Source organism: Choloepus didactylus, chromosome 4 (assembly GCF_015220235.1).
Source record: "Choloepus didactylus isolate mChoDid1 chromosome 4, mChoDid1.pri, whole genome shotgun sequence".
NCBI classification, from domain to species: domain Eukaryota; kingdom Metazoa; phylum Chordata; class Mammalia; order Pilosa; family Megalonychidae; genus Choloepus; species Choloepus didactylus.
This window is the reverse complement of record NC_051310.1, coordinates 38,664,143-39,240,858: the sequence shown is the minus strand read 5'-3', so window position 1 is coordinate 39,240,858 and position 576,716 is coordinate 38,664,143. Positions and strand designations below refer to the sequence as shown.

At 38.8% G+C, this 576,716-nt stretch overlaps 2 protein-coding genes and 2 pseudogenes across 8 annotated transcripts; 1 reads left to right on the top strand and 3 right to left on the bottom strand.

Annotated features, from left to right (window-relative positions):
- Window positions 1–94,362: 94,362 nt before the first annotated feature.
- On the bottom strand, window positions 94,363–95,642 carry LOC119532600 (annotated as a pseudogene).
- A 55,683-nt stretch (window positions 95,643–151,325) lies between these two features.
- LOC119533178 lies at window positions 151,326–152,119 on the bottom strand (annotated as a pseudogene).
- Window positions 152,120–180,523: 28,404 nt separating this feature from the next.
- Window positions 180,524–575,246, top strand: SIPA1L1 (signal induced proliferation associated 1 like 1). 7 transcript variants are annotated; one of them, XM_037832381.1, is made up of 25 exons: window positions 180,524–180,888; window positions 272,861–272,925; window positions 302,636–302,707; window positions 348,692–348,716; window positions 440,354–442,154; window positions 461,726–461,856; window positions 467,285–467,473; window positions 484,674–484,848; window positions 495,686–495,789; window positions 498,693–498,850; window positions 507,047–507,617; window positions 508,259–508,533; window positions 514,569–514,838; window positions 530,088–530,237; window positions 534,484–534,608; window positions 536,891–536,953; window positions 537,398–537,516; window positions 542,548–542,987; window positions 554,784–555,023; window positions 555,833–555,998; window positions 561,003–561,249; window positions 564,105–564,251; window positions 566,293–566,407; window positions 572,427–572,508; window positions 573,199–575,246. In XM_037832381.1, the coding sequence occupies exons 5-25, from the start codon at window positions 440,657–440,659 to the stop codon at window positions 573,340–573,342; spliced, it is 5,409 nt and encodes a 1,802-aa protein (XP_037688309.1). In that variant the 5' UTR covers window positions 180,524–180,888; window positions 272,861–272,925; window positions 302,636–302,707; window positions 348,692–348,716; window positions 440,354–440,656; the 3' UTR covers window positions 573,343–575,246. The 7 variants fall into 7 exon arrangements, with proteins under 7 accessions (XP_037688309.1, XP_037688307.1, XP_037688308.1 ...); XM_037832379.1 differs by lacking the exon at window positions 348,692–348,716; XM_037832380.1 differs by lacking the exons at window positions 272,861–272,925; window positions 348,692–348,716.
- Window positions 187,029–191,123, bottom strand: LOC119532599 (insulin-like growth factor 2 mRNA-binding protein 3). Its single transcript, XM_037835033.1, has 2 exons — window positions 191,098–191,123; window positions 187,029–188,609 (listed from the first exon to the last, which is right to left on the bottom strand). Exons 1-2 carry the CDS (start codon window positions 191,121–191,123, stop codon window positions 187,265–187,267), a joined length of 1,371 nt encoding a protein of 456 aa, XP_037690961.1. The 3' UTR covers window positions 187,029–187,264.
- Window positions 575,247–576,716: the final 1,470 nt, after the last annotated feature.

Sequence of the window (576,716 nt, the reverse complement as noted above, 5' to 3'; positions counted from 1 at the left end):
CCTCTGACCAACGCAATCCTAACCATTCTTTGGTACTCGGGTCAGATGCCAAGAAGCTCCAAGGAGTTTATTCTCCCTACTCACAATGGATAACTCCCTGTTCATGAGAGGTTTTCTATTTGGGACTCATCTTTACCCTGCTATGCATTGCAGGTCATTTGCATTCCACGCTGCCCAGGGTGGTGAGCTCCCAGACACCAGGTCTCAATGCTCTGTGGTCATCAGGTGGTGCTTTGCACCTAGTGATGCTAAATAAATGTCCTCTGACTCAGAGGATGGTCAAGTGAGTTTGGGATGGCTGTTTCTACCTTTGGCAGCAAATTGGTTCCTGTTTGTTGTTGGTCGTGTTCCAGGGCCCATCCATCATCTGCAGGAGTCAGGCGTCAAAGGTGCTGAGCAGGAGACGTATGCACCTAACCTCTCCCGCACTAAGGGAGCCCGTGGTGAATGGCTGAGCTCAGCTGGAGCATGTCCCTTCGTGCTCGATCAGCAGCTCCTCTCCCTCTTTGTTCCTGGGGGATGGGAGGAGGAGGAGGAGGAGGCAGCTGCTGCCTTTTCTATTGTCCCTGTCTTCAAGCCACCACAGGACACAGAGCCTGGATCTGATGTGAGGCTAAGCATCCCTCAGTGCACAACCAGAGAGCCAAGTGGTTCCCATGAGCTTCTCCTGGGAAAGGGCCTGAACTTGCCTTGCTGTTGGGTGCTCCAAGAGAAGCAGCAGAGGCTTTATAACTCAGGCAGAGAAGCACTAGATGCTACTCAATTTGCAGTCCGTGGACCACCAGCAAGGACTACTCCACCAGGCCTCAACCTGGTATGCTCCTGATACCAGGACCTGGCGTCTCTAGAACAGGTGCTCCTTGTCCAGAACCAGACACTCCCTGTCCACAAGGTTTTCAGAGCTGGAAATATTTCACCCCATCCCCAATCCCTGACTCTAGGCATGGGGGCATATAACGAGCTCCCTGGCCATCCATACCTGCCCTGTCTTTTGATCCCAGATGTTAGCCCTAACCCTCTCAACCTGCTGTCTCCCTGTTCCCCAGTGTTTCACAATGGAGTCCAAGTCCTGTCTTTCCCAGCCTCCCAAGCCTCTGTTGTGGAAATTTATCATTTTGATTGATTGGCATCTCCTCCAGCCCCTGGAACCAGAAGCCTTCTTTTTGGGAAACACTTACCTCCTGCGACAATTATTAAGTAATTATTTGTCTGCTCTAAACTCCCCATTTTTATACTCTGCTCTGCAGTGCTGGGGCTGAGATGCCACACGCCATAATTCTGTTTTGCCAGCTGCAAAGCTTTTCCTGCTGGGCTCTGCCAATGGGCGGTATTAGAAGGAAACCGAAAGGCAGGGGTGCGGGGCAGGTGCTGAAGGAATTTCTCCTTCATATGGTTTTCAGTTGGCTTGCATTTTTGGTGTTTCTTTTTAAGAGGTTTAGTGAGGTATAATTTATGTACCGTAAAGTGAACAGGTGAACTGTTGTAAATGTACCATTCAATGATTCGTTTATTTACAGATTTGTGAGCCATCACCACAATCTTATTTTAGAATTTTTCCATCTCCTCATTAACTGTCACTTCCCATTCCCATCCCCAGCCCTCAGTAACCACTCGTTTACTTTCTGTCTCTACAGATTTGCCTTTTCAGGACATGTCATTAAAAGGGAAGCATAGAATATGCTTTTATGGAAGCATACTATTTTTGAGGTTTATCCATGTATCAGCAGGTATCAGTACTTGGTTCCTGCTTATTGTCAAATACTATTCCATTGTGTGGATTCTGTGGATACAGCACATTTTGTTTATCCACCTGTGAGTGTTACAAGCATCACCCCAGCCTGTTTCTTCACCCCAGCAGCACAATGCCTTCCTGTGGCAGCAGCTGAATCCAGTTTGAAGACTGCCCAATTCTTGTTGAACCAGTTTTAGTGCTTTGCCCTCAGAGACCCCAGCACCTGCCAGCTGGTGCCTCCTTGTCAGCAGTCTGGGTCCCAGCCCCTGGGGTCCCTCCTTTACATTTCCAAGTTTTAATTATCCCAATCTCTTCCCTTTGCTTCCCCAGCCTTATGGGTAATGGCTGTTTCAGGCAGCTACTAACCCCATGATCCATTAGAGTTTTCATTTTATGCTTTCAGTTATTCAATTAACAACTTTATACCTAATTAGAGATTCTTTATATTACGTTTTCTCTGTTCAAATAACTGCCATGGTTTCTGTTTCTTGACTGCTCTGCTTCCAAAAGTGTGGTCTGAATGGAGCAAACACCTTTTATGACATTATCTTCTTGGTGTTCCGACGGGCCTAGGGGTGATTGTGTGAGTCAGAACTGATCAGACCCCCTCCCTATGATTGTTATAAACTGAAGCTTGGCTGGAAGAGGCAGGTGAGTAGTGCCTTTTTCCTCTCTGCTGGCGAAGATGGGATGATGGTGGGCCTGGGAGCCACCTGTGCCATGACTCAGCTGCCCAAAATAGCAGTCCTGAGAGGACATGGCCAGCAAGCCAGGGCAGGGGGGATGTCAGCTGGTAGATACAAGAAACCCACAGAAATTACATCCTGACAGCACTGGAGTCCTGGTTTCAACTAGTTGATCCCCAGAACAGCCCTGATTCTGCCTTCCTGTGTGTGAACAAATCTCTAAGTCTTTCTAATAAATGTCACTTCCTTCCTCCACTCCCAACTCTTACACTGCTTTGGCTATCTGCAAGTTGCTTCTGCCTGCAGGGAAGTCCTGGGAGGGCAAGCTAGAGACACGTTTCCAGGTTCAGTCTTTCAAGCTGCCATCCAAAAAATTGGCACAGACACACAGGCACATAGGGGTGACTCTGCTCCCCCCTGAACAGGGCCAGGGACCCCCGTTGGGAGCACAGGCTGCTCCACACTGCACGGGGAAGGGTGTGGGGGAGGGACCAGTAAAGTCTCCACGAGCTTCTCCTCCTGTTTTTAAAGCTGGGTGTTGATGATTGGGCATGCGTCCAGTTACTGCAAACTTTGCATTGTTTCATGAAGTTTTGCCAATTTTTGCTAGTTACCCCAAGATGTTGTGGGGGACCAGCACCCTTGAGCATCTTGCACCTCCATCTTGGTCCGATCTTGACAGTTTTAAGAAGTGCTGGTCAGGTATTTTGTAGAATGTCCCTCAACTGGGATTTGACGGACATTTTTCTCCTGATTTGACTGGGTCAGCGTGTTTGGGGAGGAGGAAGAACGCAGAGCTAAAGTCCATTCTCACTGCATCAGATAAAGGGCACAGACTGTCCATGACTTCTCACTGTTGACGTTAATCTTGATACCCCAGTTTGAGGTAGAATTTGTCAGGTTCCCCTACTGTAAAGTTGCTCTTTTCTCCTTTTCCACACTGTACTTCTGGAAAGGAAGTTCCATGTGAAGCTCACACTTGAGTTGGGAATATTGCTCCACCTCCTTGAGGGTGATTATCTACTAAATTAATTGGAATTCTGCCTGGGAGATTTGTCTCTTCTCCCCCATTTATTTATTTATGTAATGATTTAATCTCAGTATGGATGCATGGATATTTATTTTATACTTTGGGTTATAATCCAGTAGTACTTTGTGTATTTTGTCTCCCAAATTGTCCCAGCTTTGGTCATTGGGAGCTCTTTCAGTTGGCTCCTGGGTCCCTTTGACCTACCCCCTTCATTGTGGGGTTTGTTGGGTTGGTTGGTTGTTTTAACACTTCCTTAACCTTCTGGCACCACAAGATGCTACAGGCTCATCTTGAATGTTTCTTGCTCCAGTCCTAAAATCAGCTGTTTCTCCAAAGAGCCCTGGTTCCTTTCATTGGAGGATGGTATTAGAACCACAATCTGGCATGAGGTGTGCTGAAGCAGATATTTTATCCCTATCTTACAGACAAAAAAAAAATGCAGTTTGGCGAGTTTAAATGATTTGCTCAAATTCACATGGCTATCTTATTCCTAACTGTGAGCTCATTTCATTAGAAAATTTCATCTGTCTGCCTCCCTCTCCCTGATTATTAATTGCAGACTAAGCACAATAAGCCCAGGTTGCAGAAAGAGAGAATGTGCCACACGATTTCTGCTCCTTGTAAACTGTAAAGCATTATACCAATGTGAATTGGGGTTGTTATTATTGCCTCATATTCTTTTTCAAAAGAAAGTCTGTGTGTTTGTGTGTGTGTGTGTGTGTGTGTGTGTGTGTGTGTGTGTACATGTGTGCTCCCAGGCACCAGCCATTTTTGGTGAGCAGCTGAATCAAATGGGAGTTTTTCCAGCATCCCTTATGTTCATCCCCAAACTAAACATGGGTCACATATGATGGTAAAGTCAGGCATGTCCCTCCAGAGTCTCTAACACGCCCCCAGCAGCCCAAGAGCAGAAGAACAGGTCAGCTCTGCTAATAGTACTGTTACCTGCCACCTGGCCTGCCTCTCCCAGCTGGGTGTGCCACCAGCAACCACCTGCTGGGGGTGTGAACTGGACCTTGCCCGACCTCTGAGACCATCATGAAATGAGACAGAGACCAAAGAAATGAGCAGCAGAACCAGTCAGAGGAAGTGGGAGAACAGCAGCCTGCAGGTCGGGCTCGGGTCTCTGCTCCCTGTACCCTTTCCGATGGCCGTCCACGGTGGGCAGTCCAGTAAGGGCAGCTCAGACAAACCTAAGTGCAACTTTGCAATCCTTGAGCCACTGGCTCCTCAGTGGGGCTCCCCCATCTCTGGTCCCTCCCCACCCTTCTTCAGTCCAGGCATCACCTTCTCCCAGGAAGCTCCCGTCCATGCAGTCCTTACCTTCTGATGATTTCAGTGGGGAAAGAGCTATGCCTAAGACTTGCAGCCCTTTTAGAAGTCTTTTTGGAAAGCTGGACATGGACCATCTTTCCCCATTTACCCCAGCCATGACCCTGACTTCAGCTTGGAAAAAGGTCTCACTTTTTGGTCCTAGAATGGGGGTCCTGGGGGTGAGTAGAGCTGGCCCATGCACCCACATTTGGAGCTCAGAGCCCCAGGCTTGCTGCTGTGACCAAGGACCATCTTAGTTTCCAAGGACTACGGTGAGAAACACCACACAGTGGGTTGGCTTAAACAACAAAAATGTATTGTCTCGCAGTTTTGGAGACTAGACGTCCAACATCAAGGCATTGCAGATCTTGCTTCTCCCAGGGTCTGTAGCCTCCTGGCAGTTCTCTGTCCACAGTGTTCTCTCTCTCCTTGTGGCTACTCCTCTGATTTCTGGCTTCTTCTGACTGCATCCGAATTTTCTCTGTCTTAAGGACTCCAGTGATACATATTAAGCCCCGCTTGGATTCAATTTGGCCTCATCTAAATTGGGTTTTTGAAGGTCCAATTCATAAATGAGTATACATCTTACCTAAAAATAACATCTTCAAAAGTCCTATTTATAAGTGGGTTCACACCCACAGGGACACGGATGAAGACCTGAACCTGTCTTTTGTGGGGGGCATGATTCAACCCCCACCAAACAACTGAGACCAAACATGTCAAGGACAGGGGTGGTGTTAGGTTGGTGCTTTCCAGGATGGTTTTGTCCTTTCTTCTATTCCTCAAATTTTCTGTAGTATGATACCAACTTCATCTTCATACTGAGGGGGAAACCCAACAAAAAGAGTGCTGCATATTCATCAGGCACAGGAGAAACAGACTAATTTTCCTGTGAGGTCTTGGCAAGAATAGGAGGGACCTGCAGGGGATGGGGTGGGAAGCAGGGGCTGCAGAAGCTTCCCTCCAGAGGAGTGTGCAGAATAAATAGTTCAACCTGCTCCCCAAGCAGGAGGCTCCAATTCCAATTAGCAGTGCACTTGCGCCCAGCAAGACCTGTTAGGATGTGCCTGCCTGGTGAGGCGGCAGAAGAGGGGGAGGCTGTCTGCTTTACAGCCTTCCAGCTCAAGCAGGTCACATCTCTCCTCTCTAACCCCCTCTGGAAATGCAGCTGCCCCCATAGCTCCATCTGGGCAGCCTGAGGACCCTCTCCTGCAAGCCTGAGGTTGTGATGCATAAACCACACTGGTCTCCAGTCAGGGTACATTATCTTCTTTGCACACTTCAGCCTCCCCCTCAGCCTTTTTTATCCCCCAGGGAAGACTGAGCATGTCTTGGGTCCTCCCATCCATTAATGCCATCCTTTGGCAAACATTTGCTGAGACCCTGTCATGTGCCAGGCCCTGCACTAGACCCAAATGGTTCTTTCTTCCTAAATTACATAGATCTGAACCAGGCCGACTATAACAGGTGATTGGAATGTGGCTTCCCCATCTTGAGTGTAACTCATAGTTTTAGCTTCTGTGGTGGTCCTTGCCCCATCACAACTCTGTGCCCAAACCCTGTCCCGCCACCGTCACCTCTTTGCATTACTTCAGGGACTAATTGAAATTCTTGTCTTTTCAGGTCTCAGCCTTTAAGCAGTGGCAGAGGGAGGGCTGTGGCCAGCAGCCAGCGTCTGTGGGGTTGGGGATTGCAGAGGCACAGGGCTCTATTCTCGTTGTCTAGAGGGTGTTGGCCACTGCCTTCCCTGTGCCATGTATCAGCATGCCACCTGGATGGAGCTGGAGGTGAGGTGGCATCTTGGGAATGGAGACTAGAATGAAATCTAAGCTAGTTCAGGAGTCAGTTAGGTTTGGGGAAGTGTCATAGGTTCCTCTCAAACGTCAGAAAGAGGAGGGGCCTTCTTGGGCATTAATGACTTTTGTAAAGTGAAGGTGCTGGTTTCAGAGCTAGTTGGAGGGGCAGGCAAAACTGGAGCCAAGAGCAGGGCCCTTTTGGCCTGGGGGAAGCTCACACATAAGCCAGTCACCACCCCAGGATTGACAGCTGACTGCACCTGCTCTGGCTCATCACCACGTGAAGCATGAGCACAGATGGACTTCCTAGGAGCTAATGCAGCTCCAGCCTCAGACCCTACCCTGCATGGCCCTGTAAAGAGTCCAGAGTGTTCCAATGGGGAAGGGAAGCCAGGTTGCCAGGAGGGAAGCGTTGGTGTACTGGCTTTTCTGGTAAACTGCCCAAAGAGACCTCAGAATAGACGGCCCTGATTATCCAAGACACCCACAGTATGTTGTGATTTCTCTTTTCTTTCTAAATAAATATTCACTTATGTACCTAAATTTTTAGTTGCAATTTTTCCTAAAGACGGTTCCCAAATAAGCACCAGGCTCCAAAAAACTCCCATCTGCCCTTGAGAAGGACTGCAATACATTTTTATTAAGTAAATAAAAGAATGAATCAATCGAAAGTAAAGTAAAATATAGACATAGGAAAGATAGGGTACGTGCAAATTCTCTCCTCCTAGCCTTCAAGGCTGCATGGCCATCCAAAATGCAACCTGTGAGGTCAGCTCAGCTGCAGGGGTCACCCCTCCCCCAACACACACCCAGGCAGCCTTGGCAGGTGCTCTCAGCTTTGGAGGCTCTGAGCCTCCATCCACGGGGCGCCTGTGGATTGGAACTCCCTGGAGCCAGAAACAGGTCTCTTCCTAGCTCTTCAAGCTTGCCTGACAGCTCTCTTCTCACACTCCTAATTGCATGAGGTGGCTTGGGAGAGAGTGGACGGCTTGGGTCAGCCCATCCCCAGGCCACTCGAATCCTGTGGGGGTGGGGTGGGGGGAGCAGCAGCAACTGGTGGTGTCCTGGGCAAGTCTGTTTTCCTCTCTCTGAAAGGGGTGACGGACTGCCACTTTGCCGGGTTATTGTGGGGTGTATATACTCTATCTGAAACCCCCTGGGGGTTAATATGTAGCAGGCACCAAATAATGCTCATTCCCCTCCCAGTTTTCTTAGAAACTCTCACTAGCCACCTGATTGGACAGGAAGCTTGATCACATTGAATTAAAGATTGAGGTCAGCTCAGGGCTGGCATTGCCCCACCTGTGTCACTCTCTGAGAAAATGGCCCTGCCGCCACACCAGACCTACCTTAACATAATGTTGAAGCAGGTTGGTCCATCCTCCCTCTTTTCTGTCTCCTGCTTCTATCTAAACAATGCAGAAATTGCCTTGCTCCCTCCCCAGGGAATTGGTAAAAACTAGTGAATGCCAAAGCTGTTGTTTCTCCAGGTAAAACAGCTCAGGAGGATTCTGCTGGGGTGTTTACCAAGGGCTGGGCTTTGATCTGAGGCTCATGGTACCCTCTTCTTCAGGGCACCATGGTGCTGAGATGGGTGAAAAGAGAAGCCTATGGGTCTGAGGGTTATCTGGGCAGCTGAAGAAACCAAATGTGGCAGAGACTCCCAGTTGTCCACCAAAATCCAGTCCACCCTTCTCCAATAGGAGGACTACAATTCCCAGTCCCCTATGGAAAGGTGTGGCCATGTGGCCGAGTCCCAGCCATTTGAATGTGAGAGGAAATTGTGGGTGTCACTTCCAGGCATGGCACAGAGAACATTGCTCATGTGCTTCTCCTTCAAGCATCTTCCTCCTTCCCCACCACCAGGAGCCAGGACTTGGAGGTCTACTTTCAACCTTGCAGATGACAATAAAGACTTGCTGCTGGCAAAGCCACTCTGCTAGCCTGGGTCCCTAGATGACTTCATGAGTAAGGCTGACATATTCATCTTGGACTGATCTGTGGAAGAAAATTACACTTCCCTCTCATCTGAGTCCTTATATTTTTCAATGCTAACAGTATATTATGGCCGTATCATTTACATTCAGTAAAATACACTCATCTTGAGTATACAGCTTGATGAGTTTTATTTAACAAATGTGTACACACATGTTCTATTAGTCAGGATTCTCCAGGGAAACAGAACCAACAGGAGATATCTGTAAATAGTATGAGATTTTATAGAGGTGTCTCACACAATTGTGTGAGTACAAATTCCATAGGGCAGTCAGCGAGCCAGTAACTCTGATGAAGGTCTTCAATGAATTCCCCAGGAGAGGCTGGATGGCTGAAGTAGAGACGAAAGTTCTCTCTTCTAACTGCTAAAGTCATCACCTCCCCCTTAAAAGCCTCTGAATGATTAGAGTAAATGTCTCTCTCTACAGAAGACACTCTCCTTGGCCAACTGCAGATGAAATCAGCCATAGATGTAATCAACATACTGATGATGTAAGTCCACGAAATGTCCTCACTGCAACAGGTAGGCCAGTGCCCTCTTGACCAGACAGCTAGGCACCACCACCTGGCCAAGTTGACACATGAACCTAACCGCCACACTTGTAACCACCTCTTTCTCCCCAGACAACATAGAACATTCCCACTGGCCCTGAAAATTCTCTCATTACCCTTTCCAACCCAGCCCCACCACTGCCCCTGAGAAAAATACTGTCCCAATTTCCATCAACATAGATTAGTTTTGCCTATTCTTGAACTTCATATAAATGGAATCACTAATATGAACACTTTTGTGTCTGACTTTTGTTCAACATAATGTTTTTGAGATTTATCTATGCTATTGTGAGTTAGTAGTTTGTTCTCTTCTTCATTGCTAAGTAGAATTCCAATGTATGAATATTCCACTAATTATGTACCCATTCTCCTATTGATGGATATTTGCGTTGTTTCCAGTTTGGGGCTGTTATAAACAAAGCTGCTAATAACAGTCTCATACAAGTCTTTTTGTGGACATATATTTTCATCCCTCTTAGATACACACTTAGGAGTGGAATTGCTGGGTCACATGGTAGGTGTATGTTTAACTTAATTAGAAACTGCCACAAAAATTTCCAAAGTGGTTGTGCTCTTTTACATTCCCACCAGTAGTATGTGAGAGTACCAGTTACTCCACCTCCTTGTCCACACTTGGTATTGTTGGCTTTTTAAGATGTCAGCTTTTTAAAATTTTGGCCACTCTGGGGAAGAACCATTGCATTTTTAGGTCTCTTTGTTGCAACAGCTTGATCTTCACACTAATGCACAGGAGGTAGCTGAGGAAGGAAGGAGAGATGGCTTGTACCTGTGGTGCAGTGGTTGTCTTTGTTCTCTATGCAGCCTGGTTGTGAGCTCCCCGAGGAGACCTGGACAAGTAGGGGTGGGGAAGTCTCTAGTGGAGCAGCATGGATACAGCCAGACAGACCTCAGGATAAGTCCCAGATCTCACAAGCCCTCTTGACCTTGGGAAGTCACCTCCCCTCTCTATGCTCAGTTCCCTCACTGTAAAAGGGAGCTAACATTCATACTCACCTCATAGTGTTATGGGGAGGATTAAACAGCATGATGCATATGAAGTACTTAGGGTATTGGTGGCTGGGCTCCGATCACAGAGCTGGGATTCTAAGGCCGGACTCCTGCTCCTGGGAGGATGAGGAAGGGCGAGGCAGAGCCCACCTCTGGACCCTCATTCTGGACCTTTCCATGGATTTGGGTTAGAGGAGCCTCTGTCCACCATCAGAGGACCGTATCCCTGGCACTGATTTCTTATTTGAAGCTGGTGGAAGCTCATGGGGTGAGGGCTGGTGGACTGGAGGTTGACCCAGCACCAATTGTGGACCCCGGGGGTTCTGATGCAATTGAAGTTGGGAAGGAGCTGGCCACCAGAGGTCCCCGTTCCTGCTAAGCTGGGTGTGGGGAGTTCACCCACCAGCCCTGCACAGTGAGCAGATCAACCAGGAAGGGAGTTGAGAACTCCTATGAGACAGTGTGGAGTTTCTCAGCCTGGTGATGCTAGCTAGGGAGAGTGATGCTTTCTGAAGATGCAGGAAGGAGGTAAATGTCCAACATTAGGAATTTGGTTAAATAAATGATTGTTCTTGGAGTACTTTGAAACCATGAAAACAATGCTAAAGATGAATATTTACATGTTGGGAAAGATATTAATTTTTTGTTTAGGAACAAAGCAAATTATTAAGGTATAAAGGTGTATGTATGGGATGATTTATTTTTGTTGTTGTTGCTGTTGTTAAAAAGCAAATATATAAATAGAAAAGCCTGGAAGAATATAAACATAATCCAGTGGCCGTCTCTGGGTAATAAGATAAGTGAGTTTGCATTTTCTTTTTAAATGACTACCTGTGCTTTCTAATTTCTAACATGCATTAATTTTGTAATTAGAAATTGGACATGACACCTCATACTGCGGGGTGCTTAGACCTCGACTTGGCATTTCCTGAAAGTAAAAGGAATCCCTTTGTTGGCATTGGCATCAATTCCAGCCTCAGGTCATCCATAATCTTAGAAAGCCAGTACTATGGCAGCTGGCAGGGTCAGTGATGTTGACAGCTGGTATGGCTCACTCTGGGCATGTTTATACTGACTCCCTAGGCAGCTGCAAGAAAATGGAGCCCTGGGCATGTAGGCCCCGGCCAAGAGGGAAGCTGAAAATCTGCACCAAAATCCATAGACATGCTAAGCTCTGGAAGTGGAATGAAGAGAACAAATCCAGTACCACTTGGAAAGACTGCATCCGAGCCTAAGCTAGCAGGCTGCAGCTCTGTTGTCCCCTGTGGGCATGGGTGGGAACTTCAAACGAGCATCCCTCTGCCCTGGCCCAGGAACTCTGAAAGTCTGTTTCAGTTTCCTGGCTGCTAAAACAGGAATTTACTGGCTCATGGTTTCAGAGGCTAGAAGGATTGCCTTCCTCCAAAGTTGGTGTCTTCTGGCTGGCTGGCAATCTTTGGGGTTCCTTAGCTTTCCTGTCAAATGGCAATGCACATAGTGGGGACTTCTCCTTTCTCTTCTGGTTCTGTTGACTTACAGCTTGTGTCTACCCCCTATCTCCACCCTGTGATTTTTCTCTCTGTGGCCTTCTCAATAAGAACTCCAGTAATATGATTAAGACCCATCCTGACTCAGTTGGGTCACACCTTAATTGAAGTAACCTCATCAAAAGTTCCTACTGAAAATAACTTCACACTCACAGGAATGGATTAAGTTTAAGAAAATGTTTTTCTAGGGTACATAACTCCAAGCTACCACACAGTCTCTCAGCCCCTACCCCCCAGGGGAATAAGATGTGAGTCTAGGGCCAATCAGGGTGTTCCATGGTTTTCTGAGGCAGTTTTCTCTAAAAATAGGAAAAAGAGTCTTCCTTTTTCATTGCCTACACAGTGAAATGAAATCGCTTTCCTGAGTCATTCCTCTTCATCATAAGAAATGAGCATGTTTACTTCTGCTGAGCTGCTAAAGATGACAATTCAGCCTGCAGACAATGCTGATGGATTATCTGGAATTGACTCCAGATATCCTTCTTCACAGGAAAGTGTGTAGCTGGAGCTGAGCAAGGCTCACTCGGGCCAGGAAAAAGACAGCTGGGCCTTCGGTGCCAGCCTCTGGGCCATTACCAAGTCTTTCAGGTTAACTGACCGTTTCCTCTTCATGTGAGGATTCTGTGAAGGAGAGGATGGGGCTGATTCTTATACAGCCCCAGAGCCCAGGAAGGCCTGGGAAGACTCCAGGCAGAGGACTGGTGAGCAGGATGCCCTCCAGGATGCTTCTGGGCTCAGGGGCAACTTTTTGGGATCAGAATATCAGAACTGAAAAATTATTTTTTGTTTTATTTAATTAAGGTAAATGTATTCAGCAGTATTTCCTGTGCATAAAGAGATTGTTTTTGGTAAAGAAATCATAAAATTTTTATAAAATTGCCATTTTAGAGATGAAGAATCATAGGATATTTGCATTGGAAGGACCCTGGGAGAGCATCTACTCCAAGACTCCCATCTTTTTTTTTTTAATTCAATTTTATTGATATATATTCACATGCTATATACTACTCTATGGTATACAATCAATTGTTCACAGTACCATCATATAATTGTGCATTCATCACCACAATCAATTTTTGAACATTTTTATTACCACACACAAAAAAGAATAAAAAATTAAAGAAAGAACACCCAAAACAACCCATAACCCCTATTCCTCCCTATTATTCATTTACTTTTTGTCCTTTTTCTACTCTTCTGTCCATACACTGGATAATGGGAGTGGGTGTCACACAGTTTTCACAATCACATGGTCATACAGTGTAAGCTATATAGTTATACAATCGTCTTCAAAAATAAAGGCTGCTGGGTTGCAGATCAACAGTTTCAGGTATTTCCTTCTAGTTATTCCAATACACTAAAAACTACAAAGGGATGTCTATAAATGCATAAGAATAACCTCCAGAATGACCTCGCAACTCTATTTGAAATCTCTCGGCCACTGAAACTTTATTTTGTTTCATTTCTTTCCCCTCTTTTGGTCCAAGAAGGCTTTCTCAATCCCACAATGCCAGAGCTAAGCTCATCCCTATGAGTCATGTCCCATGTTACAAGGGAAATTTACACCCCTGGGAATCATGTCCCACACAGTGGGGAGGGCAGTTAGTTTACCTATGGAGTTGGCTTAGAGAGAGAGGCCACATCTGTGCAACAAAAGAGGTTCTCTGGGTGTGACTCCTAGGCATGATTATAAGTAGGCTTAGCCTCTCCTTTGCAGCCCTTCCTCAGTCAGCCCTCAGGTTTGAACTTGTCAGGGAACTGTCAATGCCAAAGTGTTCCAGAAGTTAATGTCCTTCTTTGTATCTTGCTCTGTGCAGCCTGCCCCCCAGCTTGCCACCTGAAATCAAGGTATCCCAGGACTTGGTGGATAGAGGTCTCTGGCTCCAAGCAAACTCATGCTCAAAGAATGTGATGCTCTGACTTCAACTTCCATTAAGAAATAAATATTACTCATTCACTCCCCCTCTACCCCAACTCCTAAAAGAAATTTACATCCTGCTCTTTTCACTTCCCATTACATTGTATTGATTTTCCCATATCATTAAATATTTTAAGCCCAATATTTTAAATGTTTCATGATATTCCATTGAGTTAATAATAGATTTCTACTCTTGCAAAAGCATTTCTCCATTGCTGGACATTTATGTTGTTTCCAAATTTTCCTTCATGTATATAATGCTTCAATTGAGATACTTAGGTATAAATTGTGGGTATATCTCTGACTACATTGTTGGGCCACAGTGCTAGAAGTATCTTTCTGATTCAAAGGATGTGAATATTTTGGTAAATATTGTTAAGTTTCTTTCCACATTTTAGAGGTCCACGATTAAAGAATGCCTGTTACAATGCACACTTGCCAGTATTGTAAACAACCATTTTCTGATCAATGACAAATTGTTGGGTCCCAAACTCTTTTTTGCAAAATTCCATTTTAATGAAATCTTTTAGGATCAACTTATATTTTTTGTTTTTATATTCTACGACAAGCTCTCAAAAGTTTACTCTTATTGTTTTCCTAAAACCGTTCCCTTTCTTTCTGAAAACATACCCCACTTAAACTGGAGGTAGTCAGCCCCCAGGACGCCTGTGCTCAGAGGTCAGCCCAACATGTTTCCAGGGAGCTAGGTTTTCTGATAACAGCAATTCAAAGCAGCTAACACTATTGAGCACCCACAGCCTAAGCAAGGTACAGTTAGCCAGTGCTGAGTTGGGCCACATGATAGTTAAATTCATGTGTCAGTTTGGCTAGGTTATGGTGCTCAGTTATTTGGTCAAGCAAGTACTGGCCTGATTGTTACTGTGAGGATATTTCATAGACTTAAATCATCAGTAATTTGATTCATCTATGGCTGATGACATCTATAATCAACTGAGGAGATTGCCTTCAACAGTGAGAGAAGTCTCATCCAATCAGTTGAAGGCTTTAAGAGGAAAAGTGATGTTTTCAGCAATCATGAGAGAGACTTTCCAACTCTACTTCCAGCTTTTCCTAGAGAATTCATCGAAAACCTTCATCGAAGTTCCTAGTGTGTGGCCTGCCCTACAAAATTTAGATTTGTCCACCCCCACAGTCATGTGAGACAATTCTTGCTAAAATCTCATAATATTTACCTATTTGTCCTGTCAGTTCTGTTTCCCTAGAGAGCTCTGACTAGTACATCTTTGGTACTGGAAATATTTCTTGAGAAACAGAACTTAAGTATGAGATTTCTGAATTGGTTCTAGAGTTTTTGGAATTGGTTCTCTAATCTGATTAGGTTCAAAGGTAATAATGATTCTATTTCCAACAGTCAAGATGGCACTGATAGTCTTTGGTGTTAGTTGGTAATAGAAATATGCAAAATATCACCACGGAATACAGCTACTCAAATGCTTATAAGAGGCAAGGCACTGATTGAGAGTGTTTTTGACACCATAAAGGAGTTTTGCAGAGATAATGGGTATAATGATGTTGCCTGGCTGTCCCTAAATATGCTGGATATAGTTGTAAAAGAGTGAGAAGAACTTAAGGCTTCAAATTCTCAACTTAAGTGCCACATTGAAGGACATGAAAGTTTCTGTGTGTGCCCTGAAAGAAAATCTTATTTTGTGTAGCTGCAGACTTGAGATTTCTGAAAACAGATTCAAAATCTTATTGTGCAAGTGGCTGAATTACAATGTAAACTAAATTACCAACCTTGCAGGGTATCTGCTGTTAAAGTGAGGGCATTGATTGGAAGGGAATGGGATCCTGAAAATTGGAATGGGGACATATGGATCAGTAATGATGGCAGTGGGGACACTGAAACCCTAGATTCTGCTGAGTCTTTCCCAGATAAATCTGCAATGGTCTGCCCTGAGGAAACAGCACCCCCCACCCCAACCCATTCAATGTTTACCTAAAGAGATTTAACTCTGCTTTGCCTGATAAATCTGTGGCCAGCACATCCTGAGCAAACAGCCTTCAATCTTTTGTCTGAAGAGATTAATCCTGTTTCACCAGATGAACTGCAATGGAATGCCCTGAGGTAACTGGCTTGCAAGACTCTTCTAATTCTTCTTGTGACCCACTGCCTCTACCCCTCTTTTCTCCCAGACCTATAATTAGACTGAAGTCACAACAGACCCCCAAAGGTGAGGTACAAAGTGTGACCCATGGGGAGGTACACTACACTCCAAAAGAATTGCATGATTTTTCCTATTTAAATAGATAGAAATCAGGGTAATATATGTGCAAATGGATATTAAGGGTGTGGAATAATGGTGGAAGGAATATAAAGTTGGATCAGGCTGAATTTATTGATATGGGCTCACTAAGAAGAGATTTTGGAATCAGTGTTGTACTTCAAGGGGTTAGAAAGGGCTCTGGCAGTTTGTTGGGGTGATTGGCTGAAGCATGCACCAAAAGGTGGCCTACACAACACATCTAAAGTAATTTGGGTGGAGAATAAAGATATATATTCGGGGCTCCCCTGAAGAGCTGGGGGAGAATGCGGAGGTGTTGGATTTCCTCACCTGGATTGTTGCTGATGTTCTCATAAACATTGGGGACTGACGGGCTTGATGTGCTGAGCACTCTGTCTCAGGGCTGGCCGCTATGAAGCTTGTTGCTGCAAGGAGGGGCTAAACCTGCTTATAATTGTGCCTAAGAGTCTTCCCCTGAGTGCCTCTTTGTTGCTCAGATGTGGCCCTCTCTCTCTCTAACTAAGTCACCTTGGCAGGTGATCTCACTGCCTTCCCCTCTATATGGGACCTGACTCCCAGGGGTGTAAATCTCCCTGGCAAGGTAGGATATGACTCCCAGGGATGAATCTGGACCTGGCATCATGGGATTGAGAACATCTTCTTGACCAAAAGGGGGATGCGAAATGAAATGAAATAAAGCTTCAGTGGCTGAGAGATTTCAAATGGAGTCGAGAGGTCACTCTGGTGGACATTCTTACACACTATATAGATAACACTTTTTAGGTTTTAATATATTGGAATAGCTAGAAGTAAATACCTGAAACTACCAAACTCCAACCCAGTAGCCTTGACTCTTGAAGATGATTGTAAAGAAATGTAGCTTACAAGGGGTGACAGTATGATGGTGAAAACCTTGTGGATCACACTCCCTTTATCCATGAATGGAATAGTAGAAAAATGGGGACAAAACCTAAATGAAAAATAGGGTGGGATGGGGGGGGGGGGTGATTTGGGTGTTCTTTTATATTTTTATTTTTTATTCTGATTCTGATTCTTTCTGGTGTAAGGAAAATGTTCAAAACTAGATTGGGGTGATAAATGCACAGCTATAAGATGGTACTGTGAACAGTTGATTGTACCCCATGGATGACTGTATGGTATGTGAAAATATCGCAATAAAACTGAATTTAAAAAACATAAAAAGAAGGTGGCCTACATTGCCTGAAGTCAAAATGCCTGAACTGACTTGGTAAAATGTAGAGGAGGGGATTCAAAGGCTTAGAGAGATTGGAATGCTAGAGTAGATTTATCATGTAAGACCTTCAACCTGCTCAACCACTGCAAGAATGTCCAGAGGACACACCTTTCACCAGGATTATAAGGAAGAAATGTGTGAGACTAACTCCATCATCCCTGAAGAACTCTGTGGTCTCTCTTCTCTGTAGGTCACATATTACTGTGGGAACTGCTGTCACTAAATCTGTGTCCTTAAACACAATGGGAATGATCAGATCCCAGGTTGGCCAAAGCCAAGTGGCAGCACTGAATTGCCAAAGACCAGGTAGGCATATCTACTATAATGGACAGCAGACTCAAAGCAGTAATCTAAATCATCTGACATGCAGAGACCAATGGTGTTGGCTAGTAGATCATGGGATACATAGAAGTAAAATAGATGGGCAGTCTACTAAATTCTTACTTGATCTGTATAAGCAAAAGAGTTCTAGGTCAAGTGAACAAAAGTCTAACCTGAATTACAAAAACAGAGAGTCACAGTCCTTCAATCAATTCCCAGACTTGAGACAGTTTACTGCCCCAGAGCCTCTTGAATGAGGGGAAGGCTGTATCCCCTTGGGGAGGGACCCTGCTACACTGCCAAAAATGTATACTGTTAATTTTCCTCTCAGCCTTTCCCAAAGAGACCTATGTCCTTTTACCAGAGTAACTGTGCATTAGGGAAAAGGAAATGATCAGACATTTGGGAGATTATTAGACACTGGCTCATAAGTGATATTAATTTCAGGAGTCCCCAGACATCACTGGGTCCACCAGAGTAGGGGCTTATGGAGGTCAGGTGATCAATGGAGTTTTAGCTTAGGTCCTACTCACTGTGGGTACAATGGGTCCCTGGACCAATTCTGTGGTTATTTCCTCAGTTCCAGAATGAATAATTGGAACAGACATACTCAGCAATTGGAAAAATCCCCACATTGGTTCCCTGACTTGTGGAGTGAGGGCTATTATGGTAAGGCCAAGTGGAAGCCACCAGAACTGCCTCTACCTAGCAAATAGCAAATCAAAAGCAATACTGCATTCCTGGAGGGATTGCAGAGATTAGTGCCACCGTCAAGGACTTGAAGGGTGCATGGGTGGTGATTCTCACCATATCCCCATTCAACTTTTATTTGGCCTGTGTAGAAAACAGATGGATCTTGGAGAATGACAGTGGATTATTGTAAACTTAACCAGGTGCTGACTCCAATTACAGTTGCTGTTTCAGATATGGTGTCATTGCTTGAGCAAATGAGCACACACCCTGGTACCTAGTATGCAGCTATTGATCTGGTGTTCTGGTTTGCTAATGCTGCCATTATGCAAAACACCAGAAATGGATTGGCTTTTATAAAGGGAGTTTATTTGGTTACAAAGTTACAGTCTTAAGGTCATAAAATGTCCAAGGTAAGTCATCAACAATAGGGTACCTTCACTGAAGGATGGCCATTGACATGCAGAAAACATGTTAGCTCAGAAGGCATGTGACTGGTGTTTGCTTGCTCCCAGGTTGTTTCAAAATGGTGTTCTCCAAAATATTGGGGCATTTTGTCCTCTCTTAGCTGCAGCTCTCTCCAAAATGTCACTCTTAGCTGCTCTGCATCTGGGCCTGTGTGGCTCTTTTTAAAGTACTCCAGTGATCCAATAAAAACCTACCCTGAATCGGTGGGGCAACACTTTCATAGAAATAATCCAATGAGAGGTCTCACCCACAGTTGATTGGGTCACATCTCCGTGGAAACATTGAACCAATGGGTTCCAACCTAATCGACACTAAACATCTGCCCCCACAAGATTGCATCTGGGGGACAAAATATATACACACCAGTACATCTGGCAAATGCTTTTCTCTCAATTGCTACTAATAAAGACCACCAGAAACAGTTTGCTTTCAGATGGCAAGGCCAGCAATACACCTTCACTGTCCTACCTTAGAGCTATAGCAACTCTCCAGCCCTATGTCATAATATAGTTAGCAAGGACCTTGAGCATCTCTCCATCCCACAAGAAATCACATTGATCTGTTATATTGACCACTAATGTTGAGTGGTGAGCAAGAAGTAGCAACCACTCTAGACTCATTGGTAAGGTATCTGTGTGCCAGAGGGTGGGAGATTAATCCCACAAAAATGCAGGGGACTTCTGCCTCAGTGAAATTTCTAGGTGTCCAGTGGTGTGGGGCATGTCAAGATACCCTTTTGAAGTAAAGGATAAGCTGTTGAATCTGGTTCCTCCTATAACCAGCAATGAGGCATAACACCTAGATGGCTTTGGACTTGCCCATGCCTGCAGTCACATAGACAATTCTTATAAAAATCTCATAATATTTACGTATATCTCCTATTGATTCTGTTTCCCCTAGGGAACCCTGACTAAAAAGGGCACCTGGGGCTTACATGGGAGTCAGGTAGGTATTGGTGATGGGGCTGGGTCAGGCCAAGACAAGTGGGGTCTGGGAGATACTTAGTTGAATCGATACCTAGAGAGATGTCAACCCACTCCAATGCAGGTATTAGGGTGACTAGCAAGAGCACGAGTCACTTGGGCTCTGAAGGAAAGACGTTCAATTCACATAGAGAAGAGACAGCAAAGTTGGCCTCATTAGCTGGCTTTGGTTCCCATAGCCAGTGGGTCTCAACCTGTGGCTCTCTTGTGTTCGTGTGTCATAGTGGAGATACCCCACTCTCTCCGTGCCAGGGACAGAAAAACCACCTGGGTGTGAACTGGATATCATAGATCATGCCCACCAGAGTCAGATGGTCTCCAGTGAATATTTACATTTGCTGGGGAAAATAGGGGAAGGAATGTACCAGCAGTCCCCTTATCTACCACGGGATTGAGTTTTATCCCACCAGGATGACACACCTGGTTCTGAGCACAAGATATATCTGTGGGTCCCAGAAGAAGGTGGCAGGGACTGTCCCTTCCACACAAGCCACAAAATTCTTCAGAGTTTACAAGGATCAAGTCCCGACCACGGAGCTAATTAATATTTCCATGACACCCCCTGATGTGCTGGGTGGAAAAACACATAGCCTTGTCTGCAGGTTTATTATCTACTACGGGAGGTGAACAAGTCCACAGACACTAAGGGTTCAAGGCAGAATATCCTGAGTGCTCTTTGGAGATTTGTCCTAAGAGTGGCTTAACAGGGAGTCAGGGAGACCCTAGAGAAGGTGGCTTGAGAAAATGGAGAAGAGTGGGAGAGATTTTAACAGGCAGAAAATGTGGCAAGGACTTGCCTGTCTGCTTATCAGAGGCCTGGAAAGAGTAAGAGGAAACCCAGCAGCCCTTAATTGCTCCAATGGAAAGTGCTGAAAGGGCCTTTCAACTAGATTCTCTGACTTTCATCCACAGCCTGTATCTGAGAGATCAATTGTTGAGTCTTCAGCTGAGAATGGTGGCTGGTTAAGCTATCAGTCAAGAAACTGCCAGCACGGAACTTGGGCTGAAAAAGAATTCCCTATGGAGCCCTTCCAAATCCAGGGAGAACTGCTTTACAGAGTCTCTTCTACCTGTTCTACAGGTTACTCTGTTCCCATGAGATAGGTTCCTGGGAAAATGATCCTCACCAGAGTAGCAGATGGCCCTTTTATTACCATTAGGACTTCAGCTGCCAGGCTGACTTTTTTTTTAAAAAGGTTTACTTTTATTAAAACTAGGTGAATCTGTCTGGGGCAGCGCTGTCCAGTGGGACTTTCTGTGATGATTGGGAATGTTCTAAAATCTGCTCTGTTCAGTATAATAGCCACTAGTTACATGTAGCCATTGAGCACCTGAAATGTGACTAGTGTGAATGAGGAACTGACTTTTTAATTGTATTTAATTTTAATTAATTTAAACAGTCATATGTGGCTAGTGGCTAGACAGCACAGAACTGGGGGATCTTGGGTCAAAATAAAGAATCATGTGTATCTGCCAACACAAAAATAATTCCGAAGTATGTATGACATTTGTAGGAAGGAGAATCTTACACAACGTTTTGAAAAGTGACTTGCAAACAAGTGTTCCCCTCTTCAATTCACAGGTGTGTTGTTCTGTAAACTCTGTTAGTTATCAGATACATGGGTGACCAGACAACTTGAGTGTGGGAGGTGAAGAATAGCAAAGCATTGAAAACTCCTGAGGCCCTGAATAAACATTTCAAGATATTTGGTTTTGATAATATTTTTATTGTCATTAACCTAAGGACAAATTACTTTTATCCTTTGATCACAGACTATCAAGTTTCATCTTTTATTGTATTCTTTTTTTGAATAAGAAATATATACATAATAATAGCTACTCTTCATTGCGTGCCTACAATGTACCAGGCACCTCACATATATTGTTTTTAATCTTCACCTCAACATTCCAAGTTGGGTATTACTGTAGCCATTTGCCCTTGAGGAAACTGAAACTAAGAAAAGTGATCATATGAGTGGTTGAGTTTCAAATTCCATGTTCTTTGTGTTTTTAGCCCATCTTTTAGAACACAGGAAAATGCCATCCCAGCAAACAAAATTTATACGTGAAGTAGTTTGATTTGCGCTTCACATAGTGACCACAGGATTGTACAGTTATGCCTTCCACATCACAACTTCCCCCATCATAGTTTCAATATATCGTGGGTCAGCACAGGAAATTAAATGGGAATCTGAGGGGAGTTTTGCGGACGCCACAGACAACACCTGAAGGCCACCAGATGACACAGAAAAAGTTTAGAGACTCAGAAATGCATAAAATATATGTATAGTATTGTATAAATCAACATATTTTGTCTTTTAATACCATAAGTATACACAAATTATTTTTTAAAGTTAAATTAAAAAGTTAGTTTGCAAAAAGAATGTGAAAACCAGCAGACGATACACAAAGGCTAGAAATGTAGAGATAAATCTTTAAAAGTTTAGTAACTCATAAATGCATAAAGTGTACGTTTTTTCCAAAATGGCCTCCAAGGCAGAAAGCACCTTTCACTCTTTGCGAATTGGCCCTGCTTTGGCCAGTGGTCTCCTTCTGAGCGTAGCCCTCCTGTCAATCAGCGCAGCCTGAGGCAATGGGGAGGGCAGGGTCCGCAGTCTTACCTGAGCCTGCATTTAGTCAAAGCCTGGAAGCCTGCTTCTTCTCCTGGATCCGTGCTCCCTAGAGGACCCAGGGATTCCCCACTTACACTCCACAGGAGTTTGAGTGAGTGTTTCTTCTACTCCCTTTGGAACAGAGCTCTCCCAACTCCTGTGTTCTTTTCACTGACATAATGCTGGTAGCCCTTTGCCTAAAGTAACTTAACTGTTTCTCACACTGTCCCAGCTGTCTGCAAGTGGCTTCTCTTCCCTCAAGGTAAACTCTGGGAGGGCCCAAAAATTGTATGCAGATTTTTCAGATTGTGAGTGAGCTGAGCCCCTAACACCCCCACCCCCACCCTGTGATGTGGAAGGGATAACTGCAGACTATCAGATCTGGGAGGTGCCTTTGTCCAAATACTCATTTTACAGTGGGAAACTCTGAAGTCAGTGACCTGACTTCTAGCTAGCAAGTTAGCACCAGGGGGAGGAGGTTGGGGTGGGGCAGTTACCTGTAATAATTTATATTGATTCGACCATGTGTTTGAACGCCAGAGTGAAGTCACAGTCACCTGAGAAACCTAAAGAATATCAAAATAGGTAAGACACTTACTTGGATTTTTCTAAACCAATGAAGAAGACTATAGTCCCTAGCAACATATCCTAAAATTCTTTTTCCTTTCTCTCCCTTCTGCTGCTCCTGTATTCTTCTCCTCCTAACCCTTGGGTGACCTCCCCCACTACCTCTAGACCATCCTAATTCTCTCTTTTCCTCTCATTCTAGCAGACTTTTCTTATTTACACCTACACACTTTCACAGTAAAACTTTCCCTGCCTGTCCCCTCTCTCTAATTCTGCCCCTTTGCCCACCACAAAAGATAAGGAAACCATTTTGTCTGGGCAGCTTCTTCCTTTGACAGGCTGGGGGCAGGAAAAAATGAAAACTTGGGCTGCCAAAGCTACAGTCCTCTGGCACGTGCAGGGTGTGGGGACAGACTGGGGACAGGCAAGTTACTGATTTCCGTCCCATCTCATTACAAAAAGCAAATATGAGGTGTAGCTAGGGAAGACCCCTGAAGTCAGCTGCATCCTGCTGAGCAGGCGAACCCAATATCCATTCCTTCTCTACTTCTCCTTGCTAAGAAAACCCTGCTTTGATTCAAGATAACAATGTGCCTAGATTCAGGTGATCAAACACGATTGCTCTAAGCCAGTAATGACCATTCCACTCCTTTTTGCCAGCTCTTTGATTGACCAACCTTCCTTGGCACCTTCTACACAAGACTTTGCTTATTTGATAAAAAGGGAAACATGGCACAAACCAAAAAGAAAAAGAAGGAAACTATCATTTCCTGAGCAGCTACTATATGATAGGCATCATAGGAAGCTCTTTACGTTCTTTACCTCACTTATGTGTGTTAGGGGATCATGTGATTTAACTGGAAAGAGAGACAAGGGGTGGCCGATATAGGGCCATGAAGAGCCCATCTGCAGCCCTAATGCTTTAGGAAAAGGTAACCTGGCACTAGCTCTCAGTTCCTCTTTCGAAATCCCAATCCCTACATTTGGGGTCTGGAGAGGAAGTGGGGCTTCCAGCAACTCTCACACCTGAGGAAGCAGGCAGACTTCCCTAGGCAGGTGCTGAAATATGGAAATGTAAACCTTTGCCACCTGAACACAGACTGAGTTATGAGGGTTCCCAGAGCCCCCAGAAAATTTAGAGTGAGAGAACTAGTATGCCCCATCCCCCTAAGTTTCTCTCAAGCCTGGAGATCTTGTTCCGTCTGGGCTGGGCAGGTGACTGGGGTTCAGGACAAGAGCAGGTGATTTGGGGCTGCAGCTCTCAAAGCTACCTCTGCTGTCACTTCCCCATCACTTGGGCAGATGCCAAGGTGAGCCCGATCACACCTGCATCCCCACAGGCAGTACACAGCTGCTTATGGCGAAACTGCCTGAGCATTAAAGCTGGCCAGCTGCACCCCTGATAATAACAAAGCAATCATTCTTCTCACGGTGCAACTGACAGCTGTGGACCACAGCTAACGGCTAAGCAAAGAGGGCTCCCGTGCCCCTTCCTTCAAGGCAGGGTGGGAGAGAGAGAGAGAGATTGGCTAGCACCCTGAACAATGGATTCCCACTTATTTAATACTCTTATTGAGGGCCTACTGTGTGCCAGGCACTGGGATTACAAACACAAATGAGAAAAGTCCCACCCTTAAGGAACAGACATAGTCTTGTGGGAAAATCACGTGCAAGAATGACTCTGGGCAGGTAGAAGGTATGAAATTGTCTGAGAGAGGCACAAAGGAATTCTGAACCATAAGTGACCAAAAGATCCCCTCCAGCTGAGGGGTTCCTGGAGGAGGCGCTATGAGAAAGTGCCGCAAGGAAGCCGTTTCAGGTGGAAGGGCTTGGCATAAGGAGAGGAAACCCAAAACATGTGGGAACAATAGAGTAGACCGACCAAGCACCAGGACATATTGGGTGGTAGCTGATTATTAGGCTGAAAAGATAGATTGGAGCCAGGTGGCAGAAAGTCTGGACTGCTGAAGGACAAGCTACGGAGGGCCACTGGCTGGGGAATAACCTGAACAGAACTATGTTTTAGGGAATTTAACCTGGTAAAAGGGATTGAAGAGGAAAAGAGACTTGAGATCAGGTCTGTGAAATAGGAACCTCTTATATTCCAGGTAGGTAAGTAGGGTGCAAACAAAAGAAAAGGTAGGGAGGCAGAGCAGAAAATGAGCTTTGATGCAAACTCAAAGGTACATATCCTGCCCCTATACATATTTTCTGGCCCCAAAGAGCTAATTTTGCTATATAGAAAATGCATAATCTTTATCATTCACCATGCAGCACTTTTGTTGATAAAACAAACAAAACTTTAAAGTTTTTTAAATTTAAAAGCTAAAGCAAGACATATTATCATAAGAGAAGAAAATACTGATTCATAAAAAATTGATATTTAACTTTAACAAACCTGGAATGATCTTCACTATGACTGGGCATTGAATGCCAGTGGGACATAGGGTCTTGTCCCGCTGTCTGCTTCGAGGCTCGGGGAATCTCAAGCTTCCTTTTCAGATGGGCACACTGGGCCGGGGAGCTGCCCTTTTCCCCTCTGCATGGTGGGAGTGGATTCAGCTCTGACACAGCTCCTCTCCCTGGGATCGTAATTAATAGCACATAGTCTGATGAGGGGGCTGTGCTCTAAGGACCCTCAACGAAACTGGGATATTGCCATCACCTGTGAGAGGGGGCTATAGTAGGCTGATGCAGCCTTTCTATGAGCCTTTGGAGGGTTGCTGAGCCTTTACAGGAGCCTCCTGTTGACTGAGCTGAACTTTCCAGCACAGAGCTCTGAAATAGTCTCTTAGGGACCCAATGGGTCTCTCTCGAGGTAGTGGCATCTAAAAATATATTTGTAGAGGAACTTTTGAAGAGTTTCCTCTTCCAGGTGGGAACTTATGTCCCCACTGCCTGATTTCTTCCAGGCCCAGTCTGGTGTTTTTCAAACCCTTGCCAGGGGATTTTGGATTACCCATTAAGTTCATGCCCACTTTCAGCCAGCATCCATCCTTTGCATTACAACAAATCATTAGTAATAAAGAGAAGTACTGTGAAATTAAGAAAAATGGGAAAGCCTTTAGACATGGCTCACAACTTAACACACATCAGATAATTCATACCATTGAAAAACTGTACCAGTTAGAGGAATGTGAATGCAAAGAATGTGGAAAGGCCTTTAGCAGTGGCTCAAACTTTACCCAACATCATAGAATTTCTTCTGTGGAGAAACCCTATGAATACAGGAAAGGCAGAAAGACCTTTAGTTATGGTTCCAGCTTATTCAACATCAAAATTCATACTGGTGATAAACCACAGAATATATAAAATATGTGCAAAGGTTTTTAATTAAGGCTCAAAACTTAATTATCAAGATTATCAACACAAAATCAGGGTATTTATCTTGATAATAATCCATCTAACTAGAATAATATAAAAATATAAAAATATCTTGTTTACTACAACTAACTCAGCTGAGAAAATTCATGCAGGAGAAACACCCTATGAATAGAAGGCATTTTGTAAGCCCTTTAATTGAAACTCATGTTTCCCTTTACATCAGATAATTAAACTAGCAAATAGTGAAAATGAAAGCACTTTTTACACCTTCCTAAACTTATTGTAAAATATTAGAGAATTCATGCTAAAGTGGAATCCTTTGTTTTAATTTTCTTTTTTCCTTTAATTCATCTATAATTGTTTGATTTTTAATTTTTAATCCGTCTGAAATCAATTTGACTGTAAAGTCCATAATGTTTACATCATAGAATGTAAAATACTTTTATTTTTAAAATACTTCTAATAACTGAGAGAAGTGACCTCTTTATTTTTGAAAATGGTTTATTCTTTTTGTTTTTCTTAATCCTTTGCTTTGTTTTTTTTATTGAGATTGTTCACATACCATACAGTTATCCAAAGACCCAAAGTGTACAATCAATTGCCCCTGCTACCATCATACAGCTGTGTATCCATCACCACAAATAATTTTTTTTTTTCAATTTTTAGGACATTTTCATTACTCCAGAAAAGACATAAAGACAAAAAAGAAAACTCAAATCCTCCCATATCCCTAACCTCCCCCCTCCATTGTTGACTCATAGTATTGGTATAGTACATCTGTTACTGTTGATGAAAGAATGTTAAAATACTACTAATTGTAGCATATAGTTTGCAATAGGTATATATTTTTTCCCTATATGTCCCTCTGTTATTAACTTCTCATTATAGTGTTCTGGTTCATGAAAGAGATTTCTAATATTTGTACAGTTCATCACAGACATTGCCCACAAAGTTCACTGTTTTATACATTCCCATCTTTTAATCTCCAACTTTCCTTCTGGTGACATACGTGACACTGAGCTTCTCCATTCCACCACATTCACGCACCATTCAGCACTGTTAGTTATTCTCACAACATGCTACCATCACCTGTGTTCATTTCCAAACATATAAGTTCAACCTAGTTGAATATTCTGCTCATAATAAGCAACTGCTCCCCATTCTTTAGCCTCATTCTATATCCTGGTAACTTATATTTCATGTCTATGAGTCTACATATTATAATTAGTTCATATCAGCGAGCCCTAAAATATTTGTCCTTATGTGTCTGACTTATTTTACTCAATATAGTGCCCTCAGGTTTTCTTCATCAACCCATTTTTTTAAAGACGGTTTTGTTCACACACCATACATTCCATCCTAAGTAAACAATCAGTGGTTCCCTGTATAATCATGTATTTATGTATTCACCACCATCAACACTATCTATATAAGGACATCTCCATTTCTTCCACAAAGCAGGAGGAAGGGTCAAAGAAAGCAGAGAGACGAAAGAAAAATTAAAAAAGAGAAAGAAAAAACAAAACAAAACAAAAAACAAACATGACAGCTAGGAAGCAACAAAAGGAAAGACAGCATTACACTAAAGAAGAATAAAGAATCAGACAACATTATCAATGCCAAGAGTCCCAATCCCTTCCCTTATGTCTCCCTCTTATATATATTTAGCTTTGGTATATTGCCTTTGTTACATTAAAGGAAGCATAATACAATGTTTCTGTTAATTATAGACTCTAGTTTGCATTGATTGTATTTTCCCCCAATACCTCCCTATTTTTAACACCTTCAAGACTGACATTCATTTGTTCTCCCTCATGAAAAAACATATTTGTACATTTTATCACAATTGTTGAACACTCTAGGTTTCACTGAGTTATACAGTCCCAGTCTTTATCTTTCCTCTTTCCTTCTAGTGTCCAACATGCTCCTAACCTTCCTCTTTCAACCATACTCACAGTCATCTTTGTTGTGTGTACTTACATTGCTGTGTTACCATCACCCTAGACTGTGTTCGAAACCTCTCACTCCTGTCTTTTCCTATCTGTCTGTAGTGCTCCTTTTAGTATTTCCTGTGGAGCAGGTATCTTGTTCACAAACTCTGTCATTGTCTGTTTGCCAGAGAATATTTTAAACTCTCCCTCATAGTTGAAGGACAGTTTTGCCAGATATAGGATTCTTGGTTGGTGGTTTTTCTCTTTCAGTATCTTATATATCACACCACTTCCTTCTTGCCTCCATAGTTTCTGCTGAGAAATCTGCACATAGTCTTATCAAGCTTCTTTTGTATGTGATGGATTGCTTTTCTCTTTCTGCTCTCAGGATTCTCTCTTTGTCTTTGATGTTTGATAATGTGATTATTAAGTGTCTTGGCATAGGCCTATTCAGATCTATTCTGTTTGGGGTATGCTGTGCTTCTTGGAGCTGTAATTTTATCTCTTTCATAAGAGATGGGAAATTTTCATTGATTATGTCCTCTGTTATTGCTTCTGCCACTTTTCCCTTCTCTTCTCCTTCTGGGACACCCATGACACATACATTCATATGTTTCATGTTGTCATTCAATTCCCTGAGACGTTGCTCATATTTTTCCATTCTTTTCCCTGTCTGTTCTTTTGTGTGTAGGATTTCAGGTGTCTTGTTCTCCAGTTTCTGAGTGTTTTCTTCTGCCTTGAGATATGCTGTGACATGTCTTCATTGTGTCTTTCATCTCTTGTATTGTGCCTTTCATTTCCATAGATTCTGCCAGTCATTTTTTCAAACTTTCAAGTTCTACCTTATGTACACCCAGTGTTTTCTTTATAGCCATCATCTCTTTTGCCATATCTTCCCTAAACTTTTTGAACTGATTTAGCATTAGTGGATTCAATTCCTGTATCTCATTTGAAGTGTAAGTTTGTTCCTTTGACTGGGCCATAACTTTGTTTTTCTTAGTGTTTTTCTTTGTAGTTTTCTGTTGTCTAGGAATCTGGTTTCCTTTGGTTACCCCAATCAGGTTTTTCCAGACCAGAATGGGCTCAGAGCCCAGAAGAGGGAAATATCCAGTATCAGGTTTCCCTGAGGGTGTGTCTTAGAAGATTGACACACCCTGTGAGGCCGCAAGTCACTGTGCTTTTCCTAACCTGCCCAGCATGTGGCACCTGTCAGCCTGTAGCTCCTGACTGGTGTAAAGAAGTGTGGTCTCCTTAGTTTCTGTTTTGGCTGTTTTCCCCCAGGCTCTGGGTTCTGGTTCTGAATGGACAGCAGGTAGTAGAGCTGGGCACCACCTCCTTCCTTTTAGGGAAGATACACCCCCTAGGGATTTTTCATCTGCATTTAAATAGGTTCTGTGTCTCTCTGACTCTGCTATCTCCACCCTTGTCTGGGTCGAGCGCTGCAAACTGAAAATGGCTGAGGCTTTCTCCACTGAGCCGCTCAGGTTGAGAGAGAAAAAGGGTGAGAAAGCCCCCTTTCAGGGCCAGTTCACGGCCCCCAGTTTCACCCATCAGCCAGAGATAGCACCCAGTCCTCTGGGCTCCCCCTCCCGAGACAAAGAAGTCCCCTGGCTCTTCAAGGTCAGTCGTCACTAAAAGCCTCTGTCTGTTTTTGGGGGATTCATAGCTTGTATTGAGCAGTCCACATTTGCCAATTAAAACCCCAGTTGGAGCTGGACTGAGGTATATTCACTTGTTCAGAGGGTTCTGCTCTCTATCGCAGCAAGGCTATGCCATTCAAGCTGCCATGGGGCGAGGGGGCTCTTGGCTTCAGTCCATGGTTTCTACTCACAGACTCTATGCTGCAATCTCAGGCATTCCTCCCAATCCAGGTTGGTGCACGATGTGTGGGCAGTCATGGTTGTTCCCCAGCAGTTATTCCAGATTGTTTACTGGTTGTTCCTTGTTGTTTATTAGTTCCAGGGGGACTAACTAACTTCCATGCCTCTCTATGCCACCATCTTCTTCCAGAATGCTGCCTTTCACTGGATTTGAGAAAGGTCAGAGTCAATGCCACCTGGAGCTACTCTCTTAGGCATCAGCACATGCAGAGTCAGACCAGTTGGGGGAGTCTTCTTGGAATCTCCTCTCCTGCCTTTCACTGGATTTGAGAAGAAGGGTCAGAGTCAGTTTCACCTGGAGCTACTCTCTTGGGGATCAGCACATTCAGGATCAGACTGGTCGGGGAATTCTTCTTGGAATTTCCTTTCCATTCATCAGGTGTGCAGCTGATCCTGTGGGCTGCAGAATCATCCCCATATAGCTACTTCAGCTGCACAGTCCCCAATTCCTTCTCCCAGACAGTTTATTCTTTTTTATTTTTACAGTATTAAGACTTTCTTTTTGTAAAAAATTCATGAACAACTTTTCATTCATTAAATAGGAAGGCTTTAATAGCTTCATGACATTTCCTTGTGTTGCTATAATGTCATTTTATCAAATCCCCATTGATGGACATTGTGTTTCCTTCAAATTTTTTGCCATTATATACAGTTCCCTGATGGACATTCTCCCTAGGCTGTCTTTATATCTTGTCTTTTCTTTAAATTACAGAAATGATTCATGAATATATTTTCTCTATAAAAGAGCTAAACATTGCAAGTAAGGCAAAAAAGTACCTTTTGAGCACCACTCTGTACCCATTTCCCTTCTCAAAGGATGCCCTTATCATCCATTGATTATTTATTAACCGTCCTGATCATTTTCCTGTTTTTATTCATGTGTCTCTGTAGAATTAATAAATGAAGATAGTTATAATACCTACCTCATAATGTTGAGTGAGAGTTAAATGAATTAAGGTACACAAAGTGCTTAGAAGTGTGCCTGTCATATAGTAAATACATTTTTATTGAATTAAAAAAAAAAAACCCACAATGGGATACCATTTCACAACCACTAGAAAGGTTGCTATTACAAACAGAAAATTACAAGTGTTGGAGAATGTGAAGAAACAGGAACGCTCATTCATTGCTGGTGGGAATGTAATATGATGCAAGCGCTGTGGAAGACAGTTTGGCAGTTTCTCAGAAAGCTAATTATAGAATGACCTGGCAACCCCACCTGTGGCAACCCACGGCCTGAGCAAAACAGGCCTGCAAATCTTTGGTGCACAGCAGTCTGTTTGACCTAGGCAGCTAAATGTTTAACCTATTGTCTTTCTAAGCCAGTAAAGAGAAAAAGGGTAAATTGTCCTTAAAATGTAACTTTATGGGAAGTAGGCAGGAGGTGAGAGGCTCTTAGTCTCACAAAAACAGCAAAATGTAACTGTTCAAGTGTTATTCTAGTCCTTCCTGTACCACCTCTCAGGTCAGAGTGACCTGTTCCGCCATCTATGCTCCCCCCACCCTTAGGAAAGCCTTTGTCTTAAACCATTATAAAAGGCTTTCTGTCCTCTTTGCATCGCTCAGTTGTCTTCCCTGTGAACGCAATGCCCACCCTGCCTGAGAGAGCCGTCTTGAGCTCTCCACGACTTCTCACCCTGTAAGTAAGCCCTGAATAAAAGTTCATGGATCAGAAAATGCTTGTTGTCTTCTTTGGCCTCTGGACTGGCATGGCCCTCATGGGCTGCGGCACCACCCAAAAGAATAGAATTGAAATCAGGAGCTCAAACAGATACTTGCACACTGATGTTCATAGCGGCTTTATTCACAATTGCCAAAAAATGGAAACAATCCAAGTGTCCATCAACTAATGAATGGATAAATAAAATGTGGTATATACTTACAGTGCAATATTATTCAGCCATAAAAGGAATGAAGTTTTGATTTACGCGATAACATGGATGAACCTTGAAGACACCATGTTGAGTGAAATAAGCCAGACACAAAAGGACAAATATTGTTTGACCTCACGGATGTGAAATAATTAGAATAAGCAAATTCCTAGAGTCAGAATCTAGAATAAAGGTTACCAGGGGCTGAGTTGGGGGTAGGGAATGGGGCTGTAATGCTTAACTTATATAGAGATTCTATTGGAGTTGATTGTAAAGTTTTGGTAATAGATGGTGGTGATGGTATAACAACATTGTGAATGTAATTAACAGTACTAAATTGTATATGTGAATATGGTTAAAAGAGGAAATTTAGGTCATATATATGTTACCAGAACAAAAATTAAAAGAAAAAAAAGATCCTCCTGGCCAGGCTTGACCAGCTCCAGGGCCAGGGCAAGTCGGGTCTGAGCGACCAGTCTGTAATGACCTGCGCAGGCTGAGGTGGAGCACAACAGCCTGGCCATGGATGTCCAGCGGCTGCAGGAGAAGTTGCAGGATGAGAAGCTTCAGAGGGAGGAAGCTGAGAGCACCCTGCAATGGCTCAGAAAGGATGCAGACAGGGCTTCTTTGGCACAACTTGACCTTAAGCATAAAGTGTAATTCTTGCAGAAAGAGACTGCCTTTAAAAAGAAAACAACAAAAAACTGCACGATGAGGACTCCAGGCCCAGATTCAGGAAAAACACATCTAGACTGATATGGATGTTTCCAAATCTGCCCTTACAGCTGTCTTGCAAGAGGTGTTCTAGCAGTATGAATGTGTGGCGTTGTGGAACCTGCAGGAGGCTGCCTGCAGGATGAGGTTCAGAACATGAAGGAGGAGATGGTTGGCCAGCTTGGTGAATACCAAGACTTGCTGAGGGTAACGATGGCCCTTGACTTCGAGAGCACCACCTATTAGAAGCTGCTGGAGGGTGAGGGGAGCAAGGTTTCTCTGTTTCTTCCAAACTTCCCTCCCTAAACCTGAGGGAAACTAGTCTGGAGTCACTTCCTCTGGTAGATGCCCACTTCAAAGGACATTCCTGATTAAGATGGTTGCAACTAGAGATGGGCAGGTTATCAACAAAACTTCTCACTATCATAATGATCTTGAATGAAAACTGCACACACTCAATGCAGCAATATAGTACGAACAAGAATCAATATGAAATCCATATCTGAAAGAAATAGCCCGGAAGTGCCTTTCTATAGTTCTTCAGGAGAGCAAAATAGATTTAGAATAGGAATGAGTTCTAGTTATTAAGAACCATCATCCTAAAAGGAAAAAAAGCTTACAACATAATCTAGTTTATGAAGTCTTATGCTAGAATACTTTATAAAAAGTATTTTTGATACCATTAAAACTGCATTTTTTCTAGCAAGTATCTGACCAATTTTTCTACTTCATTAAGTCTTTGGAAAAAAGAAAAGCATAAGTGTCAAAAGCTGTAGATATCATCTAGTCTACTTTCCTAGTCAATGTTGAGGAGTCAGAAATCCTGACAGGTGAAGAGACTTATCCACGGTCACACAGCTCAAACCCAGGTCTCCTTACTCCAGGTCTAGTGCCTTTCTCCAAATTCATTCAACTAATGTCACAGGAACTGCCCAGTTCCTGTGATTAGATACCCTTGGGAGATAAACACACTGAACCTTATAGTCATTTGCACTTCAGTATGAAAGTCTCTCTTGTAGGGATAGGAGGCCTTGCTGGGAAAGGAAAGGGGTACTCTGAAAGGAGAGGGGGATAGAAACCAGAGGCCACCAGAGCTGAAAGGACCCTTAAAATGACAGGCCAGAGCCAAAAGGACCCTTAGAGATGGTCTAGCAAAGCTTCTCATTTGATCCCAAAGAAACAAATTTGGCTTCTGAAGAAACAAATAGCCCCGACAAACCTTGTGGAGGAATACCTTGCCCTTCAAAATGGGGATGGAGTACAGTGGTTATCATTCATGGCTGCACATTAGAATCATCTGGGGGGCTTTAAATAACATCAGTGATTGAGCCCCCACATCAGGCTAATTAAATCAGACTCGAGGTGGAACACAGGGGAGGGCATTTTAAAGCACACCCAAGTGGTTTGAATGTGCAGCCAAAGTCGAGAACCACTGCAGCAGAAAGAGTAGGATCAGTGACTCTTCTCCGCTTTGCTGCCTCCCTTCCCCAGGTCATCAGAGCCTGGGTTCACTAAGCTGTTCTAAGTTCTTCTTCCATTGTATCCCCAACACTGGATTAGGGGAGATCCATATCCCCTACCCCAGATTGGGGGAGTTCCATGCCTAGAAGGGACCTGATGAGGGCTGGGGCATGGCGTGCCACCATGCCAGCATCTCAGGTGGAAACCTTGACTTGGAATGCCTTGGGGACTCAGAGGAAATAAAGCCACCTCCTTCTGCTTAGCAGCCTGAGCCCCTAGGACACAGGATTCAAACCAAAAGTCTTGAGGGCCTCCCTCTGGTTCCAGGGGCTGCAAAGAAATAATTGGAAATGGTGGACCTTGGAGAGGACATTTCACAGGCAATGAGCTGAGGCTGAGCCTGATGAAGCCAGTGGGTCCGATACCCTCAGCTGATGAGTGGCAGGACCAAAGCCAAAGTCCGTATCTCCTGAGTTCACATCTCCAGCTTGTTCTCCACAGCCTCAGAGCTACCTGCAGAGGACTGCCCTCTCCATGTCTGGGCTTAAGGCTAATTAAATGCCCTGGTTCTGGGCCTCTGGAGTACGAGGGGCAGGTAATCTGCTGGGGTCTCTCATTGCTCTGGACTCAGCCTATCCACTCACAGGCAACATCTTCCCAACAAACTCTTCTTTGTACCAGGGGTACATCTAAACTTGCCCCTTACTCCTTAGATGACCTGTGTAACCCCCTCCCCTCCCTCTCCCAAGCACTCAGCTGCCTAGGATGAGAATTCCAGAGGCGTCCCCTGGGGAAGCCCAACACCAATTCTGCAAACACTTCCCTTCTCCAGAGTCTAACATATTCATAGGAAGGTTCTGGGACAGCAGCATCCCCCCTTCTCACCCTCCAACTTGTCCCTGCGAGGTCCTTCTTTAAAGGTCTGACACTTCCACGGGTCAAGCTCAAGTCTGAATGGACACCCAGCCTCTCCTTTGGAATCACAAGAGTATGCAGGTCACCACCCTACCTTCCAGCCACAGGCCAACCACTTCCCTTCCTCACCCCTTTTGCACCTATTTCTGCACAACTAAAGAGCAGTGGGGATAAATCTCACAAAATAACGCTGCCCCAAAGAAGCCAGGTGCAAAATGGTCCAAGCCAAAGATTCCATTAATGTGAAATTCCATATCCAGGCAAAGTTAATCCTCGTTGTCAGCAAGGGCAGTGGTTATTCTTGGGGGAGAGGGTTGGAACCAGAACAGGGTGAGGGGGTGGGGTTCTTCTAGGGTGATGATGGTATTTCTATTTCTTGACCTGGGTGCTGGTTACACAAGTGAGTTTGTTTCGGGGAAATTGACTGAGCTGTCCACTTAGGATGTATGCAATCTCCTGAATGCAGAAAATTTCTCCCAAAAGTTTTAAAAAGTACAGGGGGGTGGAGGGGAGCAGTGAGCTCAAAATACTGCAAGGCCTCATAAACCCTTCCTGGGTCCTCAAAGCTGCCTTCTTCCCGCACTTCCTGGCTGGGGTGCACTTCTGGGGCCTAGGCCTTTATAACTCAGGGGCCCTAGAGCAGAGCTTTTGGGGACAGGCTTGGGGGAGTGAATCCACCAGCCAGTGGTCAAGACTGGGTGGAAGTCTTCTCCCTCATCCCTCCTGTGAGATTGGAGGGGAGGTCCACAGACCCAGGTGCTGGAACTCCAGATAAAAGGAAGTTGGTGTCAAAGCAAACACAACAGGAGGGAGAACCTAAGATGGCGGCTAGGTGAGACAGAGCAAAATAACACCTCCATGAAAAATACTAGATAAAAACCAGAAGGTGACCCAGAATACCAGTTTCAGTGATGCACCAGCTAGACAAGGTGTGCTAGAACCACAGGGGCCATACACCTGGTGAAAACGGGAGTCTGCATTCTGAAACGAGTGAATAAGCCAGCTGGAAGACCTGCAGCCGCGCTGCGGTGTGAGGAAGCTGGGGGTTGGCATTTGGAGACAGATTGGTTCTTTTTTTTTAAAAAAAAAAGAAAAAATGGAAAAACCCAGGAGCGGCTGCAGTTGCAAAGGTGGAAACCATGCAGTGAAGCATGGCAGGAGCAGTCTAAGCCAGCCTCTCAGTGTCTGGCGTGGAGGATAGCCTGCTGCAGATTCCCTCAAGGCCAGGGGAATGGAGGGGAGAGCCGGAAGAAGAAAGAAACCCCTCTGCTTGCAGCCGCTCCCCGGCGGGCTGGAGATACTCCTGCCGGGGGCTGTGCCCAAGCCCAGAGCTGTGCCAGTAGTCCTGGATCTGGGAAGGAGGAACTGTGCGAGGAGAGGTGGGTGGAGATGCCCCATTCAGCCATCTTTGCATCAGGCTGAGAGCACCCCTGCACAGCCCAGCGGCCCGGGGCTTCCCTTGAGGGACAGCACGAACTTGTGATGTAGCACAGCCTTCCCTCAGCAGAGGTCCTGGAAGATCACAGCTGAGAAGGGGGGCCTGCTCGGAAAACCCAGGGACGCTACATCAGTGCTGGTGGTTTGTGGGTCAGCGTCAGAGAGCATTAGGAGCAGAACTGAAATAAAGGCTTAGACTCTTGCAACAGCCTTGAATCTCCAGGAACACCTGGGAGGTTTGAATATTAAACCTGACCTGCCTCCCTAGCCACATGGCCACACGCCCCACATTCAGTACAGAAGGCTTGAGCAACACACCCAAACTGAGTTCACCAGCTGAACCCCACAAGAATTATTTCCCCACACACCGTGGGGACAAGGTTGAAGAGAACTGACTTGAGGGGTATAGGTGACTCGCAGACACCGTTTGCTGGTTAATTAGAGAAAGTGTACACCACCAACTTGTGTTTCTGAAAAATTAGATTGGTATCTTTTTTTTTACAACTTGAAAGAACCCTATCAAGCAAAGCAAATGCCAATAGGCCAAAAACAACAGAAAATCTTAATGCATATGATAAAACCAGACAATATGGAGGACCTAGCTCCAAACACTCAAATCAAAATATCAGAAGGGACACAGTACTTGGCACAATTAATCAAAGAACTACAATCGAGGCACAAACACATGGCAAAGGATTTAAAGGACAAGAAGACCATGGCCCAGGATATAAGCAATATATAGAAGACCCTAGAAGAGCATAAAGAAGACATTGCAAGAGTAAATAAAAAAATAGAAGATCTTATGGAAATAAAAGAAACTGTGGGCCAAATTAAAAAGTCTCTGGATACTCACAATACAAGATTAGAGGAAGTTGAACAATGTCTCAGTGTCCTAGAAGTCCACAGAACAGAAAATGAAAGAACAAAAGAAAGAATGGAGAAAAAAATAAAAAAAATTGAAATGGATCTCAGGGATATGATAGATAAAATAAAATGTCCAAACTTAAGACTCATTGGTGTCCCAGAAGGGGAAGAGAAGGGTAAAGGTCTAGAAAGTGTATTCAAAGAAATTGTTGGGGAAAACTTCCCAAACCTTCTACAAAATATAAATACACAAAGCATAAATGCCCAGCGAACTCCAAATAGAATAAATCCAAATAAACCCACTCTGAGACATATTCTGATCAGACCGTCAAATACTGAAGAGAAGGAGCAAGTTCTGAAAGCAGCAAGAGAAAAGCAATTCACCACATACAAAGGAAACAACATTAGACTAAGTTGTGACTACTCAGAGGCCACCATGGAGGCGAGAAGGCATTGGCATGACATTTAAAATTATGACAGAGAAAAATTTCCAACCAAGAACACTTTATTCAGCAAAACTCTCCTTCAAATTTGAGAGAGAGCTTAAATTTTTGACAGACAAAAAATGCTGGGAGAATTTGCCAATAAAAGATCTGCCCTACTTCAGGTACTAAAGGGAGCCCTACCAACAGAGAAACAAAGGAAGGAGAAAGAGATATAGAGAATTTTAACAGACATATATAGAACCTTACATCCCAAATCACCAGGACATTCATTTTTCTCTACTGATCACGGATCTTTTTCCAGAAGGGACCATAAGCTGGGACATAAAACAAGCTTCAATAAATTAAAAAAAAATTGAATGTATTCAAAGCACATTCTCCAACCACAATGGAATAACAAATAGAAGACAATAATTTTTGAATTGTAACTCCACTATTTACTTCCTACGTGATATAAAATACACAAACTCTAATGACAAATCAGTGGTTTTGAACTCAACATAAAATATGTAATTTTAGACAACTATATAAAGGTGGGGGAATGGAGGAGTATAGGAACATAGTTTATGTGTCCTATTGAAGTGAAGGTGGTACCAAAGAAAAACAAGATTGTTAAGGATTTAAGAGGTTAATTTTAAGCCCCACAGTAAACACAAAGAAATTATCAGAGAATATGACCATAGAGATGAAAAGTAGAGTATGGGTTAAGAGAAATGGGGGAAGGGGCAATGGGGAGTTAAGAAAGGAGTGTAGGGTTGCTGTTAGAGGAGAAGGGAAATTTCTAGTAATGGATGGTGGGAAAGAGCATTACAACATTCTAAAGGTGATTAATCCCCCTAATGGCATGCTAGGGAGGGTGTGGAATGGGAAGATTTAGGCTGTATATATGTTTCCACAACTGAAAAAAGAATAAAATAAAAAAGTCTAAATAGAGGACAATTGAATGCCAAGGATGAACCTGGATGGGATTGGAGGACGGAGTACAGGAGGCTCAAAGGGACACAGTTGAGACTTAAGGAAAAGGAAACATAGAATGTAAGCTTTGTATCATTGTTGAATCTCTTGTACTTCTTAGCTGCGCTTAATGGGATTGCATAAAAGAATGTTTCTGTTCATGGGAAGTGTATATGTGAATTATAGTGTTTGTTCAAGGATGTGTGCAGCTAGCTCTCATATGTTCAGAAGACAGAGCAATAGATGATGGATGATAGATAGGGAGGGAAAGAAATAGCAATGTGACACCATGTTAAAGTTGGTGGATTGGGGTATCAGGGGAGGGGGGTCAGGGTATGCTGGAGTTCAGTGTATGGGGTTTGTATTATTTTTGCAACTGTTCCTATAACTGTGAATTTTTTTCAGAAGAAAAAAATACTCAACAGCTGATGAAAATTCACAGTGAGTTCCCTGTGGGGGGTCTTCAGCCAATGCCCCTGCCATCAGCTGTTTGCAGAGCCTTCAGGGCAGAGAACTTTGGTTTGTGTCCTGGACAACTTAACCTGAGCTCATCCCTCATTAAAATGGAGATGAAGAGCTATCTCACCTGCTAGTTTCTAATTTGTACCATTCTCTACTGTTTGGATTTTCTAACCCTGTATTGCTTTTGAAAAAATATCAATAGGGGTATACTGGGTTGAATAGTGCCTGCCCCAAATTCATGCCTACCTGGCACCCCAGAATGTGACCTATTTAGAAATAGAGTCTTTGCAGATGCAATTACTAAATTGAGATGAAATCATGCTTGGTTAGGCTGGGCCCTAAATCCTGTGGCTGGTGTCCTTATAAGAAGGCCACATGAAGATACAGGCACACAGAGAGGAGGGGGCCATGTGAAGACAGAGGCAGAGCCTGGAGTGATGCTGCCACAAGCCAAGGAAAGCCAAGGATTGCCAGCCACCACCAGGGCTAGACAAGGCAAAGAAGGACCCCTTCCTAGGGGCTTCGGAGGGAGCATGGCCCTGCCAGCACCTTGACTTCTGACTTCCAGGCTTCAGAACTGAAATCCCAGAAATTTCTGTTGTTTCAAGCCCCCAGGTTTATGGTAATTTGTTACAGCAGCCCTAGGAAAATAATATAAAGGGTTATCTGTGTTAGATATTTTGTATTGTGGCTCTGTAGACCTAACAAGGCCTAGCTGATCTCCAGGTTTCAGAACCTTCCAGGCGGGACCTGATGTCTTGTCTTTGAAGAGCCCCCTCCCTAAATCAATGTCAGGACCTAAATTCACATCATGAGAGGACTTTCTCCTTCTAAATATCCCACAATGTCCAATTTCTTTAAAACAAATAACCTGGCTATTACAATACACCTATGTACTAAATGGGGCCAGAAGGGGAGTGGTCCTCCAGTGGTCTGCAACATAAAGACCAGTTTAGGGAAAAAATTATAAAAGTTTGTGAACGATGTTTTGTATTTTGGAAAAATTCCATTTTTTAGAAATCAGGAAATCAAGTCTTTATAACTATGCCTAAGCATTCTGTTATTTCCCTGTCCTTGAGGGATTTCAATTTTTGACAATAAAATTTTTTTAAACTGTACAACTACCTGTACTGTGGAATCTGATAATCATGCTGGGCCTTTGGACAACATTTAAGAGACACACACCCCACCTCCCACTGGCTGACCCTGTAAGTTATTTTACTGTGAAATGTTAGTGTCATTAACATTCAACTCATTAAAATAATCTTTTTCATTGCAAGTGAGATAAATAGCAATGTCATTCAGTATTGTTCAGTCCACTTCAAAACACATCTTTTTGTGATTTATACAGAAAATAGTCTTAGCTATTTATTGAAGAAGAAATACGAATGAACAGTAAACAGATGAAAAAATGCTCAAGCTCAATGTTTATCAAGGGAATGCAAATTTATGTAACAAATGTTTTGCTCATCAGATGGGAAAATATAAAAAAAGATTGATTTCTGGTGTTGGTGAAATTGTGGTAAAACATCTAGAATATGCATTTATAAAGATGATCTTCGCAGAAAAAATCAGGGAGGAACTATCTAAATGTCCATGGAAAGGGGAACTATTTGAATGGTTAAATAAATTATGGTATATTCATACATTAATAATACAGAATACTAGACAGTATTAAAATTACTCTATCTCCATGTACTGACACAGAAAAATCTGTAGGACATATTGTTAAGTGAAAAATGCAGGCTTGCAGAATGTTAATGACAGATATATATCAAAATCGGTATTGGCTACTTCAGTGTTCACAGTGACAAATGCTGTTTTTGATATCTATCAAAAGTTCTGGAAGTATACCCATGAAACTAACAAGCAATGGTTACCCCTGGAGAGAGGACTTGGGGTAGGGAGACTAAAAAGAAATGTTTCCTTTTTGTCTTTAAAAATGACTGTGCAAAAGGAGAGGCTAAACCTGCTTATAATTGTGCCTAACAGTCTCCCCCTGAGTGCCTCTTTGTTGCTCAGATGTGGCCCTTTCTCTCTAGCAAACCCAACTGGGCAGGTGAACTCACTGCCCTCCTCCCTACGTGGGACCTGACTCCCAGGGGTATAAATCTCTCTGGCAACGCAGGATATGACTCCCAAGGATGAATCTGGACCTCACATTGTGGGATTGAGAACATCTTCTTGAACAAAAGGGGGATGTGAAATGAAACAAAATAAAGTTTCAGTGGCTGAGAGATTCCAAAAGGAGTCAAGAGATCACTCTGGTGGGTACTCTTACTATATAGGTAACCCTTTTTAGGTTTTAATGTATTGGAATAGCTAGAAATAAATACCTGAAACTATCCAACTCCAACCCAGTAGTCTTGACTGTTGAAGACGATTGTATAACAATGTAGCTTACAAGGGGTGACAGTGTGATCATGAGAACCTTGTGGATCACACTCCCTTTATCCAGTGTGTGGATGGATGAGTAGAAAAATGAGGAAAAAACTAAATGAAAAATGGGTGGGGGGGGATGGAATACTTTGGATGGGAAGTTCTTTTATACTTTTACTTTTTTTCTTATTTTCATTCTTTTTGGAGTAAGGAAGATGTTCAAAAATTGATTGTGGTGATGAATGCACAACTATGTGATGGTACTGTGGACAGTTGATTGTGCACTGTGGATGATTGTATGGCATATGAATATATCTCAGTAAAACTGAATTTAAAAAAAACGCAGTAAGTGACAGAACCAGGATTCACACCCACATAAGAACTGAATCTCATGTATCTTGGCATTGCCAGCACCTAGCACAGTACAGTGCACATCATGATTTCTTTCACTGAGTTTAGAATGATAAGCACTTTGAACAATTATAGCCTCATTTCCTCTGGCTTGGGCTATCATTTTTAAATTGCTAACAATCCCGAACTTGGCTAATCATGTCCCATTTAGTGAGCACTTACCCCATAAAGACCCCATGAAAGCTAAATTTTAGGGATGCTAAGTCACAACTTGGAAGCAGCCATTTTATTTTAAATGTAATTTGGAAAGAGTAGCAAAATATTTCTGGATTATTTCCTTGAGGGAAAATGATGACTGAGCAATGCTGTGGATGGATTGTAAGCAGGATAATGCTGCAGAGTGTGGACTCTGGGGTCAGAGAGAGCTGAATGCTAACTCTGCCTCTTTAGTCAAATGACATTAGGCAAACTTCTTAAGTCCTCTAAAGCTCTGTTTCCTCTTCTGTAAATGTGGAAGATAAATAGGCAAAGACTTTGCAAGAGGCGTGAGGATGTGGCATGGATCAGTTTAAGAGAATCTTCCAGAACCTCAGTGTTCATATACACTCTTACCTAAATTGAGCTTCCTGAGGGAGTATTTATGCCACCTTTTCACAATTGTTCTCTTGTTTTACAAAATAAAAGAGTACTGTCAACCCTTAAAAAACAATGACTGTGCAATATTTGAGGCATACAAACAGATGTGCCTTTTTATTCTGGATGCATCTGCATGGTCCAGAGGTGGACAGTACGGTGGCCAGGAACTGGCCCTAAGGTCAGGCTGCCCAGAATTTGAATCAGGTCTACTAGCTTCGTGATCTGGGGCAAGTTACTTACCTTTCTGTGGCTCAGTTTGCTCATCTGCAAAATGGAGCTATTAATAGTATCTCCCTCATAAGGTTGCTGTTAGGATTCAATGGCATGCTATATGCAAAGCACTTAGGATGTCTGGCCCCGAGCAAGCACTCAGTAAGGGTTAGATGTTATTATCATTGTTTTATTTATTTATTTATTTTACAAACAGAATGTCTTCAGATATAACTTGATTTTATTTTATTTTTTATTGTTGAGAGAAAATGGTCCCAGGTCCAGAAACACAACCTCCCCCTGGAGAGAGGACCTGGAGTAGGGAGACTCCAGGGGGCCTGGGTATCTGAGGCAGACCACAAAACTCATCCTAATGGCTTCTAGGCAACCCCAGTTAGTCAACCCACATCCTCCCACCACCACCACTGCCCCACTATCAGGCCTGGTCCATAGCTATCCAAAGCACTTATTGGGGTGGGGCAAGGACAGAGGGGCTTGTGGCAGATGGGCTGGGCTGGGGTGAGAGGGACAGTATCAAATTAGTTCCCAAGCCCTAGCAGAAACCAGACAGGTAGACATGTACCTGGAGATTCCATATTATCCATTACCATTGCAGGGAGCTGTCCCTACTAGGTGAGGTCTTCTGAACATCCATGAGGGTATTACAAGTATGTAAGTATTGGGAGTGTGTGTATGGGGGTGTGTGTAACCTGTCCATCTACCCTTTCTATCAACTGTGTTCTGCTGTGTCCTCTTGCCTGGGGAGCCCGTTTTATGGCTGCTCAGGCCCTTTGCCTCCCTGTCTTCAGATTCTGTGGAGCCATTTGAGTCTTTGGCCAGAGTGCCACCTTGGAGGCTCCCTGAGATCTCCTGACTGAACCCCTTTAAGTCATGGAGGAAGAAACTGAGGCCCAGGGAGGGGAAGTGACATTGTTTCGGGTGATATAGCTAAACTCTGACTAGAACGCACATCTCTGGAGTCTCAGGCCAGTGCCAGGTATCTTCCTGCCTCGCCCAAGATTCACAAGGGGCGCAGTCCCAAGGGACAGCACAAACAGGTCTTAGTGGAACCTGCACACTTTCCCCAAAGGTCCTGCTGGGGAAGGAGTGAGTGGTGAGGACTGTGGCTAATGGGGAAGCCCAGGCCCCATCTGCAAGGAACAGCTACACGCAGCTCTAACCAACAGCACCCAGGTGGCAACGTGGGCCCAGTGAGGTCAAATCTTGTTTTCTCAAAAGAAGCCAGAAATTTGGAATTGAATGTGAACTTTCGCAAGTTTTAAACAGTGGAAGCTGTATCCAACAGCTTTTGCTAGTTCGGTGCTATGGTAAAGAATAACCAACCCCAAACTCTGCGACTTAACACAGATTCCTTCCTGCCTCCGGTTACATGGGGGTTGCAGTTGGCTGCAGCTCTGCTCCTGGTGCTGGCTGGGGCTCTGTCCACATGGCTTCTGGAATACAGGCTAAAGAAGCTGCTCCCATCTGGGATATGCCGTTCTTGCAGCAAAGGAAAAAGAGCAACGACTGAAGCACATGTCTAAGCAGATGGGTGTCCATCGCTTCTTCACACTCTATTGGCCAAAGCAAGTCATACAGCCAGGTCCATTGTCAACAGAGAGGGATGCATGGTGAGTAACAGGGAACAATGGTATCTACCAAGGAAGCTAACACAGTCAGTTCTTGTTATTCAAGGCAGTTATGGTCTATAAAGTCACTGAATTGGCGAATACTGAACCATTGCCCCTAGGGGAAATACAGGGTTAGGTTTCTGAGAGCCTCTGGACACAGCATTTTCATGAAAGTGTCAGTATCTAGTCTCATTTTATGTGTGTTTCTGTTTTAAGACGTCTAATTTAACATATATCATTGATTAGTTGACATTGAATTCACAGCCAGTATCACTAGAACTGAGTGAAGTTTATCTAATACATTTTCTCAGTAAGGTGCATCACAGCCTTTTTGAGCTTAGGAACACTGGACAGCACTTTAGTGCTAGGTTTAGGGCCATTTTCAACAGCGAAATCACCAAAATGGCACAACAATGAGAAAAACACAGCACTAAATATACCGCAAAAAGAACACCTGTTTACAGCATGAGAGCTGAAACAAGAAGGCAGAGCATTGCCTTGTTTGACCCTTAGATGGGAATGTGTGTGTCAGGTGCCTCTAATTTTTCACCATTCTGTGCATGTCCACAAATGATTTTGGAAGCACCACAGGTATTGATATGGGGATTACAAATAAATTTTAATAAATAGATAAATTCATACATATGGAATCTGCAAATCACAAGGCCCAACTGTACATTATATTTTTTTAAACATGAAGTTTAAATAAAATGTATCTATGGGCTGCATTGAATCTGCAGAAACGCCCTGTGCCTGTCTGCTGCAGCAGGTGGGACTTTGGAGTCAGAGAGAACTGCACTCACATCCTAACTCTGTGGCTTACTAGCTTTGTGAGCCAGGGCAAGTTCACCTCTCTTGTCAAACGGGGCTGAGAGCACCTACCTCACAGGTGATGAGGCAGAATGCTGGGCAGAGCATGGCCCCAAGTAGACTCTTTGGATGTGGAAGCTCCTATTGTGGTGGATGTGGGATGGAGGACTGGTGCAGCATCCTTGAATTCACCGAGTGCAAAGAGCAGAGCTGTGCATTCAGGCACAGGCTGGTCTCCAGTGGGAGGCTGCTCACGGGAGTTGCTGGCCACATCTCTCCCGTGGGTCCTTCTGTAAGCTGCTGCCAGCCACAAATGTGGAGAACAAGAGTGGAGGGAGGAGAGGGTCTGTACAAAGTCTATGAAGAGAAACCTGTCCTCCTACTTCCTCTATATTGTTGCATTGTCATCCAGCTTCAGGCATTAATTTAGCACCTGTTGTATACCCAGCTTCTTTCCTGGAACCCCTGTCACACCACTACCAAAGTGCAGGTTCTATTCTAGGCACTATACATCAGTGAACAAAAGAGAAAGAAAAAACCACCTGTCTTCATGGAGCTTACATTGCAGTGGGGGAGAGACACAAGAAACATAAATAAGTAAACTGTATCCTTTGTAGGAAAGAATGAAATGTTACGGGGGAAAAAACTGAAACAGGGTGAAAGGGTTTGGAGAAGCAGGGTATATTAGGGCTCTCAGAGAGAGAACAATTGACTATAGGCTAACATGACCACAGGGATTGGCAAGTTTAAATTCCATAGGGCAGGCCACAGGTTGGGAACTCTGATGAAGGTTTCAATGAAGGTTTTGGTGAATTCCCCAAGAGATGCTGGCTGGCTGAAGTAAAGATAGAATTCTTTCGGATTGCTGAAATCATCAGTTCTCCCTTTAAGATCTCCAACTGATTGGATGAGACTTCTCTCATTGCCATCTCACTTGTTGATTGTAAACGTAATCAGCCATAGATGCAATCAAATGACTAATGATTTAAATCCACAAAATACCCTCATAGTAACAATCAAGCAGTGCTTGCTTGTTCAAACAATAGAACACCATAACCTAACCAAAACTGACACATAACCATCACACTAGGTGAGGAGAGGGCTTTTAATGTAAGTAGGGTGGATAACGCAGGCCCACTAAGAACATGACTTTTTTTTGGTAACAGTTTTATTGAGATATAATTCACATACCATAAAATTTACCTATTTAAAGTGTACAATCCAATGGTTTTTATTATACTCACAGATAAATACAATCATAACTTCAATCAATTTTAGAAGATTTTCTTCGCCCCTAATAAAATTATATATTCATCCTCTCTGGGGACTCCTCAGAGCCCAAATATAAACAAACAACCACCAAAAAAGAAAGAAAGAAAGAAAGAAAGAAAGAAAGAAAAAACATACCCTACTTCCTCTTTGAACTCCCTCTTGAGTTTCTTCTTGAAATCTTTTGAAATTTTGAAATACACACCAAGGCAGCTGTGTGGGTTTGAATGTATTATGTCCCCCAAAACGCCATTATCTTTGATGTAATGTTTTGTGGACAGATGTATCACTGTTGATTAGATTGTATTTCTTTTAGTGTTTCCATGGAGATGCACCCTACCCAACTGTGAATGATGCTTCTTATTGGATAGTTTCTGTGGAGGTGTGGCCCTGCCCATTCAGCATGTGCCTTGTCTTCCCAAAACCTGACATAAGACCCTTGTCCACGTAGGAGCTCCATGGTATTTGATGATGTTTTGGAATCTCTGCTCTTACTAGAGCACTATATAAGCTCAGACAAAAGGATCGAGCTTGCTACAGCCAAGAGGGACACTTTGAAGAATGCACAGGAACTGAGAGAGGAGCTGCAGATGAGAGACAATTTGAAGTCAGCTGTTGAAAGCAGACTTTTGCTCCGCAGAAGCTAAGAGAGAAAAAACGCCCCAAGAGCCACTAAGAGTGACATTTTTGAGGAACTGCAGCCTAGAGAGGAACATCCTGGGTGAAAGCCATTTTGAAACCAGTACTTGGAGCAGACGCCAGCCACATGCCTTCCCAGCTAACAGAGGTTTTCCAGATGCCATTGGCCATCCTCCAGTGAAGGTATCTGATTGTTGATGAGTTATCTTGGACAGCTTATGGCCTTAAGACTGTAACTTGGTAACCAAATAAACTCCCTTTATAAAACCCAATCCATTTCTGGTGTTTTGCATTCCGGCAGCATTAGCAAACTAGAACAGCAGCTGACCCAGATAGCCAGTCAAGCCTTTAGTTAGTTACATTTGACCCAATACAAAATAAACCCTGCCTGCCCTAAACCTGTCCCTATAGATGAACAAACCACTGTCCAGTCAATAGGACTCAGGCTAACTTCCTTTCCATGTCTATAAAAATTGCTTGCCGATTCAGAGGGCAAGATGGCAGACTGGTGAGCTGTATGTTTTAGTTATTCCTCCAGGAAAGTAGGTAGAAAGCCAGGAACTGCGTGGACTGGACACCACAGAGCAATCTGTCTTTGGGCATACTTCATACAACACTCATGAAAATGTTGAACTGCTGAGATCAGCGAAATCTGTAAGTTTTTGCGGCCAGGGGACCCGCGCCCCTCCCTGCCAGGCTCAGTCCCGTGGGAGGAGGGGCTGTCAGCTCCGGGAAGGAGAAGGGAGAACTGCAGTGGCAGCCCTTATCGGAAACTCATTCTACTGATCCAAACTCCAACCATAGATAGACTGAGACCAGACACCAGAGACTCTGAGAGCAGCCAGCCCAGCAGAGAGGAGACAGGCATAGAAAAAAAAAAACAACACGAAAAACTCCAAAATAAAAGCAGAGGATTTTTGGAGTTCTGGTGAACACAGAAAGGGGAAGGGCGGAGCTCAGGCCTTCAGGCGCATGTGCAAATCCCGAAGAAAAGCTGATCTCTCTGCCCTATGGACCTTTCCTTAATGGCCCTGGTTGCTTTGTCTATTAGCATTTCAATAACCCATTAGATCTCTGAGGAGGGCCCTTTTTTTTTTTTTTTTTTTAATCCTTTTTTCTTTTTCTAAAACAATTACTCTAAGAAGCCCAATACAGAAAGCTTCAAAGACTTTCAATTTGGGCACGTCAAGTCAAGAGCAGAACTAAGAGAGCTCTGAGACAAAAGGCAATAATCCAGTGGCTGAGAAAATTCACTAAACACCACAACTTCCCAAGAAAAGGGGGGTGTCCGCTCACAGCCACCATCCTGGTGGACAGGAAACACTCCTGCCCATCGCCAGCCCCATAGCCAAGAGCTGCCCCAGACAACCCAGTGTGACGGAAGTGCTTCAAATAACAGGCACACACCACAAAACTGGGCGTGGACATTAGCCTTCCCTGCAACCTCAGCTGATTGTCCCAGAGTTGGGAAGGTGGAGCAGTGTGAATTAACAAAGCCCCACTCAGCCATCATTTGAGCAGACTGGGAGCCTCCCTACACAGCCCAGCAGCCCAGAACTGCCCTGGGGGGACGGCACTCACCTGTGACATAGCACAGTCATCCCTCAACAGAGGACCCGGGGTGCACAGCCTGGAAGAGGGGCCCACTTGCAAGTCTCAGGAGCCATACGCCAATACCAAGGACTTGTGAGTCAGTGGCAGAGACAAACTGTGGCAGGACTGAACTGAAGGATTAGACTATTGCAGCAGCTTTAAAACTCTAGGATCACCAGGGAGATTTGATTGTTAGGGCCACCCTCCCTCCCCGACTGCCCAGAAACACGCCCCACATACAGGGCAGGCAACACCAACTACACACGCAAGCTTGGTACACCAATTGGGCCCCACAAGACTCACTCCCCCACTCACCAAAAAGGCTAAGCAGGGGAGAACTGGCTTGTGGAGAACAGGTGGCTCGTGGACACCACCTGCTGGTTAGTTAGAGAAAGTGTACTCCACGAAGCTGTAGATCTGATAAATTAGAGATAAGGACTTCAATAGGTCTACAAACCCTAAAAGAACCCTATCAAGTTCAGCAAATGCCACGAGGCCAAAAACAACAGAAAATTACAAAGCATATGAAAAAACCAGACGATATGGATAACCCAAGCCCAAGCACCCAAATCAAAAGACCAGTAGAGACACAGCACCTAGAGCACCTACTCAAAGAACTAAAGATGAACAATGAGACCATAGTACGGGAGATAAAGGAAATCAAGAAGACCCTAGAAGAGCATAAAGAAGACATTGCAAGACTAAATAAAAAAATGGATGATCTTATGGAAATTAAAGAAACTGTTGACCAAATTAAAAAGACTCTGGACACTCATAGTACAAGGCTAGAGGAACTTGAACAACGAATCAGTGACCTGGAAGATGACAGAATGGAAAATGAAAGCTTAAAAGAAAGAATGGGGAAAAAAATTGAAAAAATCGAAATGGACCTCAGGGATATGATAGATAATATGAAACGTCCAAATAAAAGACTCATTGGTGTCCCAGAAGGGGAAGAAAAGGGTAAAGGTCTAGGAAGAGTATTCAAAGAAATTGTTGGGGAAAACTTCCCAAATCTTCTAAACAACATAAATACACAAATCATAAATGCTCAGCGAACTCCAAATAGAATAAATCCAAATAAACCCACTCCGAGACATATACTGATCACACTGTCAAACACAGAAGAGAAGGAGCAAGTTCTGAAAGCAGCAAGAGAAAAGCAATTCACCACATACAAAGGAAACAGCATAAGACTAAGTAGTGACTACTCAGCTGCCACCATGGAGGCGAGAAGGCAGTGGCACGATATATTTAAAATTCTGAGTGAGAAAAATTTCCAGCCAAGAATACTTTATCCAGCAAAGCTCTCCTTCAAATTTGAGGGAGAGCTTAAATTTTTCACAGACAAACAAATGCTGAGAGAATTTGCTAACAAGAGACCTGCCCTACTGGAGATACTAAAGGGAGCCCTACAGACAGAGAAACAAAGACAGGACAGAGAGACTTGGAGAAAGGTTCAGTACTAAAGAGATTCGGTATGGGTACAATAAAGGATATTAATAGAGAGAGGGAAAAATATGGCAAACATAAACCAAAGGATAAGATGGCCGATTCAAGAAATGCCTTCATGGTTGTAACGTTGAATGTAAATGGATTAAACTCCCCAATTAAAAGATATAGATTCACAGAATGGATCAAAAAAAATGAACCATCAATATGTTGCATACAAGAGACTCATCTTAGACACAGGGACACAAAGAAACTGAAAGTGAAAGGATGGAAAAAAATATTTCATGCAAGCTACAGCCAAAAGAAAGCAGGTGTAGCAATATTAATCTCAGATAAAATAGACTTCAAATGCAGGGATGTTTTGAGAGACAAAGAAGGCCACTACATACTAATAAAAGGGGCAATTCAGCAAGAAGAAATAACAATCGTAAATGTCTATGCACCCAATCAAGGTGCCACAAAATACATGAGAGAAACACTGGCAAAACTAAAGGAAGCAATTGATGTTTCCACAATAATTGTGGGAGACTTCAACACATCACTCTCTCCTATAGATAGATCAACCAGACAGAAGACCAATAAGGAAATTGAAAACCTAAACAATCTGATAAATGAATTAGATTTAACAGACATATACAGGACATTACATCCCAAATCACCAGGATACACATACTTTTCTAGTGCTCATGGAACTTTCTCCAGAATAGATCATATGCTGGGACATAAAACAAGCCTCAATAAATTTAAAAAGATTGAAATTATTCAAAGCACATTCTCTGACCACAATGGAATATAATTAGAAGTCAATAACCATCAGAGACTTAGAAAATTCACAAATACCTGGAGGTTAAACAACACAATCCTAAACAATCACTGGGTTAAAGAAGAAATAGCAAGAGAAATTGCTAAATATATAGAGATGAATGAAAATGAGAACACAACATACCAAAACCTATGGGATGCAGCAAAAGCAGTGCTAAGGGGGAAATTTATAGCACTAAATGCATATATTAAAAAGGAAGAAAGAGCCAAAATCAAAGAACTAATGGATCAACTGAAGAAGCTAGAAAATGAACAGCAAACCAATCCTAAACCAAGTAGAAGAAAAGAAATAACAAGGATGAAAGCAGAAATAAATGACATAGAGAACAAAAAAATAATAGAGAGGATAAATATCACCAAAAGTTGGTTCTTTGAGAAGATCAACAAGATTGACAAGCCCCTAGCTAGACTGACAAAATCAAAAAGAGAGAAGACCCATATAAACAAAATAATGAATGAAAAAGGTGACATAACTGCAGATCCGGAAGAAATTAAAAAAATTATAAGAGGATACTATGAACAACTGTATGGCAACAAACTGGATAATGTAGAGGAAATGGACAATTTCCTGGAAACATATGAACAACCTAGACTGACCAGAGAAGAAATAGAAGACCTCAACCAACCCATCACAAGCAAAGAGATCCAATCAGTCATCAAAAATCTTCCCACAAATAAATGCCCAGGGCCAGATGGCTTCACAGGGGAATTCTACCAAACTTTCCAGAAAGAACTGACACCAATCTTACTCAAACTCTTTCAAAACATTGAAGAAAATGGAACACTAGCTAACTCATTTTATGAAGCTAACATCAATCTAATACCAAAACCAGGCAAAGATGCTACCAAAAAAGAAAACTACCGGCCAATCTCCCTAATAAATATAGATGCAAAAATCCTCAACAAAATACTTGCAAATCGAATCCAAAGACACATTAAAAAAATCATACACCATGACCAAGTGGGGTTCATTCCAGGCATGCAAGGATGGTTCAACATCAGAAAAACAATCAATGTATTACAACACATTAAAAACTCGAAAGGGAAAAATCAATTGATCATCTCAATAGATGCTGAAAAAGCATTTGACAAAATCCAACATCCCTTTTTGATAAAAACACTTCAAAAGGTAGGAATTGAAGGAAACTTCCTCAACATGACAAAGAGCATATATGAAAAACCCACAGCCAGCATAGTACTCAATGGTGAGAGACTGAAAGCCTTCCCTCTAAGATCAGGAACAAGACAAGGATGCCCGCTGTCACCACTGTTATTCAACATTGTGCTGGAAGTGCTAGCCAGGGCAATCCGGCAAGACAAAGAAATAAAAGGCATCCAAATTGGAAAAGAAGAAGTAAAACTGTCATTGTTTGCAGATGATATGATCTTATATCTAGAAAACCCTGAGAAATCGATGATACAGCTACTAGAGCTAATAAACAAATTTAGCAAAGTAGCGGGATACAAGACTAATGCACATAAGTTAGTAATGTTTCTATATGCTAGAAATGAACAAACTGAAGAGACACTCAAGAAAAAGATACCATTTTCAATAGCAACTAAAAAAATCAAGTACCTAGGAATAAACTTAACCAAAGATGTGAAAGACCTATACAAAGAAAACTACATAACTCTACTAAAAGAAATAGAAGGGGATCTTAAAAGAGGGAAAAATATTCCATGTTCATGGATAGGAAGGCTAAATGTCATTAAGATGTCAATTCTACCCAAACTCATCTACAGATTCAATGCAATCCCAATCAAAATTCCAACAACCTACTTTGCAGACTTGGAAAAGCTAGTTATCAAATTTATTTGGAAAGGGAAGATGCCTCGAATTGCTAAAGACACTAAAAAAGAAAAACGAAGTGGGAGGACTTACACTCCCTGACTTTGAAGCTTATTATAAAGCCACAGTTGCCAAAACAGCATGGTACTGGCACAAAGATAGACATATAGATCAATGGAATCGAATTGAGAATTCAGAGATAGACCCTCAGATCTATGGCCGACTGATCTTTGATAAGGCCCCCAAAGTCATTGAACTGAGCCATAATGGTCTTTTCAACAAATGGGGCTGGGAGAGTTGGATATCCATATCCAAAAGAATGAAAGAGGACCCCTACCTCACCCCCTACACAAAAATTAACTCAAAATGGACCAAAGATCTCAATATAAAAGAAAGTACCATAAAACTCCTAGAAGATAATGTAGGAAAACATCTTCAAGACCTTGTATTAGGCGGCCACTTCCTAGACTTTACACCCAAAGCACAAGCAACAAAAGAGAAAATAGATAAATGGGAACTCCTCAAGCTTAGAAGTTTCTGCACCTCAAAGGAATTTCTCAAAAAGGTAAAGAGGCAGCCAACTCAATGGGAAAAAATTTTTGGAAACCATGTATCTGACAAAAGACTGATATCTTGCATATACAAAGAAATCCTACAACTCAATGACAATAGTACAGACAGCCCAATTATAAAATGGGCAAAAGATATGAAAAGACAGTTCTCTGAAGAGGAAATACAAATGGCCAAGAAACACATGAAAAAATGTTCAGCTTCACTAGCTATTAGAGAGATGCAAATTAAAACCACAATGAGATACCATCTAACACTGGTTAGAATGGCTGCCATTAAACAAACAGGAAACTACAAATGCTGGAGGGGATGTGGAGAAATTGGAACTCTTATTCATTGTTGGTGGGACTGTATAATGGTTCAGCCACTCTGGAAGTCAGTCTGGCAGTTCCTTAGAAAACTAGGTATAGAGCTACCATTCGATTCAGCGATTGCACTTCTCGGTATATACCCGGAAGATCGGAAAGCAGTGACACGAACAGATATCTGCACGCCAATGTTCATAGCAGCATTATTCACAATTGCCAAGAGATGGAAACAACCCAAATGTCCTTCAACAGATGAGTGGATAAATAAAATGTGGTATATACACACGATGGAATACTACGCGGCAGTAAGAAGGAACGATCTCGTGAAACATATGACAACATGGATGAACCTTGAAGACATAATGCTGAGCGAAATAAGCCAGGCACAAAAAGAGAAATATTATATGCTACCACTAATGTGAACTTTGAAAAATGTAACACAAATGGTTTATAATGTAGAATGTAGGGGAACTAGCAGTAGAGAGCAATTAAGGAAGGGGGAACAATAATCCAAGAAGAACAGATAAGCTATTTAACGTTCTGGGGATGCCCAGAAATGACTATGGTCTGTTAATTTCTGATGGATATAGTAGGAACAAGTTCACAGAAATGTTGCTATATTATGTAACTTTCTTGGGGTAAAGTAGGAACATGTTGGAAGTTAAGCAGTTATCTTAGGTTAGTTGTCTTTTTCTTACTCCCTTGTTATGGTCTCTTTGAAATGTTCTTTTATTGTATGTTTGTTTTCTTTTTAACTTTTTTTTTCATACAGTTGATTTAAAAAAGAAGGGAAAGTTAAAAAAAAAAAAAAAAAGAAAGAAAGAAAAACAAGGAAAAAAAAAGATGTAGTGCCCCCTTGAGGAGCCTGTGGAGAGTGCAGGGGTATTCGCCCAACCCACCTCCATGGTTGCTAACATGACCACAGACATAGGGGACTGGTGGTTTGATGGGTTGAGCCCTCTACCATAAGTTTTACCCTTGGGAAGATGGTTGCTGCAAAGGAGAGGCTAGGCCTCCCTATATTTGTGCCTAAGAGTCTCCTCCTGAATGCCTCTTTGTTGCTCAGATGTGGCCCTCTCTCTCTGGCTAAGCCAACTTGAAAGGTGAAATCACTGCCCTCCCCACTACGTGGGATCAGACACCCAGGGGAGTGAATCTCCCTGGCAACGTGGAATATGACTCCCGGGGAGGAATGTAGACCCGGCATCGTGGGACGGAGAACATCTTCTTGACCAAAAGGGGGATGTGAAAGGAAATGAAATAAGCTTCAGTGGCAGAGAGATTCCAAAACGAGCCGAGAGGTCACTCTGGAGGGCACTCTTACGCACACTTTAGACAACCCTTTTTAGGTTCTAAAGAATTGGGGTAGCTGGTGGTGGATACCTGAAACTATCAAACTACAACCCAGAACCCATGAATCTCGAAGACAGTTGTATAAAAATGTAGCTTATGAGGGGTGACAATGGGATTGGGAAAGCCATAAGGACCACACTCCACTTTGTCTAGTTTATGGATGGATGAGTAGAAAAATAGGGGAAGGAAACAAACAGACAAATGTACCCAGTGTTCTTTTTTACTTCAATTGCTCTTTTTCACTCTAATTATTATTCTTGTTATTTTTGTGTGTGTGCTAATGAAGGTGTCAGGGATTGATTTAGGTGATGAATGTACAACTATGTAATGGTACTGTAAACAATCGAAAGTACGATTTGTTTTGTATGACTGCGTGGTATGTGAATATATCTCAATAAAATGATGATTAAAAAAAAAAAAATTGCTTGCCATCCCTGGAAGCTCAAGTCTGCTTCCATTTTTTTAAGTGATCCAGCTTCCTTGCTCCAGCAAAACTTTGGTGTCCTGAATAAAATGCTATAATATGCAAACTTGACTCCAATATGTCTTTTGACACCCCAAAAGTTATCCTGTACCCTTTATCAGTCACTCCTACTCCCCCCACCCAGCCCTAGGCCACCATGAATCTACTTTCTGTCTCTATGGACTTGTCTACTCTGGACATTTCATATAAATGGAATCATACAGTATGTGGCCTTTTGTGACTGGCTTCTTTCTTAGTATAATGTTTTCCAGGTTCATCAATTTCGTAGTATGGATCAGTACTTCATTCCTTTTTATTGCTGAGTCATATTCTATTGTATGGATATATCACATTTTGTTTGTCCATTCCTCAGTTGATGGAGGTTTGGGTTGTTTCCACTTTCTGGCTATTATGGATAATATGGCTATGATCATTGGCATGCAAGTTTTATGTGCAAAAAGTGACTTTTGAGCAAAGATTTGAAGGAGGTGGGGGGATTAACCACACACAGCTGTGCAAGGGCCTAAGTTGGGAGCCTGTGTTGGGTGTTGGAGGGAAGGCAAGGAGGCCTCTGTGGCCAGCTCAGTACAGTGAGGCAGAGGACGGACAGAGTCAGGCCTGAGAGGACTATCAGGGAAGAGGAGATGCAAAAGGGAATCTGAGAGCTGTCTGAAAGGGGGCATACATTCTGGAAGGCCACCAAACAACAAATGGCACTTTAGCCAGTATCACAGCCTTCCTACTGTTTGATTATTGAACCAACAATTCTGCTTTGTGTTTAAGTTACTTTGAGTTGGTTTTCACTGACTTATGATCAAAGAGTCTGATTAACACATTCATCCTTTTTCTGAAGTTCCTCCCTCGGTATCAGTAATATAGCTCTTATTTTCCCCTACCTCGCTAGCCACTCCCTCTCTGCCTCCTTCATTGATTCTTCTTTCCATTCCTTTGAAAGTCTATGCATTTCTCAAGGTTTTTCCAAGCCTTCTTCTCTTATTTTACAAGCTCTCCTTTTACTATCAGCTACCTCCACGGCTTTGGGGACCCCTGAATTAGGCTGTCCCCATCTCTCCTTAGCTAGATACCTCATTTCCCACCACTAATGGATGCTGTCCTGCAGATGATCTGGGCCACACCTCAATTTCAGTGTATTTAGACGTGAATTTATCAACTTTTTCCCTAAACATCCTTTTCTCCATATTTCCCATTTTGATTATTGTATTTTCTCCATTTATACGATCATTTTTCCCATCATACAAGTTTAAAACTTGGTATCCTTGGCTGTATCCCCCTTGCCTGCTTCCCATATTCAACCTATCAGCAAGTATTATTGATTCCACCTCCACAATTTGTTTCATCTGTCCTTTATCTCTATTATCTCTGCTCTAGCTAAGGCCTCCACAACTTCTTGCCAAATGGCTTTTTTTTTTGCCTCAAGTTTCCCTACATTATTGGTGCGTAATCAGGCACATCAAGATATTCTCAAAACTATTGCCTGCAGAATAAAATTCAGATTCTTGCTGTGTATTAATCCCCTGGCTTTAACCTAGGTTTCTACCCTTGCTTTTCATTTTAACCCCCACCCTTGCCAAATACACCCGCATTGGACTCCACAGCAGTCTTTGATTCTAACCATGACCTCGGCATTCTTACCTCTGGGCCTGTCATCACACTGTGAACTTTGCTGGAATTTCAGGCCCCTACCTTCCCACCCATCCCCTCTGGTCTCCATCTCCCGAAAGCCTGTTCATTATCTGCACTGAACCTGCTCCTTCAAGACAGCTTGTAAAAGCGAGCAAAAAATACAGGCCAAAGTCACCCTGGAAGTCTTGCTTGTTCCTGAGCTTTCTGGACGTGGATTCCATTACCACTTGGTTCTGGGCTCTAGGCTCTGGGATGCTGACTTTAATCACTGGTCCTGGCTCCTGGAGACTAGGAATCTGGTTGTGATTCTGCAACAGTTTGACCCTTTTGATGCCGTTTCCTAGACTCCCTGCTTCCTCCCATGATTTCAAATAGGAACTTGCTACCTTGGTCTCCGCAAATGAGCCCCTCACATGAAGGGCCTCTGGTTAGGCGGCTTGAGGAGCCTTCCCTGGTGGTAATCAATCTCCTTTCCATGATCTCACAGCAATTTTCATAAGCCTCTTTCGTGACACTAACTACATGTTGCCTTTTGGGAATGTCTGCATCGTCTAGTGTACTCCAGGGTCTTTCCGGCTGGGTGTTTGTCTTCTCAAAACCTGACATAAGACCCTTCTCCACGTAGGAGCTCCATGGTATTTGATTATGTCTTGGAATCTCTGCCTTGACTCCAGCAGGTTCACTGGAGTGGCCAACCTGACCCCAAAGGCCCCAGTTTTATTTTGCAAAATTTATCCTTCTCACAAAGAGACCGTGACACACTTGGCATGCTGAAGTGTCAGGCTCCTGGTCCTGCTTTGGCACAGTAATATTTAAACAAGCACATTTTCAGGAAAATGTAGGAAATCACTCATCGTGTGAACTTGCCTGGTGCCCTTCTAGAACATTTCATTCAGAAGAATAATTAGTCCTTATATTTAAACTTTTAAAGTGCCTTCAGATATGCCAGATCACAACCTGCCTCAAAGGAGGCAGAACAGATCAGATTTCATTACTCTCAAATAAGAGATGAAAGAACCAAGATTCAGAGAAGGTAAAGTGATTTGCCGAAAGCTACACAACCAGTTAGTGTAGCTAGGACTAGAGTAGACAGTGTAGACAGGACTAGATTCCAGATCTTACTTTCATTTCTCACTTGTTTGGGAATCCTTCATCCATTAGGATTATCTGAATTCCTTCATCTCTTTCTGAAATGTCTTTTTGCCAGACCCACACATTCAACACTTCAATTTGCTGACAACTACCCTGGCCAGACACAGACCAGGAGCCAAAGCAGCCTTCACAGTGGTGATAGTTTCCCTCACCAACTCCCTCCCTGCAAAATAAGGGGGACATGACAAATCTTGCCTTGCCTGTAAATGCAGTTTGGATTTCTACTTAGGAGAAGCTGAGAAGATGCCAGTGTTTGCATCCACAAGCTCCAGAGAGCAGGGCCTGGATCTCTGTATGAATGAGGGAGGAATAAGCCTGAAGTTTGGAGTGCTAATGTTGATGGCTGGATTCTCTGCCAGATGCTGGAATCAGGGCACTGTGCCTTTAAGAAGGATGAAGGCACATGGCTAGGGATGGAGCCTGGTCCTATAGGCAGGGCCTCAGCACAGACACCCAGGTCCTGGGGCTGCCTTTGTTGGGATCAGGCCCTTGCCCAGCTGTTGGGGCCTCCTGCCCTTTGCCTCACTCCTGGTCTGCTCCCTTGCTTCCTGCTGCTGCACGACTAAGCTTTGGCACTTGATGAGCATCCAGCATCACCGGCTTCCAATCACTCCCTCCCACCCATGTTCCCATGGGTTTCTGCACTGTCTTTTCAAGCCCAGTACTGAGAGTTATCATTTTCAACGTCTACTTCAGGCCTTCTCTGGTTAAGATAAACTTCACCACATTTTCCCTTTCTTATCTGTCAGGCTGTGCTGGGGGAGCAGCTGAAAATAAGAGCAAAGCCTGGTTTTCCAGGCTGACCTTACTGGGTAAAGGTGAGGCCACCCAGTCTGCTGGAAGAGCAAGTGCTTTGAATCCTGTGTGTGTGTGTGCATGTGTGTGTGCACGCACGCGCACATGTGCATGTCCCCTGTGCTGGAATCAATAAATTTAGGGGGAGAGGGTCAGGACCTCCCATGCCCCCAGTGCCTACCCAGTATTCCAGGTGCACATTCAACAACGGTCAATAAGGATAATGAAATACAAAGTAATGAAAGGAGGACTAGCCTGGGAGATCAAGACACTTGAGTTCTAACACCAACTCCTCTTGAAGCTTGCTTAGCAAGTCCTTTAGCCTCCCAGGCATCTTCTTTATATAAAAGAAGCAAGCAATTCTATCATTCTATCCTCACCTCCCTGGAAGACTATAAGAACAGTCAGATAATGGATTAGACATTTTCTTCTGAGCACCAGAGAGCAGAACCAGATGGGTGAAAATGACAAGGAAGCAGATTTCAGATCAAAAGCAGGAAGCTATTTCTGTTAACCAAAGTCCATTCTACAGATCTTCTAATCAAAGTCCATTCTACAGACCTCCTAATCAAGCAGAGAGCTTGCTGTTCTAGGAAGTACTCGAGGCAGACAGGTTGATCTTCTGACAGGTAGCCTTGCATTACAGGGATGGGACTCTAGGCCTGTGAGGTCCCTTTGAAATTTGAGAGTGTACATTTTAGTGGATTTTAGAAGGGCTTTGGGAAAAACACACGTGAGACTATAAATATGGTCTATAGATGTTGGTCCCCTCAGAAGTAGGAGATGGGTACTGAAAGCTAAAAGGAAAGCAAACTGACAACCTGGGCATCACAGAAGGTCCCAGCCATTTGCAGTAGCACCTCAAGTCAAGAGCTTCTGTGTCTACAAAGTGTGCTGAAAAAAGGTGCAGGCCCTTTCTGCTCCGGTCCCAGTGAGGGAACCACCTCTTAGGATCAGCAGAGCCTGGAGCCCTTCGGCTGTGATAATCTCTCCAAAGGGAGGAGGGCAATGGTGAGTCTGGCCCCACAAATAAGAACTCTGACCCTGCAAATCTGGTATAGATGGAACCCCTTTTCTACTTTCCCTGGGAGATAAGCCAGCCCTGCCTTCCCAGATGGTTCTTAGCAATAGACTGCCTCAAAGGAAATACTTCCTTCCACATCATTAAAGCCTATTCCTCAGCTCCAAGACTGAGAATCAGATCCTCTCTTTCCACTGCCTAATGGACCTACTCCCACTCAGCTCCATTCCACAAGAATTTACTAAGTGTGGCTGAGGGTTTTGGGCCTGTGGTTCCTGCTGCTATCAGACAAGTGTTTGGCTCTTCTCTCCACTATGCACACACAGGATCTGCTTGCCTATTTTCCATACAGGAAAGCTTTTAATCTGTATCTGGGGGAAGATAAAGATTTGGGGTAGGGAAAAGTCCAGAAGAGATGAAAGGGTTATCAGACATCTCTTTTTGTGGCTGGTCCTGTGACTGGTCTGGAAACCAGTTGAAGGGTAGGAGGTGGTGGCAGGAGCTGAAGCTGAGGCACCCTGTTGAAGAAATATTGAGCACAAGCACAGTTGCTTTGGGGCTCAAGAGAAGACATGTGACCCAAAGCGGGGAGAGCCTTCTAAAACTCTCTGCTTGGGACCCAGCTCCACTCTGGTGTCCTGAGGAACATGCTGGGAACATCTGAGATAACCCCCAGACATTGGCATGCCCATGGTGGGCACCTGCAGGGGTGGGATGAAGGGAACAGAGCAGGGAGGAAGGGTTGATGTGGGTATCCCGTGAGTGAACTGACAGATGGGGCACTGGATACATGGATTATCTCTGTAGAACCCCCCAGAAAACACTGGAGACACAGTGAAGGGAGCTGAAATCATGCTAATACATGGTGGGAGTATTTGAGCCAGGATTGGGTGCCATAAACAAATATTAATTTTGATCTTTAATGTCACAAAAAAATTAAGACAAAGTCCCAGTCTGAGAATAGTAAAACAAACCTTTTTATAAAAGCTAACACTTATTGAAGGATAACTATGTACTAGGGACTGTTTACAGTCTTTTATAAACATGACTTCGTTTAATCCTCACACGAGCTCTATTATCCCATTTGGCCATTGATGAAACAGAGACACAGAGAAGTGAAGTAAATTGGCCAAGGTCACACAACCAGCAAAGATCGGAACCAGAATTGGATCTGGGCAATTCCAGTCTGAGCAAAGAGAAGGGAGTGGCATCTTCTATCTCAGAGGTGGAGAGAGATAAGCTGAAAGCATCAAATAAAAACGCAATGAAGGAGGTGGCATTTGAGCCAAGCCTTGAAGAATAGGGGACATTTCAAAGGTAGAAATGGAAGGAAAGAACTGGAGAATTGGAGGGGAAAAAAGTGAGCAAGAAATAAAGAAAGGAGCAATGAAAGGAAGGAGACTTCTTCCATCCGTATTAGCCCAAGTGTAGGCAAATGGCTTATACGAGGTGTGTTCTTGAGAAGCAGACTCTGAGATGGAGATTAGAGTGCAGGGAGTTTATGGGGAATGCTCTCAGCATCAACATCTAGGGAAGGGAAGGGAAGGAAGTAGAATTGGGCGGAAGGAAAAGCTGGACTGTGATGCAGTCTCAACAAAGCCCTCAGCCAACTCCATAGAGAGCTTTGGGATTGGAATGGCTCTTGGATTTCCTGAGTTAGGCCAAGGTACCCAGTACTTTATATTCCCAGATTAATGACTTTGGAATTCAGTCCGCACTGGGAAGGGGGTGTTCCAGTTTGCTAATGCTGCCGTTTTGCAAAACACCAGAAGTGGATTGGCTTTTATAAAGGGGGTTTATTTGGTTACAAAGTTACAGTCTTAAGGCCATAAAGTGTCCAAGGTAAGGCATCAGCAATAGGGTACCTTCACTGGAGAAGGGCCACTGGCATCCGGAAAACCGCTGTTAGCTGGGAAGGCATGTGGCTGGTGTCTGCTTACTTACAGATTTCATTTCAAAATGGCGTTCTCCAAAATGTCAGCATCAGCTTTCAATGGCCATCTTCAAAATGTCTCTCTAAGCTGCAGCTGCTCCAAGGTCCTTCTGTTTGTGAGCTTTTATAGGACTCCAGTGAACTAATCAAGACCCATGTTGAATGGGCAGGGCCACACCTCCATGGAAATAATCTAATCAAAGGTATTACCCATAGTTGGGTGGGTCATGTCTGCCTGGAAACAGCCTAATCCAAAGATTCCAACCTAACCAACACTAATATATCTGCCCCCACAAGATTGCGTTAAAGAACACGGTGTTTTCTGGGGGACATAAGACATACAAACTGGCACAGGGGGCATGACTTTGGACAAGCTGAATCTCTTCAGTTGAGACAATTCCCAAAGAAGGTTGGCAGCTGAGGGTGGTCTGCCAGCAGCACTTCTCACAGCTGGTAGGATAAATACTGAAAGGGGATCTGGGAGGCACATCACAACATCTACTGCAGGTAGAGTCAAGGGCGATGGTTGCAGTGGGTATTCAAGACACAGATTTGGAAAGACATATTGGAATCCAACCCTGGAGATCCTTTTGGGCCACTGCTGAGGGGGTGGGTTTCCTCCTGAGGGAACCAGGAAGGCACTGTCAACTGTAGAACAACAGAGTCATTACTTGGGACTCTGTGATTTATGAAGATTAATCTGGAAGACATAGGTAGGGCCTGAATATGGATGAGAAGGCCCAAGGGAGAGTGTGATGAGAAACACAAGGAGAGAGACCCGGAAACACCAACATTTAGTGACGAGAGGAAGAAGAGTCAGGGAAAGAGATGGAGAGGAACAGACGGAGAAGCCAGAGAAACGACAGACAAGGGAAGGGAAAATTCTAGACTGAGGGTAGGTTCAACTCTGCCAAATGTTAAAGAGGGGTAATGTAGTCATGTAAAATGTTAAAGAGAGGTAAAGTAGTCAAGGGGCAGGCTATTCGAAGGCTCTTGGTGACCTTGCAAGGACAATTTCAGAGAAGCAACAGGACGAACATCGGACAGCATTGGATTGAAATAATTGAAACAAACCCTCCACTTAGTCAGCACCCACCATGTGCCAGGCACTATGCTGGGGGCTTTGCATACAGAATTTCATTTAATTTTGACAACAGTCATATAAGGAGAATATTATTATCCTCATTTTAAGGATGAATAAACTGAGGCTCAAAGAGGTAAGTAATTTGCCCCAGGTTACACAGTTAGCAAGTCACAAGAAGGCTTTGGACCCCTTGGGAGATAAGAAAGGGGAGAGAAAAGGTGCAGGCTATTGATAAGAAACCAGAGTGGAATACATATTTTGTTTAGTTTTTATTTGGGAGTGTCATGAGCATGTTTATAGACTACAGAGGCTGAGCCTATATAAAGGCGGAAGTTGAAGAACGAGGAGAGGAGATAATTAAAGGAGCAAAGACACAGGGAGGGCAGGGAAGGAGATCCAGAGCTCGAAATAAAGGGATTCTCCTTAATCAGGAGAGGGGCTTCTCTTCCAATGAGAGGGCCCAGCAAGCTGCTTTTATTCCACCCATGGAATCTAAGGGAAAGGTCCGAGGAAAAAGGTCCGTCAAAGCCCCTCTGCAGGTGAGGAACTTGGAGAGGGAAGAAGGTTTGAGGTGGCTGTGGTGGGGCTGGAGAGACCCCTGTGCAGGGCTGAGCGACTATGGGACAAGAAGTTATGCTGAAACCCCACCCCCACCCCCCTGCCTCATTGTGAGCCTCTGCTGGGGATACCGAGGAGGGGACTCCTGGAAAAAAGACCCAAGAGTCACCAGGTGGGCCTGAGGTGTTTTCACTTGCCCTGGGGAGGGTTGCATGTGAAAACCCAAAAAGCCACATTCCAGCTCTGTTCCCAACCCCTAATGACAGAATGTTGGACAAACCTGGAAACTCGGGATTTCCACTGTCTGGTAGGGGGATCCAGTGGAAACTCATTATCCTGGTAGAGGAGTTGACAAGGAAAGCTGGGTAGAGACTCACTGTTGCTCTTGGGAAAAGCAGGGTATGTTCTCAATGGCACCCCCCACCGCCTTGAGATTGGGCATTGATGGCAAAGCAAATTCCCCAAAGTCCGTCAGGTTGTCTCCTCGGGCTACAGTGCTCTGCGGAAAATGATGAGGGTCTGTGCTCAGCCAGGCTTGGCCTCTAAATGCAGTGGGAACTTCGTTGGGTCCCTGTACCTTGTGGGCCTCGGTCTCCCCTTCTCGGTTTCCAACAAAAGGGATCCTTCTCAGGGGTATATATCTGATCAGTTGGGATGGAAGGCAGACCCACATCTACTAAAAGATCAATTTTGTGGGAATTAGGCCTTTCCAAATAGGTGAAAGGGAAGAATTAAGAATGAGGTCTTCCTCTCTTCTCCCCACCTCTCCAATGAGCACAAATATCCCACAGTTTGGGGGATCTGCATGAACTGGTCAGTCTAGTGCCCATGGCTTGGCTTGTCATCTTGTGATACACGTGGGCATTGTGCCCACCATGCCACCATCAGATCCAGCCTTCCGTTGGCCCCCTTGTCACGTGCTCCAGCCACCACACAAGCCTGCCCCAACCGGCTCCATAACTGGGAGTCCAGCTCAGGCTGTGCTCACCTCTGTGGTGGCTGAACCCAGAGCAGAACAGAGCAGCCCCAGGCCCACTGGCTGCACTCAGCTTGTTCTCTGCACCCTGCAGGAATCTGGGATTTATTTAGCCTGTTTCCGTGGCAGCGCTGGTTGCAGTGGCAGCATCTGCTTCCCCATGAGGCTGAGTGAGTCATGGCCACCCACGCTAACTCGGCACAGAGCAACCCTGCCAGGGACCACTGATAATAAATCAGCAGGAAGAAGCCGGTGTGCTTTGCACTGCCTGGTAGCTTTCCACCCTGTATCTCGGGCCTGGTGCACAGGGCTCTAGGAAGGGCTTACTTTCCTGGAAACTAGTCAGGCCCTTCCACAAGAGCTGTTAGATCTGCTTCAAGCAACTTCAGAGTGGTTCATTTTGGCTGCTGCCAGCAGCTGCAGGACCTCACAGGGAGGACTGCAGGTTTTCAGACTCCAAGTCCAGTGCCCTTTTCAGTATCCAATGATTAGCACTCAAACTTGTCTTTCAGTGGCCATCTCTGCACCCAGCTACCTTCTGGCTCTCACCACAGGAACTTCCTTCATGACTCCCCATCAGCCCCTCACCCCAGAGTGGCAGCCGTTAAACGGATTGTATCCCAGGCCCTCCCCTTCCTGACTCTGTCTTTTCCTCCTTCTTATCTGGGTAATCAGAAATTAAAAGTTTGTCTTGTACTGTTAATAACTAATAGCAGGTTGTAGAGCAAATCTCAAAGGCATTGCAGTTGACTTCGAGAGGTAGAGCATCAGTCTAAGGCAGTGGTTCTCAAAATGTAGCCCCTGGACCAGGAGCACCAGCACCACTGGGAATTTGTTAGAAATGCAGATTCTCAGACCCCACTCCAGACCTACTGAGTCACAAACTCTGGGGTGGGGCTGACAATCTGTGCTCAAAGGAGCCCTCCAGGAGACTCAGATGCACACTGGAGTTCGCAGCACCGTGGAGGGGAGCATTTTGGTCCCTGCCTCTGGCTGGAGTCACAGCTCAGTTGCAAGTGTCTCAGTTTTGTGTGAGCCACGTGGGAAGGGCTTGGGCAGGCAAAGACCCCTGTGCTCCCTCTCTTGGGGCCTAAAGTTTTCCGGAATCTTGTCCTTCCTCCATATTGTCCACAACACGTGGAGAGAAACTGGTGTTTTATTCCTGAGTGGAAAAGGGTATTAGCTCACCTGCAACAGAGAGGGCCTTGGTGGTAAAAGGAAACCCTTTGGGAAAGAACAACTCAGCCATTGTGGTCAGGCCAAGGCCCTTGGGGATGCATTCCCTGTGAGTTCAGAATTCCAGCTGAGCGAAAGGCATTTTTATCTACTAATCTACCTGTACTACTCTTTCTTTCCTCCATTCTTTTTTGACATTTATTGACCACCCTTTGTGCTGGGCCTAAGAAATGCCTCGAAGAGTGAAGGCATTGCTCAGGATACTTTAGGCTAGGCCTTGGCAGCAAACAATCACAAAGCTGCCTTAGCATAACATAAAAAAGGCTTATTTCTTGCAAATGCTTCCAATCCAATGAGGGTCTGCTCTGCTCCACAAAATTGCTCAGGGACTCTGCGTGATGGTGAATCCACTGTCTTGTAGCTGCCTTGTTTGCTGCAGCAGGGGAAGAAACAGCTGAGCTCCCGCCTCACACAGAAGTGAACCCCAGAGCTCCTGCTCACATCTCACTGGACAGAATTGGTCACAGGCCCTGCCTAACCTGATGGGGCCAGGAAGCAAATGCTGGAAGGAGAGAAAAATGATACGGGTGGGCATTAAAAGACTTCACCACACTAACAACGGCTGCTCATTTATTCATCCACTTATTCTTTAATAAATATTCACAGAGTGCTGACCACATGTCAGGCACTCGGCCAGACACTTGAATAACTCCAGAGAACACCATTAACCTTGGGTTCTATATGGACAGGGCCCCCTGGAGTTGTGCAGTGCAGGAGCCCTGCTGACTTTGATTTTACTTGTTTGTGCTCTGATATGTTGTTACCATCTCTCTTCCCCACCAGAAATAAAATGCTCAGAGGGCAGGGATCCTCTCTTGTTTCGCTCACTGGTGTGTTTCTAGAGTCTACAACTGTGCCCATTGAGGTCAGTGAGCATTTGTTAAGTGAATAATCAAAAAATGAATAACCAGTGACTATGTTTCCCACCCTCATAGAGCTTATCATCTACTGGGTCAAGAGTTACGTAAACCACCAACTGAACTATAGAAAAAAACCTTACACCAGATTGCATGGAATACATGTCGAGGAAAAATATGGGCCATGTGGCTTGGGAGCCCAGAGAAGCCAGGGATCGTTTTCGACTACGGGTGGGACCTGGGACGCTCTCCTTATTGTGAAGGTGAAAAACCAAGGTCCAAAGAGATGACTGGGCACAGAGGGGATGGCCTCGCAGGTAGAAGGACCTTGCCGCATCTCTTACTCTGGTGGTCTTAGTCTTCTCCCTGCACTAATAACTAACAAAGCTTTATATTTGTTCAACACTTAATGGTTTTCCAAGAGCTTTCGTATGTACCTACAACTTCTCTTTAAGGCCTCAGGTACCCAGCCCCAGGATTTGGTTAGCTTTTGGTGTTTCATTCCCCTCTGGTAGGAGATGTGAGGTAGGTTTTGTCGTGAGAGTGGGATGCCCAGTTCTCCCAGTTCTTTCCTACCTCCCCACCTATTGCTGACAGGGCGACGCAGGAATGAGACACGGACACAAAGCTAAGAGTTAAGGGAGCAGGGGGCCCACTCGCCTCTAGGGTGAATGGACGCCAATGCATTTTTTCTCCAGCTATTTATTAGAGCAGATCACGTGCATATGCTAAAGATCCTCGGGCTCAGGAGAGCCCACCAGATACCTACGTTTACATCAGATGTATTTACATCAGGTGCGTACATCTTGTTTACATCAGGAACATCATAGTCACAAGTTACATCAGGTGTATATCATAGTCACCAGACACATACATCAGGTGTATATCATTATCATAGTCACAAGGCTTACATCTTTACAGGGCGGACCTGCATGGCATTCTATGCAGGCCTGTGGCTCAGCGTTCTAAGCCACCACCCTAGATATGCCTCAGGCAACATGGAAGACTCAGTTTCCCACACCCACCCTTCCTCATATCCAGCTCACCCAGCTGCCGGGGAAAGCTGCACAGAGGAGGTGGCATTTCAGAGGAGCATCTGCAGGGAGGCTGGGAGGGCTGTCTCAGCAGCAGTGGACAGAGAAAGGAGGAGGATGGCTGAACCAGAACCTTCCCCTGCAGGCAAGAATGGAGCTCATTATTTTCACTTGAACTTGCAAGTGCAAACAATTACATAAGCTTCCCATCTGGCTATCAAGCAGCTTTCGAAATGATTCTATCACAAGTCCATTAATTTTATGGGGGCTCTAAAGACAGGGCAAAGTTAGAGTTTATCATCTGGAATTGCCATTGGTCAGGCTTTGACACTCCCCATGTCCTTTGTCCCCTCCTGCCGCCTCACTTCTGCCCCTTTGTCCTTTCCTCTCATACCGGCCTTCCCCTCATTTCTGCAAACTCTCCCCCACTGGTGACCCAGCCAGGGCTCCAGTTTAGTCCTAACAAGCACTTCCTGGGGTGCCCACTCTCTACCAGGCCCATGCTTCGTGTTGCAGATTCAAGGATGTGTGAGACATAGCCTGAAGGAACCGTCAGGGAGCTTGCTGTAAAATGGGTGTGGCCTGATCGTGGCCCCTTTCTAAGATGCCTGCTTTTACCCTGTTCCACCTTCTACCCTGTCCCTGTCATAAATCATTTATCTTTCTCAGATTCTACTGTGTGCCAAGCAACAAGTTAAGAGTTTACACAAATTTTTTATAGCATTTTAAAATTGAGATATACTTCACAAAACATAAAATTCACTATTTTAAAGTGTATACATCAGTGGTTCTTAGGATGTTGTGCAGCCATCACCACTACCTCATTCCAGAACATTTCCATCACCTCAAAAAGACACCCCAAATCTATTAGCTGTTAGTCCCAAAAGCCCACTCTCCCTACACCCTGGCAATCACTGATCTACTTTCTGTCTCTATGGCCTTGCCCATTCTGGGCATTTCGTATAAATGGAATCACATAATATGAGACCTTTCGTGTTTGTCTTCTTCCACTTAATATAATGCTTTCAAGTTTCATACATGTTCTAGCAGGTATCAATTCTTCATTCCTTTTTATAGATGAATAAAATTCCATTGTATAGACATACCACATTTTGCTTTTCCACTCACCAGCTGATGGACATTAGGGTTGTTTCCACTTTGGGGCTATTATGAATAATGCTGCCATGGACATTTGTGTACAAGTTTTTGTTTGAACATGAGCTTTCAGTTCTCTTGGGTTATAGCTAGGTCGTAGGGTATGTCTATGTTTTACTTTTTGAAGAACTGCCAGACTGTTTTCCAAAGCAACTGCACTATTTTACGTTTCTACCAGCAATGCCTAAGGTTTCCTAGTTTCTCCATATCCTTGCCAACACTTGTTATTGCCCAATTTTTTGTTTATTTCATACATGCATTCTTTCATTTAATTTTTTACATTGGGTAGGTTGTATTATTGTGCCCATTTTATAGACAAGGAAACTAAGGCTCAAGGGGTTATGTAAATTGTCCAAGTCAAACAGCTAGGAAAGGGCCCAACTGGGATCCCATCCCAGACTGCCTGCCTTCAAAATCCGTCTTCCTCCTGCTGCATCAAGCTGCCTCCACCAAAACTCATCAGTTGGTTGTGTACACTTAGAACAAAAAGAAATGTATAGGTCTTTGGCACTATCTCCACTACCACCTCCTTTTGAGAGTTAGCTTTTGAATGATTCTCTCTAAACACCAGGGACTTACGGACATTGGAGGTCACTGTTTCATATTCCTAGAGGTTTTTGTTTTGTTTTGTTTTGTTTAACAGACTTTTTAAAAGAGCAGTTTCAGGTTTACAGAAAAATTGAGCAGATAGTACAAAGAGTATATACCCCATCTCCCCCTGCACATAGTTTATATTATTAGCATCTTGCATTAGTGTGGTACATTTATTACAGTTGATGAGCCACTATTGATACATTATTATTACAGTTTTTAAAACCAGATGTCTTGAAACTTTCTTTATCATTGGAGATGACCCCTACAGACACCAGTATTGCGGTTGGGCGTAAGACTGGGGCATCTGCCTTAGAAGTCATGCCCAGGAGTCCTGGAAAGCTCACAGATGCTGGGCTGCTTTTTCGCCATCCTTTGAGGGTGTTTCTATGGTCTAAGAAGTGATTCACGTTTTAAGCCTGCAGCTAAATTTCATGTTCCCCTTTGCACCTTAAGATCCTTTTGGAAGGGAAGGAGAATGACAAAAGTCCCCATGCAGTTTTCCAACAGATCACATCCAGGAAAACGGAGAACACCAGAAGGCTATCTGTTAGTTTGCATGAGATTTGCATGTTGCATGTGGTTTTCAAGCATTTTCACAAGCTAGCCAAATATCCATGTCAGGATCCACTGGAAGATTTTATTCCAGCATTCAAAGAATAATACTCAGATTCAACAATTCAGTTAGGGATTTATGTCAGACTGAAGAAAGCGGCACATTTTTTTTAAAGCTGGAGCTTAATGTCAGAGTCACAGAAACAATGAGAGTAACTCAATGCTGAGAGGCAGAAAATTAAAGTTGAGCTTCTGCAATCTCTCCTGCTAAAATCAGGTGAACCTGACATATTTTTTTCCACCCTGCGCTTCCCCACTCCCACCCACCACAGTTAGTGCCCTCCTCACAGTTGCTTTTTGCACACACTCACTCCCACAGGCATAGTCACCACACAATCTGCACTTTTGTACAACACAACCTGTCCCCCGTGGCCCCAGTTAATTGGCCCATTAAATGGCTGAACAAAGACAGGCCAATCAGCGCCCTTCCCAGAGCTTTTAGATTGTTTTTCCCATTGGGTTTCCTAGAGCTTCTTTCAGAACAGTCAAAAGATTCTTACTTCATTTTGAAGCAAAAGGGTCTCTTTCAATGCTATAGCTCCCTCCCTAACCTCTGGAGTCTTTCTTGGTTTTTTGAGTCTCTGAGTGGCCCTTTTTTATACCAGACTCCTGGTATACCTTAGTTAATTTCAGTTAAACCCTTCAAGCCAAGAGTTAGGTGAACTTAGAGCAAGCTGTCTTTTTAAAGACAAAGGCTTATTCTGATACGGAACCATATTTAGCTATTTTGTGTTGTGTACTTATTTCGTCTAGTCAATTGTAAACTTTTGGAGAAGAAATAGCTGTTAAATATCTTTGCCTCCCTTTCCCCTGGCTCAGAATCTTACACTTAGTAAACAGTCAACAAATATGATTTTGATGCATAAATGAATCATTCAATCCCATTCCCCATGTCAAGTGTAAAACTAATGATTTAACTGTCACAAATCAGATAGATGATCCCACAAGGATACATTTTAAAGTATAATGTTCTATGTTAGGGTGGTTTTGAAATGACCCCCTGATATTAATAAAATTCAGCAAAACTAACTGGAAGTCTTTTTTTTTGCATACAGCACACTTTTGATGGAATAGGGAAATCTGACTGGGATGATGGGACCCCTGACTGGTGCACAAGGAGGAACCCACAAGAGGCAGGTGCAGAAAGGTACCTCAAGGTGGCAGGTCTGACAGGAGATGAGGGGGACAGAGCTACCCCTTGGGCCCATGGAGAGAAGCAATAGCTCAAGCAGCAGTGTGGGCCTGGCACACAAGTTACCCCAGCCTCCACACTTCTTACCAGCACCCAGACTCCCACCCATAGCAGCCTCCAATGTGACGCCTCCAATGTGAAGTCCTCACATGGTCCCCAGAAATAGAGGGGGACAGGCTGTCCACATATACCCTCAGAGGAACTAAAAGGGCACAGAAATTCCCACCACCTTGTGAGCCAAGGGAAGACATTCAAAAATGTGTTCTAAAATTTGCACCTTGATTGTACTTCTAAGCTGGTGACCTGGGTGAAGTGCATATAATTTATAGATGAACAAAGAGTATTCTGGGTGGCTCGACGGATGCACAGAAGCCGGGAGAAATCCCCTCCTTCCTATGGCCTCTCTCGGCTTCAGTATTCCCAAATTATCCCACAATAGAATAGGTGAGACTGCTGGAGGAACGCAGCTGTTCTGGCCCGCCCAGCGCCCACCACCTTCCTCTGGGGCCCACACTTGCCCCCACCCCCCTCAGTCCTTGCGACCTCATACCCCTGCTCTAGAAGTGAACAGGCCCGTCCTGGACAAGCAATGGGTTCCACCTCCCTGGATATCGTGATGATTTACGGGGAGGGCGTGCGGCCAAGTCCAATCAATCGGCCCGAGGTAGATGGCTGGAATAAAGGAGAGACGCACCCATTTCCGACGGGGTAGGTCCGGAGATTCAGGGCTGGGGCTGGGAAGGTGAGGGACGCTACATGGATCTAGTGCCTGAGGATAAAACCAACGCTGGGGAGGTAATTGAGCTCAACTGATTACATAAGCCAACAAATCCCCCTTTCCTAGGTCAGACTGAGTTGGGTTTTTAATGCTTGCAACGGGAAGAGTCCTCCAGGTGAATCGACTGCAACCAGGAAAGGGAACAGGGGAAGGAAGAGTTCCCTGGCCCTGAGTCACAGGCTTGCGGTGCTGGCCTGAAGGGACTCCAGCTCCATGCCTTCTCTCTTTTCTCCTCTGAGAGTGTTTTCCACGCAGGCAGCTCTCTTTGAGGGCCTGCCTGCAAAGCCCCACCCCACAGGACTCTAGCTCTCATCTCCACTCTCCACCCCCTGCACCCGTGAGTCTCTGGCGGCCACGTGGCGGGTTTTCTGTGCGTGCACTTCAATACCTTCAGAGCCATTTTTAGATTTTTTTTATTCTATAGACCAGAAAATTGCTGAAATTAAGAGACATTTGAAGTGGTTCTTCCTCAAGCCCAGAAAAGATTCCTGCCGTTGCTATATTTAAAAACCCAGCAGCAAGTTGTTTGCGACGTGTTATGCCTTGCTGTTATGTAATAAACATAATGTTAAGCCTTGGAAGCCCCGAACGCTGGTTGGGAAGCATGAAAATGGTGGCCTCACAATGGCGCATGCCCTAGTGATGCTTTGTAGAGGGTAGGGAGAAGAGAGTAGAGTTTTCTTTGTAGTGTTATAATAACAATGTTTATGGAACAGACTTGAATTGCTATGTAAATTCCCAAAGGAAACAGTACCAAAAATTAATTTTAAAAAAAGAAAGGTGACCATATAGTAATGCAAGGGAAAATTGTAATCAACAACCAAATAAAAGCTGTTTTTAATAAGATGAAAGGAGAAGCCGAGTGATGTATTAGAAAGGAGACTGTATTAGGTTTCTATGCTGCAGAGTGAATTACCATAAACCGAGCGGGTTAAAACAACATGCATCTATTATCACACTTTTCTGTCAGTCAGAAGTCCAGACACGGCAAGGCTGGGTTCTCTGCTCAGGAACTCAAAAGGCTGAAATCAGGGTGTTGGCTGGGCTGTGGTTCCATCTGAGGCTCAGGGTTCTCTTCCAAGTTCACATAGTTATTGGCAGAATTTAGTTCTGCCAGTTGTGGGACTGAGATTCCCATTTTCTTGCTGGCTGTCGGCCAGGGGCCACTCTAAGAAACTAGCATTTCACGGCCATGTGGCCCCTCCAACGGCCCTTTCACAACACAGCTGTTAGCTCCTCCAGGGCCAGCAGGAAAATTTCTCTCATGCCTCAAATCTCTCTGACTTCTCCCATGTCTGACCTCGAGACCTTCACACGATCAGGTCAAGCTCACCTGCCTCAGGAAGAGGGGATATTACAGGGTGTGCACATCAGGGTGTAGGAATCTTGGAACTATCTTATAATTACTTTGACTAAAATGATCTCACTTTTGCACAAAAGCAGGGCCTCTAAACATGTAATTGTAACATACTACATTATGACAGGTCCCATTGAATCTGCCTCAACGTGAGCCCTTGGTGAAACAGGTTGTTCAAAGGCCGAGAAACCCCCAGTATCTAGCATTTTCCAATGAGTGTTCTCTTTCCTGCATATTTTATTCCTTTATCCCTTTATTCATTCAATAAATGAGCTCCTTTTACCCTCTCAGGACTACTGTGTTTGATCCCAGAGTGAAGACTAGGGTAAGACCAATGCGGAGTTTAGGGCACAAAATTTAAGCAGGCCCTGTCTTGCACAGCCCTGTTTCAGTTTGCTAAAGCTGACGAAATGCAATATACCAGAAATGGGTTGGCTTTTACAATGGGAATTTATTAACTTACAGGTTTACAGTTCTGAGACCATGACAAGTGTTCAAATCAAGGCATAATCAGAGATATCTGGACTCCTCTGTCACATGGAGATGCACGTGGCTGGCATCTACTGGTCCTTCTCTCCCAGGTTTCATTGCTTCAGCTTCTGACTCCAGTGGCTTCCTCTCTCAGCTTCTCTGGGGCTTTTTTCTGTGTCTTCTCTCTGTCCTTTATCCTTTTAGAAAGGGCTCCAGTACGAGGTTGAAGACCCACCTGGGGCAGGCCTCAACTGAAATAACCTAATCAAAAGGTCCCACCCACAATAGGTCTACACCCACAGAAATGGATTGAAAGAACATGATCTTTTCCTGAGAAAGAATGTACCTTAAACTTTGCATCCTATGTGCCTCATTGGCCTCACCTTAAGCCATGGCCCTGGTAAGCCTAGAGGAAATAAAGACTTGTTAAAAAATTAAAACTTCTATCCTCAAGGCACGTATGTGTCAAGAGGGAACAGGTCAAAACTGGAAGAGACCAGTGGTTTTTGTAGCCCAAATTGCCAACTTTATGAATGCACAAAATTTCCCCTAAAAAAAGCACAGTTAAGTATAATTGAAAAAGTTAAGTGACCCCTTCTGATCCTTGATGGGTTCATAAATAAAGATGTAGAGTCATTTATGACACTATGAAAATAAAACTTGACATTAATACAAATGATGCTGCATTTTTTTGACTCATAACTGTGATGAAAACTTCACTGCCCGTTGCTCCATAAAAATGTTTGCATAGTCTCCTGGATTCCTCCAAAATCACAGTTCCATGGAGAATCACAGCTCCATGGAGAAACCCATGTTTCCTGAGCATAGCTTCATGCTACAAAATGCCTCTTCATCTTTCACTGAGGTTTTCTCTCTCTTTTCATTGGCCATTGTGGCACCAGCTGGAGTGCTTGTTGAAATAACTTCATGAATATTTTTTCCCTTCCATTCACGGTATAGAATTAAGTCATGCACCACAATTTGATGTGCCATCCTGTGAGTTATCCAGAATTTCTCTGGTCTGGCTAAGACCAGCTGTGTTCTGAGTACTTCTGGGGCCTCGTCCATCCACAGGTTCAAAGGCCTGGTGAAATACACAATCTCAATCCTAAAACAGAGTCTAGGAAAGGAGAAGACCATCAAGGCTTCTTGATCAGGATCTTTTGGGCTCCTTGGTGAAACTTCCCCTGCTCACAGTTCTCAGCTCACCCTGGTGAGTGTTAAATCACTCTTGGGACTGGGAGACCTGCCACACTCATTTCCCTTCGAGGAAAATCTGCCTCCCCCTTGTTCAGGTTAAACTTCCTTAAGTAACAGAGAGCAGACCCGAGCTAGATTTCCCAGGATGGGTCTAGGTGCCGAGTGCCTCACCAGGAAGAATGTCAAATAAAGTACGGAGCTGAGTGCACATTCGTGTGACTGATTCCCCAGCCTCAACCACAGAAGGGATTTGGTGGGTTGAATCTTGGGGTACCAGCACATTGCGACAGCCTAGATCTGCATCTTCTAGATTTCTTTGCAGGACAGCAGACCTATTGTAAGGGATTTCCGTACTTCCACCTCCAGGGCCTAAGCAAGTAAGATGTTTACTTCCAGCACTAGCTGGATGGGGTGGGTGGGGGAAGAAATGTGAGGAGTGCTAACCATAGCTAACCTCAGTCAGATTTCCTGTCCCTGCTACCAGGGCCCTGCCTCGCCTGTCCTGGACAAAAAGCTGGATCTTTGCACCCTGCTCTGAAAGCTAATGTTCTACTTCAAGACTTAGTCACTCTCTCTGTGTGCAGCACAGCCCTCAGTTTCACTCTGATGTTATTATTTATTTATGCCCTTGCATAGGAGGTGACCTGGTATAGACAACAAAAAGAATTTGAGACTGAATCTCTCTACCTATGAGCCGTGGGAACTTAAGGAAGTTAATTTCTCTCAACCTCAGGTTCTTCATCTGAAAAAGTGGAGGATAATTATATCTAGCTTGCAGACATGTGTTTTGTTGGTTTGTTTTGTTTTTTTAGGATGAGAAATAATATATGCTTAGCACAATGCTTGGAAACTACTACCCCCTTAAGAAAGGGTTACTATTGCTATTACTGTTACCTATGCCTATAGGTGTGTATTATTGATCTGTCTGTTCCTCTAGGCTGTGAGTTTGAGAGCAAGGAGTGTCTATATCACTACTGGCAATCACAGTACCTGACAAAGAGCAGGTGCTCAGTCAAAGAGTAAATGTAGAGTGGAGTTTAAGGGAGGGGCAGCAGCCACCAGGAAACAGGAGTCAACATTTACCTGCTCTACTTCCTGGGTCAATAGTTCTCCAATTTTTTGTGTTCTGGACACACCTGAAAGGACAGGCATACACAGACAACAGTGAATCAGCAGTAGTTGCAACCCGGTCATCAGTATTGAAGAGCAATGTCTCAGCATGTCCACAAAGCCGTCACTGTGGTTCCGCCGTTTATCGGAATGCCCTTTGACACTGTGACTGGATAGGTAGAATATTTCCTGCCCTGGCAGACCCCACTTATGTACACAAGGACAGCCTTCACGTAACCAGTTTGCCACCATATTGCTTGGTCACTGGCTTGATAGTTTGGCCCTACAGGTTGTTGTCATGGTGTGTCAGCCTGAAGGTTTCAGGTTGGCACTTCAGTATCACCCTCAGAATTCCACGATTTAGCTTTTGCAGTTTCTGTTTATCAATTCTCCTGAAAGTCAGTGACATGCAATCATTTACAATTTTGCTACAATAGGGAAGTAAACAAGACAAAAACCTGTAAAGGTCTCCCATTATTTCTATCAGTCAGGGCAGGCCACATTGTACTACGGTAATAAACAATCCCCCAACCTTCTGTGGCTTATAACAACACAGGTTTATTCCTTGTTCACACTACATGTTTACCATGGTTTGATTTCTTGCCATCTTCACTCCAGAACTGAAGCTGATGGAAAAGCCTAACCTATCTCTGGAGCATTGTTTGTCTCATGGCAAAAGAAAAAGACAAGGCCAGTGACGCCCTGACTTCTAAAACTTTGACAGAAGTGAACAACATCACTTCTTTGACCAAAGCAAGTCACGTGGCCATTCCTAAAGTCAAGGGAGTGGGGACATATTCTTCTGCAGACAGGGGCACCTAAGGAAAGAAACGGAGTGCCTGGTGAACGATAAAATAATCTCCCACCACTTGCTCTTCTGTCTGCTTCTCCCCAGAGGTGACAGCTCTCAGCAGTTCAGGGTGCACCCATTCAGTCTTTATTCTTACGTATTTACCTACATACAAGTAGGTAAATAAGAAATATTGAGCATATTGTTCTACAACTTGCTCTGTCCTTTTAATATGCCTTGGAGATGTCTCCATCTCAGTGCATATATGTCTACCCACTCTTTCTAACAACTATATGGTATTTCACACCATAATATATTCAAACACTTAGTGTACATTTTGGTCCTTTGCAATAATTTTTTCTATTCCCAATAATTCTGTGATATTTATCCATGTACACAGATAAATTTTTGTGTTCATGTATAGTTTTGAAAGATAGTTCATAGAAACAGAATTTTTAAGGTAGAGCATGTGTGCATTAGAATTTTTAATAGTTACTGCCAATGCCTTGAAAAATGCCTTCATCAGTGTTCACTGCCATGAGTAATGTATAAGTAACCAACTTTCCAATAACTCAATAACTCTTAATGTTATCAATCTTTTTCTTTTTTATCAATTTGATGAATTTTTTAAATGGCAATTTATTGTTTTAATTTATTTAATCCATTTCTCTGTTTACTGGTGAGGCTGAGTATTATTCATCTTTATTGACTAATTTCACAGTTCTTTCTTTTGTGGATTGTCTGTTTTGATCCTTACCCATTTTCTAGAGATGGTTTTTGTCTTTTTCTTTCACATTTGAATGGGCTATTTTATACTTTTTCCAATAGTAATCATTTGTCTGTATTCCCTGTTGTGAATACAAGCATCTTGCACTTATTGTCAGGAATACAAGTGAAAAAGCTAACCAGGAGCCCATTGCCTGTTAATCCATCAACACCAACCAATTTCTTAATATGCGGAAAAAATGTCAATATATATAATAATTTCTTTAGTATGTAAGATACATAATACATTGTTTCCTGATCATTGCACAGAAAATATGATTTTAATAAACAGCTGCATGTGTGCAGCCACTTGGCACCAACAATATCCCGACTCCCATCTCCTTGTTGACACTCCGCACTTTTAAAAACATCTGCATGTGATTCTGACATTTCTCCAATTGTATTTGGAAAGCAACTGAAGAATGCCCCCACTTCCACTGCACATGCGTACTACTTTGTTTAAAATGTTTTACTGAGTGTGGGGAGATGTACAAATAAAACAAATAAAACTTTCTATATAAACCTTGGCCCCAAAAATGTTGCATTGGAGAGAGATGTACATTTTATGAAGTTTGGGTATTAAAACCAAGATTACCTGTGGAGGCCACTTGTGAAGTAACTCTCAATTACTTCCAGTCTGGCCATTTTATTTTTAACTTTGTTCAGAGTGTCTTTTTAAATGCAAAATTTCCCATTTTTATGTTTAAGGTTTTTTTCCCATTTTTGTTTAAGGTTTCTGGATCTGGAGTCTTAAGTTAAGAGAGAGTCCCATCTCAGGATCACTTAAAAATTTCTATGTATATTTTTAAAGTTGTTAGTTTTGTTTTATATTTAGTTCTTTAATCCAGCAGGAATTGATTGTTCAATAAAGTGTGTGTTGGGGGAGGGGGGGGATGTCTAACTTTTTCCACACCAAAGCGGGTAGCATATCTTTCCAACACCATTAATTGAATATTTCATTCTTTCTCCAACTGGTTTAAAAAACTATCGTAAATTAAGTTCTTGGGGTTTTACAGAATGTATTCCATATCTTAAGACCTCAAATTATATGGTGGGGCTGGCATATGGGAGTGGAAATCTGAGGGAGTGTGCAATTGATTACCAGCAGTCATATTAGCACATTGTAGTTATTCTCATGAAGTGGTAAAACTTTTTTGCATGTGACAAATTATTCTGATAGCAAGACAATTGCTACTGATGTACCCCAAGGAATCTAAGAAACTGAATAGCATTACAAGTAACTATAGCCCTGTAGTCATAGAAGGTTTGTTTTTTTTTTTTTGCAATTTCATTGAGGTATATTCACAGACCATACAATCATCCAACATGTACAACCAATTATTCACAGTATTATCACATAAGTGTGCATTCATCACCATAATCAATTTTTTAACATTTTCTTTATGCCAAAAAATCAGAATGAGAATAAAAATAAAAATAAAAGTAGAAATGAACACCCAAAACATCTCATACTCTTTTTTCCCCCTTTTATTCATTTGCTTTTTGTCTCCCTTTTTTCTATTCATTTGTCCATACACTGGATAAACGGAGAGTGAGCCACTAAGGTTTTCACAATCACACAGTCACACCATATAAGCTGTATAGTTATACGATCATGGTAGTTTTAAAGATTTGAAGGGGTCAAATTAATTTTTTCAGTTGTCTTTTTCTTAGGCCTTTATAGCTTCCATCATATTTAAGAGTTCAGAGATTCAATACTTCTGAGGTGAGTCCCAGAAATGTTCAGATTCTATTCTGTTGTGCGCTTTCCCCAACTCCAGTTTTCCTAGAGATTCTCCTGCAACTGATACAACTTTTGGGGGCGAGACTTTTCTACGTGTTTCTGCCCCACGTATTCTGTATAAGAGAAGGCTGCCCTCTCTACCTCAATTTCTTTCTGTCACCATCAGTCACTCCTCATTCCACTATAATCTGATGGCTCCTTCCCCACATCTCAGAAATACCTCGTGCAAAAAAGTCAAGTTGGAAGTTTGAAGTTGCTGGACTGAGGGTAGAGTTTTGGAGAAGTGTTATAATGCTGGCTGACAGTAGATGACCACAGCCTTTGAGCCAGTGGTGTGGACATAAAAATAAATCATCAGCAACTTAACAATTGCCCAAACAAAGAGATGAACAGAGTGCAATAGGAAAGGGGAATGGGTCAGATATCTGTCTCCTTTCCTCATTTCCTCCCCTGCACATGCACATATAAACACACACATGTACGCATGCACACGCACGCATGCATACTGCACACACATGCACGCACACACGTGCACACAGATACATACACACGCACACAATCACAGGTTGGCTCCCTGTGTCCCCAGGCAAACAAGCTTCATCAACACCCTGAGATGATTAGATGGTATCAAACAGAGCAGCCTAGGCTGAAGAGACAACACAGAAAACTGTGAAGAATTTGGAGAATGCTGTGGCCAGATAAGGGCATTTTTGGCTGCCAAATCTGGGCCAGCAATCTCCCAGCATGGGCTGCCCTCCAGCCCTCCAGTAGGTTTCTTTCTCATTTCTTCAGAGTGCTCTCCTAGTTCTACTCTGTACTTTGTGTGCTCATTTCCCTTGTAATTAACCCATGCTTGCACAGTTATTTATTTATAATCTTTCCCACCAGACTGCAAGCTCCAGAAGGCAGCGGCATGTCTGTTTTGGTCACCACTGTATTTCCAGTGCCCTGCCATTGCCTGTCGGAGGCTGTAGCTTTTAGCCTTTTGGGTGAGAGCCCTCTAAAGCTGACATGGGAATTTCAGGCCTCACGCAGAACAAGAGACTGTGCTTCCTTTCACAAGCAGGAAGGTCTGGGCCAGTGGTCCCACAAGGGGTTACTGTTCACAAGGGTCCGGGTGAGAGATGGTGATCACTGCTGCAAGCCTCAGCCCTTTCAACTCCTGACTCCTGGTTCCTCCAAGGACAGTGAGACAATGACATCACCTCTGACCATATACTATTCTTGAAAGCTCCGGAAGGAGAATTACTTTTTAGCACAATCTTGCTCTGTTAGGTGCATAATATCATAACTCAGAGTGTCCCAGATTCAGTTCAAGGGCATAGATAATTTGGTAGGTATTTGATTTATAGAAGTTTTCTCAAGTCAGAGAAAAAATTGAGATGTTTTGCTGAGGCTGAAAAACAACTCGATTTGGAATGAGAGCTGATTTCTCAAGTAATTGTAAATTGCATCGACCTCCCTAACCTTCGGAGCTACTTTTTCCCATCTCGTAAATAGATTTTCAGTGACAGTTCATATAATTCTTAATATCCACGGAGCTCTATTCAGAAGATTTGTAAATTAAAAAAACAAATTCTTTAAAACAGCAAAGCGCTATCTCCAAGTTTCATGTTAAGACAGCGATTAAGCAAACTTTAATCAGAGCATTTGACAGCAATGCTAAAGAAAAGTTGTAGGAAATCTGAATTGGGAAATAGTTATTATTATCATAATCACTTACATTTATTGAGTGTTTATTGTGTGTAAGGTCCTAGGCTGAGTTCATTGCATGCATTACCTCATTTAATCTTCACAGCAACCATTCACGGAGGGGAGCCTTATCATTCCCATTTCTTAAATGAGGAAATGGATACTTGGAGAGTGTGGGTAACTTTTCCAAGACCATGTGGCTAGGGGGAATCAAAGCCAGCCAGCACTGTGATACTGCTTTAGATGATTCTATGGTCCAAGCAATGAATGTTTGTGTTTAAGAAACAAAGGTACTTCCATCACTCCAAGCACAAGTGCTGGTTGGCTTGGGTTGTACAATCCCAGGCCTAACAGGCTTGTTTCAATTAACAAATACATAAAGATCTTTTTTAAGTGGCTCATTTGTTGATTCATTTCAGGTGATTCAAAATCTACTGTTCCCTTAAAAAATGTTCAACGTTGCTGCCCCCATGCGACCCGATTCAAACCTAACAAATAATTTTCATTAGTAGGTTTGGCCCTTTTTTAAATTCCTGAGAGGTCCACATTTCTGTTTGACTAGCCATCTCACAGAATGCTTTGATCAGTGGTGCCCTTTTGAACAATGAGCTGACATTCAGTCGTCTGCTAACAGCAGCCCCCGAGTTTCTTTCAGTCTCTTCAGTTCGTTGGAGTTTTGGAGTTGCTTCATGCTACCTTGACAGAGTATTCACTGTGGGCCCATCTTAGACCAGAGACTCATCTGGGATGGTCCTTGTCCTGCAGCCCCTGGCCTCTCTGACCCAAACCCCTGGTCCACAGGCATTCTCTATGCTCTGGATAGCATTTTCAATTCCCTTCGTTTCAGCACAACAGGGATATGCCGAGCAGATACTATCTGTCCAATATTGTGCTACTCCAAGTGTGGGAAGACTATATAAAAATGTTAATAATAGGTAACTTTTAGCCAGACACTGTACTAGGTATTTTACGTGCATTATCTCATTTCATTCTCACAGTCTCCTTTTAGCTCCGTTTTTCAGAGGAGGAAACTGAAGTTCAGAGTGGATGAGGAACTGCCCCAGGCCACACAGCTAGCAGACTGAGGATCTGGGTTGATTGCAGGTCTGGCTGATGTCACAGTCTGAGCTCTTATGTACTATCATTTATTACCCTTTCAGTGAGTGCCTGGAAGTTGGGAGGTATGGGCAGGAGTAGTCCAGGAAGGCTCCATAGAGGAAGTGGAACTGGAGCTGGATTTTGAGGATTGCTTTGGAAAGGCTGGAGTTGGGGGAGGGGAAAGGGCAGAAAACAAACAGCAGGTTCCCTTGCTTCTGTTCTCTTAATAGAGCAGTAAAGAAGTTGAATTATATGATTTTGAGGTTGGCGTTGCCAAATAATTTTAAATTCAACACTGCTTTGCCATTTGAGCTTACTTATTATAGCAAATCTTTTCACATTTCTTTTGTCTGTGCAGATTTAAAGGCAAGGGTTTAAAGTCAATCAAAGACTGTGCTGAAAGAAATTATTTTGTGTGCATTAAAATAATTGGCCCAACTCCTCTCTGAACCAACCAGTAAAACTATCTAATTCCTGCCTTAGAGGTAAAGGGTGATGCAGTACAGGTAGAAAAGCATTCACTTATCCATCCCTCTTTCATTTCTAGTTTATGGTATGATGTCCAGGAAAATGAATTTATACAGTTTGGCAGAAGAGCTGAGATCAGCGTATCAAGCTTGAGTTTAGCATAGAGATAGTGCCCTTGGCAGTCACGGCTAAATGCACATAAGAAATGTGCCAAGGTATTTTCAATAACAGAGAGTTAACAAATTTGAGTCTAAGGAACAAATTTGAACTGAAATATTCCATACATGGCATCAGGGTATACCACTGTATTTGTACCACCCCACTATGAAAGTGCCTCTTAGAAAATCTTTCTGAAATAACCAGACTTTGTTTCCAAATCATTTAATTTTCCCCAGGTTGTTGAATCTGTGTCTTTGTTGTTAAATCATCTTCCTCTTTCACAGGTTCTATCCACTTATCTTTTTTTTGCAGAAAGTAATTTTTCCAAAGACATATTTCAGTGCATGTAAGGTGGAAACTACTTCGCTTTTCTTTGGATCTCTAGAAGAACTTTCTCTGCCCAAAAAAGATTGTTCCTGTTTCAGAGAAAGTGGAAATCAATTACTTACTCTTCTGTCCATCTGGACAACCCACTATCTCCGTTCCTCTATAGAAATAAGCATCATTGGTAGCCCCCCATGTAGTTTTCCCTGGAGCAAGTCCACCTTCAGCTCCAAGAAAGAACCCTGATTGGTCTAGGCTGCCTTGGTTAATCCAACTCTTGTGGCCACAGGATTGGTTCAAGGATAAGCCAATCAGCACAGAACTTTGAACTGTTGTTGAGTGACTGTATAAACAAACTCTCAAGGGCCCAAGGACAAGGATGGCAGCTAGTCCTCCTGCAATTACCAGGAACTGAGCCCTAAGAGGCAACAAACACTGGGTATAAAAGAGAGGAGAGATGGAAAAAAATTGTCTTAACATCATGTAGCAATCAATCTGGCCCACTCTATCTAACTGGACTTTCCGGTTAGACAATAAATCCCTTCTTATTTCTGGATTTCAATTGGGTTTTCCATTTTGTGCAACCAAAAGTGTTAATTTAATACATCCACCTATGGGGCAGTTGAGCTAACCATATAATACTATACCTCAAAATGCAGTTTATGCAGTTTAAATGTCTAACAATAGGGTATTGGGTAATGAAATTGCATCCAATAATAGTGTATTAGCTAGGACAGAGCAGGCTGTCGTAACAAATAGACCTCAAGATGAATAAGGCTTCAAAGGCAATAGCAATTTATTTTTCTTTTGCATAACAGTCTCAGATAGGTGTTTCTGGTCAGGAGACAGTTTTCTTCCATGTGGTTCCATGAATTTCAGGAATCTAGGCTCCTTCCAACTTTTAGCTCCCCATCCTCTAGGGCTTTGTCATCATCATCATTCAGCTGGCAGAAGGGGAAAGAGGATGGAGGGAGCATCCTTGTCTCTTAAAATCCTTGGCCCAGAAATTTCTCCTTGGACAAAACTCAGTCACATGGCTGCTTTTAACTACAAGTTTGCCAACAAGTCTTAAAAAAAGATGAAGTCGGGTTTTGGTAACTAGTTAGCAGCCTTAGCCAAAGATAGAATGCTTTATAAGACTATTACATCACATGGAAAAACACTAGCATGCATCATATCAGCCTAAGTTTTCTAAAGGACCATATCCATTAGCGCATAAACTTGATCTATTTCTGTTTCAGCCCCGTGGCAAGTGTTTGTTCTTGTTCTTCTCCCTCCTTGCTCCACTTCTAGCACATTCACAATGTTCCCAAAAAGCAAATACACTCCACCATGTCCTGGTGAACAATACAGATTTTACTGAAGAGTGTGTGTGGGGACAGAAATGTAATTAAATTCTTCCATGGACAGCCATTCTTTCCTCCAAAGTTTTCCTCCCTTGACCATCACACTCACCTCATCTCTTTCTTCTCCTTGTCCTCATGCTCTCCTTCTAGCAACACCAGTCCCTAAAAATCTCGCTTGCCTGTTCAATTCTACTCTCACTCTTTGTTGTATGATCACTCAGAAAACTGAAAACCTGGTAGCAAACCAAAACCAACAATAAATTTTCCCCCTGGCATGTCCATCAGGGAACTCAGCAACTAATTCACTGAACACAAAGGGTCTCTTCTGGGGGCAGGGTGTGGGGTAAGAGGATGCTACTAAGAAAATTATATTTTGCCGTAAAAATCCATTTCTTTGGAAAAAACTAGGGTATACCTAAAATGCTAATAGTGTTTATCTCTAGGTAACTGAATTGCAAGTGTTTTTTTCCCTTCTTGTAGACTCCTGTACTTTCTTTTAATTTTTTTATTATTTCTGCATTTTCAAAATTTTCTATAGCACATGATATATATCTTTAATAATCTGGAACAAAAACATGGTAAAGAAATTCATCTTTCCATAGGCAATTTTATCAGAATTTTACCTTGGATGGCTGATGATCTGTTTTGAAAACCAGTTATTTTCTTAGTTTGAGCTTTCCGCTTATACAGTATTCCTTTTTAAATGAGTTTGTAAATTACAGAAAGAAATATTTTTATTATACCCACATTATACAAGGCTTTGGGATTAATAAGATTTAGCTTCTCTTCTCCAGGGATTTGCTATCTAATAAGTAAAAACGACAGGTGAGCAATTAACCATAATTCACAGTGAAATAGAATAACGAGCCTGAGTATACAGGTACAAGCAATTGATTCTGCCTGGGAGATTTCACTAATGGAGAAAAAAGGGTGAACATGGGGTGGGGCATGAGAATAGTGAGACAAAGAGAGAGACGGAGGGACAGTCCTATCCCTTAAACCTTTGCCCAGCCATAGGGCATCATGGGACTTTGAATATGCCTGGCTGAATGTGGGGAGGAAGGCACTCTCAGGCTTTGACCAGAGCCAGTGTTGTCTTCATTGAGGAGATGATCCAAGAAGTGGACTGAACTCAGGAATCAAAGTCAAAGCCAGCCATGCATCAGGGCCAGAGTTGAAACATTGGCTGGCTCAGTGGTGTGACTCTACAGAGACAAGAAGCATGGTGGAGCTTCCTGTGCAAACATGAAAATGGCTCCCTGCATGTTGGTGCTTCATCATGCACAGCTGTTGATTTCTCAGTCTGACATGGGAAGGACAGAGAAGCCTTTTTCATTAAATCCAAAAGCTTATGTAATGTTTTTTGTCAGTTCTTGAACTTAGCCAGTCTGCACGATGTCTTCGCCTCAATACCAACATGCATGGACTTTCTGCTGGATGGTGGTGCTGAAGGGTGCACAGCTGTACAATCATGGCCTTGGCCTGGGTAGAGGGGAGACCAGACCACACTTGTGAACTGGAAATCCATGGGTTCTGTGTCAGTCATTCTGATGGGAGGAGAGCAGCTCATGAGAAGAGGCCAGAGGCCATGTAGAATTATGTGTCTCAGACCTGGAGGATCTGAGAGGTTAACTCACTCATTGGCTCATAGTCAATCAGTGTGGGTCACTCTTGTCACTGTGGCTGCTTCTGATCTTTGAAGCCTCTGTCATGTGCTGGCCCCTGCTTCCAATGGGCACTTCTGTTCCAGGCAACCACAAGGATGGCCCTTGTGGCTCCTCTGCACATGGCTGGGTTCCCTAAGAGAACCAGGCCATAACAGGATCAAGGATCTATGCGCACCCACAGCCGCCACTCGTCTGCCATCTGGCCAGGGCTGGGGCACCAAGTGTAGGGGGACAGGTGGTGTGGAGAATCCCACAAACCCACCCCTTTTCAATTTCCAGGTTCCAGGGATCCAACCACCTCCCCGGGTTAGGCTCAGAAACTCTCTTACCCACAAAGCACAAAAGCCTCTTCCCACTTCCCTTCTTTAATTCCTCTTTAAGAACTCTTTAATTCCCCCAGGTGGGCTGATTCACAAAGAGCTGGAAATTCCCTTCCTGGGGTCAAGGCACCCAGGTCTGGGAACACAAACCCTTGGCTGCCGTTCCTGGAAGGGGAAGGGGAAAATTATCTTTCTATTGTTTTGCTGATAGGTCAGAGCAGCAAAAAAGATAAGCTACAATTAATTTCTCAATATCTCCCCTGGTTGCAGGTTGACTGTCTCCCTCTCCTGCACACCTGCAGATAAGGTGGGCGGCCCTCACTGATCTGATACTATGACATCAGGTGGAGTCATTGGCCCCACCACTTAGAGTCTGCTCATGAACATTTCTTGGCTCCCAGTAAGTAATTTTTGGATACTTTGGGGTGGGGCATTGATTGCTGCTTAATTTCTTTACTTTTACACTCAAAGCTTCACCTATGTGACTTCATCTTCACCTCATCCCACCCATTTCCTGCCACACCTAGTTATTCTCCTGAATCCCAGGTACAAAGCCCCAAAGAATCTGATCTGATTTTGAGGGTAGAGTCACACTAATGCAGCAGGACCCAACTTGAAATTATTTATAGCGCTGGGAGCGCCGGGCAGCTCCACAGAGCAGGCTGGAAAATTCCCATAATCTACAACTGCTGGAGGCAGTTTTGGGGGAGGGAGGGACAGGCTCCTCTGACCTGCAGTAAAAAAATTCTGCTGCCCTCTGGATAGGCCAACTCCGAGGAAAGATGGTCTTCAGAAGCTTGGCCTTGCTCCTCCCACCAAGTTGTGCCTCTGCCCCTCAGCCTTCCCAAGACTTGCGCGCTTTGATAGAGCTAGCAAAGCAGTCCTGAGTTAGGAATCTGAGGCATGAACCTCTTCACTTTCATATGATTGTAAAACTGTTTGTGAACTAGGAGTCCTGGAATGTCAGACCCAGAGGAATGCTATCATTTATGAACAAGTCAGCTGTCCCCAGGCCCAGATCAAGAGACCCTGGGAGCTGATGGCCTGCACTAATGGACAAAGGCGTTCTTTTCCATGCTTTGGAATGATTAAGTGGCTCAAAGGAGGCACTCTAATATGTTTCCCAGAGGAAGAGCCTTGTTGATTGGCTTTTTCCAGAGTATTCCTTAATAAGGCTGCTAACCTGCCAGATTCTGTATATTCTATTTTCCATCTTGATGGAGTTCCTTGTAAGCTGAAGCCAACTATTCCTTTGAAGTCCAATCTCAGGGACTGCACCTTGGCTCAAGTTTTTTACACTAGAAGATTTTTTAACATTGGGGGCTCTCTTCTGGTTTACTTTTCCAGCCTCTCTATCATCTCTGAGCCCGAGCTCCACTTCAGTCTCATGTCTGGTGTCTGGGTTTCATGTCAGCAATTCTAAGTCCTCTTCTGCATGTCAGCTTCCTCCCTCTCACCCACCTTTCCCGGGTCTTGTATATGTGTCCTTTAAACTCCTCCAGCGCATATCCCCCGAAGAGGGCATTTCACCATGCCCACCGCAGCTTGTGTGCATGAACAGATATAGTATCTGATGATCTGATTTATGTTTTCCAGATTTATCGCATCACTCACATGCCCAGGCCGGCTGTTATTTTAGGAGAGTGAATCAGAGGGTCTGGCGTGGCTTTCTCTGCAGCAGAGCATGCCAAGAGCTCGGCTGCAGGCATAATGAAGTTGGGAGGGGGAAGAGCTCAAGTCATCAGGGAGGAAATTTGTGTCAGTAACAAGTCTGCCTGGCAACAGCACTAGGAAAGAGAAACATCAGGCACCAACATCAGAGCCGAAATCTTTCAACTGGTGGAACAGCATCGCACTGCACAATTTTTCTCCTTGGTGAGTTGACTACTACTCCCCTTTAAAAAAAGAGGAAAAAAAAAGGAAAATAAATGTTCTGTACGTGCATTCTCCAAAGGATATCCCCTAGCTTGCCATCAAACAGGGAGACTGTGATGAACTAAATTGTCACTGACCTGTGACTTTCCATAAACATGTTATGAATGAATGAGAAGAAATGATGAGTGTTTGCAATGGAATGAAAGGCACATAGACAAAGCTGCAAGGAGCAGAGTTAGTTGACATTGCAGCGTAGGACTTGGCTTGCCGAGTCAGACTGAAACTAAGGAGGAAAGGAGACATTCCTTTGCTTTTTCCTAGTTTCTTAAGCATGTGCTGCTAAAAGGTAAAGCTTCCTATTTCTCAAGAGGACAATTCAGAATGAGGGAGAAAATGGAAAAAAACCTGATCTGGACATCAGCCACTCGGGGCTACCTTGAGAGCAGCGGTTGTTTCTTATTTACTTCTTTATCTTAAAGCTCAGGGCAGTGATCCACACAAAGTAGAAGCATTATGCGAGTTTGTTGAACTGAACACGGTCCCAGCTCTGTTTGCACCTTGAGCGTCTGTGAGTGTGTCCCAGACATCCTTTTCACCATCTGGAGAATAAACCAATCATGTCTTGGAGACCTTCCCAGGTCCAACATTTTAGGATGCCATGGTCACAACTATTTTACAATCTTTAGAAAGCAGGGAATTAAAACACTTTCCTATAAATGTTTATATCTCAAATGCCTGATCCTCAGGCCCTTCTTTATCATCACCGTGTATGCACACAAGTCTGCAGGCTTAAGTGTTCCTATGAATACATCATTCAGTGGTATCTGGGATACATTTACATTTTTAGCATCAGTATAATTCTATTTGGTTTTATGCCATAGGAAGTTCAAACCTGATTCAATTAAGGGGTTTCATAAAATGAGTTTTTAAAAAGGAAAGACAGTGTACTGCACATATTATACCACTGTACTTTGCATTGTTATCCAATCAGGCCTGTTAGGAGTAGCTGGTGCTCCAGTCCAAGAATCTGTTAGCAATCCATGAAGTTGAATAACTTACTGTGTTATTTGGAAGCAAGAAATGAAAGAGCTGGAAGGGACCTTAGAGGTAGGCAGGCATCTCCTACTATAAGAGCAGGGATACTATTTCGTACATTTCTGCATGCCTTTCAGTTCCTAATACAGCCTTCATTCTGTGGGCCTGAAAAACTGAACAGAAAAAGTTCTGGTTGCTGAACCTGGGGGTGAGAAGGTGGCCAGGAGCATAAACTAGAGTTGTATCCCATCTGAGAGTGCATCAAAAACAGCCAGAGAAGAATCTAAATTCTTCTGTCTGCCAGAGAAGGGGCAGAGACAACTGTGTAGAAGTTTGCAAGGGAGAACTTCTCCCAGAAAACAACTGCAACTGGCTTTTTCCATAAAGTGCATGATGAAAAGAAACAACTCTCCTTGAACATAGAGATGAAGAATACTGGGGACCCAGGGAGGGACTTTGAGCCAGTGCAGACAGACTGAGAAATCTCAGAAATTGGATAAAACTCTGGTCAAAGTCAGCAGACACATGAGCAGTAGAACCCAGAAGAGAAACCCAAACAAAAAAGGGACTAGAGGCAAAGATCCTGAGATGGCCCAAATTGGAGTCAAGTGGGAGGGGAAATTGCAGGGACATTTGTCTTGCTCACTGAAGCAGTATGGTTGGTGGGAAACCCTGCATCTTAGTCAATTGGATGTCTTAACCATAGATGAGAAAACAGTCCCCAAGGTCAAGCCCAAGGAAGAGGGGAAATTGAATTCTGGCGAGTGGAAAAAGAGGTTGAAAGCTGGGAGTATCGAGGGGAGGGAAGGGTCAAGGCAGCAGTCAAAACAAAGGCAGTGAGTCTTAAATTTTTGGAGTTCTTTTGTTTGATGCTTGGTCTGTGCCTGGGGTGACCAATTTAAGGAACTACAGAGAGGTTTGGACAAGGACATTGAAATGAGGATCTGAACAGGACCTCAAAAGAATTATTTCCTTTAAACAAACAAAGCCCTTGCATATTACAAGTTAATACCAGAAACACAATCTGTATCTGTCTCTATTGTGCTTTCAGCTGCAAGTAACAGATTTGATGGAATGGAATTTGAACCATAAGGAACTTTATTATCTCATAAAAAAAGAAGTTTGGTGAGATAGGGCAATGCTGGGATTCAAATTAGGGGCTCAGTTATCTCAAGTCCCCAGATTCTTTCCATCTTTCTACTTGGCTATCCTTATAGTGCAGTCATAGGATGGCCTCCTCATGGATCTTCAATTTTAGGTATTTTTGTAGACAGTAATATTCAGGACAGGAAAAAAAGGAAAGCTCCTGACTTAAGTTCTTTTTTAAAAATATATTATTTTTTATTAGAAACATTTAGGTTTACAAAAAAATCATTCAGAGAGTACAGAGTTCCCATATATGCCCACCCCCCAACACACAGTTTTCCCTATTATTAACACTTGGCGTTAGTGTAGTACCTAGTTATAATTGATGAAACAATATTATTATACTTATACTAACTATAGTCCATAGTTTACATTGGAGTTCACTGTGTTGTACAGTCCTATGTGTTTTAAAAATTTTTTTTATTCTAGTAACACATATATAACCTAAAATTTCCTCCTTTTAACTACATTCAAATGTATGCTGTACTACCATCACCACCATCCATAACCAAAACTTTTCTACCACCCAAATGAAACTCTGCATCAATTAAGTGTTAACTCTCCATTCCTTACCCACACCATGGTCCCTGGTAACCTATATTCTAGTTTTTGACTCTACAATTTGCTTATTCTAATTATTTCATATCAGTGAAATCATACAATATTTGCTCTTCTGTGTCTGGCTTATTTCACTCAACATGGAGTCTTAGAGGTTCATCCACGTTGTCATATGTATCAGAACTTCATTCCTTTTTATGGCTAAATAATATTCCATTATATGTCTGTACCACAGTGTTTTTCCATTTATCTGTTGATGAACATTTGGATTGCTTCTATCTTTCAGCAATTGCGAATAATGATGCTATGAACACTTGTGTGCAAATACCTCTTTCAGTCCCTGCTTTCAATTGTTTGGGGTATATACCTAGAGTGGAATTGCCAGGTTATGTGGTAATTTCATGTCTAACTTCCTGAAAAATTGCCAAACTGTTTTTCACAGTGGCTGCACCATTTTACATTCCACTAACAAGGAATGAATGTTCCTATTTCTACATATCCTCTCTAACACCTGTTATTTCCTATGGGTTTTTTTTTTTTAATAATAATCATTCTAGTGGGTGTGAAATGTTATCTTGTAGTGAGTGGTTTTGATTTGTATTTCCCAAATGGCTAATGTTGTGGCACATCTTTGTATGTGCTTTTTGGCCATTTGTATATCTTCTTTGGTGAAATGCCTATTCACGTATTTTGCTCATTTTTAAATTGAGTGTTTGTCTTTTGGTTGTTGAGTTGTAGGATTTCTTCATATATTCTGAATATCAAACTCTTATTGGCTTTGTGGTTTCCAAATATTTTCTCCCATTCTGTAGGTTGTTTTTTTACTTTGATGATGAAGTCCTTTGATGCACAAAAGTTTTCGCTTTTGTTGAAGTCCCATTTATCTATTTTTTTCCTTTGTTGCAAAGTCTAAAAACCATTGACTAACACATCAAGATGCTTTCCTGTATTTTGTACTAGGAGTTTTATAGTTTTGGTTCTTATGTTTAATCTTTCATCCATTTTGAGTTAATTTTTGTGTATGGAGTGAGATAGGGGTCCACCTTCATTCTTTTGCGTATGGATATTCAGTTTTCCCAGCACCGTTTGTTGAAGAGACTATTTTTTCCCCATTGAGAGGACTGGGAAGCCTTACCAAATATCAATTGGCCATAGATGTGAGGATCTATTTCTGAACCCTCAATGTGATTCTGTAGATCTGTATGTTTGTCCTTGTGAGTGCCATGCTGTTTTGATTACTGTAGCTTTGTAATACATTTTAAAACCAGGAAGTATGAGTCCTCCAATTTCATTTTTTTTCAAGATGGTTTTGACTTTCAGAGTTCCTTACCCTTTCATATACATTTGATATTTGGCTTTTCCATTTCTGCAAAGAAGTTGGAAGTTTGATTGGAATTGAGTTGAATCTGTACATAACTTTGGGTAGAATTGACATCTTCCAGCCCATGAACATCGAATGCTCTCCCATTTATTTAGGTCTTCTTTGATTCTTTTAGCAATGTTTTGTAGTTTTCTATGTGCAAGTCCTTTATATCCTAGGTTAAATTTATTCCTAAATATTTGATTCTTTTATTTGCTACTGTAAATAGATTTTTTTCTTGATTTCCTTTTTAGATTGTTTATTATTAGTGTATAGAAACACTACTGATTTTTGCATGTTGATCTTGTACCTTATCACTTTGCTGAATTTGTTTATTAGCTCTAGTGGCTTTGTTGTGGAATTTTCAGGATTTTCTCTCTATAGGATTATATCATCAACAAATTGGGAAAATTTTACTTCTTCCTTTACAGTTTGGTTGCCCTTTATTTCTTATTCCGCCTAATTGCTCTGGCTAGAATTTCCGACACAATATTGAATAGCAGTGGTGACAGTGGGCATCCTTGTCTTTTCTTGATCTTAGAGGGAAAACTTTCAGTCTTTCACTATTGAGTATGATGTTAACTGCGAGTTTTTCATATATGCTTTTATCATGTTGAGGACATTTCCCTCTATTCCTAGTTGTCTAGGTATTGTTATTAAGAAGGGGTGCTGGATTTTGTCAATTGCCATTTTTTGCAGCAATTGAGATGATCGTGTGTTTTTTCCCTTCATTCTATTAATGTGGTATATTACATTAATTGCTTTTCTTATGTTGAACTATGTTTTCATACTTGGGATAAATCCCATTGGATCATGGTGTATAATTCTTTTAATGTGCTGTTTGATTTGGTTTGCTAGTATTTTGTTGAGGATTTTGACTTGATATTCATAAGGGATATTAGTCTGTAATTTTCTTTTCTTGTGGTATCTTTATCTGGCTTTGTTATTAGTGTGATGTTGGCCTCATAAAATGAGTTAGGAAGTGTTCCCTCTTCAATTTTTTGGAAGAATTTGAGCAGGATTGGTGTTAATTCTTCTTGAAATATTTGGTTAAATTCACCAGTGAAGCCATCTAGTCTGGGTTTTTTCTTTCTTGGGGAGTGTTTTATTACTAATTCAATGTCTTTATTTATTATTGATCTGTTGAGATCATCTGTTTCTTCTTGAATCAGTGTAGACAGTTTGTGTGTTTCTAGGACTTTGTCCATTTCATCAAGGTTATCTAATTTGTTGGAGTACAGCTGTTCATAGCGTCCTCTTATAATCCTTTTTATTTCTGTGAGGTCAGTCATAATGTCCCCCCCCTTCATTTCTGATTTTAGTTATTAGCATTCTTGTGTAAGTCCTTAAAAGCAACTTTCCAGGAGTGCCTTCCACAGCTTCCCCTCACATCTTTGCAGCCAGAATTGCATTAAACTCTCATGCCCAACCAATCTCTTGGTAAGGAAATGAGATTAATGTGATTGAATAAGATGAATAAAGATTCATTCAGTGAGACTTTCCCCTGAGGCACATGGCTATTCAGATGAGGGTGAACAGAGCTGGGATTCAGCTCACAAAGGAGAAGGAATAAGGATCCAAACTGCATATGGATTTGCTTTGGCTAATCGCAGTGTGATAGAGTCGTCCATGCTTAACCTCTCCGTAGATGCAGTGTGAAGAGTTGGCTGTCCTCCTCCTGTCCTTTGGGGACAAACTATTACACAGGGGAAACTGAGGTGGAAAGAAGTTAGATGATGTGCCATGGGCTTCTCAGGTACAAACAGACAGCTCTCAAACCTTGATCCCCAACTCAGGCCAATGCCCTTTCTACCACACTGCGCCATTCTTCCCTGATGATATTTTAAATCACTTTAATTAATTTTCAATGCAGGGAAAACAATTTTGCCATGAAATTGAAAGACTTCTCCATCATGGCAATGAGGAGATTTAGTCATTTTGGTAGCAACAACATGGGGTCCAGAATCAGACAGACCTTCTTGATTCTTTTTTTTTTTTCTTCCTCACTGCCTCTTTGATCTGGTCTTTATTCAAAATAAGCTGCCCAAAATGATTTGACTTTTATGGAATAAGCAATTGAAGCAGTAGACTTCTTTTCTTCTGTAGTAGGTTTCTTTTCTGCTGGCTTCTTGGTAGCTGCAATCTTCTTTTACACCAAAGGCTTCTGCTTCTGTGGCTTCTTAACAGCTTTCTTTCCTCCTTTCTTCTCCATTACAGGCTTCTTGCCTGGAACCCCCTTCTCACTCAATTTGGCCTTTAGTGCTGCAGCACTTTATCTGTCCTGACTTTGTGATTCCTGGCCTGGCAAAGAATGGTGTTTGTGGGCATAGTCATTGCAAATGGGTTTAGTTGCAACATGATTCTCAGGTCTTTCAATGGTTTCCTCTTTAGGACTCAGCAATGAATCTTACATGGTACATGGAGGGCTCTTTGGATCTCTAGGCTTTTCAAGATTCTGCTAAGGTCTATATTCATCATCTTGTGCATGGGAAGCTTGTAGTTACTCCTGAGGGAGGCAGCTTTATGGCAAGTACCATACAGGTCATCTAACTTACAGAAAGCACTTTCAGTCCAACTGCAGATACACCCCACATGCCCACCAAGAGCAAGTTTCAGAATATTCAGCTTGCTTATATTAACCAGAGTAATTCCAGGATGTTCTGAAGGCCTTGATGATAACATTGTCCTTGTTATAGAAGGTACACAGTCCCCTGCATGGATTCAAATTCAAATTTCTCATTTTGCCCTTGCCAGCTCTCATTTGCTGAGAGGTATAGAACTTTCTGATATCATTCCAGGCCTTAAGTTTCCTAAGAAGCAAAACAGTCTCCTTGTTCTTCTTGTAGCCTTCACCTTTACCTATGACCACCAAAGGAAGTTCAGGAACTTCCTCAATATGATGACCTTCAGACGTGACCAGCACTGGTAAGGCAGCCAGGGCAGAGCAGATGGCATATTGCTTCTGTTGTGTTTACTCTTTGGTGCCATGAACACCATGTTTCGGTTGACGCAAACATGTAGCCAAAAGCACTGTGGCCAGATTGTTGAATGTCACCACCTGAAACTGGGAATTTGAGCCACAGCTCTGCCAGTGCCCCAGGACTCAGCACTGGTTTGATAACCTGCTAACTCACTGACAGCATAGGGCTATCTGTAGTTTTTGTGTAAATTGGTGTGAATGAAGTTCACAATATCTGGTCTAATGGGAGCCTTGAACACAACAGGCAAAGTATCATTTTTGCCAGATGACTTCTCCTTTTCAGAGTACACTGGTATCAGTGGATGAGCACATGACATGGCCAGGAGAGGAGAAGGCCCTCCTTTGACTCTTGACTCCATTTTCTAGTTGTGTGGCACTTAATTTCCCTAGGCCCATTTCCATCACCAAGCTTATTTTTGCATGTAAGTTCCTTGTTTGGGGGTAACGTTGTGAGGGATATCATGGCAATGAATGAGGAATTCTGTAAGTCCATGAAAAACAATGCTGGCCAAGGTGCTGTGGACAAGGAGATGGAGGAGATGAATCCCCCATTTCTCTTCTCATTCTCTGACCTCTTTTGCTATCCCTCACTTTGGCCAAACCAACAGGAATCCAAAGAACACATAAAAGGGAAGAGAAGGGTGGAGAACGGATTTGGGGGAGGTTATATGCAAAGGAGGATAACCAGTACAAATTGTTGTATGTGCCTGGTACGTAGAAGATTCTCAATAAATGGTTATTACTTTTATTATTATTTTCAGAATACTGAAGTCAAGTTTTGGAAAAAAGAAATCAAATTTCCCATATATAAGCAACAACCTTGGCATGCTGGTACTAGGGCCACATTGCCTGGACTGCCTTTCTCATCCATAGGTCAAGGCATGCTGAAGGAAAATTAGTTAGCAACCACTGAAATTCAGCTATTTGAGGGAAGTTATGAGAAGTGTGTTTTGAATGGTTTTGTGATCTTCTTGCCTGTGTAAGTGCATTATGGGTCCCCTCTCAGACATGCCCAGGAGTTCCTCCACTCTAACTAAACTGGTCTTTAGTGCAGCCTAGCACTCAGCAAACAAGTCTAAGCAGCAGTGGTGATGATAACGTAGAAGCCACCTGTCTTCTGTTATCATGGCAGCAGCATCAGGACGTGAATTTTGAGTAGTCTCTCCTCAAGTGATATAGACTCCAGTTGATCATTCACTCTAGTCACACTCTCTCCCCTGCACTCATTAATGGCCAGTGAGTGATGATAGGTGGAGTTTTATCTGGACACTGCTCCATTCTGAGCTCAAGAAGCCAAACTTCTGTAGCCCATGCAAGTTTCTCCTAGATCTGCGAGGAGTCAAGTGTGCAATGAGTGAACGTATTCAAACTGGGATCTGATGGAGATAGACTTAAATGTATGTCCCTCTCCTGCCTCTCATTCTCATTCCTACCTCACATTTATCCATTCCTCTGCCAACCATTGCCTCAAATATTCTCCCTCCTCCCCTTCTCCCCACCTGAGAGCCTCATCTCTGAGTCTTGCCTGTGGATTCAGGTAGAATGAATCAGCACATCTGACCCATCATTGCAACCCCTGAGGGATGGAGCACATTTACTGACCCCACAGGACAACCAGTCAGTTTCTCAAGCAGGTCAGTTTTCCTCATTCTTGAGATAGTAACCAGATAAGGCCTCCTGTTTGGATTATTTAAGACCTTGGGGATTGGCTCCTGGTTGTTTATTACACAAAGTACACTCTTCCAGTGGTTTGACTCATCACAGGTATCTCAGAATCTGACCAAAATCTGTTCTGATTTAAGTGTTAAATTAAATTCCACCCCTGCCCACCTCTTACTCAACCACTGGATGAGCCAGAGAGAAAATATTTTTAATTGGATTTATGTTTTGATAAAGTTTCATGTATTGCCTTTAAAATAAACATAAAAAGGGCCTCCTCTCCTCCTGCTCTCCCAACTTGTGCCATAAGGAATACAGGAAAAGCATAATGGGGGCAGGGGGACAGAGGAAGGAAGCTGTTCTCTCAACAAGAAATGTTACATTTAGAAATTCAGCAAGTTAATTTTGAAATTTATAGATAATTCTTAAGAGGAGAATATTTAGTACAAATTATGTTTCCTCTAAAAGCAGCAGTTGCTTTTATTTAATGAATATGTGGAAGAACTTTTTGTCATCTGTGCCTGGAGTTATTTGCTTCAATTATCTTTGTGGGTTTCAATTTTACCTCCTCCTCTTCCCTTGAAAGAGAGAACATTGTTTATTAAAAAGGAGATCAGTTCTCTTCTAATGTATCAGGTGCCTGTAATGTCACAAAGGAAGAGTGTCTGTAAAACAGCCCCCTCTGTGGGAGTGGGTGTAAGATCCTTGCTCGGATAAGATTATTGGATCTTAGCATCACACCTCAAGAGGGACAAGCTTGAGCATCTCACCCTTAGAGCTGTGGTTATCAACCCAAATTGTGCATTAGAATCACATGGGATTATGGGCATGTGTCTCATGCACATACACACACACATACACACTGATTTCCTGGGTCCTACCCTGGAGAATCTGATTCAATTGACTTGAGGTGGGGCCAAGGCCTCTAGATGGAGAACCAACTGACTTAGAGTTTTAAGATGTTTGCCCAGACCTGCGTTTGTCGACCCATGAGCTAGGTAACTTTCTTCTGAAATTCACAAGGACATTCTTGAAGCTGGTTGGCTGTCTGCAGCCAATGATACACAGCTTTCAAGGAGAAAGGAAATGTAACACCTGAAGCCCATAAAGGCCAAAGTCTGAGAAGCCAAATATTCCCATCTGAATGCTGGGTGAAGGGTGATGATGCTTCCTTCCCTCCTGGCTGACTCTCCCCACCTGTGCACACCCACACATACACACACACACACCCAACACACACACACAATGACATGGTGTAGCTCCACACACAAGGTCCAGCTTGGCCCACCTAGCACAAAGCTGATGTCTATTCATCAAAATGCTCTTCCTGCCTGTACTGGGCTGCAGGTGCCCTAAACTTAGGAACAGTTATATTCCATCTTAAGTTGCTTGTTTGGAACAAAGCTGGGTTGGGAAGGGCAGGGGATGGTCAGCTCAGGATGCTAACTCTCAAGCGACTTACTCCTGCATACCAGGCAACTCTTACAAATCCAAGTGTCAGAAAGAGGGCAAATTATGACATGTCATTGACCTCCCAGGCCACTTGTGAATGGTCAGAAAACATGGGTGATAACCATTGGTTATATTAAAGCTCCAAGTTCAATGCACGTTTGAAGATGAGCAGTGGGAGAAGGAGGAACTGTCCATGGGACAGGCAAGATTAGCAGATAGAAAAATGAAGCAGATCTGCTTGGCAAAGAATGTCTTCAAAGTTTTAAAATCGAGTGAGGGTTAATTTTTTGAAAAGGAAACCCTTCTATCTTCAGGTCCAAATCAGTTCACTGCAAATAAAATAAAATGCATTTTGCTACCAGACCCAATGTTCCTACCCATATCCAAAGTCCTGAGCACTGACCTGCACTGGTCTGTATCTAGGAGATAAAGGGAGACAGAAAGGTCAATGAGATTTTCAGAGGAATAAGAGAAGAAAATTACACAAACGACTGGACTTAAAAGTGATGGTAAAAGTCACAAGAGAGAATTCCCTGCAAAGAGGGGCAATAGGGCATCTGTAGGAAGGAAAGCCTTTGAGGATGAGGAGCCATTTGGAAGAGTGCTGAATGAATGGTAAGATTTTTATAGGAGGAGATCAGACCAAGTGACAGCTGATGTCATGGTGAGCAATGATCCAGATAAGCAGGAACAAATACTAAGTGATACCATCTGGCTGGAGTAGGGCACACAAAGAGGGGTAATGGAAAGTTTGGTTGGAAGACAAGATTTGGATGTGATGTGGAGAGTTTTGAATGTCAGTTTGAAGTATTTGCACATGGCTCAGTAGCCACTTATCTGGCACTGAGCACTGGGTAGGACTCTAAGATTTTCCTTCTCTCTGTCATCTGGCCTGATGCTCATGGAAAATTTTCTTCTTTGTCTTCTATAACTTCCTTTCTTCTCTTGTCTTCCTCTCTTGCCACTCCATCAAGAGATGAAAAAGCTTTTTCTATGTGATTATGAGATAGTGCTGATGGGTCCTAGATGGATGGCTCCCATCATTAGCTGCAGGGTGATAGTTAATGCAAACTTAGGAATGAAAAGCAGCCAGTCCCAGGTGCAGTACTCTCATCAAGAGCAAACAACCTCTCAGAAGCCATGTTATTATGCCCATTTTATTCATCCTATACTTACTGAGCATCTTCTCTGTCTTTGTACCAATTACTGTGTGTATAGGTTCATGGGATACAGTTATAATAGACAATGTTTTGGTATAGGTCACATCCCAGAAAGGGGAAGGGGGTGGTAAACATCAGCACAGTGTGAGAAGTAGTATGATGGTATCAAGAACAGTGCTTTTCAAATTTAATGTGCACATAAATCACCCATGGATCTGGTGAAAAGCAGATTCTTTTTCAGTAGGTCTGGGGTGGGCTAGAGATTCTGCATTTCTAACCTGAGGCACTCAGGTGATGCCAATTCTGTTAGTCCTGGACCACATTTTGAGACGCAAGGGTCTAAAGAAGTTCCAAGGGACCTAGGAGCAAAACCACAGATGAGTTTCCTTTTTCAAATGTGAACTCCCCCAGATAAAATGAATTGTCTGGGAGCAAGGTAAGTAATATAAACCCATCCAAATAAAAAAGAAGCAAAAGGGAATATAGGAAGTAAATCTCCTTCCTATCCTCTCTGGCTATCCTCCCCCCACCCTAGGCAGTAGTCCCTCCCCAGAGGTAACCTATACCTTTTCTATCCTTCCAGAGATAATCTTTCATATACAAGCATAGACATATAACTTTTTTAAAAAATCAGTAGAATAGACTTCACTCATTACTGACAGGTACTGTAGTAGTCAGGGTTCTCCAGAGAAAGAGAACCAATGGTTATATATAAGTATTAAGAAATTTGTTATAGGAATTGGTTCACACAAACTTGGGGATTAGCAAGTCCAAATTCGATAGGGTAGGCTGCAATTTGGAAACTCTATTGAAAGTGGCATTGAATGCTCCAGAAGAAGTTGGCTGGCTGAAGCACAGATAGAAATTCTTCTTCTGGACTGCTGAAATTCTGTTCTCCCTTTGAAGCCTCACACTAATTGGATGAAGAGACTCCTCTCATTGCTGATGGCAATCTCCTTTGCTGATTGTAGATGCAGTCAGTCAGCTGTTGAGACAATCAACTTACTAATGATTTAAATCCTACTATTAAATACCCTGCAGTAACAATAAGGCCAGTGGTTGCTTGACCAAACAACCCAATTAAAAATGGGTAAAGGACTTGAATAGACAATTCTCTAAAGAGGATATACAAACGGCCAGTAAGCAAATGAAAATATGCTCCATATCATTAGCCATTAGGGAGATGCAAATCAAAACCACAGTAAGATATCAGTTCACACCCACTAGAATGGTTATTTTAAAAACAGAATATAAGTGCAGGCAAGGATGCACAGAAATAGGAACACTCGTACATTATTGGTGGGAATGTAAAATGGTGCAGCTGCTGTGAGAAACAGTTTGGAAGTTCCTCAAAAAGTTAAACAGAACTACCAAATGATCCGGCAATCTCTCTTCTACATATATATCAAAAGAATTAAAAGCAAGGATTTGGACAGATATTTGTATATCAATGTTTATAGCAGCATTATTCTCATTAGGCAAAAGGTAGAAGCAGCCCAAGTGTTCATCAATGGATGAAGGATAAACAAAATGGAATATTATTCAGCACTAAAAAGGAACAAAGTTCTGATACATATGACAACAGGGGTGAACCTTGAAGATATGATTTTGAGTGAAATAAGCCAGACACAGAAGAACAAATATTGTATAATTTTACTTATATGAAATACCTAAAATATTCAGATTCTTATACAGAAAATAGAGTATAGCTTCCCAGGGGTAGAAAGGGTGGAGTATGGGGAGTTAATGCTGATTGGGTACAGAGTTTCTGTTTGGGATGATGGAAAAGTTTTGGACATGGATGGTGGTAAGGGGGGCACAACATCATTCATGTAATTAACACCACAGGTTTGAATACTCAAAAGTGATTAAAATGGGAAATTTTAGGTTGAATAAATGTTATCACAATAAAATTTTTTTAAAAAAAGAAATAAACATTCCTAAGCAAATTACCTCCCCCTAAAAAGGGACATAAAATAAAGAAGTGAAAAAAAGATTACCATGCAAATGCTAATTAGAAGAAGGTCAAGGATCCAAGATAGCACACTAGGGGAGACAGCAAAATTCTCCTCTGTGAAAAACACTAGGTAAAGGACAGAAGGTGCTCCAGAACAGCAGTTCCAGGGTTCCACTGGCTGGGCAGGGACCTCTACACCCATATTGAGTGTTCACTTGGAGAAACTGAGAGGCTGCATTTAACACAGATGAGTGTTCGACTGGAATGCCACTGGAGAACGGACAGCTGGAGCTGGTTGACGAGATGGAGGGCAGTAGCCTTCTACGCCCCAGGCACCCTCCTTAGTACCTGGTGTGCATGATAACCCTTCACAGACCCATGGCCAAGAGCCCCCGTGCCAGGGACTGGCCTTTGGAGCAGACAGACAATTGCAGGAGGGGGTAGCATTCCATGACCCATCCAGCCATCTTTGCTGCTGGCTGGGAGATAACCCTTCACAGCCCTGTAGCCAAGAGCTTCCTTGAGGGAATTCGGGATTCAACGTGCTTGAGATGGTGCTGACTCTTTCTCCATGGAAGCATGCAGTGTGCACAGCCTAGAGGCTGGGTGCTGCGTGGAAGTGCCAGGAACCCTCCCCCAATCCCAGGGACTCATGGGCATGTGGCAGAGAAGGATTGTGGGGCATTTGAGCTGGAAGGTGAGATGCACAGCTCTGCAGCCCCAGACTACTCCACCTGCAGCCCCAGGAATGGCCAGGACCACTGTGTCCTGGAGTGGACTCCATGGCAAACTGCACAGGGCATGCCCCCCACCCACAGGGCTGGCAGTCCCCAATGCACAAGGAAAATTGGTGCACTGATTGGACCTCCATATGGTTTTGACTCCCACTCAGTGCATGGACAAAGTTGGGGGAGAACTGTCTTAATGGTATGAGGTGGCTCGGGAGTGCCATCTGCTGGTAGGTCAGGGAAAGTACACTCCACCAAGCTATAGCTCTGTCAAATTATAGATAAATGTTCAAATAATCCTGCATATCCTAAAAGAACACTACCAAGATAAGCAAATGCCAAGAGGGAAAAAAACGACAGAAAATTATAAAACATATGAAGAAACTAGAAGATATGGATAACCCAAAAATCCAAATTAAAAAGCCAGAGGAGACATAGAACTAGGAGAAATTAATCAAAGAACTACACACAAACAACAGTATCATGGTTCAGGATATAAAAGACATGAAGAAGAACCTAGAAGAGCATAAAGAAGAATTTGCAAGAGTAAATAAAAAAAATAGCAGATTTTATGGAAATAAAAGATGCTGTTGATCAAATTAAAAATATTCTTGAGACACATAACATTAGATTTGAAGAGGTGGAGGAATGAATTAGTGAATTCAAGGATAGATGATGAAAGTGAAAGCACAAAAAAATGAATGGGAAAAAAATCAAAAAATTTGAAATGGATCTCAGGGAAATGATGGACACCATGAAGTACACAAATATAAGAAACATTAGTGTTCCAGAAGGGGAAAGGAAGAGTAAAGGGCTAGGAAGAGTATTCGAAGACATTGTTGGAGAAAACTTCTCAACCCTTCTAAATGACATAAGTATGCAAATCAAAGATGCCCAACAAACTCCAAATAGAATAAATACAAATGAATCCACTCTGAGACATATTCTGATCAGACTGTCAAATGCTGAAGAGAAGAAGAAAGTTCTGAAAGCAGCAAGAGAGAAGAGATTTACCACATACAAGGGAAACAACATAAGACTAAGTACTGTCTACTCAGCAGGCACCATGCAGGTGAGAAGGCAGTGGTATGACATATTTAAAATTCTGAAAGAGAAAAATTGCCATCCAAGAATTCTTTATCCAGCAAACTCTACTTCAAAACTGAGGAAGAAAGAGCTTAAAATTTTCACAGACAAACAAATGCTGAAAGAATTTGTTAAGAAGAGACCTGCCCTATAAGAAATACTAAAGGGAGCTCTACCAGCTGAGAAAAAAAGACAGGAGAGAGGGGTCTGGAGAAGGGCACAGAACTGAAGAATATTAGTAAAGGTACATTAAAGGAAATAAAGAGAGAGGGGAAAAAATATACCTGATGAATAAAAACCAAAGGATAAGATGGCTGATTCAAGAACTACCTTCATAGTAATAACAATGAATGTGAATGTATTAAACTCCCCAATTAAAACATATAGCTTGGCAAAATGGATTTTAAAATATGAACCATCAATATGTTGTTTACAAGAGACTCATCTTAGACCCAGTGACACAAAGAGATTGAAAGTGAAAGGATGGGAAAAAAACATTCCATGCAAGCCAAGAAAAAGAAAGGAGGGGTAGCAATACTAATTTCAGATAAAATATACTTTAAAGGCAAGGATGTCATAAGAGGCAAAGAAGGACACTATATATTAATAAAAGGGACAATTCACCAAGAAGAAATAACAATCATAAATGTTCATGCACTGAATCAGGGTGCCCCAAAGTACATGAGAAAAACATTGGCAAAACTGAAGGAAGAAATAGATGTTTCCAAAATAATTTTGAGAGATTTCAATACATCACTTTCTCCTGTAGATAGATAAACAAGACAGAGGACCAATAAGAAAATTGGGAACCTAAACAATGTGATAAACAAATTAGACTTAACAGACATATATAGAGCATTACATCTCAAATTACCAGGATATACATTCCTCTCTAGTGCTCATGGAACTTTCTCCAGGATAGAGTATATACTGGGGCATAAAACAAGCATCAATAAATTTTTTAAAAATGAAATTATTCAAAGCACATTCTCTGACCACAATGGAATGCAACTAGAAGTCAATAACCATCAAAGTTCTAGAACATGCACAAATATCTGGATGTTAAACAACACACTCCTAAACAATCAGTGGGTCAAAGAAGAAATTGCAAGAGAAATTGCTAAATAGCTAGAGACAAATGAAAATGAGAACACAACACATCAAAACTTATGGGATGCAGCAAAGGCAATATTGAGGGAGAAATTTATAGCTCTATATGAAAACTTTAAAAAGGAAGAAAGAGCTAAAATCAAAGAACTAACGGAACAACTGAAGAAGCTAGAAAATGATCAGCAAACTAATCCCAAGCAAGTAGAAGAAAAAGAAATAACAAGGAATAAAGCAGAAATAAATTATATGGAGAACAAAAAAACAATAGAATAAATAAAACCAAAAGTTTGTTCTTTGAGAGAATAAATAAAACCCAAAGTTGGTCCTTTGAGAAGATCAATAAGATTGAAAAATCCTTAGCTAGCCTGACAAATTCAAAAAGAGAGAAGAACCATTAAACAAAATAATAAATGAGAGGGGGGACATTACTGTGGATACGAAAGAAATTTTAAAAAATTTTAAGTGCATATAATGAACAACTGTACACCAACAAACTAGATAATTTTGAGGAAATGGATAATTTCTTGGAAACCCAAGAACAACCTAGATGGACCAGAGAATAAATAGAAGACCTTAATAAAAGAATCACAAGCTAGGAGAGCCAATCAGTCATCAAAAAGCTTCCTACAAATAAAAGCTCAGGGCCAGATGGCTTCATAGGGGATATTCTAGTTTGCTAATGCTGCCAGAATGCAAAACACCAGAAATGGATTGGTTTTTATAAAGGGGGTTTATTTGGTTACACAGTTACAGTCTTAAGCCCGTAAAGTGTCCAAGGTAACACATCAACAATCGGGTACCTTCACTGAAGGATGGCCAATAATGTCCGGAAAACCTCTGTTAGCTGGGAAGGCACATGGCTGGCATCTGCTCCAAAGTTCTGGTTTCAAAATGGCTTTCTCCCAGGACGTTCCTCTCTAGGCTTCAGCTTCTCTCCAAAATGTCACTTTCAGTTGTCTTGAGGCATTTGTCCTCTCTTAGCTTCTTCAGAGCAAAAGTCTGCTTTCAAAGGCTGTCTCCAAAATGTCTCTGTAAGCTGAAGCTCCTCTCTCAGTACCAGTGCGTTCTTCAAAGTGTCCCTCTTGGCTGTAGCTCCTCTTCAAGATGTCACTCTCAGCTGCAGCTGCACTGAGCTCCTTCTGTTTGTCAGCCCATTTATATGGCTCCACTGATCAAGGCCCACCCTGAATGGGTGGGGCCATGCCTCCATGGGAATATCTCATCAGAGTTATCACCCACAGTTGGGTGGGGCGCATCTATAGGGAAACACTCAAAGAATTAGAATCTAATTAACACTGATAAATCTGCCCACACAAGATTACATCAAAGATAATGGCATTTGGGGGGACACAATACATTAAAACTGGCACAGGGGAATTCTACCAAACTTTCCAAAAAGAACTGACACCAATCCTACTTAAACTCTTTTGAAAAATTGAAGAAAATAGAACACTACCTAACTCATTTTACAAAGCCAAAATCACTGTAATACCAAAAACAGATAAAGATGCTACAAGAAAGGAAAACTACAGGTCAATCTCCCTAATGAATCTGGATGCAAAAATTCTCAACAAAATACTTGCAAATCTAATCCAAAGACACATGAAAAAAATCATACACCATGACCAAGTGGGGTTCATCCCAGGCATGCAAGGTGGTTCAACATAAGAAAATCAACCAATGTAATACAACACATTAACAAATCAAAAGAGAAAAATCAAATTCTTATCTCTAGATGCTAAAAAAGCATTCAACAAAATTCCACATTTTTTTTGATAAAAACACTTCAAAAGGTAGGAATTGAGGGAAACTTCCTCAATATGATAAAGAACATATATGAAAAACCCACAGCCAGCATGGTGCTCAATGGTGAAAGACTGTAAGCCTCCCCTCTAAGTTCAGGAATGAGACAAGGATGCCTGCTGTCACCACTATTATTCAACACTGTGCTAGAAGTGCTAGCCAGAGCAATCCATCAAGGCAACAAAATAAAAGGCATCCAAATTGGAAAGGAAGAAGTGAAACTGTCATTATTTGCAGATGATATGATCTTATATTTGGAAAACCCTTAGAAATCAATGACACAGCTACTTGAGCTAATAAACAGATTCAGCAAAGTGGCGGGATACAAGATTAATGCACATAAGTCAGTAATGTTCCTATACACTAGAAATTACCTAACTGAAGAGACAGTCAAGAAAAAGATTCCATTCTCAATAGTAACTAAAAAAAACCAAGAACCTAGGAATAAACTTAACCAAGGATGTAAAAGACCTCTAAACAGAAAATTACATAACTTTCCTAAAGAAATAAAAGGGATAGGAAGGCTAAACATCGTTAAGATGTCAATACTACCCAAACTGATCTACAAATTCAATGCAATTCCAATCAAAATTCCAAAAAACTATTTTGCAGACTTGGAAAAACTAGTTATCAAATTTATTTAGGAGGGAAAGATGACTCGAATTGCTAAAAAAAAAATCTAAAAAGGAAAAACAAAGTGGGAGGACTTACACTTCCTGATTTTGAAGCTTACTATAAAGCCACAGTAGTCAAAATAGCATGGTATTGGCACAAAAATAGACATATTGATCAACGTAATTGAATTGAGAATTTGGAAAGAGACCCCCAGCTCTATGATTGGCTGATTTTTGATAAGGTCCCCAAATCCACTGAACTGGGACAGAACAGTCTCCTCAACAAATGGGGCTGGGAGAACAGGATATCCATACCCAAAAGAATGAAAGGGGACCCCTACCTCACACCCTTTACAAAAATTAATTCAAAGTGAATCAAAGACCTCAATATAAGAGACAGTACCATAAAACTACTAGAAGATAATGTAGGGAAACATCTTCGAGATGTAGTATTAGGAGGTCACTTCTTAGACCTTACACCCAAAGCACAAGCAAAGAAAGAAAAAATAGATAAATGGGAGCTCCTCAAAATTAAAACCTTCTGTACCTCAAAGAAATTCTCCAAAAAGATAAACAGGCAGCCAATTCAATGGGAGAAAATATTTGGAAACCATATATCTGGTAACAGACTAATATCTTGCATATATAAAGAAATCCTACAACTCAATGACAATAGTACAAACGGCCCAATTATAAAATGGCCAAAAGATGTGAAAAGACATTTCTCTGAAGAGAAAATACAAATAATTAAAAAACACATGAAAAAATGTTCGTCTTCATTAGCTATTAAGGAGATGCAAATCAAGACCATAACAAGATATCATCTCACACCAATAAGAATGGTTGCCATTAAACAAACAGGAAACTACAAATGCTGGAGAGAATGTGGAGACGTTGGAACTCTTATTCATTGCTGGTGGGACTGTATAATGGTACAGCCACTCTGGAAGAAAGTTTGGTGGTTCCTCGGAAACCTAGATATCGAGTCACCCTATGATCCAGCAATTTCACTTCTAGGAATATACCCAGAAGATCTGAAAGCAGTAACATGAACAGGTATTTGCACACCAATGTTCATAGCAGCATTGTTCACAATTGTCAAGAGATGGAAACAATCTAAATGTCCTTCAATAGATGAGTGGATAAATGAAATGTGGTATATATATACATGATGGAATACTATGCAGCAGTAAGAAGGAATGAGGTTATGAAACATATGACAACACGGATGAAACCTGAAGACATATTGCTGAGTGAAATAAGCTAGTCACAAAAGGAGATATATTATATGTTATCGCTATTGTATGAACTCTGTGAAAGATGTAAAATAAGTGTCTTATAATGTAGAATATAGGGGAACTAGAGATAGTCAGAAGCTAGCGAAGGGGGAATGATAATCTAATATTTACAGATGAAGGTGATCTTAATGGTTTGGGAAAGGTCAGGTGTGACTATGATTTGTTAATGGGATTATAAGTATCAGTGATTCATTGAAGGCGAACATGTTTGTAAATGGTTGTTTAAAGGCATGTAACCCACAGAGTAGCATCACAAACCTAAATAATTGTTAGCATCATATACTCATAAGGTATTATACTGGTGCAGAGGTTTAACAACAGAGTGGTTTGGAAAAACTACCCTTTATGTATTAAAGATAATATTTAATAGGAATATTTTGCCAAAACTACACTAATACTAGGGATGAATAATTAGCAGCTGATAAGAGCTCTGGGGTGTATTATGTTATGATAATTGTTTAAAGCTGAGAGTGATGATATTGTACAACTAAATGAAGATAATGTAAGAAACTGACCTTTTATTCTGGGATAGAATATATGTTATGTGAAGTTAGGAACACACTACTTAGTAAACCAAGCCCTCAACTTGAGGATTGCTCTTATGAAATTTAGGTTTATAAATAGGAGGCTGAACTCTCTTAAGAGGCACCTCCAGGGAACCTCTTTTGTTGCTCAGATGTGGCCTTTCTCTCTCTAAGCCCAACTCGGCAAATAAATTCATTAATCTCCCTACCATAAGGGACATGACTCCCAGGGGAATGAATCTCCTTGGTGATGTGGGACATGACTCCCAGGAATGAGCCTGGCCCTGGCAGCAAGGGATTAATGCCTACTTGACCAAAAGCAGGAAATGGAAAGGTAAGAAGCTGCGGTCTCAGTGGCTGAGGTCCCAAATAGAGTCAAGAGGGTATCCTGGAGGTTTCTCTTATGTAAGCTCCAGCCAGACATCCCAATTGGCCACAGCATGCCATGCCCTTACCAAAAGTAGTCCACAAATACCTAGGTCCCTACCTGAGATTCTGTAAAAAATTCACTCACTTAAGTTTTATCTTTCAGAAACTTAAATCCAATACAGTGTCCCTATGTCAGACAAGTCCTAAAACCCATAGGCAACAGCCTCTTTGGGATCAACAATTAGATGCAGCCCCCCTTCCCCATATTGTCAACATCCTCTTTCAAAATGAACAAGATAAGGTGTTCACTGCCTAGATGACCCTGAAGAGGGAGAAAGATATTAAGTGAGAGGAAGGGGTAGCAACAAACAACATAAGATTTAACAAAGGTCTATGAATACTGAATCTTTATATAATTACATACATATATTTGGATTGTGGGGTGTTGGAGTATTTAGAAGGAGGTAAATGACATGGTAGAACTGTCGCCTATAGCATCCTTTGGGATTTGCTCTATAGCTGCTCATTGAATTGTGCCTTGAAGGTCTTCACCTTTCTGTATATACCTTGTATTGCCTAATAGAGAAGGCACTGAGACCCTGGAACTGTAATTCATAACAATTTTTGAAATTACCTATGTAACTGCTTGTTGAGCTGTACATTGAGAGTTGACACCTTTCTGTATGTATGTTATATTTTACAGGAATGAAAATGGCTGACGTTGTGGAACTGTGACCCATGACATTCTTTGAAATTTGCTAACTACTTGTGAAATCGTACTTTGAAAGTTATCACTGTTATGTATATATGTTAAAGTTCACAATAAAAAAAAAGGTCAATATACCAACATTAATTTGAAGCATAATAGAATTTTAGGAAAAAGTCTTTAATAGGCTTTAAGAGGATGCTACATAACAATGAAAAGAAGAAAAGAATAGTCTACCAATAATACGTTATTTTCAGAGTGCTTACTATGTAGCAGACACTATTCTCAGTCCTTCATATGAATTAACTCATTTATTCTTCACAATAGCCCTATGAGTTGAAAGGTATTATCCGCATTTTACAGGAGGGAAATAGGCAAAATCGGGGAAAATTGTTACTCATTCACTAAATGGGGAAGGCAGGCTTCAAACCTAAGCAATTTAATTCCAGAATAACACTGTTGCCTCTCACCAAAAAGATAAAACAATCATGAGCTTGAGAACCTAATAACCAACCCTTAAACTAAAATAAAGTAAAAGGTGACAGAATTTCAAGACAAAAATGACAAATTTACAACCATAGTGCAAGATTTTAACACACCTTTGTTAGACATTGGTAGAAAAAAACAGTTAAAATTTTTTTTGCAAACTTTTTGAGTAACAAAAATAATGTACCTTATACCCAACAAATAGAGACTATAGATATATGAAATACTTATCAAAATTGAATGCATATTTCTTCATGAAGGAAGTCAAAACAATTTTTAAAGGTTCAATATGACCAAGGGGATTTCTACTGCACTTCAAATTAAACTAGAAAACAACAATAATTCCATATTTGTAATTTGTTTATATATAATAAACTTACAAATTCACTTTAACAAGGGAAATCTAGAACATCTGCTTGTGCCAAAAAGTAAGGAAATGCCAAAAGAATAATGGAGGCATGTCTATTTGAGCAAAAATGATGGTAATCAATTAATAGCACATAAAATAGAAAAATAATCCATATGCCCATGGTGATAGTTTACAAATAAATGGGAAAACCCTTCTTTACAGAGAATGTAGAAGGAATAGTAGAATTGATAAAACACTATTTTGTAACCATTTATTAATGGCAAAGAGAATAAAAGTTACTTTACAATAGAGAGATCTGTCAGACTTAATCAAATAATCAAATATAACATCACCTATAATGGGACAAACAGACATTATGTTCCTTCTTATGTGTTACAATGGGAAGACACAAGATCACCTATATGTCCTCAGCCAAATTTGTTTAACCTAATCTAGTCATAAGCAATAATGGAAAAAATCCAGATTGTGGGGTATGTTACAAGACTGCTGCTGTGAAATCTTCAAAAGGGGTCAAGAAAGGCAAGAAAGAATAGTGGGAAAGTGTTTTAGGTAAAAAACTAAAAGGGCATGACAACCAAAAGTAATGCTTGAGTCTTGTTTGGATCCTGTATTCCAAAACAAACACTGTAAATAAAAATATGGTTGGTTGTTTTTTTCAAAAATTGGGGAAATTGAATATGGGTTATATATTATTATCCAAATGATAAATTTCTTCTAGGGTATGATACTAGTATTACGGTAATGTTGGAGAAATTCTTTGTTCTTAGGAGATATAGGCTGAATAGGGGTGAGGTCATGATGTCTACAACTTGCATTCAAAAGCTTCATCAAAGGAAAAGTAGATGGAGAAAAAAATGTGGCAATTTTTTTCTTTTTTAAAATTTTATTTATGTATTTACTATTTATTTGATTAGAAAAGTTGTAGGCTTACAGAAAGATCATGCAGAAAGCACAAAGTTCCTATACACCTGCCACCATTTTTATTACGTTTTGCATTACTATGGTATCTTTGTTACAACTGATGAGAAAACATTATTGTAACTGTAGTATTATCTATAGTCCATAGCTTACATTAGGGTTCACTGTGTTGTACAGTCCTATGGTTGGTTTTTGCAAAATTTTAACAATTGATAAATCTAGGTAAGGTTTAGAAGAGTGTTAATTTTACCATTCTTTCAATTCATTGTACAGCCATACAGTTTTTCTATAGTTTTGAAAACTGTCAAGATAAATTAAAATTTTACAAAGTAAAAAGTTGGGGAAAATTCACCTCATAGGTGAATAACTCATGAATTAAAAAGGAACTCAGAATGAATATTATAAAATATTTAGAATGAAAAACAAAAGCAGTACATATTAAAACCTATAGAAAATAATTAAAGCGGTATTTAGAGGTAAATTCATAGCCTTAAATGAATGTGCCAAAACAAGAATGATTTAAAATAAATGAATAATGCTTTATGCTCAAAAAGCTAGAAAATTGAATAACAGAATAAATCCAAAGAAAGAAAATTAGAGCACATAATTAAGATGGTAGCAAATATTGATGAAATACAAAATGAAGAAACAATAGAGAGATTCAATAAAACCAAGAGCTGTTACTTCAAAAAACTGATTAAGGGAAATATCACCTAGAAATACTGAAAGAAAACAAAAGAAAATCATCAAATAAACAATATTAGCTAAAAAAGACATAATAATGACACAGTAGATATATTAAAAGTAGTAAGAGAATAATGCGAATAAATGTTGCCAGTAAGTTTTAAAATGGATAAAATATAATTTTTCTAGAAAAATATGAATTACTAGAAATTAACTTATTACCAAAATTAACCTAAAAAGAAGTAGAAAATCTCAATAACCATTAGATAAACTGAATCAATAATTTAAAGTGCCAGCATGCCCACTACCCAAAAGTACCAAATATTTTCCAGGCAAGTTTTACCAGACTTTCAAGGGACAGATAATTGCTATCTTTTAAAATATTTTTCAGAGAATAGAGAAAGAGGAAAATCTTCACCTTCAGTTTGTCATTTTAGTCACGCACAAATTTATGAACAAAATTCTAGCAGTAAAACTATGTAGATTTGTAATTTTGATCAATGTAACCACAAATATCTTATCATTTATGTTATCACCAGCAGTATATGAGTAGAATGCCTGTTTCCATGTATTCTTATCAATGGTTGTATTAGTTAGGGTTCTCCTTGGAAACAGAATCAATGAGAGATGTCTCTGATTATCAAATTGTAAAAGTGACTCACGCAACTGCAGGAGCGCACGAGTCCAAATTCTGTAGAGCCGTCAACAAGCTGTCAACTCCAATGAAGACGTCCGACGAACTCCTTGGGAAACGAACCGACAACTTTGACGAACTCCTCAGGAAACGAACCGGCAACTTCGACGAGCTCCCCAGGAAATGCTTCACTGAGCAGCCAAAAAAGAAGTGAAGGTTCTCTAACCGTCCACCTTATAAGCCTCCAACTGATCACCCGGACCAAATCCAGCCAATTGCATTCTCTCATTGTGGAAGCACACCCCTTGATGAGTCATCGGTCAGCCGCAGTCAATTGACTGATGATCCAACAAACCGGCTGATCACCCAGACCAAATCCAGCCAATTGCATTCTCTCACTGTGGAAGCACACCCCTTGATGAGTCATCGGTCAGCTGCAGTCAATTGACTGATGATCCGACAAACCAGCCCGCTGGTTTATTAACCAGCCTCAAATATCCTCACAGCAATCGTCAGGCCAGTGCCCACTTGACCAGACGGCTAGGCCACCTAGCCAAGTTGACACATGAACCCAACCATCACAGTCCACCCCTTGTCAACTTGGCAGTTGTACACATCACCTAAAACCATACCTTCAAAATGAACGTTACAGCTTATGCCATATGATAAGGGGATAAGATAGAGAAGAAAGCAAAAATATTTTCTTTACAGACAAATACAAACATAATCATAACAAAACGAGGAGGAAATATTCATGTCATCATAGTCCTCCTTTCTGTAACTGGTCACCTGGCCGTAGTTCATATTTATCATGACCTTCTTCCACTACCCATTCCATGTTCCCTTTACCCTCAGTAAGCACTTCAGCTGGCCGTGGTTCTTTGCCTGGTGGGGTGACCCAAACCTTCATTCCTGAAGTTTCTTGGCCATTGGCAGTCCTGCCTGGATTGGGTTGTTGCAGTTTTCCATTGACTTGAATCACGGGGTATGGTAGTATTAAGAGACACCCTAGGGGATCTCCTGTATTCCAGGAAAACTCTTCTTTACTTCCATTGTGTAGTTGCAGTGCTATTTCCCCTTGATAGTCAGGATCAATCACCCCAGCCAGTACAATAATCCCCTTACTTGCCTGTTGATTCAGAGGCATAAGAAGCCCAAAGTGGCCAGGTGGCAGTCTTAACTTCCAGTTCAATGGGATTATTGTTGTTTCCTGGTGGAAGCACTCCTCCTTTTGGAACCAAGACTTGTAGACCAGCAGAGCTTAAACTTGCAGGGACAGGAAGCAAAAATTTCCCTAGTGGATCACTAGGAGTGATAGTGAGTGGTGCTACTCCTGTTTCCACCCCTTGATTCCTGGACCCATGAATCCTGGCTATGGGAGAAATAGCACCATAGAGTGGATGCTGATTCAGAGCATACACAGCCTCCTGGAGAACACTGCCCCAGCCCTGCAAGGTATTGCCACCTAGTTGGCGCCGTAATTGAGTCTTCAATAGGCCATTCCACCGTTCTATCAACCCAGCTGCTTCTGGATGATGGGGAACATGGTAAGACCACAGAATTCCATGAGCATGTGCCCATCCCCTCACTTCATTTGCTGTGAAGTGGGTTCCTTGGTCCGAAGCAATGCTGTGTGGAATACCATGATGGTGGATGAGGCATTCTGTTAAGTCCATGTATCGTAGTTTTGGCAGAAGCATGTCGTGCAGGGAAGGCAAACCCATATCTGGAGTATGTGTCTATTCCAGTAAGAACAAATCGCTGCCCTTTCCATGATGGAGGTGTCCGATGTAATCAACCTGCCACCAGGTAGCAGGCTGATCACCCCGAGGAACGGTGCCATATCGGGGACTGAGTGTGGGTCTCTGCTGCTGGCAGATTGGACACTCAGCAGTGGCTGTGGCCAGGTCAGCCTTGGTGAGTGGAAGTCCATGTTGCTGAGCCCATGCATAACCTCCATCCCTACCACCATGACCACTTTGTTCATGAGCCCATTGGGCAATGACAGGAGTTGCTGGGGAAAGAGGCTGATTGGTATCCACCAAACGGGTCATTTTATCCACTTGGTTATTAAAACCTTCTTCTGCTGAAGTCACCCTCTGGTGAGCATTCACATGGGACACAAATACCTTCATGTTGTTTGCCCACTCAGAAAGGTCTATCCACATACCCCTTCCCCAGACTCCTTTGTCACCAATCTTCCAATCATGTTCCTTCCAAGTCCCTGACCATCCAGCCAAACCATTAGCAACAGCCCAGGAATCAGTATACAGACGCACGTCTGGCCAGTTCTCCTTCCAAGCAAAGTGAACAACCAGGTGCACTGCTCAAAGTTCTGCCCACTGGGAGGATTTCCCCTCACCACTGTCCTTCAGGGATATCCCAGAAAGGGGCTGCAGTGCTACAGCTGTCCACTTTCAGGTGGTGCCTGCATATCATGCAGAACCATCTGTAAACCAGGCCCAAGTCTTCTCTTCCTCAGTCAACTGACTGTAAGGAACTCCCCAAGATGCCATAGCTGTGGGCTGGGAAAGAGAAGGTAAGGTGGAAGGAGTGGGGGCCATGGGCATTTGGGCCACTTCCTCATGTAACTTACCTGTACCTTCAGGACCCGCTCGAGCTCTATCTTGTATATACCATTTCCATTTTATGATGGAGTGCTGCTGTGCATGCCCAACTTTATGGCTTGGGGGGTCAGATAACACCCAGCTCATGATAGGTAACTCAGGTCTCATGGTAACTTGGTGGCCCATGGTTAAGCATTCTGTCTCTACTAAGGCCCAGTAGCAGGCCAACAGTTGTTTCTCAAATGGAGAGTAGTTATCTGCAGAGGATGGTAAAGCTTTACTCCAAAATCCTAAGGGCCTGCGTTGTGATTCTCCTATAGGAGCCTGCCAAAGGCTCCAAACAGCATCTCTATTTGCCACTGACACTTCCAGCACCATTGGATCAGCTGGATCATATGGTCCAAGAGGCAGAGCAGCTTGCACAGCAGCCTGGACCTGTTGCAGAGCCTCATCTTGCTCCGGTCCCCACTCAAAACAAGAAGCTTTTCTAGTCACTCGGTAAATGGGCTGGAGTAGCACACCTAAATGAGGAATATGTTGTCTCCAAAACCCAAAGAGGCCAACTAAGCGTTGTGTCTCTTTTTTGGTTGTAGGAGGGGCCAGATGCAGCAGCTTATCCTTCACCTTAGAAGGAAAATCTTGACAGGCCCCACACCACTGGACACCTAGAAATTTTACTGAGGTGGAAGGCCCCTGTATTTTTGTTGGATTTATCTCCCAGCCTCTGCCACACAAATACCTTACCAACAAATCTAGAGTAGTTGCTACTTCTTGCTCACTAGGTCCAATCAACATGATATCATCAATATAATGGACCAGAGTGATGTCTTGTGGGAGGGAGAAATGATCAAGATCCCTGCGGACAATATTATGACATAGGGCTGGAGAGTTGATATAACCCTGAGGTAGCACAGTGAATGTAAACTGCTGGCCTTGCCAGTTGAATGCAAACTGTTTCTGGTGGTCCTTGCTGACAGCAATTGAGAAAAAAGCATTTGCCAGATCAATAGCTGCATACCAGGTACCAGGGAATGTGGTGATTTGCTCAAGCAACGATACCACATCTGGGACAGCAGCTGCAATTGGAGTCACCACCTGGTTAAGCTTATGATAATCCACAGTCATCCTCCAAGACCCATCTGTTTTCTGCACAGGCCAAATAGGAGAGTTGAATGGGGATGTGGTGGGAATCACCACCCCTGCATCCTTCAAGTCCTTAAGAGTGGCATTAATCTCTGCAATCCCTCCAGGAATCCGGTATTGCTTCTGGTTCACTACTTTGCTAGGCAGGGGCAGCTCTAGTGGCTTCCACTTGGCCTTTCCCACCATAATAGTCCTCACTCCAGGAGTCAGGGAACCAATGTGAGGATTTTGCCAGTTGCTGAGTATGTCTATTCCAATTATGCATTCTGGCACTGGGGAAATAACCACAGAATGGGTCCGGGGACCCACTGGACCCACTGTGAGACGGACCTGGGCTAAAACTCCATCAATCATCTGCCCTCCATAAGCTCCAACTCTGACTGGTGGACCAGAGTGACGTTTTGGGTCTCCGGGAATTAATGTCACTTCTGACCCAGTGTCTAATAATCCACGAAATATCTGATCATTTCCTTTTCCCCAATGCACAGTCACCCTGGTAAAAAGCCATAGGTCCCCCTGGGGAAGGCTGGGAGGAAGATTAGCATTATAAATTTTTGGCAGTGTGACAGGGTCCTTCTCCAAGGGTACCCGGCCTTCCCTTCATTCAAGGGGCTCTGGATCTATAAACTGTCCAGGTCTGGGAATTGATTAAGGGGCCGTGACTCTCTGTTTTTGTAATTCAGGGGAGACTTTTGTTCATGTGGCCTAGAATTCTTCTGCTTATATAGTTCAAACAAGAATTTAGTCGATTGCCCATCTATTTTACTACTTGGTACTCCATGATCCACTAGCCAACGCCATAAGTCTCTGCGAGTCATATTATTTTGATTGCTGCTTTGAGCCTGTTTTCCATTATGGTAGCCATGCCCACCTTGTCTGTGGCGATTAACTGCAGCCACTTGGCTTCTGCTGACTCGGGACCCGATTATCCCCATTGTGTTTAAGAATTCCAGCTCAGTGACAGCAGTTGCTACAATAATATCTGACCTCCAGAGAAGGGCAACTACAGAGCTCTTCAGGGATGATGGAGCTAGTTTCACAAATTTATTCCTTACAGTCCTGGTAAAAGGTGTGTCCTCTGGACATTCCAGGGCTGTGTGAGCAGGTCTTCCATGATAAATCCACTCTAACATTCCAATCTCTCTAAGCCTTTGAATCCCCTCCTCCACATTATACCAGGGCAGTTCTGGCATTTCAACCTCTGGTAATGCCGGCCATCTTTTGATCCATGTTTCAGCCAGCCACCCAAACAAACTGTTAACACCCTTTCTAACCCCTCGAGCTACAACATTGAATGCAGAATCTCTGCTTAGTGGGCCAATATCAGTAAATTCAGCCTGATCCAACCTTATATTCCTTCCACCATTATCCCACACTCTCAATATCCATTCCCACACATATTCCCCTGGTTTCTGTCTGTATAAGTTGGAAAACTCATACAGTTCTTTTGGAGTATAGCGTACTTCCTCATGGGTCACACTTTGTACCTCACCCTTTGGGGCTTGTTGGGACTTGAGCCTAGTTATAGGTCTTGAAGCAAAAACTGGTGGTGGGAGTGGGTCATGAAAAGAGTTAGAATTATCTCCCAAGCCATTCACCTCAGGACACTCTGTTGCATTTTCATCTCTTAAAATAGGATTAATCTCTCCAGACAAAAGAGTGAGGGCTGCTTCCTCAGGGGAGGTGATTACAGGATTAGCAGGCATTGAAGGGTTAATCTCCTTAGGTGGGGGTTGGGTGGCAGGCTCCTTAGGGCAGACTGGAGACAGAGAAGCTGTTTCCCCAGGACAGCCCTCTACAGGTAAATCTAACAATGACCCAGCAGAATCCAGGGTTCCAATGTCCTCACTGTTATTATTATCAATCCATATGTCCCCATTCCAAGTTTCCGGATCCCATTCTTTTCCAATCAATGCCTTTACTTTAACAGCAGACACCCTGAGAGGTTGAGATTTTAGTTTACGCTGTAAATGTGCTACTCGCACAATAAGAGACTGCGTCTGATTTTCAGAAACCTCCAGTCTGCAGGCACAGGAAATAAGATTTTCTTTCAGGGCACAGATGGAACCGTTTACATCTGTCATACGGCGTTCAAGTTTTGAATTTGAAGCCTTTAGCTCATCCCTTTCTCTTACAACTGTATCCAAAGTATCTAAGAGCAGCCAGCCAACATCATTATACCTCTTAATACTGCAAAACTCTGTGAAAGTGTCGAAAACATTGTCACCCAGAGCCTCGCTTCATACTAGAGCACAATTAGGAGAATCAAATGGTGCTATTTTGAGTATTTCCTTTGCCAACTCCTGCCATGGACTGTTAGTACCCTCTTGATTATTGGAAATAGAGTCATTAGTGCCTCTGAATCTAATCAGAGTAGAAAACAAATTGTAAAAGCCCATTTTAAGATTCCGTTTCTCAAGAACCACTTCCGGTACCAAGTTGTATTAGTTAGGATTCTCCTTGGAAACAGAATCAATGAGAGATGTCTCTGATTATCAAGTTGTAAAAGTGACTCACGCAACTGCGGGAGTGCACGAGTCCAAATTCTGCAGAGCCATCAACAAACTGTCAACTCCAAGGAAGATGTCGACGAACTCCTCGGGAAACGAACCGACAACTTTGATGAACTCCTCAGGAAACGAACCAGCAACTTCGACGAGCTCCCCAGGAAATGCTTCACTGAGCAGCCGAAGAAGAAGTGAAGGTTCTTTAACCGTCTACCTTATAAGCCTCCAACTGATCACCCGGACCAAATCCAGCCAATTGCATTCTCTCACTGTGGAAGCATGCCCCTTGATGAGTCATCAGTCAGCTGCAGTCAATTCACTGATGATCCGACAAACCAGCCCGTTGGTTTATTAACCAGCCTCAAATATCCTCACAGCAATCGTCAGGCCAGTGCCCGCTTGACCAGACAGCTGGGTCACCTAGCCAAGTTGACACATGAACCCAACCATCACAATGGTCTTTTCAAATTTTTAAAACTTTTTGCCAATCTGAGTGATTACAATTTTAAATTGCTTTCTCTTATTACTAATGAAGAGTAATAGCCTTCATTTGTTTAAAAGCCATATTTAACTTTTATGCAAAACTATGTATATTCTTTGCTCATTTTATGTGTTTTTTCTTATTGTGTAGGGACTCTTTAGATACACATTGCAAATTTTCTCCATTTATCATGTGTATTTAGATTTTGTTGATGATTTCAGACATGTGGAATTTTTTAAATATTTATTTAATTGTATTTAATAGTTTTTCTAAAGAGGCGTCTGTATTTTATGCCATATACTCAAAGACCTTCTCCCCTCCAAGATTATTTTTTTAATCCCCCCGTCCTTTGATCCACTTAGAAATTATTGTAATGTGTGGGTTCATGCAGAAAGTCAGCTTTATTTTTTCCCCACAAAGCTGAAAGGCCATCAAAGGTGCTTTTTCTGGGATGCTTGTGGTCATGGCCACAGATGATGAGGGTACTGTAAGGAGCCCCAGCTAAGCCATAAGGGAAGACAGGGTCATCTTCCTGCAAAAGGCCATACCTGTGCTGAGTCTGGAAGAATACGTAGGAGCTACCTAGATAGTAAGAACTAGAGAACTGGAAGTAATTCAGGCCCACTAAAGATTAGAATTTGAGAGAGGGAATGGAAAGAGACAAGTCCCAACAGAGGAGCAGTGTGGCCCTGGATGCCATGTCTAGAAACCTGAACTTTTTCTTGAAAATGAAGGGTGCCATTGAAGAATTTTTTAAAAAGGTGAGAAGGTACATGCTCAGTAAATCTGTATCTTAGAAAGATTATTCTGGCAGTAATGTGGAAAACGGATTGGAATTGGGCAAGCCTGAAGGCAGCATAGTGTCCATTTAAGTGAAAACTGGCTCTTTGTGATGACCACCTGCCCCACATCTCTTGGCTAGTAAGTGGTGGGACCAGGAATGAAACCCAAGTATTCCACTTTTAATTATGATTCCATGGTTTACAAAAAACAGGAGACAATGTGCTAGGAAATGATAAAGCCAGTCATAACTGGTTTTAATTGTGAATGTTTTCAAGTCCAAATCTAGTGTACTTGAACTCCAATAAGCTCATCTGAAACCTGAGTGTACAGCGATTTCTAAGTCAGCTCAATTATAGCATCTCATGGTTGGAAGGGAGACCAGAGTCCCTCCTCCCACCCAGGACAGGAATCCCTTCTACAACGCGCAACAAATGGTCTAAGAGCCTCCAGGCAAACACTTCATATTTAAAGGGCAGCTTGAGGCCTCCTGTTCCTCTGTGGGTCAGATCTAATCATAGAAACTTCTTTTTTAAGTTGAGCCAAATTCTTCCTCCCTGTAACTTTCACCCATCAGTCAGCAAAGTCTTGTCCCTGAGTCTTCTTTTCTCAAGGAAAACCATTAGCTTTAGAGAGAGTAGGCAATGGAGAAATGCCATCACAGGGCCATCATGAAGGTTATGTTTTAAAACATGCTAGCAGTACACTGACCAGTTAAAATAACATGCCATGATAGTTTGAAATTTTAATGTTTGTAGCTCCTCAGAATGACACTGAATTTTTATTTTCCCTCCTTCTAACTCTGTCTGGTTTCCATCTCATAAAATTTTCAGAGAGTTTACTTCTATCCCTTTTGCCTTTTAGCCAGAGTCTCAGTTTAGCCAGGTTTTTCTTTCTTTGGCTTCCTCTAAAACTTGATGGCTCATTGAATCATAGGAATTTGCTTAAAAAAAAATCTCTGTATCATTAGATCAATTATTTCAGGGCAAAAATTATTTTACTTTGAACCTAATAGTCCCATGTTGCTCTAACACAGTGGCAAAGGAAGAAAGATTTTTTAAATATACTATTCTAAAATGTTAAGATCTTAGCCTTTGCATGTAGAACTTTATTTTCAAAAGATGAAAGAAAGAGAGCAGTGTATAACCCAAAGGAATCAATGATAATAGTGAAATTTTTACCTGCCTCTTCTTGTTAATGCAGTAGCCAGTTGCCTATTGGAAGAGTAGTGGCTTTTATGTGACTTTAAAATTTGTTCTGTATGAGATATTTACTACAAAATTTCCTTGCCAAAGAGTGAATCCGAGTTTCTCTGGAGGGACAAAATCAGTCATGACCTCTGCTCATCAAACAAGCCAATCTTTGACATGTTGCTGCTCCTCCAAGCGTCTCAGACCTTGGGTCTGTGGGATGATTTTCCACCCCAGCCCCTCTTAGTCTCTCAGCTCTGTGGCAGCTGGTTTAGCCACAGTCTCAGGGATGTTTGTTGTTTGTCATTGATAGCTGCAAATAACTTGGGTGGGGTGAGATCAGCTAGCAGATATCTAACATAGTAATAGACCCCAATTTGGGTGAATATTTTAAAAATTTAAGAGTTTGAATTACATGTAGCAATGTAGCAATGTTAAAGTCTTATAAACAAGACAGAATTTCTGATTTGACTTAATAGCTTGACTGCTTATTCCTTTTTCAGTTTTCTTTCCCTTTAAAAAAATTAAAATATGCACCTCATAGATATAAATAAGTTTTCCCCATTAATATTTATATTTCTCTATGAATCTTGATTTTTTTTACAAAACCACATTCCTAGGATACACCATACCTGGGACACTCCCTATAAGACTTTTGTAAATGGTATGCTTTTTAAATATGTTTGAAAATGGCTTCTAACTTCTGGTAATGGCAGCATTTGCTTGGAATAACTCTCCCATAAATGACAATTATATAATCTGTACAAAATGTTTAAAAAAAAATAATTTCAAGACACTGAGAATGACTGAAAGATAATAAAGTGCAGAGAAAAGAGAAGCCTACCCTTCAAGGCAGAAATTATGACTAATAAGATTTGCAAGTTTGCAATCTTTTACCTGAGCACACTCAGCATATCAGTTTTGAGTTGTCAGGAGATAAGAGTTCAGGCTGGCATATTGGCCAGAAGTAAGGGAAAAATTCTAGACACAAAGAACCAAACAGAAAGGGTGAGACCTGAAATCTATGTAAAAACATCCACCCACTACTTGACTGATTTTTTTTTTTAAGACAAAAAAAGCTGCAGCTGGAAGCTGAAAGAACTGAATAGAGATTTCAACTGCTGCTTATGCATGGGTGGCAGAGTTTGGAATTTGAGTCCAGCGGAGTTAACAAAGATCACTCTTCAAAGGAACACAACAGAATCTAGTCTCTACATTGTAACTTTCATTATGACCAGAATCCAACCAAAGTCATTAGACAAACATAGTAATAGGAAAATGTGACCCAGACTCAGGGAAAAAAAAAAAAAATCCTGAGATGACATAGATATTATTGCAATAAATACACAAGACTTTCAAGCAACCATTATATATATGTTCAAGGACTTAAGGAAAAATTTGACCATAACAAATGAACCTGATGGAAGAATATTAGCAGAGAAATAGAAGCAATATAATAAGGACAAATGGAAATTCTGGAGATGATAAGAAAAATAATTGAAATGAAAAATTCATTGGATGCTCTTAACAGCATTTGGAGGCAGTTCAAGAAACAGAGTTTGTGTTGTTGTCTGACCTTTTTATTGTATTTTATTTTATTTTTATTTTTTCTCTTATTTTTTTATTGGTCATTTTTTCCCTTTTTCCTTTTTCTTTTTTCTCCTCTTCCCCTTTCTTTGCAGAAGAAATGGAAATATCCTTATATAGACTGTGGTGGTGAATGCATAACTATGTGCTTATACTGGGAACCATTGATTGTTCACTTAGGAAGATATGTATGCTGTGTGAATAAAATTGTTTAAAAATAAACAGAGGGACACAATTGCTGAAGAAAATGTGGAGAGAGGGATGTACCTAATCACTGTTGGTGGGGAAGCAGAAAGGTGCAGCCCATCTGGAGGACACTGTGGTTGTTCTACAAGAATCCAAGTATAGGGTTGTCATATGGTCCTGCAACTCAGTTATTGGGTATATACTTGGAAGAACTGAAAGCTGGGACATGAATGGACATTTGCACACTGGTGTTTATGGTGGCAGTATTCATGATTCACAATGGATGGAGGTGGCCTAAGAATACACTGACTGATGAATGGAAAGGCAAAATATGGTGTATACATACAATGGAGTATTGAGCAGCTACAAGAAGGAATGAAGTTGTGAGATATGCAACTAGGCAAATGGTCCTTGAGGACAGTATATTGAGTGAAACAATCCAGAAACAAAAAGAAAAACATTATAACACCTCACTATTATGGACTAACTATAATGTGAAAATTCAGAATTGAATCTGAGAGCTTAGGTTATCAGGGGAAGCCTTATGGTAAAGGTTACTAGATTGTAAGCTCTTATAGTAGTTACATTTATTCTTGAGTTGTAATGGTTATTTCTAAATTCTGATCTATTGAGCTCTTTATGTATAACCTAGTTGGTCCCTGGAACTTTGGGTATCTGTGTGACACCTGAGACTCAGAGTTAGAGTTTGGCAGCTATGAATGTCAGCATTACCCCATACAGCAAATGTTAAAGAGGCTGAAAAAGAGATCAGACTTCAATCAGAGATATGAATGAAATGGACTTGGTTAGGACTAAGATGAATCAGACTAAAGGGTAAAGGATGATAATTGACTTGTTTTAAAATTTCAAATTCTGTGTGAGACCAAAGAAGAGATGTTTGTTTGGTGCAAAATCATTATTTTCTGTAGCACACTATATAATTTAACTTGTATGGTCAGTTTATTCAAACACCATAATTGCATGGAACCTTGAATAGGGAGTGAGATCTGGTTGGTTTGTACAGGTTAGTGTGGAGCCCTGATACATCCCAGAGTAATTTAGGCAGAGAATAAAAATTATTTGCAAAACCCCATTGAGGGACTGGGGGAAAATGTGGAAATATTAAACTTCCCCACCTGCAGAATTACTGTAATTCTCACAAGCACTGGGGACTGCCAATTTAGAAGGCCAAGCCCTTGATCTTGGGACTTGCCTTTATGAAGCTTGTTACTGCAAAGGAGATGATGAGCCTACATATAATTGTGCCTAAGAGTCACCCCTAGAGAAACTTTTGTTGCTCAGATGTGGCCTCTCTCTCTCTAATCCAACTCTGCAGTTAAACTCACTGCCCTCCCCCCTACATGGGACATGACTCTGGAGATGAGCCTGGACCCAACATCATGGGATTGAGAAAGACTTCTTGACCAAAAAGAGGAAGAGAAATGAAGTTTCAGTGGTTGAGAGATTTCAAATGGAGTTGAGAGGTCAATCTGGAAGTTATTCTTATGCATTATATAGATATTTCTTTTTAGTTTTTAGTTTTTAGTGTATTGGAATAGGTAGAAGGAAATACCTGAAACTGTTGAACTGCAACCCAGTAGCCTTGATTCTTTAGGCCTTGATTCTTTAAGATGATTGTATAACTATATAGCTGACATACGACGGACTATTGTTTGACAATAAAAAGGAATGAAGTACTGATTCATGCTACAATGTGGATGTATCTTGAAAACATTATGCTAAGTGAAAGAAGCCAAGTCACAAAAGAACACATATTTTATCATTCCATTTATATGAAATATCCATAACATGCAGTTCTATAGAGCCAGAAAATGTATTTGTGGTTGTCTAGGCTGGGGAATAAAGGAGGAGCGGAAGTAACTGCTAAAGGGCATGGGTTTTCTTTTGAGGGTGATAAAATGTTCTAAAATTATTTTGGCCGTGCTTTCACAACTCTGTGAATATACTAAAAACCATTGAATTGTACACTTTAAATGGGTGAATTCTATGATATTTGAATTATAGCTCAATAAATCTGTTACCAAAAGATTCAATGATCTAAATTTCTAACAAACTTAAAAAAAGCAAGTAAATTAAATCTAAAGTAAGTAAAAATTTAGAAATAACAAAGATAAGAGCACAAATCAATGATCTAGAAAGCAGCTGGACAAAATAGAAAATAAAGCCAAAATCTGGTTCTTTGAAGTGATTGATAACAGTGGTAAATACCTAGCAGAACTGATAAGGGAAAAAGAGAGAATATAAACTACTATTAGGTGGAATGAAAGACAGGATATCAGTACATATCCTATAGATATTGTGGTGGTTTCATGACTGTACATATGTATCAAAACTCATTAAACTATATGCTTAAAATGAGTGAATTTGATTATAAGCAAGTTATACCTCAATAAAGCCATAAAAGAATCAATGTAATCCACATAATTAATAGAATAAAGGGAAAAAACCATATGATTATATCAATCAATGCCAATTCTCAAGGCTTTGAAATAGAGAACTCTGAACTTGTTTATTTCAGACTACTATGATGTTCAGAATGATACATGACATGAGGCTATATGTCTTTCAAAGGCCATGTTATCACTTCGCATTAAGGTACACTCTGATTTATAATGACCACTTCAGCCTCACTCCCTACCCCCTTTGCTTAAGCACTTAAAAAGGCCCAGGTGGACCAGTTTCCCAGGGGTGCAAATCTCCCTGGCAATGCAGGATATGACTCTGGGGGATGAATCTGGACCTGGCACCATGGGATTGAGAATATCTTCTTGACCAAAAGGGGGATGCAAAATGAAATGAAATAAAGTTTCAGTGGCTGAGAGATTTCAGATGGAGTCAAGAGGTGACTCTGGTGGACATTCTTATGCACTATATAGATAACGCCTCTTAGATTTTAATGTATTGCAATAGCTAGAAATAAATACCTGAAACTATCAAACTTCAACCCAGTAGTCTGGACTCCTGAAGACGATTGTAAAACAGTGTAGATTATAAGAGGTGACAGTGTGATTATGAAAACCTTGTGGATCACACTCCCTTTATCTAATGTATGGATGGATAAGTAGAAAAATGGGGACAAAAACTAAATGAAAAATAGGTGGGATAAGGGGGATAATTTGGGTGTTCTTTTTTACTTTTATTTTTCATTCTTATTCTGATTCTTCCTGATGTAAGGAAAATGTTCAAAAAATAGATTGGGGTGATGAAGGCATAACTATATGATGGTACTGTGAACAGCTGATTTTACACCATGGACGGTTGTATGGTATGTGAATATATTTCAATAAAACTGAATTTAATTTTAAAAAAAAGGCCCAGGTGAAACTCAGAAGATTTACTTGTACAGACCATTTCTATTTTAGCAGGATTCCAAAAACTAGTCAATGACTAATAGCTACTACAGCTTGTTGACCTTGTTACAAGAGCTACACAATAAGCACAGGTCATTCCATACAGCGGTTTCTTTTCTCTCCAGAAGTGGTTATGTGTAACAACAAATGAAGTTAAATACCCAGCTGTGTGATTGGGCACATATCCAAGGAGGATCAAACAGACATAGACTGGAACCTGTGGAAAACTCACCTCATCCATGACAAAGAACAAGAAAGTCTGAGGTTTTCTTTAAAATTGCAATGAAGTGACACAGTTAGTTCCTACAGAGTAAAAGGGGAGAAGGTGAAAATAAATTCCTTTTATATCTATGTTATTAATACTGCTGAAAACCACAAAAGAGAGGCCTCTGTGATTCTTGAAGGTGTTGTTAGTGAGTAACACTACTATATGGCTTTTTGGTGCCTCAGACTTATTCTGAGGAATATTCTTTCCACCAAATTCTAGCCTTTACAACCGTCAGGGCTACTGGGCAGAATTTTTTTTTAATTATATTTTCCAATTTTTTTATTAAAGAAGTTATAGGTTTACAGGAAAATCATATAGAGTTCCCATATAGCCCCCCTCCATTATTAACACTTTGTATTATACCTTTACTACAACTGGTAAAAGAATATTATTATAATTGTACTATTAACTATAGTTCATGGTTTACATTAGGATTCACTGTATTGTAAAGTCCTTTGGTTTTATTTTACTCTATTTTTGAATGCAATTTTATTGAGATATATTCATACATCAAATAATCCATCCAAAGTATACAATCAGTGGCTCACAGTATCATCATATCGTTGTGCATTCATCACAATTTTAGAACATTTTCATAACCCCAAGAAAAAATAAAAATAAAGAAGAACACCCAAAACATCCCATACCCCTTATCAACCCCCCCTTATTCATTTTTTTGGTTTTTATTTAATACTTATCTGCCCATACGCTAGATAATGGGAGTGTCAGTCACAAGTTATCACAATCACGTGGTCACATGATAAAAGCTATATAGTTATAAAATCATCATCAAGAATCCCGTCTACTGGATTACAGTTCAACAGTTTCACATATTTCCTTCTAGCTACTCTAGTACACTAGAAGCTAAAAAAAGAATATCTAAATAATGTGTAAGAATAACCTCCAGAATGACCTCTTGACTCTATTTGAAATTCTTAGCCACTGAAACTTTATTTGTTTCATTTCTTTTCCCCCTTTTGGTCAAGAAAACATTATCAATCCCATAATGGCAGGGCCAGGCTCATCCATGGAAGTCATGTCCCCATGTTTCCAGGGAGACTTATACCCCTGGGAGTCATGTCCCACTATGGGGGTGGGTAGTGAGTTTATTTGCAGAGTTGGCTGAGAGAGAGGCCACATCTGACCAACAAAAGAGCTCTCTGGGAGTGACTCTCATGCATAATTATAAGTAGGCTTATCTTCTCGTTTGCAGGAATAAATTTCATAGGGGCAGGCTGCAGGATCAAGGGTTTGACTAATTAAATTGGGAGTTCCTAATGCTTACAAGAATTTCAGGAATTCCTGAGGTGGGGAAGTTTAGTATTTCCACATTAACAAGATCTCATTCCCCATTCTAGGTTCCAAGTAATTGTGTTGTTTAAATAAACTGACCATACAGGTTAAATTAGATAGTGTGCTACAGAAAATATAAATTTTGTACCAAATAAATGTCTCTTCCTTTGGTCTCACACAGAAGTTGAAGTTCTAAACTACAGTCAATATCATCCATCAGCTTGTATTCTGATTTACCTTAGTCCTAATCAAGTCCATTTCATTCATTTCACCAACTGAAATCTGATCTCTTTTTCAACTTCTGTAACAGTTGCTGTATGAAGTAATGCTGACTTTTAGAGCTGTAGAATTCTAACTCTGAGTCTCAGGTGTCATACAGATACTCTGGGAAGAATTTTGAGGCACGAGTAAACAAAGGACAGAACGTATGCTATGTGAAATTAGGAACCCCCTACTAAATAAGTCAAGCTGTTGATCTTGAGGTTTGTGCTTGTGAAACTTATGGCTGTAAAGGGGAGGCTAAGCCCACCCAGAATTATGCCTAGGAGTCACCTCCAGAGAACTTCTTTTGTTGCTCAGATGTGGCCTTCTCTCTCTAAGCCCAACTCTGCAAAATAAATTCATCACCTTCCCCTGATGTGGGACAGGACTCCCAGGTGAGTGAGTCTCCCTGGAAACATGGGACATGGATCCCAGGAATGAGCCTGAGGGGTTGAGAGTGCCTTCTTGAACAAAAAAGGGAAAAGAAAGGCAATAAAATAAGGTTTCAGTGCCTAATAGATTTCAAATAGAGTCAAGAGGCTGTCCTGGATGTTATTCCTATGCAAGCTGCAGCTAGATATGTCAAATGGCCACAGTATGACAAGCCCAAATCAACAGTAGTCCTGAAAACCCTAAAGAATGCTCTGGTCCCTATATGAAACTCTATGAAAGTTTCAGTCACTATGTTTATTTTTCAGAAACTTAAATCCTCCAGGGTGTTCCTATGCCAGATAAGTCCCAAAACCCAGAGGCAACAGCCACTTCAAGAACATCTACCAGATGCATCCCCCTTTCTCATAACGTCGACACCCTTTTGCAATATGAACAAGTTAGGGTGATCACTGCCTAAACATCCCTGAAGATTAGGAAAGTGATTAAGCTAGAGGAAGGGGTAGTAACAGACAAGATAGAATTTAACAAAGGATTAGAATCCTGATTCTTCATATAATTTTTTTTCTTAGTTGCTAGGGTATTAGAATAGCTAGAAAGAAATAACTGAAACTATGGTACTGTAAACCATAACATTCTTTAAAATTTCCTATATTAAATCATACTTTGAAAGTTATCACCTTTCTGTATATATGTTATATTTCACAAGAAGGAAATAACTGAAATTGTGGAACTGTAACACATAACATTCCTTGAAATTTGCTCTCTACTTGTTAAATCACACTTTGAAAGTTATCACTTTCATGTGTATATGTTATATTCCACAATAAATAAAAAATGGAAAAAAAAGAGTAAATAAAGAACTCTTTCCGTATTTTTCCCTGTAAACTAAAGACCCATTAGTAACAAACGGTGAGGCAGTTTAGTACAGGATTTAAGAGGAATGGATTTGCTGTCAGGCAAACGTAGGTTGCAGTTTCAATTTTGCCAACTACTAAGTGTATGACATTGGGCAAGCTATTTAACCTCCCTGAGCCTTAGTTTTTTTCATCTCTAAAATGGGCATAACAATACTGCCTGCCTCATAGCGTACCTAGGATAATTAAATAATGATTGTGTGCCAGTTTGAATACATTATGTCCCCCCAAATGCTATTATCATTGATGTAATATTGTGTGGGCAGACATATCAGTGTTAATTAGATTGTAATTCTTTGAGTTTCCATGGAGGTGTGCCCCACCCAACTGTGGGTGATGACTCTGATTGGATAATTTCCATAGAGGTGTTGGCCCGCCCATTCAGGGTGGGTCTGAATTAAATTACTGGAGCACTACATAAGATCAGACAGAAGGAGCAAGTTGCTACAGCCAAGAGAGACACTTTGAAGAAAGCATAGGAACTGCAGATGAGAGACATTTTGAAGACAGCCATTGAAAGCAGACTCTTGCTCTGGAGAAGCTAAGAGAGGACAAATACCCCAAGTGCAACTAACAGTGACATTTTCGAGGAACTGCAGCCTAGAGAGGAATGTCCTGGGAGAAAGCCATTTTGAAACCCGAACATTGGAGCAGACGCCAGCCACGTGCCTTCCCAGCTAACAGAGGTTTTCCGGACACCGTTGGCCATCCTCCAGTGAAGGTACCCGATTGCTGATGTGTTACCTTGGACACTTTATGGCCTTAAGACTGTAACTGTGTAACCAAATAAACCCCCTTTTATAAAAGCCAATCCATCTCTGGTGTTTTGCATTCTGGCAGCATTAGCAAAGTAGAACAGATTGTAAAGGGCATATGGCAATATCTGACAGAGTAAAAGTAGTTATAATACTATATATCTTCGTGTTTACATATATTTTCTGTAGGGCAAATTAGTACTCATGTACATTGCTGGTAAAATTGTAAATCTCAGCCTTTTTGGAAGACAATTTGCTAGTTTCTATTAAAATTTTTAATTCCATGGGCTTCAATCCTGCAATTCCACTTGTAGGTTTCCATATTAGAAAACTGTTCACATGTGTAAATTTAACTAAAAAACTTGACATTGGGGTACTAATAAACCTTATCAAACATATCTATACACAACATTTTCCCTATGTCTTACACTGCACCTAAATCTGAACCTAAAGTGGCTAGCTTTATTGAAGAATCTTTAAAAGCTTTCTTAGGCTGCGAAGAAAGTAATTCATAGTTTCCTGCTATTTTAGAAATAAAAGTTATATAAGACCCTAGAGTTGAAGATTGTAGAATTAAAAAAAAAACAAAAAAAACTTGCAAATAATACAACCTAACCATCTCCTCATAGATGAGAAAATTTTAGGCCTACTGAGGTGGAATTAGGTAACTAATCCCAGTTACCTAACTATTTAATGATAGAACCCCAGTGCAAATTGCTCTTTACCAAACCTAATTGTGCCCTTTTATTGCCCAAGAATTCATGTTACTTATTCTGTGTGACAGGCATAGCTGGTTGTTTACCCAGTAACCATTCTCCTTTTTTTCCTTCCTAAGAGCTACAAATACTAACCTAATCAGACTCCCTTGCAAACTGACCTAGTACTGGCCAATGAGATGTAAATTGAAGTCTACTGGAAAGCTATTGTTTTCCTGATTAAAATAAGAGAAGGATATTGTCATGCAGCTACTTTCCCTTTGCCCTTCTTCTTGCCTGAAATAGGGACATGGTATCTGAATGTCAACAGCCCTATTATGGCTTTGATAACAAAAGCCACATAGTAAGGCTGGTGTTGTGGATCCCCTGCACTAGCCTTGGACTGGTTACCTTTTGTTACTTCTTGTTATGTCAGAAAAATAAGTCCTTCTTGGTTAAGCCACTGTTATCCTATTTTTACTTTACCTTGGCAGATGCAGAGCTGCTTTCCAACTATCTTCCTTAAATATAAACTGGTTAGCAGTTGATTTTTAAACTAGAATTTATTGCGTAGCTACTAATGTGTTTGACTCTTTATAAACCTTAGCTCATTTATTATTGGGAGCTAGATATTATTACCTACTGAGAACCATGGTGGTCCAGAGAGGTTTAGAAGTCACCCAGCTAGTAGGTGACAGAGCTGCAAAATGAGCCTGGATCTACTTAATCCAAGGTTGTTTCCAACGTCTCATTCTCAACCCTGGCAAGAACCTGAAGTAAATGAGCTACACCTAGGACAGTACATTTTATGACAAAATTAGAGACTGATGACCTGTATTCCCAATCAACTGAAGGACCAAACAACCAGATATTGAAGAGCCTGAAACCAGTATCCTGCAAACAATGGTGTGCTATAAACCGGTTCTCAGAAAGAAAAGCTGTGATTTGTAATATTTGCCTCCACTGTGTAAATTCAACCACATGTCGATTTCAAGTTACCAACCATTTAACATCTGATTTGCAGGTATAAGCAGGCTGCAGCACACAGATCCCTCCCTGCAAAGCAGCACTGGCTCTACTCAAGAGGCTAAACCAGCATTGGCTGAGTCCCCAGAATCTCACACCACACAGTTGCTCCTCTTGGGTCATTCTGTCAGGAATGGCACCTCTATCTAGCCAGATACCCAAGGCCAAAAGTCATGGAGTGCCACTGGATGCTCCCCTTTGCCCCCTTGGAAATGATGATCAGGTCTATCTATTCTACCTCTGAAATATCCTTCAAATCCAACTATTTCTTTCCATGTCCCACCACCTGCCAGGTCTAGGCCTTTAGGATCTCTTGCCTGGCCCACCACATAATCTCCTAACTGGCCTCCCTCTACCCACTCTTTCTCCCTTGAGTGAGTGTATTCTCCATACTGTGGCCAGAGTCATCCCTTGAAAATTCAAATTTGATCCTGTTGCAAATCTGAAATAAGAAAAACCTTTCAATGGCTCCCCATGGTTTTGGATTATGATCAGTCCTCACCATTGTGGACGTGGCCTGGCAGGAACAGGCCTCTCACTTCTCTAGCCCTAACCCAAGACCCTGATCCCTGGCTTACTGTGCTTTAGGCTTTCCGGTCTTGTTTCAATACTTGCATAAGGCCATGCTCTCTTGTCCTAGGGTCTTTATATCTTTATTCCCTTTCCCTGAAAAGCTCTATCCTTCCCCTCTTCATCTCCTCAACTCCTACTCATCCATTAGGTCTCTGCTAAAGTCGCTTCCTCCAGGAAGCCTTCCCTGGGTCCTCAGACAAGATCAGATACTCCCATTATAGATTTCCAAAGCACCGTGCACTTCTCTTTCATATTACCTATACACTGTCATCCCTACTTGGTTTTTAGCTTTCTCACTGCCTATAGTGAGAAATTCTCATTCTAGAGATCGCCTTCTTCACAGAGCAGCCAGAGTGATCTTACTTTAAAAAAAGTCAGTTTTTGTCTCTGCTCTGTTCAAAATCTTGAATGGCTCTTCAGAGTAAATTTCAAAGTCTGTATTAGGGCGTGTAAGTTCCTACAAGGCCTGATATCATCTTACTTCACTCCCCACTCTCACAATCTGCTGAGCTATACTGGCCTCCTTGCTCTTACTTGGACATGGCAAACAAAGATTTGCCTCAGGACCTTTGCAAGTGCTATTTCCTCTGCTTGGAAAGCTCTCTCCTAGAAAACCACAAGGGTCAGCTTCACTTTCTTCAGGTCTCCATTTAAATGTTACCTTATTAGAGAGGTCTTCGTTGGCCTCCTTATTAATCAAATCTCTATCCTATCAATATATCTCCCTCATATCCTGCTTTATTTTTTTTTCATATCCCTTATTATCACCTGACAAATTAAATATTTATTGGTTCATTTGTTTCTTGTCTGCCTTTCCCCTAAAGAAGTTGAGCTGCATGAGAGCAGGGACTTGGTCTATTTTGATTGTTGGTACGTCTCTATAGCCCAGAATAATACCTGGCTTAATGGTAATACCTTCATAAAAATTTACTGAATTGTTAAACCTGGAAAGATTTGTGGAAAAATGTCAGAATAATTCTGGAACATTGCTTCTTATTTTTAGTAACATTGCCCCCAGGTGATACATTTACTTTTATTATCCATAATGTCCTTCTAACATCGGTCACTCTACATTTTCACTAATTCTCCTTTCAGTGGATAAAATAGTCCCCTGGGCTGTAGTTCCAGCACTTATAAAGTAGTTAGCAGGAGCTTTAGAAAATAGGAAATGGATGGGTTTGCAGAAACTGTAAATCTGCCCATGCTTCTCCACATGCTGAGGCAACGTAAAGGTATTTTAATACCAAAGTCCACAGGAACAGTTTCTTTGAGCTCCTTTCCCCAAAAGAAGTTATTTTTAGTTTAAAGAATGTGCCCAGGTAATTTCTATCAGTTAACAAATGGAATTTGAAAACAAAAATATTAAAATATCCATATTTGCTTTGTACAAGACAATCAAAAGAGTTTCCTTTGTTCCCTCTTGTCTTATGTAAAAATAGTGTTAGCACATTCCAAAGTAATTTGGGCAGAGAATAAAAATATATATGTAGAGCCCCTCTGAGGAGCTGGGGGAAAATGTGTAAGTGTTGGACTTCCTCATCTGGATTGTTGCTGACATTCTCACAAACATTGAGGACTGACATTTAGTATGCGGAGCCCTCTATCTTGGGGCTTGCCCTTATGAAACTCATTACTGCAAAGGAGAGGCTAAACCTGCTTATAATTGTGCCTAAGAGTCTCACCCTGAGTGCCTCTTTGTTGCTTAGATGTGACCCTCTCTCTCTAGCTAAGTCAACTCGGCAGATGAATTCACTGCCCTTCCCCCTACATGGGACCTGACTCCCAGGGTGTAAATCTCCCTGGCAATGCAGGATATGATCCCTGGGGATGAACCTGGACCCAGCATCATGGGATTGAGAACATCTTCTTGACCAAAAGGGGGATGTCAAACGAGATAAAATAACGTTGCAGAGGCTGAGAGATTTCAAATGGAGTCGAGAGGCCGCATTCTTACACACTATGTAGATAACCCTTTTTAGGTTTTAATGTATTGGAATAGCTAGAAGTAAATACCTGAAATTATCAAACTCCAACCAGTAGTCTTGACTCTTGAAGACGATTGTACAACAATGTAGCTTACAAGGGGTGACAGTGTGATTGTGAAAACCTTGTGGATTACACTCCCTTTATCCAATGTATGGATGGATGAGTAGGAAAATGGGGACAAAAACTAAATGAAAAAATAGGGTGGGATGTGGGGGATGATTTGGGTGTTCTTTTTTAGTTTTATTTTTTATTCTTACTCTTATTCTTTCTGGTGTAAGGAAAATGATCAAAAACAGAATGGGGTGATTAATGCACAACTATATGATGGTGCTATAAACAGTTGATTGTACACCATGGATGACTGTATGATATGTGAATATATTGCAATAAAAATGAATTTAATTAAAAAAAAATAATTTAAAAAATAGTGTCAGCAAGTCCAGTACTAGCTTTCTGGGATTCCTGGCACTTGGAAATGACTCCAAGTGATGTTTCAGGCTTGGGATATGAGTGTGCACATGCACCTGTGCCTGAGAGAGGGAGAGAAGGAGAGAGACAGATAGGGGCAGAGATGTAGCTGAATCCTAATATTTCCAAGAGGAATGAATGACTCCTCATTGTTAGAATAGTGCTGAGCCCACTTTCCACCACAGAGGCTGGCTGGATGTTGCATGGGCCGTTTCTCCTCCATTCAGACCTTGGTTCTGCCATGACTTGCTGCTTTGGCTTGGAGAAGTTCTTTAATTTCCTTGGGGCTCTGCCTCCTTATTTGAAAAGTCAGGTCTGAGACCCTGTGCAGCATGATGGGTAGGGGCACAGGCTCTAGCACTAGACTGCCTCACTCTAATCCTGGTTCCATTGCAAACCAGCTTTCTGATCTGAGGCAAATTATTTAACCTCTCTTGCTTGTCAAATGGGAAAATAAAAGTACCTACTTCTTAGGGTTGTTGTGAGGATTAAGTGAAGGCTCAACACAGTGCCTGGCACATAGTAAACATTCAATAAGTTTTAGCTAGTATTATTACCTCCTTAGGGAGTTAGGATGCTTTTGGCTGCAAGTATTAGGAAATAGAACTAGAAGTGATTTCAACAAGAGGTTTCCAAATTTGGGTGATTGTGTACTCCTATTGAAAAAAAAAAGCTGTTGAGCATATTCCCTAATACATACATTTATTTTAAAATTATGTTCTTGTATTATTGTACCAATATTTCATCTACATAATAAAGAATTAAAAACTAGGAAAGTTTAAAGAATGAGAAGAAAAAACAATTATAAATAGAAGTCCTAATACTTTCTTCCTCAACCAAATGGATCCTTTTAGGCTTAAAGCAGTGATTCTCAACTGGAATAGGTTTTGCTCCCCTCCCTCCCTGTGGACATTTTATAATGTCTGGAGATGTTTTTGGTTGTCATAACTTGGTGTGAGGGTGGTGGGTGGGGAGTGCTACTGGTTTGTGATGGATAGAGGCCAAGGATGCTACTAAACATCCTACAATGTACACAACAGCCTTCCATACCAAAGAATTATCTGGCCCAAAATGTCAATAGTGCCCAGATTGAGAAACCTGGCTAAACAATGAGGAAAAGTCAGTATGTCACGTGATCAAAGGTCCTGATATAAGGCAGTTCTGAGGTTGATTAATTTAGAGGCTCAGTGAACCTGTTCTTATTTCCTGCCCTCATTACCATCCTTATGCACTCGTCTTGTCCTTGGCTCATCCTTTCATGTACCAAATGGGAAAAATGATAGACTCTGCTTCCTGAGTTTGTGTGAAGATTAAATGAGTTAATGTATGTAAAGCTCTTAGAACAGTGGCTGGCACATGAGAAATGCTCAGTGAATGTTTTCCAAGTTCTGTCTGGGTTTTGGTGGGCCCTGGGCTTCAAGACTCTCAGGATCGACTTGGGACAGACAACAAGGTCAGATATGGTCAGATTCCTGGAAACCATTTGTGCAGTTCTTGTCACCAACTCTGTCCCTGACCAAGTTTTTTTTTTTTTTTTTTTACCAGAATCTTTACTTTCTCTGTTTCCAAAATTATAGGCAACAATTGCCAATACACCTGCTCAGAGGGTTGTCAGTGTGGGGATGAAAAGCACCTTCCCTGACAGATACATGGAACGATAAAGAGGCTTGGTAACGGTGATAGTGCCAACCCTTTAACCTCTGCTGACCCTCTGTTTAGTCCAGGCTCAGGGACCACGCAGTAATTTCAGGGTCTATTAACGTAAGTCAGAGCTGAATGACTCCCAGACTACAGCTAGGATATGTGTACTTTGTAGGGACAAGAGAAGAAGAAGAAAAAAAAAATAGCAAACTCTCACACGTTATGTCATATGGCAACAATACCTGTTCTGTAGCATGAAGAATTTGCCTTCAGTGATAGCAACAAAAGCTGTGGCCTAACTCATTGGACAAGGGCTGGAAAATGTTTGTGAATGAAGACAAAGGAGGGAGAAAAAGAATGCTTATGGGTTTCATAGGAAAATGTCATAAGTTGTATGAATAAATCAGGAGCTCTGGCAGTTATGAAATGGTAGGGGCTAATCACAGAGCAAAGAATGGAGCCCCAAGTCCTCAGAGTTCTAGCTACATCCTCTAAGAAGGCATCACATGCTAGAGCCAAGGGTAGTAAGTAAAGTTGAGCTACATCAAGGAAGACCATAGCTCTATGACAGGAAGGGAAACGAGTACCCTGGCACCTGCCACTCCTCACAATTGGCAGGTTGAAACTTCCCAGTGTGGGCATATAGTACAAAGTAGAGTCTAAAAGGCCAACTTCTGGAGCCATCTTGCTATGTACTTGGGGTAGAGAACTAGGTACTAAATATTCAGGTGAGCATAGAAGGGTTAAAAATTCACAGACATTCAAGAGGTGAAGGACATGGAATAAAAGTCTAGTGAAGGAGAGGAGGGAAAGGATGAATACTGAATCCAAAGGAAACAAAAACCCACAACATATACATCTCGTATGAGTCACTGAGGTGGGATAAACTCAACCCTCCAGGAATTAGGAACCTAGTTTGGAAAGCCAAGTACACAAATATGAAATGATGCCAAAACAGCTATAAAGCAAAGGTCAACTAGTAAAAAATAATGAAAAACCTAAATGATGGATCACCTAGAATATTCTCAGGACAATTAGTGAAAGCTTGCTGGAAGAAGTGAGTTCTGAGCCATGGAGAGGCATGGAAGACTGTGAGACATCATTAAGAAGAGGTTGAGTTTTGTAACACTATGTAGTGGAAAGACAAACCTGGATATAAGTCCCAACATCTTGATTTATAGCTCTGTAACTGTGGGGTTTCTAGAATTGAATTCCTTCTCTTGTAAAAGGAGGATTCAAATACCTACTTCCTGGGATAATAACTGTGAGGAGTAAATAAGATAACGCATGTTAGAAGGTCCAGCAGAGAGTTCAATATTCAGTAAGTACTTAATACATGCTAGTCCCCTTTCTCTTTCCAGTCTTTAATATAAACCCTTTGCTCAGGCTTTAATCAGTGTAGAGTCATGTTCATTCAAAACTGGCAGAGGTAATTACTTACCCAGGATTATCCCACGGACTTAGGCCCTAAAAAGGAGGTGGCTCAAAAGAAAGGGAAAACACCAAAACTGGATTTCTGACAAAGCAATCACACTGTATTGCAATTGCCTGTTTATTTGTCTATATCCCTCAGCTCCTTGAAAATAGGAACAATGTGTTGTATCCCCTAGGCTCAGCTCAGTGCCTGGCACATAAATGAACCTCAATAAATATTTTCTAACTGAATGAAGGATACTGGTGAGCAAAAAAGGGAGATACTCAAAAAATGAGATTTGATTACACAGGGAACACTATGAGAAGTTCTCCCCCCCTTTTTTTTTTAAACAATAATAACTTTGCTTTATGGTGATCTGTCCATTCAGAGGACGTGGTTTGCTAGAACTTTGTCACAAGGGGATAGAAAACCAGAGATTTAAAGCAAAATAAGAAGAGCAATCCAATTTATGCATTTACTACAAAGAGTCCATACTTTTGTGATGACTATAAAAAATCAGAAACAAACAATTCATAACATCTGGCTGTAATTCCCTACTGAGGTATTTACATATGCATACAGTATAATCTAATATGTTGCATGTAAAGCAGAGGAAAAATCTTTTGTAATAGTTGGCTGCCACAGCATCACAGCTGAAAGGTACAGATATTGAATAGGTCTAAGACTACATACATGGAACAATATTATATTTTAGAATTCAATGAAAAATAAAACCAGCAATCCTAATGTGAAACTACTTTCCATTCTTAATGCTTCTGTCCAGTTGTGTTATGTTGTTACACAACAGGTGTCATATACTTTCTTCCATCAACTACTTGTGTCAACTAGTTCCTTCAACTACTGGGAACCCTAAGAGAAGTAGCATTGATTGAAATCTCTTTGAAAACTGGCAAATAATAAGTTTTCTTTGCCCCTTTCTTTCCTTTTCCAATTCACCAAATGAAATACTATGTGAACACACCCTAGTTACATTAAACCATTAAAAGTTGACTATATGCAAAACAAAGAGAATGTTGGAAGCCATATGTATGTTTATCAGCTTTTCTCAAGAAAAAAATATCCACATTCTAAGGGCTCTTAAAAATGTAGAAAACTTGTCCTGTTAATACAGGTTTTTAGAACTCCTCTAACCATACACAAAATAAGACAGATATCACCTACAAATTTCAATTATTGCATAAGCTCTAACGCAGTTCTTGTATTATGTTGTTTTGGTAAAGAAGGGGAAACTCAGCTGTAAAGAAATATTAAAAAGTATTTTTGTGGTGAACAGTCTCAAGAATTTTTTGTTGCTTGCCTCCCCCAACTTGTGCTGAAATATTTGAGGATATGCTCGAGAGAATGAAGCAGGGAGCTTTCATCCCTTTCCCTTCTCCCTAACCCACAGCCAAACAGCCACACCTCAGATGAACCATTCCTTTTTGCTTTCATCAGTGGTCTCTGTGAAATGGGGGTCATTATTCATAATGGCAGCACACTCACACACACACACTCACACACACTCACACGGGACAGAAGAAAGTCTAAAAAACCCAAAGAGGATTAGAAAAGATCAGCGCTTATACTTAGGAGAGAAAAAGAGTTTTAAAACAACAATAGAAAAGAGAAAGAGTGAGAACCAGATGGAGAGAGAAGACGCTTATTCACAACTTGTAATCTAAAATCCAGAACAGTCGGTTCCTGTGTAACAGGCAAAGGGCAATGAAAAGGGCTTTTTCAGTTATGGCAGGAGCAGGGAGAACAAGGAAGAAACAGTCCTTGGGAGAATGTGTAATGATAGTAGATGACAGAGGGAAAAACAGCTACCGGCTCCTGCAGGCCCTCTGCTTTCCTGGCAGGGAAGAAGCTTCTGCCTTGAAAGGGGTCCTGCAGAGTGCAGTGAGAATTGCCAAAGAGCTGTGAGCATCTCAGGTAGATTCAACTCGCTCAGCCCAAGTAAGTTACATCCTAGTTGCCGTAGAGAACTTGTTGCTAATGAACTTGCTGTCCTGTACTCCATGATCTTTGACAAACCATAAAGAACTGAAATGCTGTTCTTTGGTCCTCTTCAGGGAGCAAAAGATAAAAAGGTGAAATCCAAACTTACTATACCAGTGGATTTCAGTTCCCCCAAAGCCTCTTTTTTTTTTTTTTTTTTCAGGTGCTGGGTTTTTTTATTTCAACTTTTTACTTCTAAATAATTTCAAACTTAGAGAACACTTGAAAAAATAATACAAAACCTACCCAGAGAATTCCAACATAACCCCACCCGCAGATCTGCAGATACTAAGATCCATCAATGTTAACATTTTGCCACCTTTGCCATAACATTCTCTCATCTGCCTATCTATCTGCCTATCTATCTATCTATCTGTCTGTCTATCTATCATCTTCTGAACACCTGAGAGCAGGTTGCACACATCATAATCCTTAAACACAGAATACTTCCATATACATTTCCTACAAACAAGGATATTCACTTTTGCAATCACCTTAAATGCAGTTATCAAGTTCAAAAAATTTAATGTTGATATAGCTTACATTCTATAGTCCATTTTTTCTGATGTCTCAATAATGTCCTTTCAAGTCTTTTCTCCTCTATTGTTAGATCACATCCAGTATCATATATTGCATTTAACTGTCATTATCTCTGTAGTTTCTCTTTCTTTTATTTTACTTGTGGAAACATATATATACAACACAAATCTTTCCAACCCAACCCTTCCCAAGCATCGAGTTCAGTGGGATGAATCATACTCAGAATGTTGCGGTACCCTCACAACTATCCATTACCAGAATTCATTTTGCATTAACGCCCCATTGCCCCTATACTCTACCCCTGGGAACCTGTACTCTACTTTCTGTGTCTATGACTTTGCATATTCTCTGGTATTTTCTTTGTAGTTACCATGGGGCTTAATTTTACATGCTAAATCTGTAACAATCCTGTTTGCTTTGATAGAACTTAACATCAATAACATACATAAACTATGTTCCTATACCCCTCTGTCCTACCACCTTTATATAGTTCTTGTCACAAATTTACATGTTTATACATTATGAGTCCAAAACCATTGATTTACCATTAAATTTAATGTATTTGTCTTTTAGATCCTATAGGAAGTAAAAAGTGGAGTTACAAATCAAAAATACAATCGTATTGTTGTTTATATTTACTAATGTCTTTATCTTTACCAGAGATCTTTATTTCTTCATGTGGTTTCAGTCAATTGTCCAGTGTCTGTTCCTTTTAACCTGCAGAACTCCCTTTAGAATTTCTTGTAGGGCCAGTCTAATAGTGACAAAGTCCTTCTGCTTTCATTTATCTGGGAATGTCTTAATCTATCCCTCATCTTTGAAAGACTGTTTAGCTGGATATAGAATTCTTGGTTAACAATGTTTTGCCTTCAGCATTTTAAATATGTTTTTCAACTGCCCTCTTGCTTCCATGGTTTCCAATTAGAAATTGGCACTTAATTTTACTGAGACTCCCTTGTATGTGACAAATTGATTCTCTCTGTGGTTCCAGAATTCTCTCTCAATGGTTGGCATTCAACAGTTTGACTATGACATGGTGCAGTGTGGGTTATTTGGTTTATCCTGTTGGGAGTTCATTGAACATTTTGGATGTGTATATTTCATTAAATTGGGAAGTTTTCAGCCATTATTTCTTTGATTATTATCTCTGCCCTTTCCTCTCTTCTCCTTCTGGGACTCTCACCATGTGTATATTAGTTCACTTGATGGTAGAAGAATAAGAGAGGGAGGAGGAAGAGGGAAAAAGAAAATACCTTTACCAGTCTCTGCAGACTGACCTGTGAGTGCTCTCCTTCAAGGCTTATCCATATAATGAGTTTAGAGAATAGCTTCAGGTCACAGTGTAGGAGCCTCCTTAGCCTTTCTACACATCTTGTTTTTGGGCATGTACATTTGGCCTGAGGAATTCCCCCTTTACATGGGGTAGGAATGTACCCTTTTCCCTAGGAAACAGTTCCTTGTGGTCCTGGGCACTGCACTGTACGTCCTACAGCCAGCAATCCCTTGCTCCAGGCATCCTTGTGGCTACTCTCTCACAGTGTTCTGTAGGAGAGCTCAGTGAGCCGCCCTTTACATACAGAACATGTTCTAGGATGGTGAGTCCTTAAGGCCACCACCAGATGTATTGGGCTGGATGTACATGCTCCCAGGATGTACATGAGGTTTACTCTGCTCCCTCCAGAATCAGGATGAGGGATCCACATTGGGAGTGTGGGCCTGTTCTGTGCCATGCCAGTGAGGGGATAGGAGAAGTGCCAGCCAGGAGACCACAAGATTCTACTGCTTTTTAGGATTCCTTTTCTTGACTCAGTGCTTACCCTGTTATTGCAGTCCCTTAAGAATTTTCTGGAGCTTTGAGAAAGATGTTTTTGCCATTTCCTGCTGGTTATTCAAAGCTTCTGTTGGGAGGCAGAGCCCCGAAGCGTCTCATTCTGCCATCATGATTGGGGCAGGACTCTCCTAAATCTCTTTTAAAAATGCAATCTGAATCTATGGAACCCAAATATAGGAAATTGTTCAACATAGGGATGCTCTGGGTGTCAGAGAGGTGGAAAGGCTAGGAATATCCCCATTCTGCTGTCCTTCTCCCCCTAGAATGGGGGTGAGGTAGGGTTACTCTGAGGCACTCTGTTGAATCTAACATGAAAATGACCTCTCTAGTTCAAATGCTGAGTAAATCATTCATTAGCTCCTGTAAAGGGAAGCAGTGAGCCCTAGAGGTCAGCAAGCATGGCTTCTTCAGGAAAAAGCAAGGCCAGACCAACCTCATTCCCTTTCTTGTTGGCTACTGGTAGAATGCTATAGCAGAATCATCTGGATTTGAGCAATATGTATAGCTCATTTTAACCTTACAAACAAAATGAAGGTTCTATGATGCCTATGGTGCCATTAGGTGGATGCAAAATTGTTAAGACCGTCCCCAAAGAGGGCTAGTTAAGTGGTTAACGCAAATCTTGGGAGACTCTACTACTCCACTAAGGGGCTCTTTACTCCTCCATTCCTTTTTGGCAATTTAATCAATAATGCTAACAATGGTTATCTTTCATTCAGCACTTAATACATGCAGGCACAGTGCTAAGCACTTTAATTCAATTCTATAAGGTAGGTACCATTTTTATCACCACTTCATAGATGAGAAAACTGAGGTTTGCAATGGACAATTAGCTTGTCCAACATCATATAATAATTGAAGGAACCGAAGCATAAACCTATGCATAAACCAGAAACTGTGCTACTAACCAGATGAGGAGATTGTGACACTCTTACAACATGAAGCTATCAGGGATAGATAGCATATCAAACCTTAAAATCATTATCCGAAAGATCAACACGCCATAATGATCGCCCAAATTTAATATAATAAAATGTAAAAGGAAAGAATAACCAAAGGTCTAAAACAAAACGATTAAGCAAAGAACAACAAAAAATGCAGCTACACAAATATAGGGTGAGACAGAGATAGATTAATATCAGTGAATACAAAAATGCCTTTAGAGCTTTTAGTTAAAGAGAAATCTATCATGAGTAAATGGGGATATACAGCTGCAAAAAAATGCTAAAATGAACTTGAGCCATATTAATAGATTTAGAGGGTCCAAAACAAAGGAAGGCCTAGGCCTGCTGGGCCTGCAGTAGTGAAATCATATCTGCAGAATTCAGTACTGAGAATCACATTTGAAGAAAGAAACTGATAAAAAGAAACTCAATTAATATGGTGAAAAGTATGGAAAGGATCTGGGAATACTTAGCTCGGGAAGGAGAAGACAGTGGGAATGGAAGAGCTATTTTTAATTATATGAAGTTATACATCTCAGATTGCTATTTGCAACAGGGTGTTTCTGTTCTAGTAGAGAGAATTAGCCCATAGGGATGCTCAGGCCTTGTTTGTCTTCAACATGTCATAACAATAGGGGCCAGGACCTGGCTACCAAAAGGGTTTCCAATACTAATCATCCAAACTAGTGCTTGGAGAATTTCATATAGAGATCACAGAGAACTAGATCACAGGTTAATATGCAAAACAATAAAACTTGCCCCCTCCAAAAAAAACGAACAGACAAAAAACCCAACTAACCTATCAACCTACAAACAAGCATCACTAATAGCAACCAAGCAGAGAAAAATACAACCCCTTGCTAGACATTTTGAAAAGGTTTAAGAATAAAATCCAGTCAGCAGGGAATGAGTAAACTGTTGTAAAAGAAACAGTGAAACACTCAATGCTAGAAGTGTAACAATTTTCACTATGGTCTGGGGGAAAATATTTGTAACCTGAGAATTTTATCCAGATAATCTTTCAAGTATAAAGGCAATAGGTAGAGAGTCAAGCATGAAAAAACTCAGGAAATATACTACTATGAACCTTCTTGAAAAAATTAACTGTTGATAAAGTTGAAATTCAGGTAACTAAGGAATTAAGAAATGGAAAAGCCAGGGTAAAATAATAAAAAATGAGCACTGAATCCTCTGGGATTTATGCTATAGAAGTGAACATAAATGATAAAACCTTAACAATGTAAAAGTAATAGAATCAAAATTGGGTAGCATTAGGAGGGGAGTTGGGAGTAAGCTAGAAATATATGCTAGGAAGTCAAAATATCATTTCTAAAATTGAAAAGCTCTTTAAAAATATACTCCAACCTATTAGATAGTTTGTTTTTTTTTTTTAAATCTTAATTGCAGAGGAGTCTTTTAGAAAGAAACATCTTTGGTGTTGAAGATATATTTATCTGAAGTGTTACACTTTCCTCTTTTCACTTCAATTTCCTTTTCTGAGTAGAAATAACTTTAATATTTTACTGAAAATAGCATGTATGGTATGGTGGATACAATAGATTGGCTTATTTAACATCTCTTCCAGCTTCTGTCTAGTGTGTCTTCCTGTTCTTCAGGGGCTAGAATGGTAAAATCTGTATTTCTGACTCCCTTACAGCCCATGAGATTTAGGAACCACCAAACAGATGCACTTGTGGGAGACTTGAACTCTACAGTATTCAGTGAGAAAAGAGGAGATGGCAAAGGGAGGGGCTATCTGTATTGGAGCTCCAGCAGTTACACCTGGCTCTGGAGCCCACAGCTGGGGTTGGGCTTTTGGACTCCTGGATTGCAATTAAGGTAATCTGTGTTTCCTGGAGCCACTGTTGAGTTGGTGACTTCTTTGTGCCCAGATTGGGGTTGTGTATTAGTTTCCTGTGGCTGCTGTAACAATGTACCATAAACTTGGTGGCTTAAAACAACAGAAATGTATTCTCCCACAGTTCTGAAGGCCAGTACCACTGGGCCAAAATCAAGATATGAGTAGGGTTCTAGGGCAGAATCCATTCCTTGTTTCTTCCAGCTTCTGGTGGCTGCTGGCATTCCTGGGTTTGTGGCTGCATCATTGCAATTTCTTCCTCTGTCTTCATACTGACGTTTCCTCTTTCCTTTTCCTCTTTCCTTTCCTCCTTCTCGCATTTAGGGCCCACCTGGATAATCCAGGATAACTTCCCCGTCTCAAGATCCTTAACTTAAGCGCATCTGCCAAGATCCTTTCTCCATATAAGGTAACATTCACAGGTTCCAGGGATTAGGACATGGATATATTTTGGGGGACCATTTTTCAGCCTACCACAGGTGGCATAATCCTGGAGCCTGAATTTGGGATGGTAGCTTCCTAGTTCTCCAGATTCCTGATTGTGGCAGAGATAGATGTTGCCTGACACACCAATTCTGAAGTGTCATTCCTGGAGGCCCAAGTCTGAATCCTGCTCCCCCAGACCCTCCATGATTTTATTTGTACCCAGCTACCTTAAACTAACAAGAATGTTTCTATTATGTGCAACTGAATCCTGATGGATATATACAGTGTGATCACATGTTGATATTTGTATCTTTGTCCTTTTATTTGTGTATCTGTATAACTGGGCTACAAATTCATGATATATGTGCAAAGAAAATATACCATTCTTTAAAAATTTTTTAATAAATGCTTTTCTATTTTTTATAAGTTCTTTCAGCTATGTAGTAATGGTGGTTGTGGTGGGTAGAATACTGGGAGAGAGGAATCTAAATTTTACTCCAACTGGGTAAATTTAATGCGACGAAGTAATTTAAGGAGTTCATTTAGGTGAATTCTCAGTCTAACACATTTCCTTTCCTTTTCCTTGACCTCTCCAAAGGTGGTGTCTACCTTCATGGATAAGGTAGATTATATGACCTCATTTGGCATCAGTGGAGAGGAGAAGACAAAGTCCTTAAATCCAGTGCTCAATACTCTGGTCACTACTGATTTCTGCTGTGAACTGGCTGCTCTAGGTGTTGCCTGGACTGGTGACTTCTGAGACATCCACTACTGGAGTTTATGGTCCTGGTCATTTGCCTCTGGTTTTGAAGTCCCACACATTCAGGCTTCTGCCTGTCCACTGACCCTATCAGCACTTCTTCATTCCTGCCCTGAGAAATGCAGGGACTTCTGGGACCCTTGCATGCCACATACAAGCCACGAGCAACCAGGACCACTGCCTTGGGCTGAACTATCTACCTGAGTCCCACCAATGCTGCTGGCCTATTGCTTGCATTGGCCACAGTGAAAGCGAGGGCATGCAGCCTGCTGTAGAGACTGGCACCTTCTTCCAGTATGTATGGGAGTCCTTGGGCTACTCCTTAGTAATCTGGAAGCTCCCTTCCCTATACCCAAGTTTGGTGCTAAGAGAGGTAGAAAACTAGAACTTGTGTCTGACCTCCTCCATCCCTGTCTGACCTTTCTTTTTCCACAATTCCTGCAGCCAGAAGAGGGGCAGGTTTGGGGCTTTCCCTTTCCTCTGCAGCATGTCCTTCTGATATGCTCTGCCTAGAGCAGCCAGCCTTGTGAAATGACCACACAGGAGGGAGATCTGCTCTGTGCTAGGGAAGAAAGTCTGTGATCAGAGTCCTTCAAATCTAGTCCTGATGTTGAAGCGGGAGACAACATAGTTTTGAAAACCCTTTGCTCTTTTAATAATGTCTGGCTTTCATGAATATTTTCTTGTTTGAAGTCAGGAGGTCAAGGAAGTCAGCTTTGATCAATGTTCCCTGTTCCAGGCAGTACCTGTTCTTTCTCTGGAACAATAAGCCTGTAACTCAATAACTCAACCCTGATGGTGAAAGGCTGCTAGGGAACCAATTAAGAAGGAAATTGGAATGGATCATTTTAATATTTCAAAGTATTATCTGCTAACTTACATATTAAAGGATGCTTGGAAGGATAGTAATCACATTTTAAACATGGTTACTTTGGGACTCAGGCAATGTGGGTGAGGTAGTTACTTTCTTCTTTGTGCTTTCAGTTATTGCTTGAATTTTAAAAACTAAGCATCAGTCTAATAAAAATGTCCTAAAAATGTCCTTTTTCTCTGCAACTCCTCTTTTTTCCCACATCAAGAACTAGCAACATATAGACTCTCCATGATTCAATATTTACTCATTCATCAATTTATTATGCATCTGTTGTTAAAACGTCCTATGTTAGGTATTAAGGATACAGAAGTGAATAAATATCATATTTGCCTTTTATGAAACCACAATTCTAGTTGAAAATCCTATGCACACAGCTCTAGCATATTCAGGATTCTATGACTTTACATGTCATGGACTATTGATTCAATTTCACAACACCTTTATTAAGCATCTTTGTATGAGCCATACCCTAAGCTAGGGACTGGGGTCAGAAACACATCATTCCCCAAGCAGAGTTTTGTACCAAGAGGCTAATAGGGCCCTCCAAGCCGGCAAGACAAACTTCCTCCTAGCCTGCCAGAGTTCACAAGCTGGAACTCTCTTCACCTTCAACCTCTACCCAGTTGGTCTGCCTGCAGGAAGCAGGAGCTATTCTAAGAAGCCAGAAGTGATAGGTCTGTGTCATAGATCAAAGAGAACACAGAGGACAGAATGGACAGCTGCATAAAAGTTGCTCTGGGTTCCTAGGGAGGAAGTGACTAAGGCGGGGAATCAGAGTTTTTCTACTCTGTTCCACACAGGAGAGCTCTCTTCAAACCTGGACTCCACACTGAGCTGACTCACTGGCTTCCTCCTCTGACACTGTCATAGTTGCCTCTCTCCCAACAGCACTGCTGAACTAATAGAGAGATCACTTGTTTCAAGGTAAATTGTTGAAAACTTGTTTTGCCTCACATTTCTATTTCTAGGTATGTCACTGACTTGCTGAGTCATATTTGGGAAGCTCAGAATCTCATTTTCCCTGTATTTCCATTCAGACAATATGGTTCATAAAGGGCTCTTAGGCATTTTTGTTGGAAAAAGGTATAGACATAAAATAGTATCATTGCTTATTTGTGCATAGCTCAATTAAAACATTATCTCATTGAAATAAAAATATTTTTGTCTATTTTATTCTTCACTGGAATGAAAGCTATTTGAAAGCAGGGCTTTTTTATTTCCACCATTGTAGTCCCAGCACGCACCATGGTGCAGTATAATGAAGCCAGGTGTTCTTTATCTGGTCATTGAACCCAGTGGAATCCATGAATGTATTTCAGCCTGCTGGAAAATAGCCTGAAAGTGTCATGAAGTTTTGTGGGTGCCTTTGGACATCTTTTGAGATGCAAGTCTATAGCTTTCCTCTGATTCTCAAAGGTGTGATCCAAAGCAGATTAAAACCACAAAGGAGGCCCTTAGTATATATTTATTGAACGAGTAATTGTGCATCTGCTACTCTTCTCTCTCAATATTAAATTACCAATTCTGGTCACTCCTCAGAGGTACCAGGGTTCTGGAGGAGCCTAACCATTTCACAATATCTGCATTATCCATGTAATATCACATTCAAAGGGAGAAACTAAAAAGAAAAGGAAAAGGTAACTACCATGTCCATCTTGCTGACATTGAGATAGGAGAAAGACAAGAGGAGGGAAAATTATCACTTAGTATTAATATAATGCTCCCTAGCCAAATGGCAGTACACCCAGGTTATTTCAATTTAACAACAATCAAATTATTGTAAACCCTTCAATACAGCATCTTGTAAAAAGAAGATACTAAATAAATATTTGGTGGTGGTAAGAAGAAAGCAAAATGAAATAAAAATAAGATACTGGAAAGATATTATCATAAAAGCTTTGCCAGAACTTATTTTTGACATAAATATTTTTGGACTTGGATTATAAATGTGACTTCTAAATTGAAACCTTTGTAAAAAGTTTTTTTTTAATAGAAAATGTATTGTAAAGAGCAACTAAAATTATAGTCAATGCTTCTAATTTTATTTAGTTTTATTCATAGTTTTAAAAAATAACTCCTTCTTCCCAATAGACTTAAAGTAACTTGTGGTTGGATCCATGTTGTTTTACTCCCAACATTTTATATCAAGCACAGGGCTTTACTTTCATTGGTTCTTCAGAATATTACTGATAAAGATGAATAAAAAATATCTAGTTACAAATAAGTTGTCAGATGTCCCTCATATGTGAGGTTGTTTCATGTCTCAATGATTTATTTAATTTCTACAGTAGGATACATGACAGCATATACTGAGTCTAGAACTCGAATGAGAACTGTTATGTAATATATGAGACAGACATACCACACCTACTTCCTTGTCACTAAATTGGACTGTAAAACTTAGAATTCTACATATTTGTTTACTTCCACAGAACTTTTACTTTTTAACCTTATTGTAAAATAAAACACTGACACAAAAAAACACATAAAACAAATGTCTAGCTTAATGAACTATTATAAGCTATAACATCTTATAACCATCACCAAAGTCAAGAAATAAAGTTGGCCAACCATTCCAAAAGGTCCTCCATGTACCCTGTTCCAGTCATAGCTACGTCTTCCTTCCTCACCCTTCTCCCCCAAGTAAAACCACTATCCTGACTTTGACAGTAGTAGTTCTCAAAGTGTGGTCTCTGGAATAGAAGCTTCAGCCTGATGTGAGAACTTAATAGAAATGCAAATTCTTGGGCCCCACCAGATCTTCTGAAACAGAAACTCTGGGGATGGAGCCCAGCGATCCATGTTTTCACAAATCCTCCAGATGATTCTGATACATACTAAACCATTGTTTTATGGTAATCACTTCCTTCTGTTTCCTTTTAGTTTTACCACCAAAGTATGCATCCCTAAACACTATATTGCCCATTTAAAACTTTTTGATACATCTTTTAAGTCTCCTTTAATCTAGAAATTTCCCCTTCAGCTCTTTCTTTTCCTTAATATTTATCTGTTAAAGATGTGTAAAGTTTTCCACAGTCTGGGATTTGCTGGTTGCTTACTCAGGATGCAGTTCAACATATTCTTCTTCCCCTATATTTCCTGAAAATTGGCAACTGGATCCAGAGACTTGATTGGACTTCAGTTTGATCTCTTTGGCAAGACTATAGGCCTTTCATCAAGAGGCACATAATATCTGGTTGTTTCTCTTCTGTGATTCAAGTAGCTGGTGATACTCAATGCCTAGATTCATTAATTTGTTAAAGGTTGCCATATGGAGATGTTTAACTCCGCCTTTTTTTTTTTTTTTCATTTATTAGCTAGAGTATTTTTTCAAAAAGAAGTTTCCTTCATACATTATTTGATTACTTGTGGTATAGTGTATTTAAAAAAGGGCAGATATATGCTTGAGTCTTTCCCATATTTACCATTTTTCAAGATAATAAATTAGTTAACATTCTCTAAAGATGACCAATTTTTAAAATAATTATGAACTTGTGGACTTACATTTGATGGTTTCAATCCATTGCAATTACTATACTTACTGAAGCTCAAATTGTCCCATCTTGGGCCAGTGTGAGCCATTTCAAGTTGGCTCCTGAATCCTTTTGAGATGACCCTAATAATCAGTCTTTGGTAACTTTCTTGCTACCTGGAATGTTAAGATGTTCCAGGTTCATTTTTTTTTTTTTTCCCACAAATAAGAATTTATTTTTTCTGAATTTTAAACAGATTCTTGGACTGGTGGCTCATAACCATCAGCTCATTCCACTTTAGCACCTGTCTCATCTCCAGCTGCTTTTCCAGAACTGCTACCTTCACCGTGAAGCAACATGAGTTTTCCCAATTCAAACTTGGGCTTCTTCAGCATTTTTACTTTTCTAACAAACACATCATGGAGAGGACAGATAGATTGGCAAGCCTTTTCTGTGTCTTTACCAATGCTGTCAGGAATCAATTTATTGACCACTTCTTTCAAGTCATTTGTCTGTACCTCTCGGGTCATGATTTCCATCATCTTTTTCTGGATTTGGTGAACCTGCTGGTGCTGAGTGTTAGAGGTCTTCTGGATCTGATTGTTGCGTTTTTTGGTAAAACCAACACAGAAAAGATGAAGCAAATAACCATTGGTAGTTTTGACATCGATATGAGCTTCAATCATGGTCTGCCATTTTTTGACCATGGAATACGTTTTGTCATGGGTAAGATCCATGCCATGGAAATTGGTTAGGCAGTTTTTGTCCTGCACATCCTCAGTAATTAGCTTGAATTTTCTAAATGCAACTTCATCATTCTGCAGATCAGCAAGGCTCACTTCAAAAACACGACCCTTAAGGCCATCAGATGCAATTTTGGTTCCTTGAGTCCTTGTAGCTAGTGTTTTCCCAATATTTCTTATCTTAAAGATTGCTGGTGCTTTCACATCATACCAATCTTTCTTCAAAATGGATCAACCACTTTCTTCTTGTCTCCTTTTTTGCCACCTTTTATAAGGCGCTTGTTCTTGCCTACCACCATGGTGCTTCTTAGAGGGCCAAAAGGGCCAGGTTCATTTTGTATATTTCCTACCTCAGACCCAGAATCATTTCTCCAAGAAGCCCTGGCTTCGTAGAGAGTGAAACAGTATTTCAAGACCACAATCTGAGCTCTGGGGAAGCTCATTGGTACTAGGTGGGATATTGTTTTTAGGCCTTTTTTAAAAGACAAAATTATGTGTGTGTATTAGTTATCTAGTACTGTGTAACAAATTACCCCAAAATGTAGCTGCTTAGAACAACAATAAATATTTATGATCTTGAACAATTTCTGGGGGTCAGGAATTCAATAGTGGCTTACGCAAGTGGTTGTGATGTAGGGTCTCTCATGAGGTTGCTGTCATCTGAAGACTTGACTGGACTGGAAGATCTACTTCCAAGGTGGCTCACTCCCATGTGTAGTAAGTGAATGCTGGTTGTTGGCAGGAGGCCTCAGTGCCTTGCCACAGGGCTGCTTGAGTGTTCTCATGACATGGCAGTTGGCATCCCCTAGGACAAGTAATCCAAGAGAGGGCAAAGAAGTCATGATGTCTTTTATGATCCAGCCCTGGAAGTCACACTCTGTCATTAACTATATTCTATTGATTACACAGGTCAGGGGAGGGGAGGGAAATACATAAGGTCATGAACATCAGGAGGAGAGAATCATTAGGGACCGTCCTGGAGGCTGGTTGGTATGCAGAATATTTATACTGATACTTCGAATTCACATTCAAGACTCAGAGGTTTTTAACTTATTCTGTATTATACCTAAAACTCCTTTCTTTCACACTGAGAATTCTAGAGATGATAGAATAAGAATATCTATAATTGCTCATTTGTTTTTAAGTTAGGTTAGGTTGGATTTTCCAAGAGACAGAGACCAAGACGGGATTAAACATGGAAGAGATTTTGGTGAGGAAATGCTTGTTAAGGACAAAGGGGAGAAAGCAAGAGTTGCAGGGATATCCAGACTACAACGCAAGTTTAATGCCTGTAGAAAGGAACTGGGGAAGGAAGGGGGATTGGGTAAGAAGAGCCTCTGATTTCAGCCCAGTTTTAAGAAAGTTTTGGCAGGGCCCATGGGGAGTCTTCCAACCAGTTGTTTTCAGGGAAGTCCTGCTTCTGCAGGAACAGGCATGCATAAGTACCCCCGCTGGGCTCACTCATTGGCAGGAAGCAGCCCTGAGGGGTATGGCCTCGGTGAATGACATGGTGGATGCAGAAGATGGAAGCAGGGGCTGTCAGTCAACTATGCTCCTCACAGCAGGAGATCCAAGCAGAGCATTTTCAAGGGTGACAGCTTCATTCCACATTATATACAACAGATTCAGAATAACAATGCAATACCACTATCACCACCACCTTATCACTGAAAAAGAGTTAAAATGTTTTTATACATGCTCTCCCCATTTAAAAATATGTGTACTATATCTACAGTGTCAGAGAATATAGTCATCGCATAGTGTATTCTACCTCATTGAAGACATCTTTATTTTTTAGAAATCTGTCAGGCAAAAGTCAACACACATCCTCTCCCCTTACAATCACCTCTGTCCTTACCATTAGCAGTAAAGCTTCAGCTGATTTCAGTGTATCCTTTCATATTTGGGAAAGGATCTGAAATTCTAACTGCAGCACGGTCTCCTTACTTATACTACTCTAAGCAAAATGCAATAGGTCTGGCAGAGGTATGACATTTAGTCTTACATGTGACCACAAAATCCAAACTATGTGATCCAGAAGTGATCTCATGGTTCAGTGGGTGGAAGTATAACCTGTGCCCATTTTCTCAATATGTATATATAGCTCTGGTATTAGGGAGACTTTTTCATCTCTTTAAACATAATTTTAAAAATAATAAATTAAGATTCAGAAAGAAGCAGAACAAATATTCCAGGAGCACAGGCTTTAGCCTGAGTTTTGGGTCTTCCCTCCTCTTCCCCATCCAGGTCTCAGAGTTTTCACAGGGAAACAGGCTCTGTATGTGAGTTAAGTATACAGAGACAAATCCAGGCAAACTCACATTTTAGAGTGGAAAAATTCCATTAAGATTCCCAAGATGAGGGCTCTCCATGAGAAAGTACCACTGAACTTTTTGATATTTCACTCTTGGATGAATATGTGGAAAAACGACAAAGGATTTCTTTGGCATTCTATATGAGAACCTCTAATTACCCTTTTCTTTCATTACCTTGGTTTCAGTGAAAAAAGTGACAGATGTTGGTCTGCCAGGTGTGGTGGTCTGCCATGGAGAACTGGGGATGGGGGGCAGGGGAGTGTTACTGGGCAAGACACTCTCCCTGGCAAGAGGCCAGCAACCACCCAGACAGAGAAACTGGTGTGCAGTGCAACCGCAACCACTCCTGGTCCAAATCCCACCTTGTCCCTTCGTTTTTGAAAGAAAAAGGGGAAAAAAGCAAATGGACTTTTGATTTTGACTTCTGCCTTCTCCTCTAGGCTAAAAATCTTTCATTCAAACCAAACACCTCCCACCTGCCAAGAAAAAAAATCTGGTGTGAAAAAAATAATCAGACTTGAAAAACAGAACATGAAGTGATTATTTTCATTACAAGAGATTTTTCAGTTTTCAAGAAGAGCATTTGCCAATAGATTCCTTTAAATAACCAATTCCCTTGGCATGTTTAAAAGGAGATATGATTGACAATGGCATGACACACATGGAGCTGTTTTGGTAACACATCCCATGCATGTCCTTGGGGCGGTCTAGCCAGATAGGACAACAGAGATCCAGGTGAGTCTAGGTTGCATTAAAATAGCATTTCTAGAATCAAAGTAGAGAGAAATCATCTTTGAACATACAATATCTGACTCAAGTGTTATGAAACCAGGCTGTGTCCTTGTCTTTTCCCTTCAACCAAAGCTTGCATAATTTGATTCGGCCTGCAGTTGTAATCTAGTGTAGGGGTTAAGAGTATAACCCTGGAGATACATTGTCTGTATTTAAAACTCAACTCTCCCACTTACTAGTTCTATGACCTTGGGAAAATTTTTTGACCTCTCAGAGCCTCTGTTTTCTCTATCTGGAAAACTGATTGACATGAGCATTAAACATGATAATATATGTAAAGCTCGATCTACCTGGCACATACTAAACTAATAACTACTGTTGTTAGATGAACAGGATGCCATCCCCTAAGCCCAGCAAACAGGAAGACAGATGTCCTGTTCTATTCTGATTACACAATCCATGAACCAGGAGAGGGCTCAATATGCAGCTTCTCCTGATATCTAATTAGCGCTGAGAGAACAAGTCTATATTCATTAGATTAAACCTCAAACTGCTACTTTCAGCTAAAATATCCTTAAAGTTGAAATGATCAATATTTAACAACTCTTCTAGCCCATCAATTTCTGCAGAGCACAAAGGGTAGCTAACTCCTCCAAGTGACTCTATGGAGATATTAATTTGAAATCAGAAAATTTCCAAATAATGTATCAAGGCTTTTCTATGATTAAAACAAATAATTGGAAGCAAATGTTTTTTTAAAAAATGTCCTGGTTAAAACTATTTTTGTCACAACCTGTAGTGGTGTTTCTCAAAGGGTAGTCTCTGGACCAGCAGCATCAGCATTACCTTGGAACTTGTTACAAATGCAAATTCTTGGACAAATTAAACAATACAACGATATGTGCTTGAACAAGCTCACCGGGTGATTCTGACGCACACTCAGGTTTGGGGAACTATAGAGTGAATGGCATATACATTCCCTTGCCCTCCTCCCCACATCCTAATCACTAATCAAACTGAGCATCTTTCCCACTGAATATGGAAGAAATCCCCAAAGCCTTTTCAAGACAGTACCCATGAAAAGGGTAAAGGTCTAGGAGGAGTATTCAAAGAAATTGTTGGGGAAAACTTCCCGAATCTTCTAAACACCATAAATACACAAATCATAAATGCCCAGCGAACTCCAAATAGAATAAATCCAAATAAACCCACTCCGAGACATATTCTGATCACACTGTCAAACACGGAAGAGCAGGAGCAAGTTCTGAAAGCAGCAAGAGAAAAGCAATTCACCACATACAAAGGAAACAGCAAAAGACTAAGTAGTAACTACTCAGCAGCCACCATGGAGGCAAGAAGGCAGTGGCACGATATATTTAAAATTCTGAGTGAGAAAAATTTCCAACCAAGAATACTTTATCCAGCAAAGCTCTCCTCAAAATTTGAGGGAGAGCTTAAATTTTTCACAGACAAACAAATGCTGAGAGAATTTGCTAACAAGAGACCTGCCCTGCTGGAGATACTAAAGGGAGCCCTACAGACAGAGAAACAAAGAAAGGACAGAGAGACTTGGAGAAAGGTTCAGTACTAAAGAGATTCGGTATGGGTACAATAAAGGATATTAATAGACAGAGGGGGGAAAAATATGACAAACATAAACCAAAGGATAAGGTGGCTGATTCAAGAAATGCCTTCATGGTTATAACGTTGAATGTAAATGGATTAAACTCCCCAATTAAAAGATATAGATTCGCAGAATGGATTTAAAAAAAATGAACCATCAATATGTTGCATACAAGAGACTCATCTGAGACACAGGGACACAAAGAAACTGAAAGTGAAAGGATGGAAAAAAATATTTCATGCAAGCTACAGCCAAAAGAAAGCAGGTGTAGCAATATTAATCTCAGATAAAATAGACTTTAAATGCAGGGATGTTTTGAGAGACAAAGAAGGCCACTACATACTAATAAAAGGGGCAATTCCACAAGAAGAAATAACAATCATAAATGTCTATGAACCCAATCAAGGTGCCACAAAATACATGAGAGAAACACTGGCAAAACTAAAGGAAGCAATTGATGTTTCCACAATAATTGTGGGAGACTTCAACACATCACTCTCTCCTATAGATAGATCAACCAGACAGAAGACCAATAAGGAAATTGAAAACCTAAACAATCTGATAAATGAATTAGATTTAACAGACATATATAGAACATTACATCCCAAATCACCAGGATACACATTCTTCTCTAGTGCTCATGGAACTTTCTCCAGAATAGATCATATGCTGGGACATAAAACAAGGCTCAATAAATTTAAAAAGATTGAAATTATTCAAAGCACATTCTCTGACCACAATGGAATACAATTAGAAGTCAATAACCATCAGAGACTTAGAAAATTCACAAATACCTGGAGGCTAAACAGCACACTCCTAAACATTCAGTGGGTTAAAGAATAAATAGCAAGAGAAATTGCTAAATATATAGAGACTAATGAAAATGAGAACACAACATACCAAAACCTATGGGATGCAGCAAAAGCAGTACTGAGGGGGAAATTCATAGCACTAAATGCATATATTAAAAAGGAAGAAAGAGCCAAAATCAAAGAACTAATGGATCAACTGAAGAAGCTAGAAAATGAACAGCAAACCAATCCGAAACCAAGTAGAAGAAATAACAAGGATTAAAGCAGAAATAAATGACATAGAGAACAAAAAAACAATAGAGAGGATAAATATCATCAAAAGTTGGTTCTTTGAGAAGATCAACATGATTGACAAGCCCCTAGCTAGACTGACAAAATCAAAAAGAGAGAAGACCCATATAAACAAAATAATGAATGAAAAAGGTGACATAAGTGCAGATCCCAAAGAAATTAAAAAAATTATTAGAGGATACTATGAACAACTGTATGGCAACAAACTGGATAATGTAGAGGAAATGGACAATTTCCTAGAAACATATGAACAACCTAGACTGACCAGAGAAGAAATAGAAGACCTCAACCAACCCATCACAAGCAAAGAGATCCAATCAGTCATCAAAAATCTTCCCACAAATAAATGCCCAGGGCCAGATGGCTTCACAGGGGAATTCTACCAAACTTTCCAGAAAGAACTGACACCAGTCTTACTCAAACTCTTTCAAAACATTGAAGAAAAGGGAACACTACCTAACTCATTTTATGAAGCTAACATCAATCTAATACCAAAACCAGGCAAAGATGCTACAAAAAAGGAAAACTACCAGCCAATCTCCCTAATGAATATAGATGCAAAAATCCTCAACAAAATACTTGCAAATCGAATCCAAAGACACATTAAAAAACTCATACACCATGACCAAGTGGGGTTCATTCCAGGCATGCAACGATGGTTCAACATAAGAAAATCAATCAATGTATTACAACACATTAAAAATTCGAAAGGGAGAAATCAAATGATCATCTCAATAGATGCTGAAAAGGCATTTGACAAAATCCAACATCTGTTTTTGATAAAAACACTTCAAAAGGTAGGAATTGAAGGAAACTTCCTCAATATGATAAAGAGCATATATGAAAAACCCACAGCCAGCATAGTACTCAATGGTGAGAGACTGAAAGCCTTCCCTCTAAGATCAGGAACAAGACAAGGATGTCCGCTGTCACCACTGTTATTCAACATTGTGCTGGAAGTGCTAGCCAGGGCAATCCGGCAAGACAAAGAAATAAAAGGCATCCAGATTGGAAAAGAAGAAGTAAAACTGTCATTGTTTGCAGATGATATGATCTTATATCTGGAAAATCCTGAGAAATCGACGATACAGCTACTAGAGCGAATAAGCAAATTTAGCAAAGTAGCGGGATACAAGATTAATACACATAAGTCAGTAATGTTTCTATATGCTAGAAATGAACAAACTGAAGAGACACTCAAGAAAAAGATACCGTTTTCAATAGCAACTAAAAAAATCAAGTACCTAGGAATAAACTTAACCAAAGATGTAAAAGACCTATACAAAGAAAACTACATAACTCTACTAAAAGAAATAGAAGGGGATCTTAAAAGAGGGAAAAATATTCCATGTTCATGGATAGGAAGGCTAAATGTCATTAAGATGTCAATTCTACCCAAACTCATCTACAGATTCAATGCAATCCCAATCAAAATTCCAAAAACCTACTTTGCAGACTTGGAAAAGCTAGTTATCAAATTTATTTGGAAAGAGAAGATGCCTCGAATTGCTAAAGACACTCTAAAAAAGAAAAAGGAAGTCGGAGGAATTACACTCCCTGACTTTGAAGCTTATTATAAAGCCACAGTTGTCAAAACAGCATGGTACTGGCACAAAGATAGACGTACAGATCAATGGAATTGAATTGAGAATTCAGAGAGAGACTCCCAGATCTATGGCCGACTGATCTTTGATAAGGCCCCCAAAATCACTGAACTGGGTCATAATGGTCTTTTCAACAAATGGGGCTGGGAGAGTTGGATATCCATATCCAAAAGAATTAAAGAGGACCCCTACCTCACACCCTACATAAAAATTAACTCAAAATGGACGAAAGATCTCAATATAAAAGAAAGTACCATAAAACTCCTAGAAGATAATGTAGGAAAACATCTTCAAGACCTTGTTTTAGGCGGACACTTCCTAGACTTTACACCCAAAGCACAAGCAACAAAAGAAAAAACAGATAAATGGGAAGTCCTCAAGCTTAGAAGTTTCTGTACCTCAAAGGAATTTCTCAAAAAGGTAAAGAGGAAGCCAACTCAATGGGAAGAAATTTTTGGAAACCATGTGTCTGACAAAAGACTGATATCTTGCATATATAAAGAAATCCTACAACTCAATGACAATAGTACAGACAGCCCAATTATAAAATGGGCAAAAGATACGAAAAGACAGTTCTCTGAAGAGGAAATACAAATGGCCAAGAAACACATGAAAAAATGTTCAGCTTCACTAGCTATTAGAGAGATGCAAATTAAGACCACAATGAGATACCATCTCACACCGGTTAGAATGGCTGCCATTAAACAAACAGGAAACTACAAATGCTGGAGGGGATGTGGAGAAATTGGAACTCTTATTCATTGTTGGTGGGACTGTATAATGGTACAGCCATTCTGGAAGTCAGTCTGGCAGTTCCTTAGAAAACTAGATATAGAGTTACCATTCGACCCAGCGATTGCACTTCTCGGTATATACCCGGAAGATTGGAAAGCAATGACACGAACAGATATCTGCACGCCAATGTTCATAGCAGCATTATTCACAATTGTCAAGAGATGGAAACAACCCAAATGTCCTTCAACAGATGACTGGATAAATAAAATGTGGTATACACACGATGGAATGCTACACGGCAGTAAGAAGGAACGATCTCGTGAAACATATGACAACATGGATGAACCCTGAAGACATAATGCTGAGCGAAAGAAGCCAGGCACAAAAAGAGAAATATTATATGCTACCACTAATGTGAACTTTGAAAAATGTAAAACAAATGGTTTATAATGTAGAATGTAGGGGAACTAGCAATAGAGAGCAATTAAGGAAGGGGGAACAATAATCCAAGAAGAACAGATAAGCTACCATGGGTAAATTTAACGTTCTGAGAATGCCCAGGAATGACTATGGTCTGTTTATTTCTGATGGGTATAGTAGGAACAAGTTCACAGAAATGTTGCTATATTAGGTAACTTTCTTGGGGTAGAGTAGGAACATGTTGGAAGTAAAGTAGTTATCTTAGGTTAGTTGTCTTTTTCTTACTCCCTTGTTATGGTCTCTTTGAAATGTTCTTTTATTGTATTTTTTTTAATTATTATTTTTTTATTTTTTTATTTTTCATACAGTTGATTTTAAAAAAAAGTTAAATTAAAAAAAAAAAAAAAGGAAAAAAATATGCAGGGCCCCCTTGAGGAGCCTGTGGAGAATGCAGAGGTATTGGCCTACCCCACCTCGATGGTTGCTAACACGACCACAGACGTAGGGGACTGGTGGTTTGATGGGCTGAGCCCTCTACCACAGGATTTACCCTTGGGAAGACGGTTGCTGCAAAGGAGAGGCTAGGGCTCCCTATAATTGTGCCTAAGAGCCTCCTCCCGAATGCCTCTTTGTTGCTCAGATGTGGCCCTCTCTCTCTACCTAAGCCAACTTGAAAGGTGAAATCACTGCCCTCTCCACTACATGGGATCAGACACCCAGGGGAGTGAATCTCCCTGGCAACATGGAATATGACTCCCGGGGAGGAATGTAGACCCGGCATCGTGGGATGAAGAACATCTTCTTGACCAAAAGGGGGATGTGAAAGGAAATGAAATAAGCTTCAGTGGCAGAGAGATTCCAAAAGGAGCCGAGAGGTCACTCTGGTGGGCACTCTTACGCACAATTTAGACCACCCTTTTTAGGTTCTAAAGAATTGGGGTAGCTGGTGGTAGATACCTGAAACTATCAAACTACAACCCAGAACCCATGAATCTCGAAGACAATTGTATAAAAATGTAGCTTATGAGGTGTGACAATGGGATTGGGAAAGCCATAAGGACCACACTCCCCTTTGTCTAGTTTATGGATGGATGAGTAGAAAAATAGGGGAAGGAAACAAACAGACAGACAAAGGTACCTAGTGTTCTTTTTTACTTTAATTGCTCTTTTTTACTTTAATTATTATTCTTGTTATTTTTGTGTGTGCGCTAATGAAGGTGTCAGGGATTGATTTAGGTGATGAATGTACAACTATGTAATGGTACTATGAACAATAGAATGTATGATTTGTTTTGTATGACTGCGTGGTAGGTGAATATATCTCAATAAAATGAAGATTTGAAAGAAAAAAAAAAAAGACAGTACCCACAATCACTGCAAATCAATCAGAGTTGGCACATCAGATTAAGATATGGTACCCGGAGGTGTCAATTAAGCATTCATTCAAGTACTCAAATTTCTTCTTGAGGAAAGTTGTGGCCCTGCCTAAAGAGGTTAGGGGACCCACAGGACAATAAGAAAATAAGTTAGATTTCTGAACATTCATAACCAATTTTCATCCCTAAGCCATACACATCTAACAACCAAAGCATATGACATTTCCCTCAGTTAGCAACACTGGTACAGTGTATGCAGAAAAGGTTCTTGCTTGAGAGCTCAAACTGATATAATAGCCATTCAAATCCTGTCAGACCACATTAAAAGCCCAGTTGAGATAGAATGAAAGGCCCATGCTATCTACCTATTTGTGTTCTTCTAGTTATTCTAATCCTCTATGTTTTGTAAAAAACTAGATCACAAATAACGTATATCTTCTGGTTGGACTCCCCATGCCTTCCACCCTGCCAAAAAACCTATCTTTTAAAAAAGACTTTTAGATGACTTTCAATAGGACATGTATGCAATATGCCAATTAAAGAAAAAGCAGAAAATCAAAAGCTTTGCAGAATTTCAGGGATGCACATTTGCCAAGACTCTAGGAGAATGTGGTTATTGCAGTTAAGCATTATCCTTAGCTCTGAGCTTTTCACACAAAACCTATAGAGAGATGTAGTAGGTGTCCCAGTTTTCCAGGGCTGCTATGTCAAATACTACAGATGGTTGGCTTAAAGAACAGGAACTTATTGGTTCACAGTTTGGAGGCTAGAAGTCCAAAATCAGGGTATTGGCAGGCCATGCCTTCTTTGAAGTCTGCGGTCTTCTGGTGGTGGCTTGCTGGAAATCCATCGCAGCCTCTGTCACATGGCCATCTGTCTCTTTCTGTCTCCTCCTGTGGCTTCTAATTTCATGTCCAAAATTCCTTTGCTTATAAGGAATCCAGTCATATTGGATTAAGGCCTCCCCTGTCTCACTTTATCCTCATCTGAATAGGGTCTTCAGATCTCATTTACACAGGACCAGAGATTAGGATTGAACATTTGTCTATGGGGGATATGATCCAATGTACCACAATGGGTTAAAAAATTATCTGAGTAAAAGAAAATATTTCTACTCTTATGATGAGACTCCTTTCTAGTATATAGATACCAGGATTCTTACATGATGTTACATATTTGCCTTCATTTTATTCTATAAGACTTCTCGATTTCTTCTTTTAATTCTTTTATCTGAAACCTTAGTCATCAATATTCAGTGTAGACTGGCCATAGAGAAAGAGATAAACCATACTCAGGTTTGTCCTGTTCTATCACTGTCTATTTGTTGTTGTGGTTCATTATTCATGTATGAAACTTCAAAAGTTTCCTTCTTAAAAGTGGAACTTCATTTATCTCTGACCATATTTTCTAATAAATTGAAGTTAACTTGCTACAAATCTTCACTGAATGCAGTTACTTCCTTAATAGCATTTCTTACAGATGGCTATTGCTGTTAGTAACAGCAGTTGACATCCTGGGAACTCAAATATTCAGAGCAATTAAACAAGAATTTATTTAGTAATCTATTATGTATCATAGACATGTGGCTTGAGCTTCAAGCCAAGCTGGGAGTTCCCAGCAGGGAAGAGGACATGAACTGAAGCCAGCCAGACCATAGCCTCATTCAGGCCCAAGCCCACAACCAAGAAGTCTGATTAGGAAAGGGAGAATGAGGTAGACACAGGGCTTCTGAGCAAAAAAGCAACACTAGTTCTTGGGGTCAGGTATGAGTCCAAGTACAGGGACATATGTTCATACTGATGGAAGTTATACCTGGTTATAGGGTCTAGAGAGAGACTGGCAGGTACTAGGTGAATTCATGGCTTCTATTCATGACTGGACTTCAGTTCTAGTAGGAAACTAGAATGGATACCAGTTGATTGAGGGACGAGAGGCAGCTATAGCAGGATGTTCATATTGCTGTCCAAAGACAAATTCCTTCCCAAGCAAATTAGACAGTGGGTATAAGGGCAACAAATTACCTTCATGTTCCACCATGGCAGACACTATTAAATGAGTCTCTGGTATCCAGGTCCTCTCTCCTCCTTCTTCTTTGTTCTGGGAAGCAATGTACCCAGCTGCAGGCAATGGATCATGAAATGATAATAAGTCAGGGAACTTCCAAGCCTCCTCTTCAGTAGATGACACAAGTGATTGAGTTATAGTCAACGAGACAAAGGAGAAGTCTGCTGGGCAAGCCTGTAGGAAAGCTTTTGTTTTTCTATTAAAAGGAACAGATACAACTGGTACAGCACTTCATCCCTCCTTCGGACTTGACTGAAAACTTGTGACCACAGGAGGGAGAGGCCAAGAGAATCACAGAACTAAACTAATGCTAGGCAGCCATATATGTCCAGACTGCTTTTATGTATGAATAATAATCCCCTTTGTTTATGCCATTTGTGGTCAGATATTTTGTTACTTACAATGGAAAAGCATTCTTAATGTAATACCTACTCACTATGGAGAGGGAAATCTTAACTACTGTCAGGTTCAGAGACTGGACAGAGCTGAATGTACATGTGTCAGAAGACGGGAACTGTGGCAGACTGTGTTGGGGACTGAGGGAATGGAGAGAATAGGAATTATACTGGCTTAAGGACCTTGTCATTTAGTTTGGGAGATCAGACTTAGTACATTGTCTGATGAGATCCTGTTTGAGATATTTGCTCTGGTAAACCACATTTTAAGATGGACATTACCTAAGATTAGCCAAGAATAGTTCAGACTTTGGAAAAATATGTCATAGAAGAAATGGCTGAAGTAAGAGAATCCCAGCAACAACATTCCAACATTCCTACAGTAGGTGAAGGATCCTGTGTATTTCACCCTTACTAGACTAGATGTCAGATTAGTGGGCTCTAGAGTAAGTTAGAGTTGCTACAAATCTGGGTTTGAGCCCCCATTAGCTAAATGATCTTGATGAAGTTATTAAACCTCACTACCTCTCAGTTTCCTCATCCTTAAAATAGAGAAAATAATAGTACCTATCTCACATATATGTTGCGAAAACTAAATGAAATAATCCATGCAAGTCCTTTAACTCATTGACTGGAACACAGTAAATAGTCAATAAATGCCAGCTGTTATTATTTTGAGAAGTAGTTAACTATAAGGATTCTGCAATCAAAATACCTGGGGTCAAATACTGTATTCACCACTTAATAACCATATAGTCTAGATTAAGTTTCAAGTTTCCTCATCTGTAAAGTGGGGATAATGATTGCATAATCCTCAAAGGGTGGTTGTGAGGATTAAATCAAATGGTGTGTATAATACTTGGCACAGTCAAGTACCCAATAAATATTGTCTATTATTATTAAAGAAGATGTATAGGACCTACTTCTTATTCTTAAAATGCTTATTATTTCATTTTCTAAACAGTGAGAGAATTAAATAGTGAGGAATGTGTAAGAGGAGATCAGGGAAGGAAATTTAGTTGATTTTTGTTATTCACAGTAGTTGCATTCTACAAAGTCACTGAGAACACTGAATTAGCAAATACTGAACTGTTGCTCCTAGGGAAATACAGGGTTAGGTTCCTACAGGTCTCTCATCCCAACATTTTAGTCAAGTGATCAACACATAATCTTGTGTGTGTGTTTATTATTAAAGACACTTTATTTAATATACAGTGTTTGTTCATTAACATTGAACTCACAGCTAACATCACTATAACTCATGCCTGAACAAAGCTTACCTAACACATGTGTTTTCTCAATAAAGGCATGTAACAGCCTTTTTGCACTAAGCAACACTAGGCAGCACTTCAGCACTAAGCTTGAGTGTCATTTTAAACAGCAAAATTACCAACAAAAAGATAAAAATGCAAAAAATAGGGGACTAAATACACCACAAAAAGGGCACATTTACAGTTTTGAGAGCTGAAACAGGAAGGCAGAGCATCACCTAGTTCTACCTCAGCTGGGATCCTGCACATCAAGTGACTCAGTTTTTGCTGCTCTGCACGTATCTGTGAATGACCACGAAAGTGCAGTGGGTATTGATTTGTGGGTTACAAATGAATTTTAGCAAGCAGGCAAATTTGCAAATATGGAATCTGCCAAATAATGAAGAGCAACAGTAATCAGCTGATGATGGAAAAGTTAAAGAGGACACCATGAAAGAAGTTGGATTTAAGTTGGAACTTAAGAGAGAAGTGGAGTAAGAGTACTTATGGGAATGGAGAGGACAAGGGATTACCGTTATCTTCCATTTTTAGGACACCGCTTTACACATTATTCTTTGTTCTCCTAGCTCCATCTTCTTGGAGTACACTGAATATTTTAATAACGTGACATATTTTACCCCGTAAATCATAATTGCTCATTCAAGCAAATCCAATGATATTTTAAAAATCACTGTGCACCACAGTGCATATCACGTCTAAACCAAGAAATATATGGGAATGAGAATCCAAATAGTACAGAGACTGGAACCAAGAACCACTAGGCATTTGTTCAGCAATGATGACAACAGAGAAATATGTAGCACGCAGGTGCTGTTCTTTTTTCTGTGAAATATGGATTCTGCTTCCGGAGTCTATCAAGAGTTCTTTGAAGCAAAGAAGTTTCTATTTCTAGACTGGGGAATACTAGCTTCAAAGGCTTCAGTGGGGATGCAAGGCTCTTCCTAACTTGGCCATTCCTATGTTGCAAATCTTATCTCCCAACATTCTCCAAACACCCACAGACGCTGTAACTGGGCCAGTCTCCTCAAGGTCTCTGGAATGTGTCCCGCTCCCACACCAGGCTCATAACCAGCCAATGCCTGCCACAGAGTAGATGTCCCCAAACCAATGGTCAGAACTATATCCATTTCCTACATGTGTTGTTCTCCAGCCTGGAATCAATCCTCTTCCTCAATCTCTCTATCTAGCTAAAGCTTACATAGCCTCCATGAGGTCTTTCTTAGTTCTCATCAATCTCTTCCTTCTCTAAACAATAGCATTTGTTATCTGCATTGCTGTTGGGAACAACGTGTGCCTTCCAACTATTGGGCTCCTAAGGGTTAGTTTTCTGGTTCCAGGAAAGTGTTTTCCTTTTCCTTTTCCAGCATGACCCAGGTATCCTAGGCAGAGGGAGCAACATGGGCAGAGGCCAGAGGACCAAAAGATTATGGCATTCAGGGAAGTTTGTAGGTCCGTGATTCTGATGGCAGTGTCCCTCAGGACACATTCCTAAAAGCAGCATCTAAACCAGTTTCTCCCTAGTCAAAACCTTCACAAAATTTTGCTTTGTGGACACAATATTCTATTACAGTGTCACCATATTCTCCCAACTCTTGCTAGAAATCTCAAATCTTAAATAGTTGTGACATATCAGTCTATTTAGCTAAGTGGCTTCATGCCTAACAGCTCTGTTTCAGGGCAAAGCACCACCCTAGCTGGAAGCCTCCTGAATTAGAAGTAGTATCTTCCCTTTCCTCTCAAGATGATGCTTTAATGCTCTGTCTTCCCTTTATGACCCTGAACACTCTGTTACAAGGGTAAGCTTTCTCTGGTTGGTGATAGATGGCTTTGCCATGGGTGATAACTGGCCTAACCACTTGCCTCATAGATGATCTAGAACTGAAGTCATGTGGAATTTATCCCACTATCACTAAGCACTGATGACATTTCTTCTTACCATGCGCAAGAGTTATTCCTCAAAGAAGTTCTTACTGCCATTTATTTTATCCTCTAACATTTCAAGTTTCAGCTCCATATCACAAGTTGTTTGCATGCCAAGTGTTGCTGCATAAACAGACATTTAAATTATGAGCAACTGGAGATTATTAGACAGTAGATTTTCTCTTTTTTATTTTAAGTTATCACTTTCTAAAATTTATTCACCAATTGGTTGTTTTAGAGGGTAATGAAAAGTTGTGAATAGGAACTATCCAATATATTTGCTTCTTCTTCTAGTCTATGGACATGTTACAGCAGGGAGTGTGTTAATTTTCCTCCATATTCCCAGAATCATTCACTGTTCCTGAGCCTTACTACATGCTGTATAAATGTTAAGTGAATAAACTGTGATAGATTAAAGATGGCTGCATATTGTTGACGCCTCCTTCTATTTTCTATGTAAGCAGGTAATATAATTTCTTGGCCAACAGAATATATAAGAAGTTCACCTTTGTGTCAATTTTTGGGCCCAGGCCTTAAAGAGGTTGGTAGCTTCTATCTTCTTGTCCCTCAAAACACTCTCTCTGGATCTCTGCTATGTAAGTCTGACAACTTTGAGGACTGCCCTGCTGGAGAAAACAATTGACAGCCCCAATGAGTCAGCTTACATCCATCCCACAAAGGTGGGCAGAATGTAAGTGAAGCTTTCTTCGGACCCTTCAGACACCAACTCTGGAAACAGACGATTCGCCTGGCTTGGGCCCTTCCAGAATTCCCATGATGCACAGAATTGTAGGCTACGATAAAATGGTGTGTTTTAAGCCTCTAAGTTTTGGGGCAATTTGTTACATATCAATAAATAACCAGAACATAATTCATAAAGGGGCTCCCATGTTATACTTATTCCATGTCCTAGAGATCAACTTATGCATGTATATCTATTGTTTACCTGGCCAGAGCAAAGCAGGGTTGTAGAATCAGGCCTGATTTGCCATAGCTAGTGATGTCCCAATAAATATGCTTCACATCTTGGGTGGCCCCTGGGAGTTATAGACCAGAGAAACAGACCAAACACGCCTCAGGACACAGAGATTTCAAGTAGGATTATATCTAGCTCCTGGGACCCAAGAGGACAGAGTAATAACAGTTCTTTCTTCTGATTATTGGAAGAATTAATCACTGAATAGAACTGACATTTCTAAAGGATTGGAATTACATGGAAATTAGACATAAGACCCAAAGACTATTCATGGCGACCATGGACAGAAAGTCACCAGGCTAAAAGAACATAAAGGCAGAAAGCAGAAGCCTTTCCTTTCTTGCTCTAATGGTAGGTCCAGGGAAATAGGGCTGTGAAAATCAGCTGGGGATGGGATGAAGAATAAGAGAAATCTGAGTAGGAGTGGGGAGGAGGGTGAGAGAAAAGTCTTATTTGATCTGTACGTACTTGGAATTTCTGATTCAAGGGACTGGAAAACATCTTGCTTAAAATTATTCTGAAAACAACTGAAGGGAATAACTCAAGAATAAAATAATGACAAGATAATAGCTTAAAATGAAAACCATTGGGTGGGGTCTTAAGAAACCTCAGTTTCAGACCCAACACATTGCAACTGATTTAATTTATGTTAGAAAGTGATACATCTCTGCTTCCTTCATAGAAATGTTATGCATTTAAATGTAGGAGAGGAGGTGAATACTAGCTTAGAAAAAAAAGAAATAATACACAATTACTAAATTATACCAATTTTAGAGAAGTTTAGAATAGAAAATCTTCCTTCTCAAACACACAACCTTTTTTTTAAAATAAGGTAAACAAGTCACTCTTTTACCATTATGCAAATGCTGATTTTAAGTTTACGTAAAAAAATTAACTGTGGTTAGATAATGAAAATCAAGTAAATGAACCAGCAAGACCTATAAACAGCAACCTTATCTAAGGAGAATTCATCTAGACTATTTCTGTTGCATTTTGGGCTGACTATAAGCCCTTCAAAACCCACAGGCTCTGCAATGAAGGCCATCAACATCCTGAAAGACTGTTTCTTTCTTCCTTTCCAACTTAATCTCCTTGAGGGTCCAAAACCTAGTCTTACACTTCTTACATAACTCCACCCTGCATGTTGATTATTGCCTGCTTCCTCTTCCCTGAGAACTGCCACCCCTACAGTCTTGTGATAGTTCCTCTGTAGTATTTGATGTAACAAGGCCGCTGTCTCCTAGCCTCAGCTGATGAGTCTGGAAGTGAACACCTAAAAATCATTTCCTTCCTTCCCCAGGTATTTTGGAAGATGGGGAGATGTTTGAGCTTGGAATGAACCCAGGTGATATTTTCCCTGTGTAGAGAGAGAAGTGGAGGAAACCATTCTGCAGAAAGAGAGAATAATGCTCTAGAGGTAGATGCAGAGAGTGTTTGGATGGCACTGAATTTCTGCCCCTAGGGTAACTTTTGGAACTCAGATTTTTCAGAATAAAGTCCCCATTTTGTATAAGCTAGTTTTGGAGTCTTCAAGAAAATCTAGAAAGATAAGGAGAGCAAGGGAAAAGGGGGTCGTGGATGGCTTTTAGGCAGCTAATCCACAGGGTACAGGAAAACATGTATTATCTCATTTAATCCTCAAAACAACCATATGATATTTTAAAAATTATTAATCCCATTTTAAAGATAAGAACATTGAGGCTTAAAGAGTTTAGGTAACTTTTCCGAAAGTCACTCTGCTGCAAAGCACAGAGGTGTGGGTGTGACTCCAGGCCAGTTCAGTACAATTCTACCATTCTGAACTGCCTTCAGGTGAAGACTGATGGGTGTGACATCGAGGATCCTTTCATTCTTGTTCCCACAGTATCATTCTAAGCTAGGGGAATTTGAATACGTTCTATAGGCCAATCCTGCATCACAGAGGTGTCGCCAACTACTTGGCAGGGACTGTGAGTTGTGCTGCCCTCTAGAGGAAATGTGGGACAAGTAAAGTATAACTTCCCCACATCCCAGCAAAATAGGTTGTTCTAAAGGTGGGAGCAACTGGGTGCAGTAGCCTTGAGAGTTTCACTGCTAGTAGGAGCAGACCAGGATAAAAGCAATGACTGAAATCCACTCTAGGCATTTTCTTTATGTAGCTATAGGATAAATAAAAAATTATACATAGTGGCCTTTGCCAATTCTCATATCTCAGTAAAGGTACTTATTACTACCCCTCACCTCCCCAAATGAAAAGAACATGTAAAATGGAGAGAGACTTCTAAAAGCTTCCTGTCTGATCAGTGATTTTATAAAATTCAGGGTTTCTGCTGAGCTATTTTAAGGTCACAAATACATTTGAAATATCAGCATAGTCATCCTTTCCTCTTTTCCCTTTTGTCAAGGCTATGATGACATTAATATTCCGGTTGTGCAGTTTGGTACACGTGCAAACAGAAACCCTCATTACATATGTTTCCCACACTCAGAAACATGCAAAGTGTGATTTCTCCTGCAGAATCTCACTGTGTTCTTGGATGTCATTAAGGAGCTGTAACTCAAGCGCCCCTGCAGCTCCTGGGCTCTGGTGAATGTCGCCTCTGCTCTGGCTGGCAATGAAGCAAGCCAGATGGTCCTGGGAGGCCTCAGTCCACCACTTCCAAGTTATAAGCAAGCTCTTTTCATTTCTAGGGCTTTTTTTAAAGAGAAGGGGGTGCAGAGAGGCCTTTTTAATTCACCTTCCTTCTCTAACACCTTCTCTACCATGTAATCTGATGAAAGAATGAAGGGACAAGGGTTGGTTGGAAGGGAATTTGCAGCTTCTAAGAGAATATTCAAGTTATTTTAAACAGTGCAAAGAGCTCCCTGAAAAGAAATCTTATTGGAGGAATGAATAAAACATTTTGAAAGGCTCAGAGAAGACTTCTTTTAAAAATTGCAGTGGGAATGCTATATACTGATCGCCTACAGGGAAAAAAGTCAGAAAGATTGGTGAACCAAGATTTTTAGTCCTTCTGGGAATTTTGTTGAGCCCATGTTTGCAAGACATCACCTGAAAATTCAGGAATGGCATGAGCAGTTCAATGAAATATGTTTCAAAAGAGGATACCTAGGAGAAGGAAAGTGTTGCAGTTTGCTAAAGCCACCAATATGCAAAATACCAGAAATAGATTGACTTTTATAAAGGGGATTTATTAGGTTACAAATTTACAGTTCTAAGGCCATAAAAGTGTGCAAACTAAGGCACCAACAAGAAGATACCTTCACTGAAAAAAAGGCCAACAGTGTCCAGAACTCCTCTGTCACCTGGGAGGACATGTGGCTGAAGTCTGCTGGTCCTTTGCTCCTGGGTTCTGGTTTCAAAATGCTTTATCCAAAATGTCTCTTGGCTTCTGTCTCTCTTAATTTCTCACTCAGCTCCTGTGCATCCTTGCTTGTTCTCCCAGGGCATTTCTCTCTAAGCATCTGGGAATCCTTTCTTAGCTTCTCCAGAGCAAACTCTGGGCTTCATCTCTTAGCTTAGCATCTCCAAATGTCTTTCTGTCTGCATCTCCAAGCATCTGGGTCTGTGTCAGCTCTTAGCTTCTCCCAAGGGCAAACTGTGGATTACATATCCTAGCTTCTCTTGAAAATGTCCCTCTCAGCTTCTCTGAACTCCTCCTTTCTATGAGCTCTCTTAAAGGACTCCAGTGATCTAATCAAAACCCACCCTGAATGGGCAGGTTCACAACTCCATGGAAATAATTTAATCAAAAGGTCTCACCCACAGTTTGGTGGGTCACATCTGCATGGAAACATTCAATCAAAAGATCCCACACCACAAGATTGGATTAAAAAAATCATGGCTCTCCTGGGGTCCATAACAGCTCTAAATTGGCACAGAAAGGAAACTTTTTAGGGTGCTTTAAATTAAAATATTGTCTAAATGCAATCTATCAGTGATTCAAACTACTTACTACCACATTTCAACTCTAGTTTTGACCTTTTGGATTTCTAAATCTAACTGCTAACAGGACTCAACTATTAGAATGTTTCACAGTAGTTCTGAAACCAGGCTACGTAATGGTGTAACCAGGGAATCTTTTAAAATACTGAAGCCTGGGTTCTCAGATAACAATCCCAAGCTGGCAGCCTAGGAATCCATCTGTAGGTCCTCATTACTCAAGGTGTGGTCCAGGCAGCAGCAGCATTGGCCTGATCTAGGAGCTTGTTGGAGATGCAAACTCTCAGGTCCCTACCCCACACCTGTGCAGAATCTGTATTTTAACAAGGTCTCCAGGTGATTCACATACGTATCAAAGTTTTGGAATCACAGGTCTAGATCAGTGATTCTCAAATGGGGGTAAATCTATCCCATGTCTGTTTCCTAGGGATGCCATAACAAAGTTTCACAAACTGGGTGGCTTAAACCAACAGAAATTTATTCTCTCACAGTCTGGAGGTTAGAAGTTTGAAATCAAGATGTCGGCAGGGTCATGCCCCCTCCAAAGACTCTAGGGTGAATCTTTCTTTGCCTCCCCAAGTTTCTGGTAGTCCCAGGTATTCCTTGGCTTGTGGTAGCATAACCCTGATCTCTTAGTCTTCATGAGTCTGTTCTTTGTGTCTCTTCTTATAAGGACACGTTGGATTTAGGGCCAACCCTACATCTGGTATGACCTCATCTTAACTAACTGTATCTGCAAAGACCCTATTTCCAAATAAGGCCACAGTCACAGGTACTGTGGATTAGAACTTCAATGTCTCTCTTTTCTTGGGTATAGGTAGGCAATTCAACCTATAACCCTTCCCTCCCCCTGGAACATTTGGCAATACGTAGAGATGGTTTGGTTGTCACAAATGGGGGTGGGTACTACTACTACTAGAGATGCTGTGAAACATCTTATAGTAATGCACAGGACTGCCTCCATGACAAAGAATTGTCTGGCCCAAGATGTCTGTAGTGCCAAGGTTGAGAAATCCTTGGCTAGACAGACTCCTTTTTTTCCTTGTTTATTTTATCTCTTAAATATTTCTACCCTGATTCTGTCCCTTACATTAATCAGTTCACATCACATTTCTTTCGTAATCAGTCTTCCAGCCTCCAGTGTCCACTCCCCCGTGCCCTGCCACACAGCTAGAATGAATAGCATTTATAATGGTAATGACTGAGTACCTACCATGTGCCAGGCACTGGACTAAGCATTTTTATGTTCACTTTATCTGTACAACAATGCTGTGATATCATTAGCCCCATTTTAGAATGAATGAGAGAAAAATGGTTAAGAACGAAGATAACAAGTGGTGGAATCTAAATCGACTCCGGACACTTAGTTTTTAAGTATGCTATGCCTCCTAAATGCAAATTTGCATGTGTCCACCTTGCTAAAAAACCCTTCAATGGCTCCCCATTGCCTCAGGATAAAATGCAAACTCCTTAAAATATCACACAAGGCCCCTTTTGACTTGTTCTTTTTCTCTCTAGCTGGCATTGGTACCCAAGACCTGGATTGCCTCTCTACCCCAAATGCTTATATCTTCATGGCTCAAAAAGCTCATGAAGCTTCCTAATAGTAAGATTCTTTCTTCCCTTTCTGAGATCAGGTAAAGCCAGTTAAGGGACTTCACCACTCCACCAAGATGGGAGCTCTGATTCTGCAATGCTGCTAAACTTCACTCATTTATTCCACAAACATTTATTGAGTGGCCACTTTGTGCCAGGAACCATGCTACAGAGTAGGGATTTAAAAGCAAACAAGATGTAAATTCTGCCTCCAAAGAGTTTACAGACTTGAATAAACTCTCTATATTAGTTGTCTATGGTGCTTTGAACAGATAACCATAAATGTAGTGGCTTAGAACAACACGAATTTATTATCTTTTGGTTCTGGAGGTCAGAAATCTGAAATGTTTATCACTGAGCTAAAATCAAGATGTTGGCAGGACTGAATTTCTTCTGAAGGCTCCAGGGCAGAATTCATTTCCCTTGCCTTTTCCAACTTCTAGAGACTTCCTATATTCCTTGGCTCATGGCCCCTTCCTCCGTCTTCAAAGCCAGCAATATAGAATCTTCGAATGTCTCTCTGAGTGTGCTTCCATGATCACATCTCCTTCTCTGATGCTCTCTAACTCTGACCCTCTTGCCTTCCTTGTGACTACCCTGGGCCCACTTAGATAACCCAGGATAATCTCCCCATCTCAAGATCCTTAATTTAATTGAAGCTGCAAAGTCCCTTTGCTATGTAATATAACATAAGTCATGGGTTCTGGGGATTAGGATGTGGACATCTTTGTGTGTGGGGGTAAAGGGGAAAGAGGGCATTAATCTGCCTCCCACACTCTGTTAGCCCCTTTACATTGTATTTAAAGCAGCACTATTTGTTCATTCGACAAATGTGTATTGAGAGCCTACTCTGTGCCAGGCACTATTCTAGGTGTTGGGAATACAGCAGCAAATGGAGCAGATGTAAAGTCCCTGCCTTCAGGGTCTTACATTCTAGCTGGGAGACAGACAATAAACCAACAAACAATTAAACAGTATGTCAGATAGTGACAGAATTCTGGAGAAAAGTAAAGCTGGGTGAGGGGTCTGGAAAGGAGATCGCTATTTTATAGAGTGACTGTAACTATCAATGTCCAGTTAGGAGAATAGAAAGCACCCCAGACAATTAAAAAGAAGGAATTTAGTACAGGGAATTATTCTCCAGATGATGAAAAGGTTGAGATGCTAACCAGGATGATGAAACAACCCAGAGATTCTTAACAGCAGGAAGTTGCTATCACCCTTAGGTTGGAGGTATCACCACAACCTGGGAGTGATTCTTCCCCAGTGGAATCTGGGGCCCTGGAGGAGATGCACCTGCTGCTAAGACACTGCTCCAGGCAGAGAGAGAGGAGGAAAGGACCTAGCTTGCCCATTTGGCTTGTCCAAATTCCTGTCATACCTCCCAATGGCTAAACCCAGCTGGAAGACCCTGACAAGGGCTGACAAGAGGCCCACAGGGAAGAGAGAGAACCAGAGAGCAGGCAGGTAAATGACCAATACAGTTACTTTTGTACAGAGACCTAAAGGAATTCAGGGAGTGAGCCATGCAGATATTTGGGGAGAGACCATTCCAGGCAGAGGAAATAGCAAATGCAAGGCTGCAAGGCCTAGAACAATAGCAAGGATGCCAATGTGGCTGGGATAGAGGGAAGGAGGGCAGAGAGGAAGGAGATAAGGTCAGAGCTCTAGGTGGGCATCAGAGCATATACAGCTTTCTAGAACAGAGTGAGTGAGATGAGAAACCCTGGAAGATTTCTGAGTGGAGAATTGTCATGATCTGACTAGTCAGGCTCCATATTCTGGCTATTGTATAGAGAATAAAAATGTTGGTGGAAAAGGGCAGGAGTAGGGAGATCAGATAATCGACTACTGGAATAATCCAGGTGAGAAGTGACTTGAACCAGAGTAGAAGAGTTGCAGTAGAAAGTAATCGGACTCTGCACATATTTTGAAGGAAGAGCCAGCAGGAATCACTAATGGTTTGGATGTGTGATATGAGAGAAATAGAAGAGACAAGGATGGCAGCAAGACTTTTGCTGTGAACAACTGGAAGGGTGCCTTTAACTAAGATGGGGAAGACTGAAAGAAGAAACTGGTTTTGGAGGGAATGGCTGGAGCTCAGTTTTAGACATGTTAAGCTTAAGATATTTATTATCCAACCAAGCAGAAAGGTTGAGTAGGAGATGGACATATAAGTCTGCAGTTTGGGGAAACATCTGGACTGGAGATGTAAATTAGGGAGTTACTGTACAGATAGAATTTAAAGCCATCAGACTGGAGAGATCACCAAGAGAGTGAGAAGAAACCATAAAGAGATGTCCATGGACTTAGCCCTGGGGCCTCCTATGTTTAGAGATTGGAGACTGAGGAGGCCAAAAAGGTAGGAGAAGAACCAGGAAATACTCAGCCCAGAAGCCAAATGAGGAAAGGATTTCTTCAATGCAGAGAGAGTGATCAACATTTCACCTGATGCTGAGGGGATGAGTGAGATGAGGATGGGAATTTACCACTGGATTTAGCAATGGAGGAAATCATCGATGACCCTAAGAAGAGTTGTTTCCATGGAATGGTGGGGGTGAATGCCTGCTTGAAGTGGATCCAAGAGAATGGGAGCTGAGGAATGGGAGACAGAGAGTGTGGAAAAGTCGTTTGAAGACTCTAGACGTAAAGTGAAGCAGCGGGAGATATGGAATCTACGATTCTTTTTCTTTCCTTTTTTTTTTTTTTTTTTAACCATGGAAGATATGTTTACATGTTTGTGAGTTCTTATAAACGATTCAATAAAGAAGGAAATTTTGCTAATGCAAGAGATAGAGTAGACGGTTATCTGAATCAATGTTCCTGAGTGAGAGGGGTGGGAGCTAGTTAGCACACAGGTGGAGAGGTTAATCTTGACTAAGAGCACTGAGAATTCATTACAAGTGACAGGAAGGATTGAAGAGTTTATACAAACAGATGAAGGTAGGTTGGGAAATAGAATGGTAGGGAGGGAGTGTGTGTTAAGTTTTCTGATTGCTTCTATTTTCCCAATAAAAGAAGAAGCAAGGCCATTAGTTGTGAGTGAGCAGTAGAAAGTCTGATGAAAGAGGAAAAGGTGCGAAATAGTCCTTTAGGAAAGTGGGGGAATGGACAAAGAAATGTATAGCTTTGCTGAAGAGTGCCTATTGGTAAAAAATTAGTTGGTATTTTAAATATGTAATACTATTATGCAGATGGAAACTGAGATGTTCTAAAGAATACAGTATTCAGGTAAATACAGTTATAGCACATAGGGAGAAGCAATAACACACTAAAACTGAAACAGCATTGCGTGATTTTGAGGACACTTTGGTTCTTTTTAATGTTGCAGAGTTATCTTTTTGCATATTAGTTAGTACTTCCCTGTAAATGTGTGGCTTATAACAGGAAGTTCTCAATTGATGATAATGGGCCAGATAAACCAGGTTTCTTGGGCCAGGTTTTTAACTGCAAAACAAGTAAATGCAAATTGATGTTTATAATATTTAAAAAAATCCTTGCTTGGTAAGTCTATGTGTGTCAAACAGCATTATTCTTTGAAGTGGTAGGGTGTTTTGAGTAGAAGTGGATAATCAGAGGGAAATGAATTCACCTCCCATAACAAACGAAGAAGTAAATAGGGAGGGAGTAACATACTAAATGAGTAGATATACTCCTTATCACAAGGAAAGGTTACATCCTTTGTGTGTGTGTAGGAGGGAGGAATGTTGGGCAAAGATGAGTGGAGGAGAACTGGAGCCAAGAGAGGGAGTGGGCAGGAAGTGGGCTGAAAACTAATCTGCACTTGGCAGACTCTCCATTCTCCCCCTTTCCATCTTCTACTGCTCCTATTTTGAAACTCCAGGAAGGTTAGGCAGGATACAAGAGGAATGCTTGACCCAGAGAACATGCATTTGGAAAGAGAGTTTTGGTGGATCTCTTTTATCACTGATGGAAGTAATCTGCAGCGAGGGACAAATAGTAGCCCAGGGCTTTGAAACAGCAGTTTTAGGTCCCTGGAACAATTTCTACTGTGCATGAAGGTTAGGGAAATTAGGTTGTAATTTGTGGCCAAAACCCATCTCTTGTGTTGCATAAGAAGTGGAAGAAAGTGAATACATTTGGCTGGCACTTGGGTCAATGAGCTGGGAATCATAAAACAGGTGGCCGTGAAGTTGTATTGTGTTGATGGACATGGATTGGTAGCCATCCTTTAAGGGCAAAATTATATTACAAATTAAGCCAGAACAATTGAGTAGTAGCTGATTTATAATATTTTGCTATGTTATGAAACAATAGTCCCTTAAAAGAGATCCACAGAACTGATGGTGATGTTCTACTGTGTTTCTTTGTAAAAATTTGAAATTACAAACACCAGTCCATGAATCTCAACTACAGATCACCCCCTTCCTTCATTTATTTCCTCCCACCCTCTCTCCTTTCTTCCCTCCCCTCCTTCCTTCCTTCCTTTTTATAGTTATTTTGATGGTATGCAGATTATTTAGCATGGTCCTCGGTTTTAGTTAACATATTTATTAAATGACAAGGAATCTCTTTAGAGTTGGTGTAAAAACAAAACATGGACAATAGATTCCCTTTGAAATTAAGGTAACATGGTCAATATTTTTGTTGTCTTTAGAGATGACACAGGAGAAACTTTAAAGTCAAATTGTCAACATGTAGCTTACTTAATGAAATTGACCTACTATAGAATGAATCATTCACTTGTTTTTAGTATTGTTTGATATAAGAGGAAAATATGTGTTATTTGTTGGAACTTTGTACAGATCAAAGAGTCATAGAATTTTAAAGCTGTAAGTGACCTAACATGTGGGTGACTCCTCACTTTAGAAATGAATAACCAAAGAGATTAAAAAATTCTCACAGAGACTCAAGTATTAGTGGCACAGAAGGACTCAAACTGTAGTTTCCTAACTTTGTCCAATGCTTTTTATCACTACATCACTTAGGTTTATAATATAAAAACTTTCATGGTATAGGAATTAGGCTTGCATGTAACCTAAAAAAGTTTCCACTACTAAGTTTTATGTGCTGTTTTAGGTTTCTAATTCTGTGGAATTGATTCAAATAATGGTTTCTCCCTATTATTGTAAAGAGGGGTGGGATCTAATTTTTTTTGATTGAGATATAATTCACATACCATGGAATCTATTTTTACTCAACCATTTGAAATCTAAAATTTAAGTTTAACTTCTAGTCACAGTATCCATTTCATTTAGGTAGTGAGTATATAAAAATCTCCAAAAAAAAGTTTTTACAGTCAAAAGAAGAAGTAGGGAACGAGAAGATTCCATCTTCATCCTTAACTGCACTTTTGAGAGGATAAAAAGGCATCAGGAATAAGATGCTGATCTGAGGATGCTTGCCGATTTTTTGAAAAATGCTGTCTCCATCCCCACCCACATGGTGAACAGGGTTTTTATGAGACAAAGATGGAGAAAGGACGGGTTATAAACACTGAAAAAGAGATAGTATGAACGGAAATGGGGGGGGGGGGCGTTAATAGAATAAAAAAACATGTCCATGGAGCAGAAATTTATATTCTAAGCTTAATTACTCTCCAGGGTAGGACAAAAGGGAAGTTTCTGAGAGCATGGATAAACTGTTGCTATTATTTATTCAATAGACAGTAAGTAAATACCTACTATGTACCAAGCCTGTTTAGCCTGGTCTTCTGCGTGTGTGTGTATGTGTGTGTGTAGTTGGGATGGGGTTAGGGGTGGGGGTTGGGGACTGAGATTAGAAGTGAAGTTTGAAAAAGTGGTAGAAATTTGGGGGTACAGACATACTTGCATCTATGGCAGAAATGTGCACCAGCCCAATTAAAAAAGAATTAGCCTTATTTACCAAATTTAGCCAGATACGACACTCATCTCGACAGATGCCCTTTTTAACAGATTTTTAAAAATCCTCCTGACGCTTCTAGCCCTTACTTTCCCCACCATTAGGACGTCAGGCAAGGGAGGGGGTTGAAACTGCACCCACGTTTGCTGCCTGGGCTCTTTGCGGGAGTCAGGAATCCAGGGCTTTGCGGTTGTCATAGCAACCAGGAGTACCGTGGTTCCCCGCCCGCCTCCGACTTCTTCCACTTCCCCCGCCACCAGGGCCGAGCTGCCGGTTCTCTCGCGAGATTTGCGCGAGGTGGTGAGCAACCCTGCAGTGATCTCACCCGAGACAAGGGAGGAGGGATTGAAGAAGGGGAAGGAATGGGGCGGGGAGATGGGGAGGGGAGGGGAAGGGCGAGCGCAGCGCAGCGCAGCCACCGTCGGCAACTTTGTGAGCGAGTTGAGTGCGTGCGTGAGCGAGTGAGCGAAAAAGTCAGTGCTGCGCCGAGTCCCCAGTGGCGGGTCCTCGGGAAGGGCCAGGTCTGGGCTCCAGAGGCCGCCCCCCCCGCCCCAAGCCTCCATCCTCTCCCGCCTCGGTGACTCCTTCCCCACTCCCCACCTCCACTGCCCTCCACCCCCCCATCCCCAGTCCTCCTGGGCCCTCCCGCCCCCTTCAGGAGTTACCTGTCCCCTCCCCCCGTCCCCGGCGCGGCACGCGCCTCCCCTTCTTCCCCGCGCCCACTTCGGGTCTCAAGTCCTCTGCCCCCGCCTGAACTCGCTTCCCGCGTCAGCCGCTCCCTAAGCTTTTTCTCCCGGGGGCGGGCGGGTGGGATGGGGGCTGCTGAGCCTTGTAGGCGGCGCGAGCGGGGGCCTGGGAGCCCAGACAATAGTTGATGCCCGTGGAGGAGGGTACCGCCCGCCCCTCACTTTTCCAGGAGTGCGGCTCCCGCCGACTGCTCTCCAGCCTGCATTCCGGTGCCCCCTCCCAGCCAGGTTCGAGAGTTGGGTTTATTCCACCCTCCCTTCCCCGAGCCTCCCTCCGCTCCGCGCCCGCCTCGGCCCGGCCTCGCCGCCCGCGGTTCTCCGCAGAGGAGGCAGCGAGCGAGCGTGCCGAGCGTCTACACGGTTTCTCTTTCTCCCCAGGGAGGGCGCGCGGCGGACGCCGCGGCACCGGGAGGCCGGGCCGAGTGGTAAGTGCTCCCGGCATTCCGGGTCGGGGCAGGGGAGCTGGGGTGCAGGATTGTTGACAGCTGCCCACCCCGTTTCTGGCCGGGACTCGGGTTCAGTGCGTGGAACAGAAAACCGGGTGGCCGGCTAAAGTTTTATTTCCGATTTGGTGGCGTGCTGATAGCGCAGCCCAGCCTGCGGGGGCGGGGGCAAGTCCGGTCTCTCTCTCGCGCGCATGCATCTCCTACCCGAATCTGCGCTAAAGAAAAGAAGCTTCTGCAAGGGGCCAGGAGACCGGCTACCTTGTCGGGGTGGCTTCGCCCACTCCGCTGCTCTCGTCCTCACTGGGCGACCCATACCCTTCGGTCACCTGGGTGAGCGCTCTGCAGGCCGTGCTGAGGGGAGAGGCCGAGTGGTTTAATCGTGGGAAAGGGACGGGAGCAGCTTAGTGCTCGCGGGTGGTTAATTTCCCTTCTCAGGGTCTGGGGGAAGTGAAATCCGGGATGCTCTAACATGCTTTCCTAGGAGAGGCGTGAGGGTGCTGCAAAAATAACTTTTCCTCCTTCACCCCATCTGTTGCCAACTTCTCTTCTGACCGTCAAGGAAATTTGTTAGGCTCCTAAATCGCTCCCGTGGCGCGTTTGGGCTGGTTGAAATTTCAGCGGGGTTTACCGTTTGGAAAACAGAGACAGGGGAAATGGCTCACTTTCAAGGAAGGTGTTTAACTGAATTGTTGGTATTCGTTTTCGAAGGAAAGCGTTTGGAGATTGATGGCTTTTAGACTGCATTAACTTGGTAGATTTCATTTTTCATGGTGGATATTTTAGAGGCAGCATTCAATGAAAGTCATACTGCGTTTGCTAAACGATTATATTTCTTAACAGGGAGCCAAGGATGTGATGCAAATTTCAGAGTAAAGGTGTCGGCTTTCATCAGTTTCCAGGTCTGTCTGGATGAACTGGGGTTGGCTTTTCCTCAGTAAAGCAAACCTTTCATGTTGAAACTCTGACTCATTGTTAAAGCCATTGTTTTTATCCTGGTACTCTGTGGGAGTTAAGTGTCAACTTTCTCCTGTTTTCTTATGTTGGATATTCTTCCAAGGCAAATATTCTTGGACTGAATCTTTTGAAAAAGTACAAGATTAAGTTCTGTAGAACCTTCCCTGCAGCCAGTTTAGTAACCCTGTAATACTGGTTTAATGACTTTCACTTTTCCCTTTTTCATTTTTTGAAAGCTGCAATTAAGCCACGTTTACCAGGATGGAAACCAGCTGATGAGAGAATATAGAACAGAGGTAATAGCAGTAGTCTAAGATAAAAGGTTTAAATAAAGCAGTTTATGGCCACCTATGTGTCCGACTATTAGATATACCAGTTATTAACTAGACATACCAGTTATTAACTACATATTAAATATTAAAACATTTTCCCCATGAAGTTTTAAAACAATAATTCCCATGGATTATTTATACCAAGGCATTAGCAATTAACAGTGCATTAAAAATGACTTGGATGATGATTTGCTTATAGTTAGGGTCAAAATAAGAGATTTTTTTGGGATGAATGGTTTTATGTAGCTAACAACTTATTTTCCTGTCATTGCATTAATGCTTAAGGAAAGGTCTCTTGAAGTTGTCTGTATCAGATTTCTACAGTTGACTGAGAACAAGTTTAGCAAGTGGCTCAAGACAGTCAGTAGGTGTTGCTGTTGCTTACTTCTCTGCAGTTCCTGGTTCTGTATCTAGAGTTTCAAATTAAAATTCTTGTGCATTGAACTTTTTAGATCCGAAGTGTCAGGTAGTGTTAGTTGTGATTTCATAGGATTCTGTGCCAAGGTTGACTTGAACTGTTGATAATGATTCCAGAACACCACATTGAAATTTTTAATAAGATTCTTTTAACTCCATTCTTTCACTATTATATATTCTGGCTTTTGTATTTACTTTTGCTTTGAATTATGTGGGTCATTTTGGTGTAGCCTCCCCACTCGTGTTTCTTTTAATACCCTTTAGTAACTTCTGAAGTTTTAAGATTGGGATTGCTTGAGATTAGTGGTTTTGTAGACTGGGGGATCTTGGTTGACTGAGTCGAGGTATACACACACAGACACACCATTTTAAGTTACAACCTGAATTTTTCAATAAATGCTGTTTTCTACCTTTTAGGGTTGTGAAACAGGAAAATGAGGAGAGCTGGAACCAAATAAGAGTACAGGTTTCCCAAATTTTTCCAAATTAATGGAAAGCTTGTGGTGCTTAAAGAGAACATGATTATGAGCCCCTTACCCATCTTCACCATTGTATTATCATATGTCTGTGTGCATATGAAGTATGAATATCCTGAAGATTTTCAGGCCCCGTCTTAGATTTGAGGCTTTTGGTTTAAGTGACTGAACTTGACTTTCTCTGAGGAAGACAAACAGACTCATCCACAAAATAGACCTGTGATAGAGCATGCTTCTTTTTCCCTTTTGGACCTAATCACATGAGTTCAAATTTTATAATAGATTCCAAAAAATTTGTTTTTTTTTCCCCCATCCTATCACTATATTTTCTAACCTTTTGAGATTTGTGCTCAGTCAGCCAATATTTATTGAGTGCTTCTCTATGAAGGCATGCTACTGGGTACTGTCATTACAGTGGTGGATGAAACTGTTCCTGGCCTCAGAATTTACAGTTCAGTGGACCATTTGTGGTAACCTTTCCTGGTTTGGTTGGTGTTCTTATACGTGATACCCTTCATAAAAGTTTTGCATAGTGACCCCCATAAAAATTTTGCATAGCAGGCAATTATATTTGAATTTTCACTTATTTAAAATTGGTGACATAAAGGAGCCCAGTATTAGTCATAAGAAGGTCTGGATTTCAAATATCTGCTCTGCTTTTTTCAACTGTGAGATCTTGAAAAATAATTGAACTTACGTCAGAGCTTCACTGTCTTTCTGCACAGATGGGCCCAATACTTTCCTTAAAGCTCTGCTGCAAAAAAAAAAAAAAATGAGAATGTATGTATAAAAGTATGTTATAAACCATAAAATCTTAATCATATTTGCATTTTCTTATTTTCTGATAAATTCATGGACTGTTAGAGCTAGAAAGGATTTTTTAGCCTAAATTTTCTGACCCGTCTTCCTCGTTTTATAGATGAGAAAACTGAGGCCCATGAAGTCCGAGTGACTTTTCAAAGGTTGTAGAACTAGATAGTGATCAGGAAGCAATTAAAAGGCAGGTTTCCAGATTTACCTGTATTCTCTTGTTTCCTGTTTTTTGTTTTTTTTTCCCCTCTATCTTAGAGTCTATTATGTTAAAATTTGTTTACTACTTTATTCTGCCACTTAAGTGTTCAGTGTTTACCACATGACTAAAATGAGAAGAGGCAAAAACTTAAGGAAATAAAATGCAATCTACATTGAGGTTGTAAAGCTATGAAAATGTTATGAATACAGTGTTTGGTAACCAAGTTTTGGAGTTACTCAAATACAATGTTATGGAAAACGAAGTTATGAGTTTCTAAATGGTAGACCCTGTAGGCTTTTTTTTTAAAAAAAAATTAATTTTTTAAGGAACCTTTATTAACTCAACATAATGTAATTGTATTAATTTTCTATAGAGAAGCAAAACTGAATTTATTTTACTTTGCCTTTTTCTTCCCTTTTAAAATTCATTTTCCACTTGTAAAAGAAAGTGGTTGTACCCTTCCTTGTTTCTGGAACAATGGCAACTTTTAGACCTTTTCCCTCAACTGCATGTAAGGTTAACCAAGTGTTGATCAGGTGGAGGGATAATTGCCAATAAAACAGGAAAATGTAGGAGATTCCTGTTGAAAATATGACTGATTGATAGTCCATCTTGAGCCAGGAAAAGAGAAAGATCCCTTTAGATGAGGGGCTCTCCCTTTTCTGGGGAGGATTAAGCATTGATGTATTCCTTCAGTCCTCACTCAAAAGTTTGTGTCTTGTTCCAAACACAAGAAATACAGGTGTTCCATTATCACTTGAGGTTGACATTCCAACCTTCTATCGGCTGCATTTCTGCTTATTTGTCATGGGAAATAAGATGGCCTCAGTGGATCTCTGCTTTTAGTTTTTTCTTTTTCTTTTCTAGCTACTTAAAAAAAACAAACAAAGCCACACACTTCTATGGCACTTTGTTTTTCTTTTTTCTTTTTTTTTTTTTTTTCCTAATGATGAAAACCTTTATTCTGCATAAAGGTCTCTGGAAAATGAAGCTGTGCTGGGGGCACGTTATAGATGAGGAATGATTCATACATAGTACAAAACTCAATTACAGAATTATTTTCTAGCTATTACCAGATACTCCAAATTACCAAGGCTTAATTGAAAGTAAATCATAATTTGCCATACTAAAAGGCTAGAAGTGAAATATGACAGAATTTAAACCAGCAGATATAATGTAGCACCTATGTATGTTAAAAAAAAAAAATTGGAAAAATCAAATACTGAGGAAGAGTTCTGGCCTCAAATACATCTCACATGAAATCCAACCATAGAAAGCCTGTCCATGATTTTTAGCAATTTTAATTCATTGTATGAAAACAAATTATGAATGACAGATGAGTTCAGTGACAAAAAAGGGCACTTTTTGGCTAAAACTACAAAATAAACTGGTTTTCTGAAAATATGTAGGAAAACATTTCAAACCATTTTCAAAATATCTAATTGGTACACTGATCTTCAGAAAAACTTACCTAATCTGTAGAAATTTACCTTGAAATACAAATGAAGCAAAATTAGTTTTATAAAACGGTTATTACATCTGCCCTTCAGGTCAGTGTAACATGACTGTGATCATCTTATGAACCAAAGTGACACAGAAATAATTTGGAGAGCACATGGCCACGGAAACCACCCACACAAATGTCCATACCAGGCTTTGCCATCAATGAGGGCCTGGACAAACAAGGTTCGGTATCAGAGGTCAAATGTTTTATCACATGCTTTCTTTCAAATATTCCAAGTTTTTGTTTGTTTATTTGTTTTTCTGTATTGTGAACCTTTTGACTTATTTTCAAACAACTGGGTGCAGAGTATACAGAAATGTTGCTTCATTGAATATAAAATATCTTAGGTGGCCTTTCCTTTTTCTTGATTTTTTTTATCATCATTTAAAAATCTTCAAAGTAGCTTAGTGAGGCCCATGACGGTGCCTGTCAAACATAGATATAACCTGTAGTTGCCTCTGAAAACACTGTCACACCCTCCTTGACTGCCCCTGTGTGGGCTTCATAAAGCATTTATTTGGGGGCTTACTCATAAAGTGTAGATGTGTACTGGCAAACTAAGCATCCCATAAGACCAGCTGAAGCTTACTTTTTGCCAGTTTTAAAATTCACAGGGGCTTCATCTCTTCATTGATGCACTATAGTCAAAAAGCACAAAGCATTTATGCACTCAGTCACATAGCCAAACAAAAATACTCAAGTCTCCTGAAGCCATTTGAACTAGCCATTCTAAAACCTCCTGCGTGACTCTGCTCTGTTAGTACCATCAAAAACTTTCCCTACCATAAACGAAAAATGAATGGTATTGCTGCTCTCCAAGTATAGGCACTGCTCCATATCTTTGAACGTTTATTGGATTTTCCAACTAATAACTGTGTCAAAAGCCTCAAACAGCCTGAAATTATTTTTCTAAGTTTATTGTCACCAGCCAGAATAAAATTCTTTCCTTGGTTATTTGCCTGTTAGCTGGTAGCTGATTAAATTTTAATTTTTTTTTTAAACAAAGGTTGGACTTTTTCTTTATAAAGTATATAAAATTTTCAAAAAGAAAATTGTTTTTCATTGCATTACTGAATACCTGAGGTAGTTGAATAAAAATGCACATTTAATACCCCTGCCAACACCATTCAGCACTTCCCTTAGGTTATTCATTTTAGTGTTAGATAAAAATAAAACCAAGAATAATTTTTCTATGCTAGTGGCTTAACATTTAAGTTCCTGTGATAATTCTATTCTGATCCAATTTTAACAATTGGACTTAGGAGCAATGCATTTTAATTTACTTATCTGATGAACTTAGTGAAAGCATTGTTAAACCAATCTCTGGCATTATTGGCAGAATATTAAGAAAAAATTAGACTATTTGTTACACCACGAGAACACAAAAGGGAAGTGCAGAGCTGTTCTCTCTCCCTCCCCCCTTATTTTTTTTTTTTTTTTTTTTTTTTTTAAAGCTGGGTGTCACACATTTCAGAGAGCATAAAGTATACATTCTCACAGAGGCAGGAGTTCAAAAGTTGCCTGGTCCTCAAAGAAACGACTGGCTAGGTAAAAACTTGTGCATGTGTTTCTGGATATAGGGGTTCAGCACCCGTCTGTTGGTTAAGCATTCTGTCTTTGGTTTGGCATCTGCCTCTGTGGTGGGCTGTTTCCTGAGCCTTTATTTCCGTCTTGACTGAGGTGGTCCACTTTGCAGAGCCTTCTGCTGTTGATGCTGCTTTACCTGAGTCAGAATTTCCTGAATTTTTCTCTGGGCAACCTGGCAAGCATAAAAGTGACCAGTTATTTTGACAACCACTTGGTCATTCTCATCAGGCGTCTGGTCACGAGGGACAACAACTTCTGCACTTGACAAATTCTGGAGCTCATTCACCGTTTTGCCTCCTTTTCCAATAACTCTGCCAGCAGCAAAGGATGGCACTCTGATATGCGCTTCAAGTTTCACCTCTTCTTTAGGACTAACAAAGTTTTCTTCTTTAATTTTTCCATAAATTCTTCCCTGAGCCTTGAACTGAGCCTCTGGAGGTCCAGTGATAATCACCATCCTCACTTTAGCATCTGGTGCTTCAGCCGGAGCGATCTTAATAGAAGCTCCTGCAAAGCGAGAAAGCTGTTTGATGTGCTGCCCCTGCTTGCCAATAATGGCGCCGACTGATAGGGCTGGGATAAACAGATGAACAGTCTCTGTTTCTGATTGCTCAAACTGTGGGTAAGGAGGAGTCATAGCTGAAGGGGGCCCTGAGGTGGGAGGTGGTATCCCTGAAGTGGGTGGAAACAGACCCAAGGCATTCAGATTTAATCCAGGAATTAAATGTGCTTGAAGGTTCATAGAAGCAATATCATTTTCATAAGACTCCCTGATTTTCTTCATTATCTCCTCCTCGGCTTTGGCACATGTTTCAACATTGCCTTTAACTGTAATAGTGCGTTCCGGATTATAGAGCGTCAATTCCTGCAATGGAGATATCGTGATTTTAGTGTCTGTGTCCTGCTCAATCTTTTTCAGGTTTCTTCCTTCCTTACCAATAAGTCGGCCTACAAAGTTATTATGGGCTAAAATCTTCAAGGGAATCTCTTCTGTGAATTTTATATCTTGAGCTTCCTTATGCATAATCTCTAGAATAGATTTACAAGCTGCAGAGGTGCCTTCAGGTGTAGAGAGGATAGTAATTGACTTCTCAGCAGCACCTGCATTCTCTTTACGATGAACATCGATCTTAGACTGGGTCTGTTTGGTGATGTTCCGAATGGTGGCACCTTCTTTTCCTATAATGGCTCCAACGAACTGGGTGGGAACCAGCAGACGCAGAGGCAAGTCACACGGTTTCTGCTTTGACACTGATCCGGGGGACCCCTGCCTCGATGAGCCCCTCTGCCCAAACCCTCGGCGACCTCGGGGCTGCTGCGAGGGGTTCTGCTGGGCAGCCATCTCATCAGGGATGTAGGCCACTTTCAATGCGAAGTTCTCTAACTGGAATCCATTCAGTTTTTCTAAAGCTCTCCCACTGTAAGTGAGGCGGAATATTTCGTATCTGAAGTTTCCGAATCCTTGGAGTGAAGCCAAGTCTTCATGTGGTGTATCTTTTATATTTACAACAGAAAGTGGAACACCATCAAAGATCTCCAATGCAATCTTCTCTTCATTCCAAATACTGGAGACCTCAAGCTCTTCAGAGAACTGCTATACTCTTCCCCCAACTGAGGGGTATCTGAATGCAGAAAAGCAACATTCCTTCCACATTCCCTTGAGACTCTCTGTTTTTCAAAGGTTATGTATAAATTAGGTATTCTTAGATGATAGCTTTATAATTACATTCATTTATTCTTTTGGTGGGCTTCTAATGAATTCTAGAGTGAGCCATAGAAACATGGAAAAGATCCATTTTGTTCTGGATCTCTTAATACATGGTTTGAGTGAGGGATGTAACATGACTGTGATTGGGTAAGAAAAACCATCAGGGTATATCCTTTGAGGGTGTGGGAAACTTTGCCAGTCCATATCTATTTTCTCTTTCTATTCTGGCCTTGGGAGAATAAAATAACCCCAGTTGCAAAGAGAACACGAGTATTTTCTTAAAGATCTAGGAAATGACATTTAATCAACATGGAGGAACCTCAGGGGCTTCTTTAGCTGGGCTTCTTTAAACAGCAGAACCTTGATGGATATGCCAAAAGTTGCAGCGAGGCTATTTCTCTTTGCCTCTGGAGGTTGGGGATTATAATTTTCAGCCTTTAGATTTCTAATTTGTTGCTTGTCATGTTGCACCAAGTTCTCGAGGACCTCTAATTAGGATTGTGGCATGTCTAACTTTAAATTGTGGTAAACAGGCCATTACATAATGTCAGAGTTCCCTTTTCCGGATTCAGAAGAGGCAGGAGGAATTCTTGTGGGTTGTTTGGATGCTTGTTGGAGAAATTTCATCTTGGGGAGGGAGAGTTGCTGATTTGAACAAACACAGAGTCACTCTTAGCAGTTCAGCTGCAGACTTAATTGGATTTCTTTTTTTTCCCCTCTTTCCTCCCCAGGCAAGGTTTAGGTTAAATGAATTTTACAGACTTGAAAGTTAATTTTGGTTATCCCTCTTCCCTATTCCGGAAACAAAGCCTTTACTAAAGCTACTAAAAGGTATAATCATTGATTGATTTTTGTGGTTCACTGTCTTGTTTCTTTTTATAATGAGTTCTGAATTTGTCCGAAGAAAGCTGCTGAGAAATATGAAGCAAAGGGCCTTATGGTAAATAATGTTCCAGTAAAGAAGACTTTTACTATGAGCTCCAGTATGTTTTACTTTGGCCCCTGTATTATGTTTCTGTAATTCATTTTCATCGTATTCTAAATTATTTGTCTAGATAGGAATTCTAGTTTGATACATTGTGAGCCCCTTGCAATGTTCCTTCAATAGTCTCTAGTTGCTAGAATTGATTGGCCATTCGTTTTTACAAATTTCTTTTCAGTTCTTGATGCTCCCAATCAGGTAAGCAGCTGATTAACTGAACTGTTCTATCCTATGCCCTGAAGAAGAGAATCTACTTATTAGCAGATGTCTATAAAATATATAAATATAGATTTAAAAGTTCTGACATTTTCACATCTGACCAGTTTTTATTGCTTTCTTTACCTTTGTGTACCTAGGAAAAAGTGGAAAGAAAGCCAGTATTTTCCCCTACTCTTGCAGGAAGCACAGGAGGTGTCTGTGACCAAACCATGCTGTGTATCATTCAAGGACTACAAAAACACATGTTCTTACCATAGAGATGAGGATTATCATGTAGTTGATTTAACAGTGCTTCTTAAAGACCCCAGAAGTTTCTTTTGGTATACTTTGCTGGAATCTAAGTTCTCAGTAACTTGGTATCTGATATGTAAAGAGAGTGTGCCATGTATATGTGTGTTTTTTGAGTGAGGTGCAGTTTGACTTCTGGCTTGCTCAGAATGCCCTCTTGGGAAGCCTGCTAGGAAGCCTTGCCCCGGCTGAGACTGAATGCGGTTCCAAACACTTGTCTTTTTTGCAGTTTGAGAAATGCCTGTGATTCTTCAAAGAGTCTCAGTGTTATTTTATTTTTAAAATTAGGATCTTAGAGTTGATTCTTTAAATAGGGAACAAGGTATAAAATTGATACCAAAATCATGTTTTAGTAGATAAGTTATAGGTTGTGGAGAGCTATTGGATTTGCAGAAAAGGCTTACTGAAAAAAAAAAAGAAAAGGAAAAACCAAAGGATTATACTACAATACAGTAAGCTGTAAACACCCTAAGGTGAACCGTGGACTATTGTTAATAGTACAATTATAAAAATGTTCTTTCATCAGTTGCAACAAATGTACCACAATAATGCAAGATATTAGTAATGGGGTGGTATGGGGGAACTCTGTATTTTATACATGATTTTTCTGTAAACCTACAACTTCTCTAATTAAAAAAAAAGGAAGTCAAAGAATTCTGGATCCACCTTAATTAAAAAAAAATTTCAAGAACCTCAGCCTAATAATTACTTTTGGTCAGGAGTTCTGAAGGCCATGTTAGGCATTTTCAAGGTAGTGTTTAAAATAGTATTTTCAGCAGGTTGGGAAGTGTGTGTGTGTTTGGGGTAACAGTATTTGGGTAGAGAGTAGAGAATTACAGTGAACTCTGGGGTTTTCTCCAACAGAGCATGCTGCCTATTGAGGTGGATAGACGGTTTGAAGATGCTCAGTGTTTGATTCTATTACGTTTCTCCCCCATCCAGTTAGGTCTCAGTGACTGAGAATAAGGAAGACAGGTAGTGGACTTAAACCAGAACACAGCTGACTGGTGATTGCAGAAACTTCATTTTGGATGGGTGAAGAGGAGAACCTCTGAATCCTATATAGAGTCCCATTGATTAAAAAAAGATAACTTGGAAGAAATCTGGAAATGATTGCCAACAGCAAATAGGGTCAGAATGCTTGGACTCCTGCAAATAGAGGTAGAACATTAAATTCAGTTTGTTAATTGTGTGTTGGCACTTTCTTTTAAATTATGTTGTTCTAGGTTTTGAGTAATACAAAAGTGACATAAAATAGTTCAAAGAACTTTTCATGTTTTGAGAGGACTAGACACACTTAAAGAATGAGGTAAGATGATTTAAATGGCAAAATTTGTGTGAGGCTATCAGTTGCCATCCAGTATACTGAAAGCTGTGTGCCTACCACTTCCTAGCTTAAAAAGTGCTTTCACAAATACTGAGTCCAGTGACTTGGGAAAGCTTCAAGAAGGTGATGGAACTTTAACTGATCTTGAAGATTGGCTGTATCGTCAGGGGTACCCCAAATCATCCCTGTCATTTGTATTACAGTATGATAGGCAAGTCTTTAAGGAAAGCCTCTAACAGTAATCGCAAGATTTTTAGTGAGATTGGTTATTATAAAGAACTGTTACTTATGATATTTTTTCTTGACGCAGTACTATGTTTCCTGGTCCAACCCAGTGGTTTCTGGTTTTCCATATATAGTGCTTGAATAGGAGTGGGCTATAGTTGTAGGGACTGTTTTATTTTCTTGGATGCATAAAGAACAGAAAAGTAACCTGGCTAGATTGTATAGGAGAGAGATTGAAGCCAAAATAGCAAATTAAGTGACAGTGTTAGTAAGGCTACCTCAGTTATATTTTCTCACCTTCTTAGTAAAGCTGTGGGGTAATTTGGGTTGGGTATTTTACTTGAAGGGACTTTTTTTTTTTCTGAAGGACCTTTTGATAAAATTTTCATGGAGGGAAAATGTGGCATGCTTGCATATAGGAGGACTGCAGTAAAGATTTTGTTTGCAGGGTCACTAAGGAGTAACTTACCCATTTATTTCACAACTGTTACTGAGTCCCGCTGTAAGCTGGGGGATGGTGGATGCTTCATGTGAACGAGAGATACATGTTTTCTGTTTCATATACATGTGGTCATTTTTGATGTTCTGATTCTCTCATCTGGTTAGGTTTTTTTTTGTCAGAGGTTATCTGTTTTATTTCTGATGCAAAATGATTGCTTTGAACTTCTAAACAGTAGTCTGTTACGAAAATAGTCCTATATTGAATATTCTTTATGTAGAAGAAGCAGAGAACAGTAAACAATTTTGCTTTTTGGTTTCCAAGGAGATAGATCTTAGTGAGATTTATTTTCTCAAGTGCTTTTCTAAGTAAGAGAACTAAAGGAAACTGGCTTTAATGAATTTTGGTTGAGGTTTTCCTGAGGACCTAGAGAAGTTTTCAAATGTTGGTTTTCTCTACTCCCATGCCTGTTCTAAGAGAGGGTCAGAATGAGAATCTAGAAACCTAGTTGTGGCTAATCCTAGATTTTGCCATTAGTTGTAGTTTTTGGATCTTTATTATTGAGTGATTGATACATTCGTTTTTTCCTTCCTTCATTTAATAAATCTTATTGTTCACTCTTTATGTACCAAGTAATCTCTTCACATGTAAAAGGGAGAAGGTTGAGAGTTAAAACTAAGGTTCCTTTGAGGACTAATGTTAAAACTCTATGGATTTATTATTGTGATTTAGTTAGATTTAAGAGCTTTTTGTAGAAATTAGAATTGAAGAAAGAAGTTTATAGTTTTTGTTTTTAACTCTCAAACATTTTGGTGAGAAAATTCTGTAGTGGTGGATATAATTTTTTAAATTCAGCTTTATTGAGATACATTCGCAGACTATACAGTCTTCCACAGTGTACAATCAGTTGTTCACAGTACCATCATATAGTTGTGCATTCATCACTACAGTCCATTTTTGAACATTTTCATTACTCCAAAAAAAAAAAGGGATAAAAATACAAGTAAAAAAGAACACCCAAAACATCCCTCCTCCCCCGTTATTCATTTAATTTTTGCCTTCGTTTTTCTACTTATCTGTCCATACACTGGATAAAGGGAGGGTGAGCCACAAGGTTTTCACAGTCACACAATGTAAGCCATATAATTATACAATCATCTTCAAGAATCAAGGCTACTGGGTTGCAAGTCAACAGTTTTAGGTATTTCCTTCAACCTATTCCATTACACTAAAAACTACAAAGGGATATCTATATAATGCATGAGAATAACCTCCAGAATGACCTCTTGACTCCATTTGAAATCTCTCAGCCACTGAAATTTTATTTTCTTTGCCCTTTTGGTCAAGAAGGCTTTCACAATCCCACGATGCTGGGACCAGGCTTATCCCTGGGAGTCATGTCCCACATTGCCAGGGAGATTTACATGCATGGGAGTCATGTCCCATGTTGGGGGCAGGGTAGTGAGTTTACCTGCAGAGTTGGCTTAGGGAGAGAGGCCACATCTGAGCAACAAAAGAGGTTCTCTATGGGTGAATGACTCTTAGGCACAATTATAAATAGGCTTAGCTTCTTCTTTGCAGTAACAAACTTCATAAGGGCAAGCCCCAAGATCGAGGGCTCGTCTCTCTCTTTCTCTAACTAAGCCATCTTCGCAGGTGAACTCACTGCCCTCCCTCTTACGTGGGACCTGACTCCCAGGGGTGTAAATCTCCCTGGCTACACAGAATATAACTCCTGGGGATGAATCTGGACCCAGCATTGTGGGATTGAGAATATCTTCTTGACCAAAAGAGGGATGTGAAATGAAACAAAATAAAGGTTCGGTGGCTGAAAGATTCAGATGGAGTTGAGAGGTCACTCTGGTGGGCATTCTTTTTTTTTTTTTTATTTTGAAATAAATTCGAAGTTATAGGAACAGTTGCCAAAACAATACTAACCCCATACAAAGAATTCCATCATACCCTGACCCCCCTCCCCCGATAGCTCAATCCTCCAACCTTAACATGCTGTCACATCGCTATTTCTTTCCCTCCCTATCATCCATCATCTATTGCTCTGTCTTCTGAACATATGAGAGCTAGCTGCACACATCCTTGAACATACACTATAATTCACATATACACTTCCCATGAACAAGAACATTCTTTTATGCAATCCCATTAAGCGCAGCTACGAAGTACAAGAGATTCAACAATGATACAAAGCTTACATTCTATATTTCCTTTACCTTATGTCTCAACTGTGTCCCTTTGGGCCACCTGTCCTCTATCCTCCAATCCCATCCAAGTTCATCCTTGGCATTCAATCATCATCTATTTAGACTGTCTTTTTTTTATTTTTATTTTTTTTTTTTTTCAGTTGTGGAAACATATATACAGCCTAAATCTTCCCATTTCACCCCCTCTCTAGCCTTCCATTAGTGGGATTAATCACCTTTAGAAAGTTGTAATGCTCTTTCCCACCATCCATATCTAGAAATTTCCTTTCACCTCAAACAGCAACTCCACTCTCATTTCTTAACTCCCCATTGTCCCTTCCCCCATTTCTCTTAACCCAAACTCTACATTTCATCTCTATGGTTATATTCTCTGATAATTTCTTTGTGTTTGCTGTGGGGGTTAAAATTAACCTCTTAAATCCATAACAATCTTGTTTTTCTTTGATACCACCTTCACTTCAATAGGACACATAAACTATGTTCCTATACTCCTCCATTCCCCCACCTTTATATAGTTGTCTAAAATTACGTATTTTACATTGAGTTCAAAACCACTGATTTGTCATTAGAGTTTGTGTAATTTATATCATGTAGGAAGTAAATAGTGGAGTTACAATTCAAAAATTATTGACTTCTATTTGTATTCCATTGTGGTTGGAGAATGTGCTTTGAGTATATTCAGTTTTTTTTTTTTTTAATTTCTTGAGGCTTGTTTTATGTCCTAGCTTATGGTCCCTCCTGGAGAAAGGTCCGTGACCACTAGAGAAAAATGAGTGTCCTGGTACTATATATGTCTGTTAAAATTCTCTGTATCTCTTTCTCCTTTCTGTTGTTTCTCTGTTGGTAGGACTCTCTTTAGAATCTGAAGTAGGGCAGGTCTTTTATTGGCAAAGTCTCTCAGCATTTGTTTGTCTGTGAAAAAGTTAAGCTCTCCCTCGAATTTGAAGGAGAGTTTTGCTGGATAAAGTATACTTGGTTGGAAATTTTTCTCTCTCAGAATTTTAAATATGTCATGCCACTGCCTTCTTGCCTCCATGGTGGCCGCTGAGTAGTCACAGCTTAGTCTTATGTTGTTTCCTTTGTATGTGGTGAATTGCTTTTCTCTTGCTGCTTTCAGGACTTGCTCCTTCTCTTCAGTATTTGAGAGTCTGATCAGAATATGTCTCGGAGTGGGTTTATTTGGATTTATTCTATTTGGTGTTCGCTGGGCATTTATGCTTTGTGTATTTATATTGTGTAGAAGGTTTGGGAAGTTTTCCCCAACAATTTCTTTGAATACTCTTTCTAGACCTTTACCCTTCTCTTCCTCTTCTGGGACACCAATGAATCTTAAGTTTGGACGTTTTATTTTATGTATTGTTTCCCTGAGATCCGTTTCGTTTTTTTTCCCCATTCTTTCTTTTGTTCTTTCATTTTCTGTTCTGTGGACTTTTAGGACACTGAGATGTTGTTCAGCTTCCTCTAGTCTTGTATTGTGAAGATCCAGAGTCTTTTTAATTTGGCCCACAGTTTCTTTTATTTCCATGAGATCTTCTATTTTTTTATTTACTCTTGCAATGTCTTCTTTATGCTCTTCTAGGGTCTTCTTTATGTCGCTTATATCTTGGGCCATGGTCTTCTTGATGTCCTTTAAATCCTTTGCCATGTTTTCGTTCCTCAATTGTATTTCTTTGATTAATTCTGCGAGGAACTTTGTTTCTTCTGATAACTTGATTTGTGTGTTTGGAGTTGGAGTCTCCATATCCTCTGGTTTTATCATATGCATTGAGATTTTCTGTTGTTTTTGGCCTCTTGGCATTTGCTCTGCTCGACACGGTTCTTTCAATTTGTAAAAAAAAAACCTATCTAATTTTTCAGAAACACTGTTTGGTGATGTACACTTTCTCTAACTAACCAGCAGATGGCGTCTGTGAGTCACCTATACCTCTCAAGTCAGTTTTCCACCTTGTCCCTGCGGTGTGTGGGGAAATGATTCTTGTGGGGTCCAGCTGGAGAACTCAGCCTGGGTGTGTTGCTGGAGCCCTCCGCCCTGAATGCAGGTTGCTTGTATGGGTGGCCAGGGAGGAAGGACAGCCTCAATGTTCAAATCCCCCTGGTTCCTGGAGATTCATGGCCGCCGCAAAAGTCCAAGCCTTCATTTCATTTCAGTCCCAGCCCCTCTCTCTTGCTGTCCCACAAACCACCAGACTTGGCGTAGTGTCCCTGGGTTCTCCAAGCGGGTTCCCCCGCCCAGCCATGATCCTCCAGGACCTCTGCTGAGGGAATGCCGTGCTACGTCACCGGTGTGCACCATCCCTCAAGGGAAGCCCCGGGCCGCCAGGCCATGCCTGCTCGCTTTCAGCCTGATGCAAAAATGGCCGAACGGGGCGTCTCCACGTCCCCCTTCTTGCACAGTTCCTCCTTCCCAGCTCCGGGACAACTGGTGGGGCTCTGGGCTGTGGGCGCAGCCCCGGAAAGGAGTTTATCCAGCCCTCCTAGGAGCCAGCTGCTAGCCGCGGGGTTTCTTTCAGCTTCTGGCTCTCCCCTCTGTTCCCCCGGCCCCAGGGATATCTGCAGTGGGCTATCTTCCAGGCCAGACACTGAGAGGCCGGCCCAGCCCCCTCTTGCTGTGTTTTACTTCATGGTTTCCACAATCGCAGCTGCAGCCGCTCCTGGGTTTTTCCCTTTTATTTTTATTTTTTTATTGAAAGAGCCCGTCTGTCTCCAGACACCAAACCCTGGTTTCCCCAGATGGCCGCGCGGCTGCGGGACTTCCAGCCAGCTTACTCACTCGTTTCAGAATGCGGACTCCCAGTTTCACCAAGTATACAGCCCCTGGGAACTAGCAGAGCTCGTCCAGCTGGCACATCACTGTAACCGGTGTTCTGGGTCACTCTCTGGTCCTTATCTAGTGTTTCTCATGGAGGTGTTCCTTTACCCTGTCTCACCTAGCCGCCATCTTAGTTTCTCTGTGGTGGTCATTCTTACACACTATATAGATAAGTCTTCTTAGGTTTTAATGTATTGGAATAGCTAGATGTAAATACCTGAAACTATCAAACTCCAACCCAGTAACCTTAACTCTTGAAGACGATTGTATAACAGTGTAGCTTACAAGGGTTGACAGTGTGATTGTGAAAGCCTTGTGGATCGCACTCCCTTAATCTAGTGTATGGATGGATGAATAGATAAATGGGGTCAAAAACTTAATGAAAAATAAGGTGGAATGGGGCGGTGATTTGGCTGTTCTTTTTTTACTTTTATTTTTTCTTATTCTGATTCTTTCTGATGTAAGGAAAATGTTCAAAAATAGATTGAAGTGATGAATACATGACTATATGATGGTACTGTGAACAGTTGACTGTACACCATGGATGATTGTATGGTATGATTGTATGGTATGTGAATATTTCAATAAAACTGAATTTAATTAAAAAAAAAAAAAGGTCAAGGGCTTGGCTTCCTAAATTGGTAGTCCCCAAGGCTTGTGAGAATATCAGTAATTCCCCAGGTGGAAGAGTTTAATATTTTCACATTTGCCCCCAGTCTCTCAGGGGGCTTTCCAAGTACATTTTTATTTTCTGCCCAGATTACTTTGGGATGTATCAGGGCTTCACACTAACATGTACAATCCAACCAGATGTTACTCCCTATTGAAAGTTCCATGTAATTATGGTGGTTGAGTAAACTGACCATGCAAGTTAAATTATATAGTGTGCTATAGAAAATATAGATTTTGCACTAAATAAACATCTGTTCCTTTGGTTTCACACAGAAGTTGAAGTTTTAAAACACTCTCAATATCTCCTTTACCCTATTGTCTGATTTGCTTTAGTCCTAACCAAATCAACTTCATTCATATCTCTAATTGAAGTCTGAACTCTTTTCAGCTTTGTTAACAGTGGTTGTACGGGGCAATAACTGACATTTGTAACTGCTGAACTCTAACTCTAAGTCTCAGGTGTCACAACAGATACCTGAACTTCCAGGGACTGACCAGGTTATTCAGAAATAGCTTAGCATCTCAGAATTTAGAGATAACCATTACAACTCAGGAATAGATGTGACTGCTGTAAGAGCTTACAATCTAGGGACCTTTTCAATAAGCCTTCCCCTGATAACCTATGGTCTAAGATTCAGAATTTGGTCTAAGATTCAGAATTTGCACACTTCCCTTAGTCCGTATTATTGGGGTGTTATAATGTTTGTCTTTTCAGTTTCTAGTTTATTTCATGCAAAATGCCGTCCTCAAGATCCATTCACCTAGTTGCAGGCCTCATATCTTCATTCCTTCTTGCAGCATATATGCATACAGTATTCTATTGTATGCATACACCACAGTTCACCATTCTGTTCATCAGTCGATGTACCCTTAGGCCACCTCCATCCATTGCAAATCGTGGATACTGCCTCCATAAACACCAGTGTGCAAATGTCCATTCATATCCTGGCTCTCAGTTCTTTCAAGTATATATCCAGTAATGGGATAGCAGGACCTTATGGCATCCCCATACTTAGCTTTTGGTGTAACCACCACACTGCTCTCTAGGTGGGCTGCACAATTCTCCTTGCCTACCAATAGTGAATAGGTACATCCTTCTCCACATTTTCTCCAGCACTTGTATCCCTCTGTTTATTTTTTTCCCCTGTAATTTTATTGAGATATATTCAGGTGGATATAATTTTAGCATTAGTTTCACTGTAGTCTGAAAACAGTCAACATTTATGCTCAACTCTGAGAGTCTTTCTTTGTAATTTTGGTAGACAATTCTGAATCTAACATCCTAGAACCTCAATTCTTGTTTCAGATGACTGGTGTAGTGTCAGTGTGGGAGATTTAGAAATGCTTATTAGCCTTTTTTCATGTGCTCGTTTCTGAACCTTTTAAAGCTCTGGTCATTTATGTGTGGGGTAGTCTTGAGATGCGGTGACATGTCACTGAATGGAGAAGAGTCATGCTGAAGATCTGAGTACCAGTTCACAAATAAGAAGCTGACATTTGCCCATCTTGTCAAATATTGAGAGCATCTAGCATGAGTTTTTATAGCTTTATAAAATGATATTTTTATTTTAATTTGTTAGAAATTCAGCCTAGCATTGATTATGTGTTATAAGATTCAGTTATGCAAAGTAAAATTTAAGAATTTCCTCCCATGTGATTTGGTGGCTGTTGAAAATCTGGGCTCATTATTACTAAAGAACACTGGAAGAATTGTTCTTGTCCTGCCTGTACTCTGTACTATTTATGTGTCTTAGGTCATTCTTTTTTCATTTACTTATCAACACTATTTATCGAGCTGGTAGATGGTAGGTACTGTTCTCATCCTACACAGCAGTGAATAATGCTGAGTGAGATGGGAGCCACCTGGGGTTTTGTGTAAAGGATTTTGATCTGACATATTTTTAAAGGACAAGACTGTGTTGGGTGGAGAATAGGATGAAGGGAGACAAAGGTGGAAACAGGGAGATCTATATGGGGGTTCTTGAAATAATCTAGGTGAGATATAGTAATAGCAGCAGTGGGAGTGATGGGAAGTGGCCAGATTCTGGACATATTTCGGTAGGGTTAACGCGATTCACTGGTGGTTGAGATGTGTGGAGTGAGGAAGAATGGAGTCGAGAAGGACACCAAGATTTTTGGCCTGAGCAACTGGAATACTGGAGTTGCCTGTTTTGGTTTGCTAAAGCTGACGAAATGCCATATACCAGAAATGGACTGGCTTTTAACAATGGGGATTTATTAGCTTTCAAGTTTACAATTCTAATGCTATGAAAATGACCAAATTAAGGCATCAACAGGACGATACCTTCTCTGAAGACCAGTGACGTGGGAGCCTGGGCTCCTCTTTCACATGGGAAGGCACATGGCGATGTCTGCTTGTTCGTCTCTCCCAGGTTCCGTTGCTTCTAGCTTCTGGCTTTAGTGGCTTCCTCTCTCAGCTTCTGTGGGTGTGTCCTTGTCTCTCAGCTTCTCTTGGGCTTTTTCTGTGAGCTTCTCTAGGTTTTCTGTGTGTCCTCTACTCTCTTACAAAGGCCTCCAGTGAGAGGATTAAGACCCACCTTGAATGGGGTGGGTCACATCTCAATTGAAATAGCCTAATCAAAAGGTCCTACCATGGGAATGGATTAAAAGAACATGACCTTTTCTGGGGTACATACAACCTCCAAACTACCATAGTTCCATTTGTTGACACGAGAAAGACTGGAAGAGCAGGTTTGGGTGGGGAATTTAGAGTTGGTTTGTACATGTTAGGTATGAGATGCCAGTAGACAAGCAAGTAGACAGCTGGACGAGTTTATCAATCTTTGTGAGCTTCACTTTTCTCTTCTGTGAAATGGGGATAGTATCTGCCCTTCTCAGAATCCTTTGGATCAAATGAGAAAAACAAAGTTAAACCTTCTAAACCTATGTCCTGTAGTGGTGGCATTATTTCTGGCCAATAAACTGGTTACATCTTAGGTAATTTGTGGTCTCTTTTGAACTATTTCCAGAATGTATCATGGAAAGTTGACGTTTGCCCTCCAAAAGCTGGTTTCTTTCTGAGTGGGTAGAGAAGCTTTTCTGGTTTATAGGTTCTGCAGCAACTACATGGGACTATGGCACCAGACTTGCCTGCTAAAAAATAGCGGGAAGCTAAAGTAATTTTATTTAGGTGGGAGGATGGTTAAGTAGGAAAAATACCTATTTCCTTTTTCATTTTCTTTTTTATTTTAGGCTCCCAATAACTTAGATCAGTTAACAGATAGGATCAAATAGGTCAAATTTATTAGGGAGACACTTTACATATTTTCTCAATTCAGGAGACTATTTATATACTCCCTGGTTTTTTGATTGCTGAAACATTTTTTTTATAGGCAGGTTAAACATGTTAAATATGTATTTGAACCTACTGAATTAACATTTATTTAAGATCCAACTTAAAATGTTGAGAGCATAAGTCTTAAAATATTTTGATCAGTGGTATTTTTAAAAAGCAATTTTATTGAGATATATTCATACACCATATAATCCATCCAAAGTATACAATCAGTGGCTCACAGTATCATCATAAAATTGTGCATTCATCACCACAACGAATTTTAGAGCATTTTCATTATTCCAAAAAAAAAAGAAAAAAATGAAAATAAAAAAGAACACCCAACACATCTCATACCCTTTGTGCCCCTCATTATATGTTTGTTTTTTGTCTTTATTTTATTACTCATCTGCTCATACACTGGATAAAGGGAGTGTCAGGTACAAGGTTTTCACAATCACATGGTCCCACGATAAAAGCTGTGTAGTTATATAATCATCATCAAGAAGTAAGTGTACTGGATTACAGTTCAACAGTTTAAGGTATTTCCTTCTAGCTATTATAATAATGATCAGTGGTATTTTTAATTCACTAAATGTCTTTTGTTCAAGGTAGAAGGAAATAATTGTATCTTTGAAATGTGGCATTTGCTCTTATAAATTTATACTGTCCTGATAGTCGAAATGTTGCTTTAGGAACATCTTCAGTGAAGTGATGTGGTGATGTTCTTAGTTTTTCTAATCCGTAAGGCATTTTGAACAGAAATACTACTTCACTGCCCACCTAATTTTTTTTTTTTTGATTTGGCATTTTTTTTGTATAAGGCAAATGCTAGTGTTATGGGGGTTGCAAAGATAAGCATAACATAATCCTGTTAGTAACACACAAGCAGGGGGAAACTCTGCAAAGGCTTTATGGGTGGTGGCTTTTTTTTAGTTCTTTTTTATTGAGATATATTCACAAACTATACAGTGATATACAGTGTACAATCAGTTGTTCATGGAACCATTATGTAGTTGTGCATTCATCACCACGATTTTTGAACATTTTCATTGCCGCAAAAAAGAATAAGAATAAAAAAGTTAAAAAACACCCAAAAATATCCCCTGCCCCTATCCCTTCCTATTATTCATTTACTTTTTTTTTCATTTTCTGAATTTAATTTTTTAAATTCCATTTTATTGAGATATATTCACATACCATACAGTCATCCAAAGTGTACAATCAATTGTTCACAGTACCATCATATAGTCATGTATTCTTCACCCCAATCTATTTTTTGAACATTTTCCTTGTACCAGAAAAAGTGAAAATAAGAATAAAAAATAAAAGTAAAGAAGAACACCCAAATCTCCCCACCCTATTTTTCATTTAGTTTTTTTGTCCCCATTTTTTCCTACTCATCCATCCATACACTGGATAAAGGGATTGTGATCCCTAAGGCTTTCACAGTCACACTGTCACCTCTTGTAAGCTACATTGCTATACAGTTGTCTTCAGGAGTAAGGACTACTGGGTTGCAGTTTGATAGTTTCAGGTATTTACTTCTAGCTATTCCAATGCATTAAAACCTAAAAAGGGTTATCTATTTACTGCATAAGAATGCCCACCAGAATGACCTCTCAACTCCATTTGGAATCTCTGAGCCACTGAAGCTTTATTTTGCTTCATTTCACATCCCCCTTTTGGTCAAGAAGATGTTCTCAATCCCACGATGTTGGGTCCAAATTCATCCCCGGGAGTCATATCCTGTGTTGCCAGGAAGATTTACACCCCTGGGAGTCAGATCCCACATAGCGGGGAGGACTGCCCACCTAGTTTTGTTTTCAGTCAACATGGTTTGGGCATTTGCTGAGTGTGCCCATTGCAGGTGCTGATATGCAAAGAGAAGATTTATAAAGAGAAGGCACCCTTTGAGGGCCTGACACGTAGTGAATTATAACTACATGTCATAACTACAACATTTGTTCATAACTGTTGATGAATAACTGACAGTTGTTGGGAACACTAAGTAGGTATTCTAGGAGGTATTCTAGGAGGGAAGCAGGAACTATGTTTTTGGTAGATAGTGTGAAGGCAGAATTACTTTAGTTCTCTGCTATCTTGCAACAAGAGGGTGTCTCTATATGTTAGGGTTTTTGTAAGGTTTTCAAATTTGTAAAATAGTTTTAACCATTTGCCCAGTAATTGTTAAGTTACATGAGCTTTTGCTGTTCATTGAATTGGCTAATTATACAGTGTTTTATTTCAGCTTCTAAGGAACTGAACTGTAGGTATCGATTATTACATTACTTAATGTAATTGTGGGAAAAAAAACACCTTTGTCTTTCCTTTTGAAGTGCATATTGTCAAGTTTGGATCAAATGTAAGAAATAAGACTCATATATTAAGTCACTGTTTTCTCCATGCTTATTTTTTTTTCTTTCTAGAAGAAACACGACTTACCTGAGTCTTTCTGAAATATCTTTAAGTCTTCCCAAATCAGCTGATGGCTATTTATTTGAACTAGGTCATTTTTATTAGGGAGATAATCTCCAACAAGTTATAGTACCTATTTATGTAGTTGTAAGTTTTTTGTGTTTTGCTTTTTATAACTGCTTTATTGAGATGTAATTCACATATAATATAGTCCACCCATTTAAAGTGTAAAAATCAATAGTTTTTAGTATATTTATAGATATGTGCAACTATCATCACTTTTAGAACATTTTGACACCCCAAACTCCCTGTTTTTCTTTATCCCCCCTCTCTAGCCATCCCCTCCTTGGTCCACCAATCTGCTTTCTGTCTCCATAGATTTGGCTCTTGTGGACATTTTATTTACGTGGAATTATACAGTATGTGTCCATTTGACTGGCTTCTTTCAGTTACTGTAATGTTTTCAAGGTTCATCCATGTTGTTGTGTGTATCAGTATATCATTTCTTTTTATTGCCCAATAATATTCCATTATATGGACATATCACATTTTATTTATTGATAAGCAGTTGATGGACATTTGGTTGTTTCCACTTTTTGGCTATTATGAATAATGCTGCTATGAACATTATGTGGGCTTATTTTCATTTCTCTTGGATATATGTCTAGGAGTGTAGTTGCTGGGTCACTTGGAAATTGTTTAATTGTTTGAGGAACTGCCAAAATTTCCCACAGTGGCTGCATCATTTTATATTCCCACCAGCAATTAATGAGAGTTCTAACTTTTCCATATCCTCACCAACCTTATTGTCCATCTTTTTGATTATAGCCATCCTAATGGGTATGAAACTGGTATCCCATGGTTTTGATTTGCATTTCTCTAATGGTTAATGATGTTGAACATCTTTTTATGTGCTTATTGGTCATTTTGTGGCTCTTCTTTGGAGAAATGTCTATTCAGATCCTTGCCCATTTTTAAACCAGGTTGTCGTTTTATTATTGACTTGTAATATATTCTAGATACAAGTTCCATATCATATCTGATTTGCAGAATTTTTCTCCCATTGCGTAGATTTGTCTTTTCACTATCTTGAGGTATCCTTTAAGCACAAAAGTTTTTAATTTTGATGCTGTCCAGTTTATCTAGTTTTTCTTTTGTTTGTGCTTTTGGGGCCATATCTAACTCCTAAGTTTTTTGACTACTTTTATGCAGGTGAAATAGTTGTTTGAATGGGCTGAATTGTTAAACTTGAACAACCTGAATGACGTGGATCCTCTTGGTTTTCAAATCCATTGTGGGGATTCTCTGCTAGCTTCAGATTCTCAGCTGTGTCAAAGCACATTTCATTTTTTTCAAGCACTTTAGCTTTAGTGGTAATGTTACATATTTCAGATTCAAAACCAGATAGATTCAAAACCAGATATTCCCTGTCTGTTGACACTGAAACTACAGCCTGTGCTGGGACTGAAAATATAGAGAAAATAGCAAAACCACCAGCTACCATGTGTGTTTGTGGAGCAGGGAGGGAACTTTGAAGCTTTCATAAACAAAATAAAACCACCCTGGTACTAATCCACAGATGCACTCAGTACTTGCAATTGCAGTCACCCTGCCTTCCTTGCCTGGGTATTGCCCTCCTTTGCTTCTTCCTTGAATTGTTGTTCTTCCTTTTCTTTCAAAACTTAGACGTCATCTCTGATTCTTCCCTTTTACCTTTGGTCTGATCGGTGACTAAGCCTTGCCACTTTTTCCCCCTTGAATTATCTTTTTCAATGTTAACTCTTAGTTTGAGTGCCACCATCTTAGACCCTTGACCTTTTATAGCTAAGTGGCTGTAGTAGCCTCCAATCTGACCACCTTGACTGCTGCTGCCCCCAGCCTCCAGTTCATCATGTCCGTTATTCTTTCTAATGTACCACTTCTGTATATGTGCTAGTCTCACGCAACAAAAGTGGTTCTTGTACCTTGCCATATCAAGCTTGTACTCTTCTGCTTACTTTTATGACTTCTCTGTTGGGTCTCTCCTTTCCTGTTTATCTGATTTCTTCAGCCCTTTCAGGAATATGTCTCTGCCTTTATATGCTGGGTCTCTGTGCTCTTCTTTTCCCAACTATTCTGCTTTCCTTTCAGCCTTTGTTCATTTTTCAAATTTATTTCTGTTCAATTAAAAAAGTTTACAACATTTCAACACAAAAAAGAAAAAGAAAGTATGCAAAATCTAAGTTCCTCATTTATAGCTTTATCTCTCTTATCCCTTTCCCTGCATATCCTGTTCTTGATCAGTATCTTGTCTCCTTTATCCTCTTTTATCCAATACTGCCCCTTGAGCTCTAGTTTTTTCAGTATCTGTCTCATTCTTCAAGGTCATCTCTTTCATTGATGTCTTTTTGATTACTGTAACCCTGATTTCTCTCTTCTTGGTAATGATGTTGTACTATATTGTATACTTAAAGAGCATAGCACTTAAAAATTAATGCCTAGTTTATTAAAATGTTTAGTCTGAAGGAGACTCAGAGGGGATATCATCCCTTGTCATAGGAGTCCAAAGTTTCATATGGTAGAAGGAGCAATTACCTTTGTATTCTCAGAGCTTACAATGGGTAGAGTAAATACAGATATTAGAGTGAGTTTCAGAAAGGACTTTCTAGTAGAGTTGTGTGAAGATATGATAGGCTGCATTTCTTATCCTTGGAGGTACCCATGCATAGCTAGATCCTTCTTGGACAGGGTCATTGTAAAGGGCTTTCAGACAATTCATGGGGGCTCAACTAGATCAGTGGTTCTCAGTCTCCATGGAATTCAGAATCATACAGATTCTCAGTCTCCAACTTGGAGGTTCGGATTGAGCAGTCTGCAAAGCCAGGCTTAGAAACTTTTGAGTTAGAGGACACTTTTAGTGCTAACATCCTATGAATGTCTCATTTGTTTAACAAATTTTTATTGAGTGCTTGCATTGTGTGACAGAAATTTTGGGTTTTGTTTTAATAATTTATATGGACAGCTAATTATAAAACTATTTGATTTCTCCTCAGGTAGATGAATGCAGGGACAATTTCTCATTTTGTGTATTTATTTATGTACCTCAGAGAGGTGGGCACATTGGCATTCGTTCTTGGATGCTAAACTAATTAACCTGCTGTTTACTCACTTATTACCTGTTTAGGGCTTGTTGCTGTGCTCTTTATCCAATTGGTCCATGCAACTTAATTTCTTATCAGTCTTCCACTGCTGCATGGCAGTTTCAGCTTTTTTATTTTGTTTTTTCCTAGTAACAAAATTAACATTGGCTACTGTTCATTGAGTACCCAATGTGCCAGGCACTTCGGGTCACATTATTGCTAACCTTTATAACAAGCCTGCAAGATAGACATTAGGACTCTCTCAAGTGGGAGCTAGGGTGTGGAGTTTCTGTTACAGACTATCTTACTGCAGCAGCTCCTGAGCTGAGGAATTGTCTGGTGTAGTCATGGTTTGGCTGTGTGCATAGAGGTTATTTTATTGTTGGGAATGCCAGAAAGCCTGTCTGCTCATAATAGGGTAGCCATGACCACCACCCTGTTAGTTAAACTTGTAATTTGTTTTAGACGCTGTGCCATGCTAATGATACAAGCTGTCCGCCCATTTCTCTGGTGAAAGGCTGGTCTTGCTGATGTAATTTTTGAGCGTGGTATATAGATTGTCATTCATCCATGTCATGCCACAGTGGAGACATGGAAACTATTTTTTTTTGTATCTTCGGTGACGATCTAGATGTCCCAGAACTGGCATGTGACCCATGTGGTGGTTTCTTTTTCTGTCTCTGTGATAGGATGTTGGCCAGGCAAGGTGACCTTCATCGTTGTTTACTTTCACTGTGCTTAGTAAATAAGGGTCATACATATCTTTTCCCTAACTCTGCCAACACATTAGCTCTATCATAGCTTCTTTACTTATATTAAATTAATTTCATCCTCATGAGATTCCTGTGAAATAGGTATTATCAGCATTTAATAGATGAAGAAACAGAGGTTTGTAAGGTTAACTAATTTGCCTGCTGTTCAGACTCTCATCTGTTTGCATTTTCCAGGGATATTGGGCGTGGTTTGCAGAGGAATTAAAACATTACTTTTAATTTCTTTCACCTCATTCTATTGTAAGAAAAATTTGGTAGATGAGTGAGATTTTAGGAGGTGAAGATGAACCAAATATGAACAAATACCTCAAACTCCTAGAGAAAATTCTTGGATAATGTATTTAATTTCCTCCCTTCCAGCAGAGTCAAGGTAATGGCTGTCACTGAATGTTCTCTCTGGCCAACTCTGACCTTACTGAGATGTGGGAAACAACCTCAGGGTGGACTTGTACCTGCTAGAGAAGTTCATATGACAAGGGTTGAAAATGTTTCTAACATGAAGAGCTAAAGGAGACATAAGTATTTATAGTTGTGGTGAAATAATGTCTTCCCAAAGTTTGTTTTTTCTAGTAAGATCACCTTAACTTTTCAGTTGAAGGCAAGACAGGAAGTGTGATACATTTATTTTCTGGGGTGAAGTGCTTTCTTTCTCATTTTGCAGAATGGGATTCTGCTGTGAAGTTGTCATCCTGTTTTTGACTTCTACCTGTTGCCCTAAAATTATCAGGCTGTAATCAAGTTAGCATCTACTTTGTGATGAAATAAATGTTTTTTAATATACAGATTTTAAAAGAGAAGTTAATGGAACTGAAGTTATTTGAAAATACAAAAACAGGTGTAAGATCAATCTTGGTTCCTTCAAGTGTGTGTCTAGGGAACATAGATGCAGTTGATCAAGCAGACTTGAAATCACTGGTAAACGTTAGAATAGATCATGGTGAGAAAGGAGGACATTTTAATACCTTAACTTTTCTATAGAGTTGCTAGCTTTGTATGTTTATTGAATCCAATATAACCTTCTGTAAACTTCATGTACAGGTCATTTCTCCAAACCAAATATTTGTAACTTCTTTTTCTCGTTAAGTACATCCTTAAGATTTCTGGCTTTGGTTTATTAGATAAGGATTTTTGGTGGTGTAATAACATGGGTTGGGTGGTTTTATCTTAATCCTTTGTTTGCTGTAGCATTTAGGCTTATTTTATCTGAAGAACAAAAATTAATTTTAAAGAGTATTATTAATTTTTTTTTTTTTCCCCATCCCACCCCATTTGTCCTTTAGTTTTCATCCCCATTCCTCCACTCATCCATACACTAGATAAAGGGGGGTGTGATCCACAAGGTCTTCACAATCACACTGTCACCCCTTGTAATCTACATTATTATATAATTGTCTTCAGGAGTCCAGACTGCTGGGTTGGAGTTTGGTAGTTTCAGGTATTTACTTCTAGCTATTCCAATACATTAAAGCCTAAGAGGTGTTATCTATATAGTGCATAAGAATGTCCACCAGAGTGACCTCTTGACTCCATTTGGAATCTCTCAGCCATTGAAACCATTTTGTCTCATTTTGCATCCCCCTTTTGGTCTAGAAGATACTCTCAGTCCCACAATGCCGGGTCCACATTCATCCCCGGGAGTCAAGAGTATTATTAAATTTTGATGGCTGAACAAGGCCATGATGTACCTTCCAAGTGGGGCAGAGAACCTGGTGGTTATTTAATGACTTCAACTCCTGGCAAACTCATTTATAGCAAGAACAAGGACTTCAGGCCTGTCTACCCTTCTCTCTTTGGTTTACCACCATAGCAGTGACTCACCTTGAGTAGTTCACCCTGTCTTCATTTTGCAGACTTTTCATGCTTAACTGCTTAAATTGTTTGAGAGCAACCTTTTAAATAATGTTATATAACTGCAATAATCCAAGTACATTAAGGACTTGGCACATTCACACCTTGGTCCACTCACCATCAGTCTACAAAGTTTGTTTCTCAATACTATCTGAATATTCATCATCATTCAGCAAATACTTACTGAGTCCTGTTGTGTGTCAGTTACCTGCTCTGTGTGAGGTGCTGTGCTGAGTGCTATACATAGAACAGTGTGGAAATAAATGAAGACCAACCAAATAGCAAGAGCAGAGACTCAAAGGCCAGCCAACTGGGAATGCTTTTTAGTGGAAAAAAGGGGAGGCTTCATGTATGCCTTGATTGGAGGCTGTTAGCATGGAGAAACAAGGAAATGTGCTAAGAATACTTGCTACAAGCGGTATTTCACCAGTTGGGAACCTGACATTTATCTTCATACCCTTGGCCCTGGGAGTGCCAGTTTTTGGAAAATTGAAACCATCCACCATGGTACCTGGTAACCATTACCTTTTCTCAGAGTGCTATCAGTTCACCTCTTTAAATCTACATTAGAATTCTGCCAGAAATTCATTGTTTTAATTTTAACAAGAGAGCATTCAGATTAATCCACTCCTACTTTCCTGCTGTCTTTTATAGCAAGGAAAGTGATTTTCAGACAGAGAAGGGTAGAATAAGAAAGGTGAGAACAGAGAGACAGAGTTCTTACCAAATTAAAATAGGAAAAAATCTCCTGGCTGAAATAAATTGTTTCTCAGGACACTGAAAACTGCAGTTATTATTGAGGTATCCCAATTGGGAAACTTGAGAAATGAGTAGGTGAGAGAAGATACCGGAAATCTTAAGGTGAGTCAGTGTTTTTGTATTCAAAGGAAAGGAAAATGGATTAAAATGGCCCCATGGTAAAAGGCTTTGCATATCATGCTGAGGAATTGGAATTTTTATAGGCATGGAGGATTCATGGAAATATTTTAAATGTCCAAGAAGCAAATTTACATTTAAAAAGTGTACTAGAGATGTAGAAAATAAAAGTACTGATCTGAGCCTAAGGGAATTTAGGAAACTTAAAAGAGTGAAGGTAGAGTTACCTGAGCCTGAGCTAAGAGTAGATTCTAGGAGGCCAAGAAGGGGGACAGATTCCAATGATGTAGGAGAGACTGAAATAAGTTATTCTATGCTAGGCTTGTTTTTTTGTTTTTTTTGTTTTTTTGTTTTTCTTTTTTTTGAATAGGTTTGATAGATTGTTAGTTAAGGGAATGCTGTTTTGATTTCAATAACATACTTAGTTTAACAAATGCCACCCTTATGAACAAGATGGGAAAAAGTGAACTGAGAATTAGGTGGATTTCTAGCTGGTGGAACACATGTACTTTAAAAAACTAGATTTAATAAATCTGTCAGCTGTGAACCAAGTCTTTCCTCCTGTGCTGTTGGACTCTGTATTAAACTTATGTTCCCTATAAGTTTTATCTTTGATTGAAATGGTCTTATTGTTGACAAATTTACATGTGAAGTAGAATTAGAAAGGTAAGGTAATGTAGTTGACACACTCAAGAACTCTAAATGTGCATTATTAAAGAGGTGAAATTGTTTCTTGGGAGGGTGGAGTCTTTTATATATATATAATACACAATGTACCTATATACATAAACAGATATACATGTATATCCATGGTATTAAAATTTAGTGGGTGAGTACGATTAGGGGAAAAATGCTGAAGTCTGGGGGAGGGGTGGAGCGAAAGGAGGGAATAATGAAGAAAGGTTGAGAAACACTGCTTTAAAGTACTCAGTAGTTGAAATGGTGAGCTAAAACTTAAAACAGGAATAGATGGAGATACCTGAAAAATTCTGCATTTAGGACTAGAAACCAATGACCCAGTTACAGAATGGGAATATTTCTTGATTTGTGTTTATGTGAAGGGAAAAAAATAAGCTCAAATAGAGTTAAGGTCTTTGCTAATTTTACTTGATCCAAAACTCAGTATAGGTCAACAGGGTGGATATGGCTGAGAAAAAGGTTAATGCAGCCTTAGGCCTCATTTTTAAAAATAGATGTTCTAGAATGCACAGTGCTCTGTGTTGTGCTGTCAGCTGGTCAAAACTGGGTCTGTAAATTGGAAAACCCGAGCATCTGGGGAATGATCAGGAAGATAAGCAGTCTCAAAACTGTGTTGGGAAATGTTCAACCTGAATAGCAGCTGGTTTATTGTTTAAGCATATCGAAATGACTGCAAGAATTTATGGCTTTGAATCCACAAATGTAATTAAACATAATTAAATTGGGCAATGGTGTGTAATTAATACATTAATTAAACCAATATTTATTGAGAGCCTTCTATCTGCCAAGCAGTTTTCTAGGCACTGGGGACTTTGTATTCAGCAAAATGGACAAAATACCTGTTTGCTTGCGGAACCTAGAGTTTACTGGCAGAGACAGATAGTAGACAAGATAAATTTGTAAAATTTATCTGATATGTGAGGTATTATCTTAGATAGTGATAAGTACTAAGTGGGAAAAATAAGGAGGGGAAGAGGGATGTGGAAGGTTGGGGGAGTGGTTGGAATATTAGCTAGGCCAGGGAAGACTCACTGAGAAGGTGATTTTTTAAAATAAACTTTACATTGAAATATAAAAACATGCAGAAAAATGCAAGAAGCACAAATGCACAGCTGGATGAATTTTCACACAGTGGATACAATGGCATAAACAGCACCAGATTAAGAAACAATATTACTAGTCCCTCAGAAGCTCTAGTAACTCCCCTCTGACAAACCTTCCCCCTCTTCACAGGTAATCACTCACTCTCCTGACTACTAAGCTTCATTTTGCTTGTTTGTGAGCTTTATATTAATTCAGTTATATATAAGATGCTCCTCTTTGTCTAGCTTCTTTCACTCAAGTGTTCTTTCAGTTGCTGGCTTGCTTTTTTAAAACTCTCTTAATGTTGTTGTCCTGTTTAAGAAATCTTTGCTTATCGCCAAGATGGAGAAGGTGAGTTTTGAGGAAAGACCTGGAGAAGTGAGGTCCACAGTCCTGTCTGGGGGAAGACAGTGAGTGGGAGCAGAGGTGCAGAGGTGAGGTCAGAGAGGGATTCTGACAGTGACCCTGCAGGGCCTGGAGGCCTTGCTGAGGACTTTGGCTTTTCCTCTCAGAGAGATGGCTGCACCTCTGAAGAGTTTTAAGCAGAGGATTGACAGGATCCAATGCAGGTTTTAACAGCGTCACTGGCTGCTGTGTTGAGGATAGACAGCTGGGGCCAGGGGCTGAAGTTGGATGACCAGTTAATAGCTGTTGGAGTGACCCAAGGGGAGCAGAGATGGTGGCTTGAACCAGGGGTGAGGGGGTGGGGTGGCGAGGAGTGGTCAGATTTTGGATACGTCCAGGGTAAAGCTGATGATTTGGATATGTTGATAGTTTGGAAATGGGGTGTGATAGAAAGGAGTCAAGAGTGGCACTAGGTTGTATTTTATTTTTATTTTTATTTTTTTGCTTGAGCACCTGAAAGGAGGGATGTGGTCATTTGTAGACATGGTGAAGGTACAGAACATCTGTAACAGTGGTACCATTTTGTGTGTGTAATTTTTTTATTTTTTTTAAGTTTTAGAATTTTGTAAAAGAAAGGCCGTTTTAATATGAAAAGAATAGGAAGGATGTAACCTCAGACAAGAGAACAATCCTTTAAATTGGATAGATTTAGTTCCATGAAATACTCAAGAGCAAGTTCTTTTTTTCTCATTTCTGAGGATCTACATATGCAGGTATTGTTTTGCAGACCAGCTTTGGGAATCACTGATCTGTAGTACTATGTGTGTATCCTTTAGTTTCTGTACTGTTAATAAATGAACATCATCTCCTTAAACTTGCAATAAGATTGATTGTGGTTAGAAGCTAAATACGAGAAACCAATTAGATAAGGAAAATTAGATAAGGAAATTAAAAAGCTTCAAAGAAGTAGGCCGTGTGTCAGTCTAGCTCAGAAATACTTCATTTAAAAAAAAGAGTGAGAGCCAGATGCATCCAAAGGACGCATATGGTACATGTGTAACCATAGTAAAGCTGGATACTCATCTTGGTAACTTCATTGCTGACAGGCTCTAGGAGATTATTGTTCCTAAAATTTTGTTTTGAAGTAGCCAAGCTGTAAGCTTTCTTTAGCAAAATGATTTGCTAAATGCAATTTATGTTTTAACTTTTGTGTATTCTTCCTTTCTCCCCAACACCATCATAGTTGGTGGTCATTAGCAGAACATATTTTTAGTGCTGAAGCTAATGGTACAATAAAGTATTTGATAAAAGCAACTCAAGGCAGCAGGAGAGCGGAGCAGACAAAGGAATAGCTGCTTTGAGTGCTTGCAGACTCAGGGCTTTTTGGCACTAACTAATAGTCTGGTCTTGAATCTCCCTTCATGCATACTGGTGCTTTCCATTGGATTTAACACCTACTTTCCATTTGGCAGATTGTCAGACACCTTCTGAGTGAGTATCAGTGTCATTAACTGGCTTTAGTAGTGTGGCTGCTTTGAGGGCCTGCAGACTCAGGGCTGGTTGGCACTAACTAGTAGTCTGGTCTTGAATCTCCCTTCATGCATGCTAGTGCTTTCCATTGGATTTAACACCTACTTTCCATTTGGCAGATTGTCAGGTACCTTCTGAATGAGTATCAGTGTCATTAACTGGCTTTAATAGTGTGTCAGTGATCTTTCATAAAGCTTTGCTTTTGAGTATTACCTTAGAAATATTTTGTGCAGTTTGATAGTACAGAATAATTTGATTATTCAGAGATGTCGAAGTCCTTTGTCAGATTTTGTTGCCATTTTAAAGAACAATATTATTAACAACTGATTGCTTTTTCCAACTTTGCCAACTGATTTTATGGGATTTAACGTCTTGTTACCAAGAAGAAAATTTTAACATGCACAAGCACTGCTCAGCATTTCCAGCCTGCTTTTGGTATTAGGTAATACATTTATTTACCTGATATGTCTGTGGTTAAAATATGATTATCTTGCCCTGAGGGATGGGAGAGAAATCAGTGAAAAGTTCACTACTGCTTTGTGAATTAAGTTGTGCCTTGGCACAAAGTGCTGATCATTTTGGCATTTGAACACAGCATTAGCTCACCTTGTCTGCAGTTTGGGAATGTACTGAAAGTGCTACTTGAAGCTGCGGGATTCTCCATAAAGTTGAGCTGGTATAGAAAGTGCTATTTGTTATATCCTGTTCTCAAATATCTCACCAAGTTACTGTCACCAGAATCTTTATTGACAGAAAATTAGCTTTGCAAAAGCCATTTACTTCTGCTTGGATGGCAGACTTGATGAAATTTATGAGCAAATACATATAAGGAAAGGTTTGAAGTATTGACTGGATTTAGCCCTGGCTTGAAACACAGAACTCTTGGTTTATAGTGGAAAGGCCTATGAATTACTTGTTTCTTTAGATCTCAGCTCTTCTGTTTCATGGAAATAATGAAACTAATATATGCTACATGCATTGGTCAGGGTTTTTTAGTTACAGGTACTGAGATCTATTCTAGTTAGTTAAAGCAGAAAGGTTTTTATTAAGGGTGACAGCTAACTTAGCAAATCATCAGGAATGCTGAAGAAAGAGACTGTAGGCTGAGTTTCTGGCTTCTCTAGTACCACCTTACTGTGGAACTGGCCCCCCTGAGGAGCTGCTGCCTTTGCCTGGGTCAGGATGCTCCAAATCAGGAAGCTAGAGTCATGCTGCTGTCTCCAGAATCACACGCTTCTGTCCACCAGCCAAGTAGATGCTGCACATCACGCCACCCTGCTGCTTCCCCTGAACTCCTGTTCTGAGGGAGCCCCATGTGGGTGGGTCTGAATGGCAGAACCTAATTCATATGTCTGCCTGGGCTATAGTGTGATGGAGGCAGGAGACATAATGTCCCCCACCCATTTTATTTATTTGCTTTATTTTTTTAATTCTACATTGGGAAGGTGGGCTTTACATGGTAGGGAACTATAAAACTGGTGAGAACGGGCAAAAGATGATTTTGGGGCCCTGAGTAACAGATTCTCATTACAATGCCTATTTAAGATAATCTAATATGAAGACGACTAAGGCTTGTAAGTAACTTAAGGAACCCTACTATTAAAAACATATGTTCTTTTAATCGGTGGTGGGGGTGTGCATAAAGAATGTGTAAAAACCAAGCAGTTTCATTCTTATGTTACTTGAGAGTTTTATGTTAGTCTAGAAAGAGTATGTTGATAATAAAGCCAAGGAAAGAGTACTATCCTTTTGCAGGTTCTTTTGTCCTTGTTGAATAGTACTACAAGGCAAGACCTATTCTTTATTCTTGACTATGTTTTTTTTTGGTCAGAGAGAGAGAGTTGAGACTTGATGATGGGTCAGTATAAATTCATTACTGTTATTAGAAGAACAAGTTAAAGCATATGGTGGGGTCACAGAGTTACGATGCATACCATTATTATAACTTAATAAATGGCTGTGTACCTAAAGTTTTTTTTTTTTTTTTTTAAATTTTTGGTTTGTTTTGTTTTGTTCTTGAAATAGACTTAGCCCTAGAAGGGAACTTGGAATCATGTAGTCCAGAACTCTAATTTTGGTTGGTGAAACTGAAGCCCAGGGGGTAAAATGATTTGCTCCAGGTTACACAGATGGCTGGTGTAGACCCCAGGCCTCCTGATGTCACAGCCCAATCTTTTTCCATTAATTTCTCTGGAGGAAGCTGAGGTTTCCCCACAGTTGGAGAAAGCCTCAGTGCTCCTGGATTCACCATACTGAGATTTGAGAACTGGTGCTCTTTTATGTGTCAAATGAATACTTGGAAATTTCCTTTAGTTTTGAGGAAAATGATTTACAGAATCAAGAATCTTGTTTGAAAACAACACGGGGGAGAAAAGTGCACTGTTTAATTGGAGGAGCAAGTTCCATTTGGTAACTTGCTACAAAACTGAGGTGGATTTATGCTCAGCTCTATTCTGTTTACTCTTCTGGGTTATTCATAAATTTTGATAAGGCATTTGCCTTTACAAGCATAATCAGTACAACATAAGTTCTAGGAAGCTTCAGAGGCTCACTTATCTCCTTCAGGTCTTTGCTCAGGCCCTGTCTTTTCAGTGAACCCTACCCTGACCCACCCTGTTATAAGATTTGCGGCCCACCTCCTCTTCACTCATTCCAGATTCCCTTATCCTGCCTTTGCTTTTCAATAGAACATGCCCCCTTTCACATTATATGCATATGGATATATGTGTATGTATATCATCCATATAATTTGTTTATTATTTTTACTGCCTGTTGGGTCTCTTCTCCATGGCAGTATAAGTGCCATGAAGGCAGAGACTTGTCTGTCTTGTTCTTGTATCCCCAGCGTGAAAAATAAATAGTAGTTGCTACATACTAGATACTCAAAGATATGTTGAATGAATGAACTTGGCTAAAATAGCTACTGTTTTAGGATTTCTGCTAGTAAATTGATGGATTCCCTATCCTAGTGATTATTTTATTCATTAAATCATTGGGGATGGCAAAATTATCAGTTGATAACTAAAGAAAATTATTTTAATTGTGTTAGTTGTGCTATAGTATTCTGGAACCTTGTTTATTTGCAGCAAACAAGGAATTCAAGTTCAGATGAAAAAATCATTAAATTGTGACGGTATCAGTGGAACAGATTCTTTAGATATTAAAATCTAGATTACTAAATGATAAAAATACATGCAGAGAGGGTCAAGTATAGATTTGGATATGAATTGGCTCTAAACATGCTGGTTCAAAAGGTTTTCAATTTCAAGTTGTGGCAAAAAAAAAAACCAGATTTCAGAGTATTAGGGTATTGAGATGATGAAGGAGGGAAGAGGAAGGAAGTGAGGTCTCTGCAGAGTTGGGAAAATGGTTTCAGCAGAGTTATCTAGATACAGTGGTACATTTCTGTTAAACTAAAACCTTTTCAGGAAAACTGAAACATGAGACAAGGTAATACTATTATTAAAGATAAAATCTGTACTACACTGGGGGAGGGGAGGAGAGTTATATGGGAACTTTGTACTTTCTGCATGAATTTTCTGTAAACCTACAACTGCTCTAATTAAAAAATGGGGAAGGGGGAATTTATAATGCTCTGAAAATTTCATTTAGCTAAACTGGTGATAAATTCTGTGGCATAATACATATTATTTAAAGGAACATTTGCTTTTTAAAATTCAAGAGAAGTAAAGATGATACTTAAAATCTTAATGAAATAGGTTAAAATTAAAGGCTTTTAAGCCTGGAAAATATCTTAGAAATAAAATATTCTAACTTTTTTGATGTAAGCTTAATTCCAAACCTCACATGACTTGCTGAAGATCACACAGCTAGTTAATGGCAGAATTAGGACTGATCTTTGTTATTGATTTTCATGGAGGCGTTTTAATAGGAGAGGCATATGAGCATCTCTCTGGAGATAACCCAGGGAACAATTAAGAATTTGTTTTGAGATTTATATTTTACCTTAAAAATTTTAAGTTTTCAGGCAGATATTTCATTCTATATATACCTTTCATGTATCTTTCTCTCTTTTATGTGATAAGCATATGTATTTATTTTGGAAGTTGAGAAAATGAACAAAACAGATTGTCTTAGAAGAAGTGTTCAAAAAATCAGTTTTAAAGAAAACTACATTGGAGAATGTATCTTACTTGATTTATTCTAAAGGATTCTCTAATTATATAAGCGGAAATTAATTATAGTGCTGTGAAAATACCTTATTTAGAAAATATTTTAATCCTCAACTTGAGAAGAAAAGATTATTTTTGTCTTTCAACATTCTGTGTAAGTGAAAGTAAGACATCATATCTTTGCATCTTTTTCTAGAGTTACTGGTGTTTTTTGGAAGCAACTCTTTTAAAACAAAAGAGATGACTAGTATATATAATTTGTGTGTACTTCTTTCCTAAGGATAAAATTTGACAATACTTGCGTGGAGAAAGGTGGCAGACCCTCCTACCCACCCCTTCTCCCTCCCAGCACTTTTATTAGAGGGATACTCTAAAGGTTTTTACTTTTTAATCAATCTTCTGTTAATTATTTCCTTTGCATCACACAGTTAAATGAGACATTTATCATGTGACTGAGTGGTAACTTGATTTTAATATAATCCAAAATGTAATTTGCACAGTTGATTAGACAGCAGGGTATAATAAATAGTAAGAACACTGGTCTGGCGGTCAGGAGGTCCAAAGAGGAATGAATTTTGACTTAACCTTACCTATAAAATGAGTGCATTGCACTGGTAATATGGGGTATTGGGACCTCTTCTAACTAAAAGTTTGTGATCTATATTTGCTTATGATCTGCTTAGTGCTTCCATAAGAATATTTCCAAAAATTCAAATGTACAAATTTGTGTACATATCTCAAGTTTCATTGTCCCCCACAAAATCGTTTTTCCCCTGAAATAAATATCTCAGGAGCTAGTGCCTCTCACTGTAGCTTGGGAGATGGGTTTTCCTGCTTACCCAACAGAAGAGTCATTATGCAAGAACCTGCCAAAACAGTCACTGATGGTCCGTTAGGGGCCTTCCCTGTTAAGCACAGTGAGCTAAATACAGGCCTCTTAGCATTTTGAGAAAAGTTTTTCAGAGACACGAGGAATTTTCACATTGAGCCTGCAACTTATAGGAACTGGACAACTGCTACCCATGAGCAGTTTGCCTTTAAAATTCCTTAAAATTTTACTGGAGTTTGCCTTTAAAGTTCTTTAAAATTATACTGGAGGTAGCTGTTTGAATTTTTATTGTTTTGTATTTGCAGGTTTTCCATTGTTCATAGGTTCAATTTAAGGAGTCTTTGGGCTATAGTGTATATGGGATTGTTTTACCATGCTTTTCCAGTTTGCTAATGCTGCCATCACGCAAAATACCAGAAATGGATTGGCTTTTATAAAGGGGGTTTATTTGGTTGCAAAGTTACAGACTTAAGGCCATAAGAGTGTCCAAGCTAAGGCATCAACAGTAGGGTACCTTCACTGGAGAAAGGCCATTGGCATCTGGAAAACCTCTGTTAGCTGGGAAGGCACATGGCTGGCATTTGCTTGCTCCCAGGTTGTGTTTCAAAATGATGTTCTCTAAAGCGTCAGCTTTCAACGATCGTCTTCAGAATGTCTGTCTAGGCTGCAGCTCTCTCCAAAATGTCACTGCTAGTTGCTCTGAGAGCCTTCTGTCTGTGAAATCTTTTATATGACTTCAGATGATTAAATCAAGACCCACCCTGAATGGGTGGGGCCACACCTCCATGGAAACAGTCCCATCAACAGGTCACACCCTAATCAAAGGTGTTACTAGTCAAGTCACGTCTCCATGGAAACAGCGTAATCCAAAGATTCCAACCTAATCAATACTAATATGTCTGCCCCCACAAGACTGCATTAAAGAACATGGCTTTTTCTGGGGGACATAATATATCCAAGCTGGCACACATGCTAATCTATACCCATGTTTTTTTCTCATTGAAGGCCTACTGTCATGTTCTGTGTTTTCAGTTAAATCTGTGTCACGTTTGAGTTTACTAGTTCTAGGTGTTCATGCAGAATTACCCTACAGAATTATTGGATTCATATTCCGTTCTGGCAGAGTCATATGTTTAGAATTTCAAATATGGTATCTGTTAGCAGGCATGCCTTGGCAAATGATGAATGCTGTGTGGGTGGATAGGAGGTACAGTTATTAAGGTTCCAGGGTGATAAGACCCCCTCCTTCACATTTACACTGCTACTGTAGCTTAGCACCCAAGAGAGATTAGTTTATTTTAACAATCATAGATCCAAAGTCAGAGATAGCTTTGAAGTTATTGAATTATTTTGTAATTTAGCTCTCATTATTTTTCACGTCTCCTGGATTTGAGGTTTTGAAGGACTTGAAAGTCTGTGGTTTAGATAGACTAAGCCAGAGGTGCCCTGAAAAAGACTTACTTGAGGCTAAAGAAAGCCTTTATTCCTCTTTCATTTCACTGAGGTCTGGTGGTATCAGAGCAGATGGAAGGCTAGTGTTTGAGCTTAAGTTGTGTGAAAACTTCATCAGCCAATTGGCTGACTCTTAATGGTAAGACAGGAAGAACCACCCACGTTTTCCATTTTGGATTTGAGTCACAGAAAACAGGTTTCCTGCAGAAACCATTTGGCTTTAATAAGTGTACGGAAATTTAATCTCTGATCAGATTGATGTTTTTATCTTTATTGAGCATGCATTTGAAATTATTTCCCCTTTTCAATCCATTGGTGAAATTTCCATTTTGAATCTTCTGTAGTTCTTACTTATCCTAATTTCCAAGAGTTTTGTAAAAGAAGTAGAATCAAAAGGACTGTATTTAAGGCTTTAATTTTACTTTATCTTAACAATACACAGCTTCTTTGACAGAAGTCTGGAGGTTTTTTCCCTCTCTCTCCACATGAATAGAAGTATAGGTGAGTTTTTTTAAAAGGTGGTTTTTATCTGTTTGGGATTAACTAAGGTGTCATTGTTATAGTCTAAATAGTTTTAAATAAAACTATTAGAGAAGCAGTATGCGATGGCAGTTAAGATGAGTGTGTGCATGCATGCACATATATATGTGTGTTCATTTAAAATTCATATAAAACAGATCAATCATGGGATGGAAGTGGTAGGAATTAGACGAAAGGACGACTCTGTCCCCCCCACCCCACCCCCCACCCCAAGTAAGCTCTTCTTTCTAAAGGTGAATCCTGTTACTCCCTGCTTTACCTACAGCAGTGGATCTCAAATTGTTTGGTCTCAACAAACTGTTAAAAATTATTGAAGAGAGCTTTGGTTTGCATGGATTACATCCATCATGATTCACTATAGTAAAATTAAAATGGAGAAAAATTTAAAGTTTAGGAACACATGAGTAAATTAGTTGCAGAGTGATGGCATCATCAGTCATGTGGCCCCTGGAAAACACTGCATTTATCAGAGAATGAGTGTGAGCAAGGCAAATGACATTTTTAAAGTTAGGCTTTTTGAGATATAATTTACATATGGTGAAATTCACCCTTTTTAGTGTTCATTCTTCTAAGGGTTTTGACAAACACATGGTTGTGTAACCACCACTACCATGGAGGTAAAGTACGTTCCTTACCCCCAACCCCAGCACCGGTCCTTCTCTGTTCTTACAGTTTTGCCCTTTCTAGAAGTTCATAGAAATGGAATCATACAGTTGTTTACTTATATTTGTGTATTTTGCTCTTTTAATACCAGCCATACTTGAACATTATGCAGAATAGTCCATGTTCTGAAGTATCCATTTTATAGGAAGCATGTATAATAAAAGCAAATACTTACTGAATTTAATATTAAAAATGGTATTTTGGAGTGAAAAGGCCACTCAAAAGGGAGTTGCTCTTGAATTCCATTTGTTAAATATCAGGATGACCTCGATATATTAATCCCATTACCTCATGGGTAAAATAGTATTAGATTAAATAGTTCACTTTATACTTAACCATCATTCTGAGTAGTATCAGTGTGAATAAGAAATCCTCGGGAGAACATTTGACAGTGGTAATTCAGATGAATTGCGAAATGAAATTCTAGTAACGCTTCCCCTTTACTTTGAGTAATACAACATTCCGGAAGGGTTTGTTTATTCATGACAAATGAAAAATTAAAACGGTATGTTTCTGTCGATGAAAGTAACTTAAAGCAGCCTCAAACATTTTTACACTTTGAAATGAATGTTCTTATAATTTTATGGGCATAATTGAATGTTTTTAAGGAGCAAAGGGTGGTTGTTTTTCAATAATGATCATTATAAATGGAGATTTAGCAGAGGTATGGTGTCACATAGATTCTTTGTATACCCTTAAGCTGCATTTCACTTGAATGATAAGATAAAACTGAGTTCTGAGTGGTATAGTCCGGAGCCTACATGATGATAGGTGTCAGCTACTTGGTCTTTTTAATACGTCTCTCCTTTTTAGAGCCTGATATATGATGGCTGAAGGGTTGGAACTTCTATTGGTGGACTAAGCCTTCGAGACTGAACTCTTAAAAGAGTTTAGAAAATGTGTGATAAACCACAGTTCAGACATTACCATGGTGTGTCATTCCTGGTTTTTAATTTATAAGCATTTTTTTGAGGAAATATTTTTGGCCGATACGTATTTGATGATTGACTGACATGAGAGAATGAGTGTGTTGGCTCATCTTCCTGTGTGTACTTGCTCCCTAAGAATTTGTCTGGCACCACAAATTGAGTTTAGGTCACAGAAAGCTTCACAGAAAGCAATTGGGCAGTAGTGACTTTTAGTTGCTCTTGATATGTAGTGGATTCAAATAAAAAACCTAGGGCAGGCTATTCTAAACAGTGCATTTTAAAAAATGCCCAGATCCATCTTTTACTCATATTTCTAGATTTATTAATTTACTTAGAAAGATCTAGAACAATATTGTACTTTACTGCCACAATCCACCCTTCAGAGGAATTGGCATCTTTTTCCAAAATTTTGGATTTGTTCTTTTTATTCATATTCTATGTTTAAATTTTCAGCCTGTAGAATTTAAATACTTTTGTGCATTCTGCCTTAGTGACCAAGGAACATTGTAAGTTTTTTCCCCCTTTCAATTTATGGACATCACAGTCCTTGTTTGTTTTGCGTCTGTATTTCGGTGTAATCCAAACAAGTTCATTCAAGTAGTGGTTGAACTGAGGTTGAGATATTATATGTATTTTTGGCAGGATATGACCATAAACATTTCTCTTTAAACACAGAATGGCCTTGGGCAACTGTAATAGTCAATTGCATAATCACAGATTATGCTTTACAAACACAGGAATGAGTACTTGGATCCTAAATATCTTCAGTGAGAAATTGCCCCATAGAATAGAATCTACTTTAAGAATTTAACAATCTGTAGATTCCTTTGAATGTTCTTTTAGGTATTTTGGTATTTAGGTATTCAGGTATCTTGGTATTTTGCATTTCATTGGAAACCCAAATTCAGTTAAAAATGTTTTCCTGACAGAGGCGCCAAGGTTGAACACTGTTTGGAGCCCAGAAAAGGCCATGTTCTTTTAATTCATCCCTGTGGGTGCAGACCTATTGTGGGTGGGACCTTTTGATTAGGTTGTTTCAATTGAAATGTGACCCATCCAGTTCAAGGTGGGTCTTAATCCTTTACTGGAGCACTTTATGAGACGATAAAAGGCAGAAACACTGAGAGAGCTGGGAGAGAGAGAAACATCCCAGAGATGCTAAGAGAGGACCCACAGACTCAGAGAGAAAACAACTGCAATCAGAAACTGAAAGCTATGGAACCTGGGAGCAAAGGACCAGCATATGCTGGCCGTGTGCTTTCCTAGCTGACTGAAGGGTCCCAGATGCCAGTGCCTTTCTTCAGAGAAGGTATGTTCATCTTGATGCCTTAATTTGGACATTTTCATGGCCTTAGAACCATAAGTTTGTAAACTAATAAATCCCCATTGTAAAAGTCAACCCATTTCTGGTATATTGCATTCTAGCAGCTTTAGCAAACTGAAACAAACACTAACAGATTTTTATTTGAAGCATTGAAAAAATCTTTATAATTAAATTTTTGTTTTTAGCCAGGTGACAGTATGCATGGTTTACATAATTAAACAGTAACATACAAGGCATGGGGGAAAAAAATCCTTGTCCTTCCCTCTTTCCAGAAGCAACTGTTTTCAAGGTTTTTTTTTTTGTTTTGTTTTGTTTTTTTTAAAGCTGTTTCTTCTGACATTTACTGCCGTGTAACTAAATAATATATTTTTCTCCTTTAGCTTGAGTTTTCAATTCTAGACATTATTTTTTAATTTCTTCCTACAGAAGATGAGGATTTAATTCCCTTAATCCTCTCAGTGCTAATTTTATTAATTTTTGGTTAAGCTATCATTTGGTATTTACAGTATTATTTTTAAATATTGGTGCTAGTGGCCACAGAGTTTTCAATGATCAGTTTCTTTTTCCTTCAGCTTTTTTTTCCCCTAGAGATAGTGGTTACGTTGTTTTTAGTTTGCTTAGGTTTCCATTTATTAACTGCTAATTTTTCTATAAACTTTCTGATAGAAGTATAGAAAAGAAGTATAGAAATTCTCATATTATGTGATAAAACATATTAGGGCATCTGTGAGTTCTTTTTTTTCTTGAACTCACTCTAGCAGGGTTCTGTGTCCTGTTGGGTCTAATCTGCTTGCATTCTAGCCTCCTCAGAGCTGCCATTCTGGGACTTTTATTTACCACCATCTTGGGGGTTCCCTTTGGCTTTTTCCTGTGATTGATCTTCTATTTTCTGTATCCTTTGTTACCATCTTTCTTTGTTTATTCCCCCATTTTGGTGGAATACAAACACACACTTACACACATACACTCTTAATATGCCCTGAATTGAGATTTTTAAAAATGTTTATTTTCCAGTTGTTTGCTGCTAGTATATAAGAACATATTTAATTTTTACATTAAATCTGTATTCCTGCAATCTTGGTAAATTCATTCATTAGTTCTGGTGGTTGTTTTTTGTAGATTCATTGTAGATTCTACATAAGTGATCATATTATCTATAAGTAAGGAGTTTTACCACTTCCTTTCTGATCTTTATGTACTTCATTTTTTTTTTTTTTTCTTGCCTTCCTGCAATGGCTAGGACCTCCAGTACAATGTTGACTAGAAGCGGTGAAAGTGAGCACCTTATTCTTAATCTCAGGGGAAAACATTCAGTCTGATGCTGGCTTTAGGTTTTAAATAATTGTCCTTCATCCTTTTGAGGAAGTTCTCTACTCTTCCTAGTTTGAAGAGAGTTTTTATCTTGAGTTGCTGTTAGCAGTAATGTTACTCTATTAGATCAGTGCAGAGAGAGAGTGGGAATTGCTGAGTTTTTATCATGAATTCATCAAATACTTTTTTTTAATATCTGTTTTTTGTCCTTTATTCTGTATCTGTGTTTTTTCTCCTTTATTCTGTTAATATGGTTAGTTACATTGAATGATTTTCACATGTTAAACTAACTTTGCCATTCTTGGGATAAGTCTTATTTGCTCATTTGTACTTTTTTGTATCATTGGATTTGATTTGCTGGCATTTTGGTAAATATATTTGTTTCTCTGTTGTGCTGATTTGAGACTTTTGGGTACTCCAGGAAGGGCTATGTTCTTTTGATCCACTCTGGTGGGTGCAGACTTATTGTGGATGGGACCTTTTTAGGTAATTTCCATGAAGATACGACTCCATCCATTCAGGGTGGGTCTTGATTAGTTTACTGGAGTCCTTAAGAGAGACACTTATAGAGAAAATACACACACACACATTTTGGAGACAGCCGTTGAGACCAGACATTTGGGGATGCTAAGCCAAGAGCTGAAGCCCAGAGTTTGCTCTGGAGAAGGTAGTGAGAACTCACAGATGCTTAGAGAGAGAAGGCCATCGGAATCAGAAGCTGAAAGCAACGCAACCTGGGAGCAAAGGACTGGCACACGCCAGCCATGTGACTTCCCAGTTGACAGAGGTGTTCTGGACACCATCAGCCTTTCCTCAGTGAAGGTATCCTCTTGTTGATACCTTAGTTTGGACACTTTTATGGCCTTAGAGCTGTAAATTTGCAACTTAATAAATCCCCTTTATAAAAGCCAATCCATTTCTGGTATTTTGCATTCTGGCAACTGTAGCAAACTGGAACATCTATGTATGAGGGTCTGTAATTCATAGGGGTCTGTAATTTTCATTTTTTGTAATGTCTTTGATAGGTTTTGTCATTAGCATTATGCTAGCTTTCTAAATTGAGTTGGAGGTGATCTTTCCTCTATTCTCACAAAAAGTTTATGTAAGATTGGTTTTTTTTGTTGTTGTTATGGGATGTTTGATAGACTTCATCAGTGAAACCATCTGGGCCTGGAGTTGTATTTTCTGGAAGGGTTTTGATAATAAATTCAATTTCTTCAATAGACACAGGGCTCCTCAGATTTTTCTGTTTCTTCTTTTGTCCATTTGATAAGTTCTAGTTTTCAAGAAGTTTGTCCATTTCATGTACGTTGTTGAATTCATTGACATAAAGTTATCTATACTATTCTCTTATTATCTTAAATGTCTGTAGAATCTTTGTGACAGTATTTTATTATTTAGGTGATTTGTGTTTGTCTTTTTTTTTTTCCTCTTGATTGGTCTAACTAGAGGTTTATTAGTTTTTATTATACTTTCACAGACAGATTTTGACTTTTTAAATTTCTTTATTGTCTATATGTTTCTATTTCATTGATTCCTGCTCTTTATTATTTCCTTTCTTCTATTTTGGACTTACTTTGCTCTTTTTCTAGTTTCTTAAGGTAGAAACTTAGGTCATTGTGGTAGATTTTATTTTCTAATGTTAAGCATTTAAAGTTATAAGTTTCCCTCTAATTACTGTTTTAAGTGAATCCCACAATTTTGATATGTTTAATTTTGTTGTCATTCAGTTTAAAATATTTTCTAATTTTCTTTTTTATTTTCTCTTTGACCCATGAACTCCTTAGAGGTATGTTGTTAATTTCCACTTATTTGGAGTTTTACTGTATATCTTTCTGTTATTCATTTCTAACATAATTCTGTTGTGGTCAGAGAATATACTTTTGTTGTTTTGATCTTTTTTCATTTACCAAGACTTGTTTTGTAGCCTACCATATGATCTATTTTGGTAAATATGTCATGTGCACTTGAAAGGAATATGTGTATTCTGCAGTTTTTAGATGTTGTATTATGTGAATGTAAATTAGGTTAAGGTGGTCGAAAGTGTTGTTCAGATCTGTCTTTACTGATTTTTTTGTCTATTCTATCAGTTGCTGAGATATGGGGTATTAAAATCTACTATAATTGTGTTATCCTTTTCTCACCTTAATTCTGGATATTTGCCTTTATGTGTTTTCAGGTGTGTACACATTTGTGTCATGTCTCCATAATGAATTGTCCCTTTTATAATTATGGAATATTGTTTTCATATTAGCTGAATGCTCTTGGTCTTGAAAATTGATTAGAAGATCTGTATGCGTGGTAGGGCTTGTGTTTCTGGTGTTCTTTGGATAATCAGTTTGGGTCCTGCATTTCATTGGGAGTCCTCAGAGCTAGTTTCCATTGGGCTTTTCTTTTAGGTTGGTTGGGGTTTCCTCAGAAAAGAGTCTTCTAGGCTATTAGCTTGAAGGGGGCTGACTGTCTACTATTAACTTGATGCTCCATGTTTGCAATACAGAGAATCATTCTACCTCTCAGTTATAGCTGGCCAAATCCTTTCATTAATTGCCTATGGAATAAGCACAGAATTTTATAGTATTGTTTTGCTGAGTTTTGGGGTTAGGAAATGAGTTCTTTATACAGATAAATCTATTTCTCCTGTTTTCAACCTCACCCCTTACTAGAACCTCAGTTTCACAGCCTTTCTGAAGTTCTCATCATGAATAGATATCTTTTGCCTGGTGATGTTCTTTCTTAACCCTTGTTCCCAGCAGTTAGGTTTCAACTTTCTCCAGTCTTCAGTCTGAAAATTTTGTTGACGTCTCTCATATGCTAATGTCTCTTCTCCCATTTTTCTTTTATTTATTGTCATTTTCTTTATTGTCATTTCGGAGGCAGTGGACACAAGCATGTGTTCAATCCTGCATTTTATCCTATGGAGACTTTTTAGTTTATTTACAGTACTCCTTTTAATTGACACACATGGTTGTTACCCTGATCTTTAGGATACAAAGAACTAATTCATTGGTATCTTTTGCTATATAAGGAAAGAAGAAAATGAGGGGAGATCTGTTATGCTTTAGTGATTTGAAACCTGTTGTATTTCTTTCTATGAATTTCATTTACATTACAAGTATTAGTGGTGTTTACTTGCTTTGTGCTTGGTTTGGTAGACCTTGAGCAGTAATCTGTATATTTTCTGTTTTACAGTTTTCATAGTAGTATCATTTTTTTGTTGTTTTGGGGGGCTAGCAGTTGTTTAAAATGTTGTTCTAAATGATTAACTGTATTTCTAATTTACTAATTTGTATTTATTGTTACCATGCGCTTTCAAGTGCCTTCTCTTTGAAAATGAACACAGTAGCCCTATTATATAGAATAGAGATTTCTTTGGCATAGGCTTCAAAAGCCACAGAGTTACCATTTTAATCTGGGTAAAACATTTAAACACACTGTCAGTTTCTTCATCTATAAATAGGTGAAGGAAATAATACTTTACAGGGTTGTTTTGGGTATCAAGTAAGATAATAGGAAAGTTTTAAAAATATAAAGTAGGCTATCTATAGAAGTTATTGGTGGTGAGTAATAAAGGTATTCTTAGATAGTAGGGAGTTAAGCTGTGTTTTTTGCTTTTTGATTATTGAATGCTTCTTGCAAATAACTTTTAGTTGGCTCTTCTTTATGCTGTAAAACTTATCTTATGCATTGCAACATGATATTTATTTCCTAACACCTTCATAGCCCAGGTCCCATCCTGTGCAAAGTAGAATAGACAGCTGCCTAAATGCTGTTATTTAAAAGGTGCTCAAGAACTCACAGACCTCCAAACTGCTCCATGTGTTTTTGGTTAAATGCCCGTTAAATGCCAGCATTGTCATTGAAGAGGTTATAGCTTAAGATGTTGTTGTGGGTTGAATTGTATCAATTTGAAAAGATATGAAGTTCTAACCTTGGTATCTGTGAATGTGACCTTTTTTTGGGAAATAGGTTGTATGCTATGGGGGACTAAAGATGAGGTCATATGAATAAAGCTGGGACCTAATCCATTGTGATTTGTGTTCTGTAAGAGGCACAGACACAAAGGCGAGAAGGCCAGGTGAAGATGGAGGCAGTGTCTGGAGTGATTCATCTGTAAGCCAAGGAACACCAGGGAATGCTGGCAAACACCAGACCACCCTTGTTTAGTTTATTTGGAAACAGCTGGCTTACAGAGGGAATGATAAATTTATAGTGATTTGTCAATTTGAGGATAACGGTGATTAATTCATTGGAAACAGTTTTAATAAAAGGAGTAGAGCTGTGTAGCTGTGAACTTTTATGTTTGTTGACAGGAGGTGTGAACAACTTTAGTGACTGAAAAATCATGTGGATACTGGCTTTAGAAGCTATTCTACTGCATTGCCTTTGCTTATGATCTTTTGTTCCTAGGAATATTAAAAATAATCTTTATTATAAGATAGCATTATTAGTGAATTGGACAGACTTACTTTGGTACTTTGTCAATGACTACAATGTGATGATGTTCTAGTTTTGTGATGCACTTGCTATATGCCAGCCAGTTTGCTTAGTCTTGGTACCCTGGTCTCCGTGAGTATATTTCTAGGATAACCCCACTTCTCCTTTATTCCTAATGCCTTCTGTTTGAATCCATGCTATCTGTTGTGATACTAAGGAAAATAACCTTGTATACATATCTTAAAGACAGGGCAGAACTATATGAGTCCTGTTTTATCAGACTTTCTCCTGTTATTTCTTTACTTTAGTTAGCCTTAATTTTTTTAAAGTTCTTCTGTTAGGAAAGTCACTAATACTGCATAGTAAGTGAAACTGTCTTTGAATTCCCTGAATATGCTTGAATGTCAAAATGAAGCCAAGCCTAGCTGACATTTTTCTCTGCAAATTAAAGTTTAGGATTTTAATCAAGTAATACTTAGCAGTAATAATGTTACTCTGTTAGATCAGTGGAGAGGGAGTGTGGGATTCTAGACTTGATGGTCTCCCAGTGTGCTTTTAGTGGAAAGAGGGGTACTGTTTTAGTTTCCTTGGCTGCTCAAAGCAAATACCACGAAATGGGTTGGCTTAAACAATCAGAACTTATTCACTAATGATTTTGATGTTGGGAAAGTGTCCGAATCAAGGCCTCATCAAGGTGATGCTTTCTTCCCAAGGATCGGCTGCTGGTGAACCTTAGCTCCTCTGCCACATGGCAAGGCGCTTGGCAGCATTTGCTAGTCGCTCCCTTCTCTTCTAGTTTTCCTTGAGTTGAGCTTCTTGCTTCTGTGGCTTTCTCTGTCTCTGTATTCATTCCGTTTATAAAGGACTCCAGTAATAGGATCTAGACCAATCCAGATAGAGGTGGGCCACACCTTAACTGAAGCAGCCTCATCAAACGTCCTTCATATAATGGTCCTTTCATCGTAAGGGTCCTTCACACCCACAGGAATGGATTAAATTTAAGAACATGTTTTTCTGGGGCACATATAGCTTCAAACTTCCACAGGCATCAAAGATAAGAATTTGTGTAGTTTGTTATCGATATTATTATTGTGTAATCCAGGCTAACCTTTCTGGGCTTAAGTGGCAGAAAATAGTAAAATCCAGACAGTAGGCTTTTTAATTCAGAAAAGCAATGAAAATGACATTGCGGAACTTCTTCCCACCTTTTCTAAACATGTAATGGGAAAGCAACAAGTGCCTAAAGAACTTATGTTAGGACTTGTTTGGAGAGTTAATAAAGGAGAGAGATTTGTCTGCTCAGCAGCAGTCCAAAGGTGACTCAGTTTTGACAGTTGTCAGTCACTTTAGGAACAATCATCTTATCAGTAACTTTACTCTGATTCATTAACAAAGGAGCTATGTAAAATTGCTCTCAGGGTTTCTCTCTGGGTAAGGGTTTTTCTTTGGAAGAATAACTTGGTAGGGGTTACAGCAGTTTACAAAGCTCTAGTATGTTCTTGATTTAAGTAAGTGTGAGGGCATTTTAATTGGTTTGGTAGCAAATGTTGAGTGTCCATAATTTGAAAAGCACTGTTTCAGTTTTCTGGGAAAGACAGATATCAATGAGAGGTTATAATGTTTGCTAAAGCTGACAAAATGCAATATACCAGAAATGGGTTGGATTTTACAATGGGGATTTATCGACTTACAAGTTTACAGTTCTGAGGACATGAACATGTCCAAATTTTCCTTAAGAAAGGCTGCTGGAGATCTGGAATTCCTCTGTCACATGGGAAGGCACATGTTGACGTCTGCTGGTCTCTCCCTTATTTCCTGGGTTTTGTTGCTTCTGGCTTCAGTGGCTTCCTTTATGAGCTTCTGTGTGTTTCTTTCTTTTGGCTTTCGTTTCTCTTAGCTTTGGTGTGGCTTTCTTCTATGTCTTCTGTCTTTTATCCTCTTATGAAGGACTCTAGTAAGAGGACTAAGACATACCTGGCAGACCTCAATTGAAATAACCTAATCAAGAGGTCTACCCACAATAGGTCTATACCCACAGGAATGAATTAGCTTTAAGAATATGCTTTTGTGGGATACATACAGCTTCAAACCTTCACAGATGTAGTCCCTTCTCTAAGGAGCTGTAGCCTTGTGGGGAAGTCAGACATGGGTGTAATGATATTAGAGCATCCAGTACCTAAGAGAGGCCCAACAGAATACTCTGATAGTTCGTTGGATAGGGAAGAAGGCTCAGTGAAGCCTTCATTTAGAAGATGGTGGTTAAGCAGTGTCTTTCTAGGTAAGATTTGGACGTATGAGGAAGGGTCCTTCAGATTTGCTAACCTGTCTAGCATGGAAAAGGAAATAAACTAGTAACGACAACAGCAAAGCTAGCTTGGTGCTAATTACTGTTTTGAGTGCTTTTTAAGTTAGAGCTCATTTCCTCATAACAAACCTATAAGGCAGGCACTATGGTCAGCCCATTTTACTGTTAAAGAAATTGAGGAATAGATAGATTAAGAAAGTTGTCTGAGGCTACATAGTAAGATTTGACCCCAGGCTGGTTTTGGAGAGCCCACTCTTACTTTTATGCTGTGGGAACTGTAGTAAAGGTGAATTGGGATCCATTTGTGTGGAGCCTTGAATGCCTGGATGAACAATTTAATACATTGAAAGATGTTACTTATTTTTTTTAATGGTTCTCTGTGGGAGTGTTAACACATTCTCTCATTTCTCATACCCTGCTTTACTGCCTTTCAAATGCCTTTCCCACTTTACCTGGTAAATTTCTACTCATCTTCGATTCTTCATTCATATTTTTGTTTCCTTTTCTGGAAGGCTTTTTCGAATCCTCCTGTGGATTCTTGTGGCCCTTTGACTGTACCTTGAACACAGGGTTCATTATGTGGTAGGATCATTATTTACTACATTTTTTTTTCCTCAGCTAGCCTGTGAATTACTTGAGGGTTCATACTGTGTATCCTTTTTTTTATCCCTGGTGTTGGCATATTATTGTTGCTCAGAAAAGATCACATAAGTCTCAATTGAGGAAAAGGGAGGGAGATGAATTTCCAGAAGTCATACTGACTCTTTCCAATTTTTTCCTTCTAAGTTACAGGTATTTAAAACTAGAGAAGAGATAAAGTATTATGTAGTCTACTACTTTGATTGATTGGGATTCCTGGGAGAATGGAGGGAGATTTTTCTGGATTTGGGTTTGCTGAGGATGGTTTTGTGTGAGAGATGGGCTTTGCGCTTGACCTTAAAGGGGGTTTATCATTTTAGTTGGCAGAGGTGATGGGCACATACTCAGCAGTGAGAGGAACATGAGCAGAGGACAAAGATGGGTCAAATATAAAATAACACCACCTCCCTGTAAACTTGAGCCTCTCAAGCTTCCCTGCTGCACCCAGTAGAGCATTTTACAACATATAGAATCTCTTGAAAGCCCTGGTTTCGTTGTAGTCTGCCAGAAAGATGTATAGAACAACAAAACATTGGCCATGTTGTAGGTTGGATTTAAGGTATGTTCCTCACACATGGAATATGAAATTCACATGTTTTTAAGGCCTTTTTGGTGTTAAAAATACACTTGAAAAAATAGGCCCATTCAGTGTAAACTAAATTTACCCTCCAGAAATTCTTTAAAATCTTAGAACAAGTAACCTCTTGTTGAACTGGCATGTCTTTTGTACTCAGCCTGACTTGGGGTTTTTAGACCAGGAGGGACATTCAGCTGTGCTGTAATGAACTCATGTTGTTTAATTCAGTTTCTTACTCTTTATCCAGAAGCTCTCTGAATGCTGTGTAGAGAATTAAAGGCATCGAGGAGAGGCAGGGTTAATCGGGCTGGTGCAGATGAAAGTGAAGAAGGACTCTTGTAACAAAAGAGGACCTCGGAATCCAGGGAGAGGGTGTCTTTGTGAAGAAACACCTTGGTGCAGATGAAAAGGAAGAGACTCTTTTAACAAAAGAGGACCCTGGAATCCAGGGAGAGGGTGTCTTTGTGAAGGAACACCTTCCAACAATTGGAAACCTTTCAAAGTGCTTCTGAGGTACAACCCAAAGTACTGAAAAACGATGCCTTGAAACTATTGATGCCCAAAATTAAAAACTTTCTCACTTACTAAGTTTGAATTACTGGTGGCCATGTTCTCAGAAGTGCCTGACGGGAAAGGGGAAGTCTTCCCCAAAGGTGGTGAAGGTCATGGCACACAGCTGTGCTGACTGACGATTCTGGGAGCATAGGCTCTCCCCTTGGTAAACTGAAGGAAGGTGCTTGTAGCTCTTGTGGGTGAGGCTTCCATCCCAGAGTCCTCTCCACACCGAGTTGCTGGTTTTCCTTTGCTACTGATTCCTGAAAATTTTAGGACTATAGATGTTTAAATTTAGGTCCCATGAGGGTAAGGATTTTGTCTTGCTTCCCAATATATCTTCAGGGTCTAGTACAGTGCTGTCTGATAAAAATATCTTGTGAGCCCCTGTATAATTTTAAATTTTCTAGTAGCCATATTGAGATAAATAAAAAGAGGTGAAATCAATTTTAATAATATATCTTATTTAACCAAATATCTGAAATATTATTTAAACATGTAGTCAGTATAAAAATTGAGATGTTTTACATTCTTTTGTCCATACTAAGTCTTTGAACTCCATTGTATACTTTACACGTAGTGTGCATCTTAATTTGGGTTACCCCATTTCAGGTGCTCAATAACCTTGCATGACTACTGGCTGCTGTATTGGACAATACAGGTCTGAAAGTATATCTGGTATAGGGTAGGAGCACAGTCGAAATCTATTAAAGGAAGGAAACAAAAAAGGATGGGAGGGAAGGAGGAAGGAAATGGCAAAACTTGAAAGATGAATAAACAGAAGAACACTATTTTACTTGTTTTTGGGTAGCCTGATAGTTCCTAACTAGAACAGCAGCTGAGGGACGCTTCATAATTGTAGTTTAACATTGTTTTCCAATGTATTATCTCATTGGTACCTATCTTCGTCAACTTTGGTTTAGACAGGTTAAGTTTTACTGTCTTACTTTTATAGATGGCATAGCTGAGGCTTGGCTAGGGTAAGTGGGTGTGTGGCTTCTCTGAGGTTCAAACTTGGGTCGTTGAGTCCTAGCCCAGGACTTTCTTGTGTCTACTGTGTACCTTCCCATTGGTTTATGATAGTCATGCTTTTACTTCCGTATGAACAGTAGTTGGCTTTTAGCTGTGGATAGTTGTTAAAAGATAGCCCAAGTAAGTATTTTTGATAGAGCTATTTAAAAGTAGTTGACTAAAAGTCAGATCTTAGTGAATGGATTTTTTTTTTATTAAATTCAGTTTTATTGAAATACATTCACACACCATACAATCATCCATGGTATACAATCCACTGTCCACAGTATGATAACATAGTTATGCGTTCATCACCACAATCTATCTCTGAACATTTTCCTTACATCAAAAAGAACCAGAACAAGAATAAAAAATAAAAGTAAAAAAAGAACACCCAAATCATCCCCCCATCCCACCCCATTTGTCCTTTAGTTTTTATACCCATTTTTCTACTCATCCATACACTAGATAAAGGGGGTGTGATCCACAAGGTCTTCACAATCACACTGTCACCCCTTGTAACTACGTTATTATATAATTGTCTTCAGTAGTCCAGACTGCTGGGTTGGAGTTTGGTAGTTTCAGGTATTTACTTCTAGCTATTCCAATACATTAAAGCCTAAGAGGTGTTATCTATATAGTGCATAAGAATGTCCACCAGAGTGACCTCTCGACTCCATTTGAAATCTCTCAGCCACTGAAACTATTTCGTCTCATTTTGCATCCCCCTTTTGGTCAAGATACTCTCAGTCCCACGATGCCGGGTCCACACTCATCTTCGAGAGTCATATTCTGCATTGCCAGGGAGATTTACAACCCTGGGAGTCGGGTCCCACGTAGCGGGGAGGGCAGCAAGTTCACCTGTCGAGATGGCTCAGTTAGAGAGAGAGAGGCCACATCTGAGCAACAAAGAGGTACTCAGGGGGAGACTCTTAGGCACAATTACATACAAGTTTAGACTCTCCTTTGCAGTAACGAGCTTCATAAGGGCAAGTCCCATGCTCGAGGGCTCAGCACATCAAACCGCCAGTCCCAATGTTTGTGACAACATCAACACCAGTCCAGGTGAGGATGTCCAACACATCCGCACCTTCCCCCAGATCCTTGGGGCTGGGGAGGGGGAGGCTGTAAATATATTTTTTATTATCTGCCCAAATTACTCTGGGATGTGTCACTGTTTCACTCCAGCCTTTACTAATCTAACGAATCTCACTTCCTATTCAACGCTCCATGCAATTGTGGTGTTTGAACAAATCGACTGTAGAGTTGAACCGTTCAGAAAATTTAAATCCTGTACCAAATAGATATCTCTTCCCTTGGTCTCATATGGAAGTTGAAGTTTTAAAACACAATCAGTTTCAATCTTTACCCTTTGGCCTGGCTTGCTGTGGTCTTAACCAGACCTGCTTCATTAGTGAATTGATTTTAATTCACTAATTTCTCAGTTTCCATATCTGATAGCCAAGAAAGATATATGTGTGGCTTCTCTAGATACTAGGTCTCCTGAATTACAGAAGGCACATAAAAATTTAGTGAGTAAAAAGACTTTATGAAAATATGTGCATACACGTGTTTGATCTATCCTTTTATATAACCATTTCACCTCCACAGACATTGTTCTCTAGTCAGAATATGTCATAATTTTGGTTGTAGCATGTGAAAAAAAGTCCTATTAGAGGGAAAGTGACTTAGCCAGCATAATAACTATCCAGCTAGATTTATTGGATTTTGTTCCTTTCTTGTTACTCAAGCCATTAAAATAATTGGTTTCACTGTGTTTAACATTTAAATAAAAACTTAAAGCACATACATTTGGTATGATTCAATTTGTTATGGCAAAAATGTTAAAGAGGAATCAAAGTTAATTTTAGAGTATTAGTGTGATTTTGTAGAAACACTGCATTTCAGCATCTTTTTGGATGGAAGCCTAGACAGGTCAGTCTTGTATCCAAATCCTACTCTGCAGAGCATGGTATGTTGATTGGTATCAGTGCACCTACTTTAGATATGGTGTGCAAACATTTGAATTTGTGAGAAATAACTATAGTTTGCAGGAAAATGGCATTTATTCAGCAAGTTAGGCCTAAAATATAATTTTAAGCTCTTCCTGAAGAGAGCTGACATTACAAAATGTTTTCCTGTTAACGCATTTTAGTATAATGTATCACGAATTTCAAGAAAGTAATGTAGAAGTTATTCAGTAAAAAAATGAGTATTTATGTACTTGTAATAGCAAAATCCACTGCCTAGATTTTAATTGGCCCACACTGTAAGCAGAGAAGTTAATTTTAATTTTTCTTGCATGTTTGGGAGATCATTCACAAAGAATTGGCTACAAAACAACATAAATATCATTATCCGCTGTGTACTCTAAGCATTTGAGAATAGATAGTCCCCTCACATACTTTTGCTTTTCTTTTCATTGCTTAGAGAATGCTATGAATTCACTTAAGTGCATTTTTAAAGTAAATTTCTGTTCCAGATTGCAGGTTCTGGAGGCACTTGGATGGACTACAAAGTCGCATCTGCTCTTTGCTAAAAGGATTACCTAGAATCCCCTTGAATGGGGGACTTCAAGGCCCTCCTTGTAGAAGGTGGTAGAAACTTAACACGTTGGGAGGCACAAACGACAGACTGGAGGTCTAGGACAGTGATTCTCAGCCTGATTAAGAGTCACCTGTGGAGCTTTAGCACTGTAAAGCTGCCGAGACCCATTTATTTTCAAATTAAAGTTTGCCTATCCTGCCTCCATTGCAGCCAGGATTCTGATTACTTGTTGAAGAACTTTCTGGGATTTCTTGGTTGTGTAATCATAGTATATCATATATATACATACATACGTATATATATATATATATATACATACATACGTATATATATATATACATACGTATATACATAAAATACATATATACATACATACGTATATATATAAAATATCTGTTTATTAGAAGTGATTTTCTGAGGAAATATTTAGAAAGGTTTGTTTGTTTCAAAGACAAGAAGAGTTAGTAAAGGGTGAAATAGGGCCAGCTCCTGTGCGGTAAGTTTTGAGGGCAACAGACCCCTAGAGATGGACAGGAGAGGGGCAAGCAGGCAAAGCTTGGGGCCTGTAAGAAGACAGACAGAGATGGGTTGTACACGGAGTCTGTCAAGATGGCTCTGTGGGTTTTTGGTTAAATTATCTGGAAACTGCATTTCTTCATAATTTATATATTTACCTCTTTTTTTTTGGCCTTTCTTTGTCTGAGTGAGGAATTGATGTGGTTGATGACCATTGCTCAGATAACCCTTTTTTTTAAAATTCAGTTTTATTGAAATATATTCACATACCATACAATCATCCATGGTGGTGTACAATCAGCTGTTCACAGTACGATCATACAGTTATGCATTCATCACCACAATCTGTTTCTGAACATTTTCCTTACGCCAGAAGGAATCAGAATAAGAATAAAAAATAAAAGTAAAAAAAGAACACCCAAACCATTCCCCCCATCCCACCCTATTTGTCATTTAGTTTTTATCCCCATTTTTCTACTCATCCATCCATATACTAGATAAAGGGAGTGTGATCCACAAGGTTTTCACAGTCACATTGTCACCCCTTGTAATCTACATTATTACATAATCATCTTCAGGAGTCCAGACTACTGGGTTGGAGTTTGGTAGTTTCAGGTATTTACTTCTAGCTATTCTAATACATTAAAACCTAAGAGGTGTTATCTATATAGTGCATAAGAATGTCCACCAGAGTGACCTCTCAACTCCCTTTGAAATCTCTCGGCCACTGAAGCTCAGATAACCTTTTACTTCTATTTGGACTGTTTTTAAGATAGTATCTTTTGTAGGAAGTCTGATACCTATCTAAGTGGTGGTCTTTTCCACCACTGTTTTTACATTTTATGTAGTCTTAGATACAGAAGGGTACTTGAAATACTCATTTCAAATTTTTATTAGATTGTAGGAGACAAGCTAGAACCTTCATGTTTTGGAACACTATTATTTTCTTGCTGTTATTTGATAATGTACAGTGTTCTGTGACATCTTGATTTTTTTAGCCATTTCACTAAGGTATCTGTTAATTCATATAATGGACCTTTATGTTCTTAATATTTAACCATGATATGTGGTCAGAAGCCCTCCTTTTTCTTAGTTTGGTATTATGCTAACTGGCAATGCGATCATGTTGATGCATGTATTTTATTATTTGAGGGGCCCTATTGAAAGTTTGAAAGGGAGCTGATGTTCTGTAGACCAGTGTGATTGCTGATGCTAGATTCTGATTTTTTAGTATTAGCTGTACATACAAGTCTTTTCACAACAGGAGTCAAGATAAGAAAAAAAGTATTTTAGAGAATAAATGAATCTTTTGAGGGGTGGGGGAGCAGGTGAAAATTATTTGTAATAGTTCTTTGGGACTGAAACTTAATACCAAGCATTCCTTCTGCTTTACCACATTCATATAAAGTATGATAGAACAGTCCAGAAGACTTAAAATGATATAGCAGTTTCATCCTAAGTGAGTTAAAAGATCCCAATATCTTTTTTCCTCCTTATTATAAAGGTACTGCATCTTAATTATAGAAAATTTGGGAACTACCGTAAAGTATAAAGAAGAAAATAAAAATCACTAGTAATCTCACCATTCAGAGATAATTCCTGTTAACATTTAAACTATTTCCTTTCAGTTTTATGGGTGGAAGGAGCATACTGTTTCGTATCCTGTTTATTAACTCAGTATTATGAGCATTTTCTCATGTAACAACATGGTTTTAATTGGTCATTCCTCAAAATCATGGTTTTACTTGGTTATTACCCAAATATTTTCTTTAGTTAAACTCTGTTCAAGAATGGAAACACTATTTAAGAACCTGCTTGGATGCCAATTCTTTCATGCTGTTGCTTCACAGAGGATGTTGAAAGCATCATCACTGGGCTTCCAGAGAATGTTGATTATAGTGCTCCTTAGAATGTATTGCTGTACATAATTTTTTTGTGTCTATGTCTTCTTTCTCCAATATTTATTGAAGCTTTCCTTTTCAACAGGGACTATGCCAAGCCCTCACACAACAGTAATGGGAAGGAAATAAGAAAACGAAAACAAAACAGTTTTGTCTGTGACCTGGGGAGACTGAGACATTATTCAAATAATCACCCAAATAAAATGTTAAGTTAAAACTGGAATAAGTGATATGAAGGAGAGGTAAATGGTGCTTGTGAAAGCAGTTCAAATGAATAAGAACAAGGTGTTTTATTTGACCACAGATTTAATATGCTCCAGGTCTTATACTTTCGTAAAGGTCAGTGCAACCAAGAAATGCAGTGACCTGCTCTTAGAACATCAAGTGCTTCCAGTAGTCTGCTGTGGTTGGAGCACATTGAGATTCTTTGTACCCAGCTTCGACTAACCAGGGTACATTCTGAGGCAGGGAACATGTGAAGAAGATTTTAGAAAAAATTTCACCTGATGCCTGGTTAGGAGAGGTATAGCAAGTGATTCTGAGGAAAAGGAGACAAAGAGGGGACATACTAGCTGCCATCCAATATGTGGCAACTTATCAAGGTGTATAGAAGAGATTCCTATTGTTGGTGGGAAGTAAGATTGCTCTACAGGTTCACTTTCCATTCTAAGATCATTCTAAGAGTCCATGCTTTTTAAGATTACCTGAAGCCATTCAACATCTGGTGGGTACCAAAAGGACCCTGAGGATTGTTTTCAGCCTGTGTAAATTTAGGTGTGGAGGAAGAATGTTTACCCATTCTCCCTGCCCAGTGACCTCTCCCTTCTCAACCTTCAAGGCAAGATGAAGCCATTGGAGCTTGGGGAATCTCAGGGAAGGCTATGGCCCATAATGTCCAATATCTCCTGAGGACAGGGTCCTACCAGCAAACTCTTCAGGAATTCCCCATAACTCCTAAGATGAAGTCTGAATGCCTAAATATGGCACATGGCCATCCAGATGTGGCTTCTTTCTCTCTTACTAACTCCTCTCTCCTCACCCCCATCACCAAGCCTTGTTTTTTTCTAGTGATGTGAAGAGTTCCTTCCATAATGTGACCTCCTGTGCTTTGGTGCCCGTGCTGTTTCTTCTCCTTAAACACTCCTCACCTGGTGCTGAATAAATTCTAATTCCTGTTTCAGGGCCAGCTCAGAAGTTAGCATCTGCAGAGTTTCTCTGTTTTGCTAGAGTCAGTTACCTCACAGCACATGTCTCGGTTATAGTACTGCTGTCATTTTTTATTTACTTGTGTAGCTTGCTTCCCTAATTGTGAAATACTTGAAGAAAGGGATGATGCATTCTTTGTGTTTGACTCTTCAGTGCCTAAAAGGCTCTCAATAAATGGCACACCTTTGGCTTTCAATAATTTTTGAATGAATGAATATGATTCTTATTTGCATTCCTATAATAATACCTGTTTATGGCTTTGGGTTTGGAACTTAAGACCCATGGAATAAATAGTTGCACTTTTTGATTTGTAGGATTAAAACTTTTGAGAAATGCAGGAGTATAGTTTTTGTGAATTCTTAAGATGCCAATAGAGTGGATGTTGTCAAATGGTGAGAGAGTCCTCCTCAAGATCACTTTGTATTTTGGGTTACTTTATTTTGAAACCCCTTGAGAGTTATAAAATTTCTGTAATCCTGTTTTTAAGAAAAAAAATGCATCTTAATCAGGACTAAAGAGTAAAAGGCTGTGAGGAAAATTGAAAATCAATTTTTTTTTTTAAAGTAATTGTGGGAAAGCAGTTATAGACCTTTGCAGAAAGATGATATTAGCATTTGGAAGTGAAGGAAATCTGTGGTAAGAATTGTCCCAAATTAAATTGGGTGGACACTATAGGCAACTAAAGAACAAATTGTGTTCTAATATGGTGTAGAGACCATAGTTTACAAAAGCCAATTCGTGAAATGAAATCAGACTACTCTCATGCTAGCAGTACTTCATTTAGAAAAAGCTATCTAGTTTAGGAATACCAGTGATCTGCTTATCCAGGGTGATCATACCCTGGAAAGTCTGATTATACTTAAAAAGAATTTTCAGAACATTAATGTCTACTGGAAAGTCAGTTGTAAACACTGAATAAGAAATACATTTTCAAATGGATGGGTTTTTGATAGTGTAACAAGCAAATCCTGTTCCCAGCTGGGTAGATTACTAAGGGCAGCATTATCATCTTTGGAAATCTTTGTGGTATGTAAGTGGCAACCAGGCTAGCAACGGCGAATAAAGGGGTTGAAGCCGATCAGATACTCCTAGAGGCTGAGCTGCAGACTTCTTTCTCTTCTGTCAATGTATTGGCCTAGATTTCTTGAGGGAGTTGTTTTACTGGGCACTAATCCTTTTTCTCACAGCTTCTGGCTGATTCTAATCAAAATAAGGTGTATCTTCTACTACTACTCTGAAGAGCTTCAGTTCCTCAGTTTTCCAAATTACACAGAATACATTTGCAAATGTTGACTCATTAGCTTGAACCCCCTGTGAGAGCTATTATTTTGTAGATAGAGATTTTGTGAAATGGTTTAGGTTCTAAGAAAGTGATGTCATTTATCTCTTGTTCCATTGGTATATTATCAGGACTTGAGCGATTTTTTTTTTTTTTTTTTTTTAAAGAAAGACCTTTTCCTGCTTGAGAAACTTTTTCTGATGTGACTGTTTCCTTAGTTTGGATCTGTTCTCTCCATCTCTCCAGTTGTACACATCCTTTGTAAAATAAAATTCTCATTTAAAGTCAGCAGTGAATAAAATGACCTTGTCCAAAAGCGGACTGTTTAATTGCATATTTGAGTTAAGTGATTTGGTTTCATATTTGAATTAAGTGATGTAGAATCATATTGCAAAGAACATTTTAGATATTCTTGAATCTTGTAAGTTGCATAATATGCTCAAAGCACCCTCTAAAGCTAAGGTAAATTTCTTGATAACTGATTAAGGGGAAACGTGACTTTACTTGCTGGGTAAGTAATTAGGAGAAAGATAGTTCAAAGAACAATTTGTGTGACTCATTTTCCTACTAGCTTAAAAAAGGAAACTATATTAAAATTTGTTCAAAATATTCCTTTCAGCTTTTCAGTTATGGATAAGTTTGGGGCTTTTAGTCATGTTTTATGATTGGGCTGCTGTATGATAAGAGGCTGTAGAAGCATGAAAGGGGAAGTGTATAAGAGCATAATTATAGCCAGTATGCAGTTATCTTGGCCTCTTAGAGGTGGAGCATTGGGAAATTTTCTTAAAAAGAATCTTTGATGGTCTATAATTTCATAAAATCAATAAAGTATAATGCAAATATCAGTAAAGTAGCTCTGGCGTAACAGCAAAGGAAGTATCCTTAGCTTTGTAAGTGTGAAATTGTCACGTACATAGTAAGTGCTAGTTCTGTTTTGTTTTGTGTTTCGTTGGACAGGCAGAGTACAATCCCCCACTGAGTTCGGGACAGGCCCATGCTATGACTGTTATTACCTCCGACATGATGCCATGAGCCAGGCCTTTGGACTGATTGTTAAAATGATTCAGGGCTGGTCCTGCTGTGCACTACACTTGGATTCCTTTCACTGAGGCACACTCCCTTGTATTTCATCTTTAAGTGTCAGCACCGGGGTCTTATCCCATGGCCCAGGACATGAAGGGATTTATATTTATTGAGTACTAATTATGTGCGAGGTGCTTGCTAGGCACTGTGTTTTTTCTCAGTTAAGCCTTTTTACAACTTTAATATTAAGGAATTAGTATATGCATTTCAGTCATGGAGTAACTTGCCCAGTGTCACCCCACGGGTAAGTCTGAAGCTTGACTTCCCATAGGGGTCTGAAGCCCATGTGTTTTCTGCTCTACCATAATATCCTGTGCTCCTTGGAGAAGGGAACATTGTGGGCTGAAGAACATTCCTTGCTCCCCCTTTCCTAAAGTATCAGGGTTTCCCTTTGGTATACATGGACCAGACCTTGTTGATTAAAAACATCTATTCATTCATGCATCCATCTAACAAATATTTGAGTACTTATTATGTGCTTGCTGCTTGTTTAGAACCTAGTGTTGTGCTGGTTACGAAACCCTTATACATTACAAATTTATAAAGCTTATAAATTATCCAAAGACTGATTATGCATGAGTGTGGGGTAGGGGAGAGTGTCCCCGAGTCAGACATATGGGAGGCCCTCAACAAGTATTCATTTCTTTTGCCCTGTCCCTTTTTGTGAGTTTTTTGCCCCTGGCCAAATGTTATGCCTTACTTGTTCATTTGTGGTTGTACTTTGAATTATTGACTTGGGTTTGTGTGTTTTCCTCAGTCCAAGATCAGTCTGTTAATCTTTAGAAACCAGCATTTTCCACAAAGAGATTTGGTCTTACAGGTGGCTTATCCTGATTTTGAATATTAAGAAGGTGGTATGATAAAAATAATATAACTTTTTATTATAATGGTATCTTTCTAGCTCTTGTTTTAGGCATTAACCCTAATTGCATTATATATATATTTTTTATGCATGTAATTTTTATTTTTAAGTAGCATTACTAATAATTTACCATATATTATATGTGTTATTTAAAAAGTTTTACTATATTTTAAAATGTGATATAATGAGTTAATATTAAAAATTAACTAGAGCATGAAACTTAGATTCCATTATGAAATTCAATGAGCAAATGCTATTCATCATGGAGAATCTTGAGTTCTGTTTTTAGAATGCTTCTTCTGTAGAGTGTCTGGTATCTTTTGATAAACTTAAATTACTAATAAATTTTTATGGTACACTAAATTGACAAATGTCAAATGCCCATTTAGGGCCGAGTCTCTTCCTAGCACTGGTCTCTGAGCTAATGGATATTTCTGACTGTGTTAAAGAGATATATTAATAATTTCAAAAGATCAGTAAAATGTAACCTTGATAGAAATATTATTTTTGAGAATAATGTAAATTTTTTATTAAGTAGTGGTAAAATTTCTCATTTGGACAACTGCACCACTGTTCTTTCCAGTCCCTCAAGCTAGGAATTTTATTTGACTTTGGTTCCATTTTTCTCAGGCACCATATCTAATTATTTTCCAAATGTTGTCAGTTTTATCCTCTAAGTCTCTTAAATTGCTTCCTTTCTCTATTTCAACTACCCCATCTCAGGCTCCAGTCATCTCTGCAACAATCTTATCACTGGTATTTCTTTATTCAGCACCCTTCCTCTTTTAGACTAGTTCTCACATTACCTTTGAAGTTTTTTCTATAAAGGGGAGCTCTCTCTCTCTCTATATGTATATATGTATATGCATGCATGTATATTTGTGAGTGTGTGTGTATACACACACACATACATACACATATGGTTCTGATGGTGGCTTCTAAGGCTTATAAACCTTTTGGTAGTTCCTCATTACCTATAGGATAATCTAAACTCCTTAGCATGTCATAAAAACTTCGTAGAATGGTTCCTGTTTTCCAACAGCAACCCCTCAGTCCCTCTCCTCACCCCTCCAGTTGGTTCCAGCAAGTGAATTTTCTTTGCAATTTGGTTGTTAGTCATGCTTTGCTAGTATTATTTGCCAAGTACAGTATTGCGACTTTGTTTTGCCCAGCCATCCTTTTAAATGTAAAAGCTGCTATTTCATCTTGTTTGAACATCTTATGTAAGTCCATGACAAGGCAGTTCTACAATAGGAGGTAGCAAAGTTTGCATTCTGCTTTTAATTGCTCCTTATATGGTGTGAAAAATTCCTACATAGTTATTTTTTTTCTTGAAAGGCGTATGTCCTAAGTGGAATTAAATAACTAAAATTTAATTACAGTTCTTTAGGATAATCTGTTGTTTATTATTTTCTAATTTAGGCACTATTTGGAAGTTCTGAACTTTTTTTAAAGATAAAATTAAGTTTCCAGAATCATCAATAATAATTGTAGCAATGTCTTTTGCAGTTCTCATTTGTACTTCACCTTCCCAATAGCATGGCAAGTCCTTTAATTTTGTATAAATGCTTACTTGTATTTGAAAGTGAATATTCACACATCAACAATGACTCCAAATGATGTGCCTTATGTGGGTAACTGACATTGTTGGGATGGTGAGGCACAGTGGTAACCTTCATAATCATGTAATGCTGGATCCCATACAGGTTCAGAGGTGCCACAAATGATTTTGAAATAGGCATTTGGCTTCTGGCTTTCTCTTTGGCTTTCTGCAGGATGACGCAAAAGCTAAATAATAGACATTGAATAGTAAAGCCAAGGCAGAATTTTGGTGTCCCCCTTATTAGTTTATCTTTTGTGTTCTAGAAAATGTCCATGCCACTTTTAAAGTGTTTGTTTCTATGGTTTGATATTTAACATGTGCTTTGTGGTTTATACTCTTTGTTTATTCAAATGTGATGTGCATTGCCATCTTTTCTGCCTTTATTGTATTTTCTCCGCTTCCCTGCTTTTCTTCTCTCCTCTTCTTTGCCCACTAGAAATCTGCTCGTTCTTTCCTGATCCCACTGAGTTGAGGTTCTGACCTTTATAATTCCCTTGCTTTTGTAGAAGTTGTACCTACCAACACTTTGATTTGAATTATGTATTGCTCTTGTTACATATCCTTCCCTGTGAATTACGTTGTAAACTGTTTGAAACAAAGGTCTGTAGCGTTGTGACCTTTGGAGCCCATTAGCTTTTGGCTCAGAGACCTGTGCACAGTAGATATTCAAGAAGTTTTTGAATGAAAGTAAATAGTTGCTCTTAAATAAAGTAAATAAATTGTACTGCCATTAGGATTTAACTTGTTTGGCTAATGAGTGTACGCAGAAGAATCTCAGTTTTAAACGTGGCTGTGGCAAATACAGTTCTCGTTTTTGAGAACAGGTAAATATATTGTGGAATTTTCCCCTCTGTTGTTTAGGTCTAACCACTCTGATGCTCGTAAACTGTTCCTAGATGCATATTCAAGTCCTGCTTCAATTGTGAGCTTCCGCTTTTTGGGGGGTTTTATTGTCATTAACTGAGTGTTTCTTAAATTCTAGTGAAGGAAAGAGTTATCCACCCCATCTGTTTCCTGTATATGACAGCAATGTCCATGTTTGTGCCTTCTGCCCATGCAGTCACAGGTACCAGGCAGATGTGGATTTTGGTTCTTTCAGAGAAGAGGGAACCAGAACTCACTTTTTAAAAGGTCTGTTTACTTGTTTCAGGCGACTAGCTTGTGTCATTAATATATCTTTATATCTCTTTAATGCAAAAAACGGACCTTTTGGTGTGAAGAGTTAAGTGTCACACTTTGTGTGGTATGTTGAGAACATGTTCTTCCCTCTGGGGTACTAGGACTATCTCTCCTGGAAATGAGCCATTTCAAGGGGTAAACCTATTTATTTTCATTTTAGAAATTAATTTAAGGCATGCACACAACAAATTTCAGGTGATTTGTGACTGTTTTGCCATTATTAATAAAAAATTTTTTATTTTTTAAATCCTATTATAAGCTCAAAACCTTTTACAAGCCTTGTATATTTACTTAACATGTTATGCTGTTTTCTTGCCTTTAGTATAGTTTCTCCAGTGTTTCTAAAGCCACTGTCACTTTTGGAAGAAAATGATTAACTCTCACTGGTTCATACAAAAAGCCAGTATTATTTGCTGAATGAAGGGCATGGGATTAATAATTAGGTAGGCTGGGTTCTAGTGTTTGCTCCGTGTGCTGGTTTAGATATATTAAGTCTGCCAGAAAATCATGTTCTTTAATGCAGTCTTGTGGGGGCAGATTTATTAGTCTTTTGATTAGAGTGGAACCTTTTGTTTGAATGTTTCCATGGAGATGTGATTCACCTAACTGTAGGTGATGCTTTTGATTAGATTATTTCTGTGGAGGTGTGGCCCCGCCCATTCAGGGTGGGTCTTGATTGGTTCACTGGAGTATTTAAGAGAGAAGCTAAGAGCTGACACAGGCCCAGGTGCTTGCTGACGTTTAGAGATACTTGTAGTTGTGGACAGAAGGGTGTTTGGAGATGCTAAGCTAAGAGATGAAGCCCAGAGTTTGCCCCGGAGAAGCTGAGAGAGGACCCCCAGATGCTTAGAGAGAAACGCCCTGGGAGCACCCAGAACAGTATCTATTAAGAATTAAGAGATGAAGCCATAATTGTCACACAGGGGAAGAGAGTCTGCAATTTAGTGATCATGAAAATGAGGTGTGTGATTTCATAGGTATAAAAAGATGGCTATAACTTACTAATATGATTTTGTAAGTTCCTTAAAGATCTGAGGAGCAATGTGCTGGTTTGAAGCTGTTATGTACCCCAGAAAAAGCCATGTTCTTTTAATCCGTTTCTGTGGGTGCAGACCTGTTGTAGGTGGACCTCTTGATTAGGTTATTTCAGTTGAGGAGTTGTCCCAAGCTGGGTCTTAATCTCCTATTGGAGTCCTTTAAAAGAGGGTAAAGGACACACGGAAAAAGCCCAGAGAGCTCAGAGAAGCAAAGAGATGAAATTAAGAGACGTTCATAGGGAAAAGCCCCAGAGAAGCTAAGAGAGGACCCACAGAAGCTCAGAGATGAAGCCACTGAAGCCAGAAGCTGAAAACCATGAAACCCGGGAGAGAAGGACCATCCGATGCTGGCCCTGTGGCACTCTTTCTTCAGAGAAAGTATTGTCCAGTTAATGCCTTAATTTGGACATTTTCATGGCCTTAGAACTGTAAATTTGTAAGCCGATACATCCCCATTGTAAAAGCCAACCTGTTTCTGGTATATTGCAATCCAGAAGCTTTAGCAAACTGAAACAAGCATGAATGATGGAGAAGTAGTAAAGGAAAAAGTTTATACTGGCTGAAGAAGGTAGAATTTAAAAAAGTAGCCCCTTTGCAAGGGAAGAGCTAAGATTGTGTTCAGCAGGCCTTTGTCCACTGTGTGATTCCCACTTCTGTCCATATTAAATGTATGCGTTGTTTTCCTGCTGAGTTCATATTAAATCCTTCAAGGCTGTGAAGGCAGGAAGGACATGATCATCCAAAAGGAGTTCTTTGAAATATATCACTGGTGCTTTTTGTGCCTCAGCACCACTGTGATGAAAAGATGGGTGATAGACGCATCAGAGCTGGGTGGCTACAAGCTAGGAGATGGGGAGGAATGCTTTGAAGATGTGATGGGCAATGTTTATAATTATATGGAAATGTCAGGCAGTTGGAAAATAACAGTGGAGCACAGATAAATCTGTGGATAGCCTATGAATAAAAAGGACCCTTTCTTCTGACCATATGTCAAAAACTTAATTTTGGGCAATAATTTCTTGTTATTGTGGCACAAACCAAAGAATTGCATATGTGTCTAGTGTGGTGTGAAAGCTCTTGTTGATTCCTTTGGCTATCTTTCCCCTAGCCCTGGCCCCCATGCATTAAATCTCTAACATGAATAAATTGTAGAATTGAGGAACTTTATAATCTAGCCTTTTCCCAACATCTTGAAAAAAAGCAGGGTAGCAGCATTTGGAGACAATAAGAGAAACAATTAGTATGTTTATTTGTTATTGTATTTAGCGGTAAGCTCATGATTTTTTTATTTAACTTTCACCTTCACGAGGGTATTACTTCCCTCAAATGAAGAATAATGCTTCTATTGATTGCCTTTGCCAGATACTTTGCATTTGTGTTACTGGGCTAGTGATTTTCTTTTTAAGGGAAGGGTTAACTTTGCCAGTGTGGAAAGTATGTTTCCTCCCATAGCAGTCTCCGTGCTCTTTCTTCCCAGAAGGTTAAATTCCTATCTCTACAGAGGCTACGTTCCGTAATACCATGATTTTGAACCACAAGGAGTTTTCTCAGAAGAATCTCAGAAGAGCAAAATTGTTATCTCCTAAAAACTTGATCATATCAAATTTTAATTAGGTTATAAGCCTGGGTTTTTAAAAATAGAAACACACCTCAATATGGAGATGATTTATATTTTAATTTAAATAAAATATTAAAAGTAAAACATGAGTGCACATTCATCTTAAAAAAAAAGTTAAAAGCAAACAAAATCCCTAGATGAATCAAATTAATTCCTCAGTTACCTGAGAAATTGCTGAATGAAAGGAAAAGATAATGGCTACTCATGTTAGAACAGTTTAAGTTGTGTAAGCCAGACAGCAGTGATTGGAGTGTGCATGTTTGAGAGACCTGAGCGTTTTTGTGAGGATTTGGGGTAGAAAAGGATGGTTTTTAATAGGACCTCTGGTTTGGGGCTGAGGACTGCTTCAGAGAAAGAGTCTGCAGTTCTAGCAGTCTTCCTCTTCTTGCTTAATCTTCCTCAGTCCCTCTCATTTACAAATCATTCTCTGGTTTGCTTAATAACATATGTAGAGTTTGAAGTAAGATTCACATAGCTTCTACAGAGTAACAAAATCCAGAAATAAAGGTTCTAACATATAATGTCACATGGATGAAAATAACAGCAATAAATTGAAATTACTTCCATGTAGTTTGCTTGGGGATTTGTCATGGATCCACGCTGACTCTAGAAGGCAGGACTGGATGGAAACCAGAATTCCCAGCTTCTTTCCTGTTCTTAACCCTGAAACTCAATAGTGAATTTGGTTAAAAAATAAACACAAAATAATGGAATTAGGGATTTTTAGTACTCATTTTGAGAGTTGCTCTATAAGTTCATTGGTTGTATGTTCTCTGAGAGTGCCTTTCAACTTCCCTCTTTAGCCAGCGGCACTTTTCCTTATTTGACATCACTCTTTGGCTGGAGATAATTAGAGCAGTAGCAAACAATTACTGAATAATTTCTATATTTCCAAGTTTTTAGTTTTATGGGGTTGAGTCAGATTGTAGGCCTGTACCTGGGATTGCAAGATCTCTTCATAGGTGAAATAAAATACTGCATTGGTGAGTGTAGAGAGAGGAGAGAAACTGGGTATGGTACTTTGGAATCCATTTTAAAAGGTGACTAGGAGACATGCTGGGTAAAGCAGACTTGCAAGGAGCAAGTGTCAGGAAGGGCAATGTTGTTAGAGCCAAGAGTGGAGACAGGTTCAAGGAGGGGATGGTTTGTGATGTGCTTCAGAGAACATGGGCCCTGTGAGTGAATCATCGTCGTCACAATTATGGTACGCTGGCTCCAGGTGCGTTCTGTGTGTTCCTTGGCAGTATAGTCTGCAGGTTAAAAGCATAGTCTCTAAAACCTGGTTGCCTCAGTTTGGATCTTGGCTCTACACTTACTAGCCACGTGACCTTGGGCAAGTTATTTGAACGAGGTACTTGACCAAGGCACTCAGTCTCTCTAGGCCTTAGTTTCCTCTTCTGCAGAAGACAGGTGTAATGAACCCTCATCAGCTGTGAGACTTAAATGCTTAAATTCATGTGAAGTACTGAGAACTGTGTCTAAGCATAAAATATGTGTTGGAGATGTGTTAGCTGTATTAATTATGTGCTTAACATGCATTATCTCAAAACTTGTTATTGTCACAACATTTCAGTAAGCTAGGCTCTCTTATTATCACTCAAGTTGGGAGAGTGATAATGTGCTCAAGTTCACTAACCAGTAAATATGGAAGCAGGATTTGAATCGATGCAGGTAATGAGCTGGTATTTAGTCGCCCCTTCACCCTTGAGGCCATGGTATGGACAGAAGTCTTGTTTCATGTGTTTAAGGATATGCAGAAGTCTTGTTTCATGTGTTTAAGGATAGTAATAAAGTGGAGGTTGAAGGCTCAGAAATTGTCTTTTGAAAAGGTTTTGTGGGGAGAATACTTCTGTGGCTCTTTTGAGACTTTTTTTTTCTTGTTTGAATCAGGAATATTGTGAAAACATTGAAAAGAAGAACTTTGAAGATAAGTAATCTACCCACATAATTTTCTATTAGTAGTAAACACTTTGAATAACTCAGGGAGAATTTAGAACCTGTTTCCTGCATTCTATCTGGGTAATTAGATTCAGGGTTTTATGCTCTATAAAGTGCTTTCTCTATGTTAGTTTCACTTGAGTTTTTGAGATTTTTATTTTGTCCCATTATGACTGAATGAAGTGGGATTGCAGAGGCCCCAGGAGTAAGGGTCATCCATATAAAAATATACAAAATTTAAGTTCTACAAGCTCTTTCTTGATTAACTTAATTGTGGCTCCTTTCCAGAGTCTTAATGATCAAGTGAACTTGGAATGTTTTAAAATATTCTAAGTGATATAGTTTTTTTTTTTTTTAATTAAAAAACATAGTTTTTGCCTCTTTTAGAGGCTTTGTACTTTAAGATAGTTTTCTTGGCAGTATTTTCTGAATTCATGCTTTGCAAAAGAGCAAACTAAATATTAGAGAATGTTGGGTATTCATGTCAGCAATGGCTTTCTTGGGGATAAAATGTCACAGGTTGAGCTGGAGAGATGTTGAGATTGGGTGTGTGTATAATCAATGCAGAGACACTAAGAGGAATGAGTTGTATTGACTTACATAATTAAATATTACTAGTGTTTTGATTTTAAAATATTTCAGACAGACTAGAGAAGATAAAGAATAATAAAATACCTTGCAGCCTTATAAAATCTTAACATTTTTGCCATATTTGTTTCAGTCATAAAACATATCAGAAAAAATGGAAGCTCTCCTTTTCTTCTTCCCTGGCCTGTACCCCTTTTCTCCTATTGTAAAGCCTATTATTTTCTGGCTTCTAAAACAAATACCGTATTCTTGTCAGATTATGCAGTGAGTAGTTAAGTAGTGGTTTCCTTTAGGGAAGTGAAATTTATACACCTCTCCTTTTCTGGGTCCACCACCGTGAAGGAACCATGCTTTATGAAGTGTTTTAATGAGGTCATTGAGCAAGATGTATACGTTTTGAAAAGTAAATTTGGTTGAATGTGGATATTCACAATCTGGTCAGTTGTTTGGCTTAAAAACATTTCAGAACCACTAAGTAGTTTGTTCACATTAACTGTTAATCTGCTCAAATGCTTGATCAATTGCTAAAATTGACTTTTTTTTCCATGAACATTTTGTACTATAGTTTACAAGGGTGTTTTTTTCTAGTTCCATTGACTTGATTGGTTTTAGTAGTTTTCCCCTAAGCATTTCCTAAAAATTATGGCACTCTTAATCTTCCTTTTTTTTTTTTTTGATAAATATAATACAAGCATCAAAATGCAACTTATTTTTACTTAATGCTACCTATCTTTTGTTTGATTTAATTTTATTTGTCCTTCACCTTTTATTCAACTCTGAAATTGTTAAACTTGCATCATATTTTGTTAATAAAATTTAATTTTGATAGGGTCTAGAAAACAAAATTTCTGTAAGTGAATGCTCAGAAAAAAATGTGTCCTTTTTGTAAGTTATACATCTTCATCGAGGGAAAATCTAGACAACTAGAAATTTTAAAAAATTCACCAGCAATCCAATCACTCATAAATATCATAACTTTTTTTTGGCTGTATGTATTTTTCCAGAGAATTTTTCTTAATGTTTATAAAATACATATTTTAACATAACTAATGATTTATAATGTATATTTTAATATAATATTATGAGCAGTAAACTAGTAATTAAAAATGCCTAAAGTATAATTATTCTAAATACTGTAATGTGGAGATTGCATGATTCAGTGGGAGAAATACAGGTTTTGTTATCAAATAGACGGGTTTGGATCCCTCTTTGTCCTATTATTAAGTTAGCTGTGTCGCCTTGGCCAAGGTACTTAACTACACTGAGACTGTTTTCTCCAGTGGAAAAAATGTGGCTAATAATAACCACCTTGCAGGGTTATTGTAGGGATTAAATGAAATAATGAATGTAAGGCGTTTTCATTCATATTGTGCCAGGAACACAGTAAATATTACCTGTTGTTATTATAAGGTAATATAGCTTTGTATAAAAGGAATGTTGGAATAGGATAGTCCTGGGTTTAGATTCTAATGTCATCTCTTCTTAGTTTATTTTGGGCAAGATTTAAAATATTATTGATTCCTACTTGTGCCTTTTGTAATATCTATCTCCTAGGATTATTATATCGATTACAAAAGAAAGAGAATTAATGTGCCTGGCAGGTTGCAGGCACTTAAATAGTAACTCTTATTATTATTGATTGTTGTTCAGTATAATAAAGATAATGCCTCCCTCTGGGGCAAAGGTTAGGCAGGCTTACTATCCATCATAAAAGATTTTGGATTCCCTAAATCCAGGATTACTCTCATGTAACTCAGCACACTGGTATGCAGGTATCATCTGGCGCTCTTTGCATCACCTAGTGGGAACTGAGGCTTAGGGGACTTAATAAGAAAATTCTGATACTCTGGTTACTGCTGTTGCTAGAAATGAAGTCCTGTTGAGAAATGAAGTCCTTTGTCTCTAAATCAGGAGTTTCAAGTTCTGCCATCATCCATAAAAATGTGATAGGCTAACTTAAGAGCTTACAAGTAGAGTGAAATCTTAGATACTTCATATTTCTTGACATCTAAGGTCATGGGAAGCCATTGAAAGGTTTATAGCAAGGGAATGATAAGAGGTAGTTTAACCTTTTAAAAAGTCATTCTGCTGAATGGAAAATGGCCATGGAGTGGAAAGGATAGAAGCAAGGAGACTAATGAGGAATCTGGGGCAGTTGTCTAGTTGAGAGATGTTAGTGGCTCGGACCAATATGATGGTGGGGGAGAAGTGAAGGATTCAAGATGGTCTTTAAGAGGTAGATTTTATAGATCTTAACAAAATGGGTGTGGGGAATGGAGAATAAATCCTGGGTTTTGGGCTCAAGCAACTCTGTAGATCGAGGTGGCTTTTACTGAGGTGGAAAAATCTCAAGAAGACGATAATAAACCTGTAAAAGATTCAAATAAATGTAATGGGGGGAAAATAATGATTTTAGGAGCCAGACTTATGTCTTTTGTCCTCACCACTTCAGCCTTTTTCCACACTTTATTTTACTTGACTCTCTATGTAGAAATTTTATGCTTCGAATTGTAGGAAATGGAAGAAAATGAAGTAGTTTTTGCAACTTGTACTCAAAGAACCATTGCTATATACTTTCCTGGGAATAATATTTTTCTTGTGACCTTATGAGTTGCCAAATTATTAAAGTTAAGAAATACAAGTCTTGCAATCCCTTGATAAGTTGGTTGCCTTGATACAGTAAATTATATTAGTTTGGGAGGATTTCTTTTTCGAAGAACTGTAAGATTTTTACCCAGAATTCATTATCTGGGAGTTTACAAAGAAACTTTTTAATATGTTTCAGGGCTTTTCCATTTTTTGAAGTTAAACTAGCAACTTTTTTTTTTTTCTCCCCACAGTTGGGCTAGTCTTTCTTAATTCTCAAGGATAATTGCTGTTCATCCTATGAGCACATAAGCTTAATGCAGTAGGATGTTAGAAATGTGCCAATCGATTAATTTATTCAGTTTGTCATCTTCACTCAGAAATTCTTCGGGATAACTTTTTGTTTTTCTAATGCCAGAAGCTGATTTCATTAGCACTTGACCACTTTTTGTGAAGAGTACTAAAAAGCTTTTTTTTTTAAAAAAGCCCTGACCCTGCACCATTGTCTGTTAAATGACTTCCCTTTTAATCTGATGAGATTTATTTTTCTTTGTGCTTCTCATCTCCTTATTTAGGAGATTATTTTACAGTTTTCAACTCTATATACTTTAGACAGTTTCAGCCTATAACATGAAACTTCACCAGTTTTCAATTAATTTTGCATGGTCTTGCATTTGTCCTTTTATTTCTTTTATGCTGTAGCATTTTCTTTGGTCTGTGGCCTAGGTCTAGATTTTTCCTCCTTGGAATGAAAAAATTGACAGGAGAGGAAAAGGAAGTTTAACAGATTTTTATTAGGGGAGGAAAGCTAGGCAAAAATATTTTTGAATTTATTTGTTCCATAGTAAAGAACTTGGCATCCAAAAAGGTCTGGTCTTTGACCAGACTGTAGAGAATTTCCTTTAACCTGTGGTGTCCAAACTAACTCGGTACAGTCAGAATTGAATTGGATTGGATTGAATTGAGTTACTGCAGTATTTGTAGTTGGATTCAGATGCTACAGAGATTTCTGAATACTTATATTCTACCCCCTGAAAATCAACAATGAGAATCCTATTTCCATTTTAAAGATGGTCTTAGAAAGGATGAACTCAGATCACAGAATCATCAGAGCTGATCATAAGACTTTTCCAGGGCATCTGACTTGCTATTAATGACTTTACTAGACTCTGAAGACAGATCTACCAGAAATGCAGTTAGAATGTATTTCTTTCTGATTTTTTTTGAGAAGATACTCTTTCTGCTTTGCCTTTTTTGTTTGTTTGTTTGTTTTTTAATGGAGACCAAACTCTTTAGTATGTTGCAGTTTTAAAACAGCCCCAGGAGTACCCAGCATGGTGGGATTGAGAACATCTTCTTGACCAAAAGGGGGAAGTGAATGAAACAAAATAAAGTTTCAGTGGCTAAGAGATTTCAAATGGAGTTGAGAGGTCACTCTGGTGGGCATTCTTATGCACTATATAGATAACCCTTTTTAGGTTTTAGTGTATTTCAATAGCTAGAAGTAAATATCTGAAATTATCAAGCTGCAACCCAGTAGCCTTGACTCTTGAAGATGATTGTATAACAGTGTAGCTTACATGGGCTGACAGTGTAATTGTGAAAACCTTGTGGATCACACTCTCATTATCCAGTGTATGGATGGATGAATAGAAAAATGGGGACAAAAACTAAATGAAGATTGGGGTGGGATGGGGGAGGTGATCTGGGTGTTCTTTTTTAATTTTACTTTTTATTCTTATGTTTATTCTTCCTAATGTAAGGAAAACATTCCAAAAATAGATTGGGGTGATGAGTGCACAATTATATGATGGTACTGTGAACAGTTGATTGTACACCGTGGATGAATGTATGGTATGTGAATATATCTTAATAAAATGGAATTTTAGAAAAATAAGGGATAACAGTTTGCAACCACTGCTGTTTTAACAGAAAGCAATAAATTAAAAAATCAGGAGAAACAAAAACAAAAACAACAGCCCCGGGAGTGATATTTAAACTTCCCAAGGTGTCAGTCTTTGCTATAGAGAAGTAAGTTTGTTCTACCTTAGGATCTCAACATCTGAGTCCTTTAAAAGGGCTCAACATTTTGTGATGTCAGTGTTACTAATTTTATGTTTCATGCTTCGGGCTAAGTTTATAGTGTCACCAGATGTTTGAAATTTCATGAGTGGGTTGCTGGTCTTGTAGCCCAATTGAAAACGGAACGAAACAAAAAACAAGAATGAGTATAGTGGATTCAGTGGTGGCCTCCTTAAGATATGTTCATATCTTAACCCCTGGAACGTGTAAATGAGACCTTATTTGGATAAAGGGTCTTTGCAGGTCTAATTAAGCTAAGGATCTCTGGATGGGATCATCCTGGATTATGCAGGTGGGCCCTAAATCCAACAGCATGTGTCCTTATAAGAGACACAGGAGAAGATAAAGACACACAGAGGAGAAGGCCTTGTGAAGACAGAGGCAGAGATTGGAGTGAGCAGCCACAGGCCAAGGAATGCCTAAAACCATGAGAAGCTGGAGGAGACAAGAAGGGTTCTTCCTTGGAGCCTCCACAGAGAACGCAGCCGTGCTGGCACCTTGTATTGAACTTCTGGCTTCCGGAACTGTCTGTTGTTGGAAGCCCCCAGGTTTGTGGTCATTTTTTATGGTATCTCTAGAAAACAAATACAATTGTTGTAAGATTTTACCAGGGCCCCTGAGAGGAAATTGAACTGGCATGTGTAACCTGTGGAATGTGATAGACGTCATTTCTAAAGGAGTCTTTACACTGCTCTTGCGTTGAAGTAATCAGGCGTGGTCCAGCTTTGGGCCCTGCCTGGCACCGCTCCCTGCCTTCCGAAAAGTGGTGGTGTTTGTTTCGTTTTGTTCTGCTTTTCTGGTTTAGGGCCTGGACTTGCCTATACCCTAAAAAACATTCTGGAAATGGTCCACAAGCACACAGGGAAACTTGCACTCCGAAGCCACCAATTGGTTCAAAATCTTAACTCCATTTCTCCTGCCCACCTCCTTTCTTTTCTGTGTTGAGCACTAGGAGAGGGAAAGCAGGAAGAGGATGAACTTTGCATTTGGGCTTTGCATTCCAGACAGGCATGGGTTTGCATCTGACTTTTGTTTATCTGTTGTATGACCACAGGCAACATGTTTTTAGGCCTCAAATTTCGCAAATGTAAAATTCAGATACCATTATGACCTCCTGGGGTGGCACAAAAGGTATATATGTCAAAGAACTTATGCTTTACTCTTGGCAGTTCTTATTTAGAACTAGAACATGATCAATTCTTTGAAACTACCTCTGTGCTCCTTTATGATACCATCTTCCTGCCTTGCTCTAGAGGTGACCTCTATCCTGAATTTTGTATTAAGCATTCACTTGCTTTCTATAATGTGTATATCTGTAAACTAAATATATTTTTAGATTTGTCTATTTGGGTTCTTTACAAATGGTATCATATATTTTATAGAGTCCTCTGTGACTGTTTTTCATTCATTATGGTTTTTAGGACTTCATGCTGTTGTTTGTATCTAGTTTATTTGTTTCCGTTGTGATATATTTCATTATGAATATGCCACAATTTATTCTCTTGCCAGTGAATACTGGGTTGTTTTTGTCTATTGTGAACAATGCTGCCTTGAACATCCCTTTAAAGGTCTCATGGTGTATGGATACAGAAGTTTCATTAGGAAACAGTCTTCAAGAATTTTTGCTTGTGTACTTTCTAAAGAATTTTGAAAATCATGTGTGCCTTTTTATATCTTCATCTAAATTTGTAGTTTTGCAAAGGATATGATTTCTGACATATTATAAATGTTAACCTTTAAAAAATAAACCAAATGCATGCAGATATAGTCAACTGATCTTTAAAGAAGCAAAGGCATTTCAATGGAGAAGGGATAGTCTTGTCAACAAATGAAGCTGGAACAACTGGGCATCAGAATGCAATAAAATCAATCTGCATGTGACCTTACACTTTCCAGAAAAATTAATTCAACATGGATCATAGACTTAAATGTACAACACAAAATTATAAAACTTCTGGAAGATAACATAAGAGAAAATCTAAGTGACCTGAGTTTAGCAATGAGTTTTTAGATACAACACCAAAAGCACAATCCATGAAAGAAAAAAATGATGAGTTGGATTTAATTTAAATTAAAAACTTATGCTCTGTGAAAAACACTGTTAAGAGTGAAAAGAAACCATAGACTGGGAGAAAATATTTGCAGAACACATGTCTGATAAAGGTCCTCTATCCAAAATTTACAAAGAACTCGTAAAACTCAAGAACAAGAAAACAAACAACCCAATTAAAAAGTGGGCAAAAGATCTGAACAGACACCTTGCCTAGGAAGATATACAGATTTCAAATAAGCATATGGAAAAATATGGACTCCCATACATTATTAGGGAATTGCAAATTAAAACAACAATGACATATCACCTCGCACCAAATAGAAGGGCTAAAATCCAAATCACTGACTACTTCTGATACTGATGAGGATGTCAAGGAACAGGAATTCATTGATGATGGGAATGCAAAGTGGTACAGCCACTCTGGAAGACATCCTGGCCGTTTCCCACAGAGCTACGCATGGTCTTATAAGATTCACCAGTTGTAGTCCTTGTTATTTACCCAAATGAGTTGAAAATTTATGCCCACATAAAAACCTGCACACAGATGTTTATAGCACCTTCATTCTTAATTGCCCAAACTTGGAAGCAACCAAGATGTCCTTTAATAGGTAAATGGATAAACAAACTGTGCTCTGTCCATACAATGGAATATTATTCAGTGATAAAAAGCAATGAGCTATCAAACCATGAGAAGACATGGAAAAACCTTAAATGTATGTCACTAAGTGAAATAAGTCAGTATGAAAAGGCTACATATTGTGTGATTCCAACTATATGACATCCTGGAAAAAGCAAAACTACAGAGATGGTAAAAAGATCAGTGGTTTCCAGTGATTGGGCGCATGGGGTATGAATAGGTGGAGCAGTGGGATTTTTAGGTCAGTGAGACTATTCTTTGTGATGCTGTAATGGTAGATCCATGAGGTTAAGCATTTTCAAAACCCGTAGAACTATACAACACAAAGAGTGAACTCTAATCCATAACCTGTCAATATTGGATCATCAGTTCTAACAAATGTACCACACTAATACAAGATGTTAATAATAGAGGAAACCATGGAGTGGGAGAGGGAGAATGTAGGAACCTCTGTACTTTCTCTTCAGTTTGTTCTGTAAACCTGAAACATCTAAAAAAAAATAAAGGCTATTAATTTAAAAAACAGCCTCCAAATTAAATGTATCCACTGGAATCTAAATATCACAGTGTTTTGACAGCCACCAACATCCATATAAAAATATACTAACAAAAATTTTGCATTGTTTTCTTTCTTTAACTCTTATTCTGTTATTCTTTTCCCTCAGACTCATACTGATGTAGTCTGTCTGTGCGCATGTATAGATTATCTGTTTCTTTGCAATAAAAATAAGTTTATAGTTGGGAAAAAAAGTAGAGTTTATTTTTGTAGTTTGAAGAGCTTTCTTTTGGATTGATAACATTACACTAACATAAAAAGCAGATTTTATTGGAAACGTATCAATGAAATGGATGGGTTTTACAATTAGCTTACATACCTGTTTATAACTGGGAAAGAATGCTGTGATGTTAAGGGTTATAGTCAAGGGAAATCTTAGTTTAATTTTTTTGTTTTAATTTTTTTAACTTTTTATTTTGAAATAATTATAGATTCACAGAAAGTTTGCAAAGATAGTGCAGAAAGGGCCCATGTACCTTCATCCAGTTTTCCCAAATGGTTCATCCATAATTATAGTATAGTATCAAACCCAGGAAATTGACATTGGTACCATGTATGTCTATAGTTCTGTGCCATTTTTTTACATGTAGATTCCTGTACCCACCACCACAATCAACCAGAACTGTACCATCAAGCAAAGATCTCTCTCATGCCATCCCTTTATAGTTATACCCATCATCCCAAACTCTTGATAACCACTAATTTGTTCTCATCTCTCTAATTTGTCATTTTGAGAATGACAAATAAATGGAATCATGTGGTATGTGACCTTTTGACGTTGACGTTTTTCACTCAGCATAATGCCCTTGCAATGCATCCAAGTTGTTGGATGTATCAGTAATTCGTTCCTTTTTATTGCTGCATATAGTTCAGGCTTTTTTTGTTTTTTTAATCTACTCTGCCATCTAATTGGTGTGTTGACATTTACATTTAATACGCTTATTGATACATTAGGGCTTAAGTCTGCCATTTTACTTACTGTTTTCTATATATCCCCTCTTTATTTTTCCTGCCTTCCTGTGGATTGATTAAACATTTTTTAGAATTCCATTTTGATTTAACTTTAGTGGTTTGTTTTTTTTACTGTATCTGTTTATATAGCTTTTAGTGGATGTTCAAGATATTACATTATAGATACACAACTTACTACAGTCTAGTTTGAATGAAATGCAGAAACCTTACCTCCCTTTAAGTCCTTTTATAATTCATTTCTTTTATAATTGTCTTAAATACATTGAGAATCCCATTAGACAGTTGTAAATTTTGTTCAGTCATCAAACTTAATTTATGAAGTGCAAGAGGAGAAGGAAAGTCTATTATATTTACCCAAATTTTTGCTCTTCTTGGGATCTTTCTTCCTTCCTGATGTTCCAAGATTCCTTCTTTTATCATTCCCTTCATGTTGCGAGAACTTCCATTAGCCATTGTTTAGATTAGGTCTCCTCTTAGTTTTCCTTCATCTGAGAGTATCTTGATTTCCCCTTCATTCCTGAATATATTTTTGTTGAATATAGTACTCTGGGTTGGCAGTTCTTGTTTTTCAGACTTGAAAAATGAAGTTCTCTTTCTGACCTCATGGTTTCTGATAAGAAATATGCTCTTATTTGAATTGTTTTCTCCCTATAAATAATTTGTTGTTTCTCTCTGGCTGCTTTTTTTTTTTTAATTCATTTTATTGAGATATATTCACATATCACGCAGTCATACAAAACAAATCGTACATTTGATTGTTCACAGTACCATTACATAGTTGTACATTCATTACCAAAATCAATCCCTGACACCCTCTTTACCACACACACAAAAATAAGCAGAATAATAATTAAAGTGAAAAAGAGCAACTAAAGTAAAAAAGAAAATCCCACTGTCCCCTCTCATAAGCCACATTTTTATACAATTGTCTTCAAGATTCATGGGTTCTGGGTTGTAGTTTGATAGTTTCAGGTATCCATGACCAGCTACCCCAATTCATTAGAACCTAAAAAGGGTTGTCTATATTGTGCATAAGAGGGCCCACCAGAGTGACCTCTCGGCTCCTTTTGGAATCTCTCTGCCACTGAAGCTTATTTCATTTCCTTTCACATCCCCATTTTGGTCAAGAAGATGTTCTCCATCCCACAATGCCGGGTCTACATTCCCCCCCGGGAGTCATATTCCACGTTGCCAGGGAGATTCACTCCCCTGGGTGTCTGATCCCACGTAGGGGGGAGGGCAGTGATTTCACCTTTCAAGTTGGGTTAGCTAGAGAGACAGGGTCTCTGGCTGCTTTTAATATTATTTTCTTTGGTTTTTAGTTTCCAGAAATTTGTCTATGCTGTGTCTTGTTGTGGAATTTTTGGGGTTTATCCTGTTTGGAGGGTCGCTCAGCTTCTTGAATTTGTGGGTTTATATCTTTTGCAAATTGGGCAAGTTTTTAGCCATTATTTCCTCAGATAATTTTAAAGCCCCACTCCCTTTCTCCTTGTTCTGAGGCTCCACTGACATAATACTTGATGTTTTGTTAGAATCTCATACATCCCTGATGCTGTGTTTATTTTTTTCAGCCTGTTTTTTCTCTGTTGCTTAGATGGGTAATTTCTTTTGTTCTTTCTTCACGTTCACTGATTCTTTCCTCTGTTCTCACCATTATGCTCTAAGTCCTTGCATTGAGTTTTTTTTATGTTACTGTATTTCTCAGTTCTAAAATTTCCATGTGGTTCTTCTTTACATGTTATATTTCTTTGCTGAGCCATTCTATTGTTTTCATTTTTTTTCAAGCCTGTTTGTAATTGTTGAAGCATTTTTATGATAGCTGCCTTAAAAACCTTTTTTTCAGAGAATTATGATATTTGTGTCCCTTTAGTGTTAGCATCTGTTGATGATTTTTTCTCATTCAGGTTGACATGTTCCTGCTTCTAGGTATGAAGAGTGATCTTGGATTGAATTTTGGACGTTTTGGGTTTTATGATTTGAGACCCTGGATCTCACTTACGTTGTGTGTTTCAGTAGGAGTCCTTTGACACTGCTCCAGTGGGGAAAGGGCGCACCGTCTCGTTATTGCTAGGTGGAGGCGGAAGTCCTGGCTGGGAAGGCTAAGGGTGCCTTTTCTGCACCCTGGCAGGGGTGGGTGGCCTCATTACTGCATGGTGGTGGTGAAAGTCCTGTCTTTCCACTAAGCCTCCTCTGAGACCACCAGAGCAGGTAGTTGGGTGGGTGCCTTGTTATTGCTTGGTGGTGGTGGCGGGGAGTCCAGTCTCCCCACATTGTTTCTCCTGACACTGCAGGGGGTTAGTTTGTTATTGCCCAGCAGGGATGAAAGTGTGGGTTCCCCATTCACCCTTGTCTGACAGCACCTCAGCAATGGGTGAGAGGTGCCTTGTCACAACTGAGTGAGAATAGGAATCTTGGGTTTCCACTTGTCCTTTGCTGATTGTGTCAATATAGATGTGAGGTTACATTTTTTTCTGTGGTGTTTGGCTGGAGTCAACAGTTACTGTTTAAAACTTTTCTGTCTTGCTAGTCTGCCCTTTTCTTATTCTTGTGGCTAGAGAACAGGCTTTTCTTGGGACATTTTGTCTGTGTCTGTTGGTATTTCTGTGTTGCTGGCTTCTCCAGCACCTAATCTAGGATACATAAAACAAAAAGAAAATAACCACCACGCTGTTCTTCAGGTCATGGTGTCCCTAAGCTGGTCTGCCTTCTTATGTTTGCTTTATATATAATGAACTCCTGGACATTACCTGTACTTAGTGGGAGGAATAGGGAAAAGTACATCTACCCTCAATCTTAGTTTAATTTTTAACGTTTGAATCTTTACACTGAGACTATCTTTTGTCATTACTTGTAAAATTTACAATTTGTAGAAGAGATAGAATAAGAAGAAGAAGAAAAATTAAGATAACCATGTGGAGAAAAGCAAGTGACTGTACTAGGTCTTTTGGCATCCAAGTCTGATTCATAATGTAATTTACAATCCCTTAGTTTTTGACACAGATCCCTGTTAGGATGTTACCTTTTTCACCCTTTTTGATATTTTCAAGTAGTTGTTTTTGGACCTATGCACAGTATTTTACTTTAAGCTCAAATTAACTTTCTCATTACGAGTGGCCAATGAAGATCCTTTGGACACCTAATCGTTATTATACAGCATTGGTGGTGTTCTGGTTTGCTAATGCTGCCGTTAAGCAAAATACCAGAAATTGGATTGGCTTTTATAAAGGGGGTTTATTTGATTACAAAGTTATAGTCTTAAGGCCATAAAGTGTTCAAGGTAAGGGGCTACCTTCACTGAAGGATAGCCAATAGTGCCCAGAAAACCTCTTTTGTCTGTGAAGGCACATGGCCGGCGTCTGCTCCAGAGTTCTGCTTTCAATGGCTGTCTCCAAAATGTCTCTGTAAGCTGAAGCTCCTCTTTCAGCTCTGTGCGTTCTTCAAAGTGTACCTCTTGGCTGTAGCAAGCTCGCTCCTTCTGTCTGAGCTTATAAAGTGCTCCAGTAAACTAATCAAGACCCAAGCTGAATGGGCTGGGGCCACACCTCTGTGGAAATGATCTAATCAGAGTTATCACCTACAGTTGGGTGGGTTGCATCTCCATGGAAACACTCAATCAAAGAATTACAATCTAATCAACACTAATACATCTGCCCACACAAGATAGCATCAAAGATAATGGCGTTTGAGGGGATATAATACATTCAAATTGTCACAGATGTCATCTCCAAAGTCATTATCTCTAATAAACTGAAGAGGGGTGAGGAAGTGGAACAGGTTGGGGAACAAAGAGGGTTTTAACTCTATGGCTAGGAAGTGGGACATAGATCTTCAATGTATATTATTTGTTACTTTTTTATATATCTTAAATGTTTCATATGTATTTTAAAGTCATGATAAAAAAAGTCATGATAATAGCATATTGAGGACTTATTTGCCAAAAAGTGTGCTAAATGCGTCACACGCCCATATTTGTTAGAATTGCAGACAACCCTGTGATGTAGGGACTGTTACTCCCCTGCCCCCCACTGCCCACCCATTTTGTAATTGGTAAAACTGGGGTTTAGTGAGAGGAGTAACTTGTCCAAGGTAAAGCCAAGGCTTATTGACTCCATTACACACATTCTTAACCCTGTATGACCAATGTGTGTAGAAGGGGGATTTGTTAAGTAATAGGAGGAAAATAATTCATGTAAAGTCATACAGGATCAGAGATAGGAATTATAAGACAAAAGGGATGAGCTCAATAAATAGATACATTTAAGTTAATGGGAGCAGATTGTCTTGGGAATGGAAAGTGAAGCTAGAATGAATCTTGTGGTGTTAGATTAGAATTCTTGTGGTTAGATTAGTATCTGAATGAACTCTTGGTTGTCAGTATTTATTGATAGATATAGAAATAAATATAGAAGTAAACGTTTGTCTGCAAATATATGTGTGTAGTTCTATTCACTGAGAGGGCTTGGGAACAGTGATAACCCAGTTGCAGTAAGCATACCTAACAACCATATGTTGGTTTCTAAATACCATTTTCCCCTAAAGTGGTAGGAATTATTGAATTGAAAATCACTTTTTGGCAACTGTTACAGAATAATTAATTTGTCCAAGAATTATCAGTGGATATTAAAGTATTGGGTTAAATTTGATGAGAAATGGGATGCTTAAATAGTATCAAAGTATCACCCCACAAAATACCTGTTAATTACACAGCGGGGAAAAGGTAACTTTACAGTGGGGAAATCTGGCAAATACCACCTTAATCAAGTGCTATAAGTTAACAATACCAGTAAGGGAAAAAATTGAAGTAATGTGTTAATCTGACAGGATACAACGAGATGAACACTTCTGTGGTATTGGCGAAAATTCATAACTTTAATCTAGTCATAAGGAAACACCAGACAAACTCAAATTAGGGAACATTCTACAAAACTGGCCTGGAATTTTCAAAATTTTCAGGGTTATTTTGGTGATTTGGAGCTGTGTGCTCTAGAAAAATATGTTCTTAAACTTAATACATTCCTGTGGATGTGAGCCCATTTTAATTAGGACCTTTCGATGAGGTTACTTCACTTAAGGTGTGGCCCAACTCAATCGCGGTGGGTGTTTTAGTTAACTAGGCTGCTTAAAGCAAATACCAAGAGATGGGTTTGGCTTGAACAATGGGAATTTATTAGCTTACAGTTTTGCAGCCAAGAAAATGTCCAAATCCCAGCATCATCAAGGTGATGCCTTCTTCCTAAAGACTGGCTGTTGGCAATCCCTGGCTCCTCAGCCACATGGCAAGGAACATGGTGGCATCTGCTGGTCTCTCCTGTCTCTTCAGGGTTTTGTTGATTTCTGCTTCTTGCTTCTGTGTCTTTCTCTCTGTCTGTATTTCATTCTCTTGTAAAGAACTCCAGTAATAGGATTAAGGCCCATCCTGAATTGGGTGGGTCACACCTTGATTTGGACTTCTTCTAGCCTCAAAACCATGAACCAGTAAATTTGCATTGTTTAAGCCAACCTATTGCATGGTATTCATTTAGCAATGAGGAAACTCAAACAGTTAAGTCAAGGAAAGTCTACTTCAGTCTGGAAGAGTTCCTCATACTTTCATGTAGACATGAGGATTAATTATAGCTTGAGATCCTGGACTAAATTCTTTTACTCAAATGGACATTATTAGGACAATTGGAGAAGATCCGATCTTGTGTGTGGATTAGATGGTGGTACCACATCAGCGTCATTTTCTGGATTTTGAAGGTTATATTGAAGTTTGTAGAAAATGTCCTTGTTTGTAGGAAAGTCCTTAAACTTTGTAGGGGTGATAGGCCATCATGTCAGCAACTTAAGTGGTTCAGGGTAAAAAAGATTATTTGTACCATTACAGCTTTTTTGTAGGTCTGAGGTTTAAAAACAAAACAAAAGAAAAATCTATTAGTTGACTTGAGGAGCTCAGAATTGTTAGCTTAGCTTATCAAACAAGTCATTTATAAGGTTTGAGAGGGGTTTGCTTTTGTGTGGTATCTTATTTCATAACTGCCCTTCCAATGTGGTTTCCTGTTGTATTTTGATTTGTCTTTTGGTTTACTGTTTTGTTTTTTAAACTTAACATCATCTCATTAATGCATTCTTTCCCTGCTTAATTATTTAATTTTCTTCACCCAGAATTTGCCTTTGTGATAAATTGCTTCCTTGAAATAGGAAGTGTGGTTTATAGAAACCTGACACTTTACTATGTTGTAACAATGATACTATAATAATTTTATACTATTTTAATGATAATAGTATACTTAATTGTATCTTATTTTCTATACTTAATTGTATCTTATTTTGTGTATGCTATATTTTTCTTCTCAATTTGCTGGTGAGTTCAGTTATTTTCTTTCTCTCCTTACTTACCATACTGCATCTGCTTTAGTCCTGAGCATGTTTCAATAGGCTTTTAAAAAAATATATTTTTAAAACAGTTTTACTGAGATATCTTTCACATTCCATAGAATTTACCCATTTAAAGTGTACAAGTCGATGATTTTTAATATATTCACAGGTATGTGCAACCATCATTTCAATAGGCATTTAGTAAAAAGTGTTCGGCTGGTTGATTGCAGATCTTAGAATTTAGAGTTTTCAGAAAGAATAAGCAGGGATAAGAAAATTTTGAGAGACAGAGTGGTAAATGTGATGCTTCAGCTAAATTCATAGTCAAGTCAGCTCATGTTCTTATATGTAGATAGTTGGTCCCTAAAGGCCTAAGATTAAGCATACTAAGACCAAGCTGAATCTAGTTCAGAAAATTGTGTGAATCGGGGTGGGGGTTGGGAGTGATGGCCAAAGGGAGGGGGTTAGTTGTCAGAGCATCCTCTTACCCTGAGCATATTACTTGTCAGTTTTCTGGTAGGAGATGCCCTTTCCCCTTGGTTCAGAAAATCATGAGTTAATGCTTTGAATTGGCCCCCATACATTTCTTTGGTATGACTAAAATCTATCTTAGTACTTGTTTCCTTATTGGTTGGAGGACAAACTTCTATTTAGCATTTATCTAATTTTCATATGTCTCAGAATGATCAAGGAAAAAAGCTCTTAAAACCCGGGACGGTTGTTACATTGCATTTAGTATACACCCACATATATGGGTTTTTCTTTAGCATTTTATTATTCTCTTTCTTGCTTCTTTTACAGTGTAGGTGGCCTTCTGGATTTCTTTGACATGAAACTGAACAACCTTTCTTTTTTGGAACAGAATATATTTTACTGCTGAGAGAGAAAACCGTTAAGTGTTTATGTTTCAAAATGTTATTATGAGTTTTCATTTAAAGACTTACCTAAATCTGGAAAAACAGAAGTAGGGGTTGAATTTCATATCGTCCACTAACATTTCTGAATCCTTCCGGTAATTTTTGGGCCTTCCTTTCTTTATAGCATTGATTCATTCTCTTTGACACTGATAGATATTAAGAAGTTATCTTTGACCAGGTCATTATTTTTATGGCTCTTGGCTGAGGCCTCCAAACATCTTCTTTCTGTGGTGCAGGTGTAGTGGGCTCTAGCCTGTTTCCCTGGTACCTTGAATCTAGAATGTAGATCTACTTCATCCCAATTTTGGATTAGGACAGCATTCAGTATAGCTTCCTAATGTCTTGCCTAGTCCAGAGACCACCAAGGCAAGGGTGGGGAGCTCCAGGTTGGAGCCCTGCCTCCGCCACAGATTCGACCTGAACTACCGAGCCTCTGGCTCCTTGAGATACAAGCACCGGTCTCTGCCCCTCTATCCTAGCACCCCCAGCCCACTGTGTGGGATTATAGTGGTTGAGTTTGATTTTTTTTCCCCCTAGTCTTTGGAACTCCTTTTCTCTCTCTCTTTTTTTAAATGCAATTTTATTGAGCTGTATTCACATACCATACAGTCATCCAAAATGTACAATAAATTGTTCACAGTACCATCATATAGTTGTGCGTTCATCACCACACTCAATTTTTTGAACATTTTCCTTGCTCCAAAAAATAAGAATAAGAATAAAAAATAAAACCCAAAACATCTCATACTTCTTTTTCCCCCTATTATTCATTTACTTTTTGTCCCCTTTTTTATACTCATTTGTCCATACATTGGATAAAGGGAGTGTGAGCCACAGGTTTTTCACAGCGTAAAAGCTGTATAGTTACATGATCATCTTCAAGAATCAAGGATACTGGATTGCAGTTCAAGTTTCAGGTATTTCCTTCTAGCTATTCTAGTACACTAAAAACTAACAAAGGATATCTATATAATGCATAAGAATAACCTCCAGAATGACCTCTCGACTCCATTTGAGATCTCTCAGCCACTGAAACTTTATTTTGTTTCATTTCTCTTCCCCCTTTTGGTCAGGAAGGTTTTCTCAATCCTATGATGCCAGGGCCAGGCTCATCTCCCGGAGTCATGTCCCATGTTGCCAGGGAGATTTATACCCCTGGGAGTCATGTCCCACATAGCAGGGAGGGCAGTGAGTTTACCACCAAGTAGGCTTCGAGAGAGACAGGCCACATCTGAGCAGCAAAAGAGGTTCTCTGGGGGTGACTCTTGGGCACCATTACAAGTAGGCTTAGCCTCTCCTTTGCAGCAACGAGCTTCATAAGGATAAGCCTCAAGATCGAGGACTTGGCCTACTACAATGGTAGTCCCCAATGCTTGTGAGAATATCAGGAATTCCCCAGGTGTGGAAGTGTGATGTTTCCACATTTTCCCCAGGCCTTCAAGGGGTCTTTGCAAATACTTTTTATTCTCTGCCCAAATTTTTCTGAGATATATTGGGGCTTCACACTAACCTGTGCAAACCAACCAGATCTCACTCCCTATTCAACGTTCCATGTAATTATGGTGTTTGAATAAAATGACCATACAAGTTAAAATATAGAGCGTGCTATAGAAAGTATAGATTTTGCACCAAATAAACATTTCTTCCTTTGATCTCATGCAGAAGTTGAGGTTTTAAAACACAGTCAATATCATCTTTTCCCTTTCATCTAGTTTGTCTTAGTTCTGATCAAGTCCATTTGGTTCTTATCTCTAATTGATGTCTGATCTCTTTTTCAGCTTTTTTAACATTTGCTGTATGGGGGTAATTCTGACATTCATAGCTGCCAAACTCTGGCTCTGAGTCTCAGGTGTCACACAGATACCCAAAGTTACAGTGACTGACCAGCTCAGCATCTCAGAATTTAGAGATAACCATTACAACTCATGAATAGATGTGACTGCTGTAGGAGCTCATAATGTAGGAACTTTTACCATAAGTATTCCCCTGATAACCTGTGTTCTCAGATTCAATTCTCAGAGTTGGCACATTATGGTTAGTCCATATTAGTGTGGCATTATGTTTGTCTTTTTGATTCTGGCTGCGATCTCAGCTGTTCCACCCATTCCAGGCTGGTGTACGATCTGTGTCTAGTCACGGATGTCCCCCAACAGTTGTTCCAGACTATTTACTAGTTGTTCCTGGCTATTTACTAGTTGCTCTAGAGGACTCACTGAATTCCACACCTCTCCATGCCACCATCTTGCCCTGCTTCCTCAGATGAGTTTGATTTGAGTAGTTCCTGAATAGTCCTGGGGATTCAGAGGAAGAAATCTGTTTGTAATTAGAATGTAGCCTATACGTAACATATATAGAGACGTTGTCCGACTGGGATGGAGTAATTTTGATGGAATTGTTCTGTGTGTGTTCATAGATCATATCTTTTTGCTAGAGTTTGACACTTGAATGTTTATTCATATACCTAAGTGGCTTACTCATGCAAATCAGCTGCCAAGTATGACTTATTTATGTAATTAGCTACTTACAGCATATTAATTAAGATAAAACAAAGTATATATTTAGAGTACTACAGGTTTCTGTACTCATTCTTAGGGTATAGTTTGTAGGTCAACTATGTAAAAACTGTAAGTCGTATTTTCTGGGATATCTGACCTCCAGAATATCCTGTTACGTTTCCTATCCCTATAGTTTTCTTCTTATGCCTATAGCATTTGTTTATGGTAGGGTAAGATAGGAGACTCGCAGGGTCTCCCTGAGCTCTCCCTGTATTCCATAATCATAGTAGTGGACACAGTAGGCCCATAGTAAGTCCCATTTTGTATACAGTTAAAGTTGGTTTCGAAGTGCCTTTATAATTGGCTGAATAAAAGATGTTGAATAGGGTGTCCTACTGTCCAGGGTGACAGGCTTGGGAGAGGAACACCCTTTTTCTTGTCCTCACCAGGAATTGGGAATATCTGTAAGTCAAACTAAGTTCTGTTATCCTTTTCTTCTTTGCTTCAGTTTTGTATAATTGGGGTCAGACTTTGAGGGATTAATATAGTTTGAAATGTTTGCTTTCATTGAACTTTAAAAAATCAATTTCTTGGAAATTTATAGGCATATATAGTTTGACTTATTTTAATATTTTTGGAAATATGTATATATACTGCAAATTATTAATACTGAGTATGTATGTGTGTTCCTTTAATAACTTTAGCATTCATAAGAAACATTTTATGACTATGGTAGGAGCTGGAGCTTATTAGCTATCTCAAATGAGCAACATGAGAATTATTATAGAATTTCCAAATAATCAGAATGTTTAGGTGGTTTGTGTTCCAGTTTGCTAATGCTGCCATTATGCAAAACACCTGAAATTGATTGGTTTTTATAAAGGGTTTTATTTGGTTACAAATTTATAGACTGAAGGCCATGAAAATGTCAAAATTAAGGCATCAACACTAGTGTACCTTCATCAAAGGAAGGCCAATGGCGTCCGGAAAACCTGTTAGCTGGGAAAGCACGTGGCTGGCATCTGCTCATCCTGGGTTGTGTTCCAGTTTCTCTCTCAGCTCCTTTGTTTTGTGTTCTTCAAAATGTTGCTCTTGAGGCATTTTGTCCTTAGTTTCTCCAGAGCAGACACTGGGCTAGCATCTCCAAAAAGTTTGCTTTCAGCAGCTGTCTCCAAAATGTCTCTCTCAGCTGCTCTGAGGTTCTTCTGTTTGTGAGCTCTTTCATAGGGCTCCAGTGATTAAATCAAGACCCATCCTGAATGTGTGGTGCCTGTATCTCCATGGAAATAATTTAATCAGATGTTTCACCCACTGTTGATTGAGTCACATCTCTATGAAAACAGTCAATCAAAGGATTCCAACCTAATCAACACTAATACATCTGCCCCAACAAGATTGCATTAAAGAACATGGCGTTTTGGGGGACAGAATACATCCAAACCAGCATACTTTGGAACAGGGCCTCTCAACCTCGGTACTATTGACATTTTGGTCTGGATAATTTTTTGTTGCGGGGGGCTACCCTGTATATATTAGGATGTGTAGCAACATTCCTGGCTTCTACCTACTAGATGCCAGTAGCAGGCTCACACACACCCCCTCCCCACCATGTTATGACAAGCCAAAATGTCACCAGGCATTACCACATGTCCCTTGGGGAACAAAATGGCTCTCTGTTGAGAATCACTGCTTTAGTACAGTGGTTCCCTTAGGCTGGTGTTGGATCAGCTCCATCAAAATCACCTTGCTGGGAGGCTTCTTTCATATACAGGTTGTGGGTCTCCTTAGACTTCCTGAACAGATTATCTGGGGTGAGGCCTGGAACAACCTGCCTAGAGACTGAGTATCAGGTTTGAGAATTTGTTGTTTAAGTGGGAGTGTCTACTGGTTGGCTTTGATTTAAATGAGTAATGAACTGCAAATAAATAGATTACAAATCAAAGACTGTTACAGAGTTAAAGTACAACACTTTGCAATGATGATTTGCAGTGATTAATTTTTTCCTTTTTACTGTGAGATAGAGTTGTGTGCTTTTTAAATTTGAAAATAACTTTATACTAAAATTCATAATTATTTCAATCTAGATTGTGAGAGAATACCTCAAGTTGGGCTTAAATGCAAGATTTACTACTAACATTGAAACAGTAAGGTGAGTTGTTGGATTAATCACAAAGTCATATTGGGAGTGGGGCTGGAGTCGGGGAGGGTGTTATTCATGCTTATTCTTAGAAGAATTTTGATTTATCAAATGAGATGTTATATTTTTTCCTCCTTGCTAATCCTTCTTTGTTATATTACTGCTGAGTGGCAGAAATGGAAAAGGAGAAGAGGGGAAATGCCCTGCAGTTCTGGTCTTTGATTTCTGAATACACCGTTGTTATCTTTACAGACCAAATAGTTCAGATATTTTTTGGGCTACTTAAATTAATAATAATAAGAATTCTGTTACACAAATGTCCTATATGACCTGAAAAGTGATTGCAAGTCAAAGTAGATTTGGCATGACAATAATTTGGTTGCTCAATGCAATTGATTTGCTTGCTCGATTGCAAGCTCCCAACACAACCAGTACACACTAACCTGGTCGAGAGTACATGACAGATTTAAAGTTGTGGGATTCTGGAGTCTCTAAAGTCCATTGGCCTTTGAACCAACACAAGAGAGGTGGGTACCTTTAGGGAGAGGCCTCGGGAGCCAGTCTACACTGTCAGTGGAGGGTTTGAAGCCCTGTGCTCAGGCTGCTGGTTGCGGTGCAGTGGTGTGGCCCAGTCGTCAGTGTCCTTATTGAGGGAGTGTCCCTTTGACAGGCGTCAGGCAAGTCCAAATCAATCCTTGGACACATGTCTAGTGGTCACTTGTTATACAAACATGTTTTTCTCAATTGTTTATAGTCTAAATGTGGTCAACATGTTTATAGTAGTTTTGGAATTCAAGATCATTAATATCATTTCAGTATACAACAATACATGTTTCCATTCCATAGTGAATACATTTTAAAAATCCTTCTATATGTTTCTTAAAATTTAACAGGAGTTTATACCTCAGCTCATGTTCTAAATAAGAATTTTGTTAATTCTGATGCAGTGGTATGCAATTTTCAATGGCAAGCCTATCTTGAATAATTGAAAGATGGTTGGATCATCTATTGTGTGACTTTTAAGATAAGTGCTAGATGAAATTGTAATAACTAAATGCTGACTATAATATAATGTAAAAATACTAAAAATTTATAGAGGCAAAGGGTGATTGCAGGGTCTTCCTTTTATCTTTGGCTGGGACTAATTTGAATTGAGTTTTGCATGCCCTGAGGTCACTTAAGAATTATTTCATTATGCTTATTTATTATGCAGAGCCCTCTCTTTTGTTCTTAAAAAAGAAAATTATATGAAGTCCTTTGGCCTAGCAAACATTCTTAACTGTACTGTAGAATGGTGACATGACCTCTGCACATTTACTAATGCTATCTTACCCTCTTAATTAGGAAAAACTTACTTTCACTAAATTCATGTCTTCATCTTCATTGCTCTCCAGAACATAAGAAAAGAGAACAGCTGTTCACATCAAATAAAGAGTTACCTCTTTAAAACATATTTTAGTAAAAGATGGAAAAAATGATAATAGGAACTGGAATTATGTTATCTTTGGGAGGAGTGCTTTATTTCTTAGTACCTGCTCATTTTTTGGACCCTGAATATGTTTGGATATCATTCTTTATAATGGTTATCATATAGTAGTTTGATAATGGTGCCATGTTATCTGCTTTCTTGACCATCTGATAAATCTAAAATTTTCCAATAGGCGTGAATTAGAACAAAAGTCTAAAATAAGGATCAGTAAATAGAGGCAAGAGAGCATAAACTGTGTCAGTGAGAATGGTGGTCAGGGTAGAGAGTTCTGCAGAGCCCAGCCCTACTTACTGGCTTCCTGCCACCACCAGCCTTAAAAAGGGCGTGGACAAACACATTTGAAGGCCTGACTTCAGGGAACAGGCCACATGGTGGAACTAGGACTGAAACTTGGAGTTAGTTCACATCTGCCAGTTCTTCGCAATACACAGATGTCTCTCAACAAAGTGGGAAACTTAGTGGTGGGTGTTTTATTTTAAAACATGGGACTTACTTTAATGTTTGTCGATCTTAAGCATATTTTATAGATAAAAGAAGTTGTAAATGTCTTTGTTAGTATCTGAATGACTTTCATCAAAACCATGAGTAAAAAATTAAGGCCATGTGGTTGGTGAAGTCTTACATGTGGGGAATTCCAGGATGCCATGTTTGGAGTGGGGGTGGGGTGGGGTTGGTACTCCTGGATGGAGGACATTAGGTTCCTCGTCATGTCTTTTTGGAAAAGATTTCCAAACAAGAGAATATGGAGATCAGTGTCCTAGGCCTGAAGAAAGACACTGGTTGCATCTGAGCAAAATATGCCTAGGCTTCCAGGGAGTAGATGATTTAAAAACATACACACACATGAGACTGGGCATGACCCTTCCATAAGATATCAGCCCTTTCAGAGCAGGGAAGTTTCTGAACCATTTTTGTCTCAGTGCATGGCTCGTACTGTGTTCTGCCCAGAGTGGTTTTCTTAATAAAAATGGACTATTGATTGGTACTCTAAGTGAGTCCAGTTAAGTTAAATAGTGAATGGTTGCTGGATAACTAATGGACTTTGATTTTTTTTCAAGAGGCTTTTTTTTTCTTTGAAAGTCTAACTAAATTCAATAACTGACCTATTTTCTCCTACTGACTAATATATATATATTTGCGTCGATTGTACAGTAAGTGTTTTGAGAAAGTGGGTACCATTTGATGGCTATCAGGCTTTGTACAGAGAATATATGGCTTCTGGGAGTGTTCTGGCCTTAAAGCTTCTTAAGTTACAAGAAGTGGGATATTCTTCTGTTTACACTTGTTTCCACTCTGGATTTATTGTGGAAAAGTCAATTCAATTAAGCAAAAATTATTTAGCATCTATTATACAGAGAGAGGTTTTTGCTTCTTATTAGTGATAGAATCATGAAAAAGAAATGCTTCTTGAGTCAAGTTTTTTTCTAAAGGGTAAGATTGACAGAATTAAAAATGGTTATAACTGACCTTTAGAGGAAGTATAAGTAAAATGCATGGAAGTCTCTGTAGAGGGAAAGTTAAATCCATATGAGGGATTGGAGAAAGCTTCACAGAGGAAGCATCATTTGAACTCGGCGTTTGATTTTAAGATCTATCAATCTAACTCACTCTCTCTCTCTCTCTCTCTCTCTCTCTCTCTCTCTCTCTCCACACACACACACACATACTAAAGGAGTAACATTTATTTCTTTAGGTAACTAAAGTAATTTGTTTGTTGTATAAAATTTGGATTTTCCTAAAAGGCTCCCTAGTCCCCACCAGCTACTCAGTCCCTATTACCCCATCACCAGAGATGAACCCTGCTTAAAATTGTGCTCTTTATTTATGGCACATTTCAAACATACCCAAAAGTACAGAGAAGAGCACAGTGAGCCCTTAGTGCCCATCATCCAGCTTCAACAATTATGGAAGCTGTTGTTGTTGGAGTTAAAAGCACAACCCACATATTATAACCTGTAAATGCTTTGGTAAGTATTGCTAATGGATCTAGTCTTAAAAAAATAGTGACAATATCATTACCCCAAATGAAATTAACGGTTACTCCTTAATATTATTTACTAGCTAACCATGTAATCCCTAGTCCATGTTCAGGTTCTCCATTGTCTCATAAATACCATTTTATAGTTGGTTAGTTTGAATCAGGATCCAAGCAAGATTTACACATTGCACTTGTCCAGGTCTTTCTTAATCTGTAACATTTTCCCTCTCCTCCCTTTTTTCATGTAATTTATTGTAGAAGAACTGGGTCATTTGTCCTGAGGACTGCTATCATTTTAATAGTTTTCTTTCATTTTTGTTCTGTGTGATCATATGTATATTTTAAAAGCAAAATTGGGATCATACTGTGCATGCTGTTTTATAAGTTACCTTTTATACATAATGATATAATAAGGATATTCTTCTGTTATTTATTCTACAATTTTTATTTTTTGTTAAGTTTTATGGCATTATAGTAGCTAAAAATGAGTTAGATGCATTTGGTTGTGTTTAAGATAAATCTTACATTTATGATATCTGTTACCACACCAAACAGATTCTTTTCCTTCCCTTTTCCTTTTCCTTTCCTTTTCCCTTTCTAGCAGCTGTTGTGAATGGATATAATATTGTGGATGCAGTTCCCTGAACTGTGAGTCCATTTTATTTTCCCTGAGAAATATAGATAGATGACTGTGTAAAAGACAGCCTGGCTGGCGGTTTGTTGGCAGGGTTGAGAAGAGAGGAGGTAGATGGTGCGCTCTGGGTCCCAATTTTCTGGAGAGTCCACCACAAGAAGGGGATCCCTTCCTATTAGTGTTGCCATAAAGTTACTTTTCTTATGAATTTAACAAGCGTGGATTCTCACATAAATGTAGGCCACTGGTGGGAAAGGATTCTTAGTGAGTAAAAAAGGGCATGACTTCTCCTTTAGTGATTTTAACATAATTTTTAGTATTTCTTTAGTGGGTCCTGTTTCAGTTATTGTCAGGTCTGTGAAAAAGTGTATGTGTGCAGGCTCACTCCTACAGTAATTAATTATACAAGGTGAAACTTCATGGGGCCATTATGTTCTGTTCTTCATCAAATAAAATCCCATGTTTATTTATGTTGTTATGTTTGCTCCTGATAGTTTGTGAACCTTCTTACCATTTGATTGGATTTAATAGATTCAATTTAGCAGACGTTACAGATTTATTATCTTTATTTTGTCTGTTCTCTAAGTTACTTAGCCCTATAAAATCCATGTGGGAAGTTTTTAAAATTATTTTTTAATAGAAGTAATAAATGAATCCACTTATAAGGTTTAAGTCCTCATTTACATCCCTGTACCCCCTTCCTATTTTTCCTTCTTGCTCTCCAGAGGCAAATACTGTGTTGAATTGGTATATGCATTTTCATTTATAATATAAAAGTATTGTATTTTTGTGTTTTAAAATTTCATACAATTGTTTCATACAGTAACTTTATTTTTCCCCATTCAGAAATATGCCTTGGAGATCTGTTCATGTTAGTTCATATGAACTTAGTTTATTCTTTTTAACTGCTATCTAATATTATATAGACTAGTCATGTGAATGTATCATAGTTTTTCTGCCATTTACCTATTCACGAGATTGTAGGTTGTTTCCAGTTATTCCTGGGCATGTATTTCTTTAGGCAGTTGTCAGGTTCTGGGATATTGCAATACATACTCACCAATTGTTATACTACAGTGACTCTGATCAGCAGAGAATGTTGATGTAGAGCAACAGGACAGGGCAGGAGATAACTTGATTTATAAATAAGTGAGCCTCATTAATTTATAATACTTGGTTTTAAGGGTTTTTTATGTTATTTTTTTTACAACTATTTTTATTTATTGGACTGTATTTTGCTACCTGATGTGAACGTATTTATAAATAGGGAATTCTGCAATTAAATAATTACAAGTAAGTTATTATAATGATCATTGAGCTTTTGCATAAAAATAACACCAGAATCCACATTGGAGGCAATGCTGGGGGTGAGCATTGTCTTAAGGGGCTTCTCAGATTTGGAAGACCTCTTCAGTTAACTGCTACTCTCTGTACTAATGGCTAAGGAATGTGTTGTATGTTCAGCATAACACCTACCTCATTATGGACACCACAGGCAGAGGGAATGCATAATTAAATGAGAACTCCTGCAGGGCAGGAATAGGCACAGCAAGTTGCCTCCATTGTTTTCCCTTAAAGGACATTTGTCTTCAAATTAAGAATGATGTGTACTCTTTTCCCTTTCCTTTGAATGGCTGTCTTGTGTCATGGAGAAGATGGACACATTTCCTTATCCATTTTCATCTCTTCAATAAAGAAAAAACATGTAATACCTATTTTATCAGTTGATTATGTTCAGGAGCTCTAATTTTTGAAATTTCCACATCTTTCTACATAATAATTTCTTTTTATATCTAAAACCTTTTAACCTGAGACTTTATCAGTATGGTGGTTTAGAGTTAGGTACCCCAGAAAAACATGTTCTGAATACTAATCTGTTCCTTTGGATGTGAACACATTGTAAACAGGAACTTGATGAGGTTACTCCATTTAAGGTTGGGTGTTAATCCTGTTTCTGGAGGCCTTATAGAGAAGCCTTGGGGAGCAGCCAGAAGCTGGATGTCAATGGAATGTGGACCAGAAAGGAGAAGATACCGCCATATGCATTGCCATGTGATGAAAAAGCCTAAATTGCCAGCCAGCTGGAAGATACTGACCCCTGGAGGGTACAAGCCTTCTAGCCTCTGAAACCATGGGTCAACAAATTCCTTATGTTAAGCCAACCCATTGTATGGTATTTGTTGTAGAGCTGGGGGACTAAAGCAATTGATATTTCATCTCTCAAATGGAGCTGATAGAACAGTAGCCTTGTGGGGTTGGGAGGACATCTGGTGCTCAGTGTGGTACCTCATAGGAAGCAGGGATGTGATTAGGGCCGCTGTGTCAAGATGTTCAGCTGAACACAACCTGGGGAGTCATTTAGTCCAACCTTCTCATAGGACAGATGAGAAAACTGAGGTAAAATATAGTTTCTTCCCCTACAGTTTGTCCTGACTAAAATAGCCTTTCTCATGCATCATATTACCCTGTGACTCTGCTTCTTAAGAAACCTCAGTGGCAAGTTTTATGCATATCGTTTTCCTTGCCTGGAACTTCCCTTTCTTCTTGATACGTGTCCATAACCTTTCCCTCCTTTGAAACATATTTCAAATTCATTTCCTAAAGAAGCTTTTACTGGTTAATCCTTAAGTGGATATTATTTCATATCCTCATCAACTCAGGCATATCTTTTCTGTGGAAATTTGAGCTTATTTGTATGTTTCTTGGAATACTCTTTTCTTTCCCCATATTGTTCATAAAGGACCTATTTCCAAAAATGCTGGTTATGTAGAAAAAGAAAAAGGTTAGAACAAAATCATGTTTGTTAGCCGTCGATTGTTATTTGTTTTTGAAAGGGAAAATTTCAGTTGACAGATAATTAAACCCTCAGTATGTGCTGTACTATGCTTTTAGCCTGTTAGCTCCTTCTCAGACCTTTGTTCTGCTTTTCACAGTCACCTTTCAAGCCAGTAGACCAGAGCTAAGGAATATATTGAATAAATGAGAACAAAACTATTCACTGATAATTCATATGTCTCTGCATAAGGATGAGTGCTGGGTAACTTTCCCCTGCTGTTCTCATACCATGAAAACTGATAAACAATAAAAATATGAAGTAACAGTCTGCAGTCAGAAATATAATTCTCAGAAGTTATATCTGGATTGTTAACTAGTACATAAAATATTTGAAAACCGAGTTAAAAACTTTCATAATGCTGAACATCAAAGTAGGAACAATTGAAGGAATAGCTGTTTCACTAACATACACATGTAAATTTCAACACATGGTTGAATAAAGCCTGTTTTCATTCGAGAAGTGCTCATATATGCCATCAATTTTTTATCAAATACCATTTTGATTTTTCTGTTAGGCTACTCGGGAAATAGGAAGGAAATATGGCAGATGGTTCCTCCCCTCAACACACACAGATGTATTTGTGTGAGTGTTTGTAGGAAAGGATTGTCAGGTCTTAGTCTTATATTTGAGATGTGAAGGAAAAGACATATAATAGAATTTTAGACTTGGAAGGAACCTTGGTTGTCATCTGTTCATTTTAGAGGTGGAAAAATTGTCATTCACGGAGTGAGTCTCGATCACAGAGATGAAGTGCTGTGTCAAAGGTTACATTGCTTTATAATGTTGGAGTTAAGGCTCAGAATTCTGGGTTCCTGGAGATGTGATTGGTTTGTTTGGAGAACTGTAGTATTTCTTACCCATTCGTAGAACTCAAGAATATTTCCTAACTAAGTAGTGTTTATGATTTTATGAAGTTATTTATCTTTTGAATACTTAGCATATTAGGTATTGATAGAATTTGTGGCTAAAATCTTCTGTCTGGATATTCCTAAGCATGCTGCCCACAAGTTTTTCTCTGAAAAGACATCATAAGAAACCAAAATTTTGTCCCAATTGGAGGTTTATAAATTGGAGGCTTATCACTTTCTTATTTTGCAAAATAAATAACCTTTTCTTCAAAAGCATCTTAATAGTCTCTGTAGAAAACATTCTTGAAAATCCAAGGCATTTTCTTAGTTTCACCTCTTGAAGTGCTGTCTTTACATTGATTACACACAATTTCTTTTGCAAGGTTTGTAGTTTATCCATGTGTATCTAAAACATCTCTTTCTTTTCCCATCCAAATTCTCGGTGAGAATTTCTTCACCACTCTCTGCCCCTTGCTTTTCAGTGTCTTTGTGAACTGAGAATGAAAGGAAACACCTCAAAAAATTGTTTGGATATTTGGAATGCAAAATTTCTCACCAGTCAAAAAATGAATCACTGTACTAGAAAATACTAATTTCGGCTCTCATGCATTGAGCTCTTAACGTGTGGCAAGAATTCTCTGTGTTCTTTGCATACAGAGTTGAGTTCGACATAGATTCTGCTTTTAAGTTCTTAACATCTCTAGTAGGTGAGGTAGATATGTATTTAGGTACAAGAAATATATTAAAGGTGTTGAAGTTGAAGTAAACATGTACCCTTGAGGTTTCTCCTTAGCGATGTGTAGAAGGATGTGAATGCCATGGATGAAAGTTTAATTATAAAAGTAATTAGATTTTTTTAAATTAAATTTTATTTTCTTTTGCGTAGATAATACATTCCTCTGGAATAAAATTCAGCAGTTTATACAGTGAAAAGTAAGCCTCCCTTTCATGCCCTGTCCCTCAATTCACAGGTCCCTTCTCCAGCGACAACTTCTATCACTTGTTTCTTATGCAGCCTTCTACATTCTGGTACATATATGAATGATTTTTAAAAATAAACTTGATTTTGGAATAATTTTGGATTGACAGAAATGTTGCAAAGATAGTATACAGAGTTCTCGTATATGCTTCATCCAGTTTTCCCTAATGTTAATGTTTTACATAACCTTGGTATAATTGTAAGAACCCAAGAAATTAACATTGGGGATAACTAAACTAAAGATTTATTTATTTTATAAATTTTATTTTATAGATTTTATTCAGATTTTGCCAGTTTTTCTCCTAATGTCCTTTTTCTTTTCCAATCCAGTCCAGAAATAATACTTCATGTTTAGTATGCATTTTTTAAAAAAAATTGTCTTTACGCAAATGATAGCATGTTATACTAAGTTTTCATTCTGTTTTATTCTAGTTTATCATTGGACTTTATCTTTTAATGATGAACTTTAAGTAGTTTCCATTTTTTGATATTATTAACAATGCTACAGTGGTTATCCTTGAATTTGCCCATGTACAGGTTATCTATTTAGAGGTATTTCTTGGCTAAATAATATGTATCTTTAATAAATACTACTAAACTGCCCTCCATAGACATTGTGCAAATTTACACTCCCATCAACGATGTATGCGTACATTTCTCCTTCCCTTTGCCAACAGTGTGTGATCAAACCTTTTGATCTTTGCTGATTTAATAGGTAAAAAATGGAATCTGATTGTCTTTTTTTCCTGGGCATTTCTCTTGTTCTAAGTGAGATTGAATATACTTTCATGTGTTTCAGGACACTTTCCTTTTTTGTCAATTGACTCTTCTTATCTTTTGCGCATTTGTCTATTGAGAGAAGCTCTTTATATGTAAAGGAAACTAGCACTTTGTGATAAAGAGCTGCTAATTTTTTCCATTGTGTGTGTTTTTTGTTGTTTATGGTAACTTTTGCCATGTATGAATTTATTATTTTTTTGATAATTAATCAAAAATTTATTAATCTTTTATTATATGGATTTTAGATTTTGTGTCCTACTTAGGCCTTACTCGCCAAGATTATTAAAAATGTCTATTTTCTTTTAATATATATATTTTTTTATGTTTAAAGTTTTGATGAATTTGGGATTTATTTTGCTGTAGGTTAGGTAACCCATCCTCTTTTTCATGAGGCTGCATTGCTGTGCCAACACCATTTATTTGCTAATTCATCTTTTCTGCATTGATTTTAAGTATAACCTTGTATTATCTATTAAATTCTCCAAAGTATTTTTAAAATTTCTGTTTTATCCATTGATTTGATGGTCTGTCTATTCATGGACCATATTCACATCTTTTTAATTATTACGTATTTATAATATATTTTACTGTCTGGAGAGTATTAATGCTTATTACTCTTCTTTTTCATCATTAATCTCATTATTCTTACTCACTCATTTTCCCATATGAATTTCAGACTTAGCTTCTGAATTTCCAAAAGACTGTCCTATAAATTTACAAACTAATTTAGTTGTTTTTTTTTGGTAAATATTGATCCTCTAACTCACATATTTATCAGCTTCTTTTTTTAAAGTTTATTTTTAAAATACTCAATACTGATAATATGGAGGGGAGGAAGTAGTTAATCATAATCTACCTTAACCCAAAAAATATTAGAGTTTTCATATATTTCCTTTTATTTCCCCTATTCTTTTGGTGATGCTGAATCATGTTTTAGGGTCCTTTATTTTATTGCTATACATTCTGTAATTTGCACAGTACCCATACCTGCAGTAGGTAAAAAGTTAAAGAACTCACCATACTGCTTTTGGGAGCCTCACTGGAAGATCATTTGGGAGTATCTCTACCCTGTAACCCTAGAGTTGCATTACTCAGCATCTTCCCTAAGGAAAACATGTGCATCTTATCAGTGAGGCTTAGGGTCTGTGGGCAGAGTCTTAATTACGTCCTGCATTTGGCAGCATCCTCTGTCGCGCTCATTATCTCTTTGTTTTTTAGCCATTAAACTCTCTTGAAGATGTGAAACAATTCCCCTTTCCCTGTTTAAACTCATCATAATGAGCCATGGTTCCTGCTTGGAATGTCCTTCATAAGTGTGTTGGGGGCAGAAATATTCTCACCCTGCAGAGGGTCTGGGAGCCTCCTAACCCTGTTCCCACTCTTAGCCGACACAATGAATCCTGTTCTCACAAAGACGAGACCTTCTCCACTCGTGCCAGCATGCTTTTATCTACTTATTCTTTTGGGGAGTACAAATTCATCCCTATCCTGGATCTCCAGTCTACTATCCTCTCTCCCTCTTATCTTTGAAATCTTTATTTCCATACAAGAGGATCCCTTCACTCAGTAAACATTCATGCACAGTGATGGGGTTGGGAAAGAAGGGGTGACAGGTGTGCATGGACATGATTTTTTAGTACTAAATAAACTTGAACCAAGATTGCACCAGAAAACAGAAAATTATTTTGTGCAGTGTCCTAGAAAAAAAGGTGCCTTTGTTGTTCTGGCATCAGTTTGAAGGGAGAAAGGAGAGAACCATCTGGCAACCTGGGATTTAAGGAAAGCAAGGAGGTAGAAACAGAATGGTTAAGCCACTGTTAAGTAACTCTTGGATTGGAGCCGAGGGCCTTGGGTCCTGCTCTCATGTGCTTCTGACTGCAGCATGGGCGCCTCCCTCTTGTACCAGTTGGAAAACAGTGGGCCGGTTACTATGGGAATTGATGGGTGCTGCTGGCAGTGGGAGGAGGTGAGTTCTTGGAATTGATCCACAAATCCTGGGAGAGCAGGGTTTTTTCTTCCTCTGGCTTTCCTGCCTACTGTTCTTTGATTTGGTTAACTAACTTGATTTTACCTTGGGGAGAGCCCTTCTAGTAGTCACCTCTGTTACCCAAATGAGGGGTCATCTTCCAGGAAGACTTCAGAGAGGAGCAACACAAAGGATCACTACTTTGCCAGATGAATTTCTGGTTTAACAATTAGTTGGCTTCTCAGGCTTAAGGGAACTTAGAATTAAGCTCAAGCTTTTTCTGTTTCTTTTTACATTGTGAAGGAATGTACTATAGACAAGGAGGGGGGAAAGTCAGTATTTATTTCCAGAATCATAACCTTTCTGTGTTCTTTACTACTACCACATCTCACACACCCAAAGTAAGTAGAAGAAAAAATAATAGTCACATTGGAAAATGGTGAGTTTATAAATACTTATAAGAATGGAATGTAAAGCATGGCTTTATCTTTCCAAAAAAAGTATTTGGCTTGAGGAGAAAAGAGTATTAAAGTATCATGGACATGGTAAAGTTTGATATGACAGAAAGAGATTCCCCCCTTGTATTTTTGGTTTCAGGTCACTGTTTTCTGCTGTTTCAGATTCTTTTAATGTTAATGAAAACTGTATTTAGGGAAAACTTTTTCTTTTCTCTTTGAGAGGCTGTTGAATTCCTTGTCTAGAGAAAGCTGTATTGATCTATTTAAACCTCAACTTTGGGTTCTTAAAGGCGCTAAACCACCTGGCAGAGGAAGTACTCCTGATCTGGGCGATTCGTTCTTAGAAGCTTTAGCATTGTCCTTTTAAATTCATTTGATTCCTCTTCTATATTGAGAGAGGGTTGGGAATGAAAGTCACACGCAAGCCTTGGGTTCCTTCTCCTTCTGATCTTGTGGGCAATGCAAGATGAAGACAAAAAACTAAAATACAGGAAAGGATGTTCTATTAGAGGTAAGTTGATGTGTGTGATGGTGGCTCCAAGGTTAAATGGCCTTCCTGGGGAGACTGGATAGGCCATCAAGGAAGCAGTTGTATGCTGGGACGGTGCCCCACCTGAACAGTAGGTTCTCAGTAAGTTGCAACTATTATTAGTTGAACTGAATCTTAAAGAATAAGCAGCATTTCAACAAGCATTTTCTTTTGTCTCTCAGCCTCAGAATCTCTTTAGATGCTTGGTTTTTATTTCTGTGCTTCAGTTATACCTATGAAGCACTTCAAACCTAAAAATATTTTTTTCTAATGTATTTATTCATGAGAGTGCTTGAAGAATGCCAAGTAGCCCAGGCTTGGGCTGTGAAGGGTTCCATTTGGGAGTACATTGTCCTATGGAGGAGACAGAATAATGTGATGGAGGGAAGCACAGCGTGCCGTGGGAGCCCAGAGGAAGTGCTGCCAATCCTGAGGAAGGGATGGGGGTGTAGCAGCTGTGGTCACACAGAGCATGGAGTCAGAGTTCTGTGCTGACTGGCTTACATTTGTTACTCTGCTGTGAAATGTATCTAGCTCGCCCCACCGCTTTACCAATGAGAAAGCCGAGGCTCCTAGTGTTTCGGTTCCTTGTCCAAGTTTGGATCATTTGTAATTGTTAGCATTGAGATTTGAACCCATGGCAGTAAATGTTGCTCAGCACCGCAGTAAACTTTGCAAAGTGATTATTATGCCCCCCAGATTGTTCAGATTGAAGCTATTGAGGTTATTACATACTTTGCTCAAGGCCTAATTAGGATGTGGCTGAGGTGAGATTTGAATGATGTTTGTTTCCAGAGCACATGCTCTTCCCATAGAGAGCTCAGTGGCAGTTCAGCAGAGGGGCACTAGCAAAGACTTGAGGAAGAGGTGGCCCTTGAGGTAGTCGTAGTAAAGTAGGTATAATTTGGAATTGTAAAGAGGTGTCAGTAGGCCCTTAATGCAGTGAGAACATATGGAAGAAAGGTATGGAAAAAAAGTAGAGTGAGGAGCATGTTCAGATAAGCAAGAATAGTTCAGTAGGCAAACTGAACTATGTGGAACTATGTGGAGTGTGTGAAGAGGGGGTATAAAGAGGGAAATGAATTTGAAAAATTATTTGGAACAAATTCGTCTAGGACTTGGAATGCCTAGTTGCAGAATTTGGACCCTTTTTATGTAGGTGATAAGAAACTATTGATGGTTTTGGGCAGGTGAGAACATGGTGGCTGATATGATTTCTGGTATAAGGGTGGCAGATATTTCTTTTTTGCACTGAATTTGAATTTTATTTTTATATCTTTTTATAGAATTGAAATTTTCTAAATTTTTTAAAAGATATGGCTAAAGATTCAGTATTTAAAAAAACCCAAAACTAAGGTTTACTGTCTAGGAACAATCATGAAACCCAGTTGTTTGTTTTATGGACTGTAATTCTGATTGTATGAATTTTAAGAATCTTGTCAAGTTGGTGAGTTCATGTTTGTGAAATGACTGGAATCACAGTATTCTAAATATATTTGAATGGTGGTATTTCTGAGGTTTGCTGTACATACAAAGCTCCTAAGTTTGCCACAGACACAGGAAATTTATGAATCTGTTTCAGATGCAAAGTCCTGTATGGGGAATCTTTCCCACAGGGCCAGCCAGAGAATTAGATGGGACCCTGTGTGGCCGCCCTGGGCTGGCTTCCCTAGTCCAGAAAATAGCTAGCTCTGGCTAGACTTCTTAGTGGCCTCTGTACTTGTATTTTTGCCCGTAAGTTCCCAAAATGTCCTGTTTGAACCTTTAGCCTTCTAGATTACTGAAAAAATACAGCCAGCATGCTCCTATTTGGAGAGGATTGAACTTTTATATTTCTCAATAAAAGTTTCCCATTTATTAGTATCAATATAAGGAGAAAATTTGTTCAAACCTAGTTTAGATAGATTGTGAAGGGCATCTGGTTGAGCCTACATGTGGTGGCATAAAGGAAGATAGTCTGTAAGATTCCTGTGATCAGATACTACGTCTGTCTTGTTCATCATTGGCTTTTCATGGCTGAGTATAGTGCGTGGGACACAGTAAGTGCTAAATAAATGCTTGTTGAATGAACTTGGATGAATCTCCTGTGGAATAGCTATTATAGTTGATGGAAAAACTGGTTACGTTTTTAATTGCCTCTTCTCCTGGTTCTGGAGGTTTTATAGTGATGAAGATTTTATTTTTTTTTTTTTTTTTTTTTTTTTTTAATCATCATTTTATTGAGATATATTCACATACCACGCAGTCATACAAAACAAATTGTACTTTCGATTGTTTACAGTACCATTACATAGTTGTACATTCATCACCTAAATCAATCCCTGACACCTTCATTAGCACACACACAAAAATAACAAGAATAATAATTAGAGTGAAAAAGAGCAATTGAAGTAAAAAAGAACACTGGGTACCTTTGTCTGTTTGTTTCCTTCCCCTACTTTTCTACACATCCATCCATAAACTAGACAAAGTGGTGTTTGGTCCTTATGGCTTTCCCAATCCCATTGTCACCCCTCATAAGCTACATTTTTATACAACTGTCCTCGAGATTCATGGGTTCTGGGTTGCAGTTTGACAGTTTCAGGCATCCACCACCAGCTACCCCAATTCTTTAGAACCTAAAAAGGGTTGTCTAAAGTGTGCATAAGAGTGCCCACCAGAGTGACCTCTCGGCTCCTTTTGGAATCTCTCTGCCACTGAAGCTTATTTCATTTCCTTTCACATCCCCCTTTTGGTCAAGAAGATGTTCTCCGTCCCACGGTGCCAGGTCTACATTCCTCCCTGGGAGTCATATTCCACGTTGCCAGGGAGATTCACTTCCCTGGGTGTCTGATCCCACGTAGGGGGGAGGGCAGTGATTTCACCTTTCAAGTTGGCTTAGCCAGAGAGAGAGGGCCACATCTGAGCAACAAAGAGGCATTCAGGAGGAGACTCTTAGGCACAAATACAGGGAGGCCTAGCCTCTCCTTTGCAGCAACCGTCTTCCCAAGGGTAAAACTTATGGTAGAGGGCTCAACCCATCAAACCACCAGTCCCCTATGTCTGTGGTCATGTTAGCAACCATGGAGGTGGGGTAGGCGAATACCCCTGCATTCTCCACAGGCTCCTCAAGGGGGCACTACATCTTTTTTTTTTTTTTTTTTTTTTTTTCCCTTTTTTTTCTTTTTTTTTTTTTTTTTTTTTTTTTTTTTTTTTTTTAACTTTCCCTTCTTTTTTCAAATCACCTGTATGAAAAAAAAAGTTAAAAAGAAAACAAACATACAATAAAAGAGCATTTCAAAGAGACCATAGCAAGGGAGTAAGAAAAAGACAACTAACCTAAGATAACTGCTTAACTTCCAACATGTTCCTGCTTTACCCCAAGAAAGTTACATAATATAGCAACATTTCAGTGAACTTGTTCCTACTACAACCATCAGAAATTAACAGACCATAGTCATTTCTGGGCATCCCCAGAACGTTAAATAGCTTATCTGTTCTTCCTGGATTATTGTTCCCCCTTCCTTAATTGCTCTCTACTGCTAGTTCCCCTACATTCTACATTATAAACCATTTGTTTTACATTTTTCAAAGTTCACATTAGTGGTAGCATATAATATTTCTCTTTTTGTGCCTGGCTTATTTCGCTCAGCATTATGTCCTCAAGGTTCATCCATGTTGTCATATGTTTCACCAGATCGTTCCTTCTTACTGCCGCGTAGTATTCCATCGTGTGTATATACCACATTTTATTTATCCACTCATCTGTTGAAGGACATTTGGGTTGTTTCCATCTCTTGGCAATTGTGAATAATGCTGCTATGAACATTGGCGTGCAGATATCTGTTCGTGTCACTGCTTTCCGATCTTCCGGGTATATACCGAGGAGTGCAATCGCTGGATCGAATGGTAGCTCTATATCTAGTTTTCTAAGGAACTGCCAGACTGACTTCCAGAGTGGCTGAACCATTATACAGTCCCACCAACAATGAATAAGAGTTCCAATTTCTCCACATCCCCTCCAGCATTTGTAGTTTCCTGTTTGTTTAATGGCAGCCATTCTAACCGGTGTTAGATGGTATCTCATTGTGGTCTTAATTTGCATCTCTCTAATAGCTAGTGAAGCTGAACATTTTTTCATGTGTTTCTTGGTCATTTGTATTTCCTCTTCAGAGAACTGTCTTTTCATAATTTTTTTTTTTTTTTTTTTTTTTTTTTTTTTTTTTAGTGATGAAGATTTTAAATTTAAAATGTTTGGGTTTTTTTTTGACATGTTGCTTCAAAATGTTAACATTTAAAAATTCTTTTTAGATTAAATAACTAAATAGAACAGAGGTAAGTAACTAAAAATGTTAAAAATCTTGTGTACTAATTTAAAAATTGTGGAGTGTGTAATATTGGCATTGTCTTCATTTCTCTTTAGAAAGGGTCAGTATCCTAAACTAAGATATCTCCTTTCTAGCCAAGATTTGATTTACTTGACTCAAAGCCCAGAGAATAGATAGCAGTCCAGGAAGATTTGCCAAAGCATGGAACATTGATGACAATTTTCTTCCCCAGCAACCTGGAATTTTTTTTTTTTTTTTTTTTTTTTGGTAATTCTAATAATTAATTATGAAAAATGGTATTTTGTTGACATTTAAAAAAGTAGAAATAAAAATAAATGGAGAAATTTAGAACAAATATTAAATATAATATTTTTTCCTGATAGAGTAATAGCAAAACATGAGGGAAAGGCGATTATTTGAAGATTTGATCATTTTCTAGTAGTGCCTGTGTCTCTATGACTCCATACATTTCATTCTTGCATTTTCTTGAAGATAATAACATTGTGATATGACATGTTGCACATTGAGGTGTTATTCAAATATCCTTTAGAAGTTTTTGGACATCATTCATCTGGGAGCTGGTTTACAGTAGGTAGGGAGATAAATTTTGTGCTTAACAGCTCTTGAGTTCAAAAAATCCTGAGATTTGGCTTTTTATATTGTAAGAAATTTCCCTATGTCATGCTGTCTCTGAAAAGATTTAGCCTTTCACAATTCCATTTTATAGTTTTGCAGCCCATTATCTTGGGTAGAGGAGATAATTGATGTTTTATACTCAAGACTTTAGAGGTATTCTGGGTATTGTTGTTTTTCATATTTTTTAATAAGGATATAATTTTATTTTTAGGCTAATCAATACATAAATTTAAAAAACTAGTCAAATTTAATCTGATAAAGAATTTTACCTTTTTACATTTGGTTATAGTTCCTTGTAATCCTTCTAATGGGCCTTTGAATTGAGTATAAAATGAAATTGTTTTTCAAATGGAAGCCACTCAGGTTGAAACAGAATATTGCCAATATTTAATGTTCTTGAGATGACTTATGCAACAGGACTCTTGGAAAACTAGTGATATACTTTTATGACCCTCTGTCATAACTAAACAATTTTTCTTGATAGATAAGAGCTCGTTTTGCTAAGCAAGTTAAATAGAATAATTACTACTATGTAGAATTTAGATTATTATGACCAAATTGAACTCAAAATATGAAAGGATATGTACACATATCTTAGTCATAGTTGAAACAACCCTTTTCTGAACAGGAAAGGAAGTCAATACCGACAACTTTCATAAGACAGGTGCCACATTTTCCCAATAGGACCCACTCTTGTCCTCCTCTTGCTAAAAACAACTTGCTTAGGACCCTCTCTCCTCCAGGGCTATAGAGTATATCCCTTGGCATCTGCCTAGTTAGGAGGGAAAAGAGTCTAGAGTCATATACTTTATCTCTTGGGTCCATAGAAGATAAATGATAAGTGAAATCCAGGCAGTCTCGCTTGTTTTTTTTCTTTGTTTATCAGTTTCTGTCTGTGTCAATCCCATTATAGTGATTAAAACAAAATAGAACATGACATTGTGAAGGTTAAATGGTATTGGTGTTAGAACATCCCTTTTTTTTTTTTTTTTTCTTTTTTCTTTTTAATATTAGATACTCTACACTGGGGATCTAGTTTCTGCAGCTAGTCAGTGCATTAGGGGCAAAGCCAGGTGATTTATGTCCCTGAAAATAATACCCATTGCTTCCTCTTAGGTGCCCTGAACCTTTACAAATAGTGTGGAGCTACAGCCCTTCCTAGCACTCTGTGGACACAAAGAACGACTTCGTTTACTTCAATGAGACCAGTATAAAATTCTCAAATTAGCATTTATTCCAAATAAATGAAAGTATGCCATTCAGTACTTCTCCTTGGGGTTACAGGAGAGTGTTTTGAAATCAGAGCAACTTTAGAAGACAAGTTAAGAAAAATCCCAGATTCTCCTGATTTGTGGTTCTTAGAATAGGAAGTGAGTATGCATCACTGTTTTCAATGTCTGAGACTATTTTCCATCTACAGTTCCCAGGTTGGTGTTTCTTTTACTCATCCTAGGAGATTGGATGTAATTTTTTTTTCTTTTTTTTCTGCGAATAGCTCATATACTCAATGACTGTGAGAAACAAGATAGATCTCTTTTCCTTTAGTTTTGGTTCCCAGAGAACAGTGTTACAGCTTTTAGGCATCTTTGAGCCAAGGTGCAGGAGGTGTGTGCTGCTCACTCTCTTGTTTGTACTCAGAGAACATGATTGAACTCTTTGGACTTACCCCCCATGCTGTTGTGGGTTGGGAATTTTTATATTATGAAAGGGAATCATGAATGATAGTCATAGCTTTAGGAGATTTTGAAAAAGTTGATGATGTGGTCCTTGCCACTATGACCTGGTATGGGGAGCTTCTGATGCTAGTTCTGTGCCCGTAAGAGGCAGGTCTTAAACGTGGGTGGGCCCCTTCACCCCCAGACCGGGCTGTGTCCAGACTGAGTGAAAACTAGGAGATACCAAATTTAATTGTAAAATATTTGGAATGTGAACTATAAAAATGGGGTTACATTCTATTTCTGGAGAGAAAACTTGTTTGTATGACAATATAACAATTTAGGTAAAGAGGGAAAACTATGTTCTTTCAAAACGTGTGACTGCCTCCAGATTCCCTGTTATATAGAGAATTCTCAATTATCTCAGGTCTTGATGAGAGTCTAGGATTAGAATCAAGATATATATGTATTTCCTTTGGGAAAAATACTTGTTACTGAGTGTCTATACCAGATATGAAGGGAGATAAACAGTTTTCTCGTATCTTGTCTTGTCTTGAGATGAAAGAAGCTATCAACCAGAGCTGAAACTTAATCCTGTTTACCTACACAGATTATGGTTTCTTCCTTGGAAACTTTGTTTCAAAAACAAAATCTGATTTTAGCTTGACAGAGTCCGTCTAAATTCAGCTGTGAATGGGAGAGACTGGACAGTTTCTCAGATTGGTTGCACTGGCAGTTAACTGTTTAAATGTGTATGTACTACATAGGTTGTATACGTATGCAATTAATATTAATATTCATTAGCTTAATTATCTCTTACTTAAATGTAAAACACTCTGATAAGTGTAAAAAACTCCAGCATTTGTAAATTTTGATAGTTGTATGAGAAATATTTCTTACCTGGATTACTGTTGCAAAATATATTTTCTATTTCAGTTATTGTAGTCATTGAGCCAAACAAAAAAAATTAAGTACTCTAGATACTAGGAATGTAACAGAATTGGCAATTAAAAATCAAATAGTTTTCCATGCTTTTTTGTGTATTTCTTTTAGGATTCCTTTTTGCTGAGTAGATGAGTAATAGATGCTAATTTTAGCTAATTTGGAAAATAGGGACAGAAGAGAAATCCTCATTTATGTTTCTAATATTAATATTTTATTATATTTCCTTTACTTTTTTTCTGTGCATGTGCTTATTTTCCACGAACAAAATTGGCATCATATTGTATATATGTTTGTGTTCTGCTTTTTATGTTTAGCATGTTTTTATGAATATTTTCCATCTCATTTAAATTATTTTTGGAAATTCCATTTCAAATTGCTCCATAATATTCCATAATGTCATATGTTAATTTGCTTAATCCCTGAGTACAAGTAGGGCTTCAATGAATGCAATGAATTTTTTTGGCATGTGAATTTTTGCATGAATCCTTGATTAGTTTTCTTAGGATAACTATCTAGGACAGGAATTATGCATCAAAATGTTTGAATGACTTTTTCTTTTGCTTCCTCAACCTTTCTTTTTGACACATTAAGGGATAAAATTCTTGCCTTTTCGTCCTCTCATCTTGACACAAATCGTATTTGAAAGTAATTGCCAATTAATTGTGTTGAGTAGATCCCTGATAAAAGATGGCATCTAATCAGAAAAGCTCCTAGGACAGAAGAGTCATCTGTTTGTAGTCCTTAATCTTACAAAACTGACCAGGAGATCAAAATAGTGCCAGAAGCGCGCGCGTGTGTGTGTGTGTGTGTGTGTGTGTGTGTGTGTGTGAAGTTGTGTGTCTGTTTAAAGTTGTGGGAGCTTGAATTGGAAACTTTACCTTCTGTTAACTTTTACATTAGTACTGTAGTCAATGGAAACTTCTTGAGATACAGTGAAGTATAGTTTGAAAATCATTTTATTCCAATGTCTATAGCTGAAATAAAATGCAGTTTAGTTCTGTTCTGTATTTGCTTGTGATGCCCCAAACAAGCACCTGTTGCTGTGTTTTAGTCAGATTTCTTTATCCTACCCAGGCCTTTCAGCTCACTTACAACGTTGCCTTTAAAACGATGGGAAATGCTTCCCTCAAAGTTCTGATTGTTCTCCCAGTGCAAGGCTCTAGGTATAATAATTTGATGCCACTAGATAGTAGAGTGTTCACCATGATTTCACTTTTTATCTAGCTACTGTGGGATTTTAATAAAAAGTATATCCTGTCATTTTTCTGTTAGCATGCTGTCCAGAATATTCATTTAATGGCCATAGGTATTTAAGTTACACACCTCTGGTCAGTGACATTGTGACGTCGGCATAATATCTTATGGCTTAAGAAGCTTTCCTGTGGCCTCCAAGATAGCCCTGTGGGAAGGGTGGTAGAGCAGGTAATGTTGGTCCCATTTTCAGATGAGGGAGCTGAAGGTACTTGCCAAATGTTCCTTGGCAGTTTTATGGCAGCTGCTGTTATTTCTTATTGTTCTTCCCATTATTTCACATTTTTTTCTCTACAACATCATAGTTTTCTTGATTGTCTTTCAAGTGGTAATAACATCAGTTATTATCAGTGATAATGATAACAATAAGAGCTGAACTGTACTGAATCATCTACCATGTGCCAGGCAGTGTTTTAAGTATTTTGCATGTATTAACCCTTACCTTTAAGCATGTGTGGTAGATATCGCCCTCATTTAAGGGATGAGGAAACTGAGGCACAGAGAGGTTAAGTAACTTGCCTGAAGTTTGTCACACTTACGTCATAGGGTAATTGAGAATCTTAAATGGAATAATAAATGCAAAATTAGAAGCAGATACTAATCTCTCAGTAAATGGTTTTGATGATTGTAGTGTGTGTCCAGTGATAATTTTCGGCATATATGTCATCTTCATTAGCCAGTGAGCTCATTGAGGGCAGGGGCTGTGTTGGCTGGTTTCTGAAGCTCCAGGGCCTGATACATAGTTGGTGCTATGCTAGGTTTGCTGAACGATCCATCAAATCTGTGGACAGTTGTAGTCTGAGGTTTAGAATTTGATACCAGTTATGCTCAGCCTGGTTAATCAGGTTGTCATGCTTAGTCTGTATAGATTGGGGATATTTGGTACCCAAGGGGGCCATGTCCCTGGACTCCCCGTCATGCCTGGGGCATGGTTATGTTTTGAGGCATTGACACACTTAAAGCAGGCTTTGTGCTAACTCTAGCAACTGGAATTCTATATTCTTAAGACCCTCTGACATTTAGATTATTAATTATAGAATACAAATTTTCTGGTTGGGATAAAGAGGACTTTTTCAGAAATTGGCTGGAAAAAAGTAGAATTTGGGGAAGCTGAAAATATTTTTGCATTAGACGGTTGTGTTTCCCTTGATTGCAGTCAAGAGACCCTTCATAATAAATAGGCTGAATTTCAAATCCGATTGTTAAAAGTAAAAAAAAAAAGTTACAACAGTATAAATAGAGCTGTTTACTCTTCTAGTTTTCTCTTTTTTGCAGTTAGATTGGGAAAATAAGAACATAACATCAGTGGAATGTTGGCAGTCTGTCCCTTTGTGTCAGCCTACTTTTTCCAAGTAGGAGAGTTCCTGGTTAATGCTGGGCTGTGGGTGACTTTTATGGGGGTTGAAGCCAAAAGGCTGCTGCTGTTTTGACCCTAAGATTCCTTTTTAGTTTGCTGAAGGCCCTGTTTTAAATTACCTAATTAGCAGAACATGAAGTGGAAGGAAGGGATCAGGAAATGTAGATTCTAATTCTGGTTTCAATTCTAGGGCTCAGTATGGATGGCTTGATTAGCTGGGAGGGTAAACCCCATTTGGCTTTTGTTTTTCTCTCTGGACAAATGAAGTTGGCCTTAGTTCTCTTGGGAAGGGTAATTGAGATAATGGGTAAAATTGTCCCTGGGGAATAATTTACCCCTGAGCTCCTAGGGAGCTGAATTAACCTTTTTGTATCTCTAGGACATTACGAGTCACAAGGCTATATTTACCACAACACGAAATCTCTAGGTCCTTATTTTTGTTTAGAGGATAGGACACCTGGAAGTCATGGAGATTTTAATAGAACACTATGAAATATTGGTATTACTTATTTTCATCTAAGGAACTAAGAATGATTTTGCTAGCAGAAAATGACAGTAGCCATATATATGTGATAAAAAGTCACATTTAGTGGATTGAGTTTGGTGGTAGGGTGGGGGAACTTCAACTAAGCATGATTGGGTGCGTGTGTGCGTGCCTGCCTGCCAGTTTCCTGTTATTGGTCTTTTCTCAGTTGTTTTGCTCTGTGTCCTTTGTTGGTATTTGTTAGCACATACCCTGTGGCAGATATCAGAAAGTTGAAGAAAAATATATGGGCGAATAATCTTAAAATTGAGAAAATTCTTTGCCACCAGTTTAGTTTGTTCTGTGAATCTGGAAGAAGGTGTCCATTATCTTATTTTTCAACTGGAGACTGTATTTCTTTTGGATCTTTTATCTTATTTTTTAACCTAAAAATCATATATGTTCATTGCAAACAATGCAAGCAATAAACTAAAACTTAAACAAAGTAAAAATTACATCAAATCCTAAACCCAGAGATATATTTAACATTTTGTTAAATATCCTTATAGACATTTTGTTGTGTGAGTATAACATGAAAATGCATGTGTGTTAGTTACGGTTCTCCAGAGAAACAGAACCAACAGAATATTTATGTATGTAAATATTATGAGTTTTATTATAGGACTTGGCTCACGTGACTGTAGGAACTGGCAAGTCCAGATTCTGTAGGGCAAAGCTGCAAGATGGGAACCCTGATGAAGGTTTTGATGAATTCCCCCAGAGAAGCTGGCTGGCTGAAGTAGAGAGAGACATTCTTTCTGCCTGCTGAAATCATCAGTTCTCTCTTTAAGGCCTTCCGCTGATTGGATGAGTAGGCTCCTCTCACTGCTTAAGGCAATCTCCTTTGTTGATTGTAGATGTAATCAGCCATAGATGCAATCAGCTGACTAATGATTTAAGGCCATGAAACACCCTCACAGTAACAATCAGACCAGTGCTTGCTTGATCAAACAACTGGACACATAACCTAGTCAAGTTGACATGTGAACTTAACCATCATAATATATATACAACTTTATAGTCTTAGGCCCATTCTCTATCTTTGATGTTTTATCGATTTTTTGATCACCCCTGTACTGATGTCATTTAATAAATTTATTTCTTAGATATCCATTTATAGCTAAATAACATGTTCTCTAAGGATCTGTACCCATGTATGTAAAATGTTATACAATCTTTGTAAGAAGATGAGTTTATTAATAAAGCAAAACCTCAGAGAAATGGATATTCTCTGGGTAGCCAAGTTTTTAATGTAATTAAATATTTGTCTATTGACAAATAGCAAGATTTCTTAAAATTGTTGACTCAAAATTTTCTAGATTTCCTTGCATGCTTTCTAACATTGTTAAATGTATACTTTGATTCAGCGAATCTGTTTCTAGGAATCTATCTTAACTAGGTATAGAAGTATACAGATATGTCTGTACCATGATATTCATTGCAGCATTGCTTATGATGGCAAAAATTTGAAAATAATGTGCACTAATTTATGGCTGAGTCCAGTACTGCATCCAGCAATGCAGCCATAAAGTATTTAAGAGAAGGGGAAATTGTTGTGGTATAATAAGAGAAAAATGCATATTATAAGGAAATGTACACATCAGTGCCAATTTTATGAACACAGCCTGCTGTACTCTTAAATATATTTAGACATTTTTATAGTTATATAAAATGTATAGATTCATACACTAATAAAAAATACCTTGAAGTTTTTTCTTTTAAATAAAAATTTAAAATGTAACATGCTTATACAAAAGCACTCTGATCCTAAATTTCCACCTTGATAAATTTTTACAAACTTAACACATGTGTAACTATTACATAAATTAAAAATTAGGGTAGTGCTAGAATACCAGAAGCTCATCTCCTCTCCTTTCCTGTTTCACTGGCCCCTGAATACTACCAAAGGTAAGCACTGTCCTATATAAATTAATTTTGCCTGTTGTTGAACTCTATAAAAATCGAGTAATATAGTACATATTTCTTGGTCTGGCTTATTTTATTCAATATTATGTTTGTGAACATTTTTGCATTGTGTTTTTGCATATAGCAGATTTTTTTCACAGTATTCCATCATGAGAATGTGCCACAATTTATCTACATTAGTATTGTACATTTAGATTTTTTGCAGTTTTTGTTGATTACATTCTGTTGATTACATTTGAGGATTCTTGTACTTGTCTTTTGAGGCACAATGTATACATTTCTGTTCGGTACCATGAATGGGATTACGGAGTTATAGGATGATATGTATTTGTTCAGCCTTAATAGACACTGCAAAACCTTTCATTAAAGTAGTTGTACCAATTTTACACCCTTACTAACAGTGCTTGAGAGTTCCAGTGACTCCACATCTTCATCAACATTTGGTATTTTTAGTCTTAAAAGTTTGAGCCATTCTGGTGGCTGTGGAGTGGGAACTTATCTTACTGTCTGATGAGGTTTAGCACTTTGACCTGACAGACTTTCCTTCTGATCTCTTTGGTATTATTATGATACTATATATTAAATCTTTTTTTTTTTTTTAACTGATCTGTGCTGGCTTGACTTTATTTCAATATTAACAGAAACTATTGTCTTCCTCCGGCATGCAGAATGTATTGTGCTGCAAGTTCTTGTGGTCAGTCACTAATACATAACAACTTGTCATGTATCCAACATTTGCTGCTTGGTGAGCCAATTTAATGTGACTTTCTATTCTGTATTTAGTGAATGTTTGAAATGGTGATATATTTCAACTTACATCCACTGCATATTATGACTGATTAAAATGTGTTCAAAGAATACAGCTTAAGAAACCCTAAAGGAAAAACCATTTCTGGCTTTAGTACAGTAGTTTTCTTTAGACCAGTATGCCGAGAATGACTCTTCCCTGTTTTCTTCAGAGTAATTTTGATTGAAAAGAATCTCACAGGTAGAAAGTGCATTTGAGACTTAAGTCTGAGTCTAATAGTTATATAAAATATTTGGGGGGAGAATTATAATCCTGAAGCTCTGTTCCTAGCTTTTAATGTCAATTTTTCTTTCATCATGAAATGAAACTAAGAGATCCTTGAATTAACGCTTATAGGCCTTAGATGTCATAGGAAAACTTCAGTCTGCCATCTTGATATTTACATGAAAACTGAATGAGTCCTGTGTAACTCAGGCTTGGTGCCAGGTATAGTTATATGGACTTTCCTATTTAATCCTCAGTAACGCTTTGAGATGGGCATTGTTATACTTATTTGATACATGAGAATGTTGAGTCTGAAAGAGGTTAAATGAGGTCACATAATTAGTAAGTGTAGGAGGTGGGAATTCCCTGTCTCTGATTCTGTGGTTATACTGATGGAAAATTAAACTATTTAGAATCTTTGATATAAGTTAAACAATTACCTGTCAACTCTTTAGATATCCTGGGGCCACCATTAATATAAAAAAATGGGATAGCAGTTGTTGAATCTCAGATGAAAGAGTAGAGAATTGTATGGAGAGAGTCATTCCTTATAACTCTAGAGTCATACTTTCTCATGTTATATAAAGGTTTTCAAGCACTTATGCTGATTGAAGATGCATATATCAATAAATCTAACACCAACAGCAGCTATGATGAAGTTGGAGAAATTTATGGCCTACCCTGAATCTTAATAAAAGCATGCTTTCATTCACACATGTCTTGAGCCCTATAGCTTCTACAGGGTCTGGTCCTAGGTGAATCAGATTCAGAGCCTGCCCTCAAGATACTTCAGTGTTATGGAGAACTAAGAGTTATTGGAAGATAATATACGATATTATAGGTAAGTGCAGAAATTCATAGCAACAAGAGATGACTTTCAGTAGAAGCCCATCAAGAAACGCTTTCTGGAGGAGGTGGCCTTGGAATTGTTTGAAGGATGGATAGAATAGGGACACTGAGAAATTGATGTATGATTGAGGGTGGAGTTTATTTCTTTTTATAACTCAGAAGAAATATGCTGATCAAACAAATGAGTACTGTAAATAAAATTTAAGGATAAACTTTCCGAAAAGTCACTACACACTTGAGAAGCAGCGATGGTCATAGTAGTCTCTCTTGCTTTCAGCAATACCATTTTTTTCTGGGTTTCCTGCTGTCTAACCAGCATCTGGCTCAGTTTTTTCTCTTTTTTTTTTTATGCAATTTTATTGAGATGTATTCACATACCATACAGTCATCCAAAGAGTGTGATCAGTTGTTTACAGTATCGTCGTATAGTTGTGTACTGGCTCAGTTTCTTGCCAGCTTTTCTTCTTGAACCTGGTCTCTAAATATTGCAGACCCTTCTTTGTCTCACATCTCCTAAGGTAATCTCATCCAGTTCCTCAGCTTTATGTGCCATCAGTTTTTTGAAGAATTCCAGTTTTACCTCTCTAGCACAGATCTCTCCTCTGAGCTCCAGACTCATTTCCAGTTACCTAGTTGACATCCTCTCTTGGATACCCTTGGGATGCCCTAGAATCTCAAAATTAATATGTATAAAATGAGTCTTTTTATTTTCCCACCTGGCTGTGGATGCAGCCACACTCACCTGTGTACATGCACAGTTTCTCTTTCTGTCTGCCTCTCTCATCCTCATCTCAGTGTGTGGCACCAACGTCCTCCTGGTTGGATCAAGCTAGAACCCTGTGTATAGTCCATGATTCTCTCTCACCTTTTCCCGTCTAGTCTGTCAGCAAGTCCTATTGATTCTGCCTCTAAAACATGCCCTTAATTGCCCCTTCTGTCCATCTCTACTGCCTCCATCCTAGCCAAGCTAGACAAGTATCTCTTACTGGTTTCCCTTATTCTTCTCTTGTTGCCCTATATTCAAATTAAGCAAAAAGCATCTGGAGTGATTTTTAAAAACCTAAGTCATTAGATCATGTTTTTAGCTTAAAACTTCCCAGGGGATTGCCTTGGTCCTTAAAATAAAAGACTCCTTTTGTCTCACTGTGTATTTTCCTCTTTCGTGCCACCCCTCTCCACACTGAGAAAAGGCTGTGTCTACCTCTGTATCTAAAGCACCTCCACCTCCTGCCCTGCCTCTCATTATTTGGCGACCATCTACGAGGCTTGACATTTGTGTAGCCCTGCAAGAGACCTTCAGCATGTGGCATGTCTTTTCCATTAAAGCAGACATTCAGTATGCAATACTTGTTTAACTGAGATATTTATTTAATGGACTGGGAAAAAAACACCCTGGAGTAAAATGCAAAAGGCCATATACTTCTGATATTTATTGATTGCCCTAAGAGATCTGATTTAGAGAGACTTTACATTATTTGCTTTTATTTGTTTTGTAGTTCTGTGAGTTCAGCTTCTTGGTTTCCTTGTTGTGGAATTTAGTGACCATCAGTATTTTCCTTTACTGTAACTCTTAGGATTAAAAAAAAAATTTTAAATAGATCTTTGCTCTGATTTGACTTTTAAATAAAGGAGGTTCCTGATCACTAAGAAGAAGCTATCCCATACCCTTCCTGAGTATCCCCCTTTCTAGACCTTTGTTCCTCTGTTACTTTGCCTATCTTGAAAGATGATTATGTATTACAATATGATTAATATGAGGATTCATACTTCATATTTCCTAATAAAGAATATCCAGAGTAAGTCAGATGTAGGTATATACCAAGTATTGACTCACTGCTAGATGTGATAAAAGCTATAATCTGATGTAATTTTGGAGATAGAAGGAGTTTGAGATTTTGCTCAGTTATTTGCTCAAAAGCAGCACTGTTGAGTTAGTGGCAGGACAAGTAGTGAAACCAAGATTTCTCTTCCAGCTTTCTCCCTCCCAGCCCATTCTTTCCTTGAGTAAATGTTTTTTGAGCACTACATTATAGGAAAGGATATTTTTAATGTTTTGATAACTTATTAATGGCGTGATCCTCAACAAGTACCCCTAACTTCTTTTAATCCTCAATGTTGGACTGAAAATGAGGATCATCTCAGTTGCTCTGTTGACTAAATGGCGTAATGCATGATTAAATAAGGTAATGCCCTTAGTATTCAGTATCTAGAGAACTGATGCCACAAAAAAGAAATTGCCCAGAGGATAGAGACTTACAAATCTCTCATTAAACAAACATTTGTTTTATCTCTCTTTATCAGCAAAGCAAGGCTATCATTTTGTGTTATGTAAGCTGTTTTATTGTTTCCCAGAAAAATCTTATTTTTATCTTTGTGTTTTTTGAAAACTTACAACAACGTAATTGTGTGTGTTATAAAACCATAGCTTCCAAGATGAAAATCAGACAAAGAAGAAATCAGATGGACCCTTTGAGATCTGGCCCCATCTATGTGTGTCACCCCAGTTGCTCCCTTTATCTACCCTTTCTACTCTGAAGGTTCAGGAGCATGAGCCTTGTGAGACAGGCCATCTGATGTCAGCCTCCTCCTCACCTCCAGGATGTTCTTCTATCTGCAGAGATTACCCTTGTGACCACATTATTTGATAGCACCTGATACAGAGTAAGGACTTGATATATCCTTCGTGAGCCAATGAATGAACCAAAGATTGAATGAGATAGAATGTTATGCCTTTTTACTAAGTTCATATTTTTACCATGCACAGGTACCTGTTTTGAATAGTTGCAACTTGTCCCAGAAAGTCGTAGAAGTTGAACTACAAAAAGTTGGTTTACAGGTAAGAGGAACTGCATATGCTGTTTTGTAATTTTATTTGGAAATTGTTTAGTTTTATCTTTAGCTATGATTTGTACATGTGCCATTGTTTGATCAAGTGAATGATTGCCTATAATGGTTGATTCCAAATGATTTTTTTCCTTATTTCTTTTTTAAAATTATTTGTACGGGGGAAAGAAAGAAGAATGCCTTATTCTCATTGCCTGTATTGCTTGTGTAAAATTTAAAATTCTGTTTTTACAATGCTGTCATGCCATGAGACAAAATTCCTAAACTAGAGATCTTTGGTTGGTGTTGTTTTGTGATTAAATCTGGTTTTCTTAGATAATGGCCATTTGTAATTACAATTCTTATTGAGTGAAATTTAAGTTAACTAGAATAATAATAGTTACCGTTATTGACTACTTAATTTGTACCTGGCACTTTGCAAAAGACTTTTGTATCCATTATTTCATTTAATCTTCACAGTGATCCTGTGAGACGTTAGTGAATCTCCTCATTTTACTGGTAAGGCTAAGTGGCTTCTACAAAGACACGTAGCTTATCAGTGGCCATGCTAAGATTCTAATCCATATCTGTTTGACTTTGACTGCTAAATTGTCCTGTTTTTTTTCTCTATGTATTTTTGCCTCTTCCCTCACATATTTTGATAGTAGGAAGCACTCTTGTTTTAGTTTAAAATAACATGCTTTTGATTGTGGCTGATCCTTTCTCTGTGTGGCAGAATTCATTGATTTGACATTTTAGTTTCTCTGGACAAAACTTCTCATTTACTGTTGCGTTAATGGCACTTAGAAATCTTTTCCTTTTACAGCTACAAGGAAAAAAGTAAATTATTTTGTTTTCATTTGTTGTATCTTTTTCTAACTGGCAGCGGAGTCTAAACAGATTCTAGTAGTCCTCTGGGGCAGAACCCTGGAGTTTCAGTATTTCTTTTTTGTGTGTGATTCCTTAAAATTTTTATATTGAAATAATTTCAAACTTACAAGACAGCTGCAAAAATAATACAAAACCTAAATGGAGAACTCCAACATCTCTCTCGCCCAGATACCCAGATCTACTAATTTTAACATTTTTCCACATTTGCTGTATCATTTCATCTTATCTGTCCATCAGTCTAGCTATAAATTCATCTATCAGTCTGTCTGTTTTCTAAACATTTGAGACTAGGTTGTTGTATATATCATGTTCTTGAACATACAGAACTTCCATGTACATTTCCTAAGACTGAGATACATATGTAACCACTTTAAGTATTGTTATCAAGTTCATGAACTTTAACATTGATATAAAGCTTACAGTCTGTTATATTCTAGTTTTTTCATATGTCCCAATAATGTTCTTTTGAGCCTTTTCTCTTCCATTATTAAATCCAGTACAGGATCATATGTTGCATTTAGTTGTCATTGTCTCTTTAGTTGCCCTTTCTTTTCTTTTACTTTTTTTTTTTGTGTAAACTATATACAACATAAATGTTCCCATCTCAAACACTATCAGGCATATATTCAGTGGGATTCATCATATTGACAGTGTTGTGTTATCCTCACTGCCATCCATTTCAAGAACATTCACATCACCCCAAATAGGAACTCTGTACCATTGTACATTTACTCCCCATTCCTCCCCGACCCCTCACCCCTGGTAATCTGTAGTCTTTCTGTTTCCATGTATTTGCATATTCTAGCTTTAATATAAGTGGGATCATCATACAATATCTGTTCCTTTGTGTCTAACTGATTTTACTTGACATATCTGTGCCGGTTTGGATGTATTATGTCCCTGAAAATGCCATGTTTTTTAATGCAGTCTGGTGGGGGCAGATGTATTAGTGTTGATTAGGTTGGAACCTTTGGATTGAGTGTTCCCATGGAGATGTGACTCACCCAACTGTGAGTGACACCTTTGGTTAGGGTGTGTCCTGTTGATTAGATTATTTCCATGGATGCAAGGCCCCGCTCATTCAGCTTGATTAGTTTACGGGAGTCCTTTAAAAACTCTGGCACAGGCCCAGATGTTGGCTGACGCTTAGACTTTTGGAGAACGCCATTTTGAAATGCAACCTGGGAGCAAGCAGACACAAACCACGTGCCTTCCCAGCTAACAGAGGTTTTCCGGACTCCAATGGCCTTTCTCCAATGAAGGTATACTTGTGTTTATGCCTGGTTTGGACACTTTTATGGCTGTAGAACTGAAATTTGTAAACAAATAAACCCCCTTCATAAAAGCCAGTCCATTTCTGGTATTTTGCATAACAGCAGCATTAGCAAACTGGAACAATATCTTCAAGGCCATTTAGGTAGTGGCAGGTATTAGAACTCATTCCTTTTTAGGGCTGAATAGTATTCCAGGTATGTATACATCACATGTTGTTTATCAGTTTGTCTGCTGATGGACATTTGGGTTGCTTCAATGTAGAACTTTTGGCTGTTGTGAATAATGCTACTATGAACATTGGTGCACAAATATCTGTTTTGAGTTCCTGCTTTTGATTCTTTTGGGTGTATATCTAGGACTGAGATTGCCAGGTCCTATGGTAGTTCTATGCTTAACTGTGATTTGATGGCTCTTCTACAGCATTCTGTAGGAGAATTCTGTGAGCCACTTCTGTGTGCCACGCAGATTCTGGGATGGCAAGCCTATGACAGTTGCCCTGGTTCAGTCTCTCAGGCTGCCACCAGACAGATTGGCAGGGACATAACACGCACATAGTATGTGCACAGGGGTTCCTCTGTTCTCTCTGGAACCCGGAGCAGGAACCCACATCGGGAGCTTGGCCCAGCCCTGTGGCTAACTGGTATGTGGATGGGGGAGGGGTCAGGAAAGGCACCAGAGGAGATATTTCCTACTGTTTTAAAGTTTTTCTTGATTCGGTGCTCACTCTGTTACCACAAACCTTTAACTATTTTCTGGAGCTTTGAGAAAGCTGTTTCTGCCTGGTTTTGCAGGTTGTTCAAAGCTCCTGTGGGGGCACAGAGCCCTGGAACGTTTTACTCTGCCATCTTGTTTGGAGTGGGTCCCTTGATATATCTTTTACTAATTTATATAAAATAGCATCTCAAGTTGTTTTATGGTATAACTGCAAGAGCATAGAGCATGGGTAGCAAAAAAGCAATCCTTTTATAGTTATGGTCAGAAAGCAAAGAAGAGTAAATCAGATGAGAACATACAGGAAAAAAACATTCATCATATGTTTAGATTTGCATATGAAAAAGTTCAGTAAATGGCCAAAAATTCTTATTGGTATAAATAGATAACATCTGGAGGTGGGGCAAGATGGCAGACTGGTGAGCTGTATGTTTTAGTTACTCCTCCAGGAAAGTAGGTAGAAAGCCAGGAACTGCGTGGACTGGACACCACAGAGCAATTTGACTTTGGGCATACTTCATACAACACTCATGAAAACGTCGAAGTGCTGAGATCAGCGAAATCTGTAAGTTTTTGCGGCCAGGGGACCCGCGCCCCTCCCTGCCAGGCTCACTCCTGTGGGAGGAGGGGCTGTCAGCTCTGGGAAGGAGAAGGGAGAACTGCAGTGGCAGCCCTTATCGGAAACTCATTCTGCTGATCCAAACTCCAACCATAGATAGACTGAGACCAGACACCAGAGAATCTGAGAGCAGCCAGCCCAGCAGAGAGGAGACAGGCATAGAAAAAAAAACAACACGAAAAACTCCAAAATAAAAGCGGAGGATTTTTGGAGTTCTGGTGAACATAGAAAGGGGAAGGGCAGAGCTCAGGCCCGAGCTCAGGCCCTGAGGCGCATATGCAAATCCCGAAGAAAAGCTGATCTCTCTGCCCTGTGGACCTTTCCTTAATGGCCCTGGTTGCTTTGTCTCTTAGCATTTCAATAACCCATTAGATCTCTGAGGAGGGCCCTTTTTTTTTTTTTTTTTTTTAATCCTTTTTTCTTTTTCTAAAACAATTACTCTAAGAAGCCCAATACAGAAAGCTTCAAAGACTTGCAATTTGGGCAGGTCAAGTCAAGAGCAGAACTAGGAGAGCTCGGAGACAAAACGCAATAATCGAGTGGCTGAGAAAATTCACTAAACACCACAACTTCCCAAGAAAAGGGGGGTGTCCGCTCACAGCCATCATCCTGGTGGACAGGAAACACTCCTGCCCATCGCCAGCCCCATAGCCCAGAACTGCCCCAGACAACCCAGTGTGACGGAAGTGCTTCAAATAATAGGCACACACCACAAAACTGGGCGTGGACATTAGCCTTCCCTGCAACCTCAGCTGATTGTCCCAGAGTTGGGAAGGTGGAGCAGTGTGAATTAACAAAGCCCCATTCAGCCATCATTTCAGCAGACTGGGAGCCTCCTTACACAGCCCAGCAGCCCAGAACTGCCCTGGGGGGACGGCACTCACCTGTGACATAGCACAATCATCCCTCAACAGAGGACCCGGGGTGCACAGCCTGGAAGAGGGGCCCACTTGCAAGTCTCAGGAGCCATACGCCAATACCAAGGACTTGTGGGTCAGTGGCACACACAAACTGTGGCAGGACTGAACTGAAGGATTAGACTATTGCAGCAGCTTTAAAACTCTAGGATCACCAGAGAGATTTGATTGTTAGAGCCACACCCCCCCCCCGACTGCCCAGAAACACGCCCCATATACAGGGCAGGCAACACCAACTACACACGCAAGCTTGGTACACCAATTGGACCCCACAAGACTCACTCCCCCACTCACCAAAAAGGCTAAGCAGGAGAGAACTGGCTTGTGGAGAACAGGTGGCTCATGGACGCCACCTGCTGGTTAGTTAGAGAAAGTGTACTCCACAAAGCTGTAGATCTGATAAATTAGAGATAAGGACTTCAATTGGTCTACAAATCCTAAAAGAACCCTATCAAGTTCAGCAAATGCCACGAGGCCAAAAACAACAGAAAATTGTAAAGCATATGAAAAAACCAGGCGATATGGATAACCCAAGCCCAAGCACCCAAATCAAAAGATCAGAAGAGACACAGCACCCTAGTGCAGCTATTCAAAGAACTAAAGATGAACAATGAGACCATAGTACGGGAGAGAAAGGAAATCAAGAAGACCCTAGAAGAGCATAAAGAAGACATTGCAAGACTAAATAAAAAAATGGATGATCTTATGGAAATTAAAGAAACTGCTGACCAAATTAAAAAGATTCTGGACACTCATAGTACAAGACTAGAGGAAGTTGAACAACGAATCAGTGACCTCGAAGATGACAGAATGGAAAATGAAAGCATAAAAGAAAGAATGGGGAAAAAAATTGAAAAAATCGAAATGGACCTCATGGATATGATAGATAATATGAAATGTCCAAATATAAGACTCATTGGTGTCCCAGAAGGGGAAGAAAAGGGTAAAGGTCTAGGAAGAGTATTCAAAGAAATTGTTGGGGAAAACTTCCCAAATCTTCAAAACAACATAAATACACAAATCATAAATGCTCAGCGAACCCCAAATAGAATAAATCCAAATAAACCCACTCCGAGACATATACTGATCACACTGTCAAACACAGAAGAGAAGGAGCAAGTTCTGAAAGCAGCAAGAGAAAAGCAATTCACCACAAAGGAAACAGCATAAGACTAAGTAGTGACTACTCAGCAGCCACCATGGAGGCGAGAAGGCAGTGGCACGATATATTTAAAATTCTGAGTGAGAAAAATTTCCAGCCTAGAATACTTTATCCAGCAAAGCTCTCCTTCAAATTTGAGGGAGAGCTTAAATTTTTCACAGACAAACAAATGCTGAGAGAATTTGCTAACAAGAGACCTGCCCTACTGGAGATACTAAAGGGAGCCCTACAGACAGAGAAACAAAGAAAGGACAGAGAGACTTGGAGAAAGGTTCAGTACTAAAGAGATTCGGTATGGGTACAATAAAGGATATTAATAGACAGAGGGGAAAAATATGACAAACATAAACCAAAGGATAAGATGGCCGATTCAAGAAATGCCTTCACGGTTATAACGTTGAATGTAAATGGATTAAACTCCCCAATTAAAAGATACAGATTCGCAGAATGGATCAAAAAAAATGAACCATCAATATATTGCATACAAGAGACTCATCTTAGACACAGGGACACAAAGAAACTGAAAGTGAAAGGATGGAAAAAAATATTTCATGCAAGCTACAGCCAAAAGAAAGCAGGTGTAGCAATATTAATCTCAGATAAAATAGACTTCAAATGCAGGGATGTTTTGAGAGACAAAGAAGGCCACTACATACTAATAAAAGGGGCAATTCAGCAAGAAGAAATAACAATCGTAAATGTCTATGCACCCAGTCAAGGTGCCACAAAATACATGAGAGAAACACTGGCAAAACTAAAGGAAGCAATTGATGTTTCCACAATAATTGTGGGAGACTTCAACACATCACTCTCTCCTATAGATAGATCAACCAGACAGAAGACCAAGAAGGAAATTGAAAACCTAAACAATCTGATAAATGAATTAGATTTAACAGACATATACAGGACATTACATCCCAAATCACCAGGATACATATACTTTTCTAGTGCTCACGGAACTTTCTCCAGAATAGATCATATGCTGGGACATAAAACAAGCCTCAATAAATTTAAAAAGATTGAAATTATTCAAAGCACATTCTCTGACCACAATGGAATACAATTAGAAGTCAATAAGCATCAGAGACTTAGAAAATTCACAGATACCTGGAGGTTAAACAACACACTCCTAAACAATCAGTGGGTTAAAGAAGAAATAGCAAGAGAAATTGCTAAATAGATAGAGACGAATGAAAATGAGAACACAACATACCAAAACCTATGGAATGCAGCAAAAGCAGTGCTGAGGGGGAAATTTATAGCACTAAACGCATATATTAAAAAGGAAGAAAGAGCCAAAATCAAAGAACTAATGGATCAACTGAAGAAGCTAGAAAATGAACAGGAAACCAATCCTAAACCAAGTACAAGAAAAGAAATAACAAGGATTAAAGCAGAAATAAATGACATAGAGAACGAAAAAACAATAGAGAGGATAAATATCACCAAAAGTTGGTTCTTTGAGAAGATCAACAAGATTGACAAGCCCCTAGCTAGACTGACAAAATCAAAAAGAGAGAAGACCCATATAAACAAAATAATGAATGAAAAAGGTGACATAACTGCAGATCCTGAAGAAATTAAAAAAATTATAAGAGGATATTATGAACAACTATATGGCAACAAACTGGATAATGTAGAAGAAATGGACAATTTCCTGGAAACATATGAACAACCTAGACTGACCAGGGAAGAAATAGAAGACCTCAACCAACCCATCACAAGCAAAGAGATCCAATCAGTCATCAAAAATCTTCCCACAAATAAATGCCCAGGGCCAGATGGCTTCACAGGGGAATTCTACCAAACTTTCCAGAAAGAACTGACACCAATCTTACTCAAACTCTTTCAAAACAATGAAGAAAATGGAACACTACCTAACTCATTTTATGAAGCTAACATCAATCTAATACCAAAACCAGGCAAAGATGTTACAAAAAAGGAAAACTACCGGCCAATCTCCCTAATGAATATAGATGCAAAAATCCTCAACAAAATACTTGCAAATCGAATCCAAAGACACATTAAAAAAATCATACACCATGACCAAGTGGGGTTCATTCCAGGCATGCAACGATGGTTCAACATAAGAAAATCAATCAATGTATTACAACACATTAACAATTCGAAAGGGAAAAATCAAATGATCATCTCAATAGATGCTGAAAAAGCATTTGACAAAATCCAACATCCCTTTTTGATAAAAACACTTCAAAAGGTAGGAATTGAAGGAAACTTCCTCAATATGATCAAGAGCATATATGAAAAACCCACAGCCAGCATAGTACTCAATGGTGAGAGACTGAAAGCCTTCCCTCTAAGATGAGGAACAAGACAAGGATGCCCGCTGTCACCACTGTTATTCAACATTGTGCTGGAAGTGCTAGCCAGGGCAATCCGGCAAGACAAAGAAATAAAAGGCATCCAAATTGGAAAAGAAGAAGTAAAACTGTCATTGTTTGCAGATGATATGATCTTATATCTAGAAAACCCTGAGAAATCGATGATACAGCTACTAGAGCTAATAAACAAATTTAGCAAAGTAGCGGGATACAAGGTTAATGCACATAAGTCAGTAATGTTTCTATATGCTAGAAATGAACAAACTGAAGAGACACTCAAGAAAAAGATACCATTTTCAATAGCAACTAAAAAAATCAAGTACCTAGGAATAAACTTAACCAAAGATGTAAAAGACCTATACAAAGAAAACTACATAACTCTACTAAAAGAAATAGAAGGGGACCTTAAAAGATGGAAAAATATTCCATGTTCATGGATAGGAAGACTAAATGTCATTAAGATGTCAATTCTACCCAAACTCATCTACAGATTCAATGCAATCCCAATCAAAATTCCAACAACCTACTTTGCAGACTTGGAAAAGCTAGTTATCAAATTTATTTGGAAAGGGAAGATGCCTCGAATTGCTAAAGACACTCTAAAAAAGAAAAACGAAGTGAGAGGACTTACACTCCCTGACTTTGAAGCTTATTATAAAGCCACAGTTGCCAAAACAGCATGGTACTGGCACAAAGATAGACATATAGATCAATGGAATCGAATTGAGAATTCAGAGATAGACCCTCAGATCTATGGCCGACTGATCTTTGATAAGGCCCCCCAAAGTCACTGAACTGAGTCATAATGGTCTTTTCAACAAATGGGGCTGGGAGAGTTGGATATCCATATCCAAAAGAATGAAAGAGGACCCCTACCTCACCCCCTACACAAAAATTAACTCAAAATGGACCAAAGATCTCAATATAAAAGAAAGTACCATAAAACTCCTAGAAGATAATGTAGGAAAACATCTTCAAGACCTTGTATTAGGCGGCCACTTCCTAGACTTTACACCCAAAGCACAAGCAACAAAAGAGAAAATAGATAAATGGGAACTCCTCAAGCTTAGAAGTTTCTGCACCTCAAAGGAATTTCTCAAAAAGGTAAAGAGGCAGCCAACTCAATGGGAAAAAATTTTTGGAAACCATGTATCTGACAAAAGACTGATATCTTGCATATATAAAGAAATCCTACAACTCAATGACAATAGTACAGTCGGCCCAATAATAAAATGGGCAAAAGATATGAAAAGACAGTTCTCTGAAGAGGAAATACAAATGGCCAAGAAACACATGAAAAAATGTTCAGCTTCACTAGCTATTAGAGAGATGCAAATTAAGACCACAATGAGATACCATCTAACACCGGTTAGAATGGCTGCCATTAAACAAACAGGAAACTACAAAGGCTGGAGGGGATGTGGAGAAATTGGAACTCTTATTCATTGTTGGTGGGACTGTATAATGGTTCAGCCACTCTGGAAGTCAGTCTGGCAGTTCCTTAGAAAACTAGATATAGAGTTACCATTTGATCCAGCGATTGCACTTCTCGGTATATACCCGGAAGATCGAAAAGCAGTGACACGAACAGATATCTGCACGCCAATGTTCATAGCAGCATTATTCACAATTGCCAAGAGATGGAAACAACCCAAATGTCCTTCAACAGACGAGTGGATAAATAAAATGTGGTATATACACACGATGGAATACTACGCGGCAGTAAGAAGGAACGATCTCGTGAAACATATGACAACATGGATGAACCTTGAAGACATAATGCTGAGCGAAATAAGCCAGGCACAAAAAGAGAAATATTATATGCTACCACTAATGTGAACTTTGAAAAATGTAAAACAAATGGTTTATAATGTAGAATGTAGGGGAACTAGCAGTAGAGAGCAATTAAGGAAGGGGGAACAATAATCCAAGAACAGATAAGCTATTTAACGTTCTGGGGATGCCCAGGAATGACTATGGTCTGTTAATTTCTGATGGATATAGTAGGAGCAAGTTCACAGAAATGTTGCTATATTAGGTAACTTTCTTGGGGTAAAGTAGGAACATGTTGGAAGTTAAGCAGTTATCTTAGGTTAGTTGTCTTTTTCTTACTCCCTTGTTATGGTCTCTTTGAAATGTTCTTTTATTGTATGTTTGTTTTCTTTTTAACTTTTTTTTCATACAGTTGATTTAAAAAAGAAGGGAAAGTTAAAAAAAAAAAAGAAAAACAAGGTAAAAAAAAAAAGATGTAGTGCCCCCTTGAGGAGCCTGTGGAGAATGCAGGGGTATTCGCCTACCCCACCTCCATGGTTGCTAACATGACCACAGACATAGGGGACTGGTGGTTTGATGGGTTGAGCCCTCTACCACAGGTTTTACCCTTGGGAAGACGGTTGCTGCAAAGGAGAGGCTAGGCCTCCCTATGGTTGTGCCTAAGAGCCTCCTCCCGAATGCCTCTTTGTTGCTCAGATGTGGCCCTGTCTCTTAGCTAAGCCAACTTGAAAGGTGAAATCACTGCCCTCCCCCCTATGTGGGATCAGACACCCAGAGGAGTGAATCTCCCTGGCAACGTGGAATATGACTCCCGGGGAGGAATGTAGACCTGGCATCGTGGGACAGAGAACATCTTCTTGACCAAAAGGGGGATGTGAAAGGAAATGAAATAAGCTTCAGTGGCAGAGAGATTCCAAAGGGAGCTGAGAGGTCACTGTGGTGGCACTCTTATGCACACTTTAGACAACCCTTTTTAGGTTCTAGAGAATTGGGGTAGCTGGTGGTGGATACCTGAAACTATCAAACTACAGCCCAGAACCCATGAATCTCGAAGATAGTTGTATAAAAATGTAGCTTATGAGGGGTGACAATGGGATTGGGAAAGCCATAAGGACCACACTCCACTTTGTCTAGTTTATGGATGGATGAGTAGAAAAATAGGGGAAGGAAACAAACAGACAAAGGTACCCAGTGTTCTTTTTTACTTCAATTGCTCTTTTTCACTCTAATTATTATTCTTGTTATTTTTGTGTGTGTGCTAATGAAGGTGTCAGGGATTGATTTGGGTGATGAATGTACCACTATGTTATGGTACTGTAAACAATCGAAAGTACGATTTGTTTTGTATGACTGCGTGGTATGTGAATATATCTCAATAAAATGAAGATTAAAATAAAAATAAATAAATAAAAAAAATAAAAAAAATAAAAAAAAAATCAAACGGACAAAAAAAAAAACTAAATAGATAACATCTGTATATTAAAAATATGAGCCTATCAATTACACATGTTATAATACTGTAGTGGGTAGCTGTTTATGATATATTGGTTGGCCAGCATTTGTAGGTGGGTAGTGTGCTTTATGACTCCAACTGAATGGCATATCTAGACAGAACCAAATGTATAATTATATAAAATCACAGCATAGGAGTTATTGCTGAAAAACTTTAATAATTATTGACAACTCTATGCCAGCATATATTACTTTATTAGTATCCGTATTGTTTTGGACTATTACTGTAGAATGTTAAAGTTTATTTTTAGACAAAACACAATGTCTAAAATGTGATAGGATACAAATTCAGTGTTTTAAGTAAAATATATTTTCCATCAAAACAACCTTATGATTCTTCGTCTAGAAAATTAAATAAACCCAAATAGGAATTATTGTTCATAGCATTATATTTGGGTAGAAGCGTTTTGAAACCAACTTAATAGAATATCAACAATGTTATCTTAAATCCAAATTTCTTTTAAATGGAGACTTACTGGCACTGGGTACAAACATTTTTTAATAGTTTAAACTCTTCTGACATCTGTTTAATTTTTATGTCCTGCCTTCCTTCTCAAATAGTGTTCTAGGCAATCTTCTCTCCCCTTCTAGCTATCAGCTCTTATTCACAGAAGAGAAATTTGCTAATCTCTCTTCTTCCTTCATTGACCTACCCTTTCTAAAATAGGCCTTTATATAGAAGTTGCAATGAACATTTTATTATTGAGTTGTAGGAGTTCTTTATAAAACATGGATACCAGTACTCCTTTTTTTAGATTTAGTTTTGTAAATTATTTTCTCCCAGTTGGTGACTTGCTTGTTCAGTCTTTTTTTTATGAGTATCTTTTATGAGCAAAAGTTTTTAATATGATGAAAGAGAAATTATCATTGTTTTCTTTTATGGTTATTACTTTCTGTGTCTCATGTTTTCTTCTGAAAGCTTCATGAGTTTAGCTTTTATGTTGAAGTCTATGATTCATCTTGAGTTAAGTTTTTCACCTGCCACATTATTGAAGCATATGAGGATTTTGGCACTCTGAGAATTTTTGATTGTTTAGTTCTAAACATTATAAGCAATGGTAAATATGATTTAGAATTTTAGAACCTTTTGAGGGGTGATCATGGCGAATATATATGTCAGGTCATGTCTGTATATAGCATTTTTGAGATGTGTTTCCTTCTTGGGACATATCTCCATGATTATAACAAAAATATTGTCATTAGCAAATGATTGTGGGTTTTTTTTTATGTCGTTCATTATTCATTTCCATAATAAAACCAGTGGTATTAAGTGTAGAACAAAACTGCAACCTTGGTATGCATTACTTTTATCAGGAAGAGAATATTGTTTATGTACAAATGTTCTGTGAAGCTGACCGGGTGGGATTTGCCTGTTGAGTCAAGATACTAAATCATATTGCAATAAGAAAGTTGAAACAGTCAAATTGATTCAACTTTATTAGCTTAGTCTAATTAATTGTTTCTACTAGATGTATCTTGGGGCTCAAGATAGCTACCAGTTTTCAGTTCTACCAGGGTTATTCTTTATTCCTAGCATTTTTGGGTCCTTCTCCTGTCTTTTCAGTAGTATCACCAGTACCAGCATCTTAAGCTAAAGAGAATTATCAGCAATAGTTTTTTTTTTTTTTTTTTTGCTGATGGTATCGATTTTTGGTGTTTACTGTGTGCTAGCCATGCTGCAAGCATTATATTTCTTACAACAACCCTATTTTAATGGGGGAAGTTAACTTAGGTTTTCACAGTTACATACTTGGGGATGATGTGTGAGGGGATGCACTACAATTCTCTATTAAATCTTCTGAATGGTGGCTTTTCATAAGTTTTTGCATGCATCTGAGTCAAAATAGGTCATATTACCATATGCTGGTAATTCCATCAATTTTGAGATATGCGTTGAGCACTTTAGGGGAAGGAGGAGGGGCTGGCATATATTGAATGTGAATATATCCAAGACCCCGTCCTGTAGGGATTTTCAAAGATGAGCAGGACAGAAAGAAGTTAATGTTACTCCCAAAGGGAGTAACACTTTGTTATTGGGTTGCCACCCATTAGAATTTATGATTAACTCCTTTTTAACTTGCTATTTAATTGGGGGAAAGGCTGCCATTTTATTGGCTAAATAACTGAAAACAGTGAAGGCTATTGAGAGACTCAGATGCCATCTCAAAGCTAGTGTTGTCCATGCTGCAAATTGTGCTTGTGTCTGTGTAAATAGGAAGGAAAACTGGCCAGGTTCATTCTACCCTTTGAAAGTAAATTCTCATTAGGGAAACATTAGCTTCAGTTGAAAACTCTCAAAGAAACTAGGGCAGTTCCCAGGCTGTTCTTTATTTGTATAGATTAAACCACAGGCATTTATAGAAGGATGCTGAAAGCAATAAATTCTCTGTATTCTAATTGTGTCGTTTTAGCAGTGTTTTATTGCATTTGTTTTTTAACCTAAAAAATGTGCTGAAAGTGGAGATTTGTATGCATTATGAATAAAATTAAATGCTTTTTCCTTAAATAACATTTGTTTTACTCAGTGTTTGCCACCATTTCTGATTAAAATGGATACTTATAATTTCAAGTATGTTTACTGGTAAGGTTTTATGAACTATTATGTATTGTGCACAAGACCCAAATTTAATGACCTTTATTATCTGTTCCTTCAGAATTTTTTTTTCTTCCACATTAGTTCTCCTCTCTATTTTAATTGAACTACGTCATGCTATATGAGTGATTTTGATCTATAAATCAGTTACTAATGTATCTAGTGTTTAAAGATTTTAGGCATGTAGAGCAAAATAGCTTTGTCTCATAACTCAACAACAGGGTTATACAATGATTCTATGAAAAATTTTCCTGATGCTTGAAGCGATTCCTTCAATTGCCATGTGAAACCGGCAGTTCTCTTCATTCCTTTCAGCTCCCTTCATTGCCATTTGAGTGTCTAGATTAATGTTAGCATTAATTAGTGTTGGTAGGGGATTCTTTGAGCCAGCACTATATGTGTGTGGGTATTTACAGATGCACTGTTGGATTCTTCAAGTGAGTGGTGACTATTATTTAGATGTAAAAGACTCTCTGCTTTTTGTAGCTATTAGATTATTTGAATCAAGTAATACTTAATTGGCTATTTATACATTAATATGTTTAAAAAGAAGTTTCTCTGTGAAGAAGCATTAATCATTCTCTTATTTGTTTGATCAGATGATGGCACTGACATTCTTATTGTGTAATCATAAAATAGCTAATTTTGTCATGTTTAAATGCCAAGAGCAGATGTACTTCCTCATACAAACAACATGCAAAACCCAAATCTAAATGCTTTATTTAGAGCTATATTAAAATTTTTGTATTTTTTTGTGATTTAAAAAAGTAATTGTGGTTGCATTGTGAACTTTTCAAAAAAAAAGTATATGATTTCTGTCATAGCTTAAAAACTAAAGAAGCAAAATTTGACCCTTCTGTTTTCAAATATCATGTGTTATTTTGACACAGTGTTAGCCATAGACGTTTAGCATGTAACTTCAGAAACCGACTGCCTGGGTTCAAGTGTTGTCACTTACCAACTTTGTGACCTTGGGCCAATAACTTAACCTCTCATGCTTCAGTTTTCTCCTTTGTAAAGTGGTAAAAGTAGGTGATAATAGTAAATACCTCACAGTGTTGTTATGAGGATTATATAAGTTAATATAAAAAAATGAACAGTGCTATGTATGTAAGATGAAATAAGCAAGACTATGAAGGGTGAAATAGGTAGGTACATGAGTTACAGGGGTTTCTCCCATGAACAGTTCAAGTTCTTTTAAGTAGGTATATGATTTCCTTATTAGTCAATGATATTTTCAGTGTGATTTTTGTGATAAGTATTGTTCTAGGTTCTCTTTGGCAAAGAGAAGAAATAAAAGACATAGTCCCTGCATTGAAAGCTCACATTGAAAGCTTGGATCATGTTTAAATAGGTACCCAAATGGAGATATATACAAATGAAAATGTTATATAGCAATGTAATAAATGAAAAGATGAATGTTTGGCATTAAAAGCAGAGGGGAGGAAGAAAATTAAAGTTGAATTTTATTCTTGGAAGATAGGAACTATAAAATCCCTTCATGAAAGAGACTCAGCTTTGTGTCTGTGAAACAAATACCTTTATAAAATAAAGCTCATTATGCTCATTCTCTCTTGTTTCCATCTGTAACTCTTGCTACTTAGTTTCTACAACTAAGTGCTGCAGCCAAGAGTCCCTGACTCTCATGACCATTCCCATTTCCAAGCCATTGTGGTATTTCCTGATTCTGGAATGCACTGAAATGCTCATCTCCCTCTTCTCAATCCTTCTAAGCCTGAACCCTTCCTTCATAGTCCAGCCCAATCTCATCTCCAAGATCCCATCCCCAACCATCTCAACTGAGCCCCAGCTCTGCCGGCTTTAATCTTAGTTCATGGTTATTATTCTGCGGGGGATAATGAAAGCTCTTTGCAAACTATGAAGTGCAGTAGAAATTTGAGAGGGCTGCATTGCCTTATCTTTCTTACAGTTTTTTTTTTTTTTTTTTAACTTGATAATTACACATTAACTGAGAGCTTGTTCAGGTCAAAAGCCTGATGTTTTTGTTTTGTTTGTTTTGTTTTGACCTGCTCCTGCCAACACAACAACAAAGTTAAGGGAGTATGGAGCCGTAATAACTGAGTGATCCAAATACTGCTCTGCTAATTGTAGTCAAGGTGGATAATGTGGAGCACATTCAGTTCTCCCACAAGAGGCCGTGTGGCATAGTCAAAAGAGCAAGGGCTTTTGTTTCTAAGGACCTGGATGGAGGTCCAGAGTTGACTAGTGTGGCATTGTTCCTCTTGTGTAACCCCTTTGACCGTCCACATTCTTATGTGAAAAATGACTAAAGTGATGCAGTTGTGCATTTACTGGGTGATGTTTTTGTGTAGTAGATGAAATGATGTTTGAAAAACTTTTGTTAATTTTAAAGTGTTTATTGTTACTAGTAAAAAACGTTAGGCAAAACTTTTGATCAAGCATTGGGTAAGTCTGTAAGTCATAATCAGTCTTAGCCAGGAGGGTGGCAAGCTCAGGTGAGCAGGAGCGGGAGCTGAGGGTAGACTAGGCTTACTCTGTCTGCTTTTGCAAGGCCTAGTCCTGAGCTTGTGGCAATGGCCCAGGAACCTGGGAGACCTCTTATACTGTGCTAAGGAAGCTTAGTGAAGTGGCAGGAGGAGTTTGATAAACGGAGAGAGGGAAATGATAAAATCTGTGAGGTGACATTTCTTCATACCTGTGGGAAGTTTACCTTGGAGAGCTTTCTGGGTGGGGACTTATGCTAACTGCATTTTATGAGGAACCTTTAAACAGTAAATATGAGCCAATAGTAATTAACAAGTTACAGGCACCCATCTACTTTTTCTCTGCACTGGAAATTTACTGTAGATACTGATAGGGAAAAGAAGGAAGTAAAGTTAGCAGCACTGGCTTCCTTCAGTGATTATGCGATTTTGAATTGGAGGTTTACCTGTCTGCTGTAACTTGCTGTCTGTGGCACTTCAGCAGCCTCCAGTCTGGTCCCAGGCTTTTTAAGTGGCTGTGTGATTGGGGACATTGCAAGAAGCCTCTTGCTGATTGTTTTCGTACACACCCAGAGTAAAAAAATACACACATCTTATATTAATTCAGTTCTCCAAATGCAGGAGTGGGCACACAGAAGGTACAGTCTGGCAAGCTGCTTGTACATCATTAGACATTTGCATTAGAAATTTTGGGTTCTTGTTCTGGCTCTGCTGTTATCAGTTGAGATCTTGGGCAAATTAGGTAATCTTTCAGGACCTTAGGGTCTACATCTGTAAAATGAGGGTGTGGAGGTTGTGATCTGTTATCACTCCCAAGCTGTGAATATTGCAGATTTTAAAATGAGTTGGAAAATTTTCTCCTAATCTTCTAATTATACTTGGAAAACTTCCCAGAGGAGACTGAAATTTTTTAGGAACCCTTTTTAGTCAACAATGTTTATTAAGGGTCTACTGTATGCCAGGGATTGTTTTGAGGACTAGAGATACAGCTGTGAACAAGACAGGGTCCCTGCCCTATTGAAATGTACATTTTAATGAGAGGAGAGAAGGAATAAACTAAAAAAGAAATAGAAAGCTTACAGGATTCGAGACAGAGTTCTGAAAATATGATATGGAGTCATAAGGAAAGTCAAGGACTATTTAGCTTTTTGGCTTGAGCAGCTGTGCAGATGATGGTGGTGGTAAATGTGGGGGATGGAGAATCAGTATTCTGTTAAGTTGGACATTCTTGAGAATCTTTGCTATATAGATAGTATTTGAAGCTGTGGGGCTTGATAAAATTAGTTGATTTTAGATAGAGAAGAGAAGAGGGCTGAGGACCAAGCCCTGGGTCCAGCATTTGGAGTTTGGGTGGAGGAGGAATAGGAGAGAGGTTTGTTTGTTTGTCCTTGGCTTCCATTCAGCAAGTATGCAACTTGCCCTTTCTTTAAATTCAGGGACCACCTGTATCTAAGTGTGTACTACAGCTACATGTTCAGATGAAGGTTAATAGATGCTCTACACCTGTGAGGTATTGAGAAAGGCACACTCTCTTCAGTGACCTCCATCTCCTCACCTTCTCCACTTCCTCCTGTCTAGCATCCTGATACCTGTGACACCTGGAACACTTGTTAGCCAGCCACTGTGGCCTCCTGGATGGTCGAGTTGAATGTTAATCAAGGGTTCATTTTGTTTGTAACTAAGTCTGTTTTTGTCAGTAGTGCTTGTTATTGTAATTGCATAATTTAAATTTATGGAATTGATTAAATATGAGTATTCTTTTTCTACAAAAATAAACTACTTTGGAAAGCCTCCAAAGGCAAACTTCTGAAAAATATTGATACTAAATATTGCTGTTAAATTAGGTTATCGTCATGACAGCTATTAAAGGTTGGGGGACATAATCAAACAAATAAGGATTCTCAGATTGCTTCTTGATAATCTTTAAATTCAACTCTACTCTTATAAAGGAGGAATATTAGACGTTGTGGATGTTTTTTTTTGAGGTGTGATTTGTGCAAGAATGATTAGCCTAACAGTCAATATGGAGACTGGATATTCATAGAAAAGATCTTGTCCCTACATCAGAAATTTTGTAAATTAATTATCTAAGATGTATATGTGTCAATGTTTATGGTTCTCTGCTTAAACCAACCTTTTTAATTTTTGAACCAATTATCATTCTTCTACGTTGATTAAGGGAGATTCTACTATATGGACTTTATATAAAGTAATTTTATAGTATGTGCCCTGAGTCTTCAAAATATTTATGTCCTAAACAAATATTGTATGGTCTCACTTATATGAAATAATTAGAATATGCAAATTGCCACCTTCAGAAACTAGAATACAGATTATCAAGGGCTGGGGGGAGGGGGTGGGTAGAGAATGCTTATTTGGTACAGAATTTGTGTTTTGGATGATAGAAAAGTTTTGGTAATGGATGGTGGTGAGGGTAGCACAGAATTGTGAATGTAATTAACATCACTGCATTGTATATTTGGAAGTGGTTAAATGGGAAGTTTCAGGTTGTATATATTTTACAAGAATAAAAATTAAAAACAAAAAAATGAAAATTAAAAAAATAAAAAAAGTTTGTCTTGCTATACTACTCTATGGAAATAATTATTTTTAAATCTTTAATTATTTTTAAAATTCATGAAGATGTGTCCAAGGATGTTTATAACTTTCATATTTGTAGCATAAAAATTGGGTGCAACCTACATGTCAAATAGTGCAGAAATGGTTAACAGAAGACTGTTATACAGTGATTTAGCATCCGAAATTTGGAGAACATTTAATGACATCAAGAAATGTGTACAAGTATGATGTTAAATTCGAAATAAGGATACAAAACGTTTTATAATAGTATAATCTCAATTTGTAAAACTGCACCACAATATTAATGGAGTTTATCTCAGGCTCGTTTATCTCAGGATAATGGGTGACTTTTGAGTTTATATTTATACTTACTTTAAATTTTCTAATTTTCCAGTTTAACCAGGTATTATTTTTGTAATTGTATTAATAACCTCATTATGGTAATAGACAATTTGAATTTTGAATTTGGTATTGATGCTTCATAGAATGCTTACTGAAAGAGAACATGAATGAAAACAGTAAAAATTATGTTATTCCTTTATAATAATTAACAAATATATAAATACTACTTTTATTTAAATATATACATCTATAAATAAAATTACTTTTCATCTTATACTAATGAAGACAATTTATGAATATACAATGTAGAAATAAAATTACTTGTAGTCTTTGTAAGTATTAACCATTTGTAATAGTTATAAATCTTTAAAATAACCAAGCAAGTTAAGCGAAATAGAATTTTCTTTATTTTAGAAATGAAGAAACAGAATCTCAGAAGGGTAATGTCCCCAAGTTGCACAGCTGGTAATGAGAGAATTTGAGCCCAGATATTCTGATTCTAAATACATTGGCCCTTTTGCTCCTGGTGCTGCTTTCTGTTTTTTACTAAAATAAAGCTAGAAGAAAGAAGGGGTAGTGAGAATCTGTCTTAAAAACCCTGACTGGAGGAACTACTTAGGAATAGGAGGTTAAATGGGATGAAGAACAAATCTCTCTTTGAAAAACGAAAATAATTCTGGGCTTGCTATATTGTATAATTTTACTTTTAAAATCCATAGGGGTTGGATGATGTGGTCAAAGTGATGGGAGAAAAAGCAGCTTCAGAATAGAAATGCTACGAGAAGGAGCCCAGAGCTGTATTTTCTAAAATGGTTGCATCCAGTGGAGCACAGGAAGAAAGTGTTAGGACTGCTATTAAGCTGTTCTAAGAAGTAAACTAACATTTGAAAGTTTTCAGTATTAGGATTGAAACTGGGACTGCTGCTTGGGTCCTATGTCAGATGACATGTCCCATTTGGGGCTATCCTGGGCATTGATTGTGTGGGACTTCCACAACACGGAGGAGAGAGAATGGAGAGGGGCCCCTCTACTTCCCTTGCTTGCTTTTAGCCTATTGTGACATGTTGCCTCGATGCAGTAGGCGTGTAGGTTATGTTAACTAGTTTCAATTAAAACAACAGCCACAAAATTGATTCCTGCAAAGAACCATAGATTGAAGGTAACGTTGATAATGCAATGTAAATGAGCTGTAAAAATCTTGCAGAGCTGAGATTTCACCCAGTACAAGCTATTACCAGCTATGAAGTTAACTGAAAAGTGAATTTTGCCTAAGAAAATTCAGTTATTCTCCATTTTGGAATCACTATATAGTTAACAAATTTCCAAAGTGGAGGAGATGGCTCTGGTGGCCAATACCAGGCTTGCCCCTTGAGGGTTTCAAGGGACCTGAGATGTGTCCACCACAAGTTGTGGTCCTTTTCATGTAGTTCACTGTCTTTTTTATTTATTCTTTTCAGCATCCATTTATTGAGTGTCTCTTAGGTACCAGGCACTGTACTAGGGTGATGAAGAAGACAAAGCCTTTAAGAGTGCACACTCTAAAAGGGTCTCAATCTTGTGCTAAAATTATACAATGAAACTTTTTTTAGTTGTTACCTATTTGTGGAGTTAGCTCAGTCCAACCCCATTATTAAATAGTTGATCCGCCACCCTGCTGGTCAGTACCTGTGAACCACAGGGATTCCTCCCCTGACTTGCCATCACCAGGCTTCACCTAATAACATCCAGGCTTTTCCTTTCTTCATTGACTGTTCACAGTTATGTTCTTAGTCCTAATTTTCTAACTTGCATTTTTGCCAGCAACATTGCTAATTATTAAAGCCTTATTAAAATCCCTTGAATTTGTTGTGTGAAATGAATGAATTTCCTTAAATTTTTTTTTTCTGAATATTGTAAGTGAAATGCTGTGTATTGATTTTACTTTGAATGCAGAATATCTTTACTGGCTCTGAAAATGATAGAAATAATAGCATCCTTGGCAACAGGAAAAAAGCAATGCTGTACCGGTATCACATGACATCACCTTCCACTTTGACATCTAACAAAAAGGAGCAGCGTTCCCTGTGCATAAGAGTCAAGCTTAAGTCGTGTATATCCACGTAATTATTTTTAAGTACTCACCTGAAAGAACACCAATAAGTACCACTTTTTAAAGAATGATGTAGCATATACTTTAGGCTTGCAGTATTGGAATGAAAGCAGGCTTATTAAACGCTCATCTGTTCCTGTGTATTATTCTCATTAAGTTAAGCAAATCAAGAAGACGTCTCTCCCATTTAAAAATAACCACTCTCCTTATGTTTGTAACTGAATTATTTTGTATTAATTGGTGAGAGCAATGTTATCTCAGTTTAGTGTTTTTTTTTGCACACCTCCTTCCCCCATCACCCTTTTGGGTGGTGATGGTGGGGTATCGGAGTATTTAACAAGTAGGATTTCCCCAAGAGTCTTCAAACTAAAAACATAACCGTCACAGTCATAATTTATGACAAATTGTGTCAAGAGTAGAGGAAAGAAAATTCTCCCACTATCTAGATATTTAAATGTTGAGGGCCTTTGGAAAATAAGAGAAAAATAAAAGAATAAAATAAAGTTATCCATAGCTTCAGCATTAAAATAAAATTTTAAAATTTTTAATTTTTTAAGAAATTTATTGAGATAGTTCACATACCATATAATCAACCAAAGATCCAGAGTGCATGGTCAATTGCCCATGGCACCATTATACAGCTGTGCATCCATCACCACAAAAATTTTTTTTTCAATTTTTAGAACATCCTCTTTACTCCAGAAAAGAAAGACAAAAAAGAAAACTCAAATCATCCCATACCCCTAACCACCACCCCCCTCAATTATTGACTCATAGTATTGGTATAGTACATTTGTTACTGTTGATGAAGGAATGTTAAAATACTACAAACTATAGTATATAGTTTGCAATAGGTATATTTTTTCCCTGTATACCCTTCTATTATTAGCTTCTGGTTCATGAAAGAGATTTCTAATATTTGTCACTGTTAGTTATTCTCACAATAATGTACTACCGTCACCTCTGTCCATTTCCAAACACCTAAGTTCATAATATAATTAGTTCATATCAGTGAGACCATACAATATTTGTCCTTATGTGTCTGACTTATTTCACTCAATATAGTGCCCTCAAGGTTTCTTCATCAAACCATTTTTTAAAGGTGGTTTAGTTCACATACCATACATTCTGTCCTAAGTAAACAATCATTGGTTCCCTGTATAGTCACATATTTATGTATTCAGCACCATCACCACTATCTATATAAGGACATCTCCATTTATTCCACAAAGGAGGAGGAAAGGTCAAAGAAGGCACAGAGACAAAAGGAAAAGAAAAAGAAAGAAAAAAAAATGACAGCTAAAAAGCAATGAAAGGAAAGATGGAATTAAACTAAAGTAGAATAAAAGAGTCAGACAACAGCACCAGTGCCAAGAGTCCCATACCCCTCCCTTATGTCCCCCGCTTAAAGGATTTAGCTTTGGTATATTGCCTTTGTTACATTAAAGGAAGCATAATACAATGTTTCTGTTAACTGTAGTCTAGTTTGCACTGATTGTATTTTTTCCCCAATACCACCTCATTTTTACCACCTTGAAATGTTGGCATTCATTTGTTCTCCTTCATGTAAAAACATATTTGTACATTTTATCACAATTGTTAAGCACTCTAGGTTTCACTGAGTTATACAGTCCCAGTCTTGATCTTTCCTCTTTCCTTCTGGTGTCCCACATGCTCCTAACCTTCCTCTTTGAACCATACTCACAGTCATCTTTGTTCACTGTACTTACATTGTTGTGCTACCATGACCCAAAATTCTGTTCCATACTTCTCACTCCTATCTTTTCCTGTTTGTCTGTAGTGCTCCCTTTAGTATTTCCTGTAGAGCAGGTATCTTGTTCACAAACTCTCTCATTGTTTATCAGAGAATATTTTGAACTCTTCCTTCATATTTGAAGGACAGTCTTGCTGGATATAGGATTCTTGGTTGGCAGTTTTTCTCTTTCAGTATGTTAACTTCCTTCTTGCCTCCATGGTTTCTACTAAGAAATCCACAGATAGTCTTATCAAGCTTCCTTTGTATGTAATGGATCACTTTTCTCTTGCTGCTTTTAGGATTCTCTCTTTGTCTTTGATGTTTGATAATCTGATTATTAAGTGTCTTGGCATAGGTCTGTTCATATTTTGTTTGGCGTATGCTGCACTTCTTGGATCTGTAATTTTATGTCTTTCATAAGAGATGGGAAATTTTCATTGATTATTTGCCCTATTATTACTTCTGCCACTTTTCTCTTCTTCTGGGACACCCATGGCACATACATTCATGTGCTTCATGTTGTCATTCAGTTCCCTGAGATGTTGCTCATATTTTTCCATTCTTTTCCTTATCTATTCTTTTGTGTGTAGGATTTCAGGTGTCTTGTTCTCCAGTTCCTGAGTGTTTTCTTCTGCCTCTTGAGATCTGCTGTTGTATGTCTCCATTGTGTTTTTCATCTCTTGTTTTGTGCCTTTCATTTCTAGATTCTGCCAGTAGTTTTCTCAAACTTTCAATTTCTACCTTTTGTTTGCCCAGTGTTTTCTTTATATACTTTATCTCTTTTGCTATATCTTCTCTGAACTCATTGATTTGGTTTTTGATTTGATTTAGCACATTTACTTGAAAATCTTTAATTGATTGTTTCATTAAAGTGAAACAATATCTCAACTCTATCTTAATTGAGGTGTGTGTTCCTTTGACTGGGCCATATCTTAGTTTTCCTAGCATAATTTGTAGTTTTCTGTTGTCTAGGCATCTGGTTTCCTTGGTTACCCCAATCAGATTTTCCCAGACCAGAACAGGTTTAGGTCTCAGAATGAGGTTATATTCAGTTTCAAGTTTCCCTGAGGATGTATCTTAGAAGAATGACAGATTTTCCTGTGGGGTCTCTAGCCACTGTGGTTTTCCTAACCTGCCCAGCAGGTGGTGCCTGTCAGCCTGTCGCTCCCGACTGGTATTAAGGAGGTGTGGCCCCTGTAGTTTCTGTTGTGAATGTTTTCCCCCAGGCTCTGGGGTCTGAGTTCTGAAGGGAAGCCCGGCACTAGGGCTGGGCCCCACCTCCTTCCTCTTAGGAAGACACACCCTCTAGGGAGTTATCTTCTGCATTTGAATTGCTCGTTTGTCTCTCTGACTCTGTTATCTCCACCCGTGTCTGGGTCAGAGGACTGCAAACTGAAAATGGCTGATGCTCTTCCACTGAGCCACTCAGGTTGAGAGAGAGAAAAAGGGAAAGAAAGCCCCCTTTTGGAGCCAGTCCACAGCCCCCCAGTTTCACCCATTGAGAGAGAGCAACTGGTCTTCTGAGCTCCCTTTCCCAGGACACAGGAGTTTTGTGTCTCTTTAAGGTCAGTCGTCTCTAAAAGCCTCTGTTGTTTGTTAGGGCTTTGTCTATTTTTGTAGCTTGTGTTCAGCAGTCACTTTTGTTAATTAAAATCCCAGTTGGAGCTGGGCTGTGCTATATTTGCTTGCTTCGGGACTGCTGGTTTCTCCTACAATGAGGTCTTGTATCTCAGCCTGCTGTGAGGGGAGGGGGCTCTTGGTGTGGTTCTGCAGTTTTTACTTACAGATTTTTTTCTGCCATCTCAGCCATTCCATCCAATCCAGGTTGGTGTACAATGTGTGGACAGTCATGGTTGTCCTCCAGCAGTTGTTCCAGATTATTTACTAGTTTTTCCTGGTTGTTTATTAGTTGCTTCGGGGGACTAATTAAATTCCACACCTCTCTATGCCGCCAACTTGTCACTCCTTCAAAGTTTTTAATTTTAAATTCTTTCTAAAATAATACATTGGTGATAATTATATGCAATTGACTGAGCATTAAATCACTTAGGACATACTTGAAAAAGGAAAAGAGTAATCACTTCAAGTGGAATGAAAGTGACTTCTGTATTTATCGTTTTAGAAAGAAATGTTTATTATATTGTTTTTCCTTTGAAATAAATAAAAGAAAATGCTTTGGAGAAGTAGAAAACTAACACTGTTTTGACAGAGCTAGCGTGCATAGACATGTCTTGGGAAATGAATTTATCATTGTATTTTGAAAATTGGTTGACTCTTTTCTGTTTGTGTTTGCAAGCTACTGTTCCCCTTTTCTCTGCTGAGTTAGAACATCAGTTCTAACATGAGGCTTACAGAAACTACGATCGATTTCTGGCACATTGTAGATGCACCAAAACTTTGTTGACGGTAGTGATGACAAAATGCAGGCATTCTCAATGAAACTGGTTTCCCTGACCTTTTCCTTTTAAATAGGAGCTCTAAAAGTTTAAAACAGACTGTATGTGCATTTGATTTTTTCTTTTGAAGAAATGGAAGGGGTGTCTGAAGCCCCCCATGTTCTAAGATGGGACCGGATTGTAGTAGACAAACCTTGGATAATTCTGGGTTCATGCAGATGTTTTCCTGATGATTCACCTGCTGTGTGACATCAACATCTCAAAAGTCAGATGTAAAAATGACTAGAACTGTTAGGCTCTGTTGAATAATGGCATTCTTGCTATTAAAGTCATTTTTGTGACTAGGCAGGTGAACTCTGGAAAGAAAAGATTTTGTGGTGTCTGTTTTAAAATATTTTTATAAATAAAGTTGGTTTAAATAAAAATTAAGACTAAAATGTTCCATTATCTTTAAAACCTGTTTCTGCTGCAATACTCTGTGGTATGTTTACATAACTTAGTTATGCAAAATATTTTGAACTTGACATATTTTTAGTTTTTTTTTTTTTTAATTAGCATGAAGTAAAATTGCCTTTTTTTTTCCCTTTGGTGTGCTTCTTTTTTAAGTTTTAACTCATAAATTCTCTTACCTCTACTTAACTCCTGGTAAGTCTCCCCCCCCTGCCGAGGGCCGGCCTCAGCAACGGTCAGGGTCCTGATAGGGGGGCTGGAGTCGGCGAAGAAAGAAGACAGACACCTTGTCGTGTTTGGGTACGAAGATGAAATCTCCGACCAAGCAGAGCATCAGAGCTTTATTTTTATAATTTTCTACAACATACGCACTAGCATTCAGGCATGCAATACTAGAATAGTTTGGCTAAATCTCAGACATTATTTATTCTTACACAATGATCAATGGACTAGCAGGGACAGACTCCCTGGAGCTCAGCAAGACACAGTGTTTGGGCACAGGCATAACAGTTCCTGTTATTTGGTACCAAGCAATCTATAACTATTTTTTGTGTTCATGTTTTTGAATCTGTTAATCATTACCTTTTTGTTTCTTCTAGCTAACTCTTTCAAAGCTTGGGAAGGGGGATTAGTGCCTAGTTGACAGGTGGCCAGTGGGAGTGAGCAGAAAGGGTGACCTATTGTCTTCTAAGAAAGGAGCAGGCATTTTCACTACACTGACGCTAATGCAGGGTAAGCTGCTGGCTCATTAATGTAGCTAGGTGTGGGAGCATTTCACCACCACAGAGCCCAAAAGACACCAAATGAGAAAAAGAGGCAGTAAGAATAGAAGAAACAGCAGCAAGAAGCAAATTACTTTTAGGCAGGAGTCATAGGTGCCACTTGGTGCTCCGCCTTGCGGAACGGTCACCGCGACATGTACTGAAGGCCCAGGGACCGTGCCACTAGGCCGACTGCCAGGTGCTGAGTTGGCTGCCCACACCCCCCCCCCCCCAAATTCCCTGAAGCTAAACTCTCTCCCCATCCCTAACTTCTGGGAACTACCCATCTTTTCTCCAGCCTTATAGTTTTGTCATTTAAGTTTACAGTAGCATGCAGAAGCATGCAATAGGAAACCTTTGAGATGGATTTCTTTCACTCAGCCTGATGCCTTTGAGATTCATTTAAGTTTTGGCAATTGATAGCTCCTTCCTTTTAATTCCTGAGGAGGATTCCATTGTATGGATGTACCTCAGTTTATCCATTATCTAACTAATGGACATTTGGGTTGTTCTAATTTAATCACAAATAAAGCTACTGTGAACACTTTGGCAACGTCAATGTAATAATCCAGCCATTTCACTCCTAGAAAAGTGAAGATATTGGTTGAGTAGCTCTCTGCACAAACATTTAACTTTTAAAGAAATTTTCAAACCATTTTGCAATGTGATTTGCAAATATTATTTTTCACAGTCTGTAGCTAATTTTTTCATGCTCTTAAGAGTCCTTTTCACAGAGCATGAGTTTTTAATTTTGTGTTATCCAATTTATCATTTATTTCAGTGCCTAACATGAGGTCATGAAGACTTTCTTTGATGTTTTCTTATAAAAGTTTGAACTTTTTTTCATTTAATGTATGATCCATTTTGAATTAAATTTTTCATAACGTATGAAGTTGAGGTCGAGGTTAAATTTTTGCCATGAGCTTATCCAATTGCTCCCACACCATTTGTTGAAATTTCTTTCTCTTGAATTTTCTTTCCACCTTTGTCAAAAATCAATTGGCTAGACCAGGGGAAGATGGCGGAGAGGTGAGGTGTGGAATTTAGTTACTCCTCTAGGGCAGCTGGTAAATAACCACGAACTATATGAAACAGCCTTTTCTGGGTCTTCTGTGACCAGTTATGCACCTTGCACCAGTGTGGAATGGGAGGAAAGGCTGAGATTGCAGTAAAAGACTAAGTTTCCCTGGCCAGAGGGCTGGTCCCTACCCCCCGACCTCCCCAACCCCCCACCCCCCCACCCCGTTTGCAAGGCACCACAGACTGTCTTGGAGCTGGTTCACCGAGGGAAAAAGAAACAGTCTGTGCTGGGAGCAAGGAGGGGGACTTGACCAGGCCCCAACTGCAGAATTAATTAAATTCAGACTGCTAAATAAATGTTCCAAGTGCAGGTAAACTGAGAGCAGGCATGAAAGAAATCGGGAGCAATCAGTCTGGCAGAGAGGAGGCAGGCGAACAACAACAAAACAAACAAACAAAAAAAGAGACTTTTGGTGTTGGAGGTGTTCAGAATACTGGAAAAGGGCTGGGCTCCAAGAAAAAGGGGCACATAGAAAGGGATACCAACTCCCATCCGAAAACCTGGAGTCCTGCTCTGAAAAGGGTTTTTCTCCCCTTCTTTTCTTTCTTTCCAACTCTTTATCTTTTTGCTTTCCAATAGCCCATCAGAGCTCCTGCTTCAGCAGGGCCCCGGGCAAGGGTGGAATTAAAGTTGTCTCAGAGTAACTATTCAGGTGAAAGAGATAATAGCCTAAAGGCATATCATTAAATAATCTATACTGAGACTGACAAAACTTGGGGGCTGGGGAAAAGCTTTGAAAAGGGATTTCTTTTTCCTTCTTTCTCTTCTTTCTCTTCTTTTCTTTCTTTTGAAATAACTATTTGTGATGGTTAGGCTCATGTGTCCACCAGGTAATAGTACCCAGCTATCTGGTCAAGCAAACACTGGCCTAACAGTTGCTGTGAGGATGTTTCAGGCTGGTTAATAAACCAACAGGCTGGTTTATTAAATCATCAGTCAACTGACTGCAGCTGTGACTGATGACTCACCAAAGGGCGTGTCTTCCACAATGAGAGAATGCAATGCAATTGGCTGGATTTAATCCAATTAATCAGTTGAAGACTTATAAGCAAGACAGATAGAGGACCTTCACTTCTTCTTTGGCTGCCCAGTGAAGCATTTCCTGAGGAGTTCGTCAAAGTTGCCGGTTCGTTTCCTGAGTTGTTCATCGAACACGTTTGTCGAAGATCCCAGTTCATTTCCTGAGGAGTTCGTCGAAGTTGCCGGTTCGTTTCCTGAGGAGTTCATTGGACATCTTCCTTGGAGTTGACAGTTTGCTGACTGCTCTACAGAGTTTGGAGTCGTGCATACCCCCAGTTGCGTGAGTCACTTTTACAATTTGATAGTCAGAGACACCTCTCATTGATTCTGTTTCCCTAGGGAATCCTAACTAATACACTATTCTAAATAGCTCATTACAGAAAGACTCAGGTATTTGCTACTGGTCTCTGGACCCAGGCAACAGCTGAGCTAAGATAGGTCTGAGAGACAAAGCAGTGAATCTAGAGGGGGAGACAATTCCCTGAAGGGCATAACTTCCCCAAGAAAAGGAGTGTACGGTCCAACTGAAGTGGTGACCCTCCTTCAAAGAACTCAAACCTCAGGGGCTGGGAAACAGAAATTAGCTTGAGTCAGCCACGCCTCTGGCAGAGACAGGGTTTGTGGAGAATTAAAGGCACCTGTGGTACCTCTTTACACAGGTGGGAAGTTGTGGGCTGACAAGCGCCGCATGCTGAACAGGATAGGTAAAGCACAGAAGATGGAGGCTTCGCAGGAGGGTCTGACAAACTACAGGTCTCATTCTCAGGGAAATTTCATACCCTTCTCCTGAGAACTGGGCCTGTCTTGACTGGGAATATCTGATTGGGGTCGACCATATCTGGGGAGACCTTCTCACAGAAAGGTTACATAGAGGAAGGGAAAGAACCACATAAACAAGAGGTGAAAAATTATTATCAACAAAACAGTAACTATGTTAGAGGCGTAGAATATGCTCAAGTAAACACCGAAGAACATATAGAGAACAAAGCCAAGCAACAAGAAAACCCAAGGTGAAAGAGTGAAAACGAGCTCCAGAATAAACTAATCAAGAAAATTGGATGCCTAGACAGCTAAAAATAATGAGCCGTACTAGGAAACACAAAAGTACGGACTAGCCAAAGGAACAGAGTAACAGTTCAACTGAAATACAGGAATTGAAACCACTAATGAAAATTGTTCAAACAAGTCTCCTAAACTAAATCAGTGAGCTGAGGGAAAATGTGGCAAAAGAGATGAAGGATATAAAGAAGACAGTGGATGACAAAAAAGAATTCGCAAGCTTGCAAAAACAAATGGCAGAAGTTATGAGAATGAAAGGTCCAATAGAACAGATGAAAGACACAGTGGAGACATACCAAAGTAGATTTGAAGAGGCAGACGAAAGGATCAGTGAACTTGAAGAGAGGACATTTGAAATTCTACACAGAAAAAACGGAAAAGAATGGAAAAATATAAGCAGGGTCTTAGGGAGCTGAATGACAACATGAAGCACACAAATATACATGTTATGGGTGTCCCAGAAGGAGAAGAGAAGGGAAAAGGGGCAGAAAGAATTTTAGAAGAAATAATCACTGAAAATTTCCCAACTCTTAAGAAAGACATAAAATTACAGATTCAAGAAGTACAGCATACCACAAACAGAATAGATCCCAGTAGACCTCCTCTAACACATTTACTGATGAGAATGTCCAATGTAAAAGACAAGGAGAGAATCTGAAAGCAGCAATAGAAAAGTGATCCATCAAATACAAGGGACGCTCGATAGGAAAATGTACAGATTTCTCTGCAGAAACCATGGAGGTGAGAAGGCAGTGCTATGATTGATATATTTAAGATACTGAAAGAGAAAAACTGCCAACCAAGAATTCTGTATCTGGCAAAACTGTCCTTCAAAAACAAGGGAGAGAGAACCTAAGATGGTGGCTAGGTGAGACAGGGCAAAAAAACGCCTCTGTGAAAAATACTAGATAAAAACCAGAAAGTGACCCAGAACACCACTTCCAGCGATACACCAGTCGGACAAGGTCTGCTAAAAGCACAGGGACCATGCACTTGGTAAAACCAGGAGTCTGCATTCTGAAACGAGTGAGTAAGCCGGCTGAAAGTCCCGTGGCCATTCTGCGGTGTGGGGAAATGGTGGGCTGGCGTTTGGCAACGGACTAGTTCTTTAAAAAAAGAAAAAAAAGCCTGGGAGTGGCTGCAGATATGACAGGGAGAGCCGCGCAGTGAAGCATGGCAGGAGCGGGCTGGGCTAACGACTTGGCATCTGGCATGGAGGATAACCCTTCCCACACCTGCTGCTGATTGTCCTGAGACCAGGGGAGCAGAGGGGAGCCAAAAGGAGGAAAAAAACATTCCTTGCAGCCATCTCCCCAGCAGGCAAGGGATGCTCCTGCCCAGGGCCAGACCCAGAGCCATGCCAAGATACCCAGTGTGATGTCTTTCCCACAGCACAGCGCACACGCCACAATATCAGCCATGGACGCCTTTAGTACACCCACAGCTAATTGTCCCAGAGCTGGGAAGGCAGAGCTGTGCGAAAAGGAGGGGGTTGAGACACCCCATTCCGCCATTTTTGCATCAGGCTGGAGCACCCTTGCATGGACTGGAAGCCCAGGGCTTCCCTTGATGGAAGGCGCGCACTTGTGATGTAGCACAGCCTTCCCTCAGGAGAGGTCCTGGAAGATCACAGCTATGAAGCAAAGCAAATGCCAAGAGGCCAAAAACAACAGAAAATCTTAGAGCATTTGATAAAAGCAGATGATATAGAGAACCCAATCCCAAGCACCCAAATCAAAATATCAGAAGAGACACAGTACTTGGCACAATTAATCAAAGGACTACATGGCACAGGATATAAAAGACATGAAGAAGAACATGGCACAGGATATAAAGGACATAAAGAAAACCCTAGAAGAGCATAAAGAAATTGCAAGAGCAAATAAAAAAATAGAAGATCTTATGGGAGTAAAAGAAACTGTTGGCCAAATTAAAAAGACTCTGGATACTCATAATACAAGATTAGAGGAAACTGAACAGTGACTCAGTGTCCTAGATGACCACAGAACAGAAAATGAAAGAACAAAAGAAAGAATGGGGAAAAAAATAAGAAAATCAAAATGGATCTCAGGGATACAATAGATAAAATAAAACGCCCAAATTTAAGACTCATTGGTGTCCCAGAAAGGGAAGAGAAGGGTAAAGGTCTAGAAAGAGTATTCAAAGAAATTGTTGGGGAAAACTTCCCCAACCTTCTGCACAATATAAATACACAAAGCATAAATGCCCAGTGAACTCCAAATAGAATAAATCCAAATAAACCCACTCCGAGACATGTTCTGATCAGATTGTTAAATACTGAAGAGAAGGAGCAAGTTGTGAAAGCAGCAAGAGAAAAGCAATTCACCATATACAAAGGAAACAACATAAGATTAAGTAGTGACTACTCAGCGGCCACATGGAGGCGAGAAGGCAGTGGCATGACATATTTAAAATTCTGAGAGAAAAATTTCCAACCAAGAATACTTTATCCAGCAAAACTCTCCTTCAAATTTGAGGGAGAGCTTAAATTTTTCACAGACAAATGCTGAGAGATTTTGCCAATAAAAGAACTGCCCTACTTCAGATACTAAAGGGAGCCCTACTGACAGACAAAGGAGAGAGAGGTATAGAGAATTTTAACATATATATATGGCACCTTACATCCCAAATCACCAGGACACACATTTTTCTCTAGTGATCACGGATCTTTCTCCAGATTAGACCATATGCTGGGACATATAACAAGCCTCAATAAATTAAAAGAAAAAAAAACAAAAACAATTGAATATACTCAAAGCACATTCACTGACCACAATGGAAGACAAATAGAAGTCAATAATTTTTGATTTGCAACTCCACTATTTACTTCCTATAGGATATGAAATACATAAAGTGTAATGACAAATTAGTGGTTTTGGACTCTGTAAAATATGTAATTTTTGACAAGAACTATATAGGTGGGGAAATGGAGGAGTATAGGAACATAGTTTACAGGTGCTATTGAAGTTAAGTTGGTATCAAAGAAAACCAAGATTGTTATGGATTTAAGAGGTTAAATTTAAGCCCCACAGTAAACACAAAGAAAGTATCAGAGAATATGACCATAGAGATGAAAAGCAGAGTATGGGTTATGAGAAGTGGGAGAAGGGGCAATGGGGAATTAAGAAATGAGTGTAGGGTTGCTGTTTGAGGTGAAGGGAAATTTCTAGTAATGGATGGTGGGAAGGTGATAGCATTACAACATTCTAAATGTGGTTAATCCCACTAATGGAATGCAAGGGAGAGGGTGGAATGGGAAGATTTAGGCTGTATATATGTTTCCACAATTGAAAAAAAAAAAAAAAAAAGTCTAAATAGATGACAGTTGAATGCCAAGGATGATCCTGGATGGGATCTGAGGATGGAGGACAGGAGGCTCAAAGGGACCAGCTGGGATATTAAAAAAAAAAAAAAGGAAATACAGAATGTAAGCTTTGTATCAATGTTGAATTTCTTGAATTTCTTAGCTGCGCTTAATGGGATTGCATAAAAGAATGTTCTTGTTCTTGGGAATTGTATATGTGAATTATAGTGTTTTTTCAAGGATGTGTGTAGCTTGCTCTCATATATTCAGAAGACAGAGCAATAGATGATGGATGATAGATAGGGAGGGAGGGAGGGAAAGAAAGAAATGGCGGTGTGACAGCATGTTAAAGTTGATGGATCCGGGTATCGGGGGAGGGGGTTCAGGGTATGCTGTGTATGGGGTTTGTATTGTTTCTGCAACTGTTTCAGTAACTTTGATTTATTTAAAAATTAAAAATAAAAAAAAAACGAGGGAGAGATTAAAATATTTTCAGACAAAGACACAGAGTTTGTGAATAAAAGACTGGCGCTACAATAAATTCTAAAGGGAGTGCTACAGGCTGATAGGAAAAGACAGGAGAGAAGAGTGTAGAAATGAAGACTTATCAGGAAGAGTAAAGGAGAAAGAGAAAAAAATAAATATGACATATGAAATCCAAAAGACAAATTGGTAGAAGAAAGTACTGCCCTTACAGTAGTAACACTAAATGTTAATGGTTTAAACTCTGCAATAAAAAGAGGTAGACTAGGCAGAATGGATTAAAAAGTAGGACCCATCTATATGCTGTCTATACAAAACTCAGTTTAGACAGAAGGAAAAAATTAAGTTGAAAGTGAGAAGTTGGAAAAAGATAATTCATGCAAACAAAAACCAGAAAAAAGCAGGAGTAGCTATATTTTATCAGACAATTTAGTCTTCAAAAGTAAAACAATTAAAAGAGACAAAGAAGGACACTATGTATTAATAAAAGGGTCAATTCATCAAGAAAACATAACCATAAATATTTATGCACCAAGCCAGGAGAGCCCCAAAAAACATGAGGTAAACGTTGACAGTACTGAAGGGAGAAGTAGATACCTCTACAGTAAGAGTTGGAGACTTTAGCACAACACTGTCCTCAGTGGATAGAACATCTGGAAAGAGGATCAATAAGAAAACAGATGTTGAATTGTGTCATTAATGAACTATACAGACATTTTTGGAACACTACACCCTATAACAGCAGAATACACGTTTTCTTCAGTGCTCCTCAAACATTCTCTAGGATAGATCACATGTTGGGTTACAAAGTAAGTCTCAACAAATTGAAAAATGTTGATATCATACAAAACACTTTCTCACATCATAATGGAATGAAGTTGGAAATCAGTAGCAGGCAGAAAGTCATAAAATCCACAAATATATAGAGGCTGAATGACACAAGAATCAGTGGGTAAAGGGAGAAATTACAAGAGAAATGAGTAAACACCTTGAGGCAAATTACAATGAAAACACAACATATGAAACTTATGGGATTCAGCAAAGGTGGTGCTGAGAGGGAAATTTATTGTCCTGAAAGCCTATATTGAAAGAAAAGAGAGAGCAAAAATCAAGGAACTAACTGTTCACCTGGAGGAACTAGAGAAAGAACAGCAAACTAACCACAAAACAAACAGAAGGAAAGAAATAACAAAGATTAGAGAAGAAATAAATGTAATTCAGAACAGGAAAGCAGTAGAGAGAATCAACAAAACCAGAAGTTGGTTATTTGAGAAAATAAATAGAATTGTTCTATCATTAGCTAGGCTAACAAAAAAAAGGGGGGGTGGGTAGAGAGAGTGGATGCAAATAAATAGATTCAGAAATGGGAAAGGGAACATAACTACTGACCTCCAAAAAATAAAGGAGAAGATGAGAAGATTCTATGAGCAACTAGATTCTAGTAAAGTGGACAACTTAGATGAAATATACAACTTCCCAGAAAAGAATAGAAGAGAACTTTCTCAATATGATAAAAGTAGTATGTGAAAAACCCACAGCTAACATTATGCTCAATGAGGAAAGTGAAAGTTTTCCCTCTTAGGTGAGGAACAGGACAGGATTGCTCACTGTCAGTGTTTTTATTCAACATTGTGCTGGAAGTTTGAACTAGAGCAATTAGGCAAGAAAAAGAAATAAAAGGCATCCAAATTGGAGAGGAAGAAGTAAAATTTTCAGTCTTTGCAGATGACATGATCCTATTTGTAGAAAACCCAGAAAAATATACAGCACATCTACTAGAGCTAATCAATGAATACATCAAAGTGGCTGGGTACAAGATCAACATGCAAAAATCACTAGTGTTCTGTACACAAGTAATGAGCAACAGGAGAAGGAAATCAAGAAAAAAATTCCATTTACAATAGCAACCAAAAGAATCAAGTATGTAGGAGTAAACTTAACCAAGGCTACAAAAGACCTATACACAGAAACTAGAAGAAACTACAAAAAGAACTCAAACAGAACCTTAAAAAATGGAAGAAAAATTCCATGTTTATGGATTGGAAGCTAAATATAGTTAAGATGTCAAGTGTACCTAAACTGATTTAAAGATTCAATGCAATAACCAAATAAAATCCCAACAAGTTACTTTGCAGAAATAGAAATTCAATAGCCAATTTTATTTGGAAGGCAAAGTGCCCCAGGTTAGCCAAAAATATCTTGAGAAAGAAGAATGAATGGAAGGTCTCTACCGACTTTGAAGCATATTACAAAGCTATGGTGGTCCAAATAGCAATGGGACCGGGCATAAGGATGATATACCGACCACTGGAATCGAATTGAGTGTTCAGAAATAGACCCTCACATCTGTGGACAATTGATCTTTTTTAAAAAAAATTTTTTTTTAATTTAATAGATTTATTTTGAAATAATTCAGTCGTCTACAGGAGAGTTGCAAAACAGTACAAACCCCATACATAGAACTCCATCATACCCTGACCCCCTTCCCCTGATAGCCCCGATCCACCACCTTTAACATCCTGTCACACCACCATTTCTTTCTTTCCTTTCCCTTTCCCTCCCCCTCCCTTCTATTTATCATCATCATCTATTGCTCTGTCCTCTGAACATATGTGAGCAAGCTGCACGTAACTTTGAACAAACAATATAATTCACATATACCTTTTCCATGGACAAGAACATTCTTTTATGCAATCTCATTAAGCGCAGCTAAGAAGTTCAAGAAATTCAACATTGATACAAAACTTACATTCTATATTTCCTTTTGTGTGTGTGTGTGTGTGTGTGTGTGTGTGTGTGTGTCCCATCTGTGTCCCTTTGAGCCTCCTGTCCTCCATCCTCAGATCCCATCCAGGATAATCCTTGGCATTGAATTGTCATCTATTTAGACTTTTTTTTTTTTTTAATTCTGGAAACAAATATATAGCCTAAATCTTCCCATTCCACTCCCTCCCTAGCATTCCATTAGTGGGATTAACCACATTTAGAATGTTGCAATGCTGTCACCTTCCCACCATCCATTTCTAGAAGTTTCCCTTCACCCCAAACAGAAAACCTACACTCATTTCTTAACTCCCCATTGCTCCTTCCCCACTACTCGGAACCCCTACTCTACTTTTCATCTCTATGGTCATATACTCTGATACTTTCTTTGTGTTTACTGTGGGGCTTAAATTTAACATCTTAAGTCTATAACAATCTTGTTTTTCTTTGATACCAACTTAACTTCAATAGGACACATAAACTATGTTCCTATACTCCATTATTCCCCCATCTTTAATGTGGTTCTTGTAAAAAATTACGTATTTTACATTGATTCCAAAACCACTGATTTATCATTACAGTTTATGTATTTTTAAATCCTGTAGGAAGTAAATAGTGGAGTTATAAATCAAAACTTCAGTAGTATTGGTATTTATATTTACCATGTGATCTTTACTGGAAATCTTTATTTCTTCATGTAGTTTCAGTCGATTGTTTAGTGTCCCTTCCTTTCAGCCTGCTCAACTCCCTTTAGCATTTCTTATAGGACTGATTACTGGTGATGAAGTCCCTCAGCTTTTGATTATATGTGAATGTTTTTATCTCCCCCTCATTTTTATCCTCCAGGTGTTTGTGAATGCTCCAAGTCTCTGATGGTTATTGACTTCTATTTGTATTTCATTGTGGTCAGAGAATGTGCTTTGAACAAATTCATTTTTTTTTTTTTAATTTATTGAGGCTTGTTTTTATGCCCCAGCATACGGTCCATTCTGGAGAAAGATCTGTGATCACTAGTGAAGAATGTGTGTCCCGGTGACCTGGGATGTAATATTCTATGTATGTCTGTTAAAATTTTCTGTATCTCTCTCTCCTTTCTTTGTATCTCTGTCAGTAGGGCTCCCTTTAGTATATGAAGTAGGGAAGGTCTTTTATTAGCAAAATCTCTCAGAATTTGTTTGTCATTGAAAAATTTAAGCTCTCCCTCAAAGTTGAAGGAGAGTTTTGCTGGATAAAGTATTCTTGGTTGGCAGTTTTTCTCTCTCATAATTTTAAATATGTCATGCCACTGCCTTCTCGCCTCCATGGTGACCGCTGAGTAGTCGCAACTTAGTCTTATGTTGTTTCCTTTGTATGTGGTGAATTGCTTTTCTCTTGCTGCTTCCAGAACTTGCTCCTTCTCTTCAGTATTTGACAGTCTGATCAGAATACGTCTTGGAGTGAGTTTATATGGATTTATTCTATTTGGAGTTGCTGGGCATTTATGCTTTGTGTATTTATATTGTGTAGAAGGTTGGGGAAGTTTTCCCCAACAATTTCTTTGAATACTCTTTCTAGATATTTACCCTTCTCTTCCCCTTCTGGGACACCAATGAGTCTTAAATTCGGACGTTTTATTTTATCTATCATATCCCTGAGATCCATTTCGATTTTTTAAATTTTTTTCCCCATTCTTTCTTTTGTTCTTTCATTTTCTGTTCTGTGGTCCTCAAGGAGGCTGAGTCGTTGTTCAACATCCTCTAATCTTGTATTGAGTATCCAGAGTCTTTTTAATTTGGCCTACAGTTTCTTTAATTTCCGTAAGATCTTCTATTTTTTTATTTACTCTTGCAATTTCTTCTCTGTGCTCTTCTAAGTTCTTCTTTATGTCTTTTATATCCTGTGCCATGTTCTTCTTCATGTCCTTTATATCCTGAGCCAAAAATAATCCTTTGATTAATTGTGCCAAGTACTGTGTGTCTTCTGATCTTTTGAGTCGGGTGTTTTGGTTTGGGTTCTCCATATCGTCTGCTTTTATCATGTGCTATAAGATTTTCTGTTGTTTTTGGCCTCTTGGCATTTGCTTTACTTGATCCCTAATTTGACAGAACTGCAGTTTGGTGGCATACACTTTTCCTAACTAACCAGAAGATGGTGTCTGTGAGTCACCTATTCCCCACAAGTCAGTTCTCCTCCACTTTGTCTTTGTGGTGTGTGGGGGTCTGATTCTTGTGGGGTTCAATTGGTGCACCAAGCTTGGGTGTGTTCTTGGTGCTGTCTACCCTGAATGTAGGGCGTGTGTCTGCGTGGTTAGGCAGGCGGGCAGCTTTAATAATCAAACCTCCCAGGTGTTTCCGGAGATTTAAGGCTGTTCTCTGCTGCTGACCCACAAGTCCTTGGTATTGGCGTAGGTTCCCTGGGATTTCCGAGTGGTTCCCCCTTCCCAGCTGTGCTCTTCAGGACCTCTGCTGAGGGAGTTCCGCACCACGTCACTAGTGCCCGCCAGGGAAGCCCTGGGTCACTGGGCCGTTCAGGGGCGCTCCCAGCCCACTTCAAAGATGGTTGAATGGGACGCTTTAACTTCCCCCTTTTCACACAACTCCACCCTCCCAGCTCCATGACAATTAGCCGTGGGTGTATTAAAGGCCACTGTCCACGGCCGATATTGTGGCTTGTGTGTAGTACCGCAGGAAAGAAACACTGGGTTTCTCGGCGTGGCTCTCGGCTTTGTGTCTGGTCCTGGGCAGGAGCGTCCCATGCCCGCTGGGGAGATGGCTGCAAGGAATGCATTTTTTTTTTTTTCTCCTTTTGGCTCCCCTCTGCTTCTCTGGTCTCAAGACAATCAGCAGCGGGTGTGGGAAGGGGTGTCCTCTACTCCATACACCGAGGCGTTAGCCCAGCCCACTCCTGCCATGCTTCACTGCGCAGCTCTGCCCGTCCTATCTGCAGCTACTCCCGGGCTTTTTTTTTTAAAGAACTAGTCCATCTCCAAACGCCAGCCCGCCGTTTCCCCACATCGCTGCGTGGCCGCGGGACTTTGAGCCAACTCACTCACTAGTTTCAGAATGCAGGCTCCTGGTTTCACCAAATGCACGTTCCCTGTGGATTTAGCAGACCTTGTCTGGCTGGTGAATCGCTGGCAGTGGTGGTCTGGGTCACTTTCTGGTTTTTATCTAGTATTTTTCACAGAGGTGTTTTTTTGCCCTGTCTCACCTAGCCGCCATCTTAGGTTCTCTCCGACAATTGATCTTTGATGTGGCAGTCAAGCCAAAGTAACGGGGACAGAGCAGCTTCTTGAATAAATGGTTTTTGGAGAGCTGGATTTCCATATCCAAAAGAATGAAAGAGGACTCCTATCTCACACCTTATACAATAATTAACTCAAAATGGATCAAAGACATAAATACTAGTGCTAATACCATAAGACTCTAGAAGAAAATGTAGGGCCATATCTGAAAGATCTTGTGATAGGAGGTGGTTTCCTAGACCTTACCCCCAAGTGCAAGCAACCAAAGAAGAGATAGATAAATGGGATCTCCTCCAAATTAAACACACAACCCAGTTAAAAAAATGGGCAAAAGACATGGACAGACAATTTTATGCAGAGGAAGTACAAATGGCTCAAAAACATTATGAAAAGATTCTCAGCTTCACGGGCTGTTAGGGAAATGCAAATCAAAACCACAATGAGGTATCATCTCACACCTACCAGAATCACCATTATCCAAAAAACCCAGAAAATTACAGTGCTGAAGAGGATTTAGAGAAAGAGGCACACTTCACTGTTGGTGGGAATGTAGATTGGTGCAGCCACTCTGGAAGGCAGTGTCATGGTTCTTCAGGATAGTAAGTATATATACTCAGAGGAACTGAAAGCTAAGCCACAAATAGATATTTGTAAACTGGTGTTTATAGGGGCATTATTCATGATTGCTAAGAGATGGAAACAGCCCAAGTGTCCATCAATGGATGTGTGGATAAACAGACTGCGGTATGTACACACAATGGAATGTTACTTAGCTGTAAGACAGAACAAAGTCACAGAACATATAATAACGTAGATGAACCTTGAGGATGTTATGTTGAGCGAAGTTAGCCGGAAACAAAAGCACAAATACTGTATGGTGTCACTAATGTGAATTAACATTAATGAGCATATTTTAAGAGTTAAAAGCTGAGAACACAGGTTATTAGGATATAGAAGGAGGGTAGAGATCAGGCATTTGATGCTGAAGGAGTATAGAATGGTCAACAAGATGGATTGTATATATCCAGAAATCAATAGCATAGTACTGTGTGATGGTAGCACAATATTCTAAGAAAACTGAACAAAGATGTCTGTTAGTAAAGCTGAAAGAGGACAGCTGGGGGCATGTATGACACCAGAAGGAAAGATAGATGATAAAGACTTCGACTGTATAACTTACTGAAACCTAGAATGGTCATTGATTGTGACTAAATGTACAAATATAAAAATGTTTTTACATGTTGGAGAAAAAATGAATGTCAACCTTGCAAGGTGTTGAAAAAGGGATGGTATTGGGGAAAAAAATATAATCAAGCAAACAGAACAAATTGGAAACCTTTCATTTTCTTATAAGTTCTTTTGTAAGGTTACAGTGGGCTCGCTCTTTTTTTCTCCTCCTTACCAAAAATATTAACAAGGTAAGCATTTTACTACTGTATGCATTTAGTGCCATTTGTTGCTAGGTGCAGGAACGCACTTGCATGCACCCAGGAAGCCCATGGTAAGTCATTGTTCTGTTTCATTTTTGGTTCTCATCTTTTGTTTCATTAAGAATTGTCTCAGTTTAAGTCCTCAATATCCAATTATCAAATTGCCTCTGAGATGTCTGAGTTGAACAAGCTTCATTCTGAACCCCTTGGATAATCTTTAAGACGAATTAGAGAACGTGGGGAAGTCCAAAGAAGAGAGGCTCATGATTAACATATTCTTTCTCTACTGACTTTAAATAAATTTGGACTATAATATAATTATCCAGACAGCTGGTGAAAAACAAATATAGCTCAATGGATTCCTAATGAAAAGCAACTGCATGGTCTAGAACTTAGCCAATTTATTTTAAGTAATTATTTAACAGTGGAAAACCATTAAAAATTAGTGAGGGGATATCCACTATAGGTGATCATAAATCTCTTGAAATCAACCTCAGGAGAACATGTTAATGGAGTCACAGTATGTTGTCAGAGTAGGTAATTAGAAAGGCCATGTTTAAAGTAGTTAAGAACAACTCATTTGGCATTTAATGATAGAAAATAAAATATGAAGGTGGAAGCTGGTTGGATAATCCTGTGATATCCCCTGTTAGATATATCCACAATGTCAGTTAACTATTGGTGTTCTTAGTCTTTTAGTGTCCATTTTCCACAAATTAATTGGCATCTTGAAGTTTCAAGCACTGTCCTTCATGGTGCTTGCCTGCTTTTATTATTTATTCTATTTGGGGTTTGTTGGGCATCTTTTATTTGCATATTTATGTCATTTAGAAAGTTTTCTCTAACAATGTCTTGAAACACTCTTCCTAGCCCTTTACCCTTCTCTTCTCCTTCTGGGACACCAATGATTCTTACATTTGTTTGCTTTATGTTGTCCATCATTTCTCTGAGATCCACTTCAAATTTTTCAGTTTTTGTTTCCCATTTATTCTTTTGTTTGCTCGAATTCAATTATCTATCCTCAAGTTCACTTATCCTTTCTTCTGCCTCTTCAGATCTGCTATTGTGTGTCTCTACTGTATTTTAAATTTGATCCACAGTGCCTTTTATTTCCATAAGGTCTGCTATTTTTAAATTTACTTTTTCAAATTCTTCTTTATGTTCTTGTAACGTCTTCTTGATTTCCTTTATGTCTTTAGCTATCTTGTTGAAGATTTGTTTGTACTTCTTTAGTTAATTGTTCCAAATTTTGTCCCTTCTGGCTTTTTAATTTGTTCATTTGGTTTGTCCATATCTTCTAGACCCTTCAAGTGCTTTGTAATTTTCTGTTGACTTCGAGGCATTTGCTTATCTTGTAAGGTTATTTTGGGAAATGCAGGATTATTTGAGGACTTATATATAATTTGGTAAAGCTACAGCTTGCTGGAGTGCAGTTTCCCTAATCTACCAGCAGTTGATGCTCTTGAAGTACAGTTTGCTGGAGTGCAGTTTCCCTAACCTACCAGCAGGTGGTGGTGTCAAGCCGGTCTTCCCTAAACTTCTCCTGGGCACTAGGCAGAGTCCAAACTGGATGAGGAACCAGTTAGTGCATCAGTTCTCCGTGCGCTCTTGGGACTGCCTTTCCTGGGGCTGTGACATGGGCCCTGAGCAGGTAGGCAGGGGAGTCTGCTCATGGGCACCTCGCAGATGGAACGTGGGCCCTGCCTGCCCACTCCCACCGCCTGTCTTGTGTCCGCAAGTCTCTGGAGTGTGGGGTGTGCTCCTGATCATCAGTATGGCGCCTCTCCCTGGCTTCTTGCCAGTGTACCACACCCCCCACTTCTGTGAGGGGAGAGTAAATGCTGGCTGCCGGGTCCCCCCATCGGAGTCCCTGCTGTCTGATTGTGGAGGATCACCTCCCAGCCAACTTCAAGGTAGGTGCACGGGAGTGGACAGCCACTGCTCACTCCCTTGCCCGGCTGCGGTCTCGCTGCTGCCAACTGGGAGGTGGTCCTGTAGGAACAAACTCACCCTGTCCCTGTAACCGCCGTCTGTCTCACATTTTTGTTGGTTTCCCCTCCACATACTGTGGGAGAACCTCTGTGAACTGTCACACCCCGTAACTATGGTTCTGGGTGTCCTCCAGCCTCTCTCTAGTTAATTTAATGGAGGAGAAGCCCATTCTGCCTCACCTACTCCACCATCTTCCTGGAAATCCCATGCTTTTTTTATTAAAGCTGATAACAATTGGCAGTGTTTATGGAACTCAGACTCTGTGCTGAGCACCTCACATGGATCATCCTGTGTCTTTCTCACAACAGCCCTGTTTGGCTGGTCCTTTTTCACTGGAGAGGGGATGGCACCAAGAGAGATTAAGTGCTTAGGATTTGTCAGGCTCTGGAGCCTTTGCTCTCAACCCTTCTGCTGTAATGTTGACCAGTTGAATGGGGGAAAAGATCTGGGAGGAAGGGATTGAGAATATCAAACTAAATACTAGAAATTAGTTATGCATTTTTTAAAAGTGAAGGGTATTTTGACTAGATGCATAGATATTGCAAAAATCAGTTCCTAGTTTCACTGATGACCCAGTTCAAATCAAGGAAAGGATGTGAACATTTTCATTTATATAATTCATTATGTCAACAGAACATTTCTTCTGCCCATTTTGCCCATGTCAGCCTGGTATAATTAATCACATTTTTTTCACCAGCCTCTTCCTGAGTACATCTCACTCCACAGAATTTTGCCACAGTGAGCCTCATTTATTCAACTCCAGAGAACCAAATCCAAAGGAAGACTAAGACCTGTTTGGCTTCAAGGAGAAAAGAATTTGATACTTTTTTCATGTGGATAATTTAGGGTCCTGATGCATTTAATCTTTTAAACTTTCTAAATGGTCTTATGGAGATGAGTCCTTGTTTATATTCTAAAAAAGTTGACTCCTTCTCTCATCCCCCCCCCATTATCCTAATTAATTAAAGTGCTCTTAAACCAGTTGGTTGATTCCTATTCAGGAAAGAATAGGACCCTTAAGGAATTGAGGAATGGTGTTAACATCCTGTCCAGATGGATATTTGTGCCTGGATGTTCATGTTTATACACATGTTTCTTTGTGAATGTACATACTGCAGCCAACTCGGAGTAAGTCAGACAACTTGGGTGGTATTTTTCCTTTTTTCAAAAAATTTTCAGCCAACAGCTAAGTAAAGATAAGATTCCTTTTCGATGCCTGCAAAGCTGTTTTGCTCCCCTTTTCACTTCATCGATATAGGTCAAGGACAGATTAGTCTTTGCAGGGAAAGTCTTAAAAGTGGTCAAAATTTGAGGGCTATTAAAATTTTTTTTCTTTACCTTAATCTAAAACTTGATTTAGATAGTTTACCTCTATTGCATAGGCAAATGATAAGTGTTTAAAATGTAGATTTTCTTTCTAGTATTAACAGTTGGTTATAAGTAGAGACATTTGAGTGTGAAACCAGTAGTGGGGATCATGCTCTGTATGTTACAGTGAGGTTTCATGCTCCCTTTTGTGAAAATGTCTCTGAATTTACCTTATATTTACAACTTTATGTAAAAGCATTGTACCGTGCTATGTGAGAATTTTAAAACCAGACCACTTGATTCTATTCTTCTGGAATGATTGATATTGTTGGGGAGATGGCAGGTATATAAACCTCCTCCAGAACAAAAGGAAACCTAGTTTAATTATAATTCCTTTAGAGCTTGAGTGAACTTAAGTATGAATTGTAACTCTTATACCTGAATTTTGCTCACCTGGGCTACTGGTTCTCTGTCCCATTCTACCCCTACACTCAGTTCATTTTCCACATTTCCACCAGAGTTTCTGCACAAAAAACACTTCTCCACTTGCAACATTTTTGAGGCTCCTCACAGCCCATAGCAGAAGCCCCAAGATGATTCACGTGGCCTGGAGCCCTCTGATGGAAACCTTGCGGCCTGAGCAGCCACATCACCTACCACTGCTCTCTGCTTTGAATTTGTTACTTGTGATAAATTAGGCTCTCTTACCTCAGAGTGTTTGTGCTATTCCCTTTCAGCCCTTCCCCTTCCACCTCATTGTTCTATACGATTTTACTCAAGGGTTTCCTGCCTTCTGACCCAACTAGTCTGGGCTGTGTGCCCACCTCCACACTCCTGTAGCCCTCTGTGTTTACCTCTCTCCTTCTCTGTCACTGTGTGGTATTTATCTATTCATTTGAGGGAGCTGTGACTTCCTTAAGAGCAGGGGACCATGCCTTAATTACCTCTGCATCTCAAGCCTAGTACAGAAACTGACCCATGGTAGATATTATCCTCAGAGTGTATTGATACAATGTTGAATGAAATGATCAAGTTGCTTTTCGAGGTAGTGAGCTTCGATCACTAGAAGTATTTCAGGGAGGAGCTGAGAGGACTCGAAGCGGTTGCTCTACCTCTCAGTTTGTTTTTTTATTTTATTTGATGCTTTTAGTTGGGCAGCTTTTTAAAAAAGTATTTTAACTTTTTTTTTTTCTTCTAACACTCTTAAGTAATCCAGTAACTTAAAGACTAAAACCTATTATGTGTCAGGCATTTTGCTGCATTCTTTATACATATTAGCACTGATTTTTCCAACAATATTAGACGGAATTGATAGCATTATTTTCATTTTATAGTTGTGGGAACTGAGGCCCAGAGGGAGGTAAATGAATTTGCATAAGATTTTACCTACAGTTAGCAATTATTAGAATGTGGATTCAAATCTTGATTTGAACGTGGACATTCTATATATTTTGCTTTGTACTTTGCCTTTAAAGAGAACTGACGTTCCTGCAAGGATCTTCCATGCAGCAGGAATTCCATGGCTGTCAAGCAGTAGTACTTGACAGTAGGCTCACTGTTAGTTTGGCAACGATCCATTTGTAATAGAAAGGAATTATCTTTTAAACAAGTGAATAGAGATAAAAATGGAGATAGAATTTATTTTATGTTTAATTTTTCCATTTGAATTTTGTTTCTAGCTTAAAAAAAAACCTACACATTGAGGTAAGTAAAAGTGAGAAAGTAATGTTGAGTTTTCTTTTGTTTGTTATGAAAATGCAGAGATTTCTGTCTCTGCCCAAAGATAAGAGTCCTCCCTGACCCCAATCCCAGCTCTGGAATTATTCTGTTCATCTTTATTGCTAGGTATAATCCTTTAGCTGTTTTTATTGAGGGGAGGGGGTGTAAAAGGGTATAAGAGCATTTCCACAAAAATAATTTAGTAACATATCTTACCTTTATCAGGGGAGTTGCTAGAAAGCAATTACACCTTTTAAAAGTAGCATGATGGTGCTATCAAGTAGAATAAGAATGATATTACATTTAAATTGCAACATGATTTTGTGCTAGTGAGCAATGGAAACCAAGGATTAGTTCAGATCATAGATCCTCAAATGGAACTGTTACAGTTCTCCTGGCTTAACACAGAGGTTTTTGTAAATAGCTTGTTTCTGTATTGTGTTATTGATGTTCAGTTTTACAATCCCCTCTACACTCTGCTCTCTCAGATTGTTCTGCTGGCCCCATGTACTCTCCTTAGTTCATTGCCAAAAGTAGATAAGTTGTTTCAAGAACTAGATGTCTTTTGTGCCCAATGAAAAAATTGGAAAACATTTAATTTTATTTAAAAAGATGTTTAATAATCATTTGGATGTGTGATTTAGACAAAAAGTAAGTGAATTATGAAATAATGTTTTAATACTGTAAATGTATTTGAAACTGCTTTTTGCCAGATCTCACCATGTATACTTTAAATATTCCCTAGCATCTGCAATGAAATTTGTGTTTGACTAGCAAGAACAGTGATCTGATTAAGCAAGTTTTGATTTGCTCACATAAAACATCTAGGGAAACCGTTTAGGGGCAGTGTTTCCACCAAGTTACCAGGGGTCAGGGTCTCCTGACTTTCAGGATTCGCCTCACAGCCACAGGACAGGGAAGGAGCTCCAGCCAAGTCATCTGCAAGAGGAGGGGAAAGCAAAAGGAGCAAAGGAGATTTTCTGTAGGCCCTACCCAGTGACTTCTATGTGAAACTTCTTAGCCACCTCTGTCACCAAGGGAAGCTCAAATGTGGTGTTTAAGTGGGCACATTGCCAGCCCAAATAGAATAAAGTTTCTGTTACTAAGGAAGAAGGGAATGGGGAGTGGAAATTGGGTTTGAAAGAGTTGACTCTCTGCCACAAGATGCAAAAAAAAATTTTTTTTAAGTCATGAATGTCAGACCATCTCCTCGAAGTTTAAAGGGAAGTGTATTTAAGGATATTTTAAAGAAATATTTCTGCTTTTTTCAGTCTGTTGCTATGCTTTTGTGAAATTCCTAATGTATTTTTATTATTTTCCGATAAGTAATCTTATTAAAGTATAAATATTTATAATCTGGACTTAAAAATAGAGCAGGATCGATATCACATGTTTCATATTAAGAAAGTATTTCTTAAAGGCACATGTTTCAGAGACATTTATGAAAATCCACCAGGTCTTTTTTTTTTTTTTTTTCCCTCTCACAGAACCCTCCTTTAGATGTAACAGTAGAAATATCATTCCCTCAGGTGTTAAGAATTGTTCAGGGAGGGTACACTTACTGTTCTAGTACCAGATTCTGCCATGCTTTTCTGATGCACCATGATCTTTCCTGTGTCTGGAATTTTCCTGCCTGGCAAATTTTTTGCATGGAAAGTTTTGCCTATCCCCTTCAACCTGGGCAAATTCTGTTGATCCATCAGGTTTCATTTGCTTTGGTTAGCTATCCGTTTTGTACATGCCATCTTCCCTACCCGCCCCATACCCTCTGGGCTGGTTTAGTGGTGGAGATCCCCCTACCATGTTCTCTGGGCCTCTGTGTATCCCAGAGTTGTGGAGTAAATGAGATAGTCCATATGAAGTACAAAAGGCAGTGCCTGGCCTCTCCAGAAGAAGCAACATTAGGCCCAGACATTTTTTCACACTGCATTGTAATTGCTTCTTTGCTTTTTCTGAATGCTTTTTTTTCCTCTATGCGTTTTTGCTTGTTAGAGCTATTTCTTGTCCTCTTTGCCATCGTGTGGTACCTAGTAGGTGCTCAGTAAATGTTGAGTGAATGAATGTGAGTGGATGAGTAGGAAGAGGAAAAGGGAAGACTGGAGCTCTCCAGTATCCACTTTCACCATACTCAGCCCTTGGGAATATGAGGTGGTGAGGTCCATACGTCCTGGAGGCAGAGAACAGAGCACCTGAGCTCGGCAGGGATGGACAGTTTCTCCATTTCACTTGGTCTTATTGAATGAGCTGGCCCGCATGCAGATGCTGTGTCATAATTCAGAACTATAAAATTATCTGTCATTTTAAGACTCTTAATTTAGGACCTCTCTTCATTTGCTTCACGTTGTTCATTTAATACTTAGCACCGGCTATGTGCTGGGTTCTAGTGCTGCAAATGTGAACAAGAGTAGTCCTTGCCTTTAAATTTTTCTAGGCTGTCGAGGAAGACAGACCAACTGACAGGCAGATACACTTCATCTTTAATGTGTAAGTGTTTAAATGATAGATTAAGGGTGTGCACAGAGGAGGGACTTCTGATTCTTAGGTTTTGTTTCCTCTTTAAGGATGTTAAGTTCTTTTAATGGAAGGTTTGTGCTGTAAGTTCTGTTCTTTAAGAAATTTATAAGCTTGTTTATATTAATATGTATGAGACTCCACACTGTTGCTAGAAGCAATGAGGCAAAACAGATTCAGAGGTGATTTTATAGCCTCTGTGGTGCCAGTGACATTGACCACCGCTTCCTGGATGTAGCAACTCCAAAGAAAGGCTGCTTAAAGAGCTCCGTTTTGAGTTCCTGATTTTCATCCTTGAGGTGTTGATAAGGTGTAAGGTGGCTACAGGAAGTAGAAGGTGGAAGGAGGGAGGGAAAAAGAATAAAATTCTGAACAGTCAGCTCCGTTTAAAAAACCTTTCTGTAAGTTGCTCAAAACACATAACTTCCTTCTTGTTGGCCAGAACTTAGTCATGTGGCCTCATCTAGCTGCAAGGGAGGCTATGAAAGGTAATCTTTTGGCTAAGTGCATTGCTTCCTCTGGGTAAATTGGGTGTTCTGTTAAGAACAAGGGGGGAATAGATATTGGTCAGCAGCTAACAGCCTCAGCAACACTGTTCAGTAAATGTTCTGTGAATGAATGAATAAATAATTGAAGTATGACCAAATCAAGGTTTTTGGTGCAGATGCTGTCCTTTTCCTTTTCATGCTCTAGAATTTTTGAATCTTAAAATATATATATATATTTCAGCTATATAGAAAATGAAATACTAGGATTTTCTCTGCCTTTGGAATCACAGTATTAGTTTATCTTTAGATACAGTTCTGGGCCAGCATTTAGGCTAAGAGAAGACAGGCTCTGTGAGTGAACATACATAAAAAAAGTCTGGTATTTTTACCTCCATTCTTGCTTAGTAATAGTTTAATTCATTTAAATAGGTTTCAGTGAATTACTGTTATTTTGGTTTATAGAAATAATACATAGTTTTATGTTTATACAGAAATATATGTGTGTATAGTTTTATGTTTATAGATGTTCTTCCAGAGATTTATTTGGTTTATTTTTTCACTTCTGTCCTTGTGGTGATTTTCCTAATGTGGATATTAAGATTGACAAGGAATTTCCTAAGTAGTACAATGTGCTAGTGCCACTGTTACACTACTGTAGCACACTTGAAAACTAATTTTTTAAAATTGTAAGTTTGCAGTTCTTTCAGGCTTCCTCAAAATTGAGGATGATAAAAATTTCCAAATGATTCGTCCATCAGTGCTATAATTTTTTGACTGATGTCATGATAGGAGATTCATGGTTTTCTTTTATCTTGCAGTTTTTGAATAAAAAATGCAAAAGAAAACTCTTCATTGTCATAGAGACTATTTTGGTCAGTGTGCCCTGAGAACTTATACTTTTGAAAAGAAGTATACTGCCTTTTTTTGACATCTTCTTTGCAATGATACTCATGTACTATGCACTCCATTGAAAAAATGCTGTATTACTTCACTCTATTATGCAAAGCAATCGGAAATTGGTTTTCCCAAACCATCTAGATGTGAAGAATGGCCTGCTTTTATTAGTTACGTGAAAAAGTAAATTTTAGGGACCCTCAGCTGTGGGATGGCTCTTTCTTCACAGCTGCTGCTCCTTTTCTGGAGGATGCCAGTTGCTAAGAGAAAGTTGCTTTGTTTGATGCATATAAAATGAACTTTGTTTGGACTTCCCTCAAGCAACTTTATCTGTGTTAAGAGTACAGCCGGACATTCCTCATTAGATAATAATTGGAATGCAGGTCAAGTTTAGAATCCAACTTTTATTAGTTTAAAATTAGCGCCTTTAAAAAATTGACCTGGTACTTTTGGGGCTTGGGGATCTGATGGGCTATTTCTTGTAATTCACATAGCTCTGGGTTATTCTCTGAAAGGCAGTATGCATTTGAGGCTGGATGAAACCAGTGTGTTTGTAACTTGGTGTTCCAGTTTGCTAATGCTGCCAGGATGTAAAATACCAGGAATGGATTGGCTTTTATAAAAGGGGGTTTATTTGGTTACACAGTTACAGTCTTAAGGCCATAAAGTGTCCAAGGTACAATTGGGTACCTTCACTGGAGGATGGCCAATGGCGTCCGGAAAACCTCTGTTAGCTGGGAAGTCACATGGCTGGCGTCTGCTCTGAAGTTCTGGTTTCAAAATGGCTTTCTCCCAGGATCTTCCTCTCTAGGCTGCAGCTGCTCTTCAAAATGTCACTCTCAGTTGCTCTTGGCGCATTTGTCCTCTCTTAGCTTCTCCATAGCAAAAGTCTGCTTTCAACAGCTGTCTTCAAACTGTCCTTCCTCTGCAGCTACTCTCTCAGCTCCTGTACGTTCTTCAAAGTGTCCCTCGTGGCTGTAGCAAGCTTGCTCCTTCTCTCTGAGCTTATATAGTGCTCCAGTAAACTCATCAAGACCCATGCTGAATGGGCAGGGCCACACGTCCGTGGAAATTATCAAGAGTTATCACCTACGGTTGGGTGGGGCACATCTCCATGGGAACAACCCAGTCCAAAAGTTCCAACTTAATCAACACCAATATGTCTCCCCTCACAAGATTGCATCAAAGAACATGGCTTTTTCTGGGGGACATAATACATACACACCTGTACACTTGGGATTGAGTTTTCTTGTCATATATCAGTTTATTTGGTCCATACTCATTAATTCCAGTGACTTTGTAGCAAGACTAGGGCTCATTCATTATAGGATAGAATCTGAATTCTGTACACTGATTTTATTGGATGTTACCAAGTTTGACAAGGAAAAGCTGGAGAACATGGAAAGAAGATCCAACAGCTTAATTTTAAGTATACCAAATTCCAGAGTATGAAATTTTCTTGGTTTTATTTATCCTTAGGTGCCAGTCTAAATGTTGATAACTCTAAAGATGAGAGAAATAAGACAACTGCCAACTGTTGTCTGGGGCTGGAAATCAGTTTACCAAAGGATGTAACAACATTTATAATATCCAAGCAAATTATTAGTTCTTTGGGGTAATTCTTTTGAGGCTTCATTATCATACCAAGTCTGAGCTTTACATAGACTGTGTTGAGTGGAAAAGTTAATAGGGTGAAGTTGATGTTGGGGAGAGGTTTATTGCTAGTTTTTTAATGATCAAAGAAGGAGAAGATATTTTGAGCTAGCATAGATACTTTTGCCTAAATTTTTGTCTGAAATTGAAGATATGATGGTAAACTTAAAATTTTAAATACTTGAATTATTTTGGCTTCATTTTAAATATAAACTTTAAGGGCAGTTCTTTTTTCTGTATGATTTAAAAAGGTGAAGGAAGCATTCCTTTTAATGCAGTAAAACCTATACTTCTTCCTGGACACCACTTTTTATATAGTGTTAATAGTTATCTTTACTAAAGCTTTTGAACAGTTTCCTTAAGGCTGATTCATTTAAACAGTGTTAGTGTTAACATTAAGTCTTTTTGGCACTTAATGTGACAAAAATTATGTATTATTTTGTGACCCAACTTTATCTGTAATGTTATTTTTTACATCAAAACAAGTATCTTTTAGAAAGAGAAAATATGTTCTTTTGGTTTGTTTTTTTGTTTGCAAGAGGTCATCAAAGTGTATGTATATTGTCCATGTTATTGTAATTACTGATATGTTTCCAACAAAAGATTGCTGTATTTTTGCATTGCACAAGTAATGTTTGGACATCTCCAAGATTATTGTGCTATATTAGCTAGGATTGAAGTGTCATAAAGTGGCACATTGAAAAATTTGTGAAGCATTTACATTTTTTTTTCTTTGTTGAATATCTGGACACAAGCAAAATGCTTGCAGATAGTCATTTTTCATTGTAACATAGAAGCTGAATCTATAAAAAGTAGAATTTCCTTTAAAAAGATGACTTTATGTATTGAGTAGCTGCAAGATATACATAAATTGTACAGAACATTTTCAATTTAGTGTTCTAACAGGAATGAAGATACCTGTTCCTGATACTGGGTAGTTTGTTTGAATTAGTAGCAATAATATTGGTGATATCTTCATTTTGTATAATGCTCTGTAGGTCACCAAGTGCTTAAGTAGTTATTACCTTTTTGATTATCAGAGTCCTCCCTTGAAACAGACAGGGCATCCACATTCAAAATAAATCAATAAGAAAACAAATGCACAGATTGGGTATGTTTCTAACTCCTTGGAAAGGAAGTATTAGCTATTAGTAGATTTTAGGAGTCTCGAAATCTGGATTTTGTTTATTTCCAGTAAAGCCTTCATTATACAGAAAATATGAGCAGAACTAAACGTGGCTCTTCTTGGGAACTCTGATCTGTCTTGGGACGCAATTCTTTGATGTTTAAGTTACAATGATTCTTGTTGGTGGTGATGATCATTTATTCATTTGTTTTTTTTTCTTTGAGTTCCTTCTGTGTGCCAGGTATAATCCTAGGTTCTGGAGACATTGTACTTCCCCAAACTGACTCTGTACTTGCCTTCATGGAATCTATGACTCAGTAGAAGAGACATGAAACAAATAGTATGGTTGCATAAATAAATAAATACACAGTGAGGTGTAGCTGACAGCACTCTCTATTCAGGGTGTGTGTGGGCTGAGGATGGGGAAGGAGGATGGGAGAATGTGCTTCTGACAAAGATAAGTGGGAATCAACCAAGTTGGGACATGGGGAGTGGGAAAATATTTCAGACAGACCCCCACCCCAGACAGTATCACTGAGTGTATTTGAGGAACTTGAAGGTTAGTGTGGATGGACCATAGGAATTGGAGAGACGAGTGGCTTAAAAGTTGGAAAGATTGACTGGGGATTTTAGGCCATGCCAAGGAGTTTTGACTTTGTGCTCAGTATAACGAGATTGACAAGATTGTATTGTGTTTTACTGAAGTCCCTGGGTTGTTCTGTGGAGAATGCATTGGAAGGTGGCAAGAGTAGTGGCAGGGCGGTCAATTAGGAAATCTTTTACTGATGTTATTCTGGTGTATAAAGAGATTTCTTTCTTTTTTCCCTTTCAAATCAGAACTATAATTTTTAGGCTTTGCATTTTGGATGAGTTTTGTTATTCTTTCTCACCTAGAATGTAGGCTCCTTGAGAGCTGGAGCTTTTCACTGCAATAAGCCCATGACCGTGAGCAGAGCCTGAAACAGAGAAAGTGCTCAATAAATATTTGGAAACTTACCAACTGATTGTTTAAGAAAAACGCTCTTTCTTTTTCTGCTAATCCAAGTTGGTCAGCGCCTCCTTCCTCTGCCCCTGATATTCTGACTATTTAAACCTGCCTAATGGTGAGGGACTAAGGCAGCCTGGGATGCACAGACTTTTCTCCTTGACAACAGGTCTTTGTTTGGATACTTTGGGAACTATTAGCCGCCGACAGGGCTAAAGTGCAAAGTCGTAGTACATTAGCTTAATTTTTTGTTCTAGCAAGCTGATGGCACAGCTACAAAAAGGAATTGGCAGCAAGGAGCAAGTGTGGATTGCTTGAAGTTTCAAGGGGAAGTGAGGCAGGCCAGAATTTAGGAGCATGGTGTTGGTTTTATCAAGAGTTCAGAAGTTTTAAATGTCAGTGTAACTAGATTTTTCCAACAGGATAAAGGATCAACATAATTTTTATTTTGAGGAAACCATAAGCAAGAGATGGTGCTTACAGGCTGTATTTTCAGGGTGTTATTGAGGGCTACCTTTATTTAGGTAAATATTTGACTTTGAAACAGTTTGACAGATAAAGCTATTTAATATTGTGAACAGCTATTGAGACAGATGAAGTTTTGTTCTTGGATATAAATCATGATAATATGAACTCTGAATGTAAGCGATTTCTGTCCTCTGGGTCAAACAACTTGAGATCTGTGTGACAGACCAGGCTCATGCATTCGTCCTTTAATGTCTGGGTTCCAGTGCTAAAGTTTGCTTTTAAGGGAAGCACTTGAGGAACCAAGGGACCAGGCATTGTGGGGAGCTGCTGAAGTGTGCTTTTCCTTTGCTTTTTGGTTCCTAAGCTTCACCAAGATGTGGCCACTTGCTCCATAAATGGATTTGGAAGTGGCTTTAATTATACTTGTAAAGCTAAGGTAAATTTCTTCGTTTTCACTTTGAGGGATAAGTAAATGGAATTTTAATATATTAACCTCCCTTTTTGTTGCCCTAGAAGGCAGGATCCAAGATCCCATTTATTTCTGTAATATCCTTCAATTTCAAACTAAATTCCCAGCAAATGATCACATCTTTGAAGCCCATCCCTCTAGCTCTGTCTTCAAAAATATTTATCAAACAACTACTTGGGTAGTTATAACAGTAAGTCTGTGAACAAGACAGTGTTGTTCTGTGTCTATTACTAGGAACTAGTGGGATAGTCACATTGATTGCTTAGGGTGACTGAGGAGACTATCATCATTCCAAGGACATAGCACAGCATTGACACAGACACACACACACACAATGGAGCATTTTGATTAAGTATCACCATGAAAGTTGCCTTCAACAGAGTATGTTAATTCATATCAGCAACTGGGATTATCAGTCCCTCTATAACAGGCAGTGGAAGAAAGGTTATTCATGTTATCTCAGGAGTGAAGCTAATATATCCTCTATATAATTTGATTCAACTTGATTAAGCTAAAACATATCTACACTTGGAAAATGTATTTTAAGATGAATGAATTTTGATTCAGCAAATATTTTCTCTTATTCTAATAAATATATTCTACTTGTGTATGTTTCAGTTGACAGACTTTTGTACTCCTGATCTTTGGTAATGTTGACAGGCCAGATTGAAGGAAATCCATGGCTTAGTATTTGCCATCCAAATGCACATTGGCTTTTGTTTTTAAAAATTAGTTCTCTGTTGGTTGGTATGTGAGGGATATTGAAAATCTGGAAAATCTGTTTTCTGCCCACCTTGGATGCTTCTGATTTTTTGTTTCATTTTAGTTTTGTTCTTTGCTATATAGAACCTTTAATATAATGTTGACTAGAAATAGTGGATGTCCTTGTCTTGTTTATGATGTTCGTGGGAAAATATTGAGTCTTTCACCATTAAGTGTGATGTTAGCTATGGGTTTTCATTAGATACTCTTTAGCAAATTAAAGAAGTTCCTTTCTATTCCTAGTTTACTGAGGGTTGATTTTTTTTAATCATGAATGGGTGTTGAATTTTGTCAAGCTCATTTTCTGTATATGTTGATATGATCATGTGGTTTTTTGTCTTTATTCTGTTAATGTTACATTATATAAATTGGCTTTTAGATGTGAAGCTAAACTTGGATTCCTGGGATGAACCCCATTTGGTGTCATAATGTTAAATCCTTTTAATATGTTGCTGGATCTGATTTACTAATTGATGTGTGTGTTTTTTTATATTTTTTTTAATGTATATTCATAAGGGATATTGAGACATATTTCTTGTGATGTATTTGTCTGGCTTTGTTACCAGAGTATTATTGGCCTCATGTAGTGAGGTGGGAAGTTTTCTGTCTTTCTGCTGTTTTCTGGAATAATTTGTGGGAAACTGGCATTATGTCTTTAAATATGTGTTAAAATTCAGCAGTAAAGCCATCGTGTTCTGGGATTTTCTTTGGGGCAAGAATTTTTTTTCAACTTAATTTTTTTTTTGGTAATGATTTCAAACTTACAGGAAAGTTACAAAAATAATACAGAGAACTCCATTATATTCCCTGTGCAGATACCCAGATTTATCAACTTTTAACATTTTGCCACATTTTTAATGTTAGTCTCTATCTAATCTGTCTTCTCTAAACATTTGTAGAGGAGTTTGCATACATCCTGCTCCTTTTCCTACTAATACTTCCAAATTAATACTAATTTGTGTACTTTTCCAGTTTTCCCTCTGTTATCGATTTTTAGCTTCATTCCATTTGTGGTCAAAAAGATACTCTGTATGATTTCAATTGTTTTAAATTTATTGAGACTTTTTTTGACCTCACCTATGGTTTATCGTAGAGAAGGAGTATTCTGCTGTTGTTGGGTTAGGAGTTATATATATCTCTGTCAGCTCTAATTGGTTTCTGGTATTTTTCAAGTCTTCTATTTCCTTATTGATTTTCTGTCTAGGTGTTCTATCCCTTATTGAAAATGGTGTATTGACATTTCCTGTTAATGTAGAGTCTTCCTTCAAATCCGTTAATATTTGCATCATGTATTATGGGGTTTTGTTGTTAGGTGCATACATGTTTGTAATTGTTATGTTTTCTTCACTAATTGACTGTTTTATCATTATATTATATCCTTCTTTGTCCCCTCTAATAGTTTTTGAGTATTTTTGTCTATTTTGTCTGATTTAGTATAGCCACCCTGCTCTCTTTTGATTGCTATTGGCATGGAATATTTTTTTTACCACACTTTCCCTTTCAATTTACTTGTGGCTTTGAATTTAAGGTATCTTGTAAGGAGCACATAGTTAGATCATGCTTTTTCTTAATCCATTCTGATAATATCTGTCTTTTGACTGGAGAATTTAACCTATTATCGTTTAAAGTAACTGCTGATACTGCAGGACTTATTTCTGCCACATTGTTATTTGGGTTTTTTTTTTAAGTCTTACACCTCTTTTGTCCTTCAGTCCTTCCAATACTGCCTTAGTTTGTATTTACTTTACCTATTCTAATGAGACTTTTAGAATCCCTTCTCATTTCTTCTTTGTATGTTTCTCAGGGATTTTCTTTGTAATTACCATGGGACTTAAAATTCATCTCTAGATCTTTAACAATCTCACTTAATTTGATCACATACTTAATTTTATGGCACACGTAAGCTATGTTCCTTTACTCTTCTCTTTTATTTTGTTCTTACATCTTCATGCATTGTGTGTCCAAAACTGTAGATTTATCATTACTTTCTATGCATTTGCCTTTTAGATCCTGTAAGAAGAAAAAAGTGGCATTACAAAGTAAAAATATGTTAGTACTGTTATTTATATTTACCCATGTAGTTATCTTTACCAGAGATCTTTATTTCTTCATACAGCTTTGATATATGACTCACGTCCTTTCCTTTCAACCAAAAAGATTTCTTTAGCATTTCTTATAGAGCCATTGTAGTGGCAATTAACTCCTTCAGCTTTTCTTTATATGGGAATATCTTATTGTTTCCCTCATTTTTTGAATGACAGTTTTATCAGATATAGAATTCTTGGTTGGCAATTATTTGCCTTCAGCACTGCCTTCTTGCCTCTATGCTTTCTAATGAGAAATCAGCATTTTATCTTATTGTGTCTCCCTTGTACATGATGTGTTGATTCTCACTTGCAGCTTTCAGGATTTGCTCTTTGTCTTTGGAATTAAATAGTTTGATTATAATATGTCTCAGTCTGGTGTCACTTTATCCTATTAGCGTTTCATTGAGCATCTTGGCTGTGTATATACATGTCTTTCATTAAATTTGGTAGGTTTTCAGCCACGATTTCTTCAAATATTGCTTCTGCTTCTTACTCTCTTCCCCTTCTGGGACACCCATAATCTGTACATTAGTATGCTTGATCATGTTCCACAACAGTCAGGCTCTATTCACTTTTCTTAGTGCTTTTTTCTACATCTCAGACTAAATAATTTTAATTGTCTTATCTTCAAGTTCAGTGATTCATTCTTCTACCACCTACAATCTGCTATTGAACTCCTCTAGGTAATTTATTATTTCATTTACTGTGGTCATCAGCATCAGTATTTCTGTTTAGTTTGTTTTTATGATTTCTATCTCTTTATTGAAATTCATTTTTTTTGTTAATACATCATGCTCCTGATTTTATATAGTTCTTTTCCTGTGTTTTCCTTTAGCTCTTTGAACATACTTAAGTCAATTTTTAAAATGTCATTGTCTGATATTTCCAAGTCTACTATGCCTCATTGATAGTTTTTAATGTTTTATCTTGCTCCTTTGCAGGAGTCATCATTTCCTATTACTTTTTGGACCTTGTGACCTTCTGTTGTACACTGGACTTTTTAATATTTTAATGTGTTATCTCTGGAATTTAGTCAGTGAGGTGTTTGTTCATTACACTTGTATCCAACTACGTTATGACTGAGATTTCCTTGACTGCCAGGAGATCACAACACCTTTTCCAGTCTTTGCAGATTGGTTTCTGTGAGTGCTGCCCTTCAGAGTTCAGGCTGCCAAACACTGAGTCAACGATCAATCCAAGTCAAAAGTCTGGTCCTTTCTGTCTTTTCTAAGCATGCATCTTGTCCTAGGCATGCCTGAATGGCTTTAGGAATTTCCCTGTTTGCATGGATCTGAATGTTCCTTTTCCCCTTGAAAATAGTCTTTCTTCCTGGTCCCAGGTACTATACAGTATATTTTTAAACCAGCAATCCTTTCCTCCAGGCAGCCGTGATTCTGTTGTCTTCTTACAGTATATTAGCTGCCCTGTGAGCTACTTCTTTGGGCTGGCAAGTAATGGGAATGTGAGCCTGCAGTGAGTGCCTTGGTTCAGCCCTTCAGGCTGCCACGAACAAGTTGTTACAGATATATATGTACCCTAGTATGTGTATCAGGGTTACTCTGCTTCCTCTGGAAGTGGGACAAGGAAACTGCACTGCAAGTGCTGACTGATTTTCCGCAAAATCAGGGACAGGGTAGGGGAAGGTCAGCCATGGTGCTGTGAGGTTGTCCTACTGTATTAAATTGACTTTTTCTTGATTTGGTGCTTGTCCAGTTACTGCTAGCCTTTAACTGTTTTACAGAGCTCCAAGAAAGATGTTTCTGCCTGATTTTGCTTGTTGTTTAAAACTTCTATTTTAAACAAGATGGTAGAATGGTGAGGTGTGGAATTCAGTTACTCCTATAGCGCAGCTGGTAAATATCCAGGAACTGTATGGAACAGCTGATTTGGTTACTTCTGTGACCAGACATGAATCTTACACCAGTCTGGAATGGGTGGTACAGCTGAGATTGCAGCGAAGAATTGTAAGTTTCTCTGCCAGGGGGCTGGCACACCCCCCCACCCCAGGCATGGCAGACTGTCTTAGAGCTGGTTGCTTGAGGAAAAAAGAAACAATCCATGCTATAAGTAAGGAGGGGGCTCAACAAGGCCCCAGTTGCAGAATTAATCAACAAATTCGGACTGCTGAATAAAAGCTCTGAGCACAGATAAACCAAGAACAGACACAGAAGGTACTGGGAGGATTCAGTCTGGCAGAGAGGACGTGCAGCTAACAACAACAACAAAAAAAACCCAGACTTTTGGAGTTGGAGATGTTCAGAATACTGTGAAAGGGCTGGGCTCCAAGTTAAAGTAGTACATAAAAATGGTTACCAACTCTGGCTTTTGTTTGCAAACCCCTGGAGGTGAGGTCTGGCTCTAAAAGGTCTCCCCCCCCCTTCTTTCCTTTCTTTCCAACTCTTTATTTTTTTACTTTCCAATAGCCCATCAGAGCTGCCAGAAATCTCAGGGGAAGGGTAGAATAAAAGTTATCTGAGAGTAACAAGTCAGATGGAAGAGATATTTCCCTGAAGTGCATGTTTTTAAATAGACTCTACTGGGACTGACACAACTTGGGGATTGGGGAAAGACACTGAAAAGGGATCTTTCTTTCTTTCTTTCTTTCTATCTTTTTTCTTCTTCTTTCTTCTCCTCTTCCTCTTCCTCTCCCTCCTCCTCCTCCTCCTCAAATTAAGCCTCAGATATTTCCAAGGGCAGAGCTTAATTAGGTGTGAGAGATGAAGCAATAAGTCTAGTTGGGGAGATAATCCCCTAAAGGACATAACTTCCCCAAGAAAAGAGGAGGCGGGGTCCAGCTCAAGTGGTGGCCCTTATTCAGAGAACTCAGATATCAGGGGCTGGATAATGGAAAAAATTTGAGTCATCCATACCCTTGGCAGGGACAGGGTCTGTAAGAATTGAAGGCACCGCACCTCTTTACACTTGTGGGGAGCTGTAGGCTGATAAGCGCCACTGGCTGGACAGGATAGGAAAAGTACAGAGTCTAGAGGCTTCACAGGAGGATCTGACAACCTTCGGGGTTTCATTCTCAGGGAGACTTCATATGGACTACACTGTCTTCTTGAGACCTGGGCCTGTCTGGACTGGGAAAATCTGATTGGAGTTGATCGTATCTGGGGAGACCAAGTCACAAAAAGGTTACATAGAGGCAGGGCAAGAACCAGAAAAACGAGGTGAAAAATTCTGATCAACTAAACAGAATCTATGTTAGAGGTCTAGAATAAGTTGAACTGAATGCCAAAGAACAGATACAGAACAAAGCCAACCAACAAGAAAACCTTAGCTAAAAGACTGAAAACAAACTCCAGAATAATATCAAGATAATCAGATACCTAGACAGCTAAAAATAACAAGCCATACTAGCAAACATGAAAATATGGACCAGCCATATGAACAAACTAACACTTCAACTGATGTACAGAAATAGAAGCAACTAATTAAAGATGTTTAAACATATCTTCTAAATCAAATCAACAAGCTGAAGGAAAATGTGGCAAAAGAGATGAAGGATATAAAGAAGACACTGGATGACCATAAAGAAGAATTTGCAAGCGTGAAAAAACAAGTGGCAGAATTTATGGAAATGAAAAAAATACAAGAGATGAAAAACACAGTGGAGACATACAACAGTAGATTTAAAGAGGCAGAAGAAAGGATCAGTAAGCTAGAAGACAGGACATCTGAAATCCTATACACAAAAGAATAGACAGGGAAAAGAATGGAAAAATATGAGCAGGGTCTTAGAGAACTGAATGATAACATGAAGTGCATGAATATGTGTGTTATGGGTGTCCCAGAAGGAGAAGAGAAGGGAAAGGGGGCAGAAGAATAATAGAAGAAATAATCACTGAAAATTTCTCAACTCTTGTGAAAGACATAGAATTACAGATTCAAGAAGTGCAGCATACCCCAAGCAGAATGGATCCCAATAGACCTACTCTAAGAAACTTACTGATCAGATTTTCCAATGTCAAAGACAAAGAGAGAATTCTGAAAGCAGCAAGAGAAAAGCAATCCATCACCTTCAAGGTGTGCCAATTTGGATGTATTATGTCACCCAAAATGCCATGTACTTTGATGCAATCTTGTGGGGGCAGATGTATTAGTGTTGATTAGGTTGGAATCTTGATTGTTTCCATGGAGATGTGACTCAGTCAACTGTGGGCAAGACTTTGATTGGATAATTTCCGTGGAGGTGTTAACCCACCCATTCAGTGTGGGTCTTAATTGAATCACTGTAAAAGTGTTCAAAGACCGAAGGAGGTACTGCAGCCAAGAGAGACACTTTGAAGAATGCACAGGAACTGAGAGTGGAGCTGGAACACACCCTGGAATTGGCAGACGCAAGCCATATGCCTTCCCTGCTAACAGAGGTTTTCCGGATACCATTGGCCTTCCTTTGGGGAAAGTATACTTGTGTTGATGCCTTCATTTGGATATTTTCATGGCCTTCAGACTGTAACTTTTTAACCAAATAAACTCCCTTTATTAAAGCCAATCCATTTCTGGTATTTTGCATAATAGCAGCATTAGCAAACCAGAACACAAAGGAACTCGATAAGAATATGTACAGATTTCTGTGCAGAAACCATGGGGGCAAGAAGGCAGTGGTATGATATATTTAAGACACTGAAAGAGAAAAACTGCCAAATAAGAACTTGATATCTGGCAAAGCTGTCCCTCAAAAATGAGAGAGATTAAAATATTTTCAGACAGATGGTCATTGAGAGAGTTTGTGACTAAGATACCTGTGCTACAAGAAATATGAAAGGGAGTGCTATGGGCTAACAAGAAAAGACAGGAGAGAGACAGGTTTGGAGAAGTGTAGAAATGAAGATTGTCAGGAAGGGTAAAAGGAGAGAAAAAAAACAAGATATGACATGTAAAATCCAAAAGACAAAATGGTAGAAGAAAGTACTGCCCTTACAGTAATAAAACTTAATGGATTAAACTCCCCAATAAAAAGACATAGACTGGCAGAATGGATTAAAAAAACAGGACCCATCTATATGCTGTCTACAAGAAACTCACTTTAGACCGAAGGACAAAAATAGGTTGAAAGTGAAAGGTTGTCAAAAGCTATTTCATGCAAACAACTACCAGAAAAGAGCAGGGGTATCTATGTTAATATCAGACAAATTAGACTTCAAGTGTAAATAATTAAGAGACAAAGAAGGACACTATATATCAATAAAAGGGACAATTCTTCAAGACATAACAATCATAAATGTTTATGCACCAAGCCAGAGTGCCCCAAAATACATGAGGCAAACACTGACAACACTGAAGGGAGAAGTAGGTACCTCTACAATAATAGTTGGAGAATAGCACAACACTCTTTTATCAGTGGATAGAACATCTAGACAAAAAATCAATAAGGAAACAGAGATGTTGAATTGTATGATAAGTGATCCAGACCTTACAGACATTGATATAACACTACACCCCATAACAGCAGGATACACATTTTTCTCATGTACTCATGAATCATTCTCTGGGATAGACCACATGTTGGGTCACAAAGCAAGTCTCAACAAATTTTAAAAGACTGATATTATACAAAACACTGTCTTGGGTCATAATGGAATGAAGTTGGGAATCAGTAACAGGCAGAAGGTCAGATAATTCACAAACATATGGAGACTAAACACACTCTTAAACAACCAGTGCATAAAGGAAGGAATTACAAGAGAAATGAGTACATATCTCAGGGCAAATGAAAATACAGCATGTCAAAACTTATGGGATGCAGCAAAGGCAGTGCTGAGAGGGAAGTTTGTTGCCCTAAACGCCTGTATTAAAAGAGATGAAAGAGCAAAAAATTGAGGAAATAACTGTTCACCTGGAGGAACTAAAGAAAGAACAGCAAACTAACCCCAAGCAAACAGAAGGAAAGAAATAACACAGATTAGAGTAGAAATAAGTGAAATTGAGGAGAGGAAAACAATAGAATCAACAAAACCACAAGTTGGTTCTTTGAGAAAATCAGTAAAATTGATGGACCTTTAGCTAGGCTAACCAAAAAAAACAAAAAACAAAAAACAAACAAATAAATAGAATATAACATAACTACTGACCTGCAGAAATAAAGGAGATAATGAGAGGATAGTACAACCAACTATATGCTAGTAAAGTGGACAACTTCCTAGAAAAACATGAACAACCAACATTGACTCAAGAAGAAATAAACGACCTCAACAAACCAATCACAATTAAAGAGATTGAGTCAGTCATCGAAAGCTCCCAAAAAGAAAAGCACAGGACCAGATGTCTTCACATGTGAATTCTGCCAAGCATTCAAGAAAGAATTAGTACCAATCCCACTCAAACTTCTCAAAAAAATTGAAGAGGAGGGAAAGTGACCTTACTCATTCTATGAAGCCAACATCACTCTAATTCCAAAGTCAAAAAAAAAAAAAAAAAAAAAAAAAAAAAAAAATATATATATATATATATATATATATATAGACCAATTTCTTTAATGAATTCAGATGCAAAAATCCTCAACAAAATACTCGCATATTCAGTCCAGCAGCACATTAAAAGAATTGTACATCATCATGACTAAATGGGATTTTTTCCAGGTATGCAAAGCTGGTTCAACACAAGAAAATCATTTAATGTAATATACCACATCAATAAATCAAAGCCGAAGAACCATGTGATCATCTCGATCAATGCAGAAAAGACATTTGAATAAATTCAACATCCTTTCTTCATGAAAACACTCAATAGGATAGGAATAGAAGGGAACTTGCTCAATATGATAAAGGCGATATGGGAAAAACCCACAGCCAACATTGTACTCAATCGGGAAGGACTGAAAGCTTTCCCTTTAAGATTAGGAACAAGACCAGGATTCCCACTGTCACCACTGTTATTCAGCATTGTGCTGGAAGTTCTAGCTACTGAAGTTAGGCAAGAAAAAGATATAAAGGACATCCAGATTGGAGAAGGATAAGTAGAATTTTCACTGTTTGAAGATAACATGATCTTACATGTAGAAGATCAAGAAAAATCTACAGCAAACTATAGAGCTAATAAATGAATATAGCAAATTGGCAGGGTACAAGGTCAACACACAAAAATCAGTAGTGCTTCTATACACAATGAGCAAGAGAAGGAAGAAATCAAGAAGACAATTCCATTTACAACTGCAACTGAAAGAATAAAGTACTTAGGAATAAACTTAACCAAGGCCACGAGTGACCTATACACAGAAAACTACAAGCAACTATCAAAAAGGACCTAAAAAAAAGGTAAGAAAATACTGTGTTCACGGATTGGAAGACTAAATATAGTTAAAATGTCAGTTTTACCTGAACTGATTTATAGATTCAATGCAATACCAATTAAAATCCCAACAAGTTACTTTGCAGAAATAGAGAAACCGATACCCAAATTTATGTGGAAGGGCAGGTTACCCTGAGTAGCCAAAAATATCTTGAGAATGAAGTGGGAGGTCTCACTCTACCTGACTCTAAAGTGTACAACAAAGCTACAGTGACAAAACAGTATGGTACTGCATTAGGATAGATATACAGATCAATGGAATCAAATTGAGTGTTCTGAAATAGACCCTCTCATCTGCAGACAATTATCTTTGGTAAGGCAGTCAAGCCAACACAACTGCACAGAGCAGCCTTTTGGATAAATGGTGTTTGTAGAACTGGATATCCATATCCAAAAGAATGAAAGAGGACTCCTATCTCACACCTTATTCAAAAATTAACTCGAAATGGATCAAGACCTCAACATTAGTGCTAAGACCATAAGATTTTTAGAAGAAAATGTAGGGGAATATTTTAAATATCTTGTAATAGGAGGTGGTTTCCTAGACCTTATACCCAAAATGCTAAGTATAGAATTGCCATATGCTCTAGCAATTCCATTACTAGGTATATACTCAGAGGAACTGAAAGCTAAGACAGAAATGGACATGTGTAAATTGATGTTTATAGTGGCGTTATTCATGATTGCCAAGAGATGGAAACAGCCTGAATGTCCATCAGCAGTCGAGTGGATAAACAAACTGTGGTATAGACATTTGATGGAATATTGTGCAGCTGTAAGACATAACAAAGTCACAAAACATGTAACAACGTGGATGAACCCTGAGGATGTTATGTTGTGTGAAGTTAGCCAGAAGCAAGCAGATAAATACTGATGGCCCCACTAATATGAACTAACATTAATGAGCAGACTTTGAGAATTAAAGCTGGGAAATACAGGTTAGCAGAAGATAGAAAGAGGGTAGATATCATGGACTTGATGTTGAAGGAATACAGAATGTTCAACAGGATTGATTGTATACATCCAGAAATGGATATCGCAGTACTGTGTGATGGTAGCACAATAGTATAAGTCATTGAACAAAGATGTCTGTGATTAATGTTGAAAGAGGAAGGCTAAGGGCATGTGTGATACCAAAAAGATAGACAGACAGTGAGCACTGAGGCTGTATAACTTCGTGAAACCTAGGGTTGTTAATGATGGTGAATAAATGTACAAATATAAAAACTTTTTTACATGTGGGAGAACAAATGAATGTCAACCTTGCAAGGTGTTGGAAAAGGGATGGCATTGGGGGAAAAATATAATCAATGCATACTGGAGTCTATAGTTAACAATAGCATTTTAATATGCTTCCATTAAATGTAACAAAGGCAATATACCAAAGCTAAATGTCTATAAAGGGGGTTATAAGGGAGGGGCATGGGATGCTTTGTGGTGATGATTGTCTGACCTTATTATATTGTATTATTTTTATTTTTATTTTTTATTTTATCTTTTTAATTCTTTTTTTTAAATTATCTTTTGGAGTAATGAATATATTCAAGCGGTGATTGTGGTGATGAATGCTCAGCTATATGATGATACAGTGAATAATTGATTGTACACTATGGATGATTGTATGGTATGTGAATATATCTCTATGAGATTGCAGGAGAAAAATAAACGTAGGGATACAAGTGCTGGAGAAAACATGGAGAGAGGGATGTACCTATTCACTGTTGGTGGAGAAATAGAATGGTGGGCAGTGTGGTGGTTTCACAAGAAGCTAAGTATATGTGTGCCGTAAGGTCCTGCAATCTCATTATTGGGTATATACTTGGGGGGAACTGAGAGCAGGGATGCATATGGATATTTGCACACTGGTGATTATGGTGGCAGTATCCACGATTTGCAATGGATGCAGGTGGCCTAAGGGTACATCAACTGATGAACATAATGGTAACTGTGGTGTATGCATACAGTATAATATTGAGTGGTGCAAGAAGGAATGAAGTGTGACATGTAACTAAGTGAATGGATCTTGAGGACAGCATTTTGAATGAAATGCCCCAGAAACAAAAAGACAATCATTATAACTCCTCACTAATATGGACTAACTATAATGTGTAAACTCTCAGAATTGAATCTTAGAGCTCAGTTTATCAGTGGAATGCTTATTGTAAAGGTCCCTAGATTGTAAGCTCTTATGGCAGTCATATCTATTCATGAGTTGTAATGGTAATCTCAAATTCTGAGATGCAGAGTTCTTTGTGTATAACCTGGTCAGTCTCTGGAACTTTGGGTATCTGTGTGACATCTGAGACTCAGAGCTAGAGTTTGGCAGCTATGACTGTCATATTACCTCATAAGCAACTGTTTAATAAGCTGAAAAAGAGTTCAGACATCAATCAGAGATGAAGAAGTGGATCTGGTAGGACTAAGGGAAATCAGGCCAAAGGGTAAAGCACAATATTGACTTTGTTTTAGAACTTCAACTTCTATATGAGACCAAGGGAATAAGTGTTTATTTGGTGCGAGATCTGTATTTTCTTAGTACACTAAATAATTTAACTTGTATGGTCAATTTATTCAAATACCATGAATTACATTGAACTTAGATTTAGAAGTGAGATCTGGTAGGTTTGTACAGGTTTGTGTTCCCTGATACATCCCAGAGTAATTTGGGCAGGGAATATAAATGTATTTGCAGGACCCCCCTGAGAAACTGGGGAAAAATGCGGAAATATTAAAATTCTCCATCTGGGGAATTACTGGTATTCTCATAATCATTAAGGACTACCAATTTAGTAGGCTGAGCCCTCGATCTTGGCGCTTGACCTTAGGAAGCTTGTTACTGCATAGGAGAGGCTAAACCTGCTTATAATTCTGCCTTAGTGTCTCCCCCAGAGAACCTCTTTTGTTGCTCAGATGTGACCTCTCTCTCCCTAATCCCACTCGGCAGGTAGACTCACTGCCCAGCCCTACATGGCGCATGACTCCCAGGGATGAGCCTGGACCTGGCATTGTGGGATTGAGAAGTCTTCTTGACCAAAAGGGGGAAGCAAAATGAAACAAAATAAAAGTTTCAGTGGCTGAGTGATTTCCCCTAGAGTAGAGGGGTCATTCTGGAGGGTATTTTTATATGCTACGTAGATATCCCCTTGTAGTTTTTAGTGTATTGGTATAGCTAGAAGGAAATACCTGATACTGTCGAACATCCAGTAGCCTTGATTCTTGAAGATGATTGTGTAACTATGTGTATTGCATGGTGTGACTGTGTGATTGTGAAAACCTTGTGGCTCACACCCCCTTCATCTGGTATATGGAGAGATAAGGAGAAAAATTAATTGAAAAGTAGGGTGGGATGGGATATTTTATGTGTTTTTACTTTTGTTTTTATTCTTATTTTTATTTTTTCTTTTTTTTTTGTAGTAATGTAAAGGTTCAAAAATTGATTGTGGTGTTGAAGCATAAGTATACAATGGTACTGTGAACAATCAATCATATATTGTGGATGATTGTATGGTATATGACTATAGCTCAATAAAACTGAATTAAAAAAAAAAAACGTGGGAGTATGGAATTCTGGAGCATCTGACACCACCATCTTGGTCACATCAGTAGTCTGGAAGATTTTTAATTATTAATTGGATTTGCCTACTTGTTTTAGTTGTAGTCAGTTTTCTCTTTGTTCTTTAGTCAGGTTTCATAATTTGTCTTTGGAATTTTTCTGTTTCATCTAAGTTAGCTAATTTGTTGGCAATACAGTTCATCGTATTCTCTTATAATGCTTTAACTTTCTTTAGGGTTACTAGTGATGCCCTCTCTTTCATTCCTCATTTTGTTAACGCTGTCTTCTTTCTTTTCTCTTGTTCAAGCTCCCTAATTGTCTGTTTTTGTTGATGTTAACGAAGAACCAAGTTTGGCTTTCATTGATTTTTGCTTTATTTATATTTCTGTTTTCAATTTCATTGATTTTTGCTCTCTCCCTTCTTTCTGCCTGCTTTAGGTTTAGTTTTCTCTTTTTGTAGTTTCTTAAGCAGAAAGTGGCTTGAGGTCTTATTTTCTAGTATAGGTGTTTCCTAATTTCCCTCTAATCACTGCTTTAGCTGCTTCCCGTTAATTTTGATATTTTATGTTTTTCTTTCCATTCTTTTTGAAATTTTTTTTTTTAATTTTCCTTCTGATTTTTTTTCTTTGATGTGTTATTTAGAAATGTGTTGTTTGATTTCCAAATATTTGAGGTTATCTTAAATTTCTTTCAGTTGGCGTTTTAATTCCTTTTTGACCAGAGAACATACTTTGTATGATTCAGTCTTTTAAAACTTATTTAGTCTTATTTTCTAGCATTGTGGATGGTCTCTTCTGGACCTTGAAAAGAATGTATTCTACTGTTGTTGGATGGAGTTTTCTATAGATGTTAGATCAAGGTGATTGATAGCATTGTTGAAGTGTTTTATATTTTTCCTGATTTTTTGTCTAGTTATTTAACTGCTATTGATAGTGGGGTATTGAGGTCTCCAATTATAGTTTAATTGTCTCTTTTTCATTTCAGTTCTGTTCATTTTGGCTGCATTTCTTTTCAGGCTCTGTTATTAAGTTGTGTATAGATTCATAATTGTTACATATTCCTGATTAATTGACCCTTAGGTTATTATTGTTCCTTTTGGTCTCCAGTATATTTGTTTGCTTAAAGTCTATTTTTTCTAAAATGCTATAGCTGCTCCAGCATTCTTATGGTTACTGTTTGTATGGCATATGTTTAACCATCTTTGAAAGGCTGTCAGAATCAATCATGTATCAATATCAGAATATTACAATGTAGTTTTTTTTTTTTTTTTTTTTTTTTTTTTTTAAATCATCATTTTATTGAAATATATTCACATACCACGCATTCATACAAAACAAATTGTACTTTCGATTGTTTACAGTACCATTACATAGTTGTACATTCATCACCTAAATCAATCCCTGACACCTTCATTAGCACACACACAAAAATAACAAGAATAATAATTAGAGTGAAAAAGAGCAATTGAAGTAAAAAAGAACACTGGGTACCTTTGTCTGTCTGTTTCCCTCCCCTACTTTTCTACACATCCATCCATAAACTAGACAAAGTGGTGTTTGGTCCTTATGGCTTTCCCAATCCCATTGTCACCCCTCATAAGCTACATTTTTATACAACTGTCTTCGAGAACAATGTAGTTTTTTGTATATTTTTCAAAGCTACCAGTTTCATAGCATGGTATTTGTATCTATGATGATAGTAAGTTAAAGAGGAGAATCCTTTTAAAATTTTCATACAGTTTTAAACTGTCATACATGTGTACAGCTCTATGAATTTTAACACCTGAGTATTCTTGCAATTGCTAACACAATAAGGATACAGAACAGTTTCATCACCCCCCAAAACTCCCTCATGTTATACTTCTATAGTCACCCCTTTCCTCCCCATAATCCCTGGCAGCCAATGTTTTGTCTTTTCAAGACTGTCATTTAATTTAATGATTAGACTATCATGTAAATGGAATTATACATTGTGTACTCTTTTGATATTTGCTTTTTTCACTCAACATAATGCCTGTGAGATTAATCCATGTTGTTGTGGGTATCTGTAGTTCATTTCTTTTTATTGTTAAGTATTCCGCTGTATGGATGTACCGGTTCATCCATTCACCCATTGAAGGACACTTGAATTGTTTTTAGGTTTAGGCAATTCTAAAGAGAGCTCCTAGAAACCTTTATGGTCAGGTTTTCTGTGAATGTAAGTTTTCATAGCTTTAGGTTGCTATTCCTAGGCACATAATTTCTGGGTTGTATTGTAAGTGGATGTTTATAAGAAACTGCCAAACTGTTTTTGAGAGTAGTTGTACCATTCTGCATCCCCACTGGCAATGTTTAAAAATTCTGGTTGTTTCCTAGCCTTTGCTAACATTTGGTATTGCCAGTATTAGCCATTCTAATTTATATAGTATTATCTCTTCATGGCTTTAATTGCATTTCCTGAATGGCTAATGATGAACATCTTTCATGTACTTATTTGTGATTCTTATATACATTCTTTGGTGAAGTATGTATCCTCTTTAAGCTTTAAATTTTCTTTGTTAACTATTTCTGAGAAAAATTATTTTAAATACACTGAATGGAATCTTTTCTTGATAACAGAGCTCATTGTTATGAACTATAATTATTATATGGGTTTGGAATTACAAGGGCGCTTGCAAGGACTATTGAGTGGTATGCGACTGTTTGTATCTCTTTCAGGCATTATCTTTCCACTCTTGGTGTGCCTGATTCTGGCAGTAGTCCCACTTCCCATTCCCTTTCTGCTTTACTGCTTTAATGAAATGATCACAAATAAGCCTGTAAAGACTGTGTTTGGAAAAAAAAAATAGGGAAGTGCTTCTTGGTAAATGCCCTAAGAGCTCTTCTCTAAGTAAAATGCATAAACCTACAATATTTCTTTTAGTGCTCCTGAAACTGGGGCCAAGAAATTGATATGAGGGCTCTGTGACTGTGAATCTGTATATGCACCAAGTGTTGTCCATAGGGTAAATAAATAATATGCCTTGCAATATATGTGCTACTATTTCTCAAAAATATGTGGCTGCTGTTGTAATTTATAAGGTAAAATACCATCTAAAAACAATTTTGGATTTATTGTAGAAGTTTTTTCTTTATATAATTTCTCTACCAACTATTTTCTTTTTCTTGGCTATGGTGTGGCAAGTGAAGGTTGTAAAATAGAGCTTTCCTGGTAAGTGAGATATTACTGTTCATTATTAGCTAGGGCCAGATAAAGTAGATTTTTCAGTTTGTGCTATTTAACTAAAGGTTAATAGTTAATCAAATGCTCTTTACGAGGGTTGCATCAATTTTTGATGGTGTTGTATGGCAGATTTTTTTGCAAGACCTTTTGTGAAAGTTGGGATACTTGCAAGCTCTTTGAATTCCTCAAATGGAAAGGCCTATGTGGATTATTATTAACACTAACCTAAAAAATAAGAAAAAAGTGTATTCTTCGAGTCCTTGTGGCATAAAAGAAATGTTTAAATCATGGGTTGCAGGATTGATGCCTTTCCCACATTCATCATGTCATTTTGATGGTTTGTATAAATAAAATTGGATTAGTGGCCTGGTAGTTTAATCAAAAGATTAAAAAGGTAGAAAAGGAAACTGTTCCTATGAATACAGTGTATATATAAGCACAATATCTGGTTGCATATTCTTGATCAGATTCTTAAGTTTCTAAAGGACTTTGCTGCCTTGCACATCTTGTACTGTCAAGCAAGTTCTTGTTCAAAGAATATGTAATTTTATCATAATATAATTTCTTATGCAAATATCATATCTTAAATTACCAATCTAGCAGCTTTATTTTCCTCATTTTTGGTTCTTATTTTATGATGTGAACCAGTATATTAATTTCTTCTATGTTAATAGAAATTACCTAAGCAAAAATACAAAAAACGATTGTTGATGTATTAAATTATCAGCACCGTAATTATAGTTATGAGATATTCAGGGTTATAATTTTTCTTTTGGTCCCTTTTTATCACATTTATTTCGCTTTCATAATTTGTTCATCAATACTCAATCAAAACAAACTTTAAGAGCGATTATTCAAAACTCTTTGAATAAGACTAGAAATTTAAAATGTGAGTCAAGATTTAATTTAAATTAAATTTAAATTAATTTAAATTAACATTTCATTTAAAATGTGAGTGAAGGTTGGAGTGAAGGTCATTAATATGAGATGTCCCCACCAGAAACTGTATATCCTGTTCCTAATTATTTCATACTAAACTAACCCCTAAGGTTTTCTGTTGAATAGTTGTCTAACCTAAGTTTGTTAGGAATTTAAAATCTTTGTTTGAATTTGTTTAAAGTGATTAACTTTCTATTATAAACATGCCAGTGTTGTTGAAATTAGTCTAAAAATTCACTTTTGTAATATTTGGGGATTAGTATTTGAATTTCATACAGATTAACTGTACAGTAAGAAACTGATAAATTCAACATTAAATTTCTCTTCATCAAAAGTCAATGTTAAGAAAGTGAAAAGGAAAGAATTGGAGGAGATATATGCAATAGCATTTATCCAAGGGAGGACTTAATGTATTTTAAAAACTACAAATCAGTAAAAGCCAGATACCCACCACCTCCTCCCCCTGACAAAAGGCTAAGACTTGGTTGATTAGGCAGCTCATAAAAGAAGACACTCAGTTGGCCAACAAGCCTTTTAAGGCTCTCTAAATAACTTCTTATACAGGAAATGCAAATTAAAACCACAGTGGGTTATTATTCTATTCCCACAAGGATGACTAAAATGAAAAAGACTAATAATACGAAGTGTAGAACAACTGGAACTCACACATACTGCTGGTGGGAATATGAATTGGCACAACCTTTGACCCAGCAATGCCACTCCTAGGTGAACAGACCCAACAGAAATGTTTGTTGCTCCAAAGAATATTTACAAGCATAGTCTTAGCAGCATTATTTGTACTGGAAATAACCCAAACATCCATCAACAATAATTGTGGTATGTTCATATTATGGTACTATTGTTTTCTAAAACAACATAGATGACACCCACAAACAGTTGTTGAATGGGAGAAGGCAGACGCGGAGTGAATACTATATGATCACATTTATATAGAATTCAAAAACAGGCAAAACTTACTAAGACGCTGAAAGTTGTAGTGGTGGTTGCCTTTGCAGGGTACTGACTGGGTAGAGGGCCCTGGGTGGCTTCTGGGGTGTTGGTGATGCCCCCTTTCTTGAGTAGGATGGTAGCTACATAGATGTGTTCAATTTGTGGGAATTCTTAAGGGTGTACACTTGCACTTTGGATTTGTGTACTTCTCTAAAGGTATGTTACACTTCAGTTTTTATAAACATTAACTTAAAAAAATCCATTGAACCTAACTTTTTTTCTTCTGTGTATTGTACCCTGGAATGCTAAAGAATAATTAGACTTCTTCAGTGTTAGTGGTAACTGTGCTTAACAGCATTTTTACCTTTAAAATTTGATGCTTCTATTTGACTAGGCTGGTTTTACATTACAAGGGCCTTTGTGAAGTCTGAATATTTTAAAGGATCCAAAACAAAACTTGGCTGTTGGGTTTGGGGTATGGAAAACCTCTCAGTAGTTTAAGAATTTTACAAAGAACTAAAATAAAGTGCTGATACAATCATATTATTCATATTTCTTAGTACAAAGAGTATAGTTTTTACTTGCAGTAATGCAAATCTAGTTATGCTCTAATGTACTCCTTAGTTTAAAATATTATTTTATTATCTTTATGTTCTATGCATAAGACATCTCTAGCATTTACTGTCTCTGCCTCACGTTAAAGTTTTATTCATACTTCTTTCTCCAGTATGCTACAACTTCTCTGAGAGAAGGGATGTTTCTTTCCCTTCTTGCATAGTGCATTGCTTATATTAAGCAATCAGAAAATGTTAATTGTGTTCACATTTTATAGAAGACTTAGTGATAAAGACCCCAGAAGTTTTGTTTTCTACTGCACATTCCGCTTTTTTCTTATATAAAATAAAGTTAGTTGCAGTTTCTTCCATGATGTAACATCTTTTCTGGTTGACTGTCTTGAATTTTTGTAGCAATCATACCTGTGACTTCCATTGAAAAAATGTGCTTCATATGTATCTGCATGATGAATATATGAATGTGAAAATATGTCAGCATGATGTAGATATTATTTTAAAATGAGATGATTTGGACTTATTATGTTGATAGTGTAGCTCATTTTATCCTAAGAACAATGTGTGAAATTGCTTTGTAAATTACAGTTATATAGCTAGAAATATGTGATGGGGTTTTCTGGCATGTTACATGTTTTGGCTTTGATGTCGAACCTGTGTGTATATCCAGAATCACTTTAAGATGCCTTATGAGTAAATCACTGTCCTACTCTTTATTCTGATGAAACATCTTAAGATGCTGATTTCATTGGTTTGAATTTCTTGGGTATTTCCCATAGTGTAAGCAGGGCATAATAAATCTATAGGCTGGAAGATTTGATTTTTTTATTTGTAAGGCCTTTAAAAATTTGTAGTTCATGCCAGTTTAGAGTGGCTAATTATTTTGATCATGAAATTCTGTCAATAAAAATTCTTACTGTATATGTATATATTTATTTTAATAAACTTTATTTTGGAGTAATGTAAGATTTACAGGAAAGCTGCAAAGATGTTAATATATATATATATTTTTTTTCTTTTTTTTTTCTTTTATTTATTTTAATCATCATTTTATTGAGATATATTCACATACCACGCAGTCATACAAAACAAATCGTACTTTCGATTGTTTATAGTACCATTACATAGTTGTACATTCATCACCTAAATCAATCCCTGACACCTTCATTAGCACACACACAAAAATAACAAGAATAATAGAGTGAAAAAGAGCAATTGAAGTAAAAAAGAACACTGGGTACCTTTGTCTGTTTGTTTCCTTCCCCTACTTTTCTACACATCCATCCATAAACTAGACAAAGTGGAGTTTGGTCCTTATGGCTTTCCCAATCCCATTGTCACCCCTCATAAGCTACATTTTTATACAACTGTCTTCGAGATTCATGGGTTCTGGGTTGTAGTTTGATAGTTCCAGGTATCCACCACCAGCTACCCCAATTCTTTAGAACCTAAAAAGGGTTGTCTAAAGTATGCGTAAGAGTGCCCACCAGAGTGATCTCTCGGCTCATTTTGGAATCTCTCTGCCACTGAAGCTTATTTCATTTCCTTTCACATCCCCCTTTTGGTCAAGAAGATGTTCTCCGTCCCACGATGCCGGGTCTACATTCCTCCCCGGGAGTCATATTCCACGTTGCCAGGGAGATTCCCTCCCCTGGGTGTCTGATCCCACGTAGCGGGGAGGGCAGTGATTTCACCTTTCAAGTTGGCTTAGCCAGAGAGAGAGGGCCACATCTGAGCAACAAAGAGGCATTCGGGAGGAGGCTCTTAGGCACAACCATAGGGAGGCCTAGCCTCTCCTTTGCAGCAACCGTCTTCCCAAGGGTAAAACTTATGGTAGAGGGCTCAACCCATCAAACCACCAGTCCCCTATGTCTGTGGTCATGTTAGCAACCATGGAGGTGGGGTAGGCGAATACCCCTGCATTCTCCACAGGCTCCTCAAGGGGGCACTACATCTTTTTTTTTTTTCCTTGTTTTTCTTTTTTTTTTTTTTTTTAACTTTCCCTTCTTTTTTAAATCAACTGTATGAAAAAAAGATTTAAAAAGAAAACAAACATACATTAAAAGAACATTTCAAAGAGACCATAACAAGGGAGTAAGAAAAAGACAACTAACCTAAGATAACTGCTTAACTTCCAACATGTTCCTACTTTACCCCAAGAAAGTTACATAATATAGCAACATTTCTGTGAACTTGTTCCTACTATATCCATCAGAAATTAACAGACCATAGTCATTCCTGGGCATCCCCAGAACGTTAAATAGCTTATCTGTTCTTGGATTATTGTTCCCCCTTCCTTAATTGCTCTCTACTGCTAGTTCCCCTACATTCTACATTATAAACCATTTGTTTTACATTTTTCAAAGTTCACATTAGTGGTAGCATATAATATTTCTCTTTTTGTGCCTGGCTTATTTCGCTCAGCATTATGTCTTCAAGGTTCATCCATGTTGTCATATGTTTCACGAGATCGTCCCTTCTTACTGCCACGTAGTATTCCATCGTGTGTATATACCACATTTTATTTATCCACTCATCTGTTGAAGGACATTTGGGTTGTTTCCATCTCTTGGCAATTGTGAATAATGCTGCTATGAACATTGGCGTGCAGATATCTGTTCGTGTCACTGCTTTCCGATCTTCCGGGTATATACCGAGAAGTGCAATCGCTGGATCGAATGGTATCTCTATATCTAGTTTTCTAAGGAACTGCCAGACTGACTTCCAGAGTGGCTGAACCATTATACAGTCCCACCAACAATGAATAAGAGTTCCAATTTCTCCACATCCCCTCCAGCATTTGTAGTTTCCTGTTTGTTTAATGGCAGCCACTCTAATAGGTGTGAGATGGTATCTCATTGTGGTCTTAATTTGCATCTCTCTAATAGCTAGTGAAGCTGAACATTTTTTCATGTGTTTCTTGGCCATTTGTATTTCCTCTTCAGAGAACTGTCTTTTCATATCTTTTGCCCATTTTATAATTGGGCTGTCTGTACTATTGTCATTGAGTTGTAGGATTTCTTTGTATATGCAAGATATCAGTCTTTTGTCAGATACATGGTTTCCAAAAATTTTTTCCCATTGAGTTGGCTGCCTCTTTACCTTTTGAGAAATTCCTTTGAGGTGCAGAAACTTCTAAGCTTGAGGAGTTCCCATTTATCTATTTTCTCTTTTGTTGCTTGTGCTTTGGGTGTAAAGTCTAGGAAGTGGCCGCCTAATACAAGGTCTTGAAGATGTTTTCCTACATTATCTTCTAGGAGTTTTATGGTACTTTCTTTTATATTGAGATCTTTGGCCCATTTTGAGTTAATTTTTGTGTAGGGGGTGAGGTAGGGGTCCTCTTTCATTCTTTTGGATATGGATATCCAACTCTCCCAGCCCCATTTGTTGAAAAGACCATTATGGCTCAGTTCAGTGACTTTGGGGGCCTTATCAAAGATCAGTCGGCCATAGATCTGAGGGTCTATCTCTGAATTCTCAATTCGATTCCATTGATCTATATGTCTATCTTTGTGCCAGTACCATGCTGTTTTGGCAACTGTGGCTTTATAAAAAGCCTCAAAGTCAGGGAGTGTAAGTCCTCCCACTTCGTTTTTCTTTTTTAGAGTGTCTTTAGCAATTCGAGGCATCTTCCCTTTCCAAATAAATTTGATAACTAGCTTTTCCAAGTCTGCAAAGTAGGTTGTTGGAATTTTGATTGGGATTGCATTGAATCTGTAGATGAGTTTAGGTAGAATTGACATCTTAATGACATTTAGCCTTCCTATCCATGAACATGGAATATTTTTCCATCTTTTAAGGTCCCCTTCTATTTCTTTTAGTAGAGTTATGTAGTTTTCTTTGTATAGGTCTTTGACATCTTTGGTTAAGTTTATTCCTAGGTACTTGATTTTTTTAGTTGCTATTGAAAATGGTATCTTTTTCTTGAGTGTCTCTTCAGTTTGTTCATTTCTAGCATATAGAAACATTACTGACTTATGTGCATTAACCTTGTATCCCGCTACTTTGCTAAATTTGTTTATTAGCTCTAGTAGCTGTATCGTCGATTTCTCAGGGTTTTCTAGATATCAGATCATATCATCTGCAAACAATGACAGTTTTACTTCTTCTTTTCCAATTTGGATGCCTTTTATTTCTTTGTCTTGCCGGATTGCCCTGGCTAGCACTTCCAGCACAATGTTGAATAACAGTGGTGACAGCGGGCATCCTTGTCTTGTTCCTGATCTTAGAGGGAAGGCTTTCAGTCTCTCACCATTGAGTACTATGCTGGCTGTGGGTTTTTCATATATGCTCTTTATCATGTTGAGGAAGTTTCCTTCAATTCCTACCTTTTGAAGTGTTTTTATCAAAAAGGGATGTTGGATTTTGTCATATGCTTTTTCAGCATCTATTGAGATGATCAATTGATTTTTCCCTTTTGACTTGTTAATGTGTTGTAATACATTGATTGATTTTCTTATGTTGAACCATCCTTGCATGCCTGGAATAAACCCCACTTGGTCATGGTGTATGATTTTTTTAATGTGTCTTTGGATTCGATTTGCAAGTATTTTGTTGAGGATTTTTGCATCTATATTCATTAGGGAGATTGGCCGGTAGTTTTCCTTTTTTGTAACATCTTTGCCTGGTTTTGGTATTAGATTGATGTTAGCTTCATAAAATGAGTTAGGTAGTGTTCCATTTTCTTCATTGTTTTGAAAGAGTTTGAGTAAGATTGGTGTCAGTTCTTTCTGGAAAGTTTGGTAGAATTCCCCTGTGAAGCCATCTGGCCCTGGGCATTTATTTGTGGGAAGATTTTTGATGACTGATTGGATCTCTTTGCTTGTGATGGGTTGGTTGAGGTCTTCTATTTCTTCCCTGGTCAGTCTAGGTTGTTCATATGTTTCCAGGAAATTGTCCATTTCTTCTACATTATCCAGTTTGTTGCCATATAGTTGTTCATAATATCCTCTTATAATTTTTTTAATTTCTTCAGGATCTGCAGTTATGTCACCTTTTTCATTCATTATTTTGTTTATATGGGTCTTCTCTCTTTTTGATTTTGTCAGTCTAGCTAGGGGCTTGTCAATCTTGTTGATCTTCTCAAAGAACCAACTTTTGGTGATATTTATCCTCTCTATTGTTTTTTTGTTCTGTATGTCATTTATTTCTGCTTTAATCCTTGTTATTTCTTTTCTTCTACTTGGTTTAGGATTGGTTTGCTGTTCATTTTCTAGCTTCTTCAGTTGATCCATTAGTTCTTTGATTTTGGCTCTTTCTTCCTTTTTAATATATGCGTTTAGTGCTATAAATTTCCCCCTTAGCACTGCTTTTGCTGCATCCCATAGGTTTTGGTATGTTGTGTTCTCATTTTCATTCGTCTCTATCTATTTAGCAATTTCTCTTGCTATTACTCCTTTAACCCACTGATTGTTTAGGAGTTTGTTGTTTAACCTCCAGGTATTTGTGAATTTTCTAAGTCTCTGATGGTGATTGACTTCTAATTGTATTCCATTGTGGTCAGAGAATGTGCTTTGAATAATTTCAATCTTTTTAAATTTATTGAGGCTTGTTTTATGTCCCAGCATATGATCTATTCTGGAGAAAGTTCCGTGAGCACTAGAAAAGTATGTGTATCCTGGTGATTTGGGATGTAATGTCCTGTAGATGTCTGTTAAATCTAATTCATTTATCAGATTGTTTAGGTTTTCAATTTCCTTCTTGGTCTTCTTTCTGGTTGATCTATCTATAGGAGAGAGTGATGTGTTGAAGTCTCCCACAATTATTGTGGAAACATCAATTGCTTCCTTTAGTTTTGCCAGTGTTTCTCTCATGTATTTTGTGGCACCTTGATTGGGTGCATAGACATTTACGATTGTTATTTCTTCTTGCTGAATTGCCCCTTTTATTAGTATGTAGTGGCCTTCTTTGTCTCTCAAAACATCCCTGCATTTGAAGTCTATTTTATCTGAGATTAATATTGCTACACCTGCTTTCTTTTGGCTGTAGCTTGCATGAAATATTTTTTTCCATCCTTTCACTTTCAGTTTCTTTGTGTCCCTGTGTCTAAGATGAGTCTCTTGTATGCAACATATTGATGGTTCATTTTTTTGATCCATTCTGCGAATCTGTATCTTTTAATTGGGGAGTTTAATCCATTTACATTCAACGTTATAACCGTGAAGGCATTTCTTGAATCGGCCATCTTATCCTTTGGTTTATGTTTGCCATATTTTTCCCTCTCTCTATTAATATCCTTTATTGTACCCATACCGAATCTCTTTAGTACTGAACCTTTCTCCAAGTCTCTCTGTCCTTTCTTTGTTTCTCTGTCTGTAGGGCTCTCTTTAGTATCTCCAGTAGGGCAGGTCTCTTGTTAGCAAATTCTCTCAGCATTTGTTTGTCTGTGAAAAATTTAAGCTCTCCCTCAAATTTGAAGGAGAGCTTTGCTGGATAAAGTATTCTTGGCTGGAAATTTTTCTCACTCAGAATTTTAAATATATCGTGCCACTGTGTTCTTGCCTCCATGGTGGCTGCTCAGTAGTCACTGCTTAGTCTTACACTGTTTCCTTTTTATGTGGTGAATTGCTTTTCTCTTCCTGCTTTCAGAACTTGCTCCTTCTCTTCTGTGTTTGACAGTGTGATCAGTATATGTCTCGGAGTGGGTTTATTTGGATTTATTCTATTTGGAGTTCGCTGAGCATTTAGGATTTGTGAATTTATGTTGTTTAGAAGATTTGGGAAGTTTTCCCCAACAATTTCTTTGAATACTCTTCCTAGACCTTTACCCTTTTCTTCCCCTTCTGGGACACCAATGAGTCTTATATTTGGACGTTTCATTTTATCTATCATATCCCCGAGGTCCATTTCGATTTTTTCAATTTTTTTCCCCATTCTTTCTTTTATGCTTTCATTTCCCATTCTGTCATCTTCCAGGTCACTGATTCGTTGTTCAACTTCCTCTAGTCTTGTACTATGAGTGTCCAGAGTCTTTTTAATTTGGTCAACAGTTTCTTTAATTTCCATAAGATCATCCATTTTTTTATTTAGTCTTGCAATGTCTTCTTTATGCTCTTCTAGAGTCTTCTTGATTTCCTTTATATCCCATACTATGGTCTCATTGTTCATCTTTAGTTCTTTGAGTAGCTGCTCTAGGTGCTGTGTCTCTTCTGGTCTTTTGATTTGGGTGCTTGGGCTTGGGTTATCCATATTGTCTGGTTTTTTCATATGCTTTATAATTTTCTGTTGTTTTTGGCCTCGTGGCATTTGCTGAACTTGATAGGGTTCTTTTAGGGTTTGTAGACCTATTGAAGTCCTTATCTCTAATTTATCAGATCTACAGCTTCTTGGAGTACACTTTCTCTAACTAACCAGCAGGTGGCGTCCACGAGCCACCTGTTCTCCACAAGCCAGTTCTCCCCTGCTTAGCCTTTTTGGTGAGTGGGGGAGTGAGTCTTGTGGGGCCCAATTGGTGTACCAAGCTTGCGTGTGTAGTTGGTGTTGCCTGCCCTGTATGTGGGGCGTGTTTCTGGGCAGTCGGGGAGGGGGAGGTGGCCCTAACAATCAAATCTCCCTGATGATCGTAGAGTTTTAAAGCTGCTGCAATAGTCTAATCCTTCAGTTCAGTCCTGCCACAGTTTGTCTCTGCCACTGACCCACAAGTCCTTGGTATTGGCGTATGGCTCCTGAGACTTGCAAGTGGGCACCTCTTCCAGGCTGTGCACCCCGGGTCCTCTGTTGAGGGATGACTGTGCTATGTCACAGGTGAGTGCCGTCCCTCCAGGGCAGTTCTGGGCTGCTGGGCTGTGTAGGGAGGCTCCCAGTCTGCTGAAATGATGGCTGAATGGGGCTTTGTTAATTCACACTGCTCCACCTTCCCAACTCTGGGACAATCAGCTGAGGTTGCAGGGAAGGCTAATGTCCATGCCCAGTTTTGTGGTGTGTGCCTGTTATTTGAAGCACTTCCGTCACACTGGGTTGTCTGGGGCAGCTCTGGGCTATGGGGCTGGCGATGGGCAGGAGTGTTTCCTGTCCACCAGGATGGTGGCTGTGAGCGGACACCCCCCTTTTCTTGGGAAGTTGTGGTGTTTAGTGAATTTGCTCAGCCACTGGATTATTGCCTTTTGTCTCAGAGCTCTCTTAGTTCTGCTCTTGACTTGACGTGCCCAAATTGCAATTCTTTGAAGCTTTCTGTATTGGGCTTCTTAGAGTAATTGTTTTAGAAAAAGAGAAAAGGATTAAAAAAAAAAAAAAAAGGGCCCTTCTCAGAGATCTAATGGGTTATTGAAATGCTAATAGACAAAGCAACCAGGGCCATTAAGGAAAGGTCCACAGGGCAGAGAGATCAGCTTTTCTTCGGGATTTGCATATGCGCCTGAAGGCCTGAGCTCCGCCCTTCCCCTTTCTGTGTTCACCAGAACTCCAAAAATCCTCTGCTTTTATTTTGGAGTTTTTCGTGTTTTTTTTTTTTTTTTCTATGCCTGTCTCCTCTCTGCTGGGCTGGCTGCTCTCAGATTCTCTGGTGTCAGGTCTCTGTCTATCTACGGTTGGAGTTTGGATCAGTAGAATGAGTTTCTGATAAGGGCTGCCACTGCAGTTCTCCCTTCTCCTTCCCGGAGCTGGCAGCCCCTCCTCCCACGGGACTGAGCCTGGCAGGGAGGGGCGCGGGTCCCCTGGCCGCAAAAGCTTACAGATTTCGCTGATCTCAGCAGTTCGACATTTTCATGAGTGTTGTATGAAGTATGCCCAAAGACAGATTGCTCTGTGGTGTCCAGTCCACGCAGTTCCTGGCTTTCTACCTACTTTCCTGGAGGAGTAACTAAAACTTACAGCTCACCAGTCTGCCATCTTGCCCCGCCTCCAATATATATTTTAAATTGCTATGGGAGATAGTTCCTTACTTATTATTTCTATTAAAAGTTAATATTATTAGTAAAAATATCTTTGCCTCTGATTTTTGTTCAGCAGATTTTTTGCAAATAAAAATATTCTATTGCTTTAGAGTATATTATGTTTAAGTGAATGTATGCTGTTCTAGTTACCTTTATTCCTTAAATATCACTTTTGCTGTGATATATGACTATCAGCCACATGGTGAACTGTGGAACATAAATGTGTACATGTGGCATTAATGTTCTACATTTATAAGCATGAATAGACTTTATTGAATCAGGACCATCAGGATCATTAGAATTAGAAATCTGCCTGGTGAAATGTTCACAAGTTCTATCTTTTTATAAAATAAGAAAAAAATAGTTTTAAAATTGCATGTGCCAATTGCTATCTCCCCCCACCCCCAACATTTCTTTTGTAGTTATATGTTAACATGAGAGAGTAGTTTATCAATAAAGACATTTTTTTAAATTGAACTTTAGATTCCCTCATTTGTAGGATACCATTGTTTTATGTATCTTGAAGGAAGAGTCTTCTAAACTGTAGTACAGCGCTAAGATGCCATTGATTGTAAGATGCATTCTGAGTTTAGCAATGTTAAAGTGAGGAAAAATGTGAATTTTAGATACATGCAAAACATTCACCATTTTCACACAGTTATTTTTATTTGGAACTTATGTTAAGACACCTAGCATTTTTACAAGTCAGTATGAAAATCATTCCTTTGCACTGTCTTGCTAGCTTTTTGCTAAAATATTGTTGGACTTGTTATCCTAATCATTGTCTCTTATAAGAAGATATGAAAATTTTTATTGAATTGCCATTTTTGTGGAAAAATTTGAGTGCTTTTGGGGTGCAGACAATAGGAAGCTAAGTTTTTTTCTGTAACTTGGGTCCCTTTGTCTCATGTCACTTGTTTTCTCTTTTTCACTCTGTAGTCCAATTCATGTTTCCTTCTAGTTTATAGCCTAAAAGAACAACTTTCAAATCTGATTCTTCCCCAAATTACTGTCACCTTTCTTTTCTTCCCCACAATACCATCCCCTTTATTCTCAGATATCTCTCTTGGATACTTCCTCACCTGATTCATTTATTAATCAATTCTGTGCATAAGATTTATGTCCCTACCATTTTGTTCAAACGGCTCTCTTTGAGGTCCCTGGTAACTTCCTAATTCTCTAAAGCTGGTGAACTCTTTTTAGTTGTCATCTCATCTTTACTCTTCTCTAACATTTGGCTCTCCCTAGCTCTTTGTCTTCTCTTCTTGCTCTGTGGCTACAGTTTTTATCTCTATGCCAATTTTGTAATCCCATGGTGCTTAAATTTTCTTCCTATTTCCTTCTCCATTATTAAAAGAATATTGATAGCATGAAAAGAAATGCTTCATAAATCTGTCACTCCAGTATAATAATTATTTTCATTTTTTGTATATTTCCATCCTTGACTTGACCACAAGCAAACACATTTTTCCCTTTGTTACCTGGCTGTAATCTTAGTAACCATAATATTTTCTACCTAGACATGATGTTTCCAGATTTCCAAATGGTCTTCATTACTGTCACATTAAGGGACAATAAATCAGAGGTCATAGGATTGAGTTACCATAATTTTTCTGTGTTATACTTATGTTGTTAAGACAGTTGACTTGTTTCCAGATTCTTTTGTTTTGTTTTGTTTTGTTTTGTTTTAAATTGTAGCAGAGCATATTTTCATTCATATAACTTCATATAACTCCTTGTTGCTTTAGTATTACTTACATAGGATCCTTTTCCAAGAGTACCATTGCTAATTTGGCCAAAGATTGACTTTGGCTAACCATTAACTACTTTGAAAGGTGCTATCCTAGTTTACAGGGCCTCAAGCAGTTTTAATTAAGGCTGACCAGTATCAAGTGTACAACAAATTATTTTCCTAGTTTAATAGTTATGAGATGATGGCTACTTCATTTTTGCTTGATTGTTAATGAGGGTGAACATTTTCCCATATGTTTAACATTGAATTTCTATTTCCTTATGAATTATTAATTGTCCATTTATCGATAGATTATAATCTTGTGCAAAAATATAAACCAAGAAACCTATTTTAGATTGTAGACTTTCTAAATTATCTTCTTTCTCAACCAAATGTGCAAAGATATCCCTTTTTATTTACAGTGATGGCTTTTGCCAACATGATGCTTTAAATTGTTGTAAATCTTCTAATGTTGGATGGGCTTTTTTCTTCTCCTTATGTAAAAATTTGGAGAAAACTATGGTATTATTTTTCCCTTTTTAACTGTACTTTTTTGTTATCATGACAGTATAGGCTTCTCTTAAGTATAACCAAAATTTGAGGAAAATTTTGTTTTTGAATTGTGTCTAATATTTTTTGTGCCTTTGCTTTTCATTTGAAAATGCTTTTTAACATGTAAGATAATGTATCATAATTTTGGTGAATGAAAAGTGTCTTTTAAGGATTTGATAAACATTTATGTTGACAATAGATAAGAGACACACCTTTCTGTTTTAATATTAGTCAGTTGATACATGTTACAGTTTCATGGATAATTTAGAATTGAGCTTTCTTGGTTGTTAAATAAATGACTTGAGAATGGACTCTGATCTCCTTCTGCAGCGATCTGGTCTCACAACTGAAAGAAGTTTTGGTGTAATCTGCACCAGCCTGTTAAGTCACTTTGAAATCTTTCTTGAACCTCACACTTGCTGATCTTATTTTTCCCTGTCACTCATTTAATGCTTTTCTTTTATTGATTTGAATTATAAATATACCCTAAGATTCCATCCATAGTTGCCATTTCCTTTTAAACATTCTTTGTTAGTGCAACCTACTTCCATTTTAACCACTTAAACCCTCCTTAAACCACACCTCTAGCCTGATTTCTCTTACCAGCTGGAGTGCCATATTTTTTACTGCTGTCTTGACTATGTTGTCCTATAGCAGATTTGCAAACTCACATACCTGCAGGGGCTAGGCTGGTGATCTAAATGAGTACAAGCAGGCCTTAGGGAAAGAAAAAATATTTTTCTATTGTAGGAAAAAGAGCAAGGTAAGTGGATGATAAACGACAGTTGACTTAGACTCAGGGTCAAGAAGACAGCACTGAGATGGTGATGGGAAGGACACTGCAGGACCCGTGTGGGCTTTTTGGCTTGAGCTACCATTGTTATCAGGCTGTTTGGCTCTAGTCCCTGTTGTCATTTAATGTGGACCTGAGGTAATCAGATCTTTTAGTTTTGTATTAGTCTGTGAATCGGCATTTGCATGTTAAATACCCTGATTTTTAAAGGTTGTTTTGAAGTTTTGTTAGTTGCTGCGTGGGCCAAAGAAATATGCCACTGGACTAAGTTTAGCGTAGAGGCTTAGTTGTAACTTCCTCCTATAAAGGCATTTTCAGTTCTATATATTATCATTGACAACTCCCCCCTCCCGTTCTTCCCTTTTGTTTCTTTGTTCAGGTAATAGTAGACCTGTGCATCCAGTTATTTAAGCCAGGAACTTCCCAATTATCATTGACACAGCCTTACTTCATTACTTCTTTATTTTGGAAGAGGTATCTGGGCCAAGCAAAGGCTTTTTATGAACATGTTTATAGGCGGAAAGGAAGAAGCCTAGGGGATCCCAGAGAGAGTGGATATTGGATAAAACACAGGATGTCCACTGGGCATGGGATCTGGGGTGTAAAATCAATTCATAGCCCTCCATGATCTGACCTTGATGCATCCTTTATGTTTTTATTTCCTATTAATCATATGTTTTAACCAGAAATAGTTATTTTCTCTTTTCTTTATTATGGATGGTATAGTCTCTTGAATATCTTGAAGAAATTTATTATACTTTAAAAAACATTTTCTTTGGTTTCCCATATTAACTTGTTTTCATTAGGCATTCTTGAATTTGATGCTTCTTTCTATGCTACTGATTTCCCCTGAATGGATAGTGATTTTTTCAGCTGTTTAGTGAATTTGTTTGTAGTAGATGATATAACCAAAAGATTAAATTCAGTGCTAGTGTAGGAACTCTGTTCACCTGATGGTGTCATATAGGCTCTGATTACAGGAGTCCTGAGATGGTCAAGCCATGTTGGGTAGGGTGGATTTTCCCATAAGGTGTGTGGGTTTCTTGTCTTCTGAGTTCAGGTCCACCATCAGTTAACTTCTGTGTTATCTAGACCACTGTCCAGCTTCTCTAGTCCCAAGGACCAATGTGAGAGTTTCTTAAGCCTTTAATTCAGGGACTGATGTCACATACAACCCCTCAGAGAGGGAGAGAGGGATCGATGTAGGTGTCGTATTTTCTCCTTACCTGGCTCATTATCCAAGGCCTGCTTATTCTCTCAGAATCTGCTGAAAGTGATTTTTTAGGTTTTCCTGGGTTCTGCTGGGACATTTTACTGGGAGTTCCATCCCTCTCCTTCTTTGGGACGACAGGTCTCTCTATTACTCAATCTATTTCCTTATGCTTTATAGTTCTCAGAATTTCTCACTGCTTTGGTCTGCTGCATCTTTTTTTACTGGGATTTCCTATGCTTCTGTGAAATTATTTGTATTTTTCTATTTCTTATTAAATTTTACTGAAAGAGGAGAAGGGAAAAAAGGTTAATTTTGTATGTAGTCAGCAATTTTGAACCAGATATTTTTTTCTCCTTATAAAGTTTTGTTTTTTTTTCTTACTGCTTTCTGCTCATGCTCTTTCCTCTTGAACGCCTCTCAGTATATATAAACCTTAGTTATTAAAATGCCATTTTCTTTCGATATTATCTATGGCATTGCTCATAAGATTCCTTGGCTTGCGATGTTTTTGCCCTGTTTCTCTGCCTGGAAAGTACTGTTAGGGAAACAGAGCTCGGCGGCTCAAATCAAGGCGTAGTTTCATTTGGGATCCATACTACTTAGCATCTGTGTCTCCTTGTATGAATTACGTCTTAACCATCCCCCATCCTTCCTGAGAATTGTCGCGATTGAGTATCTGCCACTTACTCTTAACAAGTAGATGGGATAATCAAGGTAAAGTACCTGGGATCTGGTAAATCCTGAAAAATTGTTAGCGTAAAAAGATTGCATGAATAAGTACTTACCTTGACAGCTTGGCTCAGATGTGGCATTTTCTGTTTTGCTTTGCCTGGTGTCTTTCCAGCCCTTCTCCCACTTCCGAGACCTCAAATCAGAACTAATGCACCCTGTTCTTCCCTCAGCGTTTTTTTCATGCTGATACTGGTGCACTTGCCAGTCTACTTTTATTTTAGTTAGTTAGGGAGTATTTCACTCACTAGTTATATTTTTTTGAGAGGCTAGTGATACCTTTGTTTCCTTCAGATGCTTTGCATGTAGTACCTTGCGTAGAGTCAGCCCTCAAAGACCGCTAGTTAAATTGAATAGGATTGAATTAAGGTGTCTCTTTCTTTGTATGACTTTAAAATTTAAAATTGTTAAAATTCCTAGTGAGTTTTCCTGTTTGACTAGTGTTATTATCCAGTGTAGAAAGACAATATTTGATTGATTAAGCCTTATGTTAAAAGGTTTTAGAACATTGATACTGTCATCGTAACCCAATTGCTTCAAGTTCTTAAAAACAATTCTGTTTTCAGTGACAGTAGAGTGTGGATGGTGATGGTGAGGTCTGTGCATGTTTATCCAACTTGTCTAAGATGGCTGCCCTCTCCCATTTTGAGTAGTTAAATATGACAGTTAAGATTTGAACCTGTTTCCTTCATGCTAATCTTTCATACCAATCTTTTTAGGGAAAATATCTGTGTATTGGCTGAGCTTCAAAAATTTCTTAAAGAATCTGGTTATTTAGAATTCTGGCCAAATGCACAGTTTTTGCTGCAGAGAGAAAAGCAAACATTGCCTTTGATTTATTCAATGTACTCTAAAGGAAAGAATGAGAATTCATGTAGCAAAATTATGGCTTAATAAATTCAATGGCTGTTAGACTGATACGCTTAGTACATACACTTGAGAATGAAAATTAATGGTTTGCTGCAACATATCCCTGGTGTATACCATAGCAGTTCATTTCTTCTGTTAACCTGTATAATTGCTTCTTACATAAGTAAAGACTGTCACCTCTACTTAAAATGCAAATCTCCTCTATGGGCTGTGGGAATTGCTCTTTTTTAAAAAAATAGTGCTGTTAGAAAGCAAACAAAATGGATTAAGCTGAATCAGCTAGAACTGTTACTTGATATCTCTGTGTTACTTATCATCTGTTTTAAAGATTTTGAATGTACTCCCATCCATATAAAATATGGTCCATAATATTCTAAATTCTGAACACCCACTGTTATGCAACATTTAAGACCAAGAAAAATGGATTCTATTTTTGATGCCAAATTTAAATATGTAGCTTATGATCTTTTCAATTTGTAAACATTTGTTCACCTTAAATGGTATAAAGAGCTTTTTGCTTTGCAGGTGGTTATTAGGCTCCCAAGTATACCTCACCTTAACTTTGCTATGTCAGTTTGTAGATGGTGCCACTAGTCTGATTACTATCAGAGGTCTCATGGATACAACTTTGGACATTATTGTTATATGAGTACTTTTTCTTTATTAAATCCAAGTTATATTCATTAGAAAAGTTGCTTTATTTTTTGATACAAAGTGATATATATATATATATGTAATACTAAACCTATAGTCTAACTGAAATGAGCCTAGGAGAAGCAATCTCACTTGTCCCTGTAGCAGATTACAAAAATAGATTATTTTGTCTTTTTTTTAAAAATATGTGCTTTTCTTTTGAAAAACTCCAAGGTGGGTGATACTTTCTTGAGTGTTTTAATTGGACTTTGGGAATTTAGGTACTCCCTTTTTTTAAATGACAAAAAAGATCTACAGTTTTTTGTTTTTAATCTAATGTTTGTCATGGGTTCAATATTGTATTTGACTGTGGGGACTTAGGTTATTATCTCTTGAAGTGCTTAATTGTGCATGTCTTGGAAACATCCACAATACCTAGAACAAAATTGTGGGAAGCCCTTAATGACTATTAAGTGATATTGGCCCAGCCTTCACTGAGCTTGTAATCTAGCTAATTTTTATTTTATTTTAGTTTAGTTTACTGCTAATTTCTTTCTAAAAACTATTCAGGGGCATTATCTCCTTTAATTCATCTACATTGTTGCATGTAGTTATAGTTCACTGACTTTGCTGTTCTATTTCACTATTTCCCTATGCTTTATTTCACTTAGCACGTTTTGTTTTCCTATTTATTATTATTGGAATTTAGATTGTGGTTTTCTGTGGTTATGAACAGTTCTGCTGTGCACCGTCTTGTACACATCTCCACATGGTAGATCTTCTGGTGAGCGTGAATTCAGGAGTGAGATGGCAGGGTGACAGGTTATACCTGTGGGTCTTGGTTTGCCAGAGCTGCTACTTCAAATACCACAAACTGGCTTTGGCTTAAAAACAGAAATTTATTGGCACACGTTTTTTGAGGCTAAAAGAAGTCCAAAATCAAGATATGGGCAGAGTTTGCTTTCTCTCGCAGTATGTGGTATGCTGATGCTGGCTGCTAGCAGTCTACGGGGTTCCTTGGCCTGCGTGTCTGCCTCCCGTCACATGACGATGTCCTCTCCTTTCTCTCTTCTGTGACTTCCAGGTTCTCTCTGGAGGGTCTTCGGTAATCTGAATTAAGGCCTGTGCTATTTCAGTTGACCACAATTTAACTGAAAATAACATCTTCAAAAGGCCCTTTTTACAGTAGGTTCACACCCACGGGCAAGGTTTCCAGTTAAGAGTGTATGTTGATTGGGGTACATAGTTCAGCCTACCACACCATGTTTGGCTGTTGTATGAACAACACCCACAAGAAAGTTTTATCTTTCCATTGTTCCACATCCTTGTCACCCACTTGACATTGTCTGACTTTAAATTTAGTTAAGCTGGTAAGTGTGTAAAGGTTGTTTTTATTTGCATTTCCTTACTAAAGAAATTGAGCAACATTTAATGTGTTTATGGACCTTTTAATTTCCTTTCCTTTTGTAACCTTTGTCTACTTTTATCTTGGATTATTTTTCTTTCTTAGAAATTTATAAGAGTTACATATTCTGCATACTTTTTTTTTTATATGTTTTCTTCTCTTTTGTAGTTTATCCTTTTATTTATTTTGGGGGGTGTCTATTAATGAAAAGTTTTTTACTTTAATGTGAAATGAATTTATTTTTTATCTTTGGTTTTCCTTTTTTTATGCTATTAACCTACTCTGAGGCCATATTCTTTTTATTGTTTGCTGAAAGTTTTATAATAATTTTGCCTTTTACATTTAAGTCTTTAGTTAATTTTGAATAGATTTTTATAGAGAGAGTGGAATAGAGAGTCAATGTAATTTTCCACCTCATGGATAAACATATATACAAATAATTAAATAGTCCAACCTTTCCACATTAATCTGCAATTCCTGCTATATTATAGTTGGCAGTATAACCACTATCAGCTTCTTGAATATCTTGACTCTTCTTGGGCTTTTAACTTTTCATGTAAAAACTTTATTTAATCAGCTTGTTGAATTCCTTGAAAAATCCTTTGAGTGTCGGTGTAAATGCTTGTGCATGCATATGTGGGTGTCTGTATATATAAGCACATATACAGGTATATTCCCTAGCTTTTTCCACTGAGAGGGCCTGAGATCAGCAATCCCAAATAGCAAAGAGCATATCTAAGACCTGGATCTTGGTTGCCAGATACCATTCTCCAGGAAGAAAAAAAAAAAAAAAAAAAGAAGAAGCCAGGGCTCTTTGGAGAAATGGCTGATTTCATGATGGGGACATATAAAATGATATTGGAACATCTTGTTGTGCCGGAGTGTAGGAAATGCTCAGGAATGATTGGATCATGTCAAAATGACCTAGAAGCCATTTTGAAAGAGTTTCTACAAGGCAAATCTAGACCAGTTGGGCTTTAAAATAAATAATAGTAGTAATGAATTTTAGTAAATAATAATAGTAACAGATTATAAATCACTGAATAAATGAATGATATAAATGTAAGAATGAATGAATAAATGATGGCAAGTTTAATGATGAACAGAATATCTTCCTAATTTCTACGTTCCTCCTTAAACAAAATACTTATTAATTACAAAGAGTTGGAAAAGCTTAACTCTTCTGTGGAGAAAGACGCCTGGCCGATAACACCATACTCAAGTTATCATAGTGAACATCATCAGGAATAATACAAAATTAATAATCAAAATTGTGTGCCACCTGATAGGATGCAACAAAAAAAACACAGCATCTTTTCTGTGATATTCCTGCCAATATCTTTGCTCATCACTCATTCTATTTTAAAATAAATGTTGCACTGAAGTATGATGCAGAGAATGATGCAGAGATCATGAGTGGCGAGGTCAATGAAAATCACAAATAGAACTGACCTATGTAACCAGCATCCTGATCAAGAAATAGAACATTCTAGCATTCTAGAGGCCCTGTTCTGACTCTTCCTGGTTGTATCACCAGCGATTGGTTTTGCCTGGTTTTGAATTTTATGCAAATAGAATCATGTTTTCCGTGTGGCTCATTTCTCTCACGTATTAAGTTTTATTGTTGCAGGTAGCAATATTTTGTTCCTTTATCACGACAGTATTCCATTGTGCTGAATTCCTCGTTATGTACCCATGGTACTACAGATACATCGTGAGATTGTTTCCAGTATTTGGCAATTATGAATTGCAATGCTATGGACGTCCTTGCTTATGTCTTTTGACGTACTTTTGTGTCCATCTCTGCTGGCTGTATACATAGGAATGGAATTGCTGAGTTACAGAGTATGCATATGTTCAGCTTTAGTAGATACTGCCAAACAGTTTTTCAAAGGGAATGTACCAGTTAACACTCCCACCAAAGATATAAAGGAGTCCCATATGTTCCATGTCCTTGCCGACATGGTTTTTAAGTTAAAGGCATTCTGGTGGGTACCACGTTTTGGTATTAATATGTATATTTCTGATGACTAAGGAGATTGAGCATCTTTCGTCTGTTTATTAGCCATTTATTTGGCTGTTTCTTTTGTGAGGTATCACCAGTCAATATAACCTTTTAGGTATTCCATCTAGCATCGTTTTCCTTCTGTACAAAGGTTATCCTCTTTATAATTTAGTGTGTCTATTGATGATAAGCTGTCAGGCTTTGTTTTCCTGAAAATGACTGTTGTTCTAGAAGGAATTGTCTCTGGCTATTGAATTGCAGAATGATAGTTATCTCTCTTAGTTCATTATAGATACTATTGCTCTGTCTTCTGGCTTCCATTGTTGGTTTTGAGAAATCAGTCTTCATTTTAGTTGGTATTCATTTGTAGATGATTTTCTTTTCTCAGTGCTGCTTTTAAGATTGCTTTATATGTATAATTTTTATAGTTGTTTTTTTTTTTAATTAGGGAAGTTGTAGGTTTACGGGAAAACTATGCATAAAATTTAGCGTTCCCATATACACTGAACCCCCCACCTCCATTATTAACACTTTTCATTAGTGTGGCTCCCTTGTCACAACTGATGAAAGAATATTATTATACTGGTAGTTTAATTATAGTCCAAAGTTTACATTGTACAGTCCTATGCATTGTACAGTCCTATGCTGTTTTCCCTTTTTAACTACATTCAAATATATAATTTACTGGTTTTTAACTAGTTATTTTCACAATGTTGTCTACCATCAGCATCATTCATTGCCAAAATTTTTCCATCACCCAAAACAGAAATTCTGTTCTAATTAAGTCTTAACTCTGTATTCCTTACTCCCATCCTGGCCCTGGTAACCTGTATTCTAGTTTCTGACTCTGAATTTGCTTATTCTAATTATTTCACATCAGTGAGATCGTATATTTGTCCGTTTGTGTCTGGCTTATTTCATTTAACATGATGTCTTCAGGGTTCATCCATGTTGTCATATGTATCAAAACCTCGTTCCTTTTTACAGCTGCATAATATTCCATATAATGTTCCATTGTATTTATATACCACATTTTTGTCCATTCATCTCTTGATGGACACTTGGATTGCTTCCATCTTTTGGCACTTGTGAGTAATGTTGCTAGAAATGTTGTGCAAATATCTGGCTTTCAGTTCTTCTGGGTATATACCTAGAAGTGGTATTGCCAGGTCATGTAGAGTTCTATACCTAACTTTCTTAGGAACTGAAAATCTCTTTTCCATAGCGGCGGCAACATTTTATATTCCCAGCAACAAAGAACTAGTGTTCCTTTTTCTCCACAAGTTCTCCAGACACTAGCAGTTTTCTGTGTGTGTGTAAATAGCAGCCATTCAGGTGGATGTGAAATGCTATCTTCTGGTTTTGATTTGCATTCCCCTAATAGCTAATGATGAACATGTTTTCATGTGCTTTTTGGCCATTTGAATATCCTATTTTGAGAAATGTCTGCTCAAGTCTTTTGCTCATTTTTTAAGTGGGTTGTTTGCCTTTTTATTGCTGAATTGTAGGAATTCTTTATTTCTATATTTTGGATATTAAACCCTTATTGCATATTTGGTTTCAAAATATTTTCTCCTGTTGTGTAGGTTGTCATTTTACTTTCATGATAAAGTCCTTTGCGGAAGCAAAAGTTTTCCATTTTGATGAGATCCTATTTATCTGTTTTTTCTTTTGTTCCTTGTGCTTTGGGTGTAAAGTCTGAGAAACCAGACTGAAGATGCTTCCCTACATTTTCTTCTAGGAGTTTTATAGTCTTAGTTCATATATTTAAGTTTTTGATCCATTTTGAATTAATTTTTGTACGTGGTGTGAAATAGGGTCTTCCCTTGTTCCATTTCCTTTTAATTTTTCTGGGGTCAGTAGTAATGACCCCCCCCCCCCCCATTTCTGATTTTACTTATTTGCTTCTTTTGTTTTCTTTGGCAGTCTGTATAATAGTTTCTCAGTTTTATTGACCTTCTCAAAGAACCAACTTTTGGTTTTGTTAATATTCTCTATTTTTCTTACTCTAAATTTCATTTATTTCTGCTCTAATATTATTTTTTTTTCCTTCTCCTTGCTTTGGGTTTAGTTTGCTTTACTTTTTCTGGTTCCTCCAGGTGTGCAATTAGGTCTTTGATTTTAACTCTTCTTTTTTAATGTAAGCATTTAGGTCTATAATTTTCCCTCTCAGAACTGCCTTCACTGCATCATGTAAGTTTTGATATGTTGTGTTCTAGTTTTCATATGTCTCATCATACTTTCTGATTGCCCTTGTGGTTTCTTCTTTGACTCATTGATTGTTTAATAGTGTGTTATTTAACTTCCATATATTTGTGATTTTTCCAGTTGCCTGCTTGTTATTGATTTACAGCTACAGTCCATTGTGATCAGAAAAAGATGCTTGTATAATTTCAGTCTTTTTTAATTTATTGAGTCTTGTTTTTTTGACCCAATCTGTGGTCTGTCCTGGAGGATGGTCCAAGTGCACTTGATTAGAATGAATATCCTGCTGTTTTGGGGTGCAGTGTTTGTTTATGTCTGATCTAGTTCATTTATCGTATTATTCAAGTTCTCTATTTCCTTAATGTTCTCCTGTCTGATGAGAGTGGTGTATTGAAGTCTCCAGCTATTGTCTTGGTGTCTATTTCTCCCTTCAGTTTTGCCAGTGTTTGCCTCACATATTTTGGGATACTGTGGGTAGGTGCATAAATATTTATGATTTTTATTTCTTTTGGTGGATTGACCCTTTTGTCCTCCTTTGTTTCTTTTAGCAGCTTTGCCTTGAGGTCTATTTTGTACTATACTAGTATAGCTACCCTGGATCTTTTTACTTTTGCATGAATTATCTTTTTCCATCCTTTCACTTTCAACCTATATGTTTCTTTGTGTCAAAGGTGAGTCTGTTGTTACAACATAAAGTTGGATCATGTCTTTTTTTAATCCATTCTGCCAATATGTGTCTTTACATTAACATTCAGTTTTGTTAATGTAAAGACAGTACTTACTTCAGTCATTTTGTTCTTTGGTTTTTATATATTATATATATTTTTGTCTCTGTTTTCCTTTATTGCAGCCAAATTTTTTGGATAGTTTATCTTTTTTGATGTATCTGTGTAATCCTTTTCTCATTTTCTGTTTCTGCATATATTTTTGAATACTTTCTTTATGGTTACCCTGGGATTTGTATTATACAACCTATGACTGTAACCTTCCAGTTTGGAAACATACCAACTTACCTTCAATAGCATACATGTTCTGTTCTCCCATGTCCCTCTGTTTCTCCTCTATCGTTTTTATTCCACATAACATCTTGATATTTTGTGTCCGTTATCAGAATACATGATTTTTTCTTGTTCAATTGTACTGTGACTCTTATAGGAATCGAAGAATAAAGTTAAATATATTAAGGATACAGTATTATTGGGTTTTGGATTTACCCTTTTGGTTACCTTTAATGAAGACAGTCACTTCTTTACAACTATTCCTAACTGCTCTTCTGTCTTTTCCTTTCAACATGAAGCACTCCCTTTAATAATGTCTGTGAGTGTGTGTCTTTTTTTGTAAAATCTCTTAGTTTCTGTTTATCTATGAATATTTTAAACTTGCCCTCATTTTTTTTGACTCTGACTTTTTTATGCAGTTTTTTTGTTAATTCAATTTTATTGAGATATATTCACATATCATGCTGTCACACAAAGCGTACATTCAGTTGTTCACAGTACCATTATATAGTTGTGTGTTCATCACCAAAATTAATTTTTGAACATTTTCATTACCACACACACAAAAATGATAAGAATAAAAATTAAAGTGAAAAAGAACAATTAAAGTAAAAAAGAACACTGGGTGCCTTTTTTTTTTCTCTTCCCCTGTTTTTTTACTCATCCATCCATAAACTAGACAAGGGGGAATGTGGCCCATGAGACTTTCCCAATCACATTGTCACCCCTCATAAGCTACATTTTTATACAATCGTCTTCAAGATTTGAGGGTTCTGGGTTGTAGTTTGATGGTTTCAGGTGTTTACTGCTAGCTATTCCAATTCATTAGAACCGAAAAAGGGTTTCTATATTGTGCGTAAGATTGCCCACCAGAATGATCTCTCTGCTCCTTTTGGAATCTTTCTGCCACTGAAGTTTATTTCATTTCCCTTCACATCCCCCTTTAGGTCAAGAAGATGTTCTCCATCCCACAGTGCCGGGTCTAGATTCCTCCCCAGGAGTCATATTCCACGTTGCCAGGGAGATTTACTCCCCTGGGTGTCAGATCCCACATAGGGGGGAGGGCAGTGATTTCATCTGCCAAGTTAGTTGGCCTAGCTAGAGAGAGAGAGACTCTCCCTCATTTTTGAAGGACAGTTTTGCTGGATAAAGAATTTCTTGCTGGCAGTTTTTCTCTTTCAGTACCTTGAGTATATCATACCTTTGCCTTCTCACCTCCATGGTTTCAGATGAGAAATCAGTACTTTGTCTTATTGAGGTTTCCTTGTATGTTACAAATCACCTTTTTCTGTTGCTTTCAGAATTTTCTCGGCTTTGACATTCCTATTTGTATGTGTCTTGGAGTAGGTCTATTAGGGTTTATTCTATTCAGAATATATTGTGAGTCCAAGACATTTATGTCTTCCATAAGAGTTGGGAATTTCTTGGCCATTGTTTTCTCAAATATTCTTTCTGTCCCTTTTACTTTCTCTTTTTCTTCTGGGACACTAATGAAGTGTATGCTTGTATGCTTTATGCTGTCTCTCAAGTCCCTGAACACTACTCAGTTTTTTCTATTCTTACCTCTATCTAATTTTCTGACTGTGATTTTGATTGTCCTGTCTTCTAGTTAACTGATTTTTTTTTCTACCTGTTCATATCACCTGTGGTTTCTTTTAATGCATGATAACTAACCTACAGCATCATAGCTGAAACTCACATACACTGAAGTAAGTGAAATTGGACATGGTATTTGTAGAATCATGGACATTAGTGATCCTTAGCTTCTAAAGGCACACCATCTCCTGGAAACATGCCACTGTCTTGAAACAAAGTTAAGTTTTTATGTTTCTCAGGCCTTCTTAATTAAGAGTGTGATTTGCTGTATTGCTTTTTGTTTTGTGGTCTGGATAAGGGCAAAGTTCTTATCTTTTACTTATGACTTAGGGTCTCTAGTTCTATGGGTTTGCTTGGTTAGCTTCCATGGTGTGCTAAATATTCAGAGTTTCTTAAGTACAATTCAGTGTTAAATACTGAATCAGATGTGTGTTTTTTTGAGAACTATTTCCTCCGATCCCTGAGTTTAGTGAGTTTGAAAGCAAAGCTGATAGTCTAGGTTTAAGTTCTGTCTAATTTAATAAGGATGTGTTGTAGGGGATAGGCTACATGGTTTTTGAGGTCTGTTTAATAATATTTTTTTTCTTCTTAGCAGTCCAGGACCATATTTACATAATTTTTTATTTGTTTATTTTGGTTTTGGTGGTTTGCTGTACAATAGATGCAGATGATCTTATCTTGAAAACACTTAAAGACATTCTAATACTACCAGTGTTTCCTCTAATTTCCAATTTAAGTATAACTGCTTATTTTAAAAACTCTGGTTTGCCTCTGTTGGATACAAGAAAAAGACTTTTGTTTTGTCAAAGTTATGCAGATATTTCATTTAGTGAAATTTCTTTCGCAATTTAATTCTTTTTTCTTTCTTTTCATTCAGGTTATACATTATTAACATGGATGCTGTTGTCTAGTTTCTGTGGCCATGGCACAAGAACATAGTACTGTAGCATATTTCCTATGATCTACCTGCTTAATAAAGTGTTGATGTTCTGTCTTTTAAATTTCTGATTGGAGCAGTGAAGATGTAAACACTGTTTTTTAAAATCTACCTTTCTCAAAGGGATCAATTCATTTGGCCATCTGCTTTTTGAATGTATAGCTTTATATGCAAATATATCACAATAGGGATTTATTTCATGTACTGACAAACACAGCATTTCTCAGGCTATTCGCTGTAAATACTAACAGAGTGGATGTTGGGTCCTATTCATATCATGCCTTCCATCCCATTATGAGGCAGCTATGGGGTTGGGAGACTGATGTGCCCTGATAAAAGGCAATTCCATCCCTTCATTGTCTGTGATTGATTTAGGAACTCTGGTTCATCAGTCAGTGTTCAGCATTACCTGGCCAGAGGGATGGTTTCAGAGATGAGTCTGTAATCCTGTTCTAACCAGTGAGACTCCAAGGTAGGTTTGCCTGGGGATTCTGGCCAGAGACTTTTCATCCTTAAGAGAGAGCTACAGGAAGAGGCTGCCTTTCTTCTTCTGGATGTTGTTAAGTGCTGGTGTGAGGTCTCATGTGACTGCAGTCTTCTGGCTCACAGCTAGAGCAGAAAGCCACACAGGGCGGAGGGCAGAGTCGAGAATCATGGGGAAGCTAGCCCTGAAACCTGCCCCTCCTTTGGGCCTCTTCAGTATTTGAGCCAATACATTTTCTTTTTGTTCAAGCCAGTTTGAGTTGGGAGCCAAAACATCCTAAGTGATTCACTTAATCTCCATTTTATTTTTAGTAATCCATTAGTTTCTCCTTGGGGAATGTGGGAGTAATTGCAAAGCGAGGCAAAATAATCACATTAAATTAAACTGCCAGGGAGTGTTGGTGTTGACTGGCATCCTCTTCACTCTTAACAGGTAGCAGGTAATGATTTAGTATTTAAAGACACGAATAATATATATTACTTTCAGATTCTCTCTTTTTTTTTTCCCAAGAAGATTTTGTCTTTTAATCAACTGCCTTGGGTTATGAGCCCTTGAAAAGGGTCTTTGGCTAGTGGCTGTTTTATAGAATGACTTCAATACCATTTGTTGTAAGGTGCTTGTTTCTTGTTACTGACTTGTTAGAATCTATGCCCAGACTTCTAATTCCTTGTTTGCTTTTGTTCTTTGAAAATTATTATGACTACTTCAAATTTAAAACTATATAAGTAATAATAAAACAAATATTCATAGGTACCCTCTCACATATACACTAGAGAAATTGAATTTTACCAAATCCTTTAACAATTAAAAATCCTGTGTAATCCTCCCTAAGAGCAGTTCCTTCTTTCTAACCCTATGGAAACACTATCCTGAATTTGGTCTTTATCATACCCATATATTTCTTTGTGATTTTTTCTGCTATATATGTGTGGTATGATTTTCTGCATGCTTTCTAATTCAAGTAAATGTAGCAAACAATATATATTTGTTATAAAATGACAAAGGAGTTTAGAAAAAAAATCAGGATCAGCAAAAAGAGGCTATGCATTTGTTCTCAGACATTGGTCAAAATATCTATCATTAGGCATCCTAGAGATCTGGTATAAAATATTTTAGATTTTAAGTGGTTGATAAGCTTGAATCAGCATGCTGTCAGCTTACTTTTTATCGTTATTCTCTGTTACAAAACACTTTCCTCCAGTGCTTGGTCTGCTGTGGAGTTCACCTTCTGTACCTGCTTTTGCATGCCTGTGAAGGTTTGAAATATGGAGGACACTTTTAGACTGACTGCGTCATCACTGAGCCTTTCAGAGGGTTCAGCCTGTGGTCAGAATGCATGCTTAAATTTAGCTAATCTGTTTCATTTTTCTGTAGTGTGATAATTAACCATCAGACCTACAAAATTTACTTCCATGCTTTCTCAATTTGTCCAATTTGTTACTTCTGCTGGTGGCAGCAGTTATAGACGAGGCACCCACTCCTGGGAACTGACTGTACCATACCTCATTCACTAATGTGCCGCCTCAGAAATCTTGGCTGTATTTTTATTTCCTTTCGTACCTCAGCATTGGAACTTGGAGATCATTTTGTATCCTTTTAGTCTGAAATGTATCTTGATTCATTTAACTTCTGCATTCAGAAAACTCATTCTTTTACTGTTGGAGGATTCACATTACTCTTTGTTCTTGCATGAGATGTTGCCTCCATGGAACTGATTAGTCAATTCTATTGAGAAATCATTAATCCTTTCAGCTTGCAAACCTAATAACTCATAGTTTCAGAGAAAGGAGATTTATGACAATCAAAAGAGAAATTTAAAAAATTCTTTGTCACTTTTTGTTTAAATGCTTAACATGTGAAAAAAAAAGTAAAGTATAAAAAGATTTCCCCCCCCTTAATTCATGTATTTTTCATCCAGACATCTTTTGTTGAAATAGAATTGTGGGTTTTTGTGCTCTGTGCACTCATTTTGTTGTTGTTATTGTTGAAAGAAGTCCTTCTTTTAATTTTTAATTTTATTTAAATGTGACTGTCTTTCGTTTGCTTCCCTCCTTGTGGACCCAATATTTTAAGTTAAATTGTTACCATTGTTAAAAGATTATAACCATGAAGTGGAAATACCCAGTCAGTGAGTTCCTTATGAAAAGAGCTACTACTGGGAGGCAACCAGTGCCCAAGATGGTAGACCATTTCAGACATCAGACCAAATAAAGACACCAATAAGGCAAGACATTTAAGCTAGAATGCTGTAATGTGTTTTACCTTTGTTTTCTTGTTTTAAACGTTTTAGTGGTATAAAATAGTTGATTTTTAAGGGAAAACCCCTATTGAAAAAGCTTTTTGAAAAATCAATTTAGTTAACAGATAATAGTCTATTTTTGTTTCTTGCGAAATTATCTCTTACTTGTTTTTTATATAAATGAATTTGTACAGTTGTGTTGTTTTTAGACCTCAAAATGAAATGGTGCCTTTGTGGGGGGTGACCCATTGGAGGGAACTTCTAGACAGTGAGTCACATCTGTAATTAGGTCTTGGTCTCCGCACCCTTGTTGTCTTGAAAGAACTGGCCATAGACCATTTAGTCTGGGAAAGCAATACATGAATCATCCACATTGGCACGGATTATCCAGAATGCTACTGGATATTTTCTATTCTTTATTCTGATTGAGAGAATTAGAAAAGGAGACTTATTTGTTGTGCTTGAAAATATTATAAAAGATAAATATAATATATATTTATGACAATAAAGTTATTCCCTAGGTAGAATGAAAAGCAGTAGACTCATTTGTAAGCAGTTCAGATTTCGCAGGTCCATTTTAGAACATTCCCCTAGGTTTATACCCTTTCTCTTTTTGAGGGAGGGAGTAATTTGCCTGTCTGCCCTTACCTTTCAGAAAGGAAAAGCCGGGGTGCTGTCTTGTCCATCGCAGCCTCAGCTTCACATAGCTGAGGCCGGGGAAATCCTAGCAGCTTAAATTGTGTCTATTTTTGCTTCCTTCCTACTTGTGCAACCTGTGAGTGTCTCTCATTTTTAGGATGGAAATCTCAGATCCTTTTCTTTTTTCAAAATGAAGGATCAACAGAGACCTAACAGGTACCTGACATTGAGGTGGATGAAAGACGTTTTTTTGTGTTCGTTAAATAAGTGGAGAGTGTTTCAGTTTTCTAAAAAAGATAATCAAAAGTTTTCCTATTTTGTTTCAATTTATTTTATAGCAAAATTTAAAAATAATCCCGTTCACTGTAAGGCCAAAGATATTTAATAATCACTTAGGGATGGAGATAAAAACAAAGACTAGTTGGAGAGTAAGCCTTTTAATTAGTTTTTTCTTCCAGTTTTCTCTGATGGTGCATTAGGGGTTATCTTAATGCATCTGTTCTAAAGAGAAAAGGACAAGTAGATTCATCTAGTCAGTAGCAAAAGACCAGATTTTTAACTTGTATTGGGAGTTGACTGTTTAAAATGTGTACAAATCTTTATTTTCATACTGGAATACATGTGAAGGGGCATCTCAGAGGAATGCATATTTTGACAGTAAGTAGAAAAAAGCCATCCCTAGCTGTGTAATTATGTGGTTTTTAGGTATAACTGCTGTTTTGTGTCTTTGGGTGTCATGTGCACATGCATGTGAGTTAAGATTGTCTGTTAGTCTAGGGAATTGCTGTTCATTTGACATTGTCATGTTTGTTTTGGAGTTGTTGCAAAACATATGTTCAGATTATACAAACTATTGTTAGCACATCTACTTAGTTAAGATTTTAGAGTGAATTTCTCAGAAACTGCTTGGTAAACTATTTCATGCAAATAAATACCCTTGATAAAATACCTTATTACATGGTTAGTTAAAAGCTTTTCTCTAATACAAATCACAAAGACCTTTGCATCAGCAACTGATCAATTTAAGCTGGGTTTATAAAAAGAGGTTCACTAGGAACAGTGTCAATACCCAGCAAACCTTTCACTTATTCTCTTTTGCACTTAGGAGCCAAGAGAACACATGCTTTAGAATCAAATACAAACCATCCATCCTCTTACTTTTAATTTGTATATTGTGTACTAATGAGATCATTAGCCAACACCTAAACAGAGTAGGGTATGAAGGGTTCACCTTTAGTGGGAACTGAGCATCACTTTATGACTTCTAGATTACTCTGAGTTAATTGTTTCTTCCATCTGAATAAGTATCTGTTGTTAGAGACTGCAATGCCTGTAAAGACTCAGTCGAGAATTCCAAAATTCTTAATGGGGGCAAAAATACCTGAAGAGATTCTGTTCCCAAATATGTCCTATCCCCTTCTAACTTTGTGGAATTTAAATCTCAAATTTCTGAATCAATGCTAATCCCTGAGGAAAGCTTACTCCCCCATTTTCAAAAAAATTCCTTCTCAAACCAATTAAATAGAATTAGTCTGGTCTATGGGGTCATGTGCCCCCTCTGTATTCTGAAAGCTCTGCTAAACAGTGTGCGCAGATAAGACCATATGTCTCTATTTCTGTCTGAAATATTTGGCACCATCCCTAAAGTTTGATGATATCCCAATTGTATTATGGAGAAACCCAGTGTATCACCACCCACTATGCAAGTACACAGAGCCTGTTGGTTGAGAAGATTCTGGCCAAGGCCCAGCATTCATTATTGCTATACTTGATCCTTCAACTGAATTTTGGAGATCATTTGGAATAACATTCATTCAGTCATATTTTTTTGAAGCATCAGGGAAATTTCATTTAACACTCTATTCCCTAGCAAATTTTAAAAACAACTTTTATAATAATAAAATGCACTTGTAAAAATTACAGATAAACATAAAGATGAAGATGAAAACCATCTGTAATTTTACCATTCAGAAATAGCCTTTATTAACCTTGGCTAATAATGTGTTTTCACAGAGCACACCTTTCAAAAAGGGAAAAAAAAATCCACCAGTTATTAGTAAGGGGCTGGAGTTGATGGCTGCCAGAAACTCATAAATACCTATTTATGGTATGGGTTAAAACTTAGTATCTTCTCAACTGCAAGTATTTATTTCTACTGATTGTAATCATTTCATCATAGTATAAAGGTGAGAGCCTCTTTATAGACAAGCTGGGCTCTGGCCTGTTCTGGTTAAATTTTGTTTCCAAGGGTTTGAGAGAAAAAGATTTTCTGGTACAAGATATGTTTTTCTATGTTAAGTGTGAGTTTAGCTTTTGTTTGTATTTTTTTAAGTGGAGAGAGAATATAAAAAAAAAAAAACACTATATAGAAAGAGTTGAAGAATAACATACTTTTAAAAGAAATGTCTTCTGCTTCCTGATAGAAAGACTGAAGGGGAGAAAAGTCAAATCCCCAAAGGCTGCAAGCGGTAATTCTCAAGAGATAATTGAATGTCTAGAGTTTCTCCTAGATTTTATTTTTTTAATGTATTATATCTCCTGCCACATTCAGTCTGATATGACTCCTCTCCTCCCTGCTCCCACCCTCTGTCGTATAATTTAAGAATGCAACATTGTAAAACTTGTGGAATTCTGCAGTAACTCAACTCTTTCTGATTATTCCACTAGCATTCTCTCATGCTTCAATTTATAACCTGGCCTGTTGTCTGGTGTTCAGAACATCGTACTACAGACAAAAACTCATGTAAGCAACAGACATCTCCCTGAATCTGAAATATTTGCCCTCAGTGATATTTTGATAGTTTCTGAACATCTGTTTGCTGGTCACCTTCTCTGTAACTCAAAATAACTTTGGTTTGCCACAGCCCTCAACATCCAGTGCGCTTCTTTTAAGTGTCTATCCTTGACAGAAGCATTCTCCATGAGGAACAGTGCACTTCAACCAGTTGCCCAGTAATAACTTCCCAGTTTTTTGTCCTGAAGCCATTGTGGTATAAATAGAGCAAATGATGAGGGCTTTGTCCTCTCTCATCTTTTCCAAGTAAAGAGCATAAAAGTTGTTTTAAAGGAAGCCTGCATTTTGTGGTATCACTTGGCTTTGGAGCTGTGTCCATTTAGATGTTAGCTGGAACTCTTTGGGAAACTCTACGCCTGGAAGAAAATGAGAATTTTCAAAAGAATGTGTTTCTACAGCTGTAAATGTTAGGAAATGTAGTCTGACTTCGAAGATTCTCTGGTTATACTGCAGCAGCTCGCTGAAATTCACATTTGTGATTGCTGTACTTTGTGTTGAGAGACTGATTTGAATTCTGTTCAGCTAATATTTGCCAAGTTTTAAATTATATTATAACTTTGATTCACTGGTATTATGGGTTTTTATTTTTAAGCGTCAAATTGAGATCTGAGCATTTAAATGGTTGAAGAAAGCAAATTTTTGCTTTGAAAATATTATCATTAATAAATAGTTATTATAGCTTTCCTGCTTATCTTTCCTAATGGGTGGCTGCCTGAGGTATTTAAACATTTGCATGATCATATTCAGCAGTTCTGAACTGCTATCTTTTTGTCCACAATGTTGGGGTTGTCTGCTGGTTTTCTTACATAGCACTCATTAGATTTATTTTGATTAACTATTTTCTTAGCCCTAATGGTAGTGCAATAAATCAAGTACCCTTCTTATGTATTTTTTTGCTACTTGGACTCTTAACAATTTAAAACATGATTTCTCCATCAGTGGATTACTGATTATATTAAATGTACTACTCCTGTCAAGGACAGCTTGATAGGCTTTTTTGTTGGTGTTGTTATAGATGAGATTACACTGTAATCTCTTTTTGGAAAAGATTTGGATACGTCTTTTTCAGTTAGTCTCAATCTTATCAACTATTTTTTCCCCTCCACCTCTGTTTCCTTCTCCTTTTGTCTTCCTTCTAAGTGGAGAATGGGCATGAAAGTTGGGAAGAATTAAGTGGTAAACTGGACCTGGGAAGAAAACTAGAGAGAAAAAAGTTCAAGTGAGGAATTTGTAGTCTAAAATGTAAAAATTCAAAAATTACAAGCCTGCCATTACTGCCTTTGCTTTGACCTGAATTGTACCAGGTAACTACCATTTTTTGATCAAGGTCTGAGGACAGCTTTTGAGAAACAACTAAATTGCCAGTGTTTGTTTTTTTTTTTGTAGTAAGTACTCAGTTAATAGATTAGAAAGTTAGACTGACTCAGTGACTTAACTGCAGGAAAAAATAAGCTTACTCTCTTCTTAAAATACTTTTCTAATTTCCTATCAGATGGATTCCTCAGTCATTAATTCTGTGCAGAGGCTATGAAATAAATTGAACACTTTTTTTTCAAAACAAAAAAAATTGAATGTTCCTACCACTTTATGCTAAGATCTTTTTTTCTTTAGAGCAGAGAAAAGTGTGAGTTTTATTTTCTCTTCAAGTTGTTACCACCAAAACCAGGCTTGCTGACCAAGGTGCACAGAAGGTACCAAGGTGACACCAGGATTTGGAGAAGGTAAAGAGTTTATTGCATAGTTGATCATCAAGGAGACCGGAGAAAAAGCCTCAAATCAGTTTCCAGAACAAAGTGGAAGCCTGGGATTTTATACAGTCTGCAGAAGGCAGGCTAAAGGGAGTGGCTAAGGATGGGGTGAGATGGTGTGGGCTAATCCAGTTGGGGGAAGGCGGGCTAAAGAGCAGGGTTTAGTGGAGCATGCTCTGTTGCAGATCATGCTTGATCTTAAAGTGGAGGCTTAGCATGCTCAATGTGGCTCAAACAGGTCAGCGGCTGCCTTAGCAGGTGCTGAAAAGGGGAACTTTTCATGCAGTGAAGCAAACTTCTTTTGAATAAATATGAGGAGGGTGGGAACTTAAAAGAACTGGTAACATTTTCAAACCTGTAGGGGAGGGGCTACTTTAATGGAAAAGGGAGTTGATAAGTGACTGTTTCAAAGTTTCAAGATAAGAAGGTATGCTGTTATTTAATTTCCAGAGGGTGTGATTTCCAACCGTTTGTACATTCTGTTTTTTGTGGTGCATTGATTCTCTATAAATGTATGAATTAAAATTTTCCATTTTTTAGAAATTTTGTTCTAAAATTTTTGCCACATTCTTTGAGACTCTCTGGTAGCTCTAGTGATGGTATCAAACCAGAGTTTGGAATTACTGCTTTAGGATTAATCTCTTTATTTAGCATATAGGTATATCATCCTTTGCAAGAAAGGTAGTTAAATCTATCATGTCTGGCAGTGGAATCTGTGCTTGAGTATTTATTTCCCTTCTGCCTTCTCCAGTTGACTACTTCAGGTGTCTGTCCTTGTTACCAGGTCTCTAAGCTTCACTGCCAACTTCATGCTCAAGTCATGGTGCTTTGTGCAGGAGCTCTTGTCTGTGTTTGCTGATATTTCTGGATACAAATGTGCAAAGTAAGTTCATCCCTATAAGTTTGAATGCTTGACAAACAGCCAAAATGAAGGAAGGGAGGGATGGAGGAGGAAAGAAAGGAGGGGAAAAAAAAGAAGGGAGGAATCCTAGTTTTTAAAGTAGTTCTCTGAGTTTGTTTTCAGACTCGTTTTTTGGCCGAGTTTGTTGAATGAAGAGCACTACTACTTGCAGTCATTGGGGTGTTGTTTTCATATCTGGGAGAACATGGTGGCCTATAAAATAGCTTTTTAGTTACTGTTTCTCAATTGTCAACACAGGAGAAGATGCAGTTATTTTTACTTTGTTATTATTATCCTCCAAGAGCAGAGGGCTACATTGTTTTTATTGTGACCTTGGCAGTTGTAGATCCTATGGTCCGTTTGGACTGAGTGCCTCCTCTGTTTAAGGATGCTGCCTGCAGTATGGCTGCTCCTTGACCCATTTTCCCAAATGAGATAAAGAATACAAAAGTTCTTTGTCGTAAAGTGTAAAGCATTATAAATGGTATATGCATTTATGGCTGAGTGTACATATTCTCTGTTTAGTTCTTGATCTTGACCTCTATCTAAGAGGGCAGCATTTGACAATACTGTTTATAGGAAATTGCTGTTTTTTTTTTTATTAGACCGGCTTTTACTTGCTTGGGCCTTTTGCTAAAAATGCTATTTGCATACTGAACAAATGTAGCATACATGGTGCTAAAATGAGTTGTGGGTATTTCATAATATTTACAAATAGTAGTTACTGCCCTTTAGATAGAGCAGTAGGTTTCTGTTGGTAGTGACCAAGAAGTTCTGAGCCACATGAAAAATAGCTGGCTTTTGTAATTACTATTTCAGAGTCTCAGTCTGACTTGTCATTAAGAGAGAGGACTGTTTCTCTCACAGATGGACTTGCAGTTCATGGGGCCTTTCTGTAGAATACTGCTTTTTGTTTTGTTATTTGACTGCCCTCAGGCCTTTCAGTTTGTAGATAATGATGTGAAAGACTGTTCTCATGGAGAGATATGCAACGTGGGCTATAGGAAGTGTAATTTAAGAGGGGGGCAAAGACTTTTCCTTTGCATTTCTGCTAGAGAGACGAAATAATTAAAAATATTACTGTAACTAGAAAGCGGAATTGTTGTCTGTATTAAGTCAGCAATTCCCATGGGTGAAGAGATGCTGCTTCTGCTGCAAGATACTGTCTGAGTGAGCAGCTCGGTCAATGGGACAGTGCCATCTCACATTTGGAAGTAGGCCTAAAAATGCTCCTGCATTCCCATCACAAATGCCTCCTTACCTTTCATAGTAAACCTGTGCTGACGCTAATGGGGAACTCTAAAAATACCATATTGTGGAGATTTGACATTCCTTGTAGCTGGCCCATAGTTTGCATTGACAAGCCTTTCAGAATTGTTTCAGAACTCTCATCGCTTGCTGTCAGCAGCAAATTCCACTGAGGAGGAGAGCCTGTCTGATTATTGCATGTATTGTATGATTGCCTGATTAGAAGGACATTTCTGAGCTCACACTGTCGGCTCTTTCTTTTCCAATATATACTGAAATCAAAATGCTATGAAAGGCTGAGATAAAATTGGTTCATAGAATTTGTTTCCAGGAATTAGGGATTTTTAAAAAGTAAAGTGCCGTAACTAGGGCTAACAAAAATGATATGTCAGTTATCTTGGAAGTGAAGTGATGTCTTTACTGACTAAGGAAAAGAAGTATACACTCTCAAGGGAAATGCTTATTCACCTTGACTAAAACATTTTAACTCTTGTTAGGATAGAATTCTCCTTCAAAAGAGAGATGATGTTTCATTTTCATGGTTATTTAGGCTTTAAATTGTTTGACACTAGGGTGAAATCTTGTAGTGTTAAAAAGAGTACTCAAATGTAGAGAATAAAGAAAATCTAAGTTGCAGCTTCTGCAGCAATCAGAACTTTTTCATACTGTATGGAAAATAATTTCTTGTTTCTAACTCTCGTAGAATAATTCACTATTCCATGTAAGATGAATTACCTCCTTTATTGAATCTTTTATTAAATATTAAGTATCACCTGTAGATGAGTAAATTAACCTGGTGAGCAACTTCCATATTTAGAATATGTGACTAATCTAAGGATTCTAATGTTTATTACATCTGTGACATCTCTACTTTAAGGACAAGTAAAGAAAGGCCCAAATGCGTAGTTATTTTTTTTTGTTAAAAGTAGCAAAACAAGTTACTAAAAGCAGGAATTAGATGGACCCTCGTGTATTTCTTCCTATAAAACTTAATCCATGTTGACATAAATCATAAATTAGACAGATTCTAGTCTTTTGCCAGTCATTTTCTTACTACTTCTCAATGAATATTTTAGACAAGTATTACAGCCATTGCATAATCATTCTATGCTCCTCATTCATTAGATTTGCCATTGGATGGCAGAAGGAAATAGAAAAACATCTAAGAATCAGTAGTAATTGATTGGCTTATAAGGTTAAGGGAGAGGAAGGAGTAAAAGGTAGCTTGTTGGCAAGACCGTGAAACCATCCTGCTGGAGAATAAATCTACTCCCCAGGGCCACAACTCCTTCAGTTCTTCTGTTCTCCTTACGTAAGTCCATTCTTTTCCCATCTTTTGTGAACATTCCTGTTCTTTTCCACATTTGGTGTTTCCATTCTCTCTGTCTGTCCTGTGCCCCTCTAGACTTCTCTGGGATATTAATCCTCTAGGCATCTTATTCCACTCTTCTCCCTCTCACCTCTTGGTGCTTTTCCTTCTTCTGTAAACATCTTCTGGCTCACTCTTGCTCTCTCCAGCACAAGTCTTCCCATTCCCTCTCAGAACTTTCCCATTCCCTCTCTTCTTGCTACAGGGTCAAATTTGTCAAAACAAAAGGATGCTGGGAGTCAGGGTAGGGGAGATTACCCCAACGCTTTTTTATGCATTTATTCTTTCTTCTATTTTTAAAGTTTTGGTTTTGTTTGTTTGTTTTTCAGTTGAGAGAAATGTACAATAAAATGCATAGATCTTAAATGTTCTTAGTTTGGATTGTTTCTGGTTATTGGCGGTTACAAATAAGAATGCTATAAACTTTCTTCTACAAATTATTTTGTGGACATGTATTTTTGTTTCTCTTTAGTAAGTACCTAGAAATGAAATTTTTGAGTCGTAGGGTAGATATGCATTTAACTATATAAGAAACTGCCAAACTGTGTTTCCAAATAGTGCCATCTTATACTTGCACCGAAAATTTGAGGGTTCCGGTTGCTCTGCATCCTTACTAGCATTTGGTATTGTCGGTTTGAGGCTCTACAGAATTTTATGTGCACTAGAAACTCAAGAAGTGTTTTGGAATGAATGAACTCATTGAAAATTTTTGGATTTTGTTGATACACGTCTTATTCATTACTGGAGAGATTTCTGTATTAATTTAAATATGAAAATAATTTCAGGAATTACTAATTTTCCAGGATGATTTTTTTTGTTGAAATATTCCTGCAGAGGAATACTTTCCCTCCAACCTGCCCTAGGCAGTAGGATGGGTCTCTCTCTTGTTACTTTAAGTAGAGACTATTTGTTCTTCGGCACCAAGTGCGCTGAACCATTCTTCTTCAAAATCCTTACCTCCATTTTCTTCATTGCATTTCTTCTCCCAAACAGTGTCTGCTCTTTATCAGATGCCTCTTTATTTAATATCTCTACTTATTTTACATCACAGAGCACGTTTCTTAAGGGGGCACCAATTGAGGATGACAGTGTTTTCAGATAATTAAGTTGTGAAACCAAGAACAATGTCTTATTGCAAATGTAATAGATGTATGAGGCATCAGTTAGTGAATTACTTGGAATGGAGGTGAAGCAATTAAAGGCATTTTTTAAATACACAAACTGAATTCTGTATTTTTGTTTGTTTCAGGCAAAATATATGTTACTTTGTATCTATTAAGCATGTCATGTAGCTTTATTGTGCTTAAATGTAATGTCTGAAGTCTGTAATCCAATATGTAATGAAAAGTCTGGTGTCAGCATTTTTATTCATTGACTTTCTCTCAATTGCAAAATCTGAAATAACGTTGAAAGGTAAAGAAATTGCCTATTACTGTTGGATTTTTCATTTATTCCCTTATGAGTAATGTTCAGATCATCTGATATTTATCAGATAAAAAAATCAATGTCTATGAATGTTTTATAATTTTTAAGTGCCCTAAAAAATTCAGATATCAGCAATCAATAGAAGAATCAGTGTTTTAATTATAATTAAATTAGAATTATATTTCAGATATTAATTAAGAATAAAACAAATTTGGTCTTCAGTATAAAAGTGAAATGAAAAAAATTATGCTTATAAAATGGGATATTGCCTACATTTTATTTGACCGTGAACAATTGAGCCCTGTCTTTCAGAATTTAGTTATTACTGTTGTTTTAAATACAAGTCTACTTTTTCTATTTTTTTTCATTACATATTAAAAATGCTTCATATTTATTATACTTCCAAGAATTCAAAGCGATTCAGCATTTGGGCCTTTTTAAGTGCTGGAAAGGATTTTGGAAAAAGTGTTTTGTTTTTTTTTTTAACTTTAACATATGTATTTATACAACAGTGATAACTCTCAAAGAACGATTTAACAAGTAGCAAATTTCAAAGAATGTCATGGGTCACAGTTCAACAATTTTAGGCATTTCTATTATTGTACAGCTCAACAAGCAGTTATATAGGTAATTTCAAAAATTGTTATGGGTTACAGTTCCACAGTTTCAGTTCTTTCCTTATTACGCAATATAGGGTATATACAGAAAGGTGAGACTTAAAAACCACAATTCAACGGGTAGCTATAAAGCAAATTTCAAAGGATGTTATGGGTTACATTTCCACCATGACATTTACCTCCTTGCAGCTATTCCAACATCCCACATCTAAATAAATACATATATATGTGTATATGTGTGTGTTTGTGTGTGTGTGTGTATATATGTAAAGTTTCAGTAGACTTTTGTTAAATCTTACCTTGTTTGTTGCTACCCCTTCCTCACACTTAATCTCTTTCCCCATTTTCAGGTGTGTATAGGCAATGAGTACCCTAACTTGTTCATATTGAAAGAGGTGTCAACAGCATGGGGAAAGGGGCTGCACTGATTGTTCTTAAAGTGTCTGTTGCCTCTGAGTTTTAGGACTTGTCTGGCATAGGAACACTCTGATGGATTTAAGTTTCTGAGAGATAAAACTTAGTGAGTGAATCTTTTATAGAATACCAGGTAGGCACCTAGGTATTTGTGGACTGCTTTCGGTGAGGGCATGGCATACTGTTTCCATTTGGGATATCTAGCTGGAGCTTGCATAAGAAAAATCTCCAGGATAGCTTCTCGACTCCATTTGGGATCTCTCAGCCAATGTGACCTCAGCTTGTTACTTTTCTTTTTCCCCCTTTTTGGTCAACGTATTGGTTAGGGTTCTCTAGGGAAACAAAATCAACAAGATATCTATAATATAAGATTTGTAGAAGTGTCTCACGCAACTGTGGGTATGCACAAGTCCAAATTCCACAGGGCAAGCAGCAAACTGGCAACTCCAATGAAGATGTTCGATGAACTCCTCAGGCAGCGAACTGGCAGCTTTGATGAACTCCTCAGGAAACACTTTGCTGGTCAGCTGAAGAATAAGTGAAGGTCCTCTGTCTGTTCCCTTAAAGGTCTTCAACTGATTGGATTAAATCCAGATGATTACATTCTCTCATTGTAGAAGACGCCCTTCATTGATGTAATAGTCACAACTGCAGCCAATTGACTGATGATTTAATAAACCAGCCTTCTGGTTTATTAAGCAGCCACATATGTCCTTGCAGTAACGGTTAGGCCAGTGCTTGCTTCACCAGACTCCTGGGTACCATCATCTGGCCAAGTTGACACATGAACCTAACCATCACAGTCAAGTAGTCATTTTCAATCCTTCACTGCCAGGGCCAGGCTCATTCTTGGGAGTCATGTCCCAAGTTGCCAGGGGGATTCATTCTTCTGAGAGTCATGTACCGTGTGTGTGTGTGTGTGTGTGTGTGTGTGTGTGTGTGTGTGTGTGTGTGTGTGTGTGTGTGTGTGTGTGTGTGTGGTGGGGAGGGGTTGGTAATGAATTTGTTTGCTGAGTTGGGTTTACAGAGAGAAAGGCCGCATCTGAGCAACAAAAGAGGTGGAAGCCCTTTTTGAAAGGTGACTGCAGTGGCTATCGTGGCCTTCTGGGGGCCCTACAAAGGAGGATCCATTTGTCGGTAGATTAGCATTTATTGGCTGTAATTTATTCCCATTAATTACATCTTTCTGAATATCTAACTTTTCAGTGACCTCATCATCTTTTAGGTAGAGTCTTTTCTGATGGGAGGTCATGTTTTATTTTGTTTTTTTAAATGCCTTGAGCCTTGTCATTTTCGTAGCCAAGGATGCTTGCCTTCATGGGGAAAGAGCTATCCCACAAATATGCCAGGTAATTTTGCTAACATATATTCTAAACCCCAGGCCCACCTTTGATTGTTTCTGATGCTTTATTTGTTCTTTTATTTTCTGCGCCCAGGCTGACCAGGATGGAGTTAGATATAATAAGATGAGCTGCAAAATTTGATGTTCTCAATCACAAGTTGTCCACTTGGCAATGTTTCTACTTAGTTACTTGAAATAGGTTACCAGACACATTGTATTAGTCTTATAGTTTAAACAAGCCATCTGTTGAGTCACTCTGATAATTGTTCCATTTTGTGAAAGCCAATTTACCCAGTTAAGTTACAGCTATGAGTATTAGGAGTCTTTTCACAATGACTAATGTGCTAATCAGTGGGCCCCTCCCAACTGAAACTTGCCCCTGGAGAATTTCTATTGTATACCCATTTCCTTTTATATTCCATTTCTTTAATTGTGAGAATTTGGGTTTTGATTGTGGAAGTTTAGGGTCATGCTTGTTGGAGACAATCAGTAAAAGGGTGAAATGGGATTGGGAGTAGGAAAAAAGAGGTCAGACAGTAGGCAGAAGCAATAATGGGATTTCTTTGCCATTAAGCTTTGGGAAAAACGAAAGGAAATGATTGGCAGTAAACCTTTTAGGTACAGCCGACTCTCCTGTGCCACTTAGGAAAGGAGCTTGGGAGGGGTTGATGCAGGGTAGTCCAGTGGCATGTGCTTTGGTGTGGAGTTCTCATGGGCAGAGCTGAGGCTTTAAGTAAAGCAGTTTAAATAAGTTACCAGAAACATCTGAAATGTACATTTTGCTCTGTATTCTGATTTTCTGGGGAGATTTGGAAAGAGTCAAAAAATGCAGTCTTAAGTCTTTTGCAGTGACTATGAAGATGGATGACTGAATTCTCCTCCCATACCCGAAATATGGTAGAAGAGCCATTGCATACGTCCTTCTGTGGTAGTACAGAAAGCTTGGGAGCCGTCCTTGCTTACTTTGACGAAAGATACCATTTGTTGGAACTTGAGTGATTATAAATCTTTGCATTTCAGTGTTGAAGATACTTCTAAACCAGGGTCTCAACCTCGGTACTCTTGGCATTTGAGGCTGGATAATTCTTTGTTTTTTTTGTTTGTTTGTTTGTTTTGTGGGCGGGGGGCTGTCCTGCGCATTGTAGGATATTTAGGAAGATCTCTGACCTCTACACACTAGATGCCATTAGCACCCCTGTCCCATAGCCACAAATGTTTCCAAACATTACCAAATGTCCCCTGAGGTTTTGTTAAAATTTCCAGGCTTTGAAAACCACCATGGTTATATAAACTATGTTTTCTTCTATACAATTTACATTGGAAAAAATAATAATTTTTAAAAATCAAGTTGAAGGCTGCTTTGGGTGGGGTGAGTGTGGTAGATTTTTAAAAGCTTTTATAAAGAAAGATTGTTCATATTACATTTAACGTTACTAAGTTATGAGAATCTATTTTCAACTTGTGTGCTTCTGTAATTCCAGGGTAAGCTTTGCATTAGAAACCCTGAAATATTCTGAGGGAATTTGTTCTTTCAGTGTTTCTATATTTTTCGCCCATTCCTATCACCATGGTAGCTAACATGAGAGACATCTTAGGTTAAAAACAGTAATGACATAAGAGGAAAAAACATTTTCTTCTGTGTTTTTATTTTACTCTCTTCTGTTCCCTCTTAAATCTCAGTCAACTGAAAGTAGTGTTCGGTTGGAACGTTTTAGAATTGGAAATCACAATAGGACAGACATTTTTCAGAGCATCCACACCACCCCACCCCCCGAAAATGCCAACAGCGTAATTTAAGCACACCCATGAATTCATACTCAAAGATAAGGGAAAATGTCTGAGAAGTGTGTAGAAAGGAAGCTCTTTTTTTCCTTGGCCTGCACCCATTTTATAGATCTACATGTTTCAAAGGTCACATTGTATTGCTTTGGACTGCCCTATATCAAATGAATTTTTTTAAATAAGAAAGGCAAGTGTCAAAACGTATTTAAGTTGGTTTTTAATCTAGAACTGTTTGATTCTTTTAATGAATGTAATTTGTATTAGCTTTCTTAAAATGAGATCATAACATAAGTAATAAGAGTAATAAGTAATCAGAGACAGTCTATTAATTGAAGATCTTGAGCTTCTTATCCCCTTAGTATCGGAACTATTAGAGATTGACAGATGGCATCCATAGACAATGCAAAAGATGGTTCTGCTTATCCTTTATATTTTTCAGATCGGGATTTTGTTTGAAATCCACAGCCTCACTGTGGAAAAATTCTTTCCAGACCCTTTAAATGTACCAACAATGAATATCAAATAGGGGAAAAAATTTTTCTCCCCTAATATTTATGAACTGTGGCATCTTCTGTTAGTTGGTGAGAACATGCGTTAATACATTATTTCTGTCCTGCAAAAGTCATTTGGGGAGTTCTCGTATTTAAGATACCACATGTTTTCTAAACAAATTAATTTCTTTTGACACCAATTATCAATCTAAATTTGGTTTCACTTTGGTGAAACCTTCAAACATTAATTTGGGAAGTTTAGATGCCTCATTTCTTTTTAAACAATAATATTGCATCCTTTGCATGAATGAAAACATGGTGCTGAATACACAAACACACATACACACACAGGTAATTTGTTAAGGTTTAGTTCACAAATGTAAGTAATTTAAAAGTCTCATCTTTTTAAATTTTTCTGAAGCCGTTAAGAATGCACACAAACTAGTGTTAGATGTCAATATTTTCATTTTCTGCTTAAGAAATGAAATTGCACCTTCATTTGTTAGAGAGAAAGGCATAGAAAGACCAAAAAAAAACAAGCTTTTAAGGTTTTTCTTAATATGAAGTGTTTATAAGTTTTTTCTCTGCAGTGGACTCTCCCAAGAAAAATTTTCATGCCAAAATTGTGCCTGACACATTATCAAAGATTAGGGCATAAAGAACTTGTAGCAATACCTATGTGAAAACTATAACTCTTTTATCTTACATGACAGGTGTAAAGTGGTAAAGAGAACATTTTGTTGTTGTTGTTGTTAAACCAGAGTTTGGACCTAGTTCTTGGTTCACCATTAGAATACTTGGAACCAGTATTCAAAGTATTCTTATTTCATCATGAGAAACAGTAAAATATTTCTGCATTTTTTCCTATCAAATGTATAATTTAATTTTTGGAATTTCCAAAACATCTGTTTTCTGATTGTTGAAAATCTAAGAAGGCAACTCCCTTTTAAAGTAGAAGGATTTTGTAAGTGTTTTTGTTGTCTAAAGATTTATTTCATTTTCCTGAGCCAGATTTTAAATAGAGTACTTTTTTCTTGGATAATCTTGCCATATCAGCTGAGAGAATCTTTTGCATTAACACACAAAATGTATGCTTCATGTGTAAGGTTTTCTAAACTTTTTAGTAAACTGATTAGGAACTAAATTTAGAAGTGTATGATATTAAATATCCTGTTGTAATCTGCCATTTATTCATTTGTTTATTATTTCTGCAATCTCCTGTTTAACCGTCTTTGGTCAAAATATTTTCTACTTTTGGTAAAAATTAAATGGCAAATATTTGTGAATAAAAATCATGTTGCTCTCTTGATTTCTTTTTTTTTCCCTGTATCTGTTAGGCATGCCATCAGTCCCAGGCACTAGAAATACACACCACAGTGGCTTAAGCATATGAAGTTTATTTTCTCACGTAAGAATCCACAGAAATCAACACACCAGGGTTGGTACAGATTTTCAGGGATACCACTGGGAACTCTGGATCTCTAACTTTTGTTCCATTGATGTCTTCTCTCTTGTTAGTCTCATGGATGTAAGTTGTCTGTAGCTCTTCCAGACATCGTGCATGCTTCAGGAAGAAGAAGGTGACAGGCAAAGGGCTTGCTAGCTGAGTCTGTTCTTTTCATTGGGATAGCCAGAGTATGCCAGCAAGTTGCCTACGTAGACTTCTGCTTACTTTTCATCGGTCAGAGCTAGATTAGGTACTTACCCCTAGACCAATCACAGACCAAAGGGCATGAGAATCCATGACTAACTTAAAGGATTTATAATTTATCCTCTGGGGTAGGGTAGATAATGCATGGGAGGCCAAGATGGCTGGACAGCTAGCTGAACAAATTGAGAATCTACTATTGGGGAAGAAGTGGCAGGAATGGCTATGAGTGGGTAATGGACAGTGTCCATCACACCTGCTGAAATGAGTACAGTATATACTAAATCAGTTTAGAAGTCCTTTGCATTTTGAATTCTTTTGATTCTTGATTTCCTGGAATAGATCATGGATTTTTTAAAAAACAAACCTATTTCAGGTAAGTCACAGCCTGTCATTTTCCTGGCTGACCCAGATATTCAAACAGCAGAAAATACTGTGTTTAGAACATTCCTTAATATTAATTTTGTGGTGAAAAATGTGGGATTCTATTTATAATTGCTAAAATTGAAATTTGTAATCTATTTGAAGAATTTGTACTTTTTTTAAGATTTCCTTTTACTAGCTATCTAGAAGATTAGTTTTTTGTTTACTTGTGATTAAAATACTTTGAAAGTGACTGATTTTCAAAATACTTGGGCAGTAATCGTATGTTCAGATTCTGTTTGTACATATGTAGTAATATATATCATTTTCAAAAATTGCTTTTTATTATTGAATATTATAACTATATACTTATATAGTAATTTTCTAGAACATTTTCCAGTTATACATTTAGCTTATCTGTTTTGTGCTGCAATTTGCATCTTTATTCATAAAGCTTAGTTTTTGATGTGGATTATTTTCTTAAGATCCACAAACTTAAAAGGATATACATTTTAATGATTTTTTGATCCATTTAGCTGACTGCGTTCTAATGGCATTGTACTAATTGACAGTGCTCACCAGGAATATATGAAAATAACACGTTTTTCTGCAGTTTCCCCAATATTGTCAATAAAAAAAAATTTGTTAGTAAGTGAAATTTTTTTTTTTTTTTTTTTTTTTTTTTTTTTTATTTATAGTAAAGCAAAGCATTTTCTAATTGTATTTTTTTCTCTTTTTGAATTGGGTCTTCCTGTACTTTTGTCTGTTTATTTTTTTCTGGAAAGTAACAACATACATTTTTTCACATTTTAAAATGATACATTCTCTCTATAGAACATTTATTAGCCATAGTTGTCAAGTTACAAAGAACTACTATTAATATTTTTTCTGAACAATTTGTGTAAGCTCTTTATGTAAGTATTTATTTTTTTCATAAAATATGTACTTTATTCATTTGCCTCAATATTTGTGCCAGGCAATATATTAGACCCTGGAGATGCCATCACATCTATCATGACCACGACTTCAGGAAAACAATGGTGCTTTTGTCTCCTTTTAACTCTAATATTTCTTTTACTTCATTTTAAATTATAGTGAATTATCCAATTTTCAATAATTACAATTTTTGTCATTTAAATTAAGTACCTTATCAAAAATAGAACCAATTTTGATTGAAATTTGTCTAGATTTTTCTTAAATGCCTACTTTCATTATATTAAGTGATCTTATACTTTGTTCTTCTTTTAGTTATTTGGTAGAATGTTAACAAGTTTAATAATATTGCCTAATATTTTATTTGCATATGTCAGTAATGTATGCAAAGTTATTACAGTGCTTGGCAAGTAGCAAGTTCTAAAATAAGATAGAATAGTTTTATATTCTTTTTTCTAATATGTTAAGTGTTAGGATTGGAGTTCTATTTAACTCTTAGAATTGTTTCAGTAACCTGCCAGTTTTTATATCATATTTTGTTTCTTGTGTGTGTTTTTCAGTGCATATGAAGCATGTATTGTGTTGGTGGCTTACGTCTTCAAGTTAGAAGAATTTATCAGCTATTTCTAAATCTGCTATCTTAGGGAGTATTTATTAATACTTCTGTGTTTCTTTAGCTTTGTTGGTCTTTTGATATTCTACTTCTTACGTTATTGTGTCTTAATAGGAAATCATCTGTATCCTTGATATGTTCGTATTCCTCTGATATAATTGTGTTTATACATTCATTTTCAGATTTTAAAAACTATTCATTGGTGTATATCTCTATTCTAAACTCCAAGCTGGCTTACTCTTGCTTCTCTCTTTCTTCTATTAATTTATTACCCAGAGATACAATGATTTTATTGTTTTTTTTCAAAGAATCATGTTTTAGATGTAATTATTCCATTTTGTGTTTGTTTATACTCTATTAAATTTTGCTTTTTTCTTTATTTGCATTTTCTTGTACTTCCTTGATGTTTTGAGTTGAATGCTCAGTTGATATTCAAGGTTATAAATTTATCTCAGTGTACAATTTGGGCTTAATCCAATAGTTTAGAAACTTTGCTTTTCATTTTTCATGAATTCTAAATAATCTCTTTCTGTGTTTCAACTTTCTCTTCCACCTAGTTGTTATTTTGTTTTGTTTTATTGGACACTCCTGAACATTGTGCTTTGATCCAAGAATACAGGGTGTTTAAAATATTTGAATATTTTTAAATACTTAAAATAAAATATAATTAAATTTTAATTTTTAAAAATTATTTGATGCTTGCTCAGTTTTTAATATCCATACCATAGACAATCAATTGACTAGAATGTTGATCCAAATTCTTAGGGTATAGAGGTCAGTATAGTTTATTTGTGTCATTAATTTCTTTGCTGTGTTCTTCTGTCATTACTGTGCTCTGGGCTCAGTATGGCCAGTGACTGGTTTGCTCTCTTACCTCCTCCTGGTCTTTGCACAGATGTCCGTTTCTCAGTTTATGTTTCCCTGACCACATTTTGGAACTAAGGTTTCCAGCACTTACTTCTCCCCTTTCCTTCTTTTATTCCTCTTTTTGGCACTTGACAGCACATCAAAATATAATTTCATTTATTTGCTTACTGTCTGTCTGTTCCTAGAATGTAAACACCAAGGAAGATAGGAGCTTCTGTCACTTTCATTCATGTTATATTCCCAGTGCCAAGAATTAATACCTGGTATAGATTAAACATTAATGTCTAATTCATGGCTTGAATGTGATTAGTTGCAGTTGATTTTTTATCACTAAGTTTTCGTGATTATATCATTTGTTTGTTACTTGACACAAAAGTGGCATATTTTATTGTAGTTTTTTTATCATAGCATCTAACTTAATAAATTATTTTTCTTTTAAACTTGACACCCAATAATATTGCTTCCTCTTTGATCTTTAGTAAAATGTCGTTAAATCCCTCCTTTAAAATTTTCTCTGTGTTCTTTTGATTTACGTACCTTTGTAAACATGTTGGATTTTCTTTTGTTTTAATGCAATTTGAGATTCTTTCAATAAGTTAAGAGTAATTGTAACTTGCCCTTGTTTTCATGCTTATGTTAATGAGTTTTTCTCTCATCACAACTCTGAAGAGCTGTGTGATGGTTTAAAACCTATGAATCCTTAAGAAGTTTAGTGAGTGCCTTTTGTCTTGTTAACCATGATCTGTTTCCTTTTATACTGTCATATGATATAGAGTGTCATCTCTGAACCAAACCATTTCTTATGCCCACATCTTTGCAACCACATTCTTAATCCTCTTACCATACTGCATATCTGTAAGTGCAGTCTCTTTTCATTCATTTCTTTAGAGAAATACTCTCCAAGTTTAGTGTCCTAGCTACATCCCATTTTATCTTTGAGTTTCAAGTCAATTGAAACTACTGTTGATGTGAAAGATCATCAAAAGACTCCTGTGAAGTGTTCCCTAATGCCTCAGCACTTGTCCTGTGTATTCTTACTGTCATCTTCTGATAGCAGTAAGTGTTCAGTAACTGTTAGCTATCTATATTACAATCACCTCTTCTTCCTTAGTACTCTTTCCTTTTATAACTTACAAGTTTTTTTGCTCTTTATACCACAGATCCACTTTTCTTTGGTTTAATGTGAATGAATGATTTAATTTTTGAGTTATTTTTTTTTTAAATACATGGAGGCCAGCTTTTCTTCCAACAGGTGACTCCACTTAGAAATATGAGCAACACCTTCCTCATTCCTTGGTGTTGTCTTCAGTTAGTGTCCTTGCATTTTCTTTCCATTTTCTTTCCTTTTTCTCACCGTTTTCCCTGTTCAGTGTGACTGTTCACTTAATTTAAAAATGAATATTTCTGTCACAGATTTTAATTGGTACTTTTCCATAATTTTAACTTTTTTTTTTTTGGTCATTTCCTTTCATCTTCTTCTGCCTCACATTCTCCATCTTTTTCTTTAGATAGGCTACCTGGATTTCACTTCATTAGACTGGCAGAAATTGAAAGTTATTGGTGAGATTGTGGAGAAAAGGACCCTCTCTTGGACATTGATTCTTTTCTATTTGTTCGTATTTTCTCTTTTTGGGTTCTGTTTGCAAGGCAATGGCTATTCTTCCATTTTCATTTCTAGCCTATGACCTTTCATTTACTTTATTTCTCTGACAGTGTCCCCTTCATTTTATTGCTCATGTTTTGTCTTTATTTTGCTTTTGTGGTTTTCCTGTGCTTTTGAGTCCACACTTTACTATTTCTAATGACAACTTATTCTGTTTGTCTGTTTTGATTTTTTATTCCCCCAAGATTGAGTGACAGTTTTTTGTTTTTGTTTTAATTTTCATTTATTTCAGACTGGAGATTTATTTCAGGGAAGGAATCTAACTTCTTGAACCATGCAACCTTTTCACTTGGATCAGGTTTTTATTTTTGTCCATTTTCCTTGTATTCATGTGCTAGGACTTGGAGGCCTAGTGTTAAAAGAGATGTTTTTGAACTTATTCCTTGTATATGCTCTGAATTATAGAGGTCCTGAATTTAGTTTTGGGATAAGGCGGGTACAAATACCCACATATGGTAATATTTATTCCTCCTTCAAATATGCTGGCATATCTTCGTGACTTTTACTGATCTCTCATTATTTTAAATAAAAGTTATGGAATGTATTGTTTTCTTGCATATTACTTCCAAAGTAATTAGGTTTCTTGGACAAAACAGTTTATAGCAAATATTTACAAAGAAAAAAATATCCTTCCTTCTAAAATATCTATTGTTCATTTTCCCATATTCCTCTTCAGTACTTGTTCTTTTGCATATATAAATATATTTTTTCAGAGTAAGAAATAGTACATCTTTTTTTTTTTCAATTTAACATTATAGCTTAAATGTAAGCCATGTTTACTATAAGCCAACTCGAGGGAGCAAAAAATTTTACATTTTGCAAATAACATGATTTTGTAACTAAGAAAATTGAAAAGAACCATCAAACTTTTAACTCCAATAAAAGTAGTTACTGGTTATAGAGTAAATCATAGCTTTTTTTAGTACACCAGTAACAGTATATTCTAAACATGAATGAGCAAAAGCGTAATAGCAAAATAGTATGATGTACCTTGTAAAATCTAAGAAAATACATGCTTTTTGGATTAATATATCTTAAAAAAAAATCTAAATAAACTGGAACTATGTATGTTGCTGAATGGAAAGACTCAATGTTGGGAAGAATTTAAGTTCCTCATATTAATCTATAAATTTGATGCAATTCAAAAACAAAACAAACCAGAAGAATTTGCCATGAAACTTGACACACCAATCCTAAAATTTATTGACGAGGTAGGATTAATGGAGGCAGTGATGCCTTTTAGATAGCAGGATTTATTATAATGCTGTGTTAGTTTAATTGGCTTGGTATTTGCATGTGGTTATAGGAGCAAACCATCAAAACAGACGAGACCATAGAAAGAGACCTCCATATGTATAGGAACTTGTTTTTGGCATTGTATCACAAATCAGCATGGAAACAACAGACAATTTAAAAAATAATACTAGGACAGTATGGTAAAAAGAAATATTCTTATAAATAAATTCTGGAAGGATAAAAGACATAAATTTTAAAGGAAAAACTTAAATTTTTAGAAAGAAATATAGGAAAACATGTTTATGATGAGCTAGGGGAGGATTTTATTTTAACAAGATACAGAAAGTTCAAAGTATAAAGGCAAAGAGTGATAAATTTCACTATATGAAAATATAAAAATGCATGTTTAATATACCCTAAAGAAATGTAAAAGCTAAGCTACATACTGTGAGGATACATTCAGACACATTATTCCATTTTGAAGAGCCATGATCTTTTTTTTTAATTCGATTTTATTGAGATATGTTCACACACCATACAATCACGCAAAGTGTACAATCAATTGTTCACAGTATTTATCACATAGTTGTGCATTCATCACCCCAATCTGTTTTTTGAACATTTTCCTTGTACCAGAAAAAGTGAAAATAAGAATAAAAAATACAAGTAAAGAAGAACACCCAAAACACCCTCCCCTCCCACTGTATTTTTTCATTTAGTTTTTTGTTCCCATTCTTCTATTCATCCATCCATATACTAGACAAAGGGAGTATGATCCACAAGGCCTTCACAATCACACTGTCACCTCTTGTAAGCTACATTGCTATACATTCGTCTTTTCAAGAGTCAAGGCTACTGTGTTGCAATTTGACAGTTTCAGGTATTTACCTATAGCTATTCCAATGCACCAAAACCTAAAAAGGGTTATCCATATAGTGCATAAGAATGCCCACCAGAGTGACCTCTCAACTCCACCTGGAATCTCTCAGCTACTGAAACTCTACTTTGCCTCATTTCGCATCCCCTTTTTGGTCAAGAAGGTGTTCTCGATCCCACAATGCTAGATTTGGACTCATCCCCGGGAATCATATCCTGTGTTGCCAGGGAGATTTATACCCCTGCGAGTCAGGTCCCATGTAGTCAGGAGGGCAGTGAGTTCACCTGCCCCAGTAAAGAGCCATGATCTTTTAATCCAATCGTGTGGGGTAGGACCTTTTGAGTGAATGTTTCCATGGAGATGTCACCCACCCAACTGTGGGTGAGACCTTTGATTGAATGTTTTCATGGAGATGTGAACCTTCCCATTCAGGATGGTCTTGATTAGTTCACTGGAATCCTTTAAGATTGCTCATGGAGAAAAGGCACTCAGAGAAGCTGAGAGAGACATTTGGAGAGAAGCTAAAACATGTAATCCAGAGTTTGCCTCCAGGAGAAGTAAGGAGGGAACCACAAGAGTCAACAGAGAGAGATGCTTAGAGAGAAAACATCCAGGGACATTTTGGAGCAGTTGAAACCAGATGTTTGGAGTTGCTAAGCTAAGAGATGAAGACAAGAGTTTGCCCTGGATAAGCTAAGTGAGAACCCACAGATGCTTAAAGAGAAGGCTGCTTGAATCAGAAGCTGAAAACAATGCAACCCAGGAGCAAAGGACCAGCAGATGCCAGCCACATTCCTTCCCAGCTGACAGAGGTGTTCCGGATGCCCTCGGCCTTTCCTCAGTAAATGTATCTTGCTGATGCCTTAGTTTGGACACTTTTATGGCCTTAGAACTGTAAATTTGTAACCTAATCCTGTTTATAAAAGCCAATCCACTTCTGGTATTTTGCATAATGGCAGCTTTAGCAAACCAGAACACACATGGACACACATGTCTAACAGAGAATTAGTATTCATTATATATAAAGAAATTCTATAAATTAGTAAGAAGGAAGACAAATACGTAGGCAAAAAAAAGGACAAAACATAAATAGATCATTACAGATGACCAATTAAATAAATATGAATTATCAGAGAAATGCACATGAAAGCAACAAAAGAACACCTTTTCCCTCATACTGGATATGATTTAAAGGCCAAGATGTGGCAGCAAGCAGTTCCTATGGTGGAGTGTAAATTATTTACCAATATCTAGTGAAGTTGAAAGGCACTCCAACTCAAGGTCTTAGCGTTTCTCATCCTGGGAGTCCTCTAAAGAGACTTTCACACATGTGCCTAAAGAAGATGTGAAAGAATGTTCATTTTTGTAATAGCAAAAAAAAATTGGAAACAACTTTCAATTGGAAATAAATTTCAATCAACAAATTTTAGTATAAGAAAAAGAGTGGAAAAACATAAAGAAGCTTTTATAAATGATCCATCTCTTTTTGTATCAACATGAAGAATCTTGAAAACATTTTTTCCTTAAAAATATATTTGAGTGAATAAAGAAAGTTGCAAAGGGATGTGTTCCAAAGATACTATCTATATAAATTTTATAAACATACAAAGTACTATTATGGGTACTGTTCTGGTTTGCTAATGCTGCCATTATGCAAAATACCAGAAATGGATTGGCTTTTATAAAGGGGGTCTATTTGGTCACAAATTTACAGTCTGAGGGCCATGAAAATGTCCAAATTAAGGCATCAACACGAGTATACCTTCACTGAAGGAAGGCCAGTGGCATCCAGAAAACCTGTTAGCTGGGAACGCACATGGCTGGCATCTGCTGAACCTAGGTTGTGTTCCAGCTCCTCTCCCAGCTCCTGTGCTTCCTTCAAAATGTTGCTCTTGGGGCATTTTGTCCTCTCCTAGTTTCTCCAGAGCAGACACTGGGCTAACATCTTCAAAATGTCAGCAAGTCTGCTTTCAGCAGCCATTTCCAAAATGTCTCTCTCAGCTGCTTTGAGGTCCTTCTATTTGTGGGCTCTTTTATAGAACTCCAGTGATTAAATCAAGACCCACCCTGCATGGACAGGACCCATATCTCCATGGAAATAATTTAATCAAACATTTCAGCTGCAGTTGATTGAGTCATATCTACATGGAAACACTCAAACAAAGGATCCTTACCTAATCAACACTAATACGTCTGCCCCCACAAAATTACACTAAAGAATATGGCTTTTGGCAAGACATAATATATCCAAACTAGCGCAGGTACATACCTATTTAGTAAAAGGGTAAGAGTATACATGGGAAGAGTGTATAACATCTTTAGAACAGAAGTTATTTTGGAAGACCAGAAGCAGAATGCAGTGGGGAGTTGATTGTTTAGCTGTATTTATAACATTTTTAAAAAAATGATCTGAATCAAATTTGGCAAAATATTAACATTTTTCAAATCTGGTTGTAGGTATCTGTATTTCTGCATGTTTCAAATATTGCATTGTTGAAATTTTTTGAATTAAAACTAATGGCATTCCATTCTCCAGTTAAACATGTCATTGAACACATGTAGTTCAATCCCCCCAACCTCTACAACAGTGTTGGTAAAGGAATGTAAAAAGATAACAAATATACAAGCACAAATAAAAGGAGGTGAAATAGAAGCAGATTAGGGATATCAGCACAGTTGAGTAAGCAGAGAAATGGATGAATTGTAACTAAGTTAGTGGTGTGTAGAGAGAGTGAATCTGAATAACTTGATGGAGGGATTCCACAAAAAGTTGACCACAGGAAGCCCAGATTGAAGGCCCCACCTAGATAAGAAGATTAGACTGAGGGGTAGGGTTGGTTGCAGATAGATCCTAGGTCCTTTCTCTAACTGTGTAATCATGGAGGCTCTGGATACAGGGATAACTGGCACAGCTGAGAGCAGGGTGAAGTGCTGCCCTAAAAAGAGAGGAGTGTTTGAAATATTTTTTGCTGAACTTGGTTTCCAGAATGATGGCAGCCAGGCACGAAATGGAACCATTCTTCTTTAGAGAAACTGAAATGTAGCCTGGTAATGACCTACAATGACTTGCATTTGTGTGTTCCCAGTACAGAGGAGAAAATCCTCTATATGATTTAGGCAGGAAAGGAATTTATGGAAATAATATTCCATGGCTTGCAGAATTACTGGGAAAGCTGTAAACTGGGTTTGGAAAAGGTCAGGAACAAGGGAGGTCAGGTGTCCAAGGCAACAAATTGTACAAGAAAGCTAGTGTGGTTGTGTGGTTGGGGAAGCACTGAACATGGTGTTTTGCTTTGCCACCACCAGTGCTTTACCATGGGTGTCACTGTTGCATATTGCTTCTACAGCTGCCACCAACTTCCATGAAAATGGATTCACCTCCTTTTTGCTTCTGTAGATGCTTCTTCCCAATTCAGAGACCAGGAAGTACACGTCTCCTTGTCTGGGGGCCAGTTTGTATGCCTGTGCCTTGTATAATAATGGTTGGGTTAAGTGAAAATGTGGCATTTCATCATGGGAGATGGATTCAATATAAGGAATTCCTTGGATATAGTAAGAGTTCAGAGACTCTGAACATGCTAGGCAGTCATAATTTTTTTTCCCTATGTCAGGTTCCTCAAGTGAAACAACTTGGTCTGTACACAGTCCCCAACAGTAAAGTTTACTTTGTAGTTAACAAGCTGTGCCCCCATGCCAAGTTTTAGTCTGCTTTTTAATGCCTCAATCTGAAATACAAAAGGATAGCCAGTAAATGCAGACATATGAGCAAAACCTTCCTGTGAAAGACACTGATCAAAACCAAGAGAAAAGAGGCAAATTTAGGGAAAATAGGCCCTATGAAGATGAAAAGAAAACTTTAAAAATTAGTTAAATTTTAGAGGGATGAGAGAAAATATTATAGTCATTAAACAACAAATTTTTTTTTAATGAGAGAAACAATGAGGGCACAAAAGCGCTTCAAAATTCAGTCCAAAGAGCCAATATGAAAAATTAAACGGCCTTGATGGAAAATAGAGTTCAAAGAAATCTCTCAAAAACCTAAAAGAAAAATAAATGGAGAGTGAGGGAGAAAATATCAGAAGTAATTCAAGAGGTCCAGGATCCAACAAAATGCCTGATTTGAGAATGAGAGATTTCAGAATGAGAGCAAAGAAAACAAAGGAAAGGAAATTCTCAAAAAAATAATTAAAAAATTTTTCCCTTAACTGAAAGAGGTAGGTTTTTATATTAAAAAGGCCCATTGGGCATCCAACAGAAGGAATATAAAAATACCTACATCAAGGCTACTCCCATATTAAAGAGACAATCCTAAAAAAAGTCACTAAAAAAGAAAAAACATGTAGCCTAAAAAAGCAGCATTCAGAATGTCATTGGACTTCTCGTTTCAATAGAAGCTAGAAGATAGTGAAGTAATAACCTGAAAATTTCTGAAGGTAAATTGTTCTATTATCTAGAGTTCTATACTCTGCCAAAATCCTCAGTCATATTAAGGCTAGACATGCCAAGATTCATCATTTTTACCTCCCGGGTACCCCTTCCTAGACAGCTGCTGAATAAAGATATGGTCCAATAAAATGAGGAGTAAACTAGGAGAGAGGAGGACATGAGATCTGGGAAATGTAGGGTCCATCCCAGGAGAGGAAGGAAGGCTCTGTCTGGATGATGATGATGGAGAAGGAAGAGAGGCTTGACTGTAAAACGCTAATTTTTCATCCTTTACAGTAGGAATTCAGTCGATAGTGTCTGAGATTGATAAATCAAGAAATAGCAGCATAAGTGTGTTTCTTAGGAATACAGAAATACATACTGGAAGAAACAGTGCTACAAATTGAAATTGTCTCCTGGGACTGGAGAAGAAGTAAAAGGATTATTGTTCTTCCTTAAATACTTTGTAGTACTATTTGCCTTTAGCTATTACACAAGGTACTAGTGTTCTTTGATAAAAATTGAAAACTAAGTAAATATCATTGCAGTGAACATTTTTTGTACAGTAAATTTTTCCTTCTTATATACGGTAAAACCAGTTTTTGTTGTACTACTGGTTCTCCTATTCAACTGTGGTTGAAATTTATCATTAAGCCTCTCCTAAGGGTCAAGTATCATAAAGCTAAATAAGGTGTGGTTTCTGTCCTGAAGCACTTACGACTCAATGAGGGGTGCATCAGAAAACATTGAAAAAATCACAGTGTTCGGTAAGGTTATCTTTTGGGAGCGAAGGATGTTGGAGTGTATTGGGAGACCTCAGGGAAAGAGTGTATGCCAGTGACTACCCAAGGAAAGGGAAAGGAGGCGGAGCTTCCAGAGGATGCTGAAGGAATAAAGGTAGCCAAGAGCTGGTGGGGTGTGAGGAGGAGGAGGAGTGAAATCCCCGCTGCCATTTGACACCCAGACATTTCCAGATGCTAAAAGAGAGATGACAGAGCCAAAAAACCTGAATATTTTCTGGTTTACCCACCCTATATATATATATTTCTGAAATGATTCCACCAATGTTCATTGTCTCTAGCAACATAAGGACGTCTGTTTTAACTGTATTGCCACAAAACAGTGGGTATTGGCATTTGTAATTATTCCTAATAGGTATAAAATACAGTGTTATTTTGATTTGTATTTCTCTGATGCTTATTATACTCATGATTGTTATGACACTTGATAGGCTTCTCCTTGCATTCATGTTCTGTTAAAGAATGTTTTTCCTACTCTAACATATTCTTTCTTTTAAATTTAACATCAGCTATTTTGTCAGGAAACTTTAGACTAGCTGTCTCTCACCTTTTATGGCCAGCGAATCTGGTGTTAGAAGGTAATAAGTCACCTAACTGTACTCTCAAGGGATGCTGCAAAAGAGTAGCATGGGGTGGGAGCATATGTACCACTCCCTGAAAGAGAGTATACCCAAATGCAATACTGAAGGATGGGTAAGTGTTAAACGGGAGAAAGAGGGATGGATAGGAATAAACCAGGAGGAGGAGGGAGGATCCTTGTGTGGGGTTGTGTTCCCACAGAAGTTGCCAATTGGTGTCTCCTGTAGGCTCTTTTCCCTTTGACTAGAGGTAAAGTGCATGGAACATGATGGGGAGAGTGTGGAAATGCTGGGCTGTCAATTAGGGGAATCTTCATACTTTCTGGAAATTCTGATTTTACCCTGAAAGCAGAAGGAAGGTATTGTGAGGTTTTAAGCAAGAGTACATATGAATGTTTATAAACACTGAGGTCATATTTTAAAGGGAGAACTAAGCAAACGTATACAAGGCTACATTTTAAGACCAATGCTAACCATTCCAGTTAGGGAGTTTATTTCACTTTGCCACAAAAAAGAAAAGGGTGGGAAGAAAAAAAAGAAGACTTCCTGTGGGAAAGACTTCCTGTGGTAAAGTGCAACCAACACTTGATTGGTTTGCATTTTGCTTATTGTTTTTTCTGTTCTCTCGAAGCCGCCTGTGGAGATAGGTTACGCTCAGAAATAAGGGTACAGTGAAACAGACATACACTGTCTGCAGTCTATTTAAGGAAATGCTAAGGCAATATGGAGTGATTTTATGTTTTAATTTTTTTCCTCTACATTCTTGGTCCTTGGGTGGTATTTTAATATCTGTCAAAGTGAAATATGATTACTATTAATATTAATGATGACTCAGATCATCATTGTGCATAAAAGGACCTTTATGTTTACCCACTGATCTTACTGATGCTACTTTCTACCCTATTCCTATGCTAAATTTTAAATGTGCTTTTTCAAGTGTACTTCCATAAATTCTTTTTGGAACAAGCATAAGTATTCCAGTGAGAAAATCATGATATCCTTAATAAAGCTATTTAGGAAATTCTATTTTATCAACCCCTCTGGTTTTTCACATGCATCTCTTCTTTTCCCAGTTAGATTATTAGAATGTAAGGCTAGAAATGTTCACTCTGTTGCTGACAGGGACTGACTTAGTGCAAAGCACTAGATGGTTCTCAAATAACCCATGACAGCAGCCTACAAAGCTGTATTAGTGATACAGAATCTCATCCGCAGTTTTTACAGTTCATCTATGTGGATAAAAGTAATTTTCATGGCTTATCAAATTAAATCTGCTTTAGTAGTTCAGGCCATTTCTTTCCTTTCTGCCCTCAGAGGAGAAAGTAAATACTACTAGACTTTCTCTGCCAGTTAAAGCACAGTTTCAGTTCCTTGAGCGATTGTTACCCATATTATTTTAATAATGCTTTCTTGGATGTTGGTCTGTGAGTCCCAAAGATGACCATCTTCAAACTTAGCCCAAACCTGCAGAAGGAGGATTGTGAGAAGGACAATCTTTGTTGAGGTGGCAGCCTTGCCTGGTTTTCCCAGGTCTCAAGACTCTTGCGAGGGGACTTTTATATCAATATTAAATAGAAGGAAGCATCTGTAAGTGAGGAAATGCAAGCAGTTGTGTTTATCGTCTGTATGAACTAATGTTATCCAAATCCTACAAACTGTTAGTCTTATTTTTAATACTCCATAATTTATATATCCCTCTGATTTTACTTTAACTAGGGGATTTTAGCAGAAGAACTCCTTATTGGAAAGACCTATGATCTGTAGAATTTTTACTTGTTTGGTGATTTGCATGATTGGAGGTTTTACATGGTACAATATTTTATCATTGGTTTTCAAGGGTGTGTACATCATACTGCATTCCCAGGTCCTGTGTGATAATAAGTTGTTTAGGACCAGCTCATAATAGATTCAAGTCAGTTGTTTAGTCCTAGATCACCATATATAATGTTAGAGAGTTTGTTTTTAAATTTATTTTAAATGAGTGTTAATAAAAACACTAGTGCATTCAAAACACTCACCTGCTTCATTGGTCCGGTCTGTTCTCTTGATATCCTGGTGCTGGGCATTGAAACTCAGTACCCCTGATGAGCTGATGACCTCTGGTTTCTTTTCCTTTACAATGTTAATTAACTTCTCAGTTCTTTTTTTCCTCTCATTATTCTGATTCACATTTACCTTTCTACTTTAGACTCCTTACACCTGGCTCTTTGTCTTATGTTAATTGCTTATTTTATAAGCTTAGTCATTTAAATACAAGATAAACATTCATATTTGCAGATTATTTGGCCTCTGTTTATTTCTATTATTCTTTATGTTGCCGGCTACTGTATCATTTCACTAGTCATCAATAATTCTACTGTGACTTGCTCTCTCCCCCTTTATACTGTCACCCCTCTTCAACCATCGCTTTTTGCCAAATTTTCACATTCTTTCCTTCACACTCAACTGCACAAAGTAACTTCAAGCCTTTAATAGGATTTTGAAATGTAACCTCCTTTATTGAACTTTTTTAGTTAAGGAGGTGGGTAGGAGGCAAATGGGATTCTCTTTTGGTTCTTACTCTGGCCAAAGAGGCACATTTCTAATTGCATTCTTGCCTCTAAATCTCAAATGAATCTTTTTATTCCTTTATAGAAGTTTTGTATCCATAACTTCTCTGTTCCCTTTAACTTCATTGTAAGTTATTTGAACCTACTCTGTCTCCAGAGTGTTTTCTTTTTCAGACTGAATTTTGAAGAGCATGGACTGGTTTATCAATTCCACTTTCCTCAGTCTTCTGCTTTTTATTGAAGGAAAAGAAAAGAAATGAAAGAAGGGGGAAATTCTAGTCTAAAATGTATGTGCTGATTCATACATCTTAAATTGTCCATGACATTGCACTGAGATGCCTGTGTGTCAGGCTGACATGAAGGAGTGAAAGGTCCCTTCTGTCTGAGATGTCATTTTCATGTAATGTGAGTGAAATTCAGGAAAACCAAGAAGGGATGTAAAGTAAATAGTTCACCTTATTTGGTTATCTTAGCTAATCTAATATTCAAGCACTGTGAAGATATATCTGTTTTAAAATTTTCTGTTTTAAAGTTCTCTATTACGTTCTGAAGTAAGAATATTTACAGGCATTCTAAATCTATATACCCAACCTCACAAAATTTTTACATGGAAATTTTGATAAGTACTCTAAAATTATAGACCTCTTTATTATCTGGGCATTTGAATAGTTACTCGTCATGAAGATTCCTTCTGTTCCCTGAAACATTGAGAACTGACCCTGTATTTGAGGCTATACCAGTTAAGGAATCTGTCAGCATCCCATTTGGGACATGGAAGCATATGATGAGAAATGCTACATCTTTTTGATGACTACCATACTGCATTATCAGTTATTTCAGGGCAGTAATGATAGTTGATTTTGTTTTTGTTTGTTTGTTTTCCCCCACGTTTATTTTTGTAGTCTTTAAATTGTGTTCCTTATGCCCTTGGCACAAAGAAGTTTTCCTGTGTTGTGCCTTCCATTCAGTTCCTTGAATTATTTATTGTTTTCACTTCCTTACCACCCATTCATTCCTTGGGAAAAAAAACACTGATTTTTCCATTTTTCTGCTTGTTAGTGCAATATTGGTTCAAAGATATCAAATAGACATCTGTATATATTTTATTTGGTGTTCAGGTGGGGTTAACAGCATAGAGATGATATTTTAAAGCTGCAGGTCCTATGACATCACCAGGCAGACTACTGGTAACACCCAGATATGTCCCCAGGTAATTTTAGTATCCTGTCTTCATTCAGTTGCACAGGCAACTGTGATCCAACCAAATCAACACTCTGTTCTCCATAATAATACTTTTGCTCCAGTACCCATCTCTGTTATCCCATCCTAATGCTGTGTTCTTGTGTATCCTAATACTTATATCGTTCACATTTGCATTCCAAAATAACCTTTTCACTTGTCTGCATTCCTGCTACGCCTGTAGCTTCCTTGAAGGAGGAGCCATTTTCTGAGTTATCCCTAGCCCCACCTGTGTGTATTGCGTTCAGAAGAGACTACAGAAATGCTGAGGGTGATTCAGGGGAGAGAAGGAAACACTGCCAGAAGAGTGGCCTTATCAGAAAAGGGTGCTAGGTTAGTTGTGACAGAACTGTGACAGAGATGAAAAGACTTTCAACTAGTGGAATTTGATATAGTTTACAGAAACTTACTTAACTAAACAGTGGTACCTCTAGATGGGATTGGTATGCTGACTAAATGGATCTACCATGGACCTAAATAGTACCTACAGCCATAAAATTAAACACGTGACGAGGAAAATTTTTTTAAATAGCCTACTCTTTTAACAGATGGAGGCAACGTGCTGTAAATTAGCATTGCTCTTCTGTTTAATTATGTTGCTTTTTACCATATTTAATGATTTTCAGGCAGGTTTCCTGATAATTAAGGAATTGCTAATAATCATCAACATATGTTTGCTATTTCAGTCAACCCTACAGAATAGATTTTTGAGGTGTTAAAAATGATCTGTAGTCATATGACACACATTGACATCTTTATTTTGCACTGATGGTTTAATAATAAGTGCAAAGCTTATGTATTTCTGTATATGCTAGTCATGATCCAAGGTTTGTATTGTACCTTTTTAAAAGGAGGCTTAATTGTATTTAAACCTATTAAATGAACTAGGGGAGGATTTTGGAATTGTTCTCATACAGAGGTGTTAAGATTCTTACTGGTGATTTTCCTGCCTTTGGCAAGTCAATTCTGCTTTGTGAGCGAGCATTATTATCTTTATGTATTTTGTAATGTCAAGAATAATAATGTCTTCATTTCTGATATGTCCAAAACATACTTTGACCTTAATTCTTGTTGCTATTTTTTATATTCTTATCAACGATTTCAGACTAGAGATACTAAATGTTTCCTTTGAGTAGAGTTCCTGGTGATAACTGTGTATCATTCATAAAATAAGCAAAAAATATCTATCCCCTCTATGATCAGGTTCCCAGTGTTGGTGGCAAGTTAAGTATTCATATCAACTGGGATGCACAGTGGTTAAAATTTGTGGTATAGCTGATATCAGAAGACATCCATTCTAGAGTTTCATTTCTTAACAGGAGTTGATTCTCTCTGACCTGCTTTCCTCCTTGGATTGTTGCAGTATGTGTAAGGGGTTTGATGTTATGAATAAGAATGGGGAAAGGAAGAGAAAGAATAGAAAGGAAGAAAGGTCATCATGACTGAAAAGAATCTATTATTTAACTTAATCACCCCTCTCGAACTTTCTGAATGTTTACAGGTCATTAAATTGTGGCTACTCTCTCTCCCTATGTGCCCCATCTTTATTTTGAACTGAAAAGAAGAAAAATTGAGTTCTTGTTATAATCAAGATGTAATAGAAGTCTTAGCCTTTTTTCTTTTAATTGCTGAGAAAATTTTATGTTTAAAAGTAAGATTTTTTTTTGGTTAATTAAAAAATACAGGATGCATATGAGGTGGTTTTGAAGAGAAATACTCTTGTTTGTGATGGCCGAGTCAGTTATATTATTGTGTTTTAGTGCTGGGTTTTGGTTTCGTCTTACATCCCATATAACTTTTCTTGTCCTGTAAAAAGAAAGTTCTGCAGTAAACCATTTTCTAAGAGAAATGAAATGTGGCAAGAATGAGTTTTTGTCATGGTGGGGTTGGTATATTCGCCTTTTGGAGAACAAAAGTTCTGGGAATGGAAGGTGATTTATTTGGATCTCAGTGAGGTTGTGAGAAATGTTGAAACAATTTTTGTTAAGTATCTACTTAGAATTATTCTTTATGCTTTTGTAAAGTATTCTTTCTTTGAAAGATACTTCACTTGAAATACTCAGTTCTTTTTTTCCTAGATGCAAATAGTTAATAGATTCTGGTTTTAACTGTCAAAGGATCTTTTTTTCTTCTTTTTTTTTCTTTTTTCTTTTCACGATTTTCATTCCCTTTTACGAGGAGCACCTCTTGAACCTTAGCTGTGGCCACGTGTGCTGCTCCAGTGCTGCCTTCAGAAGCAACAGTTAGCATGTATTCCACTTAAGGGGTTACAGTTGAAAGAGAAGCATGTAAAGTTCTGAAATGTAAAGAAAATCATAGTCATTTGATGGTAGAAGTATCTAGAAAGCTCAAAAGCCAGGTTTAATAAGGTTGCTATGCAAAAACCATTATCCCTTTAACAAAAGATGGTGAAGAGGAGTGAGAGTGGAAATAATTGGTGTTTATCTGAATCACTGCACAGACCCAGCCAGCACGAGCCCAGCTGGAGCCCTGCCTAGCTCTGCATTCTGCAGGCAGTGTGCATTTTTGAAACACCCCTAAATGTTCCAGCTTATAAATAGCAGCCAGCCTTCTAAAATGATGGTGTGTACTGCAAGAGAAATTAAAGCGGCTGCCTTGGAGGCAGGAAGCCGACTAGCGAGATGCTTAATTATTGTGGAAGTAAGTGCTTGTTCCTGTTGAGTGGAGAGTGCTGCGCGTGGGGCTGTCCTCCGGGTGTCAGAGCAGTGATTTGTAGACAATGCTGCCCTGTCAGCACAGTGCTGGTTCAGCAGCATCCTTCCAAACATCTATTTGGCAAGAATTTAAAGGCCACATCTTGTGTAATTTGTGGAGTTTTCCATTCTCTGCCATTATTTTCAGGATGTACGCAACCATGCAGGATTTGGGTCTCAGGATTTGTGCTTTTTGCCGACTGACTGATGTGCTCATGAGGAAGTTCGGTTTCTTCGCCCGTCACCTGGAAGGATGTTAACAGTTCTCTGTAATCTTGGGGAATACGAAGATGTCTATAGAGAGCAGCAATTAGTTTCTCCTGTGTTCATAAATTAGCACTGAAGGGGTGGGGTAGATTGTGATGCCTGTGGAAATGCAGGCATTTTGTTAATTGGTGAAATACTGCTAGCTTTACGAGTAGATGAAACTAAGGAGAGCTTGGAAGAGGTGGTAGCGAATGCCAGATTCCTTCTGAAATTCCTTGTCTGGGTAAGTAATAAAGTAGAGGAAAATACAGAAGAAGGCTGATGGCTATAATGGCTCTGAGAAAACCCTGTTTATTTTCTCTCTGCTGTATTTGCTCTTACCAAATATGTTAAGCCTTTGTAAGGAACAAAAAATAAGCATTGATTTGGAAATACAGAAGCTATAAGGGAGCATTGCAACATAGTAAAATCATTTTTAAATGTTTAGTTTTTTCAAAAAAAAAAAACTGCTTTGCACTAATGTCTGATTCTGTTGGTTGCATCTTGAACTTCTGGGCAGCACAGTGATTCATGATGTTCTGTGTTATTAGAAGTCATTGGAGCAAAAGTCTTCTTGGGATAGGAGCCTCTGTGTCCTAGAACAAGATGCCCCTTCCCCCTGTTTGTTTGTTTGTTTTTTAACAGTTCAATTAAGCTGAAGTGTTAATAGTTCTGTTTTTTCCTGTTTACGTTTTAAATGATGGATTTTATTAAATGCCATCACTTTCTTCCTTTCCATCATACTTCTTGCTTACTAAGTACATATTGTAGGCTGTTAACAGAAGTCCATTATTGAGTCTTTTATTTTCATGTGTATTGTTTTGGCAATTGCATATTTATTTTTAGATGTATTTATCAAGCGCTAATTCAACTTGTCCTTCTCTCTTTTAGAAAAAACATGGGATTATAGCATTCGCAGAATCACAGTAATACAAGTTCCATTCTATTTTTTCTGAAAGAAAGCCATCTATTAAAGTGAAGCAAAGGAACTATTGTGGATTATAATATTTTGAAGGTCTGGATTTTCAGCAGCTTGAAAAATAAGGTATCACTTAACCTTTTAAATGAAAAAGATTAAGATCTCATGCAACTGTTGTATTTTCTGGAAGCTGTTCTCCAAAAGGGAAGTGCACATTTAAAACACAGATATGATGGACCTTTCTGTAGGAGTTTAAGTCTGATTGCTTTTGCATCATGACCAGCTTGAAAAGATCCCAGACGGAAAGGCCTGTTTCCAGCGAGAGGGCCTCCATTGTCGGAACAGATGGCACCGCCAAAGTCCACACCGATGACTTCTACATGCGGCGCTTCAGGTCCCAGAATGGCAGCTTGGGATCCTCAGTCATGGCTCCTGTAGGGCCCCCTCGAAGTGAAGGTTCTCACCATATAACCTCAACCCCTGGAGTCCCAAAGATGGGGGTTAGGGCAAGGATTGCAGATTGGCCCCCAAGGAAGGAAAATGTCAAAGAATCTAGCCGTTCAAGCCAGGAAATAGAAACCTCAAGTTGCCTTGAGAGCTTGTCCTCCAAAAGCAGCCCTGTGAGTCAGGGAAGTTCTGTTAGCCTCAACTCCGGTGACTCAGCCATGTTGAAAAGCATACAGAACACGCTGAAAAGCAAGACGAGACCCTCGGAGACCATGGACTCCAGGTTTCTCATGCCTGAAGCCTATCCCACCTCTCCCAGGAAAGCTCTTCGCAGAATACGGCAGCGGAGCAACAGCGATATCACCATAAGTGAACTGGACGTGGATAGCTTTGACGAATGTATCTCACCCACGTATAAGACTGGACCATCGCTGCACAGGGAATATGGTAGCACATCTTCAATCGATAAGCAGGGAACTTCCGGAGAAAGCTTTTTTGATCTGTTAAAGGGCTACAAAGATGACAAATCTGATCGAGGTCCAACTCCGACCAAGCTCAGTGACTTTCTCATCGCCAGTGGAAGCAAGGGTTCTGGTTTCTCCCTGGATGTTATAGATGGGCCCATCTCACAGAGGGAGAACCTCAGGCTCTTTAAAGAAAGGGAAAAACCACTCAAGCGCCGTTCCAAGTCTGAAACTGGAGACTCATCCATTTTTCGTAAATTACGCAACGCCAAAGGTGATGAACTTGGGAAATCATCAGATCTTGAAGATAACCGATCAGAAGACTCTGTCCGGCCGTGGACGTGTCCAAAGTGCTTTGCCCATTACGATGTCCAGAGTGTATTATTTGATTTGAATGAGGCAATTATGAACAGGCACAATGTCATTAAGAGGAGAAACACCACCACGGGAGCTTCGGCAGCTGCTGTGGCATCCTTGGTCTCTGGACCTTTGTCCCATTCAGCCAGCTTTAGCTCCCCCATGGGCAGCACTGAGGACCTGAATTCCAAAGGAAGCCTCAGTATGGACCAGGGAGATGATAAAAGCAATGAACTTGTAATGAGCTGTCCGTATTTTCGGAATGAGATAGGTGGAGAAGGTGAAAGGAAAATAAGCCTGTCAAAATCAAATTCTGGTTCTTTTAGTGGCTGTGAAAGTGCCTCCTTTGAGTCTGCCCTTAGCTCTCATTGCACAAATGCAGGAGTGGCAGTACTTGAAGTGCCCAAGGAAAACTTGGTGTTGCATCTAGATAGAGTGAAAAGATACATTGTGGAACACGTGGATCTTGGTGCATACTATTATAGGAAGTTTTTCTATCAGAAAGGTGAGTGGAGATCTCTTATTTTTTAAATTTTATTTTGCTGTACTTATTGCTGTATATTATTGAAAAAAGTAGAGTACTGTATATTAAATACATTTGATGGGAAAGTAAATAGCTATTTGCTGCAATTTTGTTCTCTTTTTTTTTTTTTGGCACTTTTTGCATTATTTCCCTCTTTCCTGTGTAAAGATGATTTGTATATAATTTAGTGGATGAAATTATAGTTTCTGTTGTGTAGTAGACTTGCTATACTATCTTTAGGAATAATGTTGTCAATTATCTATTTGAAAGTATAAACTTATAAACCTTTTCTTTTAAGGATTGCAAAAGCAATCTTAATACTACCTTTTATTTATTTAGCACTTTCACAGTTATTATAGGATCATTTCTTTTCTGCCTCAGTGTCCTCATCAGTACATGGGAATTATACTACATTCCTATCCATTTCAGAGGAATCTTTGTGAAAATTGATTACATTATTCAAAAAAAGTTACTGTATCGATAAGTCCCAGAGCCAAAAGTGAGATCTAGGTCTTCTGGATTTAACTAGAAAAGACACTGAAGAGATAAGCACCCTTAACATGTTGGCAACTTCCTTTCTAGGCTTTTCTTTTTTGTAGGGTAAGTATATACATATATTGTTGAGATTTTACTTTATGTACAGTTTTGTGTCATACTTGATTTGTTTAAAAGTAGTATAAATGAAGACTTAAGTGCTTTCTGAAAGTGTTTTTGAGCAGCATTGTTAATGGAGGAATAAGTTTAGGTTGTACATGTCCCCAAGCTCGGAAGCAGGGTGTTTGCCACTGAAGCATGCGCACCTCAGCTACATCCCCGGAGCCCGGCAAGTAACCTCTGGAGGAGGGTGAGGATAAGCCTGTGGTGAGAGCCTCCCTGTCTACGAACTTCTCAAGCAATGTTTTTGATTTCCCACTTACTGTTTTGGGGTTTTGAACCTTATTTAGCTGTATTTTTCTGAATGTTTAGTTTCAAATGTGGTGCTCATTACAACTTTATGATATCATACACTTTAGAATAAAATTTATTTTAAGATTATTACATGATGAACCCTGTTCAAGAATTTAATGACCAGAAGAAATCTTCTTCATTACTAAATATCCATGTCTCATTTCTAGATATCCATGACATTGGTACTGGAATCCATGAGATAATGAAAATCCCAATTTCATTTAAAAAAATCTTTATTTTCTCCAAATAATTTTCTGGAGTTCAGATTTTTCTAAAGTGATTTCTAATCACTTCTTTCTTATACTATCCTTTGGGGTGCTGGGTTTCTCAACCTTGGCACTCTTGGCGTTTGGGGCCAGATAATTCTTTGTTGAAGGGTCTGTTCACTGCATTGTAGGATGTTTAGCAGCATCCCTAACGTCCATCCACTAAGCCAGTAGCACCCATCCACCAAGTTTTGCTAACCAAAAATTCCCACAGGAAGAAAGGAAAGCAGAATCCACTCTGCTTGAGAATCACTGGTTTAAGCCCAAGATGATTCACTCAGTAGTCTTCATCTTCACCCCGCTCATTTGTGACAATCAAAAATGTATCCAGACAATGCCAAATATCCCTACGGGTAAAACTGTCCCTTGTTGAGAACCACTGCTTTATTGTACCTGGGAAGTTTTCCAGAGGTGTTTCTGAGCTGTCTATATATTGAAGCTGACTTTCTAAAAACTGGCACTGACATTGGTTCAAACATGAGAACATATTAGTTGTAACCTTATTTATGCAGTAGTGGGCACCTTTTTCTTATCAGGCAATATAATAATAATATTAATATTGAGCATTTGGATGCTCCTATGTACCGAGCACTGAGCTAAGCATTTGACATGACGTGCATTTTCTCATATGCCACTGAGGTAGATACTATTGTTAGTTCCGTTTTCCAGATATGAAAACTGGAGCTTAAGATGTTAAGTGGAATAATATTATGGAGTTAGTAAATGGTGGAGCCAGGATTTGACATTTTGGTCTGTATGACCAGAGTCCATGTTATTAGATGCTGCACTCTCTGCTTTCTACTACATTAGAGTAAAGGGAAGGACTATATTTTTATGTTGAAGTCTGAGAGAAATTTCTTTAAAGTTATTTCATCATTTAAGGTTGTGGAATAAAAATTTGAATACCTGTATTCCACAGTAATCCTGCTTAGATCATAAAACCATAAAATTTTAAAGCCCTAATCCAAAGTAGTTCCTAAAGTGAAGCATGGGAATGACTTCTCACCCAACACGATAAGGTCTGCTTAATTGAAAATATCAGTTAACGCTGGGAATCTTTCAAAAGTATACATATCTGAAATATTTTCATTAAAGCATACAAAAATATATTTATTTGTCAACTCTTGTTTTGAGGCCAAGGACTTTTCTTTGACAGTGTTTTCACTATTTTGAATTTGACATTGCTTTAATTGTATATAATCCATAAGAGCAAGAACATAGACAGTAGCAAAGTGATCCAAGTACAGAATCTTAGATTTCATGATTTTTTTCTCATTTTAATTTGTTTTGCCCACACCTAATCCAACAGCTTTTTTTTTAGTAACTTGCCTTTACTAAGTGTTTCCAAAGCCTTCAACTTAGTTTAAATACAAACAGCACTTATCTTTTGTATTTGTATGTCATCAGCTTTCATGATATTTAATTAAATTTCATAATTACAATACCGAGTCAGCTGGCATAAACCCGTTTTGGGAGAACTCAGCTGACTTGTGGTTGGTGTGGAGTCTAAGCTGATGAGAGCAGAAAGCCTGTGTGGGCCTCAGGATTGCCTGATCTCCAGGAGCCTTCCATGCACCTTGGACATTCACCAGCAAGGTTTACAGAAGGAGCGGGGAGCAGTAGTTAACCCAGGAAGTTTATCTATGAAAGTCAGTTACACAGGGTACAACCGTAATAGCTTATTTTGGGCCACACAACTTAGAATTTTCAAATCAGGTTGGTCATCTGTTATAATAATATACTACAAATTATGGCGTTGGATAACATCATTTCAAGCAGAAATAAAGCTTCTAAAATATAACTATGTTAAAAGAATTTTAAATGATAAACATTTTTTTAAAACCATAGTATAAAATATAATTAAATTGATAATTCTTTTAATATAATTTTTAATATACATTTTTTATTCACCAAAATTAATGCAGTAACTCATTTTTCCTAATCAGAATCTTAAAGCAAGTCATCTTGTTGAAGGAGCACAGCATTGTCAGATATAATTTATTGTCCAGCAACAGGGTGTAACACCGCTGACCTAGCTGTCACCTCAACCTCTTCACCACCAGATAGTCTCCATTCTGCGGCTTAATGAATTCCTGACTTCCTTGTGGCTAAGTCATTGGGAAGAAGAATTCACTTTATTGAAGTTCACCTTATAGCCAACATTATATGTAAAATTTAATTGTTTTCAGTTGATGAAGCTGAGGTCACTAATATTACATTATTTTTATAAGCATCATTATTATTCAAATTTATACTTTAAAGGCTGTTTGGCTCCAATGTGTAAGATAAGACCACTGGTGGAAAGTTAGAGGACCAGTAAACTAATCCAATTGTTTGCGCTATTAAAATAAGCAAACCAGCATAAATGTTCTCTCCAGTCTTTTATCCTGCCCACTTTTCTACTACTTGGCTAGTTGTGTGATGTTTATTTTATAAAGATTCACCCATTATTAAATGACAGTATTAGTACAGCTAACATGTATTGCGTTTTTACTTTGTGCTATATGTAGCTCTCACTTAATGCTCACAATACACAGAAGTGAGCCTTTCCTCATGGTAAGACATTCAAGTGGCACAACCATGTCCTACATAGAGAGGCGCAAGCTAGGCAGTAGAGCAGCCTACTTAAAATTAATCTGATCATCTTCCTTTGAGGGTGTATGTATTTTATATTTAGTTTTTATTTAGATAATCACCATGATCAAAGTACCCAGGAAATTTGTAAATGGAAAATACTGTGTTATAGAGCAGTCATGACATTGCCTGTAGCTGACATGGCCTGTAGAAGAAGGCACTTTCTCCTAGCCATTACTGCTTATTTTCTGTGATTACATAGGACTTTTTCAGTTTTGCACTGAATACACAATTGTTCTCCCTGAATTCCTTTTAAGGGATATATTAATGGAACACCAGGTTGCCCATGGGTGGCCTTGGCAGTAGCATTTCTTGCTCCATTGATAACAGTGTTGATAGGCTTATCTGTATGCTGGTGGAGCATCACTCTCAAAGATAAGCTCTTGAAGATAAGGTGCCCAGTGTCATTATCTGGTCTGAGGCTTATCAAAGAAGGTTTTCCCCCTGCTTCTGAAAAGATGATAAACTAGTGCTTGGGCACTTAATTCTTCTTCTGATAACTTTAAGCCACTAGATTTGATGGTTCTTAATGTTCTTGTTCCCCTTCCTGTTCCTACACCACCACCTCTCCCCACCTTAACACACATGCTCACAAAATCGGGTCCAGCAGTCTGTGAGACTCCAAGCCTACCAGTTTGAGGAGACAGACATATCAGATTTTAGTTACTGTCATAATGTCAGATCTTCTTTCTTTACCTCTCACCTTCTTGTAATCAGCTGTTTTTAGCACCATTTCTTTGGAATATATACACTTAAATTTGTTTGTACTTGAAGTGACTGCTTTATCACTCTTTTATATTCTCACTTTTGTTACCAAGTTTCACCCTGTTAAATGAACATCATTAAGTAGCTATTATGACTTTTAGTGATTATTTTATGGTACACACAACATATCAGGGAATACCGTTCAACTAAGCATATTTCTAAAAATCTGTGCTTATTTTATTGACTTGTTCTTTTTCTTTCATAATACTTTTCTAGGCTTGAGGAAAGTATTATGGGATGCCTTAAGGCTAATTATTCTTTGTTTAGTTTTTTGATGTGGACAGTTTTATATTTTAGGTAAGGAATGAACTCCATAAGCAGCAACTCTTGTGTTACCAAGCCATGTTATGTCTATGTGCCTTTTGAACTTAGCAGTTAACTTCTGCCAAAATTAATTGTGAAGGATTTTATGCATATATAGTAATTTATTGTTTTAATGCCTTTGTCTTTATTTTTGTGTGTGGACACATAAACTGTGTGTAGTTCATTTGAAGTAGTCTTTTAATTATTCTACTAAATGGAATTCACACACACACCTATATACAGACATATGTAATTATATATATGTATGTGAGAAAGGTGATTTCCTTTTCTTTGCCTTTGTTTAGGAACTTAAATGGATTAGAAATGTGGAAGTGAATAGAAAAGTGCCGCTGCTGCCTGCCCCCCCCCCCTCAATAAAATAATGGATTGAAATTATTTCAGATTTTTGTCCTGGGCAATCCTTATAGTTATCTTTTTTCTAGACTAGATACTATAATTGAAAATTACATAGATAGTATTTTATTTTCTTTAAGAAATGTTCTGAAGCAAGAATGGAATCCCTAACTTTTAATGGCTACAAACTCAAACATTATACTTAACCTATATGATATGACACTCTCTAATATTATTTTGAATAATAATATTTTGAATTAGAACACTGACAGTAAGACCAAAAATCAGAATACCTGTCCTCATTTGTTTTTTGATGAGCTTCTGACCTTGAATAACTTACTTACCTTTTTTTGGGCTAGAGGATGTTAGTCTGAAAGTTCTCAGTTCTATAATTCTCTTAATAAACCATCTAATTGTGACCAGGCATGTAAATTTTAGTTCATGTGCTACAATATCATAGTGGTAGCATAGTAGTATTGATGGTGATGATACAAGCTAACATTTATATAGGGCTTACTATGTATCAGGCGCTATTCTAAATGTTTTACAAATATGTATTCATTTCAACCTCAAAACACCCTATGAGTGGATGTTATTTTTATCACCAGTTTATGAGAAAGACTAAGATATAGATGTTTGCCAAAGTTCTGCAGCGTTAGTAAGTGATGTAGTCAGAACTCAAGCACAGGCAGTCTGGCCAGTTACCGTTCTTTGTAATTCCTACGTTTTGTTTGTCATCAGTCAGAAGGTAGAGGAGTGCCACGATACTCAGAGGAGCTTCTTAGAAAAGGGCTCTGCATTAGGACAGCTAGGCAGCCTTTTAAGAAATACCGATTCTGGGTCACAATTCAAAACAACTGAATCACATTCTCAAAAGATGGGTCCTGAACATCTATACTTTTAAGCTCCGTGATTCTGATGGATTTTCAGGATTGAGAACCACTGATTTAGAAGGAGATTTGGGACACTAAATAACCTGTTGAGTAACTAACTTAGGAATGTGTCTTACTAACTGTTCAGGGCTACCATTTGCAAGGAAGGCATTAGGTATTAAGGTTTTGCTTCTTTGCTCCTTTGAAAATGTCTCCTTTCTTGGTGCTCTCGTGAGTTCCAGCATTGTTTAGCTGCACCTTGATCTGTGAGGTACCCAGGTTTTCACATTGCCTGAGCCATCTCAGTTCAGAAGTTTTGGAAGTTGCTTTTGAAAGGGCATGTGCCCCAGTTGCTCCTAGACATATTTTATGTTAAAATCAAGATAGACTGTCAGAAGGCACCAAATTAGCTTAAACGCTTGACTTTTTATTTAAGATCATTAGCAGATGCAGTCTTAGAAAAATGAGAATTTGTTTTTGCATTGAAACTGTTAAAGAAGACATTGCCCATTATGTCATTCAGCAGTCCCTTTAGAAAGTTCTATTTGAGAAATACATTTTAGAAATTGATGACAGGAATTGTTTTCTGATAACTACCACATGCCTGCCTTTCAGATGGTAGCTATATGATTGGTTTGTTTTACTGTATCTCCTGTTTTACCTTGGCTCCCAGAACCAGATTTGATGCTCAACTATATAGCCTTAATTATTAATGCATTTGATTTCATGGTCACATTCTATTTTCCTGTATCTATCTTATTAAAATGGTAATTAGTATTATATGTTTATATCCAAATGAAATACCTTTATTCCAAGGTTAGCTCCTCAACTCTAGCTACATTTTCCACCAATTTCTGCATGGATGGCTATCTAGTTGTCATCTCAAATCCATGTGTAAAAATTTTGAGTTAATCATTTTCCTCCCTAAACAAGCCCCTCATCATTTCTCTCCTTCTATAAATGCCACCATTATTAACAGTCAGTCATCTGAAACAGGGAGGCATCCCCTCTCCATTTCTCAACCACTCATCTGTTGAGAAAACCCCTTGAGTGTACCTTTGAATTGCTGGTAGTTTTCCCAACTATAGCCCTCACTGCCTCTTTCCCAATTTCTAGCAATAGGTTCCTTGTTAGTCTTTCCATCTCTAGTCTGCCCTACTCAAAACCCAATTTCTTGTGTCTGCCAGATTACAAGCATTTTTTTAATCATTTATCAAATAACATTGTATCAGTTGGGTCCTCTGGGAAGCAGATGCTGAGACAGGAGTGCAAGTGGTTTATTACAGAGTTGGGAGTAATGCTTTTGAAAGACAAAAGGGGGAGGAAGCAGAATTTAGCGAGGGTGGGGGGTTGGGGGGGAACCTTCAGAACAGGATGCAAATCTGACACTGTGAAAGGAGAGGGGAAGGAAGTAAATTGGGCAGGGAGAGAGCCTCAAACCTTGATGCAAATCTGTAAGTCTCAGCCAATGCAAAGGGGAGCTCCAGAGCAAAGGGTGTGCATTAGAGAAGTTCCTGTGGGCAGAAATGGCCAGACCCTGGCATGCTGGGGGCTGCCCAGGAAGAGTGTTTCTTTGCTCAAAACTGTACCTGATCTGAAGGCAGTGCAGCTTGAGACACTGTCAGCTAACAGGAAGTGTGGCTGAACTGTTACCAGTTCTTTCTGGAAGGGAGAACAGTGTTTCTCTTCTGTGGCTGCTGCCACTTATGTGTGGGTGCCTACTGCATGCCTGGCATGTTTTGGCCATTGGAGTGGGAAACAGAACTGACTGCCCTCACCGGACTTACATTCTGGTGAAGGGAATCAGACAATGAACAAATAAATCAGACAAAAGTTCGTATGTGCTTATTATAGAAATTATAATACAGAGGTACAGAAAGGGATTCCTTGCCTAAGTTGAATAAATTGACTTTGTATCCTTTTGAATCTTTTCCTGTATATACACATGTAATACATTGACCAATTTACCATTGACCAGAGTGCCTTTCATATTTTAAGGTGGATTTTAAAATTAAAGTAATAACCTGCACATTCATTTACTTATTTATTCACTTAATCATTCAAATAACATTTACTAAGCATCTGCTCTCTGCCAGTTACAGCTGAGGATACTGTGGAGCACAAACGCCAAAACGTCTCTGCTGACACATGGTGTTTGCAGTCTGCAGTTAGTGCCATGAAGACAAATGAGAAGCTTTGGAATTAATTTTTTCCCTGATATTTTAAAAATATCTGATCTCTTATAATATCTTTGTTCCCTCTGTCTGGAACTCCATTTAGATGGAGGGTGGAATTCCTGGATTTATCCTCCATTTTTTATCTTCCACAATTTCAAGTAGTATTTTTTTTCTGTATTCATCAATTTTATTTTCTGGATAAGGGGTTGATAGGTAGCTCTATGTTTTATTGTTCAGTTCATTCACTGTATTTTATTTCAGCAATCATATTTTTAATCCTGCAGAAACTTATTTTTGTTTTCTGTTCTTATTATTTTTCATAATAGCTTGTCCTTATTTTATATACTCCACATCTCTCTATTAGTATTAGTTAAAAACGAATTTTGTCTAAGTTCTTTTTCTAGAATGACTTTTATTTTCTTAGTTGTATTTTCTGTTTTTCTTCTTAATGTCTCCTTCATGCTTTTGATTTTCCTTAGCTGCCTGGTGGTCTTCGCTTATCACATTTATGAAGAAAGCCCAAGGTGGGTTAGTGTATGTGGCCTGGGTTACCCCTGTGATTCTGTGGGTCTCTTTCCCTAGCTGACCTCCCCTTATGTGGAAGGGCTGAGGACCAGTTCTGGAAAAGTAGTGCAGTCTCTCGACAGAGAGTTATCCCTGTAGAGTGGGAGGGCAGTGGACAGGGTGCAGGATAGAAACTCACATAGCTGCCTGGGTTGGGAGGACTTTCCAACATATTCCACTCCCCAGGTGTAGCTGCCTTTCCTGCTTGTGCTGGTGTAGGCATTGAACAGGGTTGTTTCCCTTCCTCTCTTGTCCACCTGATACATTCCTGCTTGTCTCTAGGCTTATGACACTTTTGTAACCCCTCCCACCCTCCTTTCCAAAGGTGCACTCCTACCACTACTCCAGGTCACCCTGGTGGCCTTTGTTTCTGTATAGCACTTCCTGTGGTACGTTGGATCATAACGATTCTAAGCTCTCCTTGAAAGCAAGGACCACAGATTAGGCAGGCTCAGTAAATGTTTTACAAGTGATTGATATGAAGTAGAAGATTTATTGAGTGGAGAAGCCAGCATATCTTATATTTACAGTAGCTCAAAGAGGCAGAGAGGAGCCTCTGTGTATGTGATCTTGTGTTTCACACCAGATGCTGAATAATATATTGCAGTTCCTTTTCCTCTCTTTTCAGGAAATAAGACCACAAACTAGACTGTGGTTACAGTGGTTTTGTGAAAATTAACCAAGACCACCAATTGATATCCATAGGTCTATTACTGAGTCATGATTTTTACGATTCTAAATGTTAGTAAACACGATTGATGGATGCTAAAATCAGTGGGTGACTGAGGAGAAACAGGAGGCAAAACAGGATTTACATAATCTCAAAGTATCTCCCTCAAGATAATTGTTAACTACAGTTAACAGTTGTTACAGTGGAGAAATCTGGCACACAGGACCTTACCAAAGTGATCAAGGTCAGTATTATGAACCCTGTGAAATGATGCAAAGTAGGACACATTATTTTTGCAGTTTTCTTACCCAAAGAGCAAAACCTCAGTCCAGTCATGTGAAACCACCAGACAAACCCACATTGAGTGATAAATACTCGTGAAAGGTGTCATGATCATGAAAGCCTAGGAAAGACCTAGGGACTGTTGGAGACTGCAAGGGAGTATGGAAATTACACCTAAATGCAATGTGGGATTCTGAATGGGATTCTAGAACTTCAAAAGGAACACAGCAGGAAAACATGTAATTCGAGTAAGATCTTTAGTTAATTGTATTATATCAATGTTAATTTTCTGATTCTGACAGTCGTACTGTATGTAGTTATGTAAGATGTTAATGTTGGGGGAAGATAGGTAAAGAATATATGGAAATTCCCCATGTTATTTTTGCAGCTTTTCTGTAAGTCTAAAAGTAGCCAAAATGAAAAGTATAAAATAAAGAATACTTTCAGGTATTGTCAATAATAGTAGCTAACATACAAATTATCCCCATGAAATTTATCCCCATGAAAACCAAATGGGAATGCTTACCTAGTTTCTTGTAACAAGGATGTATCAAAGCAACCGCTTGCTATGCTTACTGCCTGCTTTAGTTTCCGAGGCTGCTCATAGCAAATAGCATGAAATCGCTATTTTGGTATGTCTGTCAGATTAAACCATGGGAATTTATTCAGTCGTGGTTTTGAGGCTGAGAGAATGTCCAAATTAAGGTATCATCAAGGCAATGCTGTCTTCCTGAAGACCTCCTGCCGGTGATCCTTGGCTCCTCTGTCACATGGCAAGGCACATGGTAGCATCTGCTGGTCTCCCTTCTCTTCTGGGTTTTGTTGATTTTAGCTTCTTGCGTCTGTGGCTTTCTCTCTCTCTGTCTGAATTTCATTCTGTTATGAAGGACTCCAGTAATAGGATTAAGACTCATCCTGGTTCAGGTGGGTTACACCTTAACCAAAGGAACCTCATCACAGGAATGGATTAGATTTAAGAACATATTTTTCTGGGGTACATTATAGCTTCAGACCACCAGATTGCCTCCTCTGAAGAATTTCAATGCTCTTCATTTTGCAGTCTTAAGGAAATTTTTTCAGTAAACAAGTCAATGACATCATCGTAAGACCTGCCAGCTCTTTGTCAATTGCATAGGTTGTTATAACTTCAGACACCAGAGAGCACCTCTCCTGAACACTGAAGTTAGGTGCTCAAAAGATACTTGTTTCGTTGTCAACTGCTTTTCCCATTTTTCTTATGGATCCCTCTCCTCTCTATGGGAGTCCATTTATCTGCACTTCAAGGCAGCCAATTGCATCCAAGTCAGGGAGAAACATCAGCAGAAGCAACTTCTATGACTTACATGGATAGTTAGTCAACAAATCTGTGGGCTCTGGTGGGTATTTGGGGCCCACAGTGTGGTCTCTGCCCTGTGGATAGCAGTGACTTCTACCTTGACTGAAGGTTCAGCTATCCCTGAGGGTCTTCCTACCAAGTGCTTCAAAAGCTTTTAGATACGAGGATATCTTGCTGCAGTATCCCTGGTTAAGAGATGCAAAGGTGTTTCAAATGTAAATAAATATAGTTAGATACGGATATTTCATTGTGATCTCTTGCATTTGGATGTTAAATATGTTTTTTTGGCATTTGAATTGGTGTTAACTAATATTAAAAGCAAAGAGTTGCATTAGTATGCAAGCTTTTTACATGTGCTTAACTTTTTCTGTCCCATGGACACCTTTGGCAGTTTAGTGAAGCCTATGGACTCTTCTTAGAATATTTTAAGTGCATAAAATAGAAATACTAAGGAAACTATGTATATTAAAATAGAATTGCAAAAATTTTTTAATTTTGTGATATGGTAATATTAGTGCTGCTTTATTATTGCACTAACAGCAGGTCTGATAACTAAGTAATAATGAGTGAAATTGCTATTTTGGTATATCTGCAACAACTATAATGTGATACGAAAATATCTATGATTTCTATTGGTTTCAATGTCACATGTACAGCTAATATTACTGTAGTTTGTTGCCTACATTCATAATTTGAAAGAAATACTAAATTTCAATTAGAAATTAGCCAAATAAAGACGATTATTTTTTGATTCAAGTTTATGGCCCCTCTGATTTCCCTATTGACAAGTTAAAAAACCCCTGGCCTTATAGGAATGACCTTATTAAGTAAATTTTTCCCCCAGTTAGTTATTTCCATAAGGTAGGGTTCTATAAGTGAAATGGTATGAACTTTATAGGAATCTTGATTTTTAATGCCAAAATGCTGTTAAGAAAGCTTGCACCAGAAAAATCCTATTTATATGTAGAAGAGTATGTAATCTAACATTCTCTTGACTACTTTGAGTATTTACAGTTTTAATTTTTGAGCATTTATTATAAAACAAAACAGATACTTCATTTTGATCACAAGTGAGACTGAATTTTTTAATTGTAATTATTGGCCATTTGTCATAGATTGATAGCAGCTGATAAAAAGCATCTCCCATTATGATCTACGACATTTTATTTTCCCTTTGTTTATATAAGGTTTTCTTTTTTTAATAGTGTAATCATTTAAATTCAATTTATTAATGTCAACATAACTTCATAATAAATTCTACCTTTTAGTGGCAAGTTAGGGACATAGTAGGGACTGCTTAGTCAAATGCTGGTTTAAACCCCAAATGCTGTTTTAAACTCTGTACATTTTTGGCATTTAGACCACCTCACTTTTTTAAAATTACCTGTGGAAAGAATTGGAACAGTAGAGTGCTGTGCACTTTATAAATGAGGAAATTATGCAACAATAGCTTGAGGGAGAGCTTGGGACAGGATTCTGGCATAACCAGTCCTTTGTGCATGTCCCCATCTATTACTCTGACCTGGTTTTGATTATGATGCAGAGTCATAGGCTATTTAGTTCTCATGGAACCTCCATCTTTATAATTAGGATTAGCCTTCAGGGACCAGAGATTGAGAATCTCTGAGTGGTACACTTCCCAGAAAGAGCCATTCTTTAAACAGTTGGCCTCTTATTATCTCCACTTTGGCAAGCCCATCTTTCATTTTAACAGCAAAATGCACTTCGTTTTTTTTTCTTTTCTTTTTTTATTCTCCTTTTAATTCTGTCCTCTCTAACAAAGTTATGTCATATTAAGAGGTAAATGAAGTGCACAGAAACAAAACATTTAAACAACGTGAACCCAATAGACAGACATAAACAACTTTCTAGAAGCATGATCTACAGTGAGTTAGTTGTCTTCCTGGTTTTGTCCTCATTCTCCACGTGTTGCTAATGCACATATGGAGAGTCAAAGTTCATTTCATCAACCATTCTGAGAGTGACACACTTGGAACCCGCCAAGTAGACCGTTCTAAGAAAAAATATTTAAAGTGTTGAGATTGGTGAAATAATTTTAATTCATACTAGTAAAATTATATTGTTAACTCTGTTTGACCTGCTGATTTAGATTGAGGTTGAGGTCTGTCTAGTTAGTACTATCTTTACCACCCCTTTCTGAAGTGACTTATGATGCCTGTTCTGGAGCAAATGAAGCATTTTCATTTTTCCTTCTGCATAGCACAACTCTTTTATGTAGGATAATTCTAAGATTAGAATTTGAACATTTTTGTGTCTTTGACATATACTGCCACACTGCTTTCTAAAAAGGTTGGTACAAATTCATAGTGCTGCCAGCAGTGTACAAATGTATTACAGCTCTACCAAGAGACGTTTTCATTTCAGAAATGTTACTCATTTTGTTAAGTGTGAAATAGTGCTCAAGTTTTATTTGGTTTGTGTTTCTTTGATTTATGTTTACTGTGTCTCTATTTAATTTTTTTAATTAATAATTTTAAAGAAATATTTGAAGCCATAAATTACTAATTTATCATTATAAAAATAAAAACATATTTATTGTTCTTAATTACACAGTCAAAATTATGCTGGTGTGTCTAGGGAAATGTACAACTGAAGTAGTGTATTCAAATATCGGGGAACCCAATACAAGCAATCCTAAACTTGCCAGTAGAAGCACTGAAACTCTTGTATTGTATTTTCTTTTACTCCGTTACAATTAAAATGCCAGCCTTAACTTTTTAGAGGGCAAAATTTTTCTTGCCTTATGCACACGTGCTCTTGCTTAGCTTATAACCAGTTGATTTGATGGTAATTAATCTAATTACATGGAGCTTTGAACTATTTACTGTTTCCCTTCTTTATCAATGTGAGGTTATTATTTACTGTTGTGAATGTATCAACCAAAAATTTACTTATTCATGTGAAATGGTCTAGTGATGACAAAACCACTTTTTGGCACGCACTTTTTGTGTACTATCCTTGTTACAAACTCAAGAACCAGAACTAATGTGAAACTTCAGGCTAAACATTTGTTTAGATGTTAAATGTGAAAAATGGATGAGGAGGGGGAAATCGACCTTATATGGACATAACATTAATATTTCTTCCTCTAAACACAGTAAAACCTTGGCTGTATATACAGCACATAAGAAATAAAGCACTGTGTATGATCTAGCCAGGTAATAGCATATTCTTTTTGGCACCAAATCTTATTCAACTACTTTTTATTCATAATAAAACTTGAAAAACTTCTGGGAAGATAATGTGATATATATATATATCAGTTAAGCAAATGAGCTTTGGAATCAGTAATTGAAATAATTTCTGAATTCTAGTACTGATATTTACTACTTGTGGCTGACAAGGGACTTATCCTTTCTAAATCATAGTTTGCCATTTCTATAACAAAGAAGGAAATACCTATCTTCTCATGGTTCATGTGAATATTAGAGTGTTTGGCAAAGTGCCTCGCTTCAGGGAGCCGTCATTCTAATATAATAATTGTGGTGTTGTTTTTTGGCATTCCAGTATGCTGGCACTAACATATTGTTATTTTTGGTGGTGTAATAATCCTCCATTAGCAGTTTTATCCACCATCCTTGAGTCTCCAATTCCTTCTCCCTTTCCCTTTTCCTTCCTCCAATTTTCATTATCCTGTATTTGTCTGCAACTCCTGTCCTTGTTCTCCTTCTTCCCTCAAATATTAAGAAAGAGCTGGTTGTAGATCTGGCTGGGAGAGTCCTGTGCAGTTGATGGATATCTCCTGCTGGTGGAGGTAGACTGCTGGTAGGAGAAAAAATTGTAAATGCTGCAGCACAGAGCCGGTGTAGAAAAGCATGGCCCAGAGGCTGTGGTCCAGTGAGAAAGGTAATGAAGTCCAGAGAAGTTGAAAGACGCAGGAGAACCAAGAGTGCCCTGAAGAGCCTGACTGTGAGGATATCCCTAAAAGGCTTTTGTTATAGATGAAAGACAAAAATCTGAAATCTGAATCACTTGTCATGAAATCAAAGTTTTTAAGGACTCAAAAATTCCCTTTAAGAGGACTTGCTGAACAAAATTTCTCTACCTGGAGTTTCACACTGCAATAGAATTCTGAATTGAATAAAGTTGTGTACATGTAGAAAGGGTTTTCCAATACCTCCATAATTTGCAGGAGCAGAAAAAAAATGGACAGTTGACAAGAACAAGGCTTTCATTATAATAATAATTCTTATTCAAATTGAAAGACTTCACAACAGGTGGAGTCTAATCATGATAGTATTGAATTTAACATAGGAAACTGAACCAGAATCTCCATTTATAACTGTGGAAATGGAAATAGGTGAAGAACAACTGGAAGTGCTTTCTTGGAAATAATAGCTAGATCTCCTCTTCAATTAAAAAAGGATTACTGTTTCTGCATAAATGTATAAATTCAGAAAGATCTCTGCAGAGTTGTCAGACCAGAGATGGGCTTGTTTGAAGATAAAGTCTGAAGAAAAAGTTTGAAGTTAGTTTATGATTATCTCTTCACCATTCCCTTGACTCAGAAATACACTTCTTCAGCAGCTGGGAAAAAGTGTACAAAATATACTTGGGTTTCGACAAAGATGCCAAATAATGTTTAAATGATATTTAGATTTTCAGTTTTTATCATTAGGCAAATGTTCTTCATTTTTATCTAGGGTTTAGTTTATTTTTGAATAACATTTTATTTTTATTTGATACTAAATTTTTTACAAAAATTTATGTTGAAATGATTGTTTAATATTTATATTTTTATAAATTTACATTTTTCTTTGCTTTGTAATGTTTTAAAATTTTTTGCGTTTGAAATAAAGATTTGGTTTCACCAATTTGCATTTTATGAATTCTTAATTTTCAATTGATATAATATGCAAAGTAAACATTCACTTTGCTCCAGTATTCAATCACTCTTCGAGAAGATGCCTAAGTGGTATTTCAGATGAAACCTGAAGAATCAGGGGAGTTAATCAAATAAAAAGGAATTGTGGGAAGAATGTTCTAGGCAGAGTTCTTCAGGTGAGAAATGGCATAGTGAGTTTGAGTAACTGAAAGAAGTTCAGTACAGTTGGTTCTCAGAGTTTAAGAAGGGCAAGGAAAAGGTCTGAGTTGAAACTGGAATCACAATAGGTTGTTGAGGGCTTTGGGGAAGCCATGAGAAGTACCCAGTGATCCTTGGAAAACCAGAGAATGGTTTTCAGTTCTGTAGTGGATAGGAATATTTGCATTTTAAAAGGGTCATCTGACTGGTGTGTGAACAAATTGGAGAAGAGCAAACCAGTTAGAGGACTCTTGCAAACATTCCTGCAAGTCATGATTAGGGTTAGTGAGTGGCAGTGGGATGGATAAAAAAGCAGATAGATTTGAGAGATATTTAGGAACTAGCATTCACAGGGCAAAACAGCCGGTCTGTCATGAGCAAATGGGTGGATGGTGATGCCAGTCTCTGAAGTAGGTTTTCCAGGGGGAGCTATATAGGTTTATGTGGGAAGGTGATAGGTTCACATTTACAGATCCCATGCAACAGAGTTCCATTTGATAGATGTAAAGATCTAGGACTTAGAGAAGTTTGGAATGGTGATGTAAAATTTTAAGAGTCATCAATATTGAGATGCCAGTCAAAGTTCTGAAAGTGGATGAAATAGTCAAGAAAGGAAAGAAGGAGGGAAACTGAGCAGAACAGCACGATTTGTGGAAGGAAAATCAGGCTTTTGTTATGGATGAAAGACAAAAATCTGAAATCTGAATCACTTGTCATGAAATCAAAGTTTTTAAGGGCTCAAAGGCGTCATAGAAGCTAGGTTGTAAGATTATTGCTAGAAAAAATGAAATGATCAACTATAACAGATGTTATGGAAAGTTTGAGCAAGATAAGGACCAAAAGTAACCATTTGTTTTAGCTATAGGGATGTCATTGGTGAACCAGGCAATGGAAGTCAGATTATAATAATTCTAAAGTGAGAAATTAGGTGACTTTTTCAAAAGTTTCCAGTGGAAGAAAAGAAAGAAGGGGTGAACTGAAGGGTAATAACAGGTTGAGAGAACGTTTTGCATTTAAAAATGGAGACTTTAGACTGTCTAAATGATGTTAAGAATGAACAAGCAGAGGGAGAAGTTGAAGATAAAAGAGAGGCTTATGAAGACATCAAACTCCCTGGGAGGTGGAATGGTTAGAGGCCAGATGAAGGGAAAGATTGGGCTTTGGATTACAGAGAAGGAAGCAGGAGTCTGGATGCAGGTAAGTTTGTATGTATGGTGTGGAAAATGAGAAAGTGTGCTTCTGAAATAGTTTCTGTTTTCTCTGTGATGTAGATGCAGCATCATTTGCTGAGATTGAGAAGGTGGGTGGTGGGAGGTTGAAGGAGAATAGAGAATGTTTGAAATAGCTACCCTGGAGAAGGGGAGAGAGCTGACCAGGAAAAGCTTGAGGACTAATTGAGGTTATTGATGATCGATTGATAATGGCCCTATACCTTGTGAATTTCTCCAGCAGCGGAAAAAACTAATCCCATCTGCCTTCTTGAGGTCTGTGGGCTTTATTTGAGGAGTTTCTAGAGAACTAGGTTTTAGTCAAGTCCCAAAAGTGCAATGAACAGAATATAATGAATGTGACTCACACCCATCTTTGAAACATCCATTATTGTTCTGTGCTGCAATATTAAAATACCCTCTGAAGTTATTGCTCCTTCAGTAAATGGCCCAAACTGCTGTCTTGTTTTTCTTTAAGTTCTTGTCCGCTTTTTTATACTATTTCTGTCTCCTTCCTTTCTGTTTTCTTCCTTGTTGTTAGTTGTTCTATCACATTGCTGTCTGCATGCAAGTCTATATCAGCCCTACACCCTGGACTTTGTCAACATCTGGAATTATCACACCTCTGAATAAAGCTGTGGGCTTGAAGACCAGACAACCAAGCTTATTAGAATTGTGTGCAAAGTAAGAGTAAATAAGCTCTGAGTGTGATTCTCATGTGCTGTGCTTTGAGGGTGTACATGAGTGTTTGTACATGAATTTTGTGACATTTATTGGATTGTTTCTCAATTGTCCATATATAAGATGTTTGTTGCCTGTATTCCCATTGTGTTTTTCTTAGTTTGAATTTCCATGGATCAAGATAATATACTTGGATAGCTCCCAATATTTACGACTGTTATCTTTTGTAATTGTTTTTCAGTACTTGCAAAATGTTTTCATATATATTACCTAAATTTTAAAACTACGTGACTAAACATTTTATGCTATTGCTTCTTGTTATTCTCATGGATTTTCAAATACTTACATATTTTGTATGAGAATAATGTGTATTTTCAAATATTTATGCATTTTGTAGGAGAATAACGTACCATGTCACAGCTTTGTCATTTAGCCATGTCATATATAAATGAAATACAATGTAAAGTAAGTATTTTGGAGGTTTGAAAAATAAGTTATCTACTCTAACTTTTCATACATTTCCATGTTTGATGGACTTCCTCATCTGTGAACATCTCATGCAATTTTACTTTTTTAAAGTGTATACTTAGGTGCACAGTTAATATCACTTTTTTTTTTTTCTTTTCTGTGAATTAACTTAATCCTGATCCTGATCTTCCTTATGAGGAGGAAGGTAAATTCAACCCCAGTGATGTGGACTTCCCTCCACTATCACCCCAACACCCCCAAGGTTGTGCTAAAGTTTGGGACCTTGGGCAATGCCAGAACCTATGGCCACACTGGTTTCCAAGGAAAAGCCCATTATCTCAGCCTACACATTCCATCCAGATCCAGTGGCTTTGCTGATTACCTGTTGTGCTCATCAGGTGAGGCCTGGAGCAGTGGGACTAGACTCCCACTTCCCTGGAGCACTTCGAAGCTCACTGCTCTGAGCTCCTGCTCTGTCTTCCATGGGCTGCCTGAGAGCACTCCTCAGTGGCTCTCAGACCTCCCTGCTCTCTCCAGTCCAGGGAAATCTTAATCTGGGGGAACTCCCTCTCTCCTCAAATCCTATTCTCAATAAATTATGTTTGTTTTTCTTTTTTTAAATAAAAGCTAAGACCCCAGACACAAACCTTCCCTTAGGCAAGGAAGCACAATGTAACCTACTTAAATAGGCAAATGGAATATAGGGAGCAGACACACATATGTCTATTTTTAAGTACAATAGTAAGGTATAGAGTAGTAAAGAACTCTACAGGCCACCTCTGTTCAGTGTTATCTCCTTTGAAACTAAACCTGTATAGCTAAGTCTTATTTTTATAACTCATTGAAGAATATTACTGTTTAATGTGTTTACATTTTGATATGGAATAATTTCCGAGTGGTGACCTTTACTGTCGTGCAGAATATAACATTCTCAAAGCATTATGTGTTTTTCTAATTTAGTTTTGTCTTGTTTTATCTAAGAACACTGGAACTATTTTGGGGCTGATGAGAATCTTGGTCCAGTGGCTGTGAGCATTAGAAGGGAAAAGCCAGAAGAAATGAAAGAAAATGGAACACCGTACAACTACCGAATAATTTTTCGAACTAGTGAGGTAAGTTGCTAGAGATTTTAGGTTTAATTGAAATTGTCAGCTGAGAAATAACAAACTGATCTGCAGAGTAACAAAGGCATTTATTTGGGGTTTTCAGATTGCAACTCGGGGAGCACTGAGTAAGATTGCCTCACAAATTGTGTCCTGTCTTGGCACTTCTAGGTAAGGGTTTTTAAAGGAAAAGATTAGATAAGTTTGCTGCCGGTCAAAAATAAGGGGTTCTCTGCCCAGTGTGCTCAAATGACCAATTCTTGAGACACCAGGATTTCAAAGAGAGAAAGAGTTTATTGCTAAGCGGGAAGCAGGAGATCAGATGGCCTATCAGCCTAAAAACTCTGTCTGCCCAAACTGCAGGAACTTGATAGTTTTATGGTATCAGAAGATGGTCAGGTTTTAGGATAATGAACACAGTGGCTTGAGATGACGAGGTTAGAGATGATCTATTCACTGAGCATGTGCAGATTGACTACATGCTTGGTCACAGAATGTATGTAAGAAAATGGTGGCCTTAATATTAGGGTCTGTCTTTAGTGGTCATAAGACTTTAAAGCTGAAAATCAGGATAAGGAGGTACAATTGGGGGTCAGTCACAGAGTTTTTTACAATCACAAGATAAGGGCTATGTAGTTATACCGTCATTATCAGAGATCAAGGCAGCTGGATTACTTCAGAAATTTCAGGTATTTCCCTCTGGCTATTCTAATATACTAGAAAGTAAGAAGAAATGTCTATATAATGATTGAGTAATCATAATCATTTGTTAGTTCTTACCTTCTCACATCCAAGTTGTTTTGGTTGGTGGATATTTGGGGTGCTCCAACAGTCCTTCAGGTTAGAGAGTTTTCTGAGTGCTTTATCTTGGGGTTTTGAGGAACGATGTTGCTTGAGGCTTTGCATACTTGAGCAGTTTATGATATCTGGCTGGTATTTGCTTAAGAGTAACCTCCAGAATGACCTCCCAACTCCATTTTAAATCTCTCAGCCATAGTAACTCTTATTTTGTTTTATTTCTTTTTATAAAGTGGTGAAAAAATAGAGTAGTAGCAGTAGCAAAGTAATTAAATTTGATAGCACGTGGTTACAACTGTCTTTAGAATAAACAAAGGGCCCCTTTCATTCAGATGTTGGTGGTGATGGGGATTCATGATTTTTAGATCTCAGTTCCCTCTTTCTGTTTAGCTCTGGAGAGATGGAATGAATGAATGGGAGTTTTGATTCAGAGAAAGATAGGTCCATTAAGTGTGGCTCAAGGAAACTGGAGCCTTCAAATCCCCAGTGGGATATTGCATGTCCTGCTCTGGGCTGCCAGAAGGTTCCCGCTCAGTTTGAGGAGCAGGACTCTGAGAGAGGGTCACCACAGACTTAACTTACCCATTCCAGGTTGTTGCTTAGGACATTTCTTGACCAAAGAAGAAGTAAATGAAACTCTTTTTCTTCTTCTCTTTCACTTTCCTGTCTCTCGAACCTTGTCTCTGAGGCCCACAAACCAAGGCTATTTGAACCAGAGACTACCTGTGTGGGAAACAGGCCCTTGGAGCATTTTAGGAATCCATGTACACATAATATATGAGATTTTAATTTAAAATGAAGTTCAAGTTAAAAAACAAAAGGAAAAAGTAAAAGAAAACAGCCAACCCCACTTTTTTTTGTTATGTTTTGTTTTGTTTTCTAAACCCTTGAACAAGTTTGGGACTTTGAAGTGCTCTTTTGCTCTCTTTCTAAACATCCGTAAAGTTGTTCCAGTTATGAATTTATTGCCTCTCAGTTCCTAATTCACTTGAGAATTGTTATATCTAGTAATGCCTAATACCCTCTTGAGATATCTAGAAAATAATGGTTTGAAACAAGTGTAAATAGGGCATTAGGTTTAATTTCCCCTGTTAAATACAAGTCAAGCTTCAGGGGTTGGCTTTGGGTAATTGTTCCTAAGTTTGAACTCTGGGGAAATTAAAAATAGGATTTTTAAAGGCAAGACTTTAGTATCTAATGTGTTGTTTATGGTGGCCAGAGAGAAATGAAGAAATAACATGCTCTAGTGTCCTTTGTTCCCATGCCAAAGCTAATTTTTAAGTAGTGTAAATTCTTTTGTTGAATGTGTAAAGCACTGAGAACATACTGTGCTTTTGAAGTTGGGTGTAAATAGTTGTTCATTCTTAGCTTCTCCAGATCCCTGTGTGCCTCAGTTATCTTACTCCCAAGTGTTTTTGTCTTCCTGTTAACTCCCCCACCCCCCCACCCCCGTCTCAAGGCTACTTTGATTTAAGCCCCCATGGTATTCTTCCTTTCCTATGTTTTTTTTAATCCATTTGAATTCATCTTGCCACTATAGTAGCCTTTTGTTCATGCTAGAGGTTGTCATTCCTCAGGTCAGAATCCTTTAGTGTTTTCCCTTCTCCCTCTGAGTAAATATCGGCATCCTTGCCATAGCCTAGGAGACTCTGCACATCTGCTTCCAGTTTTCTCTCTGACTTCATCTCCTCCAGCTCCCCATGGCTCACCCTCTTCCAGCCACATTGACCACCTGCTCTTTCTTGGCCACTTCAGGACCCTTCTGCCTCAGGGCCTGATACTCCCGGTTCCATCCTCCTGGAATGCTCATCCCCAGCTGTCCTTTTGGCTGGTTTTCCCACCTCCTTCCGGCCTTTACTCACAAGTCACCGGGGCCTTCCATGGCTATCGTACTAAGATTTCTACTCCCTCCCCCTAACATTTCATATCCAGTTCTGTGCTTTTTTCCCCCGTTAACACTGTCTCACATATTGCACTTATACATTTTGTTCCTTATCTGTCTCCCCCACTAGAATATAAGTTCCACAAAAGCGGTGGGTACTTTTGTTTGAGTTGTTCATTACTGCATACCCAATGCCTAGAATTCTAAACTTCCGTCTGTCCCTCCCTCCCTTCTTCCCTTCCTTCCTTCCATACTTCCTTCCACTAGTAATATTTACTTAGTACTAATCCATTACCCATAACTTTTTATTATGTACAATGAACTAATCCATTAAATGTGTTTTCATTGCAATATCTTTATTAGGCTTTTCATAAAAATAACAAGGACTCCTTTGATAGATGTTGGTCCTTGCCCATAGCTCCTAGACTTTGTGGGACAGGCACTTAGCTCTTTTCATTGAAGCAAGTTCACTAAATGTATAATTATGATTTAATTTTTATGCCTTTGTAGGAACATCTCATATTATTAACTAATTGTGTTAATAAATATACTGAGAAAAGAAAAAAAAAATAGCAAATACCTGGTCACCACAGTGCTACTCCAGTTGCTCTAAATGCCATCTAGATAATAGAAATACAAATATTTCTCTTTTATTTCAATAGAAATAATCATTAGAAAACATAAACAACAAAAGCGAAATCTTATATGTATTTGTAGGCATGACTGTGAACAAAATCTTACAGCATTTGAGTGTTTTTAAGCATAGGAGCACAGGGACTTATGAGGACTCTTCTTGTTTCTGAAAGTCATTAACCAAAATATCAGTAATATTAGTGATTTAGATGTAAAATGAGTCATTTTTTCTCATCTGCTTTGACTTTCCTAAAGTTAGCTGCTACCTTTGTTGGGCATGATGCAATAAGTAGCATTCCTGGCCTTGGTTTCTAAATTGGGAATATCCCCTACCCTTGTGGCACCCTATCTCAGGGCATTTGTTATGGAATGAAAGGAGGATCACAGTAACTGGATTATTCAGCTGTTTTCCATGATTAAAAACAAAACAGAAGAAAACTATTTCTTTCAAAACTAAATACTAATAGGAAAATGATGCCTTTTAGACAAATACTATTTGAAAAAGGAATCATTTACAAATGAAAGAAAAGGTACTAATCAAATGAATAGTCTGCAGATTGCTCAGTTACCTTTTCCTTAGGATGAGAGGCAAGTGCTGATAAAATTTGATGCTTTTCCTACCCTCATCTCGCCTCTATCAGTTGGCAATGCTGTAGATTTTACTTCCCTGGTGATTCTTCCTTCCTTTGGTTTCCATTTTTCTGTGCTAAACCTCTATCATGCCCTCTTTGCCTGTTACCTGAAGGCCATTAAAGCCTCCTCCTAACCATATTCCCTGCGTCTAATTTCTTTCTCCTGCAGTTCATCTTACTTGCCAACTTAATTTCCTTAAAGCATACATCATTTCTCCACATAGAAAGGGTTCTGAGGGGTGCACGCCTGTCCTTAGGGTCTTCGGCTCTGGGGCTCTCTCCCCACCTCGCAGCTTTACCATCCTTTCCTCTAGGTCTGTCCTTAGGTCCAGCTAAACTGTAGCCTTCTCTGCTTCCGACTCCTCCTGTTCTTTCCTATCACCATCCCTTTGCTCGTGATGTTCTTTCTATCCTTCTCTTTTCGTTGAAGTTTTTCCTATATTTCACTGTCTATTTCTGATGCCATCCCTTCCATGAGGGTCTTTCCTTATGCACAGAGCCACTGTGCTCATTTCTGCCTTTGGACTGTCTAAGGACCTGAAATTGTTTATACTTTTCTTAGTAAATATATCCCAAGTAAATATATTCCATTGGGTACCCCATCACCTCTTACCCTCTTACACTCCATGCATATCCTCCAAAATCTACTGCTCTGTTATCTTGTACAGCTCCTTTTAAAGTACAGTGCCTTACACCCTACAACTTAATGGAAATTTGTTCAATTTGATGGATTTTTGTTGTCTTATGTCACTAAATACAATGTTTTAGTTATATTAACAACATTGGCAGTTGAAAAGTTTTGGAAATTAAGGCTACTCTAGTCTGTCTGTTAACTTTTTCTCAAACAAATCATCATTACCTAGGGAAATGTCTTTACTTAACTTTATATTTCATAATAATTGAAGGTATTTTAAGAAATAAGGGAAAATCTGAAATTTCAAATGATGTTGACTGTGATACTATAGTAACTGAAATCATTGTCCTATTGGAGTGGCATTTGCAGATATGATCATTTATGCTTGTTATAAATACATTATGAAATTTAAAATGTTATTCCTTTATCTTACCTTTTATGAATCAAAAAATGTATAAAATTTAAATTCTAAGTACATTCTTCAGATAGGTCTCTGGGATATCCTTAGTTTTCTGCTTAGTTTACTTAGTGTTATAGCTGTAGAGAAATCTTGATCTTACTGATCTCTTTAAGGCAATAATTTATTTGATGTTTAAGTAAATGTCCTTGGAAGATTTAATTATGAGCTCCTTTGGACTTTCCTGGGTCTTCTTGAAAGCCTTGGCCTTGGTTTTCATGTATGACGTGTCTTATATCAAACACTTCTCTCATTCTTTTTCCCTCATCGGCTTAGCCGATTCACAATTCTTCCCCAGCTTTGGAAAGAACACTACAGTCTAGGCCTTTGATATACGTGATCCCATTCACTCATCTCACACTCTAAGACGTGCTTCAGTTGACCATGTGTTTCTTTTTCAGCTCATGACACTGAGGGGTGCGGTCCTGGAGGATGCCATTCCCTCAACAGCAAAGCACTCGACAGCCAGAGGGCTTCCCCTGAAAGAAGTGCTGGAGCACGTGATTCCTGAGCTCAACATCCAGTGCCTGCGGCTGGCCTTCAACACTCCCAAAGTCACAGAGCAGCTCATGAAACTGGATGAACAAGGGGTGAGTTTGGCTTCCAGGGCAGAGCATTCTTGCTGCTCGGGTTTCCTATAAGGCTACTTACAGAAAAATTTCAGACCTTATTATTTCATTTTTGTCAGGGAACACTGCTATTTCCCTCTGCAGTTACTCTTGCTGTTTTTAACTCCCTGAGCTATGAACATTTCTAGTCAGATGAAATTCTCTGTCAGAATTAATAGATATGGTGCTTAAACTATGTTCAACTATACTGGTAATCTTACATTAATGCAGTGAATTCGTCAAGTACTCAGGAAATAAGTAATAGCGGTAACAGTAGTAGTAGTATAGTATACTATACTATTAGTATAGTAGTGACAATAGCCTCTGTTCTGAGTGCCTTAAATATGTTAACCGTTTATTCTCCCAGTCCTGAAGGCACAGAGAGATTAAGTAATAATTTTAAGTTCACATAGTTAATAAGTTATAGAACCAGGGTTCACACAGTCTGCCTCAAAGCCTATGTATGCATTTAGCCTCTTCACCTCACTGTTCTTGAACACTTACATTTTAAAAGTCTTTTAGTACCACCACAGATGTATTTTAGGTTAATATTTCTAAATATAAAAACATAAAATTTGGATCCTAAACAGTAAAAATATTACAATTCTCGAGGTTTTTTTCACCTTCATATTTCCTCTACCAAAATGTCAAGATGCAGATGACTAGTAGGATAATCCAAATAGCAGCAGCAGAAGGGGAGAGAATGTAAAATTATGATCTGGAAGATCCACTGACCAGAGTGTATGCACATTCCATTTGAAGTATTCTGAGCCTATGGACTCATTCTGTCTAGTTATATACTTTTACTCTCTTCAAGTATATACTTTTACTCTCTTTGAGTGTTGCAGCCACATTGCACCCAGGAAGTGTGCAGTGGAACCTGTGATTTAAAAAAAATTCCTCCAAAAACAAAATTTGTCTAGTTATTGAATATCATTTTGCAAACAAATTTTGATGGTATTCCCTTAATTGATTCCAATTTAAAGATATGGGAATCAAGAAAAATCAGATTTGAGGTATACTTTCTTCTTTACATTCAGCCAATGAAATATATTATGAACCAGTAATTGGATGTAATGTTTCTGATCCTTGCATTCTCTATTTGTTTCACTTTTCATAAAGCACAATTAATGTCTGCTATTCCATACGTATATTTCAATAATGCTGTGTCCGTGTTCATAAAATCTAACTACGAATGAAGCAGCTTGAAGTCTTCATAACACAACTGATGCATAAACCTGACCATTTGGGAGCTGTTTTCCAGTAAACATTTTGGACATTTATTCTAACAAAGAAGCAGTAAAAGAATAATGATTATGTTCAACTTTACCGATTCATTTATTTCAACTGCTAGCAAGCAGAAGGAAAAATTTAGACATTGAGAATATCAGCATTTAGTTAATATTCTAAATTCTACATCAGAACAGACTGTCTTATGTAAAGGGGGGAATTTATTGCCATTTCCTCTTGTTTTACTCATGCTACATAAAAAGTGTGCCCCAATTATAGAAATTGTATGGGATTTCTGGCACATTTTGTGCTTTCTGTTAGTGACTGTGAGAAGTTGGACCACAGATAGTACTGATCTGTGATGGTCCCATCATATGAGAAAGCTAGGAATACTATAGTGAGTTTAACTTGAAGCTAAATTTATTTACTTTACAAAACTGTCTATTATTCTGAAATTATGGCCTTCCTAGTCTTGGGGATATTAAAATAACCTTTCCTTCATAAATGATTGATGATACCATATGCTAGTTGCTTTCCTTAATGTCTTTTCATGGGTGAATGTCTCCAATTTTATTTTGGAAATTTTGCTAAACAGTAGAATCTGAAAGTTTCCGAACGTGCTATTCTGTATGCGCAGCTCTATATTTAGCCTAAAGGGCACTGCCTCTTATCCTCCCTCTTTTCTTTTATGTCTCCATGTAGACCATTCAAAGCCAGCACTATACACAACAGGTGACATTCATACTTTTAGTCTGGGCAGTCTTTTTTTTTTTTATTTAAGTAAATCTCATTAATGCTTTGAAATCATTTTTGGAAATTGTTATAGCATTACCTTTACAAATACAGATTTTAAAAGGGAAATACTTAACAATATGGTGGATTTTGCCTATGATTCATTACAAAGCATTTTTAGTTTCCATCTCTGTCATCAGTTTGTTAAATTTCAAGCTTTATATGTCCTTATATTCTTTAAAGGGATTCATAGTATGATACTATAAGACTGGACTCACTAAAAAATTTAAGCCTCCCTTTAATTTTTATTTAAATGATTCCTTTAAAATCTTTTAGTCTCATTAAAAAGTTTTCATAATTGTGCTTGGGAAAAATAAACACTCTTTGTTTGCTATTCTGCAGCATTTTGCCTTTTATATCTTTGTGCTTTGTTTTCTCATTTTTCCACTTTTAAAAGCTAAATGAACAGGAGAACAAATTTTTAAAAAGAAAGCCTTTCACAAAAATTTAGAAATTTGCTTTTCATTTGACTCATCTCTGATATGTATTTGGGAACTAAAATAGGCATTGCAATTCCTGAAGTTTTAGAAAATGAATATATGCTTTACGGTTTATCCAAGCATTCACATTTTCTGATACCTTTCTAGGCCCTTCACTATTTATTCATGTATATTTCTATTACTATATAAAGGGCAATGAAAAGATAAAATTAACCTTCTACCGTTTTCACACTGGCAGGAAGATAACAACAGTTTGTGACTGAGAAAAGTTATATCAACTCTGGATTTAGTTTATCTATTATGTTCCTTGTTTTTTACTTATTGGATCATTGAGAATATCCCTCATGATAGAAGCAAAATAGAGAAATATATATGTTTAATTATTGCTATGTTTTAAGACTTTATCTGCATGGTCTGACTTAATCCTCACAGCACCCCTGGGTGGTAGGTTCCCATTCTTGGACCTATTTTACAGTAGAGGCAATTGAGGCCAAAGAATTTCCCAGCACTGTGATTCTTCCCTCTTATCCCTTCAGTGGCCTGAACCCTGGATACACATTTGCAGGTTTTCTTACCCTTTTGCATATCTTGAATTATGTGATACTCAAAACTATATTGTGAGATATCCAGGAATTTCATTATGTATACAATAATATTTTAATAACTTTTAAATTATTATGGTCAATTGGTTAGTTTTAAAATTGCCATTTCAGAGCCATTTTTCTTCATTAATCATTTTTAAAACACCTATATCTCATCTACTCTGCCCAAGGGGAATGAAAGATTACCATGGCAGGCCTCATTTTAAGGAGTTTACATGTGTGAGACACTTAGTACAATGCTGGACACATGGTATGTATTCAAGAATTATTAGCTATTTGTTGATAATGAGAAAATAATAACTTGTTAGTAACCGTTTACATGCATTATCTCAACATAATCTTTATAACCATCCCATGAGAGAGCTCTTATTATACGTAAATATACTGTGCTTTCAGAAATACACATAACTCTTTCAAATTCAATAAATACTGATTGAGTTGTACTTTTTGCCAATTGTTAATTACCGTAGAGACTGAATAGGCTAGTTAAGACACAGTCCTTATCCATGGAGGAGATAAGGTCATAAATCACTATAATAATATTGTTAGTATAATGATTATAAGAGAACTGCAAACAGAGCAATGGAGGTGCAAACAAATGGGGCCAAGACGTAATGGTTGGATAAGGATGAGATGGGCTTTGGAGAGTAAGAGGATTTCATCAGGCAGAAAATAAACAGTAGGATGGTATAGACTCAGACCAGTAGGAACAAAGCACAGAGGGACAAAAGCACAGAGTGCATTCTGGGACAGTAAGCAATCCAACTTAGCAGGAGTACCATAAGACCATATTAAAAATAGATAATTTTTATTGAGCAGTGCTGGTGCCAAGTACTATGCCAAGCCGTTTTCATGAATTATTTTAATTAAACCTCAGAATCCTGTGATGTAGCTGCTGTAATTGTTGTTCCTGTTTTATAGATGAGTACTGAGCACAAAGTGCGTGAACTACCCCTCCAACTGGTGGAGGCAGGTCTTGAATGCAGGCTGTGCTGGTTTGAATTTGTTTGTTATGTTCTCCAGAAAAGACCATGTTCTTTTAGTCCATTCTAGAGGGTGCATATCTGTTGTGGGTGGGACCTTTTGATTAGGTTCTTTCAATTGAGATGTGACCCACCCAATTCAAGGTAAGTCTTACACCTTTACTGGAGTCCTTTATGAGAGGATAAAGGACAGAAAAAAGCCAGAGAGCTCAGAGAGAAAAACTAATAGCAGAGAGAGAAATACCCAGAGATTTTACAGAGAAAAGCCCCAGGAAAAGCAAGCAAGGACCCACAGAAACTGAAAGAGCCAGAACCTGAAAGCAGTGAAACCCAAGAGAGAAGGATCAGCAGACTTTGCCATGTGCCTTCCCATATGACAAAGGAACCCAGATGCCATCGATCTTTCTTCAGGGATAGTATCATCCTGTTGATGCCTTAACTGTGACATTTTCATGGCCTTAGAACTGTGAATTTGTAAGCTAATAAATCCCCATTGTAAAAGCCAACCCATTTCTGGTATATTGCGTTCTGGCAGCTTTAGCAAAATGAAACAGATTTTGGTACCAGGAGTGGGGTTCTGTGATTTGCAAATACCAAAAATACTGGAACAGCTTTATAAATGGATAAGGGAAGATTTTGGAGGAATTGTGAGAGGTTTGATAGAAAAGGCCTAGATTGCTTTCAAGAGACTCTTGGTAGAAATATGGACGCTAAAGGTACTTCTGATGAGGCTTCAGATAGAAATGATGAATGTGTCATTGCGAACTGGAAGAAGGGTGACCCTTGTTTTAAAGTGGCAGAAAATTTGGCAAAATTAGATGGAAGGCAGAAGTTAAAAGTGATGAGCTCAGATATCTAGCTGAAGAGATTTCTAAATTAAATATGGAAAATGCAGCCTGGCTTCTTGCAGCTTATAGTAAAACATGAGAGGAAAGGGATAAACCAAGAACTGAGTTCTTGGGTACAAAGAAACCAGAAACTGATGGTTTGGAAAATTCTCAGTTTTTTCAAAGTGAATCTCCAGAGAATAGAGCCCCTGTGAGGATTTAACGAGTCAGCCATTTCAGTGTGAGTCAGGATTGGAGATGGAGTTATCAGGAAAGGATTTGTGAAAAGTTCTGTTGTCTGACAGTTGGGACGCCATGTGTTGTATGCTTAACCGACAAGTTTCTTGTGGGATCTGTATAAATGGAACAACTGCCAGCTGGATTAAAGGGGCAGAAAAGGGACAGATTGAAGGAAAGATGATTTCAAAGGCAGAACCGTGGAAGCTAAGGTTGGGAGCCAGGAAACCTCAGGCCAGGAGAGCAGATTCACACATGCATGTGGAAAGGGTGAGTTTGCCCCAGAGTTTGCAGAGGGTGGGCCTTCTGCCCCATTGTTCAGGAAGAATGCTGCTGCCCTAGGCCCCATAGAGGGTGGAGCACATTTCCTGGGGAGTGGAGAGAGCCTGGCCATGACTCCACAATTCAGAGAATGGTGAGTCTGTGCCCCAGAGATGGCAGAGAGTTCGGTGCCACCAAGATGCAGTAAGAGGGTGGAATAGAGAACATGGTGGTCTCACCAATGTTTGGAGATGTTGGAGCCCTCACCTCAGTGTTTGGAGAGAACAGGTCCACTGTGCAAGCCCTTGAAAAGGATGGGGCTGCCACTCTCTTAAGCCCTGGGGATAAAACATCATTCTGTAGATGACTTTTAGGCCTGGAAATCAAATGAAATATGCCCTGCAGGTTTTTGAAACTGCTTGGGTACTTTGACCTGTTTTCCTTCCAATTTCTCCCTGTGGAAATGGAAATGTTCACTCTGTGACTGTCCCTCTTTTGTATATTGGAAGCAGATAACTTATTCTAAGTTTCATAGGTTCATAGCTGGAGAATTTTGCCTTAGACCACACCTGTAACTGATTTTGATGAGTGTGCCAGTTTGAATGTACTATGTCCCCCAAAATGCCATTATCTTTGATGTAATCTTGTGGGGGCAGGTTTGTTAGTGTTGATTAGATTGAAACCTATTGTTCAGTGTTCCCATGGAGAGGTGAGTCAATCAACTATAGGTGAGACCTTTCATTGGATTATATCCATGGAGGCGTTGCCCCACCCATTCAGGGTGGGTCTTTATTGGATCACTGGAGTACTTTAAAAAGAGCCACACAGGCCCAGACGCAGAGCAGCTGTGAGTGACATTTTGAAGACCAACTGAGAGTGACATTTTTGAAGAGGAGCTGCAGCTAAGAGAGGACGAAACGGCCCAAGAGCAACATTTTGGAGAACACCGTTTTGAAACGCAACCTAGGAGCCAGCAGACACCAGCCACATTGCCTTCTGAACTAACAGAGGTTTTCCAGACACCAATGGCCATCCTTCAGTGAAGGGACCCAGTTGTTGAGGCCTTACCTTGGACTCTTAATGGCATTAAGACTGTAACTTTGTAACCAAATAAACACCCTTTATAAAAGCCAATCCGTTTCTGGTATTTTGCATAATGGTAGCATTAGCAAACTGGAACAATGAGACTTTGTACTTAATATTGCTACTGAAATGATTTAAGGCTTGTGATATTGTGATGGAATGAATTTATTTTGTATATGCAAAGAACATGTCTTCCTGGGGTCCAGAGGGGTAGAGTGTGCTGGTTTGAAGCTGTTATGTTCCCCAGAAAAGGCCATGTTCTTTTAATCCATTCTTGTGGGTGCATATGTATTGTGGATGGGACCTTTTGGTTAGGTTGTTTCAGTTGAGATGTGACCCACCTAATTCAAGGTGGGTCTTAATCTTTTACCGGAGACCTTTATAAGAGGGTAAAGGAAAGGAAAAAGCCAGAGAGCTCAGAGAGAAAAACAGTGCACAGAGAGAGAAACACCAAGAGAGCTTACAGAGAAAAAGCCCCAGGAGAAGCAAGCAAGGACCCACAGAAACTGAAAGAGTCAGAACCTGAAAGCAACAAAACCCAGGAGAAAAGGACCGGCAGATTCTGGCCATGTGCCTTCCTATATGACAGAGGAACCCCAGATACCAGTGGCCTTTCCCCAGAGACGGTATTGTCATGTTGATGCCTTAATTGCAACATTCTCATGGCCTTAGAACTGTAAATTTGTAAACTAACAAATCCCCATTGTAAAAGCCAACCCATTTCTGGTATATTGCATTCTGACAGCTTTAGCAAACCAAAACACAGGCACTTATACTCCAGAGCCTACATTCTTAACACTTTCTGTATACCTCTTCTTCCTTTCCCTTCTCCATAAGTGGGAGAAGAAACCTGGAAGATGGTGCCAAGTCTTATAGCTGCAGGCTTCAAGGCCCCATATTAAATGTAACATGAACATTAAATATAACAAATGAAAACAGAGTAGAGTTTATAAATATTTACGATGCAATTGCCAGTTTGCAGAAGGGACCATTGGGTGTCCTGTTTTCATTAGGAAACATAAAGTTCCATATACACGGAAGTGATTTTCCCAAGTATCTCTTCTGCTTATCTAGGTGTTTATTAAAAATGCAACAAAATGAAAATATTTAATGTGTTCTCAGTTTTTTAAAAGTTACCCATTAAGTTACTGAAGCTAGAGTAAGGAGAAAGTAATCACGTTTAAGTAGGTCTGCAATATGTATCTTAAGAATGGATATAAAGAAAGAAGCAATGTTTATTTGATACAAATAGCATTGATCCTTTGATTAAGAACTTAAATGAAATTCTCTGCCAACTTAGCCTGTTGATTGCCCTGTTGCATTATTTATCATGAGGATATATGATTTTAACCAGCCACTTTGTTCTTAGATTAAAGCAACCAGCTTTGAAAAATGACCCATAGGGGAAATAGTCTTTCCATGATTGATATTCTATGAATGAGGCTTTGGCAGAACAATTGCCATTCCTGGAATTTAATCTTCTCTTAAATTTTGATATCAGATAATGCAAGCTTAAAGTTCAGATGGCCACCAGATTGCTTTCAGACAAATCATGAATGTGTGTGCACAGTATTTCAGGAAGGAATTGTACATGACAGTCATCAGCTCTGGAAGATGCAGTGGCATTAATAGCTTTGTCTGGTCTTTTCACAAGTGGTAATTACTCTGCATTGGCTATCCATGTTCTTTTACCCAGCTGAGGCTGGATTACCTCTCACAGACAGATGGGAAGGGAATTTGGACTGAATGACTGATAGAGACTTTTCCAGTGATTAGATTCTGTGATTAAAATGGCCAGTAGCATAAGCATTTGGAAGACATGTGGCTATGGCAAGACTGGGGTTTGCAGTGATGGAACATCGGCAAGATGAATGAAGTGCATGCAGCACGGATTCCTTTGGTTCACAATCCAAAAACAGAGCTACTGACTACAGAAATTTTAGTTTTCTTTAATAAAAAGTTAAACTTAATGGTTTCCTTCCTAAGGGACTTATCTTAAATAGGTAATACCTTCAAATGGTTCAAAACTCACAACAGTATAGCAGTGCTTACATTGAAGGATCTCATTTCCACCCCATTCGTATCTACCCTCCTCACTCCTGCTCCAGTAGTTATCACTTTTATTAGTTTCTTATGTATTCCTATTTTCTTTATATAGGTATCACCAAATATGCATATTATTCTCTGGTCTTCCTTAGAAAAAGTATAGCGTGCTGTAGACACTTGCTTTCTTCACTTAATACAGGCATACCTCTTTTTACTGTGCTTCACTTTATTGTGCTTCACAGACACTGCATTACAAATTGAAGGCCTGTGGCAACCCTTGTCAAGCAAGTCTTTGGTGCCAATTTCCAACAGTTTTTGTATCTCACTTTGTATCTCTTTGTTACATTTTAATTAAGGTATGTATGAGGTTTTTTAGACATAATGCCTATTGCACACTTAACAGACTACAATATAGTATAAACGTAACTTTTATATGCACTGGGAAACTAAAAAATTTGTGTGACTTGCTTTATGTTTGCTGTATTGCAATGGTCTGGAACTGAACCCACAAGATCTCTGAGTTATACCTGTAATATATTTTGGAGATCTTTCTATTTCAGTACATTGGAATGATTTTCCATTGTTTTTATTGTATTACCCATGCCTTTGTTACCATAGTTTATGTCATCAGTTTCCCTGTTGATAGTCATTGGAGATAATTCCAGTTGTTTTCAATTACAAACAGTGCTGCAATGAAGAGCTTTTCCTATATAATTGAAGTTCATCTTAATGTCAAATCAAAATCAGATACATTTATTATCAGCTTAATATCCAATATGAAGCTTTTTTTGTTAGAAATTTTGTGCAATATATTATAAAATTAGATTCGTGTGTATGTGTAGAATTATTTCTTTTATATTATGCCAAAGATAAAAATAGATTAAGATATCTCAATGCATATATAAAAATGATTCTGAAAGTATCTCTGTCAGAATTTTTTTCACAACTTTCCTACCCAGTAATCCATATGTCGTTTTTTAAAGCAATTGGATTTTTGCTAATAATATCCAATTAGGAAAAAATTTCTAACTAGCATTTTTGCCTCTCGACACTAAATTGTTGAAGTCTCTTTGCCATGCTTTTGGAGGACAGTATAGAGATTTATCTGCAGGGAATAATTAAGGGAGTTCTGTATGTGAAGAAAAACCAAGGTCAATACTGTCAACGTGAATCATAAAGATTTAAAAAAAACTGACCAAAGTTTTCACTATTGCAATAGCAGAGTAGCTTGGTACAGACTATCCTGCTCTCACTGAGAATAACCAGAAAAACTAGGCAAAATATTTTTTTAAAATAAATTTTTTATTTAAAAATAAATCTTAACTTTGACCATTTGCTGGACAATAAAGCATAAAGAAAAAAATGGAAGCCAGAAGATATCTCTTGAGTGCTGATAAGGAATAACTCCCACAATGAATTCTATACCCAGCAAAAATATTCTTCAAAAAAATGTAAGCAAAACTAATTTATAGTGGAAAAAAGCAGAATAGTGATTGCCTGAGGCTTTAGTGGATGCAGGGATGGATGACAAAGGGAATGAAGCAGCTTTGTGCGTGATGAAAATTTTCTATACTTTAATGCTGCTATCAGTTTGTCAAAATCCATTGAATTGTCTGCCTGAAAAGGATGTTGTTTCCTGTACAGAATGTATATCAATAAAGTTTATTTAGATACTCTTTTGGCCAAGATTAAATAAGAGGGACTGGATTACCCTCCCATCTGAAACAACTGAGAAACTTGATGAAACAAGTGAAAGAATGGTTTTTAAGACATTGAACATCAGGCCACAAAGGAGAATGTTCTCTGAGAGATGGGAAATGAATGAGGGGAGCCCTAAGATTGTATCAGCTTTCTGCCTGTGCTGGTTTGAATGTATTATGTTCCCCCAAAATGCCATTATCTTTGATGCCATCTTGTGTGGGCACACATATTAGTGTTGATTAGATTGTGATTTTTTGTGTGTTTCCACGGAGTGTTTCCACAGAGATGTAACCCGCTCAACTATAGGTGATAATTCTGATTAGATAATTTCCATGAAGGTGCAGCCCCACCCATTCAGTATGGGCCTTGATTAGTTTACTGGAGCACTATATAAGCTCAGACAGAAGGAATAAGCTTGCTACAGCCAAGAGGGACACTTTGAAGAATGCACAGGAGCTGAGAGGAGCTGCAGCTTACAGAGACATTTTGGAGATGGCCTTTGAAAGCAGACTTTTGCTCCGGAGAAGCTAAGTGACAACAAACGCCCCAGGAGCAAGTGAGAGTGACACTTTGAAGAGCCGCTGCAGCTAAGAGAGGACAAAACACCCAAAAGCAACATTTTGGAGAACGCCATTTTGAAACGCCACCTGGGAGCAAGCAGATGCCAGCCACGTGCCTTCTGAGCTAATAGAGGTTTTCTGGACACCAATGGCTATCCTTCAGTGAAGGTACCCGATTGTCGATGCATTACCTTGGACACTTAATGGCCTTGAAACTATAACTTTGTAACCAAATAAACCCCCTTTATAAAAGCTCATCCGTTTTGGTATTTTGCATAAGGCAGCATTAGCAAACTGGAACACTGCCCAAAGACATTTTCCAGGTTGCAGTGCAGTAGGGGCACGTGGGTGAAGCCCTGGTGTCTCCCTGAGTTGAAGAAAATTGAGATGGGGTCTGGGGAGGCCAAGAAGGCTAGAAATTGCAAAATATCAGATAGGAGAGTGCCCTGTGGGTGGGGATGGGGATAGTACATTTGTCAATGTCTGGAGACACTTAAGGTTGTCATACTTGTGGGTGTTCCTGGTCTCTAGTGGATAGAAGACAAAGATGCTGCTAAACACCCCACAACACATAGGACAGCCCCCCACCACAAAATTTATATAGTCTGAAATGTCAATATTGCCGAGGTTGAGAAACTCTGATGTAAATTAAATTGTTGAAGGTCTCTGCATGTAAGCCCAGGGGACTCTCCTATGAATAAAATGCATGTGCTTTAGTGTGTGGACATTTTAATACCAATATTGGCCATTCCCCAGTTTTCATACTATTAATTGAGTTCTGGATTGGTGAAGTGAGCTGTAGGACAGTCATTATACAGAGACACACAAATCTTTCTGGTACGCATCAGTTGTATTTCCTGAAGCAAATATATTAAAACCTCGCATTTTAATTCTGCATCAAATTATACCAGTTCGGAAGACAGTCAAGAAATGTTTCCATGCTTTTTAAAGAAAAATTCAAAACTAAGAAAGTTGGATATTCAAATCTAGGAAAATGCCTGTTTCACTATAGAGACATTTCATTATATTTTATTTGTCTGATTTTCTGTCTTTATTCTACACATGCTTTTGTTTTTAATCAACATGCAACTTTATTGAATTTTATGGGATCCAGTAAGTAGTTTTAAACAACCTACCAATTTTGGTTAAAAATATTAGTTTCAGACTTCACTCATGAGAATCTTTTCTGTGTGTGGACATACTGCAGGACTTAACTTGAAAATATTATTAAGGGCAGGAATTATACATATTTAGAATTCTGCAGAAATAAATGTGAATGTTTGCCATTATTGAGTCTTTAAAAAGCTAAGCTTTTTTGTAATATTGAAATGTGATGTAAAAGAATATCCAGAGTACCACTGGACAAATTATGCTTTTAATTTGTTTCTAGTACATAAACAAAGCATGATTTGACAAAGCATGATTTGAGGATTAACCATTATCATTTTCTGAAATCAGTTGCATTAAAGTTTTCTACTCCATCTTGTATATCATAGAATTTCAAATAATGCGTATTTTTAAAGTCTGTATGCGTTCTCAAATAGTGGCTGTGCACATCCATTTATATCTCGTCTAATCCCTTTATTTGCATGTGAAGTATTTTAGACCCAGAGAGATGTGAAATACAGTGCAACTTGTTAGAATCAGAACTGGGACTTATATCTGGGTTTTTCTGGCTTCTAATTCATTTCTCTGTTCTGTATAGTTATAATTTGCCCAATCTAATAAGGTAAAGAAAAAGTATACATGCATTTCCTGCTAGTTTCACTGCTTTCCAGCATCCAGTGCAAATGTGGCTATCGAGCCCTTGCTATGTGGCTAGTCTGAATTGAGATGTGCTTTAAGTGAAAGATAGCACAACAGATTTGGATAGCTTAGTATGAAAATGCAAGATATCTCAATAATTTTTATATTGATTATAGGTTTGAAATATTTTTTATATATTGGGTTAAATAAAAATCACATGTATCTCACATTTATAGCTTGTATTACTTTTTATTGGACAGTGTTGTTCTAAAGACTTGATCAAAATTGTGCATGTTCTGGGGTTTTTGAGGGATTTTGATTTGTACATGGTATCTTAATTTACATTCCCCTGAAGATTGGATTGCTGTATTGGACAGTTATATATACTTTGAGGGAGGGGGTATTTGGAGCTTTTATTTATCTTATCTCTATTTTGTTTCTTCTCATAGCTTAGTTTTCGTAATACTGTCTTTTGTATGTGTGGGGGTAGGGGTTCTAATCTCTTTAGATGTGATAGTGTGGATTTTTCCAATGTACATGATAAGATTCTTGAGAAACAAAAGCAGTTATCCTAATAAAGAGTCTATCCTGTGATCTGAAGTATGCTTCTTTACTGAAATCTGTGTTTGTATTTGGCGAACAAGGGAATTGTGTTATTTCAGTCCTATAACGAAGACCAAGAACTACAAGCACCTATATATTGTTTTCCAGCCCTTTTACCCCCACCAATATCATTTCCCCATATTTGTACTCTGAAATCAAAATTTGGGGAATACATGTGCTTGTTTTTACGTAAATTATGTCTTGTCCTGGATGAGAGGGCAAATCATTTCCCCCCTGGATTCCCTAAAGAATTTGATGATGCACAGTCCGAATGGTAGAGAGCAGGTCACTTGTGAACTCCTTGGTGTGAGCCTCAGATCACAGGACAGACTCTTTATTAGGATAACATGCCTGAGAAGCACCTCTCTGCCACGTGTTAGAGGTAGTCACAACTAGGAGAATTTAAAAACAATCTAACCAAAGAAGCTTTTTTCAGACTTTTCTTTTAACAGCTATAAATGGATGTTGAATATTTTAAATTTCTAGATTGAATCAGATAATATAAAAGAACATAATAACTGAGGTTTTCTTTTGGTCTGTGCCTACACCATCGCCCCACCTCCATGCCGCACCCCACCCCTAGTGACCTGACTGTGACGCCAGGGAAGATGAGATGAAAATTTAAGACTGTGACACCAGGGAAGATGAGATGAAAATGTGAAACTTGGTTCTTCACATCTGTTGCTTTTGGTGAAGGGCTCTGACTTTTTCATCCATCTTTCCCAGAACCTCAGGGCTGTGTAAGTCAGATTGCAGTCTGTTTCTTTGATTCTATGTGAAAGTGCCTATTTTATGAAAATAAGAGCAATTTATGTACAATTTGTTCCCCATCATGGGAGTGCATATCACTTGTGGTGGGAGTTGAAAGACATTTTGCTTTGTTGAGATTCAAGACCTTCATCTCACAGCCTTTGTCCTGTGTACTGACCATCATCATTTTTTATAATACGGACATCTGTTGAGTGCCCAAACACTGCCATCAGTGCTCCATAAGAACAATTTATATGCAAGCATGAAATTATAACAGCATTATTAGATGACCCCAAGATTATCCAAAGCAAAATCCTGAACTGTGGGTAAGCCTGATCTGTTCTCAGGACGGCTTTTGGTGTCATCATAACACTATTTTTGAACATTACACTCAAATATGTTTTTGTGTCCCAAAGAAAAAAATGCTTTTAAAAATAGGATATAACAATCCCAAACCCCCAAACCATAGTTTAAGCTCCATTTACATTTGCTCTTTTTCTTGAAATGTTCCTTATCACATTTATGATGACTCCTTAACAACTTCTCATATTCTGGCAGGGAACATGGTTGCTAACTGAGGATTCTAAGAGCCTGAGTTCAGAGAATGCCACCTACCTTGATTTAATTGGAAAAGCAGCCAAGGATGCAGTCATATTGTCATCTTAGAGGATAGAGCAGGCTACATTTGGCACAGTGTCAAACCAGAGGAAATTTAACATGCTAAAAAATTTCCTAATCCTCTTAAAGGAACATTCCTTTCAGAATCAGCAAAGCCAGCGTGATCTCCTCTCTACAGGTGGAATTCATGAGGATATTAGAAATCAGTTGCAGAAGGGGGCATTATCTCATTGTCCTTGGACTCTGCTTCTCTAGTGGGTTTTGTGAAATCTTGTTACTTATCTTCTCTCCCTGTTGAACTCTCTTTTTTATATAAATGAATCCCTTTGAATGTTGCAAAGTGAAATCTTAGGCCTTTATCTAAGAAGTTTTAAAGAGCCATCCGCACATCCAGTCTCACTGTGATGCTTTCTGTTGAACAGGGTGACTTGTATTGTAACATTGTTGCCTGTGAAGACTGGTCTGGGAGGCACAGAGCCAACAACAAATAGCACAAAGCTCCTTCCTCTCTCCAGATTGCTTTATTCCTTTAATGGCTCTCCCTAAAGGGAGAGGATAAGATAACTGATTCTCAGTTCTGGGATCTGGCTGCATTAAGAACTTCTTTTCTAATAGACGTAGAGCCTCTCACTACTTTTTTCTTTGTTGAGACTCATAGGGTACCTGGCTCAATTTTAAAGATGAAATCTGTCTACCTGTGGGAGTTCCCCTCAAAGCATTAACTACATTCAGGCATTAAGCAGGGGCCGACTGAGAAAGGGGTTAAATATCAGCAGCGTGAAGTAGGTTTTACCCTGATTTGTTTTTCCTCTGTGTGTTATACAAAAATGAAGTAAGTCCCAAATGTGTTTCTGTTAATAATTAAAATGAAATAGAAACTATGTAAGGTTGTATGCGATTTTAAAAATATTCCAGTAGAAGTGTGTCTGTGATTTGCATGTTTCCAACTTGGAAATTCACTTTCTACTCTTGGGTGTAGGTGGGGTCGAGTCTAATTTTCTACTCCTGGGTGTAGGTGGAGTCGAGTCTAAGCTATTATAGGAGAGCTCCCGGAGCTGTTGAGCTTCCTTGTCAACTAGGCAGGCTGCAATGGAGGAGGGAAAGGCAAGCAAGGGGCTCTTCCCCTTGACACATTTTCTGTGTTATTACTATTCTGAAAGCTGAGAAAGGTAGTTCAGGTTCAGAGCCCCTTATATAAAATGAAAGGGGCAGATGTGTTTCAGATTTTAGAAAGGTAATATAGTACCTATACCATATAGTAATATTCCTATTGGGATCTGGGACAGCATCCTGCAGTCAAACATGTTAATATTGATGCAGCAAAAAAAAAAAAAAAAAAAAAAGAATATTCACAGAAAGAAGAATGAATAAAAAGTATTAATGTCAGCCTCATATCAGATTTTGCTGCCAAATGTTTGCTTAATGTTTAATTTTCACATTACAAATTCACAGTTGCAAATAAGGGGTTATGGACATGTGTTGCAGTAATAGAAATATAGCTAGACAAGCCTTGTTTGAGTGCTGGTGCTATTTAATAGGGCCAAATCACAGGACTGATAATCAGTGATCTTGTGTCTCTCTCTACTGGGCTAATTACTTTCTTTTCCATACTCTGGCCTCTGCTTATCTGTCAAACTGGGGTAATATCTGCCTCATGGGCTGTTGTGAGGATAAGGGGCTAATGTATGTTAGATACTGAACACAGAAATTGGCATTTAGTAGGGATTCAGTACATGTTAACTGTTAAAATTCTGCCTCTTCCCCCTTTCCTTTTATTAGATGAAAATTGATTGATGCAATGCAGTGCCACTCTGGGAATATAATTATGTAATATGAATCATGTTGATTTCACTGAAGAAGTAAAATTTGAAGTTTTTATATTGAAAACTCATTTCTTGTTAAATGTCCAGTACCACCTTAAATTTTGTTCGCAGAATAGCTAGGTTTCTCAATGATGAATAAATGTTTTGATTAATGCGATATGATAGTTAAATCTCCTGAATGCTTCATTTTCCCTATGTCTAAGGAAGGAATATTAGCCTATACTTGATTTGCCAATTCAAAATCAGTTTTAAAGTATCTGTCAAGACACTTAACTTTTAGAAAAATATTATTTGAAAAAGAAGTTTCTGTAACTGGATTGTCAATGCTCTAACAAAGATATACCAAGGTTTATAATATAATATATTGATGAAACGGTAGTGGGAGATAAGTCTTTTCCAGTCGTCCCCCCCCCCAAGGATATTAACGAATTTTTTAGTGAAAAACAATTTTAAAGTATCTTTTGTAAAGAGGACCTCTGTTTTTAAATCCTTAGAGGCCTCCCTTTTTAAAAGGGGGAGGGGGAGAGATCATTGAAAAAGAAATTCCTTTTGTTGTCAGGCTGTTTTGTATAGCCTCACTTTGTATTTTGTAATGTATTAACAGAAATTCCCTAAAGTATCAGCATCTATAGATTCAAATGATCTTGGCTTATGGAAAATTTTAATTTATTTTTCTGGCATTTTCTCTTAATTCATGAAGATTATAGATGCTTGCCCCACTATATTTTTGGGAACAGAGACTGAAGAATTAAAACAAAGATTTCAAGAGATGTTGGCCGTTTGTTAGCCATCTTCTGGCATGTACCCTTCCTTACAGGACTTAATAACATTAAAGTGGATCTGCCTATATTCATATATATTGTACTGCTTGCCTTCACAGCTGAACTATCAGCAGAAAGTAGGCATCATGTACTGTAAAGCTGGGCAGAGCACAGAAGAAGAGATGTACAACAATGAATCAGCCGGTCCAGCCTTTGAGGAATTCCTTCAGTTGTTAGGAGAACGTGTTCGACTCAAAGGATTTGAGAAGTATCGTGCACAGCTTGACACCAAAAGTAAGAAATACTTATATTCTCCTAGTATACTTATTTTCCTCCTGCTGTGTTGATGTGCATGTGTTCAGTTACCCGTAAGACAACATTGCCATTTATTGCAGAAAACTGCTGGCAATAGGGGAGAGGAAGCTCGAGAATGGGCACAAGAACAATTGAAGACCATAATCAAAGTAGCTAGGATTGGATTTTAAAAATAATGTTAGCAGAGGAGTGTATATAGTAGATCTGTGGAGGCAAGTCATGCAGTGGTGATGGTGATACATAAAATTCATGTTATTTAGCTGGACAGTGGGGTGGTTAAAAACTCCAGTAACTTGTAGCACATGATTATAAGCTCTAGAAGTTTTAGCTCTTATTAATTTAATTCATAATCCTCGTGCTTATCTATGTAGTCAGCCTTGTATGGTTTTCTTACTCATTTATGTATTCTTTCAACATCTAGGAGGCTGTTTTTTCTCTATTATTACTATCATAAGCCTACCTTAATCCCTAAGAAAATGGACTTTATAGCTCTGATACTAGTTTGGCTCATAAAATGTGCTGATTAAAAACACAATAATGAACTAATCTGTTTAGCTTTGGAGCATGAGCATACAGGGGTGTCTACTCCCATTCCCCAAGTCTTTAATAAAATAGTTAAGTGTTCAAGCATCTATTTTGGTTAGAGTATGTTGACTTCTGCTGTGAGTCTATGTGGAGGCAATTTTAAATTTTACCTCAAAATCTACCCATAGACACCTGTGACCTGTTTTTCTTTGAGAGGTTCTTTGGATTAGCACATCTGTATTGCTGTCTGTAGTAATCTCTCTGATTTTCTGTGCAGGAAATTAAATAAGGAGTTGAGTCATGAAAACAGTAAAGCATTCATAAACTCCACTGCAGGGAAGAATTTCCTGTTGCTATGGTTTTACTGTTGCCAACTTGGAAATGACATACAAGAGAGACTATTAAAACCCATAAATAGCCTAGCCTCTAAAATATTATTTTAGCATCCTATATTCTGCTTGCAACTGGATAAAATGTTAAGTTTCTGTATGCCCTTAAATTCTGTTTTTTACTCTGATAATCTGATATTCCTCCTGTACAATCCATTCATCTTGTCCCAATTTCTCATGTTATATAGATTGTCATCACTACAGAGGACTATTGAAAGGGTCTGGGAAAAGAATGTAACAAACACACTGATTCTGTAAATTGATGGTTAGATTGGGAATTGATGAGGTTGCATATTATTTGTGTATTTGCACATTCCCATCCACCTTTTAGTGATGAAGGGCAATGTGACAAATATATAGCAAGGATCTAGTTAACCAGTGAGGCTCATTAAGTAAGGCAGTGGAATAAGCAAAATAAGCACATTTTTGTGCACACTTTGCCCCAATATCCCAAGTGTGAAGATAAGAGGTGGATGAGCCTGGATTAGCAAACTCATCAACTGCACTGTTTTACTATTACACGATACATTCAGCAGGGAGGCAAGCATTCCCTTTCCACTAAACCCCACTCCTTTAAGGCTTTTGTAATCTTCCGAAGCATGTCTCCTGAGAAGAATTCACAGTTTCCTTTTTTGTCCTTTCAGAGTATCAGTTTTCCTAAAGTGAACAAAAAGTAGAAAATGTCTCCATTCTAAATCCCCAAAGACCGCAGAATATAAAACTCCCTCTTATACTAAGATGAGAGGGACAAAGAGTAGAGGGGGTCCTGTAGCTTCATTTAAACTGGTATTAAACAATGACTGGCCCCAGAAAAGGGCAACAATTAGCCACTTCACACCCTGAGCCACCTCTTCCTGACCTTGACACACCCACAGAGAATTTTGGCCTGTGTGCTATAAGATAATCGTACCACATTTCATCAAACTTTATTTTGTGTAAAGAAACACTTTCTTTCAGTATGATGCTTAAAAAGAGAAAATGCCTTCCAGAACAAATACTACCAAAAGATTATTCCTTCTTCATGTGACACTTACAGGTATCTCTTTTCCTAATAGTTATTCTTTGCCTACCTTTTGGAAATCTCACTCTGTGTGTGTTTAAAATGCTTAGGATTCAGCCCAATACTCAAGGGGGCCTCCATGCAGATTTCTGGACCTCTACTGCTATGGGTTTGTAGCTTTCATCAAATTAAAATATTATTTGTCATTATTTCTTTATTTTTTTTCCTGACCCCCTCCTTTCTTTCTGAGTTTCAAATTATACACATTGTAGATCACTTACTAGTGTTCCACAGGTTAATGAGACTCCATTCACTTTTTCTTTCACCTTGTATATTCTCTGTGCCTCAGTTTGGATAATTTCTGTTATGATTTCAGGTTCTGTGTGTGGCCTTTTTTTTTTTCCTCCACTGTGTCTTATTTTTCTGTTAATCTGATCCAATGAAATTTCCAATTCAGATATTGTCATTTTTAGGGACAGAATTTGCATTAGGTTCTCTTTTTTATGTCTTCTATTTTTTCCTCTTTAGGTTGATGTTTTCCTTTAAATCTTCAAGCATGTTTATAATAGCTCTTTAAAAATCTTCATCTGCTAATTCTTTCTTCTCTATTATTTTTGATTTTCCTTCTTTTAACTGATTTTCTCCTGCTCCTGGATTACATTTTACTGCTTCTTCACATTTGTGGTTATTTTTGATTGGATATTGTACATTATGAATGTTTCATTGTCATGTCTGAATTTTGTAGTCTTCTTTTAAAAATGTTGTTTTGTTTTGACAAACAGTTAAGTTACTTATAAAACAGCTTGATCTTCATGAGTCTTGTTTTTAAGCTTTATTAAGGCATACCTAGAGTAGCCTTTATTCTCTAGATAATTTAGCCATACTAAATCATGACTTTTCTTGTGTCTAAATGTCCACATATTCAACAAACTCAGTCTACTTTGGCTGGTCAGAACTTGACTGTCTTCCAACACTGTATGAGCTGTGGGAGTTATATGGCTTACAGTTTCCTCATAATTGTTCTTTCCCTAATAATTTTTCTTTGCATGATTTGGAAATCTCATTCTGTGTGTGTTTAGCTTAGTATTCAGCCCAATACTCAGGGGACCTCCATGCAGATTTCTGGACCTCTTTTGCTCTGTAGTTTCCTCCTGTTTATTATACCCAGAAATATAAGCCACCTCAGCCTTCCTAAACTCCAGTCTATCTTGGCAAGACTACCCTTCTCAGCCAGCTTCCTCCTTCCAATATCAATGTCCAAAAAATGACTCCAGGCAGAAAGCCAGAATGATTGTAGAGTTTACCTTGTTTGAGTCCTTTTTTTCAGGGATCACTGTGCAATGCTGCTTGTTGTCCGGTATCTAAAAATGGTTGTTTCATATATTTTGTCTAGTTTTCTAGTTGTTTGCAATTGGAGAGCAGGTCCTTTACGAAGTACTCTGTTATTGCTAGAAACAGAAGTCGCAGCCGTTTTTCATGTATGTCTCCTCACTTAATCCCCGCAAACTATGCTAATTATTGATTATCCACATTTTACCTAATTGGCTTAATATGCCCAAAGTTACACTGTTAGTAAGCATTAGGAAGATAAAACAGATCTCAGTGGTCTGGTTAATGAAGTGTTAAAGAAAGAATAAATGTAGAATTTAGCACAGTGAAGCCAGAGCCCCATCTTTGGGTCATGCCTTCCCCTCTCTCAAGGTCTTGTGGGATAAAAATACCCAAACCATCTCCCGAGACAGCTCTACTTGTCCTGTATTGTGATTATATTCAGTTTCTTGTTATTTTCTTCAAGGAAGGAGAGGGTCAGGGAAGGAAGGTTTGATGGAACCATCAAGTCATGCCTCCTTTTTTCCCAATTTACTGTACAAAATCCATTTTCCTCTCTCAGAAAAAAAGGACTTCTAGCAAACACACAAGCTACAAATATGCCGTAGGTTAGAATGATTCTGTAATGAGAAAATTTTCAGTAGTGAATTTTTTCCCCTCTATTTGTTTCCTTGTTTGGATAACACAACCTCTGAGTAATTACCATCTCTTCACACTACAATAAATACAAAAATAAAGCTCCCACCCAGCAGTTGGTTATTTGAAAGCCAGAGACCACCCTCATGTTAAGCTGTGCACATGGATTATTATTTGGGAAATTATTTCCTGACTGAGGTTTGTTTGCCAAAGAGACTTAGAAGCTCCTTATAAAGCATTCCTTTAAAGCTCTGCCTTCATTAATTTGCACTAATATTGTGACTGTTCATTGTTTCCCCCATGTTTCATCAGTGTTGTAAGATTCAGAGCCTTAGAAGAGGTGTAGGACTTTGCATAAAGAAAAAAAAATCTTCTTTATTTGGAATATTTAAACTTTAATATGGAAAGAGAGGAAGCTAGCATTGCTTGGATTCTTTGGACATGTAAAGAGCTATTTGGATTTCTAGAGACTGATGAATGAAAAAAGGGATTCTGTTTTTACTTTCTTACCTTTGAACTATGATATAGTGTTAAGGATTTTCCTTTGAGTGTTCCTGAGATGTAATTGGCAAAGAAAGTTAAAAATATAAACGGCCCTATTTAAGGATATCGACAATTTTCATGGCAACCATCCTTCTTGACCCTGACCTCATAGAAGTGGCTTGACCTCCTAAATGGCTAAAGTTACATTAAAAAATATGTAAATATGAAATATGCTACAGCAGGTAGAATTCTTGACTTAAATAACTATTTTTCGCCAAATACTTAATTTGTTAGTGAGTGAAATAGTACTACAAAGGCAGAAGCATTCCTCGTCTTGAATACGTCGGGGTTCCACTCATGAATACCTGTGTCCAGCTGTGCACCTGAAGCTTTTGCATTCTCAGACCTGAGTCAAAGTTGTGTAGAAGTTATATCCTTCCCTATCTGACTCTTTTCTATCTGATCCCACTATCAGAAGCTTAAGTGGGTGGTTCCCAGCAGCCAGCTGACTATTTTTTGAAACTATGTATAAGAATCTGATCCACAGCCTATCTGTGATTTTGCCTTGCATTGTTCTACAATGGTGAGGACTTGAATAAACTGAGCTTAAGCTTTCTTCATTCTCCTCATGTTTGTGAATATTTAAGATTAGGAACTTCACAAAGATCAAATTGCATAGGCTTGTTTTCCTTCATCTAGCTTTTCAAACATCCTTTAGTGACCAGGAAATAGTTACAAGTCTAATTACTTTTTTTTTCTCTCTCTCTTTCATTGTGGTTGTTTTGGTTTGCTAAAGCTGCCAGATCAGTATACCAGAAATGGATTGGCTTTTAACAATGGGGATTTATTAAGTTATAAGTTACAATTCTAAGTCTGTGAAAATGTCCAAATTAAGGCATCAACAAGAGGATACCTTCTCTGAAGAAAGGCTGCTGGCATCTGGGGTTCCTCTGTCAGATAGCAAGGCATATAGCTGGCATCTGCTGGTCCTTTGCTCCCGGATTTTGTTGCTTTCAGCTTCTGATTCCAATGGCTTTTTCTCTGAGCATCTGTGGGATCTCTCTTAGCATCTCTGGGGTGTTTCTCTCTATCAGCTCTCTCCAAATGTCTCTGTCTTTTATCCTCTCACAGAGGACTCCAGTGAAGGATGAAGACCCACCTTGAATGGGCTGGGTCACATGTCAGTTAAAACAACCTCATCAAAAGGTTGCACCCACAAGAAGGGATTAAAAGGACAGTCTTTGGTGGTTTGATGGGTTCAGCCCTCTACCACAGGTTTTACCATTGGGAAGACGGTTGCTGCAAAAGAGAGGCTAGGCCTCCCTATGGTTGTGCCTAAGAGCCTCCTCCCGAATGCCTCTTTGTTGCTCAGATGTGGCCCTGTCTCTCTAGCTAAGCCAACTTGAAAGGTGAAATCACTGCCCTCCCCCCTACGTGGGATCAGACACCCAGGGGAGTGAATCTCCCTGGCAACGTGGAATATGACTCCCGGGGAGGAATGTAGACCTGGCATCGTGGGACGGAGAACATCTTCTTGACCAAAAGGGGGATGTGAAAGGAAATGAAATAAGCTTCAATGGCAGAGAGAATCCAAAAGGAGCCGAGAGGTCACTCTGGTGGGCACTCTTACGCACACTTTAGACAGCCCTTTTTAGGTTCTAAAGAATTGGGGTAGCTGGTGGTGGATACCTGAAACTATCAAACTACAACCCAGAACCCATGAATCTCGAAGACAGTTGTATAAAAATGTAGCTTATGAGGGGTGACAAGGGAATTGGGAAAGCCATAAGGACCACACTCCCCTTTGTCTAGTTTATGGATGGATGAGTAGAAAAATAGGGGAAGGAAACAAACAGACAAAGGTACCCAGTGTTCTTTTTTACTTCAATTGCTCTTTTTCACTCTAAGTATTATTCTTGTTATTCTTGTGTGTGTGCTAATGAAGGTGTCAGGGATTGATTTGGGTGATGAATGTACAACTATGTAATGGTACTGTGAACAATCGAAAGTACGATTTGTTTTGTATGACTGCGTGGTATACGAATATATCTCAATAAAATGAAGATTAAAAAAAAAAAAAAAAGACATAATGCTGAGCAAAATAAGCCAGGCACAAAAAGAGAGATATTGTATGTTACCACTAATGTGAATTCTGTGAAAAATGTACAATGTTTTATACTGTAGAATGTAGGGGACCTAGAGATACCAATTAGTGGAGGGGGAATGATAATCTAATAAGAACAGATAAACTATGGAGGGTAATCTCAATGTTATGGGAATGCTCAGGAATGATTATGGTTTGTAAACTTTCTTGGATATAGTAAGATCAAGTTGGAAGCAATAGAGTTATTTTAGGTTTTTTTTTTCTCTTATTCCTTTGTTTTCTTAGGGGTTGTTAATTTTCTTGGGGTATGGAAGGAACATGTTGGAAGCAATGTAGTTATTTTAGATTATTTGTTTTTCTTACTCCTCTGTTTGGACATGGTTTATTAATTTTCTTGGGGTATGGTAGGAACATATTGGAAGCAAAGTAGTTATTTTAGGTTATTTGTTTTCCTTAATCCATTGCTTTGTTTGAAATGTTGTGGGGTTTTTTTGGTTGTTGTTTGCCTGTTTGTTTTTAATTTTTTGATAAACAAAGTTAAAAAATTGAAAAAAAATCAGTAGGAAAATGGGAGTAAAAACTAAATGACAAATAGGGTGGGATGGGGGGATGGTTTGGGTATTCTTTTTTCACTTTTATTTTTTATTCTTATTCTGATTCTTTCTGATGTAAGGAAAATGTTCAGAAATAGATTGTGGTGATGAACGCATAACTATATGATCATACTGTGAACAGTTGATTGTATACCATGGATGACTGTATGGTTTGTGAATATATTTCAATAAAACTGAATTAAAAAAAAAAAAAAAAAAAAAAAAGGAGTCTTTTACATAACAGTTCCAAACTACCACAGTGGTAAAATTCATAATATAATGTAAAATCCACCATTTTTACCACTTTAAAATGTGCAATTCAGTGGCATTTCGTACATTCATAATGTGCAAACATCACCACTGTATAGTTCCAGAATATTTTCATTACCTGAAAAATAAACCCCATAACTACTAAGCAATCATTCTCCATTTTCCCCTCCTGTCCAGCTCCTGGCTTTTGTCACCATAGATTTGCCTGTTTGGGATGGTTCCTGTAAATGGAATCATGTGTGGCCTTTTGTAGTTGACATTTTGTGCTTAGCATGTTTTCACGATTTATCCACTTTGTAGCATGTCTGAGCACTTCATTCATTTCTATAGCTGAGTAATACTCCTTTGTACGGATATGCCACATTTTGTTATCCATTCATCAGTTGATGGACACTGGGTGGTTTCCACCCTTTGGCTATTGTGAATACTGCTGCTGTGAACATTCGTGTACAAATTTTTGTTTAAAGGCCTGTTTTCAATTCTGTTGGGGTATATATCTAGGTGTAGAATTGCTGGGTCATATGGTAACTTTATGTTTTAAGTTATGGAGAAACCACCAAGCTGTTTTCCACACTGGCTGCACCCTTTTACTTCACCCCCAGCAATGTATGAGGGTTCTGGTTTATCCACGTCCTCACCAATACTTGTTATTTTCTGTTTGTTTGTTTGTTTGTTTAATTAGAGCCATCCTGGTGGGTGTGAAGTGGTCTCTCCTGTTTTTGATTTTCATTTCCTTAATAAATAATGATGTTCAGCATCTTTTCCTGTCCATTTGTTTATCTTTGGAAAACTGTCCTTTGCCCATTTTTATACAAGTCTAATTACTTTCTCCTGATTCAAATTAACACCTTTATCATTCCAGCTTTAAACTACACAAAATCCAAGAGCTGAGCCAGAAGAGAAGTAAAGGATGTTTATAACCATGACCATATCTGAAACTGCTTTTACCAACTTAACTGGTTCAAACCATCTTCAAATAGAAATGGTTAATGTAGCTTATTAACTTTTATCCATACTTTTTCAAAGCAGCTAAGAAGAGTATTCTTATCATTCCTCAGTTATTCAGTGCCTTTTTATTACTGTCTACTTTGAGTATCTGAAATTCTACTTTCTATGATTTAGCATAGAGGACTGATCTTATTAATTGTATATATATTACTAACAGGTAGGTTGATTTGGAGGAAAAGCACATGATGTCAAGATGACTCATGTCACAAGTGAATTTTTTTTTTAAGTTTTAAAGCTTTGTATAGATATGAAGTTGTATTATATTCTTTCTGTCTCTCTTCCACAAGCATATTTTCTTTTAGAAATTGCTTAATATATATTCTCCTCAAGCAGACAAAAGCTGAGAAGAAAGGAATTCAAAATCCTAGAATTATTATGTACATAATAGGGTTGCTAAACCTTTGTAGGGACAATTGGAAAAGAAAGTTTGCTGTAATTTTTTAACACTAAAGCATTCAATGGTCCCCTCATTGTATATTAGTGACCATGAAAGCTCTCGGAGAGCCGTGCTCTGGGAACATGCTCTATTCTGCCTGTTTGATGGCCATGAAGATCTTTTAGTTCTTTGTAATTGTCATTCTGATAAAACTCTGCTCTGGGGAAATGTAGTCACTGTTATTTAAATAGTAGGACTTGTTGAAAATAAGATTAAGATAAGGTTATTTGACCACAGTGGCTGTAAACCCATGGCATGTTTAAGAACTGTTAAAATTTTCCAAATTAATGCTGCATAGAATATGTCATTATTTAGGCCCTAGTTTCAACTCTAAAACAAAAATTTTGAAACTGTTTTCAAACTGTTTAAAATTTTATCAGCAAATGTTTGGGGTTTCTAGAGGTCCCCAGGAAAAGACTGGTCAGGAAATAAGGCATGCAAAAGAAAGAGAGAAAAGGCTAGAAGTAGAAAAACAAATTATCTTCAGGGTTTTCTTCCACATCAGTTTGCCTCTCTGACAGTGATAAAGCAAAATGTTAAATGAATATGGAATGACAGTCTTTTTCTAGTTCATTAACTGCTTAAAATTGACTCAAAGCACATGTAAGTACATGTCAAACCTGACACATTCATTTTAAAGTTTTAAAATTGTGCTAATCACTGCTACAGATATTTATAGCAAGCATCCTTAACAATAGGTGAGTTCTCCATACTCAAGACCTGTCCTGAATAGTTCAACTGAGTACTCTTTTTGGTAATATATAGTTTTTTAGGGTAGTAGTCGTTAAAATTTAAAAGATATTTTTCTTAAGCAGTGAAGTAACATGTTCATACATATTTTTGCAATTTAAAAAAAAATAGTTCAGGCTTCATTCTATATTCAGCTTGGTTGTAAACCTTTGCATTTGTGTTGGTTTAAAAATTAAGATTCTCCAACAAACTCAAAGTCTGAAACTCAGGGCTCTAGAACATTTTTACAAATTTGTCTGCAAGCCATGACTGTGGGCTATTCTTGGAGCAATACCTAAGGGAGTAGAGCTACTGCTTTAGAGTCACCTCGGGCATTTATTAAAAATAGATTTCTAGACCCAACCCCATACCCACTGAGCAGTTTTCTGGGGGTGGGGCAAGGAAATCTGCTTTTTAAACTAGCTCCCAAGGAATGCTGGGCATGCTAAACTTTTATTTGCTATCTTTTGGTATGTCAGAAGTTTTGCTTTGCAACATCATTCTCTAATGTACAGTGAAGTGTGTTTTGAGCCTCAAAAGTACGGTTGGTGGAGACTTGAGTTTACTCAGAATGAATGCTCTTCTCTTCGCATTGCAACCTTTAAGTCCAGGTACTTTGTGTCCAAACAGATACTTCCCACTGCACTGAGCAGTTTATAATACTCTCTCTGGTTTCCAGATATTTGTGGGCACTTTAATTCTGAAACTTTGTTAATGTTTAAGAGAGTAAAGGTGCTTTTTTTTGCTTAAAGAAGGTGAATGCAGAAGATACTCAAGCCTTAAAAACTTGAGCATTGCTGTAATACCTTTGTTCTTCATTGTTACGGTCATTAAATAACCATCTGTTTGTAAAGAACAAAACAGTTCTCTTGCTTGAATCAGAAATACTAGAAACGGGGTTTTTAACTTGGTGTCTGTGGATAGAATTCAGGGGACTGTGAACTCAAACAGGGAATAATTTTATCTTTATTTTCACTGACCTCCTAAGTGAAATTTAGAATTTCCTTCAACTGTGAATATAGGCAACAAACCACAGAAGTATCAGCTCTCCCTATGATTTTGTCACCAATGGAAATTACAGATACTTTCATATCATGTTATCTTTTGTTGCAGATATCTTGAAATATGCTCATAACTACTTCAAAATTAGAGTAGTTATTAGATCCACCACTAAATCTTATGTAAATCTTACACTATTAAATACTATTTTGAGAGCTGTAATTTTTACAGATAATTAGTTCCTGATGAAATAAATATGAGTTACTTGATCTATTTTTATAATCTTCTCATTGTTATTTTTCTTTTTAACTGAAGCTGACTCCACTGGAACCCATTCTCTGTATACAACATACAAAGATTATGAAATTATGTTCCATGTTTCTACCATGCTTCCATACACACCTAACAATAAGCAACAGGTAAGAGATACTTGTCTTATCTGTGTTTCATTTCCCCCAGAAGCCTAAGTGGCAAGTTTGTAAAATCTTAAACCAGAATTTAATGTTGCACCTGTCACAGCAGCGGGAAGCTTTGTACTTTGTGGAAGTAAGGAATAGCAAATGAGCCGAAAACAAATGAAGAGACACAAATTCTAGGTTAACAGCCAGCTGGATGACTTTGTGAATTAATCATTTGCTTTTCACCCACGGAGATTGAGGTTTTCATGAAATCTGAAGAGAACAAGTTGAAATCATGGTGATTAGATGACTCTGCAGGGTTGCAAAGAACATATATGAGTGGGTGAAGTTTCATCTCAAGGGGCCATTGTACAAAAGCAGGAAAAGTATTTGTGTCATTTCAGATTTCAAAGGAGGTTTAGTATACAAACTTGGAGAGAAATCAAAATAAATGTCAATAGCATTCAGAATAATATGTTCATTAGGAGATAGCAATGAACATACCTAACCATACACAGAGTTTCTTCTAAAATGATCTAAAAGAACAATGCCTGTTACTGAAATATAGTGAGATAGTAAGGTGTAGAAACTAACAAATGACAGATTGCTACTGAGCAACATGGAAACTGGCAGTATCACTTTAAAGTATGTAATAGTTCGTTATTTTTAAAAATATATTTCAAAATAAATGATACCAAACTGAAATTGACAAGAACCAGAGAGCTAGGAAGCTCTCTTTTCAATAGCTGTTGTAAACATGAGCAGTGTAGTTTTACTTGACCTTAAAATGGATATAGATTTTGTTATTGTCAATTGTTTTACTAACATAACACACACCAGGTGCAGAATGAATCACATCCTCTTTCACAGAATTTAACCAAACATTGATCTAATCTAACACTTCATCACTTTAGGTTTCATTAAATCACAAATCTAGGTAACAACAATCTCCCTTTCATGATTACCAAAGCAATCATAAATATGAACCAAAACAATGAATCAACTATAAATTTGAAATAAACCTGTTACAAGATAATTTCTCTGATCTGAACTATGTTTAAGATTAGTTTTATGCAAATTCCAAGTTCCAGATTTCTCTGAGAGAAAAATATCATGCTAAGAAAAATATACCAGACCTCTTACTCTGACCAAGTCAGTATAAGCAAAAAATTTAAGAATGTTAAAAGTATGATCTTTAAAGGGGACATAAAGGCTTATTCTACTTGATCACTCAGAAGAGAGATGAGATTTGTGGGGGTAAAAAACTTAGTAAAGTGATTTTATTAATTGTTTATTTCTATTTAAATGGTTTGAAGGGCTGGGCAGAGTAAGTTGGCATTTAAATGGACAGATATCTGAATTATTTAATTTGAGGATCCAAATGAGGCAAAAATGTTACATGGTGCTAAATCAGAATGACAGTGATTAGTACTGCTACATATTAAGAAATTTGCATTTGCTAGCTAAAGGATTAATTTTTTTCTCTATAGATTACTTTATACTTGGAAAATACTGAAAGAAAATCTTTTAAATCTTTTTTGCAGGAATTTGTTTTTACATACTATTTTTCATTATATATAGTATGAAATGGGTAGATGGACTTGTTTCTATTTGGGTCCTTTAATAAAACATTAATATTACATATTAAACCATATTTTAAGAAATACGGTATTACAGGGAAACCAATGACGTTTCTGTAAGAGCATGTAATAGACAAATAGTATTTTTTTTCAGTGTGTCCAATAACTTGATTAGGAGAGCCATCTTTGATTGTCAGTATATTCTGTATAGTAATCAGTACAGACTGGCCTTCATTTCAGTAGCATCCGATTCATATCCTTTTTGGAAATAACATAAACCTCCTTATTAGAATTTAATTTGGGATGCTTAAAAATTCCTAAGATTAAAAGTATGTTTTTCGAACATTCTAACTCCCAATTCTCAACCCTAATCTAAAAAGTTACTGTTTTTTCCAGCTGACAACCAATACTAGATCATTGATTTTACTAGTGGGTAATTTGCCTATCTTAATATCACCAGGTAATTTTAAACAGTAACAAAACTTTATCAATGCACATTTAGTTCTAGTGGGTAGTTTATGTATATATAATTATATAAATAAACAGTTTATATATATACACACACATACACTACTTTGAGTTTTCTTTATTTTGAAAACTTCCATATAATAAATATGAGAAATACATATTTTCTTCATGCTGTTGAATTAAACTAGCTAATAAATGTCTTCTGAAATGACACTAGCCTAGGATGATTTGGGGGTGCCTGAGTTGGAAGGCCACCAGCCCCAAACACCATTTAATGTAGAATAGCAGGGGTGGTCTTCTTAAGCAGCTTTTACAGTAATTAAAAAAGCCATCTAAACTTGAAATTTAACCTGCTTTTAAATTGTTAAAACATTCTGGACTGTTATTAATTTCTTCATTACCAGCTGGTGCCACAAAAAGTATATCAGAAAATGCCTTAGCCATATTCTCTTTAAATGAAGCCAATTAAACCAGAACATAAATTGCGTTGTAATTATTTGAGCCATATTCATCTCTAAAAATCTTCCCTATGGCAAGTTTCTTCCTTATGTGGAAATGGAACAAAGCTGTTGTTATGGAGACTGAAGATTTGGAGATGCTGGGGCTTGGTGTAATATGCCAGATACTGGTTGGATCCGTTTGAATAAGCTATATATTTTATGCAAATTTCAGAATATTAATTTCTATATTCTTCCTTGTAGGAAATAAGACAGGCTAAAATATTGAAAATAGCAGTATAGATTATTTACCCTATTGTGCACTGATTAGCAATGAATATTTTAAATACAGTTGCATACAGGACTTGACGGGTGGGAGAAGCAGAGCATTATCATTTATGTTGTTTATTTGTTTTGTTTTGCTTTCTTTTCTTTTTAGCTCCTACGCAAGCGACACATTGGAAATGATATTGTAACAATAGTTTTCCAAGAACCTGGAGCAGAGCCATTCAGCCCGAAAAACATCCGTTCCCACTTTCAGCATGTTTTCGTCATTGTCAGGGTTCACAATCCCTGCACTGACAGTGTCTGTTACAGGTATTGATGCAACCGCAGTGGCTAAATGAGCGTTGGCCACCCCATCCAGCTTTGCTCTTTCAAATGGCAGTGGGAAGTCTGTTACTGTTTAATTTTGCCTTTGTTGCTCACACGGATGGCCACATTCACACAATGACGTAACCCGATGGCACTGACATTCCGCAGACAAGTTGGTTAGACACCTGTCGTTTCCATGTGCACTTCCCCCTTAGGTGGTGCCCCTCATCCATACCATCTGGTCACCAACTAACTAATTACACTGCTAATTATATTTTGCTTTTGGTATGGTAAGAATAGAGAAGAATGGTCATCATAAATAGGGAAGAGAAGTTCATTTTTTCAACCGTTATTATTAGTTAAAAAGCCCAAAACCTTTGCTTAATTCAGTCTCACATTCCTGACTGCTTTTTGAGGCATTTTTCTGCCTTATTAAGGTTGTTGAAATTGTTTCAGTCACCTGTTGACCTTTTCTCATGAGTGTCAGAATCCAGGCATCTTTCTGCAGAGGCATTTGCAGGAAAATTGGAGGGGATGGTGTTCAAGAGGATGAGGATGTGTATTGCTGGGTTGATATGGCATAGAGCCAAAAGGATATTCAAGGATTTTAAAGATGCTTCCAATATGAATCTATCCTTTCAAAATAGGAGATTTCAGCATGTCTTTCCATCCCTAAAATTTGAAAAGTTAGGTTTTGTTGATTTGGAATATTTGTTTTTGAAGTAACATAGCCCCTGCCACAGAAAGTGGCCAGTACAGACTGGTATCAGGTTGTGAGGTCCATAACCATCCAATTCTAGGGGTTATGCAGGTTAATAATAAGCCAGCGTAGCTCAGGAAACAAAACAACTAACAGTTACTTTGGACTACTACCCCAGCTATAACTGCCACCATCCATGTATTCATCACAATAGCTGAATTTGTTGAGTTCTTATTATAAAACTGGCACTTTTCTAGGCCTTACATGTGTTACCTATTTAATCTGTGAGCTAGCTACTGTTTTTATCCCCATTTTCACATGAGGAAATTTAAGCACAGGGAGATAGGGTAACATATCTAAGGTCTCCTGGCTAGTGCTGAGCAGAGTTTAGCTTCTAATGCAGTAAGTCTGATTCTAGAGCCAGTCTGTTAACCCATCTGCTGTGCTGCCTCCCTCGCATGCAAAGGGAAGTGGGGTCTTTGTAGCCCTTGCTCCTGACATACGGCTTTCCAGAACTTCTTGGGTGTCAAGCCTATATGAAAACTCGAGACTAGGGAGGTTGGTAGTTCCCCAGACTCAGGGGGCAGAAACCCCAACAGAGGTAACCTAGATCTGAAACCTCTTCTCAAGGATGTAGTCTTTGAAAGCTGTTTTGGTTAGGTATCAAACGAAAGAACTTATGACTGTAATTGAGATAGGTAACTATTTGCATTTAGAAAATATTCCCTAAACATCCGAAACAAACTGTACACTGGATTCATGCAAAGGATTTCATACTACTTTGTAGATAGAAAGGTAAACCCTTTTTGAATAGGCAATAGGAAGTTTGAGGAGTGGTAAGCTGTGCAGTTTCCTTTAAAGAGAGATTCTTTACAAGCTTCTGTCTAAATCACTGCTGTCCAGTAGAAATACAATGCAAGCCACAAATATAAATAAAACTTTTCTAATAGCTAGGTTTTTCAAGAGTAAAGACAAATAGGTGAAATTAATCTTAATACTGTACAGGCATACCTCGACGATATTGTGGGTTTGATTTGAGACCACCATAATAAAATGAGTCGTGAATTTTTTGTTTCCTGGTGCATATAAAACATACTTTTACACTATACTGTAGTCTAGTGCAGTAGGATTATGTTTGAGAAATCAAGATACATACCTTAATTAAAATTTGACACAGAGACACAAGTGAGCATCTACTGTTGGAAAAAATGGCGCTGATAGACTTGCTCTATGCAGGGTCGCCACAAACCTTAGTTCGTAAAAAAAAAAAAAAAAAAAAAAGTAATATCAGCAATGTGCAATAAAGCAAAGCACAATAAAAAACAAGGTATGCCTGTATTTGCTTTAACTCGATGATGTAGTTTATCCACTGTGTCCAAATATCATTTCAGCATGTAATAAATATTTTTAAATTATCAACTTTTTATACTGTCTCTGAAATCTGAAATGCATTTTGGGGCTTATGGCACATCTCAATTAGGATACTAAATTTTAATTGTAAATACTTGATTAGTATTTAAATTTCAAAAAATTTTGCAGTGGAAAAGTAGATTAATATACTCAAATTGTTTTCCAGATACACTTTTAAAGAGTTTTCCAATAACTGAATTATCAGTTTTTAAGATTTAAGTTTAAATTTAATTTAATATTCCTTGCCATCACACAAGCTACATTTCAAGTGCTCAAGAGCCACGTATGGCCAGTGGCCACCATGTTGGACAGTGCAAGCCTGAACAGACTGATAAGGAAGAAAAGTGTCTTAACCATCTTCAACACTTTGCTAAATAAGAAGTTGATATCTTTTTTATTCTTATCACCCTCCCTTCCTGAAACACATGATTTTTTTCCTCTCTCTTTTTCTAATCTGTTGCCTGGTGAGCACGCATTTTCAACCTACCATGTGGCACTGGGCATCTTTGCTATAGGACACTGAACACCCTCCACCCCCACCCCCCCTGCTCGCAACACATGGACTAGTCTGGAATTCCCTAGATGCCAAGCCTTTTTGAAGGCTGCTTATAAACTGTGCCTTTTGGCCTTTGGAAATCAAAGAGAACTTACCAGTTTGCAATGTGATTGAAAGAAATCACAAGAAACTAGTGAGCTTTTCCTATTGTAAATTTTAAGTATCATTAATTATTCTCTGTCATCAATCCATGCTAGGCATGTCTCTGGGGTATACGGTGACGTCAGAAGGTGTTTGAAGTCACAGAATAAATAGGGCATCTCATGTTGGGAAAGAAGGTGTGAAGGGGCTTGTTTTCTCCTTGAAACAAATGTATAAATGAAGTTGATGGAAAATTTTTATCCATTTTTAAGGTGAAATGTGGGTCTAAAAAGGACTTTAATACCTGTGAGTTTTTCTCATACCCCAGCTACTCCCCAAACTATTAGGGATATGCATTTATTATTGGCCTCTTCCCTTAGGGGTAGTTTGGTGGAGAAAGTTTAGAGATAAATTTATTAATGCTAACTTTATAAAGTCTAATTTAACTTTATCCCCAAATGATGTAGCTAGAGTAATTCAGATGTTTTATTTATCATTTAAACCTCTTGTTCTAAACTTTCTCCATTGTGAACACTCATATTTGTTTACTGACACCTAACTAGTACTTGAAACTGTGGAAAGTTATTTTCTTGAAGAAGCTTCTTGCTGTGACAGTTAAGAGAATTACAGGTTAAATATTGGCTGAGGTTATAGGAAATGGTTAGCTGAGAAAATGAGATTTGGTGTGTGTTATAAAGGACAGATGGATGGAATTCAATGGGAAAAAGAGAACTAATTCTAGGAGTGGGCAGTGGTATGTTCAGAAACTGAGACAGATATGAAAATGAAAAAGCAAGAAAATACAGTAGGTAAGATAATTAGACAGTGGGGGCTTTGGAATGCTAGGCCATTAAAGTTATACCACATAAATAGAGTTTTAGGAAAATTTATCCAGCATTAACATGCAAGATAATTTGTACACAGAAACCAGTTTGGAGATTAGTATTGTTACCCATTTATTTTTCAACCTTTCTTTTTACTGCACTTCCATATATGCGCTAGGTACTGGTCTAGGCCCTGAGGGTGTAACCGGTAACGAACAGAAAAATCTCTACCCTTCTAGGTCTTGCATTCTGGTAGATTCCCAGATGAGACCCTGAAAAATTGCTGTGTCATACCTTCTTGGTGGCTGGAAAGTTTATATAGGAAAAATCTATTTCAGACTAATTACAGAGGCCAGACAGCCCTAAATATTCACTGCATAGCCAAGAACTCAAACCAATCACCAAGTCTACATACTAAAGCTTATGTACACAACTGGTGAGAGCCCTGCAGTCTCTATTATTTTATTTATATAATTACGAGTTTAATTATCTGTTCCCAGTTGGTAGAGCAGATTAAAAGCTACAAATCAAAAAGGTGACTGAACTGTTAGTGGCAAGCATATACCGAAAACTTTAATAAATGATTACTGACAGGGAAGATGCTGAAAAACTATTAACATAAAAGATACAAATTTAATAAGCAAAGCAGTCTGGGGTCATACAGTTTGGGGGCAAACAACTGAATAAATGTTAGTCACCCCTGAGGGCCTCACCTTATAAAAACGATGTAAAATATCACCATTTTCCAACAATGAATGAATGAATGGATCTAGGCATTGATCATCAAAGGCTGTAACATCACAAAAAGAGACAAATTCATGCCTCATAGGGGAAGAACAGAACTCCACCTGTGAATCTGTCTTGCTTCCCCACCCAAAAAAAAATGAACCTGAATCTGATCAAGTCTCTAGACAAGCCGACATATAGGAGACAGAGGAACATGTTTGTAGTCAGCAAAATTCAGACGCTGGACACCTATGTAAGATAAACAGCCCAGTTTCTTCAATAAATAAATTGCAAAAATAAAAGAGAGTCAGAGAGATGAGACTTTACATACCAAAAATATTTTTAAGGTAAAATATTCAGCCACAATATATGCACCCTTGAATCCTAATTCAGATGAAAATATCATTAGAATATCTTAAACAATTAGAAATTGGAACATTCTGCAATATTTCATGATATTAAGAAATCGTTAGTTTTTCAACTAGTATAGGTATAAGTGGTTGTTGTAATGACCATGGGTCTTCAAAACAAATGTTTAATTACAGTCAGTACTATGTTTAGGAAGTTAGAAATATATGTTACTCCCTTTGGAAAGATTTCCATACTCAGTGGTTAAAATATAATAAATGTTGAAAGGAGTTAATATGATGTAGTATACAAAGCACTTGGAATCAGACCCGTGTGTTAAACCTGCCAGATCTTAAATTTCCCTTTCTGTGCAGTGGAACGTTGTTTGACATCTATTTAAAATCTCATAAGTAAAGTATCTAGTGTAGGCAGGGTGTGTTGTGTGTGTACATTAAAAGCCTATGTCCTTCCTTTTTTCTTCTCTTCAATAAAAATAAACATGCAAGCTTCAACTAGGTAGGAAAAAAAATCAAAATGGGTCAAGTGGCGGAAATTTCTTGATGGCCTATTCAAGCCATAAACAAACAACATCCCGATTGTCTAATGCAGTTGACCTTTCTACGACAAAAATATGATTATGTCACCTCTCTGCTAAATCAGCCTCTACCGGCAGCAGTTCCAGTCCACTCTTCAGCCATGTGACGTTACTTACAGCTCTCCAGAACATTCCGTGCTCCTGCTCCTTACGCATGCTCCCTCTGGGCTAGAATGCCTCTTACACATGCCTCACCCCGCCTTTATCTGATAAATTCCTGCCTTTCCCAAGTGCCCGTAGCACCTGGTGCCTCCCCCTCAGGGCACTGGTGTAGCTCTCACTGGGCTTTGAGCTTCTGGAGGGCTGAGCTGTGACATACTCATGCTTGAGTCTCAGCACTAGCATGGGGCTTAGGATATCCTAAGTGCTCAGTTAGTGTTTGCTGAAACCGAAGATTTTTTTGGAAGAGTTTGAGGAATGCTGACCTCTCCAGGGTGCCTTTTAATTCTGACTTTCCTTAACTGTTTCAGCCTCAGCGATAACCCACTGAGTAGAACAGCCTAATCCTTCACAGTGCTGGGAAATGAGACATGGCTGTAATTTTAAAGAATGTAATATTTCTAAGAAGATACAATATTGCAAACTAGGCTAAAATAATTGAGGCCAAGCAGAGGCCTTTTGGAATCTGCTTTTAAAAATAGCAAGAATCATTTGTAATTGATACATCTTATCTATCTATATATAGGAAACTGAAATTCTAGAAAAGCTTCTTTTCTTATGGAAGCAAAAAATATTCCTTCCATTCAGCTGAAACCAGGCCTTATTTTCTAGTTTAGAATTTGTGGCATCTAATTTAATGACCTTTTAACTTTGTAGGGAACCTTGAAAGTTAGATTTACCCAAAACAACCATTTGTTTGAAAAGAGCATCCTAGGGTATCATCTTTCACATCTCCTCCTGAAGGATTCTATTTCTAATGAAGCAAAGCTGATTTTAGTGTCTGTATCATTTACCTCCGTACTGTGGTGAATCATTAATAATTATATGTTAAGGATTTAGTTCTTTGCCTCACAATTCATTCTAATTGTTGGTGGGTTTTGAATATGTTTGTCTAATGTCCTATCAGTTAATAAATAGATCTGTAGAAAGCCAATGAGTTTAAGAAGCAAGTGGATGGCTGATGTTCTCACATTCAAACCCCCTGCTAAGCGTTTTCCCCTCCTTATTTAAAATAAAATCACATCTGTTTCTTGAGAAAGAATAATGATTTCAAGAGAAATTAACAAGTGGAGAAGAAATTGTCAATTTTTAAATGAATGATATTAAGTTATTTCTGGTTTCTTATAGGATTTCTCTTAGAAAGTCTAACAAATATGAATTTCAGCATCCTTTGCTTGATTTGAAAAAATAATAATGATATGATCAAATTAAAATGATACAGCTGTCAGCTTTGAAACCAGACATTTCACAGTAGACACGAAAAATTACCTTCCTAAACTGGCATAATTAAAGCCATTATGCATCCGGAGGTTTCTATCAATTCTCTTCTCCAGTTAGAAAATAGAGTGTTGCCTGCCACTTTTCTCTGTCATGAAGTGAACTTTTTTCTTTTCATTTTTTTTAATAAATGTGAAAACCAACAGATAGTCCATTCCACATCATCTTCTGACAGTGTAGCTTTCCATTTCACAAAGAATATAATTTATGTCTTTAAGTTGCTGACATTTATTTACCCTTTCTCACAAGAAATAATCCTTTCTTAAAAAGCAGAGCCAAATATCTCAAAGTAAACCTTTCTGAAAATAAAGAAAAATAATTGAACAGAGTTCTTCATTTTAATTTGAAAGATGCTCACACTCTGATTATGTCCTTCATATTCTGGGAGGAAATAAATGAGGAAATAGATTTTGCATTGGTTCCCTAATACTTTGTACAATTGCATAATTGATTCACTTTTACATAATTAGATAATTTGGGAAGAGGAATGTTTGATGTGTTAGAATCATTGTTTCCAGCCATCTCAGCTAAAATAGGCAAGACTTACTGAGGTTGTTGAATGAGGTCTTAGAAGATGATATAAAGTATTCCACTTCTCCGTTTCCATTTGACTGTTGTTATTTGGGAAAAACTTTATTTTTTTTTTCCTTTTGTGATTAAAAACAATTAGATTGTTGCATATTTTGTATGATCCTTTTCTTAGACCCATTTTTAGCAATACTCTCCATGGAAAAGAAATTATCAGTGCAGGCTCTCTTAAATCAGTCTTGTTTAAAGTAATGAGTAAAGGAAATTTTTCTCACAAATAAATTGTCATATTCAAATACCAAAAGTAGAGAATTTAGACCAGTGAATAGCTCAACTAAAAAAATGTGATTTTAAAGTACTCTTGCTATTAGTATAAAACTCGTAATCATGTTCTTACTTGCTCAAATTCCAATTTTTCATTCTAAAATGTTGCTGTTAATCTGGTTGCCTAATAGGTCACACATAGGTCCACAAATAATATTTTTTTAATTTTACTAAAATTTTAATCTATTTCTTTTATGTCATGTACCTTTTGATATTTTCATTATAAACTGTCTGCTTATGGAGCTTATATCCAAAATAGAGAACACATTTGTGTTCTGAGAGAAACTATGCTTTTTCTGAAAGATTATGTGATTGTAGAACCCCTCTTGGAAAGAAGTAGCTCTTTAAAATCTTTAATGCAGAATATTCCAGTAAATCTTTTTTTCATTGAGTTATGGTTAGTTTTCTGTCTGCTAATGAAAAGAAAGTTTTTATTTTAAACTTTTTGGGTATTTTTTGTCTAGCAAAATTTTATGTTTCATAAATGTGATTGAAAAAAGTTTGCTCATGTTCAGCAAAAATGTGTATTGTTTCTTGTGGAAAAGACAAGCAGTTATTTTGCTTCTGAGGTACAGCTTTGTCTTTGGGAAAGTGTATTTGTATTCTCATGGTGTGAGACTAAGAAGTACTGAAACGTCTCTTTCTCTTTGACCTTTACTTTGTCTCTTAGTGTTGCTGTCACCAGGTCTAGAGATGTGCCTTCCTTTGGGCCTCCCATCCCCAAAGGAGTCACCTTCCCTAAGTCAAATGTGTTCAGGGACTTCCTTTTGGCCAAAGTGATTAATGCAGAAAATGCTGCTCATAAATCAGAAAAGTTCCGGGCCATGGCAACTCGGACCCGCCAGGAATACCTGAAAGACCTGGCAGAAAAGAATGTCACCAACACCCCTATTGATCCTTCTGGCAAGTTCCCATTCATCTCTCTGGCCTCCAAGAAGAAGGAGAAATCCAAACCATATCCAGGAGCCGAACTCAGTAGCATGGGGGCCATTGTGTGGGTAATTCGGGCCAAAGACTACAACAAGGCCATGGAAATTGACTGCCTTTTGGGAGTCTCCAATGAGTTCATCGTTCTCATTGAACAAGAAACAAAGAGTGTAGTTTTCAATTGTTCCTGCAGAGATGTGATTGGGTGGACCTCAACTGACAACAGCCTCAAAATCTTCTATGAGCGAGGAGAATGTATTTCTGTGGAGAGTTTCATTAATGAGGATATCAAAGAGATTGTCAAAAGATTGCAGGTGAGTCTTTTCCTTCCACTAATACACATGCAATTTTGCTTTCATAAAGCTTTCAAGATGGACTAGAGCCAAGTTACCAAAGCTTCAACTGTGTTATTGGCTTGTCTGAAAACTCCCTTGATGATGTGCAGAAACATAGAGTCTATTTCACACTCAGGTTTTCCATCATTTTTAAGAAAGTAGGGTAGTATAACAAGTGAAGACACATTTACTGTGTGTTTGTCTTGGAAACCTGTTTGCATTTTCCAGAGCAGTTTCACTGCCCTGGTGGCCTATGTTTCAGCCCCATCAAATCTGCTTGAGTTGTTCAAAGAGTCCTTTGATTATCTGCTCCCTTGAATCTTCTTAAGGATGAAAGGATTAGCAGAATACAGTCTCTCTTTGCTGCCTGCTCACTGTAGGTCTCTGTTGAAGGTCTCCTTGCATCTTCAGGGAAGCCACTGAACTCTTTGGATGCAAAAAATATTTTTCTTTTGGCCTAATGAATAGAGGCCAGTGAAGGGTAAATAACCAGACTGCTCTTCAGCTGGCAGGAGGACATCCAGACAGAAATAAACCCATTGCAGTGTGCTTCCAGTTACACGTCCACCATTTAATACTCCTTCACATTAAGCCACAATATTTTTTGTTTCCTTGTCTAGTTTGTCTCAACAGGTTGTGAATCGGTGGAGATGACTCTGCGGAGGAATGGACTAGGGCAGCTTGGCTTCCATGTCAACTACGAGGGCATTGTGGCTGACGTGGAGCCCTATGGCTACGCCTGGCAGGCGGGGCTGCGGCAGGGCAGCAGACTGGTAGAGATCTGCAAGGTGGCAGTGGCCACTCTGAGCCATGAGCAGATGATTGATCTCCTGAGAACATCTGTCACAGTGAAGGTGGTCATCATTCCTCCCCATGATGACTGCACCCCACGAAGGTAGGTCTGAGATGGCATCTCTGAGCCTGGCACTCCAGGGCTGAGTTTTGCACCATGAAGAGCATCTCCTAGTGGGGAGGGTAGTAGGGTATTGAATGAGCAGATTACATGTGATGCTGGAAAGTTCCATCTGTAAAAAGTCTGATTCAGGATACAGCTCCCTTTCAGCATGGGGCAATAGCAGCCAGAAAGAATGACTACCTTGGACCATTCCCAGGATTTATAGCTCTAAATTTATAAAGTTGCTGTTACAGATAATGAAGCCTTCCTAAGCATCTTGCATGAGTAGCTGAGAGACATTGAAAACTCAACATTAAAAGACAGTGTCTCAAGCTATTGTTCGTTTGTTTTTATGATCCTTGACACTCCTGTTCTCTCTCGTTTGAGTCCATTCACCATCCCAAATTCAAAGCATTGTTTTGACCCCTGTTATCTCAGCTTGGAGGGCTGAATGTTACTTACACAGCTTTTTCTTAACTGCATCTGCATGTGCTGGTAATTGGCTTCAAATGAGCTGATTCTGCATGTGATGTTTTGGTAGTTTGAGCCCTGACTTTTCCCAAAGGGAAAGTCCAGGAACTCCCTGCTCCTTTTAGTTTCTGCTAAGCCAGCCGGGTTGTCTAAAATTTCATTTCCCTATCTCTTTGGGGGTTCCTTGATTGAACAAATTTAATAAACTATTTATTTCCTCCTTTCAGTATGTCCATGCTATTTTTGCTAGTTTTTTTCAATCTGTTAATTTTCTTTGAACCTATTTTCTAGGAGTTTCTTTTAAGCTTTGGAAATTCTTAGGCCTCATAAAACCAAGACAGTGTTCTTTATCCCATCCTCCTCCCACCCCCATGACTTGTCCAGCACCTGAGCTCAGAATGATTCAGAGATGTTAGAATGTAAATGGCTAGGATGGTTGTTTTTGTTCTTTAAAAAGTTGGCAGTGATGACAATCAAAATGTACTTCTTTTCTTCAAACCAATTGTTACAGGCCAGGCTGCACTTGGGATAGTATTACTTAGTACTTCTTACCCCCTCGATGGCCCAGGATTATGTGCTCTCTTTTTGGATAACTAGATTTCCCTTAAAACCAAAATATATACCCTATACTTTTTATTTCACCTGTTTGTGTGGGGACAGGGGAGGATTGAAACTGCCTTGTAACACACAGGTCTCCCAAGTCTGATGAACCTTGAGCCCTTTCTGGTTTCATCATTGTGCTGAGTGATTTAAGTAAGACTCTTGAGCTAGATCAAAAGGCAGTTGGATTCTTCATCACAATAGTCTCTGCACTCCTCCTCTTATCTGTCTGTCTGCTATCGTTTGGTCTCTCCTTCAAACAGCCAGCATTAAACAGGTGAAGATAACCAAGCTTTGTAAATTGTCGACCTTTGACCTTCATTACACACAATATAGAGTTACAGACTCTAGTCTAAGGACTATCTACTCAAAAATGAAGCCCATAGATTTCGTGGCTCCATCTTACCTGCTCAGAGGTCTTGTCCCTTATTTTTATGCTCTCAGGTTTCTCTGGGGAGGAGGAGAGGGAAAATAGGTTTGTGTGAGTGTGGATGGAATAGGGCAACATGACTGACATTGAACTTGGGAATAGTTTTTATTAAAAAGATGGGTCAGAAGGCCTGGCCCCAAAAATACATCTATGCTATTATCTATGGCAAGATACTAGACTAGATAAACCTTCTGTGGTGTGTTGGTAAAAATATCTATCATTTACTGAGTTCTTATGTTAATGTGTCAAGCCCTATAAAGAGCACTTTTATATCCATTAGTACATTGAATGCTCACAACAACCCTATGAACTAATGGTACTATTATTATTCCTGTTTTAGAGGAAACTGAGACTCAGAAAAGTTAGTAACTTCTTGAGTTCATCTACTATTTAGGCAAACTTCAGTCCAACTTCAGAATTTAAGCTCTTAACTTACTTTGTACGCTTGGGGTACAAAACTCTTTGTCATACGCCAGCATAAGCAGTGACGTGTTGGTAAACCAGCTCTGTGGAGGAGGGAACCCTGATTTGTAGCAGTTGCTGATTTCCGTGGTGTAAATACTCCCACTGTAGCCAATTTCAGGCTGTCAACATAATATCAGTGAACAGAGAGTTGGGATAAATGTGCAAGCTGGCTCTGGCACAGCACTGAGCAAATGAGCCACTTTTGTCCTAATCTCCCAGGGCCCCAGTTTTCCGCAGCACTCTTTGTCATCCTCTCCTACCCTCCCATGTGCCTGGGTTAAGGATGAGTGACCAGCACAGCCTCAGGCCTCAGAGCCTGCTCTGCCCCTTTCAGTACACATCAGTTTCCACGGGTTGGCCTTTTGGGCAGCAGTGCTAATCCTGATGTCACTGAAGCTGTTGGAGGACTGAAAGCCTTGCTCTCCTCCTCTCTTCAGAAACAACTTCTCAGGGAACAGCTGAAGCATTAACACCTAGCTACAATTTTCCACAAAATAGGATAATGCTCTTCTCTCATTTTTTCCTTCTCCCCCACACTTCACACTCCCACTGCTGTTTTCCTAGCAACGGATTCCTCTGTTCTTTGACTAGTCTCTCTCTTCCTTTGTCAGCTGGTACCGCAGCTCCAGCCTGAGGTGTCCCGGGCCTCCTCCAGGCCCGACCACCCCGAGCCCCCCGGGTTCTCAGGTAGCCAGGGTCCTGATCCGGTCCCAGGCCCAGGTGTGGAGATTGTCTGTAATTACAAATACCCATGGCTTTGAAAGTTATTAGTTTTAAAAAGCTAGTTTAATGACCCAAGAAAGTGGGGTTAAATAATGAATGTATGACAGCACTATTTTCCCTGTTCTCAAGAAATAAGGAGAGCTCTCCAAATTAAAAATGTTTAAAAGTGAAGAAGCGACAAGAAGAGGAAAGCAAAACCTTTGAGCCCCTGCTGTGTTCTGGGTGCTTTTTTTAATCCTTAGGGCAGCTTCATTTTCATTGAAAGGATGGGAAGCATGAGGCTCAGAGAGGCTCAGGAGCTGCTCTGAGAGTGAATTGGATCAGCTAGAAGGACGTCATGATGGAAGCTCTGTGAAACCTCCTTTTTTCGTTACCTATGAATAACTCTTCTCTCCCTCCCTAGGCTTTATCAAACTGAATTTCATTAACATCAAATACCCATACAGTTTCTAGTTACATATTAAGCTAAGAGTGGTAGAAATGAAAAAAAGACTATACAGAAGACAAAGTCTTTGACTATAGGGGTCTTTAAGCCAGTTATTTTCAAGAGTTGGGAACTTAAAAGAATATTTCAAAAACGTATTTGAACTGGAAGAAACTAAGAAATTAAGGCCCCAAAATGAAAATGACTTCTCTATTTAACTTACATTATCATTGTCACTATTTATTTATTTACTTACTTACTGATTCTCTGCTTTGATGCAAAAGTGTCTAGAAGCAGCTTAATAAGGTGTATGTACAGGACCACAAAATAAAAACTCAGGGAGGGAACCAGGGGAGACAGGCCTGGGTTAAGGGGAAATTTTGTATAATTAGTGCCTAAAATATGTAACAATAAAAGAAATGTTGCTGTTTCCTAGCCTCCAACAGAAAGGGGCAAAGATGATACAGTTCACTGAGTTCAGAAGTTAAATCAGACCATTGCTGTGGAGAAGCAATGCTAATCCTGATTTTGAGGCTGAGAGAAAATTTCCCATGAATTATTGTAAATTTTTATGAATATTCCTTTGGCAAGGTATAGCATCCTTATATGATATTACATTATATTATATTACATTACATTACATTGCATTACATTTATGGATTCAGAGCATTCATACTATATGGTATGCCATATTTAGTCAAAAATAGAAGACTTCTAACCATACTACAGTAATACTCCTATTAATGACAAAAACAAAAAATGTTTTTTTGTCCAATGGCATATTTTTGTCAAAAATATCAGAATCAAAACTTGAAATTATATCAAAGCCATTATCAGCCTAATATCAGAAAGAAGGGTTTTTTGACGTAAGAAATCATTAATAAAAGTAAGTCATATGTGCCATAAAGCACATTTTGCAAACTGCAGCTCATAACTCATAAATAGGTTATAAATTCAGTTTAGGGAGCTGTACTGATGTTTGTTTTAAATGAAATGAAATAACACAGAATATAACAAAATGAAGAATATTAGAGTAAGGGTATGTATGTAAGTGTATTTGTATTATGCTGTACCACAGAGTAAAATGTATTTCTTACAGAAGGTTGTGGTCAAAAAAGTTTGAAACTCACTGCCATTAAAACATAAAATGGGTACAGAGGAGCCTTGGACCAGAGGGTCAGAGGAAGGTTGACCTAGGCTTTTGAGGAGTCTGAGAGAGTGATAGAGAAACCCCAAGAAAAAAAGTACCCATTGGAGGCTTGGGTTAAGACTGAATGGAGCAAGGACCCCATCAGAACACTATTGTTCCTCCTGAGCACATGCTCCCAAAACAGCAGTTTTTAAAAAGTAAGAAGACTAAGGACATGGGAGAGGAAGACTGGAGCACACGTGTGAAATGTCAGGGGTCATGCGATGAGACACATAGACAAGGTCATGAATGAGTGGCACCTTCCAATGTGCTTACTCTCCCACCAAACAACTTGCAAAGTCCTTCTATTCTGCTTTGCCCTCCATGCCACACTTCCTCCCTAGCCACACACCCCCACATCAAAACCTGGCCCTCTACTGATACTGTAGTACCAATTGTAGCTGCCAGTACTCAGGGTTCTAGAGGAAAAGATGCCCTTTAGAACAGGAGCCCCAAGCCTCATGTGCCCGTGGAGCACTTGAAATATGGCTAGTCTAAATGAAGATGTACAGTGAGTGTAAAACACACACCGGATTTAGAGTTAGTAGAGAGAAAGGAATGTAAAATATTGCATTAATAATTTTTAATATCGAATGCATGTTGAAATGATATTTAGATATATTGGGTTTATAAAATATATTACTAGATTAATTTCACCTGTTTCTTTTCACTTTTTTAATGTTGTTATTAGAAAATTTCGAATTATATATTGGCTTGTAGTCATGGCTTGCCTTATTTCTCTTGGACAGCACTGCTTTAGATCCTCCTTATGCTACCCATAATGTGCCTCTTAAAGGACTCTTTCATAATCACTCTGTTAAACACTCCTTTTCAAGTCTTCCCACCTGCTTCCCAGTCCTTGAAATTCCTTTAAGAAAGGAAATAATGTCTTTCACTTAATGATAAAATTCAAATACACGGTTTGAGTTAATGCTTTAGTGGGAGTAGGTTTTTCAGTACTTTGCCTGTCAATCAAGTTAATAACTGATAGAACCTTCCCTGATTGTTTGGGTAAAGGGAAAGGAAAGTGGTCCTAAGGTTTGGGGGTGGGATAGTGTCACAAAACAGGGCTAACATGACAGAAGATATTTGTGCCTGCCATTTATTTTTTTAGGCTGCTGCATGCGGACAACCCTGCTATGAGAGATTTCTGGCTTTGGAAAAAAAGTGCAATTTCAGATTATGCTTTTTTCTCTAGGGATTTGATCATTGAAGTGTTTCTAATGAATTTTTTTTTCTCCTTCTCAGCTAAATTTGGCTCTCAGTTTGGATTTCAAGATTTCTCCCTCATAGTTTTTTGACTATACCAACTAATTTTTTGAAATCCCAACTAATTCAAAACTGTATACCCCTTTTAAATCCCCGATCCTAATACGCAGTGAAATGTGTATACCGACTGCCTATTTCCTCCAGAGCACCATGTTCAGGGGTTTGCTCCCCTCTCATCCCAGTGTGGCTGCCTTCCCTTCTAGGTTAGGTTCCAGTACTGACTCTGACTCAACAGGGTCTTGTTTTTTGAAGACTCTATCTCATACTCAATAATTGGATTGAGTAATGGAAAATACCAGTGTAACATTTTCTGAGTTTCTTGTTCTTGAAAGAAAAATGTAGTGCCCAAAGATTGAAAGAAGATTCAAAACAGAGGAGCCGTTTTAACTTTTAATGAGAATAGTGTGGTTTCACCCAGAAAAAGCGATAGTAATTTTTCTTCCCCATTGCCCTCTCCCTAATAGGAGTTGCTCTGAAACCTACCGCATGCCAGTGATGGAGTACAAAATGAATGAAGGAGTTTCCTACGAATTCAAGTTTCCCTTCCGAAATAATAACAAGTGGCAGAGGAATGCCAATAAGGGGACTCATTCCCCTCAGATTCCAGCCCAGGTGCAGAGTCCCATGACCTCGCGGCTGAATACTGGGAAAGGAGATGGGAAGATGCCTCCTCCAGAAAGAGCTGCCAACATTCCTCGAAGCATCTCCAGTGATGGGCGCCCACTAGAGAGGCGGTGAGTGTGCCCTTGGAAAGTTTGCTCTAAATGTGTGCCCAAAATTAAAATAAAACTAGATCCAGAAGCACTAGTTTTAGGCCTTCCCATATTTTACTAGAAATCAGGAATTAAAACTAGTGGCTTTCAAATATGGTGGCATTCCAAAGCCTTAAGGAAGAAGGAAAATATATTCCCAAAAAGCATTTGGCTCAGTGCAAAGATATTTGTGCTTTGCTCTTTCATTTCCATAGGCTCTCAACAGAAGTCATTACTGCGTACTTAGCAGTCAAATGGATTAGGACTTGGCAGACCCTTTGAGGTGACAATGACCATATTGTCATCTTAGATCATCCTTGCCTTTATGGGGACAAATGATGTGATGCAGGGTTTTGGTTGAGTAACTGTGTTTGTGTCACTATGCTAATAAAGAATTGTGAGAATGGAAAACAACTTGTATAGCACGTTCATATTCTCCGTTGCTTTGAGAGTAGGAGAAAACAATGGGAAGAAGATGTCACATGGATTAAATACTGAATATTAAAACATTCAGCCCTGAGTAAAATAAGCAAAAGGAAGAGGAATCCCGGAAAGTAAGAAACCAAGGTTTCATGGCTAAATTGAAAGTTATCATGGATCCCCTGACAAATGGTAACTGGTTAGCTCTGCCTGTAAATATGGATGCCTTTACAAGGATCCTTTACAAAGTTGACCTATCACTTCTGTCTGGAAGTCACTCTGCAGTAAAATGCAGACTCTACAGAACTAGCGTCTAGGCCTATATTTGACTGGTGGCAGCAAATAGATTTTTTGTGTTTATTAACCTTCCCCTTAGTCCCAGTCTGTCCTTCTTTAACCCTGTGTGTTCAAGAGCTGTACTTAAACCAGATTAAGCAATTTTAAAATATGCATAATAATTGGCTATAACATTTTAAGTAATTGCACTATCCAGTACTTTAAAAATATACGTAATAATTGGCCTTAACAAGTTAAATAATTGCACTGTAAACTTAGCCCCAAATTATCTGTGCTATTGAAGGAGACAGTTTAATTGAATAACCTGCTAGTCACCTGCTGGAAATGGCCAGCTTCTTCTTTCTATCCATCCGCTGTCCTTTCCCCATCACTTCTGCTTGTCTTGATCACATGTCAGAATGCTTTTGTCACCCTCCATGCTGGAGAGGGGCCAGAAGCCCTGAGAGCCGGGGAAACTCGATCTCTGTTCCAGGAGCTGTGTTAGGTAAAAGGAAGGTTCCCTGTGGAAGCCAAAACATGACCTGATTAATCTGAACAGCAGAATCAGGTCCAACAAGAACAAAGTGCCAAGGAAAAATGGTTCCCAGATACCCATATTCAGCAGTTCAATTTGGGTGCAGAAAATTGCAAGTTTTAAAAACTGCGCTATGAAGTCTTTTATCTTAATCTAACTTCTGAGCTGTTGCGTAAAACATTGTCACTTAAGTATTTCAGAATATTAGGATACCATGTGGAAGTAATTTAATACAAACAGACAGACAAATCAGAAAACTAGATGTCTTCTAAAATGCCTCATTTAAGCCCGGATACTTGGTCCTTGCTATTTATCACATTTAAAGATTCCTCTCCCAAAGTGGCCACATTCCCATCTAGAGTCCTCCAGCTTTCATTATTTTTGAAAGGAAAAGATCCAAGAGATAGCTGAATAAATTCTTTGTTCTGTATATTCCAAACTTGGCTCTTCAGAGGTGTGTTAACTGGATTCATGATTTGCCCCAAATTTTGAAAGATGAACCAAAGAAATCGTTGTTTAGAGAAAGACCCTTTTTTCCTCTCAGTGCTATTTTCTTTCTCTCCAGAACAATCAGCAGGCTTTCACAACTGAAACTGTTTTTTGCCATTCCCTTTATACAACGTTCCATACAATAAAATAGAATATTTTTTTCTGTGTTGAATTAAATGTCTGCAACAGAAGCAAAAGCTTGTTGCTGAAAATACCGATCATCAAAGAGAAAATATTTTTTGTAGCTAATTACTTGTTTAGCTTTCAGTGGCTAGAGAATGCATAATCCAGTTTTTCTAGATAGAATTCGTTGAGTATAAGAGGTTATTTCTTGAGCACGTGCTTGCCTCACTGCTTTTCACCTTAAGTCCACACAAAGGAAAATATATTTGAATGCTCACCCTGTGAGGCGGTAAGGGTAGGCGTTTGGCTCTACACAATGCAGATGAAAGAAGGTATAGGCGAGTTCACCAAAGAAGTTCAGGGAAATTTGACCTGTACTCAGTACCCCTAAGGATTCTTGGTTTCAGGTTCTCCTGGATTGGTGGCCTTCTGGCCGGCATTCCTTGGATTCCCTGACTTTCCTATCATATGATGATGATGATGTCCTCTCTTTTCTCTTCTGGTTCCATTGCCTTCAGTGTCTGCCTAGTCCTCCAGGCCAAACTTCATTCAGTTGGGCCACACCCTAACTAAATATAATATCTTCAAAAGGTCCTATTTACAACTGGTTCACACCCACAGGAATGGATTAAGATTAAGAACATTTTTCCCCCACCCCCACCTCAGGGTACATAATTCAACTTATCACATCATTTGTTAGATGAAGAATTACCAGCCTTTATGTAAATATCTGGGGTTGATCTCATTGAACCCTTGGTACTTTTGGGTTTTTCGCCTGGATTCCAAACAACCCATCCTCCCACACCCCACCCCCTATTTAAGGTTAACTCTAAGTAGCTGGATGGAGGGTATTTTCTCATTTACATATAGTTATGCCTGGCTCCTTTTGCAGTCTCCTCTCCTTAACATGTAGCACCATGTAGCGCATGGAGACTGTTCCTTATGAGTTTTATAGAAACAGACTTAAAGAGGTCTTCTGTCTCAAAGAGCATAGTAGTCATGTGCCCATTCAATCTTTATATTTAAGAACATTCTTTTGAATTTGTTATCTTGCACAGTTGTATGCTAATCTTCTCTGTTGTTTTCTACTTTCAAACAAAGTGGCATCCATTTAATATTTACTCTTCCTTTATTTAGACATTAACTTTGGTGGGAAGTTTGGGGTTTACACATTCCAAACATTGTCAAGCTGGATCACAGTTTTATAACTTGACATGAGAATCCTTAAACCATGGAACTTTAGAGTTTCACTGAAATTACTCAGGCTAGATCCTCATTGACTTCCATGTTAGTAAAGCCACTGGGCATTGTTTCATCTTTAGCTTATTCGATACCAGTCACTGCTCCCTTCATCTTCAAACTCCTTTTCCTGGTTTCCAAAACTTTACTCCTGATTTTTTTCATCATCAGTTCTTTTTACCTCTCGTCACCTCAAAATTTTGTTTTCTTTGTGATTTATTTCTCCTTTTTCTCTAGTCCTTTCCTTTCAACCCACAGAACTCCCTTTAGCATTTCTTGTAGGCCCAGTCCAGTGGTGACAGAGTCCCTCAGCTTTTGTTTATCTGGGAATGTCTTCATCCCTCCATCATTTTTTAAAGACAGTTTTGTCAAAGACAGAATTCTTGGTTGGAAATTTTTTGCTTTCAGCACTTTATATATGTCTTTCCATTGCCATTTTGCTTCCATGGTTTCCAGTAAGAAATCGACACTTAATCTTGTTGAGGCTCCTATGTATGTAACACGGTGCTTCTCTCTGCCAGCTCTCCAGAATTCTCTCTTATGTTTGGCATGAAACAGTTTGATTATAACATGGCAGGATGTGGGACTACTTGGGTTTATCCTTTTTGGAGTTTGTTGAGCATATTGGATGTGTATATTCATATCTTGTTAAATTTGGGAAGTTTTCTTATTTCTTTGAATATTATCTTTTGTTCCTTTCATTTTGTTCTTTTCTTTTAGGGACTCCACAATGTATGTATTGTACTGTCCTAGTTTGCTAATGCTGCAGAATGCAAAACACCAGAGATGGATAGGCTTTTATAAAACGGGGGTTTATTTCGCTACACAGTTACAGTCTTAAGGCCACAAAACGTCCAAGGTAACACATCAGCAATCGGGTACCTTCACTGGAGGATGGCCAATGGTGTCCGGAAAACCTCTGTTAGCTGGGAAGGCACGTGGCTGGCGTCTGCTCCAAAGTTCTGGTTTCAAAATGGCTTTCTCCCAGGACATTCCTCTCTAGCAAGCTTGCTCCTCTTCAAAACGTCACTCACAGCTGCAATCCGTTCCATCTCTGAGTCAGCACGTTTATATGGCTCCACTGATCAAGGCCCACCCTGAATGCGTGGGGCCACGCCTCCATGGGAGTATCCCACCAGAGTCACCACCCACAGCTGGGTGGGGCACATCTCCATGCAAACAACCTAATTCAAACATCCCAACTTAATCCCCACTATTCTGTCTGCCCCACAAGATTGCATCAAAGAATATGGCTTTTTCTGGGGGACATAATACATTCACACCAGCACATGTACACTTGCCACTCCTGCACAGGTTCCTCAGGTTCTGTTCAGTTTTCTTCAGTTTTTCTTCCTTCTGCTTGTTAGACTGAATTATTTCAATGTTTTGTAGACAAGTTAACTGATTCTTTCTTCTGCCAGCTCCAATGTGCTGTTGAACCCCTCTAGGGAATTTTTAATTTCTGATGTTTTGGTATTTAGCTCTATTTGGTTCCTTTTCATGATTTCCTCCTCTCTATTGGTATTCTCTTTGTGTTCATCTGTCATTTCCCTGATTTTCTTTAGTTCTTTATCCATGTTTTCCTTTAGCTCTTTGAGCATATTTAGGACCATTTTGGTCCCTGGTCTTATCCTTTTCATTGATGGTTTCTAATGCTTTAATCTCCTTCATCTGGGCTATTGTTTCTCATTCCTTTTATTTTTTGTAATATGTTGTTGAAACCTTGGCATTTTGATATTTTAATATGTTATCACTGGAATTTAGACTCTATGGCATCTTCTTAAGCTTGTATATACAGCTAATATAACGACAGAGCTTTCCTTGAATGCCAGGAGCTAAGAAAAAAAAAAAAGAAGAAGGGAAAAAGAAAATACTTTTCCCAGTCTTTGCAATTTGACCTGTGTGGCTCTCCTTCAGAGTTTATCCATACAATGAGTTTAGAGAATAGCTCCAAGCCAAAGTATAGAAGCCTCCTGGGTCCTTTCTGTGCATGCATCTTGTCTTGGGCACAGCTTATCTGGCCCTAGGAATTACCGTTTATACAGATGCAAATGTCCCCTCTTTCCAAGGAAACAGTTTCCTTATGGTCCCAGGCGCTGCACCATATGTCCCACAGCCAGCAATCCCTTGAGCCAGGCAGTACAACTTGACTGCTTCCCCAGAGTGTTCTGTTGGAGAGCTCTGTGAGCTGCCTTCTATATGCAGGGCAAGTTCTGAGACAATGAGTCCCTTGGTCTGACACCAGACAGATAAGCCAAACATTAATGCTCTCAGTATGTGCACGAGGGTTACTCTCTTTCTTCTGGAACTGGGACTGGGGATCTGTACTGGGAGCATGTGCTGGCCCTATGCTGAGCCAGTGAGGAATGGAGGTGGAGCCGGCCAGGGAACCAAGAGATCAAGTATTTTTTTCCGGAGCTTTGAGAAAGATGTTTTTGCCAGTTCTTATCGGTTGTTCATAATTCTATGGGAGGATGGAGCCCTGAAGCTTCTTCTTCCACCGTCTTGATTCAGTGGGGCACCAAGTTTCCTTTTTTCCCCCACTCTTCAGAAGAACTAATGTACTTTGGCCTCCATGCTGGGAATGTTTGTATGTTTTGAAAGTTCACGTTTTTAGATTATATTAAAAGTTGTTCCTTATTTAAGCATTCAGGAAATGTGAACAGTGACTTAAGTTTGGCATGTCTTCCACTTCCCTTTCCTTTACAAACTCTGAGTGGCTCAGGGAATGAGAGGAAGAGGAGGGTGTTCCATTTTAGTCCCCAGCTCAGGCCTCTGGATTGCTTAGTAGTTGTTTCTCTGATCTCAAAAGTATCTGCTCCACACTCAGCCAATGGAAACGTTCCCACAAGAGCAGAGGTGTCAGAAACTTATGGATGCAGCTAAAAGGGCAAGCTCTGGAGACCAGGGATCTTGTTTCACTTGCACCCCAACTCTACCACTTGTGGCAGTGGGCAAGTTTCTTATCCTCTCTGCACTTAGTGTCCCTGCTTATAAAATGGGGGCACCAGCCCCACCTCTTAGAGTCTCTGTGAAGACTAAGATAATATAGGTGAAGCTCTTTGGACAGACCTGGAAGATGGGGTGGGGCTTAGTAAAGGGTAGTTTCCGCTTGTCATTGTCATTGCTACTGTTATTTTTTCAGGCATTCTACCAATCACAGCTACATGGAAGGGAAACAGAGCTGGTTCAAACTGGGCATTTTAGGGATGTGGATGGAGTTGCCCAGCTTGGGCTGATGAGGCAGTCTTCAGGCTCATCTAGCCTAAGCATGTGGTGAGTCAGGCTTGAAAGGGTCAGTTTGTTTCCACAAGCAAATTGTGTCATCTTCAGTGACAATGTTATGTTTAACTGTGGTTAGACAGAGGATGAATTCAGGATGCCTCCTGTGAGGAAATAGCAATGGTTAATTGTGCAGTTGGAGAAGTTGTAGGAAAGTCTGCAAAAACCATCTGTGAATCAAAACAGCAGACAATTAACAGTCTAATACTGGGCAGGATCTTACAGATCATCTTATAAAAAACTTCTGTATTCTGGAAAGAGCAGTAAGTTGGTGTGTGATAGTGTTGTTCTGCATGTCGTGTCGTGTCATTAAGGAAGTATACTTGATTGGCTGTACACCCAACAGCTGGGTTCTGCCCTCCTGTCAACAAAAGGGAATGTGAAGACCACCCAGGCAGGCCTGGCCTGGTCACACCTTACGGGAGGGTCTACAAGGGCCCACAGTGGCCCTGGGACTTCCTCAAGCACCCGCTCTCCTCCCATCTCTAGATCTAGGGAGGCCTTCACAGAAGCCAGACCTAATAACTGCTGTCACCCTCCTCGGCATGGAGAAGAGACGAGGATCTTAAGTCTCTTCATCACGTATCGTCGGATACATGAATAGGTTTATCGTTGGAAATTTAAATAACTCTCACAAAAATACATATAATCTGCTTTGTATTTGAAAGCGCTGGCATTTTTCTTTAAGATTTGTAGATTACATGACATGTTTACAGTGTGTGAAGATTAGTGATGATAAAGACAGATTAGCCACTTAGACCCACCCCCACAGTCAGTGTTAGGTTTTTCCATCAAACATCTTGTGCAGAGCCCTGGACAATGAGCAGGTCTGCCTGAGGTCTGTTTCCTTTTGTGAAAATTCACTTGTTACTGTGACAGAGTGGCTGCTGGAGATGTGCCTGTCATTAAAGTGCTTGCTGAAAAAAGTGGGTTTAATTTCCTTAACCTTCTCACCTGCAGGAGCAATATGAGGTGGGCAGAGTGGCCTTTGGGCTGGTCAGCAAAGTAGAATCCATCTCTTCCGCTGAATGTGTGTATGCTTGTGCTCTGACAGTGGGTGACCATCCCACAGGGGGCTTCTTAGGCACTGCTTCAGGCCACATAAAGGTGGTCCTGGGACCATTTGCTCTTGATTCAACCCTGGCGCCACAGGCTGGTCTGTGAACATAGCACACATAACACCAGGAGGGGGTGCTGGGGGGAGGGAACTGACTCAAATTCCTGAGGCCCTGCCTGCTGTTGTTGCAGGAGCTCACCACCCCCCTTCCCATCCTCACTCCTAGAGAGACTCAGAATCAAGCCTAACTAAATAGCCTGTAGTCTACTGGGAAATCTGTTGCTCTTTGTTTGACTCTTAGAATTTTCCATTATATTGAAAAAATGACAAATGACTATGGCCTACTAAATGTCACAAAATGAAAGTAGGCATGCAGAGATAAAGGTGCAGTGCAGTGCCAAACCATGGCCATGTGCTTGTTGTGTAATTGATTGAAATAGTTTGTAAATGGTTTGGACTTTATTGTAGAACCCAGAATCTCTTAAATGCAGGCAGGATCATTAGAACTGGTAGAATTTTCTGTGTGAAAAGGGAAGAGGGTTGTGTGGTTTTCTTTTCTCCTAGCCTGGAGCGTCCTAGGGCCATGGTGAGGAGGAGGATGGGTGTCAGAGACCATCTGGGGAAGGTGCGTGAGTGCAGTCTCCCCAAACAGAGGCCAGCATGGCCTTCAGCATTTCAGCTTCTAGTCACCTTGTTTTCGTTTATGCTGTGGATGGGGAGAGAATTTGGTTTGTTTGAGTTTTTTTCCCAGTCTTTGAAATCCTAGCATGCCAAAACAAAGGAAAACAGAACAGAAACTTCTCACCAAAGGATTTGGTTGTGACTTCTTTTCATTAAGTATTTGTGAATATGGAGGGCAAGACTGATCAAAGAGGTTAATATTTGTGGTGGGCTAATGGATATATATATATATATATAAATATATAACTTTTTTTATGACATCTCTTGAGCCTCTGCAAAAAGAAAAAAAAGACATTATTTGGGCATTCCCTTTTCATGCTTGGTGACCCATGAACAGGGTGTACAGGATCAGCACTGACCATACCACTGCATTGGCTTAGAACTTTCCATGCTTCCTTGTTGCTTAAGGAAAGTCCAGTTAAGTTTGGATTTCCTCTGTTTACATACAGGATAAGAACCCCCCCTTCCACCATGTGGTTGTGAAAACCTTGTGACTGACATTCCCTTCATCCAGTGTATGGACAGATGAGTAATAAAATTAAGACAAAAAAGAAAAAAGAACCCCCTTCTCTTCAGCTGTGGCCCCCACAAATCTCCCATCGATGCCCAGCACTCCAGCCAAATTGGCCATCACTGAAGGCCACATACATCCCTTACCTTCCTACATCCTCACTCATGGCTTTTGTGAAAGTCCTTGGTTACCTGCAAGACCCATTTCAAGTCCATTCGCTTTATAAAGCCTCCAGATCTCCCAACCAAACTTGACCTCCAACCTGCCTGAGCCCTTCTCCAGTCTATTTGTACTGCCCTCATAATACTTAAATTTTTACTGGCATTTTACTTAAAAACTATAGGTAACTATTATTGAGATCATATTTGGCATCAAGCTCTGTTTAAAGTCCTTTGGGTGAGTTTTCTTAGTTAATCCTCCCAACAACCAGTAAGCTTGGTGCTGTTTGAATGTGCCCTTTATAGATAAGGATACCCAGGGACTGAGAGGTGAAATAATTTCTGCAGTGACTCCAGAGCCCTTACTCTCCATTGCCACACTAAATGAATGAAACCCACCACCACACATAGGTGGCTGTCAATAAATATTTGCTGAATGAATGCCTGTGAATTTGTATGTTACATGGGCCCAGTCACCTGCTCTGCAATCAGGACAGCTTCCTGGTATGCAGTCTGTGCAGTTGCACAGGACCCCACACTCAGAAGAGCCCACACTTGGTTTAATGCTCTGCTGTTGCCATCTTGAAATTCTTAATAATTTTTGAACATAGAGTCCCACATTCTCATTTTGCACTGCATTCCCATGAATTGTGCAGCCAGTCCGGCCTGCAATCAATTTTTATTTTCTGTCATTTCAGATCACCCTTAGATATAAATCAACTCTTCTCCAGGCAAACCTGTGATGTGTGTCAAGCTGTGAACTGGTTTGACAGCTTGCCAGTAGCTGGGAAGTGATGATCCATTTATCTGAATATGATATATGCCATATTTTCCTAACTGTGCATGGGTATCTTGCTTGTAAATTGACCATGTCACAGAAGGATCATCAGAACAGGATTTCTGTGATCTGGTCTGAATGGCTAATGCCTACGAAGTGTGTGGTCAGAAACCCAGTTAATAGTTCTGTTCACAAAGTATGCTGTAGGAAAAGATGAAAAGCAGAGGGATGAGTTGCTCTAATTTGAGCACAACTTATTCAAACTCCAGTCTGAATATAGCACCCAAATTACATTACCTTGAATCACTTTAGAGATTTTCTTTACATAGTTCTGGAAGAATCCTTTGCTGAAGAGAGATGGCTTTAACTTGGCTCTATTCCTTGGGTGGACAGCATTTTAATTGCTAAGTTATGTTAAAATGCTGTGCTTAATTATCTAATTTGTCAGTCACTACTGCTATTTGAAACCATCTCACTTGTTTTTACCATCATGCCACATTTACACTTAGGTTACAGAGGGGCTTATTTCCCTGGACACATCTAAGTAGTGCTGTCACTTTGGAGTAAAAATGCCAGTAACAGAAGCATAATTGAACCTATACATAACTAAGTGCTCATTTGGGAAAATATTTGCCATCACCTTCGTGGACACTGAGAACTCCTCATCCATAAATTGTAATCGTTCACAATCTGAAGAGATCAATTTAATAAGAGTCTATTAATGTTAACACTATTTATGTAGTCCTGGGAGTTGACTCATGAGAAGGGTATGTTAAGGACAGGGGTGATTCATTAGAAATCTGGTTCTTTTTTCCACAGCCCTCTTTTCCCTTTTATCTTGGTGTGAGAATTATTCTGGAAAGATGAGGAATTGATACTCATCTTGGACCATCTTTTCCTAAGTGTCCAGCGCCTTCAACTCTGTTTTCATTCCAATGAAAAACATTACTCATACAAGGCCTAATCTGAATTTGGGTTAAATTAGAAATTACCTACCTGAAATGAGATCATGCACCCACTAATCAGATTAAAAGACGAGGATGTAGTTTCATTATAGAAAATCTGACTGTTAATAAACTGTGGTGATGCCTCTTTTTAAAAACAAACTTCACAAAACTTAAAAAAAAAAAAACAACATTGTTTATTAATGAAAAACTGGTTTGAGTGTAGCCCTGTAGACTGTATAGAATATCATGATTTTTTGAACTGCTGCATTCTTGGTACAATCAAAAAGCCCTGGTTTTTATGGCTTTATATTACAGAAGTAATAGAGAGCCCCAGAGAGCACTCAGTATCATTTACCTTAAAAAGATCTGGATATTTCTTGGCTAAATTCAAAAAAATATAGGAAGGAGAATCTCTTGAACTTAATGATAAGAGGTTTAGAAAATTCCTTTTTTACAGTGACTGGAACATTCTTTAAAGTGATTATTTTCTTATATCCCACGGAATTGAAAGATTTCAGAGCAGTTGAAAGAGGTACTCATCTTAGTCCTCTAAACTTATTTGGGCATTAACATTGGCCATTCAGGGCTCTTTAAGACTAAGAGAAAGCAGAACGATCTGAGTTTATCTCAAAAGAAAAGAAAAGACTCTTGTGAGTCTTGCTCTTAACTCTTCCCTGGACTTAGCAATCTTTAAAATATACTTGCAAGGTTGTGGTGGAGGTGGGGGGCAGAGATTCAGAAGGTCAGAATGCTGGCTTCACCGTAAGCCAGTTCGGAGGGTTACAGCTCTGAGTTCACAGCATCCAGCCCAGCTTCCAGGAGTGATCGGCCCCAGGCACTCTGGCAGGACTGGTCTGCTGGTGCCCAGGCACCTGGCATCTCCCATTCCCCGAACGAGGTCTGTTTGCAAATACGTTTGTGTGATGGTATCAACTTCAGAATATGGGAAAAAAATAGTAAGTCATCAGAATAAGGGCTAACTCTGAATTTTCTTTGCCCATCATATCTAGAGTCATAAAAATATTTGGGTGGTATTCCATCAGTTGCTGTATGTGTATTCTATGTGTGTGAACAGTCAGAAAACAAAGCCACTATTGAGTTATATAAATGCAGAAAAGGAGTGGGAATGAATGCCAGCCTTCTGGAAATGCTATTTTTTCTCTTTGGGATAACTCCAATAACTGAATAGAATTTTCTGATTCATTTGCCAAATGAAAGAGCTGAGTTTGGGAACTAGCATGAGATATGTTAGCTTAACGTACATTTTGGAGAGCGAGGTAAGAAAAGCAAACTCTAAATACAAATATTAAAAATTACAACCTAACTTCTTATGGAATCATTTTGTCACTTCCTCATAGAAGCATAAACATTTTAACATTCACCATAGATAATAATTCAATGGCATTACTTGTCTACCCCAAAGAGAGTTTAAAAATCATCAAGCCCCCAGATATTGTATTGCCCTATCCTGTGTTCACACTCTACTGCCTTCTATTTTTCCGTTTTTCTGTAACATCTCCTCTTCTTAGTGAGAAAATCAAAGAAGCTGCACAGTGAAACTACACTTGAACTTGCTATGTATTAAATGCATATAAAACCAAACTGTAAGACAAAAAGGAGTGTGGGTATCTTGTTATATTTGGATTCATGTGGTTTCTTAATCCTTACATAGTTTTCTTCTTTCCACCCACTCCTCCCATTCCTCCCTCACTCCAGTCTCATTCCTGTTACTTTGGAATAAATAGTGAGAAACTGGGGAGATGTCAGTGAAAAAGAATAAAGGAGGGGCATCCATTTTATGGTAACCAGATAAATGTCTTGATCTAATTCAAATTAGGGATGAGGTAGCGCTCCAAGACCCCCACTAACCTCTGACCTAGCCATTGCTGGCATACACATGCCCTACTCCTGGACCTGGCCATCCAAGTGAGAATGCCAGCACTGTGGCTAGCCCACATTTCTCTGAGTCTGTGGAACTTTCACACGATTGGTGACGATGATAGGAGTTGCTTAGAAACTCTACCTCTTTTCCTAGCTTCTCCTTACATTCCCCAAAGACTAGCATCCTAGGTCTCTTTATTTGCCCTATTTTAGACTTCTTAGAGCACGTATTTTCAGCAGGTTCTCTCACCATTGCATGTAAGATTGATGGTATTCCACAAGGGTGCCTAAGCTTATATATAATGCTACCACCTGTAACTCCATCCCTTTTTCTCATGTTTAAGAAAGCATAACTTAACTTTGAATCTGTTTGTTTTTAGTAAATTATTCACAAACTTTGGCACTTTATTATTAGTGACCAGCTATTTGTCAATTGATGGGGGAGAACCCCCTCACTTAGGCATCTGATGTAACTGTGGGGCCTTGTCTATACTACTGATAGGGATTCTCTTTCATTTAACAAAGATGTTTTAAGAACCCAGAGATGTAATGATAAATAAAGCTGATTCCTGCTTCTTAAGGACAGTCTATTTGGGGAGATGGAGACACATGAAACTCATCATTCTACAGTGTCTGGATGTGCTATGAAGGTGCAAAGAACAGACTGTTATAGGACTTGAGGAGGTTCTGATTAATCTGAGACTTCAGAGATGTGATGTTGAACTTAGGCTTTGTAGAAAAAGGATTTTATGTGGATAAAAAGGATTTTTTGAGGAAGATGTTCCAGGAGAGGGATCACAATGAGTAAAGATTTGACTATGGTGGCAGTTTAGGCACTGGGGACACACTGAATGTGTCCAGAATATAGAGTGTGTGGAGGCGGTTAAAGGTGATGGAAAGAGGATGGTGTTGGGCAGATGGTTCAAGGCTTTAAGCGAGTGCCAGGGAATTGGTCCTCCATCCTGTAGGCCAAGGGAAGCTATGGAGAGGCTTTTCATGGCTAGGTGACTTGGTGAAGGATGGATTGTAAGAGGTTTTGGATGGATGGTTGGAGAGAGCATTGAAATCAGGAGATCAGTTGGGGGACTGTTGTACTGATCCAAGTTGGAAAGGAAAGAACATAGAGAACAATCAGCAGGTTGGAGACCATTTATCTTCTTTGTCTTTGTGATTTTAGAAAGCCTCTATGGTGCTTAGCACACGGTTTTGTGCAGTACATAATAATTTAACTTAATTAGATCAAATAACTGTGGAAGAGACAAAATGGCTGAAGAAGTTTAACTTGAGAAAATGAATCTAGGAGGAACAGGTTTGGGGTGTTACAGGGTGGGGGAGTAGAGAAAATATGTTTTTTGTTTGTTTGATGTTTTTGTTTTTACATTTAAAAACACTCCATTTCCACAAACGTGTTAGTTTTTAAGAGGTTTGATTTGAATTGCTGGTGAGGGTGTTGAAAGAGGTGTCTCGGAGGTGAGGAGATAACAGGTTTGTCACTGAAGAGAGAGAGCTGGGCTTTGAAGTTAGATGTGCCTGTTGGGGGGTAGATCGATTCAGGGGTGATGCTTCTTTCATCTCTATCCTTATTCTCTTTCTTTTGGAAAGACTTCTCAATTCTATTATCCCTTCTATTAATTTTTGTACTTGAAACCTCATCCTGCCTTTCTAAAGAAGGTACAATAGACTCACCATAGGAAACTGCCATATTCCAATAAACCAGGTTCTGTCCAAGACTTCAAAACTTTGGCTTGAATATAAGATACCTTTATGTATAAAACCATTTGAGCAAGTAGAGCCATTGTACAATGTCTTGCTAAGAAAATAAAATTCATTCTTCTGTAGGGGACAGCAGTAGTTTAGTATAGAGTGCAGTAGACTTGGAATCACAGGGCCTGGCTTATTGTGACCTGGAAAAAATAACTTAGCTTCTGCTCCCTCAGCTTTAAAATGGAGATGACCTGCCCTTCTACAAGAGGCAAATGATCTGTGTCAGCATTTTCTCTTGAAATAAAATGTCATTGTTATTATAAATTTCACTTATAAATGCCAACATCACTTACTGATACACTCCAGGACTTTCTGAGCTCCATACTGGAGTAGAGAAGGTAAAGGGGAGAAATATATATTTGTCCTGACTAAAAATTCTATCTTTAGTCTCAGGAGCCAGTAAACGGGGTGAAGGATCCATTGCTTTAGAAATAGATGATATTATGTGGCTCTGCAGAATGCATCATTACTGTGGTATTTTGTAAATTCAGTAATTCCAGTTAAATTCAACAACTGATGTTCTGGGCATTTTTTCATGGAGGTTTTGCGTGGTGATGCTACTATAAAACAAACTTATAAATACTAAATAACAAAATCTGAATATTCATGCCAGACTTTTAGTGATAAAATTGAGAAACAAAGAAACATACAAGAATGTTACCAGTGTCACTGTGGTCATATACTCTAGGAGAAGTAGTGTGAAAAATTGGAATTAATTGCTGGGTCAATGTGAATTGGGTTCAATTATCCTCTGCTCTGCCATGCTTAGGAAACTGCATAAGCAATTCAGCCAACTGAATTCTGGCAGCTTTAGAAACATACACGGTTTTTTTCTACATCTTTCTTTTTTGTGTTATTTTTTGACACATCCCCTCCCCCCAGCCCCCCCCCTTCAAGGCAGTTTTCCAGCTGTTGCCCTAGGAAATAGGTTTATAGGGAAATGTCTTTTGTAGGCTTCCAGCTGGCTTCATTTTCACTATCTCCATGAAGTCACTGCCTTTGTAGCATTGGTATAATATTATCCATCATACATTGCCTTGGGATTTTCCCTTTGAATCGTTGACTTCATGTTTTTGGTTTGCACATGCAGGCTTTCTCCTGGTTCGGACATCTATGTGACGGTCTCATCCATTGCTTTAGCAAGATCCCAGCAGTGCCGTAACTCCCCTAGCAACCTGTCTTCATCCAGTGAGACTGGCTCTGGTGGGGGCACTTACAGACAAAAGTCCATGCCAGAAGGGTAGGTATGCCATTTGCCCCTTTGTCAAGGTCCTAGTTGGCCTCACCATCTTTCATCTAAATCAGATGGTGTAAAAATGTTATCTATTCAGCCAGCCTTGATCAATTTGCAAAAGAACAAAAGGGGAAATGTGGTTAATATTCCAGATAGGCCAGTGTTTTGATGGCTGGTTCCAACCACTTCTTAGGAAGTTTATCATGCTCTAGTCTCTGAGAAGATCTCAATGGCAGAGAAATCAAATCGCATCAGCCTTTAGGTTATGTAAATTGTTTAGGTTCCAGGTACCTTTTTGTCACTTCTTACTACTTCCTCCAAAGTGAACTTAGCAGTGTACTCCTTGTACTGGTTGGAGTATGTATTGCTGTTAGTGTAAGGAAGATTATTTTTCCCACACTTTAAAAGTCTTCTGTGATTTCAGCCTGTGGTGCATTTTTGGTTTTTTTTTTTCCCTTGCATCTTTCTTGAAAACACTAAATGCCCCAAAGTAACTGTTTGCCTCCGACAAGACTTACAAAGTAAAATGCCAAACATACATGATTTTAGAGGCTAGTAAAAGGGGAAAAAATTGGAAAATCTGAATCTGGGAAGTAATTAGCAGCAAAATATTACATGGCAGGCTCTGAGTTGCTTTATCCGAGAAGGAGTGGCAAAGCCAGCAAACACTCCATGCTGCGGCCTCCCTGTCAGGAACTTGACCATTTGAAAATCAAAGGTGAAGTGTTTCTGAAAACGGATATTTCTAATATGATTTTTTTCCCAAGTAAACTAACAAATGTACATGTGATATGGTTACTTTCTTGAGATTTCATGATATTACAAAATAAGTGTTCTTACCAAGAATGCCCTCATAATGGGTATTTTTTTCCTGTGATATTTTGTTGAGTTTTACAGCTATCAAATTTGATTTTTTCTTTTGTTGCTAAATGTGTATATTAGCAGCAAGTAGTTAATAAAACTGCTATACGGTATGCTCTCCCCCTCAAACTGCCTCCCTTGGTAACCTGTCTAAAATGCACATTTCTTTTTTTTAACTACTTCAGTGACAGAAAAAAAAAATTAGCTCTTAATCATGAGTCCCTGCAAAAAGTTGTATGAGTTAAGTATCATTATACCACACCATATCACCACTGGCCCGTCTAATTCTTTCATATTTTAATTGATTTTAAATGGCCTGATTTGACTTCAAAAATAATAATCCATTGCAGTAAAACATAAAGGAGCTAGAAAAAATTCTTTCCTTCAGTTTGTGACATATAATTGCATACCAAAAATCAAAAGTTGAGACATTGTTTTGGTGAATATTAATGTTAGAAACATGGTTCCAACACCCATGCACACAGTTTTTAAATGAAGTGGTAGTTATTCAGCTTTGGTGCTTTTTAACTAAACCTACCATAGGTGGTATTGGGGGTTTTCCCCATTGTTTGTGAGGTACCCAATGGTGATTTACCATACTGTGTAGCCTCTTTTTTTATCCAGGGTGATCTTTTACAGAAAGATGATGATACAGTATTTCCATCTATATCCCAAGTAGTTTTTTGTCTGTTTCAACAATGCAGGTGACAGTGGGTTACTGGCTGATTTGTTTCACATGTACGAGGTTTGGTCCAAAAGTTACTCTTACCCAGAGAAAAATGATTACTGTATCTACTCTACATCTTACCCCCGTAAAAATAGATATGTGAAACCTGACAGTGAGTCAGGAGTGTGTGTGCTCTGCTGTGAACTCATTATTGTTAAATTTTAAAAAGTTCAAGAGCATGATTCAGCATCCATAGGTCAGTGGCACCATTGTTGTCCATAAATGTGATATGCTACTTTGTTGTCTTCCCTCACCTCAGTGAGCTTAGTGTCTGCATCTCGATCCACGTTGCCTGCCCACTCCCTGTTGTGAGGCTGTAGAGACCATACAAATCAATTTATGGCGAAATTCAATAGGATGATTAATGATACCTGCTCTACTTGAGTGGGGTGGGGGGAAATACAGCTGAACAGGTTTAAGATGAGAGTGAGAGTTAAAGAGCAGCAGCAGCTGTTCAAGATACGGACCTGTTCTACCACCTTGGAGGTTGTTTTGGGGCCACACACTTTGAGGAATGTTTACTAGGCAGGGTGTGTTAGAGGGAAGGGACTTGGTAGGTGAAGAGTTTTGAGACATTGGTGTGTGAAACATTACTGAGGATGTGTAACCTAGAGATGAGAATTTTGAGTGTGAACATAGCCATCTTCCAGCACTCTTGGATAATGGATTAAACTTGTATGTGAAGGCAGCTGAGACCAGTAAATAAAAGCTAAAGAGAAGATTCTAGCCCATTTTGAGAAGGAGATTTCAAAGCTGTCAGTCTGCCCTGGAGAGAAATGGACTGCTTCATGAGGTAGAGTTTTTGGTCACTGAAAGTATTCAAACAGAGACTGAATAAAAGATGTTGTATAAGTGTTTCATGTATCAGCCAAATGATTACTTAAAAAACTCCTTCCAATCTGAACTGTAACTCTTAATCTATTAAGTGCTCCTCAAAAACGGGCACAGTTAAGTTCTCCAAAAAAAAGAGACACAGTATAAACTTAGAGCAAGTTTTGTCTGAGCTGCTTAAGGACAGAATCTTTGTATCCTCAATTTCCTGGCAAACAATAAATGGTGGGTGGGTGGGTGGGTGTTTATGTGTTTGTGTTGACTGAAATTGAAAGTTCATTAGGTGAAAATGTTTGTCAAGGCAGAATTTTAAAATAGCCTTCCCTTATCATTTATTTAAAATCAGAAAAATGTGCAGCTTGAAAATTAGAGATTTAAAAAGTTTTCTTTAGTTTCAGTGAACGACTACCAAAATGTAAACTCTATTTCTAGCTTTCATCTCCATGCCTTCATTTAAAAGTGTCAATTTAGTACAGGTTTAGAATAGGATAATAGGGCCAGTTTGAGGATATTCACTATTCTGAACTAAACGAGGACCCTAGTTGGTGAGGAGATGGCAAAAGCATAATTAGCAAATCCATTTTTTCCATGAGCACTTTTAGTGTAGTTTTCATAAAACATGGTTTTTGTTTTTAATAATGTCTACATCAGCACATGGAGGTGACTTTGTTTAGTGTGCTTTGTGATCATGTATGTTAATAACAAAGGAGAGATTATAATAGGGATACTATTAATGAGTATTTTTAAAGGATTTTCCCCTTAAAATGCTTTTTATATAGATTTCCCTCCTTGAATTCATAAAATGGAATTGCCATTTTACAGATAAAGGAACGGGGACAAAGAGACAGAGTTTAGGGTCAGTTTGGGTGGTAGAGTTGGAACTCAGCTCCAGGTCTTCCAACTCCTAATCTCATGCTGTTTACAGTATACCACCTGCTGGTTTTGCCCATGTGTTTATCATTGTGTAGCCAGTAAGATATCCACCACATGCAGCAATTAACTCAGTCTCTATTTAGTCTTTTATTATGTAGATTACGCATAAATTCATAGCAACTGGGTGTATTTTTATAAATTTCCACATGAGTGTTTGGAGCTTGACCCTCTGTCCTTTTGTCATGGGCTCAGTCATTATTTACGTTGTTGATATTGCTAATCTAGGCATATGCTTTAATTAAGCATATATTACATTACTGTCCTACATAAGGAAACATAAGACTGGTTCATGAAATAACTAAATGTTCTTTCCAGAAGTAGACACTTACATATGCCAGCTTACCTGCTTCCAATTTGCCCTTCCCCAAAGGCAGTTTAAAATGTATATCTTTTGTAAGTGGTCGCTATGTATTATCAACGTTAGCAGTCTCTGTGCTCAGACCATGAAGCAAGTACTCATAGAATATTTGTTCTAAGAATATATGGCTTACTGATTAAATAACTTACTGAGTAAAGAAAAACAGACTTCTAAAATGCACCAACTGGAAGATATACACGGAACATTGAGCTTGAGGAGTTTCCTTTGGCTGTGAATGACGTCTGAGCTTGGCTCCACAAAGGCTCAGAGATTTTGCTGAGAGTCAGAGTAACAGAGTATGTTGCCCAGTCCCTTACATGCTTCTGTCCTTGTTTATTGTTTTGAACAATTGCAGTGACATATATTGAGCACAATATACACACTTCTGTGCCCATGTACATGTGCACATGGACACCTACACAGAGACACATAAGCAAAAACTCTTAGAAATACCTGTGCTTAGAGTTCTGTTCATTAGATCCAGGACTGCTTTCCCCTCATGGATGAGGTCTCTGAAGTCTTGTTTGGGGGAATCACCACAGGTTTGGAGTGAGCCGCAGATCCCCAGCTTCCATTGACAGGCAGAACACCCAGTCAGACATTGGTGGCAGCGGAAAATCCACAGCCAGCTGGCAAAGAAGTGAGGACAGCATTGCTGACCAGATGGGTAAGTAACTAATTCCTACAAAAGCAAGTTGCTTTTACCTCAAGATGACTTTGGCCACTTCCTGATAATGTCATCAGAGCATTCTGTTATAAAATAGAGCCCTAGTTTGTAAAGAGTTACAGTTAAGTCTGTGTTAGATTATGTATGAGTGAAAGCAACCAATAAGACCTGAGAGAAAAGACAAGGAATTCTAAGTCACCCTGAGTTTTAAAATAGAAAGGACATAGCGATTATTTTCAGTACCAAGACTAAATTGCTGAACTGCCAAACTTCATGTGATCTACCTCCCTCCCTCTCCCCTTTTTTATTCATTTGTTTGCTTTTGCCTGGTTTATGTGCCCTGAGACTAGTAATCTTAATGTCTAGTTTAAAACAAAAAAACAAACACTATGTTCAAAGTTGGAGGGAGATACAATTACCATTTAGTCACATCTGTATCTCTGTTAGAATCTCTTTCCTCAGCTACGTGCTTGTGCACTCTGCTATTAAGCTGTCAGCTAAGGAAGTGTCTTAGGGGTCCCTAACAGCTAGATGGAAAACATTTGTATTCATGAGCCCTCATTTGCATTTCTGGGGCATAGTCCTTTCTCTCTATATATGTAGTCTTTCTACAATGATACCATAACACTAGTTGATACAATAAAAATTTGCTATGGAACAAGACTAAGTTTCAACACAGTAGCATAGGGGATTTGGTGTCAACCCAGCTGACACATCAGAGACTTGAATCAGTACTGTCTTTTCCCTGTCTTTTATCTCTAGTAGCATTAACATCAACCTGAGATAAAATGAAGTAAATTCCAGGGCTGAAAAAGATAAACTTTCAAGGCAAAGACCCATCTTTTTATCTTCTCAGCAAATTCATTTTGTCCTGTTTTTTTTTTGTTGTTGTTTTTTTTGTTTTGTTTTTTTTTTATTGTGCCCATGTAAATGTACTTATCATGAACTTAGAACCGCGTAGAGATGGTATTCAGTTAAGACAGGAGTTGAGGAAGAAAATGTGGTTCTTAGATTCTGGAGATAAGCTTTGTTCCAGCAACTTCACTGAGATGTGCCTTGTTATTGAAGCCATCTGTCATTCCCCACTGGTATCCCATCCACCCCCAAAACAGAAAACCTGAGAGTACACTGATTTGCTGTTCTACTCCTGACAGAATGTTTTTAGTCCCATATGTTTTGAGACTGTTGAGATGGTAACGACGTGAAAAGGATCCCTTGTTCAGCATGACTTTAGCAGCTTTTTTTGGATCCTAGTGCAGGCTTTGAACAAAGGCCAGCAAGCCCTTTGTGCAGTGTACAGTGTCACACATCCCACTTATGTGAAGTCATAGAGGAATGAAAATGTGTCTTAGGGCTGGAAAGGGTAATTATAAGGTTAATTCTAGACCCATATTCATTCCTTCACATATACCTCCCTCTGTTCTTTTTTTTCTTGCATCCGTTTTAGTTTAGTGGCATCCCACTCTTAATAGCAAGGCTCTAAAATTAATATGGATGCATCTTTTTAAAACATTTGTTCATGCTTTCAGTAAGGTATACCTTTTTTTTAAAGAATCAGATGTCCCTGGAGCCTGCCATAGAAGCCTTTGTCGCCATAGTATGGAAGGTCCAAGTGGTGGCCTATATCCAGAATATAAGGCTTGGAATAAAATGTTAAAATAAAACAAATATCTATACTTTTTTATATCCCAACATTCCAATAAAATAATCCAGGTTTTCCTATTTGGTACATCAGAATCTGGGGCTTAGTCAGTTAATGCCATACATACTAGGGAGAATTCAAGAAATGTAATTGTTAAATTTTCATTACTTAAAATACTATCATGAGTATATACAGAGGTGTCCTTTATTCACTCAGTTTGTAAGAACAAAATCCTCTAATGACTTGCGTTTTACCAGTTGAGCATTGAGATTCTTTGTTCGCTGAACCTACCTGTCTTTGACATCAATGTATTATAAAGTGGTGCCCCACTGACAGTGGAGATGAAGAGTTTGTCATGCTTAATTGGCTCACTCATCTCAGTGAATGTCTGCTTTACTGCCTCTTTGCTTTTGGAAGTGGTTGAGAGTCAGAGTAGCAGAGTATGTTGCCCAGTCCTTCACATGTTAGGAAAGATGTTGTAGAAGTCTAGAATTGTTGCTGTTAGCTGTAGGTGTCTTAAAGAGGATAAATCACTTATCTTTCACCTTTGGAACCCCATCTGTAACGCCAGCTTGGAGTCCAAAAGGAAGCAATTGTTTTAAGTAAACTAGTTGCTGTGTGTCTTTTCTGTTGTGCTTAGCTTACAGTTATAGAGGACCTCAGGATTTCAATTCTTTTGTCCTCGAGCAGCATGAATATACAGGTAAAATATTTCCAAAATGTCATGGTAAGTAAAACATGATTGCATCCATGCCTGTCTAGGTTATGTAGATAAAACTAGGTTAGCCAAACTTGGCAATGAATGAATTCATAAATTTAATCCATATATTCTAAACTTTTCCCTCAAACCAAAAGTTGATTCCAAACTTTGCCGCATTGTTCATGGCCTTTGGTTTGGTCGTACTTGGCTGTGCTAATGTAAATGATGTGACATATTGTCACCAGCTGCAAGCTTTATGCCTTTATCCATCAGCCACTTAGTTTCTGATATGCTGTCTATTGCGTAAACTTTCTACAAGCTTATTGCTGAAATTCAGAGTTTGCTGGTCAGTGAACTGAAAGATGCAATGGCAAGCTTTCTTCATGTGTCACCATATGCTTGTATCTGTGTGGTGCCTGCACCCTAATGTCCTGTGCTGTATTCCAGAGCCAACATGCCATCTCCCAGCAGTATCAAAGGTACTGCCAGCTTTCCGAGAGAGCCCCAGTGGGAGATTAATGCGGCAGGATCCAGTGGTTCATTTGTCTCCAAACAAACAAGGGCATGTAAGTGACTTGTATAAAATAATAGTAATAACAACAGCTTCCTAGCAATGTGCCTTTCTTGCCGTGCAAAAATGGTACAGGTCTGCTCTCTGTATCTCCTGTATAGTAAGAGAGAAAGTTATCCTGGCAGAGGGCAGGCATTTGCAGCTGTGGCCCCGGAATTTTCACTAAGGTTGCTTTGAAATAAACTGTAATTCCTCATGGGTATGCAGCTGCCAACCGCTAGATCTGGATGGAAAGCATTTCATTTGCTTACATGATCACAAGCATGAGGAGTGGTTGGGCATCTATCAAGGTGACAGACAGCTCCCTCGAAACTATCCCCTACTGCTTCTCTTACCTTCCACAGCTTCATAGATTTTTGTCCCTTTAACATAGAATTATATAATTACCTTATCAGTTACGGATAGAATTGGTAACAAGAGGCTATCTTTACGTCATTTTCCTCACTTTATAAATGCAATTGATTTCCTTTGTCTGTCTATTCACTGGAATGCATATTTATATTCATGTCATTTTGGGGATGAGGAAGTCCTGTATTTCATAATAGATAATTTGTAAGATGCTGAGGGATCTTTTAATGAGATGGCTCATATACGTTTTGCTCCAGAGAAAGGAATATTAAAGCTAAAAACGAGGCAAGAAGTGTTTGATCCAAGCTCTACACTAGGCTCTGTGGAGATTTACTGAGGAAATGTGATGTCCTCACAGTTCTCCTTGCAAGTGATAGATTATCCCAGCTGATCTATGAAATTTCCCCTCCCTGCTGAGCACTCCCAGGCCTCTTAGTTCAAATCACATATGTCTATATTTAAAGCTCATGAAAGGCTTGAAAGCACAGGAGTCTAAGAACACTCAAAAAATAAAAATGATTTAAATCCACCCTCTCCCTCCCCGCCCCAAACAAGCCTTATGTGGCACCCAGCTAGTGTATCTTCAGGAAGTAAAAACGAATTTTCATATTAAACTAAGAAGATCGGCAGAAAAATTTATAATTTAAAAAAACCTATAAAACCCCAAGATGCCTTTCCAAGTCTCAGCGGTTTTTGTTATTATTCAGTCTCCCTTGTGTCGGAAATAAAGCGGTACCTGTAAGGGAATAAATGCTCACTTGGTTCTGGAGGAGAAAAGAATTTATTTACGATCTTGCAAGATAGGGCGTCCAGCCAAACACGTGGTAGGCTGGCGCGCCAGAGGAAGAGAATGGCGATCTTTAAATCTGCTTCTAATCCGCAAGTCCCTCCCGTTTCCCCATTGACTGGGTACTACAGAGGTTACAGCCTATCCGAGAGCACTAACTAATTCATCTTTTGAGATTTTAATTTGTACAGCCAATCCTAGAGAGCCAACGAGCTCATTATTGAGATTTTGAACTGATCACCCTATCCCCCCCAAATTTTTTTGCTGTGAGTTCCCATCTCTCATTTTACCTCATATCTCTTTACATTCCAGTAACTATGGTTACTTTTCCATATAAGGAGCAGGCAGGTTCTCTCTTCTCTTTGTCTGGGGCTTGTTTAAACTGGTTTTGCCTCCATTTCCCTTATTCCATGCTGTCTCTATGTGAAAGCTAAACTTACTCCTTTCTTACACTTGCTCCGACTCCTTCATCATCCCCTCACCAGGGTGGGGAGGGAAGTGAGAGGAACCCTATCCGTCAGCAGCCACCACAGTGGAGGTGGGAAGCCAGTGCTTTGGTGGGAGAAAGCAGCTCCTCATCTTGTGGCTGAGAAGGGGGTTCTGATAAGCTCCCAACAAACAGTCTTTCACGTTCTATTTCCTCATTGCCACTGGGGTGTCCTCTGAAGTAACTTCACCTGCTTGGTTCTGACTATCCTTCCTTTTAAAACGCAAATGCCTCTAAGAAGTTCTAGATTCCATCCTTTCTTGAAAAGAGGTTTTAATGAGGAGAGTTCTTGGGCATTTTCATGGGCCTCAAAGGGAAGAAGAGGGGGAAAAAACCAGAGGGTCATAAAACAGGAAGTATAGGATTCCTTAAAGCACGTTTTTTTTTCCATCCATGCCCAGGCCTGAGCTTGCAGGAAGAATAAAAACCAAGGGGTGAATTATGGGAATAATAAATTGCTATCTGGCTAGGACTCTTGAAGAAGAGCATGCCTAGCCATGAGGCCATGAAAAGAATATCCCCAGTTTTCCCAGTGCTAGAAGGAACAGAGCGAAGGGGTTTATATCAGAATTCACAAGTTGACCTTTAACCCAAAGTATGTTTGTGTTCATATAAAATTTTTCCTTGGGATAGAGTATGTCCCAGCCCTACATTGGATTTCTGTTTCTTGTATCTCCAGTCTCATTGCATTGAATCATAGGTTGGAAGCTAAAAGACTACTCTTCTTTTGTGGCCTCACAACAAAACTTGGAATGTTTTGCTTAATTCTTACTGCCTAGAGCTGCAGTGTCCTATACATTAGCCACTAGCCACAGGTGGCCTGTGTGTCTGAATTGAGATGCACTGAAGCGTGAAATGCACATTGGATTTTGGAATTCCAGTACAAAAAACAGAATGTAAAATATCTCATTAATGGTTTTAAAATATTTATTAAATGTCAGAATAACATTTTGGATATATTGGGTTAAATAAAATATATTAATAATATATATTTTTTAATTTGGTTTTTAGAAAATTTAAAACTACATATATGGTCACTATATATTTCTGTAGAAATCTGTTTATACATTACACTCTTACGACATCTCACTTCGGACTAGTAACATGTCAAGTGCTCAAGCCATATTTGACTAGGGGCTCCTGAACTTCCTTAGCTCTGGAAGTTCTGCCTACAAATATTAAAAATAAATGAAGACTTTATAGAGCAAAAGTGGTTATTGAAAAATACGAGAGTAACACCAGTAACGGGATGAGATTGATCTGCTTTAAGGTGTTACGCTTTGAAGTGTAACTGGAGTGTCCTCCTCCTGCCCGGACCTTCAGCCTGTGAAGAGCACATTCCTTTCTCAATCACAAGAAATAGCTGTACATGTATTTTATTCCTTCTCTCCTCTTTTTTTCTTAATCTCCACAATGTATCTGACTTCCTGCTTCTCTTTAAATTAAAATACTATTTTTTCAGATATCTTTTGAAATCTTATTTCTTCCCCTTTATTTTCTTTAAGTATGTCTTAACTGTTTGAAGCTTTGGGTAAAATACATAAAATGTTCTTTCTGAGCCACTGTGTGTACATTTTTTTATTAAGATATAATTCATATACCATAATATTCACCATTTTAAAGTATACTATTAAGTGGGTTTTTATTAACAAAGTTGTGCAACCATCACCACTATCTAATTCCAGAACATTTTCATCATCCCAGAAAGAAACCCCATCCCCATTAGTAGTCATTTCCCACTTTTCTCTGCCCTTGCCCCCTACCCACTTCCGCCTATCCTTAGACAACCACTAATCTTTGTCTCTGCAGATTTGCCAATTTTGGATATTTCATATAAATGGAATCATGCAATATGTGGCATTTTGTGTCTGTCTTCTTCCATTTACCATAAATGTTTTCAAGGCTTATCCATATTGTACCATGTATCAGTATTTCATTCCTTGTTGTGGTTGGATAATATTCCATTGCATGTATATACCACAATTTATGTATCCTTTCATTCCTTGATGGACATTTAGGTTGTTTTCACTTTGAGACTTATGATGCTGCTATGAACATCCATGTACAAATTTTTGTGTGGACACATTTTCATTCCTCATTTCATTTCATTTCTCTTAGGTGTATACATACCTAAAGTGGAATTGCTGGGTCATGTGATAACTCTTTGTTTAGCCTTTTGAGGAACTGCTAGATTGTTTTCCAAAGTGTCCGCTCCATTTTCCGTTCCTGCTAGCAGAGTATGAGGGCTCCAATTTCTCTACATCCTCTCCAACACTTGTTACTTCTTGCCCTTTTTTTATTTTTAAATTTTAGCTATCATAGTGGATGTGAAGTGTTACCTTATTGTGGTTTTGATTTGCATTTTCCTAATGAGTGATGATATTGAATATATATTCATGTGCTTACTGGCCATTTGTTTTCTTTGGAGAAATGTCTTTTCAAATCCTTGCCCATTTTTAAATTGGGTTGTCTTTTTATTGTTCAATTGTAAGAGTTCTTTATATATTCTGTATACAAGTGCCTTATCAGATGTATTATTTGCAAATGTTTTTCCCATTCTGTGGGTTGTCTTTTTACTTTCCTAAGGGTATTGAGGCACAAAAAAGTTTAATTTTAATGAAGTACAATTTATCTGTTTTTTCTTCTGTTGCTTATGGTTTGGTGTCATATCTAAAAACCCACTGCCTAATCCAAGGTTATAAGAAATTTACCCCTGTGTTGTCTTCTAAGAGTTTTTACAGTTTTAGCTTTTATGTTTAGGTCTTTAATCTGTTTGGCTTTAAATATGGTAGGGATTCATATTCTTTCATTTTTGCATATGGATATCTAGTTGTCCTAGCACTGTTGAAACTATTACATTCCTTTTTGAATTGTCTTGACACTTCTGAGTTCAAAGCATCCTTTGGAGAAAACAGCACTCCTAAATAGATACTAATTTGGGAAGAAAAAGATTTTTTTAAGAATGTCTTGTATTCAGCCTGTCCTTTTACTTTGAGCAGTAGGACTTTTAGAATCAAGCACAATTTTGTAATTATTAGTCCTTTCAAAGCATCATTTCCTTTCTGGTTTTAAGATAAAGATATTAAAGACTTTTCGATGACAGTTGAGAATTTTTTCTGATTCAAATTATCTCAATTGTGTTGATACTCTCACATAAGTCAAGTAATGAAAAATGGATTATAAAAAATTTTTTCCAGCACTCTTTGCCATGGACGCTTCTGAATGGACCAAAGTCAAAGAGATTTTTCCAGGCACCTCCTGTCTTGTTTCAGTTTTTTTTCATTGGAACTCTTGAGCCTTGAGAACCCCATAACCAGACACATGTCACAGTATTGCTCCCCGTTATTTCTTCTGGTGTTCAAGAAGCAAAACCTGTACTTAAATAACTCATGCTTCCTTTTCAGTCTGATAGCCACTACTCGAGCCACTCCAGTAGCAATACCCTCTCCAGCAATGCATCAAGTGCCCACAGTGACGAGAAGTGGTATGATGGAGACCGCACTGAATCCGAGCTCAACAGCTATAACTATCTGCAAGGCACCTCTGCTGACAGTGGCATCGACACCACCTCCTATGGGCCCAGCCACAGCAGCACAGCCTCCCTGGGGGCAGCTACATCACCTCGCTCGGGGCCAGCCAAGGAGAAAGTGACTCCCCTGTGGCACAGCTCCAGTGAAGTGATCTCATTGGCAGATCGGACTATAGAGACAGAGAGCCACGGCTTGGACCGGAAAACAGAGTCTTCCCTGAGCTTGGATATCCACAGCAAGAGCCAAGCAGGCATTAACCCTCTGACAAGGGAGAACAGCACTTTCAGTATAAATGATGCTGCTTCCCACACAAGGTAACTGTCCTTTATTCTGCTTCTCCGATTTCCATCCCAGTCTTCCTAAGTGTAGTTTCCTGACCTCATCCCACTTAGCTTTGCCCAGAATGTATGAAGAAAGGAAACTTTTCATGCACTGAAAATTATTTTTATGTATTTAATAATGCCTTTATTTGCTAGCAAAATACTTTATAAATAGGTCTGTAATCCTAATGCATTATTTTAAAACTGTAAGAAAAAGTTTGCAGATTTTTTTTCGTAAAGTTGTATTTGTAGTTTTAAAAATCTTCCTGTTTTCCAGAATTAGAGAGGAAAAGTATATCCTTGTAATTTTGACTTTCTACTAGTAGAAGAGACTGTAGAAAGAGACAGTCTTTTGAAGATCTTGAAAAAAAAATCTTGACCTTATTTTTTTCCAAGACTAATAGGGCATTATTTACCATGCGAAGTGCATCCTTTACACTGCCCTGCCGCCCTATGAGAGATCATCACCTACCCAATGTATGCGTGGTCATTTTTGTTCAGTAATTGGCTCCTGACAGTGATGTGTTGAGAGTGGGGGGTGATCACCAGAAAAGTGTAGCTAAAATTAGATGACACATCCTATCTATCTTTAAGAATAGAAACCTACACATTCCCCTATATCATCTTGGAGATCACTCTGCTAGGCAAAATAAAAACTAACTTCCATTCCCTGTTTTGGATTTAACCCCAAAGTCCAAAGTATGATAAGATTCTTCCTTTTATGGAAACCCTCCATCACTATCTTTTCAGGCCTGTTAATCTCTAAGGTCTTTTCTTTTTTTACTATTTATTTTTCTTAGTCATTGATCAACATTGCTTTGTTCCAGCCCTTTTATTGTTATGGCCTAAAGAAACATAGTTGAGAAGCTCAATTTAGTTTTACTTTTCAAATAGGAATCGACGCATATAATCTGTCAGTAAACCCCAAATAACCTTCATGAGAAAGAACATCCTCTCTTTAATTTTGATTTGTTAACTTGATCAGTTAAGTATTCCATTCTTAATGGTAAGATTGTTGAGCTTCCCATCTTTTAAAATTCCAGGTCAGCCCCACGGTATGTAGTATTTCAAGAGTTTATTCCTGTTTACCGCTATTACCACACTGCAGTAATGAAAATGATCGTGACAGATCGGAAACTATACAGCCTCCAAGCAAAAACTAAGTTGGAAAAGTAGTCTCCGTATTCTGGGTAACAGGCACCTAGTTAACCTGTCACAGTTCAGAAAATAGAATGTCTGATTCAAATGGATTAAGGGAAGTTTTAGGAAAAGTAAAAGAGACAACTGGGCATCAAATACCATAATAATATAATACAGACATGGAATCACGTGGTACCAAATTTTGACACTCGCTGTTTTGGGCACACCCCACCATCACCAATGCATCTTTTGTGCTTTGACTTAGAACATTTTTCGAATCAAAATAGTTTCTTTGTGGTTTCTAGATTTACCTTGAATCCTGTTTCTTTGATTTTCAATTCTTTGTTTTGAAAGGAGTATGTCTTTTTTTTTTTTTTTTTTTTTTTTTTTAAGAACTATATTCCATCTGGGGCTCTATCTGTAGTTTAATTTGAATGCAGAAAAAAGTCTTGTCTAGAATGTAATCACCGTGGCATAAGGTTGAGAACAGCTGGGCCTGAGGCCAAAGCATAAAACAACAGGCCATGCCATTGTCTAACAAATCTCCAGAATTCAATAAAGCCCTCCAAAAATCAGGCACCTGGGCTTGCATTATTGGAATTTGCTGACTGGGCCTGCCTGAGGGCCTCAAAAGATTGTCTATGCTTTCTGCTTCAGTCTGACTGTGCAGAAGTCATTTAAGTAATCATTTAGAAATAACTTCTATTGAAAGCCAGATTTACTAGAGAAGAAAAGAATGTGGCCTTTTAGGGAGGGTGGCAGGGCTTCCCACCCACTGATAGGTTGAGTCACATTAGTTTCTAGACTCTGATAAACATGGATGCTTTTTTATTTCAGTCTGTTGATCTTTGCAGAGTGAGCTGAATAATCAGAGATTTAGCTGCCTTCCTCTTCTGGAGGTAAAGGGGACTCAGCCACCAAATGCACATTGGAAGAGAAACCAAAATCAGTGCAAATTAGAGTATTTGTGTCCTCAGAAGACAGGAACAGCAATTAATGTGGAGATCTCTTGACAGTGCATAAAAGAAATTGTACCTGGGACTCGGTGACAAAAACTAAATTACAGTGATTAAGTTCCACTGCATATTTCTGGCTGGGCTCTGTTCCTACCCCTCTGTTTTCCAGTCTCTCTGTTGATGACTTTGCAGGTTTTTTTGGCACCCCAGGAGAACTGCATTAATGTAGGTTGGTAATTACATAGGTTTGTTATATTCAAATGTCATTAAGAGAAGCCATACACACTGATAACTTCCTACAATTAAAAAGGCTGCTAATTGCTCTAAAGTGTTGCTCCCTAGAATATATATCTACCCTGAAGCTCAGAAATTTAGGGAGAGATTTTAATTTTTTGTAATTGCTCTTTCACTTTCTGATTTTAAAATGAATCTCTCAATAAAATGATTTTGGTGATCACAGGAGATAGTTGTGTTTTATTAGACTCTCATTAACTGGGTTCATTTTTTTCTTAGAGTTCTAGCCTTGTTGGTAGGCAATGCCAATTTCTGTGGGGACCAAGGACCCACCTCAGTTAGTATTAAAAAGCTTTAGTCAAGCTGACAAATGCCATTGCCCATATTGGAACTAGATTTAGGACCAAGTATTATAAAGCTAGAAAACCCACCTCGTACCAGCACATGCACATCTCTTCTGTATGTACTTAATTGACCTGATTTATTGTTCAGCCCTCTGTGCCCACCCTTTTGGCCAGCCGTTCTGCTTTATCAAAACTTCCTTCTTCCAGCTTCCTTTAGACTCCCTTAGAGCCCTGTAGCCAATGAGTACCCACTTAGGTGATCACGTGAACATCTTTACTGCCATCCACAGTGAGAGGGCTTTTCACTCGATATGCTCATCATCAGCACCTTGCATAGCAAGTGCTGCCATGAGCATAATAGGTGCTCAGTAAATTTCGATGAATAAATGAATAACTACTTCCTTAATTACTCAGTTTTTGCCTGATGATTCAAAGCCTCTACTAATAAAGCAGTTTAAAAGTAGCATAAATTCTCAACTGCTGGCTCTTCTAGAAAACCACTATACATTTCAAAGCTTATTGTATAGATGAGTGTCAATATTTGCAGGAGGGTATAGTGCTTTCATATATAAATGTAAGTGTTAGGAACATAAAGTCCTTGCACAGCATGAATTTTAATAAAGTTATTTCTGTGTAAAATTAAACATCTGTAAAATATAGCAGGGAGGGACTTAATAGCAGCTTACATGCAAATGTTAATATCTGGATATTAGTTGTCAGTGCATTTCCATTTCTGGAATGTGTTTTTTCTGGTGGCCCTAATAAACTAACTATTCATGCCAGAAAAGTTGTATATTTCTTGAGGCTAGAGGAAAAGAAGGACTTTCTTATATTTAGTTTTATACTCAACATTAAGGAAAGCCTCAAGCTACTGTAACATACTGGCCTATCTGTATGTGTGCTTCTGAGTGTATTAGAGCTTATATGTTTAAATTTTATTTCCTGCTGTCTTCAGTGTCCTATGTATGTGAAAAATATGGCTTCCTGCCATATTTAGCAGATCACCAACAATTAATTGCCCCACTTGTACCTAATTCTTTTATTTTTTTTTTTCCCCTTAAGGGGAGAATATGATTTTTGTAAGTTTTATGGGCTAACTCAGAATTTGGAAGTGCAGCATCTAAAATCACAAACCAAAACTTCTCTTAAAAGATGTAGCTAGCTCTACTTGCTTTAAACTATTTTTAGGTAAGGGTTTAATTCGTCATTTTTGCTTTCTGGCACTACATACAATGAGTGTAGTTTTATTAGATTTTGTTTTGCTTCAATATAGCCGAACTCCAGGTGATCGGGCCTAAGCTACCTAGCCCCATTTCTTCCAGCTTAAGGGGGTAGGTAGTTATTTTATCAAGAACTCTTAGTGATGTTCAGCCAACCTCAAAGACTAAAAAACAGAATCACTGTGGTTGAAATTTCAAGAGAACATTGTAAAAATGAGCATCAGTCAGGCCACAATTGTTGGATCTCTTGGTACAGAGCTCACCAACAGAAAGTTGGCCATTACATTTTTTATGAAACAACTAATTCATATTCATCCAGTTGATGATGAAGGCCCAAATTCTCCAAAGACAATTAAATCATAAGACCAAAAGGATTCCTTATCACATATAAACCATCCAACCAGGATGAGAATTTATCCAATTGCTTTTTAAAAAATAAAGGAAAAGAAAAATCTCAGTAGGAAAGAGTCCACAAACTCTCTGAGTTTATTCTTGTCCTTCTTCAGCATTTTGTCTATAACTGAAATGACTCCAGCTGTACTTAAAATTTTAAATATACAATAAAGGCCTCCATTAAGGTAGAATGAAATGGTTTTTCTGAGCTTAGTCTTTTTTAAACATGAAGATTTTTCAAGGCTAAGATTATGAAACTTGCATAGACACCTACAAAGGTATTTGAAAATAGTTTTTTTAAGAAAAGAAATTTTGTACCCTCCACCTCTAGGAAGTTGAGAGAGAAACCTAGAGAAAATAGCCCTAGATTTGCAGCTTAAGTTTGAAGTTCAGATATCAGTTCTACCTTTCACCAGATGTGTGACCTTAGGCTGCTTGTTCCATTTCACTAACCTTGCCCTTAGCAGTAATCTAATAATACCTGTTCTACCTATTAAATGTTGGTTTTTATATGTGTAGAGCATATAAAAGTTTATCTAATATGTTGCAAATTATAAATGGCTTTTTAAGACAAAAGATTTTCTATCATTTATTCTTTTAAGCATTCTATCACCTCCCTTAATGCAGTATCTGTTTTTCCTTCAACAAACATTTATTTCCCACAGCTCCTATTAACAGTCCTTTATAGTTTTGTTTTAACTTTTTATTTTGAAATAAGTCAGACTTTCTGGACAAACCCCATACAGAGAAATCCACCACCACCGCACCACCCAGATACCCAGATCCACCTAATTTTAACATGTTACCACCTTTGCTACCTAGCGTTTGAATATTTGAGAGCAGGATGCACAGGTCATACTCCTTGAATTCATAAAAGTTCCATATACATTTCCTAAGGATGGGATATTCATATATATAATCACCTGAAGTGCAGTTACCAAATTCAAGATATTTTAACATTCATATAAAGCTTACATTCTATATTCCAATGTTTCTTATACCCCAATAACGTTCCTTTGAGCCTTTTCTCCTCCATTCTTGGATCCCATCCAGTATCATATATTGCAATTAATTTATCATTTTCTCTTTAGTTTCTTTTTCTTTCTTTTTTCTCTTAATTGTGGGAACATATATACAACATAAATCTTCCCATCCCAACCCTATCAAGCATTCCATTCATTGGGATTAATCACATTCATAGTTGCAGTACCCTTACTACCATTCAAAACTAGAACTTTCCCTTCATGCCAAACAGAAACCCTACACTCATTTTCCATGAACTCCCCATTCCCCCTGCCTCCCACCCTTAATAACCTGTACTCTACTTTATGAATTTGCATATACTCTAATATTTTCTTTGTGATTACCTTGGGGCTTAAATTTAAAACCCTGTATCTATAGCAATCTCATTTGCTTTGATACCAACTTAAAAATTTAAATAGCTTACATAAGCTACCCTCTACCCCCTACCCTTATGTAGTTCATGTCACAAATTACCTATTTATGAGTCCAAAACCAGTTTTATCATTATATTTTATTTGTTTGCCTTTTAGATCCTGTAGGAAGCAGAAGGTGGAGTTACAAATCAAAAATACAATAATTTCTATTTACCCATATCATTAACTTTGCTAGATACCTTTACTTCTTTTTGTGATTTCAGTCAATTGTCCAGAGTCCTTTCCTTTAAGAACTCTCTTTAGCATCTCTTGTAGGGCCAGTGTAGTTGTGACATAGCCCGTCAGTTTTTGCTTATCTGGGAATGTCTTAATCCCTCCCTTATTTTTGAGAGACAGTTTTTCTGGATACAGAATTCTTGGTTGGCAGTTTTTGCTTTCAGCACTTTAAATGTCTTCCCACTGCCTTCTTGCCTCATGGTTTCCGAAAAGAAATCAGCACTTAATCTTACTGAGGCTCCCATGTAAGTGGCATATTGCTTCTCTCTTGTGGCTTTCAGAGTTCTCTCTTTGGCATTTGACAGTCTGATTATAATATGCCATGGTGTAGATCTATTTGGGTTTATCCTGTTTGGCATTCATTGAGTGTCTTGGATGTGCATATCCATGTCTTTCGTTAAATTTGAGAAGTTTTCAGCTATAATTTCTTTGTAGTCTCTCTGCCCCTTTCTTTCTTCTTCTGGGACTCTCACAATGCATATATAGGTACGCTTGATGGTGTCCCACACATTCCTCAGATTCTGTTCACTTTTCATCATTCATTTTTCCTTCTGCTCCTCAGACTGGATGATTGCAGTTGCCTTATCTTCAAGTTCACTGATTCTTTCTTTTGCCAGCTCCCATCTGCTATTGAACCTCTCTGTGAGTTTTTAATTTCTGTTACTGTGGTCTTTCAACTCTGTTTGTTTCCTTTTCATAATTTCTCTCTAATGATATTTTCTTTGTATTTACCTGTCATTTTCCTGATTTTGTTTAGTTCTTTGTCCTTGTTTTCTTTCAGCTCTTTGAGCATGCATAAGGCCATTTTTTAAACTCTTTATCTGGCAGGTCCCTGGTGTGTTGCTCCTCGTTAATGGTTTCTAATGCTCTAATCATTTCCTTTGGCTAGGCCATAGCTTCTTGTTTGTTTCTTTGTATGTGTTGTAATCGTTTGTTGAAATCTGGATACTTTGATATTTTTGTTTGTCACTGGAATTTAGATTCTGAGGCATCTGTTCCTTAAACCTCTATCCAGCCAGTGTTATGACAGAGCTTTCCTTGAATGCCAGGAAATAACCAAAAAAAGAAGAAGAAGGAAAACCTTTCCCAGTCCTTGCAGATTGACCTGTGACCATGCTCTCCTTCAGGACTTATCCATACAGTGGGTTTGGAGAACAGCTCCAGGCCAAAGCATAGGGCCTGCGTGATCCTTTCTGCACATTCATCTTGTCAGGGGCATATGGCCCTAGGAATTCCACAATTTACACAGTTTGAAATGTCCCCTGTTACCTAGGAAATAGTTTCCTCGCTGCACTGTATGTCCTATAGCTAGCAGTCCCTTGTCTCAGGCAGCACAACTTGTCTGCTCTGCAACAGCATTCTATAGGGAGAGCTCCCCAAGTCCCTCAGACCACCACCAGACAGATGGGGCCGGAAGTGCATGCTCCCAGTATGTGCACAAGGATGACTCTTCTAGAAATGGACCAGGGATCCCCACTGGGAGTGCAGGCCAGCTCAGTGCTGAGACAGTGTGGGGATGGGGGCAGGCCAGCCAGAGCACTGCAAGATCCTACAGCTTTTAAGTAGCCTTGTCTTAATTTGGAGCTCACCCTGTTACTGCACTCCTTTTTCTGTTTTCTGGAGCTTTTAAAAAGATGTTTCTACCTCTTCTTTCTGGTTGTTCAAAACTTCTGTAGGGGGCCAGAGCCCATTCGTGTTTTTTCTTCTTAATGGTTCTGTTTTGTTTTGTTACCCTTTTTAAATGCCAAGCCTGGATATGATTTCTTCTCAGCTATTTTTAATAAAATGACAATGTTCATAACACTACCCAGTATCTTGTTAGCTCTTTATTAAATACCTCAGCATTGCAGACTTATTCAGCTTGTTGTCCACGATGTTGCCTGAGGCCTCTCCTGTGTTTGCCCAGTCATTCCTCCCCCTGTGCTGTATGTTATCACTGTGCCCTTATACCTACAAAAGATCTCCTTATAAGTGCATAGTTCTTCTTTACTGCAATCCCTTTTGCCAGCATTACCATTCCTACTTCATTTGTTTGTTTTTCCCCCAATTCTTTAGACTTAGTGTTTCCTGATGGCCCCCTAAATTGTGGAGCTTGGTATTGCATACAGTACAAAGTTGGCCGGTGCTGAACACAGTGGGCGGAGTCCTCCATAATCATTATCCTCCACATTATCTTTTCACCCACAGGCTTATTTGTACAAGCAATCACAGGACACCCCATCAAGCCCCCTTGGTATTAGGCCAGTATTCAGTCTTTGCCTAGATTTTGCCACAGCAGTTTGGCAGGTGACTAATTGCTGCTCTCCCCCTCCTGAAAATATCCTTTGCAACCTGTTTAAAATCCATCCCTCTGCGCTGTGGCTGAATAGTAGAGACTTCCAAGTGTTTCCTTCAGTAGCTTTCAACAGCACGGAGAGTGCTGGCAGATGTTTTTCCTCAGGAGGCTGTGGTCTCAGCGACTTTACAGAAATTCAGAAGTTTCCCAGGTCCCACTAGGTTGGACATTGGGCTTTCATTGATAACACTGAGGCTCCCAATCCAGTGTTTTCATCCCCTTGCAAGGTCAGCAAAGGGGGCAGTGAGCAAGACAGCCTTTAAGGCAGCACCCACTGTGACTGGTTTCCCTTTGTCAGCTTGGTCAGCTCAGCAGCTCCTCCTAGAAAGTTTTGCCACAGCTAGAAACGTAAAGTAACCAGGTTGCAGTGCATTTGGTTCATGGTTTCATTTGTGCATCATGTCAGCCAGGTGTTGACAAATTCAGACTGTCCCAGATTCTCAGTTACCCCTTTTCCTTTTCTCTTTTTTACATGAGGTATCGTATGTATATGTGTGTCCCCTCTTCCTTTTCAAAATTTTTCTCCTAGAATGACCAAACTAAATCCAACATTGTTCCATTTTTAGGAAAGGGGAAGTGCCCTAAAGTTTATGTAGAAGTTAAGGTTAGTGGTTTTCTCATATAAAATCCAGAAACATCCCAACTAAATTATTAGTGGTTGCAATTTGGCCATACGTCACAGTTAAACTCACTTTTTTATACAATAAGAAAAGTAGCAAATATTATAGTTGTCATTTCCTAATATATCTACTGCTCTTCTCTTTTGTCCCATGATTTTTGGCTCATTGCCTTCTTAGTAAAGAGACTTAACTCACCATGGGTAAACTGATTGCAGCATACTGAATTAAAATGAAATCTCCAGGATAATGAAACAGACAGTCACACAGTTCCCCTTAAAAAGTACAAAACTGCCAACTTCATTTTAATTGTATTGTAATTAAGCTCACTTCAGAAATTACCTTGCGAAATGTTAGTGTCTGTCCCTGGCCATGGGACCATCAGGGTGTGTCAACTTCAAGAAGCATCGCTCACAGCTGGGCTCATGGAGGAACCACAAAGGAAGAAGACATACTAACCTTAGAATAGGAAGAACCCTTGGGAACATGGGAATCCTTTGGAAATTTGTGGAAATATGGGTTTCTGGGCTCTAGAAGAGCTGTTGTGAGCGTGGAAGTCTACATTTTCATCATTACCTGCCGGTTGCCCACAGCCCCCACTAGCTTCACCTTCTTGAATCTTGAAAATATTAAGTTGGATTTTGATGAAGTCATGCAGATATGGATAATACGACTGAATCCCAGCAGTAGTTCTTAATTGGTGTGCGCACGTGGGGAGATTGTGTGCCAAAATAGCCCCGGTACTACCCCATGTATGTTTAATTAAAATCTCTGGGATTGGGGTCCAAGAATATGTGTTTTAAAAGATCTCCCCAGGTCATCCTTATATGCCTACTGAATTAGAGGCCACATGTACTAACTCTCCTTACTTCATGTGTTAAAGAAGAGAGACATGCCAGTGCATTGTTAATTTGGTTTTGCTTTAAACTTTGTTCCCAAATATGATCCATTTTTAAACAGTACTATCTTGATTTTAACCATTGGCAAAAAAAGATATGTTGGCATTTCACCTGGTAGCTAGTGTCAGCCATCATATTCACAGGTAAAACCGCTATCAAGGTCTACGGTCTTATTTAAGCCTTCAGAGGTTCACAGTCTACTATAGAAGCTAATTGAATGGCCCTCAGCGAAATGATGACAGTAATTAGACACATGCAGGAAGGAAAGAGCTCCCAAAAGTGCATATATGTTGTATGTTGTTATTTCCTTTGACATTTCTAAGTTGTTTCTATAACTTTCTCTTTTCTTTAGTATGTGCATGATAGCTAAAACAAGCATTGCTGTTTAGTAAAACATGGAGGGACAATTTCTAAGTTAATGAATAATACAATTTACCTTCTATTATAGCTGATTATTTCTATTTTGACCAAGTATTTAGTCTTTGAAAGACCTCGGTTTTGACTACCAGTATTATCATGTAAGACATCAGTTGCTGAGAAATGTAAAACATAAGCAATTCACATGTACCCCTGGTACAGTGGTTCTCCAAGTGTGGGTCACAGACCAGCCACATCAGCATCACATCGGCACTGGGAACTTACTCAATGTGCAAATGCTCAGGCACCCCCAACCCCTGCCCACCTACTGAGGCAGAATCTCTGCAGCTCGGGCCCAGTGATCTGAATTTTAGTACCATAAAGTTTACAAACCTGCTCTAGTCGTTCAGACACTGCACTCATTTGTGGATACTAATCAAAGCAGAATATCTGAGTTAAAGCAGAGACGGGACTGCCCAAAGATGAGAGCTAAGTTCAACCCTAATTTATTGTTTTTACTTTATGAAATCTGCTTCAGATACTTCCCAGAGTTGAGGCTTGAGCCATTGCCACATCTTAATAAATGTATCTGAGGTATAGTCAGGTGGAAAAATCTGCGAACCGTAAACATTAGATCTTGCTAATGTATGTTATGATTGTACATTTTGTCACAGCTAAGGAATCAGTATTTATGTGTTATTATTAACTAAAGCCCATGCTTCATTCAGATCAGGACCATTGGTTCCTGACAAATGTAAATGCAATTGAGGAATGTTTTGGGACTGATGTTATTAATTAATCTTATTATACTGAGAGTCAACCATCTCTGTCTCATCTTAAGGTGGAGAATTTAGTGGGGCTCAAGTAGTGTGAACGTAAGTCCTGTGAGATCACTGGGAAGGAAGCACAGAAATCTTAGTTTAAAGGCACTTGAGATTTTTAGTGAACTTAAACTCTCAACCTCAGTTTTGGAAATTCTACCTTTTTAAGATTTCAAGGTATAATCAGTAGCTTTCTTTTTTAGCCCTTTTGGAATCTTTAACCAAAGTTAAAAATACACTGGTGATGAACAGCTTTTCCAAGGGTAGATGTTAATGCCAGATGCCATGGGGAAGGAGAAGTCACTGTGCCCCTTTGGCTTTGGATGTGAATGTGTGGAAAGCCCTATCCTAATTCATCCTCCTCTCCCCACCTTAGCTTGACCCTAGGGATTCACCCCACGAGCTCTAGTTCCTGAGGAGAGCAAGACAGACAGCCATTGGGATGCTAGACCTTTTACTGCTCTCTTTCCCCTGTCATTTGTCTCTTCCTGATTTGACTCTAACAAACTTCAGTGGTGCCAACAGTTTGAAAGTGTCTCTGACAGTTTTAATTACTTGCACTTTTTAATTTGAAGTGCAGACCAAGCCCCAAAGACCACTTCTCTTTGATAGCAGACATCTAAATTATAGTCAGAAAGCAAGTCTTAGCCATCCACCGCCATTAATATTTGATGAAATATTCATTGTTCTTTAACCCAGTTATAACCCTCTCTTGGATGACACTTTTATAACTGGCTTAATGACCCCGGGGTGCACACGTGCACACTTGGGTCATTTTGTCTCTGTTCTGCTTCTCCTCAGTACCATGAGCTCTCGACACTCTGCCAGCCCAGTTGTTTTCACCAGTGCCAGAAGTTCACCCAAAGAGGAGCTTCATCCTGCCACTTCTGCACAACTCGTCCCCTCCTTCTCCTCCTCCTCCTCATCCTCATCTGGGCCCAGAACGTTCTACCCGCGCCAGGGCGCTACTAGCAAGTACCTGATTGGATGGAAGAAGCCTGAAGGAACCATAAACTCTGTGGGATTTATGGACACAAGAAAGTAAGAAATATTTTGCTTCTTATGTGGGGTGACTTTCTTTTATCATGGCAGAGAACAGACAAGGTGCCAGTGTGTGGTGGTTCCTATCACTGAAGAGGCCAGGCTGGGAGGGGTGGAGAGGGTGGAGGGAGAGATTGGTTCTGTCAGGGGTTTTTATTGTTTTAATTAAAACTTGTCTTAAATTATTTACTTTGTTCCTTAAATTATTTACTTTGTTCCTTAAAAAAAGATGTATTGAAAAACATTGGGACTTGAGAATACTGGATCTCCTAGGAAAGAGTGTGTTTTAAGAACACACTTCAGAATAATTGACCCTCTGGTATTGCTAAGACCACACTTGCTCCTTTGAGGATATTAGCCACAGCCTTCATGTCATGCTCTTCACTGGGCCATTTGACTCCAGGGGGATATTAGAAAGTAAGTACCCCTGAAAATAAAGGACTTTTTGACAATCTAATATAGAAAGGAAAAAAAAAAAATCTGTTCAATTATTTTTTTTTTGTTTGTGCAAGGTTTGCATTTGGAATTCATAACCTGTGTTCTAAGAAGTCTGTTGCTAATTTTGGCTTAGTAGAACTAATAGTTTCCTGTATGAGTGGTGCATTAATCAGACTTCACTTTGTGTTTCAAATTGACTTTGTTTCTTTAACAAGCATTTATTTGAGTAGATTCTGATGTAATTAAACAGAAGTAATTTTCTTTTTCTCTCCTTTTCTATTTCTCCATTGACTTACATCCTTCAGAGCTCACCATGTCCTTGAGTCAACCTTGTTGACTTGGTTTCTACTGTCTTTTCCCTTTCTTTCAAGGCGCCATCAGAGTGATGGCAATGAAATATCGCACACCAGGCTGCGTACCTCAACCAGGGACCTTGGGGCATCCCCTAAGCCAAACTCCAAGTCCACCATTGAAGAGGATCTAAAGAAACTGATCGACCTTGAAAGTCCAACTCCCGAATCACAGAAGAATTTTAAGGTACATGACAGAGTTTGGGGTAAATCACAATCGAAAAGAGGCCAGGCATGATGGAGCTGCTTGTCGTAATTACACCTTCCAGGAACTGTTGGTTGCCAGCTCTTCATTGTGTCCCACTTCCAGCCATCATCCAATCTTCCTAGTAATTAATTCAGTATTTTTACAAGTGTTGTATCTGCAGCCACGTCTCTTGAGTCTGTTTATATTAACCTTGTCCATATCCCCATGTCTCTTCTAGTGTATCCTACTCACAGTGCACAAACTATACTACTCCTTGAACATCACTCACATGACATTGCGTAACAGAACTCTGCAGAAACACCTGTGGCCTCCCTAATCAGATAGAAAGTTCTCTGTAAGGGCTTTACTGCCTTTTGTCCACAGGGCCTTCTCCTCCCACAAATACCTCCAATTCACTTCCTGCCCTCTGTACTCTGGCCTGTCCCCCCTGAACCTAACCAGGGAGGCTGCTGGTGATACGCTGTGTGCACTTCAGCGGCTCAGAGGAACTACCTTGAAGGATCATTCTCCACCTCCCCTCACCCCGCCACCCCCACCAAAGAAATTAACAGCTACCTGTTCTCTCAAGCAAACTGCATCTACCCTTGCCTTCAGAACTTTGCAGGCTTTCTTTCCTTCATAATGCCATCCCTCTACTTCACTCTCAGAATTCTGGATTACAAATGCCTTCTCAAAAACCCAGTCTCCTTCTCCACCAAGTCCTGAACATGTGTTCAGAGTTTGTGTGCCAGTAGCAGGTTTGTTCTGTCTCCTCAGCTCAGAGGGGCCATAAAGCCTACTTGAGGCTCTCTGCTTTCTTGTTCTCTAAGGTGTACACTCTCACGCTTGACCTCAGGAATGCTTGGTCTTGGTTGCTGATGGGCTGGCTGACAGATGTCACTTACCAGGTCCCTGGCACATGCTAGCTGTTACCAACCTCCTAGGGATGGGAGCAGGTGTTTAGTGAGTGAGTCCCCAAGGAATTTCACCCTGTATACAGATATTTCTGTCTGAGGTACATTGGGTAGCCCCAGGAGAAGGGAGTCTATCCCCAGGAAGATAGTGGAGTAAACTTTAAAGTTTTCTGATCTGTGGGTTCTTAGGTAAATCATTCGTAGTGACTAGAAAGCTTAATTTAAGATGAACTTTGAGAATCAATTGAAAATGGAAGCTAGACTCTTTTCTTAAACACTCACCATCTACAGAGATACATGTCAGGCTGGAGGAGCTGTGTGGTCTTGTTGCACCTAGAATCTCCCACTGCCTTTCTAGTGTGTGCATGTGTGTGGTTTTTTCCCATACATAGGTCAACTAACTACATCTCCTAAACTTAAAAAATATCAATATATTCAGGAGTTAAATGTACTCGAAGGAGCATTCAGGAGTTTTGCCAAGAATTAATTTATTAACGTAAGAATTAACAGAATAAATCATTTTAAAGACATAGCCATTCTTGGTATCTGTAATTTCTGTTTATAAGCTAGCACTTAACTGCTCTGACTCATCATCAGGGCACAAATGGTTTCCTTAGCAACCTTGCAAAAGATAGCACCTGAAACTTCTTTCTTTATCCATGAAAACCCAAAGAGATGTAGTAACAATGTTTAGTATGAGATTCAACATAAAAATTATTTCAGATTTTTCCTTTGAGGTTAGAGGAAAATAAAACTTGCCATGAAAGGAATCTTTTCTTCTAATTCCTAGTTTAACATTTTTGGAAAGGGGCAACCTCAGCGCTCTCATTCTTTTGATTTACTCATGCATTGGAAATAATTGAAGGCAAATGTCTATTCTGCCTTTTTCCAGGTCCTGGGCTTTTATTTCCAAATTGAATTACTTTAACCTTCATAATTGAAATGGGGGTACATTTCCTTTAAGCATTTGCAAAGAAAGTCCTTCTGCTGGGTAAACCATTGCACCTTAAAAGGTTGGCAGGGGTTGGAAATACACTGATTTCTCCAGTTTCATTCTTTGTAAGCTGATTTGGTTTCAGAAGAGTTCAACTAGGCAACTCCATGTGTCTTCTGAGATCATTGTCTGGATGCGCAGGGCTCTGTGTGTCTCTGAGGCCAGCATGCTCCTGAGAAGTATTCCAGGCCACGTGTGGCTCTAGGATCCAAGAGTATTAGGAGTAGCCAGCTATAGGCTGTGATGCTTGGAACCCGGTCATGTGCCACATTTGCTTTCTTGGCTAGCAAATGCTACCTATGAGCAATCATTAATATCAAATGGCAGGTCACTTCCACACCCTGAAAACACAGTTCACTTTGCCAGGAGAAGGAGGTATCTGTTTCTTACGTGGCAGTGCTCTGCTGGGCAGGCTGTAGCTGCGAGGTGGGTGGCTGCAGGGATCCGTGCAGCTGCTGTGGAGCATCTTCCTCAAGGAAAATGGCACTGTAACATTCTAAGAAAGCTCATTGGCAGCCCAAGGGTCCCACAGTCTGACAGGTGAACAGGCAACAGTGCAAACTGTTTGTGCTGCTTTCCAACTAATAACGTCCAGTGTAAACAAAAGGAAAAAGTATGGCTGCAGTGTTTAGGAGGAACTAAATGCTTGCTTCTGGGGAGTAATGCCTATCACTGATAGCCAGGGAGATTGGATAGGATGAGAGGAGAACAGGAGGCTGGTACCACCTCTCCAGGCATTTTTCCTCAGCTGTGAATTTGAGGACCAGAGTAGATCAATGGTCCCAAGTTGTTTTAAAGCTCTGGAGTCCTTTTTCAAATAAAATCATACATGGAAGCCCAATATGTAGCATTGGGAGCGCTGAGTTTCTCTGATGGGGAAGGGGGGCGCATGGGCATCTCCTCTCCCCAAGCGGTGGTGTTTTAAGGAACCCTTAGGGTTCCTTGGAGCAGAGTTTGAAAACCCCTCACCCAGATGCTCTCTGATATACCTTCTGGGTCTGACACCAGCCCCCAGCATGATACTTTCGCAGGGCCTGGCAGCACTGGATAGAGCCACTCCGCCAGCCACAGGCACGGCCTGCGAGGGAGGCAGGGGCACTCGTGGGAACCAGCAAGGTTTCAAATCTGTAAGACTGGAATTGAGGATGGCTGGGCTGAGGAGACATTGGAACGTTTGGGGGCAAGACTAGACCCTTCTACTTTTTAAAGGGCAAAAAGCATCCAGGCAGGTTGCTTCCTTGAACCATCTCCTACCCTGCTCCCTTTAGTGCAGGATGCTGTAACTTTTAATAAAGCACACTGCTCAAAGGAGCTCCTCAAGACAGTGGTTTACTGCCTTGAAGTATATTAATATTTCCCAAAGAGACTGAAACTACAATTGACAGAGTATTTTCTCTCTTGTAAAATAGTCAGGGTGAGGTTACTCACTGGAAAAGGATATTGCTTTGCAAAAGCCAGAGCTGCTGGAAAAGATGGCAGCAGTTTTGTTTTATTTGTTTGTTTGTTTGTTTGTTTGACAGCAGTTTTTGAATAAAGAGATCTGAGATCTGGCCTAGTAGCTGGGACCCTTATGTGATAGTTCTAGAACTTTGCAGATGGGGGAGAGAGAATCGGTTTGTTTATTGTTGTTTTTTTTTAAATTACAGTTACAAACACAGTTAACCTCACCAGTGCCCACTATTTTCGTAAAGCGAGAAGGGAAATCATTTCCATACCATGTTCTCCCCACTTAAAGACTTGTAAAACATATATCAAAATAGCTTAATTTTTTGGAGCAGGACATATGTACCTTGGATTTAACTCTATGGATTTTTAAAAGGGGACACGATTTTTGCACAGTTGGCTCCACCTGGGGCTGATTTACAGTGCATTTGATTAATATTCTTTCATATTTGTGCAGCTGCGGACACTGCATTGTGGGTAGCTACAACTCGATTAACCCTTGGTTTGTTGAATGAAATCATGTTAAAGCCCCAGAGCACATGAATGAAGCTGAGCATCAACTCTGTATTTCTGGGTCTGTGCAGTCAGCCTCCTAAGTGGAGCCATTGCTATATCAGTATCTCTCTGCCTTTTCAGGGTGTCACGGAAAATCCCACTGTGGCTTTCTGCCAGTAGTGACACAGACCTCCTACTCACACATTCACCTGTTTTCCACATTGTTCTCCCTGCCAAGGTGAACAGCAGTCTGAGAGAGACCAAATAAGGACAACTTGTCGTTCATGTGCAGAATACTATATTGGCTTTTTAAATATGTTGCTGGATATTTAAATATCATTAAAGCGTCTGTTGGTTTTCAGCAAATAGGATCCTTAAATGCTTGAAAACCTTCAAGATTTTTAGATTCTTAGATGCAGAAAACCTTCAAGTCAAGTCAAATCTAGTCACAAAACAAAAGATATCAAAAAGAGATGCATCTTTCTGGAACTAAATATTTGTCATCTACAAAGCTGACTTTCCTATTTTTATTTCATGAGTAGAATCCCATCTCCAAAAAATAAATCATCTCCAAAACTCATGTAATATACTTCCTTGAGAAGTTCAGTTATTCAGTTAGTATAGCTTAATATTCAACATTTGCCAAGCCACCTATTATTTAAGTCAAAATATTTATGTGATCAAATGGTCTTGTTGCCCAGCAAAAGTTTATCACTTGACAAGCTTCTAAGGACACTATTCCTGGCATGTGTCTCTCTGTTCCCCTGGAGACCATCACATTATTTATTAATGCCACTGATATATACCATTGTAATCAGTCTTGCATTTCATTTAATCTTTACAACAATCCTGAGGGGTGCTTTGTCCACATTTGGTAGATGAGGGAATTGGGGCTCAGAGAGATTGCATGTTTAGGCAAAGACACAGGACCCAATAAAACTTAATGTTCTTCAATCCCAAAGTTACCTTCTTAAGTGCTACACTTTATTTATAAATCTCCTTAACCACATAAATGAAGTCTGTATCAAACACTGATAGGCTCAGGCCGTGTGCTGGGCTGTGAGGAAATGATGACAGAAGCTCCTATTTTAGCTCCTTAAGGGTGTGCACAAGTATCTGAACCAGAAAATTGACTTTCTTGTCTTGGCACTTTTCCAGTTCCATGCACTCTCCTCTCCTCAGTCTCCCTTCCCTACCACCCCCACCTCAAGGCGGACCTTGCACAGAACGCTGTCGGATGAGAGTATTTACAGCAGCCAGAGGGAGCACTTCTTCCCCTCAAGGACATCACTTCTGGACCAAGCCTTGCCCAACGACGTCCTCTTCAGTAGCACGTACCCTTCTCTCCCCAAATCTCTTCCCTTGCGGAGGCCTTCTTACACCTTAGGAATGAAGTCATTGCACGGTAAGTTCATTTTCAGCTGCAGCTTAGCAGCTTTATTTTTGGTGGCTACTTTTCCCAGAAACAGTTGCCACTCGGTTTGAATGATAATTGTAGGGAAGTCCCACTTCCATGCTCAGACTCTCTCTGCTCACCAACCCCTCCCTCTTTCAACCTCTGCCCTCCTGTAATCCTAGACCACACAGTACAGACACTCAACCTTACCCGACCCTAACAGTCACCTGGAGTGCTCATTAAAAGTTCAGATTCCCAGAGCCTTCCCAAGACCTGCTGAGTTTGACTCTCCAAAGCAATGGTTTGGAAATCGCTATTTTTACCAAACATCCTAGCTGCTCTTATGATTGGGCAAATTTGGCTAACCCTAAGATGGCAGTTATTTCTTAAAGAATTGTATCCACTGGCTCCCCAGAGCTACCACAGTAACTCAGATCCACCATCACTCCCTGTCTTTCCCAGGCTGTGAGGACATTGCCTGTAGTGTCAAACACTCATCTGTTGACTCATTCATTCATTGAGTGAGCAAGCAAGTATTACTATTTCAAGAAAGGACTTGTTGATAATAGGGCCCCTCCCTGTTCTTGCCCTTGGTTCAAATATACTTGGCCTGTTCTGTGACCCAATTAAATCTCCCAGTATTATTGAGCCATATTCTGGGAGTATGGATTCAGAGTTGTTGTTTTCCTTGCTCCCCTCTCTGACCAATCCCGTTCTAGGGTCTACTCCTACCCTCACAGCCATGGCCCACAGCCAACACCTATTTTGGGATCTTGTGTTCCTGCTTGTCTGATATACATACTGCTGTAACTCCACCCCCTTCTGCCCTTTTCCTTCTGTGAATTCTGCTGCAGCTTTTCTATCTCTCTATGGCCATTCATACTTCACATTGCATTTCCTTCTGCTGCTTTTCTGGAGCAGCATTGTCTCCACATCTCCTGCTTGCCTAGCGTGTGTTCTCCCTGTGTGATTCTTTAGCTCTCACCCGACTCTCATCCATATCCCTCCAGTTATCTTGTCCTGCTCCTTGCACAACCGTGCAGTCCCATTCTCCCCTCACCTGTGACAGACATCACTCAAGGATCATGCCATCTTCCTGCAGTTCAGTCTGCAGAAATAAAAGTAAAGCATTTGTAAAGGTCTGTCTGCATGTGTCGTAAACTAGGCCCTGTTAAAAGGAGGTCCTGTCTCTTAGGAGCTTACATTCTAAGAGAGCAGCCAGGAAATCTGCCTCCCACGTGATCATTATCAGGCCAAGGGAGCCCGAGTTTAGAGGTGCAGCTCTGAGCCCACAGTGTGCTGTGGAAAAGGAAGGGGACAGACAGGCAGGTCTTTCTGGGCACCTTCCTGTCATCTCTTCTCACTCTCCTGAAAGACAGGCAGCAGCTGTGGTGATTTCAGGGCATAAACAGAGCATTTCTCATTGGGCTTGATCCCTGCACCCATGCCTCATTTAGTGACTTCTTTTTTCCCAATGTAGAAATTTGGGCCCCAGAGATAAAAGGGCAGAAGGATTTTGAGTGACACACTAAATTGTTTGTTCCACCTACTTGCCCTTGGTGAGAACAAGTTTAAAAAGAACTGAGCATTTAATAATCTTGCAGTATTTGTTGATTTCCATTTACTCATAATTTTGCTAATTTTAAGCACATTAATAACTAGCAGCTGCACTTCAAAGCAGTTCTTTACACAGTTTGAAAGGGAAAGCAAGTACTAAATATACTCTGATTTACCAAGCTATCATAATTAACAAAACTTTTAACTCCTTGTAAACAGGCATTTCTGGAGTTGCTTGTAGATTTTGACTGAGTTTTACTTTTAGCACCATGTTTGCCTGAATTTTAATGTTAGAGTCACCTTCTGGGGGCAGCCCTTCTCGAGGAATCACACACTCTGCCCTTGTCTCTGCCCAATTGAGGGAATTGACATTTCCCTGCTCATCCCCTGTTCAGGGCCCCCACCAGCCTCCGTTTGTGTTCTCCACCTACATGTCCTTGAGCAGCAGCAGCGTGCCCTCCAATGCACAGAATGGCTAATTTTGCCTGTTACTCCCTAGGCAAAGGTAGTTGTTAAGATGTCAGTTGGTTTTACAGTGGTTTAGTATTTGTATTGTGCAAGTTGCCAGCTTAGAAGGCGCTTTGAATGTTGGACTGTTATAATCCAAAATGGATTCAGTGGGTTGTTAACATGATGACCCTGTGCCCTTTGAAGGAGAATCACGGCAGTCCTAAGCGGCACCTTTATGTGTTAAGTGTGTGTGGGCTGCAGTGCACTCTCACTCATATAATCTGATTGGATTCTCACAACCACCCCCTGGATACATCCCACTGTGGAAACCAGTGGACCATCCCTAGGATGCAGGGCAGGCAGGGGCCAGGGATGCAGATCTCAGACCCCAGTGAACCAGGGGCTTGAGTGGCCATCTGGTTCCAGATAAAAATAAGCCCTACTATCCCCTTAAATAAGTCTAAACAAGCTCCTATGGCCTGGGTCCCAAACCCAGCTCTCCCTTGAAGTAGGCCTCTTCTTCCCAGCCTGAATCTCTTTATTCTGTGAGGAAAAGTAAGATTCTGGAGCTTCCCTGGGCCTCACTGTAGACAGTGAAGCTCTCACAACAGATCGATCTGATGCAAAACCAGCTTTTCTATGCCTTGCCCTACTGGAAGGGAGATGGTGGCAGGTTATTTTACAAATGAAGACAGACTGGGGGAAGTCAGCTTTAGAATAGCCACGTGTGACCTTCTAGACTAGAAATTGGTTCCAAGTGACAAACGGTTTGCATCCATTGTGGTAACAGGAAACAGTATGTTCTGGAGTGGGTCTCCTGTGCGCAGAAGTACCTTATTCCTTGTCCCTTCCTGCAGGAGAGTTCTCAGCCTCGGACAGCTCCCTTACCGACATCCAAGAGACCCGAAGGCAGCCCATGCCCGACCCTGGCCTGATGCCCCTGCCTGATGCTGCTGCGGATCTGGATTGGTCCAACTTGGTGGATGCTGCCAAGGCCTATGAGGGTAGGTCCACCGAAGGGCTAAACAGGACAGCACAGGACCCTGCAGGTGTCATGAGGTGGGCCGGGGCATGAGAGTGCCCTGGTCAACCCTCTGTCCGCTCTGCCTTTTGGACACACCAGCAGTGTATGCACTTTACCAACCCAGCTAGAAACCAGTTGAGCTAACATTTACTGAACACTTCATAGGAGCTATGCCCTAGGCTGGACACTTAACGCACACATTATTTTATTTAATCCCGTGGAACCTGGTGTCCTAGTTTGCTAATGCTGCAGAATGCAAAACACCAGAGATGGATAGGCTTTTATAAAATGGGGGTTTATTTCGCTACACAGTTACAGTCTTAAGGCCACAAAGCATCCAAGGCAACACATCAGCAACCGGGCACCTTCACCGGAGGATGGCCAATGGCCTCCGGAAAACCTCTGTTAGCTAGGAAGGCAGCTGGCATCTGCTCCAAAGCTCCGGTCTCAAAACGGCTTTCTCCCAGGACGTTCCTTTCTAGCAAGCTTGCTTCTCTTCAAAACATCACTCCCAGCTGCACTCTCTTCCTCCCCCCGAGTCAGCTCATTTATGTAGCTCCACCGATCAAGGCCCACCCCGAATGGGTGGGGCCACGCCTCCATGAGAACATCTCATCAGAATCATTGCCCACAGCTGGGTGGGGCACATTCCAAGCAAATCCAACCATCACCAAAACGCCTGCCCCACACAAAACCACAAAGATAATGGCATTTGGGGGACACAATACATTCAAACCGGCACACCTGGTGTTTTCTCTAAATAGGGATTTATAACATAGATGCTTTCCTTCTCCCATGTGTGGGAAGGGCAGAGGGCAGAGGAATCCCAGCTGTCATTTGACTGAAAAGAACATCTGTCTAAAGAGAGACTTTCATCACATCGTAAAGACATCACTGCTAAATGTACATTCAGCTATGTTAGGATGCTTGGCCTTGCCCTAGTCCCTGACAAATGTTAGGTGCCTCTTGTAGCCTTCTCATTCTTCTCTCCCATGGGTGGTAGCACATTGTTCTTTTCCTAACCTACTAGCCATGAGATTGCTTTCAGCTGGTGGTCCTCAGACTGGTGCTGATCTGAACTGCTGATATATTCAAAAACTAAAAATAATGTAGTGTGCATGTGTGGATCCAAGGTCGTTAACTGTCCTTGTATTGAATAAAAACTGACTCTATTCTAAGATTAGCATTCTAAATATTTTGGTGCTAAAATGTTCTTCATAAAATTATGATAGCAGATGATTGTCTTTTGAGTTTTATTTGTTGTTTGCTGCTCTTACTTGGGAAAATTGCATGTTGCTATTCAGTCAACCTCCAGTTTGGGGGAGTAACTTTACTAGCCCACAAATGCAAAAGTCAGGCAGTCATGGAGTAGTCAAGGATTAATCCCCACTGCCTCTGTAGTGTTTATTTAACTGATCACAATTCCCCAATACTAACTTGATTTTAATTTCCATTTGTTGGTCATTCTCCTTCATACAGAATGGTAGACATTTCTTTTTCCTTAATGGGAGATTTTTAAAATTTTGATTGTTTTCTTGTCCCAAATTTTAAAGTAGTATATTTTGAAACACAGGTGGTAGGCCAGGGTTAGGTTTGAAGCCTACCATGGTGGACAGACATCTGGTAGAAAACATACTTCAAGAAGTCCTGAGAAGTATAATACTAACTCCTTACTTTTAATTTTATACTATCACTGAGTATATAGCCTTGGTCTAGAAATTTGGTGCAAAGCCTATTTCCAGGGAAACACTGAACAGAAATCCACCTTGATGAGCAAGGGAAAAGAAGGACTAGAAATCAAGACATGCCAACTAATTCTAAAAAGCAAATTACAATGCTACCACCCTTTTATGGCTAAAACAGCATTTTTCCCCCCATGAGAGTTACAAGATGAGATTTCCAGTGCATCTCTGCACATTGATTTGCATTTGATGGTCCATGTAGGCCATTTGTTGACTTTTGCTAGATAGGACTGAGGGAGCGGTTCCAAAGCATTGAATGGTTTCTTATCTCCTTTCCAGTCCAGAGAGCCTCATTCTTTGCTGCTAGTGATGAAAACCATCGCCCCTTGAGTGCTGCATCCAACAGCGATCAGCTCGAGGACCAGACTATGGCCCAGATGAAGTCTTACAGCAGGTGGGTCACCCCCTGGCGAGGGCACCACCCTGCAGCACGTGTCATCCCCACTGGTGACAGCAGATGTGGGGAAGAAGAGACGGAGACCACGTGGATTAGCTGAGTGACACTCATCATTGCAGTGCCAGACACCTTACTTTTTAGTTAGAAAGCTGTGCAGCAAAAAACTGTAAACACAAACTTCTCTTGAGGGCTGAAGTTCATAATTTTGAATATTTGTTATTATTTAGTGCCATAGTACATTTATGCCCTCAAGGCTTATTAAATAAATATTTGTACCAAATAGTACCAGGTTCCTGTCTTGTGAAGTCTTCCAGTGTTTTCATTCAGTCTCTTCCCCAGCTGTCAGTTGAAGGTCATACTTTTAAATGTGCCTGTGTCTTAGCATCTCCCTATATGCTGCTTCAGATCTACTGTGATAGAAAGCTGGATCACCAGGATAGTTAAGATTGTATGTAAAATAAAAGTAAATAAGCAATGCCAACCCTCAGCACTTGGCCTCAATGCCCCCCACATCCTGCCCACTGCGGCCCTGGCGGCTGGGGTCTGGGGGCTTGGACTGGGGGTGGTGGGCACCTTCAGGAGGCTGCACACCAGCCTGACTCTGCAAAAATTCACAAAAAAATATGGATGGATAACAACAGAAAAAGGTATGTAGCATTGGGAATCAGCAATTTTGCACAGGAAGCTTTGAGAGATGTTATTTACTGTAGTCTTCCCAAGATTGGGACAAAAATGAACAAACAAGATGAGTTGGGTGCTTTGGAAAATGTGAAAGCTGCTGGTGAACTTTATTCTCCTCTATCAAAAGTAACAGTAATAATGAAGCTCTTGTTATGAAGATGTTGGTTGATCAAGATGACACTGAGTAATCCATCAGAACTTGATAAACTAGTGAGTGCAGAAGCAGATGAGAAATACCCAAAACCTATTGAGCAGTGAAAACCCCTAAATAAACCAGTCTGAAACATCTTAATCCAGCAATATTTTAAAGTAGTGATGGATAGAGATTTATAATAGCAAGTTTTAGCAATACTAATAGAAAAACAGAAACTACTCATTCCAACTATGCTATTGAAAGAAAATACCCCTTAAGTTTCTAATGATAGCAGATAAGCACAACATCACCCTGTGATTTAGATTGTGATCCTAATTATTATATTCAGAATTCCTGAAATTATCTGAGGTAAAAACTACTTGTAAAAATTATGTAACCCAAGTGTAACATTGTTATCTTAAGCCTTATATAATACTGTAACTATTGCTTACATCCATCCTGGATTTGGGTCAAAATACTTAATGATATTTCCATTGGAAATAACTGGGAGTGGAGATAAGTTGTTAGTTGTACAGTGTCGGATGAGGAACAATTATATTGTAATTTTGCGATATACCACATTTGCTGTTTTCATACAATGAAGAAAGAGCCCTGAAGCAGAATAAGAAACTGTTTTATAATAATAATATAACATTCAACTTCTCCATTAAAAAAAATAAATAAGCAATATTTTATGAGTTAAGGGCATGGACTGTGTAGAGGCTGACTTTTCTCTTTTCCCATCAGTTTCAGATGGTGGGGCTTTGGATATTTGTGTGAAATTCCTATCTGTTAAAGCATCCCAGCTTTAACTCATCCATGGAACACATATTAAGCATTCATTAACCAGAATGTTATAATTTCATCAGTTGAAAGTCTCTTCCCTTAAAACCTTTCGAGGATGATTAAGAATACAGATATTTACAATACTTGGTCTGCAACAGACAATAGGAAAAGGGAGGTTGTTATTTATTGAACAAATACACAGTGGGACTTGTGCTTGAGGACTTTTCTGAACAAGTCTGAAAGGAAGTGCTCCTAGCCGAGAAAGTGTAAGAGTAGTGGATCATTTGTCATGAAGTGTAACAGGCAGATGCTGCGTATGCTCTTATCACTGAGACAGCTGGGTGAAAAGAGCTATGGTTAGTTAGGTTGTTGAGGACTTACAAAATATGGCAGAGTTGGGGGAGAGCACACAGTGCATTCTTAGGATGGGACCTGCCACAAAGAGAAGGCCGAGTGAGCAAAGGCTGCTTTTCCGAGAAAGGATTCTTGAATGGTTCTTAAATTCATAAGATTGGAGTGATAATCAGCTCTTTTCCTTTGTTCAGTGTAGACAGAACAAATGCAAATAATTTAAATATCTGTTTTTTAAAATACTGCATGCACACACCACAGAGAATTCATTTTGAAGAACCTTTAGAAGTCAAGATAGGCCACTGAGAGCTGCTTCTGTCCTGACAAGCTGCGATGACTAGGGTCGGCTCCACAGGAGCTAGGACAGTGAATTTGGTGACTTTGTCGAGGACAGGCCTCCCCTCCAGTCCCTGGCCTCATTGTTCTGTCCCCCAAGTCAATACCCCTGTTGTACCACATCCTTGACCTTCAACGCATCCAAGATCTGACCAGCTTATCACAGCCTGTGGTGTGGCTGTGGTCTGCAGAAGGTTGTGGATCGCTTCCCTTCTACAGTGCATTCATTATCAGCTTTTAATTCGTTGTCCTGTCTTGTAAGTTTGAGGTCATTGTCATTCCATTCGTTTGGCAGCCTTGTTTACACTCCATGTCACTGTGGGTTTTACCTTTTGGGTTTGTTATAGATCTAGAATTAGCAGAAGACCTTAATATAGTTCATTTCAGGTCAGGAACTCTAACGTGAACTTTGATTTTTAAGCTAAATAATATCTTTTATTCCATGATTCAAATAATTAAGAAAAGAGTCACTGCTTCTTCCTCTTGACCTCTGGAAAGAGGCAGCTGTATGTGTTATCCATATGGAAGACTTTAGATTCTCTGTTGTGTGACTGAGGTTGCCTGTGGCTGGCTAGAACTCGCCCAGAAAACTTAATGCAGCTCTAATGCAGATGGAGGAGAGAGAGGAAGGAAAAGGTGACAAGAGTTCTCAGCCCTGGGGCCCAAGCTTGCCCTGCTCTGTCATCTCTCCAGCTAGTAGGGTTGCCTTGTCGTCCTCTGCTCGTCCTTCTTTTGGTGCTCCACTAGCATGACATGATTAGCACTTAAATCATATGTGAGAAGATGTACAGAAAAATGCAGGCCTTTATGTTTTGTTCACCATCATGGCACAGAATTTAAGACATTAAACTTTGGTTGACAGCTTTCAAAGCATGTAGTCTTATTTTTTTAGTATTTTAAGATATTTAGACTAGTTTTTAAGACATGAGTGAGAACCGGAGACTTGCCATGCCCCGTAGCTCCAAGGGTACAACAGCCCTTCTCCCCATGCACACAGAGAACAGGGCTCCCCTCTTTTTTGAGCTCACTAATAGATCCCAAAGTGTCCGAGGAGTCATTTCACTTTCACAATTATGTCTGCCCGGGAGTACCTCTTGTGCTGCCAGAGAAACCATTTTCCCTTACTGTCTTTTATTCTTTTGTCACAAAAGATGCAGCATCTTTAACAAAGAAAGCTATTGATTGCCTTTTGTTAAGATCACCATTTTCTTTTTTAAAGTAGAAATACACATTGGGTTACAAATGCAGCCTTCTCAGATTAAAAAACAAAACAAAACCAGCCCTGGAAGCTCCTGCCAACATGGTCTTTTTTTTTTTTTTTTTTTTTTTTAATTCATTTTATTGAGATATATTCACATACCACGCAGTCATACAAAACAAATCGTACATTCGATTGTTCACAGTACCATTACATAGTTGTACATTCATCACCTAAATCAATCCCTGACACCCTCATTACCACACACACAAAAATAACCAGAATAATAATTAAAGTGGAAAAGAGCAACTAAAGTAAAAAAGAACACTGGGTACCTTTGTTTGTTTGTTTGTTTGTTTTCTTCCCCCACCTTTCCACTCATCCATCCACAAACTAGACAAACGGGAGTGTTATCCCTATGGCCCCCCCAATCCCACTGTCCCCTCTCATAAGCCACATTTTAATACAATTTTCTTCAAGATTCATGGGTTCTGGGTTGTAGTTTGATAGTTTCAGGTATCTACCACCAGCTACCCCAATTCATTAGAACCTAAAAAGGGTTGTCTGTATTGAGCATAAGAGTGCCCACCAGAGTGACCTCTCGGCTCCTTTTGGAATCTCTCTGCCACTGAAGCTTATTTCATTTCCTTTCACATCCCCCTTTTGGTCAAGAAGATGTTCTCCATCCCATGATGCCGGGTCTGCACTCCTCCCCGGGAGTCATATTCCACGTTGCCAGGGAGATTCACTCCCCTGGGTGTCTGATCCCACGTAGGGGGGAGGGCAGTGATTTCACCTTTCATGTTGGCTTAGCTAGAGAGAGAGGGCCACATCTGAGCAACAAAGAGGCATTCGGGAGGAGGCTCTTAGGCACAATTATAGGGAGGCCTAGCCTCTCCTTTGCAGCAACAGTCTTCCCAAGGGCAAATTCTGTGGTAGAGGGCTCAATCCATCAAACCACCAGTCCCCTATGTCTGTGGGCATGTTAGCAACCATCGAGGTGGGGCAGGCCAATACCCCTGCATTCTCCACAGGCTCCTCAAGGGGGCTCTGCGTATTCTTTTCCTTGTTTTTTTTTTTGTTTTTTCCCAACTTTTTTTTCTTTTCTAAATCAACTGTATGAAAAATAAAAAAAAAATTAAAAAAGAATAAAAAAAAAAACATACAATAAAAGAACATTTCAAAGAGACCATAACAAGGGAGTAAGAAAAAGACAACTAACCTAAGATAACTACTTTACTTCCAATGTGTTCTTACTCTACCCCAAGAAAGTAACCTAATATAGCAACATTTCTGTGAACTTGGTCCTACTCTACCCATCAGAAATTAACAGACCGTAGTCATTCCTGGGCATTCCCAGAACATTAAATTTACCCATGATAGCTTATCTGTTCTTCTTGGATTATTGTTCCCCCTTCCTTAATTGCTCTCTATCACTAGTTCCCCTACATTCTACATTATAAACCATTTGTTTTACATTTTTCAAAGTTCACATTAGTGGTAGCATATAATATTTCTCTTTTTGTGCCTGGCTTATTTCGCTCAGCATTATGTCTTCAAGGTTCATCCATGTTGTCATATGTTTCACGAGATCGTTCCTTCTTACTGCCGTGTAGTATTCCGTCGTGTGTACATACCACATTTTATTTATCCACTCATCTGTTGAAGGACATTTGGGTTGTTTCCATCTCTTGGCAGTTGTGAATAACGCTGCTATGAACACTGACGTGCAGATATCTGTTCGTGTCACTGCGCTCCGATCTTCCGGGTATATACCGAGAAGTGCAATCGCTGGATCAGAGGGTATCTCTATATCTAGTTTTCTAAGGAACTGCCAGACTGACTTCCAGAGTGGCTGAACCATTATACAGTCCCACTAACAATGAATAAGAGTTCCAATTTCTCCACATCCCCTCCAGCATTTGTAGTTTCCTGTTTGTTTAATGGCAGCCACTCTAATAGGTGTGAGATGGTATCTCATTGTGGTCTTAATTTGCATCTCTCTAATAGCTAGTGAAGCTGAACATTTTTTCATGTGTTTCTTGGCCATTTGTATTTCCTCTTCAGAGAACTGTCTTTTCATATCTTTTCCCCATTTTATAATTGGGCTGTCTGTACTATTGTCATTGAGTTGTAGGATTTCTTTATATATGCAAGATAACAGTTTTTTGTCAGATACATGGTTTCCAAAAATTTTTTCCCATTGAGTTGGCTGCCTCTTTACCTTTTTGAGAAATTCCTTTGAGGTACAGAAACATCTAAGCTTGAGGAGTTCCCATTTATCTATTTTTCTTTTGTTGCTTGTGCTTTGGGTGTAAAGTCTTGGAAGTGGCCACCTAATACAAGGTCTTGAAGATGTTTTCCTACATTATCTTCTAGGAGTTTTATGGTGCTTTCTTTTATATTGAGATCTTTGGTCCATTTTGAGTTAATTTTTGTGTAGGGTGTGAGGTAGGGGTCCTCTTTCATTCTTTTGGATATGGATATCCTACTCTCCGCCAACATGGTCTTTTGTTTCTTGTCCTTAACAGTAAAGATTCCTCTCCCACCCTGGCTTCTAAAGTGGACCAATTGGAAGGCATGCTGAAGATGCTTCGGGAAGATTTGAAGAAGGTAAACATTAATTCTCAAAATAAATTGCCCAGTCTGTGCAAACTACCCTTGAGCTGTGTACGCTCTTCTTAAGGAGTGTAAGTGAGATAAGATGTGAGTGTTTTCCTTGTTTTCTCTGTACACACGTGTTTAGGGGGCTGCTTAGAGCTCAGTTCCTACTGGCACACATAGTGCAAGAAGGCTTCTGGTGTCACATACACAGAAAATTTTTCCTTTTTTGTGAAAGCTTTTAAACTCAGTCAGTACTGCCCCCCACCCCCCACCCCAGGCTTCCCCCAGCCTCCCATTACCTCTCGTATAGTGTTTCAATAGCCAGGACTCACACTTATGTTACTTGGGCTGTATTCAGGCTTTTGCGCCAAGACAGCTGGGTGTTGTTTTGTTTGTTGGGTGGCTTTGATTATATTAGGACATCAGCCACCAAAACAGTAGTCTAAAACTTAAGACAGTCCTTATTAACAGAGACTTTGAAATATACATCGATGTATTTACTTTAAAACCTATAGTGAACCCCTGTTCCCTGGATTGAGGGTATCTTACTGCCCAGCATCAGGCTGTGTATACAGGTGTTTGGTGGAAAGAAGGATGGAAATGGGCCAAGGGTCAAAACAGATCCCATGGCTACTTCTAGCAGCTGGGCAAGGTAGGTCGTCACCTCTTAGTACTTCTTCATTTTGCTCTCCCTCCCAGGAAAAAGAAGACAAAGCCCACCTTCAGGCTGAAGTTCAGCACTTGCGGGAGGACAACTTGAGGCTGCAGGAGGAGTCCCAGAATGCCTCAGACAAGCTGAAGAAGTTCACAGAATGGGTCTTCAATACGATAGACATGAGCTAGGGAAGGCTTCGGTGGAAAGGAGAAGGGGGACCCTGGGGAATGCTCTCCAGTGAGTGCTTTGAAGCCCCTTGTTCAGCCAGTGAAAGCATTTGCAGAGCACCTTCCCAGCTTCCCGGTTTGCCCCCTTTCAGGGAGGGCACAACACATAAACTGCAGATCAACAATCATTATCTGCCTTTTGTAGAAAAGAAAAATGAAAAAGTGAATAAAAATTTTAAAAAGCAGAATAAAAGTTTAACTGCTGAAATGTGAATGTCTTTATTTTTTTGCACAATACCTTTATCTGTTATGTATTTAAAAAGAAATTGGGCCTGGGACCAGGGCCCCCCCGGCCCATCTGCCTCTAATTCCATCAGCTTTTTCTTATCTACTTCAGGTAACCCAAGCTTTCCCTTGTTATCCTGACAAATATCATTGTTCCTAGAAAATAACGTTTTTCAAGTTGTTTATTTGGGGGATGGGGAGGGGTACTTTCCTTACCTTCTTTCCTAAAATGCCTGGAGAGGGAGGTACTTTTAGAAAATGCCTGCCTCCCTTGAATGACTTGTGCATGAGCTAGTGCTGTTTGTCCCTGTCTTACAGAGATCAGCAGGATGGGGTTATTAAAACAGTCCGTAAACCAGAGAGAGGCTGGAGACAGTGCCTACAGGCCATGCCCCTTTCCACACCCTGCATTGTGACGTCACTTCCGGCCACCTTCCTTTCCCGCAGGGAGATGGTCTCAGGTGTGCGCCTCAGCGCTAATACTCTTTGGTTGGCTTAGTGAGCCCCACTAAATTAATCTGCCTCTCTACGGCTTCCTAGTTCCAAACATTAATTGGTTTCAGCATTCCCCCCTTACTATTTTTTTTTAAATCTCCCGTTATCTTTATTGTATGCATTTTGGTCAAAAGTATAGTTTTGTTTGAGATTTTAAAGCTATTAAATGTGGCAAATTTGTTTTTAAGCTGGTGGGAATGACAAGACATAAGCTTGCTCAAAATGACATATTAATAAATTAATAAATCCTTCTCTCAAAAGCAAGACTTTGCCAGTATTTGTAACCAGGGCAAGCTAAAAGTGAACGTTAAATTGTGAATTTTAATGCTTGCTTTTCAGAAGCAGTGACTGTGATACTAGAATGGGCTTTTGAAATCTGCATGTCTCAGCGTGAAGTATAAGCATGGTATTTTCTGCATCCTTTTATGACCATCAAAAAGGTTTTGCTGCAGAAACAATTGCTGTGCTATTTTTCCAGTCTACTTTGGGTCTCTGGGGAGTTGTTCCAAGGCCCTCACTCCTGCAGAGCACAGAGACCTGGCCAGCTGTCCTGAGAGAGCCCTGGTGGCCTTGTTACTTGCCTTCATAATTGTCACTAAACTGCCACCTCCATTCCTTCGGTGGTGACTCTGGTCTAGGAATGTTGAGCAGTCTAGCGGCATCTGCTGGGAAGGTCCCTTCCCCAGATAATCTCTACTGATTTCTCTCTCCATCCCCAAAAGAAACAACATGGAATTTCCTCTTCTCCTTACCCTTTACTGCCAGATTTTTATGCTACAGTTTCATTCATGGTTGTGATTTCTCCATGGAATTTTTCTCCTGGTGACATTTCTATCATGGAAATAGGAAGATTTTGGAGTGCTTTGTAAAGATCTCAATTGTCTCTTTCTCTCTCTTTGAATTGTATGAAGGAGATTGTACATTGCCTGATATCTCTTTGTAAATGAGAAATATCGCTAACATCCAAGCATTCTGAAGTCTTGCTTATCCTTCTGAGTTTAGTTTTTATTTTGTTTTACATTTTGTTTTGGGACTTGGGGCAAGCTATTTATTAGAGTTTTGCAACAGAGTTCTTGTTTGAAGCCTCTAAAGACTACTTGTAAAATCCAAACAATAAAATTCATTTTAAACGCTCTTTTTAAATACTTTTGTATTATTGCTTCAGGTTTTCTTATTTGAGTGACCACCCAGTAACACACTGACCCTCCTTGACATCCTTCACATTTCATCAAGCTCCATTAACACTAAAGGTGATTCTGGAAAGTTTCTGACCTTTTTAGAATTTTAATAGGCTTTTTTCACTGGGCACACATGACCATAGAGAATTCCTATTTTGCCTTCTCTGCATATGATTTAATATTTGCAGAGCACATTATAATTAGTTCACTCTTCATTATCCATGTGTGGGTTTTCTGCAACAACACTGTCATTTCCTGAGACCCAGCATATTTTTGGACTGCCTGTACTGCATCCTCCAACTCTCAATGTTCAGTGTTGTGTGCTCAGGGAATACAAATGCCTGTTAATTTTAGGTTGTGCAAAATATAATTAGAAAGGTTAATCTACAGAAGAAAAATCACAATGCATTCCAAAGCCAAACAGAACCAAATTGTTAAATCCACCACGTCACTGTTCCTGTCCAGTGGTGTAGCTAATTGGGAGTTGAAAGTAGTGTTTTTTTCCAGTTATTCAGTTCAACAATTCTGCAAATTCTAGAATTACAGGACGGGATGAGAAAATGCCATAAGATATTCTGATTAATACTGTAAAGAAGGTCTGTTTAGACCATGATTCGTCCATGGTTTGGAGAGTTTGCATGTTATTTATGAAGGGCCCATCACATGGGTTAGGAGTTCCTGGGGGAAGATGCCATTGGCCTACATTGATGGAGGATCTTCATCCATGAGCTGAATGGAGAAGACAATTGGTTCCTCTTCTCATTGCTGTAGATGATAAGCTGAGTTGGATGACTAAAAATGATAGAGGAAGGGCAAAGAAAACAGACCCTGTCAGCTTAAGCAATTTGCCTCTAGTTAAATGCAGAATGATGACCTGAACCCAGATCAGGGCAGTGTGCAGCAGCTGTGTGGCGCTACTCTCGGAGAATGAACAAAATTGAGATTAAAGTACAAGAAGGCAAACTTCTGTCAGAAAAACACATAGCCAATAGCATTGTTAAACGAAAACTTATTTTAAAAGAGTGCTGCCAGGGTAATGTCAAATATTTTTTCCTATATGACTTATACCACCAATGACCAGGAATCATTAAAATCAGATGAAAAAGACATTTGGCTTACAGTGGAGCTCAAATCCAGGTCATTAGTTAGCAGCTGTGTTCCCTTAGCTAAATTACTTAATTTCTCTGAGCTTGGTTTCCTCAACTAGTAAAAAAAAAAAAAAAAAAAAAAGTAACCCCATATATTGCTTTAAGGAATAAATGGGATAATATATGCAAAGCCAATAACTGGCAAATTGTAGACACCCAGTAAAATGCCTTCTCTTGTCCTCCCTCTCCTATAGGTTAAGGCCTTTTCTAGGAGGGAGGCCATGGAAGAGCCGTAATGAGCAAGTCCACTCTGTTTACTGCCAGGCGCTTTTCACACATCACTATGTAT

Bases quoted from the DNA above. Each gene is read 5' to 3' on its own strand.
- LOC119532599 (XM_037835033.1), bottom strand. From the start codon at position 191,123: ATGGCCTTCAGAACTCCTGACCAAAA. The intron at 188,610-191,097 runs GTAATTATTAGG...CCTCACTTACAG, and splicing joins TTCAGAACTCCTGACCAAAA to TGGGAGAGCTTTAGAAAAAC.
- SIPA1L1 (XM_037832380.1), top strand. From the start codon at position 440,657: ATGACCAGCTTGAAAAGATCCCAGACGGAAAGGCCTGTTTCCAGCGAG. The intron at 442,155-461,725 runs GTGAGTGGAGAT...GTTTTATCTAAG, and splicing joins GAAGTTTTTCTATCAGAAAG to AACACTGGAACTATTTTGGG. The intron at 507,618-508,258 runs GTGAGTCTTTTC...TTCCTTGTCTAG, and splicing joins AGATTGTCAAAAGATTGCAG to TTTGTCTCAACAGGTTGTGA.